Source organism: Harpia harpyja, chromosome Z (genome assembly GCF_026419915.1).
Source record: "Harpia harpyja isolate bHarHar1 chromosome Z, bHarHar1 primary haplotype, whole genome shotgun sequence".
NCBI lineage: Eukaryota > Metazoa > Chordata > Aves > Accipitriformes > Accipitridae > Harpia > Harpia harpyja.
Window position 1 is genome coordinate 13,505,386 of NC_068969.1, and position 490,080 is coordinate 13,995,465.

General features: G+C 44.4%; 4 protein-coding genes and 3 long non-coding RNA genes across 19 annotated transcripts; 4 read left to right on the forward strand and 3 right to left on the reverse strand.

The window, feature by feature from the left end:
* Window positions 1-1,167: 1,167 nt before the first annotated feature.
* LOC128136400 (uncharacterized) lies at window positions 1,168-6,941 on the forward strand. Its single transcript, XR_008233356.1, has 2 exons — window positions 1,168-1,715; window positions 2,346-6,941. It is a non-coding gene; the product is annotated as an uncharacterized LOC128136400 (long non-coding RNA).
* A 35,876-nt stretch (window positions 6,942-42,817) lies between these two features.
* LOC128136401 (uncharacterized) lies at window positions 42,818-47,526 on the reverse strand. Its single transcript, XR_008233357.1, has 3 exons — window positions 47,419-47,526; window positions 45,928-46,965; window positions 42,818-45,784 (listed from the first exon to the last, which is right to left on the reverse strand). It is a non-coding gene; the product is annotated as an uncharacterized LOC128136401 (long non-coding RNA).
* SLC6A6 (solute carrier family 6 member 6) lies at window positions 47,333-105,058 on the forward strand. Of its 7 annotated transcripts, none has more exons than XM_052775897.1 (17): window positions 47,374-47,391; window positions 52,129-52,164; window positions 54,682-54,747; window positions 59,147-59,203; window positions 71,739-71,978; window positions 72,578-72,712; window positions 74,960-75,194; window positions 81,190-81,322; window positions 84,721-84,855; window positions 86,777-86,880; window positions 86,994-87,118; window positions 91,865-91,977; window positions 94,689-94,826; window positions 95,904-96,006; window positions 96,960-97,060; window positions 97,758-97,928; window positions 99,417-105,058. In XM_052775897.1, the coding sequence occupies exons 3-17, from the start codon at window positions 54,693-54,695 to the stop codon at window positions 99,555-99,557; spliced, it is 1,986 nt and encodes a 661-aa protein (XP_052631857.1). In that variant the 5' UTR covers window positions 47,374-47,391; window positions 52,129-52,164; window positions 54,682-54,692; the 3' UTR covers window positions 99,558-105,058. The 7 variants fall into 7 exon arrangements, with proteins under 7 accessions (XP_052631860.1, XP_052631857.1, XP_052631856.1 ...); XM_052775896.1 differs by lacking the exon at window positions 47,374-47,391 and adding an exon at window positions 47,403-47,525; XM_052775893.1 differs by lacking the exon at window positions 47,374-47,391 and adding an exon at window positions 48,014-48,159.
* A 4,285-nt stretch (window positions 105,059-109,343) lies between these two features.
* GRIP2 (glutamate receptor interacting protein 2) lies at window positions 109,344-403,774 on the reverse strand. 3 transcript variants are annotated; one of them, XM_052777589.1, is made up of 24 exons: window positions 263,404-263,660; window positions 172,326-172,406; window positions 168,978-169,113; window positions 168,026-168,171; window positions 165,101-165,187; window positions 164,730-164,805; window positions 164,026-164,171; window positions 156,944-157,091; window positions 156,056-156,225; window positions 151,935-152,060; window positions 150,881-151,033; window positions 150,471-150,657; window positions 144,580-144,725; window positions 143,482-143,562; window positions 135,057-135,123; window positions 134,109-134,254; window positions 133,674-133,818; window positions 128,540-128,679; window positions 126,066-126,242; window positions 122,804-122,957; window positions 119,726-119,846; window positions 115,920-116,156; window positions 114,010-114,156; window positions 109,344-111,518 (listed from the first exon to the last, which is right to left on the reverse strand). In XM_052777589.1, the coding sequence occupies exons 1-24, from the start codon at window positions 263,552-263,554 to the stop codon at window positions 111,321-111,323; spliced, it is 3,366 nt and encodes a 1,121-aa protein (XP_052633549.1). In that variant the 5' UTR covers window positions 263,555-263,660; the 3' UTR covers window positions 109,344-111,320. The 3 variants fall into 3 exon arrangements, with proteins under 3 accessions (XP_052633549.1, XP_052633550.1, XP_052633551.1); XM_052777590.1 differs by lacking the exon at window positions 263,404-263,660 and adding an exon at window positions 403,584-403,774 and having other exon boundaries at window positions 109,345-111,518; XM_052777591.1 differs by lacking the exon at window positions 263,404-263,660 and adding an exon at window positions 198,192-198,843 and having other exon boundaries at window positions 109,345-111,518.
* Window positions 403,775-429,039: 25,265 nt separating this feature from the next.
* Window positions 429,040-445,492, forward strand: CCDC174 (coiled-coil domain containing 174). The gene is made up of 11 exons (XM_052777962.1): window positions 429,040-429,218; window positions 430,670-430,774; window positions 431,696-431,796; window positions 432,713-432,771; window positions 433,834-434,014; window positions 435,979-436,074; window positions 437,529-437,665; window positions 438,677-438,771; window positions 439,019-439,166; window positions 440,226-440,360; window positions 442,083-445,492. The coding sequence occupies exons 1-11, from the start codon at window positions 429,177-429,179 to the stop codon at window positions 442,994-442,996; spliced, it is 2,013 nt and encodes a 670-aa protein (XP_052633922.1). The 5' UTR covers window positions 429,040-429,176; the 3' UTR covers window positions 442,997-445,492.
* Window positions 445,493-454,778: 9,286 nt separating this feature from the next.
* Window positions 454,779-466,818, forward strand: CCDC51 (coiled-coil domain containing 51). 5 transcript variants are annotated; one of them, XM_052776694.1, is made up of 8 exons: window positions 454,779-454,934; window positions 455,023-455,184; window positions 457,862-457,973; window positions 460,354-460,850; window positions 462,847-463,106; window positions 463,241-463,587; window positions 463,883-464,047; window positions 465,681-466,818. In XM_052776694.1, the coding sequence occupies exons 6-8, from the start codon at window positions 463,270-463,272 to the stop codon at window positions 466,455-466,457; spliced, it is 1,260 nt and encodes a 419-aa protein (XP_052632654.1). In that variant the 5' UTR covers window positions 454,779-454,934; window positions 455,023-455,184; window positions 457,862-457,973; window positions 460,354-460,850; window positions 462,847-463,106; window positions 463,241-463,269; the 3' UTR covers window positions 466,458-466,818. The 5 variants fall into 5 exon arrangements, with proteins under 5 accessions (XP_052632654.1, XP_052632655.1, XP_052632657.1 ...); XM_052776695.1 differs by lacking the exons at window positions 454,779-454,934; window positions 455,023-455,184; window positions 457,862-457,973 and having other exon boundaries at window positions 460,163-460,850; XM_052776697.1 differs by lacking the exons at window positions 454,779-454,934; window positions 455,023-455,184; window positions 457,862-457,973; window positions 460,354-460,850 and adding an exon at window positions 461,018-461,090.
* Window positions 455,866-461,041, reverse strand: LOC128136726 (uncharacterized). The gene is made up of 4 exons (XR_008233455.1): window positions 460,920-461,041; window positions 460,775-460,830; window positions 458,284-458,371; window positions 455,866-456,038 (listed from the first exon to the last, which is right to left on the reverse strand). It is a non-coding gene; the product is annotated as an uncharacterized LOC128136726 (long non-coding RNA).
* Window positions 466,819-490,080: the final 23,262 nt, after the last annotated feature.

A 490,080-nucleotide genomic window follows, 5' to 3' on the forward strand; every position in this document is an offset into this window, starting at 1 on the left:
TAAAATACCACCGAGTGCAAAATGCAGGGCTAGTGAAAATCAGAGTTCTGCCAGTTTATGGGCTGAGCAAAAACTGTTGAAATGCAAGATGTTTCAAGGCCCAGCTCTGTGTCCTGCACAAGAAAAGCCTCCAGTGATGTCTCTAAGTAAAGATTTCAGTCTCCAGCCCATGAAAGATCAATGTAATACCTACTGCGAAGCCAATAGGAATTTTGCCTTCAGGACAATTTATGTTCTTAGTCATCTCTATACTGGACCATATCATCTATCCATCAGAATTAATGGTGTTTATTTAAAAACTTGAGGGAAGGAAAGAGGAAAAAGCCAGGAGAAACCAGAGAAAAATGCCCTGACTCTATGTTGTGCCTCTGGGCAGGGCACAAAGTGAATCTGAAATAATGTAATTTCTAAGCAAGCCATGGCTAGAAGTAGAAACTGCAACAGTGATAAAAGACCACCAGTACAGTCAACTCAAGCAGCATTAAAGGCAATGGCCAGCAGAGCCTGCAAAGTTTGTTCAGTGCACAGTGCAAGGCCCTGATAGGGCTAGTAATGCTGTGCAGGCTGGTTTTGCTTTAATATTTTTGATAAGGCTTTGTAAAGACAAGGGACTGGCTCGTGCAGCTGTGCTGAAGTCATGTAGATCTGCCTATTTAGGATTGCTTTTAGGGCTGGGGATGAAGGGACAAGGTAAGAAGCTGTATATGTTCCATATGGTGTTCCCTATAGTGGGGTCTATTTTCTAAACCTTTGCTGGGGCACCGCTGTGTTGAAATACTAATTCAAATACTAACAAAACTGTAGCAGTTTAGGGCAGGAATAGGATATTTGCAGGTGGATAATTAGCTAACTGTATAATAATGATCTCCTGTTACACACAGCCAAAAACTTGGTTCCGTACAACATTTAGGGCAAGATACAATGTGTTGACATTTGACATATTGGAAGTTCTCTGTATCTGTCCAGGAAATGGTAAAGAAGATAATCCCAAAGACCAAATTCAAGAAAATTTAAAAAACACTTAAGATCAGAAAACGGAACCCACAGAAAAAAGCAGACACATTAAAGGCAGCAGGATTGCAGCCCTGTATGTCATATAAAATGAATGCAGTTCATCATGCTGAATTGTTCAAGCTCAGACCATATATGTTCAGTTCTTGACAAAGTAATCTCTTTACAAAGCTACATAATGCAGCAGAGTCAGCTAAGAACGAGTTATAAACAAAGAAGCTATTCAGCTGTCAAAGCAATTTTCAGCTATATTAAAACAGAATAGGATGGGATGGATTCTGCCAAGCCTTCTGCTGCATGCTGTCCCGGGAAGCCGGTGGCATTGCATGTGTGTAAATGGCGTGGCGAGAGGGAGTGAGTGCGTGCATGGGCAGCCGCCCACGTGAACACATGTACACACACGTGCACAGGATAATCGCCCATCGCCTTCCTCAGCTCATGTTAGAAATTGTAAAATGCTTACTTAAATTGCATTTTCTGTCTGCACTTGGGGATGTCACCACGTTCTGTCCATTCTGATGACGTGTTTTGTTTCCATAGAAACCAATGTACTTTGGAGAGGGAAAAGCAGAAGCAGACTGAGAAAAGCAGAAAAATCAAGCAGAATAAGAGAAGTGTGTGGTGTGAATAGATCATTTGGGTCATGGGGCTTTTAACAAAGTGACTTATGCCTTAAGGTGGCGAGATGCCTTATTTATTTGTGGGTATGTCACTCCAAAATAATTCAAATCCATTCAAATGTATGTCAATTAAATGAATGCAGCATCTTATTTCTTCATATATACTATCCACTATGAGATAGATTGTGCCTGTACTGGAGAGGCCAGGCTTCCACTGTGCTTTCTGCTGATACATGACTTTTGCTGTTTGCTATGTCTCTGGTGTCATTAGCAGGTGTTTCCTATCTTCATCCCCAAACTGGGGAAGGAGGCAGAGCCTGGGAAACTACAGATTTCAACTAAGGTTCAATGAAATACCTGTCAAATTTCCCATAAAAAAAGCTGTGTATGATCTGTACCTCCCAAGGGGTAGGCGGGGCAGGGAGAGGCATTCTGGAGCTATTCTATGATTTTTTCCTTCTTAAAACAGCCAACTTGCCATTGAATCATTTAATCACTAATTAAAAATCCTGGATAAAACAAGCTGTCTACAGTTTTCTGGCAAACATCTCACTGACTTCAGTAGGGCCAAGATTTTACCCTTTCCTTGACTGCAGAGCTTGTTTGTTGTCACTTCTTTTTCTTTAGCTGTACTATCTGTTTTATGCCAGGTTTTTTCTCTTAGATGTGTGTTTTCATTCCCTTTTCTCATATATTATCTCACTTCAGCTCCAGGATATAAGGTCTTAACATGATGGACCCCAAGAGGTAGTCCGTGACCAGGCCAGCTCTGTTTCACACACATCCTTTTCTGCTGTGACCTAGGAGACGACTAGGAGTAGATGTGAGGATAGTAGGAATTTCAGCAGCTAAAGGCCACCTAAAGCACCCCTGTGCAGGCATAAACTCGACTTGCAAGTCCTTGTCGCTAGAGCTATGCGGTGCTAATGAGGGTCCCTCAGCTGGTATCTGACCAGCTGGAAAAAGGATGGACCACTATAGCCTAGAGCATTAGCTGTTTCACCACCCAGGGCTGAAGGCCAGGAGGAGAAACAGAATCCTATATGTGTGTATCCTATATGTGTAAATGCTGTTGGTAACAGAGCAATATTCCAGTTCTGTCTGTGCATATTCTTTGGTACGTGTTTCTCCTGTCTTCCTCTTTTGTACTTGCCAGTCATATACTCTGTAATTTTGCTTTCAGAGTCTGCCTTAGAAGAGACCTATGCCATTTTTGCCTGGAGCTGAATAACTATTAAGTTGTGCCCCTGCTGGCTGCTTGCTTGAAGGTAGGGATGTGCCAACAAACCCCGCTTCCCAGGGGCTTTTTGGCAGAGCACGCTCGATTTTCTGCTGTGTTCTTCATGAGAAGCTACTCTTGGTCACATACGGCCCATGTACGAGGGACCTGAGCCAACAAAAATTACCAGGACCTACTGCATTCTTCAAAGCTTAGGGCACCAGAGTATGAATCGACAGCAAACACCCTAATCCCTTACCAACACATCGGGTGGCAAAACCCACAGCAGTTGCCTGTAGTGTTGATGTGATTCAAGCCCATACTGTTTAATTTATCTTTGTGCACCCAAAGTCATGATATCTAACAGTACCGACAGTTAAGAGTCTCATTTGCTGATTCATCAACAAATTATAAGAATAAAAAGAAAACTATGTGAAGAGAAAGATGATTTTGTTGAGCAGCTCTAATCTTGGCTGTTTTCCTTGGCTTTAAACTTTGAATTTTACCAGTTATATGTTAAATGCTCTGCTTCACTTCTTTGTATCCAGACAGAAAGAAATGGTTTGTAAAAAATGTGCTATGTGGGTAATGTAGAATTTTTCTCCTCTGCGGAATCCATCAGTGAGGATGTTTACTATGTATTTATGAGGTCCCTTGCAGATCTTTAGACTAGGCTTTCAGATGTTCATTCTCTTGGACTTTTTATTGCTAACATTTATTCTTCTTTTAATGGTGAGCTCTCAGAAGAATGCAGAAGGCTCGGTTCAAACTCCAGGCAAATCTTACATCACTTTTGGCTTGCAACCGGGCTCCACACAGGACTCAGCAAGATTTCATTCAGCCTTTTCTATAGTGTTGGTTACAATTCTCGAGGGGGGCAGGGAAAATTACTTTTGGCTTTAATGTTCTGTATTAGTTAGTCTGTGATTTGCTTGTTCCAGAGGCTGGATATGATCTTTGATACTATATTATTCTGTAAAGTAATGCTGAGTGCAAGAGAGAGTGACAGAGCATCTCTCATGCTACCCCTGATTCATTGCATGTACTTCTGCGAGGCAATGAAATACTTTGGTCATGTCAAAACTGCTAATTTCTAGATAGTAGCTAGCTAATATCTAAATACTAGATATTACGTGACAAGTTTGAAGGCCAGAAGGTAATGTTCAGGGTTGATGTCTGTACTCAGAGAAATAATCTTCTGGAAGCCAATGTAACTTTACGTGCGAGTGAGGAGAATTTACATGACTGTAAACTCAAGAATGGGCTGTTATTCAAGTACAAGAATAAATGAGAAAGGTTAAAAAAACTTTTTTAAAAAGTCTGTGCAATCCAAGTGTACTGTTTATCATCATGTTGTACCAAAACAAAATTTGTGATGTACTTTGACTTGGGATTTTCCAGAGTCATTGATGCAGTGCTGGTTTTCATCCTCTCTCGTCTTGCTGTTACCTGACTTCCCAGGCTTTGGAATTTTTATCCTAATTTTCCTCTTTTGCTTTTAATGAAATAATAAAATTAGTGTTTTGACCTTGGAGTCTTCTCCCACACTAGAGAATTTAAAATTGCTAGGTGAGAGTCAGCAGGAGATTATGATACTCTGTCTAATTTCCTTAGAAATGTTATAGCTGAAGTATTTATAATAACAAGGCTTTGTTGCTGGAGCCTCTGAATGCCAAGACTGAAAGAGGTAACTGAACCAGCAAGTTCTGGAAATATTTCCTAGATAGAAACTCAGGAGGAAGAAGAGGAGCAGGGGAACACCAGCAATGTAATCATATAACTGAGCATGTACTTTTCAGCAAAAGAATTTCCTTGTCAAGTTTAGTGTTTTTTCTTTTGACAAATTGCTTGTGTAGAAACTGAAGTTTTTCAGTCTCTGTGCTGTTCCAAATTTTAAGCTTTTGGTTTTCTTGATGTGGTTATTTTTTTGACATCGCTTAGTGGTGATGAGTCCATGTTCATGTGGTGTGATTGGTCAGCTCAGTCATGCTTAATGACAAGCCTTATAAACTACATTTGACTCAGGAAAGTATCATTTGGTTGTTGGAAGGAGAGTCTGACGCATTAGTCAGTCAGTGAAATTTACTTCTAATCAAAAAGTTTTGCCGTGGTAGGAGTCAACAAGACTCAAACGATGCACGATACTCCTGCTCGTTTGCTTTCCAGGCTGAATCTTGCACATAATGTGTCTTGAGAATGACAGCCGTGAGCAAATTTTTAGTCACGTGGCTATTCTCAAAAGTAACTAAAATTGGATGCAAGGGAAGATCCATCTGATAATGATCCAACATATTCACACATATTTTCTCACTATTTCTTTACCACTTGTCAGTTGTCCCTTCTTCTATTCCCTTTTATTTCTTCTTAGGTTTCTGTTTTGATGATGCCTGGTTTGTTCCCAGAACTAATCTTTGAATTTATAGTGGATGATTTTGAATATTGATGAATCTACATATATAAATGTAGATATATAAAATGGTTGCTTTTTTAGGGAGGTTGATTTCTTTTGCTAAGCAAGAGAGCAGACCTGGATTACAGAAGTTGCAGGCATGTTTTTGATCAGTCAATCTGTGCATTTGCACCAAACAACCTTGTAATTCATGCTGTGATGCACCACTTGAGGCTTGGCCTGAGTTGGATGATGGTTGCCTTACATTGCAATGGTGAGATGTTTCCCTTCTCCTAAGAGAATTTGGGGTATGTTCATTGATTGGTTTTGTTAAATAGTTCTGTTTTTCCATAAGATCTTTATCACTGGGTAGCTCCTTCTTTAAAAACCTGGTGCCATCTCCCAAAACATTACCTCTGTAGTATCTGGCAGTTAGATTAAAAGCAGGTTACAGTACAGCTTGTTTAGTATGAACATTTGTAAGTCAGCTGTTGAGAGAAGTTTCCCTGAACATACAAAACCTGTGACGTACACGTTGTGTTTCATCAGGAGGTGTTTTTGTTAAAGAATTGCCAGAGACAACATAAAAATTAATCTTGGTTATAATGTAATCCTGATACAAAATGCACCGTTTCTTCTTGGCAAATGAAGTGTTTGGCACGAGCAAGTATTTACATTTACATTATTTTTAAACTTCTGTGTGTGCTGGAAGGTAGAGTGAAATATTTCCTAGATGGCCAGACTATTCCTAAGAAAAGATACATCACAGAGGAGAAATTCAGAAACATTCTGTTTCAAAGGATATTACATGATCAATAAAATTACACTAGGGTTTTAGTGGATGTCCGGAGCACATCTTTCATTGTCTTTACATAGGCTACACCTCAATTTTGTTTATGTTTTATTTCAGAGCTTTCCAATTTTCTATTGTATCAGCAGTTGCATGAGCTACCTTTCCTTGTGCTCCTGCTTTGACATATTCCTATACATCCATGTTCTAAAGAGATTTTTTTTTCTCTGTGCACAAGAAAAAGTGATAGAAGTTACTGTTGGTTAACTTATTACACTCTGATGCTCTCTATCTTAGCTCAAATCACTAAGTAAATATAAATAGTATTTATATGTCATACCTCTTCATAACTGAATATGCATATTACTTCCACTTTTCCTGTGTTCTTGGCACTTGAGTGAGGAGAAGTCAGAAAACACCAAGAGAATGTTGGCGTATGTGAAAAAACTTGCATGAACCTTGATTCCAGGAAGAACATACATACATGCTGATAAACAGCTCCTTATCTAAGAAATACTTAAGAGAGTGTTTCTTAAATGAGAGTGCTTCTCTGAAAATGAGCATTTGGTTGCTGGGTTGTTGGTTTTGTTTTTTTTTTAATATTTCAACACCCTGCTGATAGTGTTGTGAAATCCTTGCTGAGCCTTAGCCAATTAACTGAATAAACTTTTACTTGCTTAATGATTTTATAACTCTTCTATGTGAGATAAACTTTCCATTTGTTCATTTAATTTCTCTCCTGCGTTTTGTGTACAAATACTAGCTAATCTCACAGAGACTCCAAGTCTTTGAGACTTAAGTTCTTGCAAAGTTACCAAAGACAGCAATCAGAACACGTTTGGACACTTAACAAAGTTCTCATAATGTTTTTCACTGATATTTTTAGTATTATTAAAGATAATTACTGTTGTATTATTGAATACATTGAGGTCTTATATTCTGTGATGTAATTTTCCACTTTACATTTATTATTTACATTTACTAGTACACATTCCATTTAAAGTTGTCTTTCATTGCTCAGTGTGTGACATACTTCAGAGAAGAACTGAGATCTTCCAAATCTGCATCCCATAAACTGTCTGCAAAATAGTCCTTCTTTCTAATGGCCAACCAGCCCCTAGAATTCAACTGAAAGGTTAAGATCAGAAGTATGATAATGTCACTGAAGACAGCAAATTACTGGGCAGGATTTCTTTAATTACAAAAGGATTGAATAGGAACAAAAAAATACTCCCTACACACTGCAGACTTTCTCGCTCTGTGATTGTTGGTATTGTATTTCACGTTTTCAAGCATTCTAGTAATGGATACAAAATTGGAAGCAGGAGGAAAGGTATAGAAATCATACCTAGAGGCAGTGAGAGAATGGGAGAATTCTCATTCAGTACCGGTGAAATAAATTTCTGTCCACAGGGCATAGGCATTGAGAGGAAAATAACTTATATGAAACCAAGGGCTGTAACAGCCTAATTTTGTTCTCTGGACCCAGGTAAATTTCATCCTAACACAATAAATAAATACATAATATAAAGTGCAATGCTATTTCCTGATTCATGATCTTGTTAGACTCCAAATGAACATATATCATGCTGGAATTGTAATAACACAGGCTTAGTACATATAGAGGGAATTGCATCCAGCTACTAAATATGAAGAAAACGTACCGAAAGGGAATGATTTAGAGGGGAATGAAATTCTCCTTTAGACTCAGTGATTATTCTGCTGTGTTTTCCCCTGGAAGATGGTCCTTCTCACGTACAGACATTTTTACGTATTTTCTTTCTCGAGCCAAAAAAAAAAAAAGAAGAAAAAAATTCTACTGGTACATAAACAAATTTCAGGTATTTAGCTATATGCTATCATTATGCTATAAGCTGAAAAGCAACTTTAAAAATTAGAAAGTTCAGCAAAATAATTTAATATAAAATCACTATATAATAATATGTAACGATATTAGCTATATATGTGTTTGTAATAATATAAAACTGTTTTCTCTTTTCTTTGCACTCTGTGTCACCTGATAATGTTTCTTCAGGCTCAGGAACTGTTTGGAGCCCATATTTGTCAAATATTGTAGAAACAGGAGAAGGAATAATAACAGCAACAAATGATTTAATTATTACTACAATTATCATTGCTGTTCTTATTGTGAATATCATTTCCTGTAACACCTGTGATGTTGCTGGCAATTTTCAGACACTTCAGTGCTTTTACAGAATTCATAATCCAAGGACAGAAGTCAGGGAAGAAAATATCAATAACCAATTTATGGAAAACATATCCATAAATCAGCAAGCTCCCTTATAGCAGTAGAAACACTCTCTTAGGAGGATTTATATGGAAGGGACTTAGCAGATGAGCCCTGGGTGGCTGGACAGGGCTTAGGGTTTGGACCATGGTGTGATGGCCTGGAGCGCAGATGGAGTGGGGTGCCGTGAAACACGGGGCTCGGAGCAGGCGGCTGGAAGCCTCACGTGGTGAGACCGTGACAGCAAGTGCACGGAAGGAGCACCAGAGCTTTGAAGGCTAAAATTTGCTCCATGCAGGATGGGGGGCTGCTTGAGCAATTCAAAACCTCAGTAGGGGAAGTTCTTCGTGAGCCTTGTCAGTAGGGATATGCTTGGAGATGACAGTAGTGGGGTAACTGTGGTGTAAATCCATCTGGCTGTATAGATTTCAGCGCCGCCCGGCTGAGAATTTGGCTAGCAGCTTACAAATCCCCAATGTTTCACACATTGGAGTACAAAACAACTGTTCTTTCAGACTATTGTGTAATTGTGAGTCATTAGCCTCTGCCTGAGGACAATCCAGCTACCTTGTCAAGGAGCTGGAACAAAACTCTGCATCTCAGGTGACTTAGTTATACAACATGGAAAACAAATTCCTTCTGCCAGCATTTCGTGGGCAGTCCCTTGTACATCACCAGGGAGATGTTTGGTGCCATGGCCTGAGTTTCTCCCCATAGAAAGGCCAGATCTGTAAAATTGCTCTTTACCCAGCCTTAAATTCCATTCAAATCCTCAAAATAAATTCAGGAGAATTGTGCTGAAAGGGCGATTTTCACCCTTGATGGCTGAAATCACCATAACATCTGTGTTGAGTTATGGTACTGCTCAAACACTGAGGGAAGAGGATGAAGATAAGAAGTAAGTGGCCAATACCTCTTTAAGAATCCACAAGAGCAAAGTAATAAAAAAAGAAATACAATAACTCAGATAATAAAAACATTATCTTATAGATTTCATACAAACTTTGCCTTAGGGAGGCCACCTGGCTTGTGTTTTACTGACACAGCTGTTCAGGCTTTTTTTTCCCTTTGCTACATAAAAAATAGAGGATTCTGAACAGCTGTTTGGGTTAATTTTTTTAATGCCTTCAGTAAGTAAAAATAAAGGCAAATGACATGAATAAGTGATGTGAAACTGCCTCTAAAGTTGCTTCAAAAACTTTCCAGAATAATTCCTGGACATCATCCACAGCAAATAAAGGTCTGTTGTCTGTGGAAGGAGTGGAGCCAGAAGGGCATTTCCACTCGCTTGCTGACCAGGTGTAGTATTAGCTGTCCAACATCTCTTCTCTTCACGAAGGAAAGACTCATTTACACTAGGGCAAATCGGCCAACTCGGTTTTACTGGGATCAGTTCACAGTAACCCCATTGACTTCACTGAAGACACTTAAAATTTCCATAATTGAAACTAAAAAGACAAAAACCCAAAACTAATTTTGCTTAAAACCATCCATAATCAGTTCCCTTGCTTTCCAGGGGACTATTCCTGAAGGAGGTAGTTGAAGGGTGAAAGGGAACAGAGCTTGTAAGGATGTCTGGATAGACATTATTTCCCAATGAAAAATGTCATTTTTTGCTATTTTCAAAATCACGGTGTTGGGGGGAGCAAAGGAGTCCACGCCAATTAGTGCTGCCCCTCCCGACACACAGCACACTAATAACATCCCAGCAGGTTGTAAAAGAGTCTGGTTTAACTGGGTGATGGAATGAAACAAGCGGGAGTTATTTTGCTTTTTGTTGCCCAGTGTTTCACACACCTCTAGCGGCAAACCCTTTCGTTGCCAAGACAACCCTGAAGAAATACGAAATCCAGAACAATACCCTGTGTACAAGAAGCCTCTTTAGTGCATGCGTTCGCTTGAATGTCAAGAGAAACACTGCCCTCCACATCAACCCAGGTAAGTCCAGGTAAAGTTATAGGTGATGTCTGTAAGATTACAATGACTTGCATTTATAGATTGTCTTTTGTCCTGATGGCTGCCAAAGCTTGAGGGCCGGCACTGAGACCCTGAGCAATGTTATTCCTGCAGTGCAGCGTTACCTGAAGCTGGCCAGACAGTATACCAGGATTCCTGAGGGCTGTCGTGAAAGTAAGTCAGGGCTGGGGCATTGACTGCTCTCCCCAGCCTGTGCTGCATGTGAAGGTGTCTGCAGCGAGCAGGGAATGCCAGGCTGTGATGATCTGCCCTTACAGTGGTTTCTAAAGATTTTTCAGGCAGCTGAATGCAAGGTAGTGCAGCTATAAAGGCCTTTTCACTCAATAATCGGGATGGACTGAGCTGTGCTTGGTCTTTAGGTTAAAGGAAATATAAACATGACTTAAGCCTCTTTACCGAAGGTCTTGGTTCAATGCAGGACAGTGGAAGGTCTGGAGCTTTGGGTTTGTTACTGCTTGTTTATTTAACCCCAATGAATGTACATTGAACAAAGGTCCAGGAGGTCAGAATAAATATCTTCAGACACTCTTAGGGCATCCTCTTGCAGGCACTAGCCGCAGGAACTTTTCTGTTTCTCAGAGAAAGGCTATACACAGTTTGTAAATATAAGCTTTGCTTTTCCAAATTCTTTCCAGATCATCTTTAAGCTCCCCATTTTATTCCCAGTGGCAGTAATAAGTGACAATTTTTTTCTAAAGAACACTAGGAATACTCTTTTTACCACACTTGAACCATACTTGAAGTTGGCATTGACCTCCTCATTAGGAATGGCTGCACACTTAGGAAGGAATCGAAGATCTCTATTTGGTTAAAGCTCTTTGATAAATAGGGGAGCAGCACTTGGAGCAGGGGACACTGGATTCTGCATAGCGATTCATCCATATTACTGTGCACCCAGTGTGAAGACAAATCCATTTTAGCCTGCTTTGAGGCATAGCAGCATCCCAAAAGTAAGCAGGAGAAACACCATCATTTTTTTGCATCCTTTCATTCTTTGGCTCTTTGCTCTCTTGGTTCTGTCCTTTTGTATCAGCTGCCTGTCAGGATGTTCCCAGCAGGAAACTTAGCAGCATTACGGGTGTATCCTGATGAACTTGGTCTTTACCAAGTGGGGGACTGTAGCCTCCTCCCTTCTGCTGCACCCCTAGAACCACATCGCGTTCCTCCTTTTGCGGTTGCGTGCTGGGATACAACAATGCCAGCACTCTTGGCTCTAAAAGGCAAGTAGCAAGCAGTAGTAGCGTGTAGTTTGGTGTAACGGGAGCACCAAACCAGCAGAACAAACCAGTTGGTGCTGAGAACTTCGTGTCGATAGTATTGACAATTGGTGTTTTTAACCTGAGAGTAGCACTAGCTTAGTCATGTAGACTGAGCTCTGAAACTGCCACAGTATGAACTGAAGCACAGTAAGTCAGGGATTCACTTCTGAAGCATGCACCTGATCCAGACGAAGACAGAGATGTAGATTAGCATTTTAGGAGCACAGGATCAAACTAGCCAGTGCTGAAAAGCCAGTGTTGCATATTTGAGCATCACGGCGAGGCACTCTGAAGCAGAGGTAGTTCTGCTTTGATGGCTCCATCGGCACGTCCAGAGCTTCAGCTTCCATTTATGTGACAGTCTGTCCCTGGCTGCGGGAGAAAGAGCCTTGTGAATGAGACGTGGGGCTGTACTTCCAGCAACAACCCTAGAAGTGACAGTTCTGCACTGTGCCTCGTTTGTCTCCCTGAAGAACGAACTCTACAGCGCACCGAGAACCATCGCGCCTTCATCCTATTAAAAGACGCATCCTGTTAGAGTTTCGGGGGAGGCATCCCTGAGCTCAGGCCACTCTTTGCTCCTGTCTTAGCACCTTAGAAACAAACTGAAAACTCCTTGCTGCTCAGGAACAAAAGAGGTATGTGAAAGAACTGCAATTTCATAAAGTGTCGAGTGGGAGTTGGAGCTATTATAGAACATCCCGTTCCAAAAGGAAACAAATGACAGTCTGACGCTGCCGGGTAGTAGTGACGTACACGGCTGCAGCATGAGTCAGTCTATGTGAGATTCAGCTACGGACCTAGAGGGAAAACATTTGTGGCAGCGGGATGATCACATGCTCATAGATGGAATTACCTCAGCTCATTTTTCATGCGGGTGTTCATATATTTGCTGCGCTTCTTGAGCAAAAGGCAAATAGCAGCACAGAGGAAAAAGTTGCATGTAGGAGCCATTCTATCTGTCTCTTCTTGCAGCCTGCAGCTTCCCACCCACACTCCTGCACAGCCAGTGATAATGTATCATGAGCCTTTTGGTATATCACTGTTTCGTTCAGTAAAATGGAATGTGCTGTTGTTATTGTTGTTATTATTTGTGTTATTTGGAATCCCAAAGCATGTCCTATTCCAAAGGCATAGATCCATGAATGGGACAATTAAGTGAATTATTAGGAAAATATTTTGTTTATTACTGAAGTGGTGTCTCACTTTAATAGTTTACAGCTTGGTTGAATGCTTGTATTCATTTAAAAATGAAAACTGAAGCCTAAGGATCATTATAAGTCCCTAAAGAAGTCTGTAGAGCTAATTCTCTGGTATATGGGGGATGTGTAATGATGTATAAATTGTGAAATGAATTGGCTGTTTACTGGAAAGTTACGGTGATCTCGTGGATGATGTCAGTCCGAGATAAGAAACCCCGGCCATGGTTTGAGGACAAAGAAGCTTTAGTCGTAATACTACCTTGAGGTGTTCCCATCTCAGACTTTTTTCCTACCATTTTGCCGCAGCTCAGCCCTCTCCCAATTGTGCCCAAATAACTCTTTGTGTGACCCTGCAGCGAGCTGCATCAGGAACTGATGGGGGTTAAACACCGTGAACAAAATGCCCTGTAAAATAGGAAGGATTTTGTTTTCTTCTTTTTTTTGTTTTGTTTTGTGTTTTGTTTTTGCAGTTTATTTCAACTAGATCAGTTCCCCAATCAGCATGGCCCCTGGGAACAACTGGACAGGGCCAGCTGAAAGGCCTGAGCGTTGTGTGGCAGGGGAGAAATGCTGGCAGGGGCTGACGGTGGGAACTCTGCGACAGCGTTGCCACCAAAATCTGCAAATCAGTAAACCGTAGCCGGTAAAACATTGCTTCATTTAACAGCAAAACAGAACAGCTGCTGTGCCTCCAGAAGGAAAAAAAAAAGGGGGGGGATGTTATTTGGCTACAGAACATGTAGCCAGGGTTGGAGGACAAACTGGGGGAAGGATTTGGGTTCAGGGTACTGAAGTCTTATGGATGAAAAAGGCCTCAGAAAGCAATAGCAGCTATCAGGTATTTCCCATCTCTTGTGCTGGAATCTCATAAATGTAGTTGACCTTTTCATGGAGGTTCAGTCAAATCTAAAGCAGAACTGCAGGTCACAGTTGAAGCCTAACCCTCAAACGGGACCAAAATACTGAGCTCAATGATTCAGAACAAAAGCAGAACTCTCCTCGCAGCGGAATGGAGAAGTTTGGGTTGTGCCTCTCTATGTGTAATTGCCTTATTAATGTTTTAAAGCAACATTAGACTGGGGGAGCTGGGACCCAGCATCCTTCCCCACTAGACTTGGAGAGGGCTTTGCTGGTGTAGCTCGAACCAAGTCCACAGGTGAGCGAACCACTCCGGGGTGGCTCTAATCTCCAGCAACGCTAGCAGAAGCAAACGAGTAGAAAAATGCTTCATTACACATTTTGCTTATAGCAAAGCCCTGGCAAACCAGACTGGCTGCTTCTGCCACGGACTGGCCTGAAGCACGTGGGGTGCCTATCTCCTCAAAACGGCAAGCCCAGAGCTGGAGCGGTCTCCCCGAGTCATCATTATCTGCCGCATCCTTCCATCTCCCCTCCTCTGCCCTGGCATGGGCACCCTCCCCTCTTATCACTGAGGTGGCAACATTTTGTTTGCACAGCTGAGCACTCTTGAGCTGACTCTGCATCCATCAAGGTCATAAAGTCATTCAATCCCTTGACCGAAATACCTGTAGTAGCCTCTGGTCAGAGCTACAGGACTGCACTGCAGCTGGTGTAGCTTGCAGCACCGGAGGAATTACTTTCCTGCAGTACTGCAAAGCAGATTTCCTGGAAAAGGGAATAGTTTGCCAGTATTGCAGAATGGTAATTTCGTGCCCATAAAGAGCTCTTACTGTAGTCTTAAAGCAGTCTCGAAAACCAGCCGCACCCTCTCTGTCCCAGTCTCAGATGAAGCGCCAACGCCGTCAAATAAAGAGGTGTTCGCAGCACATGCTGGTGTCCCAGGGTGGCTGGCGCAGGTAGTGACAGCTGGCAAGGCTTTAGCGAGCGGCACCGCTCCAGGGATGCCGGGAGAGGGGTTGCCTGCTGGCAGGCGTGAAAAACGGGGCTGCTGCGGCTGCTCCTCCTCCGGCGGGCTGGATGGCATCCCCCCCAACGCATGGCTTGCTGCAGCCGTCGGCCTGTGCCGAGCCGCGCTCTCAGCTCCTCGCCCTCTCTGACAAACAGTCCCAGCCGTTATACTCGGCACAAAGCTCCAAACAAACGCCGAGGGGCAGCTGGCGTGCTCGGCCCCACCAAGGGCTGCAGAGGGGCTGATGTCACCGGGCCCCAGCCCGTGGGCATGACTCATGCGGGGGAACAGAGAGCTCTTCATGGGCCGCAGGAAAACACGAGCCGCGTGGGAGGCGGCGCGGGAGGGCATCGCTCCAGGAGGGAATGAGACAAAGGTGCTGGAATGACCCTGGGAGCTTGGGGGGGCCACACCTCGGCCCCCAGCACCGAGGGTTGGAAGGAGGTCGCCTCCTATTTGGATTTCTTCCCTTGGGTTGTTTTGAACAATTCTGCCCTTGTTTTAAGAAAGGATTGGGGCGGGAGAGAATGGTTTTATTTTAGAGGAATTCCCTGTGACTTGAGCTGCCTGAATTAGTCAGGAGCAGGGGAGGTGGAGCAGAGGAGGATGGTACGTGTCCAGAAGTGGTACGTAGGCAGGGAGCTCAGGCTCCCGCGACAGCATGAACGGTTGTGGCTGAGGCACGTCCCGTCATTAAGGTACCTTTGTAGGGTGTCTCGCTGCCCCGAATCTGCAGTCGGCTGTTCTTTGTCAGCAAACGGTGCTGCAGGACTGACGGAGGTGTGCAGCATCAGGGCAATGTTTTTATCAAGGCCAAGGTGAAGCAAATTACATGAATAGGCACAAGTATAATCAAATCTGCTGTCACCAGAGAAGGCAGGCATCTCCCAGCGCCTGCCAGAGCTGTTACGACGGAGGGGAAGGGAGGATGCTGGGGGTCTGCATGCAGAGCTGATGCTGCTGCCTTTTGGGGGCTCACGCCACTACTTCTCTGTCTGCAAAGTCAAATTCCTAAAAGTGATGGCACTTGTAATTATGCTGACATGAACAGTGGTTTCTGAGCATGTTCAAAAGTCTTTGGGATTGCCTGAAGAAAAGCATCGAGTACTGATGATGATAGAGTGTATTGTATCTAATTATATGAACCCTGGAATCAGCTATTTCCCCTTTCTTCCATCATTCTGATATAATTGGAAGCAGGAAGACATTCACAAAAGAAATATTGTTTCTGTGAGCCACCCAATGCAACCCGTTTTTGCAGATTTTCGCTGAAAGTTCAGAACCAGCAAACTGAAATAATCCTACAGGCTTACATAGAGACTAAACTGGCCACTGCATCTGATTTTTTAAATAGTTCTTTTATGTCTGCAAGGAACCAAGTGAAACCTCCAGATTTAAATAGCATTGAGCTGTAGGACTTTGGAAATCCAGATTCAGCTGTACATCAGCTTCAGAGCCTGAAGTTAAGATTTGTTATTGTGAGTGCACATGCTGGGAATCAGGATGAATAGCAAACATGCAAATGCAGTATTTAATTACCAGTCACATGGAATCAAAATAGACAGCTAGTTCCATTAATGGAGAGGCAGACAGAAGCACTGAGCATGATTTCCTATAGATGTGAGGTCACACTTGAATAAGTTGATATGGTTGTCAGGATTTTACGAAAATGCTCACAAACTGCAAGGTTTCATGAATTTTCTCATGACCAGAGATTCACACTGTGTTTACTATTTGCTATTCACAACTATCACTTTTCACTAATAGAGTCAGGAAAACAATGTCAGGTGACTGGTACGATCGATCAACATATCTCATGAATAGCCAGGACTGAATAGCCAGAGCAAAGGGATGGTGAATGCCTTAGAGTTAGAAAGTGATGGGCCATGAGTTTTTCTGGGTGACAAATAAAGTTTGAAAAATATCAGCTTTAGTTTTCAAATTATTTGCTAACTAAGACAGGGACGTGTGCTAAATTTGCAATTAATATTATTTTAAAGAATAGATCAAACAACTCGAGCAGATTTCCTCTAACTGACAAGTTCCATTAAACAAGAAAGCTCATTCTTAGTAGGAGATTTTAATATAACACTGAGAACAGAGAACAAAACAATGAATGGAAACATATCAGCAGTCAATTTCCTGAGTATTCAAGCCTGCATTATACTTTGTTCTTTGCTACAGCCATGGCTCTGTAATTATCAAGCGTATTCATGGGACTTTTTCCTATTGACACTCAGCATGAGTGTGGCTGGAAAGAGATTAAGCTTTTGTGGCAGCCATTTGAATTTGTCTAACTAAAAACAACCTGCAAGGCTGTGGGGAACTGTATGTCTCGGGGGATTTGTGATGGTCCGCAGAACCCATGGGTCACACGTTCAGACATGTGTGTTGGTAACCTGTGGGACTCGTAGCTCTGTAACACTGGCGTGGCAGCTGGCAGAGCTGGCACAGTCATGAAGCAATGGCTGATGATGGGGCAGATACTTGAAGTTGTTCCTCTGTTGTATGACTAAGACATGCTTGTTGGACCACGGATGGGGATTGCTGGGTAAGCCATTGCCCATTGGCTTTTCCTCGGAAAAGGAGCTTCGTTCCTCCAGGATTTCATCTAGTCTTTCCCACGGACATTACAGCCGCTTCTCAACTGATACTTCAAGCTGACTCCTAGGTCACACCAGCCCAGGTTATTCCCCACCCGTGCTACTAGCGGAGCCTCATTTTGCTATTAACCGTTATCTTCGTGCTTCTCATGAGCCCTGTGCCTGGGAATCCACCGCAGTGTGGGAAGTGACCTTTCTAGGAGCTCTGGTTCTGGACAGCTTTCTGTGCAGGTTTGCCTCTCTGCAGGCCATGTGGAGAGGATGCGGCGGGGAGTGAGGAGCAGAGCCCAGAGGCTGCTGGTGACGGCTGTGAGAAGGTGTAGGGGTGGGCACATGGCAAGTGGGCTGCAGGGAGGTGAGCGAGGCGGAGGTGGTTGCTGCAGAGCTGTGGGAGAGGGAGCTGGGAGCTGGTAGCACCTCCAGCCTGAGGATATCCAGAAGGTTCATGTTAACGCTCATGTAAACAGCCTTGATTTCATTTGCAGTAACCTGGCATTCCCTTTCCATAGCTGGACAAAGCTATGCCCGTGCACAGATCCGCTGTCCAGGCAGGAAGCGTATCTCCCAGGGAGCACCACATCTCTGCCGTTCGGTGCCAGTGTGGGTGGAAATTCAGCTCCTCAGCTTGCAGCCCTGCTTCATTCCTCAGACTTGAGCATGCACCATGTCTTTTTACACACTTCTCTGTTTCTGTGTAAACAACCATTTTAGCCAAAGATGGAAAACCAAAACGCTGTTAGGCTCCTTCGCAGTCCCATAGAGCAGGAGTGGTAGTGTTGGTGTTCTGGCTCAACTCCAAATCAGGTAATTACTGTGCATTCTGCCCTACTTACACACCCCCTGTAGTTTCAATTAGAGCAATTGTTTTCATTTTTCTTTCCTGCCCTGTCAAGTATTGATACAGTTGCTGTTAAGCTGTTCCTGTGGTCCCTCACTTAGGTGTTGTGTTTCCATGGTAAAGGCAGACATCCTCGTATGCATACCTGGACCAAATTGTCATTGGCACAAACTGATGTAATTCCATAATGGAGCTGCATTGATTTGCACCATGTGAAGATATGGCCTTCCTACGCAAAGCGCCATGTTCTTCTCTCTAATTAAAGGCTCTGTATGAATGCTTATGATCTGTTTATTTTTCTACTTGCTCTTCAGCTAGGTTTGCAAATAACCTGAGGTTTGAGTAGTCATTTACACTTACGGTCACGGGGTGGTATATAGAGAATATAGCATGCAACTTTTTAATGTGCTTTTCCCCAGCTATTCAAAAGTGGCTGTATAGGTGTATCTGAGCTCTTTCGCTCTTGGCCGTAGTCAGGTAGATAGAGTTCATAATGTATAAAGTTTTATGTTATGAATTGCTGGAAAATGTGTTCTTTGGAAACAAATCTCTCCAAATTTATCAGGAAAATTAAGAACATGGAAGGATGCCTGAAAGCTACACAGCAACAGATTACATGCTTGCAGCTTAAGCCACATGGCATATTGAGCATTAATGTTCACAGCTAAGGGCCGCAGCACTTACTATGTGGTTTATCTGATCAAGAGAGCTTTCCTTTCATCTGGTAAAGAACTTGGCTTGAAATGGCACGTGTTTGGGCTGGTGAGCTATGTGACATACAGTGACGTGAGGTTTGCTGTCTGATTCTCTAGTCTGTCATGTGGCCCATCAGATGGCTATCACCGCCATTTGCATGTGCTGAATGGATTGATGTTTGAGTGCACGGAGACTTGACCAGATCATGCTCAGGTTGCTCACCTGCTCAAGGCCATGGTAGCTAGCATCATGGAGACCCTTCTAGTGACTAGAATAAGGCCCATGTGCAGAGACACAAGTAGGCTGTGATTTTCTATGTAAAATAAGCAGGCATTACCTTTCGCAGCACTCTTGGATAGTTTTCTGAAATGCACAAAATGCATTCATGGCTCAGTTCTCAGCAGCAAAAGAAGCTGGGAGCAGATTCTCTGCAAACATCTAGTTGAATCACATAGGAGGCAGTTGAGGTGCCTACCCATATGTGTCTGGCACTATATAAAATACTGTGATATACTACAGTGCCTCCATGTGTTCCACATGAGCTCCGTCTGTCCCTAAAAGAGGACGTACATCTCCTGTAGGTCCTGCATTTTACCTGCCAGCCCCATGCAGGTGCCTTAGGTGATCACAAGCTTTTAAAATAGCTCTAAATGCCTATATTCAGACACCTCAAGACCACCTACTGATCAAGTGATTCAGCTGAACAAATACTGATATAATTTGTCTTTAAAATGAGAGGTTGGGAAATTAAAAGATCCTTTTTAAAATTAGTAGCATTTTCATTCCAGATTAAAGCTGGAATGGAGCAGCACCAGTGGGAGATGGGCTAGCACCTTCACTCAGCAGCTGAGTGGTCTGGTTTGGGGAAACCTGGGAATGGGATGAATGCATACCTGTGACTGACGGGTGTGTGTCAGCACCTCTTGTAGGCAGCATCATGCTCAAGGCAGCACTGAGGCAGGTCTGTATTAAAGTGCTGGTCTTAGATTGTGGTAACTCCTCCCCTGGAAGCTGTTCTCGGGGTGGTACAAGCTGCAGTAATCCTGAAGCCATTCCTACTAGCTCTCATGTGTTAAGATGGCCAGACATCTGGTCCAGCATGACATGGTGGGTGTATAAAAGTGATACAAAAGGTCCCTGTATACTTCCCAGTTCCATGGCAAGTGCAGATCAGCTAAGCCTAAGGATCAGAGACCAACGTGCATCTCATTTTATCTGAACTCCAAATTGTCCTGATTTCAGGTAAACCATCCTGACTTTGCCTGTTCTCTTGCACTGCTGTTTTTTCTTAATAATGTATTTTTATCCATATGGGGAAATATTTTGAGTCTTCAACAGCTTCCCCAGGCTTCTGAATTTCTAAAACGATGGTGACACTGTTGGTTTAAAATGAGAGTCAGCGTGACCCCATAGCTGACCATCACTCTCTCTTCCTTATGCAGTAGCTGTTTGCAGAGTCAGTGCAATTCTTTATATACAGGTTTTTTTCACCCCCTTCATGCAAAACAAAAGGGTTTGGTTGTTTTCCCAAAGCAAACAGTCTGTGTCAGCTATCTCGCACTAACAAAAAAAAAAAAACCCACCCAACCAAAACAGCATGAGCTTTTGTATCCACGTCCATGAGTGGCAGGTCACAGGTTCCCTGCAGAAGTGACGGGGAAGGTAAACAGCTCAGAGCACGCCGTGTTTGCCATGCCATTCCACTGCAGAGCAAAAGCTGTCCCCAGCCTTTCTCCCTCTTATGCAGCAAATCACATACTGCTTTGTAAATAGCAGTTAATAAAAGGAAGCCAAATGATCGTTCTTTACTAGACTCTTATTACAGCCTGCCCAAGACTTTTCCCTTGCACGAGAGGCCTGCAGGAATTTAGCCACTGTGAGCTATGAATCAGTGAAGGTTTTAACTCTGGGGCTCAATATAAAACCAAATCGAATACAGAGGAATACACCTTTCGTATCATGCTCTTCCAGAAGAAGAAAGTTCTAAGAAGACAAAAGCCCAAAACACCGGAAGGTTTTATTTGTACTGGTCTGTATGAAGCCAGCTATTATCCTATCAATTGTTTGTGTAGCCACTGTTTACACAAGTGAAATATGGCACATAAGAACACGTACCAGCAGTCTGTGTTTTCTGATGAGGCCCCGCAGTGCTAAAAGCAGGAGCGGGGAGCCTCGCCGCTGACTGGGTGTCCCCTTGGCGGCTCACGCTGGGGTTAGAAGGGACGAGATAGACAGCCACCTGCAATTTAGAATATCTTTAGAGATGTGCTGCATTTAGATGGCTGCCGCTGTGGGATCAGGCTGGCATCGCCATTTCTCCCCAGCCGTGCCCGGAGGAGGGCTGTGGTTTGCTGCCTTATGCCTGGAGGCAGTTGCTCGTGGAGGGGAAGGTCTCTTCAGGCTGCAGTTTTGGTGCAATAAGAGCTGGAAAGCCCATTGCTCCCTGACACCCTCGTCTAATGTTTGCAAAGGGTGTAATTGCAGGATCCCGCCCAGCTTTTGCACAGGCTTTAGAGGAGAACAAGCAGATGGAAATCAGGTTTAAACTACCCTCACCTCCTTGAAATCACTCCTCAGAGAATTATTTACCAGGTAGTGTAAGCCTGGGTAATGTACTCGGGACCATAACGAATTATAAGATTGCTGACAGAGACCTGACCTCAGCTGTGCACAGAGGGAAAAAGGGCAGTTTTGAAATCAATTTGCTGTCTAACCAGTTGCCAAGGTAGGGGTTTTAACAGAATGGATGATACTGTCCCTTCTTAACTCAAATCCTGCCGGCCACATTTCACACCATCTGGAGTTTGTGCAGAGCCCGCTTTGGGAAGCCGGCCAATAAAGAATTACAATAATCTAATCTTGCCACGATAAAAGTGTGAATAACCATTTCAGAGTCTGACTGGAAAACTACCGCAACCTGTCAACGCGCCTTAGATGGTGGTCGAGAGGGCTTCTCATGACACACTGAAAAGTGTGTCTCAGGAGATAAACAGGAGTTGGCTCGTACCAGCCACTGAGCTGAAAACAGTCGGATTTTCATCAACTGAAACAAAGGGCAGGAGGAGAATGCAATTGCTAGGCTTGGGAGAGGTGACACCCCCCATCCACGCTGATCCCCATGGACACCAAGGCACTCGGCACTTTTGGGGAGGGCTGGGGCTATGTTTTTACAGCATTTGCTCCAGAGCCACTATCTTTTAAGCCTCTGTAGCAGTCTCTGCTGGAAACCTTTTGTTTCACGCTTTTAATTGTTTCTCAGATGGGATGAGAGTTGGTCCGGTCTTTGGTTTCCAGTCTTGTGGAGTTCCTAGTGGCAAATTTTTTTCTCCCACCCTGAAAAAGGATTGCCACATAGCTTTCCCCACGTTGTTTGCGTGTGGTGAAATGGATGATTTCACCGTAATGGCCACTAAAAATTTTACATGGCAGCTTTCGGGACTCACTGGTGCCTGGGAGACAAGGCATTTGCTTTAGCGGTGTTCATGGCTTGACATAAATTTTCTTCTTAGCATCACCCTAGAAAGAATCCCGGGACTCACGAATATGAGCATATGCTTTGCCACCTCTTAATTCTCCTTGCACCGTGCTTTATCTTTGCTTAGCCTGGTGCATCATAGATGCTTTCTATTTCCATCGTGTCTTCTCTTTCAGTCTGGCTGCTATAGGGAGTGAAGGGTAACTACAGAAACCTGTGTCAAACTGTCTGAATAAGAAACCTGCACTTCACACTGCTCACAGAAAAATTCTGCTTCTTTTTTCAAGGGATGTTCCCTGAATAGGCACAATTTGAGACAAAACAGAATGACTCTCATTGACAAACAGGTGCCTTTATGCTGCTCTGCAGCACTGGAGAACAATGTTCTGCGGCCCTTTTGCATGCACTCACAGGTAAAACAGCGGGAGTAACTTGCCCAAAAATCCCATAAGCAAAAGCTGGCCAAGCTCGGCTCCAACGCTAAGCAAGTGTTTCATTTTCTTTGTAATTCTCCAGCAGCCCATAGCAGGCACTGCTGCTGGATATGTATTGTGAAAGGGTCCCAAAGCAGGGCTTCCTATTCCTCTCTGTTTAGGTGAAGGGTTTTTCCCTGTGTTTACTGCCATTGAACTGTGCGGTTGCTTCCAAGACAGGCTGCTCCGTACACGAGGAGAAGTGATGCAAGCCGTGGATCAATGCAAGAGGCTTGCTGTCATTCCCTAAGTACAGGAAAGGGACTGTTGTTGGGGGTAAATGCCTCAGTTCCAGCCCATGTAACCAGCAGCATGATTTCCACTTTGTGTCTGGACTTGGTGTTTTGGCTGCCTGGAAACTGCTGTGGGGTGAGGTACAAGGATGCTCATAGGATTAAATCACTGACTTCAGTGATTTCAGCATTATTTTGCACCCCTCCCATTTTTATTTCTAGCCCCATGGCCTATTGGAGCCACCCTTTAGGCAGTAAGTTTACTGGGGCAGGGACCTGACTTTTACAAACCTCATCATTTGTTTCAAACCAGAATTAACTTCACTTTTGCTGCTTCAGGTCAGTTGAGTTACATATCTAAATCATGGGGAATTAGGACAAGAACGGCCCCTGTAGCACGTTCTCTCTGCAGTACCTTGCACAAAGAGTTATAAAATAATTCAGGTGAAGTTTCTGGAGCGGTTATCATCAAGTCATGCACTGATGGGCTGATGGTTTAAATCCATTGTAAAGCATGGACTTCAGAGGACACAGCCCCAGCATCACTGGCTGGGGATCTTAAAGAATGTCATCGCTTGATACCTGAAAGCCCAGTGGCAAACTCCTTGGCTCCTTTATGCAAGAGTTTGCAGAGTGACCACCATCGTTTAAATCACCCATCTTGGATTGCTTAGTGCTTCAGAAAAGGGCAGTTTGCGTGCATCGCCCAGAGAAAGAAGATGACCCCTGATGTGCCATTCAAAACCATTGGGCTGGCCTTTATGGATCCAGCTGTAGGCAAGGGCTGGGGTGAAACATGTCGTGGGAAGGCAGATAACACAAACATGAAAGCAGCACAAAACATGAGAGCCTATAAATAGCAGGAAATAAAGAACAATACTGTGATAAAATCCATAAGACAATAAAGACCAATGTGGCAGAGACCGTTTCCCCCCCACCCTTCTCCAGGGTTTCTCCTATTTCCCAAAGCTGCAGAGATCATCTGACTGCTATGTGGTAAAGTCCAGTCAGTTAAGCACCAACTCAAGTGCTTGGAGCCTTACACAAAGTATTTCAAAACCCTGTTCCTTTTTCTTTCTTGATGTTCTGCCATGGCTATTGTGGTATTTTAAACCATTCCCAACTCACCAGCTCGTCAGAGCAAGGAGAAAAGAGGGAAGAGGAAGGGGGGAAAAAGCCCTATGGAGATTTAGAGTCATTAACAGCCTTTATAGGGTTTCAGACATTTTTGTGGTAATTCTTTGGAAAGGACACATCCATGATGAGCTGGGGTTTATTTTGCCATTGGCATAAGAAATGAGACTGTTTCCAAGAAAATGTTTGCTGTTTACCAAGAGGAGGGCAAATGTAGCTAGAAAATGGTAATGGATGTGAACTAGGAACCTTGTTTAAATTTTGAGTAATTACCAGCTCCTGACCTGGCCCCTTTGAACTGGATCAAGAACCAAGAAAGTCTCTGGCAGCTCCTCCATAGACTTAATCCATGGCTGTGCAGTGGGCACTGCAAAAGTCCCTCCCTTCTCTGGCAGCAGCAACTGAAAACGGTTAATTATCCTGAGAGATATCCATCACTCGTAAGCCTGGATCTCAAAGGAACATGTCCTGTCAGGAGGTAACCACTCTGTGGGCCTAAAATGTCATGCAAACAGCTCACAAGTACACATCTTGCTGTTTCGGAGTGTAAACTTCTCTGGGGACCAGATTTTCCTGGGTATTTCTGCAGGACCCCGCCCCATGGTGCCCTAGTTTCTGAACCAAATCTTCAAATGGGGTAACACTAACTGACGTGAAAGGAGTTAGGCTGATTTATGGCAGTGGAGGATTGAGGCCTTATCGTAGGGAACAAGAGGATTATATTGGCTTCAGAGTTAATGTCAGATGTGGGACTGGAACTCAGGAATTACTGGGCAGGTCTCTCAATTGCTTCTGTTAGCTTAAAAGAGGGAGTTGTGCTGAGGAAAACCTCCAAGAATATCCGATTTAATGGCAAATCCACTCTTTTTTTTTCCATGACTGGTTCTAAGATGCCTGCCTACTAATGAACGCGGCTTTTTGTGCTCAAACAATGGAGTTGCTCCCTCCTGGCCCACCCAATCCTCTTACAGGGTCCCACCAGGGAGACACAAGGACAAGTCTGGGGGTGACGCAAAGAGAGAGGTGCATTATGCAAAAGGTGACCGCTTTGGTTCACGGGGATCAGAGGTGACACCAAGGTCTGAGGAGGTCTAGCTAAAAGGTTGACTGGCCACTGCTAGTGCTCCATCATGAGGCATGGCTAACGAACGGGGGATTTGTGTCCCTCCACAGCTGGGGGCTGGATTTCTGCATACATGGGAGCGTGTCCCACATTATGCGCTTCAGCTTTGTGTCCCTTCATGCTCTGTTATGCTGGTTTCAACTCTGTTTTGTGGAGGCAGAAAACCTCAGAGGATCTCCCTTCAACCCCATGGGCTGCTGCTTCTGTCTGAGGTCATATTTGGATCCTAACTAATGTTTACAGTTTTCTCCTGTAGGGTAGCGGGGCAGATATTCCTGTTCCACTTCTTTTTTTGGACGGATAAGAACATTTTGAGCAGGGAGATGAAGCAAATCCACCAATTCATCTCTTCTGACTCCTGCTCGGTGCTTTAACCCATGTCCACCATATTTCCTGGACTACTGCAATGTTTGTAAGGAGTCCTAGTGGCTAGACATTTGACTTCATCTGGTTTGTGAAATTTTCTTGTTCTGCCTTTCTTGATCATTAGCCCACAAGGCAGCTTGCGTGCTTTTCTGTATCCAACACTTCTTTGTGCCTTTTTTTTTTATGTCTCCAGAAGGACTTGTTCCTTAGAACAGATGAACCACATACTGAGAAAATGAACAGGCCAGATTGTCTAGTGCTCAGCACCCACCGTTGAGGACAGATTTTCCGGAGAGCTCAGTTTCCAAGGAGGCATCTAAATAAGTGACAGATACTCAAAAGTGGAAATGTGCCCACTTATTTTGGTGCTCAACTAGTGCTAGAGCTGCTTTGAAAAACTTGCTCTGCTATGACTGTTCTCCTTTGCTTACGCTACAAGACTTCCAAAACTCCCAATCTCCCTCTTTTGTACCCTATTTATGTCTCTCTGCCATGCTTACCCTCATGCCACGCTCCATCCCACAGGTCCCAACTGGCCTCCTCCTGCTTGTTGCCGTGTCCTTCTGCCATCATTAAAAGGTCAGCATGTACAGACACTCACATTTCCTTCAAGGGGCCCATCAGGGCTAATGCCCCCAAATGCAGAACATATGTGCAACATAAATTAATTGTTAAGGCTAATGCTGATTGAAGTTTGGTGATTCAGCCTGCAGGATATACCATATGTTTGAAGTGTATTGTCCAAGTTTAGATTTTAAACTCCCAAGGGCAGGGACCACTCCTTCCTCTATGTTTACATAGCATCAATAAGACCAACAGTGCTTGGGTCTGAAATACATTAACCTTAGCCAATGCATTGTTAAGTTTAATAATGACTAGTTAACATTAAAACACAATGGATAAAATATATAGACAAAGACATATTCTGGCAGAGATTTTTGTCATGGTTTTGGTGCCAGATTCCTACCCAAGTAAACGGTCACTGGTCATCTGAATCATTGACGTTGTCTTGGAAAATTCACCCTTCATATTGCACCATCCTGGTTTTCCCTTGTTCAGCTATTGACACTAAGCCATGGACCACTATTTAGGGTAACTTAGCCAGAGCCCACCTAAGTGAAAAGTCTGGAATAGGAAAGCATCTAAATAAGATGCCAGACAGTGAGCTCTGATTCCCAGAGCTAGGCTGTAGCTGGGCAGGGGAAAATAAAGGTTTTGAGTGCAAGAACTTAATGTAATTTCTTATTATTTATCTCATTTATTTGTAGTCCCCAGAAGCCACACTCAAAGGTTACTATGCACAGGCCCTCCAGCGGGAGGATAAGAGAACTATAGGAATAAATCCAAACCCTGTCTAAACTGACAGGCTGTTTTTCAGTGCGAGTTATGCAACATGTTAGTACCTCTAGGTATAGGACCAGTGGGATTTAAACTTGTACAGCAGATGGTCTGTGCATCATTGCTGGAATGCGCCTGCTGACCCTAGGGCAGAGCCTGAATGGACTTCAAAAGAGAGACTGAGCATGCTTCAAAGTGTTATTGTTTAAATGTTCCACTAAATGGGGACTCCGGAACAAAATATCTAGCTGAGGTCAGTCTGAAAAATGTCAACACACATAATGAGAAAACAGCATGTTGTGTGAGAAAGAATATTTCATAGGGGTATTCTAGCTATTTTGAGTTGAAAAAAAACACTTTTATCATGTGTGTCAGCAGGTTGTCATAATCTAAGTGTCTTTCCTCATGAGCTGGGAGTTTCATTTGCTTTTGTTGGAAAGAACAAGGTCTGTACGTGAAGGTCATAAAAGCCTTCAGAAAGTGTGGTTTGTCCACAGGCAGGTACACTGGGAGAACCATCAACCAAAGTTATGGCAAAGGTGTGCTGCAATACAGCATTGACTTAGCCTTGACAGCCTCCCTCCCCTCATTTCAGAGGAAAGCTTGTAAGGACCCTGTGTTTGGTTTAAGAGCATGATCCTGTAGTTTATAATCACGTACTGTGTTCTGTTCTGTTCCTCCCAAAGCCCGTAATGCCCGCTCATAGCATATTCTTTCACTGGCGTAATCTACAAGTTTTGGCTTCTCCTCACTCTATTCAGGGGGAATTTCGGTAGGAAAAGGATTGGGTTTGTGCTCAAATCAATAGGATTAATATCACGAAGGAAGATTTCTTAGGCAAGTCAAGCTTAACAAGATCAAGCCTTCAGTAGGAAATTCAAGTTTCGGCCTTTGATTTGCTGGTCTGGCTGGGCTATATCTTAGGTGTTGTAAATATCAGTAGTCCAGTAGCTTTTGTTCCACAAAAGGTTTCTGTGTTGGCCACTGGCAATTCAACATGGGTGGCTGAAAAATAATTTCCTTTGCTGGAAGCTAACAGCAACAACCTGAACTTTCACAGCACCTTGTCCTGCTGGGGCATGCCTGTATCTTGATGGAGACACATTACAATAATACACAGATTAAAAGCTAACCCTCCCTGCAGACGTAATAATGATCCTATGCCAGGAAGAGCAAATAAGACCCGTGTTTAATAAAGGGAAGGCTTGTTCCTTTCACATATCAATATTCAATGAGATCAGCCAACTTGGCACGCTGGGGTGAAAAGAAAGCCACCAGGCAAGGTAAAAAGCTAAAGGGCTCTGGAGACCCATAAGAAAGTGAGGTGTCATTAAACCAAGGAGATAACTTGGGCCTGTTTGTAGAGTCTCTGTATCTTTGTAACATGTTGTAACTGACACAAAACTTGAATAGCAATCAATTTAAGTGGGTCAAAAATAGCATCCACACCCTCCCTGGAGTGCTGGTTGTTACACTCAGTATCACTACTCAGCTGTTAGCTGTGGCCCAGATTAAGCAAAAACTGTAAAAACGTACCTAACCGGGTATGAATTCAGCAAAGCTTTCAGGCTTATGCTTATCTTCAGTGTATGCTTAACTTCAGCAAGTATAGAAACTCTTTGTTAAATAAGACTTTTAGACCTGCAGAGAGCTGATAAAAAATCATTCAGAGTTTCACCTTTTTTATTCTGTTTGCCGAGTGCTACAAATAGCTGATACTCGATGTGTAGATTGTTGCAAGTATTCACTAGTCAAAATTCAAAGTGTGTCACTAAGTTAAAGGTGACCTGTTATCTCAGTGTTCCCAAAGCAGAGGAGTTACAACACATTTCTGATTAATGTAATTTGTTTTAGGAATCCTGGTTCCCTGGAGATACTGTCACTCCAAAACAGACACACTCTGCAAACTCTCCAAACTTCAGCTTATTAAACCGTTCATGGAGAATAAAAAGCATAAGTCAAGACAAAGTGAATTTGTTTAAAAAATCTGCACAAAACTTTGCACAACAGGGAAATAAACTCTAGTAAACTGAAGGAAAAGATATTACATCCATTACTCAGTTCACATTTTTTACTAGAGTATAATAGGACTATAAACATTTTCTGTCAACAGCTTACAAAGAAACTTGTTCTGAAAGTGATGCATGGTGAGAACTTGCATCTAAATTGGGTACATCTAAATTAGACTCTGAATACAGAACATTCCCAAAGGTGGCTTTTGGTTAGAGCTAGTCAAGTAATGCAGAAAAGAGTTCACAAATATTGAAAGAAAAAACACCCCCAAACCTCACAAGAGTCCTCCCTCTTTATGATCATTGTGCAGGATTGTTTGGGGGACAGCATGTTTATTTGGGTTTGCACTTTGCGGGCAAGCGTCCCCCAGTTCTTGCAGAGAACACGCTATTTGGTATTCTCCTCTTAGAGTGCAAAACGTGGCCAAGTGTTTTGCTGAACAAGGAAGGACTTATAAATGCACTGGGTGAGGCCTACAACATTTCAGTTCTTGGCTTCAGTAGGTGGCAGAGATTCTTTAAATTCTCTTGCTCATTTACATTAAGCAAACAAACAGAATTCCCAAACCGCAAAGCCCACAAATTATGTATGTAGCTAGTCTATGTAATCACAAGTTCCCTTTATGGTCACTTTTATCTTCCCCCTCTCTCAAGCTTTCCTCTGCCTATATCGCTGCTGGTCTTTATTAAGCCTCACATTCTACAAACATTTATGCGCATGATTTACTTTATGCTTTTAAGCAGTTGCAGAGAGTTCAATAGGTGTTAAATAGATAATGAACTAGAACACAATAGAACTGCATATCTGCACAGATCAGACTCAACCAAGTGAAGTTACAGCTGTACAGAAAGTTCAGCACATGGGTAAGAGTTTGCAGGGCCTTAGCTCATAGAATCTACCAGAACTGGCATTTGTGTTTGTGCAACACCTGGCACAAAGGGACTCCAAATCTGACCAGGATCCCTAGATCCCAACATGCTATAAGTAATGAACTGCCACAGGGACTATAATTAGGCACCAAACAGCAAGTACTCAAAGTTCACAAAGGCTCTAGCACAGGGTATTGCCAATACATCTGCCGATGTTTGCATCTGTAGATTGTTCCTTCAAACGCTGCCTGTTTTGGGAATGCTGAAAGATTCCCACCACCCATCAGCTGCTACCTGACCTCTTTAAAATAAACTTGTCTTAATGGGCATATGCCTGGATCACCAAAGAGACTATCAAATTTGGCACTGTGCTGCAGTGGGAAAGCCAAGTCCGGGTGGTAGCGATTGCTCTACATTCTTCCTCTCAGATATCCTATCATTAGGTCAAGGTTGTGGCACAGTGACGTGGGGCAATGAGCCCCCTGCCTGCACGCTGCCTGTCCAGCGGTTAAATCATCGTTATTCCAGACATTTGTTGCGCACCATTATACAAGGGTACACTTAATATCAACTAAAGGAAAGGTGAATGACTGTAAGCACTTTGTCAAGGCTATAGCCGATATTCAGCAGCGACAGCAGCATGCCAGGCTGAGACCCAGCAAGCAGCTGGCCAGGCATGTTTTACGTAGCTTTGTGAACACAGACTATGCAAATGTATTCAAAGGATGTTCTAGAGGCAAATTGGTTGGAGCTAAATTTGCCCAGATGCTCTTGAATCTGCTTATTAGAGCCCTTAGCTTGAAAATTAGCTGGAACTGATGAGTCAAATCAGAGCAGAGTTTAGGATCTTTGCATATTAAGAAAACCACAACCAGATTAAACGTGTGCATGTCTATGTAGTGTGGAAATTCAGCTCTCAGTGCCTCTTCCCGCTACTCCCAAGATGAGGGCTTCACAACGCTTAATCTCTGGAGAGCTCCTGTGGAGGGCTGGGCAACTCTTTTGCCTTGAGTTTTTAAGAAAAAATGAAAAAATAGTTTTCTCTTCCATCATGGTTTTTGATTTTTGTACCTGCATTTCATTTTGCCTGAGGAGGCACTCCCTGGCAGTGAACTCACGCCTTCCCTCTCCTGTTATATGTTCCATTACCAAAGGTGAATAATCAAGACAAATATGAAGAATGAGAGAAGTATGTACTCGCTTACTGAGATAATGAACGTGAAGGATGAAATCACCTCAATCCTGAATTAAAAACAACTACTTCAGGATCCTGTTATGGCGGCAAAAGATACTGGAAGGAGGTGGGATGTGTTGTGGTGATGGCAGTGGTTCTTTTGCTTCTTTGGACTTCTTCCCCTTATAAGGCAACTGTTGAAACCTTTCTTTCACCTGAGTATTGACTTTATACTCTAGGAAAGAAAACTGTTTCTTGAGCAGTGGTTTAAGCCAGTTTCTTCAAGACAACTGGTGGAGCGTATCTGCTCGGCCACAGGGCGTTTTCAGACTGACCGTACATTTGCCCCATTTGTGGCGACCTCTCCAATCATTCGCCGAGCTCCAGGGCAGCAGCTCTGCCATCTCCCTGCCTCGGCCACCCTATGCCAGACATTAACTTGGATCAGCCTTGCCCTTATGGCAGCTCCACTGTGTCTGACCTCTGCCTGGGTGTACAAAGGTGGGAAAAGGGTGGGCCGTTTCCTGCGCTTAAACAACTGAGCGCTGTTAGCTCAGGGACAATTGAGCCTCTGGTGTTTATACTGTCTTTGTCTGGATAAACTGTATGGATACAGTCCCAACGCAGTCACTAGGAGATTTTCTTGCTGATTTTCATGGTGGCGGCATTTCACCCTTAATGTGTATTTTAGGCATCCCCATCTTGCATCAGTCTCAAGCCTCTTAGAACTACATTGCGGTTATGCTTGGATTTATTTTTTAGTACTTGTCTTTTGCTGAGGAAACCAGAATTGGGCACAGTTTTGTAATGCATGGTCTTCTTGGTGCCCTATAGAATGTAAATACCACCTCCCTGTGACACAGTAAGTGATCCCTTTGCATAGTCTACTCAGGTATCCTCAAAGAATTTGACACCGAGGATGCCCCAAGGGATTGGCCTCCCAATGCCACCTTCCAGGATTTGAGCACTCAGCTCAATGCAAAGATCAAAATATTGCTGAAGCAGACAGAGATATTCAGTATCTTACGCTTCACAGAACTCAGACGCATTTTGCACACACCAGCTATAATGTAAGGAACTCGGGTCAAATCAGAGAATTTCTCTTCTTTCAGCCTCCAGCTTTTCTAATTGTGTTGCAATGATTGGTCTCCAGCTGTGAGGAAGTACAGAAAACTTCTTATTTAGTAAGTTTTCAGTAATCCTAATTTCCTCCATCCGCAGAATGGCAGAGCCTGTGTTCCTTCAGAAACATCTTCCTAAATAGCACCAGACACTGAAAATACCTTTCCAGCCCCATAGGCTGGGATAGGACTTCAGAGTATAGTGGCACTGACATTCAGTCAACATGCTTACCATTTCCTTCTGGATTCTTCCTTGCCTTATTCTTGATGGTGTGTTAGATCTGCTAACAGGGGAGAAGGTCCTGTAGAGGTGAGACCATCTTGTACTCAAGAGACATTGATAGATAGACCTGTTTGGTTTTTTCGCTTCCCTTTGCATTCAATCTGTACATCATCCTGGGCCTGCAAGCAGTTTTTCAGCATGAAAAACATCTGGAAAAAAAATGCTTAGGAAAAACTACAGATTTAAAATAAAAACAAAAATAAGCCCTACCAAACAAACAAACCCTTATATTTGTCCCTAGAGCTTAGTGGCTAAAAGATGATGGCATAGAAGGTTCCTGGATTTATCCATCCTCAAACATCCTTTTCTTCCTCAATAGCAATTATACTCCTGAGAAAAAGTCAGAGCTGGTCATATCTAGCCCTGGCATCTTTCAGTGGATTATTCCTAAAATAAAGAGGCTTTTCCAAGCCTGGTGGTTTCAGATGTTATGATTGATGTTTATTCATTTGTCCTCTCTTTCCATGGAACTGGCAATGGCTGCTATTTCTGTATCCAATACCACTGTTATGTCTGTCGCTCTAATCTAACTACTTATATGGTCTCCACCATCGTAATGTTTGAGCACATCCCAAGAATTAAACAAAAAAAGAAAGAAAAACCCTAGAACAATAACAAACTCTTTCTTCCTTCCCAGCCTGATCTTAATAGGAGTCTTGAGTTCTTGTGCTTGTCTGTGTGTGAGGAACTTACGGAGGAAAAGTGGAATTGAAGAAATGGGTCCTACCTTCAGCTGTGAAAACAGTGTGAAAGGCTGGCATGGGAGAGGCCACAACGGTGACCTGGGCTGCTACAGGAGTCTGCCAGGACTAGATGTGCTTCCCCTAGTTTTTCTGCTCCTTGGCCCCTGGCTCGGTAGTGTTTTCCATGATACCTGGAATCTGGCAAGTCGTAAAAGTTATGAGGGACAGAGGGTAGATGTGGGTTTTTCTTTCGACAAGGAAAACTATTATTTCTGCCTGGAGACGAGTTGCGATGATCGGCTGTCAGTGGAGGTGTTGCTTCTATTTATTCTGACCACATTTGGATCAAGATCAGCATTTCTGTGTGTCTCTTCTCCGTCTTTGTCTGGGGATTGTTGTATACAGTTCCTGTGGAAACTGAAGTCACCCAAGACAAAAGTTATCCTGCAAATTCAGTCTCTGTTTTAGATAGCTTTCTCTCTAGAAGGCTGTGACTAGTTTTTAATGGCTTGTTGGGAGCCTGGTCTTATCTGTTCACCTCTTACCCAGTTTCAGTGCTCTGGACCTGCAGTATGGGGGAAGGAAAGGCTGATGAGCCTACAGGTCCGTCAGCCTTGGGCCTTATCTGTGGGGAAGAAAGTGAATCCCATGTGCATGAGATGGGGTAGGTCTTGGTGAAGATTTAAGGGCATTAAATCCTACCTGAATAAGAACAAGCTAAAGCCCTCACCATGTGCTCTAGATCCAAGAGCAGCAAATGGAAGAATTACCAATGTATAAAAATATAAGTAAACACATGCCAGCGTTAATTGGAGGAACATGTCCTTCTCGCTGACCTTAGCCTGTGTGACTGTACCTCTGCTGCAAGGGACATGAGCCCTTGATTTCTCCTCTGTAACCAGTAGACAGAAACCTCATTTCCAGATGAGGGATTAAACTGCACGTGAGGAAATGATTGAGTGCATTCTTGACACACCTTTTTTTAGAACTGGATCAATGAAAAGAAGTATCATTATGTCTCATATTTGGGCTGGAAACTAAGCAATTTGCATACTTGCAGGAATGAGATACAGTTGTCTCAGAAGTTTTTGTTGGCAATAGGACAGGCAGCTGTCAACGCTTCAGTCTAGAAGTAGATGCAGCTCATTAGGACAGTTGGATATCATCAGATTAGCTGGGCTTGGAGATAGGGTGAGACAGGAAAACATATGACAAGAACTGGCATCACAAACCCTCCCCTTTCAGAAATACTACCTCAAACCCAAGGAATGTTGTGGTTGATCATAGCCAATATCAATAGAATATATCCTAATTTAAGGGCAGACTTGCCAAATATTTCAGCATGGGTTTCAGTGCCCCTGGTACATATAAAAGTTACGGCATCAGTTCTGGATTAGTTACTGGGACTCTGGTAATGATGTTCCTGGCATAGCACTCCTTGCAAACACGTACTTTGGAGGAGTTCCCGTACATTTTTTTATTGTCCACTAGAGCTGTGGTGGCAAGCTGTGTGAAATCTATCCAGAAAACTGGAAAAAATCAAAACCAAAGGGAAAAAACCCAACCAAACCCAATCGAAGATGGCAAAGCTTTCCTTGCGTAGACCTAAAACAAGGTCTGAAATCAAAAGGATATGGGTTTACTATGTAAGAGCCATAGAGGAGGGAATTTTAGACTTTCTTTCAATGCCCTTAGAAGACTGCCTGAAATATTCTGTTCAGTTCTGGTACCAGAAAGATGCTTGCAGACTGGAAACAATTCAAAGATGAATGGCAAACAAAGGCAACAGCAAAAAATACCTGAGTGGCAGCAGGGACTAGTTTTGAAGAAAGCTTAAATAGGCTTGGATCGGTGACAACCAAAGGTAGCCAAGGTCCTCGACAATACTCCATGTGTATTTGAAAAATGTAAATGGCAGCAGGCAGATGAAGTGTTTGTCAGCATGCATTGCCATGATTTGTTTTTGTGTTCAAAACTTCTTTGTTCTAAGCACACTTCTCAGAGCTTGAGCCTTAGCTTTGTAACCCAAGCAGTAGGGATACCTTGTGTTTCTTTAGGACTTTTCATCAGATGATGCCCAAATGCTTTACAAGTGTGAATTAAAGGAGCTTTGTGTTAAAAACCTAAAAAAAAAAAAAAAAATTAAAAAAAGGAGGATTAATTTCTTTTGCCCAAAATGCAGTCAGCTCTGGAGTAAAGTAAAAAGAGGACCTGGATTCTCCAGTGGGTGAGATCCTTCTCCTTTTACATTACCATAGTGTCACAAAGGATTTGTTATCCACTCTTAGTTCATACCTGAGGACACTGTGAGCAAAGGAAGGAACAGTCTGCCAGTCATCGAGAGTGCACTGCAACAAGCAGCACCAGGACTAGGAATTTTATCAAATTTAAACGTAGGGGAGGAATAAAAGAGACAGAATTGCACTTTCCTTGAAGGGTGTTAGGCTTGATCATTGTAACTGCTGCCTCCATTCTTAATAATTATGAGGATGTACTGACCAGAGTTTAATGTTATTTCTCTGCTGAGCAGCACCTCTGCTTACTCAGTACTGATTTAAGGTTGCTAAAGCGACACCAAAACCACTTCCTATAGAGCGTAGATGTGCTCTGCAGGCCTCCCAGGCCTACATAGTTAGCAGAAGTTATGAAACTTCATGGAGGAAATACAATGCAAAGTACTAAGAGGTGTGGAAACCTTAAATGGGGATGTAACTTCAACCACTTCTTAGTCAATGCTAAGCGAAAACAGGACTGTGATGGTCTAATATTTAAAAACCTCTTTATTTTTGAGGCAACTTTTATTCTTTTAATAATCAAGGGGAGACTGCTTCATAAAGAAAAGAAACAATTTTGTTTAAATTTGAACAACTCCCTTAAAATACTATTTCTGTGCACACTGAGCCTGTGTGACGTTGTTTTAAGCCTTTTACTTGTATTCACCATTCATTTAGCTTTCATTACTGACAAAATCTCAAATGCCAGAGGATGTGCAAAACCTGCTGGGTGATTTGCAAAATCTTCTGGTGTTGGAAATTTTTCTAATGATGAAATACGTTATTAATTGCTTCTATTTTATCTGATTAGTGGCTATTGCCACATGAATCCTGAGAGCTTTACAACAAGGAAGATCTGCGCTCCTTAAATCATAATTTCTGGGATTACGCTAAAATACTGTGTAAAAACTAGTATTCATTATTATTCAGATAATTCTCAGTTTCAAATGTATCTTCCATGAGACTTTAGGCAAGAAAAAACAAGGAACTCACATCTAGGCTGTTTACTAATAAAATCTCCAACTATTTCTGTAGAATTTGGTTTACTACTCAGTTGCATTGGTGTGATCCTGGGAAGGAAAGTTCAAGATTTCAAGATCTGCTTAACCTGGTGTTTCTTTTCCAATACGCTTCCTACTGAATTCTGTGAATTGGGGATTGCTTGAGTAGTGTCCCTGCTAAAAGTGTTCCCCGTGCTTTTGACATCGAGCTTTTTCTTTTTGGCTGTCGCATGTCCTTGGCTGTAACAATAATACAGCAACTTCTGCTGGTTTCCCTGCATATTCTCAGAACAATTCAGATTTTGGTATATGCCAAGAGAATCATAAAAACATGGACCGTAAGTTTGGGACCATGTTTCCGCAAGCACTGGTGATGAAATTACTCCTGGAATATTGCAGCTAGTTAAAATATCACCATGCTAGAAAGTATTGGCCTCCTGCAATATTGCAGCTAGTTAAAATATCACCATGCTAGAAAGTATCGGCAGACTGAAAGGAAGAGAAAACATCCGAGAGCTTGAGAGATTCACCCATAACGAAAGATCAGAAGAATGGCTTTTGAACCAAAAGGCAAGTGGTGATTTTGGCACGAGCACAAACACGAAGGTCAGTGGGGATGTTTCTGTATAAACACGGGAAAGATCTCATTTACTTTATAGCTGAGTCAAGGGATGTAGTTACTATACATTTATCCCCTGATCTAGATACAACATGACCAAAAAGATGCGTTGTGTAGCTGTGATACAACCAGGTCAGAGTCCCACGCCAGCCAGGGACTTAAACGGGTTGCTGGCACCAAGGTGCCGTCGCCACAGCAGTTCCCTGTGCAGCACCCCAAAGCGGGGCCAGGGGTCTTGTAACCACATCCCCTGGCCCAACAGCAATTGCGGGAAGGTGGTGGACTAATGGTATGACATCGATACAAAGAAAATGCCCTTTGACTATGAGAAAACAAATTCCAGCAGTGTGACCTGTTAGGCTGGGAGGCACGTACCCACAACAGTCCCCTGCTAACAGCTGGGGTACATTTAAAACTAGGTTGTGCAAAATATTAGAGACCATGCAGTATGCAGCAGCTCAGCACAGGCAGGGACACAGCTGACTTGTGGGATGCTGGAGGTCTGCAGAGATCTCCATGGGTCTTAGGCTTCTCTTCCATCTCCGATTTCTGCCCTGCCAATGTTTGAGTGCATTACTGTCCTGTCATGTGATTTGTTTTATAACCCAGAGGGGACAGCTGAATTCCTTCTACAGCAACAATATTTTTCGTGATGCCAATGCCATGACCTTTATTCATGAAAAACAAAGTACAAATGGGGAAAGCAGGGTGGAGCGCTGTCAGAAATGTGATGTAAACATCTACAAAGTCATGGCTGTGCTCCTCCAAAGCCATTTCCCACCAGGTAAGAATCAGAGCAACAGGCATTGCAAACACAGCAGAGATCCTATCTTGATACTTTGTTAAGCTAATTGCCTATACCTAGAAGCAAGGTCTAATAAAAATTGCCAAATTGAACTTTCGGTCAGATTAGACAACAACATCAACAACAATAGCTTCCAAAGGATTTATGGAAACAAATTCCCATTCCAGGTACCTGCTGACATTTTAAAAAAGCCAGCCTCTTTTCTAGCATTCGTGAAAGTGACGTGAACAATTCAGCAGGAGAAGAGCTCCCGTTTTGTTGTGGAAACAGTCTCCGCGGTACCCTTGAATATTCATCCTGAGGCAAGTTTGAAATAATTCATGCTTTTGCTCTTGCAAAAATATCTTCATGTTTGGAGCAAACAGCTGTGATGCTGGTGGAGAACAGCAGAAGTATGACCTGGATTCAAACCTGTATCTTACTGGGAGAACGGGAACTTAGTCTCCCAGCAGGGAAGTGAAATTCAGGCAGCAACGTTTGCAGAGCTGCCAAGAGCTCCCGGGTGGCATGAATTCAGCTTGAGGGGGAACCTGAGTTTAAGCCAGGTGAAGTGGGCATGTGGCAGTGTCCGCTGCTCCGGCTGGAGATGGTGCCTGTGCCCTCAGCTCCAGCAGGCCAGCGGGTGTGCCTCCATAAACGCCATACCCCCCTCCACATGGCTTCACAGGACCTCTGGAGGAACTGGATGGAAAAGCTCCCAGGAGTCCACCACACCCTCCACTGCGTGCCTCTGCTCGGTGATTTATTCAGCTCTGTCAGCAGGCAATCCCAGGGTCCCGCTGCTCCAGATGATGCCCGCTCGCTGCTACAACCCAGCCCGGCCACGCAGCTCCTCCGCCAGCTCCCCCCGCCGCGCCGCCGATGTCCCCCCCACCGGCACTCGCTACGGGGCAAAACGGCCCCATGGTGTCTTTGTGAGCACGGGAGGGCATCCCAAGAGGGCATCCCAAATCCGCTTCAGCTGCTCCACAGGTCACTGGGATGTGCTTCCCAAGGAAATGTGGGAGCCTGAGGGCAAGTTTTCACACTTCTCTCCATGAACTTAACGAGCCTGACAGGCAAACGCGCAGGAGTAAAAATAAGAAAACTTCAGGTCTTTGGCTGACACAGTAAGAGAAAATTGCGCGGTGCTACAGGCAGCCTGTGACCAACCATGCACAAAATATTAACCATTTGTGGCCCATTTAACAATCAATCAGCAAGTGATAAGATCGGCCTTTGATACAAGTCAGAGCTGACTAGTGTTGGCCGAACAGATTTAGAGGCCGAGATCTGGATTTCTGGTGCTTCATGCTGAGCCTATTCCACCCCCTCCCTTCTCCACGTCCTCCGGTGTAGAGACAACAAAGCGGGATTGCTCTGGCTGGGAGAGACAGGCAGCAGCCGCTTTCTGTTGCAAGGATGCAACACTGGGTTGGTGTTGCCTGCTGGGCAGGGTAAGGCCAACTGGCCGTACGCCGGATCCAGCCGGTGCTTCGCTTTCTTGATTCATGGGACCAGTAGTGGGTACCTGGCAGGGAAATTGCCGGACCAGAAGGATCCCGGTGTGATCTCCTGTGTTGGTAGATCTCAGTGAGGCAAACACCCCCATCGTTCCCGGTTTGTGTTGTGTTTGACAGAACAGCTGCAGGGCCAAGTGGGGCAAAGGGGCTCCTGTGCACCCCACAAACCCGAGCCCGGGGTAACTGAGAGAGTCCTGAGTAGCTTGAGGGAGACCTTACAAGCTCATGTTGTGTATTGCTTTACATTAATACAGCCTTGTGATTACATGCTGCTTTGCTTTGATGGGCATTTTAAATAAACTGTTAGCAAATTTTATTAATTGCATGTGAAGGGAAGATCAGACATCTTTTTTTTAAGGAATAGTTAATAATTCACAACTTCCAGAAAGTGAGGTACTTCGAAAACCAGTAAGGAGCCAGTAAGTGGTGGCTGCTCCTGAATCCTGGGTTGCGTCCATCAGTCCTGTCAACTCTCCTTATTTCTGGCTGGGTTTATACAGAGGAGAGACTCGATGAAGATACGCTGGGCCTTCAGGATGAAGGCTGGGCATGCAACGTGTATGTGTGTGCATTGGCCAGGCAGGGTGAGGCTGCCAGTGCATGGGTTTGGGGACATTTTTGTCTCCTTAGCATTTGCGTTTGCTTGCTCCAGGGCCGTGTGGCTCCCGGGGGCGTGCTGCCTCGCAGCTCTGTCCCACACCGCCAGCCCTTTCTGTCACAGGCCCCACGCTGAAGGCTTCAAAAGGGTTAGAGAAGAAATCCCCCCTAGCTCCAGCTTCTCTTCTTCCTTCCTTTCAGGAGGTGGGGAGGAAACGCCTTGTAATACCATTGTCAAGGCCGCCCCTAAACAACACGGCAGATATGCACACCTTTAGCATATAGGGACAGGCAAGAAAACTCCCTAAAATTCTGCCTTTCCTCATAACAACACCAAGTGAGTCACCCTGCCCTCGGGCCAGGTCAGGAGCTCACTGCCTGGGAAGCACCCGCGTAAACTTTCCAAAACCTGTATCTGCCCAGGTTGGAAGATAAGAGTCAGGTATCCCAAAAGAGAAGTGCAGGGATGCCGCAGTGAATATTGCTGAATTTATTTTAGGCAGTGGAGATTCTGGCTGAAAGATCACTTGAGAGCATGCCAAAGGCCCAGAAAAGGTAACTGCTTAGGTTGGCTCAAGGTCACCGAAGCCTGCGAGCCGCCGGCCTCCCCTCAGTGACATTGCTGCCCTGCGGAGTGACGTGCTGCCGTGGAGGTGAAAGCCGAGGCATCCTCCTCGGAGCACGCGGGCAATGCTTAAAGTGTTTGTGCCCAGGCTGTGCCAATGACGGCGGGCACGGACGTGCCAGGAGCTGTCTGAGCCTCCATAAGCGGGTAGTACAGCGGATGCTGCTATGTCGCTCCGCCGGTTAAAAGCGAAGCTCCCAAAGCCGACTCTGCCTCCCCTGCCACCAGATGCAAGCAATTTGTTTTGCATTTGGACTGGTAGTCCGGAAAACCGAAGCGCTGTGTTTTTAAGTTTATATTACATGTTTTCTTTCCAGTTTTGTTAATTAAAATCATGTAACTGGATGAGCAGTTACTGGATAGCTTGCAGGATTTATGTGAAATTTTATATTTTTTCTGGACGCTCAAGCATTTGATGCCCTTTCTCTCTCTGCTTGCAGTACATTAATTCACCTAGCTAGAAATTCTATCTGTCTGAACTGGTGACAGCATGCATTTGGGAATGGTTTTGTTTCTTACAGTATTTTTCTCTTAGTGTTTGCCTACACCTGCCAATGTAATTTGTCAGAATAAACTAGGTACTTTAAAATCATTTTTTATACACTCTTCATAAGTGTTTCACCATCACTTTGAGAGGGAAGGGATCAGAGGGACCCAGAAGCAATCAAAAAGAAATATGAGCACGTATGAATTCACTCAAGTGATCACTGTTCTTCCTCTTCGGTGAGTTTAATCCACTGGCTTGTCTGGATCAGTCACGTAAGTTGAGAGGGCTTGACTGCATCAGTGAGCTCACCACCGTAAATTTCTGGACTATTTTCCACTGCGATGCCCACTGTCACCTGGGATGTGGTCAGGCCAAGCCTGCCCGGCTCAGTGACCACCTCCAAATGGAAATAGAAGTGGCTCTGCATGGCAGCCTCAGACCCCGCTGACCTTTTATTGCTTTCAGTGGGTCTGCCACAACTTCTTCCCCACCTCATAGCCTACGTGGTCCTACAGCTTCCCACCTTTCATATCGTCTTTGCGGCACCTGTGTAACCATCTCAGCTCTGCAGGAGCTGTTCTGCTCGTGAGGCCAAGGAAATCTCTCTGCAAGCCATGCAGCAGCAGAATATTTAGCTGCAGCATAATGGGTATGTTATTAGCAGGGAAAGAAGCGTGTTCAAAATGTGCATCGTCTCCAAGCACAGCTTGTGCTACGGAGTAGAGCTGACAGAGGACTTGCTCCGCTGGGGGAATGTCACTTAAGCTGCCCAGACTTGAAGCTTTACTTTCAGGACTGAAAACATTAAGCGTGGATGTGTGCAAGGACATGCCAACATAAGCAGGATTTACTCTGGTCTGCAGAACAAAGCTGTGAGTAGCTCAGCAAAGCACATAGATGCTTCTTTCATGCAAGAGTGAGTATCACCTTAACTCAGCAGTGCCTTTCTATGCAAATCTTGAACTGTTCTGCGTTGTGTCAAATAATGACTGCAGAATTAGATCCAACAAGATGACATTTTTTTTCAGCAAGTACATTAGAGACTTAGCCTTTCCAGGGCTTGTATCTTGGTTATTAATAGTATCATTTGCCTTCTTTTGGAAAATTGAATTCATGTGATAAAGAAGAACTTTATGTATCAAATTCTGATGCAGAAGTTCTGGCATGAATGCTTTTGTAAAATACAGAAGTGGAAAATGCAGGTTATATGGTAGAAAATTATTTTCTTTTGTGTTTTTTTTCAAATTTTATATGATCGAGCCAGCAAAGAACAATGCCAACATTAAAAAAATCCATTACCTGTTGACCTGCAAATATAGGCAGGCATGGCAAGACTTGATAAGAACTGTTATGTAATAGTTAGTTCAGGCAAAAAAATGATTAAAAGAGATAAGTTACCATACATCTAGTACTAGGTAAGCAGATTAAAAAGAAAAAAAATTGGGAAGTGCAATAACTGGATTTACTAATGCCACATAAACCAAAAAGATGAGCACAAATTTGGATTTTTGCACAGGGCAAGTGCTCCAGAATTTTCCTCGGGGAACAATCCTCTATTAGCAAAGCAGGGTCAAACAGAAAAAACAAATCTTTTTTGTCTTTAATTGTTGTGATTCTGTTTAAAAGTTACAAGACGCCAATTTTAGTATGTGGAATGCAATTGTGAAAGAATTTTCCTGAATTTTTGGTGATTGACTAAAATCCACACATATACTGGTTATTTTAATTTAAGGAAAAAGGATTTTGTTTCTTTATCCTGTTACATAACACTGGATCTATTCTCCCTTGAACACACAAGTATGTTTATCATTAATCTTAAAGGGAAACAGTCGTCCTTCAAAATCCTTTCTGAATTTTTATCTATTTTTTTTAAAGTTCGATCCCAAATGACTGGATATGAATTGAAGATGAAAGCACGTTGTTTATTTTTTTAATTAGATTACTTTAACCTCATTTATGCATAGTTCTTTTACTGTTCTTCCCAATAGCAACAGTGAAGAAAAAAACATTGTTTTGGAAGTGACTTCAAAAATGCAAAACATACGGTTCATACAGCATCCAGCAGGAGACAGAGTATGTGTTATTGGTTTTTAGCTCATTTTTATGAAACTGGCTGGCTTTCAGTTTGGAGACTTTCTTTAATAATACCTATATTTTTCATTCTATAGTGCATTCCTTTCAAGGACTTTAAATTGCTCAGGAGCTCTCGAAAATCCCGGTGAAAACCTTTGGATATATGAGAGTTTTTTATGTCCAGGTAGCTGACTGTCAATTAACTTGAGACGCTTCATTTTCTCCAAAAGCCAGCATGACCACCTTGGTTCCTCTGGGTTTGCCCCTCACTTTAGGAATCAGCCCCTGTAAAGGAACAGGCATTTCTAAACTCAACTGGTGTTTGGAAAGGACCCGCTCCATCCTTTCAGGCTTGCTAAGTGCCTCAAGTTAATATGTAATTAGCTTGATGTAAGGAAAGGACCAGTGGAGGCAATCCCATAATGGCTAGGCAGTCTGAAATATAAGCAAAATAGGCCACCGATAGCATTAAAATCAGAGAATTTAATGCAATGGGGCTACTTTTCAAGAAGACCTGGGGTTTTTATTTGCCACAGTGTTTAACTTCTTATAAACTGGGTGTGGGGCTCCATCACCGGCAGGTTCACTTGATGGGGAGTGTACCAAAAACCACAGGTCACATTTTCTTTTCTGTTTGATTACATGATTTAAATGGATAAACTAAGAAAAATTAACTGTCCAGGCCATAATTTCATCTAAAATAAACACGGACTAAAACTACAGCAACTTAGTGGATTGTGTGGATTAGTGAGATATCCTGGTATGTAATAGCAATAGCAACAATTTTATTCCCCGATTTAGTAATGCTTAAAATCTGCAATCCAGAGTCACTGCATGATGTTCAAATCCCTTACAAAATCTGCCTCCCTTTTTCAAGCTCGGGATCCTTTGCTATACAGGGGAACCCCGAAGGTTGCCCCCATAAATCTTTGTATAGGAGATTTGTGTTCGAAGAATCGTTAATGCGATGCACTTATTCAGACCATCTTTTTGCCATTCTTGCTTATACCCATCTTCACAGACAGTGCTGTCGACTTGTTGCCTAGATTTCTGCTGGACGTTGTGCCTGGATAAGTTTTGCCTTTTTTATTTTAATGTTGATATGTAAAATCTTCCCAGTTCCTGCAAAACCTCCTCCTTGTTCTTGCCCTGCCTTGGTCCTGAGTCCATGAAACATCATGTTCCCTTTAGCAGCCACACATTGAAAAGAATCAAGTTTTTCTCCTGAAAAGGAAGAAATATTAAATCAATTTTTATTTTCAAATGAATGAGAATTTGCTGATGAGCATATTTTAGATCCCGGTGTGATATCCCTCCCTCCCTCCCTCCACCTCCCCTGATAGAAATCTGATCTAACTCTGCCATACACTTGCGTTAATATGCATCCATCTGCGAAATTAGGCTCTCGCATCCCTGCCCCTCAAGACCTCTTTTACAGGGTGCAAATACAGTGAATCTCTTCTGACGTTCGTGCCTTCTTGGTAGATTTCCACGCGTTGTAGCCAAGCTGGGGATTTGGCCCAGTGTCTTTTTAAAACCCTGTGACCCAGACGTGGAGATTAAAAAAGAGTTATGTTATTGGATTAAACAGATACAAGAGGTGCTCACTGTATCAGCACCCAGCACCTTGAAACTCCAGAAAGCAGCTCAGCATGTTAATGGCGAGAACAGTCTCTAAGAGGGAAAATGCAAAGGAAGGTGATTGCTAACCCGTGTCTTGGGCTGGGGTGCAAAAACCTGCCGCTCTGCCTGGTCTGCAAAGCAGCCACAGGGATACGATATTCTGCTTTCTGTGGCGTCTTAATGCTGGATACGCTCTAGATCTGATATACAAGTAATTTGAACTACATCTACCTGTAGCTGGAGTGATTTTGGCCTGTCTTAGTTAAGTTTGGGTTAATGCCTTCATGGTGGGGTTTTTAAGGGGTTAGGCTTGATTACGCTATGAATGGCACCAGTGCACATTGAAATCAATAGAACTGCAGAAATAAAAATACTAATAGATTAAAGCCAGACCTACAGGAAAAAGGATAGTAATTTCAGGCACCATTTATATGCTTAATATTATACACATGCTTAGGCTTTGTAATTTGGGCTCTAACTTGTGATTTCGGTTACATAAGAGAGCCGGGGGAGCCGGAGGCACTAGAGCTGCCGTATGCTGCTGCTGCTGAAGGCAGAGTTCCCCCAAATATTAATCAGGCACATTCTCAGAAGTTGTGCTGTCTCATAATGAAACAGCAGACAGCGATGCACATATTTATGACACAAAAGGACTAATTATTATTATTATTATTCCACTTAGTTCCAGGTACTGTTTACATGCCTCTGACTTCAAAACAGCTTTGGCTGTTGGTTTTTTACCCCAAACATATTTTTTTTTTAAACACAGAGAGCAACCATGTGCTTTGTGTGGCTGACTTTTCTTTTAATGAGTGAGGAGCAACAGAACAAGGGAGAGCCAGAGACAGAAAATACAGGCTTTGATTCCTCTAGAGAACTTGAGCAAAATATTCCACTGCTGTCAGTGGTACAGCTGTGCTGGCAGGATCCTTAGCACAGATGAGGCTCCAGCCACTACTTATATTTCACCGGTGTGACTGCCGGTTCCTAATCTGCATCGAGGCATCCTCACTGCAACCGAACAAGTGGCTGAGCTGGTGAGAAATGTTTTGCTTTGTTCCTTAATGCGGCCAGAGCCACCTGTGTTTGTGGTCCCTCGCGGAGTCTGACCGAATGCTAGCTGCCTTCAGCAAAGGATGCCTACGAATCCGAAGCTGCAGTACAGGAGAAACCTGAATCAGACAGAAGACGTAGGTGGCAGCATGCACTACATCATGTTATTAGTTTAAACCAGGCTGTTTAGTGGAGATATGTCATCAGTTAGCTGCGTATATCCTATAGCTGTATCTATTTTTCAGTTAAGAGACTTACTCACTTTGCAGATCAGCTTGGATACTGGAAAATCACAGAGTGCACTGGAGTCGGGGAAAATTGCTTGTGTGACTGTGGCATGCTGTATTTGGCATATTGTACTGCCAGCAAGGGGTGTGCAGAAGGGGTGCAGCTCTGTGCTTTTGCATGAACCAGCCAAAGAAATTCGCCTTTCCTAGAGACCTCCCGGGAGGCTGCTGTGACAGAATTTGATCCCCTGGCAGCCTACACAGAGGTGATGGGCTGCAAAGGTGTGTCGCCCAGTGACTGCCATCCTAGTTTGTGGTGTAGGACGGTAGGGCCTCGTGTCTGGGAAAGCCTGGGAGAGCAAGGCTGTGGGGACCGTTTGGTCTTCTTTGGTCCACCTCTGCTGTTCCCAGTGCAAGGCTAGCACCGTGGGACTTCGGCGGAACACAGATGGCCCAAAATCTCCTTTTCCGCGCCAGTCTGCCCCCACAATGCAAATGGTATTTTGCAGTACAGAGGATCTTACTAAGTCTTCAGCAGGGGTCATATGAAAATGCCTAGCGAGTCTGTATGACGCTGTATCCTTTCATTAACAGAACTAGAGGAGATGCAGGTAGGAGAGCAAAGACATATTTGAGTCACATACCCGTTTGCCTGGAGGAAAAAAGCACCGGCTTGCATTGCAACGAAACCCAACGCAAGACAAAACCTTGCCCTGCTCATTTCTCCTGCCGATCGCCCCGGCCGTACTTTGTTCTCCAGCTGCGAGCGGCGGCTGACCGGTGCCGGGGACTGCTCTTTTGGGAGGAGAGACGAGACCCCGGCCTCCCAGGCACCTGCCAGCCCACGCTCCCTCGTGTTTCCTCCTCCAGCAGGAGACGGCTGCCGAGACCAAACGCCCCAAAAGCCTGGCCGAGCGACGGCCGGGGCCGGAGTCCGAGCCCCCCGCCACCTTCCCGGGGGGAAACGCGGCCGCAGAGGAGCAAAGCCAGGGCCCGGGCGCAGCGCCGGTGGCAACGCCGCGGGATGCTGTCTGCCAGAAGGGCGCTCTTTGTGTAAAGATAAAAAATCGTAACTAAAAAAAAAAAAAAAAATGTACAAAAAATAAAAAATGAGCAGAGGAGAGCCGCGGCGGGCAGCCCTCCGCTCCCCTCCCCGCCCCGGCAGCCGCGGGACGAGGGCCGGCTCCCGCCGGGCCGGCTCGGGGGCGGCCCCGCTCCCCCGCGGGGCTCCGCGGGGGAAGGCGGGCGGCCCGGGGCTGCCCCCCCCCCCCCGCCCCCGGCGGCGGCCGCTGCCCCGCACCCGCCCGCCCCTCCCCGCCGCCCCGCGGCCGCCTGCCAGCCCGGGCTCCGCCGCCGTGTCTGCGGCATGGCCCCTCCTCCCCCACACCCCTTCCTTTAGGCTCCCCCCTCCCCAGCAAAGAAGAGGCCGTGCCGGTGTTTTTCCACTCAGCAGGATGGGTGATGCTCAAAGCTCCCTCATTAGACAACAGACACGAGAGGTCAGGAAGAAAGCGCTTATAAATTACCGTTTCCTCCCGCTCGGCGCTGCTAGTCGCGCCGCACCGCTCCGCCGGACGCGCCGCACCGCCGCAGGGGCGCAGCGGCGCGCAGGCACCGCGGCCAGCGGACGCAGGTACCGGCGCCTCCCGGGCGGGCGGGCGAGCGAGCGAGCGGGCGGGCGGGCGGGCGAGCGAGCGAGCGAGCGGCGGGGATACTGCTACTGCTGCTGCTGCTGCGGCGGCGGCGGCGGCGGGGATGGCGCGGATCGCCGTCCGCTGCCGCGGCGAACAAAGGGCGGCCGCTCCGCGCCCAGCGGAGCCGAACCGAGCCGGGCCGGGGGCGGCGGCGTCCTCCCTCCCTTTGTCCGCGCCGCCTCGGGGTGCCCCCGGGCGCGCTTTCCCTTCCTCCCCCCCCCCCTTAATTTATTTATTCATTCATTCTTCTTTCAATCCCCCCTCCTCCCCAGCTGTTTCGTTACCCCTGCGGGTTTTTTTCTCCCCCAGCGGTTATTTTCATCCACCCCCCCCCACCCCCCCCCACCTTGCGTTAACTTTTTTTCGCGATAACAGTTTGCAGCAATTACCCACTTGCTGGCGGCCCTCCAGCAGCACATCTACGGAGCACGCTTCTCTCCTCGGCTATTTTTTGCCCTTTTTCTCTCGCCTTCCCACCCCTTCCCGCTGTATTTTTTCTGGCTGCCGTGCGCTAACCTCAAGTGAAGAGGCTGGTACAGGCAATGCTACATCTGATGCTAATGGGCCTACCTGGTGGGTAATACCGCTGCGGCTTCTTCCTTTTTACCCCCCTCGTTTTCCTTTTATTTTGTTGATCCTTGGCATGCTGAAATCAAAGTTGTGATTGGGGCTTGGAAATAAAACGCAGGGACTGCACGGGGCAGGTTACCGAGCTCAGCGTGGTGCAAAGGGGCGATAATTCTGGGTTCATCTCAGGGTAACTTGGATGCCAAATTCACCCACTGCCTTTAAGATAATGAATGCCCATCTCTGCCTGATACTGTAACAGGCGGCATGTGGGAGGACTCGCAAGGTTTCCATATAAGAACATGGGAGAATTTATTTCACACAGGCGAAGAAATGTGCAGAGTATGTGTTATTTATGAAACGGAAGGCAAGCTGTGTTTTCCTTAAGCAGCTCCGAGAGTGGCAAAACTTTGTATCTAGAAATTGTAAAAGCTGATTTCTGCTGTTAATAAGAGCTATGTTTAAACGAAAGCACTGATGAAAAAAGGTAGTGGGAGAGGATCCAGATAAACACGGAGAAATACAACCCCCCACGTATTCCAGCACGGTTTGTGCCAAGGTGTGAAGATGGAGGTTTTTGGTTAGTTCCCATTTTTTTAACCGTATTGGGAAAGGCATTAAGAAAATGTGCTGAGAGGAGCTGGTTGCGTTGATAGTGCTATTTTGGTAACTGCATTTTTTTTTCCTTATTGCTTGCATGTCACAATGTTTCAAGTCTTGGACTAGCAAAAAAGCGAGGCAGCCCTGATTGGGGGACATATCGTCAGCTGTGTAATTTGGGGCTCGGATGACAGTTGCTACCAGTTTAGGTTTTATGGCTTTGGATTTGAGGGTAAATCAGCCCACTAAAACCTGCTGCTCTGGAATTTGGAGGGGAGAGGCATTGGTGAAAGCCCTGATAGTTTTGACAGCCAGGTGTTTACCTCTGGGTCTGCGTTTGGGCGAGCTGACTGATTTTTGGCATTGCCTACCTTTGCACGAGTATTATGGAAAGATTCCCCTGAAGGTTGTTGGGGTTTTTTTTAAAGCAAAAATGCGTGAGCAGTTGAGGCAGCCAGCAGCGTGACGGTATCCCTTGTCCGGAGTAAGTCGAGGCTGAAGCACGAGTGTGGCGGGAAGATGTCTTTGTTGCCCTCGTTAAACTGACACTGGAAACTTTATTTTTGGCACTTTCAGAGATAGCATCTTCGTGTTTCCTCTCCAACTGTCTCTTCGCTGCTTCGCTTTTTTTTTCTTTTCTTTTTCCCTTTTTTCTCTTCTTTTTTTCTTTTTTTCTTTTTTCTTTTTTTTCTCTTCCTTTTTTTTCTTTTTTTTTCCTCTTCCTTTTTTTTCTTTTTTTTCCTCTTTATTTGCCGGCGTCTCACCTTCCCTGTCCCCCTTGCCACCTCTCTCACGGTTTGGGCTGCTTTGAGGCTGCACCCACTGGAGGGCGACAGACACCTTTCCCTCTCCGTGGGGTCCCAGGGCTGCCCCGCAGGTGGGGCGGGACCCAGAGCCCCAGCCTACGGGCCAGGGCCGAGAGAGGAAAGGCCGCTTCTTGCTGTAATTTATTAACCTGCTTCTTTTACCGTGCCGTGTTAGGGTTATTTTCTGTCATACTTTGCAAAAAGCAGGAGATTGCAGATGGCACTGTGATATTTGGAGGTACCGAGAAGATGGTTGTGTGCTCGGGGGTCCTAGATCAAAATCCTGGGGGTTTTTGTTTGTTTGTTTGTTTGTTTAGGGATCTTGGCCTAGAATCCAGTAGAAATTTGGAATGCTTCAAATGCTACCAATTTTTATTTTATTTTACTTTGCTGTAGCCAGGTGCAAAATTTGGCATGCTACTCTGTTGGTAGTCACTAATTTGTAGCTTTTGGGTGGGTTGCCTGGAGGTTTCTTAAACCTCAGAGGTGAAATGTTGGGGCCATGGCAGGAGGCTTCAGTCTGTGTGAAATGCTGTATGAAAAGAGGTGCAACATAGCCCTGGAAAAATAGGAAGACACTTTAGGTTGGCTTACTCTTGCTGCACAGTGCTTGGGAAAGCTCCTGTGCCTGAGCACAGTTCTGTTTGCAAAGCCTCAGGGAGGGTCTTGTCTTACAGCTAATCGTTGCAAGTATTTCAGTGAGTTTTCCTTAAATCGATACTCTGCCTAACTAAGACTGCATCTTAGTGGCTTCTAGCCAAGTCCTGTGGGCTGGGTGTTTCCAAAGAGAGTCTGAGGTGCAAGCCTTTCAGCAGGCTGCCACGTTTCCTGGGCAGTGATCCTCCCAGGATTTTCATCAATGCACCTCAAGACTCTGCAGCAAACCCAAATTATTTTAATTTCACCCCGTCTAGGTTTTCGAATGCCGCATAGTTTTGACCCAATGGCAGTGTTGCCAGTTCCACCAGTAAGGGAAGTGTCTGCAGTGGTCCCTTAGCCCAACTTTTAATCATGCTGGCAAATGACTCTGTAAAGATTATGCTGATTTGTTTCTTTTAAATTAACCATATTACAACACACAAAAATGGATGGGAAAGCCACAGTAGTTAAAGTCTTTTGCAAGTAATGCTCATTTGATTGGTCATACTAATAAATTGTAGATCATTTAAGAAGTGCAGCTTTGAATAGATTACCCAGTAGGATTAGTGCCTTCGACTTCTTCTCATCACTAACTTAATTTACGTGACCAGAATGGATCAGGTTTCTGTTTTTTAGAGTAATCCTGAGTCCAGTCCTCTAAGTGCTCCATATACAGAACTCAAGTTTATTCTAGTGCCACTCGGGGCGGGGGGGGGGGGGGGGGGCCTGCTTGCAGGATTGGGTCCTTGGCATTTGGAAGAAAAGTGTGAGGATGAAAATGCAGTGATTTAATATTTGTTGAATTTCTTCCATACATGTGTATTTACTTGAATCCCCAGCTGCTGTAGTGCCATGGATTTAATTGATTTGTGCTAGCCAAGTATCATCCCAAGGCATGTAAATCTAGGCAATACTCTTTAAATTGCTTACAGGGTAGCTAATATTGATGTAAGGTAATGTGGTAGAAATTAAGTGAAACTGCCAGTCTTCATTGTCCTTTTTTTACCCCAAAGCTGCCATTGGAAGGGCTACCATGCTGCCAGTCTGTGACACTGTGGCTGGTGTCCTACAGCATCTTCAGTATTTATGTCAGTCTCTCTCCTGTTTTTTTTTTTTTCAATGTGCCTAGATTTACACCAGCAAAAAGCCGCTCGCTCATTGCCGACCCTAAACCCTGCTCCAAGAGCATCCACCAAACCCACCGGCTAGATTGGTGGAAGGGGAGCATGAGTCAAACCCACGTCCTGCCAGTGAGCTCTAGATGGGAGCCAGCAGGGCGGGTGGCACACGGCTGCAAGAGGGTGGCTGTTGAGACCCACAGGCTGTTGGGAAGTCTCGTGCATTTTAGCAGTTACTGGGTTTCCTGTTGTGGTTCTCTGTTGCCCAGAATGGTCACAGCCTTGAAGAACACCTTCGCTGCCGTGGCTGCCCGACCTGGGTTTGAATGCAGTCAGTACTTGAGCACGGTGGAAAAATGATTACGCGGTGCCAAAACACAGCAGGAGTGCCCTGCTTTAGAGTGTCGGTGTAGGTAGGCTGCCCGTAGGTAAGAGAGCAACCGTACGTCGAGCCATGGGGTTATCAGTGAGCTGGAATGTAGTTAAAAGTTCTTCCTTCTTTTGCTTCAGATCACATGGCATTTGCATTTTATTTCACTGCCACAATGTAATTTCCTTGCTCTTGAGACAGATACAGCCAAATTTTCTGTGATGTTTTACATAGGATGAAACAAGTGAGAAATGATCTCCTGTTTTGGCATTGGTGCTACATTCAGTGTCTTGATGTTCTTCAAATATAAGTTCATACTGATGAAATTCAGAAAACACTATGCATGATAATGTTGAAACGTGTCTGACTTATCTTGCTAGACTCATTTTTTTCCTTTAAAATATTTTTTTTGCCTTTTCTTTTTCTCTTTTTTTCCAAACAGGAAGAGAAAATCCATTCAGGAGAGACTCTACTTCATGTAAGTGTTATTTATGTTTGTTTATGAAATTACAAAAGGGTTATAAAGCTCATTAAAATGTACAAATACTGAACATTTACCATCTGTATATAGAAACCAAGTACAGAGCATGTAAAAATAGGCTGTATAATAATGCTCAGCAAGTGTTATCTTAAATCTGTCTGTGCAGTTCTTCTGTGCATATCACTGTAGAATTTAGAAACCATTGCAAAGCACTTTACAGGCATTTAAGCAGCATGCCCATAACGCTGGTGTGTAAATCCTGGAGGGATAACGTTAAAGTGGTTTGCCCAAAACAGAGGATACCTGTAAGTGAGAGCTCGTTTTAGCACCCCAGAGTCCTTGACTCCCAAACCCCATGACAAGAGTCAGCTTCTCTGCCTTGGATCCTACAAAATCCAAGTTCTGCCTATAGAGCCATTTGTTTGCGTGCATGTGTACTAGTGTGTGCATGTATACATGTGGGTAAGAGAGTGTGTGTATATGCGTATTTGGCCTCAAATAGCCTATAGGTATTTCAGGCCTTTTCTGCAACCTATGGTGATACCCATTAAAATAAGAGTGGATGCCACCAGCCATTGGTGAATACTGTTGCAAATGTTTTGTGAAAGCATTTGGCTCCAGACTGACTGCTCAGTCTGGGTGAGCCCGGTACAGTATTCTTCATGGGACCAAGAAAGCTGCATGTCATAAAAATACAACAGATTTTTTCCCACACCATCTAGTGACCTGGTTTGCTTGCAGATCTCATATTTGAAAACTCTTGAGTAGCATAGGAAGCTCTGCTCTGGTATTTCTTCCTAGTAAATAAATCTGATTAAATGTTTTAAGGGGCTGCATAGATGAAGACTCTCATTGCCTTAATGCAAAATTAGCTTAGCAAGGAAAATGACTGCATTGTTCCCAATGCAGGGCCCGCTTTGCATAACTTCCAAGCATGTACTGCGTCCAGTGGCATGGCAAGCCCACGAGCGCTCACCTCAGGCTGATTTCCCATAAGTCAACTTTTTTTTTTTTTTTTTTTTAAATAACATATATCTCAGAATTGCAGCACTCCATTATGCTTGCGTAGCAACTGCTGGTTAATATGTAGCAAAACGCCATGTGGTAACAAATGTTCTTTTGCTATTGTTGAGCTGGAATGTTAGTTCAGCTTCTAGATAAAAGTGGCTTGCGCAAGGCGCCCTGGTAGACCATGATTTCTGTGGCTTGTACGGTAGTTCTGTAGGCAACCGTGTTCTGCTCTTCCTCTCCCCCGTGCTTCCCTTCATCTTCCATGTGAGCGAGGGGTGGGCTTAGGTAAAGGCAGGGCACTGGCAGCCCTTTGCATCTCGCAAAGCACCAGTGTGGGGTTTATATTAAGCCCGTTGCTAGTCAAGCATCAGTTGAAAACACTTTATTCTTGTTGTGTTTCTAGCAGAAACGTTGTAAGATGCTTTATTTAATAGCTTTAAACCACAAATGTTCTTTGGCTGGTTTTATGGATATCATAAGACAATCTTTCAAAAAAAAAAAAAGCCAATAGTAAGTGAAGGATACCTCACAAAGGATCAAAGAATCGTCCTTCCCTGCAGCTGGAATCCTAGCTGAGACTACCTTAAGAGTTTGTATCTTTCAGAAGATACATTGTCATTTTTAAAAGGTAACAGAGAAGAAAAAAACCAGAAGGCTTTTGATTATGACCATTTTCAACATTTGTAGCTCACTATTATTTCATTCTAGTGTCGGAAATTCAAACCTCTTGAAAAGCCTGTGAAGCGCATGCTTCCCAGAGATTTTAAATGGGAAAGAGTGCAACAAAACCACCTTTAGGGGAAGAAGCTCCCAAGCAGAGAAGAGCCCAAACAGACAAACCCTCCAGCAGTGACTGTATGGTGTCTGGAAACTGCAGAATAAGCATGCAGTGCAGATCTGAAGAGTTTTGGCTGGAGATTTCAGTATCACAGACGAGTAATCAGGAGCTTCCTAAGTCCAATACATGTACTCCAAAATGAATGAGTAATGAAAAGTTTGTGGTCCAGAGGCCATTTGCGGTGCAGCCTTCCATCACCTGCTGTGGCTTTTCAACAGCTAACAGCAAGCTTTGAGCATCAGAGCCTCTCTCTTCTGGTTCTGTGCATGACATATTATGACTTTGACTCGATAACTCTGTTTGTGCCTGTCTGTGCATTGGCTCCCCTTGGCTTCTTCAACTGTGTGAGTTTCCAAAAGAGAATTAAACTCCAGGGATAGGAATAGCGAGGCTGTAACGAAATGGCAGGATCGTGAAGCATCCAGGACAGGGACCTCTCCCAGGCCCTGTTCAGAGGGACTTAACTCCTGTGGCACTGAATGCTCGGTGGGGATTAACCCCTCAGGGCTGTGACTTGGATGGGTCACCGTGACAGGAGGTGACCACTTTGAGAAAGGACTCTTTGTGACAGTAACCAGCCATATGTAGTTGTAATGATAAGAAAGGGACCATCTTTTGTAGTCAATTTGCGACAAATACTACCACAATTCATTACTTTCCATCAGTGCCTCATCCTATGGAGGAATCACCACTGCCCATCTACATTGAGGAGGGGACAGAAGTCCCGATTGGTGAGTGCAGTTGGGATGGGATATGTTTAAGGGGGGGTATAATGGTACCTGGGTTTTATATTCCTCACGTTTGTGTATACACATTTGTCATTGAAAATTTTAAGGCCTGTTGCAAATGTTTTGGGATTTTTATTTTATTTTCTTAATGCAAGTGTATTTTAGAGCTCCTGAGGATTGTTAAATACAGCTAGTGTTGGTTTTCAACTAATCATAAATCAAAGTACATAATTTATGCAGTGACATTGAAAGTTTCCGTGCGGGATCTCTTAACACAAGGCTGGGGAAGACCACGAGTATCACAAGAGGTAGTTCCCACTTCAGCCTTTGACCTCGGTGTTGAGATACTCAGAATAACCTGCTGGCTGGGTCAGCAGTTTTTGTCTTGCTGACAATGTCCTGCCCAGCACCCAGCAGACTCACGTTGCACGCACCACTGAATAGCCAGAAGAGAGTTAGAGAGGTTTGCCGTTACCTGTGTTGCACGTCGGAGAGCTGCACACTCCCATTTCTGACCTCTGGCATCGATGTATTGTCGACTACATGGATATATAGCTTTGGGTGTTGGGTTTTTTGTTTGGTTGGTGGGTTTTTAAATAGAGGAGCAGTCTTTCAGATAACCAATAAAGAAAGAGACTAAAAGATCAATAAGTTGGTCTGTGGTGATCTCTTTGGACTGTAGAAAGCTGTGACTGCAGCATTTCCCAGAGCCTTTTATTCAACTTGTTCTCAGTTGCATACAGTTAGTATGCCTTGGCTACAACCTTGGGAGTCTGCCGTGTTGAGCAGATGTGTCTCTTCAAATAATTTTTTTTTTATTCTACGTCCTGAATTTTTCCATTCCTAAATTCAAGCAGTTGCTTCTTGTCCTACTGTCTTTTGAGCTAGATTAATTACGTTCCTCTACACACAGTACCTTGAAGGTATTTATAGCTGGATCTCAGCCCAGGAGTCTCCTCATTTATAGACCATATTAATTTAGCTCTCTTACTCTCTCCTTCGATCATTTTTATTGTCCTTATTTGTATTTCCTTTCATTTTTCTACCTCCTTTATAATCTGTGGAGACTTGAACAGCTCATACTATATCCACTCTGGTTGTTTTGACATAGCATTATGCTTTAGATTTCCATATTATCCCTTCATATGTACACATCCAGAAATAGCTTAGCTTTTGACACTTCTCCTGCATCACTCAGTAGCATCACAGAGAGAAACTGTATTACTTGGCTAATCTTACCTGCAATCACCTTTAGGTCTTTCCTGGATTCACAGCTTTGCAGCTAGCTGCTTCTCAGGCAATGTCACAGCTCCCCTGAGATGCAGGGCTTTATACTTCCTAGCACTAAATCCCCATCCTATTGCATGCCACTTACTTATTTTACTCAGGAATGATTTAAGACAGTATGCCTATATATTTAGTTTAATGCCTTGGGATTTTATCATTTATGTAGAAGTTGTTACTGTTTTATCATATATAGAGCAAAGAAGTACTTAAAATTTTATGTTTTGATACGTATTACAACTGTCTTCTGCACATTACTCCAGACTCATTTCCCAGCTCCGTCATACTTGTTTGCATACCTTCCCTAACTTTTCTTTCCTCTAGTTATAAAAGTTCATAATATAAAAACTGTCAGGTTTAGCCACCTCCTTGTCTTCATTTTGTACCTTTTCTCGTTGTATAGTTAGTATATTGTTGCTGTATCCCTCCTATGCATGGCACGATGTGGTCTTTCCCACAGCAGATCATCTTTTCCTCACCTCTTCTGGAGTGATAGTTAGCCAAACGTCTGCTCAACATCAGTCCCCTCTTGTAGAACCATTAAGGCTAAGTTCTGTCACGGCCCCTGGTATTTCATCTTGTCTTTCCCATTGCACTGAGGAAACCTGGACTGCCAGGATGGCAGCACTCGCACCAAGAAAAATACCGTAAGGCTGATGAATCACAAAACTGACCAAACAAACAAACAAAAAACCCCTATGAGTGAAAAGCTTTTTAGAGGTTGTTTGTTCAGTGCTGTCATGAAGCAGGTTTGTTGGATCAGGCTGCGAAATGCAGCAGTAGCTGTGAAATGGCCAAATTGGGTTGGGGAGGGCATCGTGTTTACTTATTTTAAATAAGTATCTGGAGTGTCAATACAGCAAGCTGTGGTTAAGGAGGAATGAGTGGAAAAAGTAAATGATGCAGAGATGAGAGCAAACCACAAGCTCCGAGTTTGGTATTTGAATGCCTGACATGGGTCAGGGCTTTTATAATAGTTGGATGCAGTATAAATCATCAAGCTAGGAAGTCAGCTGTAAAATTCTGATCTGGGTCTGGGTCTCAGTTTTGGTCCGACTTTCCATTGTGATCCAGATCCAGGGTGCCCATTTGCACCTGTATAGACCAGAATAGGAATAAAAAGAAGTCCTACCTGAGTTTAGGCTGGAGAAGAATAACACACAGTGCAGTTGTTAAAACAATTCAGCACAACCATAATTTACTTTTAAAAGGTTGTTTGGAGAACTTAGATTATATCCACATCTAAAACATATTTTGGAGAGTATATGGAGTGCATACTGTTCTGGCCCAAGCCTGACTGGTGGTGGTAGATCGCTTTGTAGCTTCTGTATTTATTTAAAAAAATAGAGAAATCAGTAGGTTCTTTCAGTCTAAATTTAACAATGCTAATTATTTCAAGCAATTTAAAAAGGAACATAAATCTCACTTGTTTATTACAGCTGCTTCATGAAAACAGCAGCTACAAATAATACCCTATAATGAAAATCTAGCTAACACTGTCATGAATTAACCAACAAGAGAACGAGTGTATGGGATCTGGACAAAGGCAGCATTTCCTTCTCTGGAGGGAGGGTCTTTGTGTTGAGGAGGTTGTTATTACCTAAATGCTGGTTTTATCTCCTTGGGTGAAATGAAGACTTTAACATTTCTGCATAGATGAATATGACTTTTGATTGGAAAAAGGTCTGAGCCCTACTTAATTTTTACCTACTTTTGCACTTTCTCGAGTACATTCCTAGAGGAAGGTAGGTAAGCGAGATGCAACAAACAATAAATCAAAGATATTTCTGAGGAGATGGAGAATATTTTGTGAGCACTAGCAAAGAATCTACAGAATAACAATAAAAGAGTGCAGGTCAGACCCTGGCAGTCTTGGCTCAGGCACAATTTCGGCTGTCTTCCACACAACCAGTTCAGGAGATTCAAGGTGAGGAGTAGACAGAGCAGGTGGTTATTCACCATTGCCGTTCATGCTAAGGTCATGGCCATGCTCCCCGATCACCATTTGGAACGTGTTGTGTTAAGCACTGAAGAAAACACCTGAGGCCACACAGTCCAAATTTACATTTTATAAAGCAAAAACCCAGGACAAAATATTTGTATTAGCAATCATTGTATTTGGCCCATACAGAACACCACCGAGGGAATAATTGCCTCCTCGGGGATCAGGGAGCAATAGAGCTGTAGGCTGAGATGTTTGTTTATGTTTTTCCTTCCAAGTCACATTTTGAGACGTTAGTGTTGTTTAATACCTGTGAAATTAGCTGTAAAGACACACAGATTCAGGATCTAATTCTCAACTGATTTACTCCAGCATAGCTTTGTTGATTCCAGTAGCATTGCTATTGCTTTATCATTGTGTAAACAGTATCAAAAAGTCAGACGTCCTTTTTCAGGAATCAGTCCTGCTGACCTTGAAACCCATGGCACTTCTGCTGTAGCTCTGAGTCCCTAAGTGGGCAAAATCCCAGTGGTCCACTTCTATCTTACTGATCCACTTTTGCTAATGAATAGCACTGGCTTCAGTGGATTTGTATCAAATGTATACAAGTGTTAGGTAGACCTTGCCTATATAGGACTTTTTGCCCCATTAAGTCATCTTGGTATGGTGGAAAGCTCCTTTAGCACTCTGAAGCCATACTCTCTCGGTGGTATTCACAAGTCATGGTGTAGCCTGGGCTCATTTGAGTAATCTTGATTACAGGAGATAAATTTTCTTGTAATCGCACACAGTTTCTTCTGCTGCTGCTCGATCCCTGCTTTTAGGCATCTCTGATGTCTTATTAATGATAAAAACTGGATTTCCAGTCTACTTGTGCTCTTGGGCAGACTCACTGAAAGACAGATGCTTTGGGTTTTTCTTTTTGTCTCCTTTGATAAGAGAGTTAGAGCTGGTTTTTAAGAGGGGTGCACCTTTCCCAGGCAGGGAGAGTATCTGGCACCTTATGGAGAGCTGACTCTGTGTCTCTCTAGGAGGTTGCCTTCCCTTGTAAGAGAAGAGAACCATTTCTGGTTCAGGGTTTGCTCTTTCAAGGGGTGCTGGCACACAGAAAGCTTGATTTTTGCCAGGTACTGAGTGCCTTCTGCAAGGTATTGAGTGCCCTCCTATCCTTTGCAGCCAAAAAGGAGTTGATTGCTCTTGGCATCAGGCAAATCTGGACCCAGAAGACCGCAGGTAGTATTTACCAATTATTTATGTGCTTTCGCATGCCAGACGTTGTCTGAATTGATTTCCCTAGCATACAAGAGATTTCAGGCGTTAATGACACTTGCCTGCCACTAAAACCATTATTTTATTCTTTTTAAAATAATAATAATACAATAATAAGCATGACATTTATTGCATTGCCATGGGGAAATTAAACCCCCCCAGATTAACTACAGTCCAAGTAACTATTAGCTCTTTAGAGCCATTGCAAATGTGTGAGTTATATACCCTGAATGAGCACCATATGCCAATTTATTGTGGCACAGTGAGTCACAGGATACATTGTGGAAAGCAATAATTGCTTGGCATGCATTGTAACATTCAGTAGGGTTTTTTCTTTGGTTTCTTAAGGGAATATGTTTTTACTCCGACAATAAAATGAGTATCATCTGATATGCTCCCATCAGGGACTGTTGCTTATTTTGTACTTAACCTGGAGCTTACCCATTTGTCACTCACCACACACCCCCTCTGTATCTTTTTCTTTCCAACTGCTTGTGTTATATGTGTGCAGTATCAGAATATGAAGATTGAGCCTTCCATTCGGTATTGTCTTGTCGTTTTGTGTTAATCCTCCTCTCCCTTTTCCTCCTTGTCTTCTTTCTTTGTCCGATAGGGAAATTCAGATTGGTTATAAGGAAAAAATGTTCACCCTGAGAGGAGTGAAGCAGTGGGATGGGTTGCACAGAGATCGTACAGTCTCCACTCTTGGAGGTTTTCAGAGCTTGATCAGATAAGACCATCAGCAACCCAGTCTGATTTTGATGTTGGCCCTTCTGTGAGCAAGAGGCTGGGCTACATGACCTCCAGAAGTCCCTTCTAACCTAAATTATTTTATGGTTCAGTTTAATACCCAGTTCCTGTTCTGATTCAGCCATGGTGCTGTGCGTGTCACTAACTCCTCACTCCCTGTTGGAGTCACTCTCATTCATACCAGCATAGAACAGGAGCGACCTCCTGAAGGTCAGTGAAGTTACAGTGCTTTTTACTCATATGGGATCAAAATCAAGATGTAAATGGAAGCATCAGATGAGATTACTAGGTGAAATTTGGGTATCTCTGAAATTAGTTGGAATTTTTACCAGGATTTCATTTGAGATCTCTTCAAATCTTCATTAAGTGCCAATTGAAGTTATCAGTTGAAGAGTTTGATGCATAATTATATCAAGACAATAAGTATTTAAAAAGTAAAGATCAGCTTTTTTCCCTTCAGGTTACAAACTCCATTCTCTAGCAGCCTTGAAGATAGCTTTGGTGTATTTAGGATTTAGCGAGTCACCAATTGCCCTCGCTCTGGCATTACGTGCTGGTTTCCTCATGCGGCTGTAACCACGTGAGGGAGTTAATGCTGCACAGAGCATCTGCTCCTCAGCTAAACGCCTTCCCAGCCCTGCAGCTGTCTGCCAAAGAGCTTTGGACGTGCAGGGGGGCATCTGCGAGCTCTATCGGGTAGCAAATTTTCATGGTTTGGCCCATATGCTAGCCAAAAAACACCCTTTGTCAGAAAAATGTTATTTTAATTATGCTGAAACAAAGCAAAACCACACTCAGATTCACCATATCAGTCTAGGGAATTTTCAACGATGATCTAGCTATTATAGAAAAAAAAAAGAAAAAGAAACTCCCTTGCTAGGAAAAAGAAACATGGGAATAGTTTTATAGGGTTGCTCTTTAAAGTCTGCCAAGATGAGATGATTTTTCTCCATATCTCTCCTTTATCAGCAAGCAGTATATTGCTTATGCAAACACCTTATTTCCCATCAGGGTCTGTCAAAAGTAAAGTTTACAAATGGGGCTACCATAGTGGATTGAGGAAAGACTAAATATGAGCAACCAAAAGCCTTTGTTTCCCCTTTTTATGCAAGGCAGGATTCTAAAATCAAGATTTAACAGGACAGACTTGCTTTCATATACTTTTTCTAGTGATTGCTGCCCTCCCTTTTCTGTAACTATGTCAGTTCTCTCTCCTCATACAGATCCTCCTTACATGATGTAGAAGGTTGCTCTTTCAAATGTGAAAAAGCTGTTGTGCCATGTTAGAGGGAATATAGTAGCAGAAGATACTGTTGCTTAGGAGGGTTGAAGGTCCCTTCTCCTCCATTCTTCCTGCAGTACACAAGGTATAGATGACAAGTCAAATTTAATAAACAGATAATATGCACATGAGGAATTTAAAGCAATACATCTGACTTTGAATCACCTAGGTTTCTCCTTCTGCAAAACTATCAGAAGTTCATGTAGCTCTTGTACGCATGCCACTTCCTTACAAAAATCCAGAAGAGTAAACCAAAGGAAGTTCTCTTGCTTTCTGCCATTAGTTTACATATGGAATGGTTTTTTGGCTCTCTCTCTCAGCTGTTTGTCACGTACCCATCATTTATGGTGGAACTGCAAACAGTTTCCCACCTGTCTGTAATTTTGTACACCAAAAAAAAACCATCATGAAAAACAATTGTAGTTGTGATGAAAGGTTAAAAGTTAATGTGCCACATTGGTATCTAGTGTAAGCATGTTCGCTTAGATGAAATTGCACTAAGGAAGGTTCTCAACTGTTCAGCTGGGTGAACTGCATCTCTGAACTGGTCAACGGGAGTAGGTTAAGTTTACAGTAGTCAGGCTAGGACTATAAAAGCAACCTGTAATGAAAACCATCAGCTGGTGTTTGTTTGAAAAGATAAGAGACAGAGAAAAATACTCAGGCTGTTCATATATTGTCATGCTATATTTGGGGATTCTTACCTGCAAAAAAGCAAGTACCTGTACCCTGTGGGGTTGACACTGGTATAAAGGTAGGACTGCAGATACTTGTTTCTTGTATTGGAGTCAGCCTCGCTCTTACAAAATTCCCTTCGGAGGCAGCGATTCCAGGGTGAGTTCAGTGGGGCTTTTGTCCAAGTAGTGTGTGGGATCAGGGTTTTGTTTGTGCTTGGTGTGTGCTCTGCACTTTGCAGACCGTGGTATGCAGAAGTGGTTTATATGTTAGTTTCCTTGGAGAAGTGAAGTATTTGTTCTGGCGCTATTTGATTTTCATATCTCTTGACATAAAAATGAGCGCAGCTCTCCATCTATGAAAGCTGATGTTAGAGGTCCGTGGCAAAAGTGAACTGAAAATACACCTCTGATTGGGAATCAGCGTGAATCATGTGGTATTTAAAAGCATACTGGTTTAGTGGTCAATACCAAAGGTTTTACTTCCAACTCAGACCTTCAAAACGGATGGGTACAAAAACAAATTTTTGATCAAATAATGCCCATTGTGAGGCCTGTAGGACATAGTGGTATTCTTTCTGAAATGCCCTCCAGGAGCACGGTGAGTAGCTCTGGCCAGCCGTGGAAGCTCAGAGGACGGAGCTGCAGCTGGAGACTGAGCCAAGGCTGTTCTGGGATTAAACAAAACATGCCAGTGTCCAGCCGTGCAAGCCAGCACCTGGCACCAGCTGCATGAAAGCAAATAAATACCATACAGTCTACACAGCTTTGCTTTTTTGTGTGTGTGTGGAAGTCTACAGTTCACCGACCTGTTTTGCAAAGTTGCGCTCTCTGTGAGCTTGTTCATCAACTTTGCCACTTCTTCTTTTAGCATATCCTCTGCAGAACCCCCCCGCGCCCTGTTTTTCTCTGCCATATCAGTAGTTTCGATTTCATTTCCTGTGTGAAACTTCATATGCTTAAAGTTTCTGTTCAGTTTTTTTCTTGAAGGAAAGAAAACAACAACAGTAAATTAAACCTCAGGGTCCTTAGGAAATCTCTGATGGCTGAAGGCCTGTGAGCAGTGGTGCCTTGGCCGAGCACCGTAGTTACCCGAGTACCGTGGTTCGGCGGCAAGGGTCGTTGGTCCACCTTAGCTCCACATCTTAAAAGTCTACAGCTCATTTCCGTCACTGAATCATATTTTTGCTGATAATTACTGCCAGCATGGAGGAGAAGTCAAGACTGAAATCAAAAGTAGCTCACTTATTATTAAGTTTTAGAGCTCATGGCTCTGTCCTCAGGGCTTCATAACCTTCTCAGACTTTATAGCCCTGTAATGGGGCTAACGCTGCTGATTGTGTGCGTGTAATAGCTGTTTTCGTAGTACAGGTTGGCTGGCCGTTTTCCACCCGTGGTGCTGTGTTGCACAACTCTTCCTTCCATTGAAGTATTCTAGAAAAAAACCCAGGTGTTATGCAGATGGGGCACGGGAACAAAGAAGAAGAAAGGATTGTTCTCCACCGATGGCACTGGGATCTAGATTTGTGGGAATAAGGTACTATATGACCTGTTTAAACAGCTGCCACAGGTGGCATAGAAATCTGTCCTCAGTTATTGTTTAAGATGAATGGATAGAGGCAATAAAAACACAACTTCATCTTTGTGTGGAGGTGGCCTAGACAAGTATGGCAACAGCCTGCTTACAAAGCGGATTAAAGCCATTAGTGGGTATGGAAAACTCCACCTGTTTTTCCAAAAACATGTAATCTTATATCTGTTTTTTACTTAGTTGGAAAACATACTGAAAAAATACAGTAATCTTCAATTACGAGAAAGCCCTGAACACTAGCATTGGTAAACTCAGTAAGTTTAAGGCTAAGTTTAGAATTAGTTGAAAAAACAGGTGAGGGTAGAATGATTTATCCCCAAGAAAAAATTACTTTGAAATAATGAATTCATACTTTTTATTGCACATTTGCTTCACTAAATGGCTACTTTATTGTTTCTCTTCCTTGCACTGGGGCACTGCTCTGTTATCATGGCACAGAGATCGCTGTCTGACATTAACATGCATTGTAATTGCCTTGCAGATGTGTCACATAGAATCAATACGTTATTAATCACATGCAAAAAATTCAATAGGCACAATGCACACCACTGACTATTCAAGTTCATAAACTTTGTGGGCTTTAAGCCTTTTGTCTTTTTTATAGCAGGATGAGGGACACCTCTCACAGATTTTGATGTGGTTTATTTGTGGCAGTAGAACTAGTTTAACTGACACCAAGACTTGCTAGAGAATTGCAATCCACTCAACAGCAGACCTTCAGAATGGAAAACGAAATATGAAAAAGCTAGTTCCTTTGGTCAAAAGTTGTATAACTGCAGGATACAAGGTGGCTGAAGAGTCGAGGATGTGCACAGCTCATTGAATCTTCTTCGACAATGCCCATCTGGCTTGGAAAGCCATCATCTTGCCACACCACTTGGATATACCCCTGCATTTTGTAAGGGCCCTCTCTTAAAGAGAAGGCCTCTAGAGGTGGTGTCACCCAGTGAATTAATGTTATTTCACTTTCACAATGGGGGAGCTGGTACAGCAGAGGGAGTATGCAGGGAAGGCAGCAGGGAGGTTGTGCTTCTTTCCAGCCTGTTGACAGTCAGGAGGCTGTTAGCTGGCACACCTGGAGGCATTAAATTAGGTCAGCAGTTGGCTTCACGTGAACAAAACCAAGTGTTAACTGGATGCTCTCCCACACATAATTACCAGTACGGTGTAGAGGGGATAAGTGGTTTCCCTTCATTCTCCCTGCCTCTGTCAACCCTTGCTTTCACGCTCTCCTTCCCTGTGGTCCTCTTTGCAAGAGTTGCCCTTGGGCTTTCTTCTTTGAGCAGGGGACAGAGCAGGAAGACCACTGCTCTCCTGTGCAGGACGCTTGGTTTCTCACTGGGATACAGGAGGCACTGTGCCCACAGAGGATTTCAGTAGGATGGAGTCATAACCAGTGTGATGCAGTGTGCCAGTCCTCTGCTTCGCTGCATCCCATGCTCTTCCTCGCTGACTGCTGCGGGGGCCAGGGCTGCCCTGGGCCATCTCCCTGGGGAATCAGGCTCCATCCTGCCGAGGCTGGGAAGCATCATATTTGCTTCAGCCCCCGTGTTTAGGGTCAGGGTCATGTTCCCTCTGAAATCCATTGGAGTTTGTGGATATTCTTCCTCCTCCTTTCCGCCCCACACAACGGGAAAGGAGTTTTTAATTTCCTCCCGTTCTGGGTTTAGTGGTAACTGCTTTGTTCTTTCACATAAATAAGTAGAACAAAATGAGCATCTAGAGTATTACGTGACTGCAGATTTTCTGCTGCTGAAATCTGAGCAAAGATGCAGGATTTTGTAACAGCTCTGTGCTGTGACATGGTACCTATGTGAAGCATTTGAAGAGCATGAATGGAAACACCAGAGAGAAAAAAGCATGTGGGGAAAAAAAGATACCTTTTGTCCAGACCACAACTGATGAAAAAGAAATTGCATTAAGCCCTGGGCTTTCCTTTCAGAATAGACTTCAGTTTTATAAAGGAGTGCATTTTGCTCCTAGAAAATGTTCAGTAGCAGATTTTCCAGTCTATCTTAGAAGACTAAAAAAAGTGTCATAGTGAAAGAAAAGGAAACAATGAAGAAGTGAGAAGGGAGATGGCGAAAGTTGGAGGGAAAACTGAGAAAGAAGAAAGGACAAATGGATAGATGTTTAAATAACTACCCATACACAGGGAAAAGTAATCAGACAAAGAGGAGTCCATTAAAGACAAAGAGAACAGTGAGATGTAGTTCAGGGAATTTTTAGAGGCATTTTTAAGAAGAAGAGAGGCAATGTGTACAATAAAGGGAGTGGTATTATTTTTCAGAAAACATAGGTATCTTGTTCAATGAAGCAGAAAGAACTTGGATATGAGTTAAAGACGGTAAATGAAGTCAGGTGCTCTTTGGATACTGGTGTGGCCTCGGGGGCTGCCAAACATAAAGGCTTTTTCTTCTGCAGATCAGAAAGAGTTGCACTAAAGCCATAAGTTTGATCAAGGGGCTGTTTATTTTAATCATGTATTGATTGGCTTAACCACACTGCTTTGGGAGGGAGGGAAAGCTGTCAACATCAAGAATTACAGCTTTCAAAGTTCCAAGTAATCCTAGGAAATGAGCCAAACATAATAAATGCAGTTTTATTCGGGACCTGATCCTACTACTGTTGAAATCAATAGCAGCTTTTCCATTGCTCTCAATGAGAGTGGAAGCTGCTTATTTGAACAGCAGCTCTGATCCAGCAATAAGGGCAGCTAATTTTGAAATATTCATGAATATGAATATAAATTAATACTAATTTAAAAAGAACCAACCCACAAATAGATTGGCAGATCTAGGAAAGCTCTAGTTTTTAAGGGAGGTTGACTTTGATTTCCAAGATACAAAAGAAAAAAAAAGGCAGAAAAATAGGAGACATGGTAATGTCTAAAGAGGCAGAGCTTAAGTAGGGTTAGAAAAATTAACTATAATGTGATAAACAGATGTCTTTCAAAAGCCATTGAGACAGAAGAGGGGGAGAGAGCACTGAAAAGCTCAAGACATAAGTCTGCACAGGCTGAACTTAGTAGAAAGGGGTCCTTGAGAGCAAAAGTAGTGGTAGTAGACTGCAAAACCAGTCCATAAAATCAGCAGTACAGCCATACAGTCATTCCTCAGGCAGCATTTCCATCAAGGTCAGAGACACTCAGAGTATGTACTTCGCTTTTAGTTTTCTAATGGAAGAAGGAGCTAGAAAACAAATGTTGAGCTATGATTCTAGTCACCAATTCAGTATGTTGAATCCCTATTCAAAGTTTATATGCGTTGACCGCAAAAGAAGTAGCTCCTTTGCTGTGGTTTCTGATCTTCAGACACAAGACAGAGCACGCGTTTTAGCATGCGTAAATATTTACAAATACATATCTGTGTGTACAGGCAGACTTTGATTTGCGTGTTTCCATCAGCATTTGGAAAACCATTGTTTTGAAGACTTGATTTTTAAAGACTATTAAGTGAGGTAGCATCCACGATTAATTTGTCCTCGGGGCTCCTCCTGGAAGGTGTTACCCTGTGTTGGTCACCTGTCTCTGGCTATAAGAAGCTTGGAGTGGATCATTACTGTAACCTCAAAGCAGAAATTGAACAGTGTATTTTCAGATGTGTAATCCATGGGTTGTCTGTCAAAAAAAGTTAGTGGTTCAGCGGTAATGTGAGTTGTGTATGTTCTGACAACCAGCAGGTCCTGTCCACACTGGTGGCCTTCCCCCATCTACATCTCTCATCGTCTGATCCCTTTGCCCAGTGCCTCCTCCTTCCCCTACCACTCATTTTTTGCATGTTATGAAGGATTACATTTCAATGCCAGTATTTTTTAAAGGGTATGGGTTATCTGAGGTGCAGGCTGTACGTGCAAAGACATGATAGCTGTAGCACAGTTGATGGCCCAAGCCGGGTTGGCTGTGAAAGTGCTCTGCTTATGGCTAATCTTTTGGTATTTTCAGCTGTACACCAAAGACTAGTCAGTCACGGGGGACAGCAAGAGAGCTTGGGTTATTGCAGCGGTATTTCACATGAGGAAATTTGTGCACTAGGCGCAAGGGACAGACGCACGATTCTCCTGCAGCAGGAGAGGAGCCCTTGTGGTGCTCCTGGCCGCACCAGGGAGCAGATGCTTGAGAAGCGCAAAGCACCCGTGCTTGCTCCCTCGTTCTATTTTTTCACATTTTACCACCATCAGTTTGACAATCGATAACTTCCTCCTCAGTTAATTAGGGCTTGTACCAATGTACGAGAGAGCAGATCCTGGCCCTGGCCCAGTCTGGATCCTTTCTCCCCTTACTTTTGAATCAGGCTTTAGCTGTTTGGCTGGACTCAGCCTGGTAGCGCACTGTAAACGGCAGGCTTGACTGCTGCTTTTTATTTATCCGTATTAAGTTCATCAGATGAAGCCAGAGCTTCCTGGGGCCACCCGAAGCTTCCTGGAGGGGGTACTATCACAGGCAGATGTGGCTCCTGGAAGGCAGACGTATGTCTCCGGGAGGCAGACATATGCCTCAGACTTGGATCGCTCCTTTTGGACTATGTGGTCGTAAGAGCATTTTCTTACAATCTATTTCCTTGGGGGAGTCAGATGGACTTAGATCTCGGATACCATCCCCACTAAGTGATACAGTAAAAATAACCTATTATTCTCTGGTTCTGACCTGGGCGGTGACAACATATTGTTTCAGCATCTCTGTCAGACTATTTCCCTTAAGAGCCATTTTAACCTCACCCAGTGGGACATAACTAAAGGAAATGAAACTCGAACCCCATTAAGGAAAAAGACAATGCCTTTCACTAAACAAACTTGATTTTCTTGGCTTTTCTTCGCCAAGGAGAATCGCCCGTACCCCCCACCCTTGCAGCCTTTGTAGACAGTTCCTGTAATTGGGAATGGCTGGGTGGACACCAATGGTTGGCAGCAAAGGGGGATAAATCCGACATCCCTTGAACGTGACATGGGCTGGGACTGCAGTCCCAGGTGGCCGCTTAGCGTCAATTCCTATGGTACTGGTCGACGGTACGTGCCTGCCAGCCACAGCTGCCGGCCGTCGAAACGCAGTTGGGATTTTAGCGAGACTAGATAAGAGATACACAGTAAAACTGGGCTGTTACTAATTTTATGCAGGCGTTGGATAGGTACTGTACCATGCCCCACTAGTGAGAGCTGGTGACTTGCAACAAAGTTGTGGTGGTCCATCTCCTGGCACCTGTACGGTGAAACGGCCACCCCAAAAGCATGCGTGACCTTGAGGATTTGTCATCTGTGGTCTAAGGGAAAGATCACAATCCATCTTCACACTCCAGCTATGGCTGCAACAAAACTTACACTCAGTAATTACGTTTTCAAGCATGGCCATTAATTTGGGGTGTCTTAAGACAAATTAGAAATCCCTTTTTAAAATGCAGTCCCATGCAATTACGAAGTAGGAGTCTGAAAAGGCACTGTTTCACACTTTGTGTGCAAGTAATTGGGATAAACCACAGGGTGATCACCTTGTCCCAGGGAAAGTTAGGGTTTACAGAATGCAATCAATTGGTCAGGCTTCCAAACACTGGGTAGAACTGAGTGACACCTGGGTCAAAGTAAATCCGCAGGCAAGAAGATTAGAGCTGGCAGAAAAATAAAGAACTCTGTGTCACAAGGTAAAAGTAGATTGCAAAAAATTGCAATCCTGGAAGTGTTTTTGGTCTCAGAGGTGGCCAGTGGCTGTAGGTCCCCTTATTTTTTTGACATAAAGGTAGCCCGTGTGCTCAGTGTTCTGTTTCGGGGTATTTCCAGTATCAGTCCCCATGGGGAGCAGTTAAGCTCCTATTTCAAACCTTAATCCTGCAGGGATCTATAAATCTACATATCTCTGTGCTGTTAAGCAGGTTTATGGCTGTCCCAGCAGTTCACCGAAAAATGGTCTGAAAAACAAGAGCGTATTCTAAACACTAGGTGTGATTTACTCTCTCTTTTGCACACTTTCTTCCTCTGTTGATGAGTGTTTCAATAACCCGTGTGAAGAACAGCTTCCATGAGAGATGGTCCGAATGCCCTCCATTCCTCAGCCCAGAATAGCCTGTTGCCTGATGGTTATGACATTCTCCTGCAAGACGAAAGATAGGGATTCAAGCAGTACAAATAGCAAAAGAAAGTGAAATTGGGCTTTCTCCATGCCTGGTTGCTGTTGCAGTGAGAGCAAGACGTCAACCACCTTGTAGGTACCTCTTTGAAGAAAAGCAGTTGCACCTACTTTTTTTTTTTTCTCTTGCGAGAGATGACTCCAGGGGATGATGCAGGGTGGTACCTGTTTGGGGCTTGGAGTGAGATGCGGCTGTCCCAGGGAGGTTAAGGCTACTGTGAATCCCTCTTGGAGGGACTTCCATTAATCTCCATGCATGATACTAGGAACACAAGTTAGCTATTGTGAATTAATTCCCCAAAGCAAGTAGGTGCCTAAAGGCTGTTATAGAGCTGGCCCTACCATTTTTTTTCAGTTACTACACTACTTTGTCTCATTCCATGTCTCTAACAGCAACCAATAGGAGATACTGTAGAGGAATATGTGTCCTGCCCTCATACCCCTACAGTGGGTGATGATGATCCATCACCCTGTGATTAACTTTCTCCTTCTATGAGCTCTCTCTGCTGTTGACCAGGAGGTATTGCAGTTGTTCATACCACCTCTGTGCAGTCAGCAGTGGCCTTTTTTAAAAAACAGTAGAAAGTTGTAATGATTAGCATCGCGAAGATTAAAGTCCCTTTTTAGATCATGGCCTGATAGGTGACTGCTGTCGCAATACCTGCTTTGCAAAGGCCACCAATATGTCAGTGGGGCGAATATCGAGCTGCTGTGGTTTGTGAAAATGTTAGCCTTCTGAAACTTTCCGGGGTGAATGGAAAGATTTACGGGTACGGTGATGCATATCTATCTCAAAGTCATGTTCGGACTAAAAACTTCCTGCAGAGCTAATGTCAACTCAGGTTTCAGGCCACTGCCACAAGCTAAATCAGGTTAGAGATCAAAACCAGCAAGCAGGTATGAGGGAGGATTGCTGCTATCAAATGGGATAATCTGTAGCATGACTTTTTTATGACTGTGCACCCATAATGACATGTACAAGCAGGGAATGGTTGTGGTCTGGAATAAACTTGCTGGTTTGCCTGGTTCTGGTGAAAATTTCACGTGCTTTTCAGTATCAAAACACTATGCAAAAATAACTGGTCAGATCCAGCTAAAGTCACTTGAGTTATGTGGGGAATGAATTGGCCTCTTATGCCTGAGATCTGAGTTAACATAAAAGCTACAAGTTATTCCTAAATTGTTTTCATTAGGAAATCCTCGATAAAAAGGCACTTGTTAGAGTAATTCTTTCTATTATTATTTTTACACAATCAATGATTTTTGAACATCATAAATTATAAAACCAGCTATGATTTAATATGCTTCGGGTTTTGTATCGGGTGACTCATGCCACTGACTTTTTAATTAACTAAGGAGCCATCATTCTTGGCAAACTGTTCAATTGCGTGGGTACATATAAGACAATAATTGAATGTAAAGGTTTATTTTTGTCCCTTTATTGATGTCAAGGGAAAACAGTGCAGTTATGAAAATGGAATAAACTGAAAAGATTCCTTCAGTTCCTGCAGGTTGATTAGAACAAATGACTTTCCATTCCAGTTTTTATGAATGTATCGTTTTCTGAAAGCTTTATAATACTTCAGGGAAAGGAAATTGCAAGCAATAAATGATTCAGGATGGTTCAGGTTATTGGGAAATAGAGGAATGGGTTTTATCTGGAAAGGTGAGATTTACTATTCTGCTGTATTTCACTTAAATGTTTGAGAAGGATTCAGATGGAGTGATTTATACCTTATTATGGGCATGGAAACAGCATGAGACACTTGCTTGGTAACACCATTTGCTGATGCCGATGTAGTGTGCAGTCTTTATACACCTTTTGTGTGCAGCCAGCAGGTAGGCAGCGGTGTCAAACCTTTGCTATCCTCTACATTGCATTGGCTGCAGAGAGGTGACCGTAGAGTCCAGGGGTGGTTTGTCTTTCCTGGTCAGTGAAGGCAGCAGATGTATTTTCATATCTCAGCTTGTTAAACAGCACTGTTTTTTATGGAATGAGTTTGGTTAAACAGTTCTTGCAGTATTAGAGAGCTCTAACAGTAGACTGTTTAATAAACCCAGAGTTGTTTTTTTTTTTTTTCTCTGTGTAGAAAGCAGAAATATGGCAACAAAGGAAAAGCTTCAGTGCTTGAAAGATTTCCACAAGGACATCCTCAAACCTTCCCCTGGCAAGAGCCCGGGGACACGGCCTGAGGATGAGGCAGAAGGAAAGCCGCCCCAGCGGGAGAAGTGGGCGAGCAAGATTGACTTTCTGCTGTCTGTGGCTGGTGGATTTATTGGTTTAGGCAATGTCTGGCGGTTTCCGTATCTCTGCTACAAAAATGGCGGAGGTGAGTATTTCTTTATTTCATTCTCACTAATCAATCTGTCTGCCTTATGCTTACTATTTTTCAGTGCCTTCATCCAATTTTTAAAAAGAATATTGACACACCTGTTTTCTGCCTTCTTCACCAATCTTCAGGAGAGATTGTTTTATTACTTAATAGTTTTTGTTAAAACTTAATTTGGGAAAAACAACAGCAATTTAAAATTTTATACTACTGAACCTTTTCTGCTCTTTTACTTCTGCTACAACTGAGTCTGAGTTTTAACCAAAGGATATGGTATTGATATAGACCAGTAGGATTTCAGACCAGTGGATTTCAGACTAAGAGCATGCTGAGCCACATGAAACTGTTATGTGCCTAACCCCATTGTTATTGCAGATTTTCACTTTAAAAAGGTAATAAAATGCCCTTTCCAGCTGTATATACCCATTCCCTTGCAGAGAATATGAGCAAAAATACCCCAGAATAAGATTCTTGTATACTGATATTAAAATATCAAATATGTTTCTTTGTGTATATATATATGCCTGTTACCACTTTTTAGATGATCTTGTGTAAGTGCACTCACTTCATCTCAATTTTTTACTATATTTTCTCAACAGGTGCATTTCTTATACCTTATTTCATTTTCCTGTTTGGGGGAGGTCTTCCCGTGTTTTTCCTGGAGGTGGTGCTAGGACAGTATACCTCTGAAGGTGGAATCACATGCTGGGAAAAGATCTGCCCTATTTTCACTGGTTAGTACATCTTGTTGTGCTTTACTGCTTAAAGACACCTCTGTAAACCATATGCAGCAACACTATTCCCCTCGTGTCCATTAATTCAGCTATTTGCTGTAGTAATTGAGGGTATGATACTGGTTCCTGGAAAGGTAGAAGTCAGAGAGTCTGAAGGACAAAGTAAAAGTATTGATTTTGATGCCATCATCTTGTTAACTGGCAGAACTGCCGATAAGCAAGAAAGAAATCACATATTATGCGTTAAAAAGGCAATTGCACGTTTTGTTCACAGGTATCGGAGAACGTGCTGTTTTGGAAGTCTAGGTGGCCTTAGTGAAAGCATCTTCAAAATAGTATTCTGGTCTGGAAATCAAAATCCCTCTGCCATGTGAAAGCTTATCATTGGTATCATCCCTCTGTTACTGATACAGCCAAAACCTGGACAGCATTTTTTGGTAGGGTTCAGGAACAGGACTTTTGTCATAATGGGGCAGGTCCCGGCAAACAGGCACGTTGGTCTGATGTTATTGAAGGGCCTTTGCCAGCAAATGAAGAATCACTCACCGCTCACAGGAATTATACAAATGCTGCTCTGGAAGTTAACTAGAATGAAAAATGAAAGACAGCTTAGAAAAATACCGAGGATGTTTATCTTGTGTATAGATAACCCTTTACAGCCAGACAGCACAGGCAGAATCATTTGGAATAATTACACTAAACAGAGCGGCACTCCTCAAATCCCATTTGGAAAGAATGGGCACTTCATGCTGACGTGTCTCTAGCTCTGCCACCGTTGCTGTTCCAGGCATCTTTCTCCCTTTATGTCACACCAAGCAGAAGTGAGGGCTTTTTCTGTGGCTCACACTCCCACCTAATACTCAGAATGCTGCTGAAGTTGATGTAATTGTGCTGCTTTAGCTCCATTTTCTTCCTCCCCCTCCCACTTTTATGAAGCCTTTTTTTGAGGAGGAGGAGGAGGAAAGTATGTTCCATGTTTAAATAGCAATCTCCCAGGCACCCATAATGAGAAACTGTAGCTCTAGTAATATGACTAGGTGTATATCCTGACTGAAATGCAGCTGCACAGAATAAATAGCACTTGCTCTCCTTGTTTTCACCTGGCATAAAAATAATCTCTGGTGGTAAAGACTCCTGCTGCAATAAGGTTTGAAACTGTAAAATATGAGGCAGGTATCCCAGGTGCTGGGGTAGCCATCAGAGTGAAGTTAAAGGGAACCTCATAGGCTTTTCGTCTTCTTGTAAGAGACTGCTCTAGGTTTTTAAAGGAAAACTCTTTTTTTCCCTGTTATTCCTACATGGCAAACGTTGTAAGCTTTTTGGAGCTAAAGGATTTTCAGTAAAGGGGACTTTTCAGAGTCCTTTCATTTTGTATTTAAAAAAATAGTACTGCTTCTGACTTAAGACACAGTATGAATCTGCTGGTGGAGCTAAACTGCCGAGCGAGGAGAGAGATACCAGACTTAGGAGAACAGTTGTGGTATTTAATTAAAGCCGCCACCGGAACAGCATTCCGCCACCTCCTGAAGTTGTGTAGGACTCGCCCTTATCTGCCCATGACCCTGCTTTTAAAAACAAACAGGGAACATTTTTTATCATCAAATATTGATAGCAGAGTTAAACATTGATCTAATTAACCATAACAGCTACAAATATCATGCTTCCTTTGCACAAGTGAAATTGGGGCAGAAACAGCAGCTTTCTACTGATAGCTTTGGAATTTTCCTTTTTAACTCATTCAAGAACTCTCTTCTTTCTTTTGCACATAGTCTGAGCCAAGCCAGTTGATAAGTATGAGTGGTGCAGGGGCTGCCCAGCTGAGCTGCCTCCAAGGAAGCTGGCTTGAGGGACAGCGTGGTGAGAATGATGTTGCCCAAGTAGGTACCTAAGTTGTGAGATGGCGTAGCTCCCAAGTAAGCAAAGTGTGATGTCTTGATTTCCTTTTAATAAAACTTGAAATAGCCTGGTTAGTGTTAAATCGGGTAGATGTCCTGCAGTCCTCCCCTCCGATGTCAGCAAACCACAGCCAGAAACTCAATCCTGAGTGCCCATGCTAGTCAGAGGTGGTGGCAGGTCGGTGCTTATGTGTGATCAGGATGAGCTGAGCTTCCAAGAGCAGTGTGGTAGAGCGGGATACAAGCCCACAACACAGCGGGAATAGCACCAGCTCCACGAGATCTCAAGCCCCCCTAGCAAGAAGCAGCTGTCACGTCTGCATGTATTTCTTTTCTCTCCCCCTCTCACCAGGAATTGGTTATGCTTCCATAGTGATTGTGTCCCTTCTGAATGTGTACTACATTGTCATCCTGGCCTGGGGACTCTACTACCTGTTCCAGTCGTTCCAGAGCGTCCTGCCGTGGGCGCACTGCCACCAGAAGTGGAACACACCGACCTGCGTGGAAGACACTCTCAGGAAGAACAAAACACTGTGGATATCGCTGAATGCCACTAACTTCACCTCTCCTGTCACAGAGTTTTGGGAGTAAGTACCCCTCTTCATGGTGCTTTTAGGGAGCTTCAGTGGCATGCCAGAGGTCTGGCCTGAGATTTTATGGAAGCCCCATGGGGAATGTTAGATAGGAAAAGAAAATTACTCTGGATGTCAGTTGTTTGACCAGTATTTGCCAGTGGTTCTCACCCATCCTGAGACAGACTGGTCAGTCTGGGAGCAGTGGAGGAAGGCATTAGATGTATAACTGCATTCATCCTAGAGAGTACAGGGAGCCCTAAAAACCCAGTGTAATGTCTAGTTTGGAAGAAAACTTGTTTCCTTCTTGGTTGGGATTGTCTAAATGCAGCATTAGAACAGAAACAAATCACTTCAGATGCCCTGATAGCAGAGATTTACAATGGAAACAGTGACAAATCACCCCCGTTGCGGTTGCGTTTCCTTCTTCCCCAGCTGTTAGCAATTGCAGTACACTTTGTGAAGCTATAACATCTCTTATCAGTCTGACAATGAAGCAAGGCATTGACCTTACCAATAAAACTGACAGAGGTGGTGAACGTTGTCCTGTACTGTAGGTTTCTCAGGTCATCTTTGTTACCTCATTTTTCTCTGTAGTCTCTGAGGAGACTCTGTTTTGCCAGATGCCTGGATTTCATCAGGCCTAAGCTTCTTACTCCCATTTCTCTCTTATTTTTCAAGTTTTAAATTATATTGCATAGCCTGATTTCTGAACGGGCATGACCTCAGACCTCTGTGTGTTTATATAGGCATCAAAACATAGCAGCAGAGGAAGACACCTGTAGGGAAACTTAAATCCAAAGGATCTACAAATAGCTTAGGAAGAAATTTTTTTTTCTTGGCTTGCTCAGACGGTCCATTAAGAGTAGAATTAGTTTCTGACCCAGCTTGGCTTTTTCAGCATGTTTAAAGTCCAGTTTGGTCCCTAATCAACTTCTACCTACTTCTTTATTTTTAAAAAGAGGTGTTAGCCAATAGCCCCAGCAGGAATGATGTTCATGCTGAAGATATTTGGCATGCGTTAGGTTTAGAAAAAAATACTGTTATGAACTGTGCTAAAATTTGTAACACAAGAGCCAAAATACAAAGGGCAGATTGGATTTTGGATGAGCAGTTTCTCAAGAGGCACTGATGACCACTGGTGTGAGAGACGGGGTGCAGGCTGTAAGGGCAGTCATTTTCACTGTGCCATGAGCACTGCATTTCCATGCTGAGCGACAGATACTTTCCCAGGTGACTTCCTCCCTTGTAAATATGGAAGGAGTTGGAAAAGGTTTGTTAAATGGTACCTTTGGATATTTTAGGAGAACTTAGAGGCAAGTTGCAGTAGTAGAGAAAGCCACTCTCACTCCTTTGGACTCTCCCACAATGACTTTGGGACTGAGGCCCTTGCACCCAAATGAGTGGCTGGCTTGGTAGGATGTCCAAAGGTCCCCTCAAGGCCTCCCTAAGAAGCATGGGTCCACAGCGCTGCCCCTAAAATAGAGTTACTCTCCCAGGACTTCAAAAGTACTGTGTTAATCTTCAATTTTGTGCAGTGATTTTCCTCACAGGTCCTCTTGTACCCGGGGCAGCCATGAGCTTAGCAGCCTCCTGATGTGGCCGTGGGGTTGTCCTGCTGCTCCAGAAGCTTATACTCCTGTAATACACAGATTTATGGGCCAGGTTGTCTCCCTGGGGCCCCAGGCGGCATGTTCACTTCAGGAGACTGAAGATACCATTGCAGAAGGAAACAGGGCTGGGAGTTGGAAAACAGGTTGTAAAAGAAAGAGCGAGGGCTCCAGGACCTCAGGGGACACCAGAGCTTTCCGTGGGTAATGACACAGCCGGTATGCGTGAAGGGCCTTATGGCAGGGCAGCCTGTCTGTGGGCTGGGGGAACGATGTCCCCATGAGAGCACGTTAGGGGTGGAGCTTTTAGTTAAGTTTCCTCTAAAAGAAACCAACTTTCTGTCCTCAAAACTCCCCTGCAAGCTGAACCAAATCCTCCTGTAGACACAGCCTAACAGCTGTAGGCAGGCTGGAGGTGCCCGAGGCTGGAGGACAAGTCCTTGATCCTCACAGCGCTTTCCCCTTCCCTTTGTCTTGCCCTCGCTATTTCTGTAGCACAGCCGGAGCAAAGGTTGCTCAGCGATTAGTGCTCCTGGAGGCAGCTCTCCTTGCACTTTGCAGCCACTTTAACTTTTGTTCTCAAATAACAGTTTTAAACATCGTGAACTGAACGCTTCCCTGGAGTCATGCTAGGGAGGAGTTTGGCTCTGTAATCCTACTAATACAGACATACTGTCCATAGCTCACTGTTTCATCATGAGCAAAACTGCCCTTAACAGAGCAAGCTGCTTTGGGACTCATGGCACTTACAGAAGTATTAAAAATAGCTGTTCTGTCTGCATAAACAACTATTGGAGTCTTAAAGCAAGGACAGAGATCACGCAGCACTGTTGTAATTAAAGTAGCATAGCTTTTACATGGTGCAAGCATTTAGTACCCCCAGATTTTCCCCAGCCATGCTACTATTCTTTATAGTTCTGAAATTAAAAATAATTTTAAGAACTTTCAGGTACTTTGCCATCATAGACAATGCCAGCTGCCAGCCAGCCAGCTACCCACATTGAAAGGACAGGTCAATAAATAGTCTTTAACTGAAGATATCCATCTGCTTTGTGGCACAACTAATTCCAATTTAATTCAGGGGTTTGTGAGTATTTGGTTTCTGAAACCCAATGCCATTTATATTGTGGGACATTTATGTAGTGTCCTCATCAGTATTGCTTTGTAAAACTAATGCTGCCCAGATATAATTGACCACATTGATGCATTAACCTCTTCGTGTTGAATAACATGTGTCCTTCTCAGCCTGGCTGGATGTATAGTACAGCCTGACATTTCAGTTCATTTGAATTAATGTTCTGTGCAAATCACATGCTTGCTTGAACAGCAATAAAAGGGGGTTAAGCAAATCTGGCTTTGTATCAGGAGACTTACCTCTTGGTATCACATGCTTCAGGTCTTATTTCTGAAGATTTTATTTTAAAGTCCAAAACCTTAAAGGCTTACACACATATTAATACATAAGGGATAAGTGTTATGGGGTAATTATGGTTGAACAAAACCTCTGATTGTGTGGTGCTGGCCAAGTGTTTATAAATATTTGGTAATCAGCAGACTTTAGTCATCCAAATCCCAAGAAAGACCATCACATGCTAATGGCATGTAATCCCAAAGGGAGCGACACAAAAACTAAATAAAATCTAGGGCAGCTGTCTCTGCCTTTGGGGGCAAACTGGAGGGTTTTAAAAATGTTTCATATTCTCCTTCTAATAGTCTTGTGGTACAACTGCTTCAGTGTTAGTTATTCTTGTCCATCCAACATGAAAGGGTGCTTCGCCTTTCCTGGTACGAAAGGTCCTGTCTGCCTTCACTTGATTAACGAGCTGGAATATCCTTCAAGGATTGCATAACTCTCCTCATTTTATTTTTGTTTATGTTCTAGAGCCAGTTACGGCTCCTATCACATTTCCATATTGCACATCACTAGAACATATTAGTGTATGAACAAGGTTCAAGAACTCATGTTTACAAGAAACTCGGCCCCAGCCTGTTGTCCCATTGATTATATGTGAGTGACAGTTAATGACAGCATCAAGACTATAAATCAGAATTAGTAACAACTTCATGCATAAATCGTGTGAAGTTAGTTGAGTGGACTTGGCTGAATCTAAGCAGCAGTGGGTTATGTAACAAAATTCAAGAGCTATCAGCATAGCCCGGCTTGTGCTCCTTCCTGAACTTGAATTTTCAGGGTAGCGCAAATCCAGGTTGAGTGCTTCTGCTGCAAAAAATATGCTGGGTTAGATTTCATGATACAATTTTTAACACTGAGGCTCCCCTGGTAATTCTGAGCAGATTCCTTGAGGTAGTCGGTCTTTGTGAGACGAGTTAACCCAGGACAGAGAAAGCCAGCACAGCACTTTTAGTGCGCTTGCTGCCTCACCATAGAAAAGCAACGTATCTGGCTCTCAGTAACCCACTGGGGTGCCCTCCAGAAAAGCTTGAAAGGATTACTGGGGCAAACTCTAGGTGAGATGACCACTTGCTTTTAGTTCCCTAATAAAAAGCAAAGAAGTCTTAGCTGAATGTATTAAGAGAGCTCCCTATTCCAAAACGCATTTGAAGTTAATTATTCATGCCTTCCTTAGAGGTAGCTCTATAGGTTGCCTTTTTAATACGAACTGCCCCTTAGATTGGAAAATTGCCATTTATTTTTAAAAAAGCCACAGAAGGGCTTCGTCATCTTATAAATGTATTTTCTTCTTTTGTATATGCACAGCAGGTTTTTCCCTGGTTTCTTTAGGCTCAGGTGAACCAGGACTGCAACTTTATGCCAAATATTCATTACCGAGGGGTTTCTCGTAACTGTTGAATAGCTGTGCTGATTAGGGCAGACTTACCCTGTCTGGTGCCATTAGTCCTTTTCCATAACAAAATACACACACGTTCAGAGAGAATAAAGCATTTGGTGTGAGAACACATTCACACAGGTAATCCAAGTGAATTTGGCAAACAGAGATGCAAAAACAGATGGGTGAGGGTTTGAGTCCTATTAAACTAGTTGATCCAGGGTTTTTTTCCAAAAACTAATTGCAAATTTTCCATCAGTGACTTCATTCGCTATTATTTCCATGGTAATAGCAAAAAAAAAAAAAAATGTTTAATTAATTCAGGGGAAAAACAACCACAGTGGTTTGTCTTGTACTGGATCCACACGCAAAACTGCGCACGCCACATTTGTGGGCCTTGACCCTGGTACAGCACCCCAGACTGCTGTTGTCTCTGCTCTCCGCGACTTAGGTGAAGGAAAAGTGGCTGATTTTTATAGCTGTCTGAAAATCAAATTTAATTAACAATTTATTAGGTAGCAAGTTCATTTCTCTAGTCCTAGGGCAAGGCATTTCTGTTGTAATTGAGGTCAAACTGCTGCTTGATATAAAAAAACCTTGCAGAAACTCGTCAGAGTGTAGTAGGTTCATTTGCAGAGGAGCTTTAGCTAAGTAAACAGTAAGAAACAGTTTGTTCTTTCATACATATTTGACAAATGAAGTAAGTATCAGGTATGACAAGGTCTGTCCAGTGTGTGAGGACAATGCATGTTGCATGAAATTAAAAATAATAGTTTTAAATCAGTATTTAACAATGACCCATGGCAATTCCAAAACAGGGAAGCCTTAATGAATTTTTCCCCTCAGGAACAGAGTATTTTGATGGTCAGATGTTGCTCCCTTAAGACCCAGCTTAGGAATTTCTTTTTATTTATTAACCTAAGTGACAGAATAAAGTTTACCAAATATCTGGAGTTAGCTAAACAAGATCCTGGTGGCGGCGGTGCTGAGGGCAGTCGGCGGCGCGCCCAGGCAGTGTTTGTGTGCGGGGGGCCGCAGGGGGAGAACGGATAATGGCTCCAGCCTTCACCCTGCAAAGCCACTCGGCTCGATGGTTCCCTGCGTTGCTTTTTCCCTTTCCTCCTTGCGGCAGTCTTGCTAATGAACTGAAAAGGAGGAGAAACACATGGATGCAGGCCAGTTGCAAGTGTCCATGATGGAGACATCATGTGCAATGCTGCCGCGCAGTTTCAGAGCCAGTATTTGCGGTGACACTGAGGCGAGTCGGTCTTGTATCTTTAAGGGAGCAAATGTGAAAGCCGCAATGCTTTGAGCATACTTTCTTATCTCAAATTGAGATGGTCTCGGGCTGCTAAAAAGAGCTTAAAATAAAATGCTGTGCAATATATTGAAGAGAAGAGCACCACAGGCCTAGGGAAGATGTAGGGCTGCAAAGCTCAGCTTTGCTTACATAAGCCACGCTGATTTAGCAAGCAGCGTTCAAAGGGCAGGGATCTGCCCATGCATCTACTGCCCTACACACTGTTGTATACTCTCAGCCATCACAAACAGATTCTGCATCAACTGAACTCCTGCATCTCTCTCTTGTTTTGTTTCCTTTCAAATATTCAGGCGCAATGTACTGAGCTTGTCCTCGGGAATTGAAGATATTGGTATTATCAAGTGGGATCTAGCACTGTGTCTTCTCCTTGTTTGGGTGATATGTTTCTTCTGCATTTGGAAAGGAGTCAAATCCACTGGGAAAGTAAGTGCTCTTTTACCCTTTTTATAATCATTGCAGTTAGCAGATGTTAGAAATACTAAGTAATGCTATTCTTGAAGATATTCACCATTTCCTGGAAAAAAATATGTATCTTTGCACTGAAGAAAGAGGGATTCAGATTCAGCTGACTTTTGAAAGTCATTGCCAGTGCCCCAAATGCCTGCGAGTCAAGTAGCGATTACTGGAATGGCATCAAGAAGCAGATACAAGCACGGATTGAGTACCACTTTGCCTCTCTGAGGACGAGCGTCCCACTGATGCATGTCATGAGCATGGAAGGTCTTAGGTTTGTGATGTGTGGTGCTCTGCGCTCCCTGTCTGTGCTCTCACACCAGCCAAGTTCATTCTCGGTGCAGTGGGGTGGATGTTAACATAGCTGTGGTAGGGATGTTTTAAGTCAGTGGAAACTGGTTGATGCATAGCATTTTTGAAATGCCACTCACTTACAGAAGAGCTCTGTGTAGACAGAGAAGACTAAACTTAGGTACTCATTTAGAAGCACTCTCCTTGACAGAGATTCTGGATAGTTTGTGGTTTTAGTCTCATCGTGTGCTCTTCACAATCATGTTTTTCTCTAAACAATAACAACTAAATCATTCCTGAACCTCATCCTACTCCAGTGCAAGAAGGAAATTACAACAAATCTTGGACAATCACTTAACAACATGAAGCATGGTGTTATTGCCCCTTGCATACGGTAGTGTTTTTAAACCTATTTTCATGAGAAAAGGCTTTTGAAGCCATTGCGTATGTGTGGCTCAGCTTTCAAACCTGTTGGTTGAGGCAGCATTTCAGATAAGTCTTAACAGAGGTAGAGACGTCTCAAGATACTAAGTTCCCACACATTTCTTGTCAGCTAGGTGGAAGGGAGCGACCCTGTGTCCCACCTGAGAAAAAGGCCACAGCATGAACCCATCTTTTATCAACCCCCGGAGAAGTCAGGAGTGAGCAATGGCAAAAGCCTCAACTGCAGAAAAAGCATAATTTAGCAGTTTTACCTTGTTACACATTGCAGAATCAACCAGGAGACAAAACTCTGTAGGAAACCAGACCTCATTAGTTCCACTGTTGACCAAACTACTTGCTTTACTGTCATTTCTGTCTTGCTTTCTGTGATTTTTATCATGGAGCCTCATTAAAATCGTGCTGGTGCCTTACCCTGGATTACCGCCAGCTTTGCTCCAACGAACAGCTTCCACACCTCTAAAACATACGTTGACAAAAATGTTTGCTTCTCTGTTCCCTCTGATTGATGTGACCCGATGAGGTGATTGTGTAAGTTTTATAGTAAAGGTGAATGCAATAAATCTCCCGCAGTAGCCGAGTGGAAGCACACATTTCTGCATTACCTTTGGCGAGCCTGGTGTCTGCTCAGTAAAGGTTACAGTAGCGCTGAGAGGTTTTTCCAAGCTCCCTAAGGTACACTGTTTCAAGCCACTGTGAAGGTAACAGGTTGAAAACAGGTCTGTTTGTTAAAATCAGTTATCTAAATGTTTGTGTTTTCTGGAAATCCAGCAAAATGCGCTCATTTTTAAGACAAGGCGGTTGGTAGGAATTTGCTGCCTCCTCTCTGCAGCGTCTGAGCTCATGCGGGTGTGGAGCCAAAGCCCGACAAAACCATTGGAAAGTCTCCGGTTGATTCCATTAACTTTGGGGTCAAACAAAAGTAAACTGTAAACTCTAATGGAGGACTTGAATTATTTGAGACGTCTAGTTTACTTTAGTAGATGGTTGTTTATAGCACTTCCCTGTTTTCCAGTGTGTTAATGGCGCTTTGGGCGGGGGGGGGGGGGGGGAAGACATAGTTTTTAAATCTTGTAGTAGCTTATTGGACAAATAAACATGAAATCATGAGGAAAAATAATAGTTGTGCTTATGCTTTGGATAATATGCTTGATCTTAAAAATTCCTCCAGTGTTATGAGAGAATCTTTACCTGCAGCTCAAGGGCTGCTTTCTGAGTGTCATTTACTCAGTTCCTGCAAATATGTCAAAGCATATATTATTTTATAAGAAAACTTCGATTTTTCATATACCTGGCTTATATTAAAAAAAATTAGAAACCACAGAAATCCCCCTTTTATCCTTCTGGTTTTGGTGAAACTGGGCTAATGTGTAATATATATTATTTGTCAGTGGAAAATATACAGCAAATTCAAGGAGAAAATTAAAAAAGATGTGTATGAAAAGATTTCCTTTAATTTTATGAAATCAGTCCAGCTCTGTGAATTATTATGGCAATGCAGGCTTTGAGTTCTCGTTACTCTCAGAGGACGTACTTAAGAAGAAAAATGGTGCATCCCGGGAGCTTTGCTGTAGTTAAACAAATTCTGGAAAACAAAAATACATTTTAACTCATGGCAGCAAACTGTAATTACCTGGGGGAATCATGTGACTCCATGAAAAATGCCCTTTCTTGGACAGTAGTGATTCTTGACTGTAACATAGCGGTTATATATAAAATGAGAGAAAGCACTGATGGGCAAAGAAAACAAAATGTTAGAGGTCAAAAAGTGTGGGTCTAAAGATAGAACTGTCCAAATGCAAGCTCAATTAACTCTCGCGCTAGAGATTAAAGCAAAGGGCTCTTTCATCAAATGAATGAGGAGATAACAAGAAGAGAAGAAGTAGGCTGTTATTCAAAGAGAGTGGGAATAGACGTTAAAGATAATGAAGACATATTCTCAAACTGGATGAATAGAGCCTTAGTCTCCAATAATGATGTTGCTGAATAGACAGCAAGGGCAAGAATGAAGTTATGGGACTGGAAATTACCACTGTTGAGGCTGATGCCAACCTGAAGGGCTTCATGCATTCAAGGTGATGGGAAGGGAGACACAGGAGCACGGACCAAATATTATCTTCATCTCTGAAAGAAGTGCCTCGTGAAATTGCCTGTAGGAGCAGTAGTGAGGCTGCACAGCAAGGTCAGAGGTAGCAGCAGAGCTTGCAAAACGGTTTGCGGTTTTTAAGTTCAAATAAAGAATGAGGTAACGCTTCAGGCACCCTCAGTGAGGAAATCTCTTCAGCTTCCCTGGCAGAGGTGCATTTGTCATGTGAGAAGGACAAACAGGGCAAAGGCAGAATTTCTAACGGAAGTCATGAGTTAGTTGTATAAAATCCTGCATGTTCTCTGCCTGAGTGACATGACCACTGTCTGGGGGGCTCTGGAGGGATTAATGAACCTGCCCTGCCTCCAGATCTAAAGCAATAAGGTGGTAAAGACCATTAAACTAAAAGTAGACACAGAAACTCAGGTCAGGTCCTTTTTAGGTATGAGGGGGCTTTGAATTCCCATTGTTAGATCTCTTTTGATTCTGGAGGTGTAGCATTGACTGCCACAGACTAAACATACCTTTTTTTTTTTCTTTTAATTGCCAGGTGGTGTACATCACTGCCACGTTCCCATTCATCATGCTCCTTGTTCTGCTTATCCGTGGTGTGACCCTGCCTGGAGCTGCAGAAGGCATCAAGTTTTATCTTTATCCTGATATCTCACGGTTAGCTGACCCACAGGTACAGAACCAGGAGTGGGGAGTGGGACAATTTCCTACGCAAAGGGGGAGCGGGGAGGGTGATGGTGGTGATGTAATAGCCATAGACTTTTTGTCCACTGTCTTTAGAGGTCAAAATATAGCATGAACATTAATGCTGGGTTATATTTTCCAGAGATCTGCTTGAGAAAGTCACTGTTATATGTGTTAATGCATCTTTCCATGTGTATGTATGTGTGTGTGCGTGTGTATTTTTTTTGTGTCAAAGGACTCTGAGGCTGTAGACTCTGTCCCGTTATACAATCTCAGCTTTCTTGTTGGTAAGGTAAGGGAGATGCATTTTTTTAATGAGGATAGTCTTTAGTTTCAAAGGAGAGACACGTGAGCTTCACAGATGGAACAACAAGCAACAACTGTGAGTACCAGTGTCACTTAGCTCCCACTGCTCAGTAGGAGGAGATTGTGAAAGAAGTGAATGAAATAACAGAAGAATGAAAACCCATGCAAAGGTGGAGAAAAATGCTTTCTGAGGCACAGGAACTACCGTTTACTTAGCCCTGGCTAGTAGAGCTAGACTTACTCTTTCTGTATAGGCTGTGATTAGATAAAGATTCCTGTCTGTGCTCACAGAGTTCAAATATGTGACACTTGAGCAGACCAGCATCATTTCAGCCAATAGTGATCATGTGAGAAATGCAAAAAAAATGCAATACCCCCCCCCCCAAAAAAAAGAAAACAAGGGATCTCTGAAAGTAATAAAATGTTGGTCACAGTGAGAGGGAATAAGGTCTGTCTTCGCTATTTCTTTCTAATGAGTATTTGGTTAAAATAAAACTCCAATGATACTAAATAACCGAAGTAGGAAAAGTGTAATTGAAAGAAACGTTGTGGAAATGTGGTTCATTCTCTAGTCTTGCCCTCTTTATACAAGACACCCTCTTCACAGGAGACATTATATTTTATGAATGAATCTTCTTTTATGGGACTCTATCATTTTTATGATCTACTATTAGCCCTAAGCACAGAGCATCAGCCAATAATGTAGGAGATTCATGTGAGCTGGCAGGCCCCCTCCCACAGTCTAGCAAAAACATCATCTCCAAGGAGACACCAGTCAGCAAGGTGCTGGAAAGTGATGGTGGGAGGGAGGAGGTGATGGTCTACAGTCTTAATTCTCACTCGGACTCCTTGGTGGTTTCTGCTGGCAATAGCAGACTTGCATTAGCAGAAGGAAGTCAACAGATGGGATTCAGTGGATGCATTTTGATAGCTTGCTACGTATTTAGTAACTGAGAAGTTGGTAGTGTACTGTTATTTCACTCTGTATATGTTTTTTTAATGTAATCAGGAGAAAGAATCATGAGACCGAGATCAGATACATATCTTATAAAGTTCATTGTGTTTTGCTTGTTTTCCCCCCACCCCTATGGCTTTTTATCTTGCATTTGAACAGATACAAAAACAACCAGAAAGCTAGAAAAATAATCAAACCAAATACACAAACCTGTTTCTCAAGCTTTTCACATCCTCAATTTAGTGACTCTGTCAGCTGATTCTAACTGAAATGCGTTACAACAGAAATGAGCAATGCTATAAATACTTCTGCATTTCCTATTGCACTGAAACACATTTATTGTTGTGCCAACAGGAAGGACCAGCTGAATGACTAAGAATCTAGAAATACTGAGCATCTCTGGGGAGGGGATACAGGAACTGTTGTAGAGATGATGGTCTTGTGGGCTCTGATGCTAACAATTTTCTTTTCCCTATAAAAGCCAAACTTGCAAATGTGATGTTCTCTTTCCCTCTCCCTGATCCTTTAGCTATCACCCTCAATGGAAGCAGTTATTTTGTTGATTTTGCCTAGTTTGAACTGTGTGTTTGCGTTGAGTGTTGCAGTGCAATGATGCCACTAATAACAGTCTTTCCATCTTTCCCTTTAGGTCTGGATAGATGCAGGGACACAAATCTTCTTCTCATATGCAATCTGCTTAGGAGCAATGACTTCCCTGGGGAGCTACAACAAGTACAAATACAACTGCTATAGGCAAGTTTCCATCCAAGGGGGTTTAGTGTTTTAGCTAAATGATGTAAATAAAGTAGGGACAATGGGTTAATTTTTTTTTAATTAACTTGCTCCATGACATATGTGTGACTTAGGGACTGTTTGCTGCTGGGATGCCTGAACAGTGGTACCAGTTTTGTGTCTGGCTTCGCAATTTTTTCCGTCCTGGGCTTCATGGCACAAGAGCAAGGGGTGAACATTGCTGATGTGGCAGAGTCAGGTACGATGGTATTGGTGGCAGTGGTGGTGGGCACTGCCGCCTAGCGTGTGAGCAAAGTTCTGCAGACTCGATCAGCTAACATCTAAGCAATAAAAACAGAACAAGATTTCTCATAATCTCCAGAAAAATAAGCACATTGTTGATTTGGGCTTTCATCTAGAGCAGTGAGGGTTAGCTGGGGTTGTATTGTTTACTCTGTCTTGATTAACAGGGCAGCGAACACATTTCCTAGAGTGTGCTTATCCATTTGAGTTGAGATTAGAGTTAAGATAACCACACCATTATCTAGAGTCCAGAATGTCATTGATTCAAAAATTTATTCCATCCTTCTTTTCAGACTACCTTTATTTTCATTCAAATGCAAATAGCCAGTGTTTATGTGTTTTTCATAGCTTAGTTTTGCATGCTCACAGTGGAGCACTGCAGTGGGAATATTACCTTGACCTTTTGAAGGGACATACGCGCATATATTCCCAAATCTCACTGAAAGGCAAGAGAAGTTGGAGAACTCCATCTCCTGGGTTCTGTGGACCATTTAATCCACAGGAACTCTAGTTGTTGCAATCCTGCATTTGCCCTCTGTAGCTTCAGAGTGAGGTTGACAGAACTGTGAGGAGTCCATTTTGAAACTGGATGTACACTTAGGTTCCTCCCTTATTTCAGAAATGTTCTTCCCATTAATGTTCAGTTACGCACTTGCAGCTGAAGAAGACTAAATCCTCATAGCATGTGAATATATCTCAGACAAAATAGATGACATTTTTTTCCTCTGTGCGTGTCTTGTCCATGAGGGCAGGTGTTACCATGTGTTCTCACGCAGAACAGACAGATTAGATGGGAATTACCATTCAAGAATAATGAGTCAGGCCTTGACAGCCATGAGGCTTAAAGCTAATCAGAGTCAAGTAATAACAATGTCACCTGAGTGCACTTGTGGCATTTCTTTCTGATTTTTTTTTTTTTAGCAGTTTTAATTCACCTGCGTAGGATTTGAAACTTTCCTCTGCAAACATGCTATTAAAAAGAAAAAGTCAATATATTTTCTAATCACATGGCTCTGGGAGTTAAGTCTTTAAGAAGAATATCTTACTTCAAAAGGCCTAATGAAAAAACTAGTGACATTGGTGGCACCACTGGATTCTTGGGTGGCTGCAATTGGCACACCTCTTGCAAGTGCAATTAGTTAACAGTCTTGGCCATAATGCTTATTTTGGTCAGAGGTTGATTGCTTTGTTTGCAAACAGGAAGCAAGGGAATAATCCTATTGAATAAATCATAAATAGCCCCATTTTTTTTTAATATGTAGGTGGATCAATTCCAAGAGTAGCATTTTTAAGTATTTCCACATTAGTTTTTTTTATATCTGGTCAATATTTATTCTAATTTTTATTATTAAATCTCTGATAAACAGGCAGTTACATTCCTGTTGCTTGACATTTTTAGAATGAAACAATTTTATAGTAACACTGGGTTGTTAAGTAATGTTTAAATACAAATTAACTAACAGACTTAGTGTTTACATCACATTTTTTCATCAACAGCTCAAAAAGCATTTTTTTAAATGAATGATTTTATAGCTATATTATAGGGACAAAGAGGGCACTGATTAGCTTCCAAACTTGGTTTTCGGTTTCTTGCATATTTTGTTGTCAATTCCTTCAGGTTTTCTACTTTATTTAAATTCAGCCCTCGTCACTAATGGCCAGAGATTGCAACTGTCTCACTCTTCAGTGGGCTGCCCATCATCGCTGGCTGGTCTTTGGCTAAATCTTAAGGGACATTTTTATATGACAGTAAACATTACCAAAATTATCCAAACCACTTCCCATGGATTTCCTCACTGCCCTTCTCAGCAGAGATCGAGTGCAGAGCCATGAGAGACCACTTGGTCCCCTTGGGATGAGCATCCCAGGACCCACGTGGGGCCATGGGGGAAGCTCTTGCTGCCGCTGCTGCCCCGCTGCTGACTTCTCAGCACAGAGACGTTCAGCAGGCGCATGAGCCTCTTTTTTTGGCCTTGCCTTTTTTGGTTTCTTGTGACACAAGGTCAGAACCACTCCCCTGGGTCAGGAAAAAGGTGAGCAGAGACGCTGCCACTTGGCTGTAGCACTGGGGAGAGGACATTGTCCACGGGGCCAAGACCTCATGCTCCCCCCCCCCGCTGTCTCTGCCCAGCAAGTTAAATCCCTCCTGCCCTATGTGTGACACCATTTGTTTCCTTGTTTGCCCTCCTGCAAGCCAGGGGAACATCAACAAATTTGCCGACAGCAGAACCTCATGGCCACATTTTTTTACCTGTGCCAAATTCAGCCTTGGTGCAATGTGCCCGGGACACACCTGTCAGCGAGGGGTGGCTCCTGCTTAAAGCACTGGTCGCCGCTGCTGGCCTTCACTGGCTTTAATAGGTTTACACGACAGTTAAATTACACCCCTCTGACTTCCCAGTGAAAGCAGATTTTTAATAAACAGCGCTTGATTTTTTTTCAGAAATACTTTTAAAGGGAGAGAGGAAAGCAGTGGAGGCTCAACAAAGCCATAGTGAGTCCTGTCTAATCTGTGCTGTGGTTCTGTTTGGCTGGAAGAAATACTTTACCACCTGTGCAATTTGTAGCAGTGCTAAAACAGCACGTTTTGCCTTTTTTTAAAAATCCCATTTGCAAACGAATTCAGATTAAGCAGGCCTGACTATAGTGCCTTGGTCTCCCTACTGCCTGCCCGGCATCTGCCACTGCACTTTGCCAGCAAATGGCCAGTGAGTGGGCTGAGATTGTGGCAAGCCTAGTTAGCTCTTAATAGCATCCACAAGTGCTTCACTTTTGCAAAACACCCTTCAGAGCAACAGAGTTTCAAATTAAATACAATTTCTAGATTATTTATGTTCAGTCAAGGAGATGCCAGGAACATTTTCTTTCATATGGACTTTTCATATTTCAACACTTAGTTTCAAAGGAAAATCAAAGCTAGCACAGGGCTTAGAGCACTTGGTATTAGACGGTATCACAGTGCAAGGACAGTTTCACTGGCCAAAGCATACAGAATTGCAGCAAGTTTTGAGGAGAGCAGTTTTACATCTGTCTCATCAATTGCACATATCAGCTGCAAATGCCATCTGGTAGCAGTTCTCCCTCAGGGATGATCTACTGTATGCACTGAATTAGGGGGAAAAAAAGCAAAGCCCCCCAAAATTTGAGACATGCACCAATTTTTTGGTATCTTCTGTCGTATAAAATCTTAGTTGTGTTTCATTTTAAATAAAACTAGTTGCTCGATTGTTGGCTAATTTGTATTTATTTCTGTTCAAATATTTTCAGTGACTTAAAGTTTTCTTTAGTTTGAAAAAACATCATCTTTTTTTTACCTCTTTCTCTTGCTTCTTTTTCCATCTTTCTTGTTGGAAAGGAAAAGTGGGAGGTAGGAAGAGCAGCGTTAGAGATTTTTCTGTACAGATCAGAGATAAGATTTCCATCCCCGCACTGCAGCAGTTTTAAAAAATTCCTTTTCCTGTTTAAAATTACTTGAATCCACTTCAAAATCCTGGAAAATGCTGGTTTTCAAGGCTTCTTAAAGCAAACAAGCAGACAAGCCAGGCATTCCTGGTTTTAACCTGAATGTAAATCTGCCCTCAGAATTTTTTGTCAGCTTCACCAAATTTCTGCAGCCACTCTGAGAGCCTGCCGTAAATGCCGGCTTCCCAATGTTCCTGTCTCCCACTTGGAGAGGGCTCTTTCTCTCTAGACAAAAGCTCTCATAAGCAATAGCTGATAGCACCTGGCTCCAGGTGAGAGTGCCTTTGGAGATCAGCATGCGAGAGCACTGCACGTATGCTCGGTGTGTGGGTATGAGTGAGATGCCGTCTGGTCCACGGCGCAGATGAGACCCAGTCTAGTGATGAGCACTCACACACAAGGCTTTGGTTTCCAGAGCAGAGCAGCCGGGCATTTAGTCCCAGCCCCACTGGTGCTCCCAGATTATTGCAATCCATCCTGCAGTTGGGGCTGATGTTGGTCATACTAGCATCACCGTGGCAGGTCTGCCTAGGCTGGCCAAATAGGGGCAGATGATGTGACAGCATGGGGAAGTGATTGATTTTACACACCAGCAATTCCTAACAGCAGGAGGCATTTTCTTCAGGGACCACAGCTGATATAACTAGGAGTAGCCTAATCACTTCAGTGCAGCAGTGGGGGTTTGCAGAATTGAAGGAGCAGACTCCTAGAGTGCAAACCCCGCTCTAGAAAAGCCGTGCTGGGTTTGGAGGTTGCATACAGAGGGAGGCAGTGGTTGCATTAGCAAAGATCCTGGGGAATGTTTGCAGCAGAGTCCCTTCCCTGCATGCAAAAGAGTTTCATCATCATCATCTTCATCGTGACCATGCGGGCTAGCAGTGGGATTCTGCCATTCTCCTGGGTCACCCCTTCTCCCCCCAGCCCCAATACTGTCCTGGGTCTGAGCAGGGCAGGTGTAGGACCACCTCCATTATTGGCATGTTTGAGACAGATGTTAAAACTGGTGATCTGTTAGCAATGGCCTTGGGGGTTTGCCTGTGGTTTCTGCTGTAGTCATGCGTGCTTCGATTTCAGATAAAAGAGCCAAACTGTTTCACTTCTGGTATTTCCAGCCGCGTTTGGATTTATCTGAACGGAACCAGGCATTCCTGCATTTGAGTGTGGCTACCTTTACCAAAGAGCCGGTACTTACTATTTCTCTTCCCTTCCCTTCCCCCTTTCCTGTTTTCTCTTTCTCTAGGTCCAGGCCTGGCCTTCATTGCCTACCCAAAAGCTGTGTCCATGATGCCGCTGCCCACCTTTTGGGCAATCCTTTTTTTTATTATGCTTCTGTTGCTTGGACTGGATAGCCAGGTTAGTACAATAGGTAAGAGGTATTGGTGCTGCTGACTGAGAAAAGCTGGTTTTACAGGCATGAGTTAGTTAAGAAGAGGCTGCCTCTAATGCTGCTTAAGAGGAGTACATCTGGATTGCTTTTTAGTGCAGGGGCTGCATTTGATGAATCTGTGACTGTCGATTCGTAGTATGATGTTGCTCAGTAAGTCTTTGTCACCAGGAGTTAATGGAGTCCAGAACACTAGGGCAGTGCTCCCTAACCTAAATATCAGTCCCAGTCTGGCTGCAAAATACCACCATTTTGGTTGCGGTGCAGTATTTTCCGACGTTGGAGAAGAGCTTAATAATTTTAAAACATAAAAGACTACAGCAGTCTGTTCCACAGAGTACTTTGTGCCATTGTGATCACCTGCAGTGTGTATACACCAACATTAAGACACTTTATAAGAATTAATTACTACTAGGAATACAGGCTTTGATAGTTGCCAAGTGCCAAAACAGAAAAGTGAAGCCTTCATGAAGCACAAAAAGCACAAAACATTTTGTAAAGTATATCCAGGGTGGCTTCATGAGCAGTCAGACAAAGCCGCAGCCTTTTGCAGTGGCCTTGGGCTTGGAGGTGCCGAGCAATGTGTGATCCTGCCGACTTTCACGTCACCAGCATGCATTCAGTACCTCCAGACGTCCAGAAAGCGTCTCAGGTTCCAGCTGTACTAATTACGTAGCACATATTGCTATTAATTAGTGAGCATGAAAAAATCAAAAAGTTCAGTCCAAGAAGTTAGGTTATTTTTCCCAGTGGTGGCTTATAGGAATGTTGGACTAAATACTGCCAAAGAACCTGTAAATCATTTCTAGATAGTCCACTTACAAGGAAACATGGGTGACCAGGGATTATGCAGTTAACTACACATTCAAAATTGCCCAAGTTTTCAGGGCAACAGGCAGCTTTCTGCCATTCTATGGTTCTATGATTCCATGATTATAAAAAACCAATTAGTAAGGATGAAATGTTCATTTAGCCTAAATGCTCTGTCATATGAGGAGAGATCTGTAAATGGATTTTTACCCAGTTGTTGTGTACTTAATCTCTTACATTTTTGCTATTCCATTTGCCCTAAATTGCTCTTTACAGCTTAATCTTTGAACTCTAGTGAGCAACTTTCAATTGTTCCAAAGTAAATGTAAAAGTGCCCAATGCTGTGGTTCAACAACCCTGTGCTTATGCAAATTGGAAGCTGTCTAGTAATTTTAAAAAGCTCCTCACTGCGTAGAATGATTAAAACTAATTGGAGCGCTTAATTTCTCTCCTCCACCCCTCGGTTTTTTTGGAGTGCAGTCAAGCAGGTTTCTGGAATGCCGGAGCAGTTTAAGATCAAATCAGCCCAAAGGAAAGGGTTGCATTTAAAAAGAAAACCAGTTTTACAGAAGTCAAAGCAACAAGACAGGAGGCAACAAAATCTGGTGGAGTGTTTGCAGGATGGTCTGTATTGCCAAAATGGAGCTTCAGCTCATGATCAAAGAGGGTGGAGTTGTTACAGGGCACTTCTGGGCACTGTAAGAACAATGTAGATACTGGGTAGGAAAAGGTAGCTTTTCTTGAAATAATGCTATATTTCATACACTCCCTGTGATAACTCATTAGTTATAAGATGACATATCCACTTAGGGGGCAGATCATTTCTACAGAGGCAACCTTGGTTCTCCATGGTATCCTCATGTCTTCAGTGAACTTGGTGCTTTTGTACCTTGCCAGGCTGAAAGTACAAATCAGCTGAATGATCCTTTCTTTGGGGAATGATCCCTTCTTTGTTTGCAGGGAGTTTAGTAGTCACTTTTCTCCATGGTGGAAATGCATCTGGTTTTCAATTAACTTTAAACTTTCATTCAAATCCAGTTTGGGTTATATTTGGTTACTTCAAGTTACACATCTTACATGTAGTTTTCCAATGGCAAGTAAGTACAAATACAGTTACCATGAAGTTAGATAAAGTAAGATTTTTAGCTCACCTATTCAGAGCTTCATTTTTGGCTTACATGTGCAAATAGTTTACCAAATCTTTGTACGGGGAGTGTATCAACAGCTCCATTATTGCTGCAGAAGTACCCCAGAGCCTCAGTCAGAGGTATTCTGCTCACAGGTTCAGAAAGGACAAGTTCAGTCAAGAAGTGCTGCTATTTCATACCAAAGTCTGCTTTCCCTTGGCTGGGTTTTCACTAGCAAACCCAAGAGTAGAATTATATCCAGTTGTGGAATTAACCTAACTAGTACCTGTGAGGTTTTCTGGCACATCAAAAAAAGGCTGGGAGTACTCTCCTAGCTCTCCTAGCTTAGGCTCTTTTGAGTGTTTTCTGTCTGCCTCTTTTCTAGAATACATCTTGTATTCATCTGGAACAGCTACAGCATAAAAGCCACATAAGTGCCTTCCTGTCATCAAATTAACTTCCTTTATCCATGCAGCTTGCATTTACAGAGCCCCTTTGGTAATTTGTAAGGCTGCTAGGAAATGAATGGCAATTCTGAAAGCTTGTTCCAACCTGAAAACTACCCCCACGCTTCAACCGCTGGGTTACGAAGGAAAGGTTTCTGATTTATTTATTCAGAGCAGCATTTTGCCACAGAGTACAGTTAGGGTGTTGCTGTGGAGCATTGTGTGTATGAACCTGGATAAAATGCATGGTGGGTAATTTTCAAGTCACATTTCTTTGTTGTTGTTCTTCCCCTTTAGTTTGTTGAAGTTGAAGGACAGATCACGTCATTAGTTGATCTGCACCCATCCTTCCTAAGGAAGGGTTACCGACGGGAAATCTTCATCGCTATAGTATGTTTCCTTAGCTATCTTCTGGGACTAACTATGGTGACTGAGGTAAGTAGCACCGGTGCTGGAAATCGCCTTCTTTTTTAGCCAGTTTTCAGACCAATTTTAGCTATAAATGAGACGACTGCATAGAATTAGCTATTCAGAGGAGCAGTGCTCTTCTTTAGATCTACAGAGAATCTTTCATCCTTAGATCTGAAAGCATTTTGAAAGGGAGCTATATATTTCCTCCTTTTCAGTCAGAGGAACAGAGACATGAAATCTCATTAAATTCAATCTGATCTTGGGTACTAATCAACATGAGTATGAATATTAACATCTGGCTCTAAATGATGAAACGCATTGGGAACCTTCAGTAGAGCAGACTAAGAATCCATCCAGTGCATGCAAAGAAAGAGATTTTTTATCTTAGTTATACAGATTTGAATCAATTAAATACCACTGGATTTATTCTAGTATAAACAAGATGGGAATATGTTCCAGTGGCTGCACTGTTGTGATATTTATCTCCAAAATAAAATCCAAGCCAGATTTTAAAAACAACTGGAAGAGCACAATTGTGGGAATTAAAATAGCACTTGTAACAGAGGTGCCTAACACAGTTTTTCAAGAAAAAGTGCAGGTATATACAGTTCGGTGTAGTGAGAGCAGAGTCTTAACAGCATAGTATAAATAGAGTTAGAAAAAAATGAACTATTCTCATGAAAAAAGTCCTTCCACTCAATTCGTAAATGAAGACCCTCCTGATGAACTGACTTCCATTTTTAGTATTTTGGAGGAGTTAATGTTAGGAGGCGACCAACTATTTCTTTACGTCATTTGTCTCTTCAAATGCCCACCCTAAAATACTTTTAAGAAGGAAAGATTTAAGTGTCTCAGTAGATTATACTAAAAGTGGCTTAATTTTGTTTAATCGCCATTTTGTTTGGAATACTTCCTGTAGTAAACATGCAAATTCCCTGGGGAAGGTAGTGCCAAATATTTATCTTACCTACTTGCTTGATATTTCTTCTTGTTAGACAGCAGTGGTTCAGATATGCTGGTAGGTATTACTGGGAGCTGGGCCTGAAATATTCAGGTTTTTTTCCCTGGCAGATCCTAATCCCTTGTGTCTCTCTTTTACAGGGTGGCATGTATGTTTTTCAACTCTTTGACTACTATGCAGCTAGTGGTGTATGCCTTTTGTGGGTTGCATTCTTTGAATGTATTGCTGTAGCCTGGGTTTATGGTAAGTGAGAATCCTTTCATCTGATACCTTTTGATGAGTCAGTGACAATTTTGCTAGCCAAACATTTAATCATCAGCCACCCCAGAATCTTCTTCCCAGCAACAGATGCATGCCATTAATCTAAATTTGCACTGACCTCTTGGAGACAAATTTGCATCTGGGATGAAGCCAGCCTCCAGTGTTTTTCCACACAAAAATGAGTATTTTTCCATTGCTAATTAATAAAGGCACAATTAAGCATTTACATGTGTTAAGTTTAGAGATGAGAGGTGAAAGTTTGGCCAGCCGTGAAAATTTCTGTTTGTCTCTCAGAGAATTTCCTTTCAGAGCTGCAATATCTGCAAGGGGCAAGCCGACCAAATAGAAAATACAAAAAGAAAGCTGACAGAAAAGTGTATTCTGTCCTGTTATTTTTAGGCAATGCTGAGTACCAAGGTCTGACAGTAGCCTCTCTAGCTGCCTGAGACGGTAGCTGAGGAATGATCAGATGTGTGCCGCTTAGGACTGGTCTTTTTCCCGATTCTTCATGTACTCCATCTCCTTAGGAAAGCAAAACGAACAAAGCCTTCATTTTGCACAGTCAAATTTCTGTAGAAGCACAGTGTACCGTTTGTTGACGTGTCTTTCCCATGGCGATCCCTCTGACAAGTGCAGTGCGAGTCTGGGGAGAGGAGTGGGTGCATGACGGGGGCAGGAGGGATTAGCACTGCGCTCCTGCATCTGAGTAATGAGGGGTGTGTAGGATGAGGGAGTCCCCCAACCTTTGAGCTTCTCAAGGAGAAAATCATCTTGAACTTCACAGCCATGGGAAGCATTTGAACAATACATCTGACACCCTCATCTTCCCTTTAAATACCCCTTTGGGGGGAGCTAGGAAAGCAGCTGTAATCCTACAGTCCTTACATGGCTTTTATATGCTCGATTCTGATGAAAGCGCTCACTGTCCGTTACAGGCGCTGATAATATTTATGATGCCATTGAGGATATGATTGGATACAGACCTGGTCCCTGGATGAAATGGAGCTGGATTGTGATCACACCAGTTCTTTGTGTGGTGAGTACTGACCCGTGCCCTTTCAAGTCTTCTGCATGGCAGCTCTGAGCTGCCTCTTACTGCTTCTCTTCAAGTAAAGGCTGTTGCATTCAGAGACCAATTTGCAAAGAGCTGCTGGAGGTTTGAACATACCCCTCAAAGACATCATCTTCTCAGATGTCAGCTGTTAACATGACAGCTCTCTGCTGTGCCTGCGCAAATTGTAGTTGGCTACATTCGAGCGGATTTTTCTTAGGACTTGCAAAATATTACATTCGTGACACAGAAAACTCCCTCTCCAAAGAGCAGTCCCTACTTTAAGTGATAGGACTACTAGGCCATTTTAACAAAAAGACGTGAGCAGTCCGAGGCAGGCACTCATCTTGAAGTATTTCATTTGCTGCGAAGAACATCCCAGTAAGCTCCTTGCAATGTACAGCAAATATTTGAGCCCCGAAAAAGAACAGGCAGCGTACTGCAGCTGTTCAGCACCGTTGCTTAACACCCTATTGTCAAGCAACAGTTTACCTATAAGCAGATGCAGATGCTCTTCAATGATCTAAACAGAAGAATAACGCCCCCATTGGTTTAAAATACATATGTTATCCATCGGCTCTGCCTTTCACTGCCTCTCCTCCCTAGGACCAGTGGTAGCACCAGAGCCCTACTGCTTTCAGCATTTTTTGAGCCTCACTTCATTTTTCTTTCTCATCCACAGGGGTGCTTTATCTTTTCTTTGGCCAAGTACAAACCACTGACCTACAACAAGGTCTACACATACCCAGACTGGGCAATTGGCCTGGGCTGGGTTCTTGCCCTTTCCTCCATGATCTGCATCCCTATGGTGATGGTCATCCGCATCATACAGTCAGATGGGTCGCTTATTGAGGTAAGAGCAATCAGTTGTCTGTCTAGAGGAGAAAGGGAGCTTTAGCTTGCTGTGTTTTATACAAAATAAGCACAATGCTTGGAAAATTGCCACCTTGTCCAGGTAGGGCAAAGTTGGGTGCCTTTCCTGCAGTGAATGCAAATAAGGCTATTAAAGATCACCTGTCCTTTGGGCAAACAGTAGAAACAGAACAAACACGAAGCTTTCTGTCCTCAAACACCAGCTGATTTTGCTTGCATCCCACTTCTGCAGTTTCCAGCTTGGCAAATCATTGCCTCCATGTGCAGACAAGCGCTCAAGGACTGGGGTGCTTCCAAGTGCCAGATCTCTCTTTTTCAGCCCATGGGGCCAAGGAAGCACCATCCTACAAATCACTGAGAAAATGAGAGAGAGAGAGACCTGGGTCAAACCTGGCTGTCTAAGAGCTCATTGAATTTCAGGGAAATTTGTGTGGCTCTCAAGCATGGCCTTTGCTCTGGGAGACTGAATAAAAGTCAAACCCTCCTTCCAGTGGGCTTCACTTTTTAGCCTTTTTTTTTTTTTTTTTTCCCTAATGAATCAAATTGGAACACTGGATCCAGATTGCCCTGATCTTTGGAAAAATTTGGGTTGGATTCAGACTTGGCAGTGCAGATTCTCTCAGGTTTAGATTTGCAGGCAATCTCTTGCCCTTTGCAGTTCAGCACAGGGTCCCTGGTCTGTTTTTCTTCCAGTGGAAAGTTTTTAGAGACTGTGCAAGCATGAAACTTAGCAATTCTCTTCTAAAGTTTCAGATTTGTTTTGTTTTTGCCTAATGAGACGATCTTAAATGCAGCCCAGGGTATTCTTGGAGGAGAAAGTGGGACACTTTGGGTTAAGAAGAAAGAGAATAGAATAAAAAAAAGAACATTTCCCAGAGAACAAACGCTTGCATTTGTTTTTCTCTAAGTGTTAATGGTCTTTTTCAGCTGTGGCCAGAGCATTTTCATGAGTGTTTATTTTCCGGCCTACATTGTCACCATCTATTGAGAGACAAGTCTAAAAGTAGCCAAAACACTCCACAAAGACCATGTTAGGAAAGGAAAGAGAGTAAACACTGGTCAGATGCCATTTAGTTCTTCCTTTGTGTACTGAGATGTAAGAGAGTAGTTGCCACTTGGCAATGAACGGCTGGGCTAAAAGGCAGAGTTGTTTCTAAATGAGGAAGGAGAACGCACATGATTTGAGCAGCAGCTGCAGCACTGAAAGCCCAACGTACAGGATGCTGGATAATGCTGTGAATGCCCTCTCGCGTCTGACTTGCCTGCATCAAGTCAGGCTCTGCAGCTGAGCAAAAGTTGAACGTGGTGCTCCGCAGCCCGGGTCCCCGCATCCTTGCAGAGCCACGCGGCATACGCACATCTCTGATGGCCACCAACCCCACCCTTGGCTTGTCACATCCTCCATCCTGCACGTGGAGATGCGGGGGCTGCTTGGTCTTCTAACCGTTGCTTTTCTTCTTTCTTTCAGAGGATAAAAGCGGTGGCTGCCCCCAAGGAAGTGAATCGGTGGTCCAAAGAAACGGAGAGTGGCACCCCCTTCTGCCCCAATGGAACTTCGAATGGCGGATTGATCAAGCCAACTCATATCATTGTGGAAACCATGATGTGAGCTCTCTCTGTGAGAGGATAAACCTGCTTTAACTGCCGTTTACTAACCATAGATTCTCATAGGACCAGGTTTACAGAGCTTTATATTTGCACTAGGATTTATTTTTATTTCTCACAGAGAAAGTTATTTTTTGTGTGTGTTTTTTTTTTAATATTTTGTAAGGTAATCACAGCAGATGTCTCTCTGTAGAGGGAGAGCTTTCATATCAGATTAGACATATTACAGGAATTTACTATTATTGGGTTTTTTTAAATATATATATCTTTATCTCTAAATATTATACACCTTACCACTTGAATTGATTGTCTTGCCAGCAATACATTCAAGTCTCAGAAAGCAATTTTAGGTGCTGGTATGGTTGGGAGCAGGGTAACCTACAGAACACACAAAAGGAGCTCTGTTGAGAGATATGATTCAAAAAAAGATGCTGTTTCAAGAGAATTTTCAAAGGTGTAGTATTTCCACCCTCTGGTTCAATTGTGGTAAACGACAGGCTTCAGGGTCACAGTAGGGAAAGGGTACAGTTATGTTCAGCACAGTCCCTGAGTAAAGATATAGCCAGGCAGCTGGAGCAGAGAGTTTGCAAGAGAGGCAGAGAAGTTGGGTGTGAAAAGCGTGGCTGTCCCTCCCCAGCACGATGTTGGGACCCTGTCACACAGATGGGAGGAGGACTTTAGGAAGGTGTTTGCAGGATTTGGCATGGTTCACTCTTTTTTTTTTTTTTTTTTTTTTTTGTAGGTTTTGGGTTTTTTTTACTTAAGTGAAATGCCTGCTGTTTGTGTGTGAGCGAGGAGGTTGAGTACCTGCTCCTGAATTTTCCAGCAAAGCATATTTTAGTATGGTGGCACTGGTGTAAAATCGAATTCTGCAAACTGGGAGGGACAGCCTGTCCCTGGGGCAGCAGGGGCAAGTGCTGAGGAGCTGAGAGGGAAAAGCAGCACCTGCCCTCTGGGTGCTTCAGATGGTCACTTATTCATTTGTTTGCGTGTTAATTATTGGACTTTGGTTTCGGGCAGAAAAATAAAAGAATCTCTTCTGGACTCTGACCTGTCCAAAGGTGAACACAAACCAGGTCATCCCCAACAGGAGGAACAAAACCGCTCACCTACACCTGGTGTAACCGGTATTTATAACAGACACATTGTTAATAATAATAGTAATGAAGATAATAATATCACTCAGCAAACAGGTGCTTTTCATCCATGTATCTCAAAAACGCTTTGCCAAGTGTGGTAACCAGGATTTGCTTTATTTATTTATTTTGGGGGGAGGTCGTCTGTTGGGGGAACAGACAAAAGGACTAAGTAAGTCCCTTGTCCCATGTTACTAAATAGCAGCAGTGGACCTAGGGCCCCCAGTCTCCTTGCCCATCATTGGGTTAAACCATAATTTTATATTTTTTTTAAGGGGGGGTGGAGGGTGGCAGACATATTTATGACGCTTATGAATCTTATCTGCTGAAGGAACAGGGCTTTCAGAATTTTAAGTTAAAGCAAAGGGAACATGTAACACTGAAATATTTTATATTTGGTCAGAAGAAACTTCCAGGTTAGACTGGGGGGTAAAGAGAAACCACTACAAGGAGTGTAGGAATGGGGGTTCTGCTTTGTGTGGGCCAGGTGGATGTTTCCATGGGGGATTGCTCCCTGAAGACTGTCCAAAACGTAGGCAAAAACTTTTTTTTTTTTTTTTTAACTTGAGCAGGTTGTGCTGGGAACAGGTTCTCTGGCAAAACTCAGCCTTTTCTTGTGGGCATTGTATTAGAGGGAGAGGGTTTTTTCTTCTTATGATACCACAGTTAGGCTATCCAAAGGTATTTAGAGGAAATGCTTGATAAAAGCAGCATTTGTATCTGCTTATTCTGCTGTCAGCTGAGGCTGTCAGGGCAGTTTGTCTTTTAAACAGGAACATATCCAGTTCTTAACATTCCTACACAGTAGTTTTATTTTATTTTTTTCTTGTCCCATGGGCTAACTGGCCACAGAAGCACAAACACTTGTTGATAGCTTGTTGGTTTTTCTGTAACAGAAAAGGGGTGATTTAAAACTAAGAGATGGACCAAAATAATTTAAAAAAAAAAAAAAAAAAGGAAAAAGTGGCTGCATCTGTAACTTTCAAAATCTTTCTAGTTTGAATTTGTATACATTTTTACATCAGATGATAGCTGAGTTGCAGCAACAAAACCAGCCATGGCAGAATTGCTTTTGTTTTCTTTTTCTGGTTGCTGTATTATGAGAGTTATAAATGAAACTTTTCCATAGCTGGAGATGGCAAACATCTAATGACACCTGCTGGGCCAGTGGCAATAGCCATCTGAAGCTCACTGGAGGAATTCTGTGAGCCAGTGGGTGTCATCATATGTGCCCAAAATAAAGAATATAGCCTTTAATAGCCTTTAACCATCGAAGGCAAGGAAAGGCAATCAAAGATAACTCTCTTAGTGGGCTTTAGCTTGGACCTTCATTTTTGAGTTACAATCAGTGTCTGCAGTAAACAGGCATGCTTGCCTGGGTGAAAGAAGGAGTAGCAGGTTAAGAAGGCTAAATTAATGGTTTCTGTGAGTGCAGATGAAACACTGATGCTTGATTTATTTTTTTATATATATATATACATTGTCATACAACTGTGTTTGAGATGATATAGTTTGCACATCACTTTTGTGCTATAGAGCTGAGACAAGCTTTAGTTAGGGAAAAAAATGGTTTGGCTACATCAAAGATGTCTCCGGCGAGTCAGCTGGGTATTTAGCCATCATCTCCCGCATTGTGGAGAGTGTCTTTGCATGAAGAACCAGAGGGCTAATACTACACCTTTCAAAGTACAACTACTAGAGAACTAGAACCCAGCCCCTTTTCAATATAAACTGTGCCATTCAAATCAGTCGCTTCCATGTACCAAGTGAAAATGTCTCGCACATATGCAACAACCTCATCGAAGCGTTCTCTATGTCAACTTCTCTGGCCCTGCTGTGCTCTTTAGCATGACTGCAAGGGAGGGCTGGGACTCACGAAGAGCTAAGAAATTATTGTTTCTGGAAAACAGTTCCCCTCTCCCCTCTTCCCTCCCCTCCAAAAAAAAAAAAAAATTAATTCTTCTTGTTTTATCTGGGGTTTGAGTTCCAATGAGCGTACTCACATTTTTACAGTTTGGGGGATTTTCCTAACACTTTTATCAGATTTCTGAACTTTTCTTGGTGATAAATTTGCATTTCAACATGACCCTCTGCCAAATTCATTAAAAAATAATTTTTAAAAAAGTCTGTGTTTTCTACCTATTTCTGACTGCAAACGCAACTGATTTTTTTTCCTCTAATTTACTTGTTTAAACACTTGTGATCTATTTTACCTGTTTTATGTAAATGAGGAACTCTATATTAAAATATCATGACTAGTCATAGATGAACTGGTTTGGATCCAGGGAAAAGTTAGTGCAGTTTTGGCATGAGATCTTTAGAAGCAAATCCCTGAGTTTAAAACCAGAATAAAACAAGGCAAACCCCACACCTTTTCATATTTCATGTACCTTTGTATTCATGGGTTCTTCTGGGCTTGAAAACGGCAGAGTTTCAGCAGTTATTTATTTCCAGCTGAACTGAAATCAAGAGATAGTAGAAATGTGAAGGGGAACATTTACCCCACAAGATTCTCCAACTGATTTCTTATTTTTCTCAATTTTCCAAACTTTTTCAGTTCACCTGTCACTAGTTATGATCTCACTGAATGAGCATCTATTGTAAGGGACTTTACCAGTAGTCTGTATTTTGGTATTTAAACAGTATGATTTCATAAATAGAACTGGTTTTTATTGTTGTTATTGTTCTCATTTTCCTTCTCATCTGTAGTTTTCCTTTTCATCTGGTCCAAACAGATCCACACACTTAGAAAAGTCCTCTTTAAAGTGTGAGATAGTAGGTCCACAATGGATTTGTTCTTGTGTTGTAAATGAAAATACAAAAGCCTAGCAGCTGTATTTGCCATCTAACACAACGCTGGTGGTCACCCCGCGGCAGCAGCGCAGCTCCTGGAGTGGAGGGGACTTACTTAGGAATGGTCTGCTGAAAGAGCTCAGCAAAACTGATTTTCACTGCTGTTCTTGGGGAGAGGAGGAAAAGAGGAAAACAAAAAAAAGGTGCAGCCTTATGGTTGCTGTAACACAAAAAAACCCAACAGCCATCAGCAGAGCCTTTAATGTCACCATCAGGATAGCATCTTCTGCAGCTATTTTCAGTCCTGTGTGCATCTTCCTTTCTCAACTGCAGATACTCCTGGTTCCTCTTCTCTGTCTCAGCGTTAGACCTAAGTCAAGTAGATCTGAAGACACATGGACATTTCCGTTCGATAGGCCTTTTACAAGTCTCCTCCGAGTCTGTTTTTATTTGCTAAGGAGACTTACTTACAGTTTTGGTGAGGTCGCTCTTGTCACACTTGGGTTCAAAGCTCCCACTTGTTGCATCAATGGCAAAACTCCATCCGTGGGAGAAGGATTTGAACGTTTTTGAATAACTGATTATTAGCTTCCACATCCTGTGGTCACTGCAGGATCACTCATGGAGGCATAATGTATATAAAATGTTAAATAAGCTGTGTGTTGAATGGAGTGGACAAGTTAGCTAAGCAGCTCAAGTACACTTGGAAGAAAGATGACCCTGACATCATTTCCAGGAGATTCAATGGAAGTTGCTCACTTTCAGTAAAAAAAATAAATCTGTGTTTAAATAGACTAGTAGATGAAATCTTCCACCCTCATATGCATGCACACAAGTGGGGACATATTGCTTCTGTTCCTAGGCTGCAAATCATGTGTGCAAGTCTTGCAGAGCTGTTTAGGATGAGGACTAAGAAGGTTTAGGCACCGCTTGCCTGCAAAGAGCCAACCTGCCTGGGTGTCCAAATGGCCTTTCCTAAATTGGGGGTGGCGGAAGAGGGAAAGTAATGACAAAATCCTGGACCGTGGTGCCTCCAAGAAAGCCATAAGGTTGGACTTGAAAGCTCTCCTGGCTCCTTGTAAGGGCCACATGGCTTCTGGTATGGGAGGTTGGATGTGATGTGCATTCGGGCAGCTGCCTTGGACTTGTTTTCTCCAAAATCAGCATCCAAAGCCTTGCGGTTAGGATCGACGTGTAGTTGTGTATTTGTGTATTCGCATGAGCAAAGGTCAGGAACTGTCAGACACTAGTAGCTTGTTTTATTTCTTGTAATCAAAGATAAGCTTAAGAAAGAAAGTATTCAGTTGATTCGGTGACACTTGACACCTAAGAAACCCATGAACTAGTGCAAAAGAGGCCCCCCTGAGCTCCATACTTCGATCACAAAAATTTTGTATTGGTATTGATGGGCAGTTTGAGTTTATGGGAGAGCTTGCTTAAGAAAGACTTGAGTATAACCAGCACCAGCCCCAGCTGGAAAACTGCCCGTTCCAGCCCTGCACCCTCCACTGGATCATGGCTCTTTTCTGCTAGCCCCAAATAAACCTGTACATGGACAATGCTCTTCTGCTTTAAACAAACAAACAAACAAACAAAACCCCCAAGCTGAATTTGTTTGTTTCTATTGAAAAATAAACAGAAAAAGTTAAAATTTTTGTGTGTTTTTTCCAATTGTCACTGTGGATTGGTGATTTCAATTTACCTGTGTCCTAAAACAAGAGCAGAAAAAGCTTCAGAGACCATTTAAGCAAAAAAAAAAAGAGGCAATTTTACCCTCCCCATCCAAGGTGGAAGACTTTAGTGACAGGATTTGCAACTGGAAAAGAGCCTGACCCTGCTGGTATTGCTGGGCTATTGAATGGTAGAGCAGACACGGCCTTTTTGTATTGCTGCTGTGTCCTAATTTGAAATAAACAGTAAAAGTGTCAGAACTTAATAGCCACAAGCTTTACACAGCCCTGAGCTTTAGCAGTAAAGCAAATTAAAGACAATTTTAAAAGGGGCGAGTTTTTGGAGGCTTCCTCCCCATGGTTTGGCTCTGCAGTGCACAGTGGGGCGGTGCTGCTCACTTTCCCAGTTGTAGCACAGGGAAACCGTGGCCTGACTTGAGAAATCAAAAGAAATAATGGGGAAAAATATAGTTTAAAAAAAAAAGTGAAACTTGATTATGTTAAAGAGCTCTGTGTGTGTGCATATGTGGGGGAAGGCTTTGGTCCTGTAGCATAGTACATGTTAGCATGAGACATATTGTTTCTAAATCTATCTGCTTCTGCAGTTGAGATGTTAAAAAAATTTGATTTTTTTTTTTTCAATATATAAAGAAAAAAAAAAGAACAGTGGCAAAATCATGTTGAGAGGCTGAAAAAAAAAAAAAAATCCTGAGGGGGCAAGTTGAGTTAGTTTGTCATCTGCTCCTGTCCTGGAAACCAGCTACAGTCTCTCAGCATTGCAGCATCCCAGTACTGTTCTGAAGTGCTCGTTGTTCAATAGGATGTTGTTTTTCTCCAGTGTAATGTTGTGATTGTTACCTGATAACGTTGCCAGGGACTTCATGTTATAAGAGGTGGTCCATCTTGTTTGATGTATTTGGCTAAAAAACAGTGGTGGTTTTTTTATTATTTAAATTCCTAGCAACTGTGACTACAGTAATGTGATGAGTAGCACATACAGCGAGGAGGCAACGGCAACAATGGCCTCCTTAAAAATGTCATCTGAACTTTTTTAAAAAAAAACAACACCTTTAAAATATTTTTAAAACATTTTAAAACATTTTTTGTGTGTTCCAAAACAGAATATTTGTATTTGAAAAAATCCTGGAGTGTAATTTAATCCTAAAAACCCTAGCCTTTGTGTATACAGTAAATGTTTGTATTTTGCAGTTTCTGTTTTGCTTTTTAGATAAATAAAATGTATATGGATATTTTTAAGTCATCTTTGCTTTTTTTAGATGAGTTTGTAATCACCTTATAACTGAAAATAAAACTTTCCTTTATAAACCAGCTATGCTCTTGGATGCTTTCTTTGGTCTTGGAGTAGCTCAATGCTTCCTTTAAACCTATTATTTATTGTGGGGTTGTTGGTTTGGGTTTTTTTTTTAATATATGTGTGTGTGTATATATATATACACATATAAGCCCAGCTCACTAAGCTGCTTGGCCCAGCTCACTCTCTGACTTTATGTCTGTCACGGTATCATCCTGGTTGGCAGCTCAGCCCCACACAGCGGCTCACTCACCCCCTCACCCAGTGGGACAGGAAGAGAATTGGACGGTAGAAGTGCAAAAATTCATGGGTTGGGATACAGACAGTTTAATAATTAAAAAAAGGGGGGGGAGGGGAAGCAGCGCACAACAAAGAGGAAAAAACAAAACCAAGAGAAACAAGTGATGCAAAAGAAAACAATTTCTCACCACTTACCCACCAATCCCCAGCCAGACCCTGAGGAATGGCTGCCCTCACCCACCTCAACCCTCCCCAGTTTTATCACTGAGCACACCGTCATATGGTGAGGGGTAGAGCTGTGTCCCCTCCCAATTTCTTGTGCACCCCCCAGCCTACTTGCTAAAGCATCCCTGGGTCATCAAAAGCGGTTTGGTGGGTGTTTGGGGATTTTTTTGGGGGTCCCTCAGCAATGACTTTGGCTGAGCATGAAGAAGGGTCAGTGCTGGTCCCAACCCACATCATTTCAGTCTTGCCCAGCCTATGGCCTTACTTCATTGGTGCTTTGTTTTCACCGGACCAACTCTTCATCAAGTGCAGTTGGGCATGTGTTGAGTCTTACAAGACCATGAGAAAGTCACCTTTTTCTTTTTTTTTTTTTCCCCTCTTCATTTTTTCTCTTTTTTCTTTTCTTTCTTTGGAAGTAGAGTGTTGACGTCCTCACAAGATTGTCCCTGCAGACACCAGCTTTCCTTGGCCCCTTCACAGGGGCACAGGGAGACAATTGCAGCTTTATGAATTGCCATTGGGCTGAGCTGCCCCAACTCAGCCCATCCCACAGCATTGCCTGCTGCTGTCTGTACCATCCTGGCTGCATAGCACCACTACCGTGGAGGTTCAAATACATTAGAAAAGCCCAATAGGAAGAAAAAGAAAGAAAAAAAAACCCTCAAAAACCAAAAAACCCCCAACAAACCAACATTTTTCTTCCTGGTGTATGGGACTTGTCTTTTCAGGCTCGCTGATGGCCTGTTCAGTCAAACAGATGAAGGTTAAACCAGAGAGGCCTTTCCTTAAGTAAGTCCTGATCTGAGGTAGGGAAAGGAAAAAACCAACATGTACATGGCTACTATTTGTGAGAAGTAAAGCATTCGTGCATCAGGCCCTGATCACTGCTGAGGCTCCAGCGCCCCGTGCCCAGGATTAGCCCCACAGCTGTCTTTATTTGGGGGGTTTTGACTTAGTTGGTTATTTTGCCGAGTGCAATTCAAGGACTTTGTCAGGGATTTCTCCTCCCATTGGCAAAGCCCGCAATGCCTAGGCTGAGCAGCTTGATACCAGCACAGCCAGCAACTGCAACGTGTCTCAGGTTAAAATAAAATGAATAAACAAATAATTTAAAAAGCCACTAAGTGTCACACGAGCTGCCACCAAAGGGTTTCATCTACTTGCCACGGGTGGCCGTCACCTGCCATGGCTGCACCTGGCTCCTTCATCCAAGGTCCACCAGCAAGCTGACATTTAGTGGGAGGACACGCTGCCCAACGAGGTGACTGGCAGCGCATACCAGGGGAGCAGCACCGTGCTAACCTTTTACCTGGTATACGCACCGAAACCCCATCGGTCACGTTGCACAGGCACTCGTTAAACCAGCCATCGCCCCAGCGCCTCGGTTGGCTCTGCGTGGCTTTGGCAAGTCTCCGGTGCCAAACACGTGAAGGGCTTTGTTCTGAAGTCTGCGCCCCAGGAGGGCGGCCAGAGATGGCAGATAAGGCTTGTTTATGTGGCAATGATTCCCCAGGTCTAACCAGGAGCATTTCCATACCATGCTCAGCCTCCGAAAACTCCTGCATTACCCACTTGGCCACGAAGGGTTGCAAAACCCAGCTCACCCTTTCCTTGCCAGTGAGCAGAGATTCCCTATGGCCTTATCCAGGGAGCATCCCAGCCTGCGCTGCCCACGCTGGGAGCGTAGCGGTGCCCCAAACCCCTTTGTAAGAGCAAAGGGAAGAAATCTTCAACATAGGGACACAAGGAACTACGTTCCGGGTTAGCGGCAGTCGTCTCTTTGGATGGCTGGTTTCAGAGGTGGGATAATTTGGCTACCACAGTGTGGCTCCCCAAGGCACCCATTATTGCTGCAGGGTGCTGGGCACCAGACAGGACACCTCCTGCCAGCACATCATCCTCCAGTGATTTCCTAACCCATGCCCAGGGATTAACCATAGCTTTGCAAATATCTGCCACGGCCACATCTTGGCCACCACGTGCTTTGCTGCATCAGTGTTTTGTCATGAAGCAGCCCAGGTTTAAACCCAACAAGATTTCCAGTGTGGCCAAGTGAAGCTGCAAGCGATGCTGTAACCACATGCACAAGCATCTCCAGATCTTATCGCTAAGAGCTACAGCAAAATTGCCTCCATGTCCACAGGGAGGGAAGCGACCCAAGTCCTGCTGCCGGACAGTGGCAAGGGACAACCCCAGCCCTACCCTGGTAGCCCTACAAGCAGTGTCCCCACCAGCAAACCCCCCTGCGTGCCCTCCCCCTTGCCCTTCAAGGTGTCTCCTAACTGGGGGTCCTCTGGCATGTTAAAAAAGGACTGGAAGCAGGGTCTTGCCTCATTGTTGTCCTCCAGCAAAAAGAGACATGAACGAAAACAAACGCATTTCATTTGCTTTTATTTAATTAAAAAAAAAGTCAAAGTCATTGCAATCCCATTTAAATACAGAGATTTACAAATAGGTCCAAAACAGGACTAAAATATTCTTTGAAATGCTGTACTTTTAAATATTGTGCTTTCATAGATACATAAGAAAATTAGCATATAAAAATACTTTACAAGGAATACACTCTAATATATGGATAAAAATACACATTTAAGTAATGCATTTCATCTTCATATCATTCAAAATGCATAGGAAGGGATACAAGGACCAAGTTTTTCTTCCTTTTTTTTTTTTAAATCCTTTAATAAAAGTCTTCATTAAAAACCTATGAGAAGCCCCAGTGAGCTTCCACTGCTCAGAATATTGCATATAAAAACACTTTCGGCTGCACTGTCAATGCTCCACAGTATCAATTATGGCACATTATCTAGTTGTGGCAGCAATGGTATGGGATATTGCATACTCGAAGAGAAAATGGCTACAACGACAAATAGCTGGATGGGGCCGGGCACGCGTCTGGAAGAAACACCCTGATACATTGTGCTATCACGGAGGGACAGAGTCACAAAGTGGCTCAGGGACACACGGGGCGGGGGGACGAGTCCTGGCTCAGCAAAGCAACGAACACGTGCTGTACACCCATCCCACGCCCTACGCGCACCACCGGCACACCGGCGGTGATGGAGGAACCAAAAGGGTGAGTGGGAAATGGGGGCGGCGGGCACCGGGGATGCGGTGTCTGACCGAGCGAGCTCCTCGTCTCCGCCAAGCCCGAGCCTTCCCGCGGAACGCGACGCCAGGCTCACGCCACCACCGGGACACGAACATCATCATAAAGTGCTAATACGTGAAACGTGGCAGGCAGATGAGGAAACCAATGCAAACATCACAGCCCCTCTTCCCCACAGGGCTAGAGGCTGTCGCGAGGGAGGGGACCGACCACAGGGCATCATGCTTGCAAAGCCACGGAGAGGCCAGCGACAGGCGAAGGTGGGCGGACGGGGGGCGAGCAGCCGAACCCGCATGGGCACACACACCACCCAGCCCATGCAGGACACAGGGGACACAACCTCCATCTAACAAAGGGCTTCTCATGCCACTGCCTGACGGGAGACAACAAGGTTTTATTAATTCAAAACATCAGGGACAGCCCTGGGAAGATCACTATTCTGCTATTTACTTGCGGGCACAGGACGGGTTTGCAAGCAAGAGATCTCCATAAAGCCCAGACAAACAAGGTGGCTGGGGATTTGGGCAGGTATTCAAGGCCTTTAGCCTTGGGTACTTCTGCTCTGAAATAACTACTCCAGCACAGGTAACCACATCGATCACAGGAATCGATGGCGAGACAAGGTGCCTCATCCCACCGCAGGGCAAGTCAGCCCTGGCGGGGACTGCGGACAGGGCTGGCAGGAGGCATCTGCAAATGCCAATTTTTGAACAAGAATTGCATCTAGCCACTCTCAAGCATGTTTTGAAATGTCTTTTAAACAGGGCTCTCCACAGTCCTGCACCAGGAGTGCAAGGAGCTGTGGAAATTGATTTATCAGGAGTGTTTAAAGGATGGAGCTGGGCACAACAGAAAAGGAAAAGTGTTTCAGTCTTGCTGTATGCGATTAACCAAGCAAACAAGAAACATAATAGCACCATGTGTGTTTATAAGATGGCCAAGGCCTTCAGGCTGAGGAGGATGTCGGAGGCAGGACCCTGCGCACCCCGACGGCTGGGGTGCCAGGGGATGCCCTGCCACGGGGGATGGCTGCGGATGCTCCTTCCTCCCGTTGGCAGCTCGCCCCATCACCGGCGCTGCCCACGGCCCGAGATGCGCATCCAGCACTGACCTTCCCAGCAACATTCGGTGGTCTACAGGCTCACTGAAGACCCACCTCCCCACTTGCAGGTTATGGTACACACAGCGTTTACAAATGCCAGTGCAAAAACCAGGAAAAACACCCCAAATACCGCAACGGCTCAGCAGAGGCCCCGGGCACCATCTGCTCTGCTCCTGCTGCTCAGAGCGTCTGGACGCTCGCCTTGACCTCGGCGCCGCGGGCCACCTGCGCCGGCAGCTCTCTGTTCCCCTCCGGGGGAGCGTTGGCAGCCAGTGCCAAGGGGTTCCGGCTAATCACCAGGTCCAGCTTTTCTCCAGCCTCCGAAATCAGGGGAACAGCCAGACAGCAGTCAAAGTCTCTCGTTCGGATGCGGTTTACCTGCCGGGATGGATTTAGGATGTGCCATGGGGAGGAACAACAGAAAGACCATATTTATTAGTCAGAAAATGCAAGGTTGGTGCTAAACCCACACCTGTGAAAACACACAACTCTCGGGGGTCCCTGATTCCAGGTTCACAGCAGAGCAGAGCGGGGGCACTCCTTCAGGCTGAGCACATCCTTGCTTAGCTGAAAAATGGTGCAATAACTGGTAGAGGAAGGGGGAAAAAAAGTCTGGATCGGGCATAAACCCTGACCCGGTGTCTGGGGCAGTATGACAAGTATTAAACACTGCAGGGCTCAAAACCAGTTCTCCAGTTCAAGCCTGTAGGAGAAAGGTTGCCGGTTTCCATGACTTTTTTGCCATCATGGCTTTTATTGGCCTTAAACTTGTGATGCGGGGTATTCAGCGCCTAGAAAACAAATACAGCTCAGACCCTGAGGCTTCTGCCAACCATTTTCCAGCTCAGCCAGCAGTAAATTGAGACTATACTGAACAGTTTCTGCTTCCCCTCTCCCCATTTACATCCTTCATTTCAGAGGAGTCTGTATGCATTTCAGGTGGGCTCAGAAGGCGGCTGCAAATTCTCTCTGCAGGATTCAGCAGTGAAAGCACTTGTACTACTGTCTCTTGCAGACCTTCAAGCACATTTCCAGGCTGGGTCACCTGCAAGAACCACCCCAGCTCTCTTGCCTACAGCTACCAGAGCACCTGGGCCTGGTGCCATAACAGCTCCGGGATGGAGAGGGCTGGCAAACGGCACGGGGAGGGGAAGCAAGGAATGGAGAAAGGAATTTCCCACCCACCTTTGGAGCAAACATAACCCCTGGGGCCAGGCGTTGCTTCCTTCTCTGGGTAAGGGCTGGATGAGTCCATGCAACCCTTTCATCCAAAACCCTTTCCCAGCATTATTGCATGCTCACGGAGCTGGGCTCTGTGACGGTAGCAGTGTCCCCCTGCCCTAGCTGGCGTCCACACGATTGACCCCAATACTGCTCCTTACAGCATAGTAACTAAGGACAATTTCTAGACCACACGTGGACAAGGAGAGATAAGCCATGAGCTTGCTCTGCCTTTGCTCTACGCCAGCCAGGCAGTTCCAGTGCAGAAGTGCCATTAGTGCAATGCTGCGCTCCGGCTAATCCATCCAGCCAAGAGGCAGAGGGTCTGTTACAGCAGGGACAAGGTGTTTCACTGGTCTTCAGGCACATCATCATGCCCACAATCAGCAGCAGGGTGAAGCATCCTCAGCAATGCATCTCTGTACTTCTTGATGGGAGTTGCCTGTACCAGGTCTACAATCCCTCATTCACAACTCCACATGTCAACGCGATGGCAATTGCCTTGTCTTCTCGTAGGTATAAGCCGTGCAGTGCAGCGTGTGGGAGGGGGGTGTTGAAAGTCTCCACGCTGCTCTGTTTAGGATTTTGGGCACACCTCCCAGAGCACTTGGCACTCACAAAAAGCGACACATCCAACATTCAACAGAAAGGCAGCCCAGAGCCTAATTAGCTTCTTGTTCATTCTTGCACCATCTTTTATTTGAAGCCGAGAAGGAATAATTGTATAGCAGCCAACTGGCTGGAGACCATAACAAGCTTAAACAAGGTTCCCCACAGCGCTGCCAGTTCTCCAGTTACCTGATGTACATAATATATTGGCTTTCATCCTACTGCTAACAACCCCTGCCTAGAAATTAGTAAAACTAAACATCTTTCTGAGTGTTTCCAAATATGGTCACAATATCTGCATTTCCAAATGGTGGCAATTTTTCCATTGGGGTTGCACTTCCTCACCGTTGCTGTTCGAGTTGCCCCAAGGCTAAAATCCATATAAAGCTCCTCTCCAATCTCAAAAACTCACCACGCTCTTACTGTCCCTCTGGTAGTCCTATATGCCCAGGTCACATTTATTACAGACTGTGCTTTTGACCCGAGTTTTTATTCTGTTTCTGCATCAGCTATTTCAGATCAAGTATCTTTCAAAGAAAAATATCCATGAAAAACACTTTGCTTGAAGGATGTGTTTCCTAGAAAACTCTTTTAGTTGTCAAAGGCATGCACAGAACTTCATGAACACTACTTAACTCCACGTGAGGCTTCACAGGAACACATATTGGTTGGTCAACACAGTCTAGTTCATCCAAAAATCACCCTCTGACATGATAGGAAAAGGACTGAGGGTGAGGAGAGGAAGCAACACAGCTTTTTGGTTGTTTTGAGCTGCCCAAGCTCAAAAAGGCCAGTGCCGGGACAGGCTGTGTCCTGGAATAGGCATAACCTAGGGGTACCCCTGGGGGTACTGCCTAGTGATTTCTCATTATAAAACACAGGTCTCATTGAGTGCTCGGTGGCTAAGAGCTCACCTAGTTGGCTAACTATTACCTTTCATTAAAGTTAGTGCTGCCATGGATGGGTCTCACTTCTCTCTTCCTCTCAGCCACTCATTCACTCCGTCCCAGCCTCCAGAACTGCATTTTGCATTTATTACCTGAAGCACTCTGTCATATGGCTTGAGGCCACACTGATCTGCTGGCCCATCCGGACGGACCATATTTACATAGACACCTTTTTCTAACAGGCCATCCGACACACTGAATCCAAAGTCTTCGCTCTCTGGGTCTTTGTGGAGTGTCATCTGGAGGGACAGAAACAGAAAACACATGTTTTAATACAGCAGAGGAAGGAGGAGATGTACAAGGTTGGCAGGATAGGAATAACATAGGTAATGTGTGCAGACCTACAGCAATTCTGCTCTGGGTCTCCTGGGCAGAATTTTCTTAGCCTGGGCAGCCAATACAGATTGAGCCTTATTTACCAGACACCATCATCTTAGGTAGATCGCATGGAGAAGCGCTTTGGTGACCAGCATATAACCAGCCACACGACAGTCTCTCTCCCTTGGATGTGGAAGGAAACGCAAGCAGTGTCATACAGACAGCTGTGGTATTTCACCCGAAAAGAAACAAAGCAAGTGTTAATAATGCAGCATCGCCTTCCCTGGCCCAGGTTACGCTATGCATCCTCTGTGTATGCCAGACCAGTACGTGAAAAATCAACATGTTCACAGGGAATTTTCAATGTAGTGTGTCAAATGTGAAGACAGCTCATTTTTAATACATCACTCAGCAGGAACATCTAAACTTCTCCGTATTATTCACAAGTTCTTTTCAGAAAATTCATGTCAATAAGTGCTGACGTACTGAGGACAAGAAATGGGTAACCTCATCGCCCTTCCCTTCAGCACATCACACTTGGGCCTCATCTAAAGGAGGAGCGCACTGCTGAAAGCGTATCTTGCCACAGGATAACACTGGGAGCCAGGGACAACTGATTCCCCAACACCACCAAAATCTCCCTTTGCCTCCTATGAACTGGGAGTGCATCTCTACCGTAAGGCTCTAATTCCATCACTGTGCTCTTGGCTGGGTAAGCCTCATGGACGTGCGGTCCTTGGGAAGGACAGTGCCCAGGAGGATGCAGAGGAGCAGCCCACCTGGCCTCAACCGCATCTCCAAACGCAGCCAACACCAGATGCTCCAGCAGAATGAGGAGTCACCCTGTTACATGCCTAATTACACAGCTCTCCTCCTGCAGGTACAAAGGAGTTTTATTTAAAGACACATTTGCCATGCCCTGAAGGGCAAGAGCAGATCAAACATGAAAAAGCTGTTTTTTCCAGCTACCATAACTGCAGGTTTCGTTCTAAAGTCACACTAGGAAAGAAAAAGGCAATCAAATTTTTTGAAACCTCTCCAGCTCCCTTCCCTGCTTGCATTCTGCATCAGCAGCTTCTACAGTTAATTATTTCTTCTAATTACCGTTGCCTTGCACCATGCTTAAACTGGCTACATTCAGCTGGGTACTGAATTCAAACAAGTATCCCATTGCTGAAGTCCCACCATTTGCACCCCTTCAGGAAAGACTGGGGGTGGAGTGGAAGGGGAGGGAAAGCAAGTTATTTTTAAGTTATTGTAAGTTATTTTTTATACGAAAAGTGGCCTAATGAATGGAGCGTGCCACTGGAAAAGGGTTAGTGGGTCTCCACAGGGCCGTACTTTGAGCTCTCTCGCTTGTATCTGTAGCACCAATTAACGAACTCCAGAACACAAGGACCTGGAAATCTCATATAATAAAGGGAAACAGCAAAGCACAGGTTTGAACCCTGCTGAAGCATGGCAGCTAAACCCTGTTATTCTTCTGAAGAGGCCCCTTCATCTTAATCTGACCCTCTGGCAACCTTTGCTGCAGACCTTGGTGGGGGCCAGCTTTAACAAGGAACATTTTCTGGGAGGGGCCCTCTGAACAAAGGAGATTTTCTACAAGGTTGCAAAGCTTCTACAGCTTTAACCATCGAGGTACTGCTGTGCCACAGCCAGACCAACCTTTGGCAACACAGACCTTGTGAAACTCGAGGGGGGTAGGGGACATGATTTCCTGCATCTCCTTCTCAATCTTCTTCATGTCCAGGTTCCTCTCGTTCTTCTTGGCAGGGGAGCTGCTGCCCTCCGTCTGTCCGTCATCACAGCTGGAGTTAGCTTTCCTCAATGGGCTCAGTCCCGATGGGTTGACGGAGTCCAGGAGCAGCTTGCTGCCTTCTAGGCCCAGGTTGTGCACGCTCCCTGTCATGATGGATGCCTGCAGGGCAAGGGCACAAAGTCACTGCTGAGCCAGCAGCAGGAAGAGAGGGACCACGGGCAGCAAAAGTGGCACAGACAACAACGGGGGGCACCATTGTTCTCACTGATCAGAAAATAAGTACCAAGAAGCTCTTTCAGTTAGCTATAAAAGCCATTTTCAGACCTCAGGAGCCTGCTGCCAGGTATATCGCTGACCTGCTGGGTGGTCTCCACCTCCACCCCAACATGGAGCTTTACCTCAGAAGGAAGCATTTGTGAAGCGTCTCCTTACTTTTTGATGACCCCTTCTACACAAACAGGGCCAGGCAGACCTCATATCTTGTGCAGGAACCTTCTTGGTAGTCAAGAAGGATGAACATCCCCATCTCAGGGGGGGTCCCAGAGGAAGCAGTGCCTGCCTGGCTCTCCAGCCTACCCCTGCAGGCTGCAGCTCACCACCAGCATTGCACAGCGCTGGCAATGGCCCAGGGAAGTCAATACCTTGGACTCCACTGAGGCCAATTCAGCAGAGAAATTAGGATTTTATCTGTCAGTAAATGGGAGCTGTCACTGAGCAAAACTGAGTTAAAAATATGAAATTAAGTAGTATTTAAGCCTGGTCATCCTTGATAGCATACATTAAAAGATGCCCCTAAGTAGATTCTATTCTATTTGGCAATGCTTTTCACTAACGAGATTACATTGATCAAAGCTAACAAAGGAGTCAAGAATCCAGTCTGTGGAACCTCAACTGGCTCCAGGTCACAGAGTCCATTTAAATGGCGTAATGAAAACTGTCGTTTCAAAGTTCAGGCTCCAAGGGTCTGCAGTCCCATTAAATGTCAAAAGGCAGAAGAAAGAAAAGGAAACGTAGGGAGCAGATAGCAAAATTCTGCAACGCTAAACATGGCAAGTCAAAGAGCAACTGCTCCTGTGCACGGGGGAAATATCATCTGACTAAATCTCTAATCAAGGCCCTCCAGCTCTTCACTCCAAGCTGGAACAAAGGCAGATAAAGCAAATTCTGGTGGTAGTATGAAAATGCCAGCACTACCCACATTATCCAAAATAGGGACAGATAAAATACAGAAAACCTTTTAGCTTTGCACTTTTAAGGTCTTCACACAAAAATGACTTAATCAGCTTGAGTTTGGACAAAACTCAAATACCTGCTACATGCTGGAAGGACATTGACTTACCACATACTTGAAACGCAGATTAACAAACAGAGGTACGGCCAACCAGGGTACTTTTGTTCACTGACCTCGGGCAGCTTCAACACCCCCCAGGACACTGTGCCATGCTGTACCAACACCAGCACTGCAGAGCCAGTGAGGAGAACAGAAAGGTCTGTGCACGTTGTGCTACTGTCCTCCCGCATGCACTGCAAATACCTTAACCGGCCAGTACCCAACAGCATTCAACTCCTTCCTATCTTCAAGGTATTTAAATACTCCTTGCAGCATCATAAGCAATTTGCTAGGTGCTTTGGGTTAAGTGCAAGCAGCAGAAAGGACAATTCTGGACTTCTCCAGCCTGTAGCTGTCCCACATTATTTTTCTCCGTGTCTTGGCTGCCCTCAGAGCAAAGCAGGGACACATGCTCCTCTAGACATACTGGAAAAAGCCTGTTTCTACCCATACCCCATAGTCTGGAAATGGATTGCTACTGTGTGTGAACCTGTTTCCAGGCTATCCTGGGTCATCTTGCATGAGTCTTATTCTTTTTCAAATGTGGAGCATGAAGGGTCAAATCTTCAAAAAAATTAAAAAAAAAAAAAAATCTGTGACTGTCATAAAATCATAGGAGGTCAGGAGCTGAGTCTTAGAAACCTGCAATACAGCAAAAGCCCCAGAGAGCACTGCACATCCTACACCATGCCTCAGGAACAATGGGCACACGGAGAGGAAGGAACAGATCAGTGGTACTTTGGATTTGATAAAAGGAGAGTTGAAACCCATCAGACTTCTGCTAAAAACACAGCACTTTCCTTTTCTCCCCAGAACTTTCCAAAATATTCTAGAAATGTGTTAAATACACCAAAACCCTAAAGGTGCTCAGCTTTTTGTAAAGTTTCTTTAAATTTATAAAGCATTGCTATAACTGTCAAAGTTTCAATCCCTTAAAACAGCATGAATCAAAAGCCCACACGTCTCTGCCCCATGGATCCCTGGAAAAGGAAAAGGATTGGGCAGAAAGATATTTTCTCTGTCCTAGCATTTCACAGTAGTCCAACAAATCCCTTCTTTTACATTTAGATGCCAACCATTGTGCAGAACAGAAACATCTATGCATCATTTCAGAGGGATACTTTCTCTTAAGCAGTCAACTACAGTTCAGAAAGGTTGACAGCGGCTGCCTAAGCTCATTTCTAAATACATTCAGGTCCAGGAAATAAGTGATCAAGGGAAGAAGTTGTAGTTTGGGGAGGCTGGGGGTTTGGGGTTTTGTGTGTTGGGTTTTTTTTAAGTCAGCATTTTCTTAAGCAGTTAAGATAATAAATACACCATTTCGTGCTTCAGCACAATAAATTTAATTGAGATTTCCTCCCCCATTTACAGTTGCTAAGGATCAAGGAGGAAAGAACAATTAGTAAGTCCCTTGTCACCATATAGACGAAAACAGGACTTTCCTTTTCCACCTCCAATTAATTAATTCAGAAAGTGCCTTTTTTGTCTGAAGCCTAAGCAATATACAATTGTGCATAAAACCAGTCCCATTGCGGGTGATGGAGGGCATGACCCAGTGAGCTCTCCCTGGTCCTCTGCACCCAGAAGGCAAGGGGACAGATGAGCTCACGGGGTCCCGCTCTTTCTTTTGGGCTGCGGGAGCTGAATCGGGGAGGGGAGCAGCACGGGGCCCATCCTGCCGGGCAGGTTTGCTTCCCACTGCTCGACAGTCTCGAGGGAGGCCTTTATTTGCATCCCACAGCTTAGAAATCCAGGCTCCTCATCCTATAACCGGACACAATAACATGACCTCCAAAGCATTTTGGATAAAGAAAAGAGAAAGTGGTTTGTGAAGAGAGGAAACACCTTTATTTCTGCAGGAAGCAATTACTTTCTCAGATTTTTCCATGGGGAAGGCTGGCTGAAAAGCTTCCAATTACCTATTTCACTGAAACAGTTTCCGGCAGAGTAGCAGCTGAATGCAAGATATATGTTGGGCCTGTCTATATTTGAAGTAAGCCAAGTCTTCAGTCCCAATGGGGTTTTGGGGGGCTCCTTTTGGTTGGCCTTTAAGTGCTTTGGACAGACAATATCTTTCCAAGAAGAGGGTTTACCATTTGACAGGGAAGGTTTGCCAACAGCCATGTGAATATTGTTGGCCAGCAACAGTTTGCAAAAAGAGCGTGGAGCTCCTGGTGGGTAAGTCATCAGCTTGGGGAAAAAGTGCACACAAGCAACTGCCTAATGAGACACAGTCACTCATTAGCACAAACACTGACACGGATTAAACTTAAACCCTTCTTCACACCGTTGGCAGCACAGGGATGCTATGGGCAATGAACAAATCTGGGGAAACAGTCTGACATTTACGGCAAGAGCAAAACAGTCAGATCAGCAGCAAGTTCAGAAAGTGATTTACCTCAATCTCCCTCAAAAGTTCAGACTGGCCGCATGTTTCCAAATCCTCCAAAGCTTCTCCAAAAACACGCCAAAAACTATCCTCGTGAGTGGTCTCAAGGCCATTTTGGCGGTTGGGGTATCTGTTGTAACGTAGGAACCAAACATTGTCAGCACTCTTCTGCAGCGGGATGAAAGCCGCAAGGCTACAGCAAGTGTCTCACCAGTAAAAGCAGAGACTTGAAGAGTCTTCATATACAAAAGCAAACAATATGAACTTTTCATACAAGAGTCCGAATACGAGACCTCCATGCATTTACTAACGGGGCAAGTGTCCTTCAAAGGAAGAATTAAGTTGGTGTAGTAATGTCAAAGTTCAAAGGGTAAATTAAAAAGTGCCTGTAGGAAGATTGTAGGTTTAGGAAGACGTTTTGGTGAAATAGAGAAGTGAAAGAAAAAAGGATGCATTATGGGTAAACCAGGAGCCTCAGAGACTGTTAGTACAAAGGCTGATGGGATAGAGCTCAGATCTGAGACACAGAACACCTGAGAAGAGAGAGAAAAACACAGAGGGTAACAGACATGGTGAGAAAATGATAAATACATTAGGTCTCTATGAGAGTAAAAAATGCAAAGATGTATATAAAAATGATTGCCCTGGGCTGGACAAGCAAACACACACTACAGCCAGCAATATCGACAGTGTCATGTATAACCCATACAAACCGAGTTTCATTTGCTTTGGGATGGCCAGGGAACTGAGCTGTTACTTTCAGGAGGTCTCTTTTTTTTTCCTATGTACCAGTCACGGCACTTACAGCAGTGTAAAGATTGCCACCAGTTCTGTCTACAACGGAGAGTAAGGATAGAAAGAACCTCTCTCAAGCTGGTACAAACACATGTTAACGTGAACACCATGTGTGTGTTGCTGGAGGTTCTGCAATTTCCCACCTTGGCAGTTTCAGCATCTCTTATGTCTGACCACAAGCCAGGGTCAATTCTCGGACTTCTAAAGCAAATCGCAATTAAACATGCTGAAGTCCTCTGAACAAGCCAGAGAAGCAGGTGACACTGGACACTGCTTCTTGAACACCAGACTCTGTGCAAAAGGCAGACCGTCAGTGCTCAGCTTAACAGGAGCCTCTTGAAGGAAACTCTCTGCGGTGTTAAATCAAGGTCATGATAAACCCACTAATGTGTCATGGGGAGAGGCCCCAAGGGAACAGTGACATTAGAGCAGCCCTAATGCATCTTATCAGGAGCTGCATGGATGAGGTTCCACCTCTGCAACATCTGGCACATTTTGCATGGCTTAATGGTCACCAGCACCACAGATGGGAAGGGATGGTCATCCACCAGAGCCACTTAGCAAAGGCAAAACATTTTACTTGAGTACACGTCAAAGAGAGGTTGGCCTCCATTAAATATATAATGACCCCTTGGGCTATTAATAGAGCTTTTTCCAGAACTCTATTAACTGCAAAGTCTTTAGCACACGCTTTGCTTTTCATCCACTGGTTTAAATGGGAGTCTGTAGCAGGTATAAACTCACACACACACGCTTTTGCTCCTTGTGGGATCATGGCCTGCCTGGAGACAGCAGTATCTGACATGACTTATTGTATTTTAAATTCACCCCCTACCTTTCATCAGCTTTTAAAGGACAGTAGCCTTTACACCAGGCAGAAAGGTCAAAAAAACACCCAGCAAGACTTTATAAAAACAAACCAAAATTGCCCCCCAAAAGGAATTTTCAATTCTTTCCCCTTACTCATTTCCTTCCTCTGCTGCCAGGTTCCCAAAGAGGCAAACGTCCCTTCCAGTTACCAGTTTCTTGCCTCTCAGTTCAGCAATATAACAAACACATCCAGGACGCGGATGAATCAGTACAGGCTCCCACACCACTGGGTCAGCAGGTTTTTCCAGGCTAAAGGCAGCCAGGGTTAGAAACATTTTGTTTTTCTGCCTAATAAAAAGGGCTCAGCAGCATGAACCATTTCACTTGCACTTTGACATCAGGGCTTGGAGCCCTCATTAGGGACACGCGGGTCTTCAAGTGCTCAGATTTGCTAACTTCAGCTGTCGGTGGCCTCGCTGGGAGGGCCACAAGGGATCAACGACCTCCGTGAGCTGGCTCTCGCTGAGAGGCAAAACAAGAACAAAGTCTCCGCGGCTGCCAGCCTTCCTGCCAGTTTGATCATCTTTAAATAGGTGGAAATGGCCATGAGATGTTCTAAGGGTTTTGTTTGGACAAACAAAAGTTAAGGAAAAAAATAAGAAAAAAAAAGAACCGACAGTAACAACACGACACACACAACTGTAGGGACTCTGGAGGATGTCAAGGGGAGGGTTAGTTATGAAGCAACAAGGCTTTTCCACCACGTGTGGCTCAGCGAGGGGCAGCCTCTGGCCAGGGCAGATCCAGCAGGATTTTTCACCCGAAGCGAGAGGCAGCTGCAGCCTCCTCCACGGGCTCAGGAGGTGTTGCAGGATTTCTCCCACGCTGGCTGAGCCGCGGGATTAACTTGACCATGTTCACTCAGCATGGCTTTGTTTGTGCTGTTAGCAGGGCCAAAGTGTGGTGGAGAGAGACATCCAGCCACAGCTTTGGGAGATTTTGACTTGGACATGCAACCTCATACTGGTCCTCCAAGAGCTTTGGTTGGCCTTTTTTGCTTCGTGGCATTGAGCTGTTGTGAAGCTGCATCCTCACTCGAAAAAGTCTGGCCAAGACATGCAAGTATAGCCCTGACCATATCTATTTATTATACCTGAACTATGAAAATACTGCAGCCTTTACATGGCAGGAGTATGAGATGTGGTAAGAACCTGTGGTCCATGCAGCTGAGACCGCGTTAACTCCAGACACAAACGTCACCTGGCCATGGCAGAGGTGTCACAGCTACATCCAGGGTAACCTGGCAATGTGGAAGGGGTTCAACAGAGCAGGTCTCCACCCCAGCACCCCTCCCCATGGCTGCCCGATGCCGAGATGGGGACATCGCTGGCCGCTCCATCACATTCCCATGTCCCCTTGTCCCTACGCAGTGACACCCACATCTGCAGACACACGTCCCTGCCTCCTCCCACCCCTTCGTACCTGCTGGGCTTGTCCCAGTCATCTTCACTGAAGCTTCCATCCATGTAGGGGTAGTTTTTTCTGGGGTCCCCTGGAGGGGTGCTAGTCTTTTGCCTGCTGTGTCTCCATTCATGTGGATGGAGGGCTATGCCCGCAGCCTGAGGTATGTACGTACCTAGGGAAGGCAAGAGGGGGTGGAGAGAGAGAGAGAGGGTAATACCTGGTCAGAAAACCCAAATGGAATAAGTCATGCTGAGCCAGGAGAGCCTCCTTCCCCAAATCCCAAACCTGAGGCTGTATGGATTGCATATTGCTTCCATCTCAGTCATCCAAAAGGGGTTGTTCTTCCCATCTCTTCTTGCTTTAACCAAAGCAGCTTCTCAGGATCTTGTCATAAGGTGCCCCATTTCTCCTTTGCTCCCCCACTGCTGAGCAGTTTTGTGGTGTGGGTCTGGGATCCACAGACATGGGACTACATACACCCACAGATGCAGATCCCACCTCCAGCCAGCTGCAACCTTGATTAATGGCTTCTGTTTCCACACTGAACCCCACAGAAATCGTGCTGTTAAAGCAGCCACCTTTAAATACAGCGAGTCCTTCAAAGGGTAAAGAGAAGATGCTGGCAAGCTTCCCTCAGCGTGCCCAACTCCATTTGTTTTGAAAGATTTGGAGGCCTAATTTCTATTAGGAAAAAAATAAAATCTTCATTTAGATTGTCAACTGTCTTCAGGACTTAATGGATAGCATGAAAGAGGTAATAGGATATAGGACAGCAGCAAAGAAACTGCATCCAGAGCAGCCAGAAGCAACATTCTCCCTTCAACAAGTGTAATGGTGCTGAGGGTACCTGGGGGCAGTCACCAGCTCCAGTGTACTCAGCAGTGGTAAATGAGGAAGAGGCAGCTCTGATCCCGAGAGCTGCCAGCCAGTTCTTGCAGCCAGCAGAGCCCTCCCATGCCTTCAGGATCAGCTGGTGCAGGTACAGAAAACTCCTTCAGAGATGTGTGTGAAAGGCAAGGACAGGAGGAAAAACTCTGCTGGCTTGAGAGAAGGGAAGGCTCATCTGTATCACATTTGATAGGAGATCAATATAGACTGTTAGGATGAAATCAGACAAGTTTTGCTACGTCTGCCCCCATGGACTTTTCTGTACTGCAGCGTCTTACTCCAGAGATGTAAATCCATCACTACCAAGTCATAAGATCCCCAGGTCTCAGGAGGAGCTGCCTGGACAGAAACCTTCCAAAACAGAGCATTCCTCAGCAGTGTCAGTGCCATCTGCAGTGGAAATAAATCTCCCAAGTCCCCTGCCCACCTCCTGCTGCCCGTTCAATGTTTCGGAGAAATCCAAATCCTCACAGCCTTTCCAAGAAACATCTTATGCTTCCATCACACACTGTGCCAAGCGAACAGGAAGAGGTAATGGAGAAACACACAATTAAGGGAGACTTGACCTCCCAAACAGCTAAGGGCACTGGAAATACCCAAAGACAACGCCAGCACTTTCTTTGAAAATGCCAAGGCCTGTTATTTCACTTAGCTGAGTGTTTCCTCTGTGTGTTTTTAAAGGTTAGACTGCTCTGGAGAGAGCCCTAGAAAAGCGCTTGCCAATATCTTACAGCAGTCAGGAGCATTCACTGCCTGCCAGAGCAGAACAAGTTCCCTGGATGCAGGTCCCTGCAGCGGGTGGGCAGCAGGTTTGGGCTGGCCGCAGGGGACCGGGGACTGCCGGGGTCTGTGTGCAGAGCTGTCACTTGGGTGCCACGGGTTTCACCTCCTCCTTCCAGGCAGATGGGCTGGATCCCTGGGATTCAGAGCCACCTGGTGGCATGTTCCCACCAGGCCCAGCACAGCTCCCTTGCCCAAACCCTTCCTTGAGCGGTTTCCAAAAGCTGTGGATGAACCTAAAACCTACAAGGCTGCAGAGCCCAATCTACAGTTCTCCATTTGGGGTGTAAAGCCCAGTCTCCGGGCTCTGTGTGTCCCAGGTCTCCCTGCATCCTGCCTTCCCTGCCCATCCCTTGGGCGACCCTGCGTGTCCTTCTCCCTACCCTCCAGCATCCCTCTTCCCAGCCAGCACCAGCACACCACCATGCAGCCAAATGCAATTACCAGGGATGAGGAGAGAGCCCCTGAAGCAAAGCTGCAGTCTGTGGATGTTGGGCAACTTGGCATCAGCCCCGCTCCCCGGGGCTCTGTGCTCAATTACTCGTTCTCAATTTACCGGTAAAAGCAATCACTTTGCTAAATCCAGTGTCCAACTTGTGTTAACATTCAATTAGATGGAGAAGGATTGCAGCATTATGAAGGCCAGGGGATTCCTCCTTAACAAAGCCTCCAGTCCCAATTGCACTCCCAAATTAAGACTTCAGACCAACGGAGGCTGAAGGAAGACGCAGGCTTGGTGGAAGACACCTGCGCGGTGCTGTCCTTTGAACTTTGCCAAGTCAGAGCGCAGTGAGCACAGGCACGCACCTTGCTCAGCACATTGAAGGTGCTTTGCAACAGCGCTCCTGCAGCATCCCTCCCTGTTTTGACATTCTGTTCCGGACAGCAGTCTTTTCACCAATTTCCTTTTGCGGAGGTGATTCAGAATTTTGTTTTGTTTCAACATGGGCTAATACTAGCTTACGTCACTAAATCTGAACTGGAATAACTATTTTCCAGTGCTTTTCTCCAAGTAAAAATCTATTCCCATGACTAGAGCATCCTCCATCCCAATTCCATATGTCTGCCAGAAGCCGCAGCTGAATAAACCTGGCCTCAAAGACATGTGTTCATCTGATCGCTCACTGGAGAGTTAGAGATACTTTCTTGTAGTATTACCTTAATTATTTTGTTAAGCGAGTGCTTCTAGTCACAAGACATTCTTGTGGATTTTAAAACATCCTGAAGAGGATTAATATGTCCTACATGGCCTCTCTGGAGAATTAAAAGTGAGCTATGGACCAAATACTCTGTAAGATATATGGCCAGTGAATACTTCCTCTGATTATGTGAATTATAAAGTGCTGTAATGGTTTTGAAAATGCTGTGAACAGTATGATGCCATGTAAGCCAGAAGAAATGTGCCAATAAAAACCTAAAACAGATACAACAACTCAGAGCACCACATGAGTGCATTTTAAAATACATTTTGTTCCTTGCTGGAAGCGAGAAGCCATGCAAATGTGGTCAGACCACAGGCTTCAGCTCATGTTCAGTCTCCAGACAGGTTCGGAGGCTCTGCCTATCTTCACCTTGGCCCAGAGACCCCTAAGAAAAGACAACCCTGGCTTACCTTGGCTTCCATACCCGGCATCAATGCCAGAGCCATCCCAGGATTCCATAGCACTGTCCACGCTAGGAATTGTGGTGGAGTATATCTCAGACAGCTTGCTAGTTTTCTGGGAGTCAGTCAGTTCATCTTCTGGGTCACTCACTTCGTTTATACTCCCCGACTTCTTGGGATAGGATTCTGAAACCAGAACATGCTGCTTTAGCAGGCACAAAGAGCAAGCCTCAGGGAAAGGCTTATGCTGACATGGGAGCAAGCCCAGGTACTGCAAGTCTTTTGAAGCACCTCTTTAGCTCTTCAAAAGTAGCTAAGAAAAGCCTGTGCAATGCAGTTGAAAGAATCTAATGCAGTACTCCTGGCTCAAGCTGAATCAAGAGAAAATACCTTTCTGAATTTTTAGCACATGGAATACAAGGAGCAACCATGGGGATTTGAGGATTCACAAATATGAGAGAGTTGGGACCTAATCTCACTTCACAGGTGCATCTTCTTGTGCCTTTGGAAGCTTCCTCCAAACAGCCCCGTCCAGAGAAGTGTTGGCCTCTGCAAGCAATAGCCTGTAGCTCCTCTGGTCTCAAAGGACCTGCTTTTTACTCAGAGCAGCAACTGGTCAGGGTGCTGGCTGCAAACTTTCTGTTACAAGCAGATGTTTTAATGAGATTCCAATGACAATGCAACCTGGTCCCAAACTACCGCAGCTGAAGTTATAGCCCCCTTCCAAGATTGTACAACCTCGTACCAATTCAAGGCTAATCACCACCTCTCCAGAGTCTCCCATGCAGTCTCATGACAACGGTGGAATTCCTGGGCCTGGTATTTTGAGGCTGAATTTCCCCTGATTAGTGATTGGAAAATGGAAAGCTGAATGTGGATGATGAAGCTCAGACCTTCCCTTTCATTATTTTAGTAATAATAGGCCCTTATTATCATTATATCAATTTCCCTTTCAGGCAAAAGCTATGCAAGGAATGGCTTCTCAGCACAAGCATTTCTTTGTACCGAATATTTTGAAGTCCTCGTTGATTAGATATCCTGTTAGCCATCCACACCCTGGATCTCTGACTCGCAGAGGCTGGGATAAAAAGCCCTCTGAAAGTCTGCATTTGTCAATGAGGACAGATTATTTTATGAAACAAAGCCCAGAGTCCTGAAAGTCCCTATTTTCCAAGCATTCAGAAGATTGCTTACTATGATTAACTCAAGATTACCTTGAAATTTCAATTACACCTGCTTCATTCTCAGAATGATTAACAAGTCTCCAACTGGCACTTGCATGTCAATTATTTCAGCGAGTGGCTGTGACAATGCTAAGTGTCAGCAGCAGGAAAATGAGTATTTCAGACCAAGGATCAAGACACTTGGCTGCAGGGAACGAGACTGGTGTTTCTTGAAGAGGAATTAATTCCCCAGTTATACCTCTACTTGCTAAGTCCCCAGTCCCTGCCTGGGCTTCCTGTATTTGTAAAATAGGTGGATTGCCACACATTTGCAAACTGCTTTGATGTCTACAGAAGTGCTATGTTTGAGAGTGATGCTACTTTTTCAGATGCAGGATAGAGATGCCATGGGCCACACTTGCTTGGAAGAGCTTTATCACTTGATTTCTTCTAATTCCCACAGCACTGTGGGCCATTGGCTGGGTAGGTCCAGCTAAATCTAGAGACTGCAGAAGCATGACACAAAAAAAGACAGAAAATACGGGGTGTGGGGAGAGACAGAAATGCAGCCAGAATGCACCCACTACTTTCTGAACTTGATTAAAAAGCCTCTGGCTGTGATTACGCAGTTGGGGAGAAAAGTTTGCATGTTCCTTAGTTTCACCAATCCCTCCTCTGTCCCCCCAAAAAGTGGCCTGCCTGTATTAAGTAAGCTTCTGCTCTGCTAAGAAGAGCAGCATCAAAGCCACAGGGAGCTTGGCAGGGAAATGAGAAGGGGATTTCTAGAGTGAAGGTAGACCTTAGGACCCCAAGCCAGGAAAAGGGGCATAAAAGATTTATTGCCAATCACTTTCAGAAAGTTGAATTAAAGGTGGTGGGGTTTTTTTCATGGGTTCTATCAGCTCAGAGTCCCCTTGCTCATTTTGGGGTGTTATATTTTAAAAAAGCCCTGCACTCTTCTACTTTTAAAAGCAACTTCTGCTCCACTTCTGTGTGAAACACCCAAACAGACAGGGAATGGCACCAATGACACAAGGTGTCAATCTGAAAAAAAAATTATCGCCAATAAACCTGCTGTCTTATCTCTTCCCAGTTCCACGGAGAGCCCCTGGGTTGCCTTTTTTTTTTTCATCTGTGAGTCAGAAGTTCAAAAAACACCTCCTTTTCCCTCTGTCCCCAGCCATGCCCCTGACCACACTGCCTCATCTCACCTTCCACAGCACATGAAGGAAAACCCGCAGCATTACTTACTCCATCACCCGGGCTCCCTGCTGGGGCACACCTTTGCCCTCCCACTCCAAACCAGTCTCCCCAACTCACTCTCTGTCTGCTTCTTGATCTTCAGAGTGACCGTCTCTCCTGCCATCTGCAGCAGGTGAATGGCTTCGCTCAGCGGTTTGCCCTTGAGGCTCACGTTATTAATCGCTAATATCCGGTCACCGATGTGGATGGCTCCAGTTCTGGAGAGAAAAGGCACTGTTAGAAACTTCAGAGAAGCAATTTGCCTCTGTGAGACAGGCCATTAAGTTGTCGCTTGAAGCAAGAGCGTATTAACTCTCAGCACTTTCAAATACGTCTTGGTTTCCCCTTGCTACGCTGTATACCCGTGATTTCCTCTTCATCACCACTGCCAGGAATCTGGGTCATCCCCTCATCTTCCACCTGTGCTTATACATATAAGTAAGTACAAGAACATAGGCACTCCTCGGATCCCAGGCCCCTTGGTAACTGGGACTGCAGACCAACTTACAGTCAAAACTCTTCAAAGCAAGGGGATCTACATATTAAAAGCACACGCATTTCCAGTGTGTGATGTCCACCAGTCGTCACACATGGAACTGAAGGGCATGTTCACACTGACGGAAAGAAAGGATGAGACAAACCTAGAAACCTGCTGAAAAAAAATACAAAACCAAAATGGCCCAACAGACACAGGTCGTGTGTGTAAGCATAAGCTGAACCAGTTGCAGATCAGCTCATGATATGTTTAAAGCTCACCCCTACATGGCTACACCACTGTGACTTTCTCCATCAGGACCAGTGCTCTAGAAGAGGTTACTGTGTTTTATTGCACAGCCACATTCCAGCACTGGCTTCTGCTCTCAGCCAAATAAATCCTCAGGCTTCAGCAACAGCCAGGAACAAACTAAGAAGTCACAGCAATTCTCCCCCTTCTCCTCTGTCCTAGTTTCAGCTGGGATAGAGTTAACTGTCTTCCTAGTAGCTGGTACAGTGCTATGTTTTGAGTTCAGTATGCGAAGAATGTTGGTAACACACTGATGTTTTCAGTTGTTGCTCAGTAGTGTTTAGACTAAAGTCAAGGATTTTTCAGCTCCTCATGCCCAGCCAGCGAGAAAGCTGGAGGGGCACAAGGAGTTGGCACAGGACACAGCCAGGGCACCTGACCCAAACTGGCCAACGGGGTATTCCATACCATGGGACGTCCCATCTAGTATAGGAACTGGGAGGTGGGGGCGGGGAATCGCCGCTCGGGGACTGGCTGGGTGTCGGTCGGCGGGTGGTGAGCAATTGCACTGCACATCATTTGTACATTCCAATCCTTTCATTATTGCTGTTGTCATTTTATTAGTGTTATTATCATTATTAGTTTCTTCTTTTCTGTTCTATTAAACCGTTCTTATCTCAACCCACGAGTTTTGCTTCTTTTTCCCGATTTTCTCCCCCATCCCACTGGGTGGGGAGGGGGGTGAGTGAGCGGCTGCGTGGTGCTTAGTTGCTGGCTGGGGTTAAACCACGACATCCTCCATCCTTCTCCTCTGTGTCTGCCCACAGACAGGGGCTCACTTTACCTCTCCCGGTGTTTGCTGCAGCTCCGGGAAGAGCAGGCAGGACAAGGACGGGACGTGTCCATCGCCAGAGCTGGCTGCCAAGGCAGGAGCTCGCCCTTGCCACTGGCCGGACCGAGCTAACCACACTCACACTCCAGCTCCCTAATGCCAGCAAGTGAGAGCAGCAATCCTCTCCTCCTCCAGCAGTGCCATAAGGTTTAGCTATCAGGAACCTGTGAGATCGAGCCAGGAGGAGATGCAAATCTGGACTGCAATATCTTTTTGTCCACGGCAACGTGGGTCTCTCAGGTTACATCTCCAAACTGGACTGCTGCTCCTGCAGAATTGGAATTTGATATACTGTCGCAGGCAAAACAGCTATTTGTCTTTCCCCAAAACATGAAACTTCTGTAGACACACTGCTGTGAAACATCTACTATAAGTACATCAAATTGGGAAATGTAGCCAAACAGCAGGCAGGACTGTTGGGTCTGCTGCTTCTGCTAAGATACTTGGACAGTGCCATGACGGTCCCAGCCAGCCACTAGATGTCCGTCTTGTCCCATCCAAATCAGCCTGAAAAAGCCCTCAAGGAAAATCTGTGCATTCAAATAAATAACAGATCAAACTGGAACCCCAGTATTTGTCTTCAAAGTTTCATCTACGTAGTCAAAAAAAATCAAGCCTTATGGCTGGCAGTTTAAAGGCGATCCTTCGCTCGCTGCAGTGGTTCAGCATTTGAGGGCCTCCTTCTTTAGCCCTGAACCCAGCATGAGGATGCATCTCCTATCCAAGACACTAGCCAAACCTCTGAACAGCATGACTGCTCTGCAGAAACTGTGAAAGTCCCTCAGCAGGGAAAAATACAGAAACCATTAAAGAGAAAGGTCACATTCAGCCAGGTGTTTTTCTTCAAGGGGGGAAAAGTAAATCAAAGTCCAGTCCTCTCATCTGTCCATCTCCAGGCACCCCTGTGAGGACAAGCAGACAGAAGCCAAGCGGGAGCGACAGAGAAAGCTGTTTCTAGCTAATGACCCTTGTGCCTCTCCATTATCAGCAACAGTACTTAATTCAACTCAAACACAAACCAGCCCAAGGAGCTGCATCCTCCATGACCCTTCTTGCCCACAGGACACACGCAAGAGCAGAATTGAGCAACACGTAAGTTGCAAGGTGTAAAAGGGGCTGCAGGCACTTTCCAGCAAGCACTGGAGAAGAGGTGCCTGCATGCACGTGGTAGAGATTTACTTGGCACATAGGCAGGGCCACCATCCCTTCTGCCCCCTGCCAACATGGGTTGGTGCTGAGCACGCCTGGACAAAACCCTCCTGCAGCCACCCCCATCTACTTGACCAGGTGGCACTAGAGGAGGCTGGTCAGGCACTTTAAAATGCCAGCACTAGCCCAAAATTGCTCTTGGAGAACCATTACACCTCAACCAGAATTGAATAGAAGAAGGAAAACAAGTCCCATGACCCAGGCTAAAGCCACCTGCAGGCACTGAAGGAGGGGAAACAGAGACTAACATGGGAGAGAGCCACCACTCGACACCAACCCAACAGCCTGAGCTGCCTCTGTAGGTTTCTATAAGATCAGACACATACAAGGAGAAAAATGTTCAAGGTCAAGATAAAACCCAAGTCATCTGAATCTGGAGCCTTTTCAGCTTAGACAGCCTGTCACCTGCTGTGGCAGACATGTGACAGATCCTAGAGGACACCCTGCCTTCTCCATCACCGAGTGAGCAGCCCGAGCTGCAGCACAGACCTTCACTCGTGCCTCTACAAGAGAGGCCGGTGCGTTCCCGTTATCAGATGCTGGGATCTGGTCCACCCAGTGCCAGCGCTGCTGAAACATGTCCTGTGCCCCAGCAAAAGCCAGGCACAGATTTGGGTTTAAATCCCCGTCCTTCAGAAACCTGTCCCACACTTCAGAGCCTGGCTAAGGGTGCCTGTGGCACAGGGAAGGGTAGTGACAGCAGGAAAAGGACAATTTAGGATAACACTAGGACCACCCTCTTCCCTTGACAAGGTCAAGCCACTCCCTTCTGTTACTCCCAGGAGAAAAAAAATGCACCTTTCCTGCAGGCAGCCTTCATCTCAGCATTCCTCGCCCTTCCCAGAGGGAGCCAAGGTTACCCAGAGAAATCCCCGTGCTGCTCTGTCCCCATGCCGCTCCTCTGCACAGGCACCATTATTTGTTAGTCAGCTACAGTGAACATGCTGAACAGCTCCATCACTCTTCTCAAAAGACTTTTCATTCCTTACTGCCTGCCAGCTCCTGATCAAAATTCAATAGTACCGCAGCACTTGCCTGCACTACGTTTCTCTGTGGAGCAGTCACTGATGTGTATCCGAGTTTGAAGGAGGAACAGCCACGGCATTGCAAAGGGAACTGAGAGCAACAACGGTACGAGACTGTCTTCTAGCACCTGACAGCATTTGGGCTTTTTGTCCTTAACCTCTCTCACGCTGGGCTGCAGGTACAGTGCAGAACTGCTATGCAGAAAAGCCTTGGATACTCTGTGGCTATTATTTTCTAGGGAAAAAGACTGAATCCTACAGTGGCAGGCAGTGATATAAATTCCCCGAAGAGAAAAAACCACTAATGACTAAGTCTATCCGTCTTCCTTATTTCTTGAGAGACACTGATGTTCTGCTTTTGGTACCAGAGGGAAGCAATGGAAATGTGCAGCAGCATGCATGCTAAGAGCTCAAGGATCCCAATGCAGAAAGAGGCACTGAGCTGTTTTACAGTTCAGCTAAGAGGGAAGGTGGCCTTGAAACAGAAAGAACCAAAAGGCCAGATCTGCAGTCAAACCTCCCCAAGGTCTAGCACTTTACACCTATTTGTTCAGGGTTTTTTTGCTGCTGTTCTGCTTGTCAGGCAGCACAGGGTAAAACAACCCTATGAGAAGCGTGAGTCAGGGCTGCTGAAATGATCTATTTACAAGTCACAGCTACCGTATAGACAGATTAATTAAGATACAGTGTATGACTCAGTTCCACCTTATATTCTAAGCAATGTCTTGATCCCTTAAATCCTATGCATGCACATATATTCAGACACAGGCACACACACAGTCAACCTCCCTAGTTGCCGAAGGTAAATCTGCGCCTACGTTTATGCAGTATAAATGTCTGCTGCTTGCGGCATGCCAGCCTTGTACTGAGATACCTCCACATGTAACAGACTAAGCAACCAGCAAGGATGGGTCAGAAGACCCCCTGGGATCTGTGGTTTCAGCAGGACACACCACTGTCATGGCCGTAAGCTGCAGTTTAGCAATAGGTGAGTCCTGGACAGGAGTTTACAGTGGTTTTGTGGGCAGGCTGGGCACTCTCCCCATGCAAGATGTGCATGGGAAATCACAGTCCGGGAAGCACCTCTGTGGAAGAGCGGCAGATAAACACACGTTCCTGGCTGCTGCATTCAACTGACTCACTGGATCTGACTTTTCCAGAAGTGCCCTGCTCTGAGCCTCTCTCATTGCCCTAACAGCACAGTCCCAACCACCCTGCTTCATAGCGCTTGGTACCTTCATAGCACCTTTCCTTTTTAGCAGACTAAAACACCTAAGAAGAGTTTATGACAGCAGAGGAAACTTGGCAAAGTTCAAGATCTCTTCCCACATCAATTCAATGCCTCTGCCCCCAAAACCTCACCTTTCTGCCAGCCCTCGTTTAGTCAAGCCTGAAATGACGATAGGATCGAAAGGTTCCTCCGTCCCGGAGATGGTTATTCCCAAGGGACCGCCATATCGCTTCAGTTCCACTGTGTAGATAATAGCACCGGTCGTCTCCTGCTCATCTGAAAGAGAAAACAGGAATGCTGAAATTTTTAATTAGCCATATGAAAGAGGTCATAGGAAAGACTTGCAGCATTTAGAAGCAAAAGCCTGAGGTCTTCAGCCATGCTCGTACCAAATAGGATTTTAACCTTCCACACTCCATTTAAGGGCAGAATAACAAAAATAGACTATAATCAATTGGAAAGTGGTGACCGGACAGGCAGTAGCCCTTATCTTTGTTAGTTTGCACTACCTATTGGGAAATGTCATTACAGTGGACAGGCACCAGTTTGCATCAGGATTTCTGTACCAGAGTTATCTTCATCCTTCCTAATCTTCAATTTGACCAGGTCTTCACACTGCCTTAAAATCTGCACAGCATCCTCCATTGAGCAATTGTCGAGTCGGATGTTATCAATGGCTAACAGCTTGTCTCCCGGCTCCAAGGTGCCAGTTCTATGTGGAAAGGAAAAGAAAACTTACTTAAAGTACATTTGTATTTGCCTTTCAGATCCCACCACTCATTCAGTCCTGTGGTGCCAATGACAATATTAACTTCTTGCCGTCCTTGATCTTTTCTGGGAAACAACCATGTACGGAGTCTGGGACAATTGTAACTTAAAGAGAGGAAGTTTGTGTAGAGTGTGCATCAAGACAGAACAAGGCAGGAAGATTAGATATACAGCCTGGGTAACCTACAGCACTGAAAAATGCCTCATGTTTAACTGACAGATATTCTACCTTTTATGGAAACTCCTGTATAAGCACTCCAGAAACGAGCCCTCCGGCAGCACTAAATTCCTCTGAAAGCCTTGCTGTAAGGTGCTGGGATCGGAGGTGAAGTCAATAAATGCTGAGTTATTTGCACAGTTCTCCACCAGTGCCCACAATTCACTCACTCTGTTCACCTGAGCAGGAACTGAGACATGGCAAACTACCTGATGAGACATAGCACCTTATGGGATATATGAAGCCCTTTACCACATGCTCTTAAATGCTAAACATCTATTTCCTATAGGGTCAGCAGACATCTGAATTGGTGCCCTGGCCACCTTCTCCACTAGCTCAACTCTACTTCAATACAGACAGTTTTTATTGCAAACCCTACTGTGGTCTCAGACAAACCTCTAGGTTTGAGATCTCCTCGGACGCTGGCAAAATCCAGACCCAAGTACTACTGCTTGGGCTTCATTCTACCTCTCATTACTGGCTCTGACATTTTGCAATGGGTTTGGCAGATGGGAAATTCTGCACTCACCTATGTGCTACGCTCCCCTTCTTGATGTCAGAGATGATCAAAGGTTCCCCAGGCTTTCTGCTTGCAGCTGCAAAAGAGACACATGGGTACAAAGCTTGGTATTGAGTCTGCTTTCTAGGATGGGGATGGTTAATGGGGAGAAGGAGTCATAAAGAAAGGGAATTTATATTCCTTTGACAAAATGATGCTTCACACTTGAACTCTGGAAGCCACACCAGGAAAAAAAAGAAGTAAATCCCTGCAAAAGTTTGTTGGTTGCCCTTTGCCCAAGTTAGCTAGCTTCTACCTTCGGACTTCTCCTGAAGGGGAGGACATGTGGTGTCCAGCAGCAAGAGGTGGCATTGCCCGATCCCAGCACTGTTAAACACCCACTCACCCACATCACTGACACAAGACAGCAAGTCAGTCAATGGCTGTGGCAGTAATCAGACATTACAGCACTGCTGCCCAGGGAGTACCTAGCTCAGAGCTGTGGTTAATATAAGCCTTTCTGTGTTCTTGAGGTAAAGTGGGCTGGGAAATTTTCCAGGTGGAAAATAACCCAGGAAAAATTAGATAAAGCACTGTTTTCCAGCTGGTTCAGCACCCCAGGCCACTTCATCATACAACCAGATAAATCAGGGCTGGTCTCAGTGCTGGAGCTGGAAGGGGCGGTTTCCAACTCTTCTCTCCTGCCCAACCCTGATAACTTTTTCATCCCACAAGAGATGGGAGTACGCATCTCTGGGAGCATTTGCACCTTCAGATTTGACTGCAAGACCTGCTGCTCTCTTGAGAAATCCAAGAGAGATTTATGACTCGAACCCCTCCTGAACTCTCTGCCATGCACACACCAAACATATGCCAAGAGCATCCTTTTCACCCCGCATCACACCCTCCTGCCTTGCTATGGGAATTGCATCGTCTCATTTAAAGCTGACAGAGCTTCTCAGCAAAAACTGCGTGGGAAGGAAGAAACTCACAGCATCTGAACATATCAGGTGCAGGTCAGAGATTAAAATATCTGCGAGGCACGTGGCGTCAAACACAGAGAGATCCACCTGCCTGAACAGCAGTTAGAGAGCACCCCAGAAAGTCAGACATAAAGGAGTAAGTGCTTCCTCTTACCAACCTCTCTGCTCTAGATACTTCTGTTGTTTACATTCGTTTATGAGATTTAAAAACATATGTGCTAACCCGTCACATTTAAGGATACCCTCTCCCAGTTATAACTAAACCTTCTGTACTGAACAGAGCCAAAAGACAACCAATCTCAGTCATAGCAGGGCTGAGTATAAAAGTTAGGTCAGACAGCAAAGAGCAGACCCTGACTGATTTTACAATAGTCACGGCAATACAACTGCTGAATGACACAGAGCCAGGAAGAATTATTTTCCCCATGTCTTACTGGAGTGTGGTGCCAGGCAATTTTGGTCTGGACACTCATGTTCAGCTTGTGGCTGTGGGTTGAACAGAAGTAGATGGGTTGCGGAGATTCACCAAGGGCTCGTGCCTATATTCAACCTGTCCATGGCACAGACCAGCCAGCAGATAGACCGACACACACCAGGCAGAGCTGAGCGGTGGGAGGGAAGAATGGGGTGCAGCAGCTAAGATCAACACAGAAATCCCCCCTCTGATCGAGAAGCCCACACGTCGTGGACTAACAGCACAGGGGACAGAGATTTATCACCCTGTTATTACTATTGCTGTTCTCTTTTTCAATATAGAAAATTTATTTGCTGCTGAGAGAGGTGTACAATGTGGTGGTCCAAGCAGCGGTGGTGGGAGACCCTGTTAGCACGCTCTGAGCCCTGGGTCGGGCTGGCATCGCTGCATGTTTAATCACTCCCTAGCCTGGTTCTGTCAAAACGATCCAGGTTAGCAAAAATACTTTTCACTGCAAGGTTTGTTTACTAGTTTCAAAGCAGAGGCAGTGTGACAGAAAGGGGTTAGGGAGGATCTCCACAGTGCTGGTGGTGGGTTGGGATGGCCATCTCTAAACCTGACCCAGCCACAGCTGGAACAATGTGTCCAGAGACCGTTAACACTCAAAAGAGCAAAGAAGGGGGAAAGAAAAGCAATAAAGAAGCAAGTATAGACAAGAACATGCCTCAAGCTCTGCAGAAATGGTGTTTATCTCAGCATCTGCCTTACAAGCCCTGCGACACATGGAGGGATCCTGCCCACGGTCAGTCTTTGAGCAGAGAGCGAGACCCCATCCTTCTGCAGTTCTGCAACTGGTGTCAGCACTGAATGCAGCACAAGCTTCCCGTATCAGAAGCAAGGGTGACAAACCAAGTGCTTTGTCCATTAGGAAACAAAGCAAGTTTTAAGGAAAAATCATTCTGGATTTTGTTTGTGTTATTTTTGGAAGTTGTGCTTTCCGAACAGATTTTCTTGAGACTTCAGTTAATGGAAGAGCCATGTGCAACTGCATACAACTGTCCCTACCATCAGAGTACCCAAACTTTAATAAATGCCAGCCCTCTGTTTTAAATAATCACTTAGTATAAAATGGACAGGCTTTATAAAACCATCATTATTAGTCAGCACCTACAAATCTGAAGGGTAAGTTAGAGAGACTTAATGAATAATCATTCTCTCTCTAGAGGCGTAAGATACAAAGTTAAGATCATGACATCTCAAAGCACAGAACGCTCATTTGCTGTTCGTTTTAAAAACCAGTAGTTACTAGCTCCATTAATTTGCCTTTGGCATCCCAAAGCCCTTCCCAGCACCCCAGCAGAGCGCCCAGCTGGGCTTTCTGCCCGTCAACTGGGACCAGGCTGTTACCATCCACCCCAGCCACCCTGGGACCCACGTTTTTAACAGTCCTGTGCTGTTCTTGCAGGGTGACAATGTGCCTCTGTGTAACGGCTGCCTGTCTACATGTGAGAGACCTGCAATTTCACTTAAGTGGTGGCTCAGTCTAGGTCAGAGGCACTAGATATGTAGATCCCTGGTGAGATTTTGGATAAACCATTTCCAATTTGCCTGCAATTAAAACCAAAACTTAAACTACATTATTATTTTATTAGGGCCATGGTCTTTGGAGTTAAGACACTTGCACAGATGAGTAAAGCCTCTTTATCCATTTGTTTCTGCTGTCGATGTGGTTATTCCTCTTCAAATGACATTGCCTTGGTAATTCTGTTTTCTGCAGGAAGACACGGTTCGGACACCCAGCTTTGCCTCTGGGTCTTTCTTTCCCGGCTGTAAAATGGAGACGGCAGCAAAGGGAGTCAAGGGAACAGATGAATCGAGGCACAGAGGCAGAAGCTGCTGTGCAGAAACCCACGCTCTCTCAGCAGGCACTCTCGTCGTGGCCTCCATCCGCCAGGCAAACCACTTCAGGTGTAAGTAGGCTCTTTTTCAGATACATTTGTATTTTTGGCGGGTTTACCAGTACAAAAGATAGTTTAAATCTGCTCCAGTGGCCCAGAGAAAGCTCCATAAATCAACAGCTGGTGAAGGTAGAAGCGTGTGGTGGGGGAGAAACTCAAAATGAAAACACTGCTTGGCAGTGGTGACAGGGCAGTGATAAAAAGGTGACTTGATCAATACTGTTATTTACTTTTTATAAATTGCTTTCAGTCTCTCACCACCTCTGCTGGGATTCTGGCTCGCTCGGCATTTACTCTGTGATGGATGATGAGGCCAGAAACACATGTCCAGTTTGTGTTTTTAATAGAATGCATAATGACTCATATTGGTAAATTATTCCCCTCCAAGGAGCACGAGCACATATCTCACACACATCAACCCATTATAAATGCCCTTCGTTATTGACCAAGCCAAAGCAGCACTCTGCCAACATGTAATTAAAGAAATTGAAATAATGCCGTAAGAATACATTTAAGAAAGCAAGCATTTATAAAAGGGAGAAAACAAACAAAATCAGAAACCCAGTAATCTCAGGATAGCTAAGGAATGAGAAGAGGGATAAAAGCAAATCAGAATCAATTACAAAAAGCAGCAGTGAAAATCAAATCCCCAGTACCCAACTTTTTTTTCTATCATTCATTAGTTTTAGCAGCAGGTGCATAAATTATCAGTGCCTCCAGCAGGATATTTGCCCCACCGCAGATCTATTTCCTTTCAAAATCTCCAGGCAGCAAAACCAGGACAGAATATCCTACTTCGGTAAAAGCACCAGAGTGAAGCAGCTGGAAATCTCAGTTGAAGCTGCAATGTTAGCGAGGGGGTAGGACAGGAGGCTGCTGGGCACACCGCCGCTTGCAGACACACTCTGCCGGGCTGGTGGCAGGTCCCAGGTTAATCCAGCACCAGCAAAGCTGAATGTATGTTGCTCGGCCCACAGATCCATCTTCTTGCTAGGACAGTGATTACACTGCTTAAGCGACTTAATCGAAGTTATCTATCTACCCAAATTCCAGTTTTATCGCCCGCAAGCAGATATACTACCTACTCCTTATCTGCAGTACTTCACGCCAAGGGCACAGGAATTGATTTGTTAAGATATATAAAGGTAATTTGATAAACATGCTATATAAAGCATTAATGCATATTTAAAATGAAAGGTAATTTCAATATCTGTTTAAACAGCAACAACAACACGCCTGTACCCTGCAGTGAATTTCACAACTAGCCCTTGGAGAGGATGTTTGAGACAGACAAAAAAAAAACCCCCCACAAATCAAAAAAAGCAATCTTTTATGTAATCAACTATGATTTTCCAGAGGCTAATAACAAATCCATATCTTATTTTAAGAGGTCAGGTATTGAACATGCAAGAATACACGACTATCAGCTTCTCACTCATGGAGATTTTAATTTGTAAGAGATGTACAGAAAATCTACAAAGGCATAACTGTATCATTAGAACTGAATGCAGCCAGCAAGATCAGAGCACTTGAGGCATGTGTTTTGCTAATGGAGATGAGTAGCTCAGACTAACAAGAGCCAAATCTTCACATCCCTGTGTCAAAAATCTCAGTTTGCACATCTTTGCATCCCCACCATTCAGAGCACCTCAGAGGTCCCTGTAAACAAGTGAGCTTCACAGCCCACACAGCTCTTTGAACCATGCAGAGCAGAAAGGAGTGCACGCTTTGCTCTTCAACCAGAGCAGCTGTTTTACAAACAAGTGCAGCCATCTCCCTGGGACAGAAACCAAGACACTGGAGTAGGGAAAAAATGAGAGCCATTTTGCTGGCTTCTTGTCCCTTCACCCCTGGATGAAGTGCATGCAAGCAGTGCACACAAGGAAGCTTCGGTGTTTTGCTTTGCTAATTTTCATTTAGCGAACATAGGAGACTGAAATGAGGCTTGAGGGCACCGAGGTGCCACAGAAATACAAAGCACAGTCAGTGAGAGACTCACCCCTTTGATTTCCTATTCATCCTTTGGGGAATGGAAGGGGAAGTGATGCTATATGCATACACTTGCATCATGTGTCTTGATTTGCTACATCCCTTTGCCACGCCGTGTTTGAGCAGGGGGAAGAAACCCGTCTGTGCGCACGGACCACAACTGGGGGCTCACCCAGCCCAAGCCTTCTTTTTCTGGAAAATCTTGAGACCTTGGAGAAGATGAAATGCCCTCAGCAAATATCTGGCCCTCACCAGGAGCAAGCACAGACCCTCTCTGTACGTTCATCCCAGAACCAGCAGCGCCTGCCCTCCTCACACAAAAACCTCCTGGGTTTTCAACCCTTTTATGAGGCTTTCCAGCAGATTTATGGTTCCTCCTGCAGCCAGCTCCATTACACGAATTCTTCCAACACATCCATCAAGAATTCTGCTCTCCCTCCCTTTACTTAGCCCATCTCCCAATTAGCTCTGAGAGCCACAGCACAGCAAGAACTTGATCGGTTTTATTTCTGTAGTGCTCCTCTGATGGGGTCATAACACTTTCTGCCCATGTAAGAAGGCAGCAGCAAACCTTCATGGACAGAGGAATTAACTACTGATGAGCCTGCTGAAGCCGAGAGGTAAAACTCAAGGAAAGCAACTCATCTTTCATCTACAGCGTAGCTGGACCACAAAGGTTATGAACAAACCCAATTCTGTGGCCACAACAGTGCAGGGCGTCTTCTACTGACTCATCCAGCTTGCATCTATTTAACCTGCCCCAGTTTTACAGAGTAGGAAACAGGAATCCAATGTGGGATGCCAGTAAACCAAGTCCCCTACTTTAAACACTTTTCTTTGTCAGAAAGAGAGCTGTAAAAGCTGTTTCTAGATTTACACAAGCATTCAAATCAGCAGAACTGGGAAGAACTGAGCAAAATAGAGAAGAGTTATTTTTACCTCTTTTCTCTTGCTGCTTGCATCACACTCCTGCATGCACATCATGTCTCTGCAGGAGGTACTTACCATAAGGCTGCTTGCTTTGGTTTTAATGTTTGAAACTGGTATGTTTATCTGCTCGGTCAAAGGCAGAGTGACAAAATGATGATCTAATTTGCTAAGGGTCATGTGGACATAGGCTTCTATAGACTAATATATGAAAACAGAATTAGGATTCAACTAGCATTTCATCCTTGCCACCGCATTTTCTGGATGGCTGTCTTTTGCTACATTTGTAAATATAATTTGGGCTTTGACTCAGCAAAGGACTGAAACACATCTTAAGTTTATGCATATGCATTACTTAAACAATGTCCTGCAAACATGTTCAACAATCAAAAAGATCAAATCTATTATATTGTTAAAAACTGCTCTGTAGTTGGGATAATGGGTATCTAACTATTTAAAACCCAGGGGTCAGTTTCTTTTTATTTAGCGGTGATTTCAAAAAAGTGTGTGAAATCAATTTTTTAAACAAATTTCAAATGAAAATATTTTCAACATAAAAATACATTTGAAGTGTAAATGGACATCTGAAGCAGTCCCATTAAGTGAGACTCCACAAATAAAACCTAATATTCTTTCTGGCAACTCCCAGGTTCATTTTGCTCTCCAGCCCCAGATACAAACTGAGCTTTGAAGCTTAAATGGGGTAAATCCCTGGCCATGCTCAAGCCAGAAGTTTTTTGCTACCAGATCCATCGTCCTAGGTTGCTACCTGAGATTGCAATGCCAATGCAGTGGGCAGGGCAGCAGGTTGGGAACCCAGTGCAGGCTGGGCTGCTGCACCGTGCCAGTGAAACGTCATTACAGGTACCCCGCTGCTTTCAGAAAGCACTTTGATGTCTTCAGACAGTAATTGCTACCAAGCCAAATGTTAAATACTGGGCTCTTATTTCTCAGGATTATCCTTGTGGCACAAATAGGGGAAGCTGGGAAGAGGGAGAAGAAATAACATAGGGTGCAAATCCATCATCCTGTCAATATTCAAGTCACTCCTGAGAATCACCCCACTTAGACCAGAACACCTCCAATTAACTCACTAACTAATGCTGTAAATGCCAAGAGGTAATTGCAAATAGCTTATCTATTTTAAAGAAACCTCATTTTAAATTGTCCCTAGTGACTCCATTCCCCAGACACAGCTGGGTCCATGCTCCTGAAGGCTTAGATGCAAGATCCCATTACTGCAGTTTCACAAGCTGCTTTGTTTCAGCTGAGAGGTGGTGGCAGCCTCTGGGCATGGCAAATCTGAGATGATTCGACTCAGTTTACCCGGCAATGAAAGAGGGATGAGTGACGTGAGACCTGTTCACATTTGCCATATAGGAAAAATTCACTGATGCAAGGCTTAACAAGACCCCAGGTTAGCCAGAAATTTGGGATGGAACTGCCTATATTATCTCCTTACAACATCCTCTCCAAAGAGGCCAAAAGGTCTTTAAATGAAAAATATGCTTCAGAAGAGAAACAAAGATAACTAATCAAGAGTGAGCAGAGAAAAGAGAAAAAAAAGAAAAAGGTTTACGTCTCATTTTCTCAGTGCCCATCAAGTCCTGGCACATGGATCTCCTCCTCCATGGCTGAGGTCAGTCAATGTAACGACTCCCAGCAAACCCTGCCCAGCACCCTCCTGTCCCTGAAGTGCCTTGCCCCCACCTCTAAGGCCTGCCACCCTCTTCATCCTCCTCTTCCTCTTGGCAGTTTCCCCTCTCTATCCTTCAAGCTGTGGGTTCACCTCACACTTGCTCTCCTCCCTCCACCTCTTCCTGCAAGGTTCCCACCAGACCCAGGCAATTCTTTTTTAAAAGGAACATAATACAACTGTGAGCAAGGAAATAAAAATAATATTACTAATAATATAATATAATATTAGTCTGCAGCACAGACCAACTGATCAGTTGAGATGCATCCTTTGCCCCAACCCTTCATGCAGCTGCTTTCCTCTGCAGCCGCCAGCTCGTGGGGGCAGGAAACACACATCTAATTCAGTTTGGGATAAATCACAAGCACTGCAAGCACTACCAGGAAACCCTACATAATCTTATCTCTCTCCATTGGGCCCCTCTGGTGTGCCAGGGTGGAAAGCAGAGGCTTTTGCAACTGCTAGCACAAGTCTGAGCAATACTTACAGCTGATTGTAATTCCAAGCTCTACACCTCTTTTCTTGGGCAATTTAACGTGGAAAGTACCGCTGCTGGGTATGACAGACTCTATAAAACCAAAAACAGACAAAAAAGAAAATAGGAGAAAAAAGAGAGTTTTCAGTCGCGTGGATGGTTTCTTTGGAACCAAGAAAAACAAGCCCATAAAACTCAGCTTTATTGGTTCAAATAAGGTTGTTATCTGAGGCCCTGTGGACTTTAGGTTAAAATTTGGATTCTCATTAAAAATACATGCTCTGAACGTCAAGTGAAGTGCTCACATCACGCTGTATTTCAAGATTGAGGCAGCTCTTTTAATGTAAAAGGAAAAAATCATAGACTCATAGAATGGTTTGGGTTGGAAGGGATCTTAAAGATCATCTAGATCCAACCCCCCTGCCATGGGCAGGGACACAGGTTGCTCAAAGCCCCATCCAACCTGGCCTTGAACAATTCCAGGGATGGGGCATCCACAACCTCTCTGGGCAACCTGTTCCAGTGTCTCACCACCCTCACAGTATAGAATTTCCCTCATGTCTAATCTAAATCTACCCTCTTTCAGTTTAAAGCCATTACCCCTCATCCTATCACTACACCCCCTGTTAAAGAGTCCCTCCCCATCTTTCCTGTAGGTCCCCTTTTAAGTACTGGAAGGCCGCTATAAGCCTTCTCTTCAAAAACTTTTTTTTTTTTTTTTTAATACAAAGCTGCACTTTAGCCCCAGCCAGTAGCTTTGGCTCCCTCCTTGCTTCAAGGCCATAAATTAACATAAATATTATTCATATTAATGGGCAAATATTTAAAGTGCAGGTGGCCTCTTCAACTACTCCTTAGGCTTATCTCAGCCAAGGGGTGAAGTGGTGAGCACAAGGCATTTATGAAAGGATCAGAAGGACCCTCCATCTCAGTGCACATTACAGAACAACGAGAAATGTAAAAGGTCTTGAGAGGGTCTTCTCGCTCTTCCCTCTGAGCTCTAGCAAAAACCTCATGTATTCGTGTAAGTACACTCCCTCCTACGGGTTAGCAAAGGCACTAGCAGAGTCCTGTTGGTAGTGAGGAGCAGCAATTCCTTTGGTGACGTACCTGCGACATCAAATTCAATCTCGAGCACCACTTTGTTTGTGAGTGCAGCATCACGCAAAAGCTGATTAGCTTCCTCCATAGTCCCATCCTCAGTTGCAATGCCGTTGATAGAAAGGACTCTGTCTCCTACTTGCAGCAGCCCACACCTGCAGCCCACATTGGGAAAAGAGGGAAAGGGAACAAGGAGGCAGGGAAAAAGAGGAAAGGAGAAAAAAACAACCCCACAACCAGCCATGAGTTACTTTTGCCAGGCAAATCCTTTACAAGACACACAAAGTAGTGACAAAGCCTGCAGAAGTAGCCCCAAAGAGAAGATAACTCATTCTGCAATACCCATCCCAGTGCCGAGAGTCCCTGGACGGTCACGAGGCAGCAAACCCTTGTGGTTTGCTTAAGTTCAGACATACTATGCTCCTAAATAACCATTTTTGGTCATGTTTCCTGCAAATTCCAAGAAAAAAAAAAAGTAACCCTCACGTTCTTAAAAGTCAACACCATGGCCAAGAGATGGGAGTGCTAAATGCAAGGGCATGTGCTCTCCTACCCTATCTAACAGCATACAGCTCTTTCCATTTGCCTGCACCCTCTGAAACCCAAACTAATGGCACTGAAAATTGCAGAGATTCCTCTGCTTAATACATGGCTAATACTGAAGCTACAATCCAATGAACTTACTGAAATGTCTCAGCAAATTGGATAATCATTTATCCCTTGTAATTGCATTTCTGGAAGCCAAATGTACATTGATACTGTTTAACTGCCTTGAAAGGCCAATATTATTCCGATGCGATAGCCCGCCAATATAACCATAACTGGCCCTTTGGGGTTTTTGGTTTAGACCCACTTTCTCCAAGAACAGAGATCAGGAGGTTTTTTACTTTGGAAAAAAAACAATGGCAAGGCTATGTTTGAGATATACTGCTACAGCATGGTTTGTCTCTTGGGACCCCTCTGTATTTATGAGCAAGGTTTTTTCACACATGAACCACTACATTCCCACATTCACTATCCACCCTCCTCCCCCCCACCCTTTTTGTTTTTTTAAATATACTGCAACACCAGCAACACCTCCAAGTTATCTCCCACAGCTAATATAAGCTGGCCCGTGGCTCTACAAAATCAAGAGTGTAGTGTTCCCTGTGACTAGCCATGGGCAATTGCTCATCTTCCTTATCCTCCATATCCTTCATCGGTTGTTCGCTATAACCACACCTTTTCAGATTTTCCACTCATCACGTGTCTATAAGGCTGCCACTTGAGCAGAGCCTGGGAAACCATTCTCCATCCATCATTAACGTAAGCTACAGAGTGGTCTCCAAAATAGGTTGAGGGTTATGGGAACAAGTCTAAGGTTCACCTCAACATTTGGAGTTATTTTACCACAGAGATTTCCCAGAAGGCATCAGCTATCCTGTTTTGAGCCTTCTCCAGAGAATCTTTATTCCCCTTCTGTTTAATGACCAAGCACATCCTTCGCCCTATCCTTTCTAGATGTCAGCTTCCAATGATATTTCCCAGAAGACAGCTTATTTTTTACTAATCCTTCCAGCCACTCTTCATCACTCACACCTGACTCAGTTGTAATAAAACATGGTACCATAGCTTCCAGGCACATGAAGGTAACGTCAAAGGCAACGGACACTGGCTGTATTATTCACCTCCAAACAACAGGACGTAGATGAAAGGCCAGGTTATCAAGAAAAAACACACACATCCAAATTCAAGAAAAAATGCACAAGCACAACAGTTTTTGCCAATGGCCCATCAAAAGCTGAGATATGAACAAGTTTGGAGAGAGCCTAGGGAGGTTATTTTACTGGTAGGAAGGTATTAAACTTGCAGTATATTTACACTGCTGCCTGAGTTCATGCCATCCATGGAAAAACGCTGGCTATTTTATGAGAAGTAAATTCAGAATTGTTTGTTCAAGCAGACTTGGATTAGGGCAGACAACTCCATGGTGTATAAATGAATCCACCCTTGCGAATAAATTACATCAAGTTTAATTACAGTCCTTTACTGGACTTGTAGCTATGCAGCTCCATAGATGTGCTTGGAAATATCAGTTTATAAATATGAAGATGGCAAGGAGTATGACACGGATGCCTCCTCCAGCACCAAGAGCTCTTTTGCTATGGCCACAATGCACCTTTCAGAAAGGAGGGATCAACATCTGCATCACACAGACATGACTGTCATTTCAAGGTCATACAAGGACACAATCCATTTTGGCACCACTGTTTCAGCTGCAAGGGCTGGGAGATCACAGGAGACTTTTACACAGCATGAAAGCAAACATTTGCCACCTTTCCCACCAGAGCTGCCTTCTCACAGAACGACTGTTTCTTGTGTTTCTTCACTCAAGGTAGATTTGCCTGGGCGTTTCACAGCAAATAGCTCCGTTATGTCAGAAGTACTTTATTTCTTTTACTATTAGCCTCAGTCAATCACTATTGTTTAAGCCCCGGTCTTGCAGGTTTATAAAAGTTTGTGGAGTGAAGCCGCAACATTCTGGCTCTCTCCATGAGTGCAAGGAGACCCGATGTGCCTTGTTAACCCTTCAAAACAATTCCAGAGACACCGGTTTCCAGCTGTCAGGTGCCCTTGCGTTGGGAGCTGGGCCTGGGGAGCCAAGGCTCCTGCAGACCTCTCCTTGGCTCTGCTGTGGCATCCTACACAAACCTTTTGGACAGCTTTCCCAAAGATTTGTCTCGGAGATGCGCAGTCTAACATCAGAGCTCACAAAGTGCTTTGAGATCATGGGAGGAGAAGTGCTTTAAAATCAGAAAGAACAAGAGTACAGGCATCTCCTGGAGTGAAAGACAGCCCTATGGATGTGTTGGAGTCCATGAAGGGAATGTCTCTCTGGGGTTGCAGAGATTTGCATTTGGTCATGACTCATTCCTTGGGCTCAGACAGCAACAGAACAGCAGAGGTGTCTTGCTAGACACAGCGCAGCGCATATTCAAGCCTTGGGCAGGATATGCACTGAAGATCTCACTCAGCATCATCAGCATCTGCGTGGTCACTCCAGCTGTGGGGTGAGCGGCAGCAGCTGTGACCATGGCCACATCGCTGGCTGCAGAAACCAATCTGTTGTGACCTTACATGCCCCCGAGTTGGTCTGCACAGGTCAGACGTGCAAATCTCTGTGTGTATGTACATCTGTGTGTGCACATTGGTGGGTGGGTCCCAGCCCCCAAAAGATCAAAGCTTTGCTGACAGCTTCACCCAGCTGCTAAACTCTCGTTTTGCAAACTACTCATACTCAAAAGCCAGAAACACAATGATCAAACAACTGTGTCTGAGCAGAGCTAGAAAACATGTAACTCAGCAGGAAGCATTGATTTTGGATACTGGGATGGAGAAGCCAGATACTCTCCCACTGCTGTCAATGACAGCTGGGGGAGGAAGGACACAAAAGCTGTGTGTTTCAAGGCAGCCAAGAGGGGACATCAGGCATCTTCCTATTCCACCCTCCCTGCCTGATAACAGGGGCTGAATCACTGTCTCATTTGGAGCCCAAAGGCTTTGTCTTGCACCCAGGAAACAAAACAACAGTTGGGGAGGGAGGTCTATTAGAGGCTATCAGCTGTAAAACAAATCACAAGTCAGGCAGGTGAGAGCTTTTGCTTCAAACCACCTACCACATGCTAGCACAAAGCAGATAACAAATATGAGGCAGCCCAACATCCCTGAAAAGAGGGTGATGTCATCCTCCTCCCTGGTAGTACTCAAACTTGCTACACACCCACATTGCAGGTCCTCCACAGCAAGCCAGATGGACAAAGTGATTGTGGATCATGCACTTATACAACAGCACATCCAGAGTCACAGGTCTTGCACAGGAGTGTGTGAACATGCAGGACAGACCCAGGCTGCTAAGCCTGATCCCTGTATCCCCACTGTTCACCCTCTTATGCAAAGAGCAACAAGTGCAGCACAAGAAAGAGCATAGCTCAGCCTCAGCCAAGAGCCCAGCTTGGTAAAGGGGAGAAAAACGGCTCTAATGTCTTGGGCTGCAGTTACAGCAGAACCTTTCAAGGGCAGGGGATAAGGTATCTAGGAAGGATGGAGCAAACAAGCTCTGTGGGAGAGCAAGAAACAAAAAGTGAAATGAAAACATAAAGCTGCCTTTTTCACCTCACTGCAAACCCAGTGCACTTATCACTTCAAGATGGGGAGGAAAGACAGTGTTTTCCTGCCAGCTAGGAAGGCCAGCACGGTCTAAGAAAGGAAGAAATACACCACAGAGATTTAATCCCCAAATCAAATCCAGGCTGCAAATACAGAGAGGATTGCTCCCTGTTACCAGAAAGCAGCAACCAGGAGAGCGCGAATCCTGCTGGGTGGGCAGCCGAGAGGAAGAGCAGCGTGCGTGACACATTAGAGCCAAGCAAGACTGCACCGCACGTCTTTGCTTTCGCTCCAGGCTTGGCAAGAGGATAAAGCAAAGCCAGGCGGATTTCAGCACATCTCCCTCGTCCCCTGGGACAGCAGGCTTTGTTGCTGCCTGATTTATAAAAGGAGTTTGGTGCTTTGCAATGTGAGCCAAGTTCACCCTAGTAATAGAGGATAAAAAACCCAAAACACCATCACCTTCATTTTTAAACACTGTTTGGAAACAAACAAACAAAAAGGCATAAAAGGCTTTTGAAATCTCTTTTAACCTGCATCAGTCAGGACAACTCTTTTTCCTGTGCCAGTCCCTTGTTTCTGTCCTCCCAGAGACACAAGCACCAGGCACTTGTGCTCCACCTTGCCTCTGCATCAGCCACCCGGAGAAGCTACCACACAGAGACCGGTCTGCACAGCAACGACTTGCGTTTCCTTTTGCAGACACTTTCCCTGCCATACAGCTCCCCTGTGTGCTGTTTTCCAGGCTGGCTTGGGGACACCAAACCATCAGCGCATGCTGATGGGGCCCTCAGAGACTTCTCCTCCCAAGGAAGGGTCTGCAGCAGGCGCTGAGCACTGCCACGTCATTGCACCTCTGGCACCCCTGCGCAGGACAGACCACCAGTGGAAGTTACAGGTGGGAAGAGAAACCAGCACGGGGGCATAAGTGCCAGCTCACTCACCTCTCTGTTTCATCTGCCTAACAAAACCAGTTCTCCTTTCCACCCCACAAGAGCTCAAGCCATGCTGGGACCCGGTCCATTTAGTAAGAAAAGCCTTGCTAGAGGGTACCTGCATTGTAGTGCACAGGCACTCGAGCAGACTTTAATTCCAGCCAGCAAGGGGTATTCGGAAAAGTTTAGCCAGAGCAGCCTGAGCTCCTGAGCTGAGGCTCGGCTGCCGGAGAAGTTATGGCTCCCAGTATCCCCAGGGGGTGACACACAGCAGTTAATGCTGCTCCTCCATTCTGCTCTTTTCCCAACATTATAGAGACAAAAGCAAGAGTGCTTAAAGGCAGCACCTACCTGCTCCTCAACCAGAGCCCTCCTCTGCGGTTCAAAACCTTGGCTTTAGTGCCAATTTGTATAGTTGGGCTCTGCTACAACGAAACCAGGCAGAAAACACTTCACTGGGCCCACTTGTTTAGATCTTTCCCCTTTCTGCACCCAGACAAAAGATTTATCTTTCAAAGAGAAAGAAAAAAAAATAAAAAGGAATGGGAATGGCACTCTCACACAGACACACGCTCCCTTCCTCCTCCTCCCAGAACAGCCGCAGCCTGGTGCCAAGACGTTCACCTGGGATGCGAGGGAGGCCGCGGTCAGCCGACGAGTGCAGAAATGGCAGTGACAGTAAACCATGCCCAGTGAAGAATGGGAGATATTACAAGGATGATAGTAAATATCTAAATGAGCCTCTGAGGAGAGAAAACAAACCAAACCATGAAATGTTCAGCAGCAGCACCATCAGCATCCAAGGGCAAGGTCTCTAACCTCTCTGCCGGGCTGTCAGGCTCAATAAAACGGACGAGAGGTGGGGAAGAGAGGGTTTCGGTAGCAAAGATGCCTCCCTGGAGCTGAAGTCCGAAGCCATTCAAAGGGTCTCCCCTGAGCACCACCTCTGTCGTCTCCGTGTGGACTATCTGCCCACCAGGACCCACCGTGCTGGAGGCCAGCGACACTGAGAGGAGGAAAGAGGCAGAAGGTCAGGGTAGCCATGGTCAACATAGCAGATCTGGTCACAGACCTTGGTCTGGCAGTGGTGGGGAGAGTGACCGAGGATGAGGGAGGCACTGACAGTGCTGAGATGAGCAGTCCTACCCCAGCTAACAGTCAACAGTAAGGACAGCAAGGCAAGCATGCACGCCCCGTCGAACCCAGCCCCAGCCCACCGCCACTCTTACATGAGCTCTTGTGCTCCTTCTTCTTCTGCCTTCTCCTCAGCATGGTGGTGCGGGGGCTCATGGGGTGGGAGCTGCGAGGTAGCGTGTTCGAGTTCTGGCAGGGGAAGCCCTGCGCATTCATGGTAGGAGACGAGAAGTTGGCAGCCACCAGAGCTGGGGAAATACAGAGCATGTTAAGGAAGTGCACAGAGAAGCACAGCGGTGGGTTCACCTAACAGATGTTCATCAAACACCTAATGGGTTCGGACTAGCTCCTTCTTCCCAGCTCCAGGCCTCAAGACAAGGCAAGAACCTTGTCCTGGGCTTGCAGCTCCAGGAGAGCTGTGAGAGTGGGCTTGGACTCCAGATGGACATCGCTTTCTGATGTGCAGTGACTCCAGTGACTGGGCTGCCTGTCACTGCAACATCCAGGCCACTAGGTGAGAAATGCACCACGGATGCAGGGCAGTCAACAGCAGGTTGGCACGATGGCACTAATGAACCTTAAATACATACAAAGAGAAACCACAGCTTGAACTTGAGCTTCTGGGCAATTGGGCTGCCCTGTTTGCTTCCCACAGTTCAGACACAAGGCAATGTTTCCTCCTCCCTATCTTACTGCCATAAGACAAGAAACCTGGGGCTGCACAGAGCCTGCTTCCTGCAAGAGGTGAGTTTACAGATTTTGAAGCAGCCATAATCCTGCTGCTAACATGCTGTGTGCCACCAGGGCTGAGCTGGATGCGTTGTCATATCACGTTCCTACACGTCACCAGAGATGCCCTTCTTGTCCCACAGCAGCTCATTTTTGCCAGGTGAAACCAGGCGCTGGGGTGTGGGGTTAGAGGATGGGTCTGCCCAGCACACTGCTCTCGCTGCAATTACTAGATCTGTGTATACTGGGCTGCAGATACTGATTTTGTACCTCAGCACTGGACCTGTGGAAACAGACCCAAGTGACCGAGGATGAAACGAGTGACAAGCCAGGCTACGGAGTTGGGTATTAAGGAAATGGAGGGGCACAACATGAATGAACACGTGCAGGGATGGGGGCAATGCCATGCTCTGAGGTTACATTTGCAGTAATCCTGTCCAGACGTCTGGTTCCAGGTGGGTGTCTTGCAGTGCCCGGGGTGGTGAGTGTGACAGTAGTTGACACAGGGGTCCCAGCAGTGGTGGTGGTCACTCTTCTGCACCTTGACTGATGCCACCCAGGGGAGCAGAAATCACCGCAGGCAGGCAGGGAGAAACGAGAGAAAGAAAAGGTAAGAAGCATAAGCCAGGAGATTGTAGAAAAGAGCCTCATACCTGCTCTGAACAAGTCAGGACCCAACCACAGTGTGTCAAGTACCAACAGCAAAGACGCAGCCCCATGTAACTTCATGACACTTGATACAAAGTGGCAGAAATCCCCCCCTTCCCCATAAAAAACCGCATCCTGAGCCTACGGCCTGACTAAGCTGTGCTGGCAGCACACAGATGTCATTAGCATTTGCAGACAGTTGTGCGACGTGCAGAAGGTCCCTCCAGCCATGAGTTTCCCGCAGAGGCCATCAGCATTATCCGACAGCACTGGGGAAACCTCCCTGTGGTTTTCCCACCTTGCTGCCAGAGCTGCCCTCCCGGGGACAAGGCTCAACGCCTTCCGCCCGTGCCAAGGACTGCTTTGAGCACTCCGCTTGACTTCAGCATTTGGTTGTTTAGCGGCTGCTCTTGGCTGGGAATGCACGTATGGAGAAAGAGAGGAGTAGCGGAGGGCCACCTCCAGCTCACCAGAACAAAAGGATTTTATACATTGCTGCTTAAAGGCAATTACAGAGGGCCACTGACACAGGAAAAGATGCCAACGCTGTGGCAAGCAGTAAAGTAAAACATGGCACCAAAATGGCAGACTCCGTTCAAGGGCACACAACTACTTTAGCTTCAACCCTAACCCCAGCCTAGCACATGTTGGCAGAAATCTGTTGCAGCGTGACATCCATCATCTGGAAATCCCTTGTCCCAGGAAATGTGGCTTTGCGACATCAAGTCACAATGCCACAAGTCTCCTCTGAAGTGCCTCAAACACCCCCCAGGCACGGGTCCCTTGTCTGTTCTCACTGACGCTCCTTTTGCCCCTGGGCAGCGCAGGGTCAGTTTGGTTTTCCTTGCCCAACAGCACTGGGTTTTTTCTCCCAAATCTCTGCACCATGCTGTCTAGATCTATTTTCTTCTGAGAGGAATTTCTGGCTAACGAGCAAGATTGCAAGCATCTGTTTTATTCAGCTAAGCATGAACAGCATCCCACAGCAGAGCATCACTGCAGCCACGAGTTATCCCAGAGCTCTTAACCTCACAACCGCTTTCACTGGCTGGCAACTGCCTTCCCAGGGTGAGATCTCCTCCAGGCTCTGTGTCCTCCAAGTAGGCAGAAACGCCGCCAGCACTGGTACTACCAGAGCTTTCTGAGAGCGCAAACCTGGGACAGGGACTCAGTTTATTTAGTGAGTCCACCCAGAGATCTCATCTAAAGGTCATGTGGTTAGTGCCTTTAACGGTGGAAATCCATTTTGTGTGCGTGCATCACAGGCATCAAATCATTTAGGTCAGGTTTTCCAACCAATATAGTGATTATATTTAGTCTTTGGTAAACATTTAGTGAGTTTAGCGCTTAGTCTATCAAGCTCTTACAAAATGCACTTCCAGCTCTGGGGTTTCTATTTTGTGGATTCAAAAGTAAATTCAGAGCCAGGCAGCTTTCAAAAACAAAAATCAAATTAATAAATGTAGCTATAGCTAGACAAAAAGGAAAGTTCTTAATAAAATTAAACACTTTGTCCATGAGGGACAGAGCTGATGGGCATATATAAAAAAATCATCTAATCCATTTACAGTAATTAAAACTCTCCCATTTGTCTATAAATTTTTAGCTCATATCTGACAACAGAAAAAAATGCCTTTGAAACTCAGCTGTCAGTGCACTGGGGAAGAGAAGAGATTTTGGACAATTCTGTGATAAAAACCTACAACACCCTTCCCCAAGATTTCGCACATCATCTCTGCCTGAGGAAACCCATCCATCCCAGCACTGCTCCTGGGCAGCATCCACTCCCGTTGATCTTGTGAGCAGGGCGTAATCCTCCCACAAACTCTCCAAATGCCCCCAGAGCCACAGAGAAAGCAAACTCAGTTTGACAAATCCCGTGCTTCAGCATTAGACTATTTTTGCATGGCCGCTGCAGCTTCAGATCCCTCTCCACCTCCTCAATAACTGGATTTTCATTGCACAAGAAGCCACTTTTAAAAAATAGAACGACAAGCCCTATGCAGGCACACACTGGAAGGACTCAGTAATCCAAGTGCTGAACAGGGATATGTGTCTGCGTGGTCTCCTCTCCTCAGCTGCTTTCCCTGGGCTTCACTCTCTCGCCAACCACAACAGTTTGCTTTTGCATGGCCCATTTTTCCCTACAGCCCCTGTTTGTTTCCCTGAACTCAGAAAAAGCAGCCTGTGGTGCTGGCACTCGGCATCTGGAGCAGAAGGCAGAGTCTCTCCCAGGTCCAAAGGCAGTTTGTCAACTTTGCTGCTGTTCCTCGGCTGCTCACCATGGGCTGCACGGTGCCGTGGCTGGCTACACCACCAAGGAGCACTGCTTTGTGAGCTGCTCCTCTTGCCCAAAGTGCTCTCCTTCCTCTCCCCACCACCTCCACCAGCACTGGTGAATGTTCAAGCCCAAGCACTGGTCCCTACCACACACCTCTGCCTCCTAACAGCCATGTGGATGAGCAGCATCCTTCCCTATGATCCCTCACGTGTTAAAAGAGTGTAATCAAAAATGGGAACAATTGTTATATCCCTCATTTTTCATATTCATGTGTTGTAATTATTCTCCCAAGTTTGTGTTCTGTATTTCTGCCACAGCAAACTGATCTGATGTATGGAGGTTTGGGTAAGAAGGCTCTGAACACACCAAGCTGTCCTTCCACAGATCCTCCTTCTCCTGAGCTGCTGCTGAATGCATATATTCTGAAAGAAGATTAGGACCAGGGCACTAATGGGAGGAGGAGAATAGTTCTTTTTAACAGCCATTGAAAAAGGATTATAGCTTTCCATTTTTTCTTGGGCACAAAGGTCAGGACATCCATCCCCTTCGTTAAACTGCTTTAATTCTGCACAAATTGGACTGGTCGCGTAAGAGATTTATTTCTAGACATAAAGATGTTATTAGATTTTATGTTTCACTGCATCATTGTAAAGAAGACAACACAGACATTTACCTCCTTTCCCCAAACTGCCGTAGAAGAGAATGGAAAGAAGAGCTGTGCCCAGGGCTGCTGTGCACCAATATTATTAAAATGCATGTCCCTGAGAGACAAGTGATTGAAAATGGTTGCAAAAGGGGCTGGTACTGAACAGTCACGCCTGAAACACCTGAATTACAAGACCACCAGTACAGACTGTAACAAAACTGCAGGCCAGAGTTGCAACAAATCTGCTAGTACTGAGGCTATGTTCACAATGAAGTTTATATGAAAGCCTCAGTCAGCCTTTCAACGGAAGGAGAAACTAAAGGTGGCCAACAAGGATCCTCACCAGGGTGAATTCCTAACGACGTTTACAGGCATTTGGGGCTTGATTTCACTGGAGCCAGAATTTTTTTCCCCAATATTTCTTTGGTGGGGGTGGTGGAAAGCAGCAGCTACAGATGCATTCATTCTACCCCCAGCTGCCATTCAAACAAGCTCGTCTAGAAGATGAACACATATGTTACAGCTTTGTTTCCTAAGGAAGTCCAGCAGGACCTTGCCTAGCTACTGACATGTCCTTTACAAAGCCTTACTAGGCATCAGCAAATGAAAACCGAGCTTAGAAAGACATTTGCCAGCACCAAGTTTGTTTTCCTCCCTCTCCATTAAAGTCTCTTATCTGAGGTACTAAGGAAGCGGATTGCACAGCACTCAGCACTGCAAAACCCTGGGATTCCCAACTCCAATTTCCCCATTCAAGCACAGATGTTACCTTTTTTTCCTATTCACATCCTTGAAGAACGTCATCTAATCACATGCATTTCATCAAAACATCTTTTTTTTTTTTTTTCCCCTCCACAGATGTCTCTCTTTGGAGTCTGTTACCAGCATTCAAAAGCAGCAAGAACCCCAGCAGGGACCTCAAGTAAGTTTTGAGGGCAACCAACAGTGTTTGCACAGAGGACACACCTGTTTCTGGAGGCTTCAAAGGCAGCCTGCTTTGGTGAACAGGTAATATCTCTAGCTTGACATTTTCCGAAGTGGCAGCTAAAAGCTGAGTTGCCTCTAATAAGGAGCAGTGCTCTGTGCTTGTGCCATCAATGGAGAGAATATGGTCACCAACATGCAACGCACCACATCTGCAAAGGAAACAGCAAGAGACATAATTATACACATAGCCTAAATCCATGTCCTTACAGCTGGGAGCAAACACATATAAAATCCAACTGTGAATTATTGTTGGAATTCATGTGAATTTTTTTTCATATCTCATTTTTTTACTTCCAATTTGAACCTTAGGTTCAAGTGTTGCCCAAAATACCAACTAAGATGGTTCATACTTGAATCAGTGCTGCTGGTGGCTTGGGAAAGATCTTTTAAGTTTTTAATAGTGCCCACTCATAGCTAGTCTGGATGGCTGAGGGCTCATCCAGCAAGCGTAGTTAAGTCCTATGAGCCAGCAGTTCAGCTCAGCAACAGAACTAACCACAGCTAGGGCTGCATAACAGTCTGTCCTGCATCCCCATGTAAAGGGTGATTAGCTGACTTGCCCATCAGGAAAAGGCTCTAGCCAGAAGTTTCCAGAATAGGTTTTTGCCATTCCACAGCTCCAGGGCAGTCAGATCTGAGGTTTTTAAAACAGAGCTCAGTTTTCACATGCACTGAGTTACATTCATTCCTGGTGAGGAGTGTCCACTGGTGTTGGGTCAGATATTTTTAGCACGCTTAGTGCTAAGAACATGTGGACATGGCCATTTCAAGGCAAGGCAGGGAAGAATGGTATATAACTAACAAAGGGACAAAAAAGCAGCAGGGAAAGGTAAAACAGAGCTAGGAGCAGTCTGTTCAGATCTGTACCTGTCCACCACGCTGGCTGGCTTGATCTTGTCGATGACAATGACCTGCTTGTTCCGGTGCGTGGTTGTTGTCAGTGTGATTCCTAGTGTAGAGCCCGGAGTCTTTGCTATTTCAACTAGTAAAGGACCTGAAGCATTTGCTACAGTATCTGCAAAACAAGAGAGCATCTGAAGACACTTCTCGTACAGCCTTTTCCATTTCTAAATGCAACGGGTTGGCCAATAGTGCTGACTTGCCACGTGTATCAGCAAACCCGTAGTTTGGACATCCTACCATCTGTATCATGTGGTAACTTAACAAAGAAGTAAACTCAAGAAGCAAATTGTTTCTGTACAAAATATATATGATAATGAAGTGAAGAGATACTACAATTCACTCATGGAACCTGCCCTTCCCCCCCCCCCCCCCGTTTTCTTGGGGTTAAATAGCAAGATCGAGGAAGAGATTGCTCAAAGGCTGTGCAGCAGTCACATCAACAGTATTAAAGCACAAAAAAGGAAGATCAGAAGGACATCACTGTTATAGGCTTCTTCCCAAACAAACAAAAAAGGCACAAAGAAACAGGATCCCACTTTCTGAAGCACTCAGAAGTCTTGTGTGCTGATAACCTGCACACAAGTCAGTCAACTCCTGTATGCTTCAGTACCAGCTTCAAAATATCACCTCAACTGCTCGTTTCAGCTCCTCTAGTGTGACAGTGGGATCAGAGACACAATGCTACCTACCCACATGCTTACAAAAGCCTCCTCTCTCCCATCAGACAATACAGGGGTAACTCATGTTTAAAAGATGCATTTCTGCAATAAGCTTAATAGGTGCTGTAAGTGAGATGATGAAACTCCTACAAAATTGCACCTGTTAGCATAAGCCTGCACCATACCTATTCATCTCTTCAGAGGAAGGGGGAGGAAAAAGAAAGCTTGTGTCTCTGGCTGATTAGACAGAAATTCCCTCCACCTCTATTACACACATTTGCTTCCACATTACCTAAAGCCATCATAAAGAGGCTGGATTCAAGAACGTGTTATCACCACCAGACACCCCACAACCAGCACCCCATGTGTATTTCGACCCCCCACAAAAGCACTTCATGGAAACCCAGTCATCCACTTTGAAGGAAAGGCCAGCAGAGCCCTCTGAGAGCTTGATGCCTCCTCAGCCCTTAATTATTCATAGTAAGGCTTTTCTCTTCCAAGGCTATGCTCCACTAAAAATGCTGATGCCACTTGGCTCCAAAACTTGATGCATGGCTCATTCTTGCTCTCTGATAAACAGGAGCATTAATGCAGATCTCAGAAGCTAAGCCGCAGCGAGGTCTTTCCTGAGATTTGTTGAAGATGCTGAGTCTCTGGAGACAGAAATTTCCCTTGGAAATTTCCCCTGGGGATCAGCCAGGGGATGTTCAGGTTCTGGTCTACTCACAGTGCCCTTTTTCCCAGGGGAGGAAGGAGGAGGAATGAGCCATGTTAAAGGTTATGCAGGAGTCAAATAAAGCATTGTTTATTCTCTGTTGAAAAGGACCACTGGGGAGATCTGCAGGCCCTGGCAAAAAGCACAGTCCCAGTTCAATCAAAAGATGCACAAAGTGCCCAGCTAAAGTCTGCAGAAGGTGCACGTAAGCCTTTGTTAGCAAAGGACGCACGAAGAGACTGAGGATCTCTTCCAACAGCAAACACCAGCTATACGTTGGTTTTGCAGCCTGTGTGTCTAGCACATATCCTCTGAAGAGGGACACAGACTTATATTCCTCCAGCTGAAGGGAAGGAGACAGGGAAAAAAAAAATCATGAAAAAACCTTGCTGGAGTTGTAGACCTTTCTTTGCAAAGAAAATACCTACTCCTCTCAGTTTTACCCAGCATCCAAGCTTCTCGGCTTTGCCAAGTGTTTTGCAGAGAGGTCTCAGCATGATGGTGAGAAGAGCGAGCTTTGGGTACCTACTCCCATGCCAGGACCTAGGTGATGAATAAGACTGTAGGAAATCACAGTCCTGTCTCCAGCCCACAGTCCCTTCTCCTACCGCACACAGCATGGGCCACCCCACTGTCCCTTTTAATTCTCATCTCCAGTGGCATAGATGAGAATTGCTCCAAATCCGTTTTATAGAGGTATGTGTTGAGGAAATACCACAAGCATCTATTAAGTATTCTAGGGAAAGATTTGGCTCAAATCAAAGGTCAGGAGTCTGCAATTTAGCAATGTTTGTGAGGCACGATTAACATGGGGCTATTACACCCAAGGTACTTTAAAAAGAAACTCGGAGAGGCCAGGGCAGGCCGTGCAATAACCTTACTGTAGGGAGTCAATTGGCATTGCTGCTTTGGCACCACAAGGTGTTTCTGCACCATCACGCACAGGTGCAACCTCACCCAGCATCTGTGGAAAAGACATCCACAGCTCTTCTGCATTTCACAGCAAATCTCACCTTACTTAAAGCAAGATCCTTTCTTGCAAGCCAAGAGAGTCTATGCAGTTGTTCTGGAGGCTCAGCATTCACGAGATATTTAACTCAAATGCTGCTCAGCATGTACTGAGGACCAAAAATCACACTGTTGCAGAACAAGGATCACTGAGGCCAGTGACACCAAGTTTAATATGGATACAGCAGCTTGCATAATTTCTCTAGGGTTTTGTTACCAAGGAACAGAAAAACCCTTATACATACACTGCCTTGCATGGCTGTGCAGATTTTCATGTAAGGGTTTGAAAGTGTTTTGCAAGCAATGAATTGTGCTTCCCACAGAAGCATGGTACCATTTTACAGATTGGGAAACTGAGGCACAGCTGTCACACAACTTGTCCAAAAATACATGCTTGTTTAGTGGATAGTCAGACAGGGTCCAGAAGTCCCATTCCCCTTTGCTGAATGAATAATTTTACATCTCCTAACATTGCTGGGGGGAATCTTCATCCATCTTCATAAACAATAGTTTTAGTAACCAAATAAACCCTTAAGCCCTCCACCTTTTTGAAGACATCTGCTCTTTTTAGGTGACATTGACTAAATTAATAGGATAAATGAATTCGATAGTACCCTGTTAAAATTCAGTATCAGCAGCTCTAGCCTGAATCAGTTAACATCTGCCCCCAAATCCTGCCCGTATTTTTCCTTCCAAACCCAAATTCTAGCCATTTCAAAATGTTCAGGTGGAAAATCAGCAGCCACCAGGTGACTCACTACAGGTCTAATCAACCCTCTAACCTCCTCCACCAAAACAGGAGGAAAGCCTACCAAAACTTGCTCAAGTACAGCAAATCCCATTGCTCTGTCCACCTGGCTCACCCCAGGAGGACACAAAGGGCTGTGCAAAACCTGCTCATACCCGTATGCTTGAGGGGTACTCACCATTATCACGACAGATACAAGGGAAACAGAGCCTGCTCCAGGTAGTCAGACACACCAGTGCTGAAGGTACAGGAGAGCTGGTTACCCCACCACTCAAAGCTGGGGGATGACAAGTGTTTTCTTAAGGACCTTTCTCTCAGCAGCTTATTTTGGAGGAAATACTGTGGGGTTTTTTCCTTCTTGCACTAGGTTTCCTTGAGCCTCACCTGGCTTTGCTCACCTCCCTAAGGAGGGTTGGCTTTTGTAACCAGGGTGGAAAATGTTATGAGCACTTGCCTGGGGAATAAGTGAGGTGTGCCGGTAGGGATGATTTTTTCCCTGCTGTAATGCACTTTGGGGGAGAGGAGGGAAAAGGGGAAAGGAGAAAGGAAAAAAGAGAAAGGAAAAAGGAGAAAGGAAAAGGGAGAAAGAAAAAGGAAAAAGCAAAAAGCACCCCCCTTGCAAATGCAAATAAAATAAACCAAAACCTCCTAGAAGAAGTAAACCAGGGAGCTGCCCCCTTCCTGACACAGCCCAGCAGCTTGTGATCCCTCCAGCTTCACAGGCACATGGAAGCATTTGACTTCATGGGCCCCTCTTCAGGCCCTACCCACTGCCACCACTCAGCAGATGCCGAGCAGTCACCCGTTTGTGGGACGCTACCAGCCCTGCAATCCATCAGCAGGAGAGCCCCACAGGCCTAAAAATCTTCAGCCTAAAAATGAATGGGCGGAGGGGCAGCCAGGGGAAGGGAGCGGAGGACAAGGACACAGCAAATTGCTTTGCTCATTCGTCATCTCTGGCAGAGAGCTTCCCCCCTCCATGAGTCAACCCTAAAGGCTTGCATCCCAGTGCCTCGTGTCATGGCACACACAGCTTATTTACAGAGTAACTATTCAAATGCCACCGGTTTCTGGCTGATCAGTTTATTTGCTGGTTTTTTTTTTTTCTTTTTCCCCCCTTTGAAAAGGCCGATGAAATAGAGTGTTGCCACAGGAAAGCAACTGTTCGTTGCAACGTTTATCTGGCATCAGCAAAAGGCAGAGATTTTCCCAATGCCCAAGGGAGGTGCCTCCCCAGTTCGCAGTCCTTTTAAATGGAAATGGCAGATTAATTTAATTCCTTTGGTGGCCTTGAGAAATCTCAGCCCATTTGATTAAAAGCCTGCCATGGCCCCATCCTATGCTGGGCTCCCCGGTGAAAGCCCGACAGCCAGGAGATGCTCAGTGGCAATGGAAAGCAGCTGCCCTGTCCCTTGCACCGAGAGCAGGGCTGGCCCCTTGCAGCTCATCCTCAGTGCACAATTTTGGCTGGAAAACCATGAAGCCAGCTGGGGAACGCCATGATTCAACACTCCCCCGCAGCAGCCTTGGTCTCTCACCAAGGACAGATGTGGTAACACAGCTTTCCCTCCTCGAGGGTCAGCCCACACCACCCCAGCGTGTAGAGCTGCAGCAGAGAGCTAGTGCAGTGTAAAAACTTTTATTTTCCCTGGGGATGAACAGGCCAAGCACCACTTCATGGTGGTGTCTCCAGCTCTTATAATGAATCAAGTGAACTGTATGGCCACGTGTCCCCCCAGCCCCTTCGCCAAGTTTTCAAAATGGGAATTAAGAGTGCTCCCTTCAGGCTAATAACATCCCTACACTACTTCCAACACCTGCTCTTCCCTTCCCTCATCATCTTCCTGTGGCTGGTAAAGAGAATGTCTGTAATAGTTCTGATTTGGGGATGATACACTCGTCTCCCATTGCAGTTATTAGCTGTTGCCTGGCAAAACTGTCTGCAGAGATTGTTTTAAGCTACACGTTCTGCATCATCTTGCCTTAAAAGAAAGCAGGGCAAGTATACCCCTTTACAGGGTTGGGGAGAAGCACTCTCTATGCAGAAATTATCTAAGAAGGGGGCTGGTTTTACATCTTGGGAAGTATCTGGTTGTGGTCCACTGTATAGCAACACAAGGTGGAGAATCACTGCATAAAACCCTGCTGTTGCTCTGTGTTCACTCAACCCTAACAGTTTTAGGTGGGAGAGTTACTCAAGAAGAAATACCAAGACACCTTCATGGCTATTTTTGCTCCAAGTCAGGTTTTAAAACAATCAACTTTCTGCAACATAGGCACCAGGGGACCGTACAAACAACAAAACCCCCCAAAAGCCCATTTCCCACGCACCATTAATTGTTTGCTATTGTTCAGACTTGACAGCTCTGTGCAAAATCCCTCCTTAACTCTGCCTGTCCCCTCCCAGGGCAGAGCTGCCAGCCCAGCCAGCCCGTGAGGAGAGGAACGGACACCCCTTACTGACCGCTGCAGAGTTACCACAATCACAATCGTACAGAAAGGTAGAAAATAGGGTTTGGGTTGTTTCTGTTTTCCATCTTTTAAGTGTTTCCTCTTTTTCATGAATACCAGCCGATTTCTAAAGAGAAGCTGCTCCTGTAGCACAGCAGAAGCCAGGCAGCGTGCAGGCAACTGCCGAGGCATCAGGTTTTCCTTCCAACTCTCCCAGTGGAGTAGGTGTCTGTGTGGCACATGGCTGCCCAGGTCCTGGCAGCCTCCACCCCCGTGAGAGACCCTCTATGTCCACGCTTGTGGAGTTTCTGCTGAAAGGAAGGGGGGAAAGCTTGGGGGAAGAAGATCAAAAGGAAGCAGAAAGCCCTCTGGGCTGGCACGAGTAGCTCCCTTATCCTGGTACAACACTCTTGCACATTGCGTGAAGCGAGTTCTGGCGTTCTCAGCTCTCTTTCCTTGGGGGTGGTGTGGTATTAAACTCTCTCAGCTGCAGATCCTTTTCATTTCCCTCCTCACTGACAAATCACAAAACAACCTGATATTACGGACTCCTATTCCTCACTGGATCCTACCTAGGCTTAGACATGCTGGACTGGTTTGCAAGATTTGTGGAAAAGACTCCGACCTAGTCCAGCCTGGGGCTCCAGTGGAGGCAGAAACCCCTCTGGAGATGTATATGCAACATCAAAATCTAACACACAGCTCAATGAGCTTCCAGAACCAACACAGCTTCAGACTCTGTGGTAACCTTAGACTCATTAACGACACTCCCTGCAGTAACAGCTGTGTGTCACAAAGCCAGCTCAAAATGACTTTACAGTAGCTAATAATAAGCCCTTTCCCAGGGCTTGAAACTGAAAATCAAATGAAAAAAAAAAACCACCAACCCTCTAAACCCTCAAACTTCATATCTACTCTGTAGAACGCTCTTTAGAAATACCCATCCTCTGCCCCTCCAGTAAATTCTCTCTTATTTGGGGTCAATCAGTTGATCACCCCTCATTTATTTCAGAAGCAGATCTGAACTAACGTTTCTAAGAAAGGGAATAGCTCCAGAATTAAGCAGGGTCAAAATTCAGAACCGAAGCCACAGCCACATCAAGTCTCTGCCTGCTTGCTGCGCACTCCCCTGCACACATTGAATAGCAGTATTTGCAGTGCTGGCAGAGCGCTCCAGCCCCCTTTAACTCCGACTTCTCCTATGCCCTCCTTGCCTACGTTAGAAAATCCCTTTTTTCCCCCTCCTCTAAAACCAGTCATCATTCCCGTCAAGACACGTCATTTGATAAGGGCATTTCAAATGCATTCAACTAAGCCAGCTTTGAACTCTACCCCCTACACCCACGTTGGCAGCGCATTGCTCAGCAGTTTTTCCACTGAAACCAAGTACCTTAGTTACTGTGTCTAGTCTCACATACTTTCCAGGCAGTCAGAGAAAATGCCACCACAACCATCTTGGCCTTACCCATGATAGTCACATCATATTCGATCTGGAAGAGTGCCTCCTGGCTGCACTGCCGCAGGATGTTGATAGCATCAGCGTGGGTCATGCTGTGCAGAGGGATCCCGTCAACGCTCAGCAGCCTGTCCCCAATTTTCAAGGACCCTTCCCTGTAGGAAGCCACAGGCAAAAGGGGTTTTTGTTATATGTATATGTGTTTGTTTATATTTAGATATCTTTTCTATATATATTTTTATATATATATATTTAATACATTTACATATTGAGTGGGTGTTTGTGTGTGTCTATATATATAAAAGTCAATTACTTTGATCCTGCAGGAATTGAACACTCCTTGGGACAATAGTTTGGGTTATTTATAGTACGAGGCCCATCATATTAAATTAGCGGCATGAGACGAGATAGACTGCCTCCTGCTTTCTTACACAGCATCAGCTATTCATTTGCACAAGCTTAATTAAGTGGCTGCCTCTGGAAGAGGAGGTTCTGCTTATAACATCTACATGTGGGTCAGCCTATGAGCACCGGAGCCATCCTCCCCACACACCACAGGTCCCACACCACCCGTGTCGTTCCACACCACCAGCATGAGAAGCCTTGGGGAGGCACCAGCAAGGAGGACAAGAAGGATACACATCCAAGAGCATGGTGAGAACTGCCAGGCTGTCTTGTGAAAGAAAATGTTGGAGGTGCAACACGAGCATTACCTGTCTGCTGGGCCACCCGGCCTCACGTAGGTGAGCACCAGCGGTCTGGACTTGTGCCAGTCTTCATGGGCTCCCCCTGTAATCAAACCGGGAAAGCCGTAAGTCACTGGAGGTTTGAAAGTCTGAATGAGAGTGCTGAGAAAGGAGAGACATTTATCACGTAACAGCTGACACAGCCTGAAAGGAAAAAGACTGCCCTGGATTAGGCAGCTGGCAGTCCTTGAAGGCTGCACAGGATGCTCTCCAGGACATGCTTTCACTTCTCAGCTGAGGTTTAGGACATTCATCTTCTTACTTTTCTCTTCCCTCTTCCCAAATGACCTCTGCCAGTGCTTGTGCCCTCTTTGTTTTTCACTGGTGAAGCTACTAACCTCTCAGCACGAAGCCAAAGCTGTTGCCTTCCTTGTAGAGGGACACCTCGATGGTCTTGGGAATAATGCCAGCACTGCTCTCTGGCACTAAAGGAAGAAAGGAAGACCCAGTTACTACCAGATAAACCTTTTCCACACCACCCTGCAAAACAATACCAAAACTCATCCAAATGGCATTGGAATGAAAGTCTAGCCCAATACCCATATTGTAGCTTCCCTGTTTGGAGGCAAAAAGAGCCCAACCTGGACGCGTGAACCTTTCTCAGAGCCAACCATCGTGTTTTAGGATGATTTCACCAGCTCAGCGTTGTGCATCTCCCTTCAAATTTGTCTTGGTTAATACTCTGACATTCAAGTAAAACCATCTCGTTTATCAACTGGCTTTAATGCGTTCAGCATTACTCAAAAGCCAGAAGCTTCTGCTGCAGATGGAAACTTATTAAAAAAAACCAGCAGCAGAGTACGGAATCAAGTCACCGGCTGACCTTAAAGAAAATGAAAATCCCAAATCCTCAGTGCAAAAGGTTGGGGTTTTTTTCTCTTACCTCTCATATTTTGACTTTAAAAAAAGATTAAGTGAATCCTTTAAACTGATCCTAGGGGCAATTCAGTAATTTTATGTTAAATATACAGTACTATTTAATGTAGAAAAGTAAAGAAAAAAAGAAAGAAACTGTTTCTGTCCCTTGCCATCCCCTGCTATTTAATGATTTATTGAACTGCTGCAGTAAATATGGGACAATTTCCTAGTCTTCTCCAACCAGAACTCCACATGGCATTTCAACCTGCTCCACTCTGAAAAGATCAATTCCTAATCTTCAAACCAAGGGCAATGAATGGCCACAAGGATAATCAGAATAAAGACTAAGAGCTTGTCTTCAACCTGGCAGATTGGAGCTGAAGGCTCCCCTAGGCACGTCTGCACTAGCGTTTCCCCTTGGCTCAGGAGGGGGTTTTTGAAGCAAATCTCCCCCCGTCCTCACTGACCACATTGGTCCTCACTGCCAAGCACCCTGAGGGCTAGCAACCTGCACCCAATTAGGGTTAAACTAACCCTTAAACTAACCTCAAAAATGTACAGTGGCAGCATGGTACCACCTTGCAGGCCAGCAGCCCTGGGGACCAGGATACAGTGAAGCCAAATAAATGCCCAAAACACTGTCCCCCACGCAGCCGCTTTGCTCCTGCTGCCGTGTGCAGTCTGCTAACAGGGACACAGCCTGGAAATACTGCAGAAGGGAAAAGCTCAAGGCACAGGAAGGCTCCCAGCTAAGGGGTGATACTCACACGTCAAGAAAAGGGTATAAAGCATCCACAAACGAGTTCGGAAACCATCCAATTTCTGTCTAAGCATCCAAGCATGAAGTTCTGCAACAGCCTTTCATAAGACCATGGGGAGCGGGGAAACCTAACCTAGTGTTAACGCAGGGTTTGGTTTATTTATGAAAGAGATGATATGACACAGTGGCCTGAAAACTAGACTTGGATTTGCAAGGTCTCTTCCAAAGCAGGAAATTACAAAGTGGGGACAAAAATTCAAACCCACAAGCACAAGTTATTGAATTGCACTATATTTCTGCTCTTTGCCCAGGGAAAGAGAAAGAAAGAGAAAGAGGCAGGCGCACACAGCAATAACAAACCCTCACCGCAGATAAAAGCCCACAATGAACTGGAGCAAGGCAATAATTGACAAGTCCCTGTATTTTGCAGTGCCTCTTTGTTTGGATTAGTCATAAACAGCATCAATAATCTCACTGGAGAGAAGTCACTATTTCAGTGTGCTCTTCCTGCTCATTCAGAGGTGAGGACATTTTGCATTGCTGCTATTGATTGAGCCATGCAGTATTGGCACTGCTGCTTAGCTAGTAAGTACAGCTTATCAGATTCCTGACAGCCAGACTCACAGCTAGGGAAAAAGGTTAAGAGTTGTCATCTCTAGTGTGCATGAGAACATGGAAAACTTGAGACACAGTTTGGTTTACTAGGGTTGTATGCAAAAGCTAACTAACGTTTACAGCAGAACAGAGGGGGATAATGGATAGAGGTTCAGCTAATTCAGGTTATATATTTTTTCTTAGGGCTTTATATGGTCATTTATATATTCAATACTTTTCATGTAAAGGCAGCAGCTATAGCAAAGCTAGGAAGTGTAAGATAGCTTCCTTTCTGGCACAAAATGTTTAGATTTCATTAGTTTTGTTTCTCCTGTCGTCTTATTTTTAGTTGTTCTATTTCTTCTGCCCAATCATCCTCTGATTGATCTGGGTAACTGAATGAGTAATAACTGGGGAGATCATTTCACAATGGAAAGACGGTGATGAGAAACTGTATTGAGGAATTTGTTTTAATCAGAACAAACAAATGAGGGCAAGAGCACATAGTCTCCCACATCAGGACACAAGCCCTGTTAATGTGAGTTGGGCTTGCCAGCTTCTGCCAGGGCCCCTTAGCTGGAAAGCAGATTGTTTCAGCGTCCTTTCTGAAAACACGTAACATTTCAAAGCATCTTGAGGAATAACAGCACTTGCCACAGTTCAGAAAAGAGGATCTGGCAATACATGCTTAAGACTGAATAAAAACTCCTGTAGCCACACTCCAAAAGGGAAAAAGAAAAACAAGCTGAAGCAGCATCAGGAGGCAGATTGGCCTGTGCAACCGAGTCACTCCAAGGCAAGACAGACCTAATCAGCCATCTCCCGCCGGTGTGCATGAACAGGCACCCACTGTGCTGGAAAAAGCGCTCTGCTCTGACTGCACACAGCTCTGCAGCATCCACCGCGGCGCTGCAAACAGATGAAGGCAGAACGTCAAAATGCCCCTGGATACTGCCTTGGCCATGACGGCTAATGCACAAGCAAGCCCAGCTGTACCCCAGGACAAAAAGCAGCCAAGAAAAGAGAGTAGCGTTATCAGAGATGCACCCACCGGCTGGCGGAAGCTCGTACTCTACTTCCAGCACTACCCTTTCGCCCACGTTTTTCAGCAGGCTTATGATCTCGTCATGCCGCAGCTTGGTCAGGTTAATGCCATTCACTGACTTGATGTAATCTCCGACGTTCAGCTGGTCACTTCTGCAAATAAAGGAAAAAAAAAAAAAAAAGCAGTGGTAGCACAAAGTCTCTGCTACACTCAGCCTGGACGTGCCTGGCGAACCTTTGGTCACTGGAGGACTTTCTGAACAAGCCACCAAAGCTGGGCTGATCTTAGCTGTGTGATTGCATGTGCCTGCTACCAGAGGGAAGTGCTAAAATCGAAGCCATCTGTCTTTCCCAGTGGCAAGCATTCAGATGTGTACATGTAGCAACAATCGCGGTCTACGTGTTCACAACCTCTCTTTTTGTTGCTCAGTTCCCATTCGTGTAGAGCAATCAGTCAGAGAAGCACACCAAGAGCTGTCTGAAAAAAAAAATCCAGCAGGGAAAAAGAAAACATCTTTCCTTTTGCCTGTTTTCTGCAAACTTGTTCAATTACTCCTTCCCTTTCTCTGCTTCTTGGAGCCTTTCTTTTTCCTGTTCCTTTTCTGAGCAAATAACATTACTTACACACTCAGTATTCAGAACAGATACAATATTAAACCACTTAACTTGATCAAGATGTATTGTACCACGCAGCTCTCCTGACAAGGCTGCCTAATTTCACAGAATCCCAAATATCCCTATACAAAATTTCAGAGCAAAATTGCACAGAGCATGGGAAATAACTCACAATAGAAGACGTTCTACTTACTGAAGCAACAACTTTGCATTCTGGGGCACTTGAAAAAAGGGAGTCAGGTGCCAACTATTTTAATTACAACTATATTCATTCAGTAGCTAGAACATGCAGCTATTCCTCTCCAGTATTACTGTGCTCTCTGCACCCCATTTCCTTTTCTCACCTTGCAGCCAGTCCTCCCGGCCTCAGATTGGAGACTCTTGGCTTTCCATCTTTGTCTGTGCCACCTGAAATGGTTAACCCAAGGGTACTTCCTTCCTTCTTAATCAGCTCCACGATGGTGACCCCTCTGAACTCCTCTGAAAGATCAGGAATAAAGACAAAACATTTCAGTGGAAGGCACATTCCTCCCAATCCCAAGGACACCCTTCTCCTACAGGTGGTGGGAGAGCAGACCTGGGATGACTTGTACAATTAGCATGAAGAGAAAGCTTCAGTCTATTTAAAATTAAGTTGTGAAACAGAAGGGTGTCCTGGAGGACCCACAGCAGTGGAGGGAAAATGTCTGCATGCAGGTCTGGCAGGCAGGACCAAGCAGGACAAGGCAGAGGAGTGAGGGCTTGTGAGAGAATAAAAACCTTGTGTTTCAAGGTGCTGGTGCTGGAGGCAGTGGAACGACTCAAAACCAGGCTGATGGGATCTCTGCAATGGTCCAGGGAGACTACCTCAGGAACTAGGTTTGTTATGGAGTGGGGAAGGTGTTAGGAGGGCTACGTGTCAGGCAGTCACAGTTACCATGTAGGAGGATGCTGTGGACCTGCAGTAGCTGCCTGGATGAACAGAACAGGGTGGTTCTTAAAATATTGTGATTAAAAAAAAATCACAAGACATCAATACAGTTGGGAGATAAAGAACATAAAGAGAGGGGATGGGATCCTGCCATCAGCAGGGGAAGGAGAGAGAGGCATGACCTTCATTCATTCACAGCAGTTTCCCCACCCGTCTGCACCTGGTCTAAGTCAAACTTCTCCATATTACCCACCTCATCTACAGCTGGAATTGAAGACATGAGTCACTTTTACAACATAACTGGTTCCACATGCACTGCAAGCCATAATACATATGGCAGGGTCAGGTTTAGGGGATGCACACCCCATGGCTGCTGCACCAGTACTACTTCTTTGTTTGCTGCAGGCAGCATACATTTTACCTTCCTTTAGTCCAAGATGACACTCTTGTTTGTCCAGCACCTATATATAAGCCCGACCTGATCCCAGCTTTGATCCCATTACAGCTCATGTCTGGGTTTTACAGAAACAGGGTCCCTAAACTATTCCAACTTCTGGATGGAGGAGGGGAGTAAGTTAGCAGGAGAGCCAGCGCCGGCCCAAGGAAAGACCAAGAGCTCTGCGGAGTCGGCAAAAGGCAGCTCGACATTAACCCACATGACGGCACTCGCACTCTTTGCTCAAACAAGGACTAGCCCTGGGGCAAATCAGATGACTTTCATGCCTTGCCAGAGCCTCTTCTAAGAAGCTTTTGCAGAATTTGTCTACAACCTGATCCATCCACCTCCACTGTCTCTGGTGTACTGAAATCTCCCACAACTTTACAGGAGGAAAACAGTCTCCCTCCCACAGGGCACCTTTCTCCAAGGCCTTGCAGGAGAATGTGGTGACGGGCATTGGCAGCGCACAGAAAACAGCAGTCCCACAGCTGTGGACTAAAACCAACTCCACAAATGGCCCAGGAGTTTGTTTTCACAGCAAACCCCACCAGGCTTAAATGAGACGCTGTATTTGGAGAGGGAACATTTGAAACTTCTTGCACACTATGATTTCCAGAGCAAGGCAGGGTCTCTTAAATAACATTGACACAGAAGATCCATGCTGGTGCAGGGCTTCACCCCTCCATCCTCTTTCACTGGGAGAAAACACGGTGTCATTTGGCACTGTGGTGCCTCATCACTAGCACTTTGCTCCTTGTGTAATGCCACTGTGACACCAGAAATTGCACCTCCCTTCGAGTCCTGCATGCACTACCTATTTTATAAAGCACTTCCAAGAATAATCTGTGCACTTGATTAATGTGAGCAATCTAGCGCCAGTCTGGAAGGCGTTTAGGCACTGCTGGGCACCCATTTAACGTGGCACTGGCAGCTTGTTGTAAAACGTCAGGTTCATAATGGTTCTGCTCTTTAAACTCGGTTTTGATCCCTTGCCAACTACAGTAGCTTAGTTTTCAATTCACCAACCTAAGATCCCAGGGGCTGCCAGAAACTTTGTGGGGGCTCCCCGCCGTGCTGGAAGGAACACCATCCGGCACTATCCTGCAAATTTCCTCTCAACTACAGACATAACTGATCAACACAGATGGTGCCGCAAGGGGAGATTATTAGCTCTTCAATGGGGTTTAATTTTGATCCTTGATAAGTGTTTAAAATGAGAACTCCCAGAGTGCAATTACCTATTGTTATGGGTTCAAGGAGAAATCACTGCTCTGAAAAAAGGCAAGTCCCTGAGGTCAATCTATCAAGATAAGCAATAAGGGATTTTGACCAATGCCTCTATAAATCTACTGCCACTATCACAGACACACACAGATGTAAAAGTGAGCTGGTTAAGCAGGATCTGGTCCTTCAAGACGTAGTGTTTAAGTGCCATATGAGAGTAGTCTTGGATTTCTTCTATTGGCATATATGCTTGGATTTTGCTGCTCAGAGCATCCCAGGGCAGGAAGAGCACACCTGAATTTTGCCCTGCCCGTTGAGATGTCTTGAGCTGGGGGTATTGGACGTACTGGCTCTTGTGAGCGGGGAGTCAGCCGCTCTCCATCAGGGCTGTGGTACAGTGGCAACGTGTTGCAGAAACCCCCAGAGAATGCAGAATATCCCCCAGAAAAAATGCTGAATGATGAAGCAATAGCAAAAGTACCCCGTTTCCTCCCCATCCCCTACAACACTCTAAGCCAAACCTGTGACTGGGTCATTAACGGTCAGAAGTCAAAATCAAGCCCTGGGCTTTATTAGGAAGACGATGAGTTTTCTAGAGCAACCCATCCAAACCTGCTGGTATGCCGCTGGCAGACAAAGCCCAGCACCAACAGAGGCAAATGTACTACTGTTTCTCCACTCCCTCTTCAGCCCCTGGGGGTGTTTCTGTTTGTTTTGACTAAATATCAAAACAAACTTAGTCACACGTGGGAAATACGAAGCTTGCCAGACACTGCTCGTCTCCCTCCCCGCCCAGTGAGCTCAGATGTGGCAGTGCTTCTTCCCTCTCTCCTTTGCTGCTGTTTTCCTCTTTCTGGGTGTCAGCCCAGCACAGGAACCAGTCCTTTCCCAGCTCCCTGTAACCACCATAAACAGCTCTACACCAGACTGTGATTGCACCAGTAACATACCACTCACTGAGATGAGTTACTACCATCCATTTCTGCCCTCCAGCAAAAGCCTTGCTGAGAGATGGACCAAAATGGGTGTTTTGGGGTGTTTTACCCATTTTAGGGGTAGCCAGGTAAAGTGTAATGGATGCCCTGATGTTTTGGAACAGGAGCTGATCGCCTCCTTTACCTGGGATGCTTTGCCTCCTGGAGACAAGGGCTGCGTCCATCCCACCAGAATCCTTGCTCCCCTTCGAGTAAGGGCCATCGTCTGTGAGCAGAGCAAACACAGAAGCTGAAATTAGTACCAAAAGCAACAAAGAACAAAGCCAGAGCACTTTAAAATGTTTGTCCTGGTGACACCAGAATTGGGATCGCATCCGTTTCACAGACTGTAGGCAAGAAAAAACACTACCAGTCCTAGCTTTGCACTGCGCCATATGGGCTATCTTGCTTTTTAGAGAGGGAGGGAAAGAAACAAGAAGGCAATAACATTATCTGATTTATTCCTCTTGGAGCTAATCCATTAGGAGACAACAAAATTCCCTTACTCCTGTAATTATGTGGAACAGCTGAGGACAGAGAAAGCTGTGGCATTAGTCTCACAAGTTTTAAGCCTGTCATTATGCTTGTGAAGAAACTTATGGTCTTTGAAAATGGAGTTATACATCAGGACACTAACAGGGCACTAAATCACTATACTTGAACGAAATTGCCTATTCTTATAGATCCCATTATTTCAAAGTCACATTTTCCTGCTGCTGTTCCAGCCTCTGTACAATATAGAGAGCACCTTCTCTTAAGTGATTTGAAGAAAAAGTCAGAGGAAAGAGAAAATAGTATTATGCACTGTAAATGCACCATCCAGCATAAGTTGAGATTTAAATTTAAAGTATTTAAATATCTTTGTATTCTCCTTTAGGAAGACTCCTATATGGCATAGAGGTTATTTGTGGAGAAGGGAGCACGCTTCTACAGATTTAATTGCCATCCATCTAAAATGTCAATTTTTATGGCATTTCCTAAAAAGCCGGCACTTTTTCAATCAATAATTTCTAGTAACCATATAGTATCACATAACTCCCATTCTCAGTGACCATATTCCTGGATTGCCCTTCCCAATTTTCAATAGCTGTGAAGGTTTAGAAGTTGTACATGATAGTATAAATACGCGTTACTGAAAACCATATCCATTTATTCCTGTCCATAGCTCTTAAGTAACTTAAATATAAGTTACAGAGAAGTTTTTGTCTTGCTGCATACAAAGGGAATGACAATTTTTGTTCAGCCCCATTCCAGATAGTGGTCTATACACAGAAAAATCAAAACCAATGCTCAGTTTTCTGGCAGCCCACTTTGCCCACAAAGAGAAAAATGATGGTGTAAATTGAATCATGTGGGTTACGCTTAACTACTAGAAGGGGAATTTTGCTCAAGGGCTTGAACATTTTTTAAAAGTAAAATGAAATAAGGTTCCACCTAAAGTAATTTCCAGAAAAGAAAAAAAAAAATTATCTAGTTTTAATTCTCTTTGCCCCAGCTGAAGTAACTTCACAAGTTGACAAAACTCAGTGACAAGTTTTGGCTGACTCAAATCTGCATTTTCAAGCATAAAAATTTTCAGTTGAAAAATAAACACCACTTAGTTTTTCAGCCCAAATTTTGCAGCCCATAGAGGGACAATGTAGATATCCAGACCCTGGACTCTTCTCTTGCATCACTTTGAATGCTTTTCCATCACCACTAAACTGAAGATCTCTAATGAAGCAAGAACTAGCACTTGGCACTAGACCATCACCAAGCTATGCCAAGCCATTGCTGCCAAAACACATTGAACCTTGATACCCAAGCATCCAGGACCTCTGTGAAACAGGGGAATGAAGCTCTGCCTTTCAAAAAATAAGGGGAAGAATAGATAGGATAAAACAGCACTATCCTGACCATGGAGATCTTGCAGCATTACTCAATGCTGACAGTGAAAGCAGCAGCACTTGGCTAGAGAATTACAGCAAGCACCAACGTGAGCCATTGATGTCAGATAGGTGTCGGTACAGCCTAGCATCAACTCTGAGAGCAGAAGGCTTGAAAATGAAATTTGCATTTTTAATAGCAATGGTTCTTTGGGTGATGGGGAGGCCAGGGTCAAGGTTCTGGGCTTAATGACTCTCAAAAGTTTAATTTACTTGGGACAGTTTAACTCCAGCATCCAATGTTTTAAAAAAAAAAAAAAGCAAAGCCCCATGCCATCTATTCTTCAGTAGCTGTTTGATAGTGATAAAGATTCAGATCTTTCAATCTCTGGCACAGCTGGCCATGTTTATCTTAATTCCTCCCTCCAGAAGGTTTTTCCTAATATCCTGCTTTACTCTTTCTCTGTCACCCCATGCCTTGCAGAACTGCAGAGTCAGACAACAGGGATGGTTTTGGAGTACAAAGCAAGGTGGCATTTCCCGGGGCAGAAGCAGGACGATGCTGAACCAACTACTCCCTGCCCACACCACTCAGCCCAGCAGCTACAACCTCCCTTTACTTCTTTCCCAAATGCAGCAGCACGTTGGGAGAGGAACCCCGAAACAGCAGCTCAGGATACCCAGCATGAGGTTGCTTTTTCAGCACTGCAAAAGGCACCTGCAAAATACCCTGGGACATCCAGGACTGGAGCCTCTCAACGCCACTGGAGCATCAGTGTGCCTTCGGTCACACAGGACACTGTGGATGGTGAGGACCACCCCAGCATGCAGCCTCCTTCCATGTGAGAGCATTGCTGCCAGCCCTGACCCCAGGTAACATGCTCAAGGCAGCAACATTCTGCTGCGGACGGGATCCCTGCATTCCTGGGAAACCACGCAAGATGGTTCAAAGCCAACTCCATAATCTGCTGGCAAAGTAAAGCAGTCAACCATCTGCTTCACATAAACACACCACCCTGGACCAGACAGCCACCAGCGCCCTTCTGCGCTTCATTTCCCCATCGCAACCCCAACCAATATTGATATGAAACCCCAGTTCGCTAACGGTTACCCTCCCTACCCCAACAGCTGTTGGCAAACGTGCCTTGGCTTCCATTTCAGCAAGCAACCAGGTTGCCCGTGCATTAACAACAGCTGCCACCACCAGCCAAGCGGCCAAAAGCAGCGACCTGAGCTACAGCCGCTGCCACCAATTAGCAACGCACCCCCCGCACAGTCCTGTGCTGCTTCGTTGACAGCCATATCAGCCGGCAAATAATTAGCACCACGGCTCCCCTTCCTCTATTGCTTCTCCCTTCCAAACTCAGTTGATTATGTGAAAAATGCTTGGGTTTTTTGCTCATTATCTGGCTAAAATGTTTGAACAGGAAAACAAGCTGCCACACACCGCCTGCCGAAGTGTGAATTGGCATTTGCTTGCATTAGCATCCCTGCCGCTTGGCTCTTTGTTCATTTTCAGCCGATTTCCTGCTCTGCCACTCAAGCTGGTATTAATGGAGTCACTTTTTTCTGAGCTTTTTTTTTTTTGGGGGGGGGGGGGGTGGTACTTTGTTTTTTTAAAAAAAGAAATTCCTTCTTTTTGTGCTCTTAGTCATTTCTCCTGCCTAGCATAGCATCAATTCAGAGGCGAGGCTAGTAACTAGCCTGATTGCTCAGTTGGCCCAAATCGCAGTGCCAAACTAAGCACTGAAAATTCATGAATCTTTCTACTCCCTAAAATTGGGAAAATAACTTTTTTCTTTAGGCCTGCGCGGGTTCTTTTTGCAAGCAATCAGTGCTGGAGCCATTAGAGGTGTATTTTTCAAGCTTTTTCTCTCACACCAAGTGGGCCAAAAATATTCCAAAGAAAAAAATTATGTAATTGGTGATTTTCAAGCAGTGGTGTTAATGCTGACTCTAAATCTTTCAGAAAAGTTCACCAAGTACACAAGACCCTCAATAAAACTGAGCACACAACGCTTTCCATATATTGATCCCATGGGAATCTATGACAATATAGAAAAGTTCCTGTAAGTTCTTTGACGATAGTTTTTGCTTACTAACACCAGGGAGAGAAGAGCTCCCGAGTCCCTATCCCTACACACATGGATTGAGGTCCTAGCCTGCAGCAACAGTGTTGAGTAGTATACATCTCAAACAGTGACAAAAAAGAAGAGGTAGTCCCGTCTCATTCCCTCAAAAACAAACTTGACAGATGAAGGAGTTGGAAAAACATCTCCTTGCTTTAGCTGAACTACTGGGGGCAGGAAGAAGGGAAGGTCAGGGCAAAATCCAATATCCCACCCTGCTGCCAGACAGTTAATGGCAGCTCTCAGCAGGGCCCGTAGTCAATGGCACTTCAGTGGCTCTAGTGCAATATGTCAGGTCCAGACAGGGCACTGTAACATTTTATGCTGTCCCTGTTTAATTGAGATTGTGCCAGTAGCATCCAGGTCTCCAGGTAAGACAACCCAGGAGCTAAAGATCCCCATCAGAGGCACCCTCCCCTTGACAGGTAGCACGGAAAGTGACACAGGTTTACCCAGGAAGGATGAGGCGTAGGGAGAGGTCAGGAAAATACAGGTATTTTCCAGTAACTTTCACCCAAATAAAAGAAAATTGGCACATTCAGTCTTCCTCTGCCTGCCCCACAGGGGAAATCCCAGGCGGGATTTGGGTCAGCGCAGCGAGGAGCAGCTACTCTGCTCAGCCACGCAGCAAGAGCCCAGCATGGGAACACCGCAACTGCAAAAGAGGCAGCCCAGATCGGAGCCAGTCTGCCTCCCGAGCGGAACAGGTGGCTCAGCCTCGGTAGGAAACCATCCGTTTCCAGAAGAGCCCTGTTGTGCACGAGACAAAGCAGGGAGTCAAGGGAGCAAAAATAAGAAAAAAAAAAAAGGTGAAGGGGGCATTTGAACTGTTTCATCGCCTGCTCTTGCTTTACTCAGGTTGGGGGTTTTTTCCCATTCCTTGGCTTAGCAGCTCACCACGGAATGTATTGCCTGAGAAACCAGGCTCCCCAGCTGCGAGGTGCAGCCAGCCTGCCCTCGCTCACTGGACTGTACTGGGAAGTACCAGAGGGGCACTGGCGGCAGCAAGGAGAGCAAGGGCTGCCCAGAGGTTAGTCTCTCAGTGATTAACTGGCATGGGATTGTATAGCTGGAGCTCTGCTACTTGCTTCATAACACACCATTCGGCACTTCAGCTCCAGCGATGGCCACAGGGCCATAAAAATGTCCTGTCACCTGCTCTGCCACCAGCACCACCGCTTCTGCCTGCTTTTTTCACCACATAATGTTTTGGGGATTATCTACTTCTATCCTGTACTTTAGGGGAGAGGAAAATAAAGGAGAGGGGAGTAACAGCTGTCAATAATTGCAATCCAAAAAGGAAGGGAATAAGCCCAGTTAACTGGGGGCATGGGGAGAAGTGGATCTGTGCAATGTCCTCCCTGACTGCCAGGCCCCATGGTCTGTCCCGATAGCAGCCGACCCAATCTGTGTCTTTGGGTTGGGTTTTGCTGGTTTTTTTGGTTTAAGAACTGGGGCATTGATAGAAAAGACAACTTGCTCCACAAGCAGCAGAACTTGGTTTCCTGATTTCTCATGGCTGTCTCTGATGTGGATTCTCTTAGGTCTAATAGTAAGGTTGAATTTACATCCCCACCCTTGCCTTCTCACTGAGGGCACAAACAGGAGTCTCTCCTCTAACCAAGATGCTTGTTGGCCCATTAATCATCTAGCAGCCAGCTGGCTGATTTGCAAGGGTCAGCTGCATACACTTAAATCAATCTTAACTCCTAGGAAATCCACATCTTCTCTAAACTAGTGATCCCTGGGCTTCCTGAACAGTTTGACCCATTTGTGGAACCCTCACCAACGTTGACTTGCTGCCTTTCTGAGACACCCCATCAGTCCCCAGCTTTCACAGAGCCAGTGGAGATGTCCTAGGCCAAATTCTTTCTCTGTAGCAACCAGCAGCAAAACCAATTTCAATAACACCATGACTTTTCTTAGTTAAATTCCCAATGGGATATGAGCACAGGCACCAGGATCTCCTGACATCAGTTAGGTGTCAAGCCAACCTCTGTTAAAATGGAAAAAAAAAAAAAAAAGCTTCCTCAGAAAGAGCACTGATTTAGGAGTTCATTATCCCTGCCGGGGGGGGGGGGGGGGGGAGGAAGGGGTTTTTTTTTCATTTAGAAGAGTTATTAGTCTATGTTATTAACAGAGATCACCTCTTAATGAAAATCAGCATTGGCTAAATAAGATACTGTGACAATTAGGCTTGCTGTCTGCACGTTGTTCAGATTCCTGGATTGCTCTAAGACAGTTCCTGCAGAGAAAGTGCATTAATCTTATGGGAAGACCAAGAGGTAAAGCCTCCCATTTGTTTAATGGAAAAAAGACAGTTGGAGACAGTTATTTTGCCATAGGGTAATTGCACTCCTTGTTTAGAGAAATGAATGCTAAAACAGCGTTAAGAGCCAAAAGCTGTCCACGCTAAGGCAAGCCGGTATTTTTTGCTAGAATAAAAGCACGAGGTTGGAAGCAGGAAGCCAAATGAATAAAACTAAGTGCAATTTGATCCATTTTGAGGAGAGTTATTTCTGTAAGTCAAGGAAGGCATTTATCTATAGTCAGGTAAAGAGCAGTTGGGTACGTGAGAGTGGGTCAGGCAGCTAGTGATGATTCAAACTGCAGCTGCCTGGGAGCTAGTCTTCAAGGCCCAGGATTTTAAAGATATCTGAGAGCCTGAAGACACGGACATGTACTTCAAAAATATCCATCTGTATCTTTAGGCACCTAATCACCTTTAAAAAGTTGTCATATTACTAGAAGGAGGGGAGGGAAAAAGAGATATATCCATGCACACCCGCTGTTCTGAATCTCAAATTGGTGTTTAGCTCCCAAATTACACAGCCTCCACTACAGCCTGGCCAGGGGCTGTACCATCATTAGAGGAGGACAGTAACGTAATCCTTCCCACCTCTCCCCAGGCTGACACTTCACATGGCATCACACCCGGTGGCATTTTATGCACCAGTAACTGGTTTGGGTTTGATTGCAAGGCTGTACACAACCAAACCTCCAGCACATCCCCCTAAGGGCAGTTTGGGTTATTTTAGCACCGCCGCAGCAGATCAGAGCTGGCTGTGTCAGCTCTGCATGAGAGCAGCACAGCGGTGGCCTCCCATCTTCAGAGCACTTAGCCTCTAACACAAGAGACAAGTGGATCTAAAGAGGCTAGGACAGGAAAACAAAAAGCTCATTTTGAATACCGTTACAAACAGATTGCATGATTTCCTGAAACTACTTAGTTACGGAGTTCACCATGGCCTAAGAGCACCTCCCACATCTCCGCTTCAGGCAAGAGACTCTGTTTCCATGAAGACTCTGTTTCGCAGCTTCCTCAAGCCTTCCTCAGCAGGTGGCTTGAATTTTCTTCTGCTCAACTAAATCCAAAGTTCCTTAGGCCCTTGGAAAATGTGTACCTGAGTTCATTAAGCCCAGTACAGATGTTCAGTTCTTTTCCCATCTCCAGTAATGCATTGCTCCAGCTCTGTATCAGAAAATCGAAAGAAAATAAATAAATAGAACCCAAACAGATGAAAAACATCTGCCAGTGATCTCCAGACTGCTTTTCCTAAAATACTGCTAAAGCTGAGTTAGAGTTCATGATCCTGCCCTACGTAAAACTAGCCCAAGTAACCAGCAACAAATACACTAAATCCTTAGGCAAGACAGCCCATGCTTCTGTGAAGTGCCTAAAAACAAGAAAAAAAATGCCACTTTTGCTTTAGGATTCTGCAGCACGATTTCATTGTCATGACACTGACTGTTTTGCTCACTGCATCAAAAAAAAAAACAAACCCAAACTTTAAGAGGCCTAGTGTTTCCTGGCTTTTTATTTTCCAAGAGGTGGGGTGTGACATTTGGAAGTATGCTGGTGAAAAACGCAATGCCCATCAGAGATCTTCTCTCCACCTCCATCAGTGCAGGGCACCCTTAATGTGACTCTCCCATGGCAGCCACTCAGACCTGAGCATGGCTTTGAAATTCTTCTCCCTTCCTTTGCACCAGTAAGATTTTTTAAAAAATTTTCCCCTTAACCAGCAAGGTTAGACTGGAATGGACCATGTTATTTTGGGAGCAGCCTCTCCCTAATTTCATAAATACACGTACCAACAAATTTGTGGTACAAATAGCAGAGGCTGCCTGTTGCGAAGAAGAGCCTCATATTTTTCCCTTCGCTGGCAACAAACCCCCTCACAGCACATATTCATAAGTTACACAGAAGACAAATGAGGGCTTGGGGAAATGTTTTCAACTCCTCTTACCACAAATTTTCTGAAAGCACAGCCAGAGAGGACGGCCATGCCATACAACAACTGCGCTTGCTGGAACAAAGTCCTTGCCCCAGAGATGACAACTGAATTTTCTCCTATTTTCCCAGCTACTTCTGGTGGAAAAAAAACATCCCAAGAGCATTATCAACCTGCTGCCCGTACCTGCACTGGCCCCACTGCAACGATGCTATGCTCCCTTCCCTGGACTGGGAACATGCTCCACCGACTGCAGCTACTTGTGCCATCAGAGGTTTTTGTGGCATCTCCTCCATCTATTTGTGCAGTCATTACTCCAGGGAGAACTTGTCCAAACTTCGTCATTATTCCAAGAGGAGGTCATACTTCTTAATTTTCTCTCCCCGATACACACAGCATGGAATTCATCTCCCCACACCCTCCACGTCTCCCCTTCTTTTCTTTTAAAGCCTGTATTCGTTTATCTACCAACCCTTCTAAGGCATGTATAATATCATAACCACCTGCTGCTTTATTCACAGGAAACAGATCTATAAAAGATACAATAGCCTATTGTTCAACAGAAAACTCCATGCTTTGTTCTTCTGTTTTTTTCTTTTTAATAAGAAATGAAAATTACTTTTAAAGGAACAATTTGTTTCAAGCAACCATTTTCAACCAAAATTATATAGACAGTTATTTGCATAGCAGTAGCCTTTATGAGACCAAGATATGAGCCAGAACATGCCTCTGTTATCAATCAGGTTGGCTTCCAAGGGATACTAGTGTATTTTTTCTGCCCTGCAAGCCCTCAGCAGATACACAACACTGATGGAAGAAGACTCCTGCTTCTCATGGAGACATGAGAAGAGTTTCACCATTTAGTAGACAAGCAGATGATCTACTTTGTGTGTGTGTGTGTGTGTGCACTAACCCCATTTAAGTTGGCTCTGCAGAGAAGCCGGGCTTTGGAAAGATTTAACCCACATCAACTTTCACAGGATATTAAACACCTCCCAAGGACTGATCCAAGTCCCATCTGATAAGAATGAATGCTGGACCCAGCTTGCAATGCCAAAATCTGGTACTCCTCATGCTTTCTTTAAATACATAGCATTCCATAAAAGAGCATAAAAGGGGAAGAAATAAAGACGACACAATTTAAGAATCTGCAGTCAACCTGCCATTACAGTCATGTCTTTTATGTACCGGAGACATTGCTACAATGCATTGTCTGTCACTCCTTATTGCTTTGGAAGCCAGTGCAGGTAACTTTATTTATCTAACCAGTGCATCGGAGAGAGTGTGCGATAGAGGACCTGGAAGCAGTTCTTAATTTCCACTCAAGCTGTACTGAGAGATGGAAGAAAAAATACCTGAAAAAGTGACTAGCATTTTTTATTAAACCCAGCTCCTTTTTTTTTTTTTTTTTTTTTTGCTTAGTTTTCTGTGAAAATTAACTTCACATGCTGCCTGTACATCCGTCCATCTACTGTCCCTTTGCACCTCTGGAACCCAGTGGCTAATATCCATCAACCTGTGGGGGAGACAGAGCAGCCTGAAAGAGGATTATAGTCCTGTAACTTTCATTGAAACTGTGTTTTGAGTAGAAAAGACCCAAATTATTGCTCTCAGCAAAGCAAAGAGCTGCTGCGTAAACCAGCTCTAGACCAGCTTCACCACTTATTTTCCTCTGCATGGTAGGGAGGAGAACAAGGGATATTGGATGCAAAACTGTTGAAAATAAATGTTCTTATGCTCTTCTGCTCACAGAGGAGCTTTTGTTGTTCTTCTGAAGTAGCCTGTGATTTCTTTTCTTTCTTTAATTTAAAAATATCAGGGACAATTCTTTCCCCATTCTGGTGAAGATATGCTTTTGTTCACTAAGTTAGGCTTATTAAGAACTTCTTGAAGGATAGCATAGGCTGGGTCTTCAGCACAAATAGCTTCTCCCAAACAAAACCCAAACATCCTCACTTTTATCCACCTCTTCCAAAGCATCCTCAAAAAAAGTAGATACCAAAAAGGTCCCTTTTCACTCAGTGAGCCCTCTCCAGTTCACTTTTCTTAAGCATTCCCCAGCAAGATTTGAATTTCTAGTGTTAAAGAATAAAAACAAAGAGGGAAAGGGAGAGACACTTCCCTTCCCGCAATCCCTCTCACCTTCCCAGGCATTTTCAGACAGCTTCATCAGTTTATATTTATGAACGACCGAGTGGCAGGGGAAAATATGCAGTTTCTCACCCCTCCCTTGCAGGTCACATTTGCACGCACAGACACACACACATTATATGCGGTAATTTTGTGCATGAGGGACAAGAATACTGCAGAAACCAACTCGATGAGATTATTATTTCTCAATAGTTCTAGTGCCTGAAATGGTGTTATTAAAGTTACATTTTCCAGTCAATCTGGCAATTTCTCTTATTAAGCAGTGTAGACTGTACTGGGGAGAATCCAACAATAAGCTAGAAAGATGAAATATTGCTGATATACTGATTGTGTTATCTGAAGAAACTACCTTTCAAGAGTAAAAATTAAAGAGGAATAAGATACGTTTTCAGACTGATCTTTCGTGAAAGTTATCCAAGTGAGCAATTGTAATATGGTGAGAAATGACCGATAAAGTCTAACACTATTCCCAGGGAAGAATGCCTCTCTAGATACAACTGGGTTTATTAATCTATGCAGCAGGCAGCAGTAAATCCTAGCTGGCAAGGGAGTACAATTCCCCCTATTAACTCCATGTAAGCCTCCAAACTTTTTCTTGAATATGGAGATGGATAAGAAACACAGCCTGCTGAATCCAAACCCTGGGGACTTTCCTTCTTTCAAGCACCAAATGCTATGCTAAGTGGCTGTGGAATGAAATCAAATAAAAAAGACAGCTCTATTGTGGCTTTCCAATCAAATGAAATTAAATACTGTCAGTTTATTAGACTTAAGCACTCAAACCACTGGTGCCACCTAAACCTAGAGGCCACTATTACCTGCTTGTTTAAAAACCTGAAATTAGTCAAAAAGCAAAAACAAGCTTTGTTTTAATGAAAACCATCATGATTGCTTTCGCTGCGCAGGGTTTGGCACTAAGCTGCCTCCCAACTGGGAAGGTTTGTCAAAATGTACACACCCAACCAGGCAAAAGCTTTTATTTTTGAGGTACCAATAAAGCCAAAAAGATTTATCAATGTCCATATTACAAAATACTTTGTCTTGGGGGTTTTTTCTGTCTTACCTAACGCTGGGCTTGGACTCACAGAGGTCCAGGGAGGAGATGGGGAGACAGGACTCAGGAGCCATTGGCAGTGCCAAGAACTGAGCGCCCTCGTGCATAGCCTGGGTGTGAATATGCAGCACAAATCAACAGCTTGGGCATGACAGAACAGGTAGAAGTCAGGACTTCCAGCTTTTGAAATGGAGATCAATTTGCTGCAGTGATAGCAACAGTAAATTCTTTGACCTATTTTGCCTTTTACAAACTCCCTTTTGGTCCCTATGATCTTTGCTTTAAAAATAGTACCTGTTGTCTTCCATCCTCCAAGATCGTATAAAAGAAGTGTCAAAAATCAACAGGTTGTTAACCTCCCAGGGAGGGAAGGAGTTTAAGAAGAACAAGGTAGTGCTGTACTGAAGAGAAAGGGAGAAGGCAATGAGATCTGGTATATGAGCATCGCAGGAGAGCACATTACTCTTCAGTGGAGAGGTAGAGAGCCAGAATTTGGGAAGGAAAGCTGCAGAGATTCATCCTAGATTTTGGAATGTGTGCACGTCCTCTCTTTCCACTGAATGAGAAGAATTAACCTCCTGGACGTTGTGTTACCAGGTGCCTTGTGATGATGGATGGGCATCTTTCTAAAAATCATTTGGCAGCCCTTAGGGGATTCAGAGCATGGTTTGCAGAAACTGGGCTAAGTTCTTTGACCTGTATCATGCAGGGGGTGAGACTGGATTTTGAATGGCTCATTCGGGCTGAAAACAGCCCGGTCTTAAAAAAAAAAAAGCGAAGGTGCTATTTGGGCTGAAGCTGGCTGAAAAGAAAAATCACAGTTCAGTGAAAAGGCCATTTTTGTCTATAATAAGTCTTTCCTATGATTCTGGCCAGCTCAAAGCTTGAGATCCCACCTCAAATGAAGCAGGAGGATACATCAGTATTTCTGCAGCAGAGCCAAAAGCAATGAGTGCCCAGGTTCTCTGAGCTACCTTTTTCTGCTGAAAGATGCTCAAACAGAGGAAAACTGGAATACCCGCTCCCCAAAATATACACAGATAGGAAGTAAAGAGACAGAGCATGAGTTTTGAAATAAAAGTGGGAGTAACAAAAACTATCATTGGATATCCTTGAGTTTGTAAATTAGTGGGTTGAGACAATAGTTTTTTCTTCTGGGCTTTGCTACAGCCAGATAACTTCTCCCAGTTCAGCAGGAAATAGCCAAGAGCAAATCTGTTGTAGCAGGCAGTAGATAGGGCAGAGGAAAACCCACTGGATTCAGCAGAGAGGGAAGACGAGGTGGCAACAAGACACGATGCCAACGTTCAGCCTGGTAATCCCTTTTGAAGAGGGACTCACTACAGTTGTAACATTTTTTTTGTTGTTTTACTCCTATCGCACTTCCAAGAGAGCCCCTGTTGCACAAGTAAATTACATGCTCCCAAGTGCATACATAAAATTTTAGCACCTGTGCTAAACTTACAGCATGCAATCTGGAAAACAACTAAGAGTAGTAAAGCAATCTTAAGGAAACCTGCTAGAAAATATAACTGCTTAGATGAGGAGTTGGGGAGAACCCCTTCCTACAGTGAATCACATCCTGCTCCCCTGCCGATCTCCAGGAACAACATCAGTTTGACATGTGCAACCCCTGCACCAGCAAGATTTAACGAGGGGTGGGCAAGGGCAGCCCAGCAGGACTGCTGCAAGGAAGGTCACCCCACCACTTGTCCAGGTTAGCACCCTCTCTCTGCCCCAATTACAAGTCTGCTCTTGCTCAGGGAAAAGGCCCAGAAAATGAAATGAGGAATCAAATCTGGGAGATTTGCTGTGCCAGTTCAAGAGGTGGCTATGATTGATACAGGTCCACGTGTGGTGTGAATCAATCTCAGCGCCGACAGCAATACGAAAATCCATGCAAACCACAAGAAAACAAAACCAACAAAATAAAAAAAAACCAGACAAATCAGGCAACAGAAGAGATGCGCTTCAATGCAGTAACATTTAATAAAAGCAGAGCCAGGGATCAAGGGGTGAAGCAAGAAAACAGGTTTATATAAAACCTAAAGGACGCCATCAGCACTAGCATAGAAAAGTCAAATAAACTATGAGATGAGATATCAAAGCTGTCCATGACCTTGTTTGCTACTGCACTGATCTTATCATCTCAACTAGGCTACAGCTTCAAAAGGAGCTATGAAAAAGCAGAGCAGTCTGGTGAACCAGGACAACCCTGGCTAACAGTAGCCTACAGCCGGGTGCGTGCTCAGCCCCAGCCATAGCGAGGGCAGAGCTGGTGCGAGGCTGAGAGTCTTTGCTGACTGTGGGGAGAGAATAAACCAGCCTGACCCAGCAGACAGCTGATGTAGCAAGTCACAGAATCATAGAATGATTTGCATCAGAAAGGACCTTAAAGATCATCTATTTCCAACCCCCCTGCCATGGGCAGGGACACCTTCCACTAGACCAGGTTGCTCAAAGCCCCATCCAACCTGGCCTTGAACACTGCCAGGGATGGGGCAGCCACAGCCTCTCTGGGCAACCTGTTCCAGTGCCTCACCACCCTCACAGTGAAGAACTTCCTTACATCCAATCTAAATCTACCCTCTTTCAGTTTAAAGCCACTACCCCTTATCCTATCAGTACCTGCCCTTGTAAAAAGTCCCTCTCTGGCTTTCTTGTAGGCCCCCTTTAGGGACTGGAAGGCTGCTAGAAGGTCTGCCCAAAGCCTTCTCTTCTCCAGGCTGAACAACCCCAACTCTCTCAGCCTGTCCTCAGCCTTCTTTTAAGCAGGGGATCTCTGTCTTCACCACCTTTTTCCATCATCCCATGGGCCAGTGCACCAAGGTGTCTCACAGCCAGGTTTGCCAGCAACGCTGCAATGAGGCAATCCCCCAGGTGAAGCCCCCAACTCGCAATGCAGCCCCCAAGGTTTGGGAACCCCTTTTATGAGGACTGCAAAGACAGCTAGTACTGCTGGAAGATGGCATCATATGAGAAGACATTCAATGCAGTAGGTTGCAAATCAGGTGCTTTATCCTGGATATGCCCTGCATTCTGATGCAAAGTGCTTAAAAACCAGTGGGAGCCAAAAAATAAGGAAGAAGTTCCAGACAGTATTAACTATTTTAAAAGAAAGATTTCCGGCACCCCATTTAGACTTGTTTCCAGCTTATCCGTGAAGCTCTGCTAAACCTTACTAAGACTTAATTCCCATAAATGTGATTCTCCCCTCAGTGTTTAGCTAAGTAGCAATGTTTCAAAAAAAGTAAATATCAAATCGTGGGAGTTGGATTATTCATTCATGTGGTAAAAGCCATTATATATGAATATATACAGATGTTCCCACTTTATGACTGATCTAAACATATGTAGATTTTAGTCTCTGACACACAAACCATCTATTATGCAATGGCCCATGTATGCGGCTCGGGTGCTTTTATCCTTGACTGTGTCAGAAGGATTCACAGGAGCTGTGTGAGAGATGGAATAAGCTTATGGTTGAAAGACTAAAGAAAGTTTAAGCAAGAGCCTTGCTTAAAATTAAGGGAGGGAGGGAGAAGGAGAGAAATCAAAGAGCAAGGAAATATCAGATTTAGCAGGACAACAAGATGAAATAAGAAAGTTTCAAAGCTCAAAGTTATTTGATGTTGGAACTGGTGCGGTCTGACCCCATCAAACCAGCTGTTAAAAATTTGCCTGAATTGCCTATTAAATCTTGCTTCCAACAAGCCCTGCTCCTGTTTCTGCCCCATTTCTTGCTTCCCATCAAGCCTTGCCTTGGCTGCAGGGTCTGCCGACATCCCATCCTCCAAACAGGCTGGTGTCCAAAGATCAGCACAGCACCACCGTGATGAAAGCAAACATCTGTTTAGTATGAAAGATGGATAAGACCCCGCTCCAGCAGTTATTAATGCACTCCAGCTGTTTTATGTAGCTGCCTTCATGCAAACCATTATGCTGGTTTCCAGTTGCTTCACGTTGCATGGTTGATGCAAAGCAGGCAGAGAACCCAGTCTCAACTACAGCCAGTGCAAGAATTCCCAAAAGGTGTGGAAACTCATGGTGAAAATCAGAACAAATTGCTCACTCTTGTGAGTACCTGTGAGCAAACAGGGACAGCCTTGGGATTTTCACATGGAAATCCTGCTCTGTGCAGAATTCAAGCCCCACAGTTCTGTGGGTTAATTTTCCCTTTGTGTTCCTTTATATGTTTAAAATCCAAAATCATCGCAGCCAAAGGATTAGCCAGGAGCGGGGTGCCAGCCACAGGAACCACAGGCTAGGGAACAGGGACACTGGTTAAAACAGCAGTCGCAAGTTGGTGAGAGCCTGGGCTCTCCTGAGCATCACAAAAAGGCAGAGAGACTGGCTCATGGCAGACTCATGCCCAGGACTGGGGAAAAGTCATTTTTGTATTGCCCTAGGCAGATACTTGCTTGCCCTTTGAACAAAGAAGGGGATGAAGTTGAACCTGGATGAGACAGGGCAGAAGTGCAGAAGGCCCCCCCAGGGCAGGGTTGAGCAGCCCCCAGCAGCGCAGCTCCACCTGCACCCCACAGACCGGCTTTCTCCCCACACACTGCAACCCAAGGCCCAGCATGTTTATATCTGAACGTCGTGGTTTAACCCCCAGCCAGCAATTAAGCACCACGCAGCCACTCGCTCACTCCCCCCACGCCAGTGGGATGAGGGAGAGAATGAGGAAAGAAAAAAGTAAAACTCGTGGGTTGAGATAAAGACAGTTTAATAGGACAGAAAAGGAAGGGGAAGTAATGAAAATAATAATAGAATATACAAAACAAGTGATGCACAATACAATTGCTCACCACCTGCCCTGCTGACTGATGCCCAGCCAATCCCCAAGGTGCGCTGTCCCCTGGCCAACTCCCCCCAGTTTATACACTGCGAATGATGTCATATGGTATGGAATACACCTTTAGGTCAGCTGTCCTTGCTGTGTCTTCTACCAGCTTCTTGTGCACTGCCAGCCTCCACTGGCAGGGCAGTATGAGAAGCTGAAAAGTTCTTGACTTAGTATAAACACTGTTTAGCAACAGCTGAAAACATCAGTGTGTTATCAACATTATTCTCATACTAAATCCGAAACAGCACTATACCAGCTACTAGGAAGAAAATTAACTTTATTCCAGCTGAAACCAGGACACTGAATAATGGCATATGTCTGAAAAGATGCAACACACACCTGAAAAGACACAGCTGATAGTTTTCCAGCTTACGGGGGATAGGAAGTAGCAATGAACTCGGGGAAAGTTCAGGTTTAGCTAAAGACTGCAGAGTCTTAGGAAGAGAGGAGACTCCTGTGACAGCCTTTCTCTACTCAGGAACACAGACCATTAAGTGTAATGCTTCACATTATGCTTCCCAAATACCCACTTAATTTTGATTCAACAAGGCACTTGTGTTAATAAAAATTAAAACCAGCAGGTTCTGTTGAGTGTGTAATAGATGTGTGGAAGAGCAGCGTGTGCAGGTATATCTAAAATTAACTACGAATACTAAAACTAACTACTTGCCAAACCTCAAGAAGTCTGGGGAACGCTGCAATCACTGGATGCACACATTCAGCAGGGTGCTGTGCAGGTGCCTGCCCAGCCCCTCACCACACCGAGGGTCCTCAGGGTTAGTGGGGGGAACATCCCCACACCAGGCATCTCCCATTCCCACCCTGCTAACCTCTAGATGGAGTCTGGATGGCTCCGAGAGCAGATATTGCCAAGTACTTACCTTTTACCACTGCCTGCCAGAACCAAAGTCAGCTGCCAAGTAATATATTTCCACCAGTCGTGCACAAGTATGAATGTCTATGGGTCTAAACTGGCGCAAGAGAGCTGAGTGTGTGCACAGGGAGATGAGAGAGATCAGCTCCATGAATGTTAGATACAGGAGATCCATTTAATGATTAAACACACGTGATTGTTTGCTTATAAAATGCAGTGTCACATAAATCTGCTAGGAGTTAATTGCCTATTATAGCTCATGGTACTGCTTGAGTCGGCTGCTGAATGATAAAGGGACTTTTACAAAGGAGAGAAAGCCAGTGGCAGAGCTTCACTCGCTCACCTCCACTGCAGCCTCCAAAATGCTTTGTTTCCCGTTTCCTGCAAGGTGAACACTTATCTCCCCTCTAAGTGATGGGGTCCCTCTGCCGAGCTTGCTTGAGTGGGAAGGTAGGTGGTAAATTGAAACACAAGGGGGAAGGGGAGTTGCCTTGATTCTTTTTTTAAGTTGTTATTATTATTAATAACAAACTTCTCTCTGTTGTCCCATGCCTTGTGCCCAGCCTCACAAACCACAGCAGCTATCTGGACTGTCCCTGGAGCCAGCCTGGAGCTGGGTGACATTTGCCACCACGCTGACAGCAGCAGTCGCCTCGCACACCCCAGCTACAGCCGCAAGTGGGGAGGGATGGCAGGGAAAAGATCCACGTGCTATACAGAAAGGGAAGGCAAGGGAGCAATGGACCACAGTGTGAAACCTGGTTTTGGAGGAAAATAGGAAGCAATGAGGGATGTGCCCTCTGTCTCAGAGCTCTTCTAACTTCACCCTGATTTTAACTCCACAGGTACAAGGTTTACAAGTCACCTGGGCTGTTTGATCCAGATCTATATGCACCTGAGCATCTTCCCACTGATTTCTCTGGATTTCAGGCATATCTCTGTGGCTCTATCCCAGGACCCCATCTAGTCCATTCCCACTTCACTCACACACACACACACACACACTTGGATCCCCATGCATGGCTTCATTGCATGCTGCAGAGGAGTCAGCTGAGGATAAACCTGCAGAGAATCTGCGCAGAGGTGCACCTGCCCCGCCTGGAGGGCTGCTGGGCTGCAGGTTTGAGACACCCTTGCAGCATGAGCAACAGAGCGCAGCGTTTCGTGGCAGGAAGGAACACGATCTGTTTACACAGTACGTTACATGGGAAATGCATTACATTATTGAAAAAGAAACCTTTAGCAAAACACGTACATTCATCTTATGCCAAGAGTTTAATCCTACCCAAACGGCGCTGCATTCCACAAAGAAATTATCCTCTATAAATCACTCGGGCAGGAGCAGGCCACATCCCTCACATTTCAGGCTGAACCATTCACTGCAGTAAAGACCCCATACAGCCATCGTACTGACAGTGGGAAAGGAGGGGTTCTCCACTGAGACCTCATGGAGAAGCAGATGTATTGCTGGGACAACTCCACTGAGGCTGCCGGCACAACAGTGGGGACCTGTTAGAGGTTGGACTGAGACCTTCATCATTCGTATGGTCACGCACATGGTTACTCAAAGACAGAGGAGCAGATCCATGACTTAGCTCGGCTATTTGGCTGGGAAAAGCAGCTCACTGGAGCTGTGCCGTCCTACCCTCGCTATGGTGAGAGCTCCCACAGGGCAGGGGATGGGTGTGCTGGACCTGCGGGCTCTAGGGAAGGCACCAAGAGGGCTCGGCGGAGGGAGCAGAAGCTGGGAGGGAAGAGTTATTTGGGACATCGAGCAAGCCAGTTTGCTCAATAGCTGCAAACAACTTGGCGTATGACTTCCAAAACAGCAGCAGACACCAGATCGGGGACCTACCTCCCTCCTTTGGGAAAGAGGAGGATGCAATGAAGCAGAAGGATGCAGCAAGTCCCATTTTCATCCATAGATCAGAGCAGCAGGGAGCCAGATCTTACTCTTACCAGCACAAGTTCCTGACTTCCAGGACAAAAGCATATTTATTCTCTTTGCAACTGCTCCACAGCCCTTCTCGCCTTAACGCCAGCATTGCTCTCCCCAAACCCGAGCCAGATCCTAACTTACAGCTTCATTAGGATATACCACGCAAGTGTTAATTATACATTGAGATTGGAAGCTAAAGTACTGCTGGGAAGAAACCACAACCCTTCCACCTTTCTAACATGATTTCATGAACCTGCACAATAAGAAACAGATCAGTTGTGAGGCACGATTAAGTGGGATCATCTCTTCATCTCTCAGCTACCCTAAATAATTTACAAGGCCATTTTGGGACTGACATGCAAAGCAGTTTAACAATGATTTAACAAAAAGTATGATATTCCATCCTTTCATGGTTTCCAGGTGTTGGGACCAATTTACTTCACAGCAATTTTCATTTCTGGGCCTTTTTTTCCCTCCTCCCCACAAAAACCTGCAGCTGCCAACTATGCTGGCATCTACAACAGCTAGGAAACGAATTTCCCTGTGAAGCAAATTCTTCCAGGATGAATTGAATGAAGGCAGAGCTCATAATTGCACATTACTGAAAACATTTCTGATAAAAAACTGGGGAGATATTTTTATCCACATCTCCAGTTGAAAATTGCTGGGAAAGATGCTTTTGAAAAGCCATCATCTCCAAGCATGTAATTATCAGATCCTTGAACAAAAACACACGGTCAAAGGAAAAAAAAAAAAAACTTTCATTGAAATAAAAAAATTGGGGATGGCAATTGTTAGAAATGGAAGGAGAGAAATTCTTTGTCCTATGTGATTCTGCACGTCCCTAAAGTTAACAGACTGATTTGTAAATCCACAGATTAATAAATTTGGCAGCTGAGAACATCAAGCTTGGTTAGTAGGGGTTTTTTTGCTATGAACGGAATAATAATAATAATATTAAAAAAAAAATCAGAAGCAGACTGGCAGTCAGACTGTCACAGAAACAGAATTTCCTAACTCCCACTTAAGCACGCTTGTCTTGAAACTGTATTCTGCCACCTTGAATAGACAGCCATACAATGACCTGGGGGTCCTATCCTATCAAGACTTAAGACCATGCATACCCTGATGGGATTACTCACATTCTAAAAATTATGCAGTAGCTGAACTGACAGCTGAAAAAAGCCTTAAATGTTCTTATGCCTGGTAGCATTCAATTGTCAATTGATGAACATTGCTAAATATCTATTTTTGCTCTACTTTCTCCCCTCCAGTTCTGCGCCAACACCTCTTTCTGATTATTATTACTTGTTAGCTTTAATTGTTTCTTTTGTTTGCCACACCTACACATGCCTAAACACAAAAGCATAGGCACCATTCCCTCCAAGTTGCCCAACACCTTTTTCTGACCTTCTGGGTAAAATTGCATATTATTTCTATCCTTGAGTTAAGCAGATAATATCACAAGCAATAAACATTGGCATCCACATACAAGTATCAATTTTAACAGTCCATTTTCAAAATAAATCAAATCCTACATGCCCTAACATATGCAAACACTTTGGCAGTGTGGTTATCCTTGGCTTATATGGATTAACAAAACAGAACAAATGTTATAAAGAATAATGAACCTCAACATAAAGGCAAAAGCAAGACTTAACACCACATGAAATTCAGTTCCCTACTATGGGTCACTCAAAGCCAGAGTGCACCTCTTGCAGGGGTAATGACATTTTCTTAAGCTGGTTGGCAGGGAGGTAAACATCTGGGCTGGAAACTGGACTCCAACCATTAGTGCTGGAGAAGAAACCTCAATAGCAGCTGTTCAACTGACTCTCTGGACTGACATTTTTATTAAATCTGCCTGGCCTTTGCGTTGAAAAACATCCTTCTACTAACAAATGTGTACTAATGAGATGTGCATGAGTACAACCTTTTAAGAGGAAAACCTCTGTAACCTCCATACAGGATGGGAAAAACTGAATAAAAAGATAATTCATTTCTATAGGCCATGAAAAGTTGTAGAAAATTACTTTAGTCTTTTTTCTTCTATAAAAAGCAATTTTGGTGGAATGGGTCATCTCTAGAAAAGAGCAAGGACTCATTTCCACTGTGTAGATCAGCTCATTTATACTTAATGTAGTCAACAAAACTTTAGAGACCTGGCCAACAAAGTCCTAAAGCCATCAGCAGGTATCCTTAAGACCTTATGGAGGATGGGTAAGCCATCAAAAGACTGCAGAAGAGCAAAATGCAATGTTCATCTTGAAAATAAAACAAAACAAATAGAAGTGATATGCAAGCAGGGGTGAGAGAATGACAAATCCATCACCTCCTCTTTCAGTTCCTGGAACTGACCATCTGTGTGTGAGCTGTTAAAAGACGATGAGGAGGACTAACTGCAAACCTGGATCTACCACAAATAAGTCATGCCCGCTCAACTTCTTTCTATGACAGAGCAACATTTCTGGATAGACAGAAAATGCAAGCTGTTATATCTCAGTTTTAGAAATGCTTCTGACACTGTTTCACATGCTATTTTTGTAAGTATGTTTGGGAAGCAGGATACAGATGATTATGAAGTGTATGCAAAACTGATTGGAAAACCACACACTGAGAAAATTCATCAGTTATTCACAATCAGAAGGGACGGATGTATTAAATGAAGTTCTATGGGGGCCCATCTCCACTCTGGTAAGACTCCAGGTTTTCATTAAATGACCTGGATGATTGCAGAGAGATTGCTCTTTACTGAGTTTACTGACAGCCACCAACTATGAGAGACTGGAAGCAGGCTGGGAAGTAAATTTTGAATCCAAAATGATTCATACATGTATGAAAAAACAAATATACAATTCAGTAGAGGTGCACACAAGCTACTAGACCTGGGCAGGAATAATCAAATGAATAAAGGATGGGGAAAAACTATCTAAGTGACAGTTGAGGAAGGACTCTTCAGATACTGTGGACTGCAAACCAAACGTAATTCCATAGTGCCATGTCATGTGCCGGAAAAGCTAACACCCTGGTATGTATCAAGGTGTGTATAGTTTTTGCAAGGTCTGTGAAATCATCCTGTCATTTTACTCAGCACTGACAAAAGTCTCAGATTGAATGCAGTGCCCAGGTTTGGGTACCACAGTTCAAGAAAGATATGGTCCAGCTGGAGTTCATTCAGATTGAATCAGTGCAGTCTGGTCAGACATCTAGAAAACCAAAACTTCTGAGACTGTGGGGAGGAATGAGTCGTCTACGCTAAAGAGAAGGGAGGGAGGAGAAAGTGTTATTGCTGACTTCAGACATCCAGAAGAGTGATGCACAGAGGGAAGGAGTAATCCGTCATCTGTGTTAGGACAGGAAGCAATGGCACCAAAATTGCAGATGCAGAAAGCTTTTCCTTAAGTCTAGTGAATGAATTTGAGCTGATGTGGTGTTTCCAGCATGGATGTATTCAAAGGGAAGGTGGATGGACGATAACATAGGTATGGCTGATACTAGCTCAGGGCAGAGGAATGGCCCAAACTCTCTCTGCCCAGTTTCAGCTGAAGGAAATTAAGATCACTGTGGTTCAGCTCCAGACCCAGGGATGTTTGTCTTGGTACACCACCCTCCCCACCCCCCCACTCCGTTCCTTTTTCTCTTAATCTTTCATTTTGCTGTAACTGAGGCAAAGCTGACAAGTGACGTAAGCATCTTGACGAGCAGGAGTTATATTAAATAGCACTATCGTGATAAATTCTTCAATAAGAAAGATAAAATCTTTCTTCCTAGGAGATTTGTCTATGAAGATTTCCTCCTGTCTTATTCTAGCTCCTCATGTTATTTTTCTATCCCTTTCAGATATTTTTTTCTCTACTTCTCCCCCTGCCTATTTGGCAGGCTGGGAAGATCTGGGGCTATTGCAGAGAGAGAACAGCACAGAACAGGGTAGCTCAAGCCCTGAAAACAAGCAAGCAGGAAGGGGCAGAGATCTATTAACAAGTCTTTTCCTGGCCATTCCCACCCTGCAGATAAAGGGTGCAGCTTGCTGGTCAGGAAGAAGGCACAGGAAATGTGTACTGCTCTCCTTGACCTGCAGAGAGTCCATCTCACACTAAAAGCATGGCTTCTAATGGCAAAAAAAAACCCCCTAAAACCAAACAACAAACCCAAACAGAAAAGCACTGAACATCCTCATCTACTAACTTTATTTTTCCTTTACCTTCTACACAAACCATATTTTAAAAAAATAAAAAATAGTGAAGTCACCCAAATGCACATATCTGAAATACAAAGGGTCTTCTGAAGTTGCCTGTGCTGTAGTCAATTAACCATTTAACTTGGGCTGGTTTGCAATGGAATCCTCACAGCTGGTCACTTGGAGCAGCATGAAGGAGATTCAATGAGCTCTGTTGTTCTGCCCACTCCTACAGTGATCCTGCAGTAAGGACTAACTGAACATGAAGTTTGCTAGAGCAAAACATATAGGGTCTTCCTGGACTTCAGAAAGGCCATAAAGCATTTCAGGGAAGTCCTCCAGTTGCAAGATTGCAAGGTCTCTTGTGGAAACACACTATCACACTAGTATCAGCAGATCCACACACAAGCTTGCTCTAGCCAGAAGATAAACGCTTCCCCCACCTTCCATAAAACATCACCGCTAGTTTGCATTTTCTGACCCTTCCATTCTGAAGGACAAAGAAAAGCTCTGTATTATTAAAATGTCCCATCAGAAAACTTTTGAGAGTGGCTGGAGGAAAGAAATAACCAAGACCCTAATGGTGGCAGGCCCAGGAAGCACTTCTGAAACATTTGGATGCCTCTTTGAAACAATCCATCTGGTTTCTGGTTTTCCCTATCACACTTAAAATGCTAAAATGAGTGATACGATAGCAAATCACTTTATTTCTTCCATCTCGGATGATTTTCAGATGAGGAGATGAGTCTCATGAAAAAGCCAGGTTACGAGGAGAAAAACCACATTAAGAACCGAGCAGAGTGACCAAAAGAGAGCTCCCTTACGCGTCAGCAAAGCCAAACCCAATGCATTGTAATAGATCCCCCCCCTCAAAGATTCTTCTTTGTGCACTAAAATATCTAAGAAGAAAAGGGATGGCAGACATGAAATGAGATGGTTGCCCACCCCTCTCTCTGTCTTTGCTCTGTGGCTGGTGCAAAGGATGGCCTCATCTGTGGGATGCTGAGGAAAACAGTACCTACTGGATGATGAAAGCACACCCTTGGTCCTCAGGAGCACCACCAGCACAAGCTGTAAGTGTCTGATACCAGCGTGAAGAAGGCTTCCTTAACAGCTCAGCAACTGAGCTATTCCCTTGTACATGACGGAGCTAGGCACAATATCGACCCAAGGTTCTCCAAGAAAGGTTTGGAGCTGAGATCAGGAATATTTCTCATTTGATCACCCAACACCCAGACAACATCGCCATTTGCAGCAACACAGCAATCATCGGGACTCGCACGTATGAAGCACCAGATGCCTCTGGTGACATGTTGGAGGAACTGGATGAATGATCCTCCCTGTGGCTGGTGGCATCCAGGAGACTCCTCCAGCACAGCTGGTATCAGCCACCTCTGAGCTAGGGGCCCAGCTTGTGGCTCAGCCCCAAGAGCAATGGGAGCTCCTGCCAAGTTGTCTTTTGATCTTTTCATGGAACGCCTGCATTCCTGCCCTGTTAAATCACGCGCCCAGGCACCCTCTGCCTACCAGGACTCATCGCCATGTCTCAGACACCTTCAGAATAAGCCCCAGCCCCCAAACTGCTCCTTACTGTGCTGCTACAGTAAGTGGACGTTGCATCCAGTCACCATCCATGGGATTAGGCAACACAGCCAGGCTAAGCTGCTTTACACCTGGTTTATTTTACCCCTCAGATTTAGGGAGGGAAAAAAATTTTCTAAAGTTAGGTTTATGCTTTAGGGCATCTTGAGGCCAAGGAGAGAACAAAGTCAGTCCCACTATATCACTTCAGGCAATGTAAAATGATTCAAAAACCATGAATTACCTCTATACTTCCAATTCCAATGTCTGCTTTCAGAAGGGAAATGCTTGCATCAGAGCAGAAGGGCATGCTCCATGCAGTATATTTAGCTGCAACAAGCAGAGCTACAGCATGCAACAAAGTACCTGAATATTGCACCCAGTTAGAAATATTAGACCCTATCCATCCTGGAAAGACTGGGGCCAGGATTCGGTGACTGTGCCCTTTGTAAAAGTGCCCTTCAACACTCATCTACCCACTCCTTTGCAGAAATGAAATGGATTTTTTTTATACTCCACAGTAAGAGTGAATTGCTCACCCCAGGTTTCTAAAACAGGGGTTAGCAGCTCATTGAAATGACAGATGTCTAGCAGGAGCTGAAATATTTATTAAGACAAGGTAGTAGTAGATTACACTGGAGGTGGGAGCGATGGCAGAGTCCCTTACCCCTGTCCTACCCCCAGCCCTCTATTCACCATTGCTGAATGACCAGCCCATTCACACTGTGATTTTGAAAAATAAAAAAGCTACATTTAGGGTTTGGGGTTTTTAAAAAAAAAAAACAAAAAACAAACAAACAAAAAAAACCACAAAAAACCCACTAGCTGTAAAGGCTCCGCAATAACTGGGGTGCCTTAAGAACAGCCCCTGTGTCTGCCAATCTTCCAGCTGGAGAAGGGGAAGGAGGGAGGCAGCCTGAAGGGTACTCTCCAGTGGTCACAGGGAGAAATTCTATCCAGAGAAGCAGAGAGATATTTTGCAAATCAAAGCAATTAAGTCACAGTTTGTATGCAACGGTTTGGATTTGTAAAACCCCCTTCAAAGTAGCACATGAAATTGTTAATGATATTTAAAGTGGTTAAAGGAAATCAGAGTAAACAAAAGTAAACTACTGGACGAGGAGGAAAAAAAAAAAAATACGGACAGGCTCACTCACCAAAGTCTGACTGCAAATCCTTTTTCAGTCCACAAAGCATGTCTGCTGTTATCTATCAAATCATTCAACTATTGCAACAGCCGCTCCTTTCTCTCTCCCTGCCTGCACTGGAATCACTTTCCAGCCAGCTCAGGCTCACTTTCAGGCTGCCTCCCACAGCCGAGCAGGGCTGCAACGCACACGCTGCTCCTCGCTTCACAGCAGGAAAATCAAAAAGAAATTGTCCTGGGCACTCCAGCGTGCAAGGACTCAAAAATGTGGCAATCCGTTAGAAAGAAATGTCTTTAAATGGCTGTTTAACGTGTGACTCGCCAGTCCTGTGTAGAAATACGAAAACGAAGGGTATAGGTTTTTTTAGCCGGTCCTAAAAATCCCGTGCTAGCTCTCTCGGCTCGACTGGCCATCAGGCATTGCAAAGCAAAAGTTAGAAGCGCAGTGATTAAGCGGAACAGCTGGTTGAAGGGGAGGCAGCCACTGAACCCTGACTCTCCGGCAGATGCAGCAAATGTCGAGCGTGCACTTCATTCCCAGCGGTATTCCACCTCGCACCCCACCGGTTGAGAGCGGACATCATCCCATTGAGATGTGCTGGCCCTTTCCTGCCTGAACCCTTCTGTGGCTGTCACGGGGTTTTCAGGCAGGGGGGTGGAAAAAAAAGAAAAAAAGGAATAAATTAAAGAAAACACGAGCAGCCGGTGCTGCGGCAGAGGTACGGTTGCCCTCCGCGCTGTGCTCGGTGCCAGCTGCAGAAGTTGGCCGGCAGCGGAGCTTCGCACAAACCTCTAAGTTGCAGCAGCAGCAGCAGCAGCGGGGCTGAGCACAAGAAGAGGCTGCGACTGCAGTATTGCCTGACACACTTTCCTTTCCCCCACCCCCTCTTGGCAAGTGCTTGCAGAGCCTCCAGCACCTTTCAAGGCAATGTCAAGCTGCTGTCAAAGCATTACACTGCTTCCCAAACACACACACAGTGCTTGTAAGGGAGTATTGAAGCTGCAGTCTTGTGTCCTGCCTACAGCGTTTTCTGAAAACTCCGTTTAACCCTTTCTTAGGAAGGGCAGAGGAACCAGCACCGGCAAAACGCATGCGAGTCCTGTGCTAGGATTCAGGTGAGCAATGGACTGCAGCGAGGGGAGGCTTTGGGGGCAATGCTGGTCACCGGCTGGGTCACAGGGAGTCCTGCCCTCCAGCACAGCATGCTTCATGGCTTCCCCCAAAACAGCTGGTCCTCCACCGTGGGTGGAGATAGGGTACTGGACTAGAAAGAAATTGTTGTAATAAACCAGTCTCTGCTGCCTTTGCTATTAAAATGAAAAATAAAGTATGCTGACTTGTGTTGGAGATACAGAGCATGAGGGTGATGCTACAGTCCCAGCCCTGGGGTATGCAGCAGGGAAGGCAGCAAGGGTGTGCGCAGGGCTCACATCCCACCTGCAGCACCATGCAGGTCCCCATTTCAGTCGAGCTGTGAGACACAAACCCTGTTTGTACCAACCAGCCCACAGCTTACACCCAAAAGGCAGTTTTCTCCATAGTCACTGTATTCCCTTGGGAACCAGTATCATCTATAACAGCGAGGTTATAGCCACGAATGGTGAAGAGAGAGCAAGACAAGCATGGTCTGAGGCACAAAGGCACAAAAGCCATCTACAGTTTTGTATAAGGGTCCAGTCATGTTTGGAACTCCTACTAGATCTGGCTGAAAGTAGTCAAGAGGTTACAAATTTAGAAGGATGCTCGTGGAGGGGCAGCAGGGTTAAGTCTTGTTTCCACTGGAGACAAATCAGCATAAATCAAAAGGGCCTGAACACATCTGGATGTGCCAGCAGGAAATTTTGCAGGCCTAGGGACCCTAACTCTGTGTGGCCCATGTGGAGAAGGAGAACTGGGTTTCAGGCTAACATCAGAGTTCTTGCTTGGATTGAAATGCAGCAACATCTCTATTTTGGTTTGAACTCAGCTGTTTCACATGCAGACAACTTATACAAAAGCAATAAAATTACTAAGTAAGAAAATCCTACTTACAAAAGAGATATTTTGGTCCATAATTTGTTTTTAAGAAGTTGTTCAGTCTGACAATAGACTTAATTAGTAATTGAGCTGAAATTCGTAATTAGAAATCTTTTCACACAGCTATTAATGCTTTTGCTGCAGAGAAATCTCATCTTAAAGGAAAAAAACATCTCCAGTTGCACCACAAATTCAACAAGAAGCTGCTAATTTGAGAATAGCCCACTGCTTTGGATGCCATGAAATGGACATCTCCAATAGGATGTTTTAAAGAAAAGCTGAAAGCAATCATTTATGTTTATGCCACCATAAAATTCTTCCCAGAATATCTGCTGTATTGAGAAAGGGTATGAGAGGGCAGGTCTACTACACAGTTGAAGCTGCTTGGTTTTGTGGGCAAGAACTGGATGGAGCTGCCCCATTTTGCTGCTATTGGCGGAAAAAGAAGAGGCTTTTTGGCATTTCAAACCCAGAATTTTTTGTGGCATTTGTTGAGCTGGTTGGCAAGAGCCCAGTGCACCAGGAGCCTGTAGAGAATAGAGATGTTTACTCTATGGTTTCTGGCCAAAACCCATAAACAGAACACTTTCTTCATGTTTCAGGTGGCACTATATTAAAACCAGTTGAAGTGAACAGCTTGAGTTTCTAATGGGGAAGGAAAAGGGTACATGGCACACACCAACAAAATTAGGCAGCCCCAAAAGACACGTTATGACATCAAAATATATAGGTGTCATAAAAAAGCGTGAGGCATCAACCTAAACTATGGCTTGATAAACTCAAGGAACAGCATGTAGAGCTTTGATTTTTCATGAACAGTCTGTACATTCTCCTGTACCTCTTGACATTAACTTTATGCTTGTGTGCTCGGAATTAGCAGCTATCCAAAAATGCTCTGGCAACATCAACTACATGCAAGCCTCATTCTGGCTAATGATGTTTGGTTTTTACCCACGCGCTATGCCTATTGGAAAAAGAAGTTAATTTGCGGGGGGGGGGGGGGGGGGGGGGGCACCAGGGAGGATGTTAAAAAAGTCTTTCCACATGAAAAAGGAAAAAAAAAAATCTCAGTTCTGCTTTCTTGGCATATACTGATCTCCTATTACCACCCTAGGACTAAAGAGGGTGTAGGGAATGCTTTCTTGGGCCCCCTCTTCAGTATAAAATGCTGAGCTGAAAGACAGCAGGGGCTGAGGACAGTCCATGGCTAGAACAGCTTTTGGGTGGTCCCTATTGCAAACATCCATCCGCACTGGCTCTTGGCTTTCATCTACACAACTAAAGAGGCGATACTAGTCAATAGGCCACCAGTCTAAACAAAAGCGTATTTAATCATCTCAGGAACAGGCTGACCTTTGAACAAAATTCTTTTCTTGTAAGTAAGGAGTAGCTACCCTTACACGCACACACATACTAGCACTTAGTTTATCATTTCTTGTACCCAACACATACTGTCCTGCTCTTGAACTTAATATATCTTTCCCCAGAGCTAACTTACAAATCCTCCCAGAACCTTGGTGGGAGTGAAGCTGCAAACCTTACATGGCCTAAATTGGTTGGGATGACATTTACAGAATACGCTTTCATGCAAACAAGACAGGGAGGACGGCAGAGGGAAGATCACAGGCTATTCAGAATATCAATGATTTAGTCTACTGCTTGATGGGTATTTGTTCCTGCGATTTAAACCATTACTTATTTAACCACATCCAAAAGCATCCTCGTCAGAAGTCACAGGACTGTGGAACACTCCAGCAAGATCCTGAAATGGACCATTTAGCATTGAACATGCTCTGAGCCTGGGAGAACATGGAGAGGATCTTACATCACTCCGCATTAGGAAGTCTCAGGAGACTCTCTGAAGACAGCTGAATGAATGTAATGAACAGTCAGCCACAGGAAAATGATGAGGAAAAACAGCCAACCACACACACTTACAGTGCACAGAGAAACACCAAAGTTCTAACCGCATATAAAAATCATATTAATAGCAACAGAAATTGCTTTGGGTTAGGGAAGGTACAGAAGAGACTGACGCAGATGCTTTTTATTTCTTTTAAATTCAGATCTTAAATTAAGATTTTACATTGTCATCTCCTTCTCCCCATCCTACTTCTTCCATCCAAAAATATACGCCTGCACATCAGGGGTCTATGTGGGGCTGGGGACCCCTGTTCCTGCTCATCCACCCTGTCAAGGCTTGTTTCTGGCACAGCAGAAAGCAGACCCAGTGCTTCAAAATGTCTTACTGGGAAAGCCAGTTTTTACTGCAAACTCCAACCCATCTCTGCACAAAATCAAGAAATTGGAGAGCCTACACCCTTCCTTGATTGATTTTTGGTTGCAACAGACAGGGAGGAGGAGGAGGGACAAAGGGAAGATCCATCACTTTTTTGGTGGAAGAGACTTCACAGCTGATTACCCAGCTATCCACTGGCTGAACATTTGCTCCATCTCATCTGCTCCAATTTTACAGAGTTGTGCTTATTTAGAAACCCCAGACAACTGCATGCCAGCCTGAGGCCTGCAGTGGAGCTCATCTTTGGTCTAAGCAGATGCCCTGTTTTTCACAAAGAGACCCAAAATGCAACACACTATTTTATTAATATATTTTTATGAGAAAAGGAGAAAGGACTTTAAAAAAAAAAATCTTGAAAGAAAACGGTATTTAAACAGTTTAATAATGGAGTCAGAGAAAGAAGTCCTTGATTATTCTTTCCTTTAAGTGCAAATTCCACCAGCCAGTTCTAAACATTAATTTATTACAGGTAATGAACACTGAGAGATAAATTGACCCATCCAGTAGGCAATTAGAGCCCTTGCTGCATGCACACACGCAGAGCACCGAGACAGAGAGCGCTGCTAGAGTACTTCAAGACCGCCATCCATTCCCTCCACCACCAGAGCACAATAAAACAGTTGCTGTACGTTCTTCTGCTTAACCATTTCAGAAAGAGATATCCACATCTGTCATTGCCTGGCAGCACTGCGGGGGCGCGGTGGGGGAAGACACCGGTGGGGAAGGCAGGATGCCTCCCGAAGCTGTGATTAACGGGAAGAAGGAAGCGCCGCAGTGACCCCTTCTCCGCGTGACACCGGCGCTTTGGCGTTCCTCGAATACGCATCTCGCCTGTCCGCCAGCATCCCTAACTGGGCTGAAATGCACACCAAAGTAATAGGCTTTTAGTTCAGGAAAGAAACAAAGCTCAAAACGGTAGGTAACTGGAAGTTCCGGCTTTTAAAACTGAAACTTTTGGCCTGTTCCCAATGACCAAAGTCCCTGGTCAACCTCAGCAGATCTCCCTCCCTCCTAACAGTGGGGGACATTTCCTTCCCTATTCCATGGAGATGCAAGCCCAGGCACTTGAATTTTCACTTACTAAATTTACAAATAAGTCAGTGAGTCTGTGTCTGGGACAGCACTGGTTCTTTCTCTCCAAATCAGTCTAGTATTCTTAATCAGACCCCTGGCAAGAAATTGTAACCTGCAACAGCTCAGCCCTTTCCTTTTGCAAGCGACTAAAAGCCAAGTGAGTTACCTAGATAATTTTTAGCTGAATAGAGGAGAGAAAACATTTTGTCCCAACTTCATATGGAAAGAGGTCACCATACGCCACCAAAACAGCATTTAACTCCCTTGAAAAACTTCACTGACTGGTCTCAGCCAGATGACAGAGCACAGCAGTCCTCTAAAATTTAAGGGTCTGTATGTTCACCTTAAAAATACATATTCAGTGATGCTTTACATTTGTTTTCTCCATGTGTGTTCCTGGCAAAAATTCTTTTGTGGAACAAGAGGAATAAATGCGTGAGAACATGCCCCTGAGTAAAACCCAAGGGTCAAGTCACTGGGCTAACAAATGAGACGGGATGTACCAGCATCATTACTAACAACAGCAAATTGAAGGGACTGGACTACATAAGAGGGACTGTCACAGAAGAAAAATAGCTATACAGATGTGGGAATTAAAAAATTCTAACCCAAAACCCAAATGAGAAGAGTATGCTGCCATTTTGAGTAGTCTCAGGGATTTCTTTTAACAATTTTAGGTACAACATCATTTCAGATCCACAAAAACATACATCACCATGGTCCTGATGGTGACTTCATGCACACCTCTCATCCTTTTCTCCTGGCCTCCCTTCCCCCATGGTCTGTCTTGCTACTGGGGCTTTTCTGAGTGAACCGTAGGGTCAGGTCTGTGCTTTCTGCAACCATCTGCCAGGGGACATCATATAGCTAGGTAAAACAGACATTCCAAACAAGAGTCAAGAGCCATAAATAACAGGCACCATCACCAGAATCATGCCTGTAAGCCATGCCCCCACCAAGGCACACACTGCTTCAAAGCATTTTCCAACATTTCTGGGTTTAACCTCAATGGTTAACTTGCCTCCTCCAAGCAACTCCTCCTTACTGCACCCTTTTAGCTAATAGTCAGTGATCTGAAGTTGTGAAAACAGGTCCAAAACCCTGGTAAAAGGACTTGTGATGTTCAGTCCATGTGGGAGGAAAAGCACTCTGAACTCTGGGGAGCAATTGCATTTATGGCTCCTTCAATCATACTTCAGGTTATGCAATGAACAGCCCCAGCCCCATTGCCCTAGCTGAGGCCATAGAGAGTTGGCCCTCAGGGCGGCATGGAGCACATCTTTCTCCCTTAATACTGTATATATGCTATGCCATTCTTTTCTTAGTCACTGAACATTAGGAGAAACCCCACAATTTACCGCAACCTCTGGATTTCTGGATCTGGGTAATCAGAGCAGGACACTACAGGGTTGGGGACTCCAGCACTGATAAGAGGTACAGTGGAAGACAAATAAGCTGCAAATTACAAGATCCTTTATTCCCCAGCCAGCTCTAATGATACAAAAGAGCTCGTTCAGGGACCTTGTTAGCAGAGGTCATCACAACAAAAGTGAATCTCAGCTTTCCAATGTTTTTTTAAGCCAAATGGAGATGAGCTTGACGAGACACAGCAATAAGGAATGCAGCAGGAGGTTAATGATCTATCGGCAACCACCAGCCATGGATGCCAGGGCAAGGTGGAAGTTTATGACCTGGTCCAAAAGGAACAGAGCTCTGGAAGCTGCACACATAGCATCTGAAAGTGGGTCCATCACTTTCAGCTAGACAGAGCATATTTCTCCCATTTATCTCTACCTCTGTGGCTGTGTCGTACAGAAGAAGCACTTTTTCTGGGCAAAACACACACCCCCATTTGGGGATGCTCCTAATTGGCTTTACTTTTTTTTTCCCCTCAAATCTTTCATAGCAATGTAGCTAGCAGATATCAAATAGCCTTGGGACACAAGCAAAATCCTCTTGAGCATGCACTGAACCAGCTCAGCAAAGAACTACATGTGAATGGAGGAACCATGCAGAAACGGAGACCAAGAGCAGCACCATGCAACTGGAGGAAACCAAAATGCCTAATAGCTCCCACCTTCTCACTTTTAGTGATCAATGCGCCAGAATGATAGCAAGTTGTTTACAGCTAAAAATCTGGAGGGAAAATAAGCATCCAAGTTCTTCAGTGGCGGGACTGGTTCCCAGTTTTAAGGTCATTAAACCACTCCAATTTACAGTGACTACATGGCAGCTGCACTTGGCACCTCAATATCAGCACCAGTGCTGCCCTGGCAGGGCCTGTTCATGATCTCACCTTGTGATGGGTTAACCCTGGCTGGATGCCAGGTGCCCACCAGAGCTGTTCTATCACTCCCCCTCCTTCTCAACTGGACAGGGGAGAGAAAATATAACAAAGAGCTTGTGGGTCGAGATAAGGATAGGAGAGATCACTCACCAATTACCGTCACGGGCAAAACAGACTCAGTTTGGGGAAAAATTAACTTGATTTATTACAAATCAACCGGAGTAGGGTAATGAGAAATAAAACCAAATCTCAGAACACCTTCCCTCCACCCCTCCCTTCTTCCCGGGCACAACTTCACTCCCGGATTCTCTACCACCCCCCCAGCAGCACAGGGGGACGGGGATGGGGTTTACGGTCAGTTCATCACACGTTATTTTCTGCCGCTTCATCCTCCTCAGGGGGAGGACTCATCACACTCTTCCCCTGCTCCAGCGTGGGGTCCCACCCACGGGAGACAGTCCTCCATGAACTTCTCCAACGTGGGTCCTTCCCACGGGCTGCAGTTCTTCACGAACTGCTCCAGCATGGGTCCTTTCCACGGTGTGCAGTCCTTCAGGCACAGACTGCTCCAGCGTGAGCCCCCCACGGGGTCACAAGTCCTGCCAGAAAACCTGCTCCGTGGGCTCCTTTCTCCACAGATCCGCAGGTCCTGCCAGGAGCCTGCTCCAGCGCGGGGTTCCCACGGGGTCACAGCCTCCTTCGGGAACCCACCTGCTCCGGCGTGGGGTCCTCCACGGGCTGCAGGTGGATATCTGCTCCACCGTGGACCTCCATGGACTGCAGGGGGACAGCCTGCCTCACCATGGTCTTCACCACGGGCTGCAGGGGAATCTCTGCTCCGGTGCCTGGAGCATCTCCTCCCCCTCCTTCTTCACTGACCTTGGTGTCCGCAGGGTTGTTTCTCTTACATGTTCTCACTCCTCTCTCCGGCTGCCAAATACCGCCGTCCCAACTTTTTTTCCTTCTTAAAAATGTTATCACAGAGGCGTTACCACTATCGCTGATTGGCTCGGCCTTGGCCGGCGGCGGGTCTGTCTTAGAGCCAGCTGGTATGGGCTCTGTCGAACACAGGGGAAGCTTCCAGCAGCTTCTTACAGAAGCCACCCCTGTAACCCCACCCGCTACCAAAACCTTGCCACACAAAACCAATACACACCTCTTCAGCAGAAATGCTGTTTCTTCTTTGTATTTTATTAATATCACCAAGAACGAAAATAGTGATGGGTCTGTATTAGCAGCTAGCCAGTATCCACCCTCCTTCCCCACTATGGGTAGACAGTTTAGATGAAAAAAGCTCCTTCACATAGACCACGTAATCAAAAACAGAACAGAGGAAACATATTCTGCTATAGACCTTTGGATATAGACAGAAAATGGGGAACCTGCACTTCTGCCCTCCAAAAACAGGACAACAGTGCCACAGCTCAATCAGCCCAAGTGACAGCAGGGACCTGCCTCGCGGGAGCAGAGGTGTGAATGTGTTGATGGAGCTGCAAAGCATGTCAGCATCCCTGAAACCCCTACTACATTACGTGCCACAAGAGCTCAGGTCTTTGCAATAGTAGGGACTGAAGACTTGTTCCTCTTGCTCCAAAAGGACTCGGCGCTTGCACCCTAACAAAGGGTCCTTCCAGTAGCAGGGATGTGGGCCATGCCACATCTCACCCCAAAAGAGAAAGAGAGGCAATGCTACAGCTTAGTGCAGCCTGAAGGACAGGTCTTAACATTTAGTCAGCACCCAACTCCACTCCTCTCTGTGGGAAGAAAAACCTCTGCATCTTCCCCTTAAAAGATTTATCTTGGCACTGGTCTTTTCAGAGGCAACGCTGCCAACACAGATGGAAAAATAAGCAAGTGGGTCATCAGTCTTAGCAGTTGTCACACAGTTTCTTTTCAATGAGTAGCAGTGTAACAATGCATTAACAATAAATGAAATGCCATGTTAACACTAATTTGCATAGTACTGAGCCACAGTGCTTTGCTTCCTCTATTCTCCTTCCAAACTCTCCTGACCTGCATATGAATCGAGATGAAATTTAATTGCTGGGGCATTCAGCAGAATCACTGAATTCCTGCTTAATGAGGCTTCATTTGTACTCTGTTGCATCAGACACCTTCTCTCCAAGGTGCTGTATTAACTAGTTCAGATGTAAAATATTTTCCAAGGCATATTTTCATATGGATTTCAACAAAGAAATAGCAGGAAAAGCGCTGACTGCAAAAAGACAATGTTAGTATCAGTAGCATGATAAGGCCAGCGAGATCCCAAGAGCACCAAGCCATATTCCTTAAACAAAAAAAGCTTTAATGGCTTTTATATCTGCTCTTACGCACTACCATGCAGTATCTACACTGTGCAACTCTTCTAGAAGAGGCAAGGCAAAGCTAGGTGGGACCTGGCCAAGGTCTACATGGGAGACAGCCAGGAACTAGGAGCAATACCAATAATTTTGGTGACTCAGAAAAAGCACAGCCCACATTGCAGCCAGGATTCAGAGCACTGGGTGGTTTTGCATTCAGATAACTCATTGAGTTTACCTCATTCAGAAGTCGTTGGCCATGGCCAGAGGGCTAATTTCCATGTCAGGTACCTCAGCCTACGTAGCCGAGCAGTTCCCTGAAGGATCAGCCTTTCTTGTCCTTTTTTGCTTAGATGTAGCACAGCCACTAACAGCAGCACAGGCATGGCTGTGTTTTAGAGCCACGCGTAGTGACCAAAGCCACAAGTCCCCTGAAACACAGCTGATCGTGTTAACTTGTAGTAGTATGGGAGGCAAGGCTGCACGTGTGGCGCAGACAGGGATACACAGCTGAGGGGGCACACCGCAGCGGTCAGCACTGGATGAGGCCACGAGCTGGCTGTCGGCTCCAGCCCAAGCCTCTCACTCCCACTGGGTCTGCAGCACAGACGACGCTGAGCGACGCCAGCGCTGCACTCGTGCAGTAGCTGCGGGAAACGGGGGGGGAGCAGATCACAGTAAGCAAACAGAGACGAAAGAGGCACTGCAACGCCACAGGGGTTGGCGTGCAGCTTTCCAACATGGGGTGAAACCAGGTCAGACTGCCTTGCTGCTACAGGAAGGCTCCTGGCTCTACCCAGACACCCCGAGGAGTGATAGCGGCTTTCAGAAGTGCTCAAACACACAGATGTCTTCAGAGTCGATCAGCCCCATGTTTTGGGGCAAGGTGTTTCCATCTGCTGGTTTGGCTCCAGCTCCAGCTTGTGAGGTTTTACCTCCCAAGCTGGGACAAAGCAAAGCCACACACAGCTCCAGGTAACCCCCTAGTGCTGGGACCAGTGATGTATAAAGAAGTATTTTGGCTTTAGAGCATGTGGAGCTCCCCGAGGGACTGCAAATGGCTTGTTATTGCAGGCTTGCAAGATGGGATCAGCCTCCCTCCTCCCATGTGGGCTCCCTGGGAACAGTTACAGCACGCTCATAGCAGTATGTAAAGGTTTATCCTTTTACTTGTGAGTTACAGGAACCTATAAAAGTACTGCTTACGGCTCATTCCCAGCATGGGTCCAAACGACAACAGTGGATCCATACTAGTTGCAACAGGCCAGAAGACAGACCACGACATCAGTTTGCCATTTGCATTATAAGGGGAAAGACTGGGGACAGGGTATGGCGCAAGGCAGTCCTAATTATCCCAGGGTAGCTAATTATAAAGGATGTAAATTGACACAAATAAAACCACATGGTCAATAATAGTATTTTTTAAAAGCTGGAAATTTTAGCCCATTATCTTTCCAGCTGAAAAGCTTTAATTGAAAATGGCTAATCTTCCAGTGGGTTCAGGAAGGGTTTACAAGCTAATTGCTCTCTTTTCTTTAGGATTAACACTGTGTTTTGTGAATAGGGGTGGAGGGCAGCAGATGTGCAGCCTTTACTCTCTTTAATCCAAATGCCCCCGCTGCCACAGATGCTCCCAACGCTGTGCAGTGGCATAATGGAATTGCTTTCTCGCACATAAAGTGGTTGTTCGGAAATGAAATACAGCTATCTATTAAGAAGGGAACAATAAATTTCCTCCACCACACATCCCCATCACGAAAGACACAGCATTGGCCTGTAAAAATCCCTGGTGGAAGTAAATCTTGCAGGAGAGAGAGCAGCTAACAGATGAATTTACCATTCTCCTTTCGTAACTGGTAGCTGGTATCATTTGGACGTGGGCAGAAAAGTCATTACCCCGCAGAAGTCAGAGCATGATCCAACAAACTTCAGGGTGGCCAGGACCTGGCTGATAAGCTCTAGGCTGGAAGAAGATTTAAAAGAGCTGGTGGGGAGAACAACTGCCTTCCATTTAAGTGGAGAAAAATTGCTTTTGTTTTGCTAACCACAATGGCAACTACAACCTATCGCTCTCACAGGCTGCAAGTAAAGTTACTTGGTAATCTTGACTACCTGGAGTAGATGGCATTTGCATTACATGAGAAAAAGGGGTTGGCCTGATCGTGTGATCTCTCTGGAAGAGATGCACTTCAGGAGGGAGAGAAGGATCCCTAATAGCAAAGGCAGAGTGACCCCTAATTCTGAGAAAGGGGGGAGGGGGAGGAAAAGCACGTTCAAAGACATCTGAAAATGAACAAAATCAGATTGTGACCATTCAGCTCTTGCTGCTGCAGGGCAAGGAGGACTGAGTCCTCCTTCACATGAAGTCTGCACCACCACTGCTCAGAAAACCAGGCATCTAGCACCTCCTTGCAAGATCCTGCCTACGAGGAAGGGGGTAACACACTCATTAGCAAAGCATTTTTTTATATTCCCATTATCAGGCCGGGGAAGGCCACACCATTAGGAGTAACAGTGTGTCAACCCACCCTACCCAGACTGTAGCTCAGAAAAGCAACAGAGCACCTGGGCACAAAAGGTGCAGGGAGAAGGATGAAGTGATCAGTGTTTGAATCAACAGGAAAGCAAAGCTAATGTTTTATATCATAAAGGCTTAGCAGTGCTGTTCAGAACAAGAGCAGCACCTTTCAGGAAGGCGCTAGGGAAGGGATCCATCCCCACCTGTATGAACTGTCTAACAGGAGAGCATCACCCTGGCTTCCTACGATGGCCAAGGAGAAAGACATCTTTTCCTAGAGAACAGTTCATCTCAGGTCCCTTGGATTAAGTTCCTGACTTTAGCAATCTGTAAACTAGGGAGAAGATTCATCCCGTTTGACAGAACAGCAAATACAGCTCATTAACTGCTTCCCCTATTCCTCCTCCCCCTAAAATCTAGAATTTCCTGCTGAATCACTATCAAAAGGAACATACTAAAACCCAACAAGAAAGCAGTACAAACACCACCCATACAAGAGTTTCTCAGTCAAAACCATGGCAGCAGGAGACACAAGAGTCCAGGGAATGGGTACCAGACACAGAAACATCAAAAACTTAACTAGTTTTTAAAAACTGAATATGCATAAAGTTCAGCTGAATATTGCCTTTTCAAACCCTTGCCTGGAATAGTCACTAAGCCACTATCCTAAATCAAGCCTTTCACTAGCTAGAGAAATGGAATATTTAGTGTTCAAATGAAGACAAATTGTTGCCAGTCAAAGCATCACATTGCATTCAGCAGTGATCTCTATCATGCAGAGTATTTCCTCGACTAAGGGAGAAAACCTTCAGAGCAAGCAGATGACAGACACGCATATCATGACCATATGACAGTATTAAAATCTAGATGGATGCCGAGATATTAACGGCATGGGTTAGGAGGGGATATTTTCACAACTCTATTAACCCAGTGACCCAGTTTATGAGAAAGACACCTTCTCATTTGTACCTTTTGATTACACATGAGAAGAGGCAGCAAGTGCGCACTCTGCTACTTCAGCAGCCATTTGCATGCTGAAACACAGTAGTTACATGTGCGATAAGGCAATAAAAGTTAGAGATCTATTCATTTTTGCCATAAAGTTTAGAGCAATATTTAGAGCAGAGCTGTTACCTCAATATCTTATTTCCCTGTGCTTTCCTGGACGTTGTTTCTGCTACTGAAAGGCACAGGAACTGCTGCAGAAGTTCACTCTCCAGAGCTCCACTTCCTACTCCATGAGTGTTTTTCTGTGCAAGGGCCACTGGGAACAATATTGAAAGGCTCGCGGCTGCAAACCTTATTACTCCATGAAGATGAACACACAGAATCCAGGCCAGAATCAACACTGGAAGAATTATTGCCAAGAAAACCAAGTTTTGAAGCTGTACGCTTGGCAAAAACATGCTTTGACTGCCCCCTTTTTTTCCAAAGAAAAAAAAGAGAAAGAAACACAAAGAGAAAATTATTTTCTGAAAGCTGTAAAAAGAGCTATGAAAACCAAGTTTTGCTATCTCCCACCTTCATATTAGCTGACATCCCTGACACACAGTAATAACCAGACATACTGCAGACAGAAACTAACATTACAGGTTTAAAAGAGCTCCCTAGAAAAAGTTTTTTGTAACAGAAACATTCTCTCCAATTACTTACAGAATGGTAATTTAAGAATATTTATTCTCTAAAATATATTGTACTATAAAACCCCTTCACTCAACTATTAATTTGTTGCTAAGAAGCAGTACAAGGCTTAATAGGATGTGGAGGTTTGAGTGAAAATTATGCGGTTCCTCTCTGTGTAGCTGAGAATTGTTGCATGTACGTTGGGTGGGAGGGAGACAACAAGAAAATAGGTCTTGATCAAAATGATTAGGCAGAGCAATGAAGCTTACAGGTGCTCTGAACCAACAAGCAATGCCTGAGGGATGGACTGCAAAGGGGGCATTAAAGCTTCCTTGCAAGTTTCAGGTGTAACCCTGCAGCAACTGCACGCTTCTGGAGAGCATCGCGTGCTAGACTGATAGTGGCCCAGGCATAACTGACTAACAATTACCTACATTTTCTGTGATTTTCCAAGGTAATTAAGAACTGGATTCCTTTAGGAATAGCATTTGCCTCAAGCCCATTGGGGTGGTTTTTTAGGCAGTAGTTGCACCATTGCAAAGGATGTTTGTGATCTGAATTGCAGCCACATTAAATACGCTATTAAATATACAAAGCATCGTGCAGCCTTTGTTATTCCCAGAATGACTCATTCCTGGTGTAAAGTGATTTAGCCAGAGGAGAAGAGTGCCGGAGCAGGAGGGTGCAAATGCTCTTCACAAGTCGTTCCTGTAGCTACCACACCAGTCCTCTCCCAAAGCCACGCTCTCCTCTGCCATCTTCTCTGGTGAAAGCCTCCATCCAGCCTCCTCTGGAAGCACTGCCAGGAACAAATCCCATGGACAAACACAAAAATACTCGCCTTACTTGGGAAGCATCTGAGAACATAAGCATTTACTGGGACCACGCAGGGTGAAGGGCTGGGAAGGTAAGTGCCCATGGCCGTGCCTGGTCCCTGCTGGGAGAAGGGAGATGGGCACATCCATGCCAGCAGCCCCTGCATCTGCTCAGCCCACCCCTGGCCGGGCTTTGCCTCTCTGCAGAGGGCAATCCAAGTGCACCAGCCTCCCTCGCTCTAAGAAGAACGTATTTGGCAGGATTTGATGGTTGAGCATAATTCCAGATGAAACAGGCCAGATTGAAGGATTTCTGCATAATTAGGAGTATAATACTGTATTTAAGAGCCTCCTAAATATCCACAGTTAACAGAGGGCAGCGTGCTCGGCAGAAGCCCATCTCTCATCACAAGGGACTAAAGCTGGCACTAAGTAGATGCAGATCTTCATTTTCATTAATACCTCAGCCGCCCAAAAGCAGCCGCAGACAAAAGTCCTTCCCAGAATGGGCCAAGTCCACAGCAGATCTCCTCAACCAGATGCCCCGGCTCAGAGGCATCCAATGTTCCCAGAGCAGCAAAGAGGCTGTGCAGGTACCCAGGCTTTGGGGAAGTTTCTATAGCAACAAGATGCAAAAAGAATTTAGGTGTTTACATGGCGCAGCTGATTTACACCAGCATGGCTATGTTTAAATCATTGAGGCTGAGGGAAAAGCCTGAAAAAATAAGGTGCAATTCCCTATCAGAGGAGTTTTGCTGTTCTTCACTTCATCCCCACAAGTTTTTACATCTCAGATTTTGGGTTGATAGGTTACTTTCCTGTTATCTCTGCCAAGAAGGGGAGGGGGATGCTTTCTTTATACTCCAGCTGTTAAAAATCCATGCAATCCCAAATTTCCAAGCTTTCAGAAAGACCTAGTCCAGACAGTACTGCAAGATACAGTCTTCTCCAAGCAGCAGGTGAAAGTATAGCGGTTACAGGGCAGTATCACTTCTTAATGAAGTAGAGAACAACAGGACAACTATACATACACATTTTCTAAATATGCATCCAGATTTTCTGCAAGGTAGCAGCAGGCAGCACCGTCATCAGCTCTTCCTCCACAGGGCACTGTGGTACTAGGGGAGCTGCAGGGATGGCAGACCTCTCCACTGAAACCAGCACCATCCTGAGCAGCGGCAGTAAGCCAAGAAGTCACAGATTTAAGGCTGGTGGGGACCTTCCCAAGCATTTTCTTGGCAGCCAGCAGACACCTCCCTGCGATAAGCTCGTCCTCGCACCACTGCAAGGAGGATCCAATTTACTTCTCTAGCAGAAACCCAGGACAGAGGTGCCAACACTGCCTCCTCAACAGGTCAATCTCAATGCTCAGATTAAAGGCAAAACCTTCCTGTCACCCCAGTCCTACACTACAGCAGCCGCTCCTCCACATGCTATCGCTCTGTCTGCCCCTGGCTAGGCAGCCTCTGCTTTTTCAGGAGGGATGATTGCGTGCAAGTATGCGCTGCCAACACACAACATACCTGCACTAGGGAGGCACCGTTTGGGGTAAAATTTGAGGCTCTGCTTTCATTGCTGTTTGCAGCCCTGCACACTCCAGCCTCACCACATTGCCTATAGCACCGCCTGTCCCTGAGCCCTGGGGTGACAGAGCAGATTTACGGGCTAAGAAATGAGATGCAGACCTGTATCACGGGATGGAGGAAACAGCAGCTGCAAAGTTCACCCTGCCATCGGGACAGCTATGACTTTTCCTAAGACAACACTGCTGCCCATTTGCTGTCACAGCTTCCCTCCCTACCCCTTTGCCTTCCTACAAAAAGGGGCTTCCTTAAGGGCTAAACTTTGACTTTTGCAAATGAGAAGTTTCATATTCTTCCATTTTGAAGTAGCAAAAGTTCCAAGGCAAGTGAGAGGTGACCGATCAGGGCTTTCTCTCACCTGCCTTGCAGATGAAAAGCTCCTAAGGGACAGTGCCACAAAGCCTTCCTCCCCCAGCAAGTGCCACCTCGTACACCCTCCCTGGAAACACTTGCTGGAAGGCAGCTGAAACTTTAAAACAAAAAACCAAAAAAAAATGGCGAAAAGTACGGGCAAGTAACAGGAAGCATGGGGATTGAGGAGACAGCAGATTAATAGCCTGGCATTAATGGCAGTTTAATAATAGAGCTGTCACAATACGAGAGATTTACTAATTGCAGAGTCATTTGCTATGGTTTCCCATCAAGCTGCCATTTAAATCGCTGTGCAGTTTTTAAGATGGCTTTCGAAATGGGGGAAGGGGGGAGAAGACACAACACCCACAGTACTTACGCAGCTAAATTTAGGAAAGCATTGTGTTTTCTTCCAGATGAACAAGTCGATGAGGACAGCAAGGAAGGAGCCAGCATTACTGCGAGCCCAAAGGAGCTGGGGGGCAAGTACATATTTGTGTCTGATCCCGCCCATGCAGTGAGCGGCTATTACGTCTGGGGACAAGGCTCTGACCTCAAACTAAGCCCTAGTGAGTTTTACATAGCTTTAACCAGTGACCTACTAATACCTCCAACATCTCCCCAGGCACCGAGCTATAGCTCCAATGCGTCTTTTTGCAGAATTAGTCAGCACCAGTTTTATGGGCAAAAAGTCATGTTACACCACAGATATGAGAGTCATGATCTTTTGGGGCTGTTAGCAAGGAGGATAAAGTGGGTCCTTCTTCTACTGACTTTAAAGTGAGCTGTAAGCCCCTAATTCATATGTTCTCATCACGCAAAGCTTGCATTATGCAATGCTCAACCCGAGGCATGCACAGCTATTTTTGTTGGGGGAGCCTGGTGAGAGCAGGCTGCAGCGAAGGAGTGCCCTCCATGCCACCTCCATGAGTCAGTTCCTCTCCATCCTGTCCCTGAGGCCACCAGTGCAAGCCCAGGAGTGATTCACAGAGCTGCAAGTGCTTGGGTCCTCCTGGACTCATGGCACCAGGGTTGTAAGAGAATTGAACAGGTTGAGAAATTTTTCCAAAAAAAATCCTCCAGGGACAGTTGTTATCCAGTGGAAATACCTCATTCCAGTTAAAACTGATGTTCCTCAGCTTTGACCAGAAACCTTTCAGGCACAGCCTAGAGGGAATTAAAGCCAATCCAGGTGCAAACAAGAGACCTGGTGAATAAGGGAACCACAGGATGGAGAAGACTGCTCTCAATCGAGAAGTTAAGCCTATACTAGAAGAGCACCCTCACCCTTTTGGGAAAGCACTAGCAGGAGAAGTTCTGCATCCAGCAGTCCTCCACCCCTCCAGCATCACTCCCTCGGATTTATTTCCCCCCAGAATAAAAGGGGAACAGCTATCCTTTGCACCCTAGTTCTTGCCTCTACGGAGGCACCATGAACCACCACCGAGGCGCCGTGAGAGCCGCAGACCACCCAGGCGGCCGCAGGCCAGGCTCCACTTGGTGCCACAGGAGAGGCAGGGGGAGATGCTTTTTTGGGTATCCAGGGCAGCAATGCCATCTCATCCTGCCGGCAGTCCAAGGGGAGACCATGCCTTCTGCGTCATACGCACTCTCATAGCTCAGCTGAGAGGCCAGTGAAATGGCTGTTTCATTCCTCTTTTTCTTTAGGGAAACAGGGCTCTCTCGGAAGTTCAGTCAGGGCTTTGTCTTTGCAGATCATCAACAATTAGCAGCCTACATGAGTGCACGGTTGGGGCTTTCGAGGCATTTCAATTCTGCTGTCATTTAACAACCACCAGTGACTCAGAGGCTGCTTTCCTCCCACACGCTGTGGCCCAGCATTCCAGATCTTTTACATCCCTTTGAATCCACTGGTACAGAAGATAAAAAGCTATTAAACAAGACTGCTTTAGCATTGCATCTGCTGCTAATCTGACACACCAAGAGCACCATTTGATCAGGTATTACATTTGGGCCAGTTCCCAAGACTGTTGTTCGAGTGCATTTGCAAAAAGGATGCTGTATTAAGGCAATATAGGCCTCTTCCTGTATCATCCTTGAGGACAGGACAAGACAGTGCCAGCTCCCATCCAGCCCCAGCATCTTACTCGTGCTACGGCTGTTTCTAAGTGGTTTTGGTCTACGAGGAACACGTTTAGACATAGATGAGATGTGTTACATGGCATTTTCTTCTGAGGCACAATCAATCCCCATTTTACACTTAGTAGAGATAAGATGGCTGAAGCATAATTGATTTTATTTTATGGGATGCTCTACCATGAGCATCCTTAAACAGAATTCAGCTATAACGAACATACAGTACAAGATGAGTCTTCACTGAGGCAAATGTCATTGCCTAGGGAAAAGTTCAGATCTAAGCAACTTCAGATGCATTACTCAACATCTTAGACAAGGCTCTTCAGTCCTGTTAAGCCAAGCCAAGTGTGCCAACACATATGTTCCTGTCCTCGTTTTGGCTGGGATAGAGTTAATTTTCTTTCTAGTAGCTGGTATAGTGTTATGTTTTGGATTTAGTATGAGAAGAATGTTGATAACTGATGTTTTCAGTTGTTGCTAAGAAGTGTTTAGTCTAAAGTCAAGGATTTTTCAGCTTCTTATGCCCAGCCAGCAAGAAGGCTGGAGGGGCACAAGAAGTTGGGAGGGGACACAGCCAGGACAGCTGACCCAGACTGGTCAACGGGATATTCCATACCATGTAACGTCATGCCCAGTATATAAACTGAGGGAATCGCTGCTCGGGAACTAACTGGGCATCAATCAGCAAGTGGTGAGCAATTGCATTGTGCATCACTTGTTTTGTATATTCCAATTCTTTTATTATTATTATTGTCATTTTATTATTGTTATTATTATCATTATTATTTTCTTCCTTTCTGTCTTATTAAACTGTTCTTATCTCAACCCACAAGTCTTACTTTTTTTTTTTTTCCCCAATTCTCTTTCCCATTCTGCTGCAGAGGGGGTGAGTGAGCAGCTGTGTGGTTCTTAGTTGCTGGCTGGCGTTAAACCATGACAGTTCCCTGTCCATTCCCATCAAGACAAGGGCCATGTTTACCACCAGCTTCCTTGCTAATTGAATACCTGCCACTGCACCTACTTCACTTTGGGAAATCCTTTTCCTTCCGTGTCTTCCCATCACCTCATCTGTGATACCTTGGGAAATCTTTACAACAAAATTTGGATCGATGGGAGAAGTTAGCATCACTTCTTCTTACTTCTGCACAGTGTCCTGAAGAGCTACCCCAGTGCCTAGGGTTTGGGATCCCTCATGCTGCTCTGGCTTGGAGTCCACAGCTGGCAGCCCCACCACCAGTCCCTCCTACATCGCCATCAGTACCCTTCAGCTCTGGAGGAGAGCATTTGCTTGTTTAGACAAGTGCAGCCCATCACCCTTGGCCCCAACTGGTGCTGCTGGGAGCTGGCTCTGCTCCAGGACCTACTGAGACACACTGTTCGCGTGCCTGCGCTAGCACAGCCTACCCCAAGCACCACTTTCTTGTGCAACCAGACACCACCTCTTTATGGATTACAAAACCAAAGAGTTAGTCATCCAGTCAGCAAATCAGAGAGCAAACCCAACTAACCAGTGAAATAAGCTTTTTTTCCTGTGAAAATGTTGGGCTCAGGGCCTGAAGAGTAACAAAGGAGTGTCTGAATTAGGTAAGTGGGGGTGGGGGTGTAAATTCGGGAAGTCCCATTTCAAAGCAACTCTCAAAACTGATAAGGCAAAAATTAGGTGAAAAGTATGAAGACTGAGAAGAAAGATATAGAAAACGACTGAATGCAAACACACACAAAACCTGGGAGGTTTTCGCCATTTGCTTTTGCTTTATTGGTTGTTTTTGGCCCAGATTCCCTCCCCCAACCACTTTGCCAAGACTGCGCTTCGGTCTTACTTTCCTCGTGCATGGAATAGAGGAACAAGGGAAGAGAGGAGTCTGCTGGAGAGCAGAGACTATGATGCTCCGACAACACTCTACTGAGTTTAGCCATCACATACTAACACAAGCTGTGTCTGATCAGAAACTGAGTAATTAGAGCAGCCTGGAACGTTAATGGTATGTGCCACCTACTATCACCTCATTAGAGGAGAATCTGTAATATGGACACCAGTATTGCACCTGATTAGCGCAGACTCACACTAGAGATGCTCAATAGATTGACAGAGGCAGAGCTAACTATGAACCCTAACAAAGCTGCATAGGAGAGCTACTCTTCAACCCAATTCACAGGAGGGGGAGGGCCACGGGAGATGCCAGCATGCCTTGGATGGTAGCATGGCTCTGGCTTCAGTTTCACAACTCCAATTTTTCTTTCCAGGAAATTTAATTGGAGGAGGGGGCCAAAGATGCCACCCTATTCCCCCACTCCAGGAGAAATCCTACAGAATGTAGAGTTGTCCATTTACTACTGGACTCGATGACATCAATGAGACCCAGAAAGCTCTAGTGAAGGTTACACATGGTCTTACTTAAAAATCACACAACCACACTTGCATTGATTTCCACATTTCAGACTGTTCAGTACAGTTGTGCAATGGATTTCTATTTTGACACAAACCAGCCTCAAGAACACACACTAAAGATTTCCTCCTGATAACTCCTTCTCCAGAACATCAAGCACAACATAAAGCAAACACCGTCCTCCAACCCAGCAAGCACCTCTTTGGTGAGTACACTACATTTCAGTTACGTTTCAGTAGGATAACACTACTTCCAGACAGTTCACTATGTTCAAAGATTCTCCAGTTAAGAAGAAAAAAGAAGGGGGGAGAAAAAAAAAAAGTAAAGGAAAACCTCCAACCCCCACTAAGCCTGACAAGTTGTCACTGGTTGTTTCCCAGTAAGCTAGTCTGCTTCCTAAAGCTGCAACCAAGAAATCTGTGTTTCCTTGGCATAGAGAATGAAACAACCAAGAGGAAAATGATCTTTGGATTGTAACTTGCAGCTGGGAGGATAGCTGAAGTACAGCAATCCAGTCCTGCCAGTTGTTTCTCTGCCATGTAGCTGCAAAAATCCTCCAAGTTTAAAGAAAAAAAGAAAAAGCCCTTGAGGAAGAGAAGCTCCCAAGCTAGAGGGGGGCACAGGCAGTGTGACTCAGTCACTAAGCTCGCAGGGACAAGATGTTTCCGCCGTATATCAGTCATCGTTTAAAACTTTGATCTAATTGGACTCGCCGTGTGGGAAACAGGGACAATCTTCCACCACGGCGCTGCACAGCCCTGGGACCACTGGCCAGCTGTACCTTTCCCTGTGACAGGTTTCTGTGAACAAAGTGAAAACCAGTAGAAGTGAGCAGCACTGTTTCATTTGTCCTGAGGACAGTCTACAGATTCCCTCGTCTTGAGGTTGATAGCAGCAGACAGCTTGTACGGTATCTCTTACCTTCACAGGTCCCTCCTGGGAAGTACTCAGGAGTCCAGCAGGCTGGGATGCCATTCCATGGGACAGACGTCCATACACATGGGCTGAGAGAGCCAGCAGTGCAGGCGGGGAGAGATGACCCGTGGGTTTTCTTCACCCAGACAACACTGCCCATGCTTGGAGACGTGACATAGCCTCAGGCTATTTCAAATATTCAATTTCAAATTATTTCATCTCTCTGAAGAACTGCCTTCAGCATCTAGGCTATGTTTGCAGCCCAGATACCCAGCACTGGCTTTGTCTCCAGTCTAAGATCTGAGCAGCAACGACTTGGGGACCTCAATGTCTTATGTGTGGGCACTCGTGTATTAGCAGATCCGCTCTCAATCTGCTGAAGTTAGAGCACAAGTCTCCCCCATCCCAGGATACTCTGCAGGGAGCCAGAGCACCTCAGAGGGAGACAAGAAGCTCATTTCTCAGCAAGGAGGACTTCCAGAAACTACCTGCACTGTGTTACACTTCAGTCTCCAAGGCAGGTTCCCAGAGGCAGTGGCTGAACAAATCCAGGTCATTGTTTTCCCGTGGAATTGAAAGAGACGATGCAAGACTGTCTCCTCCCATCATTCTAAACCTAAAATTTGTTTAAAAGCCTCAAACTCAGCATTTCTGCATTACTTGAAAGTGCTAAGAGCAACCACCAACAGGTGACCAGGAGGCAGTCTCCCACTGTGATCATTCCAGCTCCTTCCAGGCAATGTCACAAAAGATACTCTCAAAATGTGCGAGTACTAGTAGCCTGCTGAGTATCTGCTAGGAAGATGTGTTCATTAGCAATGACACCTCTGCTATTTTAAATGCAAACAGGACCTGTGATCTACATTTATGCCATTTGCGTAGTTTAGAGCAGACACTGCTTGGGAAGCCGACCCCCATGCATCATTACCAGCACTGCTTGAGGCACTGTTCAGCTGCTAATTAACAATCAATTTATGTTTTCAATTCTAACATCAATATTAATATGATGCTTTTATTAATGCCATAGCGAGACACCCACAAGTACAGCATGGGTACAGCCGACCTTTTAAAGCAACTAGAGAAGGGTCACAAGAGATATTCTTGTCTTATTTATGTATTCCCCCCAGGTAATATTGGTGCTGAAGGGCACAGTCAGAGGGGTAGATGCACATTTGTGCCGACAGCCCAGCAACTGCCGCAGCTCCGGCTGCCACCAGCGCCAAGGGCAAGGCCAGCTCCCGCTGCCCCTCGGTGCGTCCGTGAGCTGGCGGAGCTCGGGAGCTATGAGCCAATTCTGCCCTCTTGCGATTACAGCCAGGCTTCAAACCTCCCCCCTGTCCCTGTGCATCAGAAGGGAAGAGGGCTTTTCTCCAGAAAGGTGCCTACTTCCAGCAGACATGATAAGGACCACGTATTTATTGAGCTCTCTAACAGTCAGAAGCTGCTAGATGACGGTAAGATTTAGCAGATTCCTCAGCAGAGCAGGGGGCGCTCGGGGCAATTCCTGCTCCTCTCAGGGAACAGCCCAGACCTCAGGTTTGCTCCGTCTCTTGCGAGAGGGATTTAGCCCTGAGTTTGGCAGTGCCCAGCGCTCTGCCTTTGCCTTAGGCTGTGGCACTACAGACACGGGGCTGCCTGCAAGGAGCATGCCGGACTTGCAGGCAAGCCTCTAATATCCTGGGCATTCGGGCTCTTCTGGTCAACTCATCTCTAAAAAAGGTTGGAGAAACCTCTCCCCACCACCATGTCCTCATCCTTCCTTATTCTCCCACCCTCCAGAGCCAAGCCGGCTCCATGAGCTATTCCCACATGTTCCATCCCAAGGCAGTGACTGGCTGGAAAAAAAGACAAGAAAAACGCTCATTTCACCACCTGCAAAATCCCATTTTCTCTTTCTAAAAGGAGCATCGCTTTTATTAGAGGCTGCCAGACCAGGTCCTTCATACACAGACATCTGCCTAAGGCTGCAAGGCAAAGCAGCGCTGTACTCCTGGGCTGCCTGCAATGCCTGGTGCTCCACGAGGGAGCAGCATGTACTTTCAGTTGAGAGTGTTGGACTCCGCAACTCCTCTTAAAATGGCTAACGCAGAGCTGGGGGAGGAGAACAGGGACAGAAAGGGATGCAGTTTAATATGTTCACTCTCACACGCACATATACAGGGTCACAACATCACCCTGCAAGAAAGAAGGTGCTGCTGCAATGCACAGTTGATTATTTCTTGCTTTGGTGTCCATATAAGCTGATATGGACAGAGCAAATAACTGCTAGACAGTTAAAAAAAACAAAACCACCAACCAAAAAAACCCCACCCCAAAATCAAACAAAAACCCCAAGAAACCTGTGTGTCAGGGATGTCAGGGAGAATCAGGCTTCAGAGCCAATTTCAACCCGGTTGCACCAGGCATTTCAGGAGTCACAAGTCAGGCACTGAAGCCAGGAGGGCCTGACTTGGCCATCGTAATAATTTGTTGATATTCCAAATGAGTCCTATAGAAGCACTGGATACCCTTTATCTTCTTATTTCCCAGCCTTTTGACAGGAACTGAGATCCTGTTTTGACATTTTCCTTTGCTGCTCCCTTCATGTAAACTCAGAAAGCCGCAAAATTCATGTGCTAACTTGAATTAAGTCTCACAAAGAGTATGGAAAGAAAAAAGTTAATATACATCAGCCCCTGAAGTCAGGCCTTTTTGAAGGCACAGAGCAGCCAGCTAGAAGGAGATGGGGAGGGGGTTAAGACAGTTCACACAAGAGCTTCCTGCACCATGGTATTGATTATGTTAGGATTAAGATTACACAGCATTACTTCCAGCTGAGCCTCGCACCCAGGACTGCTTCACCAAATCCCTACTAGATCACTGCCTATTCGTTTTCTGATGATGGACATACAAAAGGCCCTCATGCAGTGGCAGCAGCAAAGCTTTACAGCTGGTGAGGACCTCAGCAGAAAATACCATAGCGGGCTTGTGCGCATGGATGTGCGCACATGCGTAGTGCAACGGGGTTAAGAGAATAACACAGCACAAAGCAAGAGCAGCACAGGTTATTTGTTGTCAAGATAATACCATCAAGAATATTTAGTTGGTATATGTTGGAAAGTGAAAAATTACCACTACCTTGTAAAGGATTTTGTAACTCTGGCAGAGCATGGAAAGGGGAATGTAGAAGAAAGCTGCAGCGTGCCTGCCTGTGAGCTTGGGAGTAGCCCACAAAATCCCCACCACAGGTTGCTGCACCAGCAAAGGAACGTGGGAGAAACCGGTAATAAATTTAAGTGCTAGTCAAATATATATACACACATATATACCTACATATGTCTCTCCACAGAAGCTTGTTACATACATCTCCATCACGTTATTTCACCGCTGCATATCACTATTTAGACAAAACAACAAAGAAAGATTTGAGCAGGGTTTAAAAGTTCTGCTGGGGATGAGGATAACCGGGCATGCACTCATCAACATTGTGAGGGCAAAGCAAGGAAATAGCAATATCTGAAGGGGAAAAAAAAAAAAAAATCAGCACTTGCCCCTTACACAGAAACTGTCTGAAAAATCCAACCCCAAGAGACATCACCTGCTGCAGGGTTTACACTTTAGGGCAGACAATGATTTCTAGCTGGGATATTTCCTGGGGCTAATTTGTAGAAAAACTGCTCTAACGGCCGCACAGTCCCACGCTGTTCGGGCCTGGCCGAGAGTCCTGCCGGGGCTCACCTTAGAGAAGGGTACTCTCCAGGCAGTGCAATTTGGTCATTGGCCAAACACCTTTTCTCAGCTCTGCTGTTCTGATAGCTAAGGCACAGAAGTTTGGGGTTTTTTCTGGGGCATTCACTAATCTTGCTGAGTTTTGTAAATTCTCCCTCCCCACTTCCCCCCACCCAGGTATACTGGGGGGAGATGGAGCAAGAACTCAGACTGACAGATGATTACTTGCTGGCTGCCCTAGTCCCTAAAGACACTCAAAACACACACCGTGCAGAGCAGCTCCATGAATTAGCATTGAATCTCAGATCTGTCAAACTCAATGAGTGCTGACTGATGTAGCCTTTTAATTAATGGATTTTGTCAGGAAAAAAGAAGAAAATTATAATACTGCCCAAACTACTGCAATAGTTGATGAAGACTGGAGAGTCAGCTTCCCCGGTTCCCCCACTCCCAAAGCCAGACTCTTACAAAGCCTTTCCTCTACATTTTCTGATTTCAACTACTGGAGTTAAAAAAATCCAGTAAACCCAACTGTGCCATCTCACTCCCTCAAAACCTCTCTCCCACAGCAATCAATTGAAAGGCTAGCTGATGCTTAAAGAGAGCCTTCCAGATCAAAGCACACCAAGTCTGCTTAGACATGCCTGCTTTCTGAAAGGTCTGTCGGTATATCTACCTATTAGCTCCAAGTCCAACGCAGGTCAACAGTAGATGAAAGGCAGTCGTTTAGGAAACATACTAAACTGCTATGAGTCTTCACTGCCCAGCTTCTTACCCAGTCCTGTACTTGCAGCCGTCTTGCTCCAAGCCTCTTTACTTGCATCCCAGAAATTTGGATGTCAACAGGTCAAAGGCAATAGTGTCATCTCTGGTTGGGACTCCCAACGTTAGACATCCTACATGCTTTTCCCATGGCGCACAGAGTCAGCTAGTTGCATAAGGCGCTCCAGGACACTTAGAGAGGCTATAGGGTTTTCTTACTTATTTTATTTATTGTTATTATTACCAAAACAGTGGTTAACATCCCTAGGATGCACATTGGTCACTCTCCAGCCACTGAACACACACAACAGCATCAGCTCCCAACATCGAGCACCGAGTGGACAAGTTGCTCTTGGCAGCCTCGTCACTTCCCTTCCTGGGGGACAGGAATGAACACCGTGGCAGTGCGATAGCTTAGCCCCAGTCTGTTCAGAGCCAGCATTAACCCATGCCAACAGAGACATTCTGAGCACAGCGCCTGATAGTCTTTTTAATTGTTTCCCTACCAGCAACAGCTTAATGGAAAAATCCAATAATAGTTAAAGAGTTCTTCCCTACCTACATACTCTGATATCCAAGTAGAAATAAGGGACACAAAAATCCATCAAGGAATCCCTTTATGTCTTGAAAAGGACATGAACTGTAGAGATTTTCAAAGTAAATTCTGCTCCTGCAGAGCCCCACAATCAGGGGATCTCAATGAGAGCCATGCACAGTGTGCTGTACGTAGTTCCTCCATGGAGGGATGTGTTTCCCTCGTTAGAGGGATCACAGTCTCCCGTGGGATTTAGTAGCCTCCAGAGTACATTCCTCTGGGGCATTGCTCTCCTTAATGGCAGCAGCACACAGTATTTTAACTCCTGTAAAGCAAAGATCAGGTCTACAGCCCAAAGATTTCTGACCTCCCCAGGCGATTTTCACATGGAGTTGAACTATTGAGTGACACAGGTGCAAAAAGGTCAACACTCATTTATAATACCACAGCCCCACCATGAAGAATAAACTGCAGACAGAGAGGAAGCAAGCACTGCTGGCAGTGCATGGGAAGCTTGCTACAGGAGCACGCAAAGGTATATTCGTGTTCTACAACAGCATTATTTAGGAGGTGTTTGGGAGATCTAAGGTCCATAGGAAAGCAGTAAGTAGTAATTAGCTGGATGCAATGCACTTACACATAGCTTAGGAGCAAAACAGCAAAGGATGAAGTGGTAATTGTCAGAAAATATGGGGGGAAAAAAAGAAAAAAAAAAAGAAAAAAAAATCACTGTGCTTTGGCCAGATAACTTAGGAAGTAAAAAGGCTTTTAACTCCTACAGATCTCAAGAGAAGTAAAAAATTTGCTGTCTTTAGGGGATCCAGATTTAGATGGACTGAGTTTGCCAAAGGCTATTTCTATTGTACCACTGCTGTAAATTTGGATTCCTTGCCTTCTTGGAGGTGTCTAGCATTGCCAATAATCAGCATGCAAAAGGTTTAGAAAACTACAAATAAGCCTTCAGCTCCGGTTCAGCAACACAATACCTGTTAGAATAGTGACCCAAGCGTGTGACCTCTTTGTAAAACCAAACTTCCCCAATACTCACATGGAAACATCTCCCCATCCCTGTCCCTTCCTCCCACCCCAGAGGATGGGGAAGACTGAAGTCCCTGCAGCAGCAGTCCTTGGTCCCCACTTCTCTGTACTTGAGATAATTCCTCTGTCAGGAAAAGGATATGGACATGGAAAGCCTGTGTAATTTAAGTAAGTAGTAAAATATCCAGATGAAAAGATTATTCAGTACATTAAAACATAATTATGGCCAGTTAGGAAGTTAAAGCACAAGGATAATAATTTTAGATCTCCAGAAGAGAGAGCAGTCTAGTTTGGCTTTCAGCACAGCACATGGCTGCTGTCTATAAGGATGACAGCGGAGAGACCTTTATAAAAAGGACAGAGGAACATTCAAAGGTATTTGGCAGGGGGCAGTTCCTTCCAGTTATTTTGTTAAAACCTGCATAGTTCATGTCGCCTGTAAGTGTGATTCTTAAGGTTGTTTTTCTCAGCCTTAAGAACAGTGGGAATCAAAGGCTTAAGAGAAAACAGAAAGATAACAGAAAGCAACCTACGCCACAGTGGACCGCTCAGCACTGCACTGACTCACGCAAAGATTAGATACCAGGAGCAGTTTGCAACCCTAGTCAAGCAGGACACATAGTCCTGCTGTTCCAGGAAAGAATAAAGTAAAATAAAATAACTACTTCTTAGGGATGACTCAAGTCCTCACAACAAGCTCCTACCTCACCAACAGTTTGGTCGCTTCAGAAGCCGCCGGCGTGTGCCATCACACTCACAACACACCACCATCCCCAAACCGCTCCAGGTATGCCCGAGGAGACAGCTTCCCACAGCATTTTCCCACCAAGTCCCAGCTTCTGCAGCATGCTAAATTTTACCATGCTGCTGCCTTAAAAGCATCTCATCAGGACCATTGCACTTCAGGTACCCTTAGCCACCAACAAATAAAGCTTAAATCCATTACTTTTAACAGGCAAGCCCCAGATCTGGTTACAGGAATAAGCCTCCGAAGGAAATCAGCCGTATTATTAAAAGCCCATAACTAGGGAAGAGGACAGATACACCACCTCCTTTTCCCGTTTCCAACTAAAAACCACCAACACCGAGGCAGTCAGGGGATCGCAGAAGTTTTTGTTCAGTTAATGAAATATCAGCCGCAAGATCTGCAGAGGAGCTTAAACACAAACCTCAGACATGCATCTCACAACCCACCCTGCTCCCTTGTAGGGAGATTTAAAACAAAACCAAAAAAAAAGATGAAAGGTTAATTAAGCCACAAAACAAATGAAGACTCCAGTCAGCAGTACAATTACCTCGGAGTGCCCTCCACCGGAGGAAGGTCTGCAAGAAGTGCATGCTCTTTTTTCTCAGTCCTGGAGGAGGTGGCAGCATTAGCAGGACCAAGTCTGCTCCACCACTCACTCACCACCACTCCGGCATCCCCAAACTCCTTCCAGCCCCTAGCACTACCTCAGTCCAGCCTTAACGAAGTGCACCTGGTCTGCTCTGCTAATCACTGATGTGGAGTCTGGGGTTTCTCTCTCTCATTCTCTCTCCCTCTCCAAATAAGCAATTAGCATGAATAATTACAGCTCTGATAATAATACCCAGCCACCTTTGAGCAAGAGGGAAAAGACTGTAATTAACTCTTTCTTAGGGATCAGAGGAGGTTGAAATAGCGCAAACCTAATTACCTTCTTCTGGGATGCCTCTTGGCTACTGAGAAGCTTTTGAAAGAGTGGGTGGTAGAGGTCAAGTAGCATCCTTTTGGAAACCTCTCCATCTAACCCAATTTTATGTGTCTGCTACCCAAGCGGTCATTAGATGCGCAAATCTATATGAGGGGGAAAAGAACCCACAGTTTCCCCGTTGTGTGCTTAATCGGCAGTTGGCCATCCATCCAGAGACCGCTTGCGGCATTATCCCATGATGATTCTTTGGCCACTGAGGACTTTGGAGCCATTCCCCTGCCAGGGAACATGTCATGGCGACATGCGGATCCTCCTGTGTGCGATGCAGAGCCACACCAGCATCAGGGTTTCTACTGCCAACCCTGCCCAGGGCTCAGGAGATCTGACCCCAGGCTGGAGAGGGCACCGATGCCCACCCTACAACAGGGTCCTACCATAAACCAAGCACAAAGGTGCTCCCACCCCAGAGCCTTCCTCCTGCCCCATCCCCCAGGTCGTAAAGCTAGGGAAAAAAAACATAAATAATGCAAGTAAGAACTCAAGATCAGATCAGGAGGGGAGCTGGGGTGAGCGCATTTAATGTGCCTTTGTATCAAACTGGCTTTGTCCCCTTCCCAAAGCCTCTTCTGGCAGGCAGGTGGGACAGACACACGTGCGTGTCCTGCTCCCAGTTCCTTCCAAGAAGCAAAACACACTGAATGCACCACCCCAAAAAGGAGTTAAAGTGAGTTCAGAGACTAAAACAACAGATGGTGGTCCTCTGCAATAATTGCCCCAAATTTCCTGAGGCACTGAAAGGGGGTGGGAGTTAGATGGTTGCTATAACATGCTCTTTTCATGTTACTGGAAAAAGTGATTAATAGAGTTATTATACAATCTTGTCATGCTTTATTGCTATTGCAGTGTCTGGAGATGTTATTAGAGAGTGCTGCAGTATAACAGTCGGGTATGCTGCCCTCCAAACACTCCAGTCTCTTATTAAGAGAGCACTGGTTTTGTTAACATCTCCTCTTGTACTCCATTGACCTGAAATGTTTAAGAGTGGAAAAATTAGTGTGTTTATGAACCCTTATCACTGGCCTTAGAAAACCTGCTGAAATTTTTATAAGTCTCCAAGCATTTAGGCATTAATTTTTGTATTGCAAAGACTCTACGTAGTAATTCTTTTATTTGTGAAGTCAAGGTGCTCAGGGCAATGTAGAATACAATAAAGCACATTAAAATACAATAAAATATTTATTTAGATAATAATTTGAGAGATTTAATGATTTTGTAAGTGGGACTTCACCAAGATGTTGTATATAATGTGTATTTTAAACTTCCTTACTTCATATACTCTTTTATTACAGAACTATCTTTTTTTGCTAATTTCTTGAAAAATGAGAAGGTAAACATATTCTTATAGACGGTCTGAATCCCACACGTTATTATGTATGTTGCTTTCCCTGTAACACGAATAGTTCCACGAGCATTAAGTAGACTATGCAACGGTATAAAGTGAAGCTAATACATCAAGAACCAGCCCTTGAAACGGTAACTATTAATAAATAATATGACCAGTATGGCTCAATGGTTATGATACTGGGGTCTTAAAATGTTGTTTTGTTGTGAAAAATCTACAGCTGGGGTACGTACACTTATGGTGTGGCCCAATGTAATTTCAAGAGTTGGTTGAGTTTGAAAAAGAAAAGGGCATTTGGAGCTTGAATTTTATTTTTACTATGATCTAACTGCCAGGGCAGTGAGTCCAGCCTCCACTCTGGATTCTTTCCAGCTTACGTATTACCCTCAGCATCCGTGACCCAAGCGGGTTATTTATGTGCTATTAATGGACCCTAGAGGTAGAGACACACACTATGATTCTCCGATCGGAAATGAGACATCATTCCCACAAGCTGGATCTGGCCCCAGGGACAGGGAGGGCCTCAGTGGCACTCTGCACCACAATGGTGACAGTCCCCATCACGCTGTGGTGGGCAGCCAGGGCTCACAGGCACCCACTGCCACCCACCTGGGAGGTGTCTGAAGTCTTGGATCTGTGTGTTGAAAGTTTTACAGTAAGGGCATGTGGGCAGAGGCCACGAACCCTCCACATCTGCATAGGGAGCCCCAAAGAAGATTTTGCACAGATTTACACCAAATTACAGCCCTGGGAGGTCAGGTAAAACATCCCCAATGGATCTGGCAGGGATGAGCCATTCAAAAATTGTAACCTGTGTGGTAACTGCAGCACAGACAACATTGGTCTGCAGGCAGGGGCCTGAGCTTTAAAAACAGTCAGGGGGATGTTCAGAGGATTACGGCTTTATGGCTCCCTCACCTAGCTCAAAGTCTTAAAGATGCTATGTGATTAACACCTTCTAGTTACTACTGAGCTTCCTAAACAGCAAGTGATGCAGCCTGTTGTAGTCTGCTCTATACACTCAGCACCAGCTGCCTTCAGGTGTTACTTTGCTAAAACTTCCAACACTTTCAATTAACATGTAGCAAAACCATTAGTCATAATGTCTTCCCCAAAAATAATTGCTCTCCCTGGCTCCTTTCCTCATCATTTTGAGTTTCCATTTAATTTATGGACCCCAATAAAACATAAAGAAACACAGGCTAATGCTTCATCAGCTTCCTAAGCATAAAGTAATCAGCTTTTCCAACACCTTTGGTGGGGAGGGGAGTTGGCACTTTACTATTGCACAGACCTGAAGGAAGATGGCTCATCCATCAGCAGACAGAGATTTTGCAGCAGGGTGAAGGACAGACTCATGCCCCCCGAGTCACATCTGGACTCCGAAGATTGAGGCACGAGCACCGGCTCCTGGCCCCGACCCCGCTGCGCTGGGACGCGCCTGCCCACCCCTCAGCAGAGCCTCCCACACGTCCCACGGCTGTGCAGGGCGCCTGCCACAGAGGCACGAGATGAAAGGAGAGGGATGCAAACATCAGAGGAACCTGGGAGACTGTCTCATAAAGAAAACACAGCTCATTCCTTGCTAATTATTCAGACCTCAGGCCTCGCCTTATCCAGCAGTTGGGGCTTCAAGCAGGAAGCACAGTTGAGGATGCTCGGGGAGGGAGGAAGGTGCCTTCCAGAGCCGGGGGCCAGCAGCTGCACGTGGTCCATGGGCCCCGCAGCACCAGAGGACAGGTGATGGTTCGGATGTTACAAGCGCTCAGCTCACCCATTTCAAAATATAACCCCAGTAACAACCACCACAGCACCCACTGGGCACAAATTCACCCTACACCCATCTACACACATGGAGTGTGCGAACACACACCAGCACCTAACCACAGCAGCACGCTTGGGGGGCATTGCACACCTGCCCCACCATGGGCACAAGCCCCTGCTATGTGCAAGCAGGTGCCTGTGCACTGTGTTCAGAGAACTAGCAAACTTATTTGCATATGTGTCCTTAGAGAGCAAATCAAGACAACAAGCAACACCCCCAAAACCAAACGGCTGAAGAAGCTATGCCCGAGTGATTACAAAAAACTTGAACTGCAAGCTATTCAAAAGGCATCCAAAAGAGAAAGGGAAGGGGACAGCCAAGCCTGACTCACCAAATAAAGTCTCTCTACTGACAAGTTCACCTCCAATTTGCGATTCTTGTGTCTGACTGCACCTGGAGTCAACACCAGCCCCAACTGACGTCTCCCCATCAAGCAAGTACCCACTGGAGCGAGAGGCCCTGTTTGGAGGGACAGGGCACTCTGGGACAGCTCTCCCCACTGGTCCCCATTGACTTCAGTACGTGCAGTAGCTGGGACTGACAGCCACCCGCGGGCAGAGCCCTGGTCCTTGCCTGGCTGCCACAGGGTGAGCAGCAGCAGCTCCGGCAGCTGACGGGCTCTTTAAGCGCCACAGCCTGGACCTCCTTGCTCTGCACTTTGAGGTGGCGCGAGGGGCTTGCAGGGAAAAGCAAAGATCTGTGAATCTCAGCAGAAATGGGGGTTGCGCTATTATACCCCAGTACCGAGGGAGAAGACTAAATAATTAATCACAAAAGCAACTGAGTGTTAACAAGCCAAGCAGGATCAAACCGCATGAAAGATGCAAAGCCCCCCCAACACTCTTCGGTGTGCTGACAAGCCTCATTTTAATAACTCGACTACCAGAGCCGAGAGGATAAGCCACAAATACATAAATGGATCCCAGACCTCAATGACCTGGGCTTGTGCTGGGGATCAGCTTGACATCTCCTTAGCCACCAAGCACGGAACCAGTTCAGAGACATTTTTTGCACAGGGGAGAACTGGGAGAGCAAGGTGTCCTGGGCTTTGGGTGGTCATTGCAAGCCCAAGTGTGCAGGCAGGGTCTTCTGCATGTGTTACCCCACTCTCTTTGTGGCTTTAAGGGAAGGGGGGGATCACACATCTGGAATGGGAAAATCAAACAAATAATGCTGCTTCAGTGCTATCCCTAAATAGCAGAGTCTGACTACGCAGAATTGAGCAGCAGCGTCCAGTAAACAGGAGCCGGGGGGGATAACAGCCTGTGTGCGAGATGGGAAGGGAAATACATGAACATGCCTAATGCCTCTCCTGGATGCTCTATGAAGTCAGCCATGCTGAGGACGAGATTTCAATCATTCAAATTTTGTATTACCCTGCACACAGTATATCCCTGCACAGCCTACAGGGCTATAATATACTACTAACACATAGCTAGTATAATACAACTTGCACAGTACCAGCATTAAAACACATACCTCCCCAGCACACCACATACCAGACCGAGCCAACACAGCACATATGCTGTGTTACACCAGCTTGTGATAAAGATCTTAAGTACTAACATTTACATCATGGTCCCTTGACCTATTTTCATCAGGCTTTTTCCATCCTACATTGAGAAAGTGTTGTGCCAGCTAGGGTGAAGACGACCGTTTGGATGCCATTGTGCCAATAGCTACAGCAAAAAAACCTCTAAATAATTATATCTTCTGCTTATACAGCACCATGGCTTCCAAAAGGGCTTTGAGAAGTTAAACTGATAGGCAGGCAATAGGTAGAGTTCTGCAATCCATCACTCAGATGCTACAATATGAAGGGAAATAAGGATCCCGCTTAATGGCCCAGAAGGAATATATAAGATTTAGGGGTATTTGCACACTCAGTGCAGGATACATGCACACACCACCTTCAGGGATCCTCTCCAGGAGTTTGTTTTGGCTCTAGTATCTTTATTCTGTAAAGTCTGAATAGGCTGATTCCTATGCAGCTGAGTGTGGGAAGATGATTCAAGTAAGACAGTGAGATGGGCTTTTCTAAAGCATCTGTATGATTGCAGGGCACCAGCCTCATGAAAAGACCCATGTACTGAAGTCAGAATGATGCTTCTGAAAACTCCCTGTAATAAAACACAAAGGCCTCTCTTCGCCACCATGACATCAACATCACAAACTTTGGTTAAATAAAGGAAAGTCATAACCTAAAACAAAACTCACATGTATTGCATTTCCAATCTCTAAGCATTATTTCATAATACTATGGGCACAAAAACACCCATATCATCTTTAATCCTGTGTATTTTATCAGAAAAGCACAACAGATTATGAAATTACCTCCTCTGCCTGCATCGCTTACTAAGACTGGAAGAGAACAAAGTGAATTTTGCAGGCTTCCCCATCAAGGTATGAAAGCCACAAGACACCAACAGGAAGAAGATTTACTTGGGACAAGAACCCTGCAAACAACGGGATGCTGCAGGACGTGTTTGCAATTGCGAAAGACGGTATCATAGCACAGATTGGGTTCAGAGAGCTGAGACACGGTCAGCAATTCAGAATTTACTCAGGCACTTGCTGGCTAGGAAAGGCTTTGCTGCAACACTTTAATGATACATGGGCTGAATATTTTGCATTTCTGTGCACAAAACCTCACTCAGCCGGAATGAGGTTGTGTCCCTTGCGGTATATCATTTACATTAAAATCTCCCCCGCTTCTCAGCATGACTTTCATGTCCCCCCACCATTTAGATAGCAGAGGCATATATATGTGTGGGGATAGACAGGAGGGAGAAATATCTTTTTTAAACATTCATTGAGCTGGAAGTGTGGAAGATGCCAGCATACGAAGGGTTCAACTGATGTGGAAATGCAGCTCTTTGAAAAGAAGGAATTGAACACCAAAACTGGTTCAGTGCAGCTAAATTGGTCCCCTAAGGGCCAGTGGTAACAGAAACCTTCAGTCCAAATAAGAACAAGTGAAATATTCAGCAAACAGCATTTGATGCTTACGTGCAGGGAAAAAAAGTGGTGCAACTGTTGGAAAATGAAAAAATCATGCTACCCCAAGCTACAGTAGAAGTGGCAGATAAAGGGGGTTTTTTTGGCAAATACTCTGGGTGCAGCAGGGTTCTGGCAACCCAGCTTTAGTAACTCCAACAACTCCCAAGAACATGGCTAAAGCCAGCAATGGAGGTTGTCCCACTGGTCCCATCATACCAACCCACTGGTCAGACTGGTCCTGCTGGGCTCCCTCCAGGCACCACGGCTCTAAGTCACATTCCTTGTGGCTGTGGTGGGAAGACATCAGCATGGACCTGAAATAGGCCCCAAAGAGGCGACCACAGAGGATCCAGGCTCCAACCCAGACGTGACAGGGACATGCACAAACAAACTTCCTCCTGTGATCCAAGGCCACCTCTGGAGACCTTCAGCTTTGATGAGATTTCACAGGTCCCTTTGGGGAAAAGGCAGCATTGGAGGGACAACCTTACTTAGATCCAGCTCGATACTTTAAGGCTTCAAAAGGCCCAAGCCAAATTATGGGTGTCCAACGCAGGGTTTGCAAAGAAGCCCCTAAACAAAACAGGTCCTTGGAGCAAATCCCAAGCCAATGCAGTCACAGTGTCCTTGAATTCAGTGCCATGACACAAGTTCACACCAACCACCTGATGACTTTGTGTCCCCATCCACCTCCCAGGTTTTGTTCATCTCAATCTTCTTGGACCCAAGTGCTCCACCCCGGGGCACCTGGGCCCTGGCTCCCACCCCCACAGACGGACACATGAGCCACATACGCTTTGCCCAAAAAGCAGCTCCTCAACACACCCACCCTGCATGAAGCAGGACTGCGTGACATGACAGCAAAACAAATATGGCAGTGGACTTTGTTTTCCACCAGTAACATCTCCAGCTCTTTTCATGTGGACCCTCAACAAATTAAAGGCTGGTGATATTCAGTCCTTGGGTTGAACTTCATCTGATGCCTAGATGTGGGAAAGGGACCAAGCTCTTGTTCTCTCGTGGGGTATGTCCCTATGCAGTACAGGGAGCATGAGCCCAAGACTGCAGCTAATCCATCTGCATTTACCAGCAGCAATATGGATATGCTGCAGGGTCAGGGCTGCGCGGGATTTACTTCACCCCCTGAGGTTCCCAAAATCAGGGTGGACCTGGCCACTGAGGTTTTAACCATCAGCACATCTCCTGTACTGCTTGCAACCTGAAACCAGCCTACTCCACTGCACCAAATGATACCACCTCAGCTAGACAGACACACAGACAAAGCCTGAACTTACTCAACAAAAGCTCAGCTCTTGACTCTTTTCCAAGAAAAATATATCAGAAACACTACAATCATTTTAATTTACTCTGTGAGGGATGTTAGAATTGCTTTTTGTTGTTCAAATCAGTCTGTTTTATCCCCTCTCTACGTTTTGGGGGTTTTCTTCCCAGAAAGGAATGTATAAATGCAGGTGCTCTAGTACCTGAATGTCTTGAGTCATTTTAGTATCTGTTATTATGATCATTGCTTGAAGACAAAACTGTAAACAATAGCTCTTTCCAGGGCAGGAAGGGAGTTCATCAGAAAACATAAGAATAGATTCAAAGAAAGATAATGCGTAAGAAATTAACTGCTCAGGGAAGCAATGCTTGCTTTACGGGAGGAACACAGTATACTATTACTATTTAAATTCCTTGCTTTCTGAAAACATCTCATTTTTATGAATGTTCAGCTACGTATCATAGAAACAAAACGGAGTTATTTCTTCCTGCTTTACCAATCTGGGATGGTTTTGTCAAAGACAAGACCTTGCCAGTTTCTCTGGGATATAAGACCACACATGTTGCTAATACATAGGGACAGTGGCTGGTAAGTAAACTAACTGGCCACTGTTTTATTTTCCAGCTAGGACCACTGAACAGATAGTGGATAAACCTATCCCTTGGAACCCTCACTTACAGGCAGAGAAAGAATTACTTCAGGATGAGAGACCTGTGTTATTGGATTCATATCTCTATGTGCATTTCTTGTTGCACTGGCAGCAGATCTGAGCAGGGAAGTACTTTTTTGTCTTGCAAAAACTGAACTTTTTTTTTTTCCTGTGATGATACAGAGGCTGTACCTATCATAACTGATAACCTAAAATAACCTGACATGCCAATTCCAGCTCCAGATCTAAATCAGGCACATCAGGGATCTGAGCTGGGATCTCTCTGCTCACGTGAATGTCCTGACCACCCAGTCATTGCCTATTTCTCAGGGAAATGTCTCTTTCTCTTTAGTCTGACTGTGGATAAAAAGCTCATTCTGTCCTGAGGAAGAAGTTTCTAATGGCAGGTACATCAAAACTCTATAGATCCCATGGATCTCTGGGTTCTGACTCTCCCTTTTAACCAAAAAAACTCCCAAGGAAGTTTGGGGAGTTTTCTCCATTTCTTGGACCGCTCACACGGGTTGCAATAGACCTGGGAAGAAATTAGATGGGGAGAAAGACTCTGCCTTCCTCACTGCCAGACATATCAGTTACATTCCTAATTTCCCAAAACTTCTAAAGATATGCAAACATATTTTAAGCAAAACAAGATATAAGCAAGTGGAGAGGGGAAAAGAACCCCAAGAGTTATGTGCAAAGCCTTCGACTGAAAAAGGATGATATTTCCTCTTGGTTACATGCCAGTCACCAGAAAAAAGGCTACATCTTCTCATAGAAAAAGCTGAGTCTCTGGTAACTTCACATTTAGGCTGAGGTACCTTGGTGAAAAGTATGTTCACACACAGATATCTCAACAAGTGTTGGGTTTTAATCACTTTTATTCTTTTATTTGTTGTTTGGCCCCAGTACGACGGATACTGATCTATCCAAAGCAGCACAGTCACAGCAATAGCAGTAGTACGAAGCAAACCGCTGCAAGATTCTGGACAAATGTCCAAAGAACTTGTTTTCTGCTCAGGCATGTTTTCTCGGTGGAAAAAAGAGTGTGTATGAGGAGAAAATATTATCTCGTGACTGTTCCTCTGCAGCCCAACGCACTTGGATGAGAAGGGGTGTATTGGTTGTGAAGATAGACCACTTATTTGAAAAGGCAGTTAGTTTCCTTTTGGTTTTGTGCTTCCTGAAATAGATTGTAAAAAAGGAAATGCAGACAGGTGTCTTGGGGATTGACAAATCATGTGGCGGTTTTGTAAGGAGCACAACCCTTCCCCTGCACCCTCCCAATATCAGTATCAAGCCCTGAATTACACACTGCTGTTGATTTGAGGAAATGGCCTCAAGTTGCGGCAAGGGAGGTTTAGGTTGGATATTAGGAAAAATTTCTTTACTGAAAGGGTTGTCAGACATTGGAACAGGCTGCCCAGGGAAGCAGTTGAGTCACCATCCCTGGTGGTGTTCAAAAAGCACGTAGACAAGGCACTTCAGAACACGGTTTAGTGGGCATGGTTGATGGTTGGACCTGATGATCTTGAAGGTCTTTTCCAACCTAAATGATTCTATGATTCTATTTCCATGGCTTTGTGCGATTAATCTGGCTATACTCTGTAAAGCAAAAAGAGCAAGAGGGAGAGAGAGAAAAGGAAATTGCTCACAAAAAACTAGGTTACAATAACCCTCAGGATCCAAGTGAAACCAAGAAGAGGAGAAAAGTTCAGCACTAGGCTGCCAGCCTGGGCAAGGACATAACCCAAACTCCAGTGCATCAGACCCACTGAGCCTCAAATGCACAACACAGCACATTTAGAGAAACGTTTTTGTAAAGCCCTATTAAAAGAAAACAATGGAAATATTTTTTTTCCCAAGGACTTAGACCCAAGGATGAGGCACATGGTGCTATTTTCCTTCCCCTGAGTACAGTGGGACACAACTAGCTCATACAACAGATACCAAAGTGAACGGAGGGATCCTGCCCAGATCCCATCCTGTCATACAGATAACTCCTTTTTCCTGAGCTAAATGAGCCAGCATAATGTGTCAGGGAGGGAGCAGAAAGCTAGAGAAGCACTTCTTGTTGCTCACTAACTGTTGCATTAGGAGAGCAGCTAGTGACCACCAGATTTGTTGGAACTAATTGAAAAATGACCCTAATTTTAGCCTACAGCAAAAGCCAATGTTGTTTAGCTTTCTGTTTGTATGTGTAACTCGTAAAAACATCTTTTTTTGGCCAGATTACAAAAATATAAATTAAAGTACAGACCTTTATACCTTGCTAATATGTAGCCTTGTTATCATCTCAGGACTCCACCAGAGCCAGAACACTGAAACCTCACTTCACATTGTTTTTGTCCTCTTACTCTTCTGCAATGCACTGTTAAAATATTTTGTTAGTTAATAAGCCATTTCATTTTATCCATTACTATTCAAAGTAATTCTATCAAAGTATGAAAGGAAAACCTAGTTCCTTACCAGGTATTTACACTGAGACAGGATAGAAAGCCTAGATCTGCCAGCAAGGATATAAAACATCTCATACTAGTAACATCAGTCTGTAGATAACTTGAATTCCTGCCTTTGTAGCACCTGATTTTTGGATTTTTTCTTTTTTAAATATTTTTGTAGGTAAATATAGCAGAAAGAAGTTAAGGGAAAAAAATCACTGATGTGGGGTTATAATTTTGCCTAGTTGCCTCAGATGTCACACTGGAGGCACACAGCAGCCTGGTGGGAGCCCTGAATTTTAAGACTCACAAGAAGGGAGAAAAGCATTATACAATATTTACTGGGGGTGCCCATGGGGTGATTTTAGATTCAATTCTGTCAAATTTGGGTGGATTTTCACAATTAAAACAAAAGTATTTCCTGCCACACTGAGGGAGCAGAGCAACTGAGAAGCTAATAGAGTTAAAAACCCCATGAATTTCCTTGACATGGCCCTGGGGCACAGGAGCAGATTGGCCTCCAGACAGACCTACTGCAGATCCCCTGTCAATTCCAAAATAAATGAAGAAGTGTGATTTGGCACATACCCATGAGTATGCAAAGTCAGATGCCTGTACACGAGGGAAGAGATGCTACAGATAAAAAGCTCTACAGGTGCAGGGGAATAAGAGATCAAGGTATTTCCTCACCTGTTTTAAATGCTGGTTTCCAGGCTGCTTTGTGTTATTCACTGACTCAGAAGAAGTAGGCAAAAATCTCACATAGCTGTATGTAAGGAATGGAGTCAGGAAGAAAGTGTCTCAATTACCAGACAGAAAACAACTTTAGATCTACAGCTTTAACATCCAAACCCCCTCTGGTGACATGTATACGAAGGAAACAGAGAAGCTTCAGACACACCTATAAGCAGAAAGATGCTAATTCTGAAATAATATTTTTAAAATATTGTTTATATTGACCCTGACCTCACTGCTTCTTCCAAACTTTGGCAAACTAGGTTTTATTTAAAAAATAGTTAAATGGCAATTGTCAAACCACACTATCATCTGAATTCACATTTCTTTCTCATACACTCTGCACATTGGCCAGTGGTGATGTCGTGGACCTTCTACAGCTTTCCAAATTCAAGGCCTGGTTTTTCTCTATACGATAAAGCAGATTAAACATCATCTGAGTCAAAGAAATTTTTCTTCATTCCCCAAAAACACCTGGCTGAGCTTGCAAACTGGAGATACAAATCAGCAGCACTTCCCAGCCTCAGGGGCTTCCTGTGCGTCACCGCGACATGCCCTTGTGCCAGGGGACACATGGGGCAGAAGGTGATGTTCAAGGCCCTGCCTCCAATGGGCAAACCCATCCACTTAAGCCTTGATCGATAACAGGATCTACAACACCTTTCAAGACCTCCTGGCAATACAGCAGCAAACGACTTCCCGCACGCCATGCCCCATTCATATTTCTAAGTCAGCAAAAGAGAAGCATAAGAACAAATTTATGACCAGGCTACAGACAGTACTATTAAAATTACTCCTCAAGACTGCTCTTGAAAGTCTTGATGCCATCATCCAGGCTGCCCATTGCTGCAGCGGTGCATCCCTTCACAGGGAGCCCATCGACTGGAGCCACGGCAAATGGTCCCAACAGCATCAGTGTGGCCTCTACGCCCTCCTTGTCCTCCTGTCAAGTTCTGCCTTTAATTTGCAAGACTGCCAATCGTGCACAATCCAGGATCAATAAAAAACCCATTGCCCAAGGACAGAGGGAGGATGTGCCTGAAGGTGAGTTACGAGAGACCTGAAGGGTGGAAAGAGCTGAGACGAAGACGAGTATAAAGTCAAAATCAGTGCTCAGAAGGAGTCAGGTCTTCCTGCCCTCCCTCCCAGCTTTAGCTTAACATTAAATCACAATCTGCCCGCATAAGACAGGCAAACATTTATCTTTTGGGGCTGTAAAAACCATGTTTTCAAATTTCCTCCTTGCTACCACAAAAGATGGAAACGTTTCCCCTCACCCAACAACCCCAGCAGGTAAAACCCCAAGAACGTCACACGGCTCTTAATTAAATAGCAAAAGCTGGTGATGGAGTGAGAATAGGGAGGTACGTCTGTCCTCCCAGCGCCACCCTGTGAGATGGTACATCACCCATAGCAGTAATCCTCCTTCAACCAGCACTTCTTATCACTCCACTCTGCCATTAGCTCATTGCTCTTCATTTACCCCATCCTCCTTAACGGGCTTCTCTTAACCCCCAAGCAGGCACTCTGCTTCCTAATTACAGCCAGATAACAGGTCTGGCAGTCTCATCGTGCAGCAGCAAAGGGCCAGGTTATTTTTGCAAGGGGCTCTCCACACCACGTGGGAACTGTAGGTCACCCCTTGCCAACAAGGGCTGCTGTCTCTTGCCATTTACTCACCACAGCAAGAGAACGTGCAGATCACTTCCCCAGCTCACAAGCACTAGAGAGAGTGTCAAAAACCCAACTACTAGTTTTATTTACAACAACACAAAAAAATCCATTATCTGTGTATTCCCTGGGGAAAGCAGAAACTGCCTTTCTTCTGATTTTGAAAGCCGTTTCTGGTGAGAATACTCGATTGAAAAAAAAAGTTTTTGAGACAAGCAGTTCAACCAAAAAGTTCTTGGTTGGGATAAGGGGGGGGGGGGGGGCTAAAGAATTGGATTTTCCCATTTAGTGAGATGTGTAAAGAAACAGGCATATGTGAGTGGGATGTTTTTAAGTGTCTTGGGCATCAAGGAACAGATTTCCAAGTCTGTCTAGGCTCCTAGCTTCTACTGGAATTAAGGAGGTGTTAATTCCTAGCTATGTTCAGAAATCTCCCTCCCAATTCTTGAAACTGCTGGTCATCAGAACATGGTGGGAAATGTGCCTGTCCAAGGCACAGAAACCCCTCCTCCAGCTTCACACAGCCTTGCTGGAAAGAACACCTCCTGCCTCTTTGGGCTGCAAGTCCATTTGTCTTGCCAAGAGGCTGTGAAATCAAAAAGGCTCAGGCAATGAAAATATTTAGGGAGCTGGGATAATTTTTTCTTTAGGTTTTTGTTTGTTTGTTTCTTTTGTTTTTCCAGTAAGCATCCATCTACACCTTTAGCCACCTAAATACCAGCCACCTCTTGGAAAACCCTATCCCCACCATGCAAAGAGGAATCGGGTCAGTCTAAAAAGCTAATTTTTCAGTTTGCTATGGCTCTGCCAGCACCACTCCAATGCTGACCCACAGCATCCCCTCACTGTTCCCATCCCGGGGCCCTCTCGAGCGCTGCCAGCATGCATTAGCCCTGACGTGCCCCGGTACCTGCTCTCACCATCCTAGGATTTTGCTGAGAGTCTCAACAGGGACAGCTGGGGTAGTTGTTACAGAGAAAATAAATGCCCATTAAGACCCCCAGCACACACAAATTGTTAATCGCAATAACATAAATGGAAGGTATTGGATGAAGAGTCCCCAACCCCTGTTTCTAGTTTTAATAACAAAAAAAAAACCCAAACCCCACACACAGTTTTATATGCAAAACAGAAAGGATGCATAGACATGCACAAGAACCACAAGGAATTCACCCCTTTTTTGCAGTAATTTACAGCTAGGGACCACAAAGCCCAAATTTTCCAAACCACTCCAGAAACAGCCTAGGACTTACTGTGCATCACAGCAAAGGGACGGCGCGCCTGTCGCATGGGCCAGCGCAACTGCACTTGTTTAATGTATTCATAGCAATGCAGAGTGGGCTTTCATTCCTGTTGCAACCAAAGCATACATGTGGGATCTGGGCAGGATTTGCCCTCAGGATACCAGCACATGCTGGACCTTTCCAGCAGGAAGGGTTAATGCCACCTCGGACACGCTGTCTTGCACACTGGCTTCCCTGCAAGGATTTATCACCTGCCTCTGGGCTGCGAGGGCCCTTTTTCATTCAATTACCCCCCTATGAGACCAATATCCTCTCTGCCCCTGGAGCCCAGAGGAAGATGAGGGATGAGCTGGGGCCGAAGGAGCCGTGCTGCGCTCAGAGCAGGTGACAGTCACCTGGGATGCTAGAGCATCAGGCTGAAAAATGGGCTTCATTAGGAGACATAAATAAAACATGCCCAATCGTGAGTTATTAATGAGATATGGAAAGGGCTGAAGCTGACAGAAGAGGAATCACAGCTATTGCCAGCTCAGTAGTTTGGGCTTAGGGAGTTTTCCTGTGTTCACCACTGCCCGGCTTTCATTGCTGCAGAAGGAACAACCCCATAAATATTCACCGCAGCAGCCTCCGAGATGACTTCTGCTATGAAACATGCGGGTGAGGATAAATCCTAGGAGGCAACGATCGTCCTAAAGAAAAAGCGGCCAAGCGAGGGCTATAGCATTGCGCTCAGCCTTAGGTTTCTGAGACCGTGGGCTCAACCTCCATGCCACAGCTGCATTTTGGGAAGAAGTCTGGCTTCTCTCTGTGCTGGTTGCCCACCTGCTAAATAAAAACTGCTTTATTTTACTGGCTACTCCAGGGGGTAAATACAATAATAACAACTGCTGCCTCCTCCAGGAATAGATGCTCCATAGAACTCTTCACTCCAACACTTCACAGTGCGGTGCCCTGGACTTGGCACCGCACCACAGGATGGAAACAGTTTACCTGCTTACCCATTTTTTTTCTTTTTTTTTTTCCTTGTCAACAAAGAGATCTAAAACATTTCTTGTTTTTCCGCAGCAAGCAAATCTTTTGGTGACAGAAACCCAGTCGCAGAAATGCTCCTTGCTATGAAACCCGCCAGGATGCTTTACGGCACAGTACTGCTGTACAGCAAACAAGGCGACATGGCGCGAGAGCCTGTTCCCGATTCTTGGGATTGATTTCCACAAAACTGTTCACAACAAAAACATAGAAATAAAGCCAAACTTCTTTCTACGCTGAACAGGGCGCAGTAACTTCTGTCTAAAGGACAAGTCAGGATGCCTACATGCACAAATGTGGTATCTTTGAAAATCTGGATCTCAGTATAAAAGCTGCTGTGCTAAAACCGATAATTTTATTGCAAGTCTCACACTATTTGACAGTTTTTCTGAACACATTCTTCTAGTTTGTTCCTGGGGGTTTTGGGGTGGGTTTTTTTTTTCTTACTTATTTTCTCAGTTCCCGTTCAAACACAAGAGAGGAAGAACAAAAAGTAAAGGAAGCATCTAGTCCAAAAAAAAAAAAAAAAAAAGGGTAGTAAACATGACTGAGTGAAGCTTAAAAGGCTGAAAAACACAGAGATAAGTAAAAGCAAAGCAGAACTTTTTTTTTTTTTTTTTTTTACAAATTTTGATGTCTGGCATGTTCCAAATGACAGCTTTTGACAAAGGAACAGCAAAATGATTTTTATTACTCTGACACCATTCACACCACACACTGGGAGGAATTAGAGTGGACAAAAACAAACATGTTTTAAGCTTGAGCATCTCAAACCAAGTAACCAGGCTTTTTCTTCTGCCACAGCAGCAGAGTCCAGGCCCCTCGGTGCGTGCTGCTGGTGGCTCGGGCAGCTCCTGGTCTCACGAGCTCTTACAGAGCACCCCCTCCCTTGAGCTGCAGGCTTTGGAAAGCAGAAGAAACAGTGAGGGCACCTTTAAATTGCCACATTCGCTACTTTTCAGGCTGACACATGTATCTGGTTAATGATTTAGGATCTCCACCACTTCTGTTTACTTATTTATAAAATACAGTTGATTTGCTGCAGTAATTGCGGGCTGGCAGGGAAGCGAATGACCTCCCACCACTCCCCAAACAGTCCAATCTGACCTCAGCTGAACATCAGGCATGGCCATATAGAAATCGCGGCAGCGGGACGCATGGCAGCAACACAGGCGTGGGGGGCAACAACCCTTCAAACAGACATTCGCTACCTGACATGCACAGCATTTGCTAATGTCTTTTAGCTTTTCCAATGGAAAAAAGCACTAATACTGAGGAAAGTTTAATTATTGTATTGGACAAGTGACTGTTCCTTAGGGTTTTCGATAGCACCTTCCGCAAAGGATAAAGGGACCTTGAAAAGGAGTGAGGAGCCCTAGAGCTGTATGAGCCAATGTTGGCCAAAGGCAGCTGCTGAGCTGCGGGCAGGGAAGCGCTGCCTGCCCCCGGCCAGCCGTATAGAATGCCTGCCGCATTAACTGTGAATGTTCCCCATGCCAGGAAAAGCTCAAGGGCTCGGCAAGAAAAGGAAAGCAGGAATCCAAGAGGACCGACAGCAAGAATTTCTCTCTGAAGTGAGGGGATTAGCTAGGGAGGAGCAGCCGGAGTTTGAGGGAAGGAAAAGAAAATGCAGCAGAAAGCAGGGAGTTGGAGGAAAGCTTGCCTAAGAAGTGCCAGCCTGTGGGAAGGGTCTGTTATGAAGCAGAGTAGCAATTAGTACGGGGAGATCAACCCTCATTTCCATGAGGATGTTTAAATTTAAAACTACATAAAACTACCAGCAGCCACCATAGCTGAAATTTGAACACCTTACCTTACAATTAAATTACAATCAACTTTGAGCAGAAGGGGTATCTCGCCTAGCAAGCATCCAGCCGCAGACCCAGGCAGAGCACATGGTTTTGGGACACAGGGTCACATAAATGCCTGGACCAGAGGACAGATACGTGGGCTGGGCCACTCTCCTTCACACATCCCTCTGCAGACCCCTTCGCTAGGTCTTCCTTTCTCTCTTTGAAACAAAGATGGTGGGATTTTTAGTGCGAAATAACAAACGTTTTTACCAGGCCTAACCATCTACTAGGATGGAATAGATAGATAGTTAGTTTTTGAGCATTTACAGATGGGAAATGCAGCTGAGTTTGTTACTTGCTAGCATAATTCATACCAGCTCCCATCCTTAATTTCTGCCCAGTCATGATGAGCTCATTCTGGTAGCAACAGTGCCTAGGCATTATTTATTTTTGCTCAATCTCTTGGGGATGTACTTTAAACATCAGCTGTCCCAAAATATAGAAGACAAGTAACAACATCTCTCTCTGGCTGTTCATTTCAAATCTCTAGTCCCAAAAGCCAGTTCCAGCTCAGTTTAATCCTTGATCAAAGCAGTACAATTTAGCATTGGATTAGTGATTCTCTCATTTAAATCTGTCACTAAGAAATGCAGGTGATTTAAGTAAATTCTAAATATTTCAACCAAAGCCACTGAAACTTTATCAGGTAGTACAGGGATAACATTTTTGTAACCTTCATTACTATCTCAGGCTGCATTTTCACAGTGTCTTGCAGGCACAAATGCACTTACTCTCCCCGTGTCAAAACAGTCTTTCCTAACCTCCCTAGAAAACTGCATAAGAAAAAAACTCCTCACGTTACAACACTATTGCCAATTCCTTTAGGATGCTTGAGCAAAAAAGCGTACCAGGGAAAAAGAACTGGAAAAACTAACAGGGCACCAAATCTTCTCACGGCATCTCCCCGCTAAAAAGGGCCCCAGGGCTGTGTTTGATCCAAGCGCTTCCAGGCATCACTCTAGGAGGTGGAAATCCTACTTATACCACCCTGATTGCAAATATGAAACTCCTTCCAGTTCAGAGAGAAGCCCACGAAGCCTCCAAACCAGGGAGAAGAAACAAAGAAGCGTCAGCATAAAACTTAAACTGTCAAAGGCAAATGATGCCAAACACAAATTCATACATCTGAAATAAGCTCAGCTCCGAGGCTGCCACAGCAGGACAGTAACCCCAGGGTGAACGTGTCCTTCTGTGCAGCAAAGAGCACAGAGACCGGCTTGCTGATGCCTCTTGTGTCCCCAACACTGCCTGCGTACCCACCCGAGGAAGGAGCACGGCGAGGCAATCATAACCCACGTGCTCCTTTGCTCTCTTAGTACCCCAATAATCAATGTCAAGTGTAGCAGTCCTCAGGCTCCTGCTCTGTACTCAGGGCTGTCCCATAGAACTGCAACCTTGATCTAAGCAAATACTTTTTTACTTACTAGGCAAGTAACGCACAGGAACTGCACCCCCGGCTCACGGTCTAGTCCACCTCAGAAACATATGCATTGCATTCAGGCCCTTCCCTTTGCTACCAAAGTCTCACACCTGCCAGTATCCTGACAGAGTTCCCATGTGTCAACACACAAATCCCTGCACCAGCAAAGAAGTCTCCCTCCCCTTAAGTGAGGCTAACAGCTGAGTTTATGCACTCAGTGAAGCCTGAAATCAATAACATCTGAGTTACACCGAGCTCCTAAAAACTGTTGTTCTTTAGAGGTCCCTATAAAAATGCAGGTCATCTTCCTTTATGCCAAAGGACTTTGATCTGCTGCAGGAGGGCCGCCGGCAGCAAGGGCTTGCACACAAGAGCAGAGCTCCCAGCAGATAGCAACGGCTCCAGGCCCCATTAAAATGCAAACCTTTCAGAAATCAAAGGCAACGGCGAGGGGACTGAGCCCAGGCTGCAAGGCGCCCTGTGAGCCTGGAGCTCTGCAGCCACTGCAGCCACAGCAACCTCCACCACAGAAGTTCAGAGACCATCTAACACTCACACAACTAAACTGGCGTCACGGGACCCCAGGATCACAGTCCGGCATCAAAAAACTTTATTTCTCATCGCATGCAACGCTGCAGGATTGTGAGAACAGCAGCTCTGTCCTGTCTCAGATTAAATTACTCTGAGATATACTTAAAATATTACTGCTCCTCAAATCTTCTCAAAGTTGATTTTCTCCCTGTTATCCTCCCAGGTTTCCCATCCTTTCAACCCACTCCCTTCCTGGAAGGAGTGTGGGGAGGGGCAGACATCAGGACTCCAAACAGCCTGGTGGAGTCCGGCAAACACCCAAGTGCCTCTCCCTGCAAAGTAACAGCTCCCACATGGGAGGAGGGAAACCTTGTGAGACTCTGAGGCACACCTAAATCTACTTTAATTCAATAATAACTATGGCAGATGGATAGAATAAAAATCCAGAGAGCCAATGGGGGAAAAAAAAAAAAATCCAACCACTGAAAAATATACCACATGCAAGAAAGTAAAATAATCCTGCTCCCCCCCGCCAACGCACATCAAGGGTGAAAATCAATGACAGACCATGTAAGGTTTTTTCTGCCTGCCCAGCTGAGGAAAAGTAAATGTTCAAGTAAGTCCCCTCCAAGTCCCTCTCGCAGGCAGGAGCAAGTCGCTCTGCTCTCACCATACCTTTATTCCTCCGTCTCACCACCCCGAGCCGGCACTTGAGCGAAACAGCAAACATCTTCCCCGACCGCAGCCTCCAGCGCTCCGCTCACATGGCTCTGTGCCGCTTCTCCCTCCGCACCTCTGCCTGGCTCTGTGAGGGGCTGCTGGCTCGAAATTAATTTATGATTACTGTGAAATGGAGTCGTGCTTTATGTAGTGGCAGAGGGAGAGGGAAGGGGTTTTGGGGGGAGGATGGCAGAGACAGAGCTAGGGGGGACACAGACCCTTTCCAATACTTCCAGCGCGGGGCTGTTTTGTCTTGTTATCTTGTCCAGATGAATAAAATCATTCATTGATGTTTATAAACCTATCGCCAGTCTCCTGCTGTTAAGGGCTGGGAATCTGGTACTACATTAACATACTAATTTGCAAAGTAACATTATTCCTTAGCACATATGGGTGCGTGCTTGCACTTCACCAGAAAGCTAATCCAGAGCTTACCAGAGCAAAGGAGATAAAAGCCTTCCATTTTATGGGACCAGTTCACTAGAAACCCAGCACCAGCGCTCGTGCCCTGGGGCTATGTGCTGGTAATGGCCCTGGCAGCCCAAGTCCTACTAAAGAAACTTTTCTGCAAAAGAACTTTTTGTGTCTGCAGAAACCATCGACAATGTCCTGCAGACCTGAGAGCGAAGCCACCGTGCCAGGGACACACAAGCCACCTGTTGAACGTCAGCTCCCCAAACAAAATGCCTGATGTATCCCGAGTCTCACCTCTTACTTGCAGAAGTGGGGTGATGGATCATCCTGGAGATTTTTGCTGGGGATGGAGCAACCTTGGGGCAGTTCAGGGCCACACTTTCAAAACTGCTGGAGAGATTTTGTTTTCATAAGCTGTTGCGTACAGCAGAGGACAGCAGGCAGCCCCTGGCAACATCCCAGGATATAGCTGGTTCTCGGCAGGGGTTATTGAGTAACAGAAAACACGAAGCTTATTTTGGGCAGAATTACCAGGGAATTTAGGGGAAAGTAAGACAGATGCCTCGCTCTTGGCAGGACCACTCTGGGTCCCCACGAGAAGTCAGCCCCATACAAACCCTCACCAGGAGTTCGTGCTGCGGGAGACAGCAGAGGTTTCTTCCCAGCCATACTACCCGAGGGTCTGTGTGGGTTGGACTCTTGGTGAGACCCACCACACCTGGATGGACCAGCGATGTTGAAGAGGGCCTACTTTGTGGGATAAAAAGGAGTTTGAGGGACCTGTAACAAGGACTCAGAGCCAGCATAACTGGATGGTGGATTTGGTGCACCTAAAAGAAAAGAGGTCCCTTTGTCCAGCCAGGTCTGGTGACTAAGAGGACATGAAAAACCAAAAGCCTGTGGGTCACATGGTGACAAGACACCATTCATAGTCCCCAGGTTACCCCCTGTCAAATACAGGCAGCACAGTAGGGTGAAATACATATACAATATATTAGAGACAGTGTAATAAATCTACCCAAGGAATAGCCATTTGAGATATTAGCGGAGAAGATACAGCACTACCTGTTCTTTTATTCAGCTTACTATTCTGACATTTTCTCACGTGCAGTCACCGAAACTCAGATTTCCAAATGAATAATTTTCTGGACTTTTGAATGCCTGGGAGAGAACAACAGCAGAGGTTTACCACTAAGTCATCACAAAGCTTAGTTATATTAATTTGTCTTTTCAAGCAGGGGTAAATGCAGACTTGCATAGCCCAGTACTGCCTCAAAACAGTAATCTGCAGAACTTCCATAGGTACGATTTTTGTCTGCATTCAACAAAAATTAGGACTGTGGTTTGTGGGGCCCTGATTCCACAAACCATCCTCTGACCGCCCAGACCCCGACTTGCATCTCTGGGCCAGAGAGGCATCAGTGGTAACGGGATGTACTTTGCCCCTCCATGGCAGCAGTTTTAGGTCTGAACTGCACATGTTAGTGATCATGCACCCCTACACTCTGCCCCCGACACCCCTCTTGCTCTTCTCCATCTCTTCACAGCACACTTCCCAAGTCAGGGAGGGTCACGCAGAGAAATGTGGACTCTTCCCACTCTCTTTGGGTGGAAGGACCTTGGAAAGGGTTCGTGATGGCACACGGGTCTCGCTGCCTTCCTTGCCCAGCCCTGCTCACCCCCACACTCTTCTGGGAGAAGGACACTTGCTGAGGACTCTGCCTGATAGATATGTTACTACTACCTTTCATCTGACTTTCAGACCCAAATCACACCAGGAACAGCACTTTGGTTGGCCTTTTCTACTGAGCTGAGCCTCTCTCAGTGCTTTTTAGCAGTTGAAGCAGGCAAAATATTCTTCCCTCTCTGTATGGGAATTCAGACAATGGCAGAAGCAGTTCTCAACCGCTTCTTACCATGGTCCCAGGGGAGTTCAAAGGTGCCTTCCAGGAACCTACAGGAAAACTCAGGATTTATAGAAGAAAGCCCCATTAGTAATTCAATACCTGAGGGCTAAAGGCTGCTCTCAATAGCTGGACATTTGGGAGTTTACCAACTCTCTGCGCACCTTCTCTAGCCAACATTTCTGCTGACCCCACAGATGACTTAGGAAGTCGCAAATTGTTTCCACAGACCAACTGCTGCAGGCAGCAACACACTGCATCTTTTCAGGAGGCCCCTTAGAGACATGACACAGAATAATTCAACTCTGATGCCTGACCTCAGCAGTGCTGTACTACTGAGTCTTTGCACTTAATTACCAGGGTCACCCTCCCACTTTTTAGGTTGGTAAGACACATGCACAGTTTGGTAAATTCAAACTCAAATAAGTTTGGAGCCAAAGGAAAACGTAATACAGACTGACCCAGAAAGCTTTCCAGCAAGGAAAGGGCTAAAAGAGAGCTGCTTTGAACGCATGGCAGCGTTAGCAGCACAGCGCAAATGGCAATCCCAGAGGAGCTAACACCAAATTTCAAATTCAAGAATTCCAATTACAGACCCTCAAAACTTAATAAACCCTCCGTGCTTTAGAGATCAATCTTTATGTAACAGCATGAAAGATTATCTTCTTGACTCCATCTTGTTTTCTTTAAAATACAGAGTTTAAAGCATTGACAGGTGTGTACGTGTATATTAAGTACAGATAAATTTAGATGTAATGTATGTATTTAAAGCCTCATACAGAAGACGAAAAGCCTGAGAATGTTTGTGTTGCATGAGAAACACGCACGTGGGGCTGGCAATGGGTTGAGGGATGGGGCCGGGCAACAGGGCTTCTCCTGCTGCTTCTGCCACAGCTGCAAGAGCCCAGGGAGCCTGATCACAGCACACCGAGCTCCAAATGTTCAATTTCTGAGACAGCCTGAGAAGTGATCCCCAGCTCCCCACACACAGTTGCTTGCTTGTCCAGGTTGCTTTTTCTTGTCTCACCTCTACTGAGCACGTGCATTTGCAATTAATTTCACTGGAGCTGTAGCAGAGGAATTTATACGCTTTTCCCAATCAAAATACCATTTTGCACCAGATTTTGCCTGCTTTCATGATGCTGAAATACCAGTCTACAAATAAGACTAGAGGAACCATGCCGTTTCCTCCTCTCTCTAGGTTCATCACTAGGATTTAAGCATATTCAGACATAAACCTGAATATTAAGATCCAATTTACCCTCCTCTGCGAGGCTCAGAGAACTTCTTTAGCCAGGGGAATTGCCTGGGTGTCCCAAGACAATTGGTTTTACCTCAGAGGAAATTCCAGTCACAAACAAAACACAGCTGTTTCTCTTTGATACTGAAACAAGTGTGTTTTCGGCGCTCTCCCGTATAAATCTAATCCTCATTTCAGCTAAGGAAATGACTGTGGGGACACCGGTCATCAAGAGTGCACAATAGAAGGAGTGAGAAATGCAGCAATTAAACTAAGAGGATAAAAAAGCATTTGTATAATGGGAAATCTATTACCATTTATCATGTCTGGTATTTGAAGTGGCTCTGCCAAGCCATAGACTCCATTGCAAATAATGCAAGAGGATAATGAAAATAGATATATACCGAGTTTCAGAAAAATAAAGCAAAACACTGTGTGAATAATGAATATACAGTATTCAGAATATATGCATGTACTGCTGCATTTATCTGCGTGTCAATGATTACACTTTTTCTATAATAGCGAACTGGAGAAATGGTAGGGAAGAAAACAGTCTTCTATTCATGTAAACATTTAAAAATATGTATCAGAACAAAATTAAAGGAGCAGAAACTATTCAAAGTAGAGCTTACATTAAATTAGTTAATTTTTTCCTTGAAGTTGCCATACAGTTTCTTTCCTTCCTCAGGAATAATAATGCAAAATCCCATGTGTCTAATACATATCCTGAAAATTACACACCATACTAAAATGTATTTTAAAAGGCAGTATTTCCTTACTAACAGGTATAGTTATGGTTGAATGCATTAATGTTACAAATACTGAAAATACTGCCTTTGTGAATTTGTTCGGATTATTTTCATCTTCTCTTCGCTAGTTTAAAGGATGTTCCAACCTTACTTTATATGTGCTTCAATTCTGTATGACTATAGGAACAGGCAGTGGGCAGAACCATAAAACGGGTTCTGGGGAGAAAAATGCAGATTTCTATGGAAAGGCAGCCATTTATTTTTCTTTTCATTTTGTATTTGCACATTGTCTGCAAAAAGTAAAAACAGATATTACCAGATACTGGGGTAACAGGCTTTTTATCATCACTATAGATCAGACAACATTAAACTGGCTAACCAGTGTACATCTTCCATTTAAAAAGAAAGCAAGATAGACAAAGTTCACTACAGACGGTTTTGCTCTATAAATAGCACGAGTAGAGTCTCATTGAAATAATTTCAGGTATCAGTAACAAAAGGTATGAAACAGCCTGCCTTCTTACTACAGCACTTTGTTAAAATCTTGCCCTTGGTAAACAGACTTTTTGGATAACTCTGTCCAGTAAAAAGACATTAAAAAGACTGGCCGGCAACAGACTGAAGGTATCTCTCAAAAATATTAATGCCACAGCGCATGTTAAGATAAGCCATTGCAATTAGCAGACAACCGATCTCCCCCTAACAGCTTGGGAGCTCTTTGAGAGCCACAGAAGCAAATAACATCAGCCAAATGTGGCATTAAAGCATTTGGAGACAAAAAGTCTGCCTTAGGAAGTCAGATCAATGCTGAAACAACAGATCCAATACAGCAATGCCTTGAACAAAACTCAGGCTGAGCTGATCTATAAAAATCAGATATCCCATAGACTCATGAGTTGCTGTGTGTTAGTGATGAAGCTCTCCTTCCCGATGCGTGGATTCCCGCAGAAATACCCCTATCCTCTGTGTAAAGCAGAGCAGCACCGGGGCAGCCAGCAGCCAGAAGGTGCTCACCCCCTCCCCAAAGCAACCGAACAGACCCCAGGCTCCAAGTTCATTGCCTCTCGGTGCCTGTTAAATCAAATGTACTGCTAACAAATGCTGTTAGTTCGGGGCCGGGGGAGTCAAAATGACAGCTTGGCAAAGCTTGTTTTTCCTCGTGTGTTGACATTGTCAATAACAAAGGTTTGGGAGAAGATACGCTGCCCACATTGACACCTGTACTGCTTTAACTGATTACCCTTAATAAATGATCCCGGTGACAGCCTGAACAATGAACTGTTTCACTGAAACCATGCTCGATTAGTAGACAATTCCCAAAAGGAAATGGTCTAAATTATGCTTTACAAGTACCTAGCTTGGTCCTAATTAGCATGGCTACGGCCTTCCCAGTGCAATGCCACAGCCTCCAACTGAGTAACATCATGGGGGGAAGTTTGATGTGGCACTATTAGGTTTAATTACCCTGACAATAACTTACAAAGGTGACAGTCTGTCATGTAACTGTGTTCAGCTAAGTAGACAAACAGGCTTCAGTCATTAACCTTCACCCTCAGTATTTTGAAAGCCCTTCTTATTTTCTGCATCCACGGGTGACTTCTCTGACACATGCTCTGAACATTCTGTGCAACTTTTTACAAACTCACCAGCTTCACAGAAGGCCATGTCACGAGAAATGCCATGTTTAATTTTTAGCTATATGCAATTATTTCCCTGAACTAAAACTTCTCCAGACCCTGAACCCTCTGTAGCATCAGCTGCAAGAAACCAGCAAGAAGCTCTTTGGAGAAATGCCCAGTTCTCACTATCACATTTGCTGAGACTGTGAATGCAGCTGTTTGTAAGCACCACGGTCCCACAGTTCCAAAAGTAACACTCATGGGGACTACACCTCCAAGCCAAACCACTGAGATGCTAATGGTTTGTATCTAGATTAGACTGAGACTAGAATTTAAGGAAGATGATTTAAAGACAAGTGAAGGCTAGGGGCGAAAGCTATGTGCTGATGATGTCTTCCTAGTTGTCCTCTCCATAATTCACACCCCAGATTGGCAGGAAGGCTGAATGTGTAGGATTTTATGGGCACTTTTCTGCAATTCAAGTAGGTGAATGGCATTTGGATTATGTCCCAAAGCTAAGAAGGCAGCTAATTTAAACATTCACATCTATGTTCCTCTTTTTTGAGCTTCCAACTTGAGCCCTATCAGTATTACTTAGGCATCTCCTCCTACTATAATTATTTTATCAGCTGACAAGAACTTCTCAACAATTCACGTGTAAAAAGTGTTCTTACATTCCTTCCTGGTAATATTTCAGTGGTGATGCTGCAGACTTATCAGCATCCAGAGCAAACCAAAAGCACAGGTGCTTAATGCTCAGCCCATCTTTTTTTCCTGCTTCTGCACAACATAGAGTGTAAGAGAAACCAGGTCCCTACTTGGAAATGCTGCTGCAATAGTAGTAAATAACAGCAGCTACTTAACTGTACGAAAATGTATACGTTTGGAACTGGGGTTATAAGACTTGTATTATCCCAAAGAGTAGTGACCCAAGTGGTACTGCCTGTAGCCCACAGTAAGAAGCATTGTCTTGCAGGTAGAAAATTGTTGCCGGGATTCAGCCTAAGACCATAGTTTATTTTGCCAGGAAATGCTAAAGCCGTTCTTTAATAATTAAATGGTACAGTATGTTTGTTCAATCTGCAAATCCATGGACAAGGCATCAGTCTCTCCAAGGAGACAGCTGAGTCTCCTGAAGCAAGAAATTAAAATAGTCTTATCTCCATGTGCTATATTGCCACTCACTCTGACTGCCAATTTACTTAGAAGAACGAAAGCCTCTTGCAAATGCTGAGTGCAGATGCTAGCCTAGACAGGGGTCACGCTATGCCTTCATGTATGTACTCCCAACAGTCTTCTCACTGTATTTCACATTGCTGTTGTGCTAATGAAGCAATTAGATAGTAACAGCCCGAGACAAGTTAGTGTGCCAAAGGCCAAAAGTCGTTTCCCTTTTAAACAGGTTCTCATTACCCAGTTTAAGTGCCAGCTGCAGTCTTTTACTGGGAGCACAGTTAAAAGATAATACACAAATCTCACTGTTAGTTACAGAGCACCGTCAGTCCTCTCGGCCCCAAAAAGGGTGATAGGAAACCTGCGGTCACTGCAACATGCAGCTTAGCTTTGAAATTAAACAGCCTCACTTTAGACATGTTATATTGGGAAATTTAAAATAATCATGCCGAATCAGTACTGTTTCTGCCAGGAGATATATGTACCTTTTTAAATAGCATGTTTGTGCTAGTAGACTTGCTGTTACTGATTTAGCACCCAGTAAAAAATGACTGTTTTTTAAGCAAAAGATTTAAAGTTCGAAGTTACACAATTATTAAATCAATATCAGAGTGTTTAAGAGGTCTTAAGGACCCATGAAATTGAATTTTGTTATTATCATTAAACACAGTGTACCAATATTATGTTTGCTTATATAGATCTCATCTGGGGGCTCATTTTGCCTGCATTGTACAAATGTTCCCATATCATACTGAGTGCAGTTTGAGGAGACAGAGAAAGAATGGGCCAAGAGAAGTAAGATTCTCTCAATTTTGAACTGTTATAGACAGATACCTTTTCCAAAATAATAGCAATAAAGGTGTTTCACTCACAAGAACAAATTACTTAGGGAAAGAGCACGTTATCTGCGTTCTGGTCTCCTTAAATCAAAACCAGGTGTCTGCCTTCCAGAAAACCAACCAGAAGGTTTGCCTTGGTCTTTTCCAAGTTACTAGTGATACAGAGATGAAGGTTTTGGCCTGTGTTTTTACAGGACATCAAGCTAAATTATTCTTGTGCACCATCAAATTTAATGACTGCATCCACTGCCACATATAACTGGCATTGGTTTCTTGTCTGCAAAACAGCCACAGCAGTTTACTCTGGCAGAAAACTTGCCCATTGGTGGCTTGCCCAGTATCGGACTGGGAGCCAACAGCAGACTAGGGAACCAAGCCCAGCCCTAATTAAATGCATACATCCATCTGAAAACTCATCATTAATTTTTCCTACTTTAAGCATTTTTCCATTCAGACAAGGCTTGATTTTCTTACCCCATTTGACAGTAGGTACAGATTTGCCTGCCCTATGGTTATCAGAACCAGAGCTGCACCATCGCAGAGGTGGCCCAATGCCCACTCTTCCAAGAATTGACTGCACCCATAATTAACTGGAGATGTGTTTGGGAAATGGCTAAATCATAGTAATTATCATCATAATGGCATAATTAAAAATGGATGAAATCTCACTGACAGGTGGTATTTTGAAAAGCACTTACCATCAATTTTATACTTCCCGCTAAGGGAGATATTTACTTTTGCCATCCAAGGGAGACTTTGAGAACTCCAGCTTCCATGTCTACTCTCTTCAGACTTCATTTATTATCCCTATTTCTGAAGTACTTTCCTACCCCAACAGCCTACATTTTTTTAATCCAAGAATTACCACGTTCATTTCTCTGATTAGCAATTCCAAACTCAGCCCTTCACAAAGGCTACGATTCACCTATACCTTATATTTTATGTTGAGGTCTAAAAACAATATCAAAGCTGCATTTTATAGTCAGGGAGCCTGAAACTCTCACCCTCTATTTGCATTTCCTTATTAATGGATTGGTCCCGTCATCAGGTGAACGAGCAGGAAAATACTTTGCTTCAAATTCACTGTTGCTGCACCCTAGAGGTGGGGCTTTGGATTGGTAAGAGGGAAGATGGTGCCTGGAGTTTTCTAAAACTTCTATGCTGCCTGGCTTTGCTTACTTATTTTTATTATTCAACTGCAAAAGAGCTGCCAAAGCAAGTGCTGCAGAGTATTTTGAGAAGTTAATTCAGCACATCTCTGCTTCCCTAGGAAATCAAGCAGTTGTCCTCCAGGCTCACCTGTGCTTGTCTCATCTGCAGACTAATTCAAGATCAGCTGCAAAAAGAACTAAACTACCCAGCTTCTGCAACTACTTGAGAAGCAAGCGAGGTGTGGATGCCATCTCTAACCATATGAGCATTCACATACTTGCTCTTGAAGAAAAAGACTGTCTGTGCCATTACACATTTTCACTCTTACCTGTCTCCTTGGCGTTTATTACAGGTGACCCAAGATGGAAGGGCTGGCTTGAAGCTGATCACTACAGTCCTCTGAAAGCTGAAACCTGCAGCTTTGATTTAGCCACTCTCTAGTGCTTAGCATTATAGGAAACGTGAGAGAGGCATGCAGAAATTCGTGGAAACCTTAATGGTAACAAAGTATATTTATCAGGGCAAGATTACAGAGATTTAAGGAAGTCATCTACTTTTCTTTTTGCAAATATTAGCCTTCAGCAAAGACATGAAAACATTTGTCTTTATTCTAAAGAGGATATTATCAGCTAATTAATTTCTAGCACCAAACAGTCCAGATGAAGAAGGGTTTAATTGCTGAAAATGTTGAAACAGAATATTTTCACAGCGAAATTTGTTTGGTTACAATCGATTGATTCTGTTTGATCAAAGGCTTTCTCTGTACAATTATCTTAGCTGGAAGTTAGAGATCCCATAACCATTCGTGAGCTTTTATTCACCTTTGAATCTCCAGTGTACGCCAGCAATCCCCCTTCCGCAGCCACTGCAGGACGTGCAAGTGGGGTGCCCAGGAGGAACTATAAATAATGCAGCTCCATGACCCCGTTAGCAAAGAGGGAGATCGGAGATGGTGGGGCTTTGAAGGGGCACCAGACTCCACTTAGGAAATACAGCTTTCTCCTTCTGCTGGTCACCACAAGGGAAATCACTTTGAAAGGTTGAAAAAGGGCAACTCTTTCTAGCTCAGTAGACCAGTTTATATCTTGTGATATGAGCATAACTGCTAATAACTGCTTCATTTACAGTACGCTCACTACTGTAGGGCACAGGCAGAAAGAGGATTATCAGGGTCTCCAGCCTGTTGCCTTTCTCGGGATCCTTTGCCTTTATCTACAATTATCCCTGCCCCAATGCTATTAACCCTGACTTCTTCAGAGCCACACATGAATTCCTACTCTTAGGTTTTCCCCTTTCCACCAGCAACAATACTGCTCCCACTAGCAGAACACTTGGTGCCAGGTCTCAGAGTTGATCCAGGACCTGCAGGACGTTAAACCTCAGCTGCTTGACTGCTGCTTGCAGTACTCCAGCACCGTCCCCAGACCACGACCAGGACCAGATAGTGCAGCACGCATACACCCAGCCTGGTGCCGATGCTTTGCCAAAAGGATCTTTTTCCCTTTCCTGTTTCTCCCCCTTTCCTGATGTACAGCCTTGTCCAAATCACTTCACCTCCTGCATTTGCATATAAAAAAAAGCAAGCATTTATTTAGAGGTTCCTCAAGACACTATTTTAGTTATCACCACTTATGCCAAACACCTTATGCCAAACACCTTCACACCTGGGGGTACACAGAGCTCTATGAACAGCCCCATTCAAAGAAGAGAGACATAGGAATACACAAATCTCTTTTTCCAGCATCTGAATTTATGGCTGAAAACTAAACTATCAGCTTTGCAATGATTTACTGCTGTACAACGAGACCCATGGGATATAAACAGAGGAGACAACCCTGCAGGACAATAAATTGCCACAAACCAAACTGTCATCACAAAATGCATAAAAGCCATGCGAAGCAATCCCGCTGATGGGACACAGGGGGCCTTATGGCAGCTGCTCTTCTGCCGGCATGAGGTACAGGTGCCTCTTCCAAAGCAAGCAATGGGGAGACGCCTGTCCCTGGCCTCCACCACCACCTGCAGCTCTTCCCATCTCCTTCCTTGCCCAGGGTCTGGGACACCCCACTGGCTTCTCATGAGCTTTTCCCCATGATATCCAGGGCACCAGCCCGCAAATCCTGGTAATGAGACATTTCTGAAAGGCTATCAAGTTTCATCAGGCCCAAAGTCACCTAAAGCACCCAAACCCTTTGGACAGCCTGGCCATGTAGTTTTGGACTCTTTTGTTGGTGTGGTCCCATTCTGGGCCAGGCACCTATCTGAAGATGTTTGTCTTCACCCCAGGGGTCAGGTAGGACAAGACTGGCTCTGAGAGGAGTCTGTCAGCAATCACTGCAGCTCCTGATCAACTCTGCCTGCCAGGGCTGCGTCTCTGTGGGTCTTCATGTCTCTCCAAGCCCCAGCACTCATGAACTTCAAAGCCACAAGAAATGCAGGAACAATTCTGGTGAGCTCAGCCAGTGGCTTTACAAGGATGGCTTGGTTTTAATTATGTGCCTGGGGGATTTCTTGTGGGAGGATGAAGCAACTAGGTCTGGCATCACTTAGCAGTGGAAGGGTAGAGTTTAACACAGATGATCTAACAGGCTGAGCCACTTCCCTTTGAATGTATTTATTTAACCTAGAAGTTGAATAGCTCTGTATTTCTAAGGTAGCCGATACTGGGTGGAAAATCAGAAGAATAAACGTATCTTACCTTTCAGAGGGACCAGAGGGAAAAAAAAAAAAAATTAAAAGGTCTCCAGTATAAATTTTAATTCCCCATAGCATTACACATGACTGGGACATGGGTTTATACTCAGAGCCCTAGTCCAGTGCAAAGAGAGCTACAATAGATGGCAAGTGCATCTAGATCACTGACAATTCCCCCTCCCGTACCAAATTTAACTCCCTCTGTTGAGGATAATGTGAGATTTTCCCAAACACCCCCTTTGCTGAATCTGCCTTTCTGCTTAGACATCACAAAGCCAGGCAGCTCAGTGCTGCTTCGAAATGGGGGGAGCGAAGAAAACAAATCCAGAGAGACTGTCCACAGGGAAATCCAAGGAGCTACAAGAAGATAAAACAAGAGGCAAAGAGGAATCCTTATGAAAATGCATGAGATGTGAAAAACTGACAGGCCAATTAAACATGCCTAAATACGATCAGAGATTATCCCAATGCCACTGCTGTGTCCTATTGTTCTCCACCCTCCCTTTGTTCCCCCTCTCCAGCCTCCAGAGGAGCAGCTCGCAAACGTCCCCCAGTCCCTCCTGCTCACCCCTCCGACCAGCGACAACCACACACGCTACAGGCCCATCACTCCTTGCCTTTTGTCTTTGCACAAACTGCTTTTTTACCAGTCCTGGGCCAGCTGATGGCATTTCTGCTTTCTGTGCACTGCTCCTGAAGAAGGCACACGAATGCCGAGAGCCTACGGGGAGTGGGGGCTGGCTGACGCTTCTGTAAACACCATGCTAATCTGTTTAAGATATTAGACTCCTATATATGTGTTTTTAATAATAAAGGCAACATTTAAATGCTGCCAAGGTATCAGAGAGACAGCAGCAGACACAGAAGAGCCACCTCTACCATATAAACAATGGAAAATGCTCTCTTATCTTTTCATACCACTAGGCCTCCAGGCTGCAAAATAAATGAGTGCATTCATTTACATTTTATTGTGGAGATATAACTGGCTGGAATAACTGCCAGCAGAGAACCTGACTGCAGGAATGCACTATTTTTCTCCCCATTTGCCTTAACAGATGCTTTTTTTCCGGCAATCTATCCCTATCACTGTTGTCTAGATGGCAGAAGGGGCATTAACCCACTACCTATCTTGCATTTAGAAAAAAAAGACATGGGTTCAGCTTTTTACAAAGCCTCAGGCTAACAAACTGTTACAGAGTAGCACAAACTGTGGAAGAGGGGCTCTTCACCTAAAGCATATCCAGGCAGTAAAGCCAAAACTTTCTTAGATAGTCACACATTCGTGTCCCAAAAACCCTACAAGCCACATTCAACCCGCAAGAGACATATTCATCTTAGCCAGTCACTTATACTTCCCTTACAGTCAACGGAGAAGAGCAGGGTCTCCAGAGAATTCATCCCACGGGTTCGAGATGTCTATTTTGGGTTGAGAAGCATGAATTCCTCTCTTTTCCCTGCTGAGCAGCCTGGACACATAGCTCAGAGGGAGAAGTCCACTCCATATGTCCAGCTGAGATGGACCCAGGCCATCTAACTAGTATTGCCCATACAGGTTAACATTAACTACAGGTTCGAAAGAACTGTGTCATTCTTTTGGTAAAAAGAATAACCAAATAAATAAAAAACAACCAAAGCACTCAATCTCCCAGGTCAGTACCCAAAAGCTTAGCAGATGGTTAGAAGGATGTGGACTGAATGTAAAACTCAACCCTTGGTTCCCAGGCAGCAGGAAAGCCCAGGGCTGGGTGTGAACTTTCTCAGCTGACAACTGCCTATTAGAAAGATAAAGTAAAATACACACAGGGTTAACAATAGTAATAACTGACAATTTGGGGCTAGCTAACATTTTCCACTGCCTCCTTGTTTTCTGATACCTAAATATTTTCAGGTTTTAATTTCCTTTCTTATCTGTTGATCAATTTCTAACTAAAAATGTTGTAAAAAATATAATGAAAAGTTTAAGCAAAAATATTTGAGTATATTTCACTGGAAAAATGGTGTCAAAACCACATCTCAGACATCTTGAACTACCTGAGGAGGTAAGACAGGAAAAAGTCTGGGTGACTGGAAGCAGAATGAATGAATGAATGAATGAATACATGAATAAATGAAATCAAATCAAATCAAGTCATACAAGCAAAGAAGACCCAGTTAGGAAGCCTATCCTGTTCCCACCACAGCTTATGACTGAAAGCAGCAGGGAGACCTCAGAGGGACCCAAGGAAGAGGTTGCTAAAGAATCCTCCAGTGGCTTGATCCCACTGGGGTTACAGGCAGCCCAGTTAAACACCCTCTAGGCTGGCTGGCTTTAGGTCCGATCCAGGTCACAGAGAAAGATGGCAAGTTGTGCTAGGGTATGATCTCCTGATTGCTATGGGGTAATTAAAGAAGGCGTTACACATGAAAGCACAAAGGGACAGTCCAAGCAGCGCATACCACCTTCACCTCTGAAGGATGTACTGCCACAGATCTGAACCACATTTGCAATGCAGATTTTTAGCGGAAAGCATTTTTCACATAGAAGCTGAAGCTGAGAGCAGGATAGTCACCAGTGTTGCTTATCATGGCACTGGCTCGGGCCTCAAGCTGAGAGGCCAATGTCCAGCCCTGCCCCAACCTGCGTAACCCTGGGCAAGTCCAATACCATCTCTGTGCCCCAAGTGTCCAGCTGTAAATGAAGCCATCCAGCCACCCGCAGTCCTGTAAGAACGGGGCCATCAGATGCTCCAGGACAGGGTCAGAAAAGCAGCGTAATAGAATTAGGTGGGCGAGAAAGAAAAGAGCGAGCCCATAAAACGTTCAAAAACTGCAACAATGCTATTGCAAACAAACTACCAAATGTGACAGTGAAAAGAACAGTGACCTACATTAGACAAGAGCATAGCTTTGTCTTAAGTGTAGTTTCATAAGCGCTTTATATCCCTTGGATGCTGGCAATGCAGAATGAAGGAAGCTGAGCCCGATGGCCAATGCACAGCCCTTCACATTTTCCGCTGCTGGGTCACAGCCACCGGCAGAGAGTTCAAGTGTGCTGGGAACATGTCAGTGAATGCTGTAGATGCCCCTTTTTCACATTCTGGGCTTCTTTCATTTGGCTTTTTTATAGATAGACTGAAACCAGAAAAATTTTCAGTGATATTACAGCCACAGCATAGTTTGCTCGGAAGATAAGGATGGATATAATGGACCTGGGTCCAGACCGACTTTGGCCATAGCACATTTTCACAGGCAAAAACACCCCTCAGAAAAACAGCAACCTAGATTTGTCCATTTCCCATTGCTTTTCTGTTGCACAAATAAACATAATAAACATCCAGGTTTAAATACCTCAAAACGCAACAATCAAACAAAAATCTCAATGAGCTACATGTTTTCCCTGCATTTTTAGGAGCACCATCCCACCAGAAAGACGACTCCCTGCTGTCCCCATTCCACAGATGTGCAAAATGCCACCCTCGCAAGCAAGAGAAGGTTTATAAAGGAGACCCAGGAGTCCCAGTTCCCTGCCCTTACCGCTTCTCCCACCAACATTTTTCAGCCCTTGAAAAGCATGACAGCAGTGGCTGGCTGTAGGAAGCTCTCCTGTCACGTAAGCAATGGATATCAAACAGGCACGTTATCTCCGGGCGAGCAGGAGCATTCCCGTTTCCTTACCACCGGTACAGAGGTGCAGACGGCACAAACCAGCCGGGTCACAGAGTTCCCGGCTCTCCCCTTCCTCCTCCACCCTCAGTTCCTCTCGCCATCTCTTCCTCCTCCTCGATGACTTCTTAAGGATCTTCAAAACCTTGTTCACTTTATTCATTTGGTCTCCCAGCCACAGAAAGGGGACGGGATCTCCCCGACTCCTGTTGTCTCAGCAGCTCCAGCTCCCTGGGAAGGAGGGACAGCTAGAAGCAGGCAGGTCACTGGGAGGCACGAAAGCACTCGTGTGTGTGTGCATGCGTGTGTCTGTGTCAAAAGCTTCTTTCCACCCAAAGAGAGAGTTTTGGGTGGTGGCAGGAGGGGGGAAGGAGAGAGAAGGATTTCTTTTGCCTCTGTCCATCCACAGCTCTTGCAGACAGCAAGAGCAGGCATTTCTTCTCCCTGATGACTTGGGAAAGCTCATAACTCACAGGGGCAGCAGATCCTGTATAGGGTTTTCAATTTCTGTTTTCAACAATACATGCATTCTGGCAGATTTCAAATGCTCCTCAGGCAAAAGAGTCAGCATCAGCTCAGAAAAAGCAGTGACTCTTAAAGAATTCTGGCTTCATTTCAAAGATTAGAAATAGCTAATGCAGACAGCAAATAATATCTGTAACTGTGAGAAACGCTAAATAACTGTGTGGTCTGTAGGAAAGAACCTTGACTTCCCTGGACTTGCATAATTACTCACATTTATCCAGCACCTTTCAGCAATCACTTTCTCGCCAACATCTTTGGGAAGAGGCAAGTAATTTCCCCAGTTTCCTGCATACACTGAGGCACCGCGAGGTGAAGTGGCTAGTCAAGACATTTTTAGCACAACCGCTAAATACATCCCTGCAAATAGCTTCTCTCCCTACTTCAAAATTTTGACTCTAAACTTTTCAAGTAATTTAGAGCCTCTAAACATTTTAAAATGACCCTCTGATATTTTTAAACTGACTTTAATGGACAACAACGCGCAGCCTGCCGTGTCCACCCAGGGCCACAACTGCCCTCAGACACCAGCCAAATCACTGAGAAGGATGCAAGAACCCCATGCGGGAGGCTCTGACATGATCTCCCGTCCATGGCAATGTCCAAAGTTGAAGAGCTCTGAGTCCCTTCCACCATTGCCATCCTAGCATTGCAAACCAAGGCATGGCTGGGGGGTAAGAAGAGTGCTCTCCTTGAAAGAATCATTTTGTTTGGTAAATGAGAGTTTTCAGAGTCAGGAGGCTAACTGGAAAACAACCCTGTGTGCTTGGGAAAGGCTGCCTGGGAGTCAGGCAGATGCTTTACTGCTGGCTTCTCAGCTGTAAACCAGACCATGAGACATGACTTTAGATAGATGCTCATTAACCCACTCGTACCCATGGGAACCAATGGCAGAGGCAGATTATCAGTTCACTAACAATCAGGTCAACCCAGGGCCAACCTACAGAGGTAGTTGGGTGCCCAGTTCCTATTTGCAGGATGACCTTCCCTCGGAAAACTTTGGGAGCTGAGGTAGCTCCTGGCCCTGGGGCTGCAGGTCCCACAGGAACCCTTTGCCCTCGGGCCCTGCAGAGAGAGTCAACACTGTCCTATCTCCCACACTGATGCCAAGGAAATATCCATCATGATTGTCTCCTGGCCATTTCAGGGAGGAAAGGTGATTTTGGGGCAGTGACTGTCATATTGGGAGGAGCCCTCTCCAACCAGGGCAGTGAGATTAGTGGAATGGAAGGGTCCTTCTCCAAGCAACCATGCGTGGGATGGACACGGCTGTGCCTGGCAGCAGGACCAAGAGCCTCTTAATATGCCTAAAACTCCATTTAGAGCGATATAATTAAGAACAAACCCTGCAGTAGATAGTATTAATGGATGTACAAATTAAATTATCATGCACTTCATTTAAGGCATTATAAATAGAGCCATTACTCTCCCCACAGAGCAAGATGCAACCCACGCCCACCGCCCCCATGCAAAGGCCAGCACAGGGCAGAGCATGGCCCACCAGCAACAGCCACTGCCAGCCTCGGTTAACCCTTTCAGGCCTGAACTCTCACACCCAGACGTGGCCACGTCAGCACTGCCGCAGAGTAGACCCCAACGGCAAGCTTTGGCAGATGTAGTCTTCTCAGCTCATTAAGGCCCAAATTTTAATGAGACACGGCCCCAGACAAGCAGCGCTGTGCAAATTACACCACCCCAGGAAACTGTGCCTTTCCCATCCATCCCTCTGAGGCATAATATTTCTTCTTCCACCTTTCTCCGGGGCAGGAGGTAATTTGCACTGCCTTGCCTCAGCAGTTTACAATGGTCAGAGCTGGCTCGGCTACCCAAGAGCAAAGGCAGCTCTTCTGCTGAGCAAGGACCTCCCTGCCTCCCCCCCAGGGCAGGACAGATGTGCCTGCTTCCCTTTCCTCTGCCAACGGGCAGCACCCAAATTGGAGCCTGCTCCTGGCAAGTGCTCATCCCAGTTTGCATTGGTCTCTGCCATTTGTGACCCCCGTGCTCTTCACAGGTGTTAAGGCTCTCACAAGTGCCCTGGGAGATGGGCAGGGTGCTTGTCCCAGCCTCGCGCAATGGTGAAACCCCTTGCCGTGGTTCCCAGATTGCATATCAAGCCGGCAGCAGAGTCCCAAAGGGAAGGGGGAAGCACTGTGCAGGCAGAAGGGCTCAAGGGTGATAGGTCCATAATTCCTGCTAACATGCAGGAGAACCCAACCTTATCCACCCAGGGCAGGGGCAGACTTTACCCCTTGTCCTGCTCCCCTTTGCTCAGGCTCCTTCTTTGCACAATCCTCAGCATACTGGTATCCTTTCCCAAACTTTCCCCCACCTCCATCTCACTCCTACTCCAGACTCACTCCATTTCCTCCCCTTTCCTTTGGAGAATGGCTGTAATCCTTCATGTATTCCTCATCAGTGAGATTTATGAGTGCAATTCCATTTTATTTTGATGGTTAATACTAGCACTAATGCTGCTGTCATGTCTACATAATTAATAACAAGACTAATAATACCAAACCAATCTAAGAGTCACTTTATTGGTCTTCAATGTCATTAGTAAGAGCTGACATAACCAATTCAAGTTGTCGTCCATACTGAGTCACCATTACCACGTCTCCCATAAAAAACCCACAGATCTGGGGCTGTACTGCTGCCCAGACTCCCAATCCAGCAAGCAAAGCTATACAGGGTCATCTGAGGGCGATCCCCTCCTCATCTAATTAATATTTTAGAGAGCTACAACACAGTGAGCAGCAAGAAAGCAAGACAGCATGGAGCAATATAAAACGTTTTGCTGAGATGAGCTCTCGGGGACCAAAAGATACAACTTGCATGTCCCCTGTGACTGCAGATGCTACTTGCACTCAGCCCGTTCTGCATTTTCCCACCTGCCACAGCATCGTGTGGCCCATCATATACATGGATACAGAAAAATAGTCTTTGATGCAACATCACTGTCTGCCTTAGTGTGCAAAAGCCTGTAGAGCCGCTGCTGTCTGCAGCAGAGAGGTTGGTGTCCACATTCTTAAAACAGGGTCTGGCTGGGCACTATAAAATGTGACAAGCCACCATGAACCACCCAGGCCTTTTAGGCTACTTTTTCATGGTTAGTAATCATGAGATCTCTTAATAACCTGTTTTGGAACGATTTCTGCTTTATGGCCAGCCTGGCTGTTAATCCTGTAGATTGCACTCACACTGCTTTCAAAATTTATTCTGCAGTCAGGGCAGCAAGTTGCTCTCTACTCATTTGAAGGCTGAAATCGCTGCCTCAAAGCACTAAGATTTAAGGGGTGAAAAATCCTTCAAAGCAACTCACTAACTACTGTGAGTACTGGAAACACTTTGGTTTCCATTCAGGTAATCACACACTCTTTTCATGTCTTATTCCCACTTAGCTTCACCTTCTGCTTCTCACAAATTATCTGAAGCTGTTTGATTTGAGCCAAGATTTGGGTAGAATTTAGGAAAGTTCAATAGTAACAGTTTAATATTGCTAAATTAATCCAAACTATTTGCTTCTCCCTCCTTTTCCAATCACAGTCCTAGAGTTAGAGTATAGCAGCTATTAAGCATTTTCCAACGCAAACCACGCATGTTTCAAATTGGTCTCAATTTAGCAGTTTTATTTTTGTCTTAAATGATAGGGAACAGCATTAGCACAAGGGTCATTACGTGAGTCAGCAGCACGCAGCGGCTGCCTCTCACCCAACAAGACTGAGAACAGCCTCCTGCTCTACTTCAGCCTGGGCAAGCCTCCTCTCCTTCATGCTCCTGTTTAATCCTACCCCTGACAGCAGAGCCATCCTACACCCCATGGAAGAGGCTGCTCCCGAACCAGCAGTATTATTAGGTATTTCTCAGCATTGGAGCATCCTAGGTGATTTCAAACAGGAAAGCAGCCAATGCTATTGACCTTAATTTTTATAAAACTTAGGCGCGGTGCATCTGCCACAAACACAAAAAGAAGGTAGGTTTTCAGCAGGAAGACCCTAAGGAGTAAGGGAAGCAGAAACACAGCCCTGTTTGCCTATGCTGGGCCACCCAAGTCACAGCTGACAGATTTAAGCATACCTAAACCTCTGGCCTGTTTTTTGGCAGTCAGCCCTCAGGCAAAACTGAAGGCATTGTTCTCCAGACGTAGAGCTTGGAAATAAGTTCCCAAAGCCAACAGGTCAACCCATGCATCACTGCCTACTGCAGCATGGTTCTCAGTAATCACATGCAACACATGGGTCTGCTGCAGTGTAGAGACACCGTGTCCTTGTTCAGCACTGAGAAAATGCCTCCAAAACAAGGGGATGCATCCTACTCCAAGCACTATTTTGCTGGTAAGCCCTCGCCTGATCCTCCTCTACCACAATATATTTTGCTTGTTGCGTTAAGTTTGAGTTTCTGCTAGGCTTAGTGAGGCTAGAGACAGCGCAAAACACCACCTCACTTGCTGCAGTTACTAATCAGGCCACACCATGCAGCACTGCTGTTAGGCTTCATGTCATGAAGTCTTCAACTGTTTTAACACCAGTCTGTGGCACTGACCCCCTCTGCAAGTTTCTGCTCACAATCTCCCATTTAACTCCCTTCCCTTAGATATTTTCCAACCATTTCAGAGATCATAAGAAGCTTTTGAGAAGACAAGTGCTTGGTGTCTTGCAACTGCTTCATTTCAGGTAAATTAATTTGGGCTTTTGACTTTATTACAAAATCATAAACATGACAATAAATCAAGGCAACAGAGAAAGAGCATAATGTTGGAGGTTTGCCACCTGTGTGCAGCATCTTACCAGCTTGACTGCAGCTACAGAAATGAAAGTTGGGGATTTCAAAATCTTCAAGCCATGGAAGAGCACAGGCCTGGCAGAGCAATTAAGGATTCACACAGCTACTTCCAACCACTCACACTAAGCTCATGCTTATTTCAAGGGAATGTGGTCTCAGAATTAAAATTGCCAAAAAAAAAAAAGGCTCAGATAAATTTAAAAATCTTCCTAATTTTAAAAGCATCAGGTGCAGATCTGGCTTTTTGTTTATTTTTCTGGGGCAGGAAAACATGTATGTGTTCAAAAATCTCTGTGGATGACTAAAGGGCTGTAATTGTAGAGACAACAAAAACCGTACCAGCCACATAAATAAATTTCAGTGCCTGAGAGTGGCCACAGTATTTTCACCGTAACAATAATAATGCCGAGACCGGAGAACAGAGAGCGACCATTTATCATGGGAAATGATTAAACATGTCTGGATAAAATACGAACTTATCTGACTTGCACATTTTCTTTCCCAGGCACTTTACTGCAATTACCTTCATTTCTTTCACTTGTTTAATAGTAGTTCACAAGATCTTCCAGCACCTGCAGTGCCCTTCTGGCCTCTGAAGGTTGCTGCAGGATTGTAACAGCACCATTAAATAGTCTTTGTCAAGCCTCACTAGGTAGGTGAGAGCCACAGCCCTGGAAAAGTGGGGTAAAGTGACGTTTGGTGACTGACACATCTCCTAGGTGTCCCTGGGACTAGCAGAGACCCAAATGTATGCTGCAGCCAAGCCCAGGAACACATAGGTAAACATTTTTGTACTGGAAGGGGAAATAGAGAGACCAACATAAAGTTGTTAAAGCAGAACTCTGGGTCTTGTTTTTTGAAAGTTTGAACATTGCATGTCAAGATGCTGCTTGCTTAATTTCAGCTGCACAATACCACAACTTCATGCTTTCAGGTACCGTTTCTCAGCGCTCCCATGCTATAGCCTCTCTGAAATTTTGTTCTGGTTCGATAAAGAAATCTGGAAAGTGACAACTCTGATCCTGTGCCAAATGCAGGCTGGCAGACAGCTGCAGAAGGAAGGAAGTTCGGAGAAATATGGAGTTTTTCAGTAGTATGAAGTATCACAATTGGCACAGTAGTATCCGAGTCTAAAGGGACTGATCCTGTAATAATTGTTTCTTAGTGAAGGATGATCTCTATCCCTTCACAGAGGCAAAAGGTATACAAATACATGGGTCCAAAATGCTGCTTTCAGTTGAATCCCTGAGGCTCGTAAGTGAAGGACTAGAAAGAAGAAACAGTACTGAGAGAGATCACTCGGTAAGAAACAGCAGAGTCAAGTTACACACACGGTTTTGAAACAGGATGGCTGGAGAACCATCAGTGGAATGAAACTGGAAGCTGCCCTGCCAGTCTGAATTCAGCCGGAGGGTGCCATGCAGAAGAGGCATTAACCACCAGGGAGTTTGATTATGAGATGTGGGACTCGGTCCAAACCCTGGTGAAACACGGCCCTTCTCACAAACTGTGTGCATTTCGGTGGGTAGTTCAGGTGGAGGCAGGGGATTCAGCAGCTCATAAGAACTAGGAAGAGATTTACTCTGCGGCAGACCAAAGACGTATTGACAAAGCGGTGTGTTTCAGTGGGATGAGGTGGGCACAGTTTGCTCTCCCACCTCCCAAACTGTATCTGTTCTGAAGGCAAATAGACTACCACTGCACCTCACGCACGGGCTCCAAGCTCGCTGCCTCGCAGGGGTTTCACACCTACAAATGTTTTTATTATTTTGCAGATCAGAAAGCTGAAGAGGAACAAACGCTACCCTATTCTCCAGTAGTGTCAGGCATGACTGTGAATAATCAGCCTCTCAAAGCCTACTCCCAAGCATTTCAAGTTGAAATAGCTCTTGTTGCCTTGCTGTAAGCAAGAAATGGAGGCCACAGGCAGAGTCCTGCAAGCAGCAGATGGCTCAGGCTGTAAGGACCTCTGGCCAGATCGTGGAGAGACCTCAGAGCTGCCAACTGGCCCCCAAACACCCCTCCTTTTCTTGGCAGGGAAGTCCATGGCGTACCAATAGGAGAGGTGAATGGGATTGCTTCTGGACCCGTGTGAGGTGATGGGCCATGCCACATGGTGCCAAGCCAGCCCCTTGCAATTAGTAGGACTTCTGCCTCAACTGCTCTGCTAAAAACAGGGATAAGAGCACATTCCACCATCAAGATGCTCCTGAGTGCAAATACATTCAAGACCTCAAAGTGCTCAGACAGCACAGTGATCAGGGCTGCAATACAGGGATCTAAGCTTATTTAGGAGGAAAAACAATTTCATTTGCTTCTTCAAATTAAGGATTCCTGTGGCCAGGGCTCAGCTCTGATGAGGGCTACAGGAGGAAGGTTGTTCCCAAGTTTCTCACTGCCTTCCCCCTCTTCCCTTACCTTCCATGCAGAATCTCAGCCTGTGTGCCAGAGCTTCCCAGCTGGCTTATCACTCCCTATTAATTACAGTGTCTCCTGACCCCTGAAGCTGCCATCCCCAGCGAGAAGCAGCCAGCTCACTGCTCCTAAACCCCACCACCTTCTTAATGTTCTCAAGAGACACCATTTGGAAAGGAAGTCATGGGTTTATTACAGCTGTTCAGAGGCTTGGCCCTCCCTGTCACGTACTAAGGGAATTGAAACAAAATACTCTGAAATGATGGCACTGCAAAGCAAAACAACATACAGCAGTGCTTCTGGTACAAGAAGCTGAGTTACCTCACCAGCATCTCAGACAGTTAAGAAACAGAAGCAATGACATTTCTGGACCAAATTTCCCTCTTCCATTTACTTTTCTCCAGTGTCTACCACAGGTCAAACGCAAACCTCAGTGTGATTTCCATGTGCTCTCTGCCATCAATCTGCCTTTGCTTCCACATTGAAGTCATGCATCAGCAGGATGGTTAAGGAAGGACATTTCCACACCATGCACTGTCAGTACAGATTATTTCACTCCCTTAAGCTCCTTGGGGGTGTAATTTGCAGGAAGCCCAAATAAAGCAGATGTCTAAACCCCTAGGCTTGCGGAGGTAGGTATTACTGAAGCTTGTCACCAATGGCAGTGAAGTTTAGCATATTCTCCCCAGACATTTAGGTTCAGTCCTGTAATCACTACAGATATACCCAGGCAAAGTTGAAGCTCTTACTGAAAAAATAATCACTGCACAGCAACTCCAAACAAACAACAGTTCTTGCTAAAGAACTTCATTACAGTAAAAGCTCCCTGGATTTTATCAGGAGTAGGTTTTAGCTCCGTGGCTTTCTTTTTCCCCCCAGAGAAGCATTCACATTTCCATGCTGTTTCACGGGCTTGCATTTTCCCAAAACATGCCAACTCTGGCTGCTTGCAAGGGGCTGGCAGCCCAATACCAGCACTTGGTACCAGAACTTCAGGATGGAAGCAAAGAGTCAGAGAAGAGTGGGAATGAGGAGATGGATGAATAGAGAGAGGAGGAACAGAAATAAAGGAGGTTTCTGATTAAATATATGCTTTTGCAAAGGACTGGCAGGTTCTAAGAAATCTTTTGAGAGAAGCAGCTCCATTTTCACAGGCATCCATGGGAGCCTTGCCACTGCCTGGCTCTGCTGCGTTTCTCCAAGGTTTCCAAGTCCACAGTAGCCACAACACAGACAATGCTCAGAAACAAACTGGTTTGGGGGTCTGTCAGGGCAATCTCAACAGGGAAGAGGAGGGATGGCATCAGCTGTCATATGGGTCAGGCTGTGCAGGGAGTCTGGATCAGATGGACGCTGGAGGCTGAACAAGAAGGGCGTGCAGTTGTGTTTTCACTTCGTGCACTACAAAGACATGCCATGGTGGCCAAACTAATTGTGGGGCTAAACAGTCTGCTCAGCCCTGTCTGACACTTGTGAGTTCATTCCTGGCCTGGAAGCACAGGGATCGATGGAGCCGCAGAGGCTGCAAGCCCCAACAACTGCAAATTGGACTTGACATGAATTTTCTCAGTCTCCTACTACCGCCTGCTGAATGAAACTCACAAGAATAATGCTAAGTTCAGCCAAAATCCCACGAAAACACCAGACAGCAATCTACTGTCCTGGAATCACATTTCAGTGTTTTCACTGTGAAATTTCAACTTCTTGGGAAAATTTTTAAGTTTGGACGTGTTCTGATTCAGAGTTCATTTTTGTCCCACAAACCTCAGAAATGATTATGGAAATCAACTTCTCAGTGAGCTTTAGTGCAAATAAACATCTCCAAACACTTCCTAAATCTCACTTATTTCCTTCACAAATATCCACAGCAGTGACCACTGCAGGACAACAGACAGTGCCGCATCCATTTCAAAAGAATCTGAAGAATGCCCTTGTCCTGATGAAGGAGAAAGCTCTAAACTTTTGAGGAGGAAAAAAAAAAAAAAAAAAGAATAAAGCCTGTGGCAGTTGAGACTCATTATCACCAACAAACAGCCCCAAATGGCATATTTCAAGGTTTCTGGCTGACTCAGCTGTCAAAACCTGCCATCCTAATCAATGCTTCTAAGAGCATTTACACATAGTAGGGCTTCATTCAAGTCAACGGTCCAGCTCTTGGTAATTAAACAGAACTACCCATCATGTAAAAAAACACCAGTATCATCTTATTTAAGGAAAGATGTGCTGGGTGAGTCAGACCTATACATGGAAATACTGCTTCCAAAAATTTCATCCACTGGAAATTATTCTGGAAAAGCATGGGGAGAAGAGAGGAATAAGTGAAGAGGGACAAGGAAATATTCATAAGTTTGGGTTGAATCCAAAAATTAATTTAACAACTGGGAGATTCTAAGGGAGAAATGGAAAAGGCAAAAGGAAGTATATTCAAAATCACTATTTTCTTTCTTTACAGGGTTTGGAAAACAAATGCAGCATAATGATTTACCTGACGGTGGGCTTTTTTTTTACCTGTGGAGATATTTTGAGCCCCTGGGTGGCCAAAAGTCTTGTTTGTACAGTTTGAGACCTACAAAACTCAACTATCACAGAAAGAGGAGGATATTCTTGTATCTCTCCACTACAGGAGCCACCAACACAAGCCAGGAAATAAGACAGGGCTCTTGTTCCCTGGTGGCTAGAGTAGCAAAGCGAGCCCCTGGTGCCAAGCAAGCTTGCTTTGCCTTGGACACACCACCTCCATTTGCTTTTCCCCTCTCTGAAACAGATGTGGAGCGTGGAGGGGCCTATTCAAGCCGTGTTTATTAAACACCAATCAAAGAATTTAAAATATCTCAGTTATCCTCAGCTGAAAATTAATCTGTGGGTTGCAGGGAATGGCTCTGCTGTTATTGGCTGCGATCCCCGATAACAGCTGATGGATGGGGCCCTGGAAGGCACCATCAGAAATCTGTGAGCCTGACACCCAGCCCGTTGCACCATGGCACAACAATCCCACGCCTCCCTCCTGTGCTACCAGCAAGGCATTAATTTCTGCTGGAACAACAAGCCCATCAAGTAATCATGACAAAAAGCATTAATGACCTTGCCTTTTCTCATGCCAAGGCATTCTTAATGCATATAACCACTGCGAGTGATCGACACGGCTATAAACACAAGCAGGAAAACCCCAGTCAAGTGAATATCACTCTGTTATTCCAGAACTTCTGACAGCATCCCATTATGTCAGATTGCATTGGGTAAGGTCATATAATCCATCATAACCTGACTTAATGAGGCAATTAAAAACAAATGCATTTCATGGACAAACTGCTTGCTATATAGCCCTTCCCTGATTCCACTTGGCTTCACATTTTCTTAGGGGTGAAGAGTCCAAGACAAACTAAAAGGAGTAAAGGTGTAATTTATTTAACTTCCTTTCAAGTACATGAAGCATAAAAGTACTACTCTCCTTCAACAACAGGTAAATAGCTATGTACCTGAGGGAGAGTCATAGCAGAAAGGCTTTCTCAGGGCTGAACAGATATAAAATAAATAAATAAATAAATAAATAAATAAATAAAAGGCATTTTGACACCACCACCCCTCTTTTTTTTTTGCAATCTATTTTTCCTGTAAAGCATGGATTATTAGTCAGTGCAAGAGATAAAGCATCAAGCTAGTTGGGCTGACCACCTGGGATTCATTGTACTTTTTCTCTCTCACACTTTATTTTTTGAAAAAGAAAAGAAAAAGCATGTTGGATCTGGCTCCTTTGCCTTACTAGTATTTGGTACACTCAAGCAAAGCACCCTTCACCGCCTGGGTCATCTGGAGAAGCACAAGTAGCAGCACAACTGCTCAGCTTGTCCCAAACACCAGAAGTTATATTTCAGGCAATTACTAGGGGAAGATTTAATTTGTCATTGAGGAACATGCAGCGCCCGGGTTTATCCATCACTCCAGTGGGGCACGCCAGCAGGGGAGCACCCAGGGACACACGTACCTTTGCTGCCCATTTCTGTGCTGCCATAGAATCACTGGTGAGAGCTCCTGGCACTCTCAGTCTAATTTTCCTAGGTCACTTGCTGATATCAGAGGTGACACTAATGCACTGCTCTTGCTGGTGAAACCTGAGAGCAAAACTTATTGGAGAGATCCTGGGCTCCTTCCTCAACCTGAGCAGCTTGAAAGGAGTAAACCTGGCACTTCCAGCAGCCAGAGCAACACAGATAGACTCCAGAGAGACCTCGGGGCATGCACAGCATTCATATGTATACAATAAGGACACCACAAGTTCACACAAACAGGGTCTATACATAGCCATAACTGACATCCACTCTCCGAAATATGCATCAATAAGGACACCACAAGTTCACACAAACAGGGTCTATACATAGCCATAACTAACATCCACTCTCCGAAATATGCATCAGACAATTCTGTGCTGATACAGACCATGAACAAACTGGTTTGCTTTTTTAAAGCCGAGGAATCTTCTAACATTTACTACTAGCATTGATCATTTTTCTGTCTGAATCTGAGGCCACCCAAACACCAGCTGGCCAAAACCAGGTTCGATGCAAGTGGTTGCTTTGGCCAAAAAACAGCCAGGGAGGTACACACTGCTTCAACACAAATAAAGAACATTTTTAGTGGGAGGAGTGGTGGATTTGTTCATCCTGCAGAAAAGACAAGCACTTTGTAACAACTCAAAAAATGAATTTTTGTTCACCAAGCTCAGGGAGACAGAAGAGATGAAATGGAAACCTCACTCCCCTCCTGCAGCCTGACCAAGGCTCTGTCTGTCTCCCCACTATGAACTACAAGGCACGAGGAGGGTGGAAGGTCAGCCTGTGCCTGGCAAAAGACGGAAGGAGCTGCAGCTTTGCACAGAGCACTATATATTTATATGGATGTATATGAATTAGGCCGGGGCAGTTGCACATGCAGTGCGCAGGGACTATTAGCAGAACAAACCGTGGAAGAAATGTATTCCTGTTTCCTAGCAAAGTAGTTACTGGATTTATTTTGCCCAAGAAAAAGAAAACTATAGAACTTCAAATGAGCAAGAATCCCTGAGTCCTCAAATATCTTCACAGCTATTGAATTGGGTGACCTGAAAACCACCGCTCACTCAATAGAGAAATGGGATTTTTATAAATACACGTATCAGCAAATGAATATTTAATGTTTTCTGTACCTATCAGTGTTCAGGGCTTGCAATATTTAAGCAATAAGATTTGTCAGAAATTGTAGTAGCCATAAGATAATTACATCTCTGGGGTATTTTGATGCACGAAGGGCAGACAAGTGCTTGTATTATCTCGAGATTGTGATTATGTCATGATTATAACATCATATAGAAATAGGTTATTGCCAGTAAAAAAAAAAATCCCTACATGATGACCGGTCCATAGCTTGCTTGGCTCAAAATAATAGTATGTTCTTTCGTTATCAAAAATAATAATTACACCACTGTACTAGCAATGTTGTCCTCACAACTGACAATATTTTCATTAGAAGCTGCTTTCTGCAGTTAAATACACTGAGAAATTCTCAGCCTAAAACATGTTTTCTCATGTTTGTCCCCGAATTTAGAGTCAATTATACTTCCAGTCAGAAGGAAGGCCATTTCAAAAGTGTTCCTTTTAGTCCTTTCTGATATTTCTGAATAAAAATAAATGTCCCCTGTCAGCAAAATGCTAACATATAGGCTTTAGAAAGAATTCAGCCACACTTAAGTACTTTGATGAATCAGGACCTAAGACACTTTTTAGATACCATAAGCCTAATTCTGCCCTCCTTTTATGCTGGTGTCAGTCTAGACTAACCTCATTCCCTTCAATGCAGCTAAATCCAGACTGACATCAGCACGGTCAGACCCAGCCTCCCGCTCTTTTAAAGGCTTTCTCACTGCAAAACCCAAATAAAATTTGTTGCTAGGGCAAACATCTCCCTTGAAACTCCTGCTGTGGCAAAGTCCTACCTTGCAAGTCCAAGGCCTGCCGGGTCTGCATATGGGAATACTTTGGAAGTCATCACCCATCCACAGGTTTGCCAGTGCTGTGGACTGTCAGAAAATATTCCACTTTTTAGGACTGCCACCAATGAGCCATGGTGGAGGCTTATTTTTATGCAAGGGGAAAGCACCAACGCCAGTACTGATGTCAAAGCTTTGCCAAGCCTGTTTTCACGGTGGATCTAGAAGGAAAGGGTTTGCACACAGGGTAGCAATGTACCCTCTGCTCCTCCTTTTGCTAGCCCAGGTCTTTGCAGGCACACGATCAGCCATCCCATGCCAGAGATCAATACACCACCACCATTGCTATGCCACAAGCTGTGGGGATGACTGTTAAGAGGAACAGAGCTGTGATTTCCAAGAGTGTTTCTCCCTGCCCTTATAAATAAATGACTTACTGGCTGTTTGACCAGCAAATTGGTACTTCCCATCCCTTTCAGGGTGATTTTCACCAACCCTCTGATGAGTCATAAGTCACAACCTGAGCAGGGGAGGAAAGATTTACAGGAGCTGTGTAGAAAAAAGCAAACAAACAAACATTTACAGCTTCCTATAGCAGCATAACAGATTGCAAGTAGCAAAAGAGAACAGCCAGAGTGTCACCCCTGAGATGGTTTGGAGACTACAGTATTGTTTTTCAAAACTAAGAGGCTAGGACAAGTCATCCTAGAAGACGAGATTTTAATCTCAATGGATTTCTACCCAAGTAAATAAAGCTAATACAAGGGACCAGGCAGAATCCAGGAAATTTTGCAGATGGACAAAACAACTTATTGCTTTGTCCCTCTGAGTTCTGCCCTGTTCCCTTACCTTTGATTCAGGATCAATTCCCAAGAGCATCTTGCGCAGAGAAGACTAATTAAAAAAATACCCTGTCAAAACAACGAGCAGGAACTGCAGCAACGTATTTTTTCTGTGAGAAAGCACCACAGAAAAGTAATCAATGTTATTGCAGGAAAACGTTCTCTCTCATAGAACTATTTTGTATGGGGAAGGCATAAAATGACCCAGTTTCTCCAAAAGAAAAAAAAAAAAAGTAAAACCTTCCTATTCCCTCCCCATTTGCAGTTTGCTTGGTGCTAGAGTTGAGCAAACAAGTCGAGGGTGAATCCTTCTAGACACTGAGCAGCTCCTGCAACACACCAAGCATTGCACATTAAGACCTCGCACCCCTAATTAATAATTAATTAGGACAGTAAAATGCTCTGCCCTCTCCAATGAAGCGAAGAGTCCAGCTGAGATTCAGATGAACAACTGATATGCTCAACTTGCTGGAGAAACATGCCTTGTGTGGCGTGGGCTCAGATCATGATTTAGCAAGGCACCACTGTGCCAGGACACAGGGAACTTGATCTACTGGCAGACCGGCTGGCTCCAACCAGCTCTGGGGCTGCCAGCTACTGCTTCTCTGGGCTCAGAAAACCATGTGCAAATACTGTGACTGCCTGTACCCCATCCGTGACCGCTCCAGACAGATTGCACATAAAAACCACATAGAAAAACAATACCGAGCACCAGAATATTAAAACTATAAACAGCATGATGAAAGCCTTATGAACTGCACATTTAAGAGTGTTTTTATTACCTTAATTCAGCCTCTGAGTGCATAAATATGAAGGTACACATTTTTAATTATAGGATATGTACTATTTTTATGTGAGGGTCTCTTCCTCTTTCTCTTCAGTGCTTTAATGGTGATAACCAAACAGGCAGCGCTTCCACACACTGACGAAACCAGAGCCAGGGGTCTCTCAGCGCCCAACTCGCCTCACCCCAGTCAAAGCCTGCTCTAAATCCAGGGTCCCATGTTCTCCATGGCCATGCCTTCTCTACAGCATTAATCACTGCAGCATCCAAATGCTTCACAACTACTAAGGAATTCAACTTCACGATCCTCCTTAGAAGTGAGCAGAGGGTTTCTGGTCTCCAACAGGCTCCCACTGCACACAGCCACAAATGGCCAGAGGAGATGCTCGTTTTTCAAAATCCCATTGTGGCATTCAAGGAAAGAAACAAAAGAAAGTTTAACTTTGCCCTTGTTTTGGGCAGCAGCTTACAAGTCAGCAAAAAGCTGCTGCATGGGGAATGGAGCAGGTTCAGAGATCCTGTGCTTGAGCAATACAGGGACCATACAGTCTAAGAAACCTTGGTTCTGCACGTGCAACTAAACAAGTTTTTTCCTCTGATGAAATATAGGCCAATGCGTTCCCCTTGCTCTCTTCCCCAAGAGGCACAAAACATTAATTCAGTCATTTCATTAATTCAGGCTTTACACATCAAAGTGAATTGCTCTGGGTTTGTTTCTGGATGGGACTGAAGATGCTCCAAACACCAGAGCCTGGTGGGAGAAGACACCTGAGCCCCAGTGTGAGTCCGAACACCCGTGTGGGCAAGGACTGCTTGAAGATGGCAAAGGCTGCTCAGGTGCAGGTGAGCACTTGGGGATCTGAGCAGGGGGGACATTAAGGGAACTACCCTTTTAAAAAGAGAGCAAATGCAAGTTCATTTAATTCTCTTCCTTTTATGGTTCACTGTTTTATGATAATGTCTTGCTACAGGCTGCTTTTGCCCTGCCATACAGTGAAAGCGCATCTCTCAGGTCCTGTAGACATCCACCGTGCTGTCTAGTTTCCCACCTCTGCGGAACCACTACAACAATAAGCGCACACACCACTACCCCTTCCCCTCCTCACAAATCATGGTTCCCTGTGTGCTGGGAGATCCTGTGCGAGGAAAAGCTCTACTGCTGCTATGCTGGCCCAGTGGGACTGGGGAGACTCAACAAATGAAAATATCAGGGGAAGACACACAGGCAGATCTGGAAAGCAGTGAAATCCAAGCACAGGAAACTCATTTATCACAGAAAGGATTTCAAATATGAAAAAAACGCAACTCATTCATCTCACTTCTGTACAATCAACAGTCTCCTTGTACACACTATACATCCTTGTCAATGCTCTGCAGCAATTGCACTGCTTAGTGCTTCAATGGGACAAGAAACAGGAAAGGGTGAAAAATACCTGGGAACAGGGCAGCTGCTTAAAAAGAGAGAAAACCCCATTTCCTCCAGGAGACCCCTAACCTCATGATTTCCTTCTTGTCTGCATGAGGAAGAAACCACAGCCACGTTGCCTGTGTTGCGGGAAGGTCTCTGCTACCGCCGGTGCAAGCCTGAAGCTGCGGTTGCACAGCACTGGACCTGCGTTGCAGGCACAGCAGTTGTCCCGCTCGTAGGCAATAGGACTGCATGAGCTATTTTCAGCATCCCCAGGACTGTTTGTGTTCCCAAAAGCCCTCTTGGTTTCTGTAGCTCTCCCTCCCCTGCTTTCCACCATTTCGGATATGCAAAGCTTCTGCTCGTGATGCAGCGCTCAACTTCTTTGCGCATAAAGCTCTCCAATAGCTAAAATACAGCTCCTGGAAACAGCACCAGCCTAAGACTGTGTATTCAAATCAAGGCTATGTATTCAAATCCTCACTGCTGTCCTTCTGAATGGTTATACACCCAACTGCTGTGCCTTTGTAGGGTGGGATTTTCTATCCCGCATGAGTAACTGTGATTTCGTAAACATACATTTGTCCCACCTAGGGACAAAACACATCCAAATTCATCATTAAACCAACAGCAAAAAATAGCACGGAGAAAACAGAGGTCATCCCAGAATAGCCTCATGGACAGTGCACTCACCTTGGCTGTGGAAAGCGAGTTTTAAGCCTGTGCCCTGACCAGATTTAGTACAGTGAATTGAACCTGGATTTCATGCACACAACACACAGTTCCTATGACAAGATTTGGGGCATTTCAGACTCCCACCATCTCACTTTGACCAGTCATTTCACCTAGGATCAGAGACACACTCCCAAGCAGCTCTACTGCCAGGTTTTATCACATCACCACCATGCACTCCGCAATTCACTCTCATGGAATACAGCGAGTGGTAAAAATACAGCCAAAGAGATATGGTGCAAAAATTCACTGGAAAGAAGAGCTGAGGGATAGAAAGCAGAAATAAAACCTCAAAACCCCAAAATGATGCTATAGAAGAATGCTGACCATGAAACTGAGAATATAAATAAGCCGCAAAGACTATGTTGGAATGATCCCATTCTTCCAAGCTCCCTCATCTGAGTTTCTCAGCTTCTCACAGGGAACAAGAAGCCCTAGCCTGGAAAGCTGAACTGAGAATTGAAACAGACAGGATATTTCACACTGCAAGAGAGGAATTTTCAAAAAATACAGGGAGGAAAATGAAAAAAAAAAAAAAGTAGGTTTGGGAGCAGTAATTAAGCATTTTCCATCAAATTTGACATTTGGCATCTGCTCAGGTGTTTGCAGAGACTTGCTTTGTTTCCAGTTAATATGTACGGCATAATATGATTTAGCCTTTAGCTAATAACTCACAAGAGCCCAAATTCAGAGAGGCAGACAGACAGGTTTAAGGGTGGGAGGGAGGAGATGGACAGCATCTTATTTACTTTGCTTTTAAAAGTGATGCAGGTTATCTGGTTGCATAGCACCATGTGCTATACAGACATACCAGAGAAGCAGTATAGCTGCATCTGAACTGGATTAGGCCCTGGCTAAATAGCATGGCTACAAGCGAGTGCAGCACTGACAAGATTATTCTGTATACAAGGCTCAAAAAGCCTTGCTGTTACTGGGGATATTTGTGCTTCTGTGAGATGGTTGAAATGAAAGAATTGGTCCCACAGCTGATTATATACATCTATATTTAAGTGCACAGTCCTCTTTGCCGTGGAAAGTCCAACCTTTTCCAGCTTCTAGCACTGAGCTTTGCAAACCCAAGGAAACACAAATTAAGGACCCTTCCAGACCTGTGGTGGAAAGGAAGCAAGCTGGTCACTTCCAAGTCACCTAGGAAAGCACAAGTGTTGTCCTCCCAGTAACTCATGACCTTCCCTGCATTCTCAGTTCAGCAGGTGGACCCAACCCTTCCACATCAGCGGCAAGCCCTGCCTGTTTGCTGCAGCAGTCCCAAACCTCTCCCAGCTACAGCCCAGCAGGTACTGCTTGCAGAGATCATGGCTTCCCACAAGAAGATGAATGGGTGGGTTTGGGTGCAAAAGCAGTGATCCAGTCACGTTATGACCTCATGAGGTACCCAGATGAAGAATAACTACCAGTCAAGAAGATTGCAATTAAGGCTCTTGGCGTGAGGAATAGAGGTGAGCCCTTGGAAGTCACCTTCCTCAGCGATTCACAGGAGACGTGTCCAGAGCAGAGGCTGGTGCTCCAGGCTTACTGACCCAAGGTGTAAGTTGACTGCCAGTCCTTGCACTCCTCATTTGTGCGATGGAGATGCCGGACCATGCAGCCCTTTACGACCTCAGCCGTACTCGCGGTTCCTACTCCATTCACTGCATCTGCTGCCTGCACGCTGCCTCTGCCCTGCCTGGGCTGCCAGCTTTGCAGGCAGCTGTTCCTCATCAGCCACGTGCTCGCAGCAGGGAGGTAACGAGGCATCCCACATCCCCCCTTCCAGGCTGCAGACACATGGGGTGCACATCACCCAACACAGAGACAGCTAATTAAAGCAGTTTTCCTTAATCTTCCCTCCCTCCCTGCTCACACCAACAAATTGTGCCATCCATATTTATGACTCCAGTTTTTCATAAACACCAGGGCTTTGGGAATGGCACAAAAGCATTTTTTCTGTGGGCCATGACTACATAAAAGGGGCCAGCCACAGACCCAAGGTAGATCTAAGGCACAAGTGCCCAAAACAAAGATGCATCTCACAACAACAGTATTCACCAGTGACTGAGATGTGAAGGAGAAAGGAGTAAACCACGATAAAAGGGAGAAGTGCAGGATTTGCTCTGAGGTGCTTGCTGCAGGCTAACTGATGACGTCTGCCCCGAGCCCTCCTGAAAGTGTCTTTCATCTGGGTTTCTGTTAAATGTGTGATTCTATTTACATACATCCAACTAATTCAATCAAAACTAAACTCTAAATCGGTCCTCAAGGGAATCCTCAAAAACACTTTCTATCTTCATGCAGAAATGAACATGAGAAGGAAAACTGTGTTGGAGAATTGCCTCCCAGCAGCTCAGAAATACTATCTAAATTGCATGCAGTAAAACCCACCTTGGCTTCAGGCAGGGACACAGCTCAGCACACAGACCACTGAGCACCAGTGAGGGAAGGACAAGAGCTTTGACTTCATGGAGATCCACTGAGGTGACAAGCGGTAATGGCCATCTTCATTACTAGTGAGCTCCTTCTCCAGAGGGGCCCAGGCAAGACACCTCTCCTGGCTTTGAAGATAACTTTCTGTCTCTCGCCTGGCAGAGAGCTTCAAGACAAAGGATTTGAAAGGCCACAGAAGTACTGAAAAAGGAGACCAACCAGTGAGTTAAATCCCACCTCTTACCTTCACTAAGTTCTGCTCGTCCTAAGTAGTGCTAAGCTCCCCCCACTCTTCTCAAAGCCAAAGTGGAGAGAGTGGTATTTTCCGTTCATAGCATGCTAAGTTACACAAGCACCACCCTCCCCTGACTGCTCTTTTTTCTTCCTTTTAACACAGAACTAAACTTCAGCATGCAAGAACTCCACCAGGCTGGCAACACGGAGAGATAAAATTTACCCTACGGCATGTGTGGCTGAGGCAGCAGCAAGACAAACCCTTGGTGCCTCACCTGCTATAGCCAGCACTGGTCTCCAGCACCAAAATCCTGCTCTCACTCAGTCCTTTGCCTCTCCTATCAGTATGTCCAGTTACCACATATGGATTTGTCCATAAGGGAACAAATGGAGATCACCATGTCATTTCATACAAACCACCCAACAGCCATGTTATGGTGAGGACCTTTTCCTGCAAATAAGCTAGTGGCCTAGACTGAAAAGCCATCAATTTGGGAACAAATCCCTTGAAACAGTGATTATGGTATTCAATTATATTCATGTGTTAGAACATTGCCAATTTATGATGCAGATTTCCCATCCTTGTGTAGGTACATACTTAGCATTTCAGTTTGCCTTCACAAATGACAACCTCTGGGTCGCAGGATAATTTTCAGAGCAATTCTGTATAGCAACAGCAGCATTTCTAATGAAAAGAATACAGGGGTATTAATGCTAGAAAGACCTCAGTTAAAAAGAGGCTTCTATGCTAAGCAGTGCTGTATTTGGGGCAGCTGGAAAACATAACAAAGAACTTTGCAACAGAAAGGAGAGACAATACTGGATGAACAGAATTCCTATGGGGAAAAATACATCTGCTTTTTTTCAGACAGGCTTAGTGTAGGCTTTTCTCTCTAAAGTGCTGATGAAAACTGCTATTGACTGACATAAATTCTCCCTTTTTCCCAGTTTGTCCTAAGAACAGCCAACAACTAAGAAGGACTTGACATCCAAACAATTGCTTTACACTAACCTTAATCCTCTACTGAGTAATTCAGCAAATCTCCAACACTTTCAGATTAACTGAACTTTACCATTGCCTCTCACCACCAGTGAGAGGGAAGCATGGCTGTGACCACTGCCAGGAGGCCAGGTGAGGTGGAAAGGGTCATTGCTGTTCAGTGGCAAAAGTAAAAAAATAAAAATTAAAAAAAAAAAAAAAATCAATAAATCCTAAACTCAGTCACCAATTAAAAAAAAACAACAAAAAACAAAACTCATGCTTCACAGTAGCCAACAAAGGCAATGTAACTTCAGCCACACTGACCCAGACTAAGGCTCCATCTAGCTTGACATGCTGTTTTCAGCAGCAGGAACAAGAGGACATCCAGTGAAGACCAAGAACAGGGCAGGCATATGTGACACCCCTAAGCAGTCTCCTAGGCTTCAAATATCTTCTTGTCTGGGTTCTTCTGAGCCTGATCTTGATCAGCACATCTCTCTACCAGGCGCTCCTCCTAGGTGTATGGAGAGGAGGCCTGTGGAGGTCTACACAAACCTCCTGCATTTACAACATCCTTTGGAAAGGAATTCTACAAGTTTACTGTGAACCACCTCTTTTTGTTTGTAAAATTTGGCCCATTACCATCATAAAGTATATACAGATTGAGGTGTGATGTTCTGAAATGGTCTTAAGCAAGAGTGGTTATGAAACAGTAGTCAGAGTCAAGTAAAATTTGCAACGCTGAAATTCTGAAGGAAGAGATGACTGCGTTTAATGAAGTACAACTGTTTTATCATTACCATTGAATTGTTATTACATTTCTTTGAAAGTTAGACTGACACAAAGCAGCTGACTGCTGCGGAAAAAAGTATCATATGATGGAATTTTGGGACTGAAACCTTATAATGCACAATTTCTGGTCATTAGCTAAATGGAAGCATATTGAACTCCTTAATCACTAAGAATAAGTGCAATAAAGACAACAAATTGTAACAGATCTTGTCAGCTGGATCCAAACAAAATACAATAAACCAAACCCAGTAAGTCTGTAGTGGCAGCTGCTATGGGGAGCTAAACAAATAATATTAGAATGGCAAAAGGCTTGGAGCCTTTTGTGAGTGAACTCCCAATCACTTTAACAGGCATAGAAATTAACTATTAAACCCCCCACACACATTCTCAGAACTTCTTACATCATCTCTACCCTAATCTTAACCACATATTTGCTACCAAGTACTCCAGATAGAGCAACCACACTCTGCTTACTCCTGTTCACAGGTACCTAGATCTTCTTGGTGCACTGTTTGTGCCAATGAACGTTCAAGCCAAGTTTTAACTTTCCCCTGTGTTACCTTGGGACTCAAAGGGAAAACAGATCTTAGCAGGATCACAGCAAGAGTAAAACACTTCACTGCTGCGTGGTCAAGGCTGAAACATCCCCAAAAATCTCAGTTTCTCAGAAGAGTAACTTTTCAAATCAGTAAAAAAAAATTACGTTGTCCCCTTCCTTTTTCAGGACTGTATCAGCCACTGAAGAGGAACATGAAGCACATGCACAGCCCTACCACAGTGAACGAGGTTAACAGATATCTTTAGCAGCAGCAGAGTGCTGGGCAGTTGAGCAAGTCAACCTCTCCAGATGGGAAGTACCAACAGCGTGCATCAATGCACTTCACTATTTTCACACTGCAAAAACACAGAGGAGCACTCACCTCATTAGTGCCAGAACCTGTGAAAGGCAAGCAACTGTCTTATTAATTTTCTACCTGTGCTCAAGGAAAAGCTGACAAGTCCACCTACTGATCACAGTAGCGTGAGCGTAATTTCCCCAGCAGTATGGCACCAGCTTGTCTTTGTACCTCTACCTGCCCTGGAAGAGCCTTATCTAAGTGCAAGAAGGGAGTTTACGCTCCATGTAGAGTCCTTCATGCTCAGCCCACTAGGACTGTCGATAAGAGCACTAGTGGCTGTCTCGATCTACTTATAACTGAGTTGAGATTGTCAGATAAGCTGCCAAGATACCACCATTTGACAGGAACCTGTGAGCTACAGGTGAAGACACTCATCCCCACACAAGCCATGATGAATAGCCTTACCAATACCATCAGTTGTGCATCATCAGTGACCCAGTGACATCACAGGGTTCATTGGCAAATAGGATGCATTTTGTCTGTAACAAAAGTTACAGACAGTTAGTTTGTTTGTTTGCTATTCTTGCAGAGGTTTGGAACAATTAGTCTTTTCTCAAAAAGTCTTTGTCCATCATCAATAATTATTCCTTTTAACAATGCAAGAGCTAGATAGGTACCTTCTGGAGGAAGGGCCAAAACTGAGAATGAGATTAAGATCCCCACATCGCCAATTGAGGAAGAGGACCCCTATAACTCCTGTTAGCTCTCGCAACAGATGTGTCCTCAAGCCTGCCTCATTTCTGCAGCTACTGACCTGTTTAGGACTCTAATTAGGACTAGACCCAACCGATTGTGCAACCAAAATATAAGCACTTTGTGTCATTCCAGAAACCTTGGTTTCAACCAATATAAACTGTGATTATGGGAGCCTGTCAACCATTGCTACTCATGTCTGATACCATCTGGTAAATCTATCCATTGGCATTGTTAAATCGGCTGGGAGATTACGCAGAGCACTCGCCACGGTGATTTTTGAATGCAGCAGAGCAGAACATGAGTCTTGCAGCTGGCCTGAAGGAAATTGGTGAATAATGTAGCTGACATCTCTCCGTGCTCAGCATCACTTCCCTCCGCCCTCCCCTTCTTGGTGGCCTTTCTTTCTACCTGTAGGGCTTCTTGCTACCCATGCCCAACCCGCCAGCATGCTGGCCCATCGCTTTCCAGTCACTTCAAATCAGGAAAGGCTCCCAGCTTGAACTTTAAAAAGGGGAATATGCATTGCTAATGAGACACCCTCCCAAAGAAGCTTTCTTCAGGGAATAGTGCACATCCTTCCCCCGTAAGTGGGAAGCTTCAAGCAGAAAAATCTATCTCTTATCTCATTTGGTCTTTGCACTTTGTGCCTGTATCTCTGCACTCTGTAGGAACTCAGTACTGAGCCTCAAGGGGTTTCCTGATCATCTTGCTTGCAGATTAAAGGATATTCTTGGCACATTAAGGTAAAGTGGCCAGACACTTCAGCTCACCTCTATAATGGAGATTATTCTTAGATTTCCAATGAGCCATTCATAATATACAATGCTCCCTTGGATGACTACTGGTCTGTTCCAGGCAGCAATTCCTACAGAGCTGTCTTAGCAATCAGACAGCTGTCATTACACCAAGGACGAAGGAAAACCAATCTAATCATTACATATTTATATTACATTTCCAAAGAGTTATCAAGGAATTTTCTCCCGGTTTCTAAAAATCAGAACTGATCAGAGCAACTTCTCAGAAATAAGCCAGGTGATTTGCCAACCTCAGAAACACCGTGCCCTGGACTTGGTGGTGTTTCAGTGCTCATCCTCAATACAGCTCCTCAGGTATTCAATTCTGGGTTTTGATAATCAGCATCTCTCAAACAATTAATGAAAAATTTAACTCAAAAAACCCCACTCAAAAACCTAGTTTCTTGTCTTAAACAATACACTGAGCAGCACTGCGCAAAAAGTTTTAAAACAGAATCAGTTTAAAGCAAGTCATTCCCCTTTCACTGTCAAATGCACATCTTATGAAAGATATAAAGCCCATGTGAATGTCTAGAGGAGACAGCAGTCGTATTATTTTACTCAATCCAATTTCTATCTGATCACAGCTCGGAGAACACTGCACCAGTCTCAATCTAACATGGCAGGCAGCGGGAAAGAAGATTGCTTCTGCTGTCTCTTCAGATGGGTTTGTTACTGTAGAGCTGTATACAAATAAAGGGTAATTGGCAATGAATTTTATTTCTCTTTTTAGTTTTAGAAGGCACAGGAATAAAAAAATAAAGCCATCTATATTTAGAGGGTCAGTTAGACCAACCTGGAAAAAAATAAAGAAAAAATATTAAATTGAGACATTATTTTTGACAGTTTCCCTTTATGTTTGCTGTTTGTCACTGCACAAAGTGCTGCTTTCGAGTCTCTCTGCTCTCCCATGCCTGCCTTTCTGGCAGAAGTTACTAACCCCATCCTCAGCACACAGCACGATGCCGCTGCTCTGCAGCTGGATGGGCCCATCACCATTTCACACGTTGGGAAACCTTTTCTCTCTGAGGATGTCTGTATTTCACCTTAAAACTATGTTCTCCAATTGAATTCCTGGGGAACTGACCAGGAAAGCAGCAACTCGCCTGCCCAATCCACTGCACTCCTCCATTCATCATCCTCCCATGCCAAAACACACACCCCCCCCGCCCAGCACTCTGCTTCTGGGGAACAGACCCCCTCTGTAGTTAATTGCCCATCCTTCAAGTCCCAGTTCCTTAAAGTTTCACATTCAAATGCTGCTCTGGCCACATGCAGATGACCTCCTGTTACTGGGAGAGTTATGTATCACAGCTACAACTCTCCAAGCTACCCTCTCCCATTGCTGCAGTTAGGCTGCCGCTGTTACTCAGACAGTTATATTCCTCTCCTCTGAGTAAAGTTACTCTGCTGCTATTATATCAATATTGAGACCCTCCGACTTCTATATTATACTTACATTGTGGCGATTATTTGTATGTTTATGCTCTCCTGTGGGTATAGTTACCTGATACTATTATCTGTGTAGTTAGTTACACCTTCCTAAGGGTATACTTACTTCGCCAGCTGTATTTAAACCGTCTTCCACAGCTATAGTTATATTGTCAGATTCATATAAATAGTGTGGTTATGCCACACAGTCAGCAGGCAATGCTTGCAGTACTGCAATTATTTATACAGCACTAGGATCCCACTGGTATAAATACCTCACTCAGAGGCTGAGTTACATTGCTGTGTGTATAAATAATCAGTGGAAAGGTGGCCCTCCATCGCACGACACCTACAGCAGAGTCATGCGCAATGCAGAGACAGCAGAAAACCAGACCCTGTGCACGCACGTCCACAAGAGATGTGTTGGCTTTAGAGTTCCAAGTTTCTCAAAATTTCATTTCCAGACACAAAACTTCTCACTTTGTTTCGGTATCATAATTTTCCAGGTGAACTGCTGTACCTGCCTAAAGGCCTTGTACTACTTCCATCACTGCAATATCTCAATGCCAAGTCTCGTAAAACAAAATTCACTAAAACACAGACCTAACTAGGAGCAATGAGGTATGGTGTGACAGCCAGCCAACACCACCCATGGGGAACAGAAAACTGATTATTTGCTCCTGAAGGATGAGGAGTTTCACTGTTACTGTGCTAAAAATTCATCAACAGAAATTATTATGTTGATGTAGCAGGTTAATACACAGTAGATCAGATCCAAGGTTGACGTAGCTCATCATCCCTTCTTACACACATCATTACATGAGAAAAAAGATGAAAACTGGACAAACCTATATGGAAAAACCTGGATAAACCAATATGGAAACAAGTCTTCTCCATCTCTGCCTTCAGTACCAGTCAATCCTCCCCAGTATATATTCATATATCCACTTCAATTAACATCTGCTCTGCAAGGCTGTAAGAGGGAACTGTACTTGCATAGATGTCTGGGATAGGAAGGACAGCGCTGGACTCCACCAGCAACTGCTACCTTATCATTTTCTGCAGGCACCAAGCTCTTCTTGACTTCCACGGGGAAGATTATATTGAGCAACACCTGCTGCTCTGTCAGAAGCATTTTCCACTAATACGTATCACTGTCCTTTCTGACAATGTTCAGATCCACATGTGTCCCAAGAATTGGCAGAAGGGATTACTGCAGCAAGCAAAGTCAGTATCTCTGCAGAGATTTGATAATTTGACGGAGAAGCTCCTCAAGGGAGCATCTCAGTGAAAAAAATACAGGAGTTCAATGTGATGGCTCTCAGGAGAGAGAGACACTTCCATGCTCCACTTAAAAATCACATGTGAAACAGTTTGGAGGTGGCATCCTTGGAGCAGAAGTGGCAAGAGATCCTCTACCAGCCTACAAAAGGGTTCACCCTCCACCCTGGTGATGCCACTAGTGGAGTACTTGGCACCAGGGAGGAGTATTTGCAACTCTCCCATGCAAGGATGAAATAAGATTCCTTCTTCAAATAGCAATGGGCTATTTGAGAAAAAAAAAAAAAACACCACTTATGTGCGAGTGTAAAATTCAGGTACTAGTCAAAAATATAATACTCTTTTTCTTCTAGTTTCACTGCATCTTTCCATTAAAACATCTGCAGGAACAGGTACTACATGCTGTGACAAAAGAGATTTTTTTACCATGCAGGATTTCCCCTTTGTGACACCTTCTACCTATACAAGAATTTCTATCAGAGGATCTCAAAACAAAGCAACAAACCTTTATAATATTAAATAAAACTCTAAAATTAAATCTTTATAAAATAGAGGATCTCAAGAAAATGTCATCAAATTACAAAGTAGTCATAAATTATGATATACTTTATATTTGAAGTGAGACATCAGTGTAAGTGATTAGTCCAGACTCCTCAGGTTTAATTCACAACTCAGATTAGCTCTAGTTCCAGCATTTAATTTTAAGCACTAAACAAGGAGTTCTACTGTGTTATTGGCAGAAAAGATATGTCTAACTCTTAAGGAACAGTTGAAGTATTCCTCTTCACCTGTCACACTGTACCCCCAAAATCTAAGTGATTAGAGCTAAAAAGAAGAAAAAGCTGAATGGAAATTCCACCCAACACCCCCCCACACCCTTTATTTTTTTTTCCCAAATGTGAAAAAGTTACCCTCTCTTCAGAGCTAACTTATACCTATACTAGAGCTAACTTATACCTGTACTTTCAGCCCATACAGAAGTCCTGAAAACATTACAAGAAAATGCCTTTCGCACCACCATGTACACCAAGTCCTCAACTGCTTCAATTCATAACAGCTAAGGCCAGGAGGCACCATTCGATAACTGGTGACAACTCTCTTCTAACACAGACCATTACTTTTTGCCCAGTTATCTTTATACTGAGCTCAGCAGCGAGTAATTTCCTGAAAAATATCTTTCAGAAAGGCATTGAATCATGATCTGAAGGTATCGAGAGATGGTAACTCCACTCTATTCTTTACCTCCTTAGTTTCAATGATTATTTAAAAATACTCTTTAAAACATTCATCGCCCTTCTGCTGTAGATTTGTCTGACTCCATCTTTCAGCCATTAGGTCCTGTTATGCATTTCTCTGCTAGATTCAAGACCTTTTTAATATCCAATATTTTCCCAAAGTAGGAGTACTTATTTATATCCTGTAACTAAGCCACTGGAAAATCATTTTGATAAGCAAACCAAAAGGACTCAGATAAATACTTGAAGGTGTACTCAAGCATCTAGATGCTTTTCTGCCTTTGGTGAAACAAAGTTTGCAGCTCAGCCATCCCTAGGAAAAAAAAAAGGAAAAAAAAAGAAAAAAAAGAAAAAGAAAAAAGACTTTTCTTGTGCAGCTGCTGCAGGCTAAGCGACTGGCTAACATAACCCATCTAAAATCTAAACCAGAAAATCTCTCTCTAAATCTCTCCCTCTCTCTTACATGTTCATGATAAATGGCCAGATGAGAGATTTATCTCTATACAAAGAAAGAGTTAGATAGTCCTGAATACTTCATACAAAGTGACCTTCTCTTCTTTCACAGAGGCATATGTGACATTCTCTTGTCCTACCAAGAGGACCCATTAGACTAATATCCTTGGATGCAAACTGAATGTTGCCTGAATGTGTTAGATCACATCCATCTTACAAATCACATAAATGCTTTTTATGCCTATAGATCTTGTGATGCTTAGGTAAACAGCTGGATCAGTGTCTCTGTATATCTTATAAAAATCAAAGACTTAATTATGGAAAAATACTTTTTTTTTTTTTAGAAAACAACCTTATGCCTAAAAGCTATGATAGCTATCAAGACACACTGTTCTCCCAGGTCTCTGTCTTTACAAGGCAACACAACTCACAGGGGCAATCACTTAGACAATTTGATGACTCACTAGACCCACAACCTTCAGGACAGAAAATATTCACTGTATATTTGACACATAGTGAATATGGGGACTGACCAGAACTTCTGTATTTAATGCTGGTCTGATCTTTGATGCACAGAATGTGTCAATAGGCTTCTCACAGCCAAAACTTGCTTGATAGCCTTTGTAAAATATGTGCTACAGGTTTCTTTCCTAGTTTATATACTTGGCTTCAAGCCATACTTTAAAGATTAAGCCCTGATTCCCAAAACATCTGTAAATGGGTACAACATTTTACACATCTGCCATGATTTAACCCCAGCCAGCAACTAAGAACCACGCAGCCGCTCACTCACTCACCCCCCACCCAGTGGGATGAGGGAGAGAATCGGGAAAAAAAGTAAAACTCCTGGGTTGAGATAAGAACAGTTTAATAGAACAAAAGGGAAGAAACTAATAATGATAATAATAATAAAAGGATTGGAATATACAAAACAAGTCATGTACAATGCAATTGCTCACCACTCACTGACCAATGCCCAGTTAGTTCCCAAGCAGCGATCCCCAGCCACGCCAACTCCCCCCCAGTTTATATACTGGGCATGACATCACATGGTATGGAATATCCCTCTGGCCAGTTTGGGTCAGCTGTCCTGGCTGTGTCCCCTCCCAACTTCTTGTGCCCCTCCAGCCTTCTTGCTGGCTGGGCATGAGAAGCTGAAAAATCCATGACTTACTCTAAACACTACTTGGCAACAACTGAAAACATCAGTGTGTTATCAACATTATTCTCATACTGAACCCAAAAGATAGCACTATACCAGCTACTAGGAAGAAAATTAACTCTATCCCAGCTGAAACCAGGACAGCATCTGTAATAGTTTTCATGTGTTTCTGTGTTTGCAGGACCAGATTTTAAAAAAAAAACAAAACACCACAACCTTATATATCTTTAATTATTTAAAAAGTTCTTGCCCAAACTTCTAGATTACTTCAAATGATACTGCAAGGACATGCTTATGTACCAAAAGATAAAAAACTAACTTTCACCATTTTGTAAGTTTATTCAAGAAAAAATACAATTATAGAACAACTATTTGGGGGAATCAGAGTAGATAATAACGATGGTAATTAGGAGATAGAATACATTATCCTAATGGGTACAGCCAAAATCTGTGTACCTCAGCAGGCCACCACTGTGTCTCAGGTTAGCAGTGAAAGCTCCTCCACCTGATCGCCCTCTCAGCAATCTGAGCTAACAGCACACATACAGATGCAAATATGAAGATCTGAAAATGAGTTGCACTTCAGGTCTGTCCTCTCCTTACAGAGTCTCTGCACCCTGCTTTATCCAACCATGAGTAACAACTACGCGTCACCACATTCGGCCAGCTAAGCGGCAAGGGCTAAGAGCACAACAGATCTGCAGCATCAGAAGCTCTTTCCTCTCTACAGACGGGCTGATGGTGAGGTGCACAAAGAGCACAAAGCAGTTTATACACACCTCCACATCCCATTTGGGAAGGGAAGTGACAAAGTTTCTCTGCCATGCACGAAGGTTGAACATGGCTGGTAGAGGACAACAGACCAGTGAGCATTTCAACTACCAGCTTTTGGGTCAGTTTGGATGAGTAGATGACTTTGCATCATCCACAGAAGAGTCAGTATTGCAAACTGAGTATGACACTTCAGGCCAAAAACAGGTTCCTCTCTCTCCAGCTCACATCTGCTCTTTGCTACTTGTACTCTTCAACACCAGCAAATACGACAAAAATTATTACGCCCTGCCAAAACGTAAGTCATGCGCCCTTCCCGCCCATACATACCAAAACCCTATAGCCTGCCAGGCCATAGAAGAATAGCTGCAGCCTCCTCAGTTACCCAGTTAAATATGCTTATCTGCTAACTGAGAATTTAACCTTTCTGGCCTAACAGCAAGGTCTGTTCCATAAGCCCAGCATGGCAGAGCGCAATGCGGCATTGGCAAGTCTCTCCCAGGAGCCCCAGGGTTGCCGCTTGCAGTGTCAATCACCGTGGCGTCCACATGCTGCTAAAATCACTTGTGCTGACTGCAGTCCTGCTAAGTAGCTGATTTTGCACAAATTGAATTTGGCAAAGATGTTAAATATCATGGAGTGAGACATGGGGACAGCAGATTTAGCAAAATTGGAGTGGGGGGGAGAAGACCTCTTTCCATCTAACTGGGAAGCAGCAGGCTTTGAGGAGATTTGGATGCAACCTGAAGAAGTAGATGATAATGCAGCCTGATTCTGGTTGTAATAACTTGCTATAAATGTTACACATGCCCCATTAGAATGAGAAAAAATTGGCTTGCTACAGGTCATTTTTTCCCCTCTAATTATTCTGGGCACTTCTGCTGATGCTCAAGCCTAGCCAGGTGTGCAGCTCTAACATGGGTTGGCCTGCACAGGTTTCTCGGGTTTGTATGCATCTTCTGTCAGCTTCAGCCCAAATCCAGGCCTCTCTTTTGTTAAGACTGCACATGCAAGAAATATTAGTTGTAGCATACACGCCAGACACTGTGTTTAAGAGTAATTTTCTTTGTGTTCTCTCATCTTCTTCACATTTCAATACCAGTTTTCTTATTTCTTCCTCTGCTCTTCAGTATTTCCCCTTCAATTCAGCTCAATTTAAGTCACACCATGAAGCTGACACGGGGAGGGGGGGAACAACCAACAAAATCCTATCCCAACTTATGGCAATTATTACAGCAATTTTATTCTATTGTCTATGAGCCATCAGCTATTTTTCTAATCCTATGCAATCTGCTTCCTACTCTGATGCTAAGAAGAAATAATTAACACCGATGCTTTTTGTCTCCTGTAAATACTAGTGATGGGATAAAACTGGTCATTTGGTTCAGAGTTTCTTTGGAGCATCACAGAAATTTCACTTAGAAATTTCTAGATCCAAACTCTATCATACAGTTTACGTTCCTGGTCACTTCACGTTTCAACAGGATTAAAATGATACAAGAATTATTATTTCCGTTGAAGGTTGACCTAAGTTCACAAAATTCTTGAGAGCAATAGCTCTGACCTCCCCAGTACAGAGATGCACGCACATGTCTATATAGATAGATATAGTATAATATTTGTAGTACAGTCCACAATGGCACATTGTTTGTGTGTTCATTATCATCTCAACTAACTCTTCCTAGGTGTTTCTGTGCACTAAATGACCTTTTCTTTCACTGCATCCAAAATTTAGTAAAGACCTCCAGCTCTGCACACCTGCAAAGAGATTTCTCATAGAAACAAGGAAAAGGGCAAAAAGAAACCTCAGGGGAAGTTTTATGCTTCTGTATCTTTAGAAATGACCCAATGGGCTGGTGCATGGCATGTTTCAACACTTCGGGCAGTAGAGTTAATGATCAGGAATGTAACACAATGAGATTTATTTTCTATATACCACCTTTCATAAAAGAGAAAGGACTGCTTTAAGGATTAAGAATAAGAGTTTCATAAAAGCTTCTTAAGCCTAGAATGAATGACTATACAGCTTATACAAAATGAAGCTCCCATTATGGAGGTCCAAAGGCTCAGACATGAGATCAGTGCCACCATGGGCCATGCTCTGCAGCACAAAGGTCATTTTGTGGCCGAGACAGAAGTCCTGGGCAAATCCTAGAGCACACAGATCTCCCAGAGATGTTGAAGAGATCCTCACTTAAACCACAGCAGTTCGGTCGCGCGCTAAATATTCAGTTCAAACACACCAAGGCTGCTGGTCTGCTCTTAGCACAGCCATTGCCACCTCTGATAGCACATGACAGCATGAGAAACGTGATGTCACATGCGATGAAGGCAGCTGACAAATGACCTAATATCAGGCAACTGAAAATAAACAAGCAGAGGGGAAACTATCAACACAGACTCTGTACTTAGGTCCTCCCTATTGAAACCATATGATTGAATCTAGTTATCGAGGAAAAAAAAAACTAATTTTACAAAGCCACTGAAAAGGGGTCTTTTTTTGATTTTTGTTCAACACCAAGGAAAACAGTTCCTGACTGCAGAACTTGAAAACTCTTACATAAGAAACGCAGAGGTGGCAGACAAAGCTGACATCTGTGCTCCAGTGATGCACAAAGGGATTCTGACATTGACTAAGATGGAATGACTGTTGCCCCCAGAAGTAAAAATTATTGCAAGGAACTTATCAATATTCAGATGGTGTGGGCCAGCTCCGACTGAATTCACAGGTTCCTTCCCAGCTTGGCTTTGTTTCTCTCTCTGTTGCTGACTGGACATGCTTTTCCCATGTGGGAGTTTATATTTGCAAGCTTCAGCACTCACTTTTGGAAAAAGTTCCCTACAAACCTCTTAAAATTCATTCCTGTTGGATGAAACACACCACTCAGAAGACTGTCAGCAGTTAACCTGTCAAATTAAAAATCTGAGGGTATTCCCAGAGCAGCAAAGCCTTATGATTTTACCGGGAGTCTCACAACATTTGGTGTTTCTTTTACATCTGCAATTCCTGAAGGCAAGTAATTACGAGAGAATCTCAGTTTTCATTTTTTAAAAAGCCATGCTATTAAACTTCACAATTACCAACCAAAAAGCTCTGAAAACATAAACTGACTGTGGCTTAAAGGCTAAGGAATCATAATTCACATCAAGGACTCCAAATGTATTATTTATAAAGAAAAATAATAATTCAACATCTAAATTCACATTTTGAGATGTTAGGGACAGCAAATTTGGCTGAAGAGAATTAATTCAGGAGAATATTTCAGTACTAGAAAATGAATGGTGGAAGAAGAGTCAAAGACAATTCAATTTTGCATGTGAGTGAACAGCCTCAAAAAACATAATTTAAAGTATTTCCCCAGCTCTAAAGGTAGTAATAAACACAGGAAAATATCAGGGAGACACAAGACAGCACAGAACATCCGTGAGGGCAGAGGGGAGATGTCAAGACATACCACGTGCCTCTTACTCCTGTTCAGGGCTCTGTAACCCACAAGGATTGCAGTTCCAGTCAAAGGTGAACATGCAAAGATCTTTGTAAAGCATTTGTGCATTGACACTAGAGCTACTAGAGTCAGAAAAAGCTACTTGGGGGTTTCAGCAACTACATGTCCAGAATATTGATAGGAGCTAATTCATTATTTATTACTTTGGTGTTCTTGCAAGCAAGGGACTAATTAGTACTGACTGAAGATGCAGCGCTTTCTCACTTTTGAGCACATAGCTTCAATCAGTGCCTCTCAAACAGCTCCACTGTTCCACTTCTTGGCTGGCATTGCTGTTGCATGCCACCCCCTTCTTGCATAAACGGCTCCATCCTGCTTGCAGGTCTGGAGCGCAGGAGAGCCTTCAAGAGCCACCACTGACTTCAGACATCGCTATTTTCTGGATGCCCAGTTCAACAGGCCAAAGACCAGATTCCTGCAATGCAGCACTTTTCGAAAAGCATCTGCCAAACTAAACGTCCGGAAGTCCTTATCCCTTCTATAATTATCGGTCATGGTGTCCCAGCTGAGATCAAGTACATTTTCACTTATAGCCAGAGCATAAAACATGTCAAAAACTCTAAAATAACTTTGGTGCCTGCAGCCCTTTGCCACTTCATGTCACCTAAGTTCATAAATCACTTCTGTACTTCTACAAATAGTACTTTTAAATCAGGATTTGTGGTGAGGTTGCAAACACAGCAATAACCTTAAAACCATGCATTGCTTCTTCACCTCCTGTAGAGACTTGCAGGAGAGCCAGCAAGGCACTTGTCCCATGGATAATGCCAATGCCAAATCAGCAGGAAGAAGGTCTTTAAGTGTCCAACCTCTCCTGATAGCACAAGGAGGGTGTTCTCAGCTTTAAAAGATGCTATTGCGAGCGCAGGCTGCCACCTTGTCAGCTTGAAAAGAGCTCTTGAAGTAATGAATGACTCCTGTTGTTCCTACCAATACAGGGTATCACTCATCCTGACAGCATAATATATGGGTTCCCCACAGCTAGGCAATGCACGGTGGCACCCGTGCAATTCATAGCCATTTTAAAGTGGGGTGCTAAGGGGTTTATATCTTTATGTAGTTAAGCAAATTCTCTATTTCTTTATTGTTCATTCAACACACAAACAGTTAGCCATTACCCAGGCCTACTTGCTTGTCACGAGAGAGAGAGAGAGAGAGAGAGAGGTTTATCCTCCCAGGCTCCTTTTGCCCCTGAAGAATTTGAAATGCACACAAGCGAACAGAGCAGTAGAAGGAAAGCTGCTTCATTAGTTACTTTTCAAGGTGAGAAGTTAAGGCCAAAATTAAGGTATTGAGTCTCATTCAGATCTGAGGCCCCTCCACACTTGATCCAGCTATAATAACGTAGCACGCTTCTACCTGTAAGCCCCCATTTCACACTGCGAGCTAACAGGGAGCCGGAGATGGTACCATGAACATCTACAACACAATCAAAGTGCACTTCAGTTTCCCTAGGAGCCAAAATCCCAAGGATTTCCATAACCTCCAGGGTCAGCTTTCCCAGGCAGGTGTTGGGAACAGTAGTCACCAGTCTGAATATTACAGAGTTGGTTGCCAAGAGTAAATAAAAGCTAATAAATTAGTAAAAGGTTCTCTGCAACAGGGTAAGAGCAGTGGTTGGGAGCACAGCCACCATCTTCTGAGCTGCAGAAACTTGTCCAGAGGGATGAGCTGCCCCAGGTTGGAATTTGGTCAAGCGTCACATGGTCCTTGGGCAGCCATTGACCATGCTGGCTGGACTAACAGCAGGAACAAGGCGAGGGAACATGGGAGGCATGAAGAATCCCACTGAAACCCAGGTGATTATGTTGCTTTATCTTCTTTTTTACTTTCTCTCTTGCTCCTGACTGCACTTCAGCAAACGCTGTGACTGACAGGTACACTTCAGCTTTCCTACTGCCCTATCCAGGACCGTGAAACGGTGAAAAAATTGCAAAGAGAATGATGAAATAAAAACCCTTCTATCTGATCTACCACAGCTCTCACATGACAGCTGCTGCTTTCCAGGCTCCTCTTCGTCCTTCTGGCAACAAACATTAAAGAAGCATCCTGGAAATTAAAGGCAGCTGAGAGACTTTGCACAGCTGGGAAGGAGCCCATGGCAAACAGAATCCCAAGGAAACCAGACAGCAATGCTAATGCAAAAACCCAGCTAGTGTAAGAGCTGTGTGGCCGCCTGAGCCCCTCCAATCCCACTGCTTTGGTCCTTCAGCATCCGTACAAGTACCAGTGCGGAACAGCAACAAGAGGGCCACCGTGTCCCTTTAGTGAGCAAAACCAACTCTCTGAGCACATTTGTTTATCAAAGAAATTAAAATCTGTGTCATTTGCCATTACTGCTCCATTTACACCACATTCAGAACATTAGGCCATTTTGTTTATTCAGCAGCATATGATTATGTGATTGCTCTGATGCGAGCGGGGTGGGGGGAGCCAGGAGGCGGGGAGGAGAGCAAGGAGGCAGAATTGCATTTATTTTCACAATGCCTCTTGGACAGAAACTCATTAAGGTTTAACTTGCATCCTTCCAAGCAATCATAACACATAAACGTAATACAACGTATAGTGCAAAGGAAGTTATTTGGGGGAAAATAGCCTGGACTTAGTCCAAAGCAGGTGGCACCATGCCAACGGTTCCCATGCAGCTCTTCTGTACCCACAGGGCTGCTCCACACCTCCCTCTTTCCAGAAACTGAGAGGCCAGAGCCTCATCTCCCATAAAACATGATTTTGACTTTGCTCGTGGGCATTTTATATTGCCTGAGTAGGTGGCCATCCACACTTCACAGAATAAAGTCTTTACTGATCAAAGCAGGATGCCTCGCCACAGTCAGGGTGCGAGGAGGAAAGGGGGACCCAGACAAAACTGCAATGCTGATATGCTGCATTGCTCACTTGATTGGCAGCAAAATGTATCCCTGAAACTGCTCTAGTTTATATGTAAAACCAGATGCAATGCAAGTTTGCCCCAGCAAGACATTAACACATTGGAGGATGAAGGCATAAAGGGAATTCACACCTGTGTGTTTTTAGTTATCGCACAGGGAAAAGACATAAGGGCATAGAAAGAAGAGCAGTCACAGGGAACTTTGACTGCCAAAGTAGTTTGGGCATCACAATCAAAACCAACCAACAATCCCCAGAATTGCCATTCTACTTTCTTCTGACCTTAGAAAAGTCTGAGAACACCTTCATTTTTGACATTAAGGGGAACAGGCACAGAATACAGGTACTCCATCCGGGGGGGAACGGCTGGGGGAAATCCTCAGACACCTCCACATCCAAGCCCAGAAGGATGGGATCCTAACTCTTGCTACTTTTACTTGCATGCATCTTAAAACCATTGGAAAATTGTTTTAATTGTCCTCCTGCTGAAGGGTTTGTTGGGGTTTTTTTAATTTATTTATTCTTCCCTGTCACTAAACAGTTCATTAAATCCAAGTCTTGGAGGGCACAATTTTAATTAGCCCTTAGCTGTCTCTAGGTGAAAAGGGACCTCTCAGAAGTTGGCAGGGACAGTCGCTTGGCTCTGTGCAGGCTGAATCCTGAAATAATTGATGTTGGAAACTGGCACATGTTTACTCTCCTCCCTCTCTAACCTCAGGCCATGTGGGGCACTTTTAGGAGCAAGTCTGCTGGGGATGTAGGGACACCACCTTAATCAAAAACATCAGAAATAAGGATCTGTCCTTTGCCTGTCTTGCTGAAGGCTGGATGCCCAGCCATTTGTGAACCTGCCCTGGCTGACACAGGGGTAAAGAAAACCAGTTACCTCTATTGAAAGCTTTAGCTTTTTTCCTAACCCTAAAGCTCTCTCCTAACCTTCCCCTCCCTGTCTGCTATTTTAAGCCTGTTCCTTCTTGACCTATTCATTATGGACATGGGGGATGCCCAGAGCCTCTCATTTGCCATCTGCAGACCAGACCTGATGTGACTGAAAGATTATACAGCCACAAACTGGAGGCACCTTCAGAATTTAACTGGAAAATTTCGGTTTATATGTGCTTATAACAGCACTGTTCCACTCTAAAAATGCATACAAAGGCAGACGTCATCATCTAGTGAATATAGACGTCTTATCCATTACTAAGTAAAAACTTCAAAGAGTACATGGAGAAAAGCAAACACAATCTATCTGCTCCCTTCAAACTGTAATGAGCACTCTTTCCCAGCCAGAGAGAGCACCTGCCACAGCCACGCCAGCAAACACAAATATCAGCAGGGGAACATTCATAAAACTGCACCTTTATAAATAAGATCTTGCTCATTAACACAGGACAGAATAAAACATTAGGAGCCTAGGAGCCTTTCATTTAATCTTTATTTATTATGGATGTAAAATCTGGGTCTTGTAGTACTCAGATCCTTCATTCCCAAAGGCATTTCCCAAGCAGGCAGTGGAGGTCCAGCAGCCCTGGAGAAAAGACAGCCTCAACTGCTCATTGCTCTGCTGAGCTTCACATACTGTTTCCTCTTAAATCTCTCCCAGTTTCGGGCTGGCGAGGCTTAGTGTTTCTTCAACACTGTCTTTAAAGCATTTCAGCTTGTTGGGCAGCACGAAGAATTGGGAAAGCAATCACCCTCAAGTTTTAAAGAACAGAGAAAGAAATCAACTACCACAGTGCAAAAGCACTTGCTAGGCTCTGCATAAATTGTGGTGCTGGTTCGGCTTGGATTTTCTTCTTTCTATTCCAGATCTTTCATTTCAGACAGCTGAACTTGAATGCCTTGGCCTCAAATTCCTTGCAGAAACACACCAGCCCCACACACAGCTAATAATCTCTTTTCTCCTGTTCCTTCTCACCTTGAAGTAGCAAGCATCCATCATTAATCCAGAAATCAGCAGCACTGAAAAAATAAGCAGCCTTTCAAGTCAGGCAGTCTGCTGCTGCTACTCATGTCCTTCCATGAACTCAGCCTACTTTCACCTCTTTAATTCCCCACAAAGATTGAAGCACGTTAACTGCACGCTGACTTTGCAAACCACATGCTGAAATGAGAACACTTTGGAATAAATTACACTGAAAACTAACAGGTAGGCAAAGAACTCAAGGAACAACTTAGGAGTGTGTGAATGAACAGCTCTGTTATGCCAGGGTGACACAGCCCATAATTTAAAGCCACACGATGTCCCTTGAGCATCCCAGCGTTGGGCTGTGCCTCTTAGTAATTTGCAAGGCAGGAGTTGCTTTTCCCCCGCCAAGTGCCATGTGCAATACCCACAGAGAGTAAGTGGTGTCCCTGTTACACCCGGGAGACAGATGTTGTGGGAGAATAAAAGCAAAAATGCTGTAATCAGTTTGTTGGCAATAAGAAAACAAAAATCAGTGTTGTCCTATTCCCTTCCACACTGAAGCGTATTATTTGCAATTGTCCCAGCCATGTTCTATGATTTCTGCCTCATTCCCCGCAAGCAACAATTACCAAAACATCAGCCCATTAGTTGAACCAAAGCTTTTAGAGAAACTCAAGGGCCAAGCAGTGAGCACAGGGCCCAGATCTTTCAACTTCTCTTACCACTGAAATAGCAAACAAATGACACAATGAAAAGGCAGTGCCAGGTGCCTGATCAGCTCCCCAAACCCAGCTAGAGTCCAGGGCTCTTCTAACAAAAGACAAAAGAAAAAAAAAAAGCATGTTAACAAAACAGAACTGTCCTTGAGTTGATTTGTGGTTAGCTTCTGAATGAGTTCCATTTTCCAGGCTCCTAGTCCAACTCTGAGTTGCCTGGACAGAAGGAAAAATCTGCTCCCACAAACACTTAGCAGATGGCTTTCGATTTTTCCCAGGTGCTAAGCACACACAGTTCCCATTAAAGTCTGCTCAAAGTGTAGGAGTGCAGAGCTAGACCATAAATTCTACCTCCCAGGTTCCTCCACGTCTAGCTTAGTTATGCTGTGGCTTATTTTGTTGCAATATTGACCTTAAACAATAATTGAAAAAATAAATCAGTATGGCTCAGCCGTGCATTCAATCTCATTCCTGCTCTGTGCTCAGACCAAGCTGGATGCCACAGAGCTCTGCTTCATGGGAAAGCTTGAACTACATTGTTTCCGTAGACAATCTTGAAAAAGACCTATCAAGAGGAGTTTTCTCAAACCTCCTCTCAAATGCCACAGCAGGGTTGCTTTTTGCTCTGCAAAGGCGTGCTGCTGTTCCCTTCAACTACAGGAGAAACATCAATCAATAGAGTTAGCCCAGGCTTGGTGGAAGCCTTGAGATGTTCTAAGAAAACCAGGAGAAAAGGGACTAGGGAAGATGCAGAAAGGAGGGACCAGGCAGGTTACAGATAGCTTGTAACAAGCCTTCTCTGCCTGGAAGGAGAGGATAAGACAACCAAGAACCAACTTGATTGCTAGCATTTGACCCCAAACCAGCCTCCTGTAGATACAGGACCCAATCTGCGTCACCAGGGAAAAAAACCTTCCGAGGGATTCTGCAGAGAGAAGCACCAGCCACCTCCCGCGACACCACATGGGAGATTCAACCCCTCTTGTTTCTACAGCAGGCAGGGACTTCAAGGGACACATTGCACTAAAACAGTTTGCATAAGGCTGGAGTTTTTACCCCCCCTATATCTTGATCTAAAAACAAGAGTATGTTTGTACGTGTACCTGATATGGACACAGCTGTAGCCACTGCAGATGTGCAGGCAAAAGGGGTTCTGCTCACCTCAGTTGCTCTCTGCAGCTTTGGAAACCCACTTGTGAGACCCATTCATCTGCCATTAACATGCACCGGGAGAGGTACATGGGCAATTTAACAGAGCAGCGAAATGCCGTAAGACACAGAACAGGAAGCAAAAAACACCACTTAAAAGTATTAAATAATAGAAAGTATTTGCTACATTAAAAAAAATCATTACAATATTCAGAGAGCCTGCCTGGACAACTGCACTTGCATTACACTTACACAGGCATGTATAACACAGCTGAAGGACTTAATCAGACATGGTCAAATGACTGATAATTGGCATTTCCAAAAACAAGCCAGTGTCTCCTGTGGGATGGGGAAGACCTCACTTGTTCTCAACTGCAGGAAACACCACCCTAACACCCTCCATCCGCTCAGCTGTCCTACTGTCTGGCCTGACCTCCCATGATTATCCTAAAAGCAAGCCAGCAAAGGAATAGAGGGGAAAAAAGGTTAAGCCCAATTCATAATTGGTGGAGACACATGGTTTAACACCACCAAAAGCTACCAGAGTGGAATGGCACGATGCCAACACTCAGCTAAGGAGCAGTAAGAAATCTGCTTGAAGTGGGAGCACTCAAACAGGGATAACTTCACCCATGCCTGCTTTTCCTCATTAGCTACTTACAATGAAAGCTTCATGAGTTTGTGCTTGCTTTGTCGTGGAATGAAAGCAGTAATAATCCCCAAAGGTTTCACAATTTTCTGCCAGGTTAATGTGGGAATAGGGGAGGGATATTTTTTTGAAACACTTAATTTCCATTCTAATTTTTGAAAAACATTATTAAACAGAATGACCTCCTAAAAACTAAGGTTTTCCACTCTAAAAAATCCTGATATTATCTTTCCCAAAAAACTAGTATCTGTCAGAATAGTGCACTTCTTATTGCACTAGTTGCTTTTATCAAATCGGTGCCTGAGGCATAAAAATAACTGTCATCCCCAAGCAAACATTTCTCTGCACACAGGCTCCAAGCAGAATACTACTAGCTTCATGGTAACAATCAAAAAGTCAGCATGCCTGAAGACTTGTCCGTACCAGAATCATTGACACGAAAGGGAAAGCACACACCAATATTTCCACCTACAGTTTCAGTGCCTCCAATAGCTCTGTGCAAGTTCACTTGCATCCACACTGTTCCTGGATTATTCATCTTTGGCCTCTCCTCTAGGGTTTAACCCTATCTGCTGCAGCCTGCCTTATACACAAAATGCGCACACCAGAACAGATGCGAACACGAGTCCTTCGAGACACCACTGGAATTTGGGTCTGCAGAGACAACGAGTCTTTGGGGCCCCTCCGGGACATGCTCCGGTAGCACACAGACAACCCCAGTCCATGCACACACACACACACACGCAGAGTCGAGCTGGGTCACACTTGCCACAGCCTGACCCTTAACCATTTTCTGGGTGCACAGAGCTAGTCCGAGTCCATAAACATCTCCCCTTTTCAACCTGAAACCAAGATTAGTTTTCAGAAGGTTGACTTGAATCAAATCAAACTCATTTTCAAGACAGTTTGTGGCAGAGGGAAGCAATCAGCTTTTGATTTCTAGCAGGGAGAAAAGCACATTCCCCAGCCCATGCCTCCCGTGCCAATAGCTGTTACCTGCAAGTACTCTGCCAAATACAGACTGAGAGCAGCTACTCATTCGGATACACCGGGTGCTTGCTTTGCAATCTCCTGCTTGCTGCTGCTCTTTCTCCTAGCACTCCCAGAAGATTTCTCAAAAGCAGGCAACTAGTCAAGGAATACAAGGTGCACAAAGAACCAATGGGACTTCTTGCCTAACCCACTTCAGTGTTTTTAAAATGTCATCCAAAATGCGTAACACATTAGATCTGAACAACCAACTAATGTGATATCCTCTAATAATAACCTGCATGATAAAGTGAAACATAGACCAAGATTGGGCTTTGGAGTTAAAAAACACAGCACTTCCCTGAGCTGCTCAAGCATCCCAGCATAGGATTTATCTTAAAATGCAGGCACAGTCTTTCAAAGTGACCCTGTCATCTTAGAGTGCAAGTCAGACAGGGAACTCTTTGGAATATATCCTCTCACGTTACTGCACCAAAAACAAGAAACTGAGGCAGGGAGAAATTAGAGATTTGTTCAGCATGGTCTACAATGAATAGGACATATGCCCACTCAGATACATCTCATCTACTTCTCTGTGGTTGCTGCTGAAAGATAGAGTCACACTGCTTATCTCAGTATGTTCAAAGGGGTTTTTTTTCCCTCCAGCTTTTTTTTTTTTTTTTTTTAACTACATACATCTCTGCATAACCTGATATCTGCTGCTGGTGCAGACGCAGTGCTTTGCGAGATTTGAGCTCTCGACAAGAGATGCAGAAACAAGCAGACCTCAATGAATTATTCGCCTCTCTTCTCTACGAGCCCGCTCTCCCTTTCCCCAGCCCTTCCCACCACACCCCAGCCTGGCTTGCACCAGAGAGTGGGAAGGACCTCTGTGCACTCAAAGAGGATGTGTTGCTCCACCTATTCCGAAATTACCTGGAGCACGAAAGCAGACATCAACCAAGACCAAACACCAATTCCCAATATGATTTGCATGGAAATAAAGAGACATCTTTGCACTACTTCTCTGGCCTCCATCAGACGTTGGCACAGACCATCTACAGGTGCCTTTGATTGCTGTTGCTTTCCAAATGCTAAGTGACTGGCAATCCCAGAGCAAAGTTTACACTAATTCAGTAATCACACTGTACGTACTGAAAGGCTTATAATCCCGTGAGCAAAGACATTCAAGAGGCTTAAAGAAGGGAAAAGCTGCTGACAGGAGGGCATGCAAAGAGTCACTCATAATGGCATCTTAAGAGGGTCTGTAATCAACGAGATACACATGGCGCAGGGAGTCAGATTAAGCACGGCTGTCTTGCTAAAATGATTCGAACCGTGATGTGGGCATGAAAACGAGGCAGGCAAATAAAAGCCTTTAAAAAGGGGGGATAAAGAAGGAGACAAGTCTGCATTATGATATTATTCAGGTCACCAATGAACATTTCAAGGCTGAGAGTCAAGCTGTCAGTTTCCCGGAGGTTCCTCAAATGTTTTGACTAAATGGGAATTTTCTTGTTATCTGTCAACATTTGGATCTTACTCACTCTTCTTCTCATATGCACTATGCACACTTTCATGTGTATATGCATGTGCACGGCTGTGTGTGGCCAAGCACACATTTACACACATGTATTCATGTATTCTTGGCATACTCTGGTTATTCTAAGACGAGAAAAGAGCATTTTGGCCACAAAGTAGCTGCAAACTGTGCCCTGGCAATACAATCTTTTCCTTCTCTGTCCTATCAAGGTGCCTTACGTTTGATATCCTGAAATCACAAGACATCATTGCCTCTAAAGCTGACAAGAGAGCAGTCTTCACAGTCCATTTAACCTCTCTATTCAAACGGCAAATCGATTTTTTGTGATGCAGACATCTGTCCCAGTAGGGACTAAACCAACACTCACCAAATTATTCTTCCCAGATTACAGAGGAGCTATCAGATGGTAAAGACTTCTCTCCCAGTGACTCAAGCTTTATTTGAGTCACTGATGGAAAGATGAAAGCCTTCCCACTTCACAAGACAAAAATGAGAAAAGTCATCCCCTTGTGAAGACCAGAGCACACAAAATGTCTCTGCTGGTTCCCAGGGCACAGGCAACATCTGTGAACCTGCTGGGAACTGAAGTGCTGCTCAGGCACACTTCCATCACTCCTGAGATTACTCCCAGCATCCCAAAGATCTGGGACCATCAGAGTGTTCAAGTCACATGGGACCTTCACTCAGGCTTGCAGAGCTCAGCATGGAGCAGAATTTTAGCCTTGCTGCACCTGGAGGATGAAAACTAAAGCAAGATTTTCTCCTGAGGGTTTTTTTTGGTTGGTTGTTTTTTTATCAGCCCTACATTGAAAACCTCACATTTCAGAGGAAAGGCCACATTGCCTCTTGCCCACTGGCTGAACAAGCACGTTTCCTACATGGTAATACTCTGTGGTAGCCAACACAAAGGCAATCGAGTTTCCCTTAGAGAAGCTTTCCCAGGGCTTTTCACTACTTGGAGCTCCCCAGTTACCAAAAGCCAAACCACAGAATAACCTACACCAAGCAATACCAGCACCAATTGCAAGGCACACGTGTTGGCATCAACCACACATTAAATGCATGAAACAATCTCTGGGCTCACTACCCCATGTGGCACATAGCCAGGATGGCCAGAAAAAGTCAGCCCAAGCTGCAACCTCTTCATTTTCCACCACCTTAAAAAGCTCACCGATGCCCAGGGGAGCACAGCGCCTTGCAGCCACAGACTGCTTGCAGGGAAAAGCCTCCTACCCTGACAAGCATTATGTCAGCCAGACTTTTTAACTGTTTGCCCTCTGCAAAGAGTCCAGATTTATCTAATCTATTGCTCTTTCTTAAAAAAGACAAAGCAAAACAGAAGAGAACTTACATATGGTAAGGATTACAACAGAATTTGCCCAGACCCAGTACTTTTCACAATACGAAATAACTTTATGGCACCTTAATTACTTAAACTGCCAGCCACCCGCCAAAGAGAAGCAATAGCAGTCTCATTTTAGACAGGAGACTAAGGCATAAATTCATGCCACAGCACAGAAAAGACTGTCAGTCCTTTAGTAGACACTGCTGAAAGCAGAAAACTATCATGATCCATCGCAGTGCCCTCTGATTGTGTGATTTTAAAGCACCCTACAAAGCCATGCAAAGCACACCTATTAAAGTAAAGCATCTAGACGTGGCCTAGGTGGAAAGGGAGGGCTATTCAAACAGATTGGCTGCATTTATGTCCTTCGTGCTCTTGATTAGGTTTTTAGAATGACAAAAGGGAGGGCGTGACGGAGAAAAGGTTGCTGGAACTTGAACACGAGAAGAGCTGAGATGCTCAGACCAGCGTTTCCACAGCCAGCATTCCCAGTCCCACACGCCACATTGGCCTGCACAGTGCCGATTGCTAACCCAGTGCTAAAAGTATCTCCAGCACTTTCCTACAGTCACTTTCCTGCCTCAGAATCAGAAATGACCACTGAGTCACCCTGTGTGCAGTGACCAGAGGAGATAATTCTGCAGTTATGAGCAAGAGGGAGCTGGTCTGTCTGCTCAAGGAGGAGAGAAGAGATAATCTACAAGCAAATGTCTGCATTAATATGTGTCCCAAATTTTTAACCTATGTCTTAATTCTAAAACTGATTTTCTGGCATTCCTCTAGCTCACCCCTATTAACTGTCTGTTCTCTGCAGCATCACCTTTCTCCACTCACCATCTTAAATTAATTTAGCCTCACGGGATTCCCAAGGGAGTGCCGTTAGCTGCCATCCTTATATTGCGAACAGGTAATTGAAACACAGAGGCTAAGACCCGGATTCAGCCCTACAAGTTCCCATATCTTGCTTTCCTATGCGCTGTATGTCCCCAAAGATCTGGGCCCAGCCAGGAACTGCCTCTGGGTGCAGATGGGGCAAATCTCAGATGGGACTGAGGCTTCCCTTGGTGATTTATCCAAGGTCAGAAGGAACTTGTGAAAAAAGGAGAGACTTGAACTAACATCTCTCAAATACCAACCAAGCAACCTCTCTAATAAACCCATCTTATTATTATATTCCATATAGCTGGTGTTTCTTTAACGTAACAGTGACCACTAGTGTACTCATGTCTCCTGACAGCACAGGATGCTGTGCTAGAACCTGGACCCAGCTTGATCCTCCATTACCACTCAGAAATCAAACACCTTCTAATGGAAAACATCATGTTTCACCCCTGCACACAGCTGTGCTGGGACTGGAACCTCCTGGAAATGTTTTTATAGTCTCAGGTAATGTTAATTTTGCTCAGGGCTCAGACCTGCCTTCAAAGGAGATGTGGAGCAGAGCACCTCAGCCCCCACTTACCTGAGAAAACCTGTGTCAAATCAGTAAACCACAGGTTTCACTCCTGAGAGGGTTCAGCCAAAATCAGCCAGCAGCACCATGACCACTGAGCCACACTCTGGCATTTGTCACCCAGCACATGCACACTTTCCAAGGGTACTTTTTTCTTTTTTTTTTTTCCCCCCTCCTAATTTAAGCTTTTTAATAATAGAGATGTTAGTACCAGCTAACACAGCTTGAGAAAACATTTGTGAACAGGACTTCCTTGGTAGGCAGAGAAGAATTACAATTAAGAGCTGAAACGTGTCCCTTCAGTCTCTAAAAGGGATTAGTCTGTCATTAGGAAGACATAACCAATGTTTTCACCACCTCTTGAAAGAAAATGTCATAGACTCAGTCAAATGTCAAAGGTCTAGGTCAAAAGAGATAATGACAGTAATTCAATCAGCTCTGAAAAGCAAGACATCCCCAAAACCTGTTATTTTGACTTTTTTTTTCCTCCCCCAGAAGTTTAAGTATCTCAAACAGAGGTGGTCTTGGAAGACAACAGCATCTGTTTTGAGCTGAAAGCAGGGGCACAGGATTTGCTGAAACAATCTGCAGACAAGGGTACTGCTTGCTTTTTTGCTGCACAGTTTCCCATCATATGCACTTGAAGGAAAAAAATAAAACTAAATTTAAGGGAAAAAAATTACACTGATGCTTTCAACACTGCATGTCAAACACTTCCCTCCAGTGGAGCGATTCAGGATTGCTCTTGGTTTTGGTCATATACCCTCTCCAGCTATTTTAGCTCAAACAACACATGCTTGTTTTTCTGGAGAAGATGGAATCTCACCTGTGCTGCAAGAAGGAGCTACAAAGTGACTACTGTGTCCAATTATTGAAGGGACAAAGAGATCATGGGTTTATTTCACAAATTAAAAAGCTAAAATAAATGCCACCTAACCAATCCAAGAACTTTGTTACACCTTCACTGCAGCAAATGCAGCAACATCAACCAGTGCCCTCCCATCTGTGCTGAAGAGTAAGACATTTGCCCTCTTTCGGGCTGAAAACAGAGCATGCCCATCCAAAAGGTTCAGAAATGGTTATTCATGTTTCAGTTTTGCTTTTCTCCCCTCTAAGCGTTTCACTTCAGAAACTGAGGTGTAGATGCCAGAATATTCCAGCAGAGAGTGTTCCTGCAGTGTCTTTACCCAATGCAAAGGGAGTGCACCCTCCTTAAGAAGCCTCTTTTCACATTCATGCCCAAGAAAACAGCCAGTTCAGAAACCACAAGCACCCGGTCCTAACGCTTAGAAGTGCTCAGTCCTCACACTTAAGCTCCAAATAGCTAGAATATTAAAAAGGGGAAGAAATTAAGTGAGACTTCATCTTACAGTGACTTTTTCCTGAAACTATTGCTAGTTTCAAGCAAAATTGTAAGAACCTTTGTGGAAGGTGTCAACACTGCCTGACTGATGTTAAAAATGGGTCAGACCTTCAGTAGAGTCCGTGGAGATTAGATTCTGGCTCATGTTAAATGCATAAGCTCCTCCGGGGTTCCACCACCATGAATAAATGCATTAATCCTAAGCGTGGTCTAGGAAACGTGGATCTAAACCTACACAGAGATGTTCATCTATCACTTCCAGAGCAGTCTGCAGGCAGAGAAACCATATTCCCCCACCACTGTTTTGAACTCCAAAGGTCACTGAGGGCCCCTACACATTGCTATGCCCATTCCCCTGGTGCATTGCACCATCAGCAAGAGTGCTTCACCTATCAATTATTCCTTAGGGGTTTCTATGTAAATACAGTCACCATTGCAGAAGTAGTCACAGGCTCTTCCCCTGCTGCTTATTCTTCTCGCTAGCCTCCCTGGCTGTCAGTACCACCCTGATTATTGTCAGAACAACTGGGATGTCAACAGAGGATTTATTGTGGCTTCAGGTGGGAATGAGAGAAGATTAACTGTTACTTGGGACATGCTTTTCATACAGTCTGACTAAATTCAGCCTGGCAACCTGTAAAGGAAAGACTCCATCTCATTACTAGTGCCTTCAATTAACAAGGCCCACTGCTCCTCAATAAAACAATGAGCCTTTTCAGTTTATTTTAAATCATTATTAACCACGTTTTAAAGTTTACCAAGTTTTGTGCTTTCCCTTTGCAGTGACCAGATTTGGTTAAACACAAAACCAGACTAGCATTACGTGAGCAAAAATAGGGTTAAACATGAAAGCTCAAAAGAGCTTCCAAAAGCTCAAGAAAGTGATCATCACTGACTTTCAGAGGAAGATCAGAAAATGCAGGGCTGTCCTTGGGTCAGGCATCCTGACAAAACAAGACAATAATGGTGTCCATTCCCACTAAAACATGATCCATTACTAGCTGCTGTCCTCCCCAAAGGTCCCTGGGGAAATGGGATTATTTCCCCAATGGACCATGCTGTGTTAGCAGCCTGCGTCTCCACATCAGCTCTCCTGGACATCGCACAATGGGTCAAGATGCCCCAGGAGGAGGTAAAGGCTTTATCACAAGAGGCTGAATGTCCAGTGTCCTGGTTTCAGCTGGGATAGAGTTAACTGTCTTCCTAGTAGCTGGTACAGTGCTGTGTTTTGAGTTCAGTATGTGAAGAATGTTGATAACACTGATGTTTTCAGTTGTTGCTCAGTAGTGTTTAGACTAATGTCAAGGATTTTTCAGCTTCTCATGCCCAGCCAGTGAGAAAGCTGGAGGGGCACAAGAAGTTGGCACAGGACACAGCCAGGGCACCTGACCCAAACTGGCCAACGGTGTATTCCATACCATGGGACGTCCCATCCAGTATAGGAACGGGGAAGTGGGGGCAGGGATTCGCCGCTCGGGGACTGGCGGGGTGTCGGTCGGCAGGTGGTGAGCAATTGCACTGCGCATCATTTGTACATTCCAATCCTTTCATTATTTCTGTTGTCATTTTATTAGTGTTATCATTATCATTATTAGTTTCTTCTTTTTCTATTCTATTAAACCGTTCTTATCTCAACCCACGGGTTTTGCTTCTTTTCCCGATTTTCTCCCCCATCCCACTGGGTGGGGGGGAGTGAGTAAGCGGCTGCGTGGTGTTTAGTTGCTGGCTGGGGTTAAACCATGACATCCAGCCACTGAAAAAACCCTGCTCTGCAAAGCAGATACCTGCAGCAGCAACAGCTTTGAACTTCTTGCCCAGTGTAGGTTTATGCCACAGCCTCACCATTATTTCATTGTGGATTTTGCTTTTAGTGTAGCCTTTAAGCAAAGGTGCTCTGTGCAATCTGCCCTTTGCTTGTACAAACGAAGAGAGTATTTGTGTGCTTGACATTTCACATGGCATTACCACCCTGTTCCCCATTCCCAGCAAGAATGTTGAAAGGGCAATCAATGCAGGTGAGGAGTAGGAAGTGCTGTTCCGATATGTTAGGCCTTTCAGCTACCAAAACATGCTTTGCCGAGCAAAGTGATAGTGAATTAAGCCAAGTTAATGAACTGGTAGAAGAATGAACTGGTATCTCTGCTGCCTACATCCTTCTGAATTTAAAAAAAAAAAAAAAAAAGTCTCCCAAGTCAGAAAATTGACAAAATTCATCAAAATTCATAATCTCACTGAAACAACAAACAACAGACTGGAGCATGAACTACAACTCAAAGTCAGTGAGAGTTTCTCCACTGATTTGTGGGCTTTCAATGGAACACTGAATAATGAATGCTCAATTCAGTTATAGGTATGACCAGTTTTTAATGGCCACACATTGTAAAGTGGGGCTGGGACAGAAGCCACGTTCATTTCAGTGACTGGTGATCTAATAACAGATGAAAAATCGACTTATTTGGCTTGGTGGCTTCTTGCATACAGCCGACCACACTGCGCTGCTGAGAGTGCCATCAGTTTGGTTGAGGACCAGCTGGTTTCTGTGTGCTCAGTAGCATGAAGGCTATGGGGAAGACTGCGAAACATTGCTAGCCATGGCATCTCCTATGTCAAGTGTTTAACTGATCCCCCAGGACTTCTTCCAGGCCCCCTGTTTCCAGATACTTCAGTTCCGAGTGAGCTTTGCCAGCTGTTTGCCCCATCAGAGGCTGTGGGTTTGAGCCTCAAACCCTTAAGAGCTTGGGTCCTTGCTACTCAGGGGCTACTTTTCTCTTGGACAATAATGGAGCTCTCAAGACTGGTTTGAGATCTGACTACCCCCTTAACCAGTTCAGAAGGAACTGGGAGACAGGACAGTGTCAGCAAGTGGTCTTTAGCCTGAAGTTGGCTCCCTCAGATTTTCAGGCCAAGGAGAAAAGCCTTCTTGTCCCTGCAGCCAACAGTTCAGTCCCACCTTGAAGAGACTGCTACCCACACCAGCATCACTACAGTTGCCACCTCCAGTTCCTACTGTGTCTCCCATCCAGTACCAGCCTGGTGTGGTTTAACCCCAGCCAGCAACTAAGCACCACACAGCCACTCAGTCACTTCCCCCCCACCTGGTGGGATGGGGGAGAGAATTGGGGGAGGGGAAAAAAACAAACAAACAAACAAAAAAAAACCCCAAAACCAAACACACCAAACCTCCTGGGTTGAGATAAGAACAATTTCATAGGATAGAAAGGAAGAAAATAATAATTATAAAAATAACAACACTAATAAAATGACAATAATAATAATAAAAGGATTGGAATATACAAAACAAGTCATGTACAATGCAATTGCTCACCACTCACTGACCAATGCCCAGTTAGTTCCCAAGCAGCGATCCCCAGCCACGCCAACTCCCCCCCAGTTTATATACTGGGCATGACATCACATGGTATGGAATATCCCTCTGGCCAGTTTGGGTCAGCTGTCCTGGCTGTGTCCCCTCCCAACTTCTTGTGCCCCTCCAGCCTTCTTGCTGGCTGGGCATGAGAAGCTGAAAAATCCATGACTTACTCTAAACACTACTTGGCAACAACTGAAAACATCAGTGTGTTATCAACATTATTCTCATACTGAACCCAAAAGATAGCACTATACCAGCTACTAGGAAGAAAATTAACTCTATCCCAGCTGAAACCAGGACATGACCACATCTGATATGACATCACCACTGTACAACTCTAAAACCAAACTCAAACAGCTTTAGCATTCTTTATTTCTTTCCTTCACAATGATTCTCTCATCCTATTTGCTCCATTTAAATTCTCAACGTGATTTTTCCTGAGCTGACAGCATGCAAAAAAAGCTAAGGCTGGTTATCAGCGTGGAGGAGGGAAGGGGAAATGAAACAACTTCCCTTCTGCTTCATGCATCATTGTTGAACATTATGTTTAAAAAAATCAGAACCACGCTGGCTTTGGCATTAATGATATATATAGCAAAGAGAAGCCAACCCACTCTTCCACAGCTCCAAGACATCAGCCCCATAGGACTGATGAGCTTGGATAACAAGGCCTGTAATTTTGCCTTAAACACTAGCTGGATGTTTCTTTGAAGTTCAAAACTAGCTTAAGACTATTAGGTTTCTTGTTGATGTTTGTGCTTCCTCTTTCTCTGCATTTCCTGGGACTATCTAGGAAAGGAAATGCAAATTTACAGTGTACAATCTCCCTAGCTAATCCGTCACTGCTCATCAGGATCAGTTTTCCACTCCACTTTTCCTCCCTGGTTGCCAAGGCTCAAAACCAATCATCCATACAAAGACAGCTCCGCCACGTGGCACTGCAGGGCTGTTTGGAGAGGTCAGCAACGAGAGATGTTCCACGGCTTTAGGTTGAATGTCACACACACAAAAAATTAGTAATATTGAACTGAAATGACCAAATCCTCCTGGCAAAGCTAAAAATAACAACAGATTAGAGCTTACATACTTCACCCATCTTCAAAGAACACAGTGGCTGTTAGAGCAAAGCCATCTTTTACTCCTCTCTGAAGAGGATGGGACACTCAGAGAAGGGACAAAGAGATGCAGGGTCCCTCACCTCTGGAGCAGGTTACTCCACTGTTAAAATCCAACGCTATCTAGGAGCAAACAGCAATGACTCTTCTTAAGTCATAACAGGTTGAGATATGACATGTCATGGGCCCACGGGACACATTATCTCAGTTTCTCAAGGGTGCATCTCTGTGTCATGGAAGCTGCTGGCACATATGACTCTAGTGGCCACACAAAATAAAAAATAACTGGATGTGAACTACTTCAAGAGTCAAGGGATGTGGGCTGGATTTAAACCTCCAGGCCAGCTCTAGCACCCTGGTTTCAAGCTTCATTTACCATCCAAAGAGACCTTTCTCTTGAGGTTAAGATTCATCTCGTAGGGCTTCTCAACTCAGTGTGCTGGATGTTGCACGGGGACAGCTAAACCTGGGAAACTCCTGCTTTGGGCAGAGAGCTTGCAATAGGGGTGTGTCATATTTTGGTGTCACTGATCACAACACCCAACAAAACTACCGAAGTTTGAATACTATAACCTCAGCCCAGCTCTTTTTAGGTACATTTTGGCTGAGACTTTACAGGCCTAACCACAGAGCTACATTTTCACACCTAGTCATAGACCACCTTCATCGGTGCCTTTTTCCCAGTTGAGAGCAGAGGGATTCCAGGACTGTGATTGTTTTACCATCCAAAAATTCACAAGATAGTAAACTTTAATTAAAGAAGGTCAAATGTTATAATCTTTCATTACAGCAGGGAAGAAAGGCCAGATGACAAAGGACAGCCAATATCAGAATTTTCCTTCCTTAGCCCGAAATACATTCTTTGCCTCAACCTCCACTATGCCACTGAACCCCTCCTTGCCTCCTGCCCTGCAAAAAGGGGTTAATAATAATTTGCTTTTGCTACTTTTAGGAAGATAGACTTAGGAAGACAGACCAGAGGAGTTCAACTCTGCTGCCAAGGACTGGGGAGGGGCAGGGCAACTCCAGAGGCTGCCCAACTAAATGGACTGGAAGGACAGCCCTTAGTGGAGGAGGGAAAGAGGGAAATTCATAAAGCACAGCACCAATTCCAGCCTGCAGCAAAGTAATGACAGTGACAAAGCTCTTGGCAAGCTCTTTCTCCTGGCATGGAAGTAAATGCAGCCCCCCCGTGGAGAGAAGTGTATAAAATAATCTAGAAATTGAGGAGCAAATAGACAAAACACTCCTTCCTTTCTTTGGGAAGTCTCTGATGGCAGCTGCAGGCTATGGAAATACAAACTGGCTGTTAAAGGAAAAGTCAGTAATGGCAAGATGACAATTTGCCACAGTTTCCAAAGCCTGCAGGGACGATGTTTTGCGTTAGGTGATGCACAGGAACAAGGAGACAATGACAGAAGCAGAAAAAATATCATCCATCTCTTCAGCTATCCTAAAGCTCCAGCGCAAGAGTCAAAGCAATTACTTCCACAGCTTCATAAACCTTTGCACCTCTCTGTTAATGTGTCAGGCTTTGTTACATTAATTGTACCTTATTTTGCCCCAGGGAGAAAAAAAGAAAAAATGTTTAGAGAATAAACAAGAATATACTTTCATTTCCCTCTTTTACCCCCCATCTTTCTGTTCTACTGCTTGCATTTTATTCTCTGATCAAACATGCTTCTGTGTTGACATCTCCTATGCCATATACCCTCTTCCCTCCAGAGACCCCATAATGGCAGGGCAATATTTACTGTCTTCATAAGTGCCTTGTAGTATGGTAGATTATTCCAAAACACATCTTAAAAAGAGAATCAAATTTTGTATCCATCATGGGGAAACTGAGGCATGGAATGGCTAATAAACCTGTCTAAGGATGCTCAAGAGATGAGAGGCAGCCCCTGTTTTCACCACACAGTAGCACAGACATCCCAGTTAGCTTGAAAGCATCCTTACAAACAGGATGAAAATCATCACCGATGAGTGAATATAAATGCCAGAGATCCAACACAGTGGCTTTGTGCATTTTCAAATGTATCAGTCCTTGAGGCCTTTTCAGCCTTCTCCTTCCGTCTTTCGCTTTCCAGCCCTGCACTACTGGAGCGGCTAAAACCAAGCTGTTCCCACAGCACTCATCTACTCCAGACAGCAATTTTGTTCTCTGCTAAGATGTGATGCACGTGACTAAAAGCAATAGAGTCACCACAATTTCCCGTGGTTCTGCTGCTCTCGTGCACCTTTCTCACCCACCACAGACAGGAGTAAAACCACCTGCCGGTGTGGGCAGGGAGCTATAATCCAGCCAGCCAGAGGGCTGCAGGAACCATGCGCCTCTCCATCACATCCAGATCCTCTACCTACCTCGTGGGCTCAGCCATTTCCTTCTGCTAGATCAATCCTCAGTAACTGCTGATCAGGCTAAAGTCCATTCTCCTCTTCCTACACACCCTCATTTCCTCTACAAAATCCTCACTCTTCCCCTCTTGCCTTCAGGTAGCACCAATGTTCACAGCACTGGATGTTCCCAATGACTGAACCGAACCATCCTCTTCCTCCTCCCTGTCCTTTCTTCAAACTTAAGTCTTTCTCACAATACCAGCTCTAATGCTTGAGCTTTACAGGTGTGAACACTCAGGCAAAAGCAAATTTTACACTCAGCCACTCAAATATTTGCAGGCTACAAGTTTCCAGCTGCATAGCTATCCACCTGCAAACATTCTGTTCAAATACACTGTTCCAAATTCACGCTGCTATGGTCACATATGGGGAAGTGCAGCATCACCAGCTGATGTACGTAGTGAGTTGCCACAACATGAATTGCAAAGAGCTTTAAGGAGTTGTTCAATTAACAACTTCAGGCCAAGAACTACAGACTGACAAAAGTTTGCTATTAAATGTGAGCACTGAATAAATATGCGAATTTTGCCATTTCTTTGCAGAGAAGAAAAGGAAGGAAAAGCTTAGAATAAATTGTGTTATAATTATTTTCTCCTTTCTCCCTCCCACATCTTCTCTCCTGTCCCCTGTTGAGATACGTAATTTGTGGTTTTGGTCCCTTCACCCTTCCAGAGTTCTCACAAACTCCTGAAATTAGTTTCTTGCCGAATGTCTACAACACAATTTCATTTGGAGAATGTCACAGAGATTGAACTGAGCCATCTGGTTCCTAAGAGAAAAAGAAAATTATTTCTTTTATGCTTCTGCCTATGGTTTGCGGGTCGCCAAATTGAGATTATTCAGGCACAAAAGCATTTAAGGATTTGTTATTTTTAGAAGAACACAGATTTCTTTTTTAGGATAATTAACAAGCTAATATTAAAACAAACAAACAAAAGGAACAACCAAAGTCCAGCTGCAAACTTCAATACAGACGGAGATGTTCCTCCAAGAGGGGCTGTCTACACCTGGCAACACTGCTCATTTGGAAGGAAAGACAGGAGCTGCCATATCCACGCCACAGGTGCAGTGCGGGAATGACCATGCAGGATGGGGAAAAGAAGAGCTCATAGATCTGGGGCCTTCTCTTTTTGTACAGTCAGGGCTTTTCAGCCAATTCCTTATTTCTCCATTGGGAAAATGAGAGAGAATCCCCAGTGTCCATCTCCCTTGCTCTACAGCCAGCGTCACCTTTGTGTTCCCCAGCGACAGCTCTGGGTGTCTCCACGCCCCGTTACAAGCCCAGGTCTTTAAAAGCCAGGACCACTGTCCAAAACCAGGACAAGAAGCCACCGTCCTTTGGCTCAATGGGAGCAGGGAGACAGCCTGTGGAGACACTGCATCACCAGCACAGAGAGCAGAAAAGCCACTGCTAACCACATCTCGCAACACCCACGCTTTCCTCGAGGGCACCCATGAACGACTGCCCCACAGCAGCCCTCGGCGTAAGGCAAAGGCTCGCCCTAGGCTTGGCTGCTGCAAGCAGACACGCAGCTGGGAGACGGTGCTTTCTGTTTGCTTTTCCCAAAAGGATACTTAATGTGCTGGAAAGCTTCGTTCTTCGCAACAGAGCCAGAAACGAGAGCAAAGGGCCAAGATGCGCTCCTGCTCAGAGCTCCTCCTGGACACGATCGCAGCTGTCAAGAAGCATCAGAGCAGGAGGGAGTCGAGGCCGAGGGCATCCCGCGACGTGCCCCTTCGTGCAGGGAGCGCAGCCCTGGCAGGCAAGCCTGCGGGTCCCCTACGCTCTGAGATGTACTGCCGCTTAGCTAGCGCCTGAACAGTCACTCTCACAAGCAAGGAGAAATCCCAATTCAGCATCCAAAGAGTGGAAAGAAGAGAAAAAAAGAGAAAAAAGACACAGGAGAGGAAAAGGCAGCCGCAGAGCGTTACTGTGCAATTCCCTCAAACAGAATGAGGACGGGTAACAAACTGTAAACAAACAGCAAAACATGCCATGTACAATGACGGTTCATAACGAAGAGACAGACATTTGCACACAAGCGTGTGCACACACATGAAGGCAGCAGCATACACGAACGCCTAGGGACAGAACCCAACCTCAGCTCTGCCAGTAAATATAAGGTATGTTTGCAAACATAGAAAGGTGGGAATAAAAACTAGAATATGCCCAGAAGGGACATGACACTCACCTGAACACAAAAAGGGTTTTTTTGTGGAGACAGGCATGTTCTAGCTAACGGGGAAAAAAAAAAAACAAAACAAAACCAAACCAAAAAACCCACCAAAACAAAACAGTACTTCAAACATAACAATAAGTCTCCAACAAATTTCTAAAGGCTAGAAGTTCTGCTGAAAATTGCTAGCAGATATCTTCTTGCAACATCATAGCTTGAAACCCTTCAGAAAAGATCAAGGATGGAAAAAATATTTAATAGAATTCAAAATGCTCTAATGGTGTTTTGAAAAGCAGTGACTTTCTTACAGTCCTGTGAAAACACTCATGGCTAGTCAAGCTCATACACTTCAGTTAGCACTTTGTTCACTCCTTAATGACTAATAAATAGTAATTGATGAGTTCCACTCCATGTATTACCTCCTTCCCCTCTCATTATTATTATTTATACGTTATGCCCATTAAACCAGCTAACTAAGTACTTGTAAAGCACATCCCTTCTTCAGATGATAGGTGGAAAGCAGTAAAATACAAATATGTATTAGCACCCTAATCAAAACAGAGATGATAGCAATGCTCACATCCAGGAAAAGGCTGTTTCAGAGGGGTTATCCAGCAGCCATACAAACCACAAGCTCACGGCTGTTGTGTGCACGTGTAACACATTGTACAGAAGAACAATACATCATCCTGCGTCTTTTCCAGGCAAGAGGCTGCATCGGAGTCTGCAGCGAGGCACAGCAGTAAGTCGGTGCTTGTTGGTGTTACCGCCAGGCTCCTGCCCAGACGAGCTGGCTCAGTGGCTGCCCACCCACCCTCCTCTGTGTGCTCTGGTGCATCCATCCCTGCTCTCCTTCCAGGCTGAGCCAAAGTGCACTGAAACAGCACCGAGCTGTAACCAGGTTTTCAAGAGCAAAACTGAGCACCCATAAATCTGCTCCTTATCAGCACTTGCTCACATCCCAGTGCTCAGGATCAGCCTGGAGGCATTAATTCAGTAACGCCAGCAATGCTGTCAGGCACAAGTCATCCAGGACTGCCTGGCAGAAACAGAGACTTTCCAACAGCACAGTGTTGGATAAAGAGACGGCACCCAAGAGAGAGATAAGAATTCAAACCTGCAGTCTGCACTGGCTCCAACTCACAGGCAGGTGTTCCCACAGATCAGGAAGGATGTTACCCAAAAGGAACCTGCAAACCCCACCTCTGCATAGCACCATCCCATGCTTCCTGAAGTCCAGCTCACTGCCTTAACCACAAAACCATCCTGCATCCACACAAGAAATGGCCACCAGCGTGCGAAGACAAGAGGCCTAGGATCTGTTCTTGGCTCTGCAGACACGCTACTTGCACATGAAACCATGAAATCTATGCAGAAACATTTCCATTAGAGGAGAAGATCATCCCCTGGCTTTGGTGCCACCAATTTCATACTACTCGGGTCAAAAAGTTGTGCTGAATATTTGCAAAATGCAAATACACAAACTCTGGTATAAGGCACAAAAATTAGAAAAGGTATTTGATGTGTTTTCAAGGTAGTTTAACAAGAACTGAGATACATGAATATTCACACCCTGCTAATTAAAAATGAACAGCAAAGTTCCAGCTATTAAGAAATGGATTCCAATTTGGACATATTTAATTCTCTCCCACATACACACAGCAAGTACAGACATACACTGTGACCTGCCCAGAGATCAAAGCACACTGTCCACTCCTGAAGGAAATTTCTAATTACAGCTGCTATTATGATATCCATAATCTGGCACATTTCACAAGCAATAAATTCATATTCAAATTGCATAATGGAGAAAGACTAAATGAAAGGAGAGGGAGAGAAAGAGAATTCAACACAAGATAAGTTTAGTGGTTCAAGCTTTCAGAAGATCTTTATCAATAATGATCTCACACCTCAGCTTCTTTAACATCAACCTGACAGCAACACACTTCTTGTCACTGAGACACCCCTCCCAGCTGGTACCTATATTCCCTTTAGCTTCCCTGGCTGAAGACAAGGCCCCTGGGACAGACAACGGATTAGACAAAACATAGCCCAAAGCACAATCCTGTTCTACTTGAAGAGGGCCAAAAGGAGCAGCCCAACAGGACATCTTTGGTCCTGCAAAGGTGGAAAGCCGTGTTCAGGTGGGAGTGCCGCCTGCCACCAAGCAAGGTGGGCTCAAGGCTCCCAGCACTGCAATGAAAACAAATGCAGTGAGGCAGGGCATGGTATGGTACAGTACAAATATAATTTAATGGTTGACCAAAGACTCAAAACCTCCACGAGGGTCTCTCTCCAAAAGCCCCCCCTTGAGAAGGGCTGAGATGCGTCACATCGCCAACATTAAAATCTCCCTGATTCCTCTCACATTTACCTCCTCCACTTTGCATTGCTTTCAGACACAGCTCCAGAGTTCCAAAGCCAGCCCAAGACATAAAGAAACATATATTCAGATTTGATACTATTAAAGTAGCAGTGTGAAAGCTTTCATGCCATTAAACCTGCCCTGCTCATCCCTTTATCACTTTATATACTACAGCCACACTAACGAGAGGATGTCAAAGTCACGTTATCTGGGTAATTCACATTTTCCCTCCCCAGCACTTGTGCAGCATCCAGATCCTAAGAGCCTGCAGAAGGTAGGGGAGAGGATGCTCTGCCCAAAACTGACACCGTGCAACTGGATTCCTGCATCTGCATAAGACAGAGAAGAACAAAGGGGTCGACAAGCTTTATGGCTTAAACCAAAGACAGGAAAAATGCAGAGAAGAAACAATCAAGGGGCGCAACAGGAGATTATGTGACTTTTCCTTGGTGACATGCTTAAAGAGAAGAGTCCTCCTGTCTCATTCCCTCTGCTCAGTGGAATGAGGGGGCTCTGCCAGGTCCCTGCACAGGGAAGCTCACCATGATCATCAATAGGAGCCAGCCTGGAGCCCAGATGTGGAGGTCAGAGCTTGCCAGCCTGAAGACTACACTGGGTCAAGCTGGCAGAAGCAATCCAAAGAGCATGGCCCTACCCCTAAAAACAAATCCATCCTCTCAATCTTGAAAGAAATGCAGTTTCTTGCTTTTACCTTTTGATTTGCCCACATTTGAAATGGGGCCAAAAGTACCATGTTCTCCATTCAGTGGGTGGATCTGCACCATCAGCTCCTCTGTGTCCAGCTCCCTGCCTTGCAAGACGGTATTTGGAAGCAAGACAGGTAGGACGTGCCCTTTAAGGGTGTCATTTCCCTGCCCCCTAATGATGATAACCAAGTCCCTGGTGCACAGCATAAGGCTGTCATCTAGTGGCAAGCAGGAAGCCTGCAGTTAAATCTCTCATTAAAAAAAAAAAACAAACGTACGATACTGTGACACTCTGCAAGCTCTTTACCATCCTCACCCTCTCCTCTCCCTGGTGACCTGTGCTTGGGAAAGACAGTAAGTCCTTTTGGCATTACTTCTGCAAAGAAAATTAATCTTTTAGTACTGTCTAGTCTTGAAAATGTAGACTCATCTCTAAGGCGGTCAATGCCCTTGAAACCAAGGGGCATTTCTCCTTAAGCTGGGAACAAGCAGAGATGCTATCCTGCAGGTCTCCCCTTGGAAAAGACCAGTTGCCACACACAGCTTTAAGTTGTTCTGAATGGTCCCTCTGTGGAGGGGCAAACTGCCACATCCAGCCATGAGCATCTTAGCTCAATTATTTGCAAAACAGCCTAAATGAAGGGAACAAATAGGGACTTTTTCCTCATTCCAACTCCTGCTCACCCTACAGGCATTACTCAAGTCATTAAATCAGTGTCTGGTGCTGCACCTTAGCACAGTAACAACTCACTTGCCTTCACTGGTGGTGCAACAGACAGTGCTCAGCTTGTTGCTCCACAGGACTTCTTTGAGAGGATGTTTTATCAGCAGTAACTCTGTGTCACTATTTCCAGTCCCTGGCACAGGCAAATTACCTCTGCCTTAAGTACAAGAAGGTAGAGTTCAATGTCCTCTCCTATTTTACATAGCTAGGTATACCTTGAAGCACTCCCAAAATCATCCCCCTACTCTTCCAGGTCATATGTTGGTTATATTATAACATCAGGAGTCAGCAGGTGCTAGGAATGGAGAGAAGCATGTTTCAGGATATCACACAGATGATTATTTAAACAAACAAAAAAAACCCCACAAAACAAACAAACAAAAACCCACCAAACTTACAAGCTCCAGAGAGCATCTGTGAGACCCAGCAGCAGGTCCAATAGCCCAGAGATCTCCTAGCTCTGGCCCTTGGCAAGAAGGGGGATACCTTGCCTGAGAATACATCAGGAAAAACTCAGAAGATAAATGATGCCATCAGACCCCCCAGGGTCAAAATCAGCAGAAGCGCCAGAGCAGGCAGCTCCACTGAAGCATGATGCCACCTGACCCCACAAAGAGAAGTGCTAAGGCCCTACGCTGCCAAAGGCTCCTTTCAATGCCGTCCTAGTAGAGAGGTTTCATCTCAGAGATCACAGAAGTGACTCCATCCACCTTGCCGGACACACAGGATGGGGCTTGCAAAATATGCTGCCAGCACAGGGGAAGGAGGGAATGGGAGCAGCGCCTTCAAGAGACGTGTTAGTTTCTATGATTGGTGATCACTGAAGAAACACTGGGTGCTCAGAAACCTCCTTGTGTGGGATGGTGACGGATTTGGGAGCAATGGCATCCAAGGGCCACACAACCCAGCCACGCTACCTTAGAGCTGATAAGCTCTCTGCAGACACAAGCAAGAAATTATGAACCTGTCTGAAAGGAAGAGACTATCTGATTTGTGAATGGCTCTGAACCTCTCCCCGCTTTTTCAGTGTCATTTAGAGCTGTGGTTATAGCACGGCTGCCTGGAGTACAGCAACACTGACACTAAGTTGCTGGAGAAGACTCCAAGCACCTGAACATCCACAGGACATGAGGTAGTTCAGCACCTCCAAGAATCAGGCCCTAAATTACATTAGTGTATGAGGTGTGATCCTGCTGTGCAATGAATGCAATCCCAAAGACTTGCTGATTTACAATGTTTGTTCCTACCAACTGCACCAAGCCTGCTGGGATGCAGGAGAATTCCACCAGCTTCATTTTAGAACGAGAAACTGAGCACAGGGGACTTCAGCCAAAAGGAACAACTTCACTTCTTCTCAACATGCCTCAACGGCAAAACCTTTTTTAAAATGGGGATGCGGGGAGAAACACATAGACCACAACCTCTGCAAAGGGTGATCCTGAGGCCTGATGACAGATCAGGGAGGCCTGTAAGATGAGCATTGGCACCAGAACATAACTGCCACAAAAGGTGATGCCCTCAAAGGCAGCAGCAGCTGCAGGTAGCAGAAGCCTCTCCACTTCCCCAGGAGACAAGTCTTCTCTCAGAAAGCAGCACAGAAAAGCTACTTGTTTTAAGGAAAACACCTTCTTGGTGTCTGTTGGCTTTTTTTCCCCCAGAACAATGGTGAGCCCCCATAAAAGTCTCATCACTTCATTAGAGGACAGCAATTTCGATCAGACCCAAAGCCACCAGCCTTTTGTGTTCCCATTGCTCAGCCACACGCTGCCCTGACACACTCCCTCCGGCACCAGCAATCCCCACACCACGACCTTCAGCATCCTTGGGGAACGAGGGCATTTTCCAAGAAATGTAATGGATTCAGTGCAGTTCAGGAGATTTTCCTTTTGGTGTTTCTGAAGACTGAGTAGAGCCAAGATGATGTGAACAGCTGCCACATCTCCCCTTGCACACACCAGCGAAGGGGTTAATAGTGACCCATGGCAGCGCAGAAGAGACGGTTGTTAATGAGAACAGTTGCAATCTTCATAGCAATAAATCCCAGTGAAACAGAGAGGCAGGCAGAGAAATGAAACAATCTTCCCACTTCTCAGGAGCCAATTCCTCCCTGCAATTTGAATGCATTTTGCTTCTCTGACCCCGCCACCCCTTTTCCCCATCACCAGGGGTTTTCTCACATCATCCCATCTGGAGGCAACTCAACAGCTCTGGGGTCAAGAGCCACCTTCACTTTGCTTTACAGAAACAATAATGTAACACGCATGAGCTGCTTCACCACCACCCCCTTCTCTTCGCCCCCCCTCACAGATCCACTTACATTTGGGTCCAGTGGTTTATGGCAGCAGAGTCAGCTGATTTTTTTTTCAAACCTCCATGTTGGATGAATAAAGCCTGCTGCTCTGAGGCATACACAACCAAGAGCCAATGGACTCAGCACAGACACACATCACAAAGTTAGGCCTTTTTAAGGCTGGTCAAAAATTTTCCATCAGCATCAATTTTTTTTTCCTAAATAAAGCAAATTCCCCCTCTCCCTCCCCCTGCCCCCAAAAAGAAGATACTTACGAGCCATGACCAAAAAGTTGTTTTCATTGGAAGGGGGGGGGGGGGGGGGGGGGAGTTAAATTTGTATTCAGGCTCATGAAAGAAAAAAAAAAAAGTGGACCACTTCTCTGGAAAATACCAACCAAGCCACATCTTCCCCCCATCTTTTACTGTCATTTTCTGTTGGAAGAGAATTTCCATCCAGCTCTAGTCATTTTGTCCCTGTCAGGTCAAATTGGATCAGTTCAATGAGCACCGCTTTTGTTTGCGGTCATGTTTGAAACAGATAAATCAGGCCAGACAGACATCAATGGAAAAATCCCAATCAAGTGAGTGTCTAAGAAGAAAAGCATGTGTTATTGCAGGGCAGCAGCATTTGAACATATTAGCAAGTTTCTTGCTTCTTACACAGAACAGTGGAAGTTTCTTTATTGAGGAGACCAGTGGGGTGTCATATCACCCTCCGGAGGGAGAGATCTTTAGCTCTCCACCACAGGAATGATGAGCAGCAGCAACTGCGGGAAGAGTTTGCCAGCCCTACTGCTGGGCACAACTCAGCAAGTCATCAGACCTTCACAAGGGCGCAAATTTATTTAGCCCTGCTCTCGTACCACTTGGGACAATCCTGTACCTTACAGGACACCTTAGAGTCCATAACCCGTGATCAGAGCAAGGACCAGCATGGTCCCTACCCTCCTGGCAAGGCCCAGCATTTGTACCAGTTACCGTATGCTTCTCTTCAGAGCCAGGAACAGTCCCAAGGGATAACGGTGGCAGCATGCCAAAACAGGTACTTGACTTCAGCTATCTCCAGTATAGATGTCCAATCAACAGGGCATTACATGACCTTAAACAACACGTCATTGGAAGACACTAACTCTGCTTTCACACTAACCCCTGACTGGACTAGTGGAAGCTGGTCAGTCCCACAGGCACTGGAGTCCTCCAAAAGGCACTGGAGATCATCCACCTGCAGCCATGCAGACCAGCAACAAAATCCAGGTTTACCTTCCCACCCTAAAGCATATCCACAGCTGAACCACGTATGGCCAGAGCCCCTGGAGATCTCCATGGCTCACAGGGGAGAAACAGTCCCACCTTCAAGGCTGTGGACCAGAGATCTCAGCAAGAGGAAGAAGGGTGTTTTCTCCTTTTGCGTTTCAGCTTTCCTTCAGTAAAGCAGGGATAACACTACAAGTTGCTCAGGAGGGCTGCGTGGTCCCACGGCACTTCCCTAACACCACAAGACCATCTGATCAGGGACCCAGTATGCACATCCAATACCTACAACATGACTCTGACCCAGCAGGGGACACCAGGGACTACTGTGACACGAGCGACAACTGCAGTACATTGGCCACCACCACACCTGAGCAACCCCTGCAGTTACTCCATCACAGGCTGGGATATAGCAGGCTAAAGCAACCCTTAACAGACTGCACCTCTTATAGAAAGCACACTGCTCGTTATGGAGCGAGGTCTCTGTGGCTCTGCATGCGAGAGGGATGAAGAAGGGAACGAGAAATGGTTCCGCTTGATGACTGCGGTTTTCTTATCAAATAGTCCCTTGTCGCTAGTCATTCTGTCCTCAATCAAATTAAGAGACAATGGGCTGAAAAAAACCATACAGCAAAAAGAGCATTTTTCCAGTGAACACAATACAGACCCAATCTGTGGAACTCAATAGTGTCCAACACTATAGAGTGAAAAGCTTAGTAGATTCTTTCCAAATCTGTGTTTCGAATAGCAGATTTATATCTGCTTTCTGATTCCTAGGACAGAAAAAAAAATCACATCAGGCTCTCGGTGCTCTGGCTACTGAGCACTTGTTGGTTACTAGCTGGGGTGAGGCTGACATTCCCTCTGCAGTATGTAAAACCAAACACAAGGTACTTCTTAAGACCTCTGCAACTCCATAAAGAAACAGTTTTCAAGCTCTTCCAGACATCACCTGACCAGATAGACCATGAGTCCACAGCACTCTGGTGTATCACCTCCTGTGTGCACTCCCAGCATTAAGAACACAAACATTTCCTAACCCAATGTGACTTCAGAGAGCCGAACTACATGCTATTTCTGGAAACATGCCTTGAGCAACACTTTCATTAATCTACAGCTGTTTGAGCAAATTATTAAGGCTACAAAGCTACAGATCTTTTCCCTTTAAATCAGAGATAACTGTAAGTGAATATTTCTTGTGGGCTTTGAAAGTCTTCTCCTGGAGCAGGAAATGTGTAACAGCCACTCCAAGTACAATTTTATGGTTGGATTTTAAACATAAGTAAACAGTGTAGACACCCTACATGCAACATAACTGGAGCATCAGCCTTAGACACTCAGCAGATGGTCTTCTCTATACTTTTCCTAAAAACCTGCTGTAAAGTGCTCCAACCAGGTCTAAATCCCACCAGGGTCACCTGCAGAGTCTTCCCTTGTACCAAACGTGCTGATGTTCATATCTGTGAGACGATGCACTGATAAGCCCAACAATCCCTCTATTTTGGGGCTGGTTTATACCATACTCTGTTTTTCTTTTCCAGGCACAGCAGAAGTGTCCTCGGGGCAAAAACTATCCCTTATTACATTTTAATGTAGCACTTGACACAATGGAGACTTAATTTGTTTGAAATTTCTAAGCATCTCAACTATGAAGAGAATAGGCTAGAGATTCCTTCACAGTGGCTGCAGGCTCTTGGTAGAGCTGGTAAGAAGTGACACCTGGGGAACCCAGAAACCCACCCCAAAAGCAGAAAGCCTCTAATGTCCCAGCTAAGGGCAACAACCAGTTCCTGGAGAATAAGAGAGCCCTGATGTTCTACAATTCACCCTAATTCTGAAGCATCCTGCATCAACCCAATCTTTAGAGCTGAACATCAAAACCCTGTTCTGGTAAGCCTTATACCAGCTGTTTCAGAGAGCTGGAAGAACAGGAATGTCTGGGAGGAGTTCAAGGTCTGGAAATGACACCAGCTCCATCCTGCAGATCCTTCAGTCCTTGTACCTCTGCTGCAACCTCGCCTGCTACCCACACCACCCAAGTCCTGTCATCTTGCACCATCTGTGTTTCACCCAGAGGAACACTCCTCCTTCCACCTGTATCACACCTCTCCCAGCCTAATCCCTCTTTCTTTTCCTGCTTCACACCCAATTCTTGCCTGCCTGGGGTGACTTTAATCTCTCCCACACGATGTCACACAGAGGCAGTAATCCTTGCTCTCCCGTATCAAACGCTGTCTGTGTAATCCTCCTTTCCACTTTTCTAAGGAACTGCAGTCTCCCTCCTGCACACTTGCCTTTCCCCCTCCTCCCACAGTCACACGCAGTCATGGATGCTCATGCTGAAGGGCTCAAAGAAACTGGCACACCACTCTCCGATGGGCACATAGGAAGTTTACCCTTTCCAGTACACTTGTTACTGTTCACTGCAAGCCCACTGATACGTTTAGCTCATGCTAAATTCACTGTCAACCTCTCTCAAAGAAAGCTGAGACTCCCTGTGAACTGCACTTGCTCAAAAAAAAAAAATTAAAAAAAAAAATTAACAGATCTTCATTTTTAAAAGCACCATAACCATTTCCTTATAGTCCCAGATTGACTGCTGGGTGCTGCGGCTGCTACTCTGCAGAAGCCATCCTAGCTGCTCCCCTTTGCCATCAGCAATGCCTGGGAGCAACATGGCATCAACAGGATTTCTGTGGGGATGAATAGGCTTTCTCATCTTTTCTTTTTTTTATTCTTTTTGTTCCTTGCTGCCTGTTCCATCAGAAGTTTTTCCTCACTACACCATTTCAGTTCAGCAAGCTGCATACCATCTCAGACCACTGATCAATACAGCTGCATCTTCACAGCTCTTCCACAGTACCTCTCACACAGGGGCTTAAGACACATAGCAAGACACCCACTGAGGGCTGACATGACTTTGATGGTGTGGGTACAGCTCTTTCCCTGCTCTTTTGCAAGCCCAGTTGACTAATGAAGGATATTACATTCTCAGCAAGTGTTTTGTGCTTTGTTTCCTATCTGATCCAGCTGCTTGCTGCTTAATGAACTGGATGAAAAATATGTCAATAGAGACCCTGATCCAAGCTTCACTGAATTTAGTGAAGCCATATCAGCAGAGATTTTGGCCAATAGCTAGCAAATATCCTAATAGCCCAGAAAAATAAGGTATTTATTCTGATTCCAGCTATGCTAGCTTAAATCCAGATTGTTTCCAGTGGATTAATTCTGTAAGGTGGAGGGGGAAAAAAATGCTCTTAGTGTTTTCTACACTTGGTTTCAATCAGGCAGGGGACAACATATGTCCCTTCTCACAAAGGATGGTATTCTCATAACCTTACTAACCCTTCGAGCTCTGCAATATCACTGGTTATGGTGTGGGCAAACACACCCGAGTCCTTGAGCCTCGCATGTTGTCAGTGGGAGAACGGTCCATCACTGCCATCACTCTGATCATCTCATGTACTGCTGAACAGGACCAACAGGGTGCAAAGATAAAGGGGAGGTCTGAACCTAAGACACCTGACACCAATGAGAGCTATTCCCTTGCTATGTCAGTTCAAGAACATCTCACAATTTACCGGTTTTGACTGAAACAAGATGCATGAGGCCAAGGGGAACCCATATAACTTCTGTTCTCATTACTACCACCCCTGTCTGGGCTCAGAACTATGCATTTCCCCAGCCAGTCTCCCAGTCCTACAGTGCAAATGATTCAAGGCTTCTAGTAAACTCTTGCATTGCTCATCTCTCACCCTCCTGTTTGAGTGACCTGCTTGTCTCAAGAGCTGCTCAGCAAGGCACTGATAGAGGCCAACATCGGTATCATCCCATTAAATTAGTTCCAGTTCCTTCAGATAAGGCTTTTGTTGCTATGCTACTGTGACCTGTGAGCACAGAGACAAGGTTGGTAGGATTAAGCCAAGATCTCAGTCAAGTTCAAGACTCTTGCTGCTTATTTTTCCCCTAGATAACCATAGACAAAGGCCAAACATTTTCAGAAGCACCTTGTTGAAGGAGCAGGAGCTTTCTTGACAAATGATCTTTTCACACCTGATTAAGAACATTGTACAGCACCTGGATGCTCTGAATGAGGAAAACAAGCAGCAATTAGATGTTAATGAAACCCTTTAAGATGAGAGGGAACGAAGATGCAAGCAGAATCCCCTCACAGGTACATACACAACAGGCAATCATGTATACAACCTACTTAGATATAATGGCTCTTTCCATTACTCCTCCCTCCCCACTTGCTGGCTGCTGGCAGTGGGAAGATTGGCTAAAAGATTCCTCTATAGCCCAGGCAGAGCTCAGAGAAATTTTCATTATCCTGAATCTTCACCCTTGAGCCCTTCAGCATTGCAAATAAGAGCCACAACCCTTACAGCTAAGGAATCATTCACTGCTTATTCTTTTTTTTAAAAACTGACTAGAGGATTATTAGCAAGGCCAACTTGTACCACCTGGGCCTGAATTGATCCATACACCTGAGGAATGAAAGACCAATTCCAGGATCCTGACTTCCACTTTACTTGTCCTCCTTTTCCTCCTCCATCTGCCAGTTCCCCCTCACTGCACTGATGGCTGCACTAAGCATATAGCAAAAAAGGAAAATTAAAATTCAAAGTAACTTCCCAGTCCCAGCATTAGTTTCTTCACTGCAAGATTCAGGGTATAAAACTGCAGCCTGCTCCTTCTTTCCGTGATCTTACGTGCTGCATCAAACGCACCTCCTATCTCCCTCCACATCAGTGACTCCACCATCTCTCTTCCATGGGAACCCCTTCACAGCCACCCAACTACTATTTAAAATCAAGACTTAACATGTGGTACCAGACATGTTTTCTGGCTTGCTCCCCAAGCAGAGCACTGAGGGTACATGGACTCCAAACATACCCCCTTCCTGCAGTGTGGCTCATGAATATATCAAACAGGATTAACAGTTCTGCAGTGTCTCCCAGGCTTGTCTGAACCCTTGGTCCCCCTCAGGATTGCTCTGCTTGAACCCTCAATTACTGCTGGCTAGAGACTCCTCTCTTCCTGCTGGGAGGGAAAGGGTTTAAGGCAGCATTTTCTTTAGTGAAGCAAAAGACACCATTTACTTTTTTTCTGATAGGATCAGTATCTGCTAATGAGATACTGTTGTTTCAGGCAAGTTCTGCCATCCTCTTGAAAATGTTATTTTGATCCCTCCTGAGCCCGTACATGCAGCTCTAATATTGCATGCATGCCTAAACAGAACTCAGATTCGTCCACCTTGGAAAAAAAGGGGTTGCCTGCCTTCCTCAGCACATTGGCTTTTTCAAACCTAATTTCTCTTTCTAGTACATTTCTCAAAAGCCTGACACATCCTCTACGTGTCCCTAATAGACAGCCACTTTATATGTCCCGGGGAAATGTTCTTCCAATTTCCCAAAGTACAGTCATCAGCAGAGATGTTCTCTAAAACACATCAGACAAGCACAACATACTGTCCACTGTGCTTTTATGAATTACAGTCTCACTGGGGAATGGTACTTAATGTATTTCATTCCACTAGGACAGTTGGATCACGACTAAGGAGCCCCAGCTATATTACCAATATTATTAGTAAAAGGGTATTAATATTTAAAGTGGCTGTTAGCACCACCAGCGTGGGAAGGAACCCAGTTAATATTATAAGGATTGTAAAAAGTGGTTCAGGAAGAGACTACTCATGGCTAAATATCATTAGAGAACTCAAAGGATGAAGGAGGACTCAAGCAGAGGAGTATTATAATTAGTTCTAAATTATCCTAACTGGTTAAATTGGGATTATCTCTAAAAGTTTGTCTTTAGCTCAAATTTTTCACAGGGAACTGTTGGGGAAAAAAAAGAAGTTCCACAATCTTAAAATGAACAAACAGTAAAGTACTGCTTTAGTTGTCAGTGCAAGGAGAAATAGCATTTGGCAAATGCTCATTTATCTTCCTCCTCCTCACACAGATGCAGTGAGACCATACAGGGGAATATAAGTGGATTCAATTTTCCCCCTCCTGTACCCTTGTTCCCCAGGCTGTACTTGTGAAACCGCCACCCTCTCTGCTCTTTTGCAAAATGCTGGCACAACCTGAAGGCCTAAAGGATTTTTAAATCTTAAGACTCCTGTGGCCATGCTCAGGGACTTGCGTAAGTGAGTCCTGAGTTAAGTGTCTCATTAACTCTCTTGCTAGTCCAAAGGGAAGACGTGAAACAAGTTATATGCCTGCCCATGCTCTACCTTGGCCATTATTTAGTCAGGTGTCAGATTATCTGTTATACGTTATTTATGTACCATGAATATTTACTAGTGATGGGGAGAAATAAATTACCTGCTGTCTACATCTATCTGCCTATGTTAAACCATCCCCTTGCCCTTTGGCAGTGAGTGATTCTCCCATGCTGCTGTTGCATTTCATCAGCCTCCCAGCAACCTTCTTAGCCCACACTTCCTACATGCCCTCATGAGCGATACTTGGATGGGGGTCCTGCTTTTCCTGGAGTCATCTTTTCAGGCTTTCTCAGAAGGGTGCAGGTCACACATGGCATGAGTAGCACCACGAGCCAACTCAGATACCTCAAGGCAGGCTGTCCTTTGTTTCCCACATCTTTTGTTCAAAGCCCATGAAAGAGGCTGAGGACTCTTAATCCGAGCATAGAAACCCATGTGCACACCCTGCAGAAAATGGCTCAAACATCTGCCAGTCTTAGCCTTGACTCTGGCCACAGCCTGGTGTACTATAACTGTTCCTCTGCAACAAGGGCCAGGACTGGTTCTCCCTCTATCATAGAGAACATAACAATATTTGGGGATTTATGGCTCTCCCTCCAATGCAACTGAAGTTGCAGTCTTGGGCAGAAGCTGCAGCACCCACAACAAAGCATCTCCCTGCTAGTTCAAGCCCCCTTGATCCCCTAGATTATGGCATTCAGCTAAATACCGCCTTACAGACCCCCAAGCAACACAGCACTTACAGACTACTGATGGCTAAAATCCTACTCAGTAGCCAGTTGCAAGCACTGACAGCCTCCGTACCACGCAAAGCTACTGCTTAAGGCCATGCACATGGTTCTCTGCTTTATTACAGCTTCTAAACCTTGCTGTGTTTGAAGAGCACATCAAAACCTGACTGTCACAATTCAGGAGAAGCCATCAAAAACTGGCCAGAAAGAAGAGCAGAGGGGTTTTGTTTGCTTAATTAAAACTGGCTTCATAATGGAGATTATCATGGTTCATATCAAATAGCAATTAAGAAAGCAGGATGTGGCTGCTGGCTTTGCTCAAAACATGAGCTAAGCCTTTTCTGGACTCCAGTAAATCCAAATAATGATGACTTAGCCCAGTATGGAGTTAGCAGCTCAGCATTGTCAGTCTAATTTTATCCCAAGTCTCACCATATTTACATTTTCTCTGTGGTCCTAAATTTGTGCAAATACAAGATAGCCTCTAGTTTTGCAAAGGAAACAACAGAAAATCTTGAAAATGTGACTCAAGTGCATAGAAAAGTTTGGAAACCACTGGCAAATAAAAAGAGAAACTTTTTTTTCTTTAAATCCCTTCATTTTTAATCCCGTCTCTTGAGTTTTTAATGTTCCAGCCAGGAGTTTTGAACTGGCAGACCAGGGGATAACGATGGACAGAGACTGAGAAGGGCAAGAGCCTGGCGCTCCCTGTTAACTCCATTAGCACAGGCTTCAGCCTAAGCCAAGGTCATCGCCAACACCACTCTGAAGGCCCCAAAACTAAGCTGATTTACACCATGTAAAATCCAGCCATGGGCGCTTACATACCTGTCCACACAATTACACATCACTCTGCTCAGCCTCTCTGAAAGGACCAACTGGTAATGCTCATCACCTGGAAACAATGCCCTCAGTGATCTGTTCAGCACAGCTCAATACGTTATCTGTTCAATACGGCTCAAGAGACATATTTCTCAATTCACTGGACTTTGTAAACTGTGCTGGGAGCACTCTATTTTCCATTATAAGACTCTGCCTTTTGTTGCTTAAATGTCCACCAAATTTGAATGGATTGGGATGACATTTTTCATGTCAGGTGTTTGCCTCAGGCTGTACATATACTCGTACACATATTTCTGTGTATAGATACAATTTGGGAGGAAGGGCGAGATTCCATATGAAGCAGTTCAGCTGTTTCTAAGACTAGCGATGGAAGGGCCGAGTCCAACCACGTCCTACACGTGTCCTTCCCGCTCCCAACAGCTCCAGTCTCCTGTTCTCTTGGCACATCCCCAACTTCAATTTTGCACCAACTTCACGTCACTTCGCTCTCCAACTGTCACATATTGCAGTGCAGCATTTTGGACACCATCTATACAGAGCATTCTCCCTATCCCAAGAACTAGCTGGCTAGCCATAATTTTGGGGTGCAATTGAGATCTTAATTTCTATCAGCAGCTGAAAGCAGAGATGAATCTCTGGATCTACACGTCATTGCACATGACCCAGTTGAAACATGAAAGTGTTACTGTTGGGGCATGATACTGGCGACAGACCGCAGATCCTTGTAAAGGATGGGAATGAAGGACAGCACAGAGGTGTAAAATCCTTTGCTAAAACATCATTTAGGCTTCCATGGGTTAGGGTAGCCTAGGACACACAAGGAGATCTCAAAGGAGATGAAATAACCCATAGTCTCATCCTCTCCTATGAAGGAGCTAATAATGGAGCCAAATTCTGCTTCCTTACAGCATGACCAGACACATGTCTCCATCGACGGCGCCATCAGCACCTCTCCACTGCTACAGGAATGGTATTCATTGCCGGTCAATAACAGGAAATTACTGTCATTTAAAAAGAAATGGCTAGTGGAGGTGAGAAGGGGGTGTGTGGAGAGACAGATATAATGAAAAAATGTGAAAACTTCTCAATAGTGAGGAATCTTAAAAAACATTATATATAATTGCTTCAGAAAAATAAATCATCATTATAACTGATGGAATCTTCCTCTCTTCCACAGTATCAATCATTTTCCCAAGGTGCACATTCATCTAACAGTCTGGTCTTTTTGCAGGCTGGAAAGAGGAAAGCAGTTACTTCCACAACCATCTCACACACGTCATAGGAAGATACCCACCGGGAGTCTGATCATGTTCACAGTTCTTCAGGAAAGGGTCCAATTTGATATGCAATTATACCTGAAAGATGGAGGTGTTCTGCTAATGATGTTCTCATGCCAGAGACTTTGCATCTTTCACTGAGGGACACACACCAAAGAAGGTAAGAATCCAGGTGCCACTGATAATAATTCAGTCAACTCTGCAAAGTTTAAACAGACTTAAAATCTTTTCCAGGGCATCACAATTCCCCTTCTCATCTTCCTTTCATGCAGTCCCCAGGACACGTGGCAGCACCTCCCCGACTCTGCTATTTTCATTACGTTAAACTGCAGCCCTAATAAAAAAGCATTTGTTCCTGGGTCGCTTCTGTCTGCTGCCATCAGGACCCACCCTGTCCCCATGCACAAACACACACAGAATGGAGCAGACTTCAGACACGGATATTGAAAAGAGATAAGGTAAGATAAATTGCATAAAGAATTAGAAAAAGCAGGTGATAGCTTTTGACGCGATTAGACTGGAAATCAAAATCTCGGGCTTTGAAATGCCCTGGGTGCAGAAGCAGTTGCTCACAAGGAGCCAGCCAGGAGCTGGACCAGCCACAGGGACACAGCCAAGGGTAAATGCCAGCAGAAAGTTCAACCCTCTTCAACTTTGGGCCAGGTAAAGCTTATCTCCACGTCTACCACAGAGTGCTGAAGAGGGGCACATTTGCCCTCCCACTGCTGCATCAATGGCCACATGGTGCCTGGCTGTCTCCTCCAGCCTCTCCGACCTGTTCTGGCAGTGTTTGCTGGTGCCCGCTCCTCCCTCCCGAACATGCAGTACCCTCCTTCGCTAGAGGCACACACACCCCTGCTGCCTGCAGTACGGTACCTACACAGTGCCAAGGTGATTAATAAAGTTCATTATTGAGCCTTAGTGTCTTGATTTCAAGAGCTGCACTAACAGACAAAAGCAGCCATAAAAGATACCAAGTGCAATCATACACTACAGTAGAAAAAAAAATCCAGCAGTGAAAATAACCAACGTAAAACACCCAGAAACTGAGACATGGAAATAACAAACAGAAAAGGCAACTTCAAGCAAACTGAAGACTCCCCGTGGACTGCAGAAGACAATGAAAGAAATAAAAAGGAGACTCAGGCTGCCTTTGAACATTATTTTCTCCTTTTGAGCTGCTGCTGATCTTTCCCTCCCCAAATTTCAACGAAATATTCAACTACATGCACAAAAGACACTGACCTGAGCATTCAGTGCAAATAATCAACAGGCAAACTAAGAAATGTGACCATGTGCCACGTTTCTGTATCACAGCTCATAGAAAGCTTCACCATTTCAAAATCTATGAACTTACTGGGAATTGTTAGGACTTGCCAGTCTCATGATATCGTACGGTAAGGAAATACATCCCAGTTAACAGAAGAGAAGCAGAAAACACACATGTTCTGACTGCAGTCTTTGATATGCTGGTGGAAAGAAATTTCTGAGAATGAAAGAGTTTCTACGCAGCAGAGAGTAGAACTGAGTTTCTGCTCTTCTGTTTTTACTTTACTTTGTTAGCCTCCATCTCAGTGGCACTGCACAGTCAGATGAAAAAAAAAAAAAAAATCATTTTGCTTAAAGACTCTGTACCTCCCCAGACCTTCAATCAAGCATTGCATGGGGTGACATCAGATTGGACTGAAATAGCGAATAAGCACTCAGGTCAAGTCCAAGAAGTTCGGATATGCCACTGATACTTCTCAGGTCAACCAAAACACACAGTAAAATGAAAGGAAATGATTAAAATAATTAGTAGGTGTCTCAATTTAACAAAGGGAAAAAAGAAGAGCATCTGCACGCACGTTCTGCCTTTAGGGAAGCTCGTAACTTGTCTCAGCTGCACGAGGGGTCACCCCACCCTGCCATTCCATATAAATTTTCCTACCTTCCCCTCGTGGGATAACAACTGTACCAGCTGCCTATCCCCCTCCCACACATGGTCTATCCAGCACTCTTCCCCTGGGTCCATGCTTCCAGGTCTTTATTCCACTTCTATCAGAAATACTAATTATTAACCACATCAGGCAGAAGTCTTGCAAATTTAAAGGAAGGTGCCTCATGTTCTTCATCTTCCCTTCCTGTGTCAGAAATATAAAGTGAGAAATGGAAGCAACCCTGTTACATTTTTCAGACCCTTCAAAATCCACACGGGAAGCTCATCCATCATTCACTTTAAACGACCAAAACAAAACAGTCTGAAACGAAGCAGCGCAGGGGAGCCCTGTCAGCTCTCTCCCAAATGCCAAAGCCCGGCGGTTTGGGGACAGCACCGTAGGTGATGCCAGACACCGGGTGCCTGCCTGGGGTATCCCTCGCCTCTGCAGGTCTCACCCGGCTGCATGGCGGGGCAGCAACGGTCCGGTGCAGATCAGGGCAGAGCTCGCTGGCTCAGCAAGCACACGCCGCGCATTAAGAAAGGTCACGCGTTTCATTAAGGCGGTGTCAAATTCTGTCACAAGCCTCTCCTCCACTCCCTCCAGATGTGTTAAAGAGGGTCATACTTTAGCATTAATTATGCTGAGCCTGAAGCGATGCTTGCGAGGCTTTGCCTCCCTCGCACGCTGCACTCAAGTGGTCTGAGCACAGAGCCCTTTGATCACGAAGCAGTAAGCCGAGCTGGAAACTGGGACTGCAATTCCATGAGAGCTCCTCTTAATGCCCATCACTTACATCTTAAAAGCAGGCTGTATTCAGAGCACATTTATACATAAATGACAGGGTTGGATTTTAGTTCATGATCTGGCCACTGGTTCCAACAGTTTATCTGAGGTCTGTTGAATCTTTGCTGTACCCAGTGCAAGGTTAAATAAGTGACCTGCCTCCATCATCTGACCACTTGGGAACCCTACAGAAGATAACCCTTTTTCTAAGTACTGACATCTATTCCAGTTGCTTAACTTCTCCCCACGAAAAGGCCGTGAGAGGTTGTACAGGGATAACCAACACAAGGGGTCAGAGACACTGAGCAAGTGCATTACAGCAGGTCATGTTTCAGCTCCCCATTGAATTATATGTAGAAATAAATGTGAGGGACTCTGAGCATAACAGCCCCCAAACAGATGTAATGTAGCCCTGTTCCACTCCCCCAGCCAGAGAGAAGGAAGATTACAGCAGGGTTGCTCCAGTAAAGGGGAAAAGAGGAAAAAACAAACAAACAAACAAAAAAACCAAAACCAAACACCAAATCAGCAAAACCCCATATTGAAACACACTGGTAGGACATCCCAATGCTCTCTTCAACTATTATAGATATAAAAATATATTTCCATAAATATTATAGAGACACAAAACCAAAAATCAAAACACTGGTAAAAGGAGATCGCCAACTCAGCAGCACACTGCATTGTACACCAGCTACACCAGCCATCCTCCACCCCCCATCAGCAAACCTATGCACATCCAAGGGAAGACAGAATTTTAGGAGAATATGGTCTTTGTTGCTGATACATTTTGAATATTCGTGTCATTAAAAATAAAACACAATAAGCTTCCATAAGAACAGCAGCACTAAAGGAATCTCCCACCACCGACTGCATTATCCCCAAGGTAATTTTGTAATAAAGATTTTTTTTGGTTTTTTAGTCATTATTGTTTTCTTTTTGAAAGGATTAAATTTTCAACTAAATGCTATTTTTATGGAAAAAATAATTGCTTCATTATTATTTCCACTTAAATACATTCTTGCAGAGCTTCAGGGCAGCTCTAGTTTTCTTCTCTCCTATCTTCTTGTTCTGCGGACAGAGCAACCTCGCAGGTAGGACCTGCACTGTTGTATACAGCACTGAGGCAGCACATCACTTCCTCTTGTTTTGTTTTTCATCAAAATTGCCTAAGAAAAAAACATCTTTATTTTCTGCTAGGTCATATACAGAGAGAGTTTCTCTATGCACTGTTAAGGAACAATTAGAAAACTAGGAAGGACATATCCTACGACAAAATCAAAGTCTTGAATGTTTGACATTTTCCACAGATTTGCTGAAAAAAGGAATGAGCGACAAATACGTCTTTCAGTAAAACATGAAAAACTGAAATAGCAAGAATTCTCAGTAATGTTTTGCTTCCTTTGAAAAACGATTTCTCCTAGAAAAAGAATTTTGATGAAAACATTTTAACCAGACAAATGGCCTTTCCGTGAGATACAAGCCACGCAGTACATTAAAGGAGACCAACTCCTGGCTTTCTCACTGGGGCTTTCTACAATTTTCTTTCGCTTTCGTTTCAAACAAAGGTCAACATATAGAGAAAAATATTGGAGCTGCTCTCTGCATGTGGGGAAAATGAAAAAGGGAAAAAAGCGCAACAACTGTCAAGGTTCTGGCAGAACAATCAATGAATTAAACACTATTCTGTGTCTGACAAGCGCCTACCAGTCCTGGTCTATGATCTGGGCTCCTATGGGATACCCACAAAAACATACAGCAAGTACCAATATTCCTTCCATAACAATCCAAGTCCTTTACTTCTGAATCTCTCTTGCAGATGAATAGTCACCAGTGCAAGGAGTCAACTGCTGCCAACAAACACCCTGTTCTTGCCATCAGGATGTCCCATCCTGAACATGCCCAAGTCCAGCAGCATCAGAGAAGCCAAAGCATGGGCAGCATTGGCCAAAGCAACCAGTTTTATTGGCTGCCAGAGAAGGGCACAGGCAACCCCACATCCCTGGAGGAACTGGGAGATCTCAGTCAGCTCAATGTCCTCCTCACCCTGCTTCTGCAGCGATGCACTGCAGCCCTGTTAAAGGCAACGTGTTACCGTGTAGCACATGGAGGACTTGCAGGGGTTTGCATTTTGGGCAACAGGCAGACAGATTTGATTTTTCCCTCAGTCAACCATAATTTTAATCTGAAACTAAAACATCCCTGAATGAAAACATTAGCAGTCTTAGTGAGCCAGCCCCACTGAATTGGCTTGAGCTGTCACTGAGTAGCTCATTACCTGTGCCTCTTTAATGAGCAGAGAAGCAAGGAGTTGAGGTGACAAAGTTTGGAAGACTGAGACATGCCTCTTACATAAGTTGAGCTTTAGACAAAATCCAATAACTAATTTCCACCCTGCAAACAGAGCTCTTTTCAATGCCATCCCACATAAGCTCGATACCACTTTCCATTTAATTTCCTCCACGCCCAGGACGTCCCTCACTTTCTTCACCCCACAGTTAATTACTGTAATACATTCCCCAGTTCTGCAGGTTTGATTATTTTTCTTCCAGCCACAACAAATCACAGCAAGCGCAATGCAGGCAGCTCCCCCAGGTCCAGTTCTCAACCACCAACTTTTGAGATGTGTCAAAACCCTCTAGCAAAGTCTCCAAGCACTGTGCCGGGGCATTTATCCAAAAAAACTCCTGCTCTCTCCAAAGAAGCTGCAGCTCCTCCATCACTAGTTTCCCCAGAGTCACAAATTCACTGGCAGATAAAGCACAGGCGAGAGGCCGGCACAGCTGGGAACATGGGATGCACGTCTGCAAGGGCTAGGTGAGGAGCCCACCAGTTTCCTACCACCAGCAGAAGCACACTCAGGTCACGATGAAGTTTCCTCCTTTTGGCACCCACATTGACAAGCACTCGAGCACAAAGGGACACGAGTGCTCCAGCTGGGTCTGCAGCACCTCCAGCAGTCAGCTCCGCTGCCCGAGCCCAAGTTCGACACAGTGCATCTGCAGTTGTAACCCCCTGAGGAGGGGTGCTGACAGGCAGCGCAGCTTTGCTGCTACCGCAGCATTTTATCTCCTCCAGCCCAGCCTTGTGCCGGTTTCCCAGGTCTCTGAGAACTAACAACTTGGGTCTGCCCATGGCAGCCCCAGGGAGGATTAACCCTCCCAGCAGGATTCACCACTACGCTCCCCTGCAGTACCGTTATGTCACTTCAGACCTGCAAGAAGTAAAGGATCACACTGATCCATTCAGGTATTTCTTGTAATTTTATGGATCCAGCTTTGGTCAGCAGATTTAACGTTCTTACAAATGTAAAAAGGGAACTGCATTGCCTGACCTCTTGCCTGTAACTTATCCCTTACGTGACCCACCAGGAAAGGGTGAACTTTCAAGGAGGATTTCAGCTCAGTCCTGACCAGACAAGACAGTTACTGCCTGCCTTTTCCCAGCTCAGACTTTGCTCCTTATCTCTGATCCTTGGCTCCCCTTCTTGTGCTCTCTCTCCTTCCTGCACCAGCCTCCATCTCCGCAGGCTGCCTTACAAAGGCCTCCTCAACAGCCCAAAGTTAGACAGAAAAAAGGTAACAAGTCCCAACTGTCTGCAGAGAGGATGCTCTCAGCATCCCTGGATATGACCACACTGCTTCCTGGTCTGGGGGTGGCAGGGGATCCCCACACCCACCTCTAGCCCAGAGGACAGACACATCCCGGGTTAGACTTCTTGCACTGGTGTGTTGAATGCACATAAGAAAATGCAGAGTTCAGCCCAGCACATCTACCAGTTACACAAGAAAACAGCCAACTCTATCCTCTTCTCATGCCAAAACAAACCTGCCAAAAAGGCCGATTTTTTTCCAGTTTCTTATACTAGCTTGGCATACATGCAAGTTTGCCAAGTTCAGCAGTTACATCAGCATGAAGACAAGCAGAAGAAAAGAGGAACAAACCCCAAATTCTATTTTTAAACAGGCAAAATACATCAGGATATGGGTCAGATTTAAAATCTGATGCAAACCACCCACATCTCTCAGCTTCCCAGCCATAGTTTAGGGACCTGGCACTTTAGCACTTCTGCACTGAATCCAGGCGAGCCCATAGGAGCCAGAGAGGGAGAAGACTACTCAGCCCTGACGGCTCCTGAGCATTTCAGCACTATCCCCACAATACTTCTAGCTAGCATGTAGCTTTAAACATAATCCATCAACTTTGTTTAAGGATTAAATGTCCAGAATTTAATTAAACTTAATACCAAGCAGCAAGAAATAATACCCAGAGAACAAAGAGATAGTATCTGTCTTTTCTTTCTATTATGCTGGGGAAAGGGGAACCTGTTATTTATTATTTCTGCACCAAAATTCCTGCAAAGGCATGCATGTATTTATAAAAATATAAAAACAACTGATGCCTTTGCAGGAACATAGTACTTATTCTGTAGCTGAGCTGATAGTCATGAAGCAATTCCTTTTGGTTTCTGTGTGGTATAGGCAAAGGCAATTTATACCTATTTTTGTCAGAGGCAGAGAAGGGCCAGCATGTTAAAATGCCCTGTGGCTGGGGACACGAGCAATTGTAGGAGACAAACTGTTCCCCCCATGGGGAAGCGGAGCAGGGGCCAGCAGGCAGAGGTGTCCACCTGAGCAGGGAGCAGCGATGCCCACAAAGGCAGGTCATGCTCCCGGCACAGGACGCACAGCTGCAACCCAGCGGTGCAGAGACCAAAACTCCGAGCCACCTCTGAGTTTTCCAGCTGGGAGAGAGATTTCTGCGCAGCACAGCCGCCTGTCTCAGCTTCAGCATGGTGTTAATAACTGCTAGCTGTGTCAGATAACTCCTGGGAATCTCTGCAGCACAGTGCTCCTGTCATACCTGGGATTTCCTTCTGCAATGGTGCTTGCGGAGGAGGTAGCAACTTGCTCCCAGGCACGGCCTCAGCTGGCATCTCTGGCCACAGCTCTACCGGCTGCAGCCTGGCAGCACAGCAGAGACTCAACAAACTCTTCTGATAGGGATTTCAATTGCTACGGATGCACTCAGTATCTGTGAGGCAGAGGACAATTAATCAGGGGAATGGGTTTACTCAGCCACAGAGAAGCAAACCTGCACGGCAAGAACAGGCAGCAAATACATTGCCCCAACAGGGCACAAACTTCTCACCTTTTACATCCAAGGCAGTCTCCAAGACATCACTATGCTGCATCTAGATATAAAATCAATCAAAACGGATGGTTAAACTGCCAAATTAGCCACCAGAGGGAGTTATGGCAATACAACAAAAAACAACTTAATTGACAACGCAAAAATAAAATTAAGTGCTGTAGATACCGAGATATGAATTCAAGCAAAGCATCTTCCCTTTTTCCTCTGTGCCAATCCTTCCAAGCTTGTAGATAACAGCAGGACAGCCGTCCCAACCCACCACCTGGTCTGCAGTACAGGTTTGCAGAGATGAGGTATCCACACAGCCACAGAGGCGGTGCGCACTGCCGTGAACGCGCTAGTCTGCAAATAAAGCCCTGCAAGTGCAAGGCTTGGTAATCAGGATGCCAGCATCACATTAAACTCTGGGACTCTCTAGTGATCCTTTTAGCAAGTGATCTTTATCACAAACATGCCAGAAAAGAAGCTGATGCTACCAGGAACACGCTGTGTTTAGCAGCTCCTTGCTCTGGTACCATGCACTTCATCTGGTGACCCTTCATCCTCATCTAGAGGCCACAGCTGCCCTCTTCTTCCTCAAACTCCTGATTTAACATCTCAAAGGGATTCTCTGAACCATGCTCAGCACAGTGGAAACCTGATCCAAGGCCTCTGGACACTGGTGTGATAGGGCTGATAAATAATTAGTGAAGAGGATAGAAGACAAAATAGAGGAAATGTGGGTTTCCCACCACCATATCTATGAAACAACTCTCAATAAGTCTATGTACAGTGCTGGTCTATAACACCTACCTCACGATCTACCCCAGAATAGCTGCTGGTTTGGAGTATAAAGACAAGGTTAGCCACTGTCCTCAGGGGAGGAAAAAAAAGGGGGGAAGAATCTCATTAGATGCAATTGGAAGAAGCTGAACTGAGCTTGAAGGGGCAGGTAGTCTGCATGACTATTCTAGGTCTCAGATAGTGAAAAGCATGGAAAAAATATAGATGACATTTTGGTTGCTTATTTCCAGTCATACAGGAAAAGCAAATGTATTCTAATAGAAATTAAGGAAAAACATTTTTCATGTATTTATCTTTTTCAGTTTGAATAACAAAAAGGGCATAGGTAGCAGGCTGGAAGCAGGCCAGAGGTAACCCTTTTCATGAAACACCAGCTCTGCTGAATAACTAAACCCAAAGCAACCCTGCTTGAGGCAGGGTGTTGGGGGACTGACACAGACATCCCCCCACAAAGCCCTCTGAACGGGTACGGTCAGCAGGAAAGCCAGCAGGAAGGACAGGTGAGTGGCTCCCAGGGGACATCAGCAGCCTCAGGGGGATCTGGCCACTCCAAGGCTGGTCGGGGGACAGGCTGAGCCAGGGTTTGGGCCACGGTGGCCAGTGAGGGCAGCCCCGGGGGCCCCTGTCAACTGCAAGAAATGCTACTCTCATTTGGGGGTAGACTCATTAAAATCGCTATCAATGTCCTCACAAAGCAAAGCACGGCTGCAAAACACCACCCGGCAATCTCCGATGGAGCTGCCGATTCATGTCAAGCTGATGGGGTTTGATACGCTTGCAGAACATTTTCCCAGGTCAAAAGGCAATCGCTCATCAAAATAATTGAGCGCCTCTACGACTCGATGGGTTGGACGTTTGCTGGAGATGGGGCATAAGCAGGGTCAGGCTCGCTCTGCGCCTGGCCTGGAGCTGGCAGGAAGGAACCAGCAGAAGGGACACGCCAGCCTGGCTCCCATGCCCCCCATGAGTGCCATCTTCCCAGAGGGGAGTGCGTGTCTCCTGTCCTAGTGGTTCAAGTCCTAACATGCCGTGAAGGCTCCCAATTTCAGCTTGCACCAGAATGAACAGTCCTAAACCTCTTCCTCCCCACCATGGAAACTCTGCTTTCAAGCCGCAGAAAAAAAAAATTATATAATTCCAGCATTCCTGATATAAAATACCAGGATAAAGATACAAATCACAGAGGAAAATTCTTAATCCAAAGGATGTATAATTTCATGCCACAGCTATAACTGTATCTTCCAACCTTGTTTTTCCACCTAAAGTTCTGGGATAAACAAAACCCCTACTGTTGCTTTCAGGTCCTTCCCAGAAAGGAGAGCATTCAGAGCCTTCTGGGTTTAGCAGCTGCCCACTTGCTTGTTTAAATTCATGTTGCCTGGACAGTACTGAGAAGAGAGAAAGGGAGAGGTAGGATGGCAGGGAAGGAAGAAGAAAGAAGTGTAATCATGCATGTGGTAGCACCGCACCAAACCTTTGCCTAGCATAGAGATATTTTGCAATTACTTAGCATAACAAATCAAAACACACAACAACATACCCTCCAGGTAAAATCTAGAAGAAACACACTCATCTCCAAATGCCATCAGTTGAAAGAGTATTTGCATCCGTATTCTGTATCTTTATCAGCAAAAGGAGCTTAAATCAAATTAAAAAGACCTCTTGCCCTACCATAGCAGTGCAGGGAATTAAAAGAAACACTGCACTGTTTTGTGTGCCCTCTGATATTCTTTGATGCACTCATTAGCGAAAGGGCCGTTCTCATTTCAGAAGCAGCTTTTCTAGAGAGAAAATGCCTCTCACATGGGATTGCAAAGAGCAGGGTTTGTTTTCTTTAGGACTTGCCTCACTTATGGACAGGCTCTGGTAGTGAGCACATAAGCCTTGACAGCATCTCGCTGCCTCTCCTGCTTCAGCAACAAGCAGCATTAGGCCCATTTTACAGGCAAGCCAGAGGCACAGGCATAATACAGTACATTGGCAGCAGGATGAGGAATCAAGCTCACCTCTGACTCATCCTACACCTCCTTAACAGAACTTAGAATCATAGAATTGTTTAGGTTGGAAAAGACCTCTAATCTAAGATCATCAAGTCCAACTGTCAACCATGCCTACTAAACCGTGTCCTGAAACTTCAGTTTCTTCACAGCCACTGCAATGCAACAGGCACAAAGGATTTTTGCACTGTGCTTTTTGGAGGTCCAGACTAACAGCAGCTCTTGGGAAAGTACAAGTGTACACCTCCACCACTAAGAATTCAACAGGGCTCAGTGGTGCTCACTAACAGGAGGTGGGGTGTTTTCATGGACTTTCCCTCCTTGGGCTAGAGGGAGGCCCCTTTACCATATCTTTCATCCCTACCTTGGGACAAGGAGGTCTGAGCTCTACAGCTGCTTGTCCCCCCAGGGACTATGGAAGGACCCCAGCTCTTCACTCCCGGTGCGGACATCTGAATTTGGACAAGCCAAAATCCCACTGTCAACAAAAACTGATGTCTTGCACTAGGGTATCTCCATTGTCCAGCAGCATCTCCCACAGCAACCCACCTCAGAGGCAAGGAAGCTGCCTGTCCTGCCTGCAGCTCTTTCAGTTGAATGTCCCTGGCCATGCTGCCTGTCCCTCATCACCCATCTCCACCTCTGCTAGCCCCCTAACACACCACCCTGCCTTCCCTGGGCAGCAGGTGCCCAACCAGTCCTGCGTGTCTGACACTGCTCCCCCTGTAATTCTCACACCTCCTCCAAACAGCAAACAATACAAAGACACTTAAATCATCCTCAAATCCCCGTCGCAGGGGAGCGATGCAATATTAACAAGGCAGTGCCAGCAGCAATGAGAACACTTCTATCCAGCAGCGCTGTCAAAACCAGCATAAGGCTTTCCCTGAAAGCTGTGAGCAACCCATTTTCTTGAAGGACCCAGCCTGTCTCTGGAAATTTGCAGAAGAGAGGCTTCTGCATACCTTGCGTTTCCAAAGTCTAGCATGAAGATGGGGCTGTTCATCGCTAAGCCCCTGGGGACACATCAAACTCTTGACACCACAGGGTTCCAACACATTTAAAGCAATCTGGTATCTTATGCTCCATCTGAATTACAACACTGCCTTCCAGGCTACGACTCAGCAAACACCTCTTCCACACCTGCTGCAGCTCCTCTACTCTTCTTGGTAACCAAAATGATTTAGTAGTAGCTTGGGACCAACTTTACTGCCTTGTAATAAGAAACTAATCTCTTACTTGCAATCTACTAGTAACCTTCAAAGTCTCTTGACATAAGCCACAGAGACGTCTGATAGCAGTAACTGCCCTCAGTAAATCAAACCATCTCAGGACTTTTCCAGGCAACATCATTTTTAGCAGCCACCTGTATTTTGGATTCGTTGGAAGACTGGAGTTTTTTCACAGGGCTACTTAACCATGCATCTTCGGGCCATTTTAGGATATTCATGTTCCAAGTAGCAAAGTACAAAATAAGCTCTGATTAACACGGTAATTGTTGGATGATCCTGGTGTCTTGAGCACACCAGCTGCTCCCAAAGCAACAGAGAGAAATGGGAATGTATTTCCATCTGTGGGGGAGGTAGTTCTTCAAAGTGAACAACCCAAGCATTTACAAAACTGTCCATGGAGGAATTCAGCTCAGAGATAAAGGATAGCCCAATGGTCAGAGAATTTGGGTTTAAATCTCTCCCCAACATCTAACATGACTGGAGGTAAATCACCACTGGCCTTTATCCACAAAAGAGAAACAACTCCTTCCATCCATGAAAGCTGTACATGGCAGGACATTGCACGGTTTTAAAGGTCAGACGAGACAGTGACAGAAGCTATCAGGTAGATAGACAGATAGATCGATCATTTAATTACTCTGGGGGAAAAGCACCAGGCACCACCCTTCACCCATAAGAACGGCTTACACAGCAAGCACCTGGATGCATTACATCGCCTGAACAGCAGATCAGAGCCAGAAACCTGTGTACATGGCAAACCTTGGGTACCTTTCCAGCAAAATTCAGTTTGCAAAATGCATCTGAGGAAGGCTGGCAGCTTCACCAGAAAACTTTCCACAAGTGCTGGTTTGCATGTTTCTTAGGTTTCTGCTCTAACCAGATCTGCATTGTGTTTTTATTTGTTTCCTAAAACTCCTCTTGCAGACAAACAGCGTAAGCAGAAACACCTGAGGAAAATATAGAGTCCACAACACTAGTGTTTTCAGTTTAATCCCCACAAGCATCTACACCCCAAATCTGAGCTGGCCACAGCACAGGAAAAAAAAAAAAAAAAAAAAAAAGAAAAGAAAATACTATGCCATCCATGCCACCATTCACAGTTTGGATCCGCAGACTAAAGTAGCCACAGAGAAAATAAGACTGTAATTAACTAATGGGATTAATTTTGAGACAGTGCAGTCTCTTTAGCAGAAATAAGGCCGCGGGTGGGGACAGACAACCAAGAGATTACTGGCTAAGAGCTAGCAAAAACCATTTACAATAGGCAATTCTACCCATCAAAGGCACATATAAATCAATGAACTGTTGATCCATCACCTTAGTTTTCACGATTATTTCTTACAATGCATTCAGCTTCTTGCTTCAAAGCACCCTCGGAGCTAGAGCTCCCACTCTGAGTTCCCCAGAGATCATCTGCTGTTCAAAGCCATCAGATTTGTAGAGGACTTGGAGTTTGTCTGCTTGGTTTTTAATTATGTGCATCACTATTCAGACAGATTATAAACCAGTTTCACCATTATCAATCATAACAGTGAGTTATTCAGCCCAGCAAAGAAACATCAAACTCTTTTGTTTAGTTTTGCTACACTTGAAGGAAAAAGCCACTGAAGTGTTCTCAAGAAGCACTCAACAGAGGGAGGGATAAATTAAACTGTAAATAGAAATGGAAATGTGAGAGCAAAGTCGTCAGTCACTATGGCTTGTACAGAGGTTTATCAGTCAGGCCCAAGTTGGGAGAAGCCAGCAGCTGAATCAGGCGACCGTTTCAGCTAACGGCAAAAGAGTTGTGCAAAATAGTAGGGGAACGGGGCACCTCGTGAGCCGTCTCGCTGTCTTCTATCACAGAGAGAGCTACCTGTAAGATCGAGGCCCATGAGCACCAGTACCTGGTTCACCTCCATGCTGGGACAGAAATTATTTCAAGAGATTAATAAAACTGCCTTTCTTGCTGCCAGCCAGCAGCTCGCCCCACCACAGGTCTTTCATGTTGCCCTGATGCTCGCCCAGCCACTGTGGGACACAAATGTCTTCTCAGAACATCATGGGGAGGTCAACCCCACAGACCTTAGCCAGCAAGGTGCAAAATATATCTGCTGCCCATCTATCGCTTATGTCAGTTCAGCAAATGATGGCTCCGTACCTGATCTTTGCCCTAGCCCATGCCACCGATTCCCCGCTTACTCGGGGTCTGTCTTCAGGACTCACTCAAGCAACAGCAGTGTGAAACGGCATCGTACTTGCACACAAACCGCTGCAAATCTCCCCCTCCTCAGACGCACACGCCTTTGGCTTCATCTCTGCAGGAGCACCAGCCCTTCCTTAAAGCCTTCCCTGGCCTCTAAATGACTCTGTGTCTTTCCAGGATCTTCAGTTATACCTAGCAATCCTCTTTATTTCATGCTCTGCACCTAAACCCAACGCTGTTCCCTGCAACTCGACAGCTGCCAAATCCCCCCTCCAGCAGCAGCTGCATGTGAACGCTCCTGCAGAGCAGCTCTCACACCCATCCTGCATTTTGTACAAAGTGCAAAGTGTTTGGGAATAGCCGACAATGAATCATATTATATTTATGATAATATTACAAAGCTTAAAAGATTCTCTCTGTGTCACATTCTTGACTTACAGAATCAGGTTGGTTTTTAAATGTGAATCAAGACACTATACAGCCTGAGCTCACTTCTAAGCTTTAATGCGTGTTCCCTGGAAGGCCAAAGCACTGGTAACCATGAGGTACAGTACCAGGCAAAAATAAAGAGAGGAAAAGCCATGAAATACAGCCCCCCTGGAGTTCAATTACTTCTGACTCATCCTCCCAAACGAGTTCTTTGCCTCCGTAAATCAGAGGGAACAGAAACACTCGCACTGCTGAGAGAGGGTAATTATTCCTGCACAGTGTGAGGGGAAAACACACATGCTAATAGCACCAGCTCATGAGACTGTGCTGGTGTCGATAGTGAGAAAAACATGCTTTTAAAAACACAGAGGGGCCTACTGCAGCCAGTATGACAGCACTCGGTCCCACCCACACGCTCGGGGCTGCAGGAGAGGCATGGGAGCCCCTCCAGTCTGCAATCCAGGAGCCACAGGAGGACACAGAGCATAGGGACCTCCACAGGAACAAGGTGGCTCAAACATCCTCGTTAACATTCATCAGGGTTCATCATCTTCATTTCCACCTGCCTGCACCAGGAGGGACTTGAGCTTGGTTGTTCATCAGGGAATTGGTGGAGTATCCTGAAAGAAGGGCACAATTTCAGATGTTGTACAATTTTCCAGGGCGTTTCCTTCGAAGCAGAGAATTTAAGAAAAATCCAGGTTGTTTATGACCTTTTCTAAGGTGTGTAGGTTTCGATTTAGAAAATACTGCTGGTCCACAAGCAGCACAGAAAAGAGAATATGACTTTGCTCGTGCAGATGCCTTATCAAGCACACAAGACCATATTATTAAATACCTTCTTCTGCGGTACCCCATACACATCACCAGGCCAGTAGGTTATTATATGATATTGCAAATCTTATGTGCCTGAACTTTTTTATCCTTGATTTATTCATTCTCAGATTTAGAAAGAATTTGGTCAACCAGTAACTATCAGCTTTTTTTTCCATTACGATTTTTTTTTATTAGAACAATTCAGAAAAAGCCAACATTAGACAAGCCTTTGAACAATTAAAAAGAAAATTTTTCTGGTTTACAAACTTGGTCTGTTAAGGAAACTTATATTGTGGTTTTCTCAGAGAGCAGAAGTCAACTTTCCTTGGGAGTATTGCAACCACAATGCTCCCAACCTGCTACCCCAGCTACTCCTTAGGAAAGCTCTTTGGCTTGGCCAGACTAAAAGGGCATTTTTAGGCTTGCAGCTAACAGCAGGACCTCACAGGAGCTAATAAATGAGAAAAAGAATAGGGAGAATGATGTGTGCATTTCTAATGGACACCAATATTTCAGATTATGCCAAATTTCAAGGCCAGAAAAATGGAGGCAAACAAATCAACAAAAAGTGGTAGATCCAAGTCTGAATAAGGGTCATGCATTTAAAAGCAATTTAGGATCTAAACAAAGGGCTGAAGTTCTCAAAAAAGTGTCACAAAACCACCGTTCAAGTCCTCTTGCCCTCCCCTTCCACCACCGTTCAAGTCCTGTTGCCCTCCCCTTCCACATCACCAAAGTAATTTGGGGGAAAGAATGTTAACAGCAATAAGAAAAGGGGTAAATTGAAAGAGCTTAAGCCTAACGGGAGAGCGATAGCAGACTCAGCCTTGTACAAAGCCAGATGTACTGAACTTCCATTCGGTCCAAGGTTTAGCGGAGCAGACAAAATCTGCTCATTGAAATACTAATTTATTTTCAGGCATCCACATGTCCTTAGCATATACAAGAATCAATACAGATGTCTCTATCATGCCCAAATGCCAACAAAACAGCAGGCGCGATTTTCTAAATAAGACCTGGCATCTACCTGGCCAGTTTTGACCCAGCCCAACTCCACTTGATCCTCACTGTCAAGACCCCAATCCACGGTAGAGACAACAAACCTGCTCCTGGGGCACCTCATGAAGAGCAGCATGTTGGCCGTGGCCCCACAGTGTGTGCCCCTCATGCCAAGCCAACCCTCCAGCAAGAGGGCCCTCAGCCTGCCCACAGAGGTGTTAGGTGGCACCAAGAGGCAGGCCAGCATATGGTCACATTAATAATTACACAGCCAGGTGAAAGGAAGATTTCCATAGTCATCACATGGAGTTAGGAGGTCAGAAACTGAGCGGCAGACAAATTAGCAGTGTGCACAGGGTGTAGCCTAGTAACACAAAGCAACCTCAGGGATACTTCGTGAAACACAGCCAATTATATTAGAAATAAAAGGGACTTCAAAAAAAGCCTGACATGGTCTGCAGCCCTATTGCTGGCAGGCACTCAGATCCCCAAAATGTTTCATTCTGACAAGGTAACACTTGCCCTGAGCAAGGGGAAAGATCCCAGCTCAGTTCAACCACTAAGATCTTCAAGATATCTGTCCAGTTAGAAAATGAAATTAATTTGAAGATTGCTCCCCTTTCCAGAGCTTCCTTTAACCTTTGTCTTTTTATTAGCAGGATAAAACCCAAATACACTTCCAAGAACAGGATCTCATCAGCTTTGCTTCTTCAGTGCCAGCATGCCTTGACATGGGTGATAAGAAGCAAAGCCAGTGGAGGCCACTGCTTCCCAGCCCCACTCTGAACAGGCGTCAACAAGGTTAATGGGGACAGAGCTCAGCATCAGACATGCTCCCACAATAAGGTGGGTCTGTGAGACACCCACGTCTCCCAGGCCGCGCTCCTCCCAAGACCTAGGTGATCCATTTGACTGAAGTCCCATCAGCCTCGAACCAAGCCAAAGGAATGGCACGTGTTGCCGAAGGACCCATTTGTATCTATCCCACAACAGCAGGACAGCCATGGGCTGAACGGTGGCGTTGCAGTTTCAGTAAACATCAGCTAGGTAACAGCACGAATTACCATCCTATCGTGGTGCGCACAAATAAAATCAATTTGTCTCCACTCGTGCACTCACCCTTTTCTCTCAGCAGCAGCCCGTTCTCCCTGGGCACCTCTCTGCCGATCCACTGCCCAATTAACCTTTCGTTAAAGGCTTCCTAGACATTTACAAAAAGGCCACAGCACTCATGATTAGCACTTTATTTCACATGCATTGCTACTAACTACGCATCCTGGTCTACACTCTCTGTTGGAAGCAAAACTTGCAGTCTCGCCCTTCATCTGATGCCCCTTAGTACCAGGATGGCAGTGGACCACCAGAAATCACTCTCTATTTACCTTCACTGCCTCCCACTGTTTTTACAGACCACTGCAATATTTCACCTTAGGCGTCTCTTTCGCAGTCTAAGGAATCCTGGTCGTCTTGAAAACTCCTAGTAAAAAAACTACCTTGTATCTCTGATTTTAACCCTGCTCTGAGCCTCTTTCCAATTCTCCTGGTTTGCTCCATAGCCAGGAGATAGAGAGCAGCAGGCAGTGCAACCACAGGCTTACACAGCTGCATCGTGTTTTCTTCCCACTACCTTTGCTAATAACTCCTAATGTTCAATTTGTTTTAGATCACTGCTGAGCACTGAGCTAATACTTACCACAGAGCTCTACATTATAACCCAGGACCTCAAGCCCCCAGAGCCTGTTGGTATCTCACAGCTCATCGCCTTGTGTACACACAGAATTACTTTCATGTGCATCACTTCACATTTTCCTACCCTGAAATTCATCTGTCATTTTAGCATCCCATCACTCTTTCAGAACATCCTTCTGCACATCTTCACACTTTGGCTCTGTCTTTACTACCCCAAATAGTTGGCTGTGCTGCCAAACCCCATTTCTTTTCTTTTTTTGTTCCTTTTTCAAGTCCCTGACGCATATTTGAAGGATCCAAGGTCTCAGCATGAGACCTTGCAGTATTCTGCTGGTGACTTCCCTCCACCAGGAAAACTCATTATTTACTACTACTCTCTGTTCGTCTTCTTTTAACCAACTATTTTTTTAAGTAAAGACCCACCCCCTCTTTTTCCACAGCCACTTCATTTTCTTACACATCTTCTGTGGCAAACCTTGATAAATGTCTTCGAAAAATCCAAGCAGGCTTTATCAATGGAGCGCTCTGCTCCACATGCTTGTTAGCTCCTTCAAAGCAGCATTTTGCCCTGTGCCTTCCCGTGTGTGTCTGCAGCTATCTTTTCACTTGAAAGCAAATTCTGAGTTTCACGGGACACTATTGAGGGCAAAGCTCTTCTAGCTTCAGGTGTTTTAAAAATTCATCCAAAAGGAAAAAATATGTCCCAAAGTGCCTCTTTTGTCATCTCACAAACACCCCCTGGACCAGTCTTTCCTTTAAGACAAAAGAAATCCTTGCCCAAACATAACTATCAATACTAATGCAAACCTTTTATCATGTGTCTCTTTCCTTCACCGCCTCAGAGACTACAGGCTAGCCTCAGTATAGGTTTAATAAATGTCTTACTGCAAATATTTATTTGGGCACTGACCCCTGAAATAAATCCAATTCATCCAGTTGCTGATTCAGACAGCATTTCAGCTGCTAAATACACAGATCCCTTTCTGCAGAGGCCTCACGCTACCTCCCGTCTCTCGCTGAGCTTTATACCAACCCCTTTATCACACTTCTCTTCACAAAGCTGTAATCGATTCACATTTGCAGGCTAGGGTTTTTCCAAGTATCCCAAGGGAGCTAAATGCCACCATTTACTATTGGTTTAGACATGTCATTTCCATAGAGTCCACTAGAAATCCCAAACTTAACGTTAACATCCACTTCTTCAGCATGGCCAGTGAAGGTCCTGCTTTCAGGCTCCGCTAGCAAGCTGATCTTGATGGGCAAAATAAACGCATCAAGCAGAAGATACCATTCATGCTATTCGGCATTTCAGTACCCAAACTGGAAGGCATAGAGTCTGTAGAGTACTTGTGCCTTTTTGTTCCACAACATTTTATATTTCCCAGTGGTTTTGCCCATTTCACCCTGATCCAAGACCACATGCAGGTCAGTATGCCCCTGAAACCCCTTTCAGGCTCAGCTCTTGGAGATGCACTGCCAGTTCTGCAAGTGTCCCAGGCGGATGAGATGCCTTCTCCAACACTTGGTAGGACAAAGGAGTTCAGGATTATTCCCGTGCCATCAACTATTGGCGAACATGCACCACAGCAAACTATAAAAAAGTAGAACAGCAGTGGGGCTGGATAGAGAAGAAGCTGTAGGAGAGAAGCAAAGAAATCATAGGAAGAGCCCATTACTGACAGCACAACCGCAGGACAGAGTCCAGCAGGGAGAAGGGGGAAAAGCCAGCGCTTTCCCACGCCTAATGGAGCTGTGATAGCTCACCAGGGTGGCCGCACACAGCAAGCTGATATTTCTGCTGCTCCTATGGAAAGGCTCACTGGTGCCACACACCACAGAAGTGGCAGATGGATGGAGAAAGGCACTTGAAGCCCTGTGCATGCCCCGAATTGCACCTTACTTAAATGCAAATTATGTTTGAACAGTTTTTTTAACATGAGAAAACTTCTGTTGATACAAAATGCTGGCCATTTAGTTTCTGTTTGTTTTCCTTCTTGCCCCCTTACGATAATTGTACAGTCAGACCCTTCTGTAGAAATTACCATTTTTCCCTAGAGTCACATAAAAGCATGAACCTAAACTCTATTCCAGAACAATTTGCAAGAAAACATTGAACTATGCGATACTCAGTAGGGACAGAATCTTTTCAGAAATGCTTACAATGCAGGGCAAGCACCTTTGTGTTAAAAGCACATATAAAGCTGACAAAGTGGAAACACACTTCTGTAGCGTAAATGCATAACAGGAATGTGGTTTGGTGGCTTAGATCTGAGAACAGGGCAGCAGTCCTTAGATAAACCTGTTTGTCAAAGACTCATCAATAACACCTCCAACATGAATCCAGGCATCCAGAGTGCACACAGTTAGACCCCATGAGCTATGTCATTTTTGTTGCTCTCAAAGAGCAACCCAAAACCAAGGACTTCAGAGAAGGCACCAAAAGCGGGCTGTTGCCAAAGGGCTACAGGAGATCTCAGCAGACATCCCCCCTCTAGGGCAATGGGGTGCTCCAAAATTTCTGCACCATCAAACAACCGGTAACTCAACGTTTCTCATGTCCAACCACACATTTTTTAAGGATCAGGCATCTCAACATCCAACTCGTAAATGAAAATTTAACAACAGCAGTATTGTCGTATGGATTCTTTTCCGTGACCTTCTGGACCACTGATGGTCTGCAGATCGTAATTTGGTAATCACTGGTCTGTGGGAAGTTGTTACTGCAAATAAACATGAGGGTTATGTAATAGCACCCTTTATTACCTCCCTTGGGGAAGATAACGCAGAGGACGAAATGAGGCTTCCAGTAGTGACAGATTTCTTTACCAAAAGTCCATCTTTGACAATTTCCCGCTTGGTATGCTGCCACAAATGCAGTATTGAATAATTACAGTGCTCCCCATGCTTCTCTCCTCCCCTCTTCAGCTAATTGTATAAATTCTAAAAGCAAACATAAAATCTGCATTTTAAGCACAGTTGTCCTAAATGTGCCCTTTGGACTTTGTTCTCACTGAAGCATTATGATAATTTTCATGTTCACATTCAGTACAGGGCCTGCAGCCCTGCAATTCCAAACATTCAGTCTTGTGTGCTAAATGCCCCGCAACCACCAACATCCACACTGTGAGGACAGCAGAAAACTTCAAGGAGAGCAAAAACCTTGTATGTGTGTGTCAAAGTGAGAGCTTGAGACTTCACCCACACACACATTACAAACGAGAAGCAAAGAGTCTCATCACAGCCTCTCATCTGAATATATTCTTTGAAATTCACTTTTGATGCATGACCTTTAGCACAGAAAGCACTTCATACACACCTCCCCTTCTATTTTTAATATCATCACTTTCAGGAATCCAATGTATTTCACATGCTTTCATCAAGAACAACAAAAAAAAATCCAAAAGGAAAATATGAAAAAAATATAGATAGCATAATGTTGACAGTTGATGTTGGTATTTAGCCATAACTTCAACTTTGCTAACTTCACAATTGTCAGCAATGGTCAGACACGGGGATCTTTCTACATTAGGAAGAAGTAAATAACATGATTCAAAAGGCTTTAAGAGCGTACAAACACACATGGCTCTCAGACCGAGAGGAGGGGGGACCTTACCTTGTACCAGCATCTGCAAAGCTTTGGGACCAGAATGGATAAAAGGCAGGCAAAGTGTGGTAATGAAGTCCCAGATAAGGGCTGTAAAGACATCACTCATATGGCTTCAGAAACCAACGTAACATCTCTCTCAGCAGTAGGAAAAGCCTACTAGCTCTGTATCAAGGGTAAAAGTACACCTGAACTTCCTTCCCCAGAAAGTGACAATTCCAGCACTTCCCGCGAGAAGTGATGCTTCCTAGGCTGCAAATGCAGATTACAATCAATGGAGCTGATGGCAATTGAGGCAAAGAGGGGCAGTTCATCTCCCAGCCCATGAAATTGCAGACTGCCATCAGAAGCTATTTCCTTCAATTCAGAATATTCCCTCCCTTTTTCCCCTTTAACAATGGGCCCAGAAAAAGCCGGAGACATCTGTCAAACCCAGATGGCTCACTTGGAAAATGACTGTGTGTCTGTTTATAAGGAAAGTGATAGAGTCAACAGAGAAGGGTTGGATATTTATGTACATGGGAAGCTGCTCATCTTTGCGATGACAACTTGAACTCACTCCCAGCTCCGCTGCAGGCAGGACCAGAGAGCTGCAGCTCCACGGGCCACATTCAGGGAAGGCGAGACCATGGGGTTGAACTGCTCCTCCCTGCATCGCCAAGGTCTCACAACCCTCTAGCCAGGAAGTTCCCTTCAGGAAAAGGATATCCAGAGGATTATTCAGCGACTCTGCATGCAGAAGCAGCAGACTACAGGTGCTGGGCTCAGCTGTAAATAAAATGTAATCCTGCCCTTTAAAAGAAAAGGGGGGCTTGGGGGGGATATGAGAAAAAGGAAACATAACTCCATACTGAAAAGAGTAATTTCCAGGGGATTAAGCTATTGTGCTATTTGCTCTTGTCTATTTTAGCTGCTGCTCAAGATGTTAACCTCACTACTCCCAGTGAGGCAATGAAAACAATTACTGTGCTGGCAATGGGATTTGCAGCTGAGAAGAAATGTGTATTAAGGAAGGAGCGAGGAGCGCCACTATGAATAACCACTTCCAGCCCTGGCCGCACCCTGTAACTGGCAAGAATGTATTGTACCTTAAACATGGCACTTCAGCCTGGGCGGGCAGGTGGACACACAGAGGGACAACACATCTGCCAAACCACAAACCCCCATAGAACAGAGCATAGATGTGACAGCGAGGAGAGCCTTACAAAAGAAAATTGTCACAAGGACACCTGCCTTTACTATGAGACCTTCATTTTTACTAGCAGGTGCTACCAAAAGCAATGCTGTGACAACAGAACTACGTGGAGGAGAAGCTCAGAGCCCTTAGAGTGTCCCTGTATGTCCTAAAGTTACTTTTTCTTCTAACCAAAACTTGTTCAGTTTGCTGGAAGATGGGCAAGAGAATCAAATACTTCATCTGATCCTGGGGGTCTGATCGCAACAGTGCAGTACAGATGCTTGGGTAGTGTGCTGGCTGCAGGCACCACGCAGTCAGGAAGACTGCCTGGTGTTCAAGGCGGCAAATGAGGGGGATCCGAGTCGAACGCAGCACGCAGCCCTAACAGCCTTTCAAAAGCCCTCACGCTGTCAGCCAGCGACGCCAAGTAACCACACTCCCAATGCCATCGCAAATTAAGTCAATTTAGTACTTGCTAAAGGTGCCACGCTGACAGGGTTCAAAAAGTAAAGCAGCTTGCTTAAAGACACAGCAATACAGAAAATTTTTTTTCTTTTTTTTTTCCTCCAAACCAACGCCTCCACCTGTTGCATGCCACCCTGGCCCTCCACTGGCAAGAGGGTACCAGGACATGAACCCTTTCCTACTCACACCATTTGCTCTTTAAGTAAACAGAGAGGGAGCTTTTGCCATTTCCACCAGGATTTAAGTAAACAGAGAGGGAGCTTTTGCCATTTCCACCAGGAAGACGACACAGTGACCCTCCACCAGCACGTGTGTTGCTCCAGGATTAACAGCACCCACGCACCAGGGACTCTCATTCAGCCCAGCCAGCCCCTGGCAGGCATCGGTACCCCTGCCATCCCCAGTGAATCTCAAGTCTCTGCATCTTCCACCAGCACAGGCTGTCACCAAGCCAGAGAGAGGCAGGCAAGGACCTTTCATTACATCTTGGCCTGTTTCCTTGCTGATTACAAAAGGGGTCACAGCAAAAAGACACTTCAGCAGTTTTGCCAAGTCCTGCACAACTTTGCAGCTCCCCATCAAGCTTTGAAGACTGCTCTAACTCACTTCGGCACTGCTATTTTTGCTGCCTGTGCTGGGGATTGCTAAGGGACCACGCAAGACACTGCCTCTATAAAAAAGGAATATTTTACAATATCCTCTTCCCCCTAATCTTGCCAAAGAAACAGGTCCCACTATATTTCCAGAAAATTTGCCTACTTTGGAACAAGAGCATCAACCCAGCAGGGCAATCACTGGAGTTACCCATCACGTGCCTGCTTTGTCCTTCACCTTTCTGCAGTACCAGGACAAAGGATTGAGTTGCTAATAGCACAAGATGACAAACATTTCAAAGCATGCTGCAACAGAGGCTATTTCTTCTGGCCACTCTGCTTCTGCACTGGGGTACAGTAGCTGTGGCATAGGCAGTCGCTCTGCGCTTCCGACCCAGTTGCGGTCACCTAGGGCAGGAGGGACCCACCATGCAAGTCCCTTGGGGCCATCCCACGGCCACCAAGAGCGAGCACTGCAGAGCCTCCTCTTCTCTCCAAGCACCAAGTTACTCCCAGATCCCCTAGGCACAAGGTCCCCAAAGGCCACCAACGAGCTGAGCCCATAGAGTTCAGGTCCTGGACATTAGCTTCTCTGAGGTCCAAGGAGCTCAGGCCTGCAGGGTTAGGTCAAGTCCAACTCAAAGGAGCATTTATTTTCTAGGTAAACTAAAGATTCAGTGTTCAGAATTACATTAAACTGAGAAGATGAGAATTCCATTAGCTAATCTAATTTAACCTGATCTGTTTGAATTTCATTAGATGTGGCTGCACTGGAGACTCAATAATGAGACTCCAGTATATTGGGATCCTGACTGCTGCTAACTCAATCTCCCAACCTGATGTGGACAGCTGTAATTGTGCTAATTAGCTGCAGAACCTGTGATGTACTTCAGCTGAGCTCGGGGTAAAGAGAGAAAGATTAAAATGAAGCCAAATGAATGCAAAAGCACCAGTGTACTTGCATACAATTTATAGGATGGGAATAATGCACCCTGTGCGTGCAGATGTCTTCTCTTGACTCAGATGGGGGAGGGCATTGCATAGGAACAAAGCGTCCCTGGGTAAGAACAGTTAATTAGCTTGATAAATTAAAGCATGAGACTGAAGGTAAAAAATAATTTTCTTATTTAAATAACCCCCCCACAAGTTGTCAGCCATTGGAAGTTACACACTAAAGCTATTTTGGAAAACAATCAGAGTGTTGTTATTTCTAAAGTTAGCCTACTTGGTTGTTTTACATATAGAGAAATAGTTGCTCTTAAATTTGTCAGCACTCCCACAGAGATCAAGAGGATGCCGGTTTGAATAAGCAGCTAGACAGCCTGGATGGCAGCATTCGGTCCCAATCCCTGCTTGAGGGATATGAAGGGCCCGTGCTGCGCTCTGCTTACACTGCAGTCGCACAAATCAGATTCAAGCTCTTGATCAGGGCACATGTCATTTTAGATTTTTTGTGTCAAAAAGAACCTTTGAAATTCAGCACCACAAAGACAGTCTGCAAGATAAGTGACGTTTGTTGCTGCACCCATAAACGCAGTTGCATTGGAACAGGAGAAGCACGGACAAACCACGGAGAGTATTCAAGCTGCCAACTCTCACACCGTGACATCTAAGGAGGGCTGGCTCAAAGCCACAGCACATCTGACCTGCTTCAGGAAGGGATGAGGGTCCTCCAGCCAACAAGACAGAAACCAAGATTTACAGTGGCAACACTAAGACTATTCATTGGATCCAGTGCTGCTTTTTTTTTTTTTTTGCCAAGCTACAGCAGTTTGGGAAGACGAAGGGATGTTATGAAATTGGCTGGACTCTGCCAAAGGACAAGTTCTAAGGCCAGAGTCAGGCCACTTTCCTGCTGATATATGTATTTGCAAGACACATGCAACAGCCCCTTCACGCTCTGCACCTTGGCTGCCTTTCCAGGTCTCCTGCATCTCCTCAGGGAAGCCCACCAGGACTGCCCACAGAGCCTCCCCAAGCCCACTGAGGCCCAAGCCATTAATTCAGACAAAGTTTTCTGGGGCACAGTGACACCTGCAGCACAACCGGACATCTCTGAAGGATTTAATCATCACAGCCAGCCTCTTTGCTTGTCTGCAGAGGGTACAGAGTAATTACAAAAGCTTTAATGACCTGAGGCAAAGCCAGGGCATTGCAATGCTTTTCCAGCATAAGCCCTTGTCCTTTACCTTCACTGCAGCTCTCCTCAAGCCCCCAGCAAGCCCAGGAGGAGCCCATTGCAATGAGCTCATCAGGAAGACATGGAGGTACAAATCATTCCAGCGTGCTCCTACCTCAATTAATGCCTCCTTTGGAGCCTGCAGCAGTGGGAAGCTAGAGCTCGGAAAGCTGTGCAGGAGCATGTTTCATTGTGAAAAAGCAGGATTTCAGCAGGGAGAAGTTTTGTAGCCTTCTCCTGGCCTCTCCCCTCTCCCACAGCCCCACTGGCACTCACAGCAGCCTGCGGGACAGAGAGGACTTGAAAGAAGCATCCGAAGCCTTTGAGAAATACAATCTCCTGCAATTTAGAAACATTAAATGCACCCAGACGGTGTGGGGAAGATCTTATTTATAGCTGGGAAAAAAAACTGAGTAGAATTAATCCTGATCTCTCACGGAACAGTGGCTCCCACTTAAATACTGAACTGTTTGCGGTTGAACCTACTCCAGGCTTTCCCGTTCCACGCAAAGTCACATTGATATTGATTTCAGAATTACTTTCAAATTACAAGTGCTAGCAATAAAATTAACTGCATGAATTTCAAGCATTACACTTCTCTTGCAATTTCAATTATCAATTAAGTACCATGGCAGAAGCATTAAGCCTCGAAATATTAACAGTGATTATTACTCTGCTACTGCAGGGGTTGGGGGGGGTTATTGGTTTCTTTTTTCCTTTTTTAATTTTGGGAGCAATGCTTACGCTAGATACTCTGGGAGCTGTAGTTCAAATGCCATCACATTTGATGTAAGTGCTTAGAAGATAGAAACTGTTTTCAAATCATGCAAATGCAGTGAGTTTTGATAGCAAACAGTGGATAAACCATCATGTTTTATTGGCCTGGCTAAAACAGCTTTATAATTAGCAATGGGTGGCCTCGCTGTTTTCAGCATCCTTGTTGATCAGCTAGTATTTATCAGAAGCTGCACATCACCCTCCAGAGGTTTCAGTGAAGAGGTATCAAGGGTTTGTTCACTGAGAAGCAAACAGATTTTACAATCGGCCTGCTGCACCAAATATATTGCTGGCGTAACTCCGTTGGCTACCCTGGATTTTTCCCAGAGAAGAGCGGCGCTGGATTTTTAACCATAAAAAGAGCAGATTCATTGTCGTCTGTGATACGTGCTGAACACCCACATATTTCACAAGCTGCACTGACAGAGTGAGAGCAATGGGAAAGGGCAACAGGCACATCCTATGGAAAGAACGCAGCCCTGTAACTTGAGGACTGATCAAGCTGGGCACAACACTCCCTTTGCAGGGGTGCTGCAGCTGCTCGCCCTCACCTCCTGACACTGCCATCGCAAATGCCCAGCAGCTTTTGGCTCAGATGCCTGCATCTCCCTAATTAACACAGCAGAGACAAAGCCCAGATGGGGAGCAATCACGGCAGTGGTTTATCCGCCTTCCCTGTTTATCTTTCTGGAGCAGGTTTGGAGCTACCTCAGCTGAGATATGGATGTGCTTATCAAAAGGGTGTGCATATGTGCCTGCAGACACACACACACACCTATGCAAGAGGATGGACGCAGTCAGCAGAGGGTTGTGTATTTGTTTATCTGCAGCAATCTACTTAAAGTTGGAGCAATAAGGATTTCCACGGTCTTGCTCCACTGCACACAAGTCATGTAAAGCTCTGCTTGGCAGCTGCCTTCTCTGGCAAAGCTGGTCTCTGAAGGTTGGCCTCTATCATTCCTCTCATTTCTTGTTCCTCCTAACTCAGCTAAGCTGATAAGCCGTGCTGAACATCACTTCTCAAATCACTCAGCAAAATCTCACAGTGGGGCAGACAGTTTCAAAATTATCTCAGTGACTTAGATTTCCCTCTTCCCTTCCCTTGTGCTGTTTCATTGAAAACATCATTTGCACAAAAATCAACAGCCCGTTTCTTCATGTTTGTACACAGTGCAAGGCTAACATGCGCGCCAGCCTGGTCGCTGACTGCAAAAGCTACTCCACATATGCAGCAGCAGGGAATAGGAGCCACACACGGAGAGCTGTATCGTGTCCTTAAGGGCACACAAGCAGCTGTAGCCCCAGCATGGCAAACCAGCGCTTCTCCAAAGAGTTCAGCAATGCCCTTCTTGCTATATGCCCGCAGGGTAAAAGACCCCAAGTGCACATCAGGGCTCTAATGGGCTATGCATTGTAAAAATACACAGGGGAACTGGAGCAATTTAAAAGAGCATCCTATCTGAAGTTAAATTACAGCTTTTGAATATGAAACCTCCATTGCATGACGCCAGCCAGCAAACCTTCACAGCTAGCGGCCAGGATGTGTCACCAGCTAGACCTGAAGTCAGTGCACCAAGAGATGCTGCAGCTGCTAACAAGACTAGAAAGCTTTACGTCTTCCTCACAGTGATGCGGTGAGATACCACGTCCCAGAAGGCCACTTGCAGGCAAGGAGTTGGATGATAACACTGCAGCGTGGATAAGAGGCAGTGCCCAGCCTCAGGCAGAGGAGAGGACCCGGGCTGCCTCCTGGCTCCTGCTTCACACTTGCTCCAGGAGGGAGGAAACACAGCCCGTGCCAGGACCCCCCTTTCCACACCATCTCTCAGGGTGGACGGTTTGACTCTAATCCATGAAACCTCGGCTGTTTCTTAGTGATAAATCCAGTTTGGAAAACTAGCACTTTAGAAATTAGCAACGTCAGATCTTGAGGGTAAGCTGTAAATCTCCAAAGGGCAGCAGCACGCATCGCATATATGCACAGGCACATGGCAAGTATAACAAGCAGCAGGCATTCATTCAAGAGCTGGGTGTTGGATCACAAGTCGGACCTGAACCTACATTCCCCTCTTGCCTCCTTGGGTTTCACATTCAACCTGATCATTCGTGCCCCTGCACTGCAGTATTTCCCTCCTCCCTGAAGACTTGAACCTTTTAGCTGGAGACACAGGTACCCTGGTGATTGAGGGCACACACAAGGACATGTCATTTAAACCAAATAAAGCGGGGCTGTTATTCTTGCACAGTTTACAGCTGCACTGTGAAACTCTCAGCTGAAGGATGGGAGGGAGGCCAAAAGCACCGGGGGGGGTTTCAAAAGGACATCCCCCAACTCACAGCCAATTCTCAAGGAGTAGGACACCCAGCTGGGAGGCAGGAGCAGGGGGGAAGGCTGCACACAGGGAACGAGCACCCAATGCACACAGTGATCCTGCTCCTCTACTCTGGGCATCTTTTAGTACTATCAGGGATGGGATAACTGGAATAGATGATCTGAGCCAGTCTGACAAGTATCTTTTTCTTATCAGCTGAGACCATTTGCTAACTCAAGCTTAACCCAGCACACTCCAGTTCTCTGAAGTGAAGACAGAAAATGAACATTTGAACCCACATCTAGCTGGTAAAGTGAGCTACAAGACTGACTGAAATCAAATTTAAATCATCCCAAAGAACATTAGAGCTAGTATGTAAGTCTATGCTATAGCTAAGCATAGCAGGGGACTTCAATTTGATTTATCTCAGGAACATTAATGCACCAATTAGCTCTGTTTCTCTGGGGAGAAGTCATCTCATAATTTACATATTTTGGTCATATAGCAGGGAGGGGAAAAATTATGAAAACACACGTGAAGCATTTGGATGTGCTCAGCTACCAAAGATTTCATAATGAACACAGTCATGACATTAGATTAGTGTTTCCTGATGCAAAGAGGATTTTGTTTTAACTAGAAGCGCAACAAGGAATTATAGCAGCTGTGCCTGTCATTATTCTGCTTAGCCTGTTAATGGAATTGGTTTGCTAGAACCAAATTGGTTCAAAAGATTAATTAAAAACAGGTGGTTCTGTGCAGTAACTTGTTCACACCACGTTGAGAACTTTTTGTGGTCAAACCACCGCCGCTCTTCCCGATGACCTGCAGAAGTTCTGTTTGCTCATCTCTGGGAGCAATAAAATAGTAATAAAATTAAATTCAGAACACTGCCTGTGTGACAGAGCGTGTTGCAAGGCCCACCTTAGGAGAAAAGCAGTGTCCAATGAACTAGCGAGGCTGGCCCTTGTGAGCCTTCTCCAGAGGATTGTGTTCCCTGGGAACATCCGCCATTTCACTGTACATCTCAAGAGTGATAGTCTTTGCATGAGACATCCTCAAGGGAGCTTAGAAACAACTTGTTAGTCAACAAGGGCTGAAGCTCGTTAGCCTCAGAAAAGGAGAGGGTATTTTGAAGAAGTCTTCCAACTATAAGCAGAGAAGTTTTGTATTTGGAGGGTTCGTCACCATCTCTGCTGGCCACATGCAACCCAGAACCAAGACCCCAGACATGTCAGAGCCATGCTGGCTAAATGTCTTCTGCAGGCAAGGACTTTACCGCTCAGGCAGCAAAACCCAGTCATGTCAAAAAGGTCTGTTAATTGAGGAAAAAAAAAAAAAAAAAAAAAAAAAGATTTTTTGATCCAAGAATGGACTGGGAATCTGAGAACCCTGTTAAAAATCGATGAGGAAACTTCACAATGCTTATTTCATTGAATATTTGGGTTTGCTTTTAAGGGATTTTTTTTGTTTGCCTTTTAAACCCCTCTGCAGTACAGACTCAAGACAAATATTGTCCTGAGTTAGAAGGAAAAAAGATGCACTGAATATTTGTGAAGGCACAAAACTCCTCACCACCCAAGTCATCCTCACAGTAGATAGGAAACGCATGTTGTGCTTAAAGCTAAGACAGGTTTGACAAACTAAAATACTTTATATGATAAAGTATTAAGAGTTTTTTTAAGGCATGTTAGGGACTCAGCATTTGGCTGAAAATGAGTTCTCAGAGATGATGAAAAAAATTGATGATAATTTGGGTCTCAATACTAGTCTCTTTAGTAACATTCTGAGTCTGCAAAAAAGTTATTGGAAGCTGCTGCCCAAAGACAAAAAAAAAAACAAAAACAAAACACTGATACGGCCCATGAATTAGCACAGAAAATATGGGCTCCCAGGACTGCTGGCTTGCTGGTTGATACCACTCAAACGCTTTCAGTGAAATGGAGAGTTGGAAGTATTTTTAACTTGTTATAAAAAGGCTGCTGGAGCATACCCTGCAGAGCATATCCATATTGCATGGACATGATGGAAAGGAATCAGGAAAACACAGCATTTGCAAAGGTACCATGGGTCTGCTCCAAACAAAGCTCTCAGTACTGTTGGCCACCAGGTAACAAAAAACAACTTTTGGCCTGTTTTCCTAAGGAAACAAAGGTTTATATAGCACGGGCATAGCCAGAAAGACACAGCTCCAGTATAAATGGCAGGAAAGGATGTCCAGCTGAGTGGCCACTATTAAATCAAACGAGTAGATGTCTGCACACACGCTGGCAGATATGCAATGGGCCATGAACAGAATGCCTTTAGCTCCTACTTGCCTCCCTTTCTGTGAAGGAAAGGTGTACGTTGGTATCAGTGTCTCCTACACCCCCCAATAACCTTTCAGCCATGGCCAGATCCAGACACACTGGATGGAGCAGCAGAGAGATGAGCAGCTCCAATGCGATGGATGCAGAACAGCAGAGACAAGAGATCCTGTGCCTTTGCATGGGCAAAGCTGCAGATAAACAAGCCCCTCATGAGGTACAGAAGGGCTAAATTTTAAGACAAACCATAGGAAAGAGGATGTCATTAGCCTGCTCACGGAACTGTTCCCTGGCTAAGAACATTTCAAGGAAGATCTCTGCAGCCATAGAGGATTTCACAGCTACCTCTTATTTCTCTGGAGAACTTTAGGATACCATACACCCATGAGATCCTGTACACCCATACATTACAGGTGTACTACCAGAGCTGGCAGCCTCCCTTCCTTTTAGCAGCACAGGGGCTAACACACAGCCAGGCAATTGCACAGCCCTGCTGCAGACAACCCGCTGCAGTACGGCTGGTGCCAAGAGATGGGGAGAGCAGGATCAGCAGCATAGGTAACAAGAGTGACTGCATGGGCCCAGGGCAACAGATCAATGCTCCTTGAGGATGTGAAGACACAGGAGGGAGCATTCACCCCTGCACATGCATCCATGAGGTCCTGCATCACTCATTCCTCAGGTCTCTTACAACAAACAGGTTTACTCAGACCCTCCCTTAGCTGGTAGTTCAGTTGTATCCTGACCTCAGCTCCCTTCTCCTTATTCGTGGCAGTAGGACAAATGCAGCTGTACAGGGAAACATGGCTGCGCTAGTTAGAGGCTTAGGTATTCTTGGCCACAGCAACGTATAACACACCAGTGTATAACAGCCCCAAGTAGAAATTTGCACAGAGGGTGCAGAAAATCCGGGCAGCGTCATTAAGTTATCCGTATTTGAAAGCTACGGGCTGAGCTACAGTTTTTGCAACAGGAGATACCACACAGCCAAATCAGTGTTTCTCAAAAGACCAGCTGAGAGTCATACAGCCGGGGAGGCTTCATTCACACGTGAATCTCTTTGGAGAGCACATCAAAAACCCCTTGCCTGTGATCCTTCAAACACTGCTCAGTCACAAGCAGTTAGGGTTACAGCAGGGCCAGACTCAGCAGGAAAGCAGGCTCGAGCTCAATATTTTGTCATGTCCTCTCTCATTTCAACTCCCAGAGGAGCAGGGGAAAAGTGGAAAGAAAGCACACCTGAAAAGTTGGATTAATTTCATTTCTAATTTGGGGCACAAGTGGGCTCCTGTTTTACCAAACAGCTATAAGGTTACCTCACAGCTAATTCCCATGCTTATTTCCTGCTTAGCTTTGCTTCGTTTTAACCTCTTGGTGGTTTGATATAAAATCCTGAGCAACAGCAGTGTTTAGAGGGGGTGGAGAAGTAGAAGACAGATGCGCATTCCTAAAACCAAGTACTATCGGGTGCCTAAAAACCACCCCACAAACGACAAGCGACAGCCCATGAAGGGACTCGGTGGTTTTGGTTCCTCTGTGGATCAGCAGGGCAGTCACCTGCCATCACAGAGGGAAAGGCTCAGGGACAGCAGTGCCCTGGGTTCACTTCCATTACCAGCATGTAAATATAAAACCTGCAGTGCTACTGAATCACCTTTTCTCCTCTTTTCCAAGAGGTAATGCTATAAACACAAAAATGTGGCACTTCACTTTTACTTTACACCAGCAGCTGGGGATTGACATGAAAAACACCTATTAGTTTTGCAAAATAAGAAGCCAGACAACATAAAGCACCTACCAACTGGAAGATCCTAATAATCTCCCCTCCCCGATGTTACCCGGTCCCCAGGTGTGAGGCTGAGAGAGGCTGCCCGTCACCAAGACGGACTGATACCCTGGGGAGGGATACAACCCTAGCAGCCCTCATCTCTGCTTTAAAGCCAACTCTGCACCCCTGCCTGCTATTTTGCTGTGTTTCCTCTCCTGCCTGGTCACCTCTCCCCAAAGCAATTACATCCCCACCGATACAATCTCAACAGTTCCACGACCCCTGCAGCACACAAAATTCAAACCCCTCCTTGGCAGCAGCCCCAGTCAGGGGAAGCCATCCTTCATGGCTGAGCTTCAGGCCCGAAGGTTAAACGTGTGCTCCTGCAGCCACTGGCGGTTCTCATTTCAACAGGGAGGTGAGCAAGGCTGCTGCAGCCACCCACCTGCCACCCTGGGGCCAAGGAGGCAGGAGACCCTGGTTAGTGTAGGCAGCGGGATCCTCACAGCATCCTGACGAGTGCACCGTGCACCCTGCCGGGGGACCCTTCCCCAGCTCCTAATGACACACACACCCCCCAGTGCCAGGCTGCAGCCCAGCTCCAGGACCAACAGAGTCTGTAAGATGTTCAAACCTCTCAATCCTCTTGGTTTTGCAAATATAATGTCCTCAAATGACTGTAAGACCATGGGAATACCTTTTTCCCAGTAGGGCTTTCATGCTATGCCATCATTTGCCCAATGCAGGTCTGGGTACCAGGGTGAGCCCTATGCACGAGGCTCTGGATTTGGCCAAATCACATTGCTATAGCAGCACTGCTGCAAGAAAACTAGATCTCTCCAGAGAGATGCTGCAGACATGCTGCGATGGCCACATCAAGCCAATTTCCCTCTTGGCCTGCACAATGTGGGAGGGGAGTTCTGGACATCTTTGTAAAACAAACCATACCCTTCATAATGCTGTATCAGCGGGCTGCATTAATTGGACCTGCTCTGCAAAACACCCTAGTGCAACATCAGGGAAATACGGGTTCCCTGGGGGAGGGAAGGTCTACTTGCTTGGAAATCTAGAAGAAAATCTAGCTAAATATTATAAAACCATGGTCTAACCTGAAGGCAAAAGACAGCTTTGAAGAGCAGGCTCTGTGCATGGAGCAGGAGCAGACAGGACTTCCACAGTTCTAGGAGGACCTGGGATGAAGACAGTGTAACAAACCTTCTTGTACTCACAGCCTTATTCTAAGCATGCTCTGGGAAGAAATCCCACCAAGTTCAGCCCTGGCAGTGTAGAACACACAAAACCACCACCCACCAGCAGTCACACAGTGCTTGTGCCTCAATTTCCACAGTGCTCAGCCCCCACCAAATCCAACAGCATCCTGCAGCCAGCACTCCAAGGAGGAGCAGGACCTTCCCTGTAAAGACACTCTGTACAAATCTGCCTTGCTTTTTGTTTTAGTTTTAAAACCACTCTTATGAATCTTGGGAGCATAGAGAGAGAAAAGCAATTACCGCGCAGGAATGCCAGAGTTGTGCTGGGAATATATATTTGCTCCTGTTCCACAGGGAATGAAGATGTCGAGCTAAAAAAAATAAAAAAATACTATTAGTGGGAGATCAGAGTCATTCTGTGATCAGGGACAGAGCACTGTGACTAAGTACATTTCATAGTCTACCAAGCAGCAAAACATGAAGATGCTTGCCACACAGGCTCTGCGTGGCTGAGGAAGGTATCCTGAAAAACACTGAAGTTTAATGGAACAAAACTACATTTCAAAACCCACCTGATTGCTCTTGCATGACCATGACCACATGTTCCCTTCTTGCACACAGTATGTTCACTTTGTGCATGTAGATTATTTGTGTTCCATCTCCTGTCCTTTTTGGCACTCCATGTTGTTTTACAGATCCCTGAATAAGATATTTACTAACATTTGGCATTCCCCTTCTTTCCTGCCATTAGCAACCCACACATGATGACAGGAGGATGGGCCTCATCACTCTCAGGATCCCATCTCCAGATTACCAAGCACCTCTGACTTCCCCAAACCAAACTGATTTTTTTTTTTTTTTTTTTTGTTGCAGATGAAAGTGGAGATCCCCCAGCATCACCAACCACATCTGCTGAAACTGTTCTCAAATATTGTATTGAACCTCTGAAGAAATATCCCAAGGGACAATTTTTACAAATAAGCTCAGGTTCGCACTGAATATTTGTTATGAGGCAGCAGATGAGAGGTTCACACACAGCCAGGTCAATGTTAGTGATTTTATCCACTTCTTTTGTTCAAACATTTCTTTATGAATTCTAGACTTGCAGCTACATTTATATCAGTATACAGAGCTGACATCCTATCCCTCTCCTCAAAACTATTCTAGCATCAGAGAACTCCTGCTGGGAAATACAATAGAATAAGAAAAATAAATAAATGAAATACCATCTACTGGCACACCAGCAGTGGTTAATTTATGCCTTATTTTTCCCCTTTGTTTCTTTTTTTCTGTAATCCTTCCTCTCCATCCTTTTCTCCCTCCTGCTCCACATCTCCACAGCTAAAATAGGAACTATTTATTGCATGCACTCCTTAAAATACAATCACTGATTTCCCTGATCTTTTCCTCCACAGGATGGGGCCATGTTTTCCAGATAATTAAAGATACACTCACAGTGACAAGAGGGTGTTGTGGGTTTTTTTTTAATTAAAAAAAACCCAACCAACCCAAACCACCTCCTTTTCATGCAAGATGACAGTTTTCAGCATAAAATTTCTTGCCCCCCACCAATTGGAACTTCTTGGCCCAACACTCCAAGGAAACTGGCTTGGGTTTTTTTGTGCCAAACTGATGCTATTGGTTTTCGGGGGGGGGGGGGGGCTTAAAAAAAAATTAAAAATATTCAGGGAGAAAGATCTTCAAAACAAGGGAAAAAAGTTTCAATTAAAAGGGTTTAAGATAACATCCAAACGTTTCACACTATCACTCAGCAGGCTCTGCACTCACTGCAGGAGGTTTTTTAATCCCCTTCCCCCCTTCCTCTCTCCATGACCCACCCCCTCCCCAGTTCTTCTCCAGGCTGAACCTGCTATAGGGGGGTTTGCCCTAAATGCTCAAAATATCTTGACACATCCCTGCACCAGCAACCCCACTGCTTTTTCCATGTTTATAAGCATTTGCGTGCTGCTTTCATCATTTAACTGCACTCTTGACTTGTCATATAGGTGCTACATACACATCACACAAATACATACTGAACGTGGCGCATGCTCATCTCGTGCCCCACCATCTCTGCTTTGCAGCATCTCTGCCAACAGCTTCCTTTCTCTGCCTTGATGTTGGTTAGCAAGACAGTTGTAATCCTGCTGTACAAAAACACTCCCTGGTACTAGAGAGGGCTGAGAAATGTTAAAAACTTCCTTTTTTCTCTCCTTCATTAACTTCTCCGCAAGTACTTCTCTTTCAACAACATCAAAAAATAATCAAAATCACTTTCCAAATTTTTTCACTCATTAAAAATCTAAATGCATTTTTATGGGTGAGCAGACCACGCCAAAAAGGATTTTGAACAAATGAACAAAACAGTGTTTTGAACTCATGCTTTGAGCTGGATTCTTTTTGGAAATGCTATTTTTAGGTGCAAATGGTTTGATCTGCTCTGCCTAACACCCAGACGAATGTCTGTGCTGTCCCTTCTTTAAGGTTTTTTTTTCCCCCCTCAACTTCCACAGATTGAGAAAAACTATATCATATTCATTTTTGTGTTCAGCGCTTTCCAGAGCACCCTTCCATCCTCCCTCCCTCCCAAAGGCTTTCAGCAGCCTCCTGCCACCTGGTTCAGAGGTTCACCTCTTCCTTGCTCAGCTTTCCTCAGCTGTTCTGCAAGATGTCAGCTTCACTTTGGCCATCCAGCCTGGCCCATTTCCAATGCTTTCTTGAAATAGGTCTGCCAAAGGCTGCCCTATCTCTTTTGACACACTGCTCCGAGATCTAGGACTTGCCCGTCTTCAGACAGTTGGATTTCACAATCAGCTGTTCTAAGATGACCCTAATTTCCTCCAGTAACTCCATCCTAGAAGAGTTGTTTCTGGCATGTCCCCCACTCCCCTCTATGAATAATCATGCAACAAAACCTCTTGTTTGTTGGGGGGGGGGGGGGGGGGGGGGTGTTTAAAACCAGTCACTTCCCTTTCTGTCCACAAATCGCCTCCCCACTGATGCTCTTCAAGCTCTGCTGGCTCCCACCTCACCTCCTGATTAGAGGAGCTCATATTCCTTAGCCACAGGTGCACCTTAGCACCCCGTGCACATGCTTTTTCCTTGGCCACTTTCTCCTTTCATCTCCTCTTAGGTGTTCTCTCTTGAGCTAATTACTCTGCTCAGCTCACTAAGCCCCAAGCGCCACTATTGCACTGCTCTTGCAGGAATGGCACAGCTGCAAAGAGAGATAATAGGGCACAAGAAAAATTCAGGGTTACCCCAGGCTGGGAGAAGAGGTTGATGAGAAGGAAAAGAGAGCCTAGAAGCCCTTGCCAAGGTGGACCCCATGGAGGGCTGACACCCCTGGAAAAGAATCTCCATCTGAACATCTGGCAGCAGAGGCAGCACAAGAGCCCAGTCTGGAGCCCCAGCGTGATCTTTGAAGACCCTGAGAAGGAGCAGCCTTGAGCACCAGGGTGTGAACAACCCCAACAAATCCCTGTGGGTTTCTCTTTGTTCATGGAGCTGTCACTTAGTGGCATGTCCACGCACAGCACCTCCACTCATCGAGGGAACACTCCCACAGATGTGAGTGGGTCTCATTAGGAGGGATGCAAACAGAGCGTGAAACTACCACCAGAGGCTATCAATATTTTCTTAATGTGTGAACTGAGCTGGAAAAAGAGAGCAAGAGAAAGAAAATTAAAAGCTTGCGTGGACACAGATGGTGTCTCCCCTGCCCATGGCCTGCTACCCAGACTTTCAGGGACATTAGTAGGAGGGGGTAGTAGAAGAGGGATACTCCTTGGTTTTCCCTTTGCTGCTATCACTGCAGAGAGTCCATGCAACACTGGAGAAAAGAGAGCAGGATGCTACAGGCTGCTCTGGCTGCTCTCCCACCTGTTCCTCTCTTCTCCTATCACTCAGAGCCACAGAAATTCATGTTAACACAGGATCTTTGCTCCCTTGAATGACAAGACTCCCTGCTAGAGACCAAAAAGCAGCCTTTGGGGTGTGGGATCTGGCTGTTGTAGGAATTATTACAACATTACAGACTGCTGCTGCCAGTTTGAGACTAAGAACAAGAACAAACAATACAATTCTAAGCAAAAGTCAATATTCAGAATGACTGACCTCATAAGAAACAAGAGGTTTTAAACACCTGGAAACAAGTAATATGACATCAAAATCCTCCATCAGTGAACCTGTATGATCATGCTGCATATGAGCACCCTTCATAAGGTACCTTGTTCCAGCCCCTACACACACACACACACACACACACACCCTGCGTCCCTGCAGATCACTGCTTAGGCTTCTCACAGGATCACTCAGGATGCCACGGGAGAGTAAAGAAAAAAAAAACCCACTTTTTTCCTTTGGGCATGCTTATTTTTCATTTGAGCAGGTTATTATTCATCTAGGGCAGAAAGTAACCCAGTGCCATTCCCCACAGGGCTGTTGGCACATGGCCACACAAGCGCAGTCGTGGAAGGGATGGCAGGTGATGGGGCAGAGCCGCAGGGCTGAGCCACCAGGGATGCAAAGCCTGGCCCAACACAGCAGAGCTCTGCTCTGGGATGAGGATCAGAGACGGAGGTGGTAAATGGTGAGCAAACTCCTTCTAGGGGCTAATGGGAACATGAGATGGGATTTCCTGAACACCTTCAGGGCTTGTCTTTATATAAAAGCTGCTTGCGTTTAATTACAATCAGTTACATTAGCTACATCAGTTGATTTAATTAAATTGCAAGGACACTCGTAAGTTGATTTAACTCTGTCTCAAATGGATTTAGCAAAAGTTGGCAAGAAACTAAATCAACATAAACCAAGATTAAATCAACTGAAGAGCATCCACACAGGATTTTGCAGCAATTTAGCAAAACCGATTTGAAGACCCATTTTAAATGAGGCAGGGTAACTCAGGCACAGAGAAAGATGAACATTTGGGATGAAAGCAAAGTGTCTAGCATTTCAGCAGCCCTATCTAATAGAATTGAGCTGTGAGAAAAGCCCCCTCCTTCTCCATGTCCTAGAGTTGGCATTTTATTTTTATCCACATATAAATTTATTTTATTCATAATCTTCAGAAATGTTTGCCCAACAGCACTCGGCAAGCAATTGCCATTTCCTGGCCCAGGCACACATGCTAGAGGTCACAAGCCATGCACTGTACAGCTGCAGCCTGAATGGGGAGAGCACTGGTGTTGGTTACGACAATTAAAAAAGGCTGTGGATTTCTGAGCATTAAATAATCTACCTTGAATTAACTCCCAGCTCTGAATGCACGCGTTAGTCTAATTGGAAGCTTTTAGCACTGAAATTTTCAGTACAAAAGAGGAGGCACACACAGGCAGCAGAAAACAAGACAGGCCTTATGCAGGCAATTGTTGTAGGCAAGTCGCACTGTACTGTTCCTTTGTGAGGCAGCAGCTCCAGCAGATGCAGTGAACTCAGCATACATCTTCAGCACGCACCTGAAACATCTTATTCTGTGCCAAGAGTAGAGTGATAGGAGGGTAGAAATACAATTCCAGTTTTATACATGGAAAATCAAGTAGCCATGGGAGCATTCTGTTCCATGCTGGCAGCACAGGGTGGGTTACACCACTCCTGGCAGAAGCTCCCAGGAGCTTCACTCCCAGCCTCCAGCCCAGAGATGCTCAGAAACAGCAAAGCCCAGTAAGGATTTATAAACTCATCCACTTTGACCAAATTGCTTATTTCAGCTCCAGATTTGCTAGTACTGACCCCTTCCAGCCAACACCAACCTCTTGTTTGCACTACACAACCGGCTTTTTTCATAGCTGCATTTAAACTTGCCCTCACAAACCAAGCACCTCTTCCATGGGACAGGAATGGTCCTAACAGCTTTCCCAGCAAACCAAGTGATTTATGGCCAGTTTAATGCCACTTTTTATACTGCTATAAACTAAGTTTACAGTTCAGTGACTAGCAAGAGTAAAGCTGCCACAGTTTCCTTAGTGCTACAATGACCATTATAGTAGTACTCTAAGCAATGATGTGGCTGCCATAAAGTTTCAAGATCACCTTTTATTTCAGTGAGGAGCCATTTCCAAGTCCAAGCACTGTAGAAGGGAAGAAAGGAGAGAAAACCCACAGCCTGACAACAGCAGTCTGGGAAAGAAAGAGTTTCTACACCACCTCCAACTGCTCCAGCCAGAACCTGCCCCTGGATCATAAAAGCGGTAAAACCTCCTTGCACTAAAACCCCAGAAGCTGCAAAGCTTCTGGCTGCCAAGGGGGTCTCTGTCATCCCTGCATGGTAGGCTCTATGGTCTACTAAACCATCAGAAACCAGGTCCTGTTATAGCTTTGCAACCCAGACAAATCTCTCCAGCTCTCTATATCCTATCTGAGAGATGCATCCCACTGCTTTGTAGAATTTGTTGATAACAGGGCACAGCAGAAATGCTAGAAAGTGAGCAACGTTAGAAATGAGACTCATTATGCTGGTTAGATTCAGTTCAGTTTAAACATGATGAATGCCTAAATTCAAATGTATATATACACACACACTCTTACATTAAAATTCATGCTTCCAAATGCTTCCATATTTAATCATAAATTTAAAAACTCATAGGAAAGTAAAGTAAAACAAGTACCTGGAAATTTTGAAATGAGTTTACCATGAAAATTTTATTTCTGACTCTGCCCAACACTATATAACATCAGGTGTGTAGAAAGACAGCAGCAGCGCTGCACTTTTTAACCACACACAGCATGGCTCAGTAGCTGGCTGCTTTGTCAATCCACATGCTCAGTAATGACAAACCTGCCACCCCTAGGAAGTTAGTTCCAGTAACATTGCGTGGTTTGCAGCATTCTCCTCACTTTTCTGATGTCTAGGTTCTTTTCCTCTCCTAGAAAGAGATTAATTTACCACCATGCTGAAAGAGAACTCGTTAAGTAGGGAAAGCAAAGAGCACAGGGGTTGTTTTCTGCCAGTGGGTGATACAAGGGATCTATGAAACATGGGTCTAGCCATGGATCAAGTAATGGATTGAACACTGTTGTGAAACTCTCAGCCAGATCAGGTTTGACCTGGTATTGCATTCCATCACCTGAAGCCATTTCATTGATTTTCATGGAAGATTTACCAGGCTCTGAAGGATGAAAGCCTTCATGTCTTTCATGCTGCTGATGGAGGCAGCCATCCAGGCCTTCATCCATATTTGGAAAAAAAAGATCTATCCTTCCTTCCTCATTACACATATCATTAAAAGGAGAAGAACAAACAAACAAGACACTGTGCACAGAAATGCTCTGTTGCCATAGATAGCAATGCCATTTCTTAGCACCTCTGTTCCTGCAAACAGCTCCACCCCCAGAATAGTGGGGGATGATGCACTGAACCAAACAGGCTGGCAGCAGCTCTGTGTGGTGTCACATGTCAGCTCATGGGCATCAAGAACTGGAACAACGAACCAAGTGCCCAATTTCAGAAATGGGAGAGGAGGCCACCAGGCATCCTACACAACAACAGCACTTAGGAGCACCCCTCCAGGTTTTTAGGTACTCAGTAGCCAACCCACAAAGCTACAGGAAGGCACATCAGCTCTGCTTCCCGGTCAGTCATTAACAGAAAGCATGCCAATAGATGGTTCAGAAATACATATCCTTGTGTTGCACCCATTGCCATTAGGAAATTCATACTGGTTGGCTCCACAGGACCGCATTTCTCTGCAGCTCAGCAACCACGTAGCATGTCAGCTCAGGTACTCCAAGTAGGTATCCTGTGTTGATGTTCACAGCACATCTCAGTTCTCACACTTTAGGATGCAAGACGATCACTTGGGATGATCAGAGAAAACATTATCTCCTTAGCATGCTTATCACCACAAAACCAGGTGGATCTAGGGTTACAGAGATCCATAGGGGAAAGACTCTTTGTTTTGAGATACTCTGCCCTCTAGGAGGTCTTGTCCTAATCCCTAGGAGACAGTTCAATGCTTCTGTACTGAGGTATTTTCTAGACTAAAACCTTGCAAAGGGTTTGTTTGGTTTTCCTTCCCCCGCCGCTTTCCTAAAACTGATTACGTTACAAACTAGAATGAATTCTGCCTACTCCTGCAACAGTCAACCCCTCCTTGAAGCTTTAAAAAAAAAAAAAAAAAAAAAAAAAAAGAAAATCTTGCCCTTGATATCATTTCAAAGGATTGCAAACTCCATAGCCCCACTGTGTGGCTAATAACATATTTTCCTTTACCAGTGTCAAATATTTACGCCCCTTTTGTTGTTCCTCTATTGCCAAAACAGAAAGACAGGACACTACCATTTGGCCTTCCCGGGATTGGCCATTATGGTACATATTTTACTCATGTCCTTTCTTACACATCTCCTTTCTGGGGTAGGCTCCCAGTCTTTCTTCCCAAAAAAGTTTTTCCACATCATTAATTCTTCTTCTTCCATCCTCTGAATAATCCCCAATTCTGAAATGCATTTTCCAGTATGGGGTGACCATTACCCACTGGTCCAAATAAGATGTCCAACAGATTACACAAGGACATAACAAGATTAGCCATTTCAGATACCACCCACCGTGGGACGTTATGCTTCACACCCCAGAAGCCTGATCTGGTAAAGCAAATCGCTCAGGAAATCCTGGCAAGCCAGAACCAGAGGACCAGACTGCTGCAATTAATAGCAATTTCACTCCCACAGCATCACCCAAGGGTCGTGCTCACCATCATGGCAAAGCTGCCTGACAGAGCGATGGGGGCGGCCAGCCCATGACCCAGGCATCTCCAACATCCTTTTCTGCGTGGGCCTTGTCCCTGGCACCTTCCCAAGGGGCTCAATTTCTCCATGCCCTCCTTGTGCAGTCAAGTGTTAAATATCAAACAGCGGCCTTCCTACCTCTTTCCTGAGGGGCTTATTTCATTGTTTAAGCGATCCTCTAGCACAAAATGTAAGGAGCTGTCAGCAGCACAGCTAATACAGTCATCACCCAAAAGCCAGCAGCCCTGCTCTACGCAGATATTTGTAGGTTATTAAATAATCTTAGACAGGATGCGAAGGTGGTGAGGGACTGAGATTTGCAGAAAAATAAAAAAAAAATACACCCAGAAATCCTGAGTAGAGGGAAATGAATGATTAACAGTCATGAAACCCACAAGAGGGAGGCAAATAAAAGTTTGCTGCAGTCTCCTGCAGGAGGTATTAAGCAGCAATGGAAGACTGTTCCCTGCGCTGCTCTCATGCCATGCTGAGGATGGGAGGCACCAGCCCCGGCTGGCCCTGCAAGGCTACTGCCCCTTCAGCAAGCTCCATTACTGGGAAATTTATCCTGGGACATTTGGCTTGCACCTTCCTCAGCAGCTAATCTTGGCTGTAAAGTAAATGCTCTGGGGACACAAGTTCTCTTCCAGTCCTGCTTCCTCCAAGTCCAATGAGGTTTTTGCTGTTGGCTTAGAGCAACAGTAAATCTCAACAGCAAGCCCAAAGGCAACTCTTCCCCCTGTCCCCCTGCTGTCCATTAATGCCTTCAGGAGGGCTTCAGGAACACAGGGCTAGAGGACGAGCACATAGTAAAAGCCGGGCATCAACACATTGCACCAAGCGTAGAGCAGGGCAAGCCAGCCCCAGGGCTGGGTACAGATGCTGGCACTCTGCATGCTGAAGCCCAGGCTCTGGGCACTGCCCCACAGCATCGCCCGCCACTCATGCCAAGCTGGACACCTCCACCAGTGAGCCACATGCTTAGAAACACCGTAGCCCAGTCCATTTGTAAACCCACCTTACAGGATTCAGGAGCAGCACTAAATTAGGCAACATGTCCAGCCCCGCAGCACTCTGAGACTCTGATGGTGGCATCCCTTTACGGGAGGGACACCGTGAGCTTTGTTAGAGCCAGCGCAGAAGCAAACGTTATGGCCCTCCAGCTGCTGACACGCCTGACCTGCTCAGTTCCTCCTGACCATGCAGGAGCAGCAGCCAGGTGCACAACAGCACTCGTTTCTCCTGATGGATGGGTCCATTTTCAGATAAATTTCCATGAAAAGATGCTAACACGGACAAATCTACTACCCTTACAGAGACTCAGTATACTACCAAGAGAATAAAAAATGTCCCCATCTGCCTCCCAGCTAATCCCATGCAATGAACTCCTGAACTCTCTAACCTTCTCTTTTCACACACAGACTTCCCTGGGGCATAAAGACAACAGAAATGTATTCATTCTTCATTTCAAGGTGGATTAAAGCTATGAGTTGCATGCAAAAAAACCAAAAAAACCCACAAAACACCCACACCCTGCTAGCTTCCAGTGCTTGGACACAGATTTCCAACATCAGATAAAAAGAGAACACGCCATTACTGCACGCAGTGTTTTAGGTTCAGGCCCTGGCACAGTTCCGACTCAGCCAGGCACTGCCTTGGATAAGCATCCAGCTAATGGCTCCTGCAAAGCCAGCCACTGCCTGAGCAAAGAGAAGAGGCTCCACAGCCAGAGCATGCTCAGCAAAGGGGATGTACAATATAGGAAACACTAGCCTGTGGATACCTGGCTAGATATCAAGCAACCTGGATTTGAAAACCCTCCCTGACATCATATTCCTCTAATCAGCTTTTATTACAAAGGAAAAGCCAAGCTCAGCTTTCAGGAGGGGACAGAGGTGACGAGGAAAGGGAATACATGACACGGAGGTGGTTGTTTACCAGGCATCATTTCTGACCTCCTGCTGACAAAATGAGCTGTATGACAGCATTTAATCCCATACAGCAGTGCAGAGCAACTCCACGGTTCTGTTTTGTGGGCATGTTTCTTCCTTAGGCAAGGTCCTCACCTCACCGCACCTTGCCTGCCCTTCTCATTTAACAGTGCTGAGATACACATGTAGCTTGGGGCGGGTGGGGGGGGGGGGGGGGGGGAGGCAGGCAGCAAAGCACATGGACTTTTGTGAATGAAGAGCAATAGGAAAGGATGACAAGCACTGGAGCCAGTAGCAGACAGACTGCTTTTCCCACTGTGCCAATACAGACTTAGATCAATTCGTTTACTGTCACAAACTAACTAAATACAATACTGGAATGAGCTAGAGCCAACCTCCTCGGTGCAGCAGCATCCTGCTTGCATCCACAGTAGTGAATTATGCTTGGGAGATGCAATGTGTATTTTCCCCAAGCAAATATAGAACATTGACATGTGCTAGATCTGTACAGCCAGAATGCCATTTACAGCTTCCACTAGGTGCTAAACACAGGGGACTTCCATACCCACAACTTGTAAGCATGACTGTAAGGGAAGTTCTTAGAGGAAAAAAGGTTAAAATACAAGACAGGACTAAGAAAAGTAAACTTTCTTCTCCCAGATAGTGGGCTGTTCTCCCAGTCTCCTCGAGAAGCTGCCACCCACCTGCCCTTGGACAGGCTGGCTCATCTTCTGTCCAGGAGGCTCAGATCAATACCCAGGAATAGCACTGATCAATTTTTAAGAGGAATAATAGCCATCTCACCCCCTCACTAAACAGCTGCACACACATTATTTGCAGTTGCTGCCAAGCCTCTGAAAGATCCACTAGGGACCACGCTAATCAATTTTTATTTCTAATTAAACTGATGCCTGCAGTATGCTGGAAGAAACACGGGCAGAAGGGACTGCCCTAAATGAAGATCTTTAGGAAGCAGCAGGGCAGGGATTTACACAAATTAGTTGGTCTTTTGAGTAGGCCAACAAAGACGAAAGAGGTAATCTACCAGTCAGCCAAGACACCACTCCAACTTGGGACACCAAATCCTTCCTTCCTTCATTTCTTCCTGCCCTTAGCCACCTTCACAGGCCTTCTGCCTTGAAACTGAGGTCTCCAAAGACTTGGTAAGTGAGGTTAGGATTTAATGGACTGACTGGCATGTCTGTATCACTAATCACAGCCTCCACTGAAGAACAATTCAATTTCACTTTTATCGAATCTCCAGTTCCATTCCCTCCTGCCTTGAAGTCAGCAAAAGCGCTTCCTGGCTGGGGACACCCACCCTCTCTGGATGCCTTCACTTGCTCTGTTAGAACACCCCTAGTCTTAACAGAGGGTTTGGGCCCATTTATTGCACCCATCACTTACTACCAACCATGCCTGGCCAGAGACCTGGACTCTGCAGCATGGGTGTCTCCACCTCAGGTAGTCACCCCAGCTCCCGTTTACAGCCAAAGGGGAAAGAAGTCCCTGCACACATGCTTCACGGATAGCACACTGAAGGGGGAGTTGGGGGGGGTGGTGAGCAATCCTCACACATTCCCATCTCCTTGCCTCTGACCTGAGCTATAGCTGTATTTTTCAACACTAGCTTAAGAATTTTACAATTCTTATTTGGGCAATGAGGAAGGAAAGGGTGGTCCATTTTGGAGGACATAACTAAATCATCACTTTCAGTTAAACTTTATCAAGCTGTAACAAAGATTTCTAAAAGGTACCCCACCATCGTTCCATCACAAGATAAAGCCAGCAGCTTGTATTTAAACTCTTGTGTACCTTCTTGCATTCCTCCCAGCCTTTGTGTCTTCTATTGCCTCATTTCTTCAAGTCCCAGCCTTGAAGCTCTTGAGAAAGCTAGATGGCCTCTTCTTTCTGGTCACAGTGTCCATCAGAGGTTTGGGATGCTGATAAAGATGACATAAGGGCTGAGCAGACAAGAAGCCATAAAAATGAGAAAACTCCCCAGAAGAGGTCCATAACAACCTTGAGAATAATGTGGAGTGAGTCACATTAGACACTTCAGCATCGCTGGTGTTGAGATCAGAAGACAGGTAAGCTTTCAAGTCCATTGTGGACTGCCAAGTACCTTGCATGAGTGCACAGGCAGAGGAGTGAGACAATCTGGCTGACAAACTGCTTGAGTCACAGTGGCCCTGGACAAGCAAAGGCTTGATTCACGCAGTGGGGGCTGCTGTGCAGCAATGGCATCTCTGGTGCTCACCACAGAGAGGTGATAAATACTACCATGATGGGCTAGATAAGGAGACTCTGTGGACAGGGAGGACTGAAATACCCACTGGAAGGCTAGACCAAGGTGGTGCCAGGGCACAAAAGGGACAAGCGTCCTGAGATCTGTTTGAAACTCCAAGTGAAAAGAGACACACTGCACTGCTCAATCTCCCAAGCCAACTCAAAATAGCCTCAAACTGTTATTCCCTCTCTCTATACCCAAATCTTACTACAGACATAAGCAGTTTGCTGCAAATGAATTCTCAGAGTGGGGAAAGACGACTAAGTTTTTTTACGTGCTTAAATCACGTTTCATTCCCCCCCCCCCCCCCAACAATCCTGAGAACTAAACAAGCTGTTGCTGAGCTGCTTGCAAGGATTTATTTTCAGTTTTGCAGCTTATTTCAGTACTCGAGTACAAACTCCTCTGTTTGTTTTGCTTGTTTGCAATGCAGTGATTTGTGCTGCTGGAAGCCATACCCACTGCAGAGGCAGCACTTGGGAGTAGTTTGGAGGTGCTTTACTATTCTCTTTCTTCTTGGTTTTTTGGAAGGATTTCTGGTGTTTTGCCTGAGACAGCCTATGCATATAGATAAAGTAAAATGACTACTTCAAAAGGCTCCCTGCTGTAGGTGTTCAGGATGAAGGTAAAGGGAGTTGGAGGCTCACAGAACAAATGCACCTACCTGACCTTGCATCCCTTCACTGGGTTCAGCTTCTGAGTTCCTCTTTGCTCAAGAGCAATGCACTTGAAAGAGCTTTCAATTCTCACCAGCAATCATTCTCCTCCAGAAGCACTTTGGCATTCCTCCTCCAGATGTCATGGAATTTCCATCATAGCTCACTGACAATGGCATTTTGCCTAGTGCAGCTTCTGGTCCTGGGCAAGAGGACCAGCACCAGGTCTTCTGCTTACCTCCTTTCCTGTGGCCTCTTTCCCTTCTCCAGAACTGGTGTTTATCCCTCTCACATAAATATTTGCAACACTCAAGCAAGTACTGTGATTCCTACAGCAATCCCACTGTGAGGGTTCCAGTGACAACTCCTCCCGCAGGCTGGGGAAATCCAGGATACCTCACAGCCCAAGATGTAGCTGCAGTTTGAGCAGCAGTTGTACACAGAGAAGTATTTAGGAGCAAAGGCATCTCAGTGTGCACACGGGGTTAAAACAGAGACAGGTTTATGCTTGCTGTGTCCCTTGGGATACAGGTTATGATGACAGCCGTCACTGTTGCCAGAAAAGAGGATTCCAGGATGCCATCTGAAAGTTGGCTGTACCCACACAGGTAATGCAGTGCTTACACCAGCACTACACCATTGGAATAAAGCTGACAGAACACCTATGCTGCTCACAGAAGTGCTTTAATATGACCAGTTTATACCCCACTATCAGTTATTGAGAGAAAAGCAGCAGCCTCCCAGATGACTCAGTAGCCTGCAAAGAAGGGACAGACTTGCTCAGCCCTGCATGTAATTTGCAAGATTGTAGCCTGAATAACGCAATTCTTTAGATCTAAAATACTTATGCCAGAAGACTGAGCTAAAAGCTCCTTGTTCCATACCACAGAGATTTGTATTCCACTGGGTTTACAGCAGTGGAAACTCATGATGTCCACAGGTTTCTAGAGGAGGCAAAACAGAGGAGCCCTGGGCAAGCCCTCAACCCTGCCCTCCCGGAGCACTGCTTCCCCTGCCCTGCTTCAGCTCCACACATAACCGCAAGCTCTCAAAACTAATTTGAGAGCCTGTAACATTCAGGCAGTGGAAATTAGAGAGAAAAGGGGTTTTGTTAACATTGGGAAGAGCTGATAAAGCAGATAGGCTCTCCTAGCTAGGTAGAGGATCTTCCTGGAGCAGCTGGAATAATCTTGCATAATGGGACTTAGGGGCGAGATGGGGGAGAAATTGGAGACGCCTTTGCAGAAACACCTAGGAAGCTTTAAACACTGAGGAGGGCTAGCCTTATGTATCTGGTCACACATTTCTCATAGCAGCTTTGCAGGGAACTGGTGAAGAGCAATAGATACTCGCTGCCAAAAACCATGATGAACCAATAGCAGACCACCCCAGCACTCTCTCCTCTCCTGCTCCTCGTGTCCACAGGAATGGCAATGCAATGAAGAACAAGGTACATTGCACTGCTTGCACAACTCCATCGCCCTCCATCTAATCACAGTGCAGCCAATAAATTTGCCATTGATGACAGTAAGATTACCCATATATCAGGCATGGCAGACAAGGAGACAGTCTTTCATTCAAGTGACAGCCAGCTTCTGCAAATGCAGGTGTCTGCGGGCAAGATTTTAAAACACACATCCATGTGTAGGGAAAAACAAAACAAAAAAACCAAAACAAACAAAAAACCCCCCACAACATCAATTCCTACTTCCAACCACGCAACGCTTAGATGCTTCAGAAACCCTGTCCTCACAGAGTTCCGTTACTGTTGGAGTAGGCATTTCTTCAGTACCTCTGATTTTTTACCAACCACATGCAGCAGTTGCTGCACCCTCCCAGGAAGAAACAAGTTAGCTTTTTTTCAAGGAACGCATTTTTGTAAAGAAATATTTCCTCTCACAGAAAAAAAGAAAGCCATACACAAAATAATCTTTGCTTTCTATTTGATAATTTAAAAAATACTGAAAACCAAGTTTCTCACACAGAAATTAAATTTAAAAGCACCGCTTCATATCAACATGCAGCAGAACAGTACACAAAAGTTTGGCTAACATGATTTAGGATTAAGTGTTTTCCTGACAAGGCAAATTGGTGGGGCAAGAGGGGGAATGGGTCATTTATACCATCACTATGGAAATGGTAAAATTTTGCATGACAATTTGTTTCACTTTGAAAAACAGCAGTAAGAAAAACAACGGCCAAGCCAAGAGGAAAAGCGATAAGTTGCTCCCACAACTGGATTTGGGACAGCAGGTATGTTCCTAAATTAAAAGGTGTTAAGCTTTTGGCTGGGTGGGGGAATGGGACAAAAAAAAAAAACAAACCAAAAAAACAAAAACAAAACACAACACACACACACACAAACTGTTTAACTTCCAGGTTTGGATGACTCCTTGGTTTCTGTGGGACTGGAAACATGGGGAAGGGTCCCAGGACACCCAGAAAACATGACATAGGAAGCACAGATAGCTCGGGTCTAAATTTAAAACTTTAAAGGATAAATACAGTTTCAAGATAAATTACTAGATAAATACAATTGCAAGAATTTTCTTCACTTGATTGGTGCATTGGCAAGCAGCACAGAAGTGCTTTCTCCCTTCACTACCCTTTTTTATAAGTGAATACCAGGGGGAAAACAAGAAGCCTTAATTAATACAAGGACCAGATGCAGTCCTCATGCATCCTCCATATCACTTATACTTGCTTTTCCTATAAAGTCACAGGAGTCAGAAAATATTCCTGAAGGTGTCTCAAGAGATCACCAAGCCCACACTTTCCTCACCAATATTTTTGTGACAATTTACAACTTGATGCCATCTTAAAAATGCAATAAGCATATTCTCTTTTCCTTCAGAAGGTCATTAAAGAAAGGGTTGACTTTTACCAGACCTTCAACAGATGCCAGGGGAATCTCAATCTGTTTGTCCACAGTGAGAACAAATCACTATGCAGGTAAGCTCAAGTACAGTTTTCCAACCACTGCATAATAGCTTCATCCAGTCCATCTTTCCATAACATCTTCCCTAATTCGTCAAAAGAGGTTAAAGAAATTAACATGAGAACGAGCTCACACTGATGGAGAATGTTTCTGGTAATTTATAATCCCAGTTTTGCTCCTAGTGAATTGGCCAGTACTTAATATACAACCTTATCTGAGCACCTCCACAGCAGAGCTTCATAAAAACACTGAAAGATAACAATCGTAAAATTTTGAAAACATAAATTACAGACCCATAACGGGAGGTTTAAGTCTCCAATTCACTTGGAAGAGAAGAGGAGCTATAAATTAGAAGAAATACAAGCTCCAGAAGAATATGTCTGTGCTAGATTTCACTTTATATACCCAGAATAAATTTCCATTTGGACAGGGGGAGATCTGTTTACTTATTTCCCTGAAAAATAGATGCCACAGAACGTATCTATCTAGAGCCTGATAGCTTATTTCTTTGCATGCCTTACTGGATGGCTAGAACATAATTAAAACTAACTCCAAGGCCAAGATGTAAAACACCAATACATTAGAAGTTGCCCCACAGGCTTTTTGCTAAGAGCACAGGTAACCACTTAGCAAGACATCTTGGCAAACAAGCACAAGGATCCAGATTCCTTGGGATTGTTTAGCTAAACCCTATTAAAAATCCCCTTCTCCATCCCTACCTGAACCTCTAAAGCCAAGGGCTACAAAGCTGTAACTCCATGGCTCATGTAGAAATCAGTTGCCTTAAAATGCAAATGGTTTTAAAGCAACTAAATAGTTTAAACTGCCAGTGTGTGGAAAGAAAAAGTCATTATTTTATAGTGATCAGAGGTGTCTGAGGTGCTTCAGAGAGCACACAGAAAGGCATAGTCCCTGTAGACCTTACAATCCAATTAACTTAATTAACCATGTTATTTCCCTAGTTCCTGGTAACTCCTTAAATCAATGAACTAGGACTTAATAGCAAAGTACATAACTAGGAGCTTTATTGATCATATCTGCACACAACACTGACTGAACTCCCAAAGTCATGGCTTGGCATAAAACCTATAAAAGATACTTCAGTAGCAGGCTTTCACTTCATTATCCCAAAGCCCTGTGCAGGTACCAGAGATGGGAAAGAAGTGATCAAGAGGCAGGGACTGAATTTTAATAGCAAGAGAGCAAATAAGCATGGGCTCAATGTTAATCTACATTACAAGAAGCAAAAAAGTCATTACAGTATTATTCAATTTTAAAATCAAAATTTTACATTTGTTCATCACCTCTCACAAAGAAGGATCCCAGAGTATTTTACAAATTAATAAGGAAGCCAGACCTGCAGTCACTCATTTTTTTCACATCCTCTCCACACCTCCTGTGGCTATCTAAAGCCCAGAACAAGCAAGCAGCTCCGCAGCCCGGGGAGGGAAGAGCAGAGAGGGCAGGTACAAGTTTGCGGAGAAGAAAAGCTGCAGGGAATTTGCCTGCAAGGTAATTCAGGCTTCCCAACACAAGGAGCTCTCTAACGGGAGAGGTGCTTTACACCAGCTCCAGCCCCACTATCCATCACTGCCACGTCTCCTCAGCAAGGGCACAACATCCAAGACCAGCAGGTCAATAGAGAGACCACAGCCATCCCTAGACACGGGGCACATATCCCCAATTCTGCCTCCCAGCACAAAACAGTGTCAGCCTCTTTACTTATTGCTGATGACTCTTCAGTGCGTCTTCTCTGCTTACAGCACTGTAACCATGCAGCCCTGTAATATGGCATCGCCATGACCAGTAACTGGCCATAAGCTCTGTATTGAGTTTGCAAGGTCTCAGCACTGAGGCTCACCAGGCTTGCTGTCTGAGCTTTTCTTGACCTGCCTACAGCTTTGTTTTACTTGATTCAGCTGTGGCAGCAATTTCTCTAATTGACCTGGTATCTATGGCTTTGTTGTACATCTCTGTATGGTACAACCATAATTTTATGTGGGCATTCGTAACAAGCAGATATTCTATGAAGAATAGATATTTATGACCAACACAATGACAATAGTGCAGAGAAATAGCACACTCGAACAGCAGATATGTAGGATGTGACAGAAGGGAAAACCAGCACAGGATGGCAAGCGATGGGACACAGACTTGACACTGGAGACTCCACAGCTCTAAACAACTTACCCGTGATCAGGTAAAGAAATGCACACCTGGAGCTGGACTAAACTGCTTGTAGGGATAATGAAGAGAACAAATAGCATCCAGCATACATAAACTGTAGCATAACCTGGAGCTGCAGACTGATGAGCAAAGGTGTGAAAGTGTCTTAGCAAACAAAAATGACCCCAAGCAGATCCTAACTGAAGAAGAAACCATCAATATGAGCATCATATCCCCCCTGGCGAGTAACGTGCATGTATAACAATTTTAACTGCATTATTATTCTTTCTTTTTCTGTAACAATTATAGCTGGACTAGTAAGGATTAGACTCTTACAATTTCAATTACACCAACCAAAGTCATTGGCTTTTTTTATATAAGGTGTTCTGCTTCTTCACCTGTAAAAAAAAAAAAAATAAATAAATTGTGAGTGCAACAGCACAACTGCAGAGCAACAGCAGGCACAAGGGAACCCCTTAATCCCCTTTCACCAGCTCTTGTCCAGGATGATCTGTTACCAGCTCCTAATGACATTGAGAAGGTTGTTCATTTTCGAATAGGTCAGTGACTCATCATTTTAACTCACTTCCCTCCGCTAAAAATCAATGAGCTCCTGAAACAGTATTATCCTGGATGATTAGTGTTCTAACATCTCACTTACAGGGATAGACCCCAGAGGTCCCTTCCAATGCTGGGTCACCACAGCTGGCCAGGAAGATGGACTTATTCTCTTGGTGGGAAGCAAAGACCTCCTGGAAAGAGGACATCTTTCCACAAAGGAGTTTTTGTGGGTGTTGGGCAGATCTGTGTCTATCTTCTCATACAGTGAAATGGGAATATCATACACTAGAAGAGAGCTACACTGTCCAATAAACCCATCCAGCCATGGCACAGTCCAAACCACTGCCATTCTCTGGCTTACATGGCTGCATAAATGAGTTTTCCTACTCCCCCTACCCATCCCCAAATTGTTCTTTTCCAATCTACTTCAAGTTCCTATGCATAAAAGAGGGAAAGGTCTCAAAAAAAAAAAAACCAAAACAAACCAACAAAAACTCTTCAAAGAGCTCTGCCCCTTTACTCACATAACATTCCCCAAAACACCATCAGCAACGCTCTCCTCTCACAGCACAGATCAAAGCATTTGTGTTGTATGATAGGGTCTATCTCACCTCTAACTTGTGAGCCTGACTAACTCACTGTGTCAAAACTGTTTAAGGGTTTAATAGCTTGCCGGTGGCTAACCAACCCAGCTGGTTAGCAGCAGGCTGAGGAGGTGACAGGTAGATGGGAAACAGGACTCACACACCGACTGTCAGATCAGCTCAGAACAGTGGTTCGTCACGGGAAATCTGCTGGGCTCCAGCTGGAAACTCTGAGTGAGGAAAGCTGCAGGTGGGGAAGCAGCAGAGTTTGCAGTGGGGCACGGTGTCCAGAGATGAGTTTGCAAAGCTGGGGGCCATCACAACTCTTGGGTGTTTTCCTGGCTTTCACTTACTTGTTGTTGAGGTTCAGCAGGTCAAATACTGGACTACTCGACTGTACAGGGGCACAGCTAATAACAATATTACATTATACTATTATACACAGGGACTATGAAAAGCCTCTAGAGCCAATTCACACTAGATTCACATAAAAACCTGCACATGTTCATATACAGAGGGAATTCCTCAGCTGTTTTGAAACACTGCAGAGGCAGCCATCACCACCTGCCCCTGTAACGCAAGGGCTGCTTTGTCAGTGGTTTTCCTTTACACCCTGCTGAAAAGATCTCCTACTTCTGCACAGGGGCTTTAACAGCATGCCGATCATGCCAAGACCCGAGCACAAGGGATCTCCCTGCAGTGTGATTCGACGCTGCTCTCCCTGCACGCTGCTGAACGGCACCTCCAGTCTATAGCCAGCTGTGTAAGAGCTGGATTTCTAGAAGAAACTCACAGCTGTGGAGGGAGATAACAGGGAAACAAGCCCCCTCGCTCCACATTCCTCTAGCGCCCATCCCTTGCTCCCACCTCCATGATATCCACTACTGCATTGAAACTAAGAACCAATCTTGCAGCTTGCAATTAAACATCAAGGCATGATTTTGAGGGAGAGAAAAGCAGCACAGAAAAATGGCACCCTGAGGACTTTAAGCTCACTAGATAAGCCAGTGGCAAGGCAATGATAGGTGCTGGAGAATCAGTGTCCCCGTGCCCTGCCAGAAAGCTCCCAGAGAGGAGCAGCTGCTTCAAGCAACAGTCAGGGAAGCAGATGGGTGGCAGGGGACGGCGCTCCCTGGCCAAAAGCCACACTCCCTCTTAGTTATTCAGAGGCAGAAACTGGATGGCATTCGTTGCATTGTTGCCTGTCACTGAATTACTCCCAGGCAGTACGTGACCCTTGGCAAGAGGCTGCCCCAAAGTGCAAGGGTAGTGCCGGCTGCCAGAACAGCACGGGGCTCATCACAGAGCAAGCCTGGTTCTGCGAGCTGGAGGCACACAGCTGCTGCACAGCCCGTCCCCAGGCAAGGACACGGTACAGCCAGCAAGCCTCACCTTACAGCAAGCCCTAGAGAAACCGAGCATCACAGCCTGGTTTGCAAATTTTTTGCTTTCTGATCCCCAGCCCACTTACTAACAAGCCCATGTGTAAGCACAGCGACAGTGAAGGAATTATATTAAAGTAGGACAGGATATGCCAAAAAGCCAATTACAATGGCTATTCCAAAAAAAAAAAAAAAAACCACCAAAAAAACAAAACCAGAAACCATCCCTACACATGGCCAAACACCCTTGGCAGGTCGTGGGGGGAGGAAAAGCAGAATAAATACAATTAAGCAAGCAAGACAGACAGCTCAGCTTTGTGTTACATTTGAAATGCAGTCTCCAGAGGCTGAGGAAGCAGCATGACTGACTAAGGCAAATTTTGAAATTCCTCAAAGGCAGGTTGCCTAGATGTGCAGCCAGACCCAAGCTGACAGAAATGCTGCTAACAGCACCTAATTTGCTAGAGGATTATCACTTGATGTAACGGATGGAAACTAGATTAGATAGCTGGTAAACTCACAATACAGATCATTACTGTAGAGGGAAATTTTTACCCACTTAAACAGAACTTTTTGTTCTGCCCTGCTGTGTGTTGCAACAGATTTGCAATCCTATGCCAGAAAGGCATTTTCTACCACATTTTGGTCATTTTTCCAAATATTTGGCACAGTTGGCTTAATTCTGAGTATGAAGATGTTAAGCAGAGGCAGCTGTGAAGTTACACTCAATAACTGCACTTTCATATCTGTTTTGATCTGAGCATCAAAACCTTTTAAAGTGTAGTCATTATCCATGTTCTGCAGATGTGAAGACCGGGGCATGCAGACTAGTTTTCTGAGTGGCACAGAACTCCTTAGTCCCATTAATCTCAACTGACAGAGAAAATTCCCCACCACTCTGAGAAACCAAACGATAATTTTATTTTACTCAAAGCCCTACACTCAGTCAGGAACAGAGCTATGCACAGAAACAAAAGGCCTGTGGCTCAATCCCCAATACTAACCAACTAATTAATAAGTGCTAGCCACACTGGAATTGTTGTAGTTACCACTGGACCACAACCTGATCTGTTGGGGAACATGGCAGCTATTTAATGCAACCAGGTGCTACTGCACAAGGTGTTTTGATAGGATGTAAAAGGGACAGCCTGCGAAACATGCTGGAGTAGCAAAACATGGCCAGTAAGTTGGAGCATGATCACAGCATCAATATATCTCATCTAAACACATGCCATGGGATTTATGGCATGCCTGAACTTTGCTTTCATTTGAAAAAACCTAGAGGCAGCACACCAGCCTCCAGCCCCATGCGGGGACAGAGCCCAAACGTGTTATCTGCAGCTACCTTCCAACCCACCAAGAAGGAACTTCCATGACTTGTGGCTTCTTTGTTAAAGACCAGTTCAAGCCAGTTCTCAAAAGCTGTTTGCAAGTGTTATTTAAAAAAAAAAAAAAAAGAGGCAGGAACACCAAGTTATTTCTCTTTCATCCTCACTCACTCTCCAGCAACTTGTATTGATTTTTTGCAGTGCAGAGTTTAAGCAACACTTGTCTTTCATCTCCTCCAGTGCTGCTGACAGCTCTGCCACTGGTCATTCACCCACTTTTCCTGGGACTAAGTATTAGCTTTAAGATTTGTTCCTCCATTCCCTCTTATTGGTCTAGAAAGACTTCCTTATTATGGAAAAAAAACCAAACCACAAAACCTCATGCAGTTTAAAGGGCCTCAGCCATTGACAGGAATAAGGAGGCAAATGAGAGCACTGACAGTTGCAGTGACAGTATCCACAGGTCCACATCATCTCTAGACAGAGGTACAGAAGAGGCAAGGAGCTGTCAGTTATGTCCAAATCCTACATATAAGGTGTGCAGGTCAACCACATACCAGCTCAGAGCAGCTGTGTCCTTCACCAAGCACACATCAGAGTTGTCCTTCTCCTGGGACCTTGGAGAGATGCATCCTGCAGGAACAAGACCTCACAGCATGCTGGCTACAAAGAGGTTTTTTCTAAGTCAGTGAAGGCTGCCAGCCAAAGAGACCACATATCTCCCCAGCATGAAGGGGAAAACCAGACATGGAAGAAGGGTGAAGAGATAATGCTCCCAAGGGGAAAGAAGACTGAGAGGCAGCACTGCTCATGCCTCAAACAGATCTACCTGCCCTCCCATCACAAAAGGGAGGTTCATGAGGTTTCTTTATGGACATGACTGCATGTACAATAAGGTGACTGACTGCCTCTTATTCCAAAATGAAAGTAAGCAAAAGAACATTTAATCTAGAAACAAAATATTCATTATCAATAGTGACCTCTGTTCAGGATTAACACACAGCCCTGAGACAAGCTGCTATGAATATTTACTAACTCATCCTCCCAGCTCTTTGCTAAGTTCATCCCACTGTGACAGCCCCAGGGAATTTCCCCTGACTTCCAGTAGTCAAAAGCAATGGATCTGGGCAAGATGGTTTTAATGAAGGTGTCCTCACTCCTGGACACATCATCATTTCCTTAAACACACATAGAGAAGACTGAACGTGCATCACAAAAGCACATTGGTACCAAGTAAGAAAAGGGTCACACTGCCCAACAGTTTGCTGCTTCTCTTACTTTTCTCCTTGTTTCTTTGCATCTTGTTTGTTGCTAAATCTTCAAGGACTCTGCTGCAAGGAGATGGAAACGAAGACAAGACCTCCCATCCCATCATCATCCCTGTCCCTTCCCACCTCCCCCGCCCCCAAGACTACACACTGCTTTTGTGGTGACTGCTCTTGTCAAACTGGGACCAAAAGTAAGACAGGGGCCCTCTGTGCCTGGACACTGTCAGATCACCTAAACTTTGCCCCGAGAACAGAGAGGAAAAGATTTTTATTTTTTTTTAAATGGAAGACAGAAAAAAAAATCCAGAGGCCAATCTCAGCTCCATCCCACAGGACCAAGTGAGATCTCTCAAGTTTGATGTAATCCTTGCCTCTAGTAGCAGCTCCCCCCTCGGGTTCTGTGAGGTAATACTCAAATGTGAGCCAAGACCTTTATTTCTCTGCACAGATAAATGAAGTGCCACCAAGATGACTAACAGCATCACATGTACAAGAAAAGGTGACAACACCTATAATCCAAATAAACACTCAGAATAGCCTCTGACTCTGGCAACAAAGCAGCAGCCATGGTTAATAAAACTGCTAGAATGAAAGCTCTATAATGCCCTATTCGCAGTGGAAATTATTGCTAAGCAAAAAAGTGTGTTACTTCATAGACAACTTGAAGAGTGTAGAATTGAATTTATTTTGCAGCCTCAGCAAAAGTTTTCTACTCATCAAGACACAGCAGTTTAGCTGGCAGGGTCACTGACACCTCTACTTAAATACACAGATAAGACACAGATCTAACCACATCTTAATGCACAGCATTTCCTTGATCTCAAACACCACACAGTAGCCCCCTTCTCCTTAAATGCAGAGTGGTCGTGATGCAAAATACCTGAAGTTGTCAGAAGAAAATATGTTTGAATTAATTTCCCCATGGAAAGCAGCTCTCCCAATGCTATCAGTGGAATCATCAAGTTTCGCTGAAGCCAGAAAATAGTTCTGGCTCAAAAACGAAAGCCAGTAATTACTAGATGCCAAGTTCATCTAACATTAATGAAGGGGAAAGCCAGTAACAAGGAAATCAACATAATTGTAAAATTTGTTTTAGTTATCTTATTTGAATTCCTTCATCTTCCAAAGACAAAGGGGTGGGGGGAAAATGGGAGAAAATAAAAAAGGTAATTCATTCTCTTGACAAAACAAGAAGGCTGGAAAAAACAAACCAAAACAAAACAAAAAAACCCAACCAAAATAAAAAACCCAAAGCAATCCTACTTGAATTCTAAATTGAAAGCATTACTTTTCCTCTCAATGGAAGGAGTCCATGGGAAGATCAAGTATAACTGAACAAAATGCGGACCCTTCCAAGAGGAGATATTTTATCCCAGTGTGTAGTTGTCGTGGTTTAACCCCAGCCAGCAACTAAACACCACGCAGCCGCTCACTCACTCCCCCCCACCCAGTGGGATGGGGGAGAAAATCGGGAGAAGAAGCAAAACCCGTGGGTTGAGATAAGAACGGTTTAATAGAACAGAAAAGAAGAAACTAATAATGATAATGATAACACTAATAAAATGACAACAGCAATAATGAAAGGATTGGAATGTACAAATGATACGCAGTGCAATTGCTCACCACCCGCCGACCGACACCCAGCCAGTCCCCCGAGCGGCGAATCCCTGCCCCCCACTTCCCCGTTTCTGTACTGGATGGGACGTCACATGGTATGGAATACACCGTTGGCCAGTTTGGGTCAGGTGCCCTGGCTGTGTCCTGTGCCAACTTCTTGTGCCCCTCCAGCTTTCTCACTGGCTGGGCATGAGAAGCTGAAAAATCCTTGACATTAGTCTAAACACTACTGAGCAACAACTGAAAACATCAGTGTTATCAACATTCTTCGCTCTGAACTCAAAACATAGCACTGTACCAGCTACTAGGAAGACAGTTAACTCTATCCCAGCTGAAACCAGGACAGTAGTTCACCCAGGCCAAGCACTGCAGAAGAGATGCAAGCATTTCCAACAGAGGCCATCAGCATGGGATTTGTTTTCCAGATCAAACCCTGCCCATGCTCCAATCCCAGTTACACCAGTGTCAATCCACAGTAGCTATACTCATTTCAGGAACACAAACAGATATTTACATGGTGTAACTGCATTTGGGCCAAGATGTGCACGCAGGAGCAGTTCCCATATATGTGGGGTCATCACCAGCATTCACCAGAGCAGGAGACGTGTGGCTCCTCTGGGAAAAGAAATCATCGTGGGAAAAACACAGCAAGATTTCAACTTGCTCTAGACATTACGCAAGCCTTTCAGGCATAGATCACTGCCCTGAACTTCAAGGGTTAAGACTGGCTTTTAGAAGAGATGGCTCCATTTACATGACACAGAGCTCCAAAAATGCCTCACTGTCTTAGGGCTGATCTACAAAGGTATAAATTTCAATAGAGCTATACCTTGATAATTATTCTACTACATTTACACCTCTATAAATTCACTTCTGTTTCAAAATAAGTAATTTTATTCCACTATACTGAAGTCAAGTACCTAAATTAGTCATTTTTATTCTAAAATGGGACACCCATAGGAAGGCCTACACGGTTTTAACCACAGAAAAACATAACCTGGCATAGAGCATGTGCCCTGGTGGAGAGCCTTCCTTTGCCTATCCACCCAGCAAGGGTCTGGCTGTGGTTATAACTAAGCAGCTCCCCTGCACTTGTGTCTTAAAAAGAGACAAACAGCAAATGAAAAAGGCAGAGCAGATCATTGGCCTCAGACTTGCCACACACCTCAGTTTAACCTGAGCAATCTTCATCTTAGTGCAACCCAGAGCATCAGAAGACCTCTGGGTCAGCAGTTGCAATCACAGCTCAAGACTGGAACAGTTTCAAAGACTGTGTCCATTTCCTGGGAAATGCCCACGTGCTTTTCCACTACACTTGGCATGAGCCCATAGCAACACCAACAGGTTTGGAGAACAGCAAGCATGGCCTGAATCCAGACAGATCTGGCAATTCTTCTCACTCTGAAATTCTCCTGGCTACCACAATTCATGGTTTCCGTCAAGGTCTTCAGCTTCCTGAAAGGGTCCCCCCACACTTTCCAACCTTGGCACCTCTAGAGGGAGAGCATGCCAAACCACTGCAGCGGATGCATTTGCTCAGCACCGAGTGTCATCACTCAATATTACTAATAAAAACTCCTTTGCAAGAAGCCCTATGGAGTGTAACAGCTTAAGCGAGAATGAGCAGAACTGTACGACATCCGTACAGTTTCATATGGCCAAATTGTGTGAATACAGGATCACATTCAGGTTGTAAAATCTGGCAGACCACTTCAAAAAACAAGCCAAAGATCAATCTCGGTCTTTAATCAAATTCCAGAAAGGCTTTAGAGTGACTCCATAAAACCCTCGTGGCTTCATCCTCAAGTTGTGCAGGACTTCTCAATCAGAGCTAAATTTTATGATTGCTGAAGCACAAGATCAAAAGCAGCAGCCCAAACCCAGTGCAGCATGACAGTGTGACAGCCAGCGAGGATGGGAGCAGGCAAGCATAGCACTCAGGTGCAGCTACTGCTCCCTCGCTCGATAGGTGCCAAGTCCACATCAACATATTAATGAATGAAAAAGACCCCTTCAAAGTCTAGCAGGATTTGCTCTGGCTGTCCCATCAGTCTGATGAATGAACATTATCCCTTAAGCATTACCACCACAGCCTTCAAGTAATCCTAATTCCCCACCACACTTCACTGGAGGGTCAGAACCTCTATTTTTACATTTTGTTTAAAAGCAGTAGCCTGTATAATAAGTATTACCAACAAACAGCAGCCCATAAATTCCTGAGCAGTGCGTGTGCAAGTCCTCAGCTCTGATAAAGCTTGGATACACTGTAAAGTATGAGTATCACATGCAGGAATATATTAATACTCTGCATTCAGCGGACAGACATAACAGCCCTTCAACCACAGAGCAGTTCAATTGCACACTATTTAAGTGACAGCTATCCAGATGAATTTCTTTACTGAAAATTAGGTGACAGTACAATAGATCATGTCATTGTAGGTTTGGACAAAAGGACCCTGTAAGGCAACATATTAAAACTGAACAGACTCAACCTGGCACTGAAAGATGGTCCTAAGATGACTTGATAAATACAAAAACCTCCTTTCTGAATGACTGAATTATTTCTGATGTGCAAGCACAACAGCTAACACTTAATTTTAAGCAGCAGAATAGCTCAACCAATTTCAAGTTATGCACACCACACAGTTTGCAAGATCAAAACGTTTATGGATAAGTGAACAAAAGACAATTCGCATTATTTTTAACAGTTACTCTATTTTGGTTATTCTACACATCACGTGTGCATACCACAAAGAACATGGAACTCAGTGAAAGATCTTCTAATTTTCTGCTAATCATGTAAAACCAGCAAATTTCCATCTTATTGGGATGTTTCTCCTTGATGTGTGTGATTAAGTAAAGAAGAATCCCATTTCCAGTCATAATCATAGTTTCACAGCTATGGAGCAAAACATCCCAATACACTGTTCTGAGGACAGACTAAAAAGCTGATGTCTATAGCCCAGCTGTTATAAACCCCCTCAAGACAGACTGCTGTGTTATTTTTACCTTCCCATTATAAAAATTTAAATAGCTCTGCCAAAACCATGAAAAACCACCCCCCTGCTAAATTTTCCCCAGGGTCCCACTCTTGCCAAATTGCACCTGCAGCAAGAAAAGGCAGGCGAGAAAGGGAGATATTGCAACTGGTTTTTACGTTGCTGCCCTCATCCTGCAAATCAACCTGCACCACGAAGGATTTCCCTTTCCCCATACACCACAGGACACCTCTGCCCATGGCTGCACAGCAACGAAATGCCCCTATATGCTCCTACAGCTGTTTCCAAGGTAACCAGCACGGAGCCATATACAAGGGAAGGAAGCAAACAGCAGCAACGCAATCCTGCAATATTGTCACTTTTTGGAGCAGATCCGAGTTGCCCCTTTCCCCCCCCTTCTTTCCAGCTGCACCATGATTCATGCAAGAGGTGGGTAACTCACTTCACATTTTATAATCACATTACATCAGTCTTTCTGAAGGTTTGAGGTTGGGGGGGGGGGGGGTGTCATAAGGAATCATATTGGACTTTTAAGGTGAGAGTCAAATTTTCTAGTTTTACTGAAGGAAAACCATCTGGGGGAGGAAGGGGAATTATATCAACAACCTAAATTTACACTCAAACTCTGTACTCCCTCCCAGTAGAAGCAGAAAAATGTCTCAGGTTTAGCAAAGGGTGTCCGCCTGCTACTGTGACCCACGTTATACAAGTCATATGCATCTAGATAACACTTATTTTCATCTGTTAGGATAAAAGCATCTCCACTGCTCAGTCTGAAGATACAGTTTATCCTTTCTAGGCATCCAATTTCTACAGCCACTCAGATGTGCCAAAATCCTCAGAGACTTTCCCACCTGCCCACATACATTCATGCTCCCAAAGCAGAAATTAGCCTTTGCTTCTTTAGCTACTAAAAGGCTGGGAGCAGCAAGGGTACAGTCCAAATCCTGCAGTCCTCGTATAAAGGACAGTAGCCCATGGGGGAAAATCAGGATGGGAAAGGGTCTGGCATGGCCAACTAGTTCTCTCCACTGCCCCGAGAGATGACCAGCTATCAGGGAGGTAAATCAGCACAAGATCTGGCTGCACAGCTCTGTATCCATAGCTATGGACAGAACCGCCAGGCTGTATGCTCTAACCTCCGCTCCCAGGTCCAAGACAACCCCACAGTTACACAGAGAGAAGCAAGTTGACCCCCTGACTTGGGAGTAACGGGGCTGTTAGCAATATAGGCTGGAGGGAACACGTTTTCCACCAAGAATTTCCAAGCAATTAACATCAATTTTTTTCTGCATGAAACAGAATGAGGAGTAGCACATCCCATATACAACCCTCTTGTGGTGGGGAACAATACATTACAGGATGAAGCATTTCTGCACCCTGGTCAGGAGTCACCCCCATCCCCCAAGGGACAGAAATTTTAAGGCAAAACATGCATAAGGAAACTCACTTTGGGTGGTGTTTTGAAATGGCAATCATACTTCAGCACAGTTCATGTATATCTTGCATTTCCCTGTGTGACCTACCACGGCTGACCTTTTGAATACCAACTGTGATTAATGAAGCTTCCAATCCAGCACCGAATGGCTGCAAATTGCAAGAGATGCTCATCACATTAATATTCAGTAACCAAAATATAACCACTCTTCTAATCACAACTATGCTCCTGCTGAACACCAGGGCATTTCTTTTGGAAACTTGAGTACTGTGGTCCTCAGAGGAAGTTAACACACTGATGGGCCAGAGCACACATGCCTGGGGGAGAAGGTCTCCGGCTTAGGGACCTGAAACAAAAACTACCACATCTGCATAGCCATAGAGATGTCAACGAGGCAGACATAACTTGTTTTGAATAAGGAAAGCCAAGAGTCAGTATTTCTTCATAGACTGGTGGAGGTTGGTTTGCAAAATCAAAATCTGAAGAAAACCCTGCAGAGGTTTCCTGACAGTGTTACACATGACATGATGCAAAACCTTCTCTAGCATCCAGTTAAACCCCATACCATACCTGTTAACACTGCAGTGCTACAAAAACATTACCAAATACCTCCTCTGCTACCTCTGCAGTTATATGCTGTAATACGACCATCAAACTGGTCGCCTTGGGAAAAGGGGAAAGAAGTTCCCTACAAACTCAGCACATTCTTCTGCAGGCATAAACCTCCTCCTCTACACAGCACATCAGCTCAAGCCTGCAAGATTTATTCCTCCAGACAAACCATTCTGTGATTAACTAAATGCTAACTTCCAAAGACTGACTACTCTTGAGCCACCCGTGGAAATAAATGCAACGTCACTAGGGAAAATGCCCAAACATACTTGAAGGGATGTACACCAGTCACAGACTCACTGCAGTGCTGGGACTGAAGTCAGAGGGAGGGAAGATGAGGAGGAAAGGCATTACACAGACCCCAGAGACAAGAGCCAGTACATACATATGAAGTCACAGAGAAAGTAACCTGGCAAACTTGCTAACCCAGTACAGCTGTACATCAGGAGCTTGCTGCTGTAAGTGTTTTTATAAGGCCCCTAAAGCTGTCCCTGGTCCAGCGGTGCCAGAGCATCCCTGTCAGCTGCAGCAGGGCAGCATTACAAAGCACTGCACCACAACGGGGCTGAATTCATGCTGACAGGTCTTGGTGTGTTGAACAGGGGATTGATTTACTCTTCTACAGGACAAGATTTTTAACAGCTCTGTCTCAGGTGGCTGGAGTCTCTGGGTGGAAGCCATGGTCCCAGAGGGGTCCAGCGTGAGAAATACGTGGTGTTCTCCCAAAGCAATGGGAGCAAGGAAGCAGCACCAAAAAGACTCAGCAGCTTAACCACTCCGTCCTGACACCTTACAGGGCACCTAACAGCACAATTTCTCTCCATGCTTATTAACCAGCAGGACCAGAGAATTCCCTGATTTTTTGCATTACTCACACCAAATGATGCAACAGTGCCGCTTCAGATATTTGCTAAGTCTGCTTACCAGTGCACCATCTAGACAGGCAGTCAGGGAAAGGGATGCAAAAGAAAAAACCTGCCATTAACCGCTTGCACCAAAGCGGCCAAGGTTAGTAAGACAAACGTTCCCGCTTACTTCTACCCATCTACCATCAGCTCCTCCACCCGAGTCTTACGAAAGCACATAGGAACCGCACTTCATTTCGGAGACATAAACTTTCCCCACCACCCTCATCCCTGTTCATCTACAAACCCAGGAGCCGGAGTGCAAGATTTAAACCTCCCTTATGCTGTGCCACCTTGTGGATGTCTTCTCCCGACTTCTGTGAGCTGCAGGTCCAGCATTTATTTAACACCGCACTCTCGAGCATGTAAACAAAATAATTTACAGTCACCGTGAGCAACAGTAAGCAGCACAATAGGAATCAGATTACCGCGACACGTCCTCCGTGCAATTCGCAAACCCTTTAATCCCCAGTTGGAGTTGGGCACTGGGAAAAATTACCAGCTGAAAACAGCAGGACCACTAGCTTTAGAAAGTTAGAGCTCAGATGCTGCAAACCGCTCTAAATATCCAGAAAGGACCGCGCAGCCACCTCTCCCTCAGTCTTGCCCCCACCACTTACAGAAAAAAAAAAAAAAAAGCAGAGACCAAGCAAGCCCGGGGATGGAAGGACAGATCTGCTGCAGCAAAGTTTACCGGCACGAAGAGCATCCCCCCCTTCCAGCCCTTTCCTTCGCGGAGCTCCATGCCAGCAGAAGATTGCCCCCCTCCCCCCCCAAAAAAAGAAGGAAAAGGCGAGGTGGAGGGTAAACCCGAGCACCTCCAGCCCTCCTTCCCCCCCCCCGGCCGTGCTCACCGTCCTCTTGCATCCGCTGCAGGCACAGGGCGAGGCTCTTCCTCCAGCCCGGCATCGCGGCGGAGGGCAGCGCTGCCGCCCCCCGGGGCAGCGACACCGGCTCTAGGGGCCCGGGGGGGCTGGCGGGAGCGGCGCTGCCGAGGGCGGCCGGGCTCCCCGGCGCTTTATTGCCGGGCGGTGCATGCGGCGGCGGCGGCGGGGCCGGGCGGGGGGAGCGGCGCTGCCCGCCCCCGCCTGCGCACAGCCCCGCGGGGCGCAGCGCCGGGCACCCGTCCGCCCCCCCCTCGCCTTAGCCGCGCCGGTGCGCTGCCCGCCAGCCGCGGATGGCGAGAGTAAGGCAAAAGCGGGGGCGCTTAGAAAAAATTATAGTTATATGTATTTTTATATGTTTTCCCCTGGTGGGGTCTGCTTAGACAGTACGGGCCCCCGCCTGCTGTCAAGCACCGGGCTCTGACCCGTACCGGCGTTTCTGCGGGTCCCAAATGGCCAGCTGATGTTGGACAAATACACGCACAGGAGAGGTATGGAAAACGCGCTGTTCGTATTCTACCTTCCCTTTACAGCTTTCAGCTGGCCCCTCTTCCCTTGAATGAGTGGCAGCTGTCTGGCAGCCCTAACACAGGTGTGTTCCTCGATGCCTGTATTTATTCTGAAGTTGTGGGCTCTGGTAAATAAAGTTGCACAACAGTCAGGTTGGTGTATTTCATCTCTTTCATCACCACTTGCAAGCAGCTGAAGGGGGGGACTTAAAAGGATCTTTGTCATTTCTTAATATTCCAGAGGTTTCGGTGCTTTTACACAAAGGAGATGTTTATTACATATGCCAGGGTATTCATGTTTTTAATTTCCTGGGGGCAACGTATCTCTGCAATGACTAGCAGCTTTTTTGTTCTTCATTAGGCCTTTTATTAGCTGGCTGGCAGGTCTCACTCTGCATCTCTGCCTCCCTTTGTGAGAGTGATAATATTATGTGCTACGTCTGCTATAATCTAAAATATTATGGACCAAGCTCTCCTTGAGATAGTATGAGCTAATTCCTGCTTCAGAAGGCTAGCGTCTGACACCACCTGCACTAGACAAGGTGGCTCCAATACCAAAGGAATACATCCATCTAGATGCATTCATGTGGACTTCAGCTTAATTTTCAGACCAGGTTTTCTGTCCCTACCTGGATGAAAAGCAGTTGTTATAGGACAGCTGAGCAGCCTGCTAAGGGGCAGCAGCCTCACCCTCCGTGCTCTGCCCACAGCTCACGTCTGAGAAGCATTTGCCATTTTGGATGCTGGCAGCCAGGTTTACAGGGCAGCCAAGTGTGACACAGCATATGCCAAGCTGGGCAGCAGGAGTCTGGAAACCTCTGCACTGCCTGGTGAAAACTGAATTGGCTCAACCCAAAGGCACTTGGGAGGGAGTCTGCTTGAAACAACCTCCTGCAGCCCTGTGCACATCGAGGGCGCAAACCAGTTTCTGCAGAAAGGAGCTGAAAGCAGAAACCTACCAAGGTCCGCAACTTTGCGGGAGTCTGAAGGAATGAGGATCCTAACAGAGGTACTTGAGTTAAAGGCCTACAGTTAATTTAGTTAAGTATTTTTTTATTTGCCCCCCTCACAAGTTCTTGAAGAGCAATGTGGGAGCTGGGCTGGAGACGATCTGTTTTGAAGTTACTATCAGTAGTGTGTTTTCCCGGTGAGTTAAGCTGGGATAATCATAAACCCATAAGAACAGCCCTCTTAATTTAAGCATAAGAGTTTTCAACACTACAGAGGGCAGACAGTGGCATGCAATGCCTGAGAACTGCATGAGAGGTTCCTATCACAGCAAAGAAGAGCAGTACTGTACAGACTGACTCCATTCCATATTTCTAACCAGGGAGTTACCCATCAGTTTAAAGGACAGTGATTGGAGTGATGGCACCTGAAGGCTTATTCTAGCCAGCTGGAGCAATCACTTCTGAGAGATTTCCTGAGGACCAGCAGCAGCAGGAGCACTGCTATAGCTCAGACCCTGCCTATCCCCCACTAGCAGCACAGAAAAATTCACAGAGACAAAAAGATATTTTTGCCCACATTTACCATCAGAGTAGAAACATAAGTAGGGACTGACTCCCCACCCAGCTACACCTTCTGAAAGGGCTCCTTTCTTTACACTAAATATGACACATTTCTGCAGCTTGCTCCTCAGGGGAAAACACAGCCCTCTGCAATTTCATTGCAAATGTACCTGGTACCTTTGGGACTTGCAACAAATCACAACTCCATAGCCGGATTTGTTCAGGGCACATCACGCTAACTTATAGGAAGCTGGTGATATGCACCAAATACTCTAGCTGACAATGAAACTAGGGAGCTTTTTAGAGAAGGACTAATCTAAAGCCAGCGTACATCCTGGTGGAAGGAGACAATGCTTGTTCAATAGTTAAAACCCAGCACACGGAGACAATCACTGTTGAGTTATAGGACTGACTCAACCACCCACACAGGCAAATCACCTGCCCTTTCTGTGCCTTAGTTCCCTCAGCTGTAGTTTATAATTGCTTGATGATATTCAGATTCTGAGTATTAGAAAAGGATTCCCAGAAAATTGATCATTATCAATCTAACATTGCTCTCGGGAAAAGAAATGAGAGTCTGAGGAAAACGTAACATAGGAAGGGCCTTTTAAAAGTAAGGTCAAATCAACACTTTTTGTACCTAAAAGCTCATCTGTTTTTGCCATTTACACTGGCTGATCTTATAAAAGACTCTCTCCCTTAAATCTCTTTAGACTGTCATGGCTACAACAGTGTTACTTTTAAAGGACATTGGTGCCACAGAAATAATTAAACATGAAAATAGCAAGCAAATTACTAGCTGAAAATGTAGCTCAGGGCTTTTAACAATTGAATTTGTCACATACATTATTGTAGAAAGAGCCAAAGCTAGCATGGTGAGATTTTCTCAAGCACTCCACATTAGCCTAACTTCGGTATTCACATGGGAAACTGTTAAAGAAAACAAACCGTAGCTAAAAATACTGGTAGTGGATTCATAAGCAGAATCAATATTAGAGAGATGCTATGGTACATCTTTGGAGGGGAGTCATGGAGGGATATTTCAAGCAGCAGAAAGTCCATAGGAAACCTCAGAAGAGAATATCCATGTCCCTGAGCAATGTCTAATCTGTCTGTGTGACAGTGTCGTGGTTTAACCCCAGCCAGCAACTAAACACCACGCAGCCGCTCACTCACTCCCCCCCACCCAGTGGGATGGGGGAGAAAATCAGGAAAAGAAGCAAAACCCGTGGGTTGAGATAAGAACGGTTTAATAGAATAGAAAAAGAAGAAACTAATAATGATAATGATAACACTAATAAAATGACAACAGAAATAATGAAAGGATTGGAATGTACAAATGATGCGCAGTGCAATTGCTCACCACCCGCCGACCGACACCCCGCCAGTCCCCGAGCGGCGAATCCCTGCCCCCACTTCCCCGTTCCTATACTGGATGGGACGTCACATGGTATGGAATACACCGTTGGCCAGTTTGGGTCAGGTGCCCTGGCTGTGTCCTGTGCCAACTTCTTGTGCCCCTCCAGCTTTCTCACTGGCTGGGCATGAGAAGCTGAAAAATCCTTGACATTAGTCTAAACACTACTGAGCAACAACTGAAAACATCAGTGTTATCAACATTCTTCACATACTGAACTCAAAACACAGCACTGTACCAGCTACTAGGAAGACAGTTAACTCTATCCCAGCTGAAACCAGGACAGGCAGAAATGTCCAGGTGTAAGATTTTAGGCACTACAGTGACATGGTTACTGCCACAACTTCAGAAAGTGCTGCTGTCCTCCCACCCAGCTGCACCATCCTGCAGAAATGGTTGTAAAACCAAATTTGGGAGGCAGATTCCTCTTTGGCCATATGCCCTGGGACAGGGCGACCTGTTTCGATCAACTGGTGACTTAACCGTGCCCTGTACATTGACTGTTTCACTAGCTGCTGGTCCTTGCCCCACTGAGGAACACACACACAGTGCAGCATGACTGAAGTCCCAGCTGCTTGTAAGTTGGGCAAAAGGTAAGGTCTCTGCCCTGCAGTGCCTGCAGCAAAAGCAGGCAGCATGGCTCAGAACAAAAAGCAAGTTTTCCCTTGCATGTGTTTTGGGGTGTCTCTCTAGGGCTGGAGAGATGAAGGTAGGTCTTGAGTTACAGGTTTGCGGGGAACATAGCCTCTAGAACCCTAGGTAGTTTCAAGCTCTGCATCTCCCTCCCAGCAGCTTGCTTTGGCATGAGGAGAGAGTTGGGTCCACTGTGCTTTAAATACCACTACAGCTGTAAGAAGAAAAGGTGAAAGCACCAAGTTTTCCAATCTCAGGAGCTGGCTACTGAGCAAAGGTTCAGCTCTGTCACCAAGCATGCAAACCAGGCTTTTCAAGTCAGATGGATCTCACACTCTCCTGCACACTGTATGCACAGAGTGGTGAGCAGACAGTGATATCGCATGTGTGCTGAGAGGAGGCTCCCAAGTACAGATCCCATTTTCCTGCAAGGGTTAAGGGAGAATGTCCAGGTGCTTTAGCTTCCATTTTGTCTTTGATCTGTATGCTTCCAGACATCTCTAGCAAATTCTCCTGTCATGTACTCCCTCACCCCAAAGGTCACTCACTTCGTCAGCCCACAATGAGAATAAGCTGACTCCCTGCAACCAGGAAAATTAGTGAAATGAGACAATCTTCACTTTCAGCCCTGAACCAAGTGATTTAAGAGTTCCCTTTTTGCCATTTCTGAGTCGGTAAGGATCTGGCACTTGGGAGACCCTTAGGAGTGGTGTTCTGTTCTCCCACCATTCCCAGCAGCTTGAGTGAAGATGTACCACTAGCAAGGTGGCACCCTCCAAGGGCACACTATTTCAACAGTGATCTGGAGGCATCATGAAACCCTCCGGGGAAACAGAGGGAACTGTGGGCTTTCCCCTCCCATATTGACCTACTGCTACTGCCTGACAGCATTCAATAGTTAAGATCAAGCTAGAAATTACTTTCACCTATGCAATCCTGCACAAAGGAAATGTATTTAGGTATGTAGAATAATCTTTTCCTTTCTCTCTCCCCCTCCTGGACCTAATTAAATAAAAGATAAATTTTCTTTCTCTACCAAGGCAGGGCTACTTTGCTAAGCATTGAAGCAGTGCAACCTGTATCCTTACAACTGGATGTGGGGCAGGCAGGGAACTATGAGCAACCTATTTCCACCCCACCATGGCACGTAAGTAGCACACAGCTGCTTTAATGAAGAACCGGTCTCTACTTTCACCTCCCAGGCACATGGAATGGGACTGGGGATATAAGGCATAAATCTGTCACAACACGGCATCGGGATGTTTGTTTCACTGATGACTGCTACGCTCTCACTTGTATGCAGTTGTGTGTCCCATAGCCCACAGACAGCAGTAAACAGCATTGACATAATGGAATTTAAAAATAATCCTGTCATGGAAGAAGGTTAAATGCAGTTTTAAAATGGATTATCTTCATATTGCTACCACCACCAGAGGTTGATTAATAGCAAGTTTACCTATTAATCCCACTTTGTTCTGTTTTGCCTTAAACACAGGCAGTGGAAACAGTTTACACTGTTGCCTGCTTCTTATTGTGAACTTCAGGGCATACATTCATACTATGGACTTCAGCAGAAGTACTCGTGTCCAACTAGGTTTTGAAGGCTGGAAGCAATCTGTCATTCTGCTACTTCTGGGTGATACTCATCTCTCTGAAAGGCTGAATACCTTTTAGACAGGCACAGAGACCATCTTTGGATTTCATTGACACAAGTATACACCCTATTTATGGGCACCATGAGGATATGGTCATCACTGTGCTCTGTTCCTGCTGGAAGGGAGCTCAAGTGCTCCTTGTTTCTGTCCCAAAGGCACGCTTGGAGTCAGCTCCGAAGCCGGTTCCTCACCTGCTTCTTTGGAAATTACACTATAAGCACAGAGAAGCTCAGACCAGTCCCTCACCTCCTTCCAAAGTCATCTTCATTCTGCAAGAGCCCTGCAAAGTAAGTGTGCAACAAGCTCTCAGGGCTGAAGCAGTGAAGCTGCCCGCCAGCCAGCAAACCCAGTGGTATGAGGTACCTCCACTCGGCTCTCCTCCTCCTGCAACACCACTGTCATCAGGTGTCTTCTGGGCACAAGGTCTGTCTTCGCTGACCTGACTGCTGGGCTGATGGTAGCACCAAAGCTTTGGCTTTGCTTCCTTCGAGGGTTCTTAGCTTTTAGATGCTGTTGCTTGTTGCTGCAAGCTGCAAACACCAGACAGCTTTTCTGCCAGCAACACTAGACTGGATGTCCACCTTGCATTCCCAAAACAAAATAATCTTGTCACTTACTACCGATGTCCCACCACAGAGATTCTCCACATTTACCTACCAGTGACCCAGCAACATACAAGATGGTGCTGGGAGGACTACACAGTGTAGCAAGACAAAGCCAGAGAAGCTTTGCATCTTCCTCACTGCTTGCCCAAAAACATCAGTGTTTAAGCAAGACTTGGAGGTCTGTGCCTCTTCCCCTGCTAACAGCAGGGTTTAGGGCTGTGCAGTGCCCAGACCTCCACTGCAGCTGCTGCCTATTGATTTCCAGGCTACTGAGGCAAGTGTCAGAAATTCAATACGCCGAGGTGACCGTGTATGTTACATGTTATTCTGTGTACCCTCCAAATCCAAGCAGTCGGCACAGAGCCTGAAGCACTAGCAGCCGATACAGTTGCTTAATACTGTTAATATTTGCTTACAACTGTACAACATAAGAGACAATGCCATTTGGTCCCATCCTGTGGCAAAGCCTCCTCAGGATGGCCAGCGGACAGCTTTGTCTGGGTTACTGTGAAGACGCTGCGTGATCTGGACTGTTATTTAGGAAGACAGAATTTAAAAACAAGCCTGAACTTAGTCACAGCAATGCAAGAGCCACTTTTCTAACTTGTGTTTGAAGATACTGCTGCTGCTGGAAACATGTTCTTTCCCTTTCAAAACTGCTTTCAGGACTCTCTCCTTCCCTTTTTTGTTTCTGTCAATTACTCCCTCACACACACCATCTTTCCTCGTAGACACACACACATAGCATCACTAATAAAACGTCACCCATTTGCACCATGTCCAAGTGTTCACCTTCATGGAGGCACATAATCCTCTCAAGCAAGAACAGTGCTTATCACCATTTACCCACAATAAAGATCCCACTGCTATATGAAGTTTTTCATTCCAGGCATTCACTTAGCAGCAAGATTTGCTTCTGGCTACATAAGGTTTCATCTCTACTCCTCATTGCAGAGGTGCCTCAGGGAAGTTTTACAAATCACTTAAGTGAAAGAGTCATCAGGTACAGGATAGTTGGCTCTGCACCACCGAGAACCCCAGGTATCAGACAGATCTCAGCCTGGGAAGGTTTCCAACTAGGACATGCTCTACATTTTGCTTTGATTTCCCGATTGACAAAATTTTCTATATGGGGAAGGATCTCTAAGCTGTCCCCACACTCCCAAACTGCATCTTTCTTGTTTACTAGCTGTGCAAGTAAAAAAAAGTTGCTCACCTAGGATTTGTCATTTCTCCCAGGAACAGCTTAGCATTTTTCAACAACCATGAAAGAAATTCACAGCAGAATTACTTCTGTGCCATCTATTAACATGACAGCAGTACCTGCCATGCCCAGAACTCCGTTTACAACTGCACTGGAAGGGAAGTGAGAACAAGACCAACCATCCCACATGCTCAGGACAGCCAGACTCAGGGCAGCAGCTAGCAGGTTTGACTCTGACTTGTTTTGTCCTGCTGATCCTATTGCACCCAGACCCCATGACCTAGGAGCTGTGCTAAACCAGTTTGTGAGGTGTTTCATTTGTGCATCAGTGGCAGATGGCTTAGGACATGAAGACGGGCTTGGACCCTCCCTTCATTCATGCCACAGTCTCAGGCTCCCTCCTGAGCTTCCCTTAAACCAGAGCTGGCATTAAGCACTCATCTATTCCACCAAAAACCACTCGGAACTACTGCACTTGATAGTAAGCAGAGAAACACTGTCCATCCATCTCTCAGTAAGGAACATCAGCATCTGCACCTCATGAAGACTACTTTCAATATTACCACTACATAAAACTCAATGGTTTTTTTTTTTTCTGGTGGGTGAACAGAAGCAGTTCAAGAAATGAGCAGGGTGCAGAAAGCAACACTACAGCTTTGTCAACATATGTTAGACGTCATTACTATGACTGTCTTGCTTCCTTGTCCTTCTCATTGTGACCCAGCTCCAGCTGTCAGTAAGTAACACATTAATGACTACAGTCTATTTCAGATCAGAGAAGGAGGCAAGACAGTTGCAAATCACTGATATTGACTGTTGATCTTAATGAAAACGGTCTGTATTTTTGCATGTACATTCAAAGGGGATGGAAATAGACAGTAATTGCCATTTCGGTGTTCTGATCTCTCCCAAACTAGCTGGCAAGGAAACAAGTACTGTGGCCAAGAGTTAAAAAATTTAAAGCCCCCTTAACTTCCATGTAGTGTAGGCTCCCTCCTCCAGTGTTTCACAAAATACTGGAATTTACATTTTGTACGGCTCCTTGGTGTAACTGAGGAGTTGCTTGGCACTCATCAAGGCTTTAATAGAGCCATCATTGGACTTTTGCCTGATGTAGTTATTCATTCTGAAGTATTATTCTAGTTCTCATTCCACTTGTCTATATTTGACTAATGGCAGCAGTGCGACACACACTTCCAAGCTCTCTCTATGTACAGAGACTTAATATTTATTTTCTCAATTATTTCTAAAATAACATCTATAATCACTCTAAGCTTTCTTTTGTGATACATATAGCAACACTTGGTGCCTTCTCAGCTTCTATTTTAAGTAACCTTTGTATCAGGAGGCCTGTCCTGGAGACTGGAGTCCAGTTCAACAACAGGACAAGGATCACTCAAGCAAAAGAAATGTGGATTTTCTTAGGGTATGTGTTTTGGTGTTCCTGCAAAGCTAACAGCCCTTTTGGGGAATTCCTTACCTATTTAATCTTTAGTCTTATCCCTAGCAAAGCCATTGTCAGCTGTGAGTTTGAAAGGGTGGCAGCTGCTATGCTCATGCTACTTCACATACAAGCACTCGCCCAACTTTTATTTCAGAGGGCTGGCCAAAGCAGAAGCTAAAACTTGAGTCTCACTAACCCATGCAGAATTTGAACTGGCAGCCTGAACTCCAGGGTCAGCTCTTCTTGCAGTTCTGTGTTCTCCACTTGCCTTATTTCTCACCTAACTTTACACGTACGAGACCGGAGGAATGGGGAGAAGAAACCAATTTACTCCTCAAATGCTGGAGAGATGACAGGCAACTGCAGCGGGAGACGCTAATTTACGTAAGGTAACCTCTGCTAAGTGCTGACAGCACCGCTGAGAGATGAGCTACGTGGCTGTAATAGCAGTCTCGTACTGCCATCTACCGCGTTGAGATCCTGTTACTAGCACGAGTGGCTCACCTCCGTGACACTGCTGCAGAGAGAACCTGGGAGTGAGCCAGCAACAGCTATCCCTTTCTTCCTTAGATGCTGCTAGCTCTTTTCCTGGGCAAGATTTTGCTATACAGCCTTTCAAGCATCTCCTCAAACATGCACAATGCTCAACTACTTTGTCCAGAAAGACAACTTACCTCCTCCATGTTTTGGGGGCAATTGATGGGATGATGGATAGTGAGAGAACACTTTATTGCAGATAAATCTAACTGTTGAAAATAAAGAGGAATCCAAACTAGAATGGATCAAGGTTTTGAGCTATGGGGTGGGTGGGGAAGGAGTCCAACTGTTCTAAAACATCTAACAGCAGCTTTTCACTACCAGAATATCAGAGAAGGAGTATTATACAGATAGTTTTGCTCTCTTAATAAATTAATCATAGCTGCCACTTAGCCATCTACTCAGGCATATGGCAGATGACTGCTAGGTATCCAATGCCCATATAGTAGAGAAACTCCATACCCAATTATGCTGATTTAAATCTCTCTGATAAAAATGATCATACACCAGAGATATGTCCTGCCAAGGTATGCAGATTTAATCATTCCCGTGCATCAGGAAATCACATGTGGAGCCATAATTTGCTCAATTATGCCAGCCCATCTTTTGTTCAGTGTCAAGAACTAGACCCTCCATAAACAGAAAGAGTGCAAAAGGGATGTCTTCATGTCTGCGTCTCAAAGCACAATTCAAGGATCATTGATAACTAACAGAACAAAGACCTTTTTTTAATATATACTTATTTTTAAAACAGACACATGCTTTGGCATTTCTAGCCTGAGAAGACAAATGAGAAACCTCAGGCTAGTTTTCTGTAGTACTAAGGAAAAAAAAAACCAAAAATGCTGCTTTGTACTGAACTGAAATCCTACTCAGTTCACACTTTAATATCACCATTCAATATACGTTTTAAAAGCACCAACAGCAATTCAACAATATTGTGCTAGGACTAGTAAATATAAATTATCCCCCCTCCTCCAAAGTAGTCCAGCAATGCGCTACAGAACAGAGATTCCTGCCAACATGTCAGGAAACCTGAATTTGCTGCCATGAGCATGCTGGTTTAAAGTAATTCAGCTCAAACAGTGGGATATAAACAGAAGCATTTCACAAGCAGTGAAGATGATATAAATACAGCTCACATCATCACCCTGACACTAATGAACATAAATAACAGGGTTTAAACTCAGAACTAGAAAGTAGCCTCTTTGGAAAGTTACAGCTGCAATGATCATGTGTCTATCTGCCTGACACAATCAATAGCCCAGTGTTTTCTTTAAAAGAAGGAAAACAGAGCATGAAGTAGGTACACAAACTTTAACATTCCCAACTGTTATGGTCTGGTAGATGCCTTTTAATAGACACAATATTACCACTGTAAAAGCTGTATCTGCTAGGCCAGGTTCAGATTAAAGACAGAGCTGTAAGCAAAGCAGGCATGCATTCACTAACAATATCCTCATGGAGATCTGGACCAGTACTTTGGAAGAGGAACAGATTTCAGGTTAAAAATATGCTTTCTAATGGGAAAGCTACATTGTGGTTTTGTTTTTTTAAATAAAAAGTCACAAGTTTTGGGATAGATCGTGCCTCTTCAGCAATATCAATGAGTAGAAAAAGGAGCATTGAACCCAACCCCTTCTCATGAGCATCCCCTAGATTATAGTCTCCCCCTTCACTGCCGTATTCCCCTCTTGCCTTACCTCTGTCCTGCATTCTCTGCAGACAAAAAACAAGGCTCTTCCTCCAGCCTGGCATCCCAGACCTAGAGTCAAAGAAATACAAGCCTGTAGTGTCTTGAAGGAGTTTGCAGATGTGCAGCTGGAATACAAAACCCAGCTTCTTTATAGGGCTACACCTCGATGGAGAGGCAAGTCCATCCGTGCTTGAAACTCTGCTTCATGCAAAAGCCTGATTGTGAACCATTCAGGCTGCATTTTGCTGCAGGGATGGAGCAACTTCACATGTCCACAGCAAACGAAACAGATGGTGGGAGAAGGGTGGACAGATGAATGGGTAAATCTCAAGGAGTTGAGCAATTTCTTAAAGGGCATGCACAGAAACCACAGACAACAATACATTCACAACACAGTGTAGTCCAATAGCTCAGGGTTCCTGTTCAGAGGATGAAAATGTCCACAGCCACCCCACAATGTAATCGATAAGCCAGTTTTCTTCGGAACTTGCTTGCTTCTTACATCTCCAGTTTAGAAAATGTATCTTTATATCCCTTAGTACGGGAAAATAGTGAGAAACCTGTTCATCTTTTGAACTGGTACTCAATTTTTTCTTATGTCTGTCAGACTTAAGAACATGGACACTTGCTCCCCAAAGGGGGAAGAGTCATTATGCCCATTTTCATCAAGGCTTGCTAAAACGCATACTAAAAAAATCATGGCTATCAATAACAGTTTTCTAAGCTAATTCCAGTTGCAGTAACTATGTCCCTCCTACAGATTCTGTTGTAAGATGGCATTAAGCTTATTTCTGATCTAAGTTGTTGGATGCTTTTAGGGAATCCCTACTTTCTATCTGTATTTGAGAAGAATTACAATTTCTACACAAGTAGCACATAACAGCACTCCCTCTCTCATAACACATGCAAAGAGAGAAGAGAGGACAATATTGTTGCCACAAGACATGATTTCAAATGCATCATAAAACTGTACATAAAATACAGGTTCCCATAGAACAGGACAAGGCTACTTTAGATCTCATTTCAGTTTAGCACTAAGTCACCATCAGATTTGTCTTCTGTGCGGATTTTGTAGTTGCAAGCAAAAATAAGCTAGCACAGAAGCATCCTGGCATTGCAGCTTGTGACCCAAGAGGCAAAAAAACAGAGCACCACATGTGTGCCAGGAAGAGGTTACAAACACTATTATTATGCACCACTTCTGGTTTTGACTTTCTCCCTAGGATCATGCAAAAAACCCCAAACCCCCAAGTGATTTCAACTTTTAGTCTTCCTGCAAAAAAACTGTCCATAGTGTCCATCTAGACTTTAGACCAAAGGTTTTGGGGTTTTGTTTGTTTGTTTGTTTGTTTTGCTGCAGCAGTTCAACATTTCTGTAAATGCAATGCTAAAATACCAAAACCTAGGATATGCTTCAGGTGCCTTTAGGAAAATATACAGAGGTAAAAAAAAAAAAGATATGCTGGAACTTTATCTTGGAAAGAGACATAATCTTTGCTATCTAGGAAAGAAACACTTCTGGATCTCTCCTGTTACAAGAATTAGTATACAAACAGTTTTGCTTGTGCCACAGTCATTTGTGGCCTCACACACACCAAGTCACACAAATTCAACAAACTAATATTCCAGCCCACCAAGAATATGCAAACTATGGAAAGAAAAAAATTCTTGCTCTGTTTTAAACAAGGTATTTGTTGAAATAGCACAAATTCTTTCATATGATAACTTCTGAGACGAAGAGCCTGAAAAAAGAAAACCAGAAGGAATTTCTCCATCCCTCAGAGAAACATGGATAAGTTGCTTTATGTTGAGTAGCTATAAAAGTGTGTGAGGACACAGTGCCCTAGCACTAAGGCTTATCTCACAAAATGTCCAGCTGTTATTTGCCCACAGTTTTATTTCGTCTTAAAGCCAAGATGTAGAATGTAAGATAGAACATCAAAGCCTTAGGCTAGGGTGAAACCTTAATGTCTGTGATAAGAGAATCAGCCTCAGAACAGCAAATCCTCCGAACATCAATATAATTTGGTTTGGGGCTCCTGTAAGTCTAGTTTTGGTGGGGCGTGTAAGAGGAGTCCACAACGAAGCTTTGCAACTGATTCATTTCAAGTTTGTGCAGCATCTCTCACCAGTCTTACATGATGCTGAAACTCCACTGTTTCATACAAAATCCCCTTACAACAATCCACTGTGATCCCCCATCTTCTTCAAAAATAATAAACAAACTTTTTGTGTTGATGCAGCTTTGTGGAAGTAAACACAATTAGGCCTCATGCTAAAATGAGCAGCATACTAATGAGAAGTGCTGAATCAATTATTCCCCAGGAATTCAGGGCTATCAGCAGTCCGAGATCAGACATAGTAGTTTATACAGCTTTCACAGATTCCCGATAAGAAATAAGCATAGCACAGCCACACTGAGTCTGCACTATACACACAGAGACAGATTCCTCCCCTTCCTCACCTCATTTCTTTAAGTTAAGCTGATTTTGCTTCACAACTTGGAAATCGTCTTATTCCAGCTCCCTCTCCCTCATTGGCATTTTATGAATGCCTGTGGGCTGGATTAAAACAAATGCCCCGAACAGCCTTCCACAGGTTAGAGTTGACATCGAGCCTTTTTGAGGGAACCATATGTGTGAAAGCTTATCAGTTCTTGGACTGTAAACACAAAACTACTGAACCAACATTTACAAAGTGTTCCGAAAGCCATCTGTCTGTATGCGCACTCGAGTGCCGAATCCCATACCTAGGGGAGCATGACAGCACACAGAGCAACCCCATGGCTCCAGCAAGCGTGGTGCTCCCCTCTGTCCAGACCTGCTCTTTTCACTGCCCGCTGGTCCTGCTGATGCTAACTGAGAAAGAATGTGAGCTAAAGGTTATCTCATAGCATGAGTCCATCAGTTATATACAGCATTAGTGACACTGATTGACTCATTCCCAATTCAGGCATGTCTAGCCAGACCTTTGCTACCCACCAAATAATCTACTGTTTCCTGCAAGTGCAGAAGTACCAGCTCTGCGATCCTGGCTCACAGAAACAACATGAGCTAGCTTGCAATTTCTAAGATTAATTCCTTTTTCCACATCCTGTCATGTAACCACTCAGTAGCACAGCTTTTCCTTACAATCCTGGTCATGCATCTTGCCCTCAACCAGAAAGGAACATTTTGAGAGAGGTGCTGACATCTCCAGGGCCTCTTTCTATCTTCACATATCCCCTAAGACTATGCAAGTAACACCTGCTACATAGAGGGCTGCTGAGATGATACCGAGTCACTTTATGCAACATCCAAAACAGAAAGAGTGCTGCTCCAGTGTGGGAGCAGCTCGAAACACCTGGCATTTGAATCAAGAGTGAACATTAGAATTTGTTGCGCTGCATGTTTGCCAAGCCTTTAAATAACTAGTTTTACAAGGTCAGGTCAGAGGATTGCCTGGTGTGTGCCTGGGAAGATGTGACTGAAGACAGTCATGACTTGAACAAACAACTGATATTATATACATCCTGTTTGGCTGCATGCCCTTAGTTCTTTCCAGATCCTTGTGGAAACATATATAAGTCTGATCCTTGTGTGAAATAAACGGAATCTTGTACAGATATCTTGAGTGGTTAATCCAGTCTCGCAGATGGTGACCCCGATGTGATCAAGAAAAAGAAGAAAGGGGGGATTCCCCTCCACTTCGGAGACTACGCAATCTAACGGGGAGTATTCTGAAGACGTGGCCACGACTCCGAAAAAATAGGAGACAGCGGGTGAGTTGTGAGATTGTGGTAGCATGGGGCAAGCAGCTTCCCAGGAGCATAAGCTCTACCTAAACATTTTGCAGCAGATTTCACAGGCCTCTGGGTATAAAGTAACAGGGGAACAAATTGCTTCGCTTTTAATATGGATAAAGGGTAACTGTAACTGGTTTCCCACAGAGGGGACTTTTGATAGCAAGGTTTGGGAAAGAGTTGGGGAACATTCACAAACACAAAAAAGTTTGGCACTTGATGTATCAGAAAATCTAACTGTAACGTGGAAATTTCTTTATACTGCACTGGTGCATTTACAGCCAGCAGAGAAAATCGTATCAATGCAACCCGATACTGCTCCTGAGGAGACAGTTTATGAGCAGGCTGCTAATGAGCAAGATTCTGATTCCGATGACCCTGAAAAGGAGCCGGATTTATATCCTCCTCTAACGCCAGTTAGAGCATGTGCTGATAAAGCTGTTTCAAAAAATGATTTGTTAAAACAAATACGTGCAGAAAAAACTGTAGTACCTTCAGCTCCGCCTTTAATAGACCTTGATGGTAAATGTGATGATCCATTTAATGATTTGGGAAAAAATACAAATAGCTTGATGCAACGCTGTCGAGAAAAAGCTCTACAGCAAGGAGATACCATGTTTGCTTCTCCTGTTATATATAGACCCCCAAAACCACCACAGCATGAGGGTTTACCTTATGAAATGATAAAAGAATTACAGAAATCAATTCATGAAAATGGATTACAGAATTCATTTACATTGGGAGTAGTGGAAGCAATTGAAGGTAGTTATGTTATGACTCCCTGGTACTGGAAATTGCTTATGCAAATGGTGTTGACCTCTGCTCAATATTCTGTATGGCAATTAGAATACAATGATTTATCAGTGGAACAAGTTATGGAGAACTTGTCATCAGGGATAAGTATAGATCAAAATATGTTACAAGGAACAGGCCCCTATATTACACCTCAGGCACAAGCTGCTTTGCCAAAGCAAGTTTTTGATCAAGCTACTCATATTGCGATCATGGCTTTACGATGTGTACCTGAAACCGGGCAAGGTATCGCTTCGTTTGCCTCTATACAACAGGGCTCTCAGGAGCTGTATGTTGTAGCTCAGTGCTTCGAGCCACCCAGGAGAAGAGCTTGTCTTACTAACCCCCGACGGGAAGTGCCCCACTAGCATCACACACCACCCAGCATCACCTGGGCAAGGGTTTTATAAAGCACAATCACAGCAAAAGGGAACAGCTGGGAACTTCACTGTTCTCATGGTTTTCCACAGGTGGTCACTGAGTCAAGTGCTCCCACATCTCCCACAGTATGTATCTTTTATTGATCGCCTTCAAGCCGCGATAGCGCGGCAGGTAGAAAATCCGGAAGCTGCAAAACTATTATTGTTTCAATTGGCTTATGAGAATGCAAATATAGACTGTCAGGCTGCATTGAAAACGGTTAGAGGAAAAGCTACTGACATTGGAGAGTATATTAAGATATGTCAAAACATAGGGACAGAAACTCATAGAGCTTACATGTTAGCTGCTGTGCTGTCACAACTAATTGTTAATCAAGTTAATGTGAAATGCTTTGAGTGTGGAAAATTGGGACATATGGCTAAGCAATGTCCTAAACGACAGAAATCCAAATGCGATAGACCTCCAAATCAATTGTGCCCTCGTTGTAGTAAAGGATATCATTGGGAGAATCAATGCAAATCGAAATTTGACAAAGGTAACCTCTTACAGGGAAACGACAAGAGGGACGCGAGACCCAGTCCCCGCAAACCAACAGGGTTCGGAATTCAGTGCAGGCACCAATAACCAATTGGAGTGCTACACAAACAAGCAGCCCGCAAGAACTGTCTATGACCTCAAACTCGCAACTACAGGGAGTGCCGGGCTGGATTTGGCAATAGCAGGCAACCTCTTAATGAAAGAACAGAGGATATATATTGTGGGGACTGCAATATTTGGGCCTTTGCCTGATGGCATGTTAGGATTAATAATTGGACGATCTAGTGCTACAATGCAGGGAATAATTGTATACCCTGGAGTTATTGATTCAGATTATCAAGGGGAAATTAAAATCATGCTAGCTTCAATGCAAATATCGTGTACAATTCTGGCGAACACAAATATAGCCCAATTAATATTGCTTCCTTATTGGGTACCTCAAAAAGTGCAAAATAATCGAGGTAACAGTAGCTTTGGTAGCTCCGGGAGACCTTTTGTATTATGGTCACAGGAAATAACACAGCAACAGCTGATTTTAAATTTACAAATTGAGGGTAGATGGTTTTCAGGATTGCTAGATACCAGAGCAGATGTTTCTATAATATCAAAAAAGGACTGGCCAACTTCATGGCCATTGCAAATAGCTCTTTCTACAATTGTTGGTATAGGAGGCACTCAAAAACCCATGCGAAGTGCCAAACTTTTGTAAGTAAAGGGGCCTGAGAAGCATGAAGCATGGATTCAGCCTTATGTAGTTGACTCATCTGTAAATTTGTGGGGCAGAGATTTATTGAAACAATGGCACATTACCCTAACCACAGTCAGTACAAATTTATCCTAAGGGTCACTGATGTAAAACCCCTGCTCAAACTTACGTGGCTAACCTCCGCACCCGTTTGGGTTGATCAGTGGCCGTTGAAAGGGGAGAAATTGATACAAGCACATAAATTAATTCAAGAGCAGCTGCAGCAAGGGCACACTGTCACTTCAACTAGTCCATGGAACACGCCGATTTTTGTTGTTCCAAAAAAGTCAGGAAAATGGAGGTTATTACAGGATTTACGAGCGATAAATGCAGTATTACAACCTATGGGGATTACTCAGCCAGGAAAGCCAAATCCTACAATGATCCCTAAAGAGTGGGAATTACAAGTCATTGAGTTAAAAGATTGCTTCTTCGCAATTCCTTTACACCCTGATGATTGTGCACATTTTACCTTTTCAGTGCCTAGTGTAAATAATGCTGTGCTTATGCAGCGTTATCAGTGGACAGTGCTACATCAGGGCATGATAAATAGTCCTACTATATGTCAGATAGTAGTTGCTGCTGCAATTCAACAGAGCCAAGATGCATTTCCAAATGCTATAATATATCATTATATGGATGATATTTTAATTGCAGCAGAAACAGCGCAGTATTTGAAAAGTGTTGTGCAACATCTTATAGATTCTCTGCAAACCTTTGGACTTCAAATTGCTACAGAAAAAATTCAAAAGATGCCGCCCTGGAAATATTTAGGGTGGATTCTTATGGAAAGAACAGTACAGCCTCAATCATTAAAGTTGCAGACAGATATATGAACTCTGAACGATGCTCAAAAATTATTAGGAACAATAAACTGGGTACAACCCATGCTAGGTATAACAACTGAAGAATTAAGTAATCTCTTTAACGTTCTGAAAGGCGATCCTGATTTGACTTCACCACAAATTTTAACTCCAGCTGCCAAGGAAGAGTTAAATTTAGTTTCACAAAAGATATCTACATTACAAGCCCATAGAAGGGACTTAACTTTACCTGTTGATGTGTATGTAATACAAGGTCCAAAACAACCTTTTGCTATTGTAGGACAACATGATAAAGTCACTCAGAAAATTCTATATTTAGAATGGGTGTTTCTCTCTAACACTTTAAAGAAAACTATTACGCAGCCTTTAGAAATGATTATGACTGTGGTACAAAAGGCACGGTCACGCACTCAGTGTCTCATTGGTTTTGATCCCAACACATTGTATCTTCCTTTTTCAAAACAAGATTTTTATTACCTTTTTGTTCAATCACAATCGTTGCAAATCACATTGGCTGATTTTACAAACAAAATTTCTTTCTCACTGCCTAAATGTAAGTTACTGCAAAACCTTCATACATTAAACATTGAACCACAGATGATAGTATCAGAAACTCCTATTGTTAATGCTCATACTGTTTTTGTAGATGGCTCTCGAAATACTGGAAGAGGTGTAGTTGCCTGGCTAGATAATGGAGTATGGCAGATGTCTGTTGTTTTGTTACAAGGTTCCATGCAGCGTGTGGAATTACAGGCTGGTTTACACGCTTTAGCTTTATTTCCATCAGAACCACTCAATATTGTTTCTGATTCAGAATATGTCGTACGTGTTGTACAGCAGTTACCAGGATTTTATTTAAAGGAGATAAATGATGAAGACTTATTCAACAAATTTTTTGAATTGCAAACTCTTTTAAATAAAAGAGCTTATCCTTTGTTTATTTGTCACATTAGATAGCACACTGTGCTGCCAGCACCTTTGACTAAAGGAAATGCTGTGGCTGACTCTTTTACTGTTGGCACAGTGCGGTTCCACTCTGATGTGGCCTCTCATTCCTTTTTTCACCAAAATGCTGCTGGCTTGCGCAAACAATTTAAGATTTCTTTCTCTCAAGCCAAGGACATTATTCACTCTTGCCCTGATTGTCAACAACTGACACCACACACTTTTCCTAGTGGTGTTACACTTCAAGGCCTACAAGCTAATGAAATATGGCAAACAGATGTTACCTGTGTAAATTCTTCTGGCCATCTTAAGTATGTACATGTATCTGTAGACAGCTTTTCTGGAGCGCTGTGTGCATCTGCACACACAGGGGAGAAGGTAAAAGATATTAAAAAACATTGGACCCATTGTTTCGCAATTCTCAGGGTTCCTAAAATGATAAAACCGGACAATGGGCCTGGTTACACCACTAAAAGCACACAATTATTTCTGCAACAATGGGGTATAGCTCATGTCACAGGGCTACCTTATAACCAACAAGGACAAGGTATAATTGAATGCAGCCATGCGACCTTAAAAAATATGCTGTTAAAACAAAAAAGGGGGAATATAAGCCCACAGGAACAATTAGACAATGCGATTTATACCTTACATTTTTTAAATGTGAATTCTCTACAGTCTGTCACACCCATGGAAAAGCATTATTCTGGTGAACACTAAAAGTTTACAGAACAACCAAAAGTATTATATTGAGATCCATTAGTAAGTAACTCATGGCTTGGTCCTATTGAACTAATAACTTGGGGAAGAGGGTATGCGTGTGTTCTTCTACCAGCAGGACCCAGGTGGCTGCCCGCTCGTCACGTCAAACCCTATCATGAGCTGGCAAAACCACTCGGACAACCCAATCCCGCAGATGAAGACTCTGAATTTGAAAGAGGAGAAACAAATGAGGAGGAAGTGGTGCATTGAGAATGAAAAAGCTATCGCATAGGGAGATTTGAAGAGAATGCAGCAACAAGCTAGCATGATGATGCGACATGTATCCTACTCTAAAGAATACCTTTTTTGGCATACCTGGCAATAGTGACCAGTAACAGTATTGTAGGAATTCTGATCCTTTTTATTTACATAGTCACCATGGCTTAGGCACAACATTTTTATTGGACCCTTGTTACTGACCCTCCCTTGTTTAGGCCAGTAACATGGTGGGATTCAGAGATTCCTGTCTCTAGTAATGACACAAAATGGATGGGAAGGGTATGGTTACCACCTCCTGGCCCACTAGAAGAAAAGAAAGAATGGATCGGTGTCAATGACACACATACTTATTACTCCCTGAAATGGTCCGAGGGAGGATTGTCTCAGCCAGTATTACAAGCTCAGTATAATAATAATAATAATGGACCTTTTTTCATGAAGTCATGCTGATAGGTATGCCATTTATAAAACAACAAATAGCTTGTGGTGATTATTGAAAGAACAATTCCTTGTGTAGTTTGAACCTGACACAGAATCACAAAGATTCGGTGATGATATGTACTTCACATCCTTACGTTTTTGTAGCAGCTCAATCTGTAGATATCGCTTTACGTAACGATGCTTTTGAAACTAATCTGAGTCAACCTTGGTATTTTAGCTGTTTTACTCATAAGAATATATCTAAACTAAATCTTACAGTAATCATGCCAATACAACGTCGTGCTGAATTGTGGATCCCTGTAAATACGACCAGATCGTGGGAAGGGGAATCAGGATTGAGTCAATTATCAAGGCTTTTAAAGCAGACAAATAGTCACCCAAAATGATTTATAGGATGGCTCATTGCCTTTATAATATCAGCTATCATTATTGCAGCTACTGCTGCCATTGCTACCATGGTGCTTGCAAAATCCGTTCAGACTGCTCACACAGTAGCTAATGTATTAGAAAATGTTACAGCTGAAATGAATACCCAGGTACAAATTGATCAACAAATACTAGCATGATTGGGTGCTTTAAAAGCAGTGGTAATTTGGCTTAGAGTCTATTGGGTTTGTGTGGCAAGGTTTTGGTAGCAGGGCGTTACAGGGGTGGCTTCTGTGGGGGCTGCTGGAGGCTTCCCCTGTGTCCAACGGAGCCAATGCCAGCCAGCTCTAAGATGGACTCGCCACCGGCCAAAGCCAAGCCGATCAGTGACAGTGGTAGCGCCTCTGTGATAACATTAAAAAAAAAAAAAAAAGAAAGAAAAAAGGGAGGGAGAAAGAGAGAGAAAGAAAAAAAAACAAGGCTGGAGGGGGAAGGGAAAAGGGGTTGCAGGACACACAGAAACAGCAGCCGGAGAGAGGAGTGAGAACATGTAAGAGAAACAACCCTGCAGACACCAAGGGCAGTGAAGAAGGAGGGGGAGGAGGTGCTCCAGGTGCTGGAGCAGAGATTCCCCTGCAGCCCGTGGTAAAGACCACGGTGAGGCAGGCTATCCCCCTGCAGCCGATGGGGGTCCACGGTAGAGCAGATATCCACCTGCAGCCCATGGAGGACCCCATGCCAGAGCAGGTGGGTGCCCAAAGGAGGCTGTGACCCCGTGGGAAGCCCACACTGGAATAGGCTCCTGGCAGGACCTGAGGATCTGTGGAGGGAGGAGCCCACGGAGCAGGTTTTCTGGCAGGACTTACGACCCCAAGGGGGACTCACGCTGGAGCACTGTGCTCCTGAAGGACTGCACACCGTGGAAGGGACCCATGCTGGAGCAGTTTGTGAAGGACTGCATGCTGTGGGAAGGACCCACGTTGGAGAAGTTCACAGAGGATTGTCTCCTGTGGGAGGGACCCCATGCTGGAGCAGTTCATGGAGGACTGTCTCCTGTGGGAGGGAGCCCATGCTGGAGCAGGGGAAGAGTGTGATGAGTGCTGCCCCTGAGGAGGATGAGGCGACAGAGATAACGTGTGATGAAGTGACCACAAACCCCATTTCCCGTCCCCCTGTCCAGCTGAGGAGGGGGGAGCGATAGAACGGCTTTGGTAGGTGCCTGGAGTCCAGCCAGGGTCAACCCATCACATGGAGATAGACAAAGTGCATTACAAAATAGAATGAAATTACATTGTGATTGGGAATTTTGGTATGACTCCTTTACAATGGAATGAAAGTGTATGTGATTGGAATCGGGTGAAGGCACATTTACAAGGTGCATTTGCTACTAATATTGCAGGAGAGATCTAAGATCTTGCACAGATATTACAAGATCAAATGGGAAATACACAAAATTAGCAGACAAGATGTTTTTGAAGAATTGTCTAATAGTGTTAAATGGTTAAATCCAAAAACATGGCTTGAAGGTTTAAATCTGTGTATCTGAATTTGTATTGCTGTTGGAGGGTTATTAATCATTTGTATGTTTGTAGCAATCAGAATCATCTGGGGAGCAGTACAAGGATTGCATCATTCCAAAGTTAGAGTCCTCGCTGCCTTCCTTGTGAATCTGATGTTCCTAAACAAAAAAGGGGGAGATGTGGGAGCAGCTCGGAACACCTGGCATTTGAATCAAGAGTGAACATTAGAATTTGTTGTGCTGCATGTTTGCCAAGCCTTTAAATAACTAGTTTTACAAGGTCAGGTCAGAGGATTGCCTGGTGTGTGCCTGGGAAGATGTGACTGAAGACAGTCACGAGTTGAACAAACAACTGATATTATATACATCCTGTTTGGCTGCATGCCCTTAGTTGTTTCCAGATCCTTGTGGAAACATATATAAGTCTGATCCTTGTGTGAAATAAATGGTATCTTGTACAGATATCTTGAGTGGTTAATCCAGTCTCCGCACTCCAGCATGGTTTGGATAGGTAAATACAAAACCAGAGAGTGCAGGAAGGAGAGAGCAAATCAAAGAAATGGGTTTGTAGATGTGGAAAAGGAGAACACGCTTCTATCATTACAAGGGAGGGTCAGTTCGCTTGTAAAGAAGAAAACTGCTGCTAGGAATTGAAATCAGAATGGTGTGACAAGCAGTTTGCTAAGAGATATGGGCAGGTATTAGGGGGAAAATGCAGCAAGGACAGAATGCAGTAAGAAGCTGCAAACAGCCTTACAGGGGCTTACGCAGTGCCAAGGAATAAGGAATCCTGCAAGCAAAGGTCTGGTTTCAGGGAACTGAAGGGGGGATGATAGACAGGTAAAAAAAGTGGCTTCCAAAGTAGTAGCCTGAATAGACTCAGCATTTGTAGCATCTTACATTTCAGTCAGAAAACTATAAAGAAACATTGAAGTACTTATACAGCTATCTAGTGTTATATTTCTAAAACTAGTCATGTAGGGTTTTTATCCTAGAGCCTCAGACATTAAGCTTAGCCAGTGGCCATTATATTTTACAGGCCAAGTTTTCAAGAGTTCAAGATTTCTTGACATGTTTTTGCACCTGCAGTTACAAAGAGGTATACAGGACCAAGTCTGACTATCAGCTCTTCAGGAACACTTCATGTTATGAGAATCTCAAGATAAAAATACTCCTGAGCTCCTGAAAGCGCTCAACACCTACAGCACTGGAAACCCTGATGGGTAAGCAAGTCCTATCGCTGTGATGTGAAATGTGAGCAATGTGGAAAAGAATTAATGCACTTCAGGGGGGAAATGTGCCCTCACACAGATACTGTCTCCAAATAAAAGCTGGGAATTAGTCAGAACCAACCCTGGGCTGTGTTTGGGCTGTTTTTTCTTCTCAGTCTTGTCAGGCAACAATGCATGATTTGTTGAAGTGAGATTTAATTAGAACAGCACAGATGTTTTCATTCCTTTGTCCTATTTTTCAGTAATGCTCATTTCTCTTCTTCCATTGCAGATTAAAATAGTAAACCTTATGGCTCTAATATGACCTGCAGTTTTCTGTATCTGTTGTCTCCCCCCATTTTCCCTTGTCCTTTCAAAAAGCCAAACGCAAGACAGCTTCGCTAGGGCCACAAATTGCTCTGAATTGCACACTTCACACTCCCTTGAATACAGGTGTAGCTTACTTAGCAACTGAGTATCTCTGTCAGCTTTGCAATTTTGTGTCCATAAACTATTTAAATATGGGCCTGATCCAGCTTCCCCAATGCAAAAGCAATACATTTCAAAAAACAGAAGAACTGTATCTGATGCTTCTATCAGCTATCACATTGCCAAGCAACAACATCAGAGGACCTTATATTTTTCCACTTTAATAAAGACAAGTGAAAGGAAGCTTCTCCTTGTAACTCCAGACAATTATGATCTTCAGAATCACTCTGAATTAAAACCTATCAGACAGTCCTTTTCCTTCAGGAGGATGATAAAGGATGCAGTGAGCTACCCAGTATAAGTAAAACACTGAACCTTGCCCCCCGGGAGACACCTGTGCTCATCTCTGAGGTTACAGACCTGGCTCCAGCACATATAGGTGGGTTTGTATTTGGGTATTATGGACCATGCTCATCAGTCCTGCAAAGCTGCGGCTCATTAACTCCCACCTCCCTCAGCACAGATCCGTGCAGGCAGAGGGCCAAGGACAGCAGGACTGCCACAGCACTTCATCCCAAGCACACAGCTTAAACAAGGCAGCCCAGAAAGCAACGGTCACAGGGCTAAACCCAGCCTGGTGTTGAAGGACATAGCTGTCTCCAGCTCCAGGCAGCATTTCAGGTCTCTTCTCCCTACCACTCATATCAACAAAGCCAGGACAGATTTTTTTTTTTTTAATCCTGTTGATACCAAATTTCAACCACACACTTCTTCATTTAGCTCCAAACCCAGGTCCAGGCTGGCGTGCATTCCTGCCAAGCCCCATTTCATTTCTGGCCACAACAGCCATTTCCCAGCACAGCAGCCCTAGAGCACCCCACGCCACTCTCACTGGCAGCTCCAGCCCCCAGGTCACACGTGGCCATTTCCAATAGGGGACCTGAAGAATTTGGCCTCTACCTGCCAGGAACCCTTATTTTCACACACAGCTGGGGCACAGCCAGCGAAGCCGCAGGCTGGGAGATCTTCCCCACCACCCAGCCACACCAGGCCGAGCAAGGCTTGCTCGCAGGCTACCCTGCGGTCACAGCGAGGGGGTCTGAGGCAGCAAGGGTCTACCATTACAGCACGCAGCCGGCTCCAGGCTCACCGAGGCCGGGACAACGGGGGCGATGGTACCGCCGGGGCCGTACACCTCCGCGGTGCTGTGGAGCTCAGCGCTCCGCAATTTATCCGTCTACCCTCCCCTGACCTCCCCAACATGGCGGCGGGGAAGGGCCTGCCAGTCCTCACTAGCGCTGTCGCAATAGCGCCTCGCTTTCGCTGCGCTTTACGGTAAGGCCGCAAAGCGGGAAAGAAGGCGGCCGGCTGAGGCAGTTACCGGAGGAGCAGAGGCCGCCATGGACCGGAGGAAGAAGCCGCTGGACGTAGCAGCCTCCTCGGTGAGTGAGCGAACCTGGTCGAGGCCTAGAAGAAGCAAACGGCTTATATGGGTGTGAGGGCGGCCAGATGTGCCCCGTTACCCGCAGCTGCGGGCTCCCGCGGGCGGGCCCGGCCGGCGCAGGCCGTGCGGCTCGGGCCGGGGCCGCGCTGGTGCGAGCCGCTTCCAGGGAAAGCAGGACACCGGGGGGTGTTTGCTGCCTCCTCTCCTTAACCCCGGCCCACTGAAGTGCACACTCATTAAAGCAAATGCTGATTTACAGGGCCATGTTGTAACGCCGTGCGTCACGCCTTCTGAAGTCACGTCTTGGTTTGGGGGGAGGAGGGCTAGCCCCTTCGCCTTCCTGGCCACTTAATCGGAGTGTGCCAGGGCTGAATTTGCCCCCATTCGTGATGTAATGATAAAATTGAAATGTGAGTATATTTCCTGGTTTCTTCTAAGCGACGGGAGGTCCCTGTCTTGGCAAATCGCACTCCAGCCCTTAGGGGTGGCGAGGTGCTGCTCCTCCCTGCTCTCCAGCAGCCTGTTAACAAGGGACCGCTGCCAAACACGTCATCTTTCCAAATAAACAGTTAATGCAAACTGTGGGTTGCTGCATATGAAATATTTAACATTGAATGTTTGGATGATCGCTTCTAAGCAGTGGGCTGGAGGAAGGGTTAATTTACCACACTGCCTCATTGTTACAGGGACCTGAAAAGCAAATGCGTTGGTGTTTGGGACAAATATTAATACCAAAGCCTTCCACTTTCCTGATTTAATGTACATCTGTGAAATCTGTCTTCTGTAGGACTTGCAGGGAAAGTGGCACAATATCCTCTTCCAGACTAGGTTTTTTAATGTAATTTCAAGACAATACCCCTGCTGGTGATGTTTCCTAATAAAAGACAAGATAGGCATTGGTCATAGATGGCAATGCTACTTACGTATTTATTAAAAAAAAAAAAGAAAGAAAATCTAAAACTATATAAACAGTATATAAAGCAGTGGGAAAGTACATATACGTTATGAAAGCAAACTTTTATCACTTCTTTTCTGAGACAGGATTTTATTCATTATGTAGTGGTTAGAAGTTTCCTTTTCAAATTCAGTAGTGTTATTAGTCCTCTATTTGTTTGCCATCAGGAGGCTGGTAGAATCTATATAGAATTATGTCTGTCTTTTTCCAATTATATATCAAAGGATCAAGGATATCTTTGGGGGTTTTTTAAATCCCTAATCATAATTTGCATTCTGTGGTTTTTGTATATTGTTTGCTGTAAACTTAAGAGTAATCTTTGTGATTGGATCAGCACTTCAAAGTTCCACACAAAAAATGCAATCAAATGCTTATATAACTGTAAATGCCAGATTGTTTTACTGGAAATACAGTTATTACTTTATTACAGTAACTGATGTATATGCATGTGATATGTCTTGGTTATGTATTTGTTTATTTTGCTGTTGATGTAGTTGGTAGATCTCAAAGCAGAACTCTTCCGAAAGCAAGAAGAATTCAAGAAGGAAAAGCTATTGAAAGATGCTGGCATCTTTGCAAAGCCCAAAACTTCTAATAAGGTAGAAATATCTTTCCGTTGGTGTTTTTGTCATTCTTTCTCCTTAAAGTAAGGAAGTTCATATTCAAATCTAAACAAATAAATAGTTAGAGCTATGTTACTATTCACATGTAAAACCTACGTGATGAGGATGTTCTTCAAATTTCATTTCCAGGTGAGATTCTTGTGCACAACAGAAAACTTATCTCATGCTTATGCCTATCTAAATCACCACTTAATCTTTGTTCTCCAGGGAGCCACAGCTTTTGTAACTGTAGGAAAAGATGTTTCCTTTTTTCTCCACAATTTTGTATGCTTCTCTGAAGAATGGAGGATGAGACACTCTTGATAAATGCTCTGCTGTCTCTTCCTCTGTATCACAGCATATAATAATGAATACACAATTATCTCTCACATTTTACTCTTTACTGCACATGGGTTTTTATTCATTCTGTAGCTTTCTAGTAGCAGAATATAGTAATTGCTGCCACATTTGAAGAACATGCAGCATTTACAGTGTTACGCTGTACACAGGCAAAGTGATTGTATTTTATATCTAAAATGAAGGTAACAGAAACAATTCATGGCTTTCTTATTACTTTAGTAATCAGCAAGATTGTTCTTAGTAATTTTTTTTAACCTTAATATCTTTGCCAGAATAGATTTTGTCTGATTTCTGAGTGCTTTTTTTTTCCCCCACTTCTCAGCCTGTCCTTAACTATTATATCATACTGCAGTCTGTAATTTTAGGACATACCTGCTGCATCTTACAGCAGAGTAGGTATAGTCTCAACTCAAACATGTTTAAGATGTATTTACAAAGTCTTTCATGATTGATTTGCAAAGTCAGCATTATGGAGTTGAAATATTTTTTAATCATTACCATTTCAGTATTTTTCTTTCTTTCTTTCTTTCTTTGTTGTTATAAAATTGTACTCCACAGAAACCAAGCATCTGGAACAAACAAAACACAGGAGTTGCAAATCGAGCCGAGAAAGATGTTGAGCAGAAGACAGAAGAGGAGCATATATTAGATAAATCAAGGTAACTCTTGGGCTCTGTAAGAAAGGAATGTTTTGTAGAACTTGTTTTTCAGTGTTTAGAAAAGCACATAAAGCAAGTTATGCATGTTTTGGACCAGCAGTTCTCATTAGACCAACCAGTAACACCAGCATCAATTCCATGCTCTTTACCAGTAATGTACAAACTGCATCCCAGCAGTCTCATGCTCTAGGGATACCTGTCCTCACATTATCATCGCTGTCTAAGTATGTCAGGTTACTGATTTTTGAAAGTCATCTTTAGAATTAGAAGCCAGGGCAGCAATATATCAGAATCCTATAGTAAAGTGTTTCTTGGACTTGACAGAAAATGCCTCACTTTTTTGCAAGATTTACCTCATCTTCTAAATGAGTTAGTTGTGCAATAAGATATGTGTTGAAAATGCAGTTTATAAGGCATTTGCTGTTTTTCTGTAAGCAGTTCCTTGTTCTTCAAAATTGTCTTCTACCATTCCAGAAATTAGCTAAGGTCTTATCTTCAGTTTCTAAGATTAAGTGTAACTCCATGTTTTCTTTCTTTTTTCTTTTTTTTTTCCCCTATAAAACAGTATTTCAGTAGCTTATACCTGCAAATAGTGGTCTAGCTTCCAGTATTTATCTGACAGACTGTAGTAGTTAGATAAAGGTGGAATACTTGTTACATCCTGTTCCTGCCTACTTGACAATACACTTAAGATTAATTCTGTAACTTCACTAAAATTATTTTCAGTACTCTGGAACTGGATATCTATGTGTCAGTTAAGGTTCAAAACAAAAACCAGGCATAAGTCAGCTTCTAGTAAGCATTTCAAGCACTCCTGGTACTTTCCCGTTCCATTTATCTAAGGCTAAATTGGTCATTTTGAACTTTGTTTGGAATTGGTGGGATTGCAATGTTAATTTTTTTTTTTCTTTTTCAGGAAGAAACTAGAAGAGAAAGCAAAGCTGTATGAGAAAATGACAAAAGGCGACTTTCCAGGTGAACAAAACTAGTCTAAATGAGTATTTTATGTATATATATATATAAAATTTGTTTGTAAAGTTCACCCTAAAAGTTGGTATTTCTGAATGTCTGGTGATTTACAGCAGCTATGCTATGAATTCACTGCTTGTCTTCTAATGTGGGAAATTTTTTTTTGGAGTAGTTACACAAAGTGATTGACATGGGTTATTCTGCTTTGAATGGGAGAAAAATGTAGGTACTAGAGAAAATAAAACTACTTTTTGAAGGACAGCCTGTCCTAGTAAAGTACTGTTGGCTTGTTTCACTCATTCATTAAGTGGGTAGAATATATTCTGGTTTTTCAATACAGAATCTTAGAAAAACAAAATTAATTAATTTATTCTCCATTATGCAGTCTTTGGATTGCATTGCTGATGTTCTGTCCTGCATTCTGATTCTTGGACCTTTATGAAGAGAACAGGACCAGGAGGGGAGTCTGGCTGGTCCATATGGGAATGCCAGTCATGCAGCTAATAGGGTTAGAGAATTCTAATCTGTCCCTTTCTTCTCTCATTCAGTCCCCTGCAAGAAGTAATTATTAAAATAGAATCCAAATCTCCTTGCGATTAATCTCCAATGTTTTCTTTACTAGTGTCCATCTTTGTCCATATGACCCCACTACTTTTCTCCACTTTTCTAAAAAGTACTCCAGTGACTGCTTAACTACTGCCAACACACCAAATGTTAAGCATGAAAAAAGTATTTGAACTGTTACATAACAAACCCTATACTTCTGAGGTAGTTAATGACCAGAGAATATTTTAGTGCAAAGACTGCAACCTTTTCTGTATTGTACACAAACAATTAATTGCTTTAAAATACCCTAAAACTTCTATTCAGAAATAGTGGTTATCACTGTGGAGCCTATTTATAGCTCCAAGTTTGTTTGGCACTGAATGAGATTTAAGTATTCCCCAATAGTGTGGTCAAGGGCTTTGCTGGCAGCTGAAAAAGCTGATTGTGGCTATTTTGTATTGATTTTGTGCTCAGATCTGTTCTTTTCATGGCTTTTCTCTAAGAATCGATTTTCTGCCTTAGATGAAGAAACTGAGGATTTGTACCTAGTGGATTTTACTCAGAAGATCATAGACAAACAGCACGAAGTACAGGAACTGTATCAGAGTGAAGCTGCTAGAAAGACTTTAGAAAAAGAGACAGATGATGAGGAAACTCAACCTGAAATGGAAATACCACCACCTGAGGACCCAGACGAAGAATGGTTGGTACTACTGATTGGGCTAAGCTGTCCTGACTAGTCTGTTTATCGACAATTGCATGAGAAAGTAATTTTACCCTCCAAAGTAGGTGGAGCGGCACCTTTTTTTTTCAGTTAATACTACCTATTGAGAAGAAGTGGTAACATTCTTTCATTTCACATCTTGTTAAAAGGCAGTCCTTCATGTTACTTTCCTTTCCATGTAGGTAGCACTGCAATAGAATCTACGTCTAGGATTTTGAGATATCAATCAGGGAAATGTACTATGAGACTTTGTAATATCCACTTTTATTTTCTTGCATAGTTTATGGGAGTTCTGATCGCAGTATTGATACAATTTTATGCTTTGATGTTTTGAATTGAAATGTACTTTAGCAAAACTTGGGGTTTTTATTGTATCCACCTTCCCTTCTCTAACTGTGCGTGACTTACAAAATGAGCAGTTGTTTTTTGTTGTGTGACCTCCTCGTAAAGGAGAGAAACTCTGATGGAAAAAGAACACTATTTTCCAGCATTTCTTCCACTGTTTAACTGCAGCACAGCAAACAGTCTGTGACAATTTTCTGTGACATTCCAAGTAACCACTAGTTTTTCATCCAAGACGTTAGGAATAGTTATGAAACCAGTCTGACTGAACATTTTCCTTGACCATTTGTTTAAAAGGCTTGTGGAACAGAGATTTTACTTCTGGTAATCAGTTTAAAACAGCAGTAACCCATACGAAACAGAGCACCCCCGTTCTCCAGTTTATTAGGCCAGGATAAGATTTGCAATGGAATGTTTCAGAATAAATTCGGAGAATGAATCCAGCAGAGTACCAGAAGACTGCTAGGTTGGAAAGGCAGGTATACCCATTACCAGCATCTTACTGAAATTCAAGATGAAACTATCAATGAGTGATGGGCTCAAACTGCTTTGTGCTGTCATCACCGTAAAGTATCAGAAATTTAAACTGATATGCTTTGCCATTCACATGGTGCTTTTCTATCATTGCCTACATCTCACTTCAGTGACATGTATTATTATTAATATATTGTCCATCTCAGTGAGGCCATATCCTAATGAGGATATTTGGTTGCTAGCATAATTAATGCTCATTATTCTGCAGCCATAGTTACATCTTTATTATAGAGAATGCAGACTTTTTTTTCTACTGATGTTATGCTATAATAAAAACCAAAGGGCACTGAGTATATACTAAGCTGTAGATATCCTTAGAAATTATGTAAAAGTCTTAACTTACCAAAAGCACAGATCTTTAAAAGTTTGGTTTTTGGGAACTAGATTGCCAGTCATACTTTTTCAGATGTACTAGTAATTCTTTAGAATGGGATAATTGAGGCAGCTTGATGCTAAAGAACTTTCTAGCATTACGGGACAATAAGTATAGCTCTTAACAGCTTTTTCGACAACTGTAAATTAAGTGTTCAGTACTATAAAGAGTTGAATAAGAAGCACAATATGTGCTTCAAGGGAACATTTTGCTTGCATTTTTAGTCAGCCTTTGTTATGCCAGTTGAATGAATGCTATCAGCCTGTTCTAAATGAGCTTTATACTGATAATTGAAATACATTGTAGCAATTTCATATCCGCAAGAAGTCAATGCCACATCATTATTTTCACCATGGGAAGCAAGTACTAGGCTCAGTTTTATTTTGGTGTGAAAACTACATGACATTGTAACTTTTGAACATTTTTTTACACCATCTTATTGCCAAGGCAAACAGCCATCTCAAAGGGAGACTGAGTAAATGTCTGTGATAAAACTGTCATATGCCCTGTTCAGAATGTATCCACTTAACCTGTGAGTCTGTTAATTGAAAGGTAGAAGAAACTGTCACACGTGGACAGACTGAGAGGTGACAGATACTCTTTGGAAAGTGTTACTGCTTGTGTCTTCTGGTTCTGAGTTCTGTAAATCTGCAAATAGAAGTTCTGCATCAAATTTCCTTTGCTTTCATTATAGGGTTGATTATGTTGATTTCTTGGGCCGATCTAGACGCTGTATGAAGAAGGATTTGCCAAGTCTACTTAAAATGGATCAGGAGCTTCAAGGGAAAAGGTGTGGTTTCTCTAATAGAAGTGCATGTTCCTTGCAGTATTTAACATACATATTTTTAATGAAAAGGAAGAGAGGCTGTGCTTTGTTACCCCATTCTCAATCCAGAATTGTTGATGCTACTGCTTTCTCTAGATTTCTCTAGATTAGACGAACTTCTGATGGTTACATTGTGCCTTAAAAAGTAGACAGACTAGCTACAGAACAATTGTGCATGACTGTGATTTTATCAAAACTTTCTATTATAAAGTCAGATAGTATTCCAAGGCTTCTATTTTACTTCACCTTGGCAGCTGACCATTTGAAATACATGGCTGGTGTGTTGGTTTTAAATTGCCACAGAATGGAGACCATGTAGATCAAATAAAAGCCCAAATGAAATTTTTAATAAACTACTAAGGGACACATTTTGATGTAAACATTGACTAGATCTATAACATCACTTACGGAGCATAGTTTGCAGAGAAAAGTTCTCATAAATTGACTTAGCAATCTCTCAGATATTTGATGCATCTTTTAAAACTGTGGTCATTGTATGGAAATTGTATTTTATTATACCTTCCAGAAAATGCCAGAGAAGTGATTTCTGGTTCTTTTTAACCTGGAAACTGATGATGGTCTTTTACCAATTCCAAATTCATAATGACATTCAAAGTGAATTTGGTAGATCTCCATTTGTTTGGTTTTGCTCTTCTGTTAAGCAGCTGTTTAACAGCTCTAATGTTAAAATTATTATGGCAGCACTGAGAATAGCTTTCAGAAAATAATCTAAAGTCACCTCAACTGTGCCCTTACTGTTGCTGAAGTGAAAATTCTTCCATGCTACGAACTCAGTAGTGTGTTCTCTATATTTTAAACATAAGATGGCAACCATGAGTGCTTTGAAATTGCAGTCTCTGCATTGATATGGATGACAATTGATTGGCAAAAAAAGCTTTAGCCAGACAATAAAAGAAAAAGATCCTGCTGCTTCTCTTGGGGCAAACAAAAATATTTCCCATATTGGGTATTAATATTTGGCACGGACTTCTAGGTTAAACTAATGGCTAGCTTTTTGTTATTTCAGATACCCTTCATTTTCTTATGTTAAATCTGAAATGTTTCTGTATGTGATTGCTAGAATCCCAACAAATGCCAATAAAAGTGATTATTTCATCTCCCATTCTGTGATTTGATGATTCAATAAAGCTTCTGAGAAAGGACATAATTTTGTTTAAGTCTTTTAATAACATGTCTACTAGTACCTTGTTTCAGAGGTAGTTTTGTATTTCTGTCTTCACAATCTACCATAGTCATCAATGTTGCATCATTAAATGGTGCCTACAATGACCTATGTTTTGTAAAAACTGCAATAGTGGATCAGACCCAATCATACTTTCACTGTTTGATACCGTAAAACTGGTAAGTTCTGCTCTGTAATCCCTAACTTTGTTGTTGTTGTTGTTGTTGTTAATTAGTCAAGGTCCTGACGGGAATACTCTGTTATCTGAAGACATGAGAAGAGAACTTCAGAGGCAGCAGTGGGAAAAAGAAGAAGAAGCAGCCCTCAGAAAACCCATGGGACCCATACATTATGAGGACATTCGAGAAAATGGTATACTTCCATACTTTATATCACTTATCTTTATATCACCAAAGAGATTAGTTTTAGAGGAAGCAAGGGAAAGTTACTTCTGGTGCCTGTATGGCAAAGTCTAGGTATGTGTTAAGCCACGTGTGTAATAACCATTTGTCCTGGTTTCAGCTGGGATAGAGTTAATCGTCTTCCTAGTAGCTGGTACAGTGCTATGTTTTTGAGTTTGGTATGAGAAGAATGTTGATAACACTGACATTTTCAGTTGTTGCTAAGTAATGTTTAGTCTAAAGTCAAGGATTTTTCAGCTTCTCGTGCCCAGCCAACAAGAAGGCTGGAGGGGCACAAGAAGTTGGGAGGGGACACAGCCAGGACAGCTGACCCAAACTGGCCAATGGTGTATTCCATACCATGTGACATCACATCTAGTGTATAAACTGGGGGGAGTGGGGCTGGGGGGATCGCTGCTCGGGGACTAACTGGGCATCGATTGGCAGGTGGTGAGCAATTGCATTGTGCATCACTTGTATATTCCAGTCCTTTTATTATTACTATTGTAATTTTATTAGTGTTGTTATTATCATTATTAGTTTCTTCTTTTCTGTTCTATTAAACTGTTCTTATCTCAACCCATGAGTTTTACTTTTTTCCCCGATTCTCTCCCCCATCCCACTGGGTGGCAGGGGGGGAAGTCAGTGAGCAGCTGCATGCTGCTTAGTTGCTGGCTGGGGTTAAACCACAACACCATTCAAATTACCAGTACATAAGTCTACATAAGTCTAGATTTATTTTTCCTCAAATTGTATTTTTCTCAAATGCATTTTTCAAATTTTATTACCTCCTCCTGTGTTCTCCTTCAGGAAGCTTCACTTCATGCATCATCTAAAACAAGCCCTTTTTAGCCATCTAAAACTAATGCGATGTATATTGTTGGGATTAATTCCGTGCCTGAAATCAGGGTGCATGGTGCTTGTAGTTACTGTCAATTATAAACTGAATGTAACTTAAATGTATTGATTTTCTTCTTTTCAGAGGCCAGACAGCTTGGTGTTGGTTACTTTGCCTTTTCTCGTGACAAAGAACTTAGGAATAAACAACGGGCAACGCTGGATATGCTACGAGAGCAGGTACAAGTTTAAAGAGCAAATTGGGGTATGATGGCATCCTACTTTCAGTGGTCACTGTCTTTGATTTGTTGTATAAGTCTTATACCAAGTGATGCCCATAGCTGATTCCAAAAAAAAATTGGGCCTCTTTTTCCCTGTTGAAACATGGTACTTGGTAAGGATTGCTTTTAGTTGTTTAGTAAAGGAAGATATGTAGTTGATTATAATAACAAAGGAAGATTAATTCATGTTTTTCTTTGCTGTTAAGACACTCGATCAGAGAACTAAACGTGAACAGTTAAAAGAAAAAAGGAAGGCAGCTTTAGATGCAAGGCTGTCTAAACTTCGAGCACGGAAGATTAAGAAATTAAGGGAAGCTGGATTAGAGGAAGAGGCAGAAAAATTGGAGAATGGAGGTATGATCTGCCTTTTTTAAGTTAAATACTTGCTATTTCATCTTGTACTTGATTCATGGACGGCATACTCTAATTGATTTAGGTTTGGACATTCAATATATTGGTATTACATATTCTGTATATACAATTAGTATAACTGTTACAATGGTGAGTGTTCATATAACTGTGTGTAGATAAGAAATCATGCCAGAAATAGCTTAATAATGCAAGTAGAAATGTGATATGTAGATTGTAGGCTTTTTTTGATTCACACCTGACAGCAGGAATTATGTGGGTTAATTATGCCTGTTGAGGTTAGAGCTGCTGAAATTTTACTGGCTTTTTTTTTAAAGATGAAGTAGAGTAAAAAGTAGTAACAAGTTAATTTTGATATCATATAATATACAATCCTACAGTTTCAGTGCAGTCTGTAAATTGGACATACAGCTGATTTTAGGATTTAGGATGATGAATTTGAGTTCTAATCCCATCTCTGTGCCATCTCCCTTATGACACTACTAGTCACTTGTACTGTCTGTCTCCTACTGTAAAATGTAGCTAATATTTCACTATGTCAGAATTCTATGCAAGGGATTAACTGTGAAGTGTTCTGGAAATGAACACTAATCTGCCACTGCTAACTGATACTGTTGTTCAGAAGAATAAGAATGCAAACTGTTTTCTCCAGTAAATGAAATGGAGATAACATGCTAATGTTCTTATTTTTACCTCATTTTCTAGCTTCAGTATAATAGTCAGCACATGCCTTTGTGGGTTATTAGGCAATAGATTTTCAGCAGTCTTTTTGATACAACTAGAAAGCTAATGAAGTGTCTCTTGGTAGATATGCTTCCTGATTATCTGGCTTACCTATTATCTTTTCTGAACTAATATGCAGTAATTAAAAAAAAAAAAAAAAATCACCTCCCCGCTCAGATGCATTTCATTATTAGAATGAAATTAGATCACTAGTATGAGCTCTATAAATGCAAATAACTCTTGCTTCCTATTCCTCCTATAAAATTCATATAGATTTTATCCCATTACTAATAAAAACTACTATCTCTTTCCATAACATAGAGTTGAAAGGTGCTACTGATGAACCGGAAGCTCCGAGAGTTACTGCAGCAAGTAGAAAGGTAGAGGTTGTCATCCAGGAGAGAAGAGATACAAAGCCTGGCGTGCCTTATGTCCGAGAGTGGGATAAAGGCAAAGGTAAGGAAATGTAGATTCAGAAACATTGTTTGGAAGCAGTGTGCACAGTGCTACTTTCATTTCTATTTTGTGACAAAGTATGGTAAGACTGAGAAGCAATGAAATACTTTCTCCCGATGACTATCTAGTGTCCAGTGCAGTAATTGACAAGGCATGCATTAGTGCCAGTATCTGCTATAATATCCCCGTAATTTTTTCTTCTGTATGAATTACTCTATTTCTGGATGATCCAGAGAGGTTGGCAGAATGACAAATTTCATAGTTCATAAGATTTACCGTCTTTCAGTGTGATCTTGATGTATTTCTGTAGTTTGTGCTACGTGACGGCAGGATGTATTACACTGAAACAGATACAGGACAATACTAAAAAGTGATGCAAGCAGAGACCACTTCAGTAACAACATCCCACCTTGAAGCATCTTCCTTGTCACAACACCAGCTGATGGCTGTCTTCTAGATCCTTCTCAAACCCATTAACTCATTTTGCACCGTTAATCTAACCTCATGCACATCCGTGTAGTCTGATGCACGACTTCTAAGTAAAAGCAAACAAGGAATAGGCAATGCACATAAATGTCCACCTTCTTTAGTACTTGTGTAAGAGCAGCATTCCTATTCTGTGCAATACTGATACTTCCAGCTTTTTACTTTTCACAGTCTCTTTGTGTTCAATTAATGAACATTGTTGTGAGGGGAAATTTTGTGGTGCCATTAAAAACCAAAACTTTCGGGTCCTATCTGTTAAATCTTTATCCTGCCTGACACTGGTTTTCTCCTACCTCTGAGGAATCCTAGTATCTGACTGACACCCAAGCAGCACTGTACTACACAACAGGTATTAAACTCAGAAAGCAGAGGACAGCTTACTCTAAAATGTGAAGTAAAATAACTGTAGTTCACTGAACATAAATTTAACACAAGCATCTAAATTAGTATAAGAAGAGATACACAAAACAACTCACTCTCTTAGATGCTTTCCTCCCTACTATTTCATTTTTTTTAATATATTTTTACCAAAGCAAAGGAGGAAGTCCTGCTCTGATTGGGGCTCCATTTTGCTACATCAGACAAATGTGTAGCCCTTCTGTATCAAAATTTTCTACTTCATTTCTTACAGAAGTCTTGATAGACATGAATACTGAAAAGAATTTTACTGGTTTTAGAGAGTAGTTTTGGGAGACACCTTCGGAGTAGGTTTTGGGGATATCTTTTTTAAGTGTGGTGATCTTGAGCTGTCATTCCATTGCAGTACTTCAGAACTATTTTTAATCAGAAATCAGCAGCTGTCATAGTAACTAGAATATCTACTTCTGTTGAAATAAAGAAGTTACTGGTTTTCACCTGTGCCCACTAGAGATAATCTCATCATCTCCATCTTCTAATAACTAAGCTCTTAATGCTTTGATTGGTTAGTATTTTGATTCACACCTAACTAGTCATTTTTCATAACCAATGACCACATTGTAAAATGATCTTAAAGTGAGTAGGATGAGTTATATAGCAGATGGTGGTTATCTTTAATGCTGAATGCTTTTGTTCCTGCTCTGTAAAGAAAGTGGACTGCCAGCTTAGCCAGCAATCTAATACTAGAGGGAAAAGTAATTGTAAATGGCTTTTCACAGCTGCATCTTCTCTGTTTGCTAATTTGTTTTCCCTCCTTTCTGACTGATCTTCAGACCCTGAAATCTATATTCAATCTACCATTTTCCCTGTTTCTAACAGAACTGATGTTTGGACAATGGTCAAAGAAACAGGAAGAACTCAGAGATGAGCGAGATCCAGAATTTGCACCACCTTCTGATTACTTTATGGGACAAAAGAAAGATGATAATTACAGAGGTCAGAATTTGAACAGTCCTGAAACCTCCTCTGAAAAACTGGAAACGGAGACAGCACAAAACCAACAGATGCCATCAGTGCAGGCCAATGGCAGCAGCACTGAAGGCGTGCCACCGTCAGTGCAGTCTTACAACAGTAATGTTCAAGATCAGTCAGCATCAACAGAGGCCTGTGGCAGTGACACTCAAGATGCACCATCATCAGCGGAGGATGACAGTAGTGATGATGAGGATATGCTGCCATCAGCACAGGCGTACGGCTATGGTCCTCAAGGTGTGCCGCCGTCGATGCAGGCTTATGGCTACGGCACTCAAGATGTGCTGTCATCAATGCAGGCTTACGGCTATTGCACTCATGATATGCCATTTCCAATGCAGGCTTATGGCTACGGCACTCAAAGTATGCTGCCACCAATGCACGCTTACGGCTACAGCACTCATGATATGCCATTTTCAATGCAGGCTTACGGCTATGGCGCACAAGATGTGCCGCCACCAATGCAGGCCTATGGCTGCAGCGCTCAAGATGTGCCGCCACCAATGCAGGCCTGCGGCTGCAGTGCCCAAGATGTGCCGCCACCAATGCAGGCCTGTGGCTGCAGTGCTCAAGATGTGCCATCATCAGTGCAGGCCTGTGGCTGCAGCGCCCAAGATGTGCCATCATCAGTGCAGGCCTGTGGCTGCAGCGCCCAAGATGTGGCACCTTCAGCGCAGGCCAACAGCAGTGACACTCAAAATCAGGAACCACTTTACCAAAGTTTAGATGATATGCTGTCTTATTACAGACAAGTGACTTGAACTGAGCGAAAAGATAAGCATGAATCGTGATTTAAAGAACTGAAATAGAATTATCTTCTCAGCAAGAATATTATTTTCCCACATCTGGGAAAAATAAGTTTCTGTAAGTAGATCAAAATAAATCCTGGAGACCTAAGTTGTTTTACATCACAGCTGTACTTTTGCCCTGTTGGTTCTTTATTTTTTTTTCCCTCTTTATTAAAATTATGTGATTTTTTTTTTTTGGCAGTACTTAATTTAGTTTAGTACATGTTTCATTTCAATTCTTTGTCACTTATACCTGAACTTTGGGGTATATTCATGGCTTTCTTTCAAAAGATGAACTCTTCCTTTACTCTGTTGCTCCCCAGCTAGCTTCTGGTTTGGAGGTACTACAAGTTCAGTGATATCTGTAGAAACAGTATTGAAATGGCAGGCCCTCTGCTGCTAAATACAGAATGGTTTTAGGAATTTTGTTACCTACTTAATCTCCTGCCTTTACAAAGTGCAGAATATTATCTAGTGAACAGTGGTGGAGAGTAGTTCACATGGTTGTAATGGCTTCTGCATTCCTGAGGTCTGTATATAACTTATAATTCTGTGAACCAAATTAGAGTGGAGAGAGGCATTGCAGAAATCAGTAAATAATGATGGTTAGACTAAGAGTAAACACTTCACTAAAGTAGAAGTCTTGACACCTGAAATTACTGTCTTACTGGTTTAGAAAATGCTCTCATAATTCTCCAAGTGCATTTTTCTTGCATCATCTGTTGTACTTACGGCTTTATTTTATTTAAAACTTTTTCCCAAAAACTGTGATATAGCAGTCATTATATATAAAAGAAGACCAACCTCTACCAAACAAGCTTTTATTTCAGAATCTTAGTAAATGAGAATAATTCTTGTTTACCATGTAGAACATTTTTATTTCTGAAGGTAATTTAGATGCCCCATTTGTATTTTAAAAGCTCACACAATGGTAAGACCTAGAAAAGCAGGTTAGAATGGGCAATTTCATAGATTGTCTAAAGTTAAATGACGATACTGTCAAAATAGTGAACATTTGAACAAAATAGTGAACTAGCCAAAGAGACAGAGATAATGTGCTACTCTTGTGTGCTTCATTCAGATCTCAGGCTGCTTTGCAAAGCCTGTTGAACAGCAATGTGTTCAAGGTGACTGGGCAAACTTAGCAGCATGCAGAACACATTCACTGTCCCCAAACTCTGTTTTAACCTCAGCTAGTAAACACACTGTATCGCTGGCTTTTGCACAGGAATTTGCAGAGCAGGAATAACACCTCACAGGAGGAATAACACTCCACAAGAGCACTGGCGGTACCATTTTAAAGCCACAAAATACCCCAGTCTTATACTTACCAAATGTTGAAGAGACTGGAGCTTTATGATAACTTTGGGTTTCTGTTTCTCTGAACAGACCTAGAACTTGAGGATAGTATGGCACTATTAATGGCCACATCCACCTGAAATGCACTGAAGGCTTAGCAGCAGCTCATTGTTTCTGCTGCTGCTGACACTGACCTAAACTCAGCTGTTGCGTGTGGTGTTAGGGCATATATTTCTTCCTTTCCTTGAATCTCTTCAGTATGAATAAAGAACCTGAAAATAATAATGATCATATACTAATGACTGAAAGGAAGAGGAAGATGTTACAAACCCATCTGGTTTTACCAAATGTGAATGCAGGCTTTTTTTCTCATAAATTTGGTACAATCTCAGGTTAGTCAATATCCATGAGATGGCAGTCTAGTCTTACTGATTTGCTATAAGAAATTCTGCCAGTATATACCTATTTTCTGCTATTTATTTCATAATAACATTGAAGTAGTCTCTGATGAGCCTGATCTGAGAAGAATTTTTCAAATGCTGTGTCACCTCACATTTAATTTTGAGTTTAAAACAGTTGCATTGTGTTTTAGCAGCTTTCTACCACAAAGGTAAGAAGTGGTCAAAACACAAATTTCAAATTTGACTAGTTAGGAAAACAGTCTCCTTTCAGTGCCACCAGTTGTTGAACTTGTACATAGAAACAGATGTTAAATGTTGTAATGTTCTGTAAAGAAGTGTTTGGTTGCCCACAGAGTAAGCAAGGCAAAAGCTAATTGCTGAGCTAGAGTTACTTGCAAAGACCCTACTACTTCTTAAGGGTACCAGACTACTCTGATTAAATTTCCAAGGTATCCACTACCAGATTTCACTGCTGTGCCTCACCATACCTTTGTCCTCATGCTTAAGTGGCACGGGAACATGTCTGACATCATCTTGATAAAAGTGACTTAATAGTGACTGTCATGTTTAAACTAACTAATTAGGGCAGACTGGTTGTTACAGCACTAGCACAGGAAATGAAGGACCTCATTCAGATTCCTACCGTCTGTCTGGGAAAGCTTTGTTCAAATGATGTAACTTTTATGTACATGAGTGAATGGTAAGTTTGGACTCAAAACAGCTTAGCTGTATGTTGGAATAAATGCTGGAATAAACATCTAAGATTTCACTTGTAATGGGCAATTTCAATGTGTGAGGCAGGGTAGAATTGGTTTCCAGCTTAGAAACGCTGCTTTTTAAAACAGGTAATGCATTTAGAAGGATTTTATGAAATCTATTGGAAGAACAATCCCTTTTGACCAGAGATGCTTTAACTAATCCATATTTAAATTTCATAGCAAGAAAGAATTTAGTACTATAGTTTCTTGGTTCCTACAAATAAGACCAGACTGAATGAGCAATTCTGTTTGAAAGAAATTGAAAAAAAGATTTAAAAAACTGACGTGTTTTATATTTTTGAAAGGTCATAACTTAGAAACCACTATAATGCCCTTGGGAGATGGGGGTTCAAATGATACCATTACAGTCTGGAGAAGAGAGAAATGGAAGATGGAGATTGGCAGGCCTGCTAAAGGCTGCAAAGTAATCACTAGTCCATGCGAGTTAGACCCTGGAGCTCTGTGCTTGAACTGCCATTGTATCTCTGTGTTACATTGTGTCCTTCTTTCTTTTTGTTTCTTTAAGGCAGCTGTGGGAGGGAGGATCACCTAGAACGTCAAAGCATGACAAACTCCCCAGTGTTTTGAAGCTCACTGGGCAGTGCAGTGAAGCAATTTAGGATGTTTTAGGTTGTGTACTTCATGCTTTTTTAGCCACTCTCAGTCTAGAATCACAGTACAGTACAATTATTTATTAATTAAGCTTCAGAATATTATTCTGAAGTAAGATAATACCACTGTCCCCATTTTGCGGAAAGAAGAAAACTGAAATGCAAAATGTCTCATGCAAGGTCACAGAGCAAGTCCGTGGTAGAGCAGAAGTTCAAACTCCGTTCTCCAGGCTGGCTGACTTATGCTAGAGAAGTTTCATATTTAAGACCTCACATGAATCAGTATGTGGAACTCAGAGTAGGGTATGATTTTCTTGGAGCTGAACTAACTCTAAAGAGTGGGCAAAGTACTTCAGAACATTAGAGCTCAACTTGAATTCATTATGGCAATCATATCCTTCAATGGATTTCCCTATAAACAGTATTTGCATCTATTCCGCTACTATTTTAATCATTGACATTCATTTCCTACTGCCTTCTGGGCTTTGTTTCTTCTGTGTCCTTCAGACTGTGGGTAATTTTATGTATATATGTGATTTAGGAGCTATATTGTCTTTGTATTAGTTTAACACTGAGCTGGAGCTGCACTAAGGAATGAAATGTCATTTATTACATAGCATTATATAAAAAGATACGATCAAAGTGTTCCTTTGTTCAGCTTCGTTTCCATAGCCTAATACTAAACACAGGAGGATTCTTGGCCAGGAAGGCAGTTCAATGTCTACATTAAACTAAAGCCTATTGAGAACAGCTCTCCCACAGCAGCGATCTGTCACTTTGCCATTTGGTCTCTTTCCCTCTTGTCTTGATTTTTGGCTGAAACACTTTTGCATATTCTCTCATGCTGTGGAGCACACATTTCTATTCAGTCTGCTTCATTCTTATTTCACTCAGACCACCTCAAGTTAGCTTCACTGTGATTGGCAACCTCATTCATTTCATTTAGTAACTCCTGGGGCAAACAATTGCTTATTGATACACTGCCAAGGTTATACATTTCTCTCATATTCTGGCCAGAGCTAGAGGACGTCGTCTCCCGTTCCCTCTTCCTCCTCATTTTAAACGACCATCCCCAAGTTGCCTACTTTGACACCAGCAGAAGGAGGGTGTTCACTTGGGCTATGTTGGTAAGGATCTGCCACCGTCAGTATATGACTGGTGTAAGTAAAGTAAAGCAAGCTTGTGTATTCACTCTTCTCTGAGCATGCAAAATTGTGAGCACACTGTATCTATGGTTGCATTTCATGTGTTGGAACTGAGCTCTTCGCTAAGAGGTACCAGTGGTGGCTCGTGTTGCCTTCAGTGTTCTGCACAGAGCCAGGGGCAGTCCCCCCCCCAGGGGGGGATATCTTGGGCAACATATCTAAGGCAGCTTTGTCCTACATCTTTGTGTGAATAGTTTTCTGATACACAAGTTAACTTTGTCGAAAATGCAAAAAGCATTCAAGCATGCTTGAATCTGGCTGGCACGACTCAAGCTGATCTCCAGAGAAGTACCTTTAGAGAAGACAATTTTCTCCGTGTCACCAAAGGCTGATTTTCACCCCCTTAGAGGGCAGCAGGAATCTGGATCTGACTATGAACTATTAGCATGTCAGCTAAGGCTGCCTTCTGGCTGCAATTCTGTAACATAGAGGCAGATACTGTATCAATCACATTGTCCTCATTAACTGTTTTTAATACAAATGGCTCTCCAAGTCTTTCAGTGTCCAGGAGACCTGGTACTGATACCAGTTCTATCAGTAGCTCTAGAATTGTTAAAATCTAGTCCTGCTAGACACTAATGTCTCCCATCTTGTAGGAAACTTGGGCCAAGATCTTCCCTCCTCTCCCTTTTTTTGGTCTGTTGAAATTTTGCTTAAAATTGATGTCCAACTTTGACCCATAAGACCCAAGGTACTGACTTTGCATCTTAAAGTAGTTAAAGAGGTTAAACAGAGGCAAGAACAAATGTAAAAATGTACCTGGAGTTGGTTAGCATACAGATGATTGGATTAATTTACCCCTCTGTCAAAGATATGGCCTCAAGCAGGCATAGAAACTTGAACTTTCATAAAAATTCAATTGAAATTTAACAGTTCTAGCTGGAAGTTTACTTTGTAATTAAGAAAGTGCTTTGCTTGCTTTCTCTAATTAAACCAAATAAAATTCCATTTTCACAGTCAGAGAAGTAAATACTATCTTTAGGAAGCATCTAAAGAAGAAAAATAACCCCTATAGGTCTTCTGGAAAGTTTAAAATTAGTTCAGCCTCATTTAAAGACAGGGATCCAGAGGCAATGCAAGATGTTGCTCTGGTGTTGTGCTGCCAGCCCAGCCACTAAGTCATGTCATGATTTGAGACACAGAGGTGCCTGATCATGTTCAGCCACCACCACACTCAGTTATTAATGTGCTTTGACCTTTTAAGTGCAAAATGACTGAAACCTTATATATATTTACGGTAACATGGGCTTTTGCTGACAGAAGTGTTGTATGACTATAACTACTGCAGTTACCCAGCCTTCCAGCTCAGATTGCAGCTGTGACCAGAATACAGAGAATGATCCTTCTGCCTGTATCCCTCAGAGAGGGTTCTAGCCTTTATCCAGAGCTGCCAACACCATTTAGTGCTTATTCTGTATTGCTCTAGGTGCTCTTTTCACTTGGACCAGTGTAGATCACCTAAATTTATTCATATTGGTTGTGAAATATCTCAGTGCTCAGGTAAGAAAGCCAGAGTAGCTTCATCAGAGACACTAAGGAGCCAATCTAACATAGGTGTGTGACAACTAACAAACAGTATAATCTTTTGTCGTAACAATCTCTCTCTCATTTTGTTTACCCTCAGACCTCCCCTGATGTTTACAAGTGTTACATTTTAAAAGAAATCAAATCTGATTACAACTGAAATATTAGGAATATAGAGTTGTGGGGTGTAACCATAGTAGATAAAAAAACTTAAAGAATGTGTAGTACTGTACTTTTAGCTGATTATCATTGGCTTATATTTTCTTTTAAGAAGCCAAGAAGATTTGCTTCTTGAAAACTCCCTACCTTTCCCATTTTGATAACAAACTGAAAGACCAATCATTGAAAAGGTTGGATTTCAAAAGAGAACATAGTATACATTTTTATGCAAACTAATATAGATAGTGATGAGAATCATACTGCGCAGAATCAGCTAAAGGAGGTCAAGAAGCGGACAAGTGAGGAAGACTATGAAAGACCACCAGAGGGCTTCTGAAGACCACCAGAGACCTTTGCTGCGCCTGCGTGAAGAGACATATACATATGCTAATGATTTACTGGAAAGTTGATGATTATGTATAACATTTCCCAGAAACTTAATGAATATGTATAACAGGTGTGTATTTAACTGTATCATTAGACAAGACAGGTGCACACGATAGGTGGAGCGATCCCCCGTGTGCCCAGCGCTGCAATAAAGGAGTGCCTGCTTCTTAACTTCTCATTGCTGTTAAGGAGTTTTATTCCGGATTTCGGCAACAGTTTTGGCGACCCAGATGGGACCTTGCGAGTGAGACTGGACGAGATCGAGTGGTGATCGAACTCCAGCCGGCACCGAGGGATTCTCGGGGGGGAACCATCGCTCTCGACTCGCAAAGCTCCTCGCAACGTTCCCTGGAGAAAGGGTAAGGCACTTCTTCTTTGGAATTTGTTTGGATAGCCTGCCCGTAAGGCGCGGCGAAAGCTTCGCAGGGTTGGGGCTCAGAGGGTACCCGTTTGTGGAGAAGCCTAGGCGTCTGCCCGTAAGTCATAAGCGAAAGCTATTGCTGGGTTGGACATTTGTGTATTTGGGACAATTGTCATTTGCATTTGTTTGGTATTTGGTATTTGGTTTTTGGTTTTTGATATTTGGTATTTGGTTTTTGGGCTTTGATATTTGGAACTTTGATAATTGATATTTGGTGCATTTGGTATTTGATATAAGCATAATGGCATTAGCCAAACTATTTAAGAGTAAGAGTATGGGAAATATAACCACTGATGAAAAGATACCAAAAACATCACCATTGGGATGTTTATTGGCACATTGGAGTGAATTACATGATGATTTACGTAAAAGTCAAATGATTGAATATTGCAATCATTGGTGGCCTTTGTATGTTTTGGAAGATCAAGAAAAATGGCCACCAAATGGAACTTTAAGTTATAATACTATATTACAGTTAATGTTATTTTGTAGGAGAGAGGGTAAATGGAGTGAAGTGCCATATGTGGATCTGTTCTTTTATTTGAGGCAGAGAACGGATTGGCAAAAAGAATGCAAGTTAATTAGTCGAGACAATTTGGTGATGACATTGACTTCAGAAAGTAAGAAAGTTAAGAGTTGTTGTTCAGCTTGTGATATTGGAAGGAGGTACATTAGATGTACGGTGCCAAAGGAGGATGAAATGAGACTAGAATTAGAAATAGCCCCACCAAGGGAGGAGCAGGATCTCTCTCCCTCACATTCACGGGAAAGGAGTATTGAGTCAGGGAGAATAATTTATTGGATAGTACTGAAAAACAGGTGGTAATAAAACTGGAAAAACACAAGCAGAGGCAACACTTATGAATGGAATGCTTTCTGGAACTTTGGAACAGAGTTTTCCTTCGAGAGATCCCCAGTGGGATCCAAATGACCCTGTACACAGGAGAAGGTTAACTCGATATCAAAAATAGGTATTGTATGAAATAAAACATGCAATGCCGAAAGCTTTGAATTGGTCTAAATTATATGAAATAAATCAAGATAAAAATAAATTTCTCTCTGTGTTTTTGGAAAAATTGAAGGAAACCACTAAAAATATACTGATTTGAAATTGGAGACAGAAGCAGAACAACAATTGGCTTCGATTTTTTTTATGAAACAGTCAACACCTGATATAAGGCAAAAAGTCCAAAAATCGGAAGGAGAGGATTCAAGAAATTTAAATAAAATGTTAGAAACAGCATGGAAAGTCTATAATAATTAAGAGAAGAAAGAAAAAACAAAAAAAAAAAAAGAAAAAAAAGATCAGAGACAGTAGATTAATAGCTGTCTTAACAGGGAATGCAGCAAGAGGAAGAAGACGAGCTCGAGGAAGAGGAAGTTTTAGAAACTTTGGTAACCGGGAACCTAATACACCCCTTGAAATGAATCAGTGTGCATATTATAAGGAGGATAGACATTGGAAAAGGGATTACCCCAAAAGGCAAATAAGTCAACAAGAGGCTGCAAAAATGATGACTTTAAATGAATGAAGGAGACCGGAGGGGAACCCAGCTGAACCTCTGGTTACAATTAAGCTGAGAAATGATAAAGTTGAATTTTTAGTTGATACGGGAGCAGTATATTCTGTTTTGAATACTTATAAAGGGAAATTAGGAAATAAAACAGCGAACATAATTGGAGCGACTGGGAAACAGGAAAATAGACCATTCTTTCAACCCCTTGATTTAAAATTTGGAAATAAAGCAATTACACATGAATTTTTGTATGTACCAGAATGTCCGATACCCCTGTTGGGTCGAGATTTGTTATCCAAATTGAATGCACAGATAGCTTTTGAGGGAAGAGAAATTCTTTTAAAGATACCAGAGTCAAAGACAGGAGAAATATTGATGATACAAGAGAAGGTTAAGATTCAGGACATGCCACAAGAAGTTGATGATGCTGTGATCCCTACAGTTTGGAACACAGAGATACCTGGAAAATCTAAAATGACACAGCCTGTAAAAGTAGAACTGAAGGAAAATGTGAAACCAGTGAAATTAAAACAGTATCCAGTTAAACCTGAGGCTAGATTGGGAACCAAGAAATTAATTGATAAATTTTTAGAATATGGAATTTTAGAGAAGTGTGAATCTGAATATAATACTCCAATTTTACCAGTGAAAAAAAAAAACATCAAGAGAATATAGATTAGTACAGGATCTGAGGGCGATAAATCAGATAGTGAAAGACATACATCCTGTAGTGGCCAATCCATATACACTTTTAACAGCTCTAGGGGAGAATCACCAGTGGTTTACAGTGCTTGATTTAAAAAATGCTTTCTTTTGTATACCCCTGGAAAAAGGAAGTCGAAAATTATTTGCTTTCGAGTGGGAAAATCCAAAAACAGGACGAAAACCACAATTGACATGGACAAGATTGCCGCAAGGATTCAAGAACAGTCCAACAATTTTTGGGAGCCAATTAACAAAAAACTTGAGATGTAGAAACGAGATGGTCCCAAACCTGGACATTTGCTCCTACAGTATGTAGACGACATATTGATAGCAACAGAGGAGAGACCAGCATGTATAAAGGTAACAATTGATCTTTTAAACTTTTTGGAGTTAAGCGGATACAAAGTCTCTAGAACTAAAGCCCAGGTAACAAAACAGACTGTGATATATCTGGGTTTTCAAATCTCACAAGGGCAAAGACAGTTGGGAACAGACCACAAAGAAACAATTTACAGTATCCCGGAGCCGAGAAATACCCACGAATTGAGAACCTTCTTAGGAATAACCGGGTGGTGTCGGCTATGGATAATGAACTATGGTCTGTTGGCTAAACCTTTATATGAAGCTCTTAAAGGTTTTTGAAATACAAAAAGATACAGAACATAAATGGTGGGACACACTTTTCGGATGGTCACCTACTGCTACAGACATCCTGAACAAGTTGTGTCACCCCATCGTGGTTCTTTTGATATTAGTTTTGATCAGTTTGACTCTGTCAGCAATATTATATATCCTAACTTGGAGAATGATGAATCGGCTAACACGTTTGACTCGTGAAACTTCTTTTAATCACATGATCATCCAACCTGTTACAAAACAACAAAATGAACAAAGAATCACAGAACCTCCTCCAATATATAGTAACTGATCAATAGAATTATAGTGAAAGTATTGAAGTGATTTTCAAAACTTTCAAAGGGGGGAAATGTTACATTTTAAAAGAAATCAAATCTGATTACAACTGAAATATTAGGAATATAGAGTTGTGGGGTGTAACCATAGTAGATAAAAAAACTTAAAGAATGTGTAGTACTGTACTTTTAGCTGATTATCGTTGGCTTATATTTTCTTTTAAGAAGCCAAGAAGATTTGCTTCTTGAAAACTCCCTACCTTTCCCATTTTGATAACAAACTGAAAGACCAATCATTGAAAAGGTTGGATTTCAAAAGAGAACATAGTATACATTTTTATGCAAACTAATATAGATAGTGATGAGAATCATACTGCGCAGAATCAGCTAAAGGAGGTCAAGAAGCGGACAAGTGAGGAAGACTATGAAAGACCACCAGAGGGCTTCTGAAGACCACCAGAGACCTTTGCTGCGCCTGCGTGAAGAGACATATACATATGCTAATGATTTACTGGAAAGTTGATGATTATGTATAACATTTCCCAGAAACTTAATGAATATGTATAACAGGTGTGTATTTAACTGTATCATTAGACAAGACAGGTGCACACGATAGGTGGAGCGATCCCCCGTGTGCCCAGCGCTGCAATAAAGGAGTGCCTGCTTCTTAACTTCTCATTGCTGTTAAGGAGTTTTATTCCGGATTTCGGCAACACAAGGACATTTTTTCTCTTACTTTCCCTTAGCTGCACCACTACGATGGCTGCACCCCTAAGACTGTAGCATACAGGAACACCAGAGGTCCTCTCCCCGATAGCATCCAAGGCTACCCCTTTCTCCAAAACCACCAAACTAACACCAAAGCTGATTCACTGAAAGCTTGACAAGACAGGCATGTTTTTAGACCAGAAAGGGGTCATCACACTGTTCTGTCTTCTAGAAGATCCAGCTCCCCCAAAAATGGATACCTAACTTCTGCATAAAGGACATTCAGAAAACTATTAACATAAACCCTTGCACCATCAGAGTTGGTGGGATGCTGTGCCACAAAAATAGAGGACTTACTTACTTACTTACAGAATCCCATGACAAACTACGTGACAAACATGTCTAACTTCTGCTCTAGTCTAATCTCCAAGCCCTTGTCCACAGATGCTGGAGAACACCTCTCACACATAGTGCCAGTAGCAAACGCAGCCCGCAGCAGGGAAAGGTCTGGGAAGTTTTTCTCTTTGGGGAGGCCCGGCTCCTCAGCGTTAAGGAACAGGCAGCTCGGGATTACAAACTGCGGCCCTACAGACAAGCACCTCTCTTACCACGCTAGACACGTTCTGACTGTTGGGGAGAAAGCTCCCGGTCGCGGGTCTGAGAGCTGACCGGCGCCCCGCGGCCGAGGCCCGAGCGGGGACCGCCCGCCCCGGCACCTCGGCGTGAGGCGGGAACTTCTCTGCACATGGCGCATGCGCCAGCACGCAAGCACACCCCCCCCGCCTGTCCCCGCAGGACAGCGCATGCGCAGTGCGGTCGTGGACTCGGGAAGCTTTGCCCGGCGCGGCCGCGAGGCACCGGCGGCCGTAGGCCTGTGAGAGCTCCGCGGAGTCGTACTGCGGCGGCACTACCGAGCAACAGACCGCAAAGACGGGCTGCGCTGTCCCGCTGGTTGCTCCGGAGGGGCGACCGGCGGGAAGCTTTGCGCATGCGCAAGCCGCACGCCTGCACGAAAAGCCTGTGAGCGAGCGCAGAGCGCCGTGCGCGCGGCCGTCGTCAGTGCGCATGCGCCATTCTCCTGGGTGTGAGTTGGCGGGGGGGGCGCATCGGCCTTGGGTAGCTCGGCCCCGAGCACCGCCCGCCGCAGCCCCCGGGGGCGGGGGGTGAAAGGCCTGACGGCAGGGGAAGGCCTGCCCCGGCCTCTTCCAGGCGTCGAGGGCACCTGCCTTTCCTGCCCTGCTGAAACGGGGCCTCGCGTTCCAAGAGGAAGAATGGTGTGTCCCCTGATTAAGTCACCCTCAGAAGGTAACGCCCCCAGCCCTCTAGAAATAACCCTTTTTAACAAGGAAACCCTCTCCGCAGCACCTTGTGCACTGGCAACCAACATCTGCAGTCTCTTCCTTAGGAGCCCAGAACGTATCTTCAGATTTACCACACCACTCCCCACAGATGCAGTCGGTGCCTCCTTGTTCACAGAAGCGATCCCCCACTTGCGGCAAACGGCTGCCCTTCCTGACAGAGGGAGCAGGCTGTCCCACCATTACCATTCACTTGGGTGAGAAGTGCTCTACCTTAATTCTTTCCCCCTTAACTCCTACCTTGGGAACATCATACTTCTTCCTTGAAGTTTCCATACCCCACGTACTGTCACTGCTATTCATTTAAAAAATTAAGTTACAGTCCCATAAGCACTGTTCCCCTCCCCTCTCCCCCCCAAAGGCATTGCTGTGACTGTAAAGGAGCTGTGATGTTGCCAGTACGCAGAAGTTCAAGGAAAACAAGGCGTAGGACAAAGGCAAGTGTATGTTCAGCAGCCACTGGGGCTATAGGGCATAGCGCCACAGTGTACTTAAGTAATGATATGAAAAGGAGTATTGTTTTGGATAGTGGTTCACCCTAAGGTAACCACTTTACTGGCAATGGAAGTATAGCCCAATGTTTTGTTTAGAGAAAACTTCCAGCTCTTATGAGAGCATTCGCTGATATAGCCACATCTTGGACAACTGCAGCTAAACCTAAGTCTCCAGATTAAAACTCTGCAGATTTTAACACTCAGGCCCTGACTCCCATTGTCAAAAGAGAGCAGAAGTTGAAATTTATTCTCACAAATGACTACCAAACTAGCAGATGCACTCAGGCTGCATAAGGTCACAAGTAGTCTTCAGTAAAAGTTTCATTTCCAGTATAAAACAGTAACGCCATTTTTAAAACAAAGCCTACAGGTAAAGACAAAATATCACATCTTAACAAAAAAAAAATTTATTCTGACTAAACAAAATGTACAATGTTTCCCAAACGATAGTTCTCGTGACTCTCTGAAGTCTGCAGGTCCATTGAGTAACTCGATCACTTCTTACCCTGCAGTCTGATGAAACTACTTTTTGCCAGACTTCTTTATTCCACCACTGGCTGCCAAAAGAAACAACACAACTGGTTAGACAACTGTTAGAGAGTTTAGCTACAAATTTAGTTCCTCATAAAATCCAATCCCCACTAAACTGCCTGTACAACTCAGATCCCCACTGGTGAATGGTTGTTGCACGTGCTACTCTTCCATGTTTGTGATCTCACATCTCTGAATAAATAACAACATTTAGAAACCAAGTTTCTCCTGGAACCAAATATGCCCCATAAATCTATGACAGAACTAAATATTTCAACAATTCCTTTGTTCCTCCATGGACACCCTCCATTGTTTATTTCTTATACAGCAGGAGTATAGTCTGGTCAAATTGAAGGCTAAGGGAATAAAGACATCGATATCTCTACAGCAACCAGAGCCCCCAGCTGGAATCAAAGCCCTACAGAACCAGGTACTGGAATTATGAGAGTTCCAGTTCTCTGGAATTATCTGTTCTCTGCAGTCCCTATTATTGAAGAGACTACAGCAGGGTGAAAGAACACAGCATATTAACACAGCAACAAGTGTGGCATTTTTTGTAAATGCTGTTTTTTTACAGCTTGTGTCATGTATAACCAGGGGAAAGGAAAAAAAGAATAGCAAGGCTACAGCAAGATAGGCTGCAAGGGCTGATGGTCAATAACAGACTTCACACTCCAGTATGATTGATTCTAACACCATTGCCTTGCTGAGGCTCTTGGGAATAGTCTAGCCCTCCCAGAATAACATAATAATCACTATCTGCTTTGGCAAGCATTGGACAAGGACCAGATGACTGAAATTCAGTCTAGAAAAAGGGAGAGTAATAAAGGCAGGAAAGAACTACGAAAAAATCTGTAAGCTGAAGTGCCCTACACAGAACGAGTTTAGGATGGTAAGGACACAGAAGAGAGGCTCAGTGAATTGTTTTGCATCTGTCTGTAATACCAAAAACATTCTGAGTCCCACACCTGGCACATTTTTTGTACGCTGAAAAATCAGAGGAGCTAGATCAATTTGTGATAAACAAGAAATATCCCGAGTCAGGGGACTGGATGGCACTCCCTCCAAGAGCTATGACAAGCTCTAATGTGAAAATGCAGAACTGCTGGCTAAGATTTGAAACTTACCATTACAGCCACTCTGTCAGAGGACTCATAGACTGCCAGCATAGCTCCCAGATAAAAAAAGGGTTCTGTAAAGAACTGGGCAACTATAGACCAGCGAGTCTGACCTTGACCTCTGTAACAGAGTCTGTAATAAAGCAAATTAATAAACACAGTCTTGTGAAAGTTAACAGACTCCTGTAAATTGTAAATCCTTCTTCACTGACCTGCTGGAACTCTGAGGTTATCGTTAAGTGTAAGGCTAAGTGAATCCAGGGGTTTTCATATTTTCAAACAGCATCTGACAAGACTCCATAGCAAAGGTTATTAGTGAAACTAAGTTGCTATGGGATTGCCGGAAGGGTCTTTCTGGGACCTTTCAAGACTGAAAGCTTGCTAAAGAATAGGAAGCAAAGTGTAAAGTTTAACAGTCTTCACAGAATGGAAAAGTGATTAGTCACATTAATGGACCACAGGTCAAAAACGCCTAGAGGGAATTAATAGGCAGGGTGCACCCTTTAACATCTCTAATCCGATCACTGCAAATGCTGAAGGAGTACAAGCCGAGTGCACAGACTCACATTAACACTATCTGCTTCTATCACTATCTGAGACAAAGACTAGGCTCAATGCACCATCCAGATGCACGCTGCAAACTTTCTTCTGTGACACAGCGTACTTTACAGTCTCTTAGGCAAAAGGGTTGAAGCCAGACTAATTTCCCGTCATGTTTTTTTTCCTGCCAGGAATCTACTGCTCTTGAAGAAATTAATCCTCTAAGAGAAGAAGTACTGGATTTGTTAAACTTCCAGGACTGTGGCAAAGCCTACAAGTAATATATCTGGAAAGAAAAGGATGGTATGCTAAAATAAGAGTAGAAATGTCTCTGCACCATCCCACCAGAATAGGTTAGCATGCAGACACACTGTTGCACCTGCTAAACCACAACCTGCATCAGTAATTTGGGCACGAAATTGCATAGTGAAGGAGAAAAAAAAAAAAAAATTAGCCTCTATTTGTTACTTATCATCTACACCTGCCATCAACTTACTGGTGTATGTTAAATAACCTAGAGGTACATGCCTTTTTATGTTTTTCAAGCAAAAACATTAAATTTTTGAAGCCAGCAAGCCCTCCATTTTTCCTATCAGTATGGCACCTCACTTACTGAGGGGCCCTTTTCCAGCAGCCTTTGCTTTCATCTCCTCAAGTTTCTTTTGCTCCTCCTTCTGCTTTTGTTTAAATGCCAGATCTGTCTAAAGAAAAGAACAACAGTGTTTGTTAACATCTCCTCCCCCAAAAATTCAAAAACAACTGACAAGCAATGAGAAACAAATGTAATGTTCCAATAGCAATAAAAATCTGACTGAACTGATGCAAGACAGCTGAATACTACTAAATATGCAAAACCTTGCAGAACTATGACAAAGTTTTTTTGCTGTACCAGAATGCAATGACTAAACTTTAACTTTGTTTGTTTTATCTTTCTGAAATTAAACAAGTATCGTTTCCTATGGCATAATCTAATTCTGCCCTCTGATATTAGATGTTTGCACTAAAACCATTCATTAATATGCCACCAGTGATACTGGGAGCCTAGTGCACAAGCACTGTCTAACAATAAAACTTGGATTATATAAGATGTAAAAAAAGAAAAGTTTGCTTTTACAAAAAACACACATTAATTTCAAAAGAATCCTTCCACACATTTGTCACTATTTTCCCAGGTTTAATATGTTTGTATTGGTTCCAAGAAATCTAGTGAGACTGCTGGCAAATTGTACAGGCAAGCCAGCTGTTGAGCATCCCTGTTAGAAAAGCCTCCAGAATTCAAGAGAGCTCAGACATACTCTATCCCTTAGATACACATTCTTCATAGACAGCAGGGCTGAAAGGGACCATAGTGTTTTTCCTTGGCACTCAGGATTTTGGGGTAACTAAACTGAGGACCTTGACAACTGAGATTCTATAGACTCTTCACCAACCCAATCCATGGCTCAACTACCTTTATAACCAGAAGGTTTTCCTCTTCGTATGTTAAAGCTTCCCTAGCTGCAATGTAAGCCTATTACTTCCCCTACCTACCACACACAGAACAGAATATTCTGTTTCTCTCACCAGGTTTTCAACTGTTTGGTTTTTTTTTTCCCTGTAGACTAACGTGTCTTTCTTAGTAAATCAATTGCTCCCATTTATCCACTTTTGTAGGTTTTTTTTCTTGCAATGTGTTGCCCCCCTGTGCTTGCAGTATTGCGGTGCTGAGAGGAAAAGAAATATTATTACATCATGTTTGACACACAAAATTTTATTTATACATCTTGTATGATTTTTTTCTTTTGCAACACCTGATTTTGCAGGTTCACATTCAGTGTACGATCTAAGTCTCAAATCCTTTCAGGTGGACCTGGAGTTTAGCCAGTCATTCTCCTTGTGTTTTATAAGTTGATTAGTCTTACCAAAGAAAGGGACTTAGCATACATGCTTAGTTAAATTAATCTATTTTTTCAAACTTTCTCCAATTTGTTAAGGTTACTTTTGACCACTAATCTTGTCCTCTGACAACCTGTGGCCCCTCCAGATTTTGTTTTCTACAAAGAGAGTAAGCTGTATTGTCAGTAAATTAGTCAACCAGCCAACCAAGGCACTAATCAAAACATTACTTAGACTTCGACTGAATACAAAATCTTGCAAAACCCCACTCAATAAGCCCTTGCAGTCAGACACTGAATCGTTAGTAACTGCTTTTAGAGTGTGGCATTCCGGCAAGCTGCATGCTCACCTTCCATCACATTTAGAGGTCCCGTTCCTGCCTTGCATTTGAGAATGTTACGTGCACTAGCATCAAGAACCTCCTATCTACTGGTTTTCTCCTCATACACAGAGCACTGCCCTGCTACAGAACAGAATTTCCTTTGTTTGCCACATTTGTACTAAAATCCATACTGGCTATTAATTTTTACATTATTATAACTTGAATCCTTGTAAACACTTAATTGGTTCTACCGTTTCTCTAACAATAAAGCTTATTTAGAAAGCTGTGATTTTTTTTTTCAAAGAGACATCATATTTGTCTTTTTCCAACCACTGTTGCCTCATCCATGCTCCACAATCCTCAGAAATAACAGCTTATGCCCACACTCTGAGCCCTTACATTTAAGTGTCTCTAACGTGAGATTCGCTAGTACCTAATTTATTTAAACTACTTGATAATCCCCGTTTTTTTTGTATCCTATCCTAGGCTCTTGTGACCGCGTTGATTTGTGAGACTTCCCATCACCGCCTGCTGCTTTGGCGAGGCCGTTCCAGCCTCCTCCGTGGCACCGGACTCCTCCATTAACCTCCACTGCTGCGTTTACCGTGAACACAGGCGGGATGTCAGCAGAAAAAAAAAAAAAACAAAACCAAAACCGGAAAACCGGGACCGCGGAAGGCAGCGCATCACCTCTTGGTCCCTTACGGCCGCGAGTTTTACCGTCAGAACGACGCTTCATAAAACGTGACGTTTCATAAAATGCATATGGCTACGGAAAGCTGAGCTGAGGGGTGATATGAACGAGGAAAGCAGCCCCGCCGCAAGCAGGGGCCGAGGCCCAGGCCAGAGCCGAGCGGGGCAGGCCCGGTGCCGCAGCCGGCCCCCCGGGGCTCGCCCGCCGCCCTACCTCGTCCAGGTCCTTCGACTGCTTCTTCGGCTGCTTCAGCGGCTTCTTCTTGCCGCCTGCAAAGACAGAGGAGACAGTGAGGACCGGCGAGGGAGGGAGAGGCGGGTCGCGGGGGGGCCGCCGGGTGCCCCGGGCCCGGCCTTACCCTCTCGGCCCGACATGGTGCCCGTTCCGCTCCGCTCGCGCTCCGCCGCGCCGCCCCTCGCCCGAGCGGCGCGCGCACGCGGCCTCGCGCCGCCTGGGCGGCCGCTTCCGCCTGGCCCCGCGCGGCCGCCGTAGCGCTTCCGCCTCAGGCGCCGGGCCGGGCCGCGGGGAGGTAGGAGGTGGTGCCCGGGCTGGGTGCTGCGGCGGGGGGCTGGTAGCCCCGGCCGGTTCCTCGGGGAGGGCTGCACGGTGGGGAAGGAGCGGCTCGGCTCAACCTCCACCGCGCACGGAGCTCCGGGCCGCCTTTGGTGTTGGCGGGCGCGGCCTAGGCAAGGGCTGGCGGTGGGACCCCGCCGTGGCGGGCCGTTCCCTCCCGCGGGTCGCCTTCTGTAGCTGAGGTGAGACCGGTGCCGCTGCCCGGGCCTGTGCGTGGCTACTAGAGGCGGCCGCGGTCTCGCCGTGTTGGCCGTAGTGTTCCGGGAGCTAGGGTCCTGGCTCTGCCTGCGGTGAAAGGGTCCCCTCCGACAAGGAAGGGGCCGGTCATGTGGAAAAAACAGACCTTTTCCCCCGCCTCAGGCGTGAGAAGTAGAGCTGTGAATGCGTGGCGGCGTGTCGGAAATTCTGGTTTTACATTTTGGCAGTGGCAAAAGAGACTGCTGCAAAATAAGATGGGACCCGTAAAAGCTAGTCTTACTCGCCACCACTGTCCAGTGTGTGTAGCAACTGGGGTGTAAACCTTTTGAAACAATGTTTATGTCAATGACTGTAGGCCGGGGAAACTCATTTTCTTACAAGGGGAAGCAAGAGAGGGACAAGGCATGTTATCGCAGATGAAGCTTTCATAACTGCCTTAGGTCCTATTAGCTTAGACTGAGATTACTTTCTTTGCAGTCTGTTTGCAACTGTCTGCATAGAAATTTTTCTAAAAATCTCAATCTTCTCTCTTTTTTTGCTATATTGTCTCAATAGCCTGAATATTTGGTAAAACTCTTCATGTAGTAGTGCAATTAAAAGAGGGAAATCTTGCAGTATAGAATGGACCAAGTTGAGCTGGTTTTAGTGCATGGCCTGCAATGTAGAGTAGTAGGTGTTGTAACAGGTAAGACATATGAGTGATGCTGGAAGAAGAGAGAACTTACTTCATTTCCATGTTCTCATGGTTTCAATCTACCATATTATGCATATAAAACAACTGGTAAGATTTTCACTGTGCTGCTAGATATTATTACTATTTGTTAGAAATACTTAACAGGGAATGAACCTGTGGTGTTCAGAATCAGTAGCCAGCTAAAAGCTTATCAAAAATGTCTTTCAGTAGGAAGAATCCTTTCCCATGGAGATGCCTGTATTTGCACATACCTGATGTCATTAGCCACCTAAAATTAACATGGAAAACTGTTTTAAAATAATTTTTAAAAACTATGCAGCAGTTATCAAGCTTTCTCAATAAGCTATGTTTTTATATTATATTAGTCAAAAGCTAATGTAGTCATACTCAAAGTTCATATAATACTTTATTTGAAAGTTTTCCTGTTTACAGTTTTTAGAGGAATGCACTCGGTAGAAAATTAAGATCTTATTTACAAATCAATAGACAATAAACCATAACTAGCAGTCTGCTTTTGCAGTGTAAGCAAGAATTTTAAGCTCATTTTAAAATGCAGCCCTAGCTGTGTGTTCACTACTTGATATTTTTTTGATCTTTTGGCTCTTCCTTATGTTTTACTTTTGGAAGCAGTCTCATGAGAATACTTGTGTTCAGTTCAGCACTTCTGTGTTTTCTCTCTGTCCTTTATGTTTTTGTCTTTGCATTCTTCAACACTTTGTGTATCTGTGGAGTGTGAGATAAAGGGAGTGATCAAGCCCCACTTCTTTTACCAAGATTTTTTTCCCCTCTATGTCTTTTTTCCTGTTCTGTTCTTTTGCAGAATTGTTAGTACCTGTGACATGGTACACCAAACTCAAGTGTGAAAGCACAAGGCAAAATTTCATGTGGCAATCACTTCTATGCTGAAGCATTAAACTACTCTGAAGCTACTCCTGCTGGTACTGGATCTGCACGTGATCACTATTCATGCAGTGAGTGAATTAGTAATCAAGAAGCATGGTGGGAGTACTTACTAACAGCAGGAAAGCAGGAATCTGTGGCAGAACTGCCCTTTGTTGAAAATTGTGGAAAGTTCTCTAGGTAAGTAATGGTGTAAAACTAGTGATGGTTTAGCCATTCTTGAATTTTATTGGGTTTAGTACACATGTGTAGTTTTAAGAGGTATTAATTGGCCATACTTCAATAACTTTTCTTTTTCTTCTTCATCCTTGTAGCACTTTTATTCAGTGATTAAATTCAAGACATGGGGCCAATGAAATATAAGTCAAGTGTGTCCTCGGTGTCCTGTGGTCTGCAATATCACCATTTGTTGATAAAGTGGAGTCCAAAAATGAACTTACACATAGTGCGGACTTACTGCTCATCAGCACCTAAAAGGCCTGAAGCCAAGTCTGCGATAGAAATGGCCATGGGTCTTCTTAATCGGCTGACAGAAGCTGGGACCATTATGGGAAGAAACTCCCTTCAAAAAATGTCTGCAACATGCAAGAGTTGGTGGGACAGATATGAAGAGTTTGTTGGAATTAATGAAGTTCGAGAGGCTCAGGGAAAAGTGACAGAGGTAAACGTGGAGATAATGTGAAAATTTAAAAATTATGAGTTGAGCTATATGAAGTATAAACACTGGCTGTGAGGCAAAAAAGATCCTCCAAGGAGAATCATGTCTTTTTTGCTGCTTTGACTGTCTGTACGGATACTATGAATGTGTTCTAGTCTACACATGTTAGTAAATACAGCTTATCCCTTAGATTGAAATGGAGCATGGTTTGTTTTGTTGTCCCCCCCAAATAAAATTCTTATAATTAGTGATTTAGGTCTGTCTGGTAATAAGTCTCTAAAATACTCTTTCTTCTCAGGCTGAAAGTGTCTTTATGATAGCTCGAGGGATAGTACGAGAGGCTCGTGAAAATGTGGAAGCCCAACAGATTAAACTGAAGGAAATTCGGGACCGCTTAGACAGGGTCTCTCGGGATGACACCCAGTATTTAGAACTGGCTACTCTGGAACACAGGTTGCTGCAGGTAATTTGTTGGTACTTGAGCCCTGGCAAATATGATGAAAAGTTGTGTGCTTTGCTTCCATCACTAGTAACTGTTCTTGTAGATGCAGTTCAGTTCTGAAGTACAGTGATCTGAGTTAATTTCTTATGATACTTGTTTTAGTTAATTATTATTGACAGATTGATCTGCTATGCAAATTGTATATGTTAATGCTAAAATAGGGTAGTAAATTTGGAGAAGAAAGCTGAAGATAGCGAGCCTAGAAAATTAGTTGTTGTAGTGGTGACCTGTACATGAGTAGTCAACAAAAAGCTGGGATTCAATGAATTAACCTTCCATGTGATGAGAGAAGCTCCTTTCTGGTTGTTAATCCATGAAAACTCTCTCAGCTGCCTTCTATGTGGCCGCGACACCCAGGCAATTCATTAAAGCTTTTGTCAGAGAGCAGCAAGAACGAGGCTGCTCTGTAAGGGAGGGCAAGCAAGAAGATGAGGTTGACCGCAGTGCAGGCTGGGCAGTATCCTCACCAACAGGATGCAGTCCTACAGCACCACAGCTGGATGAGCCAAGCAGGGCTGGTGACAGAAGCATGTTTATTAACAGTCCATCAATCAGAGATAAACAAAGTAGCAGCCGAAGTCAATGCAGGAAATCCAGATGAAGCTGCAGGAACAGCAGGGAACAGGCCCGAAAGCAGGTATACCTATGGCAAAGCTCAGGCAAGGAGTGGGTACCAATGCCTGAGCTTAAACTAAGCTCCTGGATCAGTGGGTAGAACATCAGGAAAGAACTAGAGAGCTGTAGTTGTCTAAAGGGATCAGGTCTGTGTGGATGAGACCTAAAGAAGAACAGAGCTTCATGACTATGAAGAAAGGTAGAACTCAAGTCACCGCTGTCTGTAAGGGAGGGGTGCCATCTTACAAAAGAAATACACACTTGGAAGAATGAAAAGAGTTCTGGGAGATGCAGTTAGCTGACAAACAGGCTCACCACTACCAAAAGCAGCGATTCCTTTGCTAAAACAGTGGGATTTTACTGCAGGAAAAGAAGCAGAAAACCTTCCGCTATTTTGCTGAGATAAAATGGCTTACAAAAGGAAATGCCATCCTGAAGCCAGTGAGGAGGGAGAAAGGGAAGACATTTTGTCTGTGAGCAGGGTAAGAAAGAGAAGGTAGGGGCATAAGAAGCGTGTGTATTCATGAGATGAACCTATCCGAGACATCCTTTCCAGTCCTATTTTCAGTTCCCATTTAAGGGGTTTAGAACTGAAAGGAAGAAGTGTGGTAAGGGTAGTGTTTGGAGAAGTAAGCAGAGCTGAAAAAGTTAACATTATGGGGAGAGAAAGACTTTCCCCACTCATACCCCTTTTCTTCATCAGCATGTGACAGATTCTTGTGTAGAGGATCATCAGCTGTATTTCTTGATGACCTTTTCCATTTCTCAGTTTTGACTTAAAATGATGTCTTAAGCAGGATTAATAAAGAAAATCCCACATTAAAAGGAAAATTTCTGAAACACAATTAATGTATGTTTTTCATTTCCATTCCTTCATCTGCACTGGGGTTTGGGAGGGGGGGCGGGGGGGGGGGCAGTTAATATGGACTTTATAGCTTCATATTATACCTTCTCCCTCAAATCACTGTGTTTCTTGCAGGAAGAGAAGAGGTACCGAGCTGCGTATTTAAATGCAGAAGAATCTGAGAGAGAAAAATTCTCTCTCTTCTCTGCAGCTGTAAGGGAAAGCCATGAGAAAGAGCGAACAAGAGCTGAAAAAACAAAGAACTGGTCTATTATTGGTTCTGTACTAGGAGCCATTATAGGTGTTCTTGGTTCTACCTATGTTAATCGAGTAAGGCTGCAAGAATTAAAAGTCTTGGTGCTTGAAGCACAGAAGGGCCCAATAAATCTGCAAGAAGCCATCAAAGAACAGGCCTCCAGTCATTACTTACAGCAGAAGGATCTCAGTGACGTCATAGCTGACCTGAAAAACGTGCTGCAAACAAGGACATCACAGGAAATAAAAGAAGGCACTTCGTTAACTAGAGAAGACAGGAATAACTCCATAAAAATAGATTCTCTCTTAATTCCTTTAAACGAACAGCTAAACTACACTAAACAAGTCAGTTCATGTCTAGGGAGTTTACAACAGCAGTTTAACAGTTTGCAGGAAAGTATAGCACAAATGATTTCTGAAATGCAGAGTGTTAAACTTGCGGTTCATTCTAGACCTACAGAAAGAGTGATGCCAAGGTCTTCCGTGGAGGGTAAGGGCCAGGCTTCTGCCGTGAGAGATGTGATTTTAGAATTGTGTGATACGGAGCGGAGACTGGAAACACAAATCAAGAGAAATTCTATTTACAGCACTGCGGTGACATGCGCTGTGTTTGCTGTTACTCTGCCCGTACTCTATATTATACTTAAAGGGAACTGATCTCTAATTAATTGCCACAATTTACTAGATTAATAAAAGTAAACTTGCACTCTAAGTACTTAAGAGTACAAGTCCAAATAAAGTTGTGTTAGCATTTCTCATTATGCTTTCTCCTGTATATTTGGAAAACTTGTAAAGGCTTAGCCCATCTACTGCTGCAGGCTCCATGTTTACAGTCTTTGTCATGCCTTGTGGTTTTTAACTCCTCAAGCAAAGGAAATTCCACAGTTTCATCTCTTGATTTCATTCACTGCTTCACTCTTTTACTGTCTAGTCTTGTATATCATGCCAGTCATTGACTTTCACTCTGGAGCTGTATTTGTGATTTTCTGTTCAAATGATTCTTCTAATCTATCATTAATCTAAGTGCTTCATGTGTAATCCTTTATAATTTTTGTCCTGATTTCTTCATAGTTTTGCAATTTGTCCATACACAAAACATTACGAGTCATTTTACCAAACAGATAGAAATATTTGCCCTGAAGTTTTTGGTTTGGTTTGGTTTGTTTTTTTAATTCTAGATGCAGCGACTTGAAATGTGAAAAACAGCAGGGGCCATGTAAATAAGGATTGAAATTACTATGATACAATGTGGCTGTACAGCCAGATGATTCATTTAAAATACATTAAAGTTACATGTGATACTTTTTCCTAGGAATGTTTGAAGTATCCAAAAGCATTTCTGGAGCTTTAGCTATTTGTTACTAATAGCTCCATGTCCTTAAAGGCTTACAGGCAGGGAAGAAGGGTTCAGATACAGAGATGTAGTAAGTGTGATGATGTTTATTCTGCAGATGCAAGCCAATTAACCTTTCTTTACAGACTCCTTAACCCATCATTCCCTATGTATTTTGTGGTTTTAGTAATCATCTATGGCACAATCACTTTCTTATCCTTACTAGTGTCTCATTGGAACTTTCTCCGTTTTTTATTCTTTTTTCAATTTTGTCGTGTCTGGAAATGGCAATGCTACTGTACAGCAGGTGCTTTTAAGCTGGTACGTTAATGGTAATAGTGTTACGCAAACTACTCCAAAATAATATTTGGAAAAAACTGAAAGGTCCAGCTGCCTTTTTTTCCTGGAAGGATGAAGAATGGCTGATTGAGGAAAAATGCTTGTCTAAACAGCTAAACATCAGTATCTCTGTGTGGCCTAACACAAAGTTGTTGGTATCGCTGTGATAAATAGTTTTCTCGCTGTGATAAATAGTTTTCTCCCTGTGATGGCAGCAGATAAGCAAATCAGATGTGGAACTCCTGCTCGATGAGCACTTCTGTGGAACCTTTGCAGACACAGGAGCGACAAGCTCACTTCGTGGTGTAATGCCTTTGTGTAAGCATTTCAGAATGACTAAGTTGTGTTTAGTATACAGTCTGCTATGGGGTTTTTTTCTTCTGTGAGCTCTTTCTAGTTTCTTCTCAGTAACCATATAAAAGAGCTTGAGGTTTTGATTATAAGCTCCTAAGACTTTAAGGTCTTTGTGACGGGGACACTTGCTCTATGAAGCACCAGCAACATTTGGTATCATTGGTGCTATTATAACATGACTGAATAAACAAACAATATTAGGAAAGATCCGTGATGATTCACTACTTGTAAGGGCGATGAAGTATGCAAAAAGTGGTTTGGGGAAGGACCACTGCTGATTTATATATTGATTGTTTGGAGTGTAAAGTGAATAACAAGCATTTGTCAGGGAAGCTGTTTGATCTGATGGCTTGAAAACTGGGATGAAAATTCCCATACGCTTAGCTGCATCAAGAAGTATACATACAGATCAATCCAATTTTTCAAATCTATAATACTTCTTTTTCTCATTTCACAAATATTTTTACAGGTTATACTTCTTGCAGGAGCTTGATGAAAATCAGAGGCAAGTGTGTAATTAAAGGGAAATGGGTAGTACAATGGTTCTGTTTGTAATTTGCTGGCACTAGTCACTGAAAATTTTGTTCTGGTTTGGTTTTTTTTTTTTTCCTTCAGTTTAACTACATAAAGGTAGCCCCCCCTTATTATGTAAGTGGCTGAATTTTATTATATATACACAGATTATATATACATGAGCATGGTTTTAAAATGCTTCATGCTAGGCAGCTAAACTTGAAAGTTGAGGCAACACTCACTGAATTGAACTTGGTACAATGAGTAGGGGTCCAAGGCTAAACTTGTGTACAGTAAATAAGAGACTACAGAAACAAGGGTTGTGTATTGTTCTAAAGAGATCTGCTTTCTACCCATTTAAAAAAGGTAGTAGGTAGCTTTAACATTACCTAGAGTTTTGGGAAGAAAAATTCAGTCAATGAGAATGGTAGCAAATAAATCAGTGATAAATAAGAGTTTGAAATAGGCAGCCTGAACTTTGAGAAGAGCTGGAAGGTGTGATATGTATCAAGATGAAAATAACTGGATCTCATTCTTTGTAGGGAGTGTAGAAGATTCAGGAACAGGTTCTGTGTGCAGCATTGTACAGCTGGCAGAACTCATTGTTACAAGTGATTACTGTGGTTCTCATTTCTGCTCTTCCTTGCTAAATCCTCGTATGTGAAGTGACAGCAGAATAATTTCAATTAGGAAAAAACCCCTTGTAATTAACTGTGTCTATATAATAATTAGGAGGGCAGATTTGTATATTCCCTCAATCCTGGATTAATCATCACTCCATTGTGGCAATGATCTAAATGTGTAGTTTGGTGCTGTGCCGTATGTGTACCCCAAAGCCAGAAGGTGTGGCTGCAACAGTAACAGCTGTACCTGAGCTAGCTGAAGGCAATATCCAGGAAGACGCTGTAACATAGACTATACACATAACCTGTTCAGTACTTTATGCTAAATCTTTGTCATGGTAACACAGGCAGCAAATACACAAGTTTGAACAAAACCAGCACAGCTGTACAGAAGTGTTTATTTGAGTGCTCATATTAGTTCAGGTACGTTTGCAGTACCAACAGTGATTTACACAACACACAGTGACATCTCAGTGTGTGTTTCCTAATGATTCAGCCACAGCTAAATGAATAGTTCGTTGCCTGTGCTCTTCTAGGCTATTTTAGTTTTTTTTTTAAAAAAAGTCTTCTGTTGCATACCTGTGGATTATTAATATAATAGATAGTTGACTTTCACTTTTGGAATGAGGTCTCTCAGCTGAAGCTTTCCTCAATAAGAAAGTTCTGCTTGCTAAGGCCTTTCGAGACTTAAATTCTTGCTCTTTCTGTGAGCATAGTCCTCTCTGGGCAGGATGGCTCAGCCAGCCCTGTGTCCCAAATGCTCATCAGCCAGGAGGGATGATGGTTGCAATAGTTCGTACGTGTCTAGTGAGGCTAGGGACTGACCTATGCATTGTGTATAGGTCAGAGAAAGCCAGTGCTGATTGAACTTAATTCCACTGTCAATCAAGACATGGAAGATAAGTTAAAAGAGGCAACCTAGTAGGAGCAACAGGAAGCCCTTTGATAGACATTAACTACAGAAAAATGGGTGGCAGTGGCCTGAGCTTGGCCCATGCTAAGCTATTTTGAGTTCTTACTGCTCCATGAGAAACCACTAGTAACTCAAAAACAAACAGCCTAGTGGCTATGGAAATAACTTTTAATGAGGTCACTGCAGACTTCTAACAGTAGGTGCATTCTGAAGAGAAAAGTTGCCATTCCTTCCACTCATGAAAGGAATAGCAAATGTTGCCTATGAATACAGGACAAAAGCAATTATATGTAGTGTCAAAATCAGGATATATATATCTATTTATTAACATGAGTTTTGAATGTTCCAACATTCTGAGATCTTGGTGGGAAGTTGCAGGTGCTCCTGTTGATTTCATTGTAACTATCTGTTTGGAAAAGACAGTTTCTTTCACAGAATACCTTCCAGAAACATACTTCCCTCTTTATGGAGCTTAGGAGTGGTAGAGATGTCCTGTTTACTTCAGAAACAGGATTGAGATTTGCAGTAGGAGTGAGGTTTGTGAGCTAGGAACAGGGAGACACTGCTGGGTTTGTCCCTAATATATTTAGAACTGTATTTTATTGCCAGATTTTTGCTAGCAAGTTATATTCGTGACCTTCCTCATAAGACATACAGAAGTGCCATTTCTGGTGTTTGGCAGTTGGTGGATAATCTAAGAAGATATGTGCTTAAATACAGCAAAAAACAGCTGGACCACAGTTTTTATTTTTAAGGAAAATTAAGCCTTTGGGTGATTAATGGTTGTGGCAAGGTTTTGGAGTTTCCATCATGGGAAGTTTTTAAGAACAGTTTAGATAAATATCACTAGGTTTGATACAGATATAGACAGATCCTGTTGTGGGAGAGTCTATGGACAATTTGATGTCCTAGTCATCCTAGTGCACATTATCCTGTAGTGCAAGTTATAGCAGAATGAGAAAGTGTTGTGCTGAGAAAATAATAGCTCCGTTTACTATGGGCCACATGGTGTTAGGCACCAGGAGAGAGGGAGAGTGCATGTATGCACAGCTGTAATAAAGTATGACCCTAAAAGTATTGCCTTAATTATTTTTGAGAATCTAATTTGTAAGGTGACTCCTCGACCAATTTTGAAATACTATGCAAGGAGGTTTTTTAAAGGCTGTTTTTAATAGAACTTGCACACTAAGCCTTTAAATGGCTGCAGCCTACACTGGCCTTTCTGTGAGTTTGCCTGAAGCAAGCTGGCCCATTAAAGATTATTCTATTTAAATACTGGCATATCATATACTCTCAGGAACTTCCCTGTGCTTCAAGACTTGTTTAAAAAAAAACCAAAAAAACCCCCACATAATTTGTGTTGGTTCAGTGAGCTGATCACCCAACCCTCTGTATGAGTTTGGTGCATGTAATCTACTTCATCAAATACATCCAGTTCTTGCTCTTCGTGGATGTGATTGTGACAATCTCTGTGGCTGGAGCCCTCGCCTGTGACGTTGGAAAACATGTTCATGGTGACATTGTACATGCCATGCATAAATGCTTTGGGCACACTTCAGGCTGCATGGCCTGCAAGGCACGTTCAAAAGCAGATGTTCAAAAACTGTAGCTGCTCAATTGAGGGTAATGAACACCTTAATGCTGTTTCTAAATGTTCTAACAAACTGAAAACTTAAAAGAAACAGAGCCAGATTTTGAAGTAGGGTAGATGTACTCAACCTTCTGTTGGTCCCTGAATTACTGCTCTAAATGCAGTTTATTCCCAGAAGCTATAGACAGTATTCAGATATCCCTCGTGACTTTCCTAACCCGTCTCATCCCCTACTTGGAGGGAAGGAAGTGTAAGAAGAAAATCAAAAGGAGCATAAGCAGCTGCTAGCCTTGTGATTATCATAATAGTTACGTAAGAAACTTAGCTAACCTGCTTAGAACCAGACATGAACAAGGGCTTTTACAGAGGAGGATCCTTTATGGATTTAAATATATTTTAAAAAAAGCTTCTGAACAAATGGAAATCAAAAACTGTTTAAATTTTTTCCTCAATATGTTCATTCTTTGTGTGATGCTTTTTTCAGCTGTGTAATGTTTGAGAACTACCTTTTTCTCTAGTTTATTTTTAAGAACTGCAAAAGATTTTTGTGTAGACCAATCAAAACTCCTCCCTGAAGAGGGAATATGTAATCCCATGGTGGTTTTACAATATCCTTGTCACTCTGGAGGGCTGTAAGTACAGTAAGGGGGATAGGAGGGAGGCACTGTAATATCCTTCAAGTGCACAGAAGCTCTTCCTGCCCTGCTCCCAGGGCAGACCCTGCAGCCAGCTCCCTGTGCCAGCCCTGCCATGGGACAGAAGGAAAAGCTGCTCTTTTGCAATGTGCTCTCATGGGCCTTTTTGCTGGTTTTTAAGTGAAGCTTGCAGATGTTTTTTGCCGGACGGAAGGCCCTGCAGGTTGGGACTGGCTCTGGAGGAAAGGCACAAAGGGGATTAGTGTTTTGAGTCAGGAATGGGTTGGAGCAAAGAAAAATTGTGTTTAACTCTCTTAGTCACCAAAACTGGATTTTGAGTGCAGTTAAAATGTCTCTGATTCGTGAGATGGTAATATTCTGTTCAGTAAGTTCTAACCTGAAGAGCAATTTAGTGGGTAGGATGTGGTAGTAGGATGGTTTTGTCTGTGTGGGAAGAGGAGCAAGTAAGGGGTCATCTCCTCATGAGACTCCTCATGGGCTCTGTGTACAGTGGGCCCCAAGGACTCCTCAGCATAACGAAGTGCCAAGGAGCAAAGGTCCAGAGAGGCAGCCGGCAGCTGCCTCCAAAATAATCCTTCCTTTGGGGGACTGTAATTGTGCTGCCAGATCCTGAGGACTGTTCAGCATCTCTAAATTTTCAGACATACTTTTTCCTTCATAAAATAGTTGCTTTTTGGGCTGGGGGTGGGAGTGTGAGAGGCTGATGGATTGTAACAAAGAGTAAAAGTTTAATGATACTTCTAGACATGGGACTTGTACCAAATATGTTCCTCTGAATGTCAGAAATGCATGTGGGAGGGAAGCCTGATTCAGACTTTCAGAGCAGCTTTGTGTCTTAAGCAGAGATCTGTAACTTCATCTAGCCAAAAGGAAAAGTGATGGGTACCCCTGGCATACAGTGAATTCCGTACTTTGCACAACCCAGGCCAGTGCCTGTTTCCTCTTCCTCAGAGTTTGCTTTAACCTACAGCTACTGTATCACTTTTGCATGCCCTCAGATATGTCCTCTTTTTCCACACAGAATTTGCAGCTGGCTGGTAAAGGTATAACTTCATCTTGTGTCTGGGATTTCCAAACATCTGGCAGTCAGCTCAGCAGGCAGATGGCTATGGGGCCGTGTAATTGTATTCAGTACATATAGTTGGTCACTGCATGTATAGCAAGTCAGTTGTTAGACTAACTGTACATTTGCTGATCAACAACACAACAGAGTCCAGCACATCTGAGGAACACAGAAGTTACAGTATGAGTGAGAAAAATGGGAGCATTAATTCTGTCAGTCTGTAGAGCTGTTACTGACAGAACTTACCCCTAATTCAGAAAGAGGATTTTATGCAGTCAGTTCTCAGGGGCAAGAAATGCCTCTGTCTCTCATACAGAGCACCAGCCTCTGCTCTTCTCGTGACTGGAGCTTCCAGCTTCACAGGATTAAAAATCACAAAACCAGCAGTCAGTTTATATTACACATATCGCTTCAGGCGCTTCTGCTTTATGATGCTTTTGTCTCCACCGACTTTCAGCCGGAATGGTATGTTCTTCACTGTTTTGTAACTAGAGATAACTCTGTGTCCCAGTTTCAGCTGCGATAGAGTTAATTTTCTTTCTAGTAGCTGGTATAGTGTTATGTTTTGGATTTAGTATGAGAATAATGTTGATAACGCACTGATGTTTTTAGTGTAAACACTACTTAGTAACAAGTCAAGGATTGTTCAGCTTCTCATGCCCAGCCAGCAAGAAGGCTGGAGGGGCACAAGAAGTTGGGAGGGGATACAGCCAGGACAGCTGACCCAGACTGGCCAGAGGGATATTCCCTACCATGTGACATCATGCCCAGTATATAAACTGGGGGGAGTTGGCCCGGGGGGGGGGGGGGGGATCGCTGCTTGGGAACTAACTGGACATCAGGCGGCAAGTGGTGAGCAATTGCATTGTGCATCACTTGGTTTGTATATTCCAATTCTATTATTATTATTATTGTCACTTTATTATTATCATTGTTATTAGTACTACTACTATTATTATTTTCTTCCTTTCTGTCTTATTAAACTGTCTTTATCTCAACCCACAAGTTTTACTTTTTTTTTTCCGATTCTCTCCCCCATCCCACGGGGGAGGTGGGAATGAGCAAGCAGCTGCGTGGTGCTGAGTTACTGGCTGGGGTTAAACCACGAAACTACGCTTTTGTCACATTCTTGAATCTTGCTAGTGTCCCGGTTCCCACATACTCTGCAAATGGGAGCTGTCCTGTATCTCAGCCACCCGATGCTGTGTTTGTACAGGATGATTCCTAAGTAAGTAGAAACTGGTTTTGCTATCAGATTTTGCTCCCTGTGCACCGTGCATTCTTCATCGCTGTAGATTCCTGCTCGCTCACACCTCTTGGCTGAAGACAGCCAAGCACGAAGTCTTGTCGCACCAAACACCAAAGTTACGTCGCTACAAAATACAGAGAGAAGAGAAATGCTGTGATTTCTTCCAGAGTACATAGTTTTAAGTCCAGCTCTCAACATAGGGGCTGCAAACACCTCCGGAACAGCAGTTTTCCCCGCGGGCCGGCTGGCAGACGCGGCGGTTTTTTGGCGGTAGCATCCAGAACATCTGCCACAGCCGGGTCCTCCCCCAGGCCTTGCACGGCAACGGCTCCGGGGTGACTGGTGAAACGCGGAGGCTCGTCGTCTCGAGGCCGCAGAAGCCCCTTGTCCGTCAGGCGCTCCAGCCGACGCCCCTTTGGGGGGCCGGGAGAGCAAAGGCAGGGACCGGCACCGGGTCCCGCGGCGGCGGCCGCCGGCCCGAGCGCGGTGCCGGGCCGCGGCTGACAGGAGGCGGCCGCGGCGCTGAGGGGGCCGCGGGCCACGCCCCGCCGGCGGCAGCCAATGGGGTCTCGTCGCTGGCGGGGGGCGGGGGAGGGGGCGGGGCTGATGGCCTCCGCTAGGACCCGGCGGGGCTGGGGCGGCCCCCAAGGCGCGGCCTCTGAGGAGCGACCGCCTGCTATTGGAGGAGCGCGTCGGGGGGGCGTGGTGGCGAGGAGGGGGGTGGCCCCGCGGGGCGGGGCCGGCGCGCGGCGCGGCGGGGGCGGGGCCGTCGCTCCGCGGCTCGGTGCGGGCAGCGCTCCTCAGCGACGGCGCGGCGGGGAGCGGAGCGGCGCGGCCCGCCGCGGCAGGTGAGGGGCGGCGGGGACGGTGGGCCGCGGTCGGGGACGGGTACGGGATTGCCGCCGCCGCGCCCGGGCCCGGTAGGGCGCTGGTGGCGCGTTGCCGGGGGTCAGCGGCCGGCGGCAGGTGCCGCCCGGGGGCCGCGCTTTGTCTCCGCGTAGGGGGATGGGCGCGGCCCCTCAGGAGCGGCGGGGCCGGGCCGCGGCCCGGCGGGGCTTCCCGGGAGGGTGGGGGGGCTCCGGTGGGCAGGGTAACCCCCCTCCCCACACACACACACACACACGTACGTATACCCCGAGCCGCCCCCGCGGGCGGCGGGGTTTGGTAGTAGCGGGCGGCGCCGGTTCGGTAGCGAGGGTGAGCGGCGGTGAAGCGGGCTTGCAGCTGGGCGGGGAAAAAGGGGTTAGCGGGACCGGCGACCTCGGCAGCGCTTGGAGCGGAGCGGCGGGGTGGCCCCGCGCCTGGGAGTGTACCGGTGTAGCTATGCCCCCGGGAAAAGTCAGTAGCGGGGGAATTGTGTTCTGGAAAACAACAGCTCTGGGAAAGCTTTTGGAAGTGGCAGCGAGTAGGCACGTTGGGGTAAATAGCTAGTACGAAAGGTGGCTAAAAAAAAAAAAAATGACACGTGAGTTTTCGGTGATGCTCAAAGAGGGGATTGTGAAAGAGTTTTCACCTATGTTGTCTGGTTGTGGGGCTGGTGTTGGAGTATGGTGTTCAGGTTTGATGCAGATGTTGTTTTCAAAGGATGCTGAGAACTTTCTGATGAAGGGAAAAGCCAGAAGTTACTCAGGGGCTGTGTTATTTGAGGAGCTCAAGATAACTTTTTAATCAGCAAAAGGATTGACAAATGACTTGAGTGTCTTCAGGGAGTAGTCCTGTACCGGGGCTTAGAGGGCTGGTAGTGAATGGTGTGGCCGTAAATAATGGCTGAAGCCAGGCAGAGTTTAAAAAAAAAAAAAAAGGCAAAACCAAAAAAAGGCAGCATTACAAGTCAGTATCATCGTGTTCCTGAAACTTCAACCTCAGAGGCAGCAATAACTGCCTTCTACAAAAAGCAAAGTTGCTTAATAATTAAATCTGTTTTGCTAACTTACAAATGCATTTAAATGATTAATTTGGGGGAGGTTAACTTGTCTGCCTTTTTCAATCTGTTCAACACTTTTTTCAAGCAACAGTAGAAAAATGTTACAAAGTGGCTTTCTGGTAAATACAATAGCTTTAACTTCTGGAAGGCCATGTGTTCACCTTTTCCCCCTCAGCACTGATTTTACTGTCTGTACTGAAACTGAGTGGTTAAGTCCCGTTGTTCTGGAGATCTCATTTTCCACCTTGAATGCATTCCTTTTGAACAGTTTGCAGCAAGTGTTTGGGCCCCCTAAGCAGGTGTGTTTTCTGTTACATTAGTGCAATTTGAGATCTTTCTTTTCTCAAATCTAAACTTTCTGTGACTGCTGCTTTATCTCAGGGCAGCAGTCTGGAACAGGAGTAGTCCTGAGAGAATATCTGGACTGCTGCAGTAGTTACAAAGAAAGGGGCTACAATCCTGAGTATTGTAAAATGGTGGGTCAGTATTTTACTAAACAAGTGCCTTATTCTGTGTAATTCTGTGTAAGGTGGAGTGCTGAACATGGTCTGCTCATTTGTGGTCTCACTTTTTGAACGGAGGTCGCAGGAGTCCTGTTATGCCTTGTGTATTAAATGCAGAAATCGATGAGCATTGCATTAATGATGTGTGTGTGACGTTGGGAGCTAAGCCAGTGATAGAGGCATTTGCTCTGATTCAGGAGGAAGCTGATGCACTGAACTGTTGTGCTACGTGATTTTGCATTCTGTTGGAGAAATTGGTGTTTCCCCTTGACTGAGGTGTTTGTTACAAACTGGCCATAGAATTGCATATGTTCTAATAGGGTCACTTTGAGAGGCCAGGAATGTCTAGCAGAATCTCAGGAGAAGAAAGCAAGCAATTTATGGACAGAGAAGAATTTGGCAGGGAAGGTGACTTGTTGGTAATCCGGTGCTGAGCAGACTATTTCGATGCTCATCCACACCTGTGTGTAGCAGAACTGGAATCTGCAAGCCAGGGACTTGCCCTGAATTGACATTTGGCTAGAAAGCATTTGACATAGCACGGTCATATATGGAATTTTCTCTTTAAATTTCTTCCAACATGTGAAAAGAGTTAGGTTAGTAATACGATTAACAATATTTAATAAGATTAAAATTACCAGCATAACTCTCTTGAGAAAGGTGGGCACGGACTGTCAGCAGTTGACACTTAATCTCTGCTTTCTCCCACATAAGTGCTGGAAAGAGTTTGGGCTCCTAGACTCTGCTTGCTTTTCAGAAAAGAAAAATTCTGTCCTCATGTGCTGACAGCTCAGGTATTGCCTTACCTTTCATGTCCTCCAACAGCACCATATTCCCAGCAGGGCCATGGGATGTTCCCATATAAGGGCAGAGGGAATAGTTGACAGAGGGTTGTAAGGAGCGCACAGAGCCATTCCCCTCGCTTTGGTGCCAGTCTTTGCGTAAAGCAGGGTTGTTTCTGCGAGTGTTGCTGCTGCTGGCACACTTGAGCTTTCCTGGCAACACCATCAGAGACTGCAAGGACTGAACGAGTCTGGAAAGTATCTGTTGCTGCTGAAGGTGGCCCCGTGTGCCTGGAGAGAGACTCCCTGCCAAATAAGCGGTGCCAGTTGTATGTTGGGTGTGCTCTGAAGAAAAAAGCACCCACCCAGGTTGTCTGGGGGGGGCAGTGTGGGATGCTATCCGGTACTGTCCAACAGGAAAACAGAAGTAGTTGCACTTGCTGTTTTCCACTGTTGTTATTTGCTTTCTGGAGTGGTTCATTTAGCCAGGGTACAGGGAGTCTTTTTCAGTAGAAGAAATGCTTTATGCTTTAGTGTCACCTGAGAAGGGAGAAAAACAGATGAGGGGAAGTTTGGAAGAAGGTAAAGCAGCCGCTTCCCACAAATGCTTGGTATTTTTTGTAGTAAAAGCTCTACCTCTGAATCAGTCAGATTCACGTTATTTCTCTTCTGTCATCTTCCTCTCTGTCTCAGTCCTTCCTGCTGCCTCTCGGAGCAAACTCACAAGGACTTCAGTTTCTCCTCCTCTCTGGCAGCCTCTCCATCTGTTCTTTTTTTGTTTGTTTGTAGCTGTTGGGCTTTTTCCCCTGAAACTTCAAATTGGCTGTTGTGGCCAAGTTCTGAGCTGAACCCTCCCAATCTTGCATAAGGGCATCCTGGAGGAAGATGATAGGACTTTGATTCATCCCAACTTGCAGGCTGTGCAGGGTGGTAGCAGTCAGAGGAGGCATGAGCCTGCCTGCTTTCCTGTAGGAATTAGCCCTCTAGATACGAGCTGGTTTCAGGAAGCAGGGGTTGGACTGGTGCCCTTTTCGCTCACCTGGATCTTCAGTGAAACGTCTCTGTGCTCCAAGTGCTGGAAAGCTGATGCATTCTACTGACTCTCCTTTGCATTCCCCATAATCTGTTAAAGCCCTGGATTTGATTCGCATTTATTTGTGGTTCTTGTGAGTATCTGATTGCAGGATTACTGTATCTGAAAGGATTCATCTTCTGCTGTTCATCAAAACCACAGGAGGGCTGCTTTTGCCTTTATGGGAATGTGCCAGCTGGTCTGTCATTGTGCTGGTATCATTTTCCTTGTCCTATTATTGGAGGCGTCTTTGATGACCTGATGGTTGTGATGATGTCTTTAGAGAAGATTCATATTGATCCTTATTTGAGCGTTGTCTGCTTTGGTCTTGGTGCCGGAAGACAATTCTTAGAAAATTCTTGCATGTGTTTTTCAGGGACAAGCATTTGAGACATTAGGAGCATGTGCACAGTCTCGTGACATGATACTGTTGTTCCAGGAGGCAGAGTAGATGCTTAATTCAATTGGGAAACAGTAATCTCATGTGTTGCACAGTCTTCACTCCAGCACAGTGGTGAGAGCCAAAAGACCTTCCCCCTTGGCATGCTGACCCTAGGAACTCTCTAAAAACTGCTTGGGGGGATTTTTGCTAACTGTGTAGCTCTCTAGAATTGTATAGGGTCAGCCTTCATGCTATGGTTTGCTATAGTGATAACTGAGATGTGCCCCTGCTTAATAAACTGGCCTGGGTTATAGTCGCTGGAGCTCAGACTTGCTAAGCTGCGAAACATGAAGCAGGATGTTTCGACCTGTACCGACATGCAGCCTTGACTAATGGAAGAACCACAGTGCTTTGGTGTGATCTCTTTAAGGCTCTGCTTTTTCTCCCCAACTGCTTAAGTAATAAATGCGGAGGACTTGTTTTCACTGCTAATAATTTTTTTAGCCAAGTGGTAACGAAGACATCTGAGCTATTTTGAGGTTGCGAGAAGCAATTTAGGTCTCCTTTTCATTAACTAGAAGTAAGTGTACTGCCTCCCAATGCTTATGGGGAAAAAAAGAAACAAATGGTGTCAGTTCAGGTGGATTTGAGTTTGGTTTTTTTTTTTTGATTGAATCAATTTTTAAATGATTCCTAATATCCTGAATTTAATGTTAGAATTTCACTTTCAAATCCTGCCTGCCATCCCCAAAAAAGAAAAGGGGAGGGGAAATGAAGTAGAAAAGAACTTCATGTTAGCATGATTTGATAGGAAGATTTTAGCTGTTGATCAGAATGTGAGGTGAATCTTCAAATGATGTAGATCCTAAGGAAATTCCCAGATGCCAGACTTTAATGGCATGTGAATTTCAGTTATTTGCTTGCAGTATAAACACTGCAAGTACTGTGAACACTTCTCCTGTGCCTGGAAAATGTGTGAGATTTCACATTGCTTTTGGCTTTGAAGTTTAACTACAGAACAGTGTGGAACTGGTGGGTTGAGTTTCCCCAGCCTCTGCTCTGCACCGCTGCTGCTCTCAAAATTCCTTCAACTTCATAGCTACTTCCTTTTAGGAAATTATTTGTTTCCCTTCTTGAAGTATCTGAAAGTTGTAATTTTATCTTGCTACTTGTATCTGTTCCCATTCTATCTCATGTGGAAAGTCTTTTGTGTCCCTGTGTTACAGGGGCTGTAGGTAGACTGATCTTTGCTCCTGGTGGTGGTTTAGCTAGGCTGGTTCTCTACTGGGGGCTGGAATTTAGGAATGGTGTGACTGCTTGCTCCAAATACCCACCTGGAATCTGTGGTGAGCCATTGGGATACACAGCTGTAAGGTATTAACTAAATGGATTGCTGTTGCTAACAAGTGCTGTATCTGCAGGTGCGGAGAATTTCAAGTCATCACCATTCTCATTCTCTTTTGCACTTTTCCTTAATTCTGAATGTAGAGGTAGTGCTGCCTTTGGAGCTTCTGGGTTTCAGTGAAAAAACGTGTGTCAGTTTATCTCAGCATAATGTAGTATAGCTTGTCAACTGAGTTGCAATGATGGGATTCATACTGCTGCTTAAGTTATCACAAGGAGAATGTGGTCTTTCTTGTGTCCTACCCTTCCCTGCAGCTCTGCTGTGGCAGGAGAGTAGCTGTGCCTGGGACTGTGCAGGTGGGGAAAGTTGATTGTATTCAAGCATTTGTCTGTGCTGATGAAACTAGCTTTCTGACTAAATTGCATGTCATTCTAGAAATAGAATGGGTGTATTTGACATCTTACCCTATTATAATAATTCTGAAAATTACTACATAGAAGTAGTGTTTTCAGCTTAATGTTTCTGCCCATGTATGCCTATTTCAAAATTATTTTTGTTTCAGTCTCTGTTCCTTTAGCTCTCCTATGCTGCACCATTTCACGTTTTGGTTATGTGACCTCCCTATTCTTTGTGTGGAGTTACCCTAACAACTGGAGCACAGCCTGTTTCCCCTCTCTGGTCCTGACTCCTGGAAAATGTGCGCTCTTGAAATCCCTCTGTTGCTTACAAGTGGCCATGCCCCATCCTCCTGTGTGGTACAGTGAGTTTCTAGGGTCTCTAACCTCCCTAAAGAACTGCCAATTTCTGTGAACAGCTGGCCAAGCAAATGCTTGAAAATATGCTCCTGACAGTGCCCTGCAAGTGCTCTGTGCTCAGCTGGAAGTCCTTCAGACAACAAGAATTTAAAGCACAGGAACCGGGGCTTCAGAGATGCTCCTGTACCTGCCAGACCAGCCTTTGTCAGAAATAATGCTATCACTGAAGTTAGTGTAGGGTTTTAGACAGCGTGGAGTTAACAGCCCTGAAGCAACTCTCTGTTTAGCTTTGATCCCAAGATTTTTTGCATCAGACTAACCTTAAATGCTGGAGAGAGCAATTCTGTTAGTGAATTACCTAATAGTAAATTATCATATGTGAGAGCATTTCGGTAACTCTTCTTGGATCGTCTGTCTGCTCTCTTCCATACACTAGAGTCATGAGTTCTTCTCACCTGTCCTATGTTGTCTCCGGCCTTTAGTGTAAGCAAAAAATGTATGTGCTGGAGAGCTGTAGTGCAAAAGCAGTTCCTGGAATTCTGAATCCCTCTGCCATCAATGTTTTGATCTCTATTTGCATACTGCTCAACTTCTTGCATACAGATTGCAGTCCATTACTGAATGATTCTGCCCAAGAGAATGGTAAAACAGGTGTGCAGCTGAATTAATTGCATGGGAGCTATGTATGCCACTGTGGAAAATAGAGAAGTAGCAACCAGGGGCTCGGTTTATTTGCCAACTCTTTTTAGCTAGTTTAGCATTTTGAGAGAAATTGCTGAAATGAGACTGCAGAAATGTTGAAGGACCAGGGGAGACTAAGGTATTTGTGAATTTATATTCTGATCCTTAGCTTAGCTGAAACGTATTTCGGATTGCATTTCATGTCAACCTGCAACTGTTGAGAGAGATTTAAGGCAAAGATCATAAGAGCTTTTCGCTGCATGTCAGTGCAGCTTTATCATGGCTACAATAAAGAGGTGTGGTTCCCTTGCACGACTATGCCTTCTGGGGGATTGCTATCACTGTAACGGGTAGCACTGACTCTCTTACTCTTTCTTTGTTTCCTTGATCTAGATTTTTCCTGTTTTCTGGGGATTTGTAACCAGAAAATGTTCTCCAGGTGTGTGACAGCCTACAGAGGTGCATGTGTAATTATGAAATGGCCCCGGGTGCCTGCTACCAGCTTGTTGTCTTGGCAGCATAGGCAAAATTTGAATTGGCAAGGAGGCAGAGCAGTCCCTGCGGCACTGCCATCCCCGAGTCACTCAGTATGCCGAGCTCCTTGGCCACAGTAACAGGCAGTTGGAGTCCCAGTGCTGGAGTGTCTGGTTGTGCTCTGTGCCCAGCACTGCTGAGATGATGTAGAGCTAAAGAAAAAGGAGCGGCAAAGTAGAGCAGCTGCCTTACAAATGCTGTTCTTGTTCTCTGCATTACTGAGAGGGCAGCTACCTGCAAGGTTACTCTCCACAGCAGCAGAGATGGGGAGTAGGGGCTGTGTGTGCTGGCAGCATGGCCATATGAGCAGCTGCACAGGAACAGATGAAAGAGCCATTTAGCCTGTTTTGCTTTTTCTGGGCCTGGGACAGTCAAGTCTCTGTCCTCATAGTGCCCAAGTCACCATGGCCCCTTCCTTCTCAACACTGAGCTGATCTGCAGGGGAAGTGAAAGCCTGTGTCAGTAGCCTCAGTAACAAGCTCAACAGAGTGCCACAAATCTAAAGGCTTCTGGGGTAGTTCTGACAGTCATGCTTTCTTGCTTGTTTTATTTTAAAACTGTTCCTGTGTTTTGTAGTAACAGTGCTATGTTCTGGATACTTGAACCTTGTAAATGCATTTTCTGTCCACAAAACACAGAAGGCCTGCTTGCCATCAATGGTCTTGCAAATAATTGTTCTGTTTCATTGCAGTACCGAGGCCTGTATATACAGGGTGGTAGCATCATGAAGCCTTCCTTAATGACCCATATTGATACTGGCCACTGTTCCATAATGCATAACTAGGCTTCACAACACTGTGGAGAGCTCTGTCTGTTGAAGACTGTGAATAAAGGTTGTAAAGAGTAGGCAAGCTGATGGCCGTATTGCAGACTCATGTTATTTGGAGCCAACCATTCAAATATATCTACAGCATCCCACCATCACAGGCCTGCTACAGCAATAGCTCTTGCAGTGGATCTATGAATGCCAAACTCAGTTACAGACAAATAACATCTAAATAGTGGTTTACCTTCCAGATGATAACAGTGATGAGTGTCCTGCTGGGAGGAACTTGTATGCTGGGGTTCCGCTCACACAGCCCCAAGAAACTTGAACATTTCTGATAAAGTAGTTTTGCAGTTTGATGTTCTGTTGCTGATCAAAGATTTGCATCTGTGTCTGGCACAGGTGGTTAGCAGCAGCATGCAAAGTCCCAGGATGCTGCTGCACTGAGCAAAGCTGTTACAGGAGAATGACCTGAACTTGCTGTTCTGAGGTTTCATCCTTTTCCTTTGGCTGTATTGCCTCCTGAATATTTGAAAGCCATTGGGCTATGCATCTGTTTACCTTCCTCCCAGTGCTGCCAGCACAGTGTAATCCTAACGGGTGCTGCAGTGACAATTAGAGTGTTCTCTGCAGGCTGCCAGAGCCTGTTGGACCATCAAAATACAAATGACACCTGGCTCTTCAGCTCTAGGATTGTAATCTGCATCCCCAAGTGCACCATGTAGGAAGTACCAGAAGACACAAGGTCCTAATGATGGAACTGTGCCCAAAATGCAATGTGTTTATTTTAAGCAGGTAGAAATCATATGCATGCAGTGATTCACAAGGGAAATGGTTTCAACCAATATAAACACATGGAGCATCCTTGTTATTCCACTCTGTAATGAAGAATGCATCTCAAAAACCTCTTTTCTGTATAGAGAAAGCCTTAAACTTTTTGTGTTTATGAAACTGTTATCTCTACTGGGAACTGTCCTCTGATGCTGTTTCACTTGACTGAAATAGAACTGTTAGTCTACAAATTGGTACTGATTTCTTTACCACTCAGTGACGTATAGGAAGATCTGTCTTGTGTTTGTCTTCAGGCTGCTCTTCTGTATATGCTCTGAGAAGTCTTGTCCCTTTAGCCTGTTTTGGACAGAAAGGTGAAAAGCTCAAGTAGACAAAGGAGAATTGATCTTTTGAGAGCTGCAAGAAAAAAAAAGTATCACAAGACTTCCCTTCTAAGAGAGTAAAACACTTCCTTTAAAATGAAGACTCTGTTTACATGTGTTAATTCCCCTTGGTTTTTGTGGGATGGAAAGGTCACTTTATCTCTAAGCTATGAAAAAATCAATGGTCTAATCAATTTCTAAAGTAGATTTAGTCAAAATGACTACTGTGGTGCGGCTTGGGCTTTGATGTGTGAAGGTGTCCAAAAAAGCTGCTAGAAAAGTCAATGCAGAGCATCACTGCAAATAAACTTACAGAATTGGCTGGATGGTCACACTCAAACAGTTGCGGCCAACAGCTCAATGTCCAAGTGGAGAGCAGTGGTGTTCCTCAGGGGTCAGTATTGGGACCGGCACTGTTTAACACTTTTGTCAGCGACATGGACAGTGGGACTGAGTGCACCCTCAGCAAGATTGCCGACGACACCAGGCTGTGTGGTGCGGTCAACATGCTGGAGGGAAGGGATGCCATCCAGAGGGACCTTGACAGGCTTGAGAGGTGGGCCTGTGTGAACCTCATGAAGGTCAACAAGGCCAAGTGCAAGGTCCTGCACATGGGTCAGGGCAATCCCAAACACAAATACAGGCTGGGCGATGACTGGATTGAGAGCAGCCTGGAGGAGGACGACTCGGGGGTGTTGGCTGATGAGAAGCTCAACATGACCAGGCAATCTGTGTTTGCAGCCCAGAAAGCCAATCATATCCTGGGCTGCATCAAAAGAAGTGTTGCCAGCAGGTTGGGGGAGGTGATTCTCACCCTCTACTCTGCTCTGGGGAGACCCCACCTGGAGTACTGTATTCACCTCTGGGGTTCCCAACATAAGAAGGACATGGAACTGTTGGAGCAAGTCCAGAGGAGGGCCACGAAGATGATCAGAGGGCTGGAGCACCTCTCCCGTGAAGACAGGCTGAGAGAGTTGGGGTTGTTCAACCTGGAGAAGAGAAGGCTCCAGGGAGACCTTCTAGCAGCCTTCCAGTCCCTAAAGGGGGCCTACAAGAAAGCTGGAGAGGGACTTTTTACAAGGGCATGTAGTGATAGGACAAGGGGTAGTGGCTTTAAACTGAAAGAGAGTAGATTTAGATTAGACATTAGGAAGAAATTCTATACTGTGAGGGTGGTGAGACACCAAAACAGGTTGCCCATAGAGGTTGTGGATGCCCCATCCCTGGAAGTGTTCAAGGCCAGGTTGGATGGGGCTTTGAGCAACCTGGTCTAGTGGAAGGTATCCCTGCCCATGGCAGGGGCTTGGAACTAGATGATCTTTAATGTCCCTTCCAACCCAAACCATTCTATGATTCTAATTTGTAGGGGAATTTTCTGTCCCATTCACTATGTCCACAGGGTGCTTTTTTTCCCTTGCCCAGTCCCAGTGTGGCTTCCTCCTGGTGTTCCTGCCGAAAGAACAGATCGCTGAGAGCAGATCAACAAAAGCGGTCACACAGTTCACTTGAGCAATTGTGCATAAATATGAGTAGTCTTTCTGCTGTTAAAACTGATGGGTAGCCTTCCCTGCCACCAGTTTTCCATAGGCTGTGTGTTCCTGCTACTTGGAGCTATGTTGAGGATCTCATCCAAGAGGACAGCGTCCCTGATAGACAGCCAGGCATTAGTGTTCCTGGGTAGCTGGGCTGCGAGGTTCACAATGGCAAGTAAGTTTCTTGGTTTGAAAATACCAAGGTAAGGACTGATAAAAGCCACATGTCTCGTTCTACACTCTTACCTTGGAATTATTTTTTTCCAAGTGGTATAATGAGCAGAGCCCTTCCTGCTATCACACTGACTTGCACCCAAACCTTGACCTGTGTTCCTGCCTGCATACAGAGCATGTACTTGTACTCCTGCCTTGTACTCTTTGCGAACTTAGATGTGCATTTGACATATAACACAAAATGAGAAATGTCACTAAATGGAAATGTTGGTTGGAGGTGGAAGTTCAATGGGCCTCTTTAGTAGGAGATACTAGTCCTTGTGATATGGAGTGCCTGGTTAACACCTACAAGGGATTAATGCTTTTCATGCAGTGATCTTGGATAACTAAAGTCTTTGGGGATATTTGAGATGGGCAGTTATTGGCTTGTATGTATACTTCAGAGGATATGTATCTCTGAAGTGTTCGGTTGTATTACTAGTAAGAAAGAGCAGCTGGAAAGAAACACGTGAGTACATGGCAGCAGATGACTATGTTCATGTAATGTGTTTCTTAGGATGTTTGACTTGGAGCTGTACAATAGTATGAATAATTGATCTGTGCCAACATCAACAGCATACCTCAATTATTTAATTAAAAAAAAAAAAAAGGCCGATGCATCTGAAATCATGGGTTATGGGGGACATGTTGGAAAGTGGTATCCCTAGTAGGTGTCTTCAGCAAGCATCAGTACTGTACTCTGTGCTGTTCAGTGGTTCATCAGTATTCTGGAAATAAATCTAAAGCCACTGCTAATGTTGATTCAGCAGAGAAGCAGGCAATGCTGAGGGCAGATTCAAAACCATGGCTGGAAATGACAGGTCTGTTGGGATTTTCATGCTTGAAGATCCGAATAGTATGTAAATCTCTGGCAGAATGGGGATCAGGTAGTAAAGTTTTCCTTGGAGTTTTTGGAGAAATGATTAAATGGTGACTAAGAAAGATATGAGCTCCTTACACTCAGTAGTCAGATAATTGACTGTTAGCTAACTGATATAATCTTTGCAGTCTATGACTTCTGTAGCTCCTCCATTATGCTGTAAAATGGGTCTAGTGAAAAAACATCCATCTGATACAGGCAAGTATAGACTTCTGTGTTCTAGAGATGCTGATCATTCACCGATTGTGTGCTTTACCAAAGCAGTGACCCTGAAGAAAGGGGAGGAGGTAGGGGGGATGACAATCAAATTGCTGTTTAAAAAAAAAAAAAAAAGTTATAAGTTGTTCAAGCACTTGGGAAGGTGCCTTGTGATGAGAGACTGACGGGACTGATCTGTTGATTGCCAAAAAAAGCTATTGAGAGGTAACTTGGTTAAAGCATGTGCATAATTGAGGAGCTGCTTTTTAATCCAGTAGAGGTGGAATTAATGGCTCAAGGCAGAAGGCAAACAAATAAGAAATTAGGCTGGCCTTGCTGCCAGAAAGAATGATGGAGCCATTGCATTGGAGCAAACCACTGGGAGAGTAGTGAACTTATATTTTGACCTCCAAAGGCCTCTAGTCTAGATGCCATAAACCACTACATTTCACAGAACCACTTAATGGGTTTTGTGGAGGTGTGAGTGGATAAAATGGAATGGTGCCTGTGTTAGGCAGGAAGTCAGAGTGGTCTTACCTTAAATTATGTGACTCTGACTAGTCCTGCTGCAATTGATTTTTGGTTTTCTGTGCTTTAGAAATAACCCCAAGACTGACGCAGTTGTGTTCCTCAACCCTGTTTTTTTTCCTCCCAAACTTTGTTTATGTCTAAATGTTTTATGCAATGTAAATGGTACATCCTGGGTATAAAGAATCTTGTTCATGATGGGAGTGTTAACCCGAGGTTTGTATTTCAGATGTTTCCTGAGAATGAAATCTTCTTTATATTTGTCACTATTTCTTTCACCATTACGCTGATCTTTGGATCTGACCTGTCTTGTGGTACTTATTTTAGTGATTAAACTTTCTAGGAAAGTAGAGTTTTATTAAGCAGTCGGTGTGTAAACCCATGTACACTGAGGAACAGTGTTAAATTCCGACTGCATTTAAGTAATTTCAGTTACTTTCATTAATCTTCTCTTGCATTCAGTGTGAAAAACCTATACAAGAAGTAAACGATGAATGTTGTAGTTTAGCCTATGATTGTTTCAGAATAACTTGTGATTGTTTACAGGCTGAAAACTAATTTACAGTTTTGTAAGGCCAGACAAATCATTGAGCTCACTTAGTCTGATGTTGTGTAAAGCAAGGCAGTGGGCTTTCCTGAGTTTAGGCTAACCATCTAAATTGAGACTGAATGTTAATAAAGAGTTGCAAGTGATAGAGAGCTTGCCATACCAAATACAGTTTAAGATATTCCTGAGAAAAGAGGTTTGGAAAACAGACCTTGATCTGCTCATTCCAGAAACCTGCAATTAGCAAATTATTAACTTTGTTCTGAATGGGTTAACTAATGTCGTACTTGTTCTGTTTGGCTTCTGATTGACTATATAATAGCCAACATCAGCAATCTCTCTCCTGTGCTGGATTGCGAAGTCTGCTAATTAACACATTAGTTTCATATTGCTGCTGCCAATGTTTGCACTGAAGAACTTCGCTTTTTTTGGCCATATGGATGGGTGGGAATATCAAGATCGTATTATGGTTCTGTGCTCATTCATGTGTGATGCTTTGTGCTCTGTTTTTCCCAAGATGTCTAATCAGGCTTGGGGCTGAACAGTGCCTTTTCGGAGAATCTTTAACTGAAAGGTCAAAATAAGCACAAGGCCTGGAAACAAGTCTTGCTGTTTCTTTCCCTCCCCCGCCCTCCTTTGTGTCTGTGTCTCTCCACATATACATATGTACGAGTCCTTCACCCAACTACATTCATCTGTGATTCCTTTCTTGAGACCCAGGGCTTCGGAGTGCCCTGCTGCCACTCAGGGTCCTTCCTCCCAAAGAGCACACAGCTCTGCAGGCTGAATCTCACGCAGCACTTTGTTTACTGGGCGTGGGGTGGGGGGGGGGGGTGATCTGGGGGGGGGGGGCTCCTGGCACTCACCTACTGATGGGTCTGCTGGCTTTTCACCATTGCTGTGCACTGTTAGCTGCCTGGCATGTGTGTGTCTCAATTAACCATGTGTTGGTAGACCAGGATTTCCCCTAAAGGCACTATTTGCTTACAGACTGGGATCTGGTGGTTTTTCAAGGGAGTGGGAAGGAAAATATGCCTTACAGTGGTCTCAAAGTGAAGGCTCCAAATGATGCTGTGGAAGCTGAAGACTTGGGTTTGCAGTACAGATTAGGTCTGACATAAGTGGGATTTGTTTGTGCTTATCCTGCACTACTTCCCATCCGTGCACCGAAGGCTCTCCCTGGAAACTCCCTGTGGGAGAGCATAAACATCAGGAGTGGGAGATGTTGAAATCTGGGTATTTACTCCAGCTCTCAGGGTGTGTCTGAGGAAGATGCCTTTGTTTTAGTAAATGAGATTTATTTTTAAGGTATTGATGGGTTTGTGCCTGTTGTAAGAGCATTTGAGGCAATAAACTCTTGCTTTTCTTTTACTGTCACTGTTTCAGCCCTGCCTTGGCTACTCCCTTCCCTTACTGGCCAAGTGCAACTGAAAATGAGCTATTGAAGCAGCCCATCTAGGTTTTTTTGTATGCAATCTAGCAAATGTTAGTGCTGGAAGTTGGACTGTTGCTGCTGCTTGTCTGGTAACATTAGCCTCTGTTGTTTCCTTGTGCTGCTTTTGAAAAATACTGATTTGGTTTCTGTGTGAGAGGTGGTTGGCCCATAAATGTATGCCAACCCACCTAATAATTCTTTTCTAAAATCTTTCATCAGGTCTTTTCTGTTATATAGTTTAAAAAGAAAAAAAAACCCCAAACACCTCCCTTTACCCCTGGAAACAGCAGTCATCTTGTTCTGCTGAGCTGACTGCTGCTCATACTGATCAGTAGTGTTTCCTTTGTCTTCATTTATTTTAGAGTTAAGCTATAAGCTGTTTAAGACTGGGCTATTTTTGTTCTGTGTTTTTGCA

Bases quoted from the DNA above. Each gene is read 5' to 3' on its own strand.
- SLC6A6 (XM_052775893.1), top strand. From the start codon at position 48,129: ATGCTACATCTGATGCTAATGGGCCTACCTG. The intron at 48,160-52,128 runs GTGGGTAATACC...TTTTCCAAACAG, and splicing joins GATGCTAATGGGCCTACCTG to GAAGAGAAAATCCATTCAGG. The intron at 97,929-99,416 runs GTAAGAGCAATC...TCTTTCTTTCAG, and splicing joins CAGATGGGTCGCTTATTGAG to AGGATAAAAGCGGTGGCTGC.
- GRIP2 (XM_052777589.1), bottom strand. From the start codon at position 263,554: ATGAATAAAGTGAACAAGGTTTTGAAGATCCTTAAGAAGTCATCGAGG. The intron at 128,680-133,673 runs GTGAGGTTTTGG...TTTTCTCTCCAG, and splicing joins AAACGAGGGCTGGCAGAAAG to AACTGGAGCCATCCACATCG. The intron at 126,243-128,539 runs GTGAGTTGGGGA...TTCTGGTTTCAG, and splicing joins GATCAAGAAGCAGACAGAGA to AATCCTATCCCAAGAAGTCG.
- CCDC174 (XM_052777962.1), top strand. From the start codon at position 429,177: ATGGACCGGAGGAAGAAGCCGCTGGACGTAGCAGCCTCCTCG. The intron at 429,219-430,669 runs GTGAGTGAGCGA...CTGTTGATGTAG, and splicing joins TGGACGTAGCAGCCTCCTCG to TTGGTAGATCTCAAAGCAGA. The intron at 438,772-439,018 runs GTACAAGTTTAA...TTTGCTGTTAAG, and splicing joins TGGATATGCTACGAGAGCAG to ACACTCGATCAGAGAACTAA.
- CCDC51 (XM_052776694.1), top strand. From the start codon at position 463,270: ATGGGGCCAATGAAATATAAGTCAAGTGTGTCCTCGGTGTCCTGTGGT. The intron at 463,588-463,882 runs GTAAACGTGGAG...CTTTCTTCTCAG, and splicing joins CTCAGGGAAAAGTGACAGAG to GCTGAAAGTGTCTTTATGAT. The intron at 464,048-465,680 runs GTAATTTGTTGG...TGTTTCTTGCAG, and splicing joins TGGAACACAGGTTGCTGCAG to GAAGAGAAGAGGTACCGAGC.